General features: G+C 40.0%; 2 protein-coding genes across 7 annotated transcripts in view; both read left to right on the top strand.

The window, feature by feature from the left end:
- PELI2 (pellino E3 ubiquitin protein ligase family member 2) overlaps positions 1–191741 on the top strand; it is a 198961-nt gene extending 7220 nt beyond the window's left edge. The window contains exons 2-7 of one of the 4 annotated variants that reach the window (XM_033187936.1): positions 71211–71340; positions 169281–169382; positions 178681–178878; positions 180484–180672; positions 186783–187383; positions 187702–191741. In XM_033187936.1, the coding sequence (XP_033043827.1) occupies positions 71211–71340; positions 169281–169382; positions 178681–178878; positions 180484–180672; positions 186783–187349 (1186 nt within the window). In that variant the 3' untranslated portion in view covers positions 187350–187383; positions 187702–191741. Of the gene's footprint in view, positions 1–69056; positions 69062–70222; positions 70314–71210; positions 71341–169280; positions 169383–178680; positions 178879–180483; positions 180673–186782 lie in introns of those variants that run through there. The other 3 variants (XM_033187939.1, XM_033187937.1, XM_033187938.1) reach the window with 3 other exon arrangements.
- An 8128-nt stretch (positions 191742–199869) lies between these two features.
- On the top strand, positions 199870–526296 carry TMEM260 (transmembrane protein 260). Of its 3 annotated transcripts, XR_004431595.1 has the most exons (18): positions 199870–200064; positions 206871–207066; positions 467056–467087; positions 467819–467970; positions 485286–485463; positions 487037–487150; positions 490578–490757; positions 493417–493457; positions 497119–497202; positions 498365–498479; positions 499782–499951; positions 502756–502927; positions 507232–507380; positions 515085–515261; positions 517854–517907; positions 518074–518245; positions 519363–519453; positions 524031–524206. XR_004431595.1 is itself a non-coding variant. In XM_033187933.1 (17 exons), exons 1-17 carry the CDS (start codon positions 200029–200031, stop codon positions 524283–524285), a joined length of 2196 nt encoding a protein of 731 aa, XP_033043824.1. In that variant the 5' UTR covers positions 199874–200028; the 3' UTR covers positions 524286–526296. The 3 variants fall into 3 exon arrangements, 2 of the variants coding, with proteins under 2 accessions (XP_033043824.1, XP_033043825.1); XM_033187933.1 differs by lacking the exon at positions 518074–518245 and having other exon boundaries at positions 199874–200064; positions 524031–526296; XM_033187934.1 differs by lacking the exons at positions 199870–200064; positions 206871–207066; positions 518074–518245 and adding an exon at positions 461901–462192 and having other exon boundaries at positions 524031–526296.
- Positions 526297–576716: the final 50420 nt, after the last annotated feature.

The following is a 576716-nucleotide window of genomic DNA, read 5'->3' as shown; positions in this document are numbered from 1 at the left end:
AACAAGACAGACAGCTTCCCTTCCTGCCTGCTTGGAGCTTCCCTTCCTGCCTGCTTGGAGCTTACCTTTTATTGGGAGAGGTGAGCAAGCAAATGAGTAGATAAAAAAGGGAACTTCAGAGACTGCTGGGAGGAAACTAAAGCAGGATAAGGAGGAAGAGGGTGATTGGGTGGGCAGGGGTGGGTGAATTGGCAGGGTAAAATGCTAGGGATAAGGTAGCGGGGGATCCTTTTGGGCAGAATAATCAGGAAAAGCTTTTCTGAGAAAATAATCCTGTGTCCTTTGAGAGTCCCCACTTCTTTCAGTTATTCACTTTTTTTTCTGTTTAAGCCACCTTGAGTGGGTTCTGCTCTTACAATCAGAAGATTCCAAGCATTCCGTTGTTAAGAGGCAAAGTATATAAGCAATTTACTGAAGGGAAAATAGAAGTGTAGACAAATACAAGGGCAGATAGTTAAGCATCCCTGGACAAAAACGTGGTTCTGCCCTCTGTGCTGCTTGCCATGTGCCCAGAGTGGCCATTGCATTCCACTAGAGCGTATTGCTCCTTGAGGGTAGGAACCCCGACTTCCACCCCGCTTGGAGTGCTGGGCTTACCTTTTTGGTGCACGTTAGGTACTCGCTGAGCCTCTTGGAGAAATGGATTTCTGTGACACACCCTAGTTTACCACCCCACATGGAGATGTGGCCAGGGCTCAGTGAATGTTTCTGGACTTGGAAGGAACATTTTGCTTCTGTAGCACAACTGCAGTTTTGTAAACAATCCTACCAACCTTTAGGGCCCAAGTCACAGTTTCCCTGAGAAACTAAACATGTGCTTTACTGACATCAGATATTCTAGTTTCAACTTTTGTTTGTTTTTCTTTTTGTCAGTCACCTAGCAGTCATGTTGTCACCTGCAGAAAGTCCTGCCTTGAAGGGAAGCCGGCCATCTGTTCTGATTCCACCAGCTGCTCAGAGCTGCATTGCAGTGCGCCACAGTGGCGTTGAAAGGCTGTGGTCATTAATGCCTGTTAATGATGGCTGGAAATACTGTGGTATACAAGCCTCTTGGATGACAGACCTAATAAATATGCATCAGGGGGCATTTTCAGCCGCAGGTTTAAGGCTATTGAGAGTCATTCTCGATTGAGGTTTTCTTTCTAGCCATCCACATAATGCTTCTCACTCTCAAAACACTTAACTCTGCTTATCCCTGCTTTTCTGCTCATGTAGAATCTGTTTTTAGGATAAGAAATCATTATTTCAAGCTTTGTACTTCCATTCTTATTAGTACTGGTTTAACAGAATTTAACTAGAGCGAGCAGTTGTGTGTTTGGCTTCTAGGCTATTGATATAAAACGGCTGATCATGATTACCAAGTACTTGGGAGGACCTCGGTGGCCCCCCTCCTTTCCCATCTTGTGCTTCCTGCTCCATGATTATAGAACACTAATTATAATCAGAACTGGTGATGGGTGAGCAATTAGGCTTTTCTGGACTGATGATTGATTGATTGATTGATTGATTGTGTTGGGGAAAGGCCCTTCCTGCGGAAGGATTGTAAACACAAAGGAGTGTGCTTTCAAACTAGATCCCAGAAGATTGTGCGGACTAGATCCTTGATGGAGTACATGAGATTACATTATGGTTCGGGTACTTCCATCACATGCTCTGGATATAACTCAAAATGCAACCTGACAAGACTGATATGAAATAAATTCATTCAGTTTTTGTTGAGTTGTTTTTTGCCTCCTCGGGTTATTGATCATTCTAGTGAGCACAATTTCAGCCTTTTGGATGAGTTATTCCAAACATTAAGTACTGTACGGTTTGAAAATCTTAGCTAACAAAAGCATTTTTAGAGTGACTTTATAATTTGTAAGTCATCTCCCAGTCTTTTTGCATTTGTTAATCTCCAGTATTATCTCCTGAAATTTGTTGAGAGCACGACAGTTGAAGAATAGCCTAGCTTACTGAGAACTATGCTTCTGATAGACTGGAACATAAGCAGCTTTCACCCAGGAGAGCTAATGCATGACACAGATTTTCAAGCTTTTAAAGGTCACCTGACGTGAAATAACAGAACTAAGAGATTGGAGTAGGTGAGGTAATCTATAGAAGCATCCTGCAGGTACAGGTTGGCGGAAGGACCAGAAGAATGTTAACGCTGCATTCCGGTGGTTAGAGGACAGGATGAAGAGCTCATTTATATTGGTTGTACCTGTCTGTGACTGTTGGCAGTAAGAAGGTAGTACAGTTCCTGAAGTACTTTATGTCTCCTCCACACCATGGAGAACAGTTCTGTGTTGGTGAGAAGCAAGCCAAGGCAGAAGATCGCTCTTGTCTGATGCAGTTTAGACAGCAGCCACTGCTGCCAGCCACCTGTATAGCACTCAGGGTGGGGAGAGCTACAGGCCTAGCATCCACTGGTTACTGCCTCCAGATTGAACACTTCGCCATAGAAAGAAAATGAAAACATTGCTTTAGTAGCTAAAGTGAACATAACTTCCAAAATTTCCCCAAAATCTGTTTGGGGAATTTTAGCATTTTTCATTTCTAATGAGAGGGAATGAAAAATGTAAAATAAAAACTTTTGCATTCAAAATTGATCAACTGAGTGTAAAAGAAATTTAAATAATTGAACTTCCAAATGATGTTAAGTTTGTAGCTTTCATAATTTTGTCATTTTTAAAGCTTAAAATTATAATAAGAATTTTGAGATGCATGCACGTATGTATATATTTTATTGCATGTGTATTCTGCATGGGTATATTAAAAATGAGATTCATAGATCCTTCACATGGACTCCTGAACCTTAAGTTGAAGAAAAAAAATGGGATTCCCTGTACATACTAGGAATTAAGCACTATCTCAGCATACACACTAAACACTGATCACTCAGTTTATGTTAGGTGATGCTGCTGTTGTTGCTATTTTACGAGGCTAGTTTCGCTTCAGAGGACTGGGGTGCTCCATAAGGAAATGTCCCTGCAGGGGTATATAGTCTAAGGGCAAGACAGATGACTTAGCAACAAATCATTAATTAGGATGTAGAGGGGTGGTGGGTGAGAGCTGTGGGCATACTATATGCCAGGTTCCATTAGGTGGTTTACATTATCCTTTCCAGGAGTTCAAATTTGTTATCTGGGCAGTGAGGCTCCAGCTTAGTGACTTGTCCAAGGCTCACTCCCTAATAAATGGGAATCTGGTTAGAAGGTAGGTCCTTATGGCTCTCATGCTTGATTATTTCCACCAGTGTGAAGGTGAGAGGCATGTGTATTGCTGGGAGATTGGGAAAGATTTCCTGGGGCAGGTGGCCTTTAGCAGAGCCTTGAGAGGTGACCTGGGTTTTTATAGAGCAGTAGTAATAAATGCATGGCGATTTTGGAACCTTGAGGGGTTTGGCTGGAGGCTGAAGTACTTGGTGAGGGAGGTGAAGTTGGAAAGTCAGGTTGGGGTATTGTCGGGGTATTGAAATACTTGGGCTAGGGTTATAATAGGTAATCTCAGAGTAGTCCCTGCCTTCATGGAGCTTATAGTCCATCAAGAAGGAAGCTCTTTAAGCAAACCTGGCAAGGTGCTGCCAAGGAGTACAGGGTTTGATGTACAGCAGGGGACAAAATTTGTTTTGGTGGGGGGGCAGATTTTTGTGGGGAGGGAAGGAATTCCATGTCAGCAGAAGTAGAAAGAGTGAGTTAGCTAAGGGTTCGAAAGGGGAAAGCAGAGTGCCTGAAGGCACATCGAGAGGTTGAGGGACTGAGAGGCTGAGAGATATCCAGCGCCTTTGGAGTTGAAGGGGTGAGAGGGCCTTCATGATGAGAGAGACTTGAAAGGAAGGACCTGGGCCCAATAAAGTCTGTGGCCTCTGAGAGGGGGAAGCCCTGCAAATAAGGGCTTTATTCCAGACTCTACGTAGCAGGCAGTGTCAGCCTTCTGAGTAGGTTAGTGAACTGATCCTTAAGACCCGGTCTTGCTTGAAATCTCCAAATAGGCTTGTTTTCCCTTTGGTAGTTAGTTTCCCTCCTACCTTTGTCTCACTTCCCCTGCCAAAGAACAGTTGCTCACAATGGGTATAGCCCCCTTCTGTGCGATGGTGACAGTGAGATGGGGTGACATGATCCGTTTAGTCATTTGGGCACTCAGTGATTTGATTTTGAAACTTGTGGTGGAACCAGTGAATGTTTTGGGGTTAAACTCCACTGGCCAAGCAGTTAGTGATCTAAGAACTCTTTCCTGTTAACCATTCAGACAACTGTCCTCCAGAGCCTTGCTTTCCCTGGAGGCCCAAGGGATGAGGTCCTGAGTGCTTTGTCCACCAAGAAGGGAGGAGAAGGACCCATAGCCCCGTGCTCTTTCCTGCATCGGAGGACACAGAGTGTGCCCACCAGCTAAGGGATTGCCCTCAGGAGGCAAAATGGGCTGCTTTTCCTCCAGGCTGTTGTTTCAAGCAGTGGTGGGCTTGTCCCTCTGCCTTGGGGTCTTGGCTGTCTCTTGCTGAGCTGTGGCAGCAATAGTGTGGAGCAGGTGGGACTGGCATTTTGCCCCCAGAGGAGCCCCTCTGAGGCTCTGAGGGTGTAATTGATCCCATTGCTGGAGAAAAGAGCAGAGCAGATTTCTGGCCTTGCAGTATTTGCTGCAGGTGGCGGCCTTGGATTGCTGAGGGGCTGCCCTGCTTGGCCTGGTCGTGTTCCCATCTTGACCTCTGCCATTTCTTCAGGTTGCTCCTTTTGAATTGAAGTGGAGGTCCCTGGCCAGAACCTGCACTTAAAAATTATCTTTAAAGAGGAAGCATCGAGATCTGAGTCTTTTTTTTTCTTTTCCTGCGGAGATGAGGAAATTCTGGCTAGACTCTTGCTGCGTAGTGGGTTGGTTCTTCCTGCTCCTTGGGGGAAGTGCCCAGAGGGGTGGCTCCTGAACCTTGATGGTATCTGTCCTTTATTGAGGGCTGATTCTTAGCTGGGTCCTTTGTAAAGTGCTGTTCCTTGTGTGGCCTCTTTAAGTGTTCACCAAGGGAGGTGGGTACCATCACTCATCATTTTATGCATGAAACTGAGTCATGATGCTTGAGAAACCTGTGCAGGGCCACATGTGACAGAGTGCTAATTCGAACCTAGGCCTTTTTGACTCCAGGTTGTTCAGTCCTGCCTTTAAGTATGTGTTCCAAAGCAGTTTTGTATGTTTTTATTTTGTTTTTTAACCAAACCCTTGCCATACTGGGTATTCTTATTAAACATGGTGTAAAACTTCACTCATTCAAAGAAGTTACCAGTAAGGTGAATTTTTCTTTCTTGGGTTTACAACTTTTATTAACTTTTTTGGGAAGTTGCCCACATACGTGCTTTGCCCATGTAAGTATTGTGCTCCTAGTATGTTTTCAGAAAATGAAATATATGTTTTTGAGGAAATAAAAATGAATCCTCATATCTGCCCTATTTACCTGAATATATTATAATATATATAATTATATTTCATATTGAATTGATGCATCAATATGAATTGAATATTGGATAAAGGCAGGAAAAGCTGCCTTTATCATCCATAATAGTAAGTTCATTTCTCTAGTTTTCAAGATGATCCATTTTCTTTCTCCTTCCAGAAAAGCTGTCTAACCTTATTAGCTATGGCATGTACCCTTGAAATCTTTCTTCTTGCTTTTGTTGCTGTGGTTGGTAATTTAGGCTAGAATTTGTATTTTGTTTATAGTTTGGAAAAGGGGCTTCAAGTACTTTTCCTCTCTAATAAAGGTCTGTCTTTGCCTGGGACTAATGTCACTGTTGTGTTGATTTTTCCTTACTTGTCTTTTGATCTTCCTGTTAGTATTGATTAAGGGAAAAGACCATATAGTTCCTATCTCCTCACTAACAGTACTTGGTATAACTTGTTCCAGCAGTGGCACTTGGTTTAGCTAATCCAAAAAGCAGAGTCCAACAGCAGTCCAGGAAAAGTGCCTTTTATTTGCTTATTGTGTTAGCTTAGACCAGCTGCCAGCTCTAAGGCTTTGATGAAACTCAGTTGATTTAGACCCTTCTGAGAGCTGGCATAGCTTTACACTGTATAGTTTGAACCTTCCTGTGAGAGCAGTTACGCCTTTTTGGTTACATAGGTGGTGAGGTACATATGACCCAGAGTTTCTGAAAAACATTCTGAGCAGGCAGGCATCTTGAGATATCAGTTAGTAAAATACCAAAGGACAAATACAACATCTTCATAAGCAGTATTAGATGTTATATGGGAAAAACTAGAGACTTGGAAGCACTGCAGGGAAGTAATTCAATCAGCAGGTTCTGCTAATGTAATAAGCGACACAAGGGTGAAACCTGAGGAGTTTACACGTACCAGAATGCCCTTCGGTTGAATTATTGTCTTATCATAGTTGCCTGCCTGTGCACTACTGTTTTGAATATTAAAAGATAGCACAGATGGAAAAGGCCCAAATCTTCATCACCTTAGTAATTTGTTTCCTCTTTTTCGCACTCCTTACCCCCTTTAGTCAAAGCTTATGTTTTGGGTTTATTACTTGGAAATCTTGTCTGGGATAACAAAGCGTACAGACTTGGTGTTGTATAAAAACCACTGCACTCCAGCCTGGGTGACACAGTGAAACCCTGTCACAAAAAAATGAAATGAAACTGCTCTTTAATTGTGCCGAGTTCAGGAGAGAGTTGCTTCTCTCTTTGCAGGTAGTGCGGAGGTCTGAGTAGAGGGATTTCCCCCTCACTGAATTTTCCTTTCTCCTGTGCAACTTACTAATTATAAATTAGTAAATTGAACTGCCAGTCTCTTGCCCAGTGTGAGAGGCTTATAAAGGGGCCCAGGCTCCTGCCACATGCCATGTGCTCCTTTACAGCAGCCCTAGAGGAGGCGATGCCATCCCATTGAACAAGTGAGGAAATGCTGATGTCCAGACACTCAGTGACTTGTGTGACTGTGCACAGTCAGTAAAGGATTTTGAAGTTCAGGAATTTGAATCCAGGTCTGAGATTCTAAAGCTCAAGTGTATTCCACTTCTCAAAGCCTATGTATACATCTTATGCTTGTATCAGGACTTTACAAGACTGGAGGCACTGCCCAAAGGCTGTATCATTGTCCGTAATAACTTCTGATAGAGATCAGGAGGATGTAACTTAATGTTTTACATTAAGGTCCGAAGTTGTAATGATGACAGTGGAAATGCTGGAGACTTCCCCGTGGGACTCCTGTTGTGGGGTGGACAGCTGTGTAGGCGGATAGCCCTGCTGGAGCCACCCCCGCCCCGCTGCTGGATTGCTTGGCCTGTTTATGTTCCTGTTCTGTTCTTCCCTCCCAGGCCCACGGAAAGGGTCAGAGGGTGCCTGCCCCTGTTTTTCCTGTTACCTCCATTCAGATCAAATCCAGACAATAGAGCTCAGCTCCCTCAGGAGAAGGGCTTTCTGTAGCCCTTTCAGCTCAGTTTAAGTGACTGTTTCTCTGATCTAATTGGGTCTTTTTATCTACTTGAACACTCACCATGTTGGTTACCATAAATCACGCCCTCTTCGATTTTGCTTGTGAAATTAATTCACCCCAGTTTTCCCTAGGTTAAGCCAGTTTTAAGTTATCTCTCATTGATTCCTACAACTTTTAGATGTGAACACTAATCATTAACACAAATCATTTAGCTTTCTTCACTAAAAAATTTGTAAATGGGATTATTTTCTTAAGGCAGGCCATTTATATTTAGGTAATATTGTATTAATTTAAAAGGCTATATACTAAATGGTATGTTAATGAAAATTTTGGAAGAAAAATTTTTCCAAATTTTGGAAAAATACTCATTTTCCTTTAATCCATAATGCTAATATTATTTTCATTTTTTTCACATTCACTTCTAATTATTGTCCATATACATATGTATTTTCATACACCTCATTTTGAACATAGTGTATGTGCTTCTTTTTAAAGCGTTAGCCAACTGACTTGCGAGAATTTGATTGATGCTAAAAATCATTTAAAATAAGCCAAATATATTTTTTCTTCATCAGAGTGAGGTATATGTTAATAAGTGAATACAAGTCTGCTTTTTTTGGGCGGGTTGAGGGGGCAGCATCAGGAATTGCCATGTGATTTCTAAAGTCTCTGTATATTTTAACAGGATATATGGGAGGAGGAGAAACAGTGTTCTGTCCTCTGAGATCTTTGGAAGATCTCTGAAAGACCGAATGTATGCCCAGGGCATGGCTTCTGAAAATAAGTCTATTAGGTACTTAGAGGAAAGGACACTCCATTTTACACGTCCTGCCCAGGCAAGCTTGGGATCCAATTTTCTGCCCTTGGGGCCTTTCCCCCACCCCCATTACGTGTTCATATGACTTTTTTCTTTTTCTTCATCTTTTGTGCTTTGGCACATGCAACTCCCTCTACCTGCTACAACCTGCTAAACGGATAGGATTTAGCCCAGGTGTCATTTCCAGCATGATGCCCTTCCTGAATCCTCCCCCTTTCCCTCCACTCAGGAGCAAGGATTTCTAGTGACCTTTCCGTGCCTTGTAAATGTCCCCTCCTTCAAGCGCCACGACAGGGCAGGGTCTGGGGCTCATTCAGCTGTCATCTGTCCCAGTACCTGGTGTACTTGGCAGTACGTGGAGGGTCAGAATGGATTGGAAATATAAACATTCTCATAAGGATATCTTCTTCCTCCTTTTTTCTGTACCCTGATGTAGTTTGTAAGAATGTATTGTTTAGTTTAAAATAGGTACTTAGTTTATTTATATTTCTTTAGTTTCCTAAAAGCATTCTCCTGTTTGTGTCTTCCGAGGTAAGGTAGATTGTAAAATTATTCAACATATAACTATTATAAGTACTCATTGACAATTGACTGTGTTTCTCAAGTGAGATGGTGATAAATTTTAAAGTTTCCTTCTAAACTTTAAGAAAGAGAAGGGGTTACAGTTATGAGTACAGAGATGTGGCCTGAAGCTGACAGTAATTTCAGCTTTTTGCCTGAAATGATCTTTCTTAGTGTGTAGTATTAAAGTCTCCCCAGAAAAATCGACAAACCGAAACATGTTTTGACAGTGATAAAGCTTTATTTTTACTCAACATTAGTTGCTCTGGTTTCTTTTCACTCTAAAGTCACAGATAAATATTCTATTATTTTTTTCTGATTGTTATCACATCTGGCTTTTGCATTTGTGTGCTTATATTTGTGTATCTCTGAATCTTTTACTTTTCAACTCCTTTCCTTTGATTCTTAGAGAACTTTGTGCTTGTAAATCTATATGTGATATTTGCTGTTCAGCCAATTTTGATGTATTCTTTTTTCATATCCCTACAAAAATACTTGCTGTTTGTTGACTTTTTTTCCTCCACCCTGCTCCTATGTTGAGTGCAGCTTGTTGTATTTGAAGCAAGACTGCTGGAGTGATACCATGAAAGCCAACTTCAGTTTATTTTTTTCTTCCTTTTTGTCTTTCTTTTTTAAAAAAATCATTATGAGGAACCAGTAATCTTGTCAGTAAACTATTTCTTTTTGCTAGAGAGGATTGAGTATAGCAGGAAAATATAAGCCATCTTTTTTCTGTTTTTCTTTTATTACACCATCCCCCAATCCAATTTCCCAACCCGCCCTCCGTTCATAGAATTCTCAAATGAATATTCATCTCCTTTCTCCATTTCTAATCTAGTTTTTATAGGGACCATAATGGATAATGAAATTTTTAAAATTCAACTTACTGATAGGATTTGTAACACATAAAAAGGGAAATGTAATATTTTTTAAAATTGCATGTACAATGGAGAGCAGTGTGGTGGCATAAATTATTCTGAATTAAAGTTCTGGGTCTTAGTGGTATCTCTGCAACCCCAGAGCTGTAGTGTAAGTGTGAAAGATACACAGACACAAATCTGGTTCTGTGAGCCTGTGTGCTGCTGCGTGAGGGGCCAGCGAGTAGAAGGGTGAGGTCTGCTGCCCAGTGTGTGCACACACCTTGGGAGTAAGCCGCAGTCCAAATGATTTGTGAATTGTGGCTTTGTGAAGTGGCTTAATGAATTTGTTCATTTAGTTTTGATTGGATTATAATAAGGGACTGTCTTATGGTGGGTATCTGGCCGATTATTTTTTGCCTTGTAGGTTTTCTTTCTGGTGTGTGATGGGTACATGATCTCAATAAAAAATGATCCAGAAATTGCAGATATTTTCTCTAATAAATAATTCTCAAGGATGGTAGCTCAGAGATTTTGAGGGCATGTTGGTGGTTGATGAAGCAATTTATTGTTGAAGATCTCTCTAAAGTGAGATTTCTTCAAGAGCTGACATCTTTTGGCTTTCTGTTACAAATGTATCAGCTACACGTGGTGACTATTATTTAATTGAAAACAGCCTTTATTTTTCTGATAGACTATTTTCCAAAATCTGGAACTGTTGTTTCTTCTGAACCAAAAGTAACTGGGTGAAAAAAAGGATCAAGACTAAGAGAATAATATGCTGTATGTTTTGCTTGCTAAGAAAACTTAAGTGAGTGGCTGACAACCTTGGCTTTATGTAGTAAAGACCTCTGTTAACTGGAATGCTTCAGAAGAGGCATCCTTATGGACTATGGAAGTTTTAGGTTAACTGATAATTAAGCAGAAATCTTTGTAGAGGAATTTTTTTTTTTTAATTAGAGTTTGTGATTCTGCTTTTTCTAATATAACATATGGAATCTGCTTGCATCTTTCTTTGGTGGATGAGGCTTACCTTGTTGATCTTTCTGAACATTAGTAATCATTGCATAACACTGTAAATTTAAAAGACGTAGAAAACTGGAACCCAGTGGAATTCTCTGAAAATCCCATTTATACATTTTATTCTTACAGATAAAATTAAAACTTAAAAACCAAGTTTTAAAGGATGTTTAAAACTGAAAAACCAAGTTTCAAAGAATTCTCTGAAAATCCCATTTATACATTTTATTCTTATAGATGAAATTAAAACTTAAAAACCAAGTTTAAAGGATGTTTTAAAGGACAGAAGGTATTTCTGTCATCCAGGGTTCCACCGGTTCACTTAGATTCTGCATATTTGAGTTTTTGAGTATTTTCAAGGGGGTGTGGTGGAATGTTGAGGTCCACAGTGTCTCTGGTCACACCCAGAGGTTCTGGATTTAGATAGCATGGCAACAAAATAAACATGTTTACTTGGTGCATCTGCAGTGTCTATAATTTAGAAGCATCACTGCTGTCAGATTATATTTTTAACCTTTTAAACTGGCATTTTCTTGTAAAACATTGGGCTGTTGAAAATCAGATTAAATCAGGGTTTCAACTGAGGAGAATTGGGACTGGAAAGCAAAGCTGGAGATGTCATATGTGATATATCATTCTCCAGAGCTGTTTAGTTAGAGGGATGCCTTTTGTTTAAATAAGAATAAAAATAATAATTGGCTACTTCAGCCCTCTGATCTTGGAAATTATTACATCCTCTGATGTAATTTATTTGTGTAACTTACTGAGTGCTAGGGGTTTTAATTGGTGCATAAAGCACAGAATTTATATGGGACTCCTGCCAAGGGTCTCACTCTAAAGTTGAATGTGTCTTTCTTTTTCTCCTTCTCTTCCACATTCCTCCTCTTCCTCTCCCTTCTCCACTTCACATTCCTCCTCTTCCTCTCCCTTCTCCACTTCTTCTCTTTGTAATTGTGCACTCTGAGATCATTACTTTCCAGGTAGACCTTCACAGTTTGTCTTTGGCAGTTTCTTCTAGGATACATGTGGAGAAAAACCCACCAATATAGAATTAGTCTGTTTCCTCAGCTTCTTTTAAAACTACTTCACACTTCCTTGCCTTCTAGCTAGAGGTGACAATGTTATGCCTGGCTAGTGTCTAGTCTTATGTTGACTGGACAGGTTTGCTTGGGTGTTACTGAAACAAAATGAGTTTTCACCTACCCAATAGAAACCTGTACTGCATAAGAGGTAACAGTGTCAAGTTTATAGCTAGGAGTTAAAGATGGGATTTGTAACCTCTTTCAGAAAGTTTTATGTCTCATTATTAACACAAGCCCATAGTAACTGTTTTTTTTTTTTTTTTCTTAGACGAGAAAGGCTGTTGAGTATGTGTAGTAAGATGAATTTTGCACGTGAAGTTTGAGAGGTGTCTTTCTCAGTCACTGGAGTGGGTAACAGAGAAAAAATGAGGTTTTTGGACCACATAGCATGTCATTGCTCTGTCTCTGGATTAAAGTGGAGGAAAAGAATGAAACCCTACACTACCTAGAGCTTAGCGGGTCATTGGAACCTGTCCCGTTGCCAGAACAGCAGACTTTTTTTTCCAGGTTCCCTAGAGGGTACTCTGACCCTGGTTCCTTATCACCTCCAGAATGTTGCTGATTTGAATGTCTTAAGTTCGATTCTTCTGCTGAAGATCAGGCTCATGCATATAGAAAGGAGCAGTGTAGAAAAGTGCATGCTTTCCCCTTCTAAGGTATTGAGCAATATAGTTATGAAAAAGACCACTCTTTTGGTGTGTGGAGCTCTAATTTGACCATCGGTTGTTTAAAAAACAAGATTGTGCGATCACATTTGAGGCTGATGGTTTTAAGATGTTAAACTGTTCTGAGTTTATTTAAATTGCTGATGTTCTTTAGGGAGTTGAAAACATTGATCGTTGCAGAGAATTCAGAAACTTTTAAGAGTAGTGCTTGGATCATTCTCATAGAACTATTAGTTGATGTCAGATATTTCAGTTTGAGGTTGGAATGAGCTCGCTTGCTCTGGGCTGCGGTTACTTGCCTGACATCACTTCTTTACCTACGAAGTTATGGGAAGCTCCCAGGAACACATTTCCCTTGGGTAGTCTTGTGGCTGCTGCCTTTGCTGCTTCTGTATCCGTGGAGGAGGCTGCTTTGTGTGCTCAGATACTCCGCGATGTGGGTCAGCCAGGCCACATGCCTTATCTCTCCCCAGCCCGCTCTCCCTGCACCAGCTTGACACTGATGCCTGCGTCTGTTAGGTGCTCACCAGAGCGTTGCAGGGCTCAGAAAATTGCTTTCTCTAAGAACTGGCTGTTTTTGTTTAAATTAGTCATTTTCCATGAGGAGGTACAAGTAACTTCAGGAATATTCTTTGAAAATTGCACATGTATTTGGCAAAAAGTGCCACATTTCAAAACAGACAGTGCATTTCTACATAGATTTTGACACAAAGTTCCATACACTTGGAGTTAGAGTCTGATTGTGGAATTAGAAAAGGCATTTTCCAGGATTTGAGCATTTCCTCTCTTGGGGGTCCCCTGCAACTTTTCAATCAAAGTACGGGCGATTCTGTCGTTCTTTCTTTCAAAGACTGAAAAGTATTCATGAATTATGTTCTACAATATCTACCTTTTATTAGACTATGAAATGACAGCTGCTTAACAGGAATATTATAGTTTTGACTTTAGTAACTTCATAAAATGTCCTGCTTAGTACACTTAAGAAAAAGTCAAATCTGCTATCAGTGATGTGTGACTAATAATGGAATATTAAAATTTTAAAGGTTTGATCCAGCAAGCCTGTCTTAGCATTTATTCTGTTTCAGACTATAACTGACTTATGGCATAACTAAAATGTATAGTGAGCACGTTGTTTTCGCGTATTGTCAGGCTAGTAGTATCTGTCATTCATTCACTCAGCTTGTGTGAAGCCTTAATCATGTGATTATGGAAACGCTGAGTTCAGGTTGAAACAATGATTTCTCCTGTGTTGTTGGTTTGCCTGTTTTCTCAGGTGCCTTTTCACAGCCTGACTTTTACTCCTTTCCTGCTAAGTTGATGAACATGTGGGAAGGCAATGGGAAAAAATGGGGGTTACGTGTGATTCAAGCTAGTCCAGCCCGACGGGACTGGAGGGATTTTCAGAATTGCAGGGACAGCTGGGTGGAGGGGGACTTACTGGATAAACCACAGAATCCTTAATTCTCTGACAATGTGCCTTGCTTCTTGCATACCCCAGATGATAGGGCATTGCCTACCCAATCACTTTCCTTGGTGTGGTGCTGGCTGGGGGTGGAGATAGAAGGGGAGGAAGGAAAGGAAGACAGATGGGCCAAGGAAGGTGGAGGAGGAGGGAGAGGATGGGGGAGGAGAGAGACCTTGTGGGCTGCTGAATACAGTGGGATTGAAAAATGGTGGGTTTTCTTTGTGCTTAGTAGTTTCATGATTTAATTGTCTTAGACTAGTTATGAAACTATGAAAATTGATTGATTTTTATATATTTGCTATGAGATTGCTTATTTTCTAAGGAAAGGACCCTGTAGTTTTTGTTGCACTGTGACAGTTCGTTATCGAACTGACTTCTTACCCCCGATTTGTTGCTCCTTATTACTGTTTACCTTTCCTTTTCGTTCTTCTTCTTGGGGTACATTTTACATTTTGGTTCATTAAAAAAATTTTAGATTTACTTTTGTAAAGTACCTGAAGGTCTTTTAAATAAAATTCTTACTACCTTCTATGTTTTCAGCTTGTCCCCCCACCACACACACCTTTTTCTGTTTTTCTATGTTGCAAACTTTATTTTTTTAAAGATAGTTTTCTAAAAATATGATTCTGCTATCCAGAGAGACTCTACTAGCACAAATGAAAGAAAAACCGACCCAGGAGAAGTCCTCAACAATAATCATGTCACACACCACTCCCAATTCGGCAGTCTTTATAGTTGGTAAAATTCAGCTCCTGTCTTTGGAAGGGTGGTGCAAACCAGCTTCTTTACTGAAAAAAAAAAAAAAAGAGGTGAGATTTTAGTATTTGAGGTTTGTCATTTGTAGGGCAGCTCATTACTGTTCAAACTGGCTTTCATCAGAAATGAATAATTAATTTATTCTGAAAATGGACCTTTCCTCCTTCTCCCTTCTCTTTTTCCTCCCTTGTTAACGTCTTAGCACATGTCTGAATGAAACGGAAATATAGCTCTGTTGATTATAGCTAAATCATGCATCATGCCTCAAACATGTATAATTTAGAGCTGGGTGCTTCAGTTGAGTGCTCTTACATCTGAAAGGTTTGTAATTTTACAGAACTGATGCATGCCTCTCATTAATGTCATCAGGACTTGTAAAGAATAGTTAATAACAGCCTCCTCCTCCCAAAACACAAGCACATTCCTTCTACCGCATTGTACTTATTCATTTAAAAAGAGTTAAAACCATATCAGTGGTCACTTTAAATGAAAGCCATTTGAATATATTCTTGTTAGGTGCAAATTAATTTAATTCTTCAAAAGTAGTCAAAGCAACAGTAGATACAACAGTGTCTCCTTAAGTTCTATTTTGCTTTCACAGTGAGGTCTAAAAAGAAAAGGATGTTAAATTTAATCAAACCTTTGAAAACAACTTCTGTTTTGAAAACAAGTTTTTGAAAGTTTCTAAGTCAAGACTACCTACATTAAAGAGTTACATGCAGATGCAGTGCAGTCCTCAGGATCATATGCCTCTTTAGGAGGATGTTTGTCAATTCTCCTGATGGAATAATTGCAGGGAAGAAGAATATTGAAGACTTAAAAGTGTTTTAGTTTTTAACTTTATCCCAAGGACTTAATAGTGTTTTCAGTTTGAAATTTTGGTTTAACCACAAGATGGAAAAATTGACGATGCAAGAACTAGTGCGCACGGGATCTAATGGGCAAGTTGGGTGGTGACTTGGTATCATGGGAGCATCACTGTTCATCCCGAGGTACAGGAGGGAAGGCCAAGAGAATGACAAAGATGCATGAAGCTGGCGGGTTTGCTGGCCTGGGCATGGGGATGCTGACATAGCAGCTGAACATTGATTTCTGTCCTTTTTCCCCGACTACTGTATTGTTTAGTTGTCCTGTCAGCTGAGGAGAGCATTAGTTCAGGAGTATAAAAATAGTCGTTTTGTCTGGTTTGGTGAGAACCCAAAGGCTTTGGCAAGGCTTGGACCATCAGGGAGGGATGGCTGTTCATAGTACTGAACAGTTTCCTGGGAAGTCTGGGATTCCCTTGCATAGATGAAAGTAAAACTTGTTTCAGTCAACTTAAGACAAAGTTTCTGTTTGATTCATAATGAAAATGCTTAACATTTTCCAGGCATTATTCTGTTTACTGTGTGTATGGGTCCGGGAAAATTAAATGTAGGAAGAGATGTCATCAGACCAGAATCTTGTATGTGCTCTTCTGAACCCTCAGGGCTTTTGTCAGGAAGGACGTTAGGACTGGCAGGGCAAGACTGGCTGGCATAAGAATGGCCAGTTAGGCAACTAAACATCTTTTCCTCTTTGGCCTGTTAGGTTTTTTTCTGAGGTGGAATTTGCCTCACAGTTTTTAGGAGATAATTTATTTCATAGACCATGTAGTCTCTTCTTACGTGGCTATGAAGAAATGCCCGAGACTGGGCAATTTATAAAGAAAAGAGGTTCAATTGACTCACAGTTCGAGATGGTTGGGGAGGCCTCAGGAAACTAACAATTGTGGCACCTGATTGTAAGGTACCTCTTCACAGGGCAGCAGGAGAGAGAATGAGGCAAACAGGGAAAATGCCAGATGCTTATAAAACCATCAGATCTCATGATACTTACTACCATGAGAACAGCATGGGGGGCACCACCCCCATGATTCAGTTACCTCCACCTGGCCCAGCCCTTGACACGTGGGGATTATTACAGTTCAAGGTGAGATTTGGGTGGGGACACTGAGCCAAACCATGTGAGACCGTATTCCTGGATTTGAATTATTAATATTTCATGACAAGGAAAATTCCTTGTAGCGTTGTACAAAGGCCTTCATAAGCTTAAACAAATGCAAAGGGTGTTGCTTGTGGCTATTCGGTACCACATCAATGTAGTTCTGATCTTTTCCAGCTCTAGAGAGCTCTTGTATTGCAGTCATTTCTTAAGTTACTGTGATTTGAGTCTGCCTGTCCCCCTTGGAAATAAGAGGTCACCGTGGGCTCATAACTTTGGATAGTGACACTGATCTCTGCTTCACCTGTAAAATTTTGGCTTACCCTTTAAAGTTAAAACAAACTTAAGGTTTCAAGTAAATAGGCAACAAATATATTACTCATTTAGAAGTCTGTTGGACGGAATCAAGACATGCCACTTCTTGAATGCTATTATCTCTAAGTGGAGGCTTGCTCCTACCCACTGCACCATCTGAGAATATGGTGGGCTTGTGAGAGGAAACTCCCACTGAGCCATTAGGCTCCCATTTACCTAGTAACTCGCCCCTGGATGCCTCACAGTCGCTAAGTTGTCAGAGTTAGGAATTTAATACTTAGAAGTGGTGGTGAGCTCCATGCGTGGGGATGACATCGTAGTAGTATCCCTAACCTAGAACCTGGCAGAGGCCTAGAATATTGTGGGGGCTTAGTAGAAATGTGTTAAACAAGGAATGAATGAATCAGTCTTCCACGCCCTTCTCTTTGCATGCACATTTACACATAATTACATATATATTTGTCCTTTACAAAATTCTCAGTTTGATTTTTTTCCTTCCAGGCCAGTTCAGTTCCTTTTCATTGTAAATGAAGAGGATGAGGTTATGGCATACTTTTTTTTTTTTTTTTTAAGCACTAAAGATTGCTATTTATAATACTTATTTTTAATAAAAATAGGAGCACATAGCCTTTGTGTTTCAAATAAAAAAGATGAAAAAAACTACTGCCCTATTTTTTTAAGTTTAAAAAATTATAGGACCAGATTTAGATCTTTTTAAACTACAGCGTTTTTTGTTTGCTTTTCATTTTGATCTTGTGTAAAAATGGTTCAACTAGTACAGAGTGTTCCGGTATATCCTTCATGCTTCTTCTAGTATCAATTTTCATATTTATGGAAAAATTATGGAGCTTGGAAATCAACAATGGTACAATATTATTACTGCAACTACAGATCTTCTATACATTTCACCAGTTTTTCCCCAATCCCTTTTTTTCAGTTCCACAATCCAGTCCAGTATCTCACATTGCATTAGTTGTCGTGTCTCCTTACTCCCTTCTTTCTAATCTGTGACAGTTCCTCAGTCTTTCATGACCATGACTCTTTTGTTGAGCACTGGTCAATTATTTTGTAGACTGCCTCTCAATTTGGGTTAGTCAGTATATTCTTGTGGTTAGGCTGAGGCTATCCAGTTTTGTCTAGAAGTCCACGGAAGTAATGTGTTCTTAGTGTATCACAGCTGGATACATTGTATACAAATGATGATGAAATGTCTTACCTTGATCACTTAGTGAAGGTGATGTCTGCTTAATTCTCCTCTGTAGTTAGTATTATTCCTTTGTAATTGATAAATATCTTGGGGGAGACACGTTGAGATGAATTTTCATGTTTTCCCTTAGACTTTCATCCACTGATTTTAGCATCCATCAGTACATCTTGCCTGCAAGTCATTTCTGTAATGTTTGCCTAATGGTGGTTTCGTATTTCCTTCATTTCTTTTATGTTTATTGGAATTCTTCCATAAGGAAGATCTGTCCCTTCTCCTTCATTTAAATATTTATTCAGTTTTTTTTTTTTTTTATTATACTTTAAGTTCTAGGGTACATGTGCATAGCGTGCAGGTTTGTTACATATGTATACTTATGCCATGTTGGCACCCATCAACTCGTCAGCACCCATCAATTCATCATTTATATCATGTATAACTCCCCAATGCAATCCCTCCCTCCTCCCCCCTCCCCATGATAGGCCCCAGTGTGTGATGCTCCCCTTCCCGAGTCCAAGTGATCTCATTGTTCAGTTCCCACCTATGAGTGAGAACATGCGGTGTTTGGTTTTCTCTTCTTGTGATAGTTTGCTAAGAATGATGGTTTCCAGCTGCATCCATGTCCCTACAAAGGACGCAAACTCATCCTTTTTGATGGCTGCATAGTATTCCATGGTGTATATGTGCCACATTTTCTTAATCCAGTCTGTCACAGATGGACATTTGGGTTGATTCCAAGTCTTTGCTATTGTGAATAGTGCCGCAATAAACATACGTGTGCATGTGTCTTTGTAGTAGAATAATTTATAATCCTTTGGGTATATACCCAGTAGTGGGATGGCTGGGTCATATGGTACATCTAGTTCTAGATCCTTAAGGAATTGCCATACTGTTTTCCATAATGGTTGAACTAGTTTACAATCCCACCAACAGTGTAAAAGTGTTCCTATTTCTCCACATCCTCTCCAACACCTGTTGTTTCCTGACTTCTTAATGATTGCCATTCTAACTGGTGTGAGATGGTATCTCATTGTGGTTTTGATTTGCATTTCTCTGATGGCGAGTGATGATGAGCATTTTTTCATGTGTCTGTTGGCTGTATGAATGTCTTCTTTTGAGAAATGTCTGTTCATATCCTTTCCCCACTTTTTGATGGGGTTGTTTGATTTTTTCTTGTAAATTTGTTTGAGTTCTTTGTAGATTCTGGATATTAGCCCTTTGTCAGATGAGTAGGTTGCAAAATTTTCTCCCATTCTGTAGGTTGCCTGTTCACTCTGATGGTAGTTTCTTTTGCTGTGCAAAAGCTCTTTAGTTTATTGAGATCCCATTTGTCAATTTTGGCTTTTGCTGCCGTTGCTTTTGGTGTTTTAGACATGAAGTCCTTGCCCATGCCTATGTCCTGAATGGTACTACCTAGATTTTTTTCTAGGGTTTTTATGGTATTAGGTCTAACATTTAAGTCTCTAATCCATCTTGAATTAATCTTCGTATAAGGGATAAGGAAAGGATCCAGTTTCAGCTTTCTACTTATGGCTAGCCAATTTTCCCAGCACCATTTATTGAAAAGGGAATCCTCTCCCCATTTCTTGTTTCTCTCAGGTTTGTCAAAGATCAGATGGCTGTAGATGTGTGGTGTTATTTCTGAGGACTCTGTTCTGTTCCATTGGTCTATATCTCTGTTGTGGTACCAGTACCATGCTGTTTTGGTTACTGTAGCCTTGTAGTATAGTTTGAAGTCAGGTAGCGTGACGCCTCCAGCTTTGTCCTTTTGACTTAGGATTGTCTTGGCAATGCGGGCTCTTTTTTGGTTCCATATGAACTTTAAAGCCGTTTTTTCCAATTCTGTGAAGAAAGTCATTGATAGCTTGATGGGGATGGCATTGAATCTATAGATACCTTGGGCAGTATGGCCATTTTCACGATATTGATTCTTCCTATCCATGAGCATGGTATGTTCTTCCATTTGTTTGTGTCCTCTTTGATTTCACTGAGCAGTGGTTTGTAGTTCTCCTTGAAGAGGTCCTTTACATCCCTTGTAAGCTGGATTCCTAGGTATTTTATTCTCTTTGAAGCAATTGTGAATGGAAGTTCATTCCTGATTTGGCTCTCTGCTTGTCTGTTACTGGCGTATAAGAATGCTTGTGATTTTTGCACATTAATTTTGTATCCTGAGACTTTGCTGAAGTTGCTTATCAGCTTCAGGAGATTTTGGGCTGAGACGATGGGGTTTTCTAAATATACAATCATGTCATCTGCAAACAGGGACAATTTGACTTCTTCTTTTCCTAACTGGATACCCTTGATTTCTTTCTCTTGCCTGATTGCCCTAGCCAGAACTTCCAACACTATGTTGAATAGGAGTGGTGAGAGAGGGCATCCCTGTCTTGTGCCAGTTTTCAAAGGGAATTTTTCCAGTTTTTGCCCATTCACTATGATATTAGCTGTGGGTTTGTCATAAATAGCTCTTATTATTTTGAGGTACATTCCATCAATACCGAATTTATTGAGCGTTTTTAGCATAAAGGGCTGTTGAATTTTGTCAAAAGCCTTTTCTGCATCTATTGAGATAATCATGTGGTTCTTGTCTTTGGTTCTGTTAATATGCTGGATTACGTTTATTGATTTGTGAATGTTGAACCAGCCTTGCATCCCAGGGATGAAGCCCACTTGATCATGGTGGATAAGCTTTTTGATGTGCTGCTGGATCCGGTTTGCCAGTATTTTATTGAGGATTTTTGCATCGATGTTCATCAGGGATATTGGTCTAAAATTCTCTTTTTTTGTTGTGTCTCTGCCAGGCTTTGGTATCAGGATGATGTTAGCCTCATAAAATGAGTTAGGGAGGATTCCCTCTTTTTCTATTGATTGGAATAGTTTCAGAAGGAATGGTACCAGCTCCTCCTTGTACCTCTGGTAGAATTCAGCTGTGAATGCATCTGGTCCTGGACTTTTTTTTGGTTGGTAGGCTATTAATTATTGCCTCAATTTCAGAGCCTGCTATTGGTCTATTCAGGAATTCAACTTCTTCCTGGTTTAGTCTTGGGAGAGTGTAAGTGTCCAGGAAATTATCCATTTCTTCTAGATTTTCTAGTTGATTTGCGTAGAGGCATTTATAGTATTCTCTGATGGTTGTTTGTATTTCTATGGGGTCAGTGGTGATATCCCCTTTATCAATTTTTATTGCATCTATTTGATTCCTCTCTCTTTTCTTCTTTATTAGTCTAGCTAGCGGTCTGTCAATTTTGTTGATCTTTTCAAAAAACCAACTCCTGGATTCATGGATTTTTTGGAGGGTTTTTTGTGTCTCTATCTCCTTCAGTTCTGCTGTGATCTTAGTTATTTCTTGCCTTCTGCTAGCTTTTGAATGTGTTTGCTCTTGCCTCTCTAGTTCTTTTAATTGTGATGTTAGGGTGTCAATTTTAGATCTTTCCTGCTTTCTCTTGTGGGCATTTAGTGCTATAAATTTCCCTCTACACACTGCTTTAAATGTGTCCCAGAGATTCTGGTATGTTGTATCTTTGTTCTCATTGGTTTCAAAGAACATCTTTATTTCTGCTTTCATTTCGTTATGTACCCAGTAGTCATTCAGGAGCAGGTTGTTCAGTTTCCATGTAGTTGAGTGGTTTTAATTGAGTTTCTTAGTCCTGAGTTCTAGTTTGATTGCACTGTGGTCTGAGAGACAGTTTGTTATAATTTCTGTTCTTGTACATTTGCTGAGGAGTGCTTTACTTCCAATTATGTGGTCAATTTTGGAATAAGTGCGATGTGGTGCTGAGAAGAATGTATATTCTGTTGATTTGGGGTGGAGAGTTCTATAGATGTCTATTAGGTCCGCTTGGTGCAGAGATGAGTTCAATTCCTGGATATCCTTGTTAACTTTCTGTCTCGTTGATCTGTCTAATGTTGACAGTGGAGTGTTGAAGTCTCCCATTATTATTGTATGGGAGTCTAAGTCTCTTTGTAGGTCTCTAAGGACTTGCTTTATGAATCTGGGTGTTCCTGTATTGGGTGCATATATATTTAGGAGAGTTAACTCTTCCTGTTGAATTGATCCCTTTACCATTATGTAATGGCCTTCTTTGTCTCTTTTGATCTTTGATGGTTTAAAGTCTGTTTTATCAGAGACTAGGATTGCAACCCCTGCTTTTTTTTGTTCTCCATTTGCTTGGTAGATCTTCCTCCATCCCTTTATTTTGAGCCTATGTATGTCTCTGCATGTGAGATGGGTCTCCTGAATACAGCAGACTGATGGGTCTTGACTCTTGATCCAGTTTGCCAGTCTGTGTCTTTTAATTGGAGCATTTAGTCCATTTACATCTAAGGTTACTATTGTTATGTGTGAACTTGATCCTGTCATTATGATATTAACTGGTTATTTTGCTCATTAGTTGATGCAGTTTCTTCCTAGCATCGATGGTCTTTACATTTTGGTATGTTTTTGCAATGGCTGGTACCGGTTGTTCCTTTCCATGTTTAGGGCTTCCTTCAGGGTCTCTTGTAAGGCAGGCCTGGTGGTGACAAAATCTCTAAGCATTTGCTTATCTGTAAAGGATTTTATTTCTCCTTCACTGATGAAACTTAGTTTGGCTGGATATGAAATTCTGGGTTGAAAATTCTTTTCTTTAAGAAAGTTGAATATTGGCCCCCAGTCTCTTCTGGCTTGTAGAGTTTCTGCCAAGAGATCTGCTGTTATTCTGATGGGCTTCCCTTTGTGGGTAACCCGACCTTTCTCTCTGGCTGCCCTTTAGATTTTTTCCTTCATTTCAACTTTGGTGAATCTGGCAATTATGTGTCTTGGAGTTGCTCTTCTGGAGGAGTATCTTTGTGGCGTTCTCTGTATTTCCTGAATTTGAATGTTGGCCTGCCCTACTAGGTTGGGGAAGTTCTCCTGGATGATATCCTGAAGAGTGTTTTCCAACTTGGTTCCATTTTCCCCCTCACTTTCAGGCACCCCAATCAGACGTAGATTTGGTCTTTTTACATAATCCCATACTTCTTGCAGGCTTTGTTCATTTCTTTTTCTTCTTTTTTCTTTTGGTTTTCTCTTCTCACTTCATTTCATTCATTTGATCCTCAATCGCTGATACTCTTTCTTCCAGTTGATCGAGTCGGTTACTGAAGCTTGTGCATTTGTCACGTATTTCTCGTGTCATGGTTTTCATCTCTGTCATTTCGTTTATGATCTTCTCTGCATTAATTAGTCTAGCTGTCAATTCTTCCACTCTTTTTTCAAGATTTTTAGTTTCTTTGCGCTGGGTACGTAATTCCTCCTTTAGCTCTGAGAAGTTTGATGGACTGAAGCCTTCTTCTCTCATCTCGTCAAAGTCATTCTCTGACCAGCTTTGATCCGTTGCTGGCGATGGGCTGCGCTCCTTTGCAGGGGGAGATGAGCTCTTATTTTTTGAATTTCCAGCTTTTCTGCCCTGCTTCTTCCCCATCTTTGTGGTTTTATCTGTCTCTGGTCTTTGATGATGGTGACGTAGTGATGGGGTTTTGGTATAGGTGTCCTTCCTGTTTGATAGTTTTCTGTCTGACAGTCAGAAGGAGTGTCTGTTGGTCTATTGGAGATTGCTTGAGGTCCACTCCAGACCCTGTTTGCCTGGGTATCAGCAGCAGAGGTTGCCAAAGATAGAATATTGCTGAACAGCGAGTGTACCTGTCTCATTCTTCCTTTGGAAGTTTCCTCTCAGGGGTGACTCCACCCTGTGAGGTGTGGGGTGTCAGACTGCCCCTAGTGGGGGATGTCTCCCAGCTAGGCTACTCAGGGTTCAGGGACCCACCTGAGCAGGCAGTCTGTCCGTTCTCAGATCTCAACCTCCGCGTTGGGAGATCCAGGGCTCTCCCCAAAGCTGTCAGACAGAGTCGTTCGCGTCTGCACCGGCCCCCGCTGCTTCCCCTATTGGACTTCCGCTGTGGGCTGTCCCCAGAGGTGGATTCTACAGAGACAGGCAGGCAGGCTTGAGCTGCTGTGAGCTCCACCCAGTTCGAGCTTCCCAGCGGCTTTGTTTACCTACTTAAGCCTCAGCAATGGCGGGCGCCCCTCCCCCAGCCTCGCTGCTGCCTTGCGGACAGATCCCGGCAGACTGCTGTGTTAGCAGTGAGGGAGGCTCCGTGGGCGTGGGACCCTCCCGGCCAGGTGTGGGATATATTCTCCTGGTGTGCCTGTTTCCTTAAAGCGCAGTATTGGGATAGGAGTTACCCAATTTTCCAGGTGTTGTGTGTCTCAGTTCCCCTGGCTAGGAAAACGGATTTCCTTCCCCCTTGCGCTTCCAGGTGAGGCGATGCCTCCCCCTGCTTCAGCTCTCGCTGGTCAGGCTGCAGCAGCTGACCAGCACAGATTGTCCGGCACTCCCTAGTGAGATGACCCCAGTACCTCAGTTGAAAATGCAGAAATCACCGGTCTTCTGTGTCGCTCGCGCTGGGAGTTGGAGACTGGAGCTGTTCGTATTCGGCCATCTTGCTCCGCCCTCTGTCAGTTTTTTATATCAAAATGGAGTTTCAGATATTTATTTTGTTTTATGATTATAATCCAAAGGAGTAAATTATTATTTACTTTTTTGCTCAAACTCTTTCAGCTTTGGCCATTATGAGTTCCAGCAGGTTGGCTCCTGTGTCCTTTTGACATGCCTCATTGGGCACTTCCTTGATTTTTGGCAGCATATGATGTTTTAGGCTCACCTTGTATGTTCCCTGTCTCAGCCTGCAGTCAACCACTTTTTCACAGAGCCTTATTTTCTTTTATTAGAAGATGATATTTAGAAGCCAGGATCTGGGTGCGAATTGAACTCATTGCTTCTGGATTATCATTGCTTCCAGACCCTCTCAGTGGAGAGCTAGGAAAAACACGCATGTATACTAGCCTATGCTTGTATATGCATCTCTATTTATTTCTGTATACATGTATTTGTGTGTGTGTGTGCATGTGTATACTCATACTGTACTACCGCTGATTCCAGTCTGACACCCTAAGAAATCATTCTAGCCTTCTCTCTTCCCTTACTTGTAACTTCTTTCATAGACAGTGAGAAACTTGGTTCTCATTACTACAGCGTATTTACCTCTTTGTTCAATCCTATTGTATCATTGAGGATTCAACCAGAGAAACAGATCTAGCAAGAGATATATTAAAAAGATTTCTTGCAAAGAATTGGCTTATGTGATTGTGGGGCTGGCTGGGTCAGTCCAAAATCCATAGAGCAGGCTGCTAGGAAAGACAGACTAGAACTCTTGGGCAGGAGCCAAAGCTGCTGTCCACAGGGGGATTCTTCAGGGAAGCCAGAGTTCTGCTCCTAAGCCTTTTCATCTGATTCAGTCCCCACAGGCTATCTAGGAGAATCTCCTTTATGTAAATATAACTGATTATGGACCTTTAAAAACATCTACAAGATACCTTCATAGCAGCATGTAGATTAGTGTTCGAATAACTAGGGACAATAGTCTGGTTGAATTGACACATAAAACTGGCCATCACACCTCATATATGCATAATATAGTTACAAGATTGCTAATATGATAGACACGATTATAACATTTGTGAAATTATAAAGAATTGTAAAATTTACAGACATGATGAATGTAAAATAGCACTGTTCAGAATCTCTAATTATACCTTTTATTTATAATTTTGTTGGGCCTCTTGCCCTGTAACTCCAGCCCTGTCTTGCCCTGTAACCGTAGCACTTAGTATGGGGCCTGGTACAGGAATAAAAGGAATAAGGATTTCTATCCTCATATTTCTTTATTACTGACTTTACTCTTTGCCACTGTTTCCATTACAGGAGAAGAGGGATGTGCAAGACCCAGTTTGGAAGGGGTTAGAAAAAGACCAAAAAATGGGTGTTAGGTTAAGTCCTGGATTCTAGGTGTATTGCTATGAATAACTTCCTGAGACTATGTTCTTTGTAAAGAACAGAGGTTTAATTGGCTAACAGTTCTGCAGGCTGTGCAGGTAGCATGGCCGGGGAGTCCTCACGAAACTTTCAATCATGGAAGAAGGCAAAAGGCAGGCACATCCTCACATGGCAGAGCAGGAGAGAGAGTGAAGGGGAAGGTGCCATATACTTTTAAACAACCAGATCTCATGAGAACTCTTATCAGTCATGAAACAGCGCTAGGGGGATGGTGCTAAACCATTAGAAACCACCTCCATGATCCAGTCACCTCCCACTAGGCCCCACCTCCAACACTGGGGATTACAATTCAGCATGAGATTTGGGTTGGGACACAGCCAGATCATATCTCTAGAAAGATGTTTCATAAATGTTCTTTTTGCCTCTGGTTAATCTTGAAATAGTTCAGTGAATGACAGATCTGTTTCATTCACGGAATGCCTGCTTTCCCTCCCTTCCCCACACCTTTCCACTCCTTCTACAAGTTCTGCTTAGTTAGGTTTTATACCTTTGAGAGCAGGATAACTCCCCATGGTTTAAAGTTCTGGAATAGATTAGCTGAGGGCATTATCAGACGGTAACAGTTCACATTTTTGTTTTTTGGAATAGCAGCAGAATGCAAACTGTCATTTATTCAACCATATTTTATGAGGATTTTTCCTGTGCTATGCATTTGGGCTAGAGAAAGGAAAAGATATGGCCTTTGCTATGAAAGGATATATATTCTAGTGTACTGTTTCTCTAATTTGAGTAATATATGGTTCTGTTTCAAAGGGAAAAGAACTATCTGAACTCCCATTGTTGACTTACGTTACTTTTGTTATAATATTACTTAAGTGTGTAAAAACCTGTAACTAGGAATAAGCACCTTATGCTTATATATTTTTTACAGCTATAAACCGTAGCCAGTTTGTAATGAAATATAAAACTATAAAGTCATTGAAATCCAGATTGACTGTATTAATTTAATGTGACAGATGACACTGTTTTGCTAAAGCAAAAGGACTCTTTGCAATACAAAATATTGTATTGACTCATCCAGGCAGAGGTTTTTGAGTTCAGACTACCTCTCCTGTGTGGGATGACTCAGTGTTCCCTGTTCTGTGTCGGAAATGCTGAAGTCCTGGTTCTTGTGGAGTGCAGTATGATTTCATTTGGTCTTCTCTTGCCCGAAATGCATCATCTGTGTAGTAGGTCTGCCTCTTGGTTTTTTGTTAGTGACAGACAATGGAAAGGGTAACAGTTTGCCCCATCATGACTCTAAATGCAGTACAAACTGGCACTGAGAACGAAGATTTAAAAATAGGCTTCTTTACATATTGTGGACCCCTAAGAATAGGTCCATGAATCTCCCTTCGAGACACATTGGTTCCATGGAGAGAGAGGTGCAAACATACTTTCACCATATGATGCGCTCATTGCTGTACTGGGAGTTCCTATAAGGTACCATCTGATGGTAGGAGGAGTTGTGAGCATTAGGTTGAAACTTGAAGGATGAGAAGGATTTTGCCAGGTTGACATGTAAAGGAGGGCATTTCCAGCCAGACTACCAGCATGTACACAGTCATAGGGTCTTGGAGGAATGAGTGGTTCTGTACTACTGGAATACAGTACAAACTTGTGAAGTTGAAAGTAGCTTTCTAGCAGTCTTTATTAGAGAATTCTTATGTTTGCATTATGAGACATGAATTTTACTCGTGTAATAACATTATAAGATAAAGGTCTTCCTTTTTTTCTTCTTCTTTACTGAGGTGTTCTTTATATGCCACACCTTACCTACTTCAGCATAGTTCAGTGGTTTAGTAAATTTACATATTGCTTTACGTATTCATCACCACAGTCCAGTTCAGAATACTTTCATCACCGTACAGTGTTCCCTCCTGCCAGTCTGTGGTTAATTCCTGTGCTCGTCTCAGCTCTAGGCAACCACTGATCTGCTCTTTGTCTCTATAATTTTGCCTTTTCTAGAAATTTTGTAATGTAGGATCACACAGGATTTAGTCTTTTGTGTCTGGTGTCTTCCACTTAACATCATGTTTTCAATAGTCATCCATGTTGTAGCATGTATAAGCGCTTACTCCTTTTTATGACCAAGTGATACTCCCTTGTATATCAATGGCCATGCCACATTTTGTTTATGTATTGATAAGTTAATGGACAGTTGGATTGTCTTCAAGTTTTTGCTATTATGAATAGCAAAACTGTTATGGACATTTGCTTGCAACTCTGCGTGGATGTATGTTTTTCTTTGGTAGATACTTAGTAGTGGAATTGCTAGGTCTTGTGATGAGATGCTGTACCATCTTACTGAGTTTATTGTATTACTGGCAACAAGCCACAGTGTTGTCATTTGCATTTATGGTGAACAGCAGCACATGTACGTGGGGCAGAGGGAATGAGAAGTATGAAAATCACTGCTGGGATGGCTTCTTTCTTTGTCTCTCACTTAACATTCTGAATTCCTACACCAGCACCAAATTGCATAGAATGGCATTTTGAGGATATAACTTTCTTCTTCCTGAAGTTTAACGTTTATATTAATTCTTTTTCTCTTTATAAGCTCTGGTTTTATGTGAACTATTTGTCGATCCGTGGAATCTAGAAAAATATAGTGATCCCCAACTGGGCTAAAACAACACTGTTATAATTCTCTGTCTTGTGATGGAATTCGCTGGCCCTAGCCTTTTGGGAAGTTAGGTGAAAGCTATAAATATGTAGGAGGAAGAGCAAATATTTTGAGGTGTGTGGTTTGGTTATGTGTTAAAAAGGAAAACTAGAGTACTGTTATGTTATTACCCATGTGGCATTTTGACCACAGCATTATTAGTCTGACAGGTTGTCTTGGAATCAGATTTGGTACAAGACTTCATGGTCTATGTAACTGAACCTGGGAACAGTTCAGTTTAGGTTTGGTGTTTTAATAGCATTAGATGAGAAATATAGATTACTGAATACCTTTGGGTCATAATATAAAGTTCAGCACCAGATCGTTGTCTTTCCCTGGTAAATCCACTTCCTTATGCTGGATTCTGTCTCTGGGCAGCTGGCAGCTGTGCAAACCGGAACCTGGAGGTCAGCCTGGATCCTTCCCTCACCCTTCATGTCATGTAAATCCCTGAGCTTTTTATACTTCCTTACATCCAATCTGACTTCTCTTTTCTATCCCAGGCTTGCCTGTAGCCTCCTTATTCCTTTTCATCTTTTCTCCATTCCCGTCCATCCTTCACAGTGCTAACCAGAGAGATCTATTAAAAATGAAAAGAGCTGTGACCCTGTTAAGATTTATGTAAAAATGTGTGTGCATATGTGTGTTGACTCTAGGATAAGGTGTAAATGTTCTGTGATGTAAAAAGGCCTTCACAGTACAGGCCCTGCCCACATCAGCTCCCTCTGTGTCCTCATGTACAGGCTGCAGCCTATTCTTGGAGCTTCTCAGGTGGTCCATGTGCTCTTGCTTCCAGGCCTTCACAAATCCTACTCTGTCTGGGACACCCTGTCCTCCCCAGCCCTTGTCTGCTCTGAACATATAAATTCAAGGCTCAGTGCAGGGGCCTCAGCTGCCCGAAACCTTCCCACACATCTTTTCCCTCCTCTCTTCCTCTCTTCTGTGTGGTTCTCTGAGCACTTTTGCCAACTTTCCTGTTGTCCTTTGTCCCCAGGGACTGTAGCAGTGTGTTCTGCTCCCCTGCTGAACTGTGCACTCCTGGTAGCAGGGACTTTTCTTACATGTTTGTGACCCTGGCGTCTGGTCCTATGCTTGGCACGAGTGAACACTCCACAAGGCTTTTCAGATGAAGAGGGAAGAGGAGTGAGGGAAAATGGGGGATGGGAGCAGCAGATACTTGTGAGAAGTGAGAGGCAGCCCATGAATATTGGAGGAGGAGGAGGTGTGTGGGTAACCGTGTCTTTCAGGAAGGCTGAGACCCAAACCCATTCACTGATTGGAAAGAGCTTCATGAGAGAGGCCACCCCCTTAGCTTGTTGCGGTCATCAAAGACCTTGTGCTAAGAAAATGTAGACTGACATTTTACCTAAATCCTTTAAACTAGGGTTTAAATATTTTTGGCCTTAGTATGTATAGATCCTTCTGTGAAGGCAGATAAAACATTCTAACCAGGGTTGTAATAAAACTGAAACAAGAGATGTTAAATGCCAAAATGGGTGAACCTACTAGATAAGCGTTAAACCACACATCCATGGTTATTGAAAAGTGAGGGCTTTGCAAACAACGTACTTTTCCCTGTTTAACTTTCTTCTTATGCATAGTTCTGCTTTATGTATTCTGGTAAGATATTCTGCACACTGCAGCTCGTTCTTTGTCCTTTTTTATTTCTACAACTTGCCAAGTGTAATCACATGTGGAATTATGCCTTACAAAATAAGAATGCCTGCCTCAAGGAGCATGGGAGTCTAGGATGAAAATGCTATGAAAGAAGAAATGTAAGAATATGTCTTATCAGCAGGTATTTCTCCATTTGGCTCATGGTTCAGTTTCCTTGGAGATTGGAGCCCACCTTTTACTTTTTTTTTCATTTTTAAAACTACATCACATTGTGAAATCTTTTTTGTTGTTTTGGTAGATTAATTTTTACCTGACCTTCAGGAGTCATGTTGCCTCAGTTCATTTCCAGATTATCTCACTTTGCAGTATCTCTGAAAAACATCTTAAAATCTCTAAAATATTTTATATGTAGTGTTTTGTTTCTTGGTCTAAAAGCTCAAGTATCTTTTAGGGATTAATACAAATATTTTGTGTTTTACTTTCATTAGGGATGTTTAGCGTCTTTCCTCCCATGTATATAAAACATGCATTTTCCTGCCTTCTTCCTTTTTTGGTGCTGGTTGGAGATTTAACGGGTCTTGCTTCCCTGTAACTCTCTATGCTGCTCCAGCTACCTAGTGGATGAGATTAATAGTTTTCCTAGAAATCTGTGTTACAGACATTAGTAATATTGTTATTAAGAGGAAAACGTTAATAACTTTAGTTATGCTTGCTACCTTCTGTCTCAAGTGCTTGAGATGTAAGGATAAATAAGGTAAAGTGCTTTGATCTCTTCAAAAGCAAAGTAGTTTGAGGAGGAAATAGTGTGGGGATTAAGTCCCTGGCAGAAAGCACGGCGTAACTGTCAAGTGTGTCTGGTGGTGAACATTAAGATGCAGTGTTAACTGCCAATATGCCAGCTTGAAGGAAACCATTTCCCCATGTATAAGCCAAAATAAAGAAATTCATTTAGATAGAGTTTAAGAATGAAGATGTATTTTAATGAATGCTATGTATGTTAATTAATCCAATGTAATCTCATAATTGATCCCATTTTCTATTACCCATATGCTTAGTTTTTGAAAAATTATTTTAAGTGTACTCAGTAGTCACGCTAAGATAAGTGATTTTTTTGTCAGGCTAGCCTGTATCTGACACACTGCTCAGTACTAGAGTATTTATTAATGAGTTTTGGGAGTAGGTAATTAACATAACTAAGAATGTTTAAGTATCTGTTTATATATTTTGAGGTATTTATAGTACTTGGAAAATATCTTACAACCTCTTATTTCCAAGATTCTAAATATTTGAAGGGCTGTCAGGTAGAAAAGTGGCAGACTTACTTGCATTGGTTAAGAGGGCTTGATATGGATATTGAGTAAAAACGACAAAGAAGCCAAGTTTAACATAATATACAGAAAACCTTTACTAGGGACGTGAGCTGGCCTTCTGTGCCTGTGCTCCATCCAGTTGGGACAGCTGGTCAGCCAACCCTCTGTCTCAGAGCTCGCAGAGTGGATTCTGGGCAGCACTGGAGTAGCTGGACCAGGTGATGCACAGGATTCCTTCACCCTTGACCCTGAGAAATCTGATGTAACTTTATGGATAAGAAGATTGAAGTTTAAGGAGATGAAATGATTTTGTCTTTTGCATGTTAAGAACTATAAAAATGAACGATTCAGGCACCCTTGCCATCTTTGTGGCTGGAACTTAGAAATAAAAAGTGAAAAATGAGATTGAAGTAGGTGCTTCTGACCCGTGTTCTGACAGTGTTGCCTGCCTGCCCATACCCGCCCACAGCACCCCATGTGGCCTCTTTGCAGCATCTTTAGTGACTTGGAGCAGTTGCAGGGTTTAACGCTACGTGGCCTTTGCCTGTATCATTCTCCTGTTGCTCCCTCTCTCGTCCCCCATTTACCTCGTGGATTTTTACTTCTTTTTTTTCTTTTTGAGACGGAGTCTCGCTCTGTTGCCCAGGTGGGAGTGCAGTGGCGCGATCTCCGCTCACTGCAAGCTCCACCACCTCCCAGGTTCACGCCATTCTCCTGCCTCAGCCTCCCTAGAAGCTGGGACTACAGGCGCCCGCCACCACACCTGGCTACTTTTTTTGTATTTTTAGTAGAGACGGGGTTTTACCGTGTTCGCCAGGATGGTCTCCATCTCCTAACCTCATGATCCGCCCGCCTCAGCCTCCCAAAGTGCTGGGATTACAGGCGTGAGCCACCGCGCCCGGCTGAATTTTTACTTCTATCCAGTGCATTGTTCTGCAGTTATCACCTCTGTGAACTCACTTTTTATCCTCACTTATCTTTACCCCATGGTTACTGCTCATTCTTGCTGGCCCCAGGTACTTCAACTGTGATGCTTCCTTGCTATTTTACTCAGATCTGTTCTAGAACAACATTACATAATGTAAGTGTTGGACATTTCTCAAGGGCTGAACTTCCTCAGTGCATTGTGTGACCTTAATAATACCTCAACTGTTAGAATGTAGTTGTTCAGCTAGGACCTGAAGTCACAGTGTTCATCCCAGTTCTGCTGCTTCTTAGCTACGTGATGATGAACAAGTTACTTAACCAGCACCTCAGTTTCTCTTTCTTAGATAAGGATATTAACAGGGCCTCCCCCATAAGGTTAAGATTAACTGAGTTAATATATGTAAAGTGCTTAGAACAATATCAGGTAAGCATTTAGTAAGTTATAGTTACTATCTGGACTAAAGCTGAGAAACAAGTTTTATTAAGAAACAAATTATTAGTAGTTTATTTAAGAGTTCTGGGCCAAAAGAAAATGAGATTAAGCTGCTCTTAACAAAGATAACCCAAAGACACCTAAGTCATATAGCTGAAATTTAGTAGATGTTTCCTGTCTCATCAAATAGCCCAAAGTTGAGTAGCCCAAGGCTGCTGTAGTCCACAGGATCGTTCAGGGACCCAGCTTCCATTCATGCTGTTACTCCCAGGTAGCTGGTCCCACTCACATAGTAGAAGCTGCCCTGTCTCCAGTCTGTGTTCCAGCATTCAGGAAGGAGAAAGCCAGGGAATGTGGTTTCAACTTTAAGGAGAAGAGCCAAAAATTGTACTTATGGTCACATCCCTTTGTCCCAAACAATTATGTGGTCACACCTAGCTGCAAGGGAAACTGAGGGAGTTTCCTTCAGATGGACAGGTTAGATTCCCAGTTCTGCCACTTAAGGCTGTAAGACTTTGGGAAAGCCTTTTAACCTCTCTGTATCTGCTTTCTTATCCATAAAATGGGGGTAATACGAGTACCTACTTCATGGGGTTATGGTGGGAATTACATTATCTTAATACACATGAAGGATTCTGGACAGGGCTTGACACAAAGGAAGCATTATATAGATGTTAGAAGTTGTAATTGTTATTTTACTAAAAGGAAGATGGGAAGATGAGTACTGAGGGACAATTAACAGTCTGTGTATGAGAGGAAAACCAGAGACTGGAGCTCTGCAGCCTGCCTCATTATTTGAGGTTTCTGGGTGGCCACCAACTTACTATAATTATTCAAGGTCCCAGGAACTTCTCAGCTCTATCTAAGTCTGTCCTGCCCAGGTCTTGTTTAGACCTCCCTTGGGTCAGTCTGAGAAAGGTTTATCTTGTGTTTATGGTTTTGATCTCTTAATTTTCCATATATATTTCTTCCTTCACTATAGCTTGTCATTAATATACTAAGGAAGTAAAGAAAACATTCTGTGTATAACCATATTAGTTTATGATTAGAATGTTAATTCTTTCTTACAGTAGATAAATTTGTAAAAAGATGGCTGTAAGATTAAGTTTTCACATATTGAAATTCATTTCCAGTTGATATCAATTAGAAAATGTGGATTAGTGGGAATGTAGGCAATATGCATTCTAATTATTTCTCACTCCTTTTTCTCCAGGACATCATCCCACGTCTTCATCTAGTGAGGTGGGCTTTGTGGTACTGTATGTCTACACACCTACCTCTGCGGTTCCAAAAGGAGCTGCTTAGAGCACTATTCCAGAAATGATTATGTGTGCCATGATAGTAGGAGAGTGGGTCAAGTACACTTGGGAAATATTGCATGTTGTTTTTTCCACCTGGAGATTCATAACTCTTTGAATCTTATTACATTAGCATTTTTTAAAAAAGCATGAGAAAGATAATAAAGAAAACCCTGTTTAATTTTGTTTAGATCTCTTCACAAACTCATTTGCAGATGAATTTTTTTGGCTTATTGGTTTGTTATTGGCTATAGCCATTTGGGAAAATGGGGTTTTTGTATATAATGATTTTGGCAGTATGAGAGAGCCTAATCTATCCGAGTTGCCTGTGGTTCCTGCTCTTAATTGTCGTTAGGGTCAAGCTTAAAGATAAAGCTTACTACCCTGTTCAGCTAGAGAGAAAGTAGCAAGAAGATGGTCATTGGTGAGAGAAAAGGGTTTGATACTGCCTGATTTATGGTGCTGACAACTCTCTTCTTTTAGGAATTGATCCAATACAAACTTTTCAGACTGAAATGTTTTCAAAAGTGTGTCCTTAGGCCCTAGAAACCAATTTTGTATGCTAATGATAAATTACATGAGTTAAAAATTTGACTAACATTCTATATAAAAGAATTAAATATACGTATGTGAGGAATATCTGTAGTAAAAGCAGAAACTTGAGATTTAATTTAAAAAATAAAGTATAAGAATGATAGGTACATAAAGTTTTTTGTAAACAGCTTCCCCAACTGTTTTGTGTATTTAAAATGGAGGTCATCACCCTGCATCCTGAAAAACCGAGTTCTTTTCTTGTGCTAGAGATAATCCGTGCATTAGTGGTGTTTGTGTATGTAGCTGTTTAACACTTTAGGTACATGGTGGCCTTCTACTGAGTATAAATTTAAACCCTCTTCTTATGGTAAGAGTTGATTTTGTTTTTAGCTTCTGTTTCAAATCTAAATTGAGTAATACTGTACCATTAGAAATTAAAACAATGAAGACACCTTATTTAACAAAGTATACACTTTTAACAATGTTTAATTCTGGTTTAAATATACTCAATACAGACATTTAGAAGATATAGAAAAATATAAATAATTAAATTACCCATATCTAATGGCTATCATCCACTGTTAATATTTTGGTGTGTTTATTTTAGTTTTTCTTATGCATATTAAAAAGTTTCAACATGTTTAAGAGTTGATGCTATATGTACATTTGTATATTTTGGTTTACACAGTTTTTTTCATTGCTCTTAATTTGTAGTAAATATAATTTCATCATGTAGAATTACACAGTCTACTTGATTCATTGTTACTGAACATTGATATGGTTTGGCTCTGTGTCCCCACCCAATTCTCATCTGAAATTGTAATCTCCAGGTGTCTAGGGAGGGACCTGGTGGGAGGTGACTGTATCATGGGGTAGTTTCCCCCATGCTTTTCCCATGATATAGTGAGTGAGCTCTCATGAGATCTGTTGGTTTTATAAGTGGCAGTTCCCCCCATTCTCTCTCCTGCTGCCTTGTGAAGAAGGTCCTTGCTTCCCCTTTGCTTTCAGCCATGATTGTTAATTTCCTGAGGCCTCTCAGCCATGCTGAACTGAGTCAATTAAACCTTTTTCCCTTATAAATTACCCAGTCTCAGGGAAGTTCTTTGTAGCAGTAGGAAAATGGACTAATACAGACATTCATGTTTATATTTTCCCCCCTTATAAACAGTGACATAATTAACAACTTTGTACATAAAACTTGACTTACATTTCAAATTTATGTCCTTAGGGTAGATCCCTCAAATTAGAATTACTAGCTTAAAGTTCATGAGTACTTTTACAAGGGTGTTGATGAATGTTGCTAAATTCCTTTGTGGAAAGATTGTATTAACATTCTTACCAGTAGTATGTTAGAGCACTGTGTCATTTGATCAGAGTTTGGTGATTTGATTGGCAAATAATGAAACCTTGCTTTAATTTGTGTTTTTTGATTACTGATAGGAATTTTATGTTAAAAACTGTTCGTTAGCCATTGTTACGTTTTATCTGTGAATTGTCTACTCATGTTCTTTGCCAATTTTTTTATTGTGTGTCTGTGAAGATGTCTGTGTTTTCCCTTTATTTGTAAAAATGTTTATTAAAGTCGCGAGGCTTTTGTCATGTTATTGCCAGTATTTTTTCTAGTTTTGTTGGTTGTGTAATTTTATAATTTTTGATACGCAGAAGTTTCAGGTTTTTACGTATTCAAGCATATCAATCTGTTGGGTTTTTTTTTTTTTTGGTTAATTTTTCATTGCTTTTATGTTAGGAACATTATTCCTGATTCAGGGATAAGATGAATAGTTAACTTTGTTTATTCTTTTATTTTATGACTGTTCACATCGATCTTTTGAGTATTTTAGAATTTATTCTGTGGTGGAATGTAAGATACAGCCCAAGACAATTCTTTTCTTTCAAAGTAGCCTCAGTTTCCCCAGCACAATCGATTGGATAATCCAGCTTCTTTCTCATTGACTGGTGGTCCTTTCTTCATCATACATTACTTTTAATATATCAAGGGTCTATTTCTGAAGTGTTTCTTCTGTTCTACTGGCTTTTGGTTTTTGTTCTCAAGTAATACATTTAATTTTAATTTTAATTTAATTTTATTTTTGAGATGGAGTCTTGCTCTGTCGCCCAGGCTGGAGTGCAGTGGCGCAATCTCGGCTCACTGCAGCCTCCGCCTCCCAGGTTCACGCCTTTCTCCTGCCTCAGCCTCCCGAGTAGCTGGGACTACAGGCGCCCGCCACCATGCCTGGCTAATTTCTTTGTATTTTTAGTAGAGACAGGGTTTCATCATGTTAGCCAGGATGGTCTTCATCTCCTGACCTCGTGATCTGCGCGCCTTAGCCTCCCAAAGTGCTGGGATTACAGGCGTGAGCACCCAGGTTCAAGTAACACATTGTTTTAATTATTGTAGCAACAGTGCTAGTTTTCTGCCTTGTTTTTCAGCAATTAGTACCCCTTATTTCCATTTCAATTTTATTGATTAGGCTAGAACTTTTATTTATAACAGTATTTAGGAAAATGGTAATAGTGGACATGCGTGTTTTGTTTCTGATTTTTAATATAAGTACTTTTACTGTTTTATCTTTAATTATGTGAAGGAATTATTTTATTCTTGGTTCTTAAAAACACTAATCTGGAATAATAAATAATTTATCAAGTGTCTTCTCAGTATCTGTAGTAAGTCTGAATTTGGAAGCTGTTTATAGATTTTTTATAGGTGAATCATACTTTGTGAGTAACTTATATTGCAAATTCCAAAATGTGTCCCTAGAGAAAATGCTTCAACCCCAAGCAAAATATATTTTTTGATGCCAAAATGTTTCCTTTCCCTTAAAAGGCAGTAGGACATTTTCTTAATTACCATTTAGAGAGAAAAACATCTTCAAGCAGAGAAAGAGAGTGAGTTTGAGAATGTCTTCCAGCCCTCCTGGCATTATTCCAACGAACTATTTTAGCAACATAATGTCCAAAAACTGGTAAATTCTAGAAATCCTGAGGACTGAATTGAACTAGCATTCATGGTTCTTCTGCTGATTGGCTGTGTGACCTTGAGGATGCTTCATCACTTGACATGATTGAAAATCTATACCAGCACTGTCCAGTAGAACTTTCTGCAATGTTGGAAGTATTACATGTCTCAGCTGTCCAGTATGGTAGCCATTGGCCACATGTAGCTGTTGAGCACTTGAAGTATGGCTAGTATGGAGAACTGGATTTTAAATTTTATTTAACTTTAATTAATTCAAATTAAAATTTAAATGACTGCATATGGCTAGTGGCTACTATATTGAACAATACAGATCTATACAATGAATCATTATACCTATAAGGTCATTTGTAGCTCTCAAACTGTGCCTCTCTAGTAAGGCTGCAAATTACCCAAGAATCTTCTTATAATTCAAGAATTTGTAAACTGGGAGATTTTGGGGAAAACTGCTGTTGTGTTCTGATTCTTGAATTTTTGATAATGTATTCCCTGTATTCAGATTATGTACATGGCTGTTGACTGACTCCTAGCATCCATGTAAAATATAACATGCTATTTGTGATAATTGCCAAGTTAGTGTATTCATGTATTTTCATGGCATATATGAAGGGCTTCCCTCTTTGCAGTCAGTGGGTTAATGTGTCAAACTAAAATTAACTTCTAGGTAATATACTTTCATAGCACTGGCGAGTTGGTTGTGGCAAACATCATTTACTACTGAGAGGCTCAAAGGCACTTTTGAGTAATTGACCTGATTCACTTACTCCTTTGCAGTTAGAAAATGCAGCTCTAGAGAGTGCTTCCATTTCTTAAAATAAGCTTGAATTTGTATACATTTTATTTCTAATATTTTCTAATCTCATGGTTCAGCTGTTAGTTATATGTAGATATTCTAGAAATAGAAGACTTTTCTTTAGAAAAGTCATATGAAGAGGATGAATACATGTAGCATCAATATACACCATGTAAAGCTGTGAATGGCTTTATGCTTTGTAGCTCATTAAAAAGTGTTTATATTTCATATAAAATCACTTCCCCCACCAAAAAAAATCTGTCAGGGGTAATTGAACAAAGCCAAAATAATTTGTAAAAATTATCATCTTGAGAATTTGTTTTTCTGTACAATAGCAATTAAGTGTCTCCTTAGTAATTTGGATGTTGTCCATTAATGTTCAAAGTTGGATTTGCTCGATCTGGCATGTCTATATTTCCAGGAATTTCGAAAAATTCTCTAAACATACTCAAAAAGTTTAAAGCAAATATACATTAGTGTGATTCTTAGAAGTAGTAAGAAAGGCATGCCATGAAATGTTAAAAAAAGGAAAAGGGATCAGAAGTAATTATTTTAGTAGTTAGGTATGATACAGAGGAGATTGCAGTGCTAGTTTCAATTTCCAGCTTTAATACCTAGTTTCAAACTTAGGGCAATAATCAGATTTCTGTGTACCATCAAGTTTCTTTATTTGAAATGTTAGATGATAGGGCCAGTGTTATTCTGTTACTGTTTCCTTTATAGGTTGCCTTTGAGATTCTTATTTGAATTTATTTTTTTATTTTTATTTTTTTTGAGATGCAATCTCACTCTTTTGCCCAGACTGGAGTACAGTGGTGCAATCTTGGCTCACTGCAACCTCCACCTCCCAGTTTCAAGCGATTCTCCTGCCTCAGCTGCCTTCCAAGTAGGGATTATAGATGTACATCACCATGCCTGGCTAATTTTTGTATTTTTAGTAGAGACGGGGTTTCATGGTGTTGGCCAGGCTGGTCTCAAAACACCTGACCTCAGGTGATTCGCCTGCCTCAGCCTTCCAAAGTGCTGGGATTACAGGCATGAGCCGCTGTGCCCAGCCAAGATTCTTGTTTTAATTTAATTTCATTTTTCAAGACAGGGTCTCACTGTGTCAGCTAGGCTGGAGTGCAGTGGTGTGATCTTGGCTCACTGCAACCTTGACCTTCCGTGTTTGAGTGATCCTCTCACCTCAGCCTCCTGAGTAGCTAGCTGGTACTACAAGTGCATGCCACCACACCTGGCTAATTTTATATTTTGTTTATTTACTTTTTGTAGAGATGGGGTTTTACCATGTTGCCCAGGCTGGTCTTGAACTCCTGGGCTCAAGCTGTCCACCTGCCTTGACCTCCCAATGTGCTGGGACTACAGGTGTGAGCCACCACATCTGACCAAGATTATTTTTTAAGAGGCTTCTTACTATAGTAGAAGTTGTATATAAACAGATTTAAAAGAGTCAATGGTTTGCCAAATAATTAGTAATCTGTCCTAATTCTTTTGTATCTAAAATTGATTATTAGAGATTGAGATCTTTGTGCACACACATTATTTGGCTTATTTGAGGGATCACAGATTTTAATAGACATAGTGATTTATTGGAAAGAAAAATAAAGGACATACAATTTAATAGTACCAGCTGTCCTTTCTTTAATATGTATTCATTTTTAAAAAGAATCTGATTTTCTTAGGGAGACATTTGAAGTTATCCCTAATTTTAGACTTCTTTCTGAAAGAGTGTTCTTTATATATAAAACATTCAGAGGGTATGTATTTGGTGTTTTATGTGTGTTTAGCTCACAGTCTTTAGATACAGAAGAAGCTGCTTAAGTTAATTTGCATTTGAAACACAGAGTGTCAGCTAATTATTGCCATATGATGCTGTGTAACAAATCATCCCAAAACTCAGTGATTTAAAACAATTGTTTGTTCTCTTGAATCTGTGGGCTGATTGAGGAGGCACTGCTTTAGGCTGTGGTGGAGTGGCTTTGCGCCTGCTGTGTGGATGTGGCCTGGGTCTTCTCCAAGTGTCTCTCATTCTCCTTGGCATGGCACGCTAGGCCATGGCAGAGATGCCAGAGTATAATACCAACTGCCAAGTACATTTCATGCCAAAGCAAGTCACATGGCCTAACCCCAAAATTATTAATTGGTAAAATATATAAAGTATGGAGTATAAAAATGGCCCTCATTCAGGAATAAGATTTAATAACAAACCTTTACCTGGTGGTTCTTGCATTATACAAATATGTACTATACTGATCTATTTGTTGCTACACTTTTTTTTTTTCTTGGTGTGATATTTTCTTTTCTTTTGGGAATCAAAAATTACTGCAGGGCAATACTTTAAAAATAATTTTTACCCATAGGGTAAAAAAATTCTTCGATAATATAACTAATGTTATATTAATATATACTTAAGTGGCGATATTTTGGATGGTTAGAACCAACAGCAGCATACAAGAAACAGTGTTTAAGGATAACATAAATAGCCTTCCTGACTCCTGGTACTTTACCCACTTTCAAGTGGTAGTAAAAAGTACTCTGCTGTTGACCCTCCAGCAATGCTCAGAAGTCAGATTCAGTACAATAAAAAATCTTGTATAATTCAATGACGGTACCTATTTGAGATGAAAAAGGAGAGGAGAAAGACTTCAAAAAGGCAAGCAACTAAATATTAGATAATACAGTTCTTTTCATAAACAGTTTCTTTGTTTTTTTTTAGGTAGACTGGATTTACTTTGCATGTTCTTTTTGTGTGTGGCCTGGTTGGAGGAAGAAGTAGGGAAATTTGACTTTCAAGAATTAATAGGGATTGGAATAAATGCAGGAAGGAACAGTGCTTGCCCAGGGATCAATGTACATGTGGTACTAATGAGGTTGGGGTTGGCAGTCAGTCGAGGCCTCCCATGAGCTAGTTAACTCTGCCCTTACCTCCCCACACCACACTGTCCCAGAACCCAAACCATGTGGTGTTATGCTTTTCTACTTTATGAGGAAACAGACCCTGAGAAGTTAAGGGTGTTGTGCAAAGTCACATTTGGCGTTGGAGGTAGAGCCAGGACGCAGTCTTCCTCTTCCCTTTGTACCAGGTCTTTTATTTGGGGTGAGACTAGGGGGCTGATGAATGATGGTGTGTGGGTATGTAAATACAGAAAGAACAGGTTAAAACTTAATGAACATGGGTGTGGTACTGTGTTTCTGACACTAAAATCTTTTTAGTAGTTAGCCTTGGGAAGCATTTTGGCATGGGGAAGCTAGAAAACTTCAAGATAAGAAAAAGATTACCTGAAAGTTAACTCCCACATTTCAATTGCTATAAAAATTTGGGGTCTTCTGTAAACAGCAACATATCAAAGCCAGTAATTAACCTAGCAATGACAGCCTCCACCTTTCTTAGAGTAGATGCCAGTATTTTAATTGGATGAAATGCCTTCTGTGTCCATACTGAATTGAAATGTTTGAAAGATTCTTGGGAATCTTTTAAAAACGGAATTTGTAACTTTGTGTTACTATCTTTGTAGCTGAGGAAACTGGGGCCCATCTTAGTTATGATTTAGGTAAGTTCCCAGCATCAGCTAGGAAAGAGCTAGAGCTGGAATCCCTCTTTCATGATCCTTAGACCACTGTCATTATTTTCACACAAATGTGGTGACTTTTATTGGGCCCCTCCTCTGTTTTAAGGTGCCCTGTAGAGGTAAAGGGGAGTATGCAAAGAAATACGAAACTTCTCAACATCCAGTACAGATGTGTGAGATAATGGAAGATGAACTTATGTTGTCACATGGGTCTGATAAAGAAGGCTGTTATGAAGGTTCCATGACTGGAATCACATGTGTAAGACATGCCAGGAAATAGCCCTTCAGAGACACCAGAGGAGCATCCCAATTCAGAGCTTACTGTTCTGCTTTCATTTACTTCTTTTTTTCCTGTTGTGCTTTCTGAGTCACTTTCGTTAGTGTTTGTCAGGGGTCTTTCATCTGATTTGTTGTTGTTGTTGTTTTTGAAACAGAGTCTTGCTCTGTTGCCAGGCTGCAGTGCAGTGGCACGATCTCAGCTCACTGCAACCTTCGCCTCCCGAATAGCTGGGACTACAGGTGCGTGCCACCACAACCAGCTAAGTGTTGTATTTTTAGTAGAGACGGGGTTTCACTATGTTGGCCAGGATGGTCTCGATCTCTTGACCTCGTGATCTGCCCGCCTTGGCATCCCCAAGTGCTGGGATTACAGGCGTGAGCCCATGTGCCTGGCTGAGTCTTTCATATCTGTTACCTTGACTGTCTTGTCTACCTGACTGAGTCTGTCAAAAGACAGTGTGTCTTTTTGTTTCCTAAGCCCCTTAACATCCAGCCCTGGGACTAACATGCCCCATCCACATCACTTGATGCATTTTGAATGAATACATATTTTTTTTCCAATTATATCTTAAGCAGCTACTTGAAGCAAAGACCATTTCCAGCTAGGAATGGGGACTTGAGTCTATTTTAAGGCCAAGCCAGAGAACATATTCTGAATGAACTGATGTTTACAAAGCTGCTGCAGGTTATCTCTAAAGAGAAAATATGTTATGGCACTACCATATTAGTTCTCTGGCTAGAAATCAAAGCCTACCTACTTTATAAGACTCTCCCATATGCAGCATTTCTTTTTTCCCCCTTTTTAAAAACATTTTGGTGGGCACACAGTAGGTGTGTATATTCAGGAGTACATGAGATGTTTTGATACAGGCATGCAATGTGAAATAACCACATTATGGAGAACGGGGTATCCATCCCCTCAAGCATTTATTTTGAGTTACACACAATCCAATTACATTCTGTAAGTTATTTAAAAATGTACAACTGAGTTATTATTGACTGTAGCCACCTTACTGCGCTAATAAGTAGGTCTTATTCGTTTTTCTATTTTTTTTAATACCTGTTAACCATCCCTACCTTCCCCTCAGCCTTCCTAGCCACTGGTGACCATCGTTCTGCTCTCTGTGTCCATGAGTTCGGTTGTCTTGGTTTTTAGATCCCACAAATAAGTAAGAACATGTGATACTTGTTTTTCTGTGCCTGGCTCGTTTCACTTATGGCTTCCAGTTCCATCCATGTTGTTGCGAATAACTGGATCTTACTTCCTTTTATGGCTGAATAGTAATCCATTGCGTATATGTACTACATTTTCTTTATCCATTCATCTGTTGATGGATACCTAAGTTGCTTCCAAATCTTAGCTCTTGTAAACAGTGCTGCAACAAACATAGGAGTGCAGATATCTCTTTGATATACTGATTTCCTTTCTTTTTGGTATATACCTACCAGTGAGATTGCTGAGTCATATGGTAGCTCAATTTTTAGTCTTTTGAGGAACCTCCACATTGTTCTAACAGTGGTTGTACTAATTTACATTCCCAACAACAGTGTACAAGGGTTCCTTTTTCTCCGTGTCCTTGCCAGCATTTATTATTGCCTGTCTTTTGGATAAAAGCCTTTTGAACTGGAATGAGATGATATCTCATTGTAGTTTTTATTTGTATTTCTCTGATGATCAGTTATGTTGAGCACCTGTTTGTCATTTGTATGTCTTTCTTTGAGAAATGTCTATTTAAATCTTTAGCCCATGTTTTGATTGGATTATTATATTTTCTATAGAGTTGTTTGAGCTCCTTATACATTCTGGTTATTAATCCCTTGTCAAATGAGTAGTTTTAAAATATTTTCTCACATTCTGTGGGTTTTCTCTTTATAGATTGTATCCTTGCTGTGCAGAAACTTTTTAACTTGATGTGACAAATGGCTGTCTGTTTTTGCTTTGGTTGCCTGTGCTTGTGAGATATTATTCAGGAAATATTTCACTAGGCCAGTGTCCCAGAGATTTTCCCAAGTGTTTGCTTGTAGTAATTTCATAGTTTGAGGTCTTAGATTTAAGTCTTTAACGCATTTTGATTTGATTTTTGTATATGGTGAGAGATAGTGGTCTAGTTTCATTCTTCTGCATATGGATATCCCGTTTTCCCAGCACCATTTATTGAAGAGACTTTTCCCCATGGTATGTTCTTAGCACATTTGTCAAAAATGAGTTCATTGTAGGTGTGTGGATTTGTTTCTGGGTTCTCTATTCTGTTCCATTGGTCTATGTGTCTATTTTTATACCAGTATCATGCTGTTTTGGTTAGTGTAGCTCTGTAGTGTAATTTTAAGTCAGGTAATGTGATTCCTCCAGTTTCATTCTTTTTACTTAGGATAGCTTTGGCTATTCTGGGTCTTTTGTTGCTCTGTATACTTTTTAGGATTTTTTTTTTTTCTATTTCTGTGTAGGATGTTACTGGTATTTTGATAGGGATTTCATTAAATCTGTAGATTGCTTTGGGTAGTATGGACATTTTAATAATATTTATTTTTCCAATCCATAAACATGAGATGTCTTTTCATTTTTTTGGTGTCCTCTTCGGTGTTACGTAGTTTTCATTACAGAGATCTTTCACTTCACTAGTTAATTCCTAGGTATTTAATTTTATGTGTGGCTATTGTAAACGGGATTAATTTTAAAATTTCTTTTTCATGTTCAGTATTGGCACATAGAAATGCTACTGACTTTTGTATGTTGGTTTTGTATTATGCAACTTTACTGAAGTTGTTGATCAATTCTAACAGTTTTCTTGTAGTCTTTATATCTTTCCAAATATAAGATTATATTAATTTGACTTCTTACTTTCTGGATTGGATGCCCTTTATATCTTATCTGATTACTCTAGCTAGGACCTCCTGTACTATGTTGAGTAATGGTGGTGACAGTGGGCATCCTTGTTGTGTTCCAGGTCTTAGAGGAAACGCTTTCAGCTTTCCCCATTCAGTATGATACTAGCTGTGGGTCTGTCATATATGGCTCTTATTATGTTGAGGTATGTTCCTTCTATACGTAGTTTTTTTAGTGCTTTTATCATGAAGGGATGTTGAATTTTCTCACGCTTTTTAAGCATCAGTTGAAGTAAAAGTCAAATTTAAACTTCATTGTGTTGATACAATGTATCACACTGATTGATTTGCATATGTTGAAGCATCCTTGCATCCCAGGAATAAATCCCACTTTGTCATGGTGAATAATCTTTCTAATGTATTGTTGAATTAGGTTTGCTAGTATTTCATTATGGATTTTTGCATCATTATTCACCAGAGATATTGGCCTGTAGTTTTCTTTTCTTGATGTGTCTTCATGTGGTTTTGGTATCAGGGTAATACTTGCCTCATAGAGTAAGTTTGGAAAGTATTCCCTCCTCTATTTTTTGGAATAATTTGAGTAGGATTGGTATTAGTTCTTCTTTAAAAGCTTAGTAGAATTCAGCAGTGAAGTCACCAGGTTCCAGGCTTTTCTTTACTGGGAGACGTCTTACTACAGCTTTGATCATATTTGTTATTGGTCTGTTCAGGTTTTGGATTTCTTACTGGTTCAATCTTTGTATGTTGTATCTAGGAATTTTTCCATTTCTTCTAGATTTTCTAATTTCTTGGCATATAGTTGCTCATAGAAGCCACTAATGATCCTTTGGATTTCTGCAGTAGTATCGGTTGTAATGTCTTCTTTTTCATTTCTGGTTTTTTTTATTTGGGTCTTGTCTCTTTTTTCTTAGTGTGGCTAAAGGTTTGTCAATTTTGTTGGTTTTTTTTCAAAAAACCGACTTTTTGTTTTATTGATCTTTTACATTGTTTCTTTCATTTAAATTTCTGCTCTGATCTTATTATTTCTTCTACTAATTTTGAGTTTGGTTTGCTCTTGCTTTTCTTTTTTTTTTTTTTTTTTTTTTTTTTTTTTTTTTTTTTTTTTTTTTTTTTTTTATTATACTTTAAGTTCTAGGGTACATGTGCATGACGTTATATCATGTATAACTCCCCAAAGCAATCCCTCCCTCCTCCCCCCTCCCCATGATAGCCCCAGTGTGTGATGTTCCCCTTCCCCAGTCCAAGTGATCTCATTGTTCAGTTCCCACCTATGAGTGAGAACATGCGGTGTTTGGTTTTCTCTTCCTGTGATAGTTTGCTAAGAATGATGGTTTCCAGCTGCATCCATGTCCCTACAAAGGACACAAACTCATCCTTTTTGATGGCTGCATAGTATTCCATGGTGTATATGTGCCACATTTTCTTAATCCAGTCTGTCACAGATGGACATTGGGTTGATTCCAAGTCTTTGCTTTTAAGATATATCATTAGATTGTTCATTTGAAGTTTTTTCTCTTTTGTTGTGAGCCCTTAATAGCTATAAGCTTCCCTGTTATACTACTTTAGCTGTATCTGATAGGTTTTGATATGTTGTGTTTCCGTAATTTGTTTCAAGGTATTTTTCAGTTTCTTTCTTTTCAATGACCCTCCGGTCATTCAGTAGCATATTGTTTAATTTACATGTGTTCGTATAGTTTCCAAAATTTCTCCTGTTATTAATTTCTGGTTTTATTCCATTGTGATCAGATAAGATGCTTGATACTTCACATTTTTTGAACGTTTTAAGACTTGTTTAACATTTGTTTTCAAATACCCTGTCTTCAAGCTCCTATGTGACCTAACACATAAGACCTTGGACAGACCATATAATGTGGTCTATCCTTGAGAATGATCCATGTGCTGAGGAAAAGAATGTGTATTCTGCAGCTCTTGGATGAAATATTTTGTAAATACCTATTAGATTCATTTTTTTCCATAGTGCAGAGGAAGTGCAAGGTTTCTTTGCTGATCTTCTGTTTGGAAGATCTGTTCAGTGTTGAAAGTGGGGTGTGAAGTCTCCAGTTATTGTTGTATTGGGGCTTATCTCTCTATCTAAAGGGGCTGAGTTGGCCCCTTCATCATTATATAGTGACTGTCTTTGTCTCTTCTTACAGTTTTTTTCTTGAAATCAATTTTGTCTGATATAAGTATAGCGACTCCTGCTCTTTTTTGGTTTCTGTTGGCTGGAATATCTTTTTCCATCCCTTCATTTTCAGTCCATATGTGTCTTTATAGGTGAAGCATGTTTCTTGTAGGTCACAGATCAGTGGGTCAAATTAATGGGTCTTTACATTAAATGTAAATAGACTGAACTCTCATTATTAATAAGGGTTTCTGCCATTTTGTTGTTTATTCTGTGGTTGTTACATGGTTTTCTCTTCCTTTTCTTCTTGTCTTCCTCTAGCAAAGGTAATTTTCTCTGGTGATATGACTTAGTTTCTTGCTTTTTGTGTATCCACTGTATGTTTTTTTGATTTGAGGATAACATGAGGCTTGCAGATATTACCTTATAACACCTTATTTTAACCCAATAACAACTTAACACTATTTGCATAAGCAAACAGAAAGAATGCTGTCCCTTAACTTTGCCACCCCTCCACCTGCTTTTTAACTTTTTGTTGTTCTGTTTATATCTTATTGTACTATGTCTTGAAACATTGATATAGGTATATTTTTGATTGGTTCGTCTTTCTACTTAGGATAAGAGTAGTTTACACACCATAGTTAGTGTTATAATATTCTGTGTTTTTCTGTGTATTTACTATTAGTTGTGAGTTTTGTACCTTCATCTGATTATCTGTTGGTCATTAATACCCTTTTCTTTCTGATTGAAGTACTCCATTTAGCATTTCTTATAGGAAGGGTCTGGTACTGATGAAATTTCTCAGCTTTGTTTGTCTGGGAAAGTCTTTCTTCTTCATGTTTGAAGGATTTTTTTCCTAAATATACTATTCTAGGGTAAAAGTTTTTTCTTCTGCACTTTAACTATGTCATGCCACTCTCCTGGCCTCTAAGGTTTCCACTGAAAAGTCTGCTGCCAGATATATTGGAGTTCCATTGTATGTGATTTCCTTCTTTCTTTCTTTCTTCTTTCTTTCTTTCTTTCTTTCTTTCTTTCTTTCTTTCTCTCTCTCTCTCTTTTCTTTCTTTTCTTTCTTTCTTTCTTTTCTTTCTTTCTTTTTTCTTTTTTCTTTTTTTTTTTGACGGAATCTCTCTCTGTTGCCCAGGATGGAGTGCAGTGGTGTGATAGCTCATTGCAAGCTCCGCCTCCCAGGTCCACACCATTCTCCTGCTTCAACCTCCTAAGTAGCTGAGACTACAGGTGCCCACCACCACGACCACTATTGTATTGTGTGTGTTTTTAGTAGAGACAGGGTTTCACCATGTTAGCCAGGAGGGTCTTGATCTCCTGACCTCGTGATCTGCCCGCCTCGGCCTCCCAAAGTGCTGGGATTACAGGCGTGAGCCACAGTGCCCGGCCTAGGATCCTTTCTTTATTCTTAACCTTTGGGAGTTTAATTATTAAATACCTTGAGGTATTCTTCTTTGGGTTAAATCTGCTTAGTGTTCTGTAATCTTCTTGTAGTTGGATATTGGTATCTTTCTTTAGATTTGGGAAGTATTTGTTATTATTCCTGTGTATAAACTTTCTATTTCTGTCTCTCTCTGTACCTTCTCTTGACCAGTAATTCTTAGATGTGCCCCTTTGAGGCTATTTCCAAGATCTTATAGGCATGCTTTTTTGTTCTTTTTCTTTGTTCCTTGATTGTATATTTCTTTTTTATTTTATTTGATTTTATTTTATTTTATTTATTTTATTTTTTTTTTTTTATACTTTAAGTTCTAGGTACATGTGCATGACGTTTATATCATGTATAACTCCCCAATGCAATCCCTCCCTCCTCCCCCCTCCCCATGATAGGCCCCAGTGTGTGATGTTCCCTTCCCGAGTCCAAGTGATCTCATTGTTCAGTTCCCACCTATGAGTGAGAACATGCGGTGTTTGGTTTTCTCTTCTTGTGATAGTTTGCTAAGAATGATGGTTTCCAGCTGCATCCATGTCCCAAAGGACGCAAACTCATCCTTTTTGATGGCTGCATAGTATTCCATGGTGTATATGTGCCACATTTCTTAATCCAGTCTGTCACAGATGGACATTTGGGTGATTCCAAGTCTTTGCTATTGTGAATAGTGCCGCAATAAACATACGTGTGCATGTGTCTTTGTAGTAGAGTAATTTATAATCCTTGGGTATACCCAGTAGTGGGATGGCTGGGTCATATGGTACATCTAGTTCTAGATCCTTGAGGAATCGCCATACTGTTTTCCATAATGGTTGAACTAGTTTACAATCCCACCAACAGTGTAAAAGTGTTCCTATTTCTCCACATCCTCTCCAACACCTGTTGTTTCCTGACTTCTTAATGATTGCCATTCTAACTGGTGTGAGATGGTATCTCATTGTGGTTTTGATTTGCATTTCTCTGATGGCGAGTGATGATGAGCATTTTTTCATGTGTCTGTTGGCTGTATGGATGTCTTCTTTTGAGAATGTCTGTTCATATCCTTTCCCCACTTTTTGATGGGGTTGTTTGTTTTTTTCTTGTATATTTGTTTGAGTTCTTGTAGATTCTGGATATTAGCCCTTTGTCAGATGAGTAGGTTGCAAAAATTTTCCCATTCTGTAGGTTGCCTGTTCACTCTGATGGTAGTTTCTTTTGCTGTGCAAAAGCTCTTTAGTTTAATTAGATCCCATGTGTCAATTTTGCTTTTGCTGCGTTGCTTTTGGTGTTTAGACATGAAGTCCTTGCCCATGCCTATGTCCTGAATGGTACTACCTAGATTTTCTTCTAGGTTTTATGGTATTAGGTCTAACATTTAAGTCTCTAATCCATCTTGAATTAATTTTCGTATAAGGGGTAAGGAAAGGATCCAGTTTCAGCTTTCTACTTATGGCTAGCCAATTTTCCCAGCACCATTTATTAAATAGGGAATCCTTTCCCCATTCTTGTTTTGTCAGGTTTGTCAAAGATCAGATGGCTGTAGATGTGTGGTATTATTTCTGAGGACTCTGTTCTGTTCCATTGGTCTATATCTCTGTTGTGGTACCAGTACCATGCTGTTTTGGTTACTGTAGCCTTGTAGTATAGTTTGAAGTCAGGTAGCGTGACGCCTCCAGCTTTGTCCTTTTGACTTAGGATTGTCTTGGCAATGCGGGCTCTTTTTTGGTTCCATATGAACTTTAAAGCCGTTTTTTCCAATTCTGTGAAGAAAGTCATTGGTAGCTTGATGGGGATGGCATTGAATCTATAAATAACCTTGGGCAGTATGGCCATTTTCACGATATTGATTCTTCCTATCCATGAGCATGGTATGTTCTTCCATTTGTTTGTGTCCTCTTTGATTTCACTGAGCAGTGGTTTGTAGTTCTCCTTGAAGAGGTCCTTTACATCCCTTGTAAGCTGGATTCCTAGGTATTTTATTCTCTTTGAAACAATTGTGAATGGAAGTTCATTCCTGATTTGGCTCTCTGCTTGTCTGTTACTGGTGTATAAGAATGCTTGTGATTTTTTGCACATTAATTTTGTATCCTGAGACTTTGCTGAAGTTGCTTATCAGCTTAAGGAGATTTTGGGCTGAGACAATGGGGTTTCTAAATATACAATCATGTCATCTGCAAACAGGGACAATTTGACTTCTTCTTTTCCTAACTGGATACCCTTGATTTCTTTCTCTTGCCTGATTGCCCTAGCCAGAACTTCCAACACTATGTTGAATAGGAGTGGTGAGAGAGGGCATCCCTGTCTTGTGCCAGTTTTCAAAGGGAATTTTTCAGTTTTTGCCCATTCAGTATGATATTAGCTGTGGGTTTGTCATAAATAGCTCTTATTATTTTGAGGTACGTTCCATCAATACCGAATTTATTGAGCGTTTTTAGCATAAAGGGCTGTTGAATTTTGTCAAAAGCCTTTTCTGCATCTATTGAGATAATCATGTGGTTCTTGTCTTTGGTTCTGTTTATATGCTGGATTACGTTTATTGATTTGCGAATGTTGAACCAGCCTTGCATCCCAGGGATGAAGCCCACTTGATCATGGTGGATAAGCTTTTTGATGTGCTGCTGAATCGGTTTGCCAGTATTTTATTGAGATTTTTGCATCGATGTTCATCAGGGATATTGGTCTAAAATTCTCTTTTTTTGTTGTGTCTCTGCCAGGCTTTGGTATCAGGATGATGTTGGCCTCATAAAATGAGTTAGGGAGGATTCCCTCTTTTTCTATTGATTGAAATAGTTTCAGAAGGAATGGTACCAGCTCCTCCTTGTACCTCTGGTAGAATTCAGCTGTGAATCCATCTGGTCCTGGACTTTTTTTGGTGGGTAGGCTATTAATTGTTGCCTCAATTTCAGAGCCTGCTATTGGTCTATTCAGGGATTCAACTTCTTCCTGGTTAGTCTTGGGAGTGTAAGTGTCCAGGAAATTATCCATTTCTTCTAGATTTTCTAGTTGATTTGCGTAGAGGATTTATAGTATTCTCTGATGGTTAGTTTGTATTTCTGTGGGGTCGGTGGTGATATCCCCTTTATCATTTTTTATTGCGTCTATTTGATTCCTCTCTCTTTCTTCTTTATTAGTCTTGCTAGCGGTCTGTCAATTTTGTTGATCTTTTCAAAAAAAACTCCTGGATTCATTGATTTTTTGGAGGGTTTTTTGTGTCTCTATCTCCTTCAGTTCTGCTCTGATCTTAGTTATTTCTTGCCTTCTGCTAGCTTTTGAATGTGTTTGCTCTTGCCTCTCTAGTTCTTTTAATTGTGATGTTAGAGTGTCAATTTTAGATCTTCCTGCTTTCTCTTGTGGGCATTTAGTGCTATAAATTTCCCTCTACACACTGCTTTAAATGTGTCCCAGAGATTCTGGTATGTTGTATCTTTGTTCTCATTGGTTTCAAAGAACATCTTTATTTCTGCTTTCATTTCGTTATGTACCCAGTAGTCATTCAGGAGCAGGTTGTTCAGTTTCCATGTAGTTGAGCGGTTTTGATTGAGTTTCTTAGTCCTGAGTTCTAGTTTGATTGCACTGTGGTCTGAGAGACAGTTTGTTATAATTTCTGTTCTTGTACATTGCTGAGGAGTGCTTTACTTCCAATTATGTGGTCAATTTTGGAATAAGTGCGATGTGGTGCTGAGAAGAATGTATATTCTGTTGATTTGGGGTGGAGAGTTCTATAGATGTCTATTAGGTCGCTTGGTGCAGAGATGAGTTCAATTCCTGGATATCCTTGTTAACTTTCTGTCTCGTTGATCTGTCTAATGTTGACAGTGGAGTGTTGAAGTCTCCCATTATTATTGTATGGGAGTCTAAGTCTCTTTGTAGGTCTCTAAGGACTTGCTTTATGAATCTGGGTGCTCCTGTATTGGGTGCATATATTTAGGAGAGTTAGCTCTTCCTGTTGAATTGATCCCTTTACCATTATGTAATGGCCTTCTTTGTCTCTTTTGATCTTTGATGGTTTAAAGTCTGTTTTATCAGAGACTAGGATTGCAACCCCTGCTTTTTTTTGTTCTCCATTTGCTTGGTAGATCTTCCTCATCCCTTTATTTTGAGCCTATGTATGTCTCTGCATGTGAGATGGTCTCCTGAATACAGCAGACTGATGGGTCTTGACTCTTGATCCAGTTTGCCAGTCTGTGTCTTTTAATTGGAGCATTTAGTCCATTGACATTTAAGGTAATATTGTTATGTGTGAACTTGATCCTGTCATTATGATATTAACTGGTTATTTTGCTCGTTAGTTGATGCAGTTTCTTCCTAGCCTCGATGGTCTTTACATTTTGGCATGTTTTGCAATGGCTGGGTACCGGTTGTCCTTTCCATGTTTAGGGCTTCCTTCAGGGTCTCTTGTAAGGCAGGCTGGTGGTGACAAAATCTCTAAGCATTTGCTTATCTGTAAAGGATTTTATTTCTCCTTCACTGATGAAGCTTAGTTTGGCTGGATATGAAATTCTGGGTTGAAAATTCTTTTCTTTAAGAACGTTGAATATTGGCCCCCACTCTCTTCTGGCTTGTAGAGTTCTGCCGAGAGGTCTGCTGTTATTGATGGGCTTCCCTTTGTGGGTAACCCGACCTTTCTCTCTGGCTGCCCTTAAGATTTTTTCCTTCATTTCAACTTTGGTGAATCTGGCAATTATGTGTCTGGAGTTGCTCTTCTGGAGGAGTATCTTTGTGGCGTTCTCTGTATTTCCTGAATTTGAATGTTGGCTGCCCTACTAGGTTGGGGAAGTTCTCCTGGATGATATCCTGAAGAGTGTTTTCCAACTTGGTTCCATTTCCCCCTCACTTTCAGGCACCCCAATCAGACGTAGATTTGGTCTTTTACATAATCCCATACTTCTTGCAGGCTTTGTTCATTTCTTTTTCTTCTTTTTTCTTTTGGTTTCTCTTCTCGCTTCATTTCATTCATTTGATCCTCAATCGCTGATACTCTTTCTTCCAGTTGATCGAGTCGGTTACTGAAGCTTGTGCATTTGTCACGTATCTCGTGTCATGGTTTTCATCTCTGTCATTCGTTTATGATTCTCTGCATTAATTAGTCTAGCTGTCAATTCTTCCACTTTTTTTCAAGATTTTTAGTTTCTTTGCGCTGGGTACGTAATTCCTCCTTTAGCTCTGAGAGGTTTGATGGACTGAAGCCTTCTTCTCTCATCTCGTCAAAGTCATTCTCTGACCAGCTTTGATCCGTTGCTGGCGATGGGCTGCGCTCCTTTGCAGGGGGAGATGCGCTCTTATTTTTTGAATTTCCAGCTTTTCTGCCCTGCTTCTTCCCCATCTTTGTGGTTTTATCTGTCTCTGGTCTTTGATGATGGTGACGTACTGATGGGGTTTTGGTATAGGTGTCCTTCCTGTTTGATAGTTTTCCTTCTGACAGAGAAGGACTGTCGTTGGTCTGTTGGAGATTGCTTGAGGTCCACTCCAGACCCTGTTTGCCTGGGTATCAGCAGCAGAGGTTGCCGAAGATAGAAATTGCTGAACAGCGAGTGTACCTGTCTGATTCTTTCTTTGGAAGTTTCCTCTCAGGGTGACTCCACCCTGTGAGTTGTGGGGTGTCAGACTGCCCCTAGTGGGGGATGTCTCCCAGCTAGGCTACTCAGGGGTCAGGGACCCCATGAGCAGGCAGTCTGTCCGTTCTCAGATCTCAACCTCCGCGTTAGGAGATCCACGGCTGTATATTTTCAATAGCCTGTCTTCAGGCTAACAAAGTCTTCTGCTTGATGCATATTGCTATTAAAGGACTCTGATGCATTCTTCAGTACACCAATTGCACTTTTTCAGCTCCAGAATTTCTGCTAGATTTTTAATTATTTCAGTCTGTTTGTTGAATTTATCTGGTAGAATTCTGAATTCCTTCTCTGTGTTATCTTGAATTTCTTTGAGTTTCCTCAAAAACAGCTGTTTTGAATTCTCTGTGTGAAAGGTCACATATATTTGTTTCTCTAAGTTTGGTCCCTGGTGCCTTATTTAGTTCATTTGGTGAGGTCATGTTTTCCTGGATGGTGTTGATGCTAGTAGATGTTCTTCAGTGTCTGGGCATTCAAAAGTTAGGTACTTATTGTAGTCTTCACTTTCTGGGCTTATCTGTGGCCTTCGTTTTTGGGATGGCTTGCTGGATATTTGAAAGGACGTAGGTGTTGTGATCTAAACTATATCGGCTTTAGGGGGCACTTCAAGCCTAGTAACACCGTGGTTCTTGGAGACTCATAGAGATACTGCCTTGATGGTGTTGGACAAAATCTGGGAGAATTCTCTGGATTGTCAGGCAGAGACTCTTTTTCTCTTCCCTTACTTTCTCCCAGACATAGAGTCTCTTTCTCTGTTCTGAGCCACCTAATGCTGGGGGTGGAGTGACACAAGCACCCCTGTGGCCACCACCACTGTGACTGCACTGGGTCAGACCTGGAGCCAGCACAGCATTGGCTCTTGCCCAAGGCCTGCCGTAACTATTCCCTGGCTACTGCGTATGTTCACTCAGGGCTCTGGGGATCTGTAATCAGCAGGTGGCAAAACCAGCCAGGCTTGTGTCCTTCCCTTCTGAGCAGTGAGGTCCCCCAGGCCTTGGGTGGGTCCAAAAGTGCCACCCTGAAGTTAGGGACTAGAGTCAAAAACCTTAGGAGTCTACCTGGTGTTATATTTTATTGTGGCTGAGTTGGCCCTCAAACTAGCAGATGCAGGTCTTCCTGTTCTTGCCTTCCCTTTCCAAAGGTAGAGAAGCCTTACCCGGTAGCCACTGCCACATTAGGCTGTGAGGAGTACTGCCAATGTTCCCTTACGGCCTAGAGTCTCTTAAGTCAACTTGTTGTGAATACTAACTGGCCAGCGACTCACCCTCAGGGCAGTGGGGTCCTCTCTGGTCCAGGGAAGGTCCAGAAATGACATCCAAGAGTCAAGTCCTAGAATGTAGTACCTGGGTATCACTGCTGGTTATTCAGGGTTCAAGGGCTCTTCATTTAGCAGGTGATGAATGCTGGCAGTACTGGGTCCTTCCCTTCAAGGCAGTGGATTCCCTTCTTGCTCAGGTTGTATCTAGAAATGTCATCTGGGAGTTAGGGCCTGGAATGGGGACCTCACGACTCTGACTGGTGCCCTATACTACTGTGGCTCAGCTGGTATCCAGGATGCAAGACAAAGTCCTCCCCACTCTACCCTCTCCTCTCTTCAGTCAGACAGAAGGAAAGGGTCTCTTTTGGAGCCGCAAGCTGTGCAGCCTGGGGTTAGGGGAGGGGTGATGCCAACACTCCCTGGGCTGTTCCAGCTGGTGTCTAAGTATGTCATGTGTGCCTCCTCTCCCTGCCATCAGGCCCACGGTCTCTGGGCCTAGCTCATCACTAGGACTCACCTAAAAGTTGCATTCCTTCTGGCCTTAACTGCCCTTCAAGTTTACATGGAGACACAGAGCACTATATCTCTTGGTGGTGAGGTTTGCGGAGACTCAAGTTCAGACCACCGAGATAGGCGAGTGGCCAGGGCTGGTTTAAATGCTCCCTCCGTGGGTGGGCATCAGCTGAGTTTGGTCTGGTTTTCCTTTTGCTCTGACAGAACAACATTGAGTTCAATGCCTCACCATTACTGTGCTCTCCTTCCTCAGCTCCCAGAGAAGCTCTTAGCACTAGGCTTGCTGCTGCATGGGGTGTGGAAGGGATCGTGTCGGTAGTTCAGGACTGTTTCTTCTGTCTCTTCTAGAGCCTCTTTCAGTGATAATGGAGTTAAAACCAGGTATTATGAGTGCTCACATGATTTTTGGCTCTCATGAAGGTGTTTTTTTCTGTGTAGATAGTTGTTAATTTGATGTCCTTGTGAGGTGGGACAATGGGTGGAGCCTTTTATTCTGCCATCTTGCTCTGCCGCCTCCTATATGCAGCATTTCTGAAGCATAGAGAAATAAACATTGTTGCGTTTCTGGGCTTTATTGGGTCAGAGGAAGTCCATGTGTATATGATAGGTTAAATAATAAGGGAGTTGGGACTATAATTTCATAAAACCAATGTTAGGCACTTATTGGCATATGGGCAATTACTTAAACGCGGTTGGAATAGTGCATTTATACAGTGAGTTAGGGTGAGCTGCCTCAAGACTGGTACCTGCCTTTGAGTCTGTCTGTCTCTAGTGTCACATCCTGTTCATCTGCAGTGCACTGTCTACTTTTATTATAGTAGTTGCTTGTGATTTGTTGGTGCAAGTGACAGAGCAGTTGCTTTGGAAGGAAGGCAGAGCCATCAGCCTGTAATGAAGAGCTGACCACCTCTGGAAATTGATCCTGTGATGCTGATGTAACCTCCACTTCTGGAGCACACATCACTTCCCTTCCATGTGGATGTTACTGTAAGAGTTCAGGCTAGTTAAGATAAACTGTGACGTCTCAAAAATGTGACTGGGGGGCGCGGAGCAAGATGGCCGAATAGGAACAGCTCCAGTCTCCAACTCCCAGCGCGAGCCACACAGAAGACCGGTGATTTCTGCATTTTCAACTGAGGTACTGGGGTCATCTCTCTAGGGAGTGCCGGACAATCGGTGCTGGTCAGCTGCTGCAGCCTGACCAGCGTGAGCTGAAGCAGGGCGAGGCATCGCCTCACCTGGAAGCGCAAGGGGGAAGGAATCCTTTTCCTAGCCAGGGGAACTGAGACACACAACACCTGGAAAATCGGGTAACTCCCACCCCAATACTGCGCTTTAAGGAAACAGGCACACCAGGAGAATATATCCCACACCTGGCGGGAGGGTCCCACGCCCACGGAGCCCCCCTCACTGCTAACACAGCCGTCTGCGGCGATCTATCCGCAAGGCAGCAGCGAGGCTGGGGGAGGGGCGCCCGCCATTGCTGAGGCTTAAGTAGGTAAACAAAGCCGCTGGGAAGCTCGAACTGGGTGGAGCTCACAGCAGCTCAAGGAAGCCTGCCTGTCTCTGTAGACTCTACCTCTGCGGACAGCACACAGCTGCAGTCCATTAGGGGAAAGAGCGGGGGCCGGTGCAGACGCGAACTACTCTGTCTGACAGCTTTGGGGAGAGCCCTGGATCTCCTAAGGCGGAGGTTGAGATCTGAGAACGGACAGACTGCCTGCTCAGGTGGGTCTCTGACCCTGAGTAGCCTAGCTGGGAGACATCCCCCACTAGGGGCAGTCTGACACCCCACACCTCACAGGGTGGCGTCACCCCTGAGAGGAACTTCCAAGAAAGAATCAGACAGGTACACTCGCTGTTCAGCAATATTCTATCTTCGGCAACCTCTGCTGCTGATACCCAGGCAAACAGGGTCTGGAGTGGACCTCAAGCAATCTCCAACAGACCAACAGACAGTCCTTCTGACTGTCAGACGGAAAACTATCAAACAGGAAGGACACCTATACCAAAACCCCATCAGTACGTCACCATCATCAAAGTCAGAGACAGATAAAACCACAAAGATGGGAGGAAGCAGGGCAGAAAAGCTGGAAATTCAAAAAATAAGAGCGCATCTCCCCCTGCAAAGGAGCGCAGCCCATCGCCAGCAACGGATCAAAGCTGGTCAGAGAATGACTTTGACGAGATGAGAGAAGAAGGCTTCAGTCCATCAAACTTCTCAGAGCTAAAGGAGGAATTACGTACCCAGCGCAAAGAAACTAAAAATCTTGAAAAAAGTGGAAGAATTGACAGCTAGACTAATTAATGCAGAGAAGATCATAAACGAAATGACAGAGATGAAAACCATGACACGAGAAATACGTGACAAATGCACAAGCTTCAGTAACCGACTCGATCAACTGGAAGAAAGAGTATCAGCGATTGAGGATCAAATGAATGAAATGAAGTGAGAAGAGAAACCAAAAGAAAAAAGAAGAAAAAGAAATGAACAAAGCCTGCAAGAAGTATGGGATTATGTAAAAAGACAAATCTACGTCTGATTGGGGTGCCTGAAGTGAGGGGGAAAATGGAACCAAGTTGGAAAACACTCTTCAGGATATCATCCAGGAGAACTTCCCCAACCTAGTAGGGCAGGCCAACATTCAAATTCAGGAAATACAGAGAACGCCACAAAGATACTCCTCCAGAAGAGCAACTCCAAGACACATAATTGCCAGATTCACCAAAGTTGAAATGAAGGAAAAAATCTTAAGGGCAGCCAGAGAGAAAGGTCGGGTTACCACAAAGGGAAGCCCATCAGAATAACAGCAGACCTCTCGGCAGAAACTCTACAAGCCAGAAGAGAGTGGGGGCCAATATTCAACGTTGTTAAAGAAAAGAATTTTCAACCCAGAATTTCATATCCAGCCAAACTAAGCTTCATCAGTGAAGGAGAAATAAAATCCTTTACAGATAAGCAAATGCTTAGAGATTTTGTCACCACCAGGCTGCCTTACAAGAGACCTGAAGGAAGCCCTAAACATGGAAAGGAACAACCGGTACCAGCCATTGCAAAAACATGCCAAAATGTAAAGACCATCGAGGCTAGAAGAAAACTGCATCAACTAACGAGCAAAATAACCAGTAATATCATAATGACAGGATCAAGTTCACACATAACAATATTAACCTTAAATGTCAATGGACTAAATGCTCCAATTAAAAGACACAGACTGGCAAACTGGATAAAGAGTCAAGACCCATCAGTCTGCTGTATTCAGGAGACCCATCTCACATGCAGAGACATACATAGGCTCAAAATAAAGGATGGAGGAAGATCTACCAAGCAAATGGAGAACAAAAAAAGCAGGGGTTGCAATCCTAGTCTCTGATAAAACAGACTTTAAACCATCAAAGATCAAAAGAGACAAAGAAGGCCATTACATAATGGTAAAGGGATCAATTCAACAGGAAGAGCTAACTCTCCTAAATATATGCACCCCATACAGGAGCACCCAGATTCATAAAGCAAGTCCTTAGAGACCTACAAAGAGACTTAGACTCCCATACAATAATAATGGGAGACTTCAACACTCCACTGTCAACATTAGACAGATCAACGAGACAGAAAGTTAACAAGGATCCAGGAATTGAACTCATCTCTGCACCAAGCGGACCTAATAGACATCTATAGAACTCTCCACCCCAAATCAACAGAATATACATTCTTCTCAGCACCACATCGCACTTATTCCAAAATTGACCACATAATTGGAAGTAAAGCACTCCTCAGCAAATGTACAAGAACAGAAATTATAACAAACTGTCTCTCAGACCACAGTGCAATCAAACTAGAACTCAGGACTAAGAAACTCAATCAAAACCGCTCAACTACATGGAAACTGAACAACCTGCTCCTGAATGACTACTGGGTACATAACGAAATGAAAGCAGAAATAAAGATGTTCTTTGAAACCAATGAGAACAAAGATACAACATACCAGAATCTCTGGGACACATTTAAAGCAGTGTGTAGAGGGAAATTTATAGCACTAAATGCCCACAAGAGAAAGCAGAGAGATCTAAAATTGACACTCTAACATCACAATTAAAAGAACTAGAGAGGCAAGAGCAAACACATTCAAAAGCTAGCAGAAGGCAAGAAATAACTAAGATCAGAGCAGAACTGAAGGAGATAGAGACACAAAAAACCCTCCAAAAATCAATGAATCCAGGAGTTGGTTTTTTGAAAAGATCACAAAATTGACAGACCGCTAGCTAGACTAATAAAGAAGAAAAGAGAGAGGAATCAAATAGACGCAATAAAAAATGATAAAGGGGATATCACCACCGACCCCACAGAAATACAAACAACCATCAGAGAATACTATAAATGCCTCTACGCAAATCAACTAGAAAATCTAGAAGAAATGGATAATTTCCTGGACACTTACACTCTCCCAAGACTAAACCAGGAAGAAGTTGAATCCCTGAATAGACCAATAGCAGGCTCTGGAATTGAGGCAACAATTAATAGCCTACCCACCAAAAAAGTCCAGGACCAGATGGATTCACAGCTGAATTCTACCAGAGGTACAAGGAGGAGCTGGTACCATTCCTTCTGAAACTATTTCCAATCAATAGAAAAAGAGGGAATCCTCCCTAACTCTTTTTATGAGGCCAACATCATCCTGATACCAAAGCCTGGCAGAGACACAACAAAAAAAGAGATTTTAGACCAATATCCCTGATGAACATCGATGCAAAAATCCTCAATAAAATACTGGCAAACCGGATTCAGCAGCACATCAAAAAGCTTATCCACCATGATCAAGTGGGCTTCATCCCTGGGATGCAAGGCTGGTTCAACATTCGCAAATCAATAAACGTAATCCAGCATATAAACAGAACCAAAGACAAGAACCACATGATTATCTCAATAGATGCAGAAAAGGCTTTTGACAAAATTCAACAGCCCTTTATGCTAAAAACGCTCAATAAATTTGGTATTGATGGAACGTACCTCAAAATAATAAGAGCTATTTATGACAAACCCACAGCTAATATCATACTGAATGGGCAAAAACTGGAAAAATTCCCTTTGAAAACTGGCACAAGACAGGGATGCCCTCTCTCACCACTCCTATTCAACATAGTGTTGGAAGTTCTGGCTAGGGCAATCAGGCAAGAGAAAGAAATCAAGGGTATCCAGTTAGGAAAAGAAGAAGTCAAATTGTCCCTGTTTGCAGATGACATGATTGTATATTTAGAAAACCCCATCGTCTCAGCCCAAAATCTCCTTAAGCTGATAAGCAACTTCAGCAAAGTCTCAGGATACAAAATTAATGTGCAAAAATCACAAGCATTCTTATACACCAGTAACAGACAAGCAGAGAGCCAAATCAGGAATGAACTTCCATTCACAATTGCTTCAAAGAGAATAAAATACCTAGGAATCCAGCTTACAAGGGATGTAAAGGACCTCTTCAAGGAGAACTACAAACCACTGCTCAGTGAAATCAAAGAGGACACAAACAAATGGAAGAACATACCATGCTCATGGATAGGAAGAATCAATATCGTGAAAATGGCCATACTGCCCAAGGTGATTTATAGATTCAATGCCATCCCCATCAAGCTACCAATGACTTTCTTCACAGAATTGGAAAAAACGGCTTTAAAGTTCATATGGAACCAAAAAAGAGCCCGCATTGCCAAGACAATCCTAAGTCAAAAGGACAAAGCTGGAGGCGTCACGCTACCTGACTTCAAACTATACTACAAGGCTACAGTAACCAAAACAGCATGGTACTGGTACCACAACAGAGATATAGACCATGGAACAGAACAGAGTCCTCAGAAATAACACCACACATCTACAGCCATCTGATCTTTGACAAACCTGAGAGAAACAAGAAATGGGGAAAGGATTCCCTATTTAATAAATGGTGCTGGGAAAATTGGCTAGCCATAAGTAGAAAGCTGAAACTGGATCCTTTCCTTACCCCTTATACGAAGATTAATTCAAGATGGATTAGAGACTTAAATGTTAGACCTAATACCATAAAAACCCTAGAAGAAAATCTAGGTAGTACCATTCAGGACATAGGCATGGGCAAGGACTTCATGTCTAAAACACCAAAAGCAATGGCAGCAAAAGCAAAAATTGACACATGGATCTAATTAAACTAAAGAGCTTTGCACAGCTAAAGAAACTACCATCAGAGTGAACAGGCAACCTACAGAATGGGAAAAAATTTTTGCAACCTACTCATCTGACAAAGGGCTAATATCCAGAATCTACAAAGAACTCAAACAAATATACAAGAAAAAAACAAACAACCCCATCAAAAAGTGGGGAAAGGATATGAACAGACATTTCTCAAAAGAAGACATCCATACAGCCAACAGACACATGAAAAAATGCTCATCATCACTCGCATCAGAGAAATGCAAATCAAAACCACAATGAGATACCATCTCACACCAGTTAGAATGGCAATCATTAAGAAGTCAGGAAACAACAGGTGTTGGAGAGGATGTGGAGAAATAGGAACACTTTTACACTGTTGGTGGGATTGTAAACTAGTTCAACCATTATGGAAAACAGTATGGCGATTCCTCAAGGATCTAGAACTAGATGTACCATATGACCCAGCCATCCCACTACTGGGTATATACCCAAAGGATTATAAATTACTCTACTACAAAGACACATGCACACGTATGTTTATTGCGGCACTGTTCACAATAGCAAAGACTTGGAATCAACCCAAATGTCCATCTGTGACAGACTGGATTAAGAAAATGTGGCACATATACACCATGGAATACTATGCAGCCATCAAAAAGGATGAGTTTGCGTCCTTTGTAGGGACATGGATGCAGCTGGAAACCATCATTCTTAGCAAACTATCACAAGAAGAGAAACCAAACACGCATGTTCTCACTCATAGGTGGGAACTGAACAATGAGATCACTTGGACTCGGGAGGGGAACATCACACACTGGGGCCTATCATGGGGAGGGGGGAGGAGGAGGGATTGCATTGGGAGTTATACATGATATAAACGTCATGCACATGTACCCTAGAACTTAAAGTATAATAAAAAAAAAAAATGTGACTGGGAGCACCTGGAACCCCCCTTCTTGCTCTGGTTTCCCATAGAAAATTCTTATTGACAAATACATTTGTAGGTGGCAGACATCTTTTTAAGACTCCAGCTTTGCACTGTATGCCAAAAAATGTCTTGAATTTAAAAACTGTCAGTGTTGTCTACTGGAAAGAGTATGCAACTTGGAGTCAGACAGAACTGATGTAGCTTTAGGTTCTGCCTGACCTTTCCTAACTGTGTAAGTTTGTGTGTGATCAGCCATTCTGAGTCTTTTATCTGTCCACTAGGAGTAATAATGTCTCCTTCACAGGGTTTCTTGGCACATAGTAAGTATACAGCAAACGTTATTAATTCCCATTAATATGTGAACTCTAAATTATAAAACAGAAAAACCCTTTATTACTTGGTAAAGTTTCTTACACAGAATTTTAACTTTTCTTTGCAGCTCCCAAATACCCTTACTATAAAGACCAACTGTTTGCATATATGAAGAGTTAAATTTTCATCACACATTTATTAAATAAATGTTTTTAAATCTCCAGAATAAAAAAGAAAGTTAAGCCTGAAAGGCTATTGTGGGTTCGAATTGAAATACCCCTGTTGCAGCAGCTGAAACAGGTGTGGCAGCAGCACTCAGACATTTTATTTCTGCAAACTTACTGGCTGAAAAGCATGCCAGCCCAGGGAACATTCTGACCTTCTTTCATGGGGCAGTAACTTTTTGCCTTTGTAAGCAGAATTTCGTCTTTATGTCTGGACTCTATTCTATTATACAAAAGATGGGTGCTGTGGTTTGAGTGTGCCCCCCAAAGTTCATGTGTTGGAGACTTAATCCCCAATGCAGCAGTGTTGAGAGGCAGGGCCTGTAAGAGGTGATGAGGGCATGAGGGCCCCGCCTTATAAATGGATTAATGCTGTTATCTCAGGAGTGGGTTCCTGATAAAAGGATGAGTTCAGTTGCTTGCATTCTCTCATACACATGCCCTCTTGCCCTTCCACCATGGAATGGAACATCTGGGGAGGCCAAGCAGGCCTCTCCTGATGCAGGCCCTCTGACCCTGGACTTCCCAGTCTTTAGAACTGTAAGAAAAGAAATCTCTGTTCTTTATAAATTACCGAGTCTCAGATACTCTGTTATAGCAGCACCAAACATACTAAGATAATGGTCCTCTCATCAGCCAGCCAACTTGTAGGTTTTCAGTGCCCACCATGTGTCTCTGGTACACTGTGCCAGGTGCCAGATATACAGAAGACCTCACTTTTTTAGAACTCACATTCCGGATGGGCCAGATGGGGGGTGGGAATGGGCAGGGGAAGATTTGGTGATAGTTTTCAGGAGGAGGTGACAGTTCTCCACTTAAAATAGATTGGGGACCAGCTGGGCACAGTGGCTCACGCCTGGAATCCCAGCACTTTGGGAGGCTGAGGCAGGCAGATCACTTGAGGTAAGGAGTTCGAAACCAGCTTAGTCAATATGGGGAAACCCTGTCTCTACTAAAAATACCGAAAATAGCTGGGCATGGTGGTGCACACCTGTAGTCCCTGTTACTCGGGAGGCTGAGGCATGAGAATCACTTGAACTTGGGAGATGGAGGTTGTAGTCAGCCAATATCATGCCACTGCACTCCAGCCTGGGTGACGGAGGAGACTCTGTCTCCAAAAAAAAAAAATTTGGTAGGGAGAGGATGACTGTGACTGTGGGAAGGGTTTGGGGCTTCCTGTTCCAGGAATCTATTACTATGTAATCAACTACTCCAAACTCAGTGGCTTAAAACATGTTACTTAAGGCGCAATTCTGTGGGTCAGCAGTTTGGGCGGTTCTGCCCCATGTGGTATCAGCTGAGGTTACCTGGTGGTCATCAGCTGGTCCAGAGTGTCCATGATGACTTCACTCACGTCTGCTGCCTTAGCGGGGTGGCTGGAAGGGTGGGCTCTGCTGGGACTTCTAAGCAAAGTACCTATGTATGGCCTTCCCAGCACGGTGGTCCCAGGGTAGTCGGCTTTTCACACTGGCCTTCGGAAGTCTCAGAACATCACTTCCTTTGCATGTTGCTGGTACGCAAGCCACTAGAGCCAGCCCGTATTTAGGGAGAGGGGAATTAGACGGCACCTCTTAGTGGGAGAAGAAGCCCTCTTTAGTCTACTACACTGGATTCCTTGATAGGAGAGTGGCTGGGAGACTTTAAGGAGGGGAGGTTGGTTGGTGTGCTGGGTGTATGATGAATGATCAAATGTACTTTTGGATCTGGGGGCAAAGATTGAATGATAGTGGACTGAAAAGCCAGCAAGTATTGGAAGCAGAATAATGGGTGTGGGTACTTTTCAAGATTCTTGGCTTTGTGAGGAGAAAATGGAAATCAGAGTGGAGGCTCACAGTGAAGCTTAGGGTTGGAGGCATTTGCTTGTTTTTGCTTTGTTTTGAAGATGGGTGAGATCACCAATGACTCATTCTTTTCCAAATCATGGTTGTGCATTTTCTGTCTCTTAACTGATCTCTTAACTGATTAAACACTGTTGAAATTCTTTGGTCTTTGGCAATATAACTTTGTCCTGGTCCTGGTCCTTCTGCCTGTGACAAAGAAGGGGCTGTTTCCTTAAATAGTTGTATTTCCCAGGCTCTGTCCCAGCCTTCTTTGCTTCCTTATTCTGCACCTTTTTCTTGAGTAGCCTCATTTATTCTCATGACTTTAACTGCCCCTGCATGGTGAAGGCCCCAGGGTTATTTCTCTGGAGCTCCAGACCTAACTTCAGTTGCCTCTTCCATGCCTCCCCTGATGTCCCTGTAATTCCTGTTCCTATTTCTAACAATGCTGTCACTCTGGCCAGGCCAGAAGGCTATACGATGTTCCCGTTATCCCTCACCCTGTGCATCCAAACAAGTTACCAGTTACTGTGAATTTTGTCTTTAAAACCAAGGTTCTTACCTGTGGCTGCATCACTTGGGAGCTTTGCAAAAATGCAGACCTGGAGCCTCATCTCAGGCTTATTGAACCGGAATCTCTTGGGTTTTATGTGTTCATATTTTTGTAAGGTTTTTTCCAGGTGATTCTGATGTTCACTTTGTATTGAAAACAACTCTAAAATTTTTCTTAATCCTCCAGTTCATCTGCACCATCTCTGCTTTGGTTCAGGCTTTTATAGTTTCCTGTGGCTGCCGTAACAGATGACCACAAACTTGGTAACAACAACAGATGTTTATTCTCTTACAGTTCTAGAGGCCAGAAGTCTGAAATCAAAGTGTCATCAGGGCCCTGCTGCCCCTGAAGGCCCTTAAGGGGAGAATCTTTCCTTGCCTCTTCCAGCTTCTGGGGCTCCAAATGTTCCTTGGCTTGTGGTTGCATTGCCCCAGTCTCTGCCTTCATCACATGGTCATCTCCTCTCCATCCCTTTGTATCTCTTACAAAATCACTTGCCATTGGACTTAGGACCTATCAGTAATCGAGTATGATCTCATCTTGAGATTCTGGACTTAATTACATCTGCAAACACCCTTTTTCCAAAAAGCCATATTCACAGGTGACATGGATGTATCTTTTTTTTTTTTTCTTTTAGAGACGGAGTCTTGCTCTGTCGCCCAGGCTGCAGCACAATGGTACGATCTCAGCCCACTGCAACATCTGCCTCCTGGGTTCAAGCGATTCTCCTGCCTCAGCCTGTTGAATAGCTGGGATTACAGGCACGTGTTATCATGCCCAGCTAATTTTTTGTATTTTTAGTAGAGACAGGGTTTCACCATGTTGACCAGGCTGGTTTCGAACTCCTGACCTCAAGTGATCCACCCGCCTCGACCTTCCAAAGTGCCGGGATTACAGGCATGAGCCACTGTGCCCAGCCTTGGATGTATCTTTTTAAGGCCACCATTCAACCCGCTGCAGATAGCTCCCCATGGCTGTGGTGGTGCTGCTCTCTGATCATCTTGCCTCTAATCTGGTCTGGTCTTGCCTCTAATCTCTTCCAGTTCCTCCTGCACTGTGCCACCCTATGTGATTACTTTATATTTTCAATCATGTTCGCCATTTGCTTAAATCTTACCAGACTTTCCATTCCCCTTAGGGTAAAAAGCCATAACTCTTAGGGAGTACCAGTGATAGGGTTTAGCTCTGTATCTTCCCCCAAATCTCATCTTGAATTGTAATTCCTGTGTGTCAGAGGAGGGGCTGGCTTGATGGGAGGTGATTGGATGGCGGGGTGGGGGGTTGGATTTCCCCCTTGCTGTTCTCGTGATAGTTCATGAGTTCTCACAAGATCTGATGGTTTAAAACTGTGTGGCACTTTCCCCTTCTTGAGCTTTCTTTCTCCAGCTGCCATGAGAAGAAGCTGCTTGTTTCTCCTTTGGCTTCTGCCGTGATTGTAAGTTTCCTGAGGCTTCCCAGTCGAGCGTCCTGTTAAGCCTGTGGAACCGTGAGTCAGTTAAACCTCTTTTCTTCACTGGTGGTTCTTTATAGCAGTGTGATAATGGACTAATAGAAGCAGGACGTTACAATAGGGCTCCTGCCTACCTTTTCCCCTCCTTTCCCACTACTCTCTCCACTTGAACTTCCTACCCTCCACAGTGCTGAACTATGGAGTCCTCCTTGCCTTGCACATTATATCACCCTTTCATTCTCCGTTTAGATTTCTTACTTAGATTTCTTTTTCTCTCTTTTCTTTTTGGACAGTCTTGCTCTGTCACCCAGGCTGGAGTGCAGTGGCATGGTCTTGACTTGTTGCGGTCTCCATTTTCCTGGCTCAAGTGATCTTCCCACCTTAGCCGCCCAAGTAGCCATGACTACAGGTGCATGCCACCATGCCAGGCTAATTTTCATATTATTTGTAGAGGTGGGGTTTCAACGTGTTCCCCAGGCTGGTCTCGAACTCCCGGGCTCAAGCTGTCTGCCTGCCTTGGCCTCCCAAAGCACTGGGATTACAGGCATGAGCCAACGTGCCTGGCAAAGATTTTGACAGTTCAAGCAGTGCTTCCACCATGAAGCCTTCTCTAATGCATCCTCCCATATGCCTTGTGCTATAAGTGTATCTTGTTACATGTATATTTATCATATTTGTTATTGTACCTTTCTCTCCTTCTGAGCAGAGAGCTCTGTGAAGACAGGGAAGCTGATATTCATCATTGTAGCTCTAGTACTTGGCATAAATATCGAATGAATGACCATGTAGCTTAACCTAATTAGAAACTTGTCTCATGGTGACACTGGTTTTTCCACTACTACTTTAATTATTTCCAATAGGATTTTTCATCTCGATGTATTAAGTAAGTAGGCAGTCTGTAAGTAGGCTGGCTTATTATTTGCTTAACCTGCAATATCTGTGCCTCTATGCTTAGGCAATTTAAATTAAAATGTTTCTGCATGTGTTAAGGTTGACACTTCTGGTTTCTTTCCTCCCTTTATATTAGATGTGGCTTTTGGGTTGTAACTAGTGGAAATCAAATTGAGTTAGCTGAAGCTAAAGGAATTTTGTCAAGAAGGGCCGCAGTACATCTGGGCCAATAGAAACCCTTAAGGATCCTCTTTCCACTGCTTTTTGCTACTTGTCTCTGTTCATCTGCTTCCTTCTTCACTTTGTCTGCTTTTTCAGCCATATAACACTTTGTGACATCCCCACAGCTCCTGGGTTTACATTTTTTATAGCTCTAGCCAACAACTGAGAATGGGTGACTCTCTCTCTGTCCCCATTTTGTATTTTCCAAAGTTAGAATGTTGTTGGCCAGGTTGGGCCAGATGTCAGCCTCTGGCCAGTCAGCCCCAGAGTGGTGGGGAAGATGTTGGCGTGGCCAGTTCATTCAAATGTGGTGCTGGGGTTCAACTTTTGGAGTTAAGGAATAGATTCCAGAGAAGGAAGTATAGTTGTGATCAGATAGCCAAACAAGCGTCTGCTGCACTCTTACAAGGTTAAGGCCTATTGACCTGGAGTCTATAGTTGAGGCAAGAGAGATACAGCACAGAGTTGTACCAAACCCCTACCAACTCCAGTGGGGATGGCACCAGTTTCAAGAGGCTGAAAGAAGAGACTCAGAGCCAGCAGATGAGACATGGGGTTTTGTTGGTGGCTTATATACAGGGGAGAGAGTCCAGTGGCGGTGGGTTGAACAGGAGAACCACAACTGCGTATAAAAAGCATGCAGTTAACCTAGCATTTTCACTTAACATGCTCCCCCTAACAACTGCCACCTGCCAACTTTCACTTAACCAAAGCAAAGGGCCTTGATATCCTGGAGAGCCTGCGTTCCATGGGACTGGGTGGGCACTCAGATGTTCCTCACAGGTAAGGAATGACTCTGGGTTGGCCACTCTTGGATACTGTAGCTTGGAACTCTGAACACACATTCAGGTGCATCTACCATACAGGGTCATTCTCAATCACATCATTGCTGTCAAATGCACCTGCCATACACACAGAGCTGGGTAGAAGTGAAGGGCATAGCAAGCCTTGCCAGATCTTGTACTAATTGTGTGTAGGCCACAGTAGTGAAAATGTTCCTTTGAGTTGTTTATAGTCCTGGCTTTAATTGGTTCACATATGCTCCCTTTAATACAGAATGTTCATGTTGATTTGAGTGACATGAAAATATATTAAAACAGGGCGGGTTTGTAATGGTTGTTGACTTATGGATACTTTATAGTAGTCATCACAAATATGTTTAAGAAAATATTGTACACGATTCTGATCTTGCCTGAGAAAAACTAGAGGAATAAGACTTGAAATGAATTATCTTTTTATTCATGAGACATTTTTATATAGCTGACATTCCTTTGTGCTGGAAATGGAAACATTAAAAAGACAGTGGGAATAACTTACAGTGATAATTTAAAACCATTGTCAGACTGTAGTGATGACTTGACTGGTGAAACAAACACACAAAACCCCTTTCTTCCAACTTCTCTTCCCCAGTGGACTTCACAAGTTCCTGCTTCCCCCATCTGGCCACTCCCTTCTGGATGTAGCTGGAAAGTGGAGAAGGCCCAGGGATCTGTGGGACAGGAACAAGCCACCAGACCTGCTGTCTCCTAACCTTGGTATTCTGGGGGAGCCTCAGATCTGTCATACATATGTGTGTAAATTTCAAATGTTCCTTCTTTTAGTTTTTTTCTTGAAAAGAAGCAGAGAGTAGTTGTGTTAATGTAGCAATACGGGCCATCAGTAAGAACATACAGGGGCCAATTAATACAGAGTTAGAAAATACAACTAAAAATTGAAATGCTAACTGTGATCCTGCATTTCTTTTACTCACTAATATTAGCTAAATACAGGAAACCTGCTTACGGACATTATATGTTTTCCAGATGACTTCTAAGTTATTTGACAGTTTGTGGACTAAAACTCGTGTGTATATTTTTGCAAGCTAATTTTTGCTAACAAAAATATGTTTAATTTCTGCAAGCTGTTTTTTGCTAATCTGTCAGCGTAGGGTTCAAACAGAAATGGGAGTGAATGTGGAGGATTCAGAACTTTTAAGAAAGCAAGTAACTAAATTGGTTGTCTTACAAATAAAGATCCTGCAGACAACATTAACGTGGTTTGAAAGTGAGAGTTGAGGTTTAATTAGTATGCTATTTTCTAACTAGTTCATTTAAAAATATTCTCAACTGTATCTCTGGGGTCTATTAGAATGGTGCTAGTTGAATTGAGCCAGCGCTAATATGGCCTCTGCAGAATACTCATTTCCTTATTTATACTCTGCCACTTTCCAAAAAGATTTGAAGAGTCTGACTTTATAAAATAGGAAACCTATAATTACTTGTACATCACTCTTAAATTAAGTTCCTAGAAGTGATTTGAATTTCATTACAGCTGAAGTCTGTGTTGCAACCGTTTCCTTTTGTGGAGTGTTTAGTGGGCAATTATTTTATGACCATTCCTGTCTTTTCCCTTATTCAGTACCTCTAACTTTTATGTTTAAAACTTGAAAAATCTGCAGATAGATGAACTCTTTCCTCCCTGTTTCTAGGTACAATGGTGCTTTACCCAATGGAGATAGAGGACGGAGGAAAAGCAGATTTGCCCTCTACAAGCGGCCCAAGGCAAATGGTGTCAAACCCAGCACAGTCCATGTGATATCCACGCCCCAGGCATCTAAGGTAGGTGGGTCTGCCAAGAATTGGGAGGGTGCTGGCAAACAGTGACTCACAGATACTTCTTGTCTGTCACTCTCTTTCCTTTAGTCCTGTTTTCATGTAGGACAGTCTCTCAGACCATTTGAGGCTGGAGAATGCTTGGTTGTGAGGGGCTGTGCTGTGCATTCTAGGGTGTTTAGCAGCTTCCCTGTCCTTGACCTGCTAAATGCCAGTAGCACCCCACCCATTCTTGCTTCCCACAGTTGTTAACCACCATAAATGTCTCAAGACATTGCAGCCTATCTCCTGGGGAGGACTGAGCAGGTAAAATCTGTCCTGTTAGGAAGCACTGATTTAGGATACCAAAGCAGCTAGCGTTTATTATTTTGGAATAGATGTAGTTGAAACATGATGTTATTTATCCTAAAGAGTTTTTGTTTTAAAGCTGGATATAAACCTCATGATTTAATTTCCTTCTGTTAATTGAGTGTAGTAGGTGGTTTTATATAATCTGTATGTACGTGGAATTGAATTTGTGTGGCTTGTAGAAAGATGAAAAGTGTACACGACCAAGTGATAAAAGAGGCCAACTATACATATTTTTCTCATAATTTTGAAGTGAATAAAATGCTAATTTAAGAAAAACTGGTTGTTTTCTGATCTATAAGTCAAGGAAAAAATCTGAGTTTTTATTCCAGTTGATTTATGTTACATAGTAGATTTATTACAGTGTTTCTTTAATTAAATTCTTTAATATATAATCTTATTTTCTATAAAATATATTTACATGAAGCATTTCATATGGGACTATTGGCTGTACCTGTTCATCATGAGTTTGGGCCACCTGGCATATAAATGAGAGTCTTGATTTCCATTTTTCCTGAAAACTTACTTTTGGAAGAAAAAGGAATGGCTTCATGGAAGCACGTGTGATATTTATATGCAATGTAAACATAGATCACCTTTGTTAATGTTTTTGTTTTTAAAAAGCTCCTATTTCTGAAGCAGTGCCATTGAAAGAATTTGTTAGGAGATGCCAGTTGAAATGATCTTGTATTAATGAGGGGATGAGTAGATAAGAAAATATCAAACACCAAGGAAACAAGAAAGATTAATATTTAGTAGATAAGCCAAAGCTAGAAAAAGAGAAATAAATTAAACATTTGTAGGCAGAAAGGACATTTTATAAGGAAAATAAAAGAAATCCAGCTTTACGAAGATTCTCAGGAAAGGAAGAGGTAAAATAGCAACAGAATCTTAAGAGGTCAAGGAAATAGGAGATACATTTTGTACTCCAAAAATATGTGGTGAAGAAGGATACCAAAACAGACGTTTTTAAGCATGTGATAAGTGCCAGAAATGTTCTGGTATTTAGATGTGGTCCTTATAATTTTGTCTGTTTGTTGACATTTCTTTCTTTTCCTTCCTCTTTTTAAAAATCTTGGATTCAGATTAATACAGTGGCTGACATTTTAAAAAAATGTATAGAAATCTTGCTTTGATAACTCATGCTTCATGTTGTGATAGAATATGAAAATTTGTAGCTATTGAGAGAAAAGTATCTCTTCTTTATTCTTCAGCCACTGCCATCTCCTCCCATTTTAGCCTTTTATGTTTTACTTTTATATCTAGATTTTACTTCAAGTTATTTAGATTATTAATCTTTTGATAATTGTCATCTAAGTCTGTGTTTAAAAATATTACCCGCAGTACTAAAAGTAGGGCAGATTGGGTTTTGGTCTTGACCCTCTATATTTTATAATCTGGGAAAAATATATTCTCAGGGCCTCAGTTTACTCATTAGAAACTGAGTAAATTGGCTTCAAGCAGGAGCTCTGTTGAATTAGAAAATATACTTTGGTTATAACAATAGCAATTATTCTGGCTAAGATAAAACAGACAAAGGTTAGAGAAATTATTATAGCCTAGCCCTCAGAATCAGGGAAAAGTTGAGTAACCAGGTTTTGAGAGAGAGTAGAACTGGAGTGTCTCAACAGGAGTGCACGTGGATATTTTTTCAAGAGTGTTAGATAGTGACTTTACTCCAACCAGCTTCTATCTCTTTTAAAGGTTTTACATTTTCAAGAGAGAGAATCTGATAGGTCTACCTACCCTGGGTCACTGAATTATAACCAAGGCAGATGGGCAAACTAAGACCAGACATATTTATTGTGAGTAGATCAGCCACCCCATGTTGCCTTTCAGACTCTCACACTCTCATCCTGGCCAGCTGTGCCCGGCGTCTCCTGCTGCTAGGTTTGCTCTGTTGGCACCTTCTACCTTGGAGCCTCACATCTACCTCTTCCGCCGCTTACTCCTGCTCCGTCTCAAACTGTCATCCCTGCCAGCTGTGCCCGGCCACTGCTGCTGCTAGGTCTGCTCAGTTGGCACCTTCTACCTTAGAGCTCCAGCCAGTTGGGAACTCAGCCCTTTACTTGTTTAACCTTTTCTTCAGATAACCCCCCTCCCACTTCCTGGCTTTAACTGAATCTGATTTTCAATGAATGCACTCTTTTATTATTTTTTCCGTCTTACGTTTGTGGAACATATTCAGTGACTCAGTACCTGCCCCTGAGTCTCTTTCTCCCTGACCCTGTAGCATCTATGGTTCGTAGTACGTTAACTCTTTCAGTTTCTTTTCCACTTTTCCCACTGATGTGGTGCCCCTTACAGCCTGTTGTCACTTGGAAATGAGAATTATCTCCAGTTCATTCTGTTTCTGGATATACTTCCTTATCTCTTATCAAGACATCCAGCCCATTAGCCTATCTCTGTTTGCCACAGTTACTGGCCCACTTGGCCTCTCCAAGTATGTCTTAATTCCACTCCAGATTCTCTTTCTCCGGGCTCTTTAGGTATCTCTCTTTCTGTGTGTCTGACTCTGGGCTCTTACTGACCCTGCTGGACTGTTTTTTTCTTTTTGTCTTTATTGCTCACCCCATGCCCCTTAAGAATGGCAGTAAATGTCATGGTACCTGGCAGACACTGGCATGAAATGACAGTGGTTTGTGTACCCTGACATTTTTGATGCTGCAGTATTGGTAATGAAAGTTCATGTTTAATTGGAGTTGGGAACATGGGACCTAGAAGGGTAGGTGTGGTTATTCATTACTAGGATTTAAGTTCTTTGGCTTTTGGCTGTGTTGTTTCTTCCCTCTGCCACAATCATTCCCTCTGCCCGCATTCTGGAGGCAGAACAGGGATATCCCTTTGCTGGTGGTCGTGGCAGCTGGGAAACAGGACCTCTTAGTTTTCCGTGCATGTCAGATGAGGATGGCAAGTGTGTGCTACTGTTGTGTAATCTCTGTTTGTGTAATGTTTATTCATGTATATATTTGTACTTAGAATAATACTCAGAGGTATTTCTCTGATTATGTAATGTGTGTGTGTGTGTGTGGTTTGTTTTTTGTTAAATCAAAAGTCCTGTTTTACTTCTGGCCATTCTGTTGCATAGGCATTGGGCTTTTAGCAATTTATTCACCCATCCATTTATTCAACAAATATTTATTCAGCACCTTCCGTGGCCAGGCATCACTCCAGGTATTGGATATTCTGCTGCAAACAAACACATCCACGTGGAGCTAAATTTCTAGTGAGTAGGCAAACGAGAAAGAATCATAGGATACACATTTGACTGCACTTTGGGGAAAGCGCTAAGAGGAAGGGGTCACAGAGTTTAGACAAGGTGTAAGGAAGGACCTCTAAAAAAGTGGTGCGAGCGCTGTGAGCTGGAGAGGAGAGAGGAGTTGACCAAAAGAGCAGAGATCAGGGGTCTTGTGGGTCTGGCTGGAAAAGTTGGGTTTTTATGTAAGGGGAAATATTGAAGGGTGTGAAGCAGAGGGAGCGACATGATATGACTGAGAATTTAAGTCAGTTTATGTGTTCATTTACTTTTTTATGATAGGGGACAACTATTTTGCTCTTACTTAACCAGTAAATAGTATGATGGTGTTGGTGGTGACGGTGTGGATACTGGTGCCTGATCGGAAATATTTTGTTAGCTGCATGTTTTAAATTTAGCAACATTACTATGGAAAACTCTTCATAATGGTTTTCCCTTCTTAGATTATGCTTTATTGAAATGTCCTTTTTTGGATATTTTTACTTTTAAAAAGTAACTGAAAATCACTTTATTCCAGCTGGCCTATTTCCGAATGGAAAATATTAGTGGTCTTTGATAGTTTAGAGAAACATGAGGGCCATTTAATGTCATTGTTACAACCAGGCTGCTCTTCAGCCTGTTTGGGCTGCTGTGGCTCTACTGGTTGATAAAATATTGAAACACTTTCTTATCAGTTGATGAATAATACAACAGTAACCATGAGAAGTGGCAAAACGAATAACGATATAATTTTCGACATAAATTCATTCACCCCAGCTGATTTTGTAGGATGTGCTGGGGTCCACTTTGAAAGCGCTCACTGTCTGCCTGCCAAGCCTCTGTCTCATGGCAGTGAGTGGTGTCGATCTCCTGCACGTTCATGATGGAGCTCTGGCCTCCGTTCTTTGGGAGAGTCATCGGCTTATCATCAGCCTCAGACTTTCTCATTGCTCCTGTTTTTAAATAACTGAGTTTTAAATAGGTCTTTCTTTGGTTTATTTCATTGTTATTGCATTGTAACTCTTGGATTAGTCATGTGTGGTGTTTCGTACTTAGAAGTTCAAGAATTAATTTGTTGAGTATTTTATTTTAAATAAAGAGGCAATGAAGTTTGGGTAAATTTTCTTTTCTTAGATGTCATAAACATGAGTATTCTGAATCTCTGAGAGAAGAAAAAAAGAAATAACAGTAATAAAACACAGCTAAGAATATCTTTAGTACTATGCAGGAATATAAACCTGAAACAAATGATTTGTAGGTCTAGAATAAAAAACAATTTATTATTTCAACAAAAAATAATAGACATAAATCAGTTTCCAAAAATTGAAATAATAACGTCCAAAAACATTTTATCTGAGCGTTTTGACAAGGCAAGGGAAAAACAATTTATGAAGTATCAATATAATGTACTGTATAGTTTAAAATAATTTTCTGACATAAAGTATTTATTAGGACTTCAAGAATTGTTTTTATGTGAATGTAGCATGGACATTTAGGTTTATGGTCCTAATTGTTGCAAAGCATATATCTACTGAGATGCAGAAATGCATTTTGGAGAACTTATAAATCAGGGCAGTAAAATTTCAGTCATTATTGACAGAGCTCCAACAATTTCACATAGAATTGTTTTAATAATTTACTTAAAATGCAATATTCAAGACTTCAAAGATAGTGTGATGGTTTTTATTGATTTCATGGAGCTGGAAGGAAGAACATCTGAAATATATTAAACTTTATTAGTCATACTCAAGAAAAATGGTTTCAATGAGAAATATTTACATGAAAACCTTATGAATGTTTTACAGATGGTGCAAGTATAGTGTTAGAGAGAAAAAGTTGTCTCAGCTGAAATTCTAGGAAAACTTTTAGATGTTTTAATTTGATGCTGTCTCACATATTTGGTTATCTCTGGATGATGCAGTAGGAAGATAAGCCAAGTAAACCACTTAACTTTGTTTTGGCAATTTTATATTTATCTTATATCAAATAATAGAGAATTAAATAACGTATTTGAGACCTTGGAATTGAGGTAGCTGTTTGGACTTTTAATGGGCAACCAAAGATGGGAATATTTGTGTTAATGGACATTGGTAAAACAGCATTTGGACAATTTTTTTTAGCAGTTTGGCTCTATTACATCATATACTAAGCAATGTGAATTTTTTCCACGGTTTTAGAAAACAGAAAAAATTTTAATTATTGAAATGGACAGATTTATTTGACAAATACTAAGTGATAGAACATATAAACCAAATACAGGAAACTGTGATGGAGAAGAAGGTATTAGAGGAACAAACAAGTTTGAAATGAAACAAAATGTTAATTCCAAGGGAAAAACTATTACATTGCCTGGCAAATTAAAAGAAAATACACTTATTTGGTGACAAATCTGAGGAATACAATTACATTTTAATTACATCCTTTTAGTTTATCGATTTTGAGAACTTGGCTAATTGTTGTTTTCAAAGCACCATAGATTGAAGGCAAGCAAAATTTTATATAATTAAGCCAGAAATTAAGCAGAACAATCCAATAAATAAGGGATTTTCATAAGGCTTGGATGGTGATAGAAATAGTGAATATAAAATCTCAATATTATTAGGGCTGAAAAAATAGAATTTAACTAATATTAGTTCAGTAGAAGATAATGGAAGATTTACTATGAGCAGTATTATGTGGTGGAAAAATCTGTGTATATTAAGACATGGTTTGCCCATTTTCCTTAATTAAATGGGGAAAAATTTTTAAAGAATTTGGTCTCTTATATCAGTCACAGCTCATACATTGCTTAAATTGTGACAGATATATCAAATAAAAAAATCATACCAGTAATTTGTAACAATTAACAGATGACTTGGAAATGATTTACATGATTTGATGAACGGTTGCTGTTGTAACTTACTTCACCTGGGATACGGTTTCATAAAATGTGTAATTCATATTATTTAGAGAATAAATGGAATATTTTAAAATTTTTTATTTATATGCCTAATTTTTTATGAACAGGCTGGTCGTTAAATAATATCGCTCCTGACATGAATAACTTTAATAAATATATCTGTGATTAGGTGATTATCCTATTTTATGTTTTACATAGAATGAGTTTTAGATCAAGAATTGGCTGTTATGAATCCTCTATTACATTTCCATAAACTTTGATTAATCAGTACTTTTCTGTAAAATGTGACTAATCAATACTTTTATGTTTTTCTGTAGTTCTTTTGGTAGTTCTGTCGTTGGAAATAATGTAAGTATAGCAATTTGTGAGCTGTTCTTTTCCTTTCTTATTTTTGGTTTAGTTTTTTACTTCTGTTACTCACAAAGCAAACGTTAGGCTGTCTTATTTAAATACATTTTCTTTCAAATCATCTAAGTAAAATTTTGAGCTTTTTGCCACTGTATTTAAGCCAGGCAGTGTTACTTTCACTGATTTAAGATCTGAAGCAGCATACTTATCATCATTTCTTTATACAGATTTGTGTATGAGTGTTTAAAGTAGGTTTTAAAATATAGTATTTTTAAAATTAAAATTTCAGGTATGATTTGCAATGTCCACTGCGAATACTTCAAGAAAGTAGAAGAGCTGATTCATTATATCACATTTTTGTTAGTTTCAGCAATTAATATAGTTTGACACTAACATTTTTGTTTTTCTGTAATCTTTTTTTCTAGCATATGTAGTTTCATCTTTTCAGGCACCAACAACTAATTTTGTGTGTATGTATTGATATTGAACATAAATTGCTGCTTTGCTGTGTGGTCTGGGTAGAATTATTCATTGTTTTCTAGCAAAAAGGGACATTTGTCTCTTTTTTCCTGCATGTATTATATGGTTGGCAGAATAATTTCTGTCCCCATTCTCCCAAGGTGCTCATATATTAATCACTGGAACCTGTGAATATATTACCTTACATGGCAAAAGGACTTTTGCAGGTGGAATTAAGGTCATGAGACTTAAAATATGGAGATTATCCTGGATTATCTGGGTAGGCCCATTGTAATCACAAGGGTCCTTAATAGTGAAAGGGGAATGGAGAAGACTCATGAGGTATGAGGGAAGAAGGAGCAAGAGAGATCTGGAGCATGAGAGGAACTCCACCTGCTGCTTCTTGATCTGAAGATGGAGAGGGTACTATGAGCCAAGGAGTGCAGGTGGCTTGTAGAAGCTGAGAACAGCCCTGGCTGCTGGCCAGCAAGGAAACCAGAGCTTCAGTCCTATAATCACATGGAACTCAATCCTGCCAGGTCCCTGAATGTCCCTGAAAACAGATTCTTCCCTAGAACCTCCATAAAGAGATGCTGCCCTGTCAGCCCCTTGATTTTGGCCTTGTGAGACTCAGGCAGAGAAATCAGCCAAGCCTACTGGACTTCTGGCAAACAGATCTGTGAGATAAGAAATTAGTGTTGTTTTTAAGTGCTAAGTTTTGTGATAATTTGTTATAACTGCAAGGGAAAACTTATACATACTATTTTGTGGAAAATTAAATATAAAATACCTCACATTACTGAGCAGCTCTTAATCTCCTGGTTGGGGAAATGAAAGGCTGGGGAAGAGATGAAAGAATTGAGAGGCAGGGAATGAGGTTTTTTGTTTCTTTTAAAATTCTTTTGGATGGAGAGCATTGGAGCAGGAAAGCTTGACTCTAGCACTCAGTAACTTAATTATCTGTGTAATTATCTGCATTACTGATATACAGTAATTATAATTTTGACTGATGCATGTATTAGTTGGAAAAATAATTTGTGTTGTCCTTAGAGCATAATTTTATTAGAGTTGCTTTTAACATGTCAGTGTGGAAGGATAGTTGTATCTGCATTTATAATTATGCGTGTACTCAAACTTATTTGAATTATGACCCTGATTCAGGCACTTGCAACCCATCTTTTCATGGAGGAAGAGAATCTTACTGCAACTTAAAAAAACAAACATGGAACATTAAAGTTGGAAGGAACTTTATTCAAACTGCTGCTCATTTTACAATGAAGGACTTAAAAAGTTCGGGGAAGCTCAGTATGTTGACCTAAGTCACTAAGCCAGGTGCGCTACCCAGGACCCAAGAATGTTAGTCTGTTGCTGCCGATGGCAGGTAGAAAATATTCTGAAGGATAAGACCAAAGCTGGGTTCTGCTTCTCATTTTTCCACATTTTTGTAGTGTGAATTGGGAAATTTATTCATTTGCAAACTAGAATGCTGCAACCCTAAAATAAGTGAATATGATAGTAGTTGCCAGTAAAAATGGAAGTTGCTTTGTAGACTTGCAAGGTACAAGTTTGTACTTTACGTAAGTATCAGTGTTAGGATAAGCTGTCTAAAATCAGGTCTCTGTAGAAAGAGCCTTTTCTACAAAAGCGAAAATGATGGAGGCTTGACTTTTAAGTAGTTTGGTTGTAGGGGTAGTTATGACCACTTGTAGTAGAGAATATATCAGGATAACTTCTGTATAGCTGAAAAGAAGTCACAGACTGCAAGGGAGGGTCATTGAGGTACCATTGGCTGACTTGGAATGGTTATGGCCTGTTTTGTTACACCTTTTGCTTTTCACATTAAAGTGCATGATTGGCCTTAACTTTTCTGAAAAAGTACTTTAGCCTCTTTGAAGTCCTCCCACTGCTGACTGATTCACAGAGATACCTATTTATAAGCTCTTTATTGATCATACCCATGTTCCAGGGAAGCATGAATGAGTGGCTTCAGGAAGCTTTGGTTTTGTTTTACTGAAGTTAAAGGTGATGGAGGGTAGCCTAGGTTTGGGAGCTCTCAGATAGGCAGCTCCCTTCTGGTTCATGCTGTGCTCATTCTGCTGCCAGGTGAGCCCTTGCAGGACCGCCATGCCCTTCTCCTCTGTGCTTCTCAAGTGGCCACATTTTCTCTTGCCTCTGGACCTTTGCAGGGGGCGTTGTCATTGCCTAGGATGTTCTTCAGCCTGGTGTACTAGCCCTTAATATCAGAATTCTGAAAAGTTGGCCCAGCTGCCATTTCCTCCTTGGACATCTCCCCTCACTCCCAGTCTCAGTGAGAAGTGGTTTTGTGAACTCCTGGAGTACCTCTTGTAAATCCCCACAAGTGCTCTGATGCTGCATTGAAGTTGGCTGACTTCTCATGTCTTCCTGGACGGCAGGCTCCTTGAAGGCAGATACTGTCTTTCATTTCTGTACTCCCATTGCCAAGCACACTTTGTTGAATGAGTAACCAAATAGTGTGACCTGCTTTGGGACAGCCATTGGTTCTAATGGGTCAATAACTAATGGATTGGTATTCTGCAAACCCACAGGCACATGCATAGATTGGTTTATGTATCAGGTATGTTTGGTAAATTTTGTTCAGCTTAGTTCTGGAATCTTGGGATTATACTATGAATATTGCTTTCTATCCTTTTTTCCATCTCTTATGTTATGACATTTCCCTGTATCATTAAATGACCATTGAAAACTTGGTTTTTAGCCACTGAATAGTATTTCATTATGTTAATGTATTCAGTGTATTAACATTAAAATTTAACCCTTCTATTGTTGTTTCTAAATTTTTATATTATAAATAACATCATGATAAGCAGCTTTGCATAAAAACTTGTGTGTATCTCCGGTCTTTTTTCCTTCTGATTTCAGGCATAGCATTTGTTTTTGAGTTTTAAGATGTAATAGTTGATTATATATTGTTTAAATTATGAAAAGCAGAACTGAGTGAAAGTGTGGGCTTTCAAATGTAGATTTTTTGAATGTTTAGTTCCCCTGTTTAATATCTATAGGCTCTTAGGTAAAAAATGCCCCTTCGTGGCTCACCTTTCACTTTATAAAATAGATATTTAGGCCAGGCACGGTGGGTGGCTCATGCCTGTAATCCCAGCACTTTAGAAGGCTGAGGCAGGTGGATCACCTGAGGTCAGGAGTTCGAGACCAGCCCAACCAATATGGTGGAACTCTGTCTCTACTAAAAATATAAAAATTAGCCAGGCGTGGTGGCCTGTGCCTGTAGTCCCAGCTACTGGGGAGGCTCAGACAGGAGACAGCTTGATCCCGGGTGGTGAAGGATGCAGTGAGTCGAGATCGTGCCACTGCACTCCAGCCTGGGCAACAGAGTGAAACTCTGTCTCAAAGAAAATAAGATAAAAATAAAATAAAATGGGGATTTATATCAGTCAATTGAGGCCAGGTTATTGTACAGTAACAACTCTCAAATCTCAGTGGGTTGACAGCAACAAAGCATATTTACTCCTCAGGTTTTGTCCATCGTGGGTTAACTTGGGGGCTGTGTTCCTTGTGAAAATTCAGGAACCTTTGCTAATGGAGGTTCCATCTTGATGTATACTTCAGAGATGATGTAGGACGAGGTAAGAGAGAGAACATAGCTCTTCAAGCTTCTTCCTGGAAGTGACGTGCTTCCGTTGCAGTGGCTAAAGCAAGTTTCATGGCTGTCTGCCTGAGTTCACAGGTTGGGAATATATAATCCTTAAATCCCTGCTGGTAGTAATACGGTCTGCCTCCAGCTAGTGACTCAGGATGGGAAACACCTGGATCACATTGTATGCCTACTACATGGTAGCAGTTGATTAATGTTAGCTAATATTAGTGCTGGTTTCTCTGGGAAGTATTAATGACCTGTTATAAGAAGTTATACATAGGTGTAGGATATGATGAAACCTAACATTTGTACTTAATTATTGGTAGTTTAATTATATAAAAACTTAGCTAAAATGCATTGATAGATTAAAAATTAAAACTGCATCATCATAATTTGAATATAGATTTCCTCTATAAACTTTACAATTTAAATGTATCCTTTTTTGTTGTTGTTTTTAAATCACAGCAATGAAGGTTTAACAATGAACAGTTTCTAAATTAGTTGAATATACTAACTTTGAAAGCCAGTGCCTTTCCTCACAGGAGAATGTACTTACCAATTACAACATTTTGATAAGGCATTCTTACATGAAAATGCATCTGACCTAAATCAGTTTTGCATTCTCGAGTCTGCTAACATTAGTTTCATTTCCTGCATTTTGAACAAAGGAGTTGTGCATTTTTTTCAAATTAGAGTTGGACCTCTAAATTGAAGTTTCATATGAATAGTTAGATTTTTAAAAAATCTCTTCAAGTCATTCTGTGGTACTTGATTGAAATCGTGAACATGACATACCAGTTCATTAGCAATTTTTCCCAACATTAAATTATTTTATTTACTCTAGTGTCACAAATCTAAGAATATCATTTCTAAAAATTTCTAAAATAGTATTGATAAGTATTAAAGGTTAGGTAGAATGAATGTTAAATTCGGTTCCCTTAAAATGCAGGAGAATGAGAATTCTGATAAATAGATCTTACCCAGCATTTTTAAGAAGATTTTCTTTACACAAATCATACGTGTAGAGTTTGATGAATTTTCTTAAAGTGAACACACCTACTTCTACAGTACCCAAATCAAGTAACAGGACATTATCAATACCCTCAAAGACCCCCTTGCTCTCAGTTACTCCCCCACCCCTAAGCAGTAACAGATAATCCCTATCCTGACCAAACACCGCAGATTAGTTTTGGTACTTTATACAATGGGATCTATAGTATAGACTTTTTGTTGCTGACTACTTTCATATATCATTATATTTGTGAGTGAAGTAACCTTTGTTGGATATCATAATTGTTCATTGCTATGTAATACTCCATTGTGTGAATATTCATTCTGTTAGCCAGTATGCTTTAACATTTTGATAACACTAAGACCTGTTAAGTTTTTGTAAATTATTAAAGGTACTTTAAAAAGTCAGCTATCTTACTTTAGGATGTAAAGTCAAAAAATATGGAAGTCAATAAAAGCTACCAGTGGTCACATTTATAACTTGCAGCAATTTGAACTCTAGTTATTTGTTGCATGAGTGAAAATGTATCCTCACTTAGAAAATTGGTTAGTCTGTTAAAACAGTAATGATTTTACAGCCTTGAATATTTGGAGGATGAACTCTAATTTTATGGTAAACTTTGGATTTTATGGTGTATTGCTTTTCTTTTGCAGGGAACATACATCTTTGTTAAAGCTGGGGGCCTGCACACAAATTTCCCTCAGTTTTTCCATTTGTGAGATACAGAGGCAGCCTGATGTGGGAGACAGAAAGAATCTCATTGGAATTTTGGCTCTTCTCTTTGCGACCCATGTGACCAGGACAAGCGCTCTGAGTGAAATAGCTTTTCAGAGTTGTTGGTGAAGATTAGACAGAATGAACAGAACATACACCTCCTGGCCAGAGCAGGGGAATTAGTGAATGACCTTTTAGTTACCTTGCGAGGAAGTTGTAAAGACATGATGGAATCATACGATATTTTGAAAGTCCTTTTCTATGTCTACATTATGTACCGAACCACCAACATAAACATAATTAGTAAATTGAGAAGACTTTGGACTCATTCCTCGTTTTAAGTGCATAGATGCTCATTCTTATTGTCCATGAAGCTGGATTTCAGTATTTAAAATATAAACGAATCTTTAATATTTAATCCCTTAATTGCACACTAAAAACTAACACCCTTTAAACTTTATTCTGAAAGGTGAGTGACAGTCCCCGATGCCACCCCTTCTGTGAAATCTGTGGTGTTCTCTAATGTGCCCTTTCCTGCCTTGCATTGGACTTGGTTCTGGCGAATCTCTGTTCCCAGCAGATTGTGAGGTCCTGGACAGCAGGACCTACTCTTATAGGCAGGTAACCAGAGAAAAAAGGTCACATAACTGCTGGAATGAGTGAGCAACACCTGGCTAGGACTCTTAGAATCTGTTGCTTTTTAGGTAATTTCATGAAGTGCAAAGCAGTTTAGTAACTGTTGACCAGAAACAGATGAAAGCTTTTCTAATTAAATACCTGTTTTTAGTGTGACAGACAGTTAAATTGGTTGAAATATTTTCTTCTCATTTGTGAAAGTTCATCTTTACCTGACACTCAAGTGGAATCCTCAGGTGGGAAAATGCAGTGTGGCTGGCTGGCAGCAAAAATGAACCACACAGTGATGGCGGGAGGAGTCCAGGCCACAAAGGCTCTAACTGTTGTGGAAGGGTTGCCTGCCTGGGCACCTCATAAAGAAGAAGGGCAGCAAGTTCAGATCAGGTTGTCTGCAACCAGCTGCTAGAAGGGTATTTGCCCGAAGGGTGTTGCTGGTACCCATGAGGGACTCCTTCCATTCCTTGCCCACTTTCTGAGTCTGTGAGATTAGACAGAGGCAGTGTAAATTCCTCTAGTGAAGTTGCTGTGCCACTAGCAACCTCAGAATCTGGCAATCTAAACTATGATTTTGAGAACTTTCTACTTGAGCTGTAATACAAAATTGTTTTTAATAAGTTTTGCTCTAGTTAACTACCTTTGTTTTTGTTTTTTTGAAAGAAAATATTTTATTTTTATTTTTGAGACAGAGCCTTGCTTTGTTACCCAGGCTGAAATGCAGTGGTATGATCTCGGCTTACTGCAACTCTGTCTCCCAGGGTCAAGCGATTCTCCTCCTTCAGCCTCTCAAGTAGCTGGAATTACAGGCATGCGCCACCACGCCCAGCTACTTTTTGTATTTTCAGCTGAGACCGGGTTTTGCCATGTTGGCCAGGCTGGTCTCGAACTCCTGACCTCAAGTGATCCACCTGCTTCAGCCTCCCAAAGTGCTGGGATTACAAGCGTGAGCCACCGAACTTGGCTTATTTTTGATTAACGAGAAGGTACTGTTGTTTTTGAAAAATGGAATAAAGTTTTTAGCACCAATTTACTGAAATTTCTTGCATTTTATCTTTTGTTACAGTGTTACCTTTCTAGTGTACATTCCCTGTTCATCATTTTCTAAACCGAGTCATGTTAAACTGGGGTAAAGGAGGGAAACATGAAAAGGTTTAGGAATATTATTTCTAATTAAAGGTTGAGAGTTTCTCAACCTCAGCACCATTGGCAATTTGGGCTGGATAATCTTTATTGTGGGACCTGTGCTGTGCCTTTTAGGATGTTTAGCAGCATCTATGGCCTCTACCACTCTACACCAGTAGCATCTCCTGTACCCTCATATGATTACCAAAAGATGTCTTCAGGCATTACTGGATGTACCCTGGAGGGCTACTGATGTAGACTCTTAAGCTCTAGTTAGTATGGGATCCGGTTTAACAGTACAGGCTCTGAAGTCAACTTCCCTAGATTGAAATTCTAACTCTTCTTTGGCCAAGTGACAACCACTCTGACCCTCAGTTTTCTCATCTCTCACATTAGGGACTATAGTATTACTCAACTCATAGGTTAGAATGAATGAGTTAATACATTAAATCTTTAAGAATGGCACCTGGTGTGTTGTAAATGCTCGACAAATGTTAACCAACGTTACTGTTTTTATTTGTAAGAACATTGGGTATTATAGTACATCTTTTCTTCTTATTTTTCACCATGTCACAGAATGGAGACCTAAGTGGAAATAGTAAGTGAGAAAACTTCTTAGCAAATTATTCTTCATTTTAAAAAGCTGCATTGCTGTATCCTCTGGCAGGCAGTGTGGCACAGTGAATGCATATCTGACTCTTCTGACAAGTTCCTTTACCTTCAGTAATTCTGTGTTGCTTAGCAGAAACCATTGCTTTAAATCAGGCTTTGTGGAGATAGAGGGGGATGACTTACAAATTGACTTTCGATATGGGGTTAATATATCTTTGTCCTGGATTAAGAAAGGCTGGTCTCAGTCCTCTGAGCCTCTGTCTTCCCAGAGTTGGAGGCACATTTCGAGACCTTCTGTTCCTAGCCCAAGACAGAGGGTAGTGAGATGCCCCCAGATGGGAGTATGGGCTGAAAGAAATGCTGATTTTCTCCATTACCTCAATCAGTTGAAGCTACCTCCTCCTTGAATTTAACCCATTATCTGATTTGACAAGAATGAATTTATTTTGCTGAAACCCTGATTGTGGCCATGATTGCTAATTTCATAGAATTAAAAAAAAAAAAAAAAAAGGCAGGGATTGGGGGAGGGAAGGACGTGCAGAAGGAATAGCAGAGATTGGACAGAAGGGAATATTGTTTCCTAAAACCTGACAATGGGAAAGGAAAAAGAGAAGAAACTGCAAGCAGATACGCAGTCATACATACCAAAATAGACTTGAAATAATTTAAATCAGCCAAATATCTCCACTAGTGATAACTTGCAACTGAATTACATTGACCAGTTTATAGGTTTAAAAAATCCATATGAGTTAATCTCAAATATGTTAATGACCAGTATTTTAAAATTTTATCAAGTTTCTGATTTTTAAAACACACTTTTGATAAAGAATTGGAATTTTTAACGTAGAAAAAGTGTTTTAAGTTAATGTGAGATTTTTTTAAAGGGAAGTCGGCCTCCTTTTTTGCCGAGGTAAAGGAGTATATAATTTGCCCTAGTTATGATGCCATTTTCCTAGAATGTTAGGAAGATTCTGATTCCTCCTGTTCATTTTTCCCAATGTGAAAACTGAGGCCTAGAGTTACAGGACCTTTCTAGGATTGCTTAGCTAGCTTGAGCCTTGAGCTCTTGTTAATTTTTTCATTGTTGAGGGAGTCTTAATTTGGCTTAAGAAGTTGATACAAGTCTTTTACAACTTTGTTCTTTTTTTTAAATTGAGTAATTGTTTCAGAACTTTGTGGACTTGTACGTCGTAGGAAGCACTGATAAAAACGCAGCTGAGTGTAAGATGCTTTTATTACCTGGAAGCTGGGGCCCTGACTATGAATACACAGTTTACTTCCCACTCGGGCAACATGTTTCCCCACATGTGTCTGCCTCTCTCACTGCAGGCTCAGGTGCCCCTTTTCCTGCCCTCAACATCCAGCCCTGCACTGCTGTTGCTCTCTCAGTCTCCACTGTCTTTCCTGTCTTTGGCTGTGGTCTCTTCACTACCTACCCTGTCCAATCTAAGTGAGAAACCTGTATCATGCTTAAGGTTTTCTTTCCTTAGTACCAGGCCCCACTGCCCCAGTAAGTGCCCAGATCCTGCAGAATCTGCTTCTTCACCAGTCGTGATCCCTAGCATGGACATTTGCAGTGGACATTTGTGAATGGACTGGTGGATGAGCCCGATAGTGTTCCCTTCACTGCAGGCCTTAGTATATCCATGCCTGTTAGATGTGACACTCGAGTGCTAAATAACTTCGAAGGTAACATGGAACCCTTTCTCCTTCACATGAAGCATGTCTGCTCAGGGGCATCATTTCACCCCATTGAAAAGCTTGAATAATTCTCCATGGTAACTGGATAAGGCAGCCCCACGTCCAGAGAATGGCACATGAAGTCTTTCACAGAATGGCCCCCCCATACCCTTCTAGCCTCCTTTCCACCAGTGCCCATTCCTCTGCCTCAAAATTCAGTCAATAGGGAATTGTAAAAGATTAGTACATTTAGGATCTTGTGTTTTATGTAAGTGAATATAAGGACCGCGTGTTGGTGCCTTGGATTCGAGAGCCAGCTGTGTAAAATTAAAATAACCTATTATTCACTGCGTGCAATGATGACCCTAATGAATGTGGCATAATTCACTTCCCATTGATGAGAGTTCAGTCTAAAACTGTAAACTAGATGCTCATTAATTTAATGCTTTTCCTTGACACATGTTTTGTTTCTACAGCTGTCAGTGAAATGTTTTCAGGCATCTGTGCAGGTGGAAGGATGCATGCAAGCCTGAGATAAATAAGTCTAGAGAATGAAGAGAATCTCTCTTTGGTATTCCTTATATCATCCTTCTAAAAGGGAATCCCCACCCCCCTTCAAAAGCATGCTTCTGGAAGTCTCTTGTGGCTCAGTCTCCACCCTGTTTACTTGTCATGTTGTGTCTTTGTGCCTGCTTCTCGCTGTTTTGCCATTCTCTCATTTTCTAGCAGGGACGTGGGCATGGAGAGACAAACACCGGAACTGCCAGGAGAGAGCAGGGCTTCCCCTTCCCTCAGCTTCCCCTTCCCTCCAGCAGTCCTGGGCGGTCCTACCCCCTCCCCTCACAGCTGGTTTGAGGCTGAAGCAGCTTTCCACAGCATCTGTTGACCGAGGCAGTTCTGAAGCTAGTTAGGCCTTTTAATGGTCTAAAACAGAATTGCTGTGTGGAAGGCCTTTCAGCAATTTAGCTAAAGGCTTTAGAAGCAGTGGAGATCTTTTCACTTACGAATAGTGGCACTAATGAAACAGGTGGCGATACCTTTTCTCTAAATGCTGCCACCCTCTATGTTCAAATACTGCAAACCCCTCATCTGGAGAAACTTTCCCACCTTGGCTGTGTTAGTCCATATTAAACCGTTTCTTAGGTTTTGGAGCGGTTCTACAGATATCTTCTAGTTGTTTAAATGTGAGTCAGATGTCAAAAAGCCTAATCTGCCCAGCTGGGAGTTTGGGCCCCGTTCTCAGAGGCTGCACATGTGCACAAGCCGTGGTTGGCAGGTGTGGTGTCGGACAGCATGCGATGGTGCTCCGGACAGGAGAGCATGGCCCCTGCAAGTGTATTCCCATCCCAGCTGGCAGGATGTGGCTTTTATTTAACTGCAAAAGGTCAGTTTATCATTACTCAGGATGGGGTGAAGGAGGGACTCTGTACAGTTAAGTGTTTACTCAACAGATGAGTACAGTAAGTACAGAAATTGTTAAAATGTTATGACTGTGATTTTAAGTACAATTTTTAGGATTGTGGAGGTTACATTGTATAAATGGAATTAATACCAAATGAATTTAAAGGCTAGAGAGAAGAGTTTCCTTAGGAGTAACTCCCCCACTTAAAATAATGATGTCAGTTTCCTTCCAAAGCATGTTTTCATTTTGTTTTTGTTTTGAGGGGTTTTTCAGTGAAATTGTGAACCCTGAAACTAGTGTGTCTGGCATTTATTTCTGGAGAAGGCCCTTCTGAGTCTATGTTTACTAAGCAATTTGAGCCACAGAAAACTTTTAGTCTCTGATATTTTGATATCTGGTGATGAGACAGTAATTACATCACTATTTCTGGGTTGGTGATCTTCGCTTTGGAAAATGTGTAATCCTCTGCTTCAGACATACTCTGTGTGGATCCATCACAGATGTGGCTGAAAGAAAAAAATCTGCAACCTCTTGCTTTTGTACATTGTTTTCTCTTGCCAAAGCTGTCTTGCCCTCTGCACTGTGATTATATTATACTGCCCATTTGAAAAATGGCCAGGAGGATCATTTTAAAATCATAGTCTTTAAAAAATATTTTTACTTTAGGCACATTCGTCTTAATTTTTGCCAATATGATGTGTTAAGATTGGAATCTGTTAATTTCCTGACATGTATTAACTACCTGATATTTAAATTCCTTGCCTATTTTTGAATTGCATTATTTGGCTTCTTTTTTTTTTAATTTGTAGAATCTGTTATATGTGTTGTATATATTTTCTTTATCTTTCAACTTTGTTCATGGTGTCTCATCTCGTACTTGAGTTTTTTGACTTGGGTGTAATCAAATCTGGAATTTTCTCACTTAAGATTTATAAGTTTCTTGTTTTGCATAAGAAGTACTTATCTATCTCAAGGTTTATATAACATTTTTCAGATATTTTAAGTATTTTATTCTGTGTGTTTAGATTTTTCTTCCATTATAATTTTTTGTTTATTTAATTAATATTGATTGAGCATCTGCTGTGTGCCAGGCCCTGGGCTCTGCACAGGATGAGTTAAAACAAACATGGTTCCTGCACAGGTTATAGGGGCAGAGGCAGGCAATAAATAAGAAATCAAATGAATAAATATATAATATTCATTGGTGCTCAGCACTGTCAAGGAAACAAACGGTGGAGAATACTGTGAGGGCCAGGGACACATATTTAAGTTTTGATGAGTTATGAAGGCATACATAGAGTTGAGCTTTGCAAACAGAGAGAGGCAGAAGTGTAACTGTCAGCATATTCTACGACTCTGAGGCAGGCTTGAGGGCTGGTTAGTGGGGAGTTGGAGCCTGGGATGAGATGAGGGTCCAGTCAAGTCTTGTTCATGGGTGTTGACTTTAATCTGGATGCAATAGGAAGCTGTTGGGTGTTTGGGGAGAGATTTATGCATGAAGAGGGTGTTCTGGCTTTGATATGGAAGGAAAGGATGGAAGCAGAGAGACCAGTTAGGGCCTGTTGCATTGGCTTAGACCAGAGATGAAGTGGCTTAGACTAGTGTAATGGTTAATTGTATGTGTTAACTTGGCTGGGCCATCGTGCCTGGATATATGGTCAGGTGTTATTCTCAATATTTCTGTGAAGGTGTTTTTGGATGAGATTAATATTTAAATCTCTAGACTTTGAGTAAAGCACATCAGGTGAAAGCTTGCATAGAACGAAAAGACTAACCCAATGCAAGCAAGAGGGAATTAGCAGCAGATGGCCTTCAGACTTGAACTGCAGCCTTGGCTCTTTGCGGGGTCTCCAGCCTGCATGTGCACACACACACACAGATACACACACCAGGGATTGTGACTGGTGAAGACAGACACACAGACACATACACACACATACCAGGGATCGTGACTGGTGAAGAGAGACACACACACACACACACACACACACACCCCCATTGGTCCACTTCTCTAGAGAACCCTAATACAACTAGGATGGAGGGAGTAGCAGTACAGAGAAGTGAATGTATCTTTGAGGAAGAAGCAACGGAACTCTCTCAGAGGAATAATTAATTGGTTGTAATGTATGGATGATGATACCATTCAAGGCAAAAGAGAGGAGCCAGTTTAGGGAGAAACTCAAAGAGTTTGGTTTGGGCCTTGTGTAGTCTGAGATGCCAGTGAGATACAAGGGGAAGAGTTGAGTGCACACATTGGATACGTGAATCTGGAATTCAACCACGCAGAGAGGGGCAGAAGACTTAGGACTGAGTATTGGCGAATTCATCCTTTAGACAAAGGCTGAAAAGGAGTGACCAGGAAATAGGAGAACCCAGAGAGCTTGGCATCATGCAACATGAGAGGAGTGTGCCTAAGGCAGACGGGTGTAGCTGACAACATCACATGCTGCTGAGTGGTCCAGTGAGATGTGAGTTAAAGGAAGGGACTAGATTTGACCACTTGCAGGTTGGTAGCTATGGTGGCTAAGGCAAATCTGATGGAGCAGCGGGAACAGTGTCCAGCATGGAGTGGCTGAGCCATGAGCAGGAGATGAGCAGGTGCAGAGCCCATGTGTGGCAGCTCTTTGGAACAGATGTGCAGTGATGGGGAGTAGCAAAACTAAGGAGGCCTTGGGGGTCATAACTTTTTAATGATGGATGATGGGAGAGCATGCTTACATGCTGATGGAGATGACCCAGTATGGTGGGATATTGATGACAAGGAGAGAGGGTATAAATGGTTCTTGTTTTCTGTCTATTCATTGGTCAATTTTGATACTTTGATATTTTGTTGGAAAATCTTCCGTCTACTCTGGATTTATTGACTAAAGTTTACGTAATAGTCACTTTATTTGAATCATTAGTGTCTGTAATTATGTCACCTTGTCTGTTCCTAATTTTGTATATTTTTTGTTTTTTTCCTTCTTTTCTTGCTTAGCTTTTGTTTTACTCATATTCTCAAAGAGCCAGCTTATGACTTCACTTACTTTTTCTACTGTTATTTTCTTAAATTTCATTAATTTTAGCTCATATCTTTCCCCCCTCTTCCTACAAGAATTCTGTAAACAAAAGCAATATTACTAGTGTCATGTGTGAGCCAAAAGTTTCTCGCTTGCTGCCCAAGGTCTTGCCCGTGAGAGTCATCCTGTGATGCTTCTGGGTCATCCTTAGTGATTGTCCTGAGTGTCTCCACATGCGCCCATATTTGGACACTGAATGTTGCAGTTCTGCCTGGGCTCTAATCTCCATTTACTTCTGTTCTGTTTTTGTTTATACAACAGACGGTCTGGCCTGGTCATTTCTCTTGGTATGTTGCTGCTGAGTCACAGTTGAGTTAACCAAGAACCGTGAGAATGAAAGTGCTCAAGTAATCGCAGACGGTAGATTCCCCAACGTGATGAAAAACTCTTCTTTATATCAGGAATATTAAAATGGAAGATTACATTTGAAATAATACATTAATGAAATCTATCCAGTGCTTCATGGTTCTTCTTGTTGATTTCTCGGGGTGTGGTTAGCAATGAACTGAGGTTTATAACTAGCAAGTATGAGTGAAAACCCCCTGATAATTAAGTTTAATGGCTCCTTTGACACATCCTGATTTAAACACAGACCCTACAGGTTATATAAACGGATGAGATAAAAGTTGTTTTGGTGTATTAAAATCTGTAAACATGTATGACAAACCAGGCAACTGTTTCTTAAGTATTTACATACAGTTTTGCTCAGCTTACCAGGGCCCAGGGATTTAATTAAGCTGCACTGCAAGTTCTGTTTATGGTTGTACCATATACACAGGTGGTGCTCAATAAATCTTTGTTGACTTGATGTTGATTGAGTGTATCTGGGGTTTACCTTCACTGTAGAAATTACCTAACATGGATGGCAACGCTAGGTGTATTCACCTGGTAGACAGTGGGTCTATATGAAGCTTAGGTTTTGCTGGCAGTCAGATTAATGAAGAGTTCTTACAATACAGGGAGCAATGATTTAAAGCCAGAATTCAAGGCCTCAATATAACTGTTTACATTCTTTCTAATCTGTCTCATAATTCATTTTCAAATATTTGTAGTTGCTATTGTAACAGAAGGTATTTCTTCTTTCTTTTACTACTACTGCACCACCTTGCCCTAATAATAATAAGAGTTCAAATACAGAGCGCTTATTCTGTGTCATATAGGTAATATCTTTGGCCACCAGATACTGTGCTAAGCACTTTGCATATTTTTTTATTTTCCCTTACAAGAGTTTCATGAAGTAGGGCTTTTATCATGTCCATTTTCAGATGAGGAGTGTGAGGCACAGAGTGTTGAGTAACCACCCCAAGGTCACACAGCTGGTGAGAAGTGGAGTGAAGACATGTCTGGGTCTAATGCCGGAGCTTCCTTTCATAACTACCACACTCTACTGCCTTCTGTTACCGTATAGGGTACTATCTAGAACTGGAAATGACGACCAAGAAGGAAGGAAATCTCACTAAAAGCTGGTAAAATAATCAATATAACCACCATTCAGCCAAAAATACATACACAGGTGTTGAAATACTGGCTTTTTGATTTCTGAAATGCTGATGACTGTAAGTGAACAGCCTGTAGTTCAGGCAGAAGTGATTCTTTTTTAAGTAACTGAATTCCTGACTCAGGTCTCTCCTTATTAAAGTTCCTGTTAGATTGTTTTTAATATCACAGCAGGCCTTAGCAGAAGAACTGTTGGCATTTATATTAGTTGTCTTACATTTGCATTTCAAACAAACATTCTGATTGTTTGCCTCATAGATTTTGCCTGGTCTAATGGCCATTAGTGATCATTATTAAATGCACACGTCTATAGAGATTTCACAAGTTTGTTTGGATTTCATAGGCCTTCTTTTTAAATCAGAAAGGCATATAGTCATCTCTAATATTAAAGTATGTTTAATCTAGGTATAAAACACCAATTAAAAAAAATTAAACTTGGTCTTTAAATGTGAACCCAAGGAAGAGCCCTGGCCTATGCATGTGGAACATGCTCCCTGCAGTGTGGCTCCAGATAAATGATTCACTGTCTCTGAGCTTTAGGGAGAAACCAGCAAAATGCAACTGTAGATAAGTACCGTTTCCATGCAGTTCTTCAAATTCACTGTTCTGTCAAAGGATGATCCTGGATTCACTGGTGGTTTTTCCATGAGAGTGTTACTTAGGAGAAATGCAAAAGATATAGATAAAGATAAGCTAGGACCAGTGACAGATTTTTTCACTTAAGTAGGCCTGCAGGCCGTCTTCCACGTGATGTGAAATAGTCACTCATCCTGGAATCTTGGACAGTAATGTACCCAGTAGTGACAATTATCCAGGAAAGAGCTGGGGATTTAAAAAATTGTAGTAGTGGTACTCTATTTTTAAGTTCGTGTTTCTGTGTACAGAGAATTTCACACGCATTCATCCATCATTTTTAAGGGCCTACCACATAGATGTTATTTTTGAGGAAATATTTTTCCCTGTATACCGTGGATGAATTGTATTGTCAAACTCCACCTGAAACCATTTTATTCTCATAGGCGCTCATCTAGTTAATTGCAAAAATATGGTGAACTGCTAAATGTCTTTTGCTTTTAGGGGGTGGCTCAGTTGCACCATAGTTTACCAAGATACATACAGTTAGTAGTGCTTAACCAAGAATTCAGCAAGCTAACCATATACAGTAATTCCATCCATAGTCAATTAGTTCATAATCTTTATTTACAAAAGCTGAATTCTAGAGTGGCTCAAATCATTTTAAAGTTAAAATAAACTTCTTAACCACAGGCTTGCAATAATATTAATAATAACTCACTATGATTACAAAAATCTACTGAATGTTAACTATGTATTAGATACTATTCTAGCACTTAACATGTGTTAACTTGTCTATTCTCACAACCCAATGAGGTAAATTGATTGCCCTATTTGATAGATGAGGAAACTGAGGCACAGAGATGCATGAGATGACCTGGCAGTGTTCCACAACTGCTAAGTGATGTGTCAGGTCTCCAAAGCCCATGTCCTTAACCAACTTAAAATTATCCATCTGGGGCCATAGAAGGTATTTGTTGTTGTTGTTGTTAAAAAATACTTCATTATTTTCACCAAATAACAGTGGGGTTGATTGTACCATGTTTGTAAAAATGGAAGGAAAAAGCAGATAGCATCACCCCTTTAGTAAAAAAAATTTGAGGGAATATTGTCTTAAATATCAAAATAAGCCTGCCTGTAAGAGTTGCTTTTTAAAAAAATTTGGCTTCATTTTCAGTTTTTCTCTAATGGCTTTGTACCTCCTCTGTCCCACAGAAGTGAAAGCCTTCCTTGGCCCATTCTGACTCATAGTTACCTGTCAATTCTGTTCTCAGTGGAGACAGCTTTCCTGGAACTCTCCCCTCCTTCGCTACACTTGGAGCCTGCTCTCCAGGTCTGCTCACAGCCAGTGTCCTGCTGGCTCTGTGTCTGTCTTTCTCATTAGAGGCTTTCTTAAGTGTCTGATGATACTTGGATGTCTGTTCACTGCGGGGGCCAGCTGGAGTCTGGGAATGGGGAAGGGTGGGACTCATGAAGCCTGGGCCTAGGTGTAGGATTACTGAATTGGGAGAAGGCGGGGTCTTCTGGGGATGTGTCTCCTGATGTTCTGTAGTGGTGGGAAGTACACAGCATATCATCTGTGAAGTCTTCTTGACAACATCTTTAACCAGAATCTGATTATTGAGAAACAGCTAGACAAACCCAGATCATGGAGCATTTTGCAAGATACCTGTCCTGGTCTATTCAAAAATATTTATCACGAAAGACCAAAATTAAATAAAAATAAAAGGCAGGGAAGTTGTCCTTTATTAGAAGAGATTAAAGAGGTAGAACAACCAAATGCAATGTGCCATCATCCCTTGGATCCTGAATTTTTTAAAAAATTAAAGTGCATTTTTTAAACAATTTGGGAAGTTGAAGTATGGAGTAATTATTGCACAAAAATTAATTTATTGCATGTGATAATAGTATTGTGATAACTTAGGAAATTGCTGAAAGATCTAGGGGTGACCAGCCTGGCCAACATGCTGAAACCTTGTCTCTACTAAAAATACAAAAATTAGCCAGGCATCATGGTGGCGCATGCCAGTAATCCCACCTACTTGGGAGGCTGAGGCATGAGAATTGCTTGAACCCAGGTTGCAGTGAGCCAAAATCACACCACCACACTCCAACCTGGGTGACAGAGTGAGACTCTGTCAAAATAAATAAATAAATAAATCTAGGGGTGAGGTATCATAATGTTTGCAACTTAGTGTGAATTAGTTCAGCCAATAAAGTTATGTTTTTTTGCAAATGTACATGTCTTTTTCTTTCTCCACACACATACTAGTGTGTGTGTGTGTGTGTGTGTGTGTGTGTGTGATGTATGTATATAGATGTCCTCTATATCTGTAGACTTTTTTTCTGGGAACTATTTGATTTTTTATGGAAACATTAATTTCTCAGAGTTGGACAGTGAAGGACAAAGCAGTGATTAAAAATGCAGTGAAACAATGAAAACATGTTGTTTATGAGGCCATTTATTAGCCTGATAATTCATTAAGCAAAGATTTATTGAGTACCTGCTAAGTCTGCCCTTACTGTGCCAGGTGCTCCTGAGCAAGATAGATCCCAGTCCTCATCTTGGTCTACTCTGCAGCCTGATACAAGTACAAGTAATTAGGGTGGTTGTTTTGGAAAGGGATTATGGCTATATGTACAGGAGGTCCCACCCTACTCTAAATTAGAGTAGAGAAAATCAGTGACTTCAGCTGAGTCTCTCCCCCATAAAAAGATTAGGATTTAACTGTTAAAGGGTGAGTGGGTAGAAGGGGAATAGGGAAAATGACAAATGAAAGAAAAATAGCCAGTACAAAGGCCCTGCTTTAGCAAGAAAAAATAATGGCAGTTCCCTGCCTCTGGGAGGGGTAAGGAAGGGAGATCTGAGCAGTAAGCAGGGCTGAGCTCCTGGCAGGACCTGCCATCCCAAATGTCAGGCAGGCGTTAGAGGGCTTGTTCAACAGGGGCCGATTGATGGGAACGAATATCCATTTGTGAACAGTCACATTGGTGATTGCTTTGATGTTATAGAGATGATTAAAGATCTCAAAGTTGGTGAATACTTGGAGATCAGTTAGAAGCTATTGTCCAGGCAAGGTGATGTGATTTAGACTGAATTGTTTTCGACTGAATTGGTGGCAGCAAAACTAAAGAGCAGGTGACAACCTAGAGCGATATTCACATAGTAGGTTAATTTGGATGCTTGGATCAGTCCTTAGGTTGTCTTGATGTGGCGGCTAAGAGCGGGAAAAGGCTGGGGCCACTCTGAGCTTCTGACTTGAAGAAATGGAAAGATAATGTGAATTTGGAGGAGGACCATGGCCTTTTTCTTGGAGGCAGTAGAGCGGGGGAGAAGATGACTGGTTTGGGCTATGATGAATTTGAGGCATCTGTAAGACCTAAAGTGCTGGCATTCAGAAGGCTGTAAAATGTATGGGTCTGGAGCTCAGAAGTGGGGTTTGGGTAAGATTAGGGAGTTTTTCATAAAGATGGTGTTTGGAGAAAGAGGGAATGACTCCCCTGGAAAGGACTTTTAAACTGTTAAGAAGAGAAGAGGGCCTGGGAAAGAGGTGGGAGTCTATGAGTTAGGGTATGGAGGGTGGGAAGAGAATCTGAAAGTGCTTTAGTAATCCCAGCACTTTGAGACGCCGAGGTGGGCAAATCGTGAGGTTAGGAGATCGAGACCGTCCTGGCTAACATGGTGAAACCCCGTCTCTACTAAAAATACAAAAAGTTAGCCTCAGTCCAGTCCTAGCTAAGCTTAGGTCACTCCCGCCTTCTGTAGGATCCAGCTCAACCAACTCTTCCCTGCTGAATTTTCAATCTCCCCCTCCCCTATAGGCTCATGACCCCACAGACTCACTTAAGCAAGACTCGTCCACATTAAAAAATGTATACTGACTATATATTTAATATATACATTTATTAATATATACTGACTATATATTTAATATATACAAATATAATGTATATATTTAATATATACATTTAAAAAATAGAGTACTGAAGCGACACACTTCATTTACTAGAGTATTTGCAGTAGGAAGGTGACCTAATTAGAACAAATGGTAACTTCAGGAGCTTTCTCATCTTCTAATTACAGGGTGGTGCTTCAGATTACTTCCCTGTACTTGTACAGGGCGTGGTGGCACACGCCTGTAGTCCCCGCTACTTGGGTGGCTGAGGCAGGAGAATCGCTTGACCTGGGAGGCAGAGGTTGCAGTGAGCCGAGACCATGCCACTGCACCCCAGCCTGGGCAACACAATGAGACTCTCTCTCAAAAAAAAAAAAAAAAAAAAAAAAAGAAAGTGCTTTAAAACCAGGGAGTGGGTAGCAGACTCAGGCTGCGAGAAGTCAGGAAGAGAGGACTGAGAAACCCTGCTAGCTTTGCCAGCGCAAGGGTCGTGGGGACCCTGTGGGTGCTCTTTGACTAGAACATGGAGCACTGGAGAAGTTACAGGTCCATGCTACTGTGAGTGGACTGTGAGGTGGGAGGCAGTGAAGACATGGAGATGGCAAGCCAGGAACACATGCAATTTGTGAACAGAAGATGAAAGAGTGATACTGGTAGTGTAGTGGAGTCAAGGAAGGATTTACTCATATATATTTTTTAATGTGGGCGAGTCTTCCTTAAGTGAGCCTGTGGGGTCATGAGCCTGTAGGGGAAGGGGGAGATTGAAAATTCAGCAGGGAAGAGTTGATTGAGCTGGATCCTCGAGAAGGCGGGAGGGACCTGAGCTTAGCTAGGACTGGACTGAGGAAGCATGAAATCCTCTTTTGTTGAAATGAGGTTGTGGGGGTTGTGGGGTTAAGGGGAAGCTTGGAAGCATAGATAAAGGCAGTGATTCTATAGAAAGTTAAAATGAATGTTTCAAAAGCAAAAGTATTCAGTGGTTTTGAAAGTAAGTAAAATGTTTTGCTGTCAGATAGTGTTTATGTGGAGCTGAAGCGAGAGGTCAGGAAGAGAGGACTGAGAAACCCTGCTGGCTTTGCTAGTGCAAGGGTCGTGGGGACCCTGTGGGGTGCTCTTTGACTTTCAAGAGCACAGCACCATTCTAAGGGGCTGCTGCAAGGACCTCTGATCGCTTTGAGGGCCCTTGTGCTCAGGGTTGCCTCCGTCACACACACCTGACCCTGCACTGGGTGCTGGATCTTGGAGTTAGGAAGTAATTGGGAGAAGGAGGGGAGCAATTAACTAAATACAGCTGAAATAAAAGGCTACTCTAAGTATCATGGGTACCTAAGAGGGTAATTGGAGAGTTGGATTGTTTTTTTTTTCCTGTGGACTAATCAGTAACCATTATTTTGATGCATGAAAAGAACTACAGATAACCTACCAAATAGCAGTTAGCTTTCAAACTGGTGCTCCCAGCAGGAAGTGTTTCAACTATTCAGAAGTTGACTGTCTTTTGCAAAGGTTGAGTACTGAAGTGACACACTTCATTTACTAGAGTATTTGCAGTAGGAAGGTGACCTAATTAGAACAAATGGTAACTTCAGGAGCTTTCTCATCTTCTGATTACAGGGTGGTGCTTCAGATTACTTCCCTGTACTTGATCAGAAGAGATGTGTTGTGACTTGTTACTAGAATTAATCAGAAAAACACAAAAGTTATATTAGAATGTGGGTCTGTATATCACTCTTCCATTTCCCTTTCAAGAAAAACAAATTTTAACTTATTCTTAATTGACAAAAGTATCTGTTCTATCTGTCCCAACCTTACAACATTCTCCTTCACCAAATGGATTATACTTTGTAAACGTTTTAAGAGGTTCTTTCCAGTTTAACTTTAGTGTTTTGGTCATACCAAGCACTCCAGTAAGCTGTCATTTCAGAGTTCAGTAAATGACTCTTTTAATGTGCTATGTCTATTTCCTGTATTCCATTAAAAGCCGCTTTGTTTTTCTGATGGTTCTACATTCCTAGAATACACAATCAGAGTGGTTTCCCTTCAGATGTTTTAAAATAACATAAAAATCCTGGACGTTATCAGCAGCCCGTGCAGTATTCTATGGCTTTTTTCTTTCCTCTTGATCATTTCTTTTTGTTTCCTGCTGCTGAGTGTTTTATCAGTCTAATACCAATTTTCCTCTCAGTTTCTGGCTCTCATACACTGACTGTTAACCTTTGATACGGAACTCTGTCAAGTATTTTCTGAATTCCAAGATCACTGCCACTCCTTTGATTAAACTTGTTGGTATTATCCTCAGAGGGATTTGCTGCATGTTATGTGAGAATGACTTGCCATTCCTGAAAGCATGTTGGCTATGCCTAATCAAAATGTGCTCAACAAGTTATCAAATAAGGGTTCTTAGTTTTCAGTGATTACATGGGTATTCAGTTGTAATTCTGCAGAGAAATATGGGAGAGATGGTATAAATTATTAACAAAAATTACCACCCCAGAGCAGAGTGAACATATGGCTTTAGGATTCACGAATGGTGTCATTTCTCCTCGCCCTTAGACATATGCTAAGATTACTAGATTACTAGTATTTAATAAATACTGTACTTTGCACATTGACCACAAAGCCGAGAGAGGAAAAAAAGTTACTAAATAATCTCTATATAAACCTTAATGATCCTGTCATTGTCTTCATATCAAAATCAGAACAGCTTCTGCTATTGACTGCTGTGTTCTAGTCACTGTGCTAAGAATTTTATACATATTATTTAATTGCTCCAACAGATACATATATTTTTATTATACTTTAAGTTCTAGGGTACATGTGCACAACGTGCAGGTTTGTTACATATGTATAAAGGTGCCATGTTGGTGTGCTGTACCCATTAACTCGTCATTTACATTAGGTATATCTCCTAATGCTATCCCTCCCCCCCACCCCACCCCACCCCACAACAGTCCCCGGTGTGTGATGTTCCCCACCCTGTGTCCAAGAGTTCTCATTGTTCAATTCCCATCTATTAGTGAGAATGTGTGGTGTTTGGTTTTCTGTCCTTGCGACAGTTTGCTGAGAATGATGGTTTCTAGCTTCATCCATGTCCCTACAAAGGACACGAACTCATCCATTTTATGGCTGCACAGTATTCCATGGTGTATATGTGCCACATTTTCTTAATCCAGTCTATCACTGATGGACATTTGGGTTGGTTCCAGGTCTTTGCTATTGTGAATAGTGCCACAATAAACATATGTGTGCATGTGTCTTTATAGGAGCACCAACAGATATTTTTTGATCACCTACTATATACCAGATACTATGGTAGCTACTGGGGATATTATACTCACTACCCACAAGGGATTTGTAATTTAATAGGAGACTCCAGCAAGAAAATTTGAAGTCCCACTAGAATATGATATTATTGGGGTATATTAGGAACAGGGGCCAACTTTCTAGCATGTTCATTTTCCTTTAGCAAATTGTATTTACATAGATATGAGACTTACATAGTGTGGATAAAGCACAATTCAGTTTTAACATCCCCTAGACCTACTCAGGGGAAACAGATATGGAGATTGCTAGGAAAAGAGGGCTGGTAAGGGCTACAGAGCCCCTCTCTCTAGGTAGGATTCCGCATCAGCTAAAGGCCAAAAGGGGTAGAAACTGTAAAGACAACCGAGGCTTTTCTTGTCTGGCCAGAAGGTAAAGAGTACCTGCATCCACAGAGTTCACCAGTAGAGAGCAGGAACTCTGACCAGGACGGTACCTCATTGTCTTTGGCCGTCCTAGGAACATGGCCATTATGCCTACTCTCAGCACAGACTCTGGACCTTTATCCAAATGACAGGCACATTGGAGGTTATCAGGTATTCAGGCCGGGACTCAGAAGACAAACATAAAACTCTAATCTTTTCCAGACATACAGGCTGTAAAAGCCAGACATCTCTTGCATGTCAGACACGGCATTGGTGCCTACATTCAAAGTGCTGTGTTATCAAGGTGTATCAGCCAGCTTTATAGCGAGAACTTTAACAACTTAGGAGTCATCTGGTGAGCAAGGAACGGTCTTTCTTGAGTGCTTGCAGTGATGAGGGCCGGCGCTAGTGGGGAAGAAATTGTCTCAGGAGCTCCTACTAAAGTCATTGACCATAGCATACAGGTGCTATGGAAGTGCCCAGCATGGCAGTCTAACTAGTTTCAGGGCAACAGAGAAGACTTTCCAGAAGAGATGAAATCTAAGACCTGAAAAATAAATTTGGATGGAGGAGTGTGAGGAGGAGATGGGAAATGACTGTTCAGACAGGCACAGCAGAATCTACTCTAAGAACTAAAAGTATTTCTATTTCACTGGAAGGTGTAGGAGAATGGAGGCTGCTACAATACGGTTGCATTTGCCTTTTTCCTTGTGTTGACATTTACACTAATGATGCAAAAGCATTGGTGGGTAAAACTGCTGGCACTTTAGCATGAATCAATGCAGTGGTTCCAAACCGTAGTCATTTTATTCTTCATTGCCACAAAGTATCTGCAGTGAAAAAAATGCAGTTTCATTTGTAGAAGCAATAACATTATTTTTATTAAATCTCCACCCTTGAGTACTCACGAGTTTTTATTATGCATGATGAAATGGGAAGTACATAGATAGAACTTCCGTCACATACCAAAGTATGATGGTTATCTCTAAGAAAAGCACTTGTGCAGTTGTTTCACTTGCAAGCTGAACTCACCACTTTCATAGAAGACCATTTTTACCTAAAAGAGTGACATAAATATGGTTATTCAGACTTGGGTATTTGGCAACAATTTCCTATAGGGAAATTACAGAAAAATTTTGTTACCAGCATTAAAATTTAAGCTTTCAAGCAAAAATTAGGATTTTGGAAAACTTGTATCTGCTACCAAGACTTAACAGTTCCCAATACTTAATATTTTTTTGATGAAGTTGGTGGTGATGTTAATAAATGTGATTTTTTGATGAGTATAATGAAATATGTCAACATTTGGAAGACCTATATAACTCAGTGAATTAAGATTTCCCAGATGATCAATGCGTGATGTTACAGAGTCGTACATAGTTAAAAGATTAATTCAAAGTATAAATGACACCAACGAATTTTAACATCACGGAGTAAGAAAAGCTCATTGATGTAGTTTCAGACTCCATATTCCAACTAACCTTTAAGAAATGACCCCCCACTTGCTGAGTTTGGTGTAGTACCACAGCAGCGTCTGCTGTTTTCTGAAAAGGCTATTAAAAATTACCCCTTTTTCCAATTACATATCTACATAAAGGAAGATTTTCTTCATATACTTTCAACCAAATCGATGTATTGCAACAGACTCAGCGCAGAAGCAGATATGAGAATTGAGCCAGACATGAGAGAGATTTCTAAAAATGGAAAACATCACTCTTCCAGTAAATTGTTTTCATTTTGGAAATTAGGTTTTTTCATAAAATACTTTGTGGTAGTATGTATTGTGTTTACTGTTGTTCTTTGTAAGTGAATTAATGAATTAAAAATTTTTAATTTATAATATGGTAAATGCCTACAGATACATGAACAAAAGCTTTTGGGGATTTTTCAGTAATTTTTAGACAGTGTAAAGAAGCCTTGAGACTAAAGCGTTTGAGAACCAATGATTTGAATACTTGAAACTGAAAGCATTTAATAAGGGAATTAGATGCTTGCCAAGCCATTTGAAGGGCTGGAGGACCAATACCTGGGAAGGCCCTCACTGACTCTCTGGTTTACCACTAGTTTTCAAGGAACTGGAAAATTGCTAGTGCAGCAGGGTCAGGAACTACAGGAAATCCTGGGTGATTTGTACCAGGTGAAAGGAGATAAAGAGTTGAAGTTAAACCCGGGGTTCGTGATTGGATCTTGGATTGGAGGAAATGCAAATGATATAAGACATTACTGGGGAAATCAGGGAAATTTGAATGTGGGTGTGTATTAGACATTGTTATATTAATGTTAAATTTCTTTAGTGTGATAATGATACTGTGGTTATGTAGGGTAAATTTGCCTGGTTCTTAGAAGCATACCAAAGTATTTAGGAGTGAAATGTCACATTTCAAATTGGAAAAGTGAAGAAAAACAAGTATGTTGATGGGGAGAGGGGTGCGGAAGAGGAAGAAGAGGGAAAGAGATCAATCAGTGGATACTGTCTGCAATTGGAACTTGTGCTGTTAAGAATTAATACTAATTAACAAAAGAACTGCCGTAAGAGTTGAAAGTGCTTTTCTTTGGGATGAGGACTGGGAAGTCAGTATTGAAGAAGGGGCAGGTCAGTCAGTGGCTTCTGTGTTTTATTGTAAACCTTTTAGAATGATTTTTTTTTTTTTTTTATCAACGATGTACTTGTATTTCTTAAGTTAAAATTTTAAAAATCAGAGGGAAAATCCTAGAGACCAATAGGGAGGGCTTGATGAATTGCAGAAACAAATATTGTGGAATTACCAAGTGAACAGGAGTTTGTGATCCCGTTAGTTCACATTTAAGATTTCTAGACATAAAGATGTGATGAGACCCAGAAAATGCCCTTGGGAATAGGTGAATAGACTGAAAGTCTCTGTAGTTAAGGAGGTCAGAGGACCAAAAGGCTAAGGTTCCATTTGGCCACCAAATGTGCTGAAGTTTCCCACAATCATGGCATAATTTGAAGTGCTAGGCAGGCAGTGCTTGTGTTCAGCCTTCAGTCTGCAGTCCCTGTGGTCAGTAAGTTGAGGGGGATGGGACTCAGCTATTTCTGTCTGACCTGTGGCCAAACGTCCTCAGAGTTTTACCTTGACATAAATGAAAAGAGAATTCTTTTTTCTCTAAATAACTAAAAATAACTATTGAGTAACTTTTGCTGTTCCTTTTGGTGGTAGGTATTGCTCACATCCTTGGTCTTAAGTAACTACCAAGAGCATTTGGGTGCAGCTCAGACATTCTGAGCATATTGTGTATGCGAGATTTCTAAGCCATCCCAAAGCTGTTTTAGCCTACCGGTGGTACTTTGTCTTGCTACACTGCCAACTGAGAAGCACCCATAAGGACAGATAAAAATCTCATCTGTGGACATTTGCTCCATCACCTCTGTTGAGTGCTTTGATCCCTTGAGGCAGTGCTGCCAGTGCTGAAGCAACTTTAGTCGGTTACTGTGAATGCCCCAGTTGCACAGTTGCTGGTTGGCTGGCTCAGGCCACCCTGAAGGTCATTATGGGGTCACAAGATGATTGTTTTCTTCTGGCTGGTGGACAGACCTCTGAGTTGAGATGTCACAGAATTGTTGTGGCCTCTCACCTCTTGTGAAGCCTGCCCTGGGTTGCCCCCTCTACTCCCCTCCCCCATCATGTACTAGCTGAGTCAGTGCTCACAGGGTACTCAGTGTGCACCTCTTATGCAGTATCTCACATGTTGTATAGTTATGTATTTTCAGGTATGTTTTTTCAACTTTGTTGAGATAGAGAATGTGAATGATGTCTGTATCTTCAGCTCTAGTCATAGTACTTGTCATTAAGTGAAAATATATATTTTTGGGGTGGATAGATGGGTTAACATAAATAAGATGGACGTTAGGCTTACATCAAAGTTTTAGAGAAATTTCATTATAAAAGTATTAAACAAATGTGTGTTATTTTTGTATTTGTTATTTACAGCTGATAAGGTTGCCAGATGGCTAAATTCCAAGTCGCGGGTGGTGTGGAGATGCTATTTAAAAGGCTCTTTAATTTTTTTTTTTGTTTTGGTATATCTAGGTAATTCATCTATTCTTTTTTTAAGAGGAAAAATATGTGTGACCAAAACTCAAGATCCATACAAACGCATACATGCTGACTTTCCCCCAGGAATAGAAGTGTGATTTTGTGGACCATTGAAATAGAAGACCCAAAGTCAAATAGCTGAGTGGGACCTTCATTTAGTCAGCACATTGTATCAGGAGCCTCTTATGTGCTTGGAATAGCCCTGGTGGTTAGTGTTTGGGGCAGAAAAAATTAGAGAACCAGTTGGGGTAGATGTCACCGAAGAAGAGCAAGACAATGAAAATAGCTGGGTGAAAAATGGGACAGAGACCCCATTTTCTTAGAACATTAATATGTCTCCAAAGCCAGCTTGGGGAACTATGTCTGAAGTCTACAACACAATCCATTCTGTTACTTCATTAGGTACGGAGCATAGCTGGTTTTTCACATTCTACCCTACGTTGCTTTGCTTTTCACAGATACTACAGTGCTGTGTTTTATTTTATTATTTTGGAAGGTGTCACTATTTCCCCCTGAACTCTCCTGCCAGGGCTGACTTTCAGTCGATCACTGAGCCTTAGCCTCTACTCCTTAAGAAGCCCTGATGTCATTGTCATGTGTCTTAGGCATCCCTGTTCTCTTCCCTGCCTCCCTGGGATGGAGGGAGAGAGGATCTGTGCCAGGGACCATGGCCTGGCCTGGCCTAGCTCCTGCAGTGGAGTTGAAGACACAGTATGAGGCTTTCTGAGGACAACTGAAGCTCCTCAATGCTGTCGTCTTGTTCTCCTTCTGGGGCATGAGGATGCTGAATTTGAGATCTCTGATCACAGTCCTGCCTGTGGCAGCTGCACTGCCAAGCTCGTGTAGCAATTGTCTGAGTCAATCGTGCAGGGCATTAAGACTCTTCATAACTCTTCAGTCTTCTGTCAGCAGCTCCTTTCCTGCAAGTGTCCTGGAGGCTGGGCCAGGACAGGGGATGTGTACCAGTGTCCAGTCTGGGCATGGACCAGAGGCTGAACACACACCTTACCCACAGGAGAGGGGAAGCTTGGGCCATGGCTGAGACATCAAGCTAAGGCCAACGGCTAGACTCTCCAGAGTTGCAGGGATGAAAAGTCAGGCTGTAGAGTGGGGTCATGAGAAGGGTCTTAGTCCACATGTGCAGTGCATGTGCCCTTTTCAGGAGCCCTGGCTCGGAAGTGGATGGCAGGGGCTCTTTCCTAGACCTGCAGCTTGGCCGTCATTGCCCTTCAGTCTTCTTATTGACTCAAGCGCATCTTTAAAATTATTCCTAAAACTAGAAAGTGACTTCAGGTAAACTGGAGTATCACGTTCTGAAGAATAGGAACTCTGGCACTGGGAGACACCCTTTCCCTATCACTTCTGATGGTTACCTGGATGGAAGTGGAAACTGTCAGGGTAATGATGCCTTTTCTCCTCCAACATGTGTGGATGAAGTTACAGTTTTTATCATCATGAATTACTTTTATTTCTGTTTTGCCTGTTACTTTTTGGGCCCAGGCAGAAGCTTTGCACAGTAGAGGAAAAAGGAGGTCCAGAAGGGAATTAGCTGATTGGATACCCTGAAAGGAGTACACTTTAAAAGCAGAGTGCGAGTTAGCAGGCGAGAGGAGCGACTAGCTCACAGGGCAGCTTAGGACAGTTCCTGGAGACAGAAAGAGAGAGAGGGACAAAGGCCAGATTGCTGAGAATAAGGATTAAAAGAGCAAAGCCTGAAGCAGCATGCGGACTGTTGTCATTCAGCAGTTTGACAGTTTCATTGTAATGAGAAGAATGGTGGTGGTGGTATTTTAGGATGGAGGAAGCAAAAATGTGTTTGGGGGTGAAGTTAATAAGCCAGTGGTAGGGAGGCAGGCATTGAAGTAGGAAGAGAGGGACTCAGAGTGAGCAGTATTGGTGAGGGGTGGGAAGATACCAGTAAAAAACTTGGGATTATTTATTTAGTTGGATTTCTCCTGAAGGATATATCAGTTTTCTGAATGACAGATATGTACCTTGAATAGTGGCTTTATTTTGGTTTTGGGTTTTTTTGAGATGGGGTCTCACTCTGTCACCTGGGCTGGAGTGCAGTGGCATGATCTCAGCTCACTGCAACCTCCACCTCCCAGGTCCACCTCCCACCTCAGGCTCTCAAGTAGCTGGAACTATAGGCATGCGACACTATGCCCATCTGATTTTTTTATTTTTTGGTAGGGACAGGGTTTCACCGTGTTGGCCAGAATGGTCTCGAACTCCGCCCACCTCGGCCTCCCAAAGTGCTGGGATTACAGATGTGAGCCACTGCGCCTGGCCACAGTGGTTGTTTTTAAAGACTCATTTACAAGATTTGCCCTAATGTCACTACAGTATAATTCCCATCTTGGAGGGTTGAGCATCTGCAGTTGCTCAACCCTCCAAGATTGCACAGAGGGAAGGTTGAGGGGGAAGGGGGAGAGGGGCTAGAGGCCCTGGAAGCTATGCAGTGGCCTTACAGGATGGTTTGGAATAGGAAATGATGCTACTTTTTTTCTCTGAATCCATTTTTGGATGTTGGTGGTATTCACAGGTTGGACTGATTGGGTTTAGGAAGTATTGTTTAGACTATCTGCAAATGATAATGTGTATGATCATTGCTTTGGTAGAACATCCTTAATGTTAATCTCTCTTCCTCTCCCAGCCCTTCTCCTGAGTGTGTCCAGAATTTTATCAAGTGGTTTCTTCTTGGTTCTCTTAGTAGGAAGAGGGCAAGGAACCCTGTGTCTTGGAGGGAAGCCAGCTTGGAGTCAGCTGCTGCGGTATGTCAGGGGCAGCCTTGGAGCAGGCTGGAGGGCCTGGCGATCTCTCGAGTTTGGAAGCTGGATGTTTAATCATTTTGGGTGGAATACTGTCTCGGTGTTTTTCATTTGTAAGATATACATACACTGAGGGACACAGGGTAGCATTTTGAAGTTTGGTTAGTGAGGAAAGGCTGATTGGAAGAGTAGATTTGGGGACACATTGACATGTCTTGAATGCCACACAGAGGACGTCCCTTCAGATTTCCTGGGTGACATGCTGGGATAGATAGGCTAAGACAGCTCATAGCCTCCGGGATTCCACAGCCTCAGGAGAAATGACCAAGGAGATAAACAGTACAGTGCAGCATTGCCAGCGTTGACAGAGGAGCATTGAGGACCAGCAGGTGACTGCATGGGCTTCATACTCTCCTGAATAGCCTTTTAAATTTTAATTTAGATATTCTGGACATCTTAGCAACTTTAGCTTAATAGTCACACATATAGTTGGTCAGTAAGAGGATGTATCAGTAATTAATAACTGCTTTTTTTGGTTAGCTCTAAGATGCTGGCGTATGTCATTCATGAATCACACAATTGTGCTTCTCTTATCTATGTGACAGTCTCACTTCTAATATAGATAACATCAGAATAGATTTCTATCAGCCTTGAGACTCAGAAATTGAAACTTCTCTTTCCTATCTTCAGAAGTGTATTTGCTCTCTAGGAAATAATTCTGTAGTGAGGGGTTTTAATGTGTCTTGGAGGCTACACCCTTTTCGTGGGCACCAGGGGGTTTGGACATGTGAGGATAGACAACCCTATACTGTTGCTGTAGTGAAGCATAGCACACAGGAAAGCCCGCAGGGGGGAGCATGCTGCTGACTGCATTGTGAGGGAATAGACTTTGATGTTCTTTTCATATGATTTTGGGTTTCCTCAATAGGTAGGTAGAAGGAAATAATACTTGTCTTCTAAATTTAAGACTTAATTACAGCTTTTTAAAAACATCATTAGTTCATGAACCAAGACTCAAAAGACATGATTAGAAGCAAAATAAATCAGTTGTTGGAAATTCATTTTTGGTGTTAAACTGTAATAATATTTTAATTTAACTCTACATTTTGGTAGCCAAACACATGAGTTAAGGAGCATTTTAATTTCAAAGTTAACTGAGTCTTGAGAATCAGAATCAGAGTCTTGAAGTATAGCCCAGTTTTGCAAATCAGATTTTTAATTGAACTCACTATTGTTTAATTATGCCTGTCAGGTCTTGTCATTATCACCAGCAGTGTGGAATTTAGGTACCTAAGGCTGTGAGCTTTAGTCAGTAGCTTAAAACAGTGTTACTGCAAAGTAACGACACAACAGTGGGTTATAGAAATTATGAAGTTTTATTTTGTAGTCACATTTCACGTTGTTATGATGCAGTGGAATATATATCACATTTATGCTAATATTATAATTTTATTTTTATGTAGGAAATACATGCCAGTACTACTCAGGAATTTGCTTAATCTGGCTTATATTTTGCGGAGAAGTCATCTCTAAGCTTTCAAGGTAGCATTTAATATTGCTTTATTTTTTAGTCAGCATTATAGAAAGGTAAATACAAAAAAACTTCATGCAGTTGTTTATGTATTTGCTTTTTGTGTACCCGTGAAATCATCTTTTAGTTGGTTCAGATTTTACATGTGTGGGGCTTCTTGGCTAGGGAGTCAGGCAGAGGCTGTTCAAGGTCAAAGGGAAAATACATGTGTGATTGTAGTGTTATTTGTTAAGGTTCTTTTCTGTTTTCTGTTTTCTAAGCCAGTCATGAAGTTACACTGTGTTCAATCTTGTTCTCTAGGTTCATTTCCAGGTTTATTATTAAAGTATATTAAACTACTTGTTCAGCGAAGTGTGAGCTCGTGTTGTTGGATACTTGAGCAGCACTGTTATTTTGTAAAATACACGTACTCATACCCAACAAGACATAGGCTGTTCTGTGCTGCAAGCACAGACACTCTTAAAGGCAGATATTTCACAGGATTTGTATCATTTTTGTCAAATTCTGACTCTCTAATTTGCGGTGACTGAGTTTTCATACATTTGATGATAGTTTTTGAATGAACATTGCTACGTGGTTATAAACTGATGGCAATGGCATTCATTTTAACTTAATTCAGAGACAAGAAAAGAGCAAAACTCTGTAGGCAAAGGCTGTGTTCAGAGTTCCATTGCTTTCAGGATTCATGTCATCAGGGCTCAGTGTTCTGGCTTCCCTGAAAAAGCTAATTCAGTTTCTTTACTTACCCAGCAGACAGTTGGCTGTGTGCCATGAGCTGTTGACAGTTACTGCTTCTCTTGAGGCTGATTAGCATGCAGTGTTACAATGTCCCTAAGAATAATTTTGCTTACGTATATAATAATGCAAGAATTTAATCATTTTCAAACATGCCCTAAATTATTTAGTCCTTTGTCAGCATCTCAATTCAGTTCTAGAAGTTATTATTTTTTTTAAAGCATTCACTATGAGTGTAATAGTGTGTTAAATACATTAAGGAAAGTGTTTCCAAACAGACGGTTGTTTCTAATAATAGATTTCCTTGCATTCTTTTGCTACACTATAGTTGCATCTCTCATTTGAGGATAACAACAGTTCTGTGAGGCCAAAATATTAGCTGTGTCTCCGCTTTTCATAGAGGAGGAAACGGAAACTGAGGCCAAGGTAGGGTAAGGACTTTGCCCAGATTCACATAGCTGCCTGTGGTCTGCAGCCCAGTGCCCCTGCCCCCTCCACCTCCTGGCAGGCCGGGCACATCCTGTCTTCTAGGAGGGGAATGGGCATATAACAAGAACACAAAAGAGGATTATAGTATCTAACCAACCATCATCAGGTGGTGCAGAGACTGTTAACCTCACAGATGAGATTCGTATTCTGCTGTTGTAAGAGTAGGACTCCTGGCAGTGAGGGGAGAGCTGCGTCCGACTTGGCCACGGGTCCACCAGGGGTCCCCTGTCTGCCACTTTCTGAGTAACAGCCAAGGCTGGGTCGTTCTTTTTACCCCCCTCACTGCATCAGGAAACTGTAGTTTTTGAGGTTTGCATTAAACAAACATTTGATACCCTTTCATTCTGCTCCACACTAAAAGCTAGACATATATTTCATTATAGGAAAAGCAAAAACGTGTAATAGAAAAAGGCAGTTTATTTCTTATTTTCTCACCTTTGGGATTTTAAAAATTTGACAGTCATCTCTCTGTTCTCTCCTCTTTTGGCTCAGCGTGGTGTCACTTCTCCTTGGTAGGATTGCTTTTCCCTTCTGCCTGCTCCATACAGTGTTACACTCACCAGCTCGAGGATCTGTTTGCAAATACTGTTTAGTCAGGCTCTTGCTCAGCCAGCTACTTAGGAAGGGTCGTTCACCAGGCAAGCACTCTGCTAACTACTTTTCACGTAGGACCTCCTGTGATTCCTCCAGCCACCCTATTAGTTGAATATTCTAACTATTCCTATTTTATATATGAAAAAATTGAGGCATAGTGAGGACCCCTGCTCAACATCATGTAGCTAATACGTGATAAACCTGAGGTTTGAGCCCTGTTTTGCCGGACTCCATAGCCAGTGGTCTAACAAAGAACAGACTGATTTTTGTCCCTTCCTTGGCCAGATTAAGTAGTTGTGATCTATCATTGTTTTCTGGCGCATCTCCCTTCAAATATTGTAAACCTTTTCTAAAAAGTAGCTAGTAGCTTTTGCACCTAGAGAATTTTTTTTGTCTGTTCTGATGTTCAGTTAAGCAAACTAGTCTAGTGTTCAACATATAAGCCAAGAACTGCACTTTCTTCTTATTTATGCCTCATGGCACTAGAGCAAAGAAGTAGTTCCAGGTGGATCTTTTTGATAATAAAAATGATTGGTGTTGAGACCAACATTGTTACTTCTTTACTTGTTGCCAAGTTTTACACATTTGACAGTTCTGTAGTTGACTGTGTAGTCATTTGTATACAAGTTAATATTTTGTGCGAAATTTTAAGGTTAATTTCTTCCCGCCTACTCTTCCACCTCCCAGATGTTTTCCTTTGTTTTCCCTAGGAAATGGAAATGGAAATATTCTTCTTCTTTATTGTTGTGGGTAATGCCTTAAGAAAAATCAGATCCAAGACTATGTGCACGCACGCATGCGTGTGTGTGTGTGTGTGCGTGTGTGTGTGAGAGAGAGAGAGAGAAGGAGGATGATGGGGAATGAAGAGAGATGATTTAATTGCCAAGATGATTACAGATGAAGCTACACAAAGGAAGAGAGCTATTGGTCTGAAACTGTGTTGTGTCTGTGGAGTGCGCTCTGATTCACAGAAAATTTTGTCAGCATTAAATGTGATGGGAGTTGAGTTTTCAGAGGTGGTAAATATGAAGGGGTTGGTCATGTAATGCTGTGCACATATTAAATCAGCACACAGTGCTCTCGCGCTGCTTTTACCTGGATTTATAAAATGCCTAGTCCTTATACTTTCTTGAGCATGACCAGATCCATTTCCTGTTTTCTTTTGCATTTCTTTTTCTAAGAATAAACAGTATCCTAGAAAGGGAAGGTAGCTTCAAATACAAGCCATTTTAAGTATCCTGGTCTCTTAATTCTTTATTTATTTATTTATTTTTTGGATGACTTTAGGACAATAAAGTGTTTGTTTATTTATTTTGGTTTTAAGGAGTAGAGAGTTTAATAGGCAAGAAGGAAGGGAGAAGACAGAAAGAAGAAGCTCCCCTGTACAGAGACAGAGGGAGGCGGGCTCCAAAGCTGAAAGAGGAGGTCCCCCTCTTAATTCTTAAAATATTTTTAAAATGGATGTTGATTTTCCTAAAGTTATAAGCTGTTTTAACTCTTACCAGTCCTCCTTGATTTTCATTGTTCAGGTTCCATCTTTTTATCATCCTTTCCTCTCACAGTAACTACAGATGTGTTTTACCCCTCAGCTATCACAGTCATAGCTCTCTCATCTGAGCAACCTCTCCCTCAGTCTTACAGAGACAAACAGTAGGCATCGACAAGGAAGTCAAAGAAAGGGTCTCTGAGCTGCCACACACTCATAAGAGGCCTCCTTCGTCCTACTCCCAGGACTCATTTGTTCTTGTTTATGGATGATTCTTAACTGGCTGATTATCCCATTTCTATTTCAGTAGCCAATTTAAAAGCAGAAAATTAGATGGGGAAAATTATACTTAGGTTGGTAAACTGAAAAATGACATGACATGCCTTGACTCTATTCAGTTAGAGTCATTTATGTATTTGTTTTTACATGTTTGTAACTTGCCCCATTCCACAGTGGACTTGAGGCAGCTGACATCCTTATAGAAAGAGCCCCTTGTTATGTCTGTAATGGATACAGGCTCCTTAAAACAGCCCAGGATTGAAAAAACTCTTGTGCAGAACAGTTAATTGAAGTGTTCTGCTAACATTTTTTATTGCTTTATGAATGCTTGCCCTGGGAATCATATCATAAACAGTTTAGGTAAACAATAAATTGACAAACACTGAGAATTTTCCTGTTTTACCAAACATGTGTCTTATCTATAGGCTGCAGACATTTAGCATTACTTTGTCCCTAGCTTCTGTTCTCTTTATAAGGCTCTGGACAAGAGGCACACAACAGACGTGTCCCAGCTGCTGACTCAGTGTGACAGAGCACTGTTGCCAGTGCCCAGGTGAACACAGTGGGCCACGCTGCGGGAATGATGGTTTAACTCTCTGTAGCTTCCAAATCAGATTATTTTCATTTGTGCAAAGGCACACCAGCAGGGGTGTATTTTACTGTTTGACACACAGATGACAGTCTGGCTGGAAGCTAGTATTTGGGGAAAAAATAAGAGAAAGGAAAATAATAGTTTTGAAACAACATAGTTATAAGGCACAGCATGTATCTATATTTTTCTTCTGGAAAAAAATCAAAATTTCCACCCTGGAAAAATACCCAGAAACCAAGCAATAGCTTCCCTGTGTTTTGGCATTTATATAACAGTTTGTATAAAAGGACAGCACTGATTCCGATACTGCATGTGATTGTGCCAAAAAAACCATGAGATGAAACAATCGGTATGTTTGCACTTTTGGTTTGAAATTTTTTAGGAGTATAACAATTAAAAGCAAAAAAGGAGGGAGCAAAAGAAGAATCCGCCCTACAGTTGAAAAGCACAGGGTGGTGGCATAGATTGAAAAGCCAGGTGTCTGCATAACTGATGGATAGAGAACCCGCACCAAGATGAGGAGCAGGTAAAGGAGATGAACATGAAGATGGAGAGTGGGAAGGAAAAAATGACACGAAATGGTGCCGACTTGTTGACTAAAATTCAGAATCCCACACAGACTTCCAGAAAATATAAACAGCTGCACAATTTGAATTATATACTTCTTACATTTCTTCAGTTTTCAGAAGTACATGATTCTGTCCTTTCAGCAGTGCTGTGAAGGAGAAGAGGCACATAGCCCTCGTTTATCAGCCAGGTGACAGGCCTCATGACATTCTGTGCCATAGACAGCTGTAACAGACTGAAGACAAAGCCATACCTCCACCTGCAAAACTGGCCATGCTTTCTAGGAAGCCAAAGTTATATTTCATAGACTGCACCAGAGGCTGTAATACCGAATTCTAAAAAGAACAAACATTTTGTGAGGCACTGAATTTAGGCCATTGGGAAGGAAAGGAAGGACCTACCTAAGGAGGATCTGTCCCCAGAAAGTGTTACTTAGTCCCTGAGACATTAATAGGAGGGGATTCAGATGAGGCAGCCAGTGGTCACTTGGAGAACAGAGGATAAGGGGTTTTGAGGCATCAGCTTGCCCTGGACCTGCAGTGTTGGCAGCAGGTTCCAAGGATTTGCCTGCCAACTGTTGAGGCTAAAAATCTAGGAATAGGACACATGGTTTTCCAACTCCCTATACTCCACCTAACACAGTGCTCAGGAATAATTATTTCATTTTATAAAACAAACTGCAGAAGACTTGTATTTGCCAGATCCCAAATTGGAAATGAGTGTCTTCTCTAAACCTCTTTTGTCTGACTGCCAAGATAACTAGACCTGTGACTATGAGAGACTAGGCCAAAACGCAAACCCACAGGGGCCCAGCATACTGTTTTAAGAGTTCTCCTTTTTTGTGTAGATGCTCAAAGGGAAATTGTACTGATGGAAACCTTCAGCTCTGTCTGAAACTATTGGTGAATGGGTGATTCTGTAGAGAAGAGTTTTCTAAATAGTTGATGATTTAAACGTTCAAATTTTATTTTAACCTTCTTTTGCATGGTTATGTCCTCCCTTGAGACTAATTGCCTGGTTCCTTTTGTATGAAAGAGGGATAACAACCCTCAGCTAGTAGAATACTGATGAGCTTAGCATACGTATGATAACATGCGTATCCTGATAACGTGGGACAGCCACAGGAGGAACTCCATGAAGTTTACTTCCTGCCTCTTGCCAGTGTGGAAGAGACTACACAGCAAGAAGTCCTTGACTTGAATAACAATTATTTTGTGTTAAGGTAGATTTCCTCTATGCACAATGGCCCTAGGCTGCTATTCTTTTTTAGTTTTGTACTGTTTTTTTTTAAATAGTTTTTCCACCTCCTTTTCTTGGTTTTGAAAAAAAGTGTACTGATAAAAAACTTTACCAACTTCCTGCTGTATTATGCTAGAAGCTTTATCTGTGTCACCTCATTTAATCTTCATGGCAAGATGTCTTTTTCATTGGTCTGCATATGTGTGGCTTAATTAAATCATTTTGTAGCTGTGATTCTTTTTTTTCAAATTCCAGTAGTCGTTTTGCTGGATGTAGATCAGAAGCGGGAACAACTTAGTTCCCTTAATTTGCCTAAGGCAGATTTTCCTTAAGTCACTATTAGAAGTGCTCGCATTGTTAGGTGAACCAAGGATTGAATGGTACTTTACAAAGGTAGGAACATTAACATCTAACACTTAGTTGAAGCTCACCAGGTTACTGTGCCAGACACTGTCTGAAACCCTTCATTTATTTCCATTAAAACAGCTCTGTTTGACTTAGAGGAACGGATATCATGCCTTAAACTGAAAAAAGTGTTTTATTAAAGGTAATATGAAAATATTTTGTTTTGATGGAAAAATTGTCTTTTTAGTTTACAGTGAAAGCTTAAGAGGATAGGGAGCAGAGCCAGCCCTAGTTCATACGTATTAGAAAAGGATGCCCTCTCTGGGCAAACACTGCACAGGCTTGGTGAATGGATGGTGCTTTTGTGCCTCTGTTTCTCTGACACTAGGCTGTGTGGTACAGGGAGCTCAGTGCAGGGTAGATTCCAGCTTCTTGTGCACTATTGTGCATTGCACAACCTGGCCTAACTACATGGCAGCTGAAGTGTATGTTTGCACGTTGTGGGTGGGGTGGAGTGGGTCAAGGTGTTGATGCAGAAAGGACAAAGGATGAATGAAGGAGAAGGGAACACGTACAGTACAAAATGATACCTTGGCAAATGGTGAATAATCGAGAACATTATTTGATAATTGGGGAGGAGAGGAAGGGGTAAATGACTGCAGCCGACCCCTGTTCAAGGCCTGTAAGGCAGTTTGGTCCTCCCAGTGACCCCTGATGCTCGTGCCTGCGTCCACCTCTACAGCCTGTGGCCAAAACCCAAAGGAATAAAGAGGGCTCTGGAAAACCCAAGCAAATTGCACTACTCTCACCACCACTGCCGCTGCCAAGGGAGTCTTTCTTTCCTTAACCATAACTCCCTCTCTGGTCTTAATTTCTAACTTCAGAGCTTAATAGTGCTTCTTCTTAAGGGGCAGAGGGAATTCTTAGGCTCCCAGTGCTCTCTGGGAGAAGGACTTAGAGGCACTGTGGGATGGTGTGAAATACTTTAGAGCTTTGACATTCTCCCCCTTGACTCATATGGGGGTTCCCAGTCACTGAGTAGTCTTCAGCCCATAGGTGGTGAGACCCACCCCTTGGTCTCTAAAGAACATCCTGGTCTCTACTCCCATGTTATCCTATTCCCCTATGGCTTGCAGATGTGCAGAAAAAGGTCACAATTATGGATTGGGTGTAGTCATAATAAGAGGAAAGCGAAATATGAAAGCAGCTGTAGAGAGAGGAAAATCTAATTGTAAAAGAGTCTGTTTATAAGTTGCGTAAATATCTTATTTTTCTTCTTTTCATGCTATAAAATATTTGATCTTTTATTATTATTAACTTCATTGAGGACCAAATGCAGATTTCAATACCATGTTTAGTAACTCTCTGAAGTTGCAGAAGGGCAAAATAAGTCACAGTAAGTTTTTTGTTCATTTTTCTAATTTAGACATCATTCACTCTGATTTCATAAGATTTGAATGCAGTTTGCTAAAATTCCAGAAGGAGATTAATTTACCAGTTTGTATCTGTAATACTTGTTTTCCCGTACCATCCAGCCCCCATTTTGGCAAATAGAAATATACAAGGATGGTGGAGATGGATGTACTTTAGAGTGTATTTCTGAGAGCAAATGACTTCATAGTCTACAAAATAATGGAGCAATATAAATTGATCTTATGTGAAAATATAGATGAACATGGCTTTTAAAAGGAGAAAAGAGAAGAGACTGATGTATATATACTTTTAAAAGCTCTGGTTTAGAAATCAGCACAGGTTCAGAAATATCCAGAATAATGCGTACATGGCTTTCAGTATTCATTTGAATGGGCTGATTTCGGGTGTCCATCTTCAGTTATAGGATACTCGCTTCCATACAATGATTTAATACTGCTTGCAGACTTCATAGAGACTTGTGATGTAGACTCAGGAAAAAGCAGATTCTGGCACTGTTTACTAAATCTGTCTTGAATCTCATATCCCACCTGGTGGTGACTGTGACCTAGTGTGGTCTGCACAGTTAATAAGTTGGAATCTTCTCACTTGGAAAGTCCATTGTGATTTGCCCTCTGGTGGCTTTTTAAAAACTCATTAATAGCTTACCCAGAAACTTAGCTGGTAAAATTGTTGCACTTGAGAAAAGGGCCATCTGTTCAAAGTTCAGTAGGGATAGAATTCTTACAGTATAATGTAAAGTGTTATGTATCTTTCTCTCCTTTTAGAAACTGAGCTCAAGACCACTGCATTTTGTCAGGACTTTTTAAATTATTAGCTCACAAAAGCAAATCAGAATTTAATACATTTTTTCTATAATAATTTGATTTCTATATGTACACATGGAAGGAAATGTTTTGCTACATTTTTGCAGGACTTGTTGTATTTTAACAAGGTAATCTTTTTTTTACTGGACTTGTGAGACTCATCAAAATGTCAACACGTGAAGTACAGTTGAATTAAAATGCAAAATCCTGGCCCCCACACCCACTTCCTGTCTGCCTTAGCTCCCTTCTCTGGGTCCCCTCCCATTTGGTACATAATCCTGCCATAGCACCAGCCACATTGCCCTGTAATTGCTGGTAGTAATTACTAAGTGGTTTCTCCCCCAGTGCTCTGCCTCATTTGAAGTTCTTGGTGTGTGCACATAACTGTATGTTCAGTGGATGTCCCATAGCCTACCGTAATGCCGGGTGCTTAGTACGCGGAGAGTGAGTAAATACATGTGCGTGTGCATATGTAATCAGTGTTTGGTAAGGATGAACAATGAGAATGGAGGTCTGACCCTGGTCGACAGGGAAAGGATGGGGCCTGTCCAGGAATTCCGAGCAGCAGCTGTATGAACGTGGGACTTCAGAGGCACAGGCTGAGGTGGGGCATCAGGCTGCTGTTAGGAGAGCAGTGTTGGAGTGAGGCAGAGGCTAACTTCTCCAGGAAGATTCCTGAGGAATCAGGAAGGTTTCTGAGAGCTCCGACTGAGTATAGCGTGTGAAGGAGATAAGACTACCAGGAGCGATGTGACCACAAAGCTATCAGATGTGGAGGATGAGGAGCCCGTGATTAAAGGGAGCTGGGATGAGGCTGGTACCACACCAGGTCCCTCCAGGAGCTCCCAGAGTAATGGGAGATGGGGCCCACGTTGGGCTGAATGGAGCACATTTTCAAGTGTGGTCCTGTGCTAGCTGTGGGGGTGATGCAGCCTGGGTCATTCTCCTGGGGACACACCAAGAAGGCTGCAGTGAGGGAAGGGGCAGGGGCAGCACTCACAACACCCAACAGCATCACCTTTTCAGGAGCGGTGGTGCCCACTTTGGTACTTCTCCCTCTTTTTTTCTTGTTCTAGAGGAGGCAGAAGCCACCAAAGGAGAGCCTGAAGAAAACCTATCCGGAGAAGCCTCTGACTTGGGACAGCCCCCAAACCACTTCACAGCTGCCCTTCCATGGTCTAGCACGCCACCAAGGTGGGCAGGGGGCCCCTTGCTCCACTAGTCCACATTCTGGTGTTTGGGGATATGTATGTCATGTGGAAACGAAGGCACAGAGAAGTTGCAAATCTTGTGATAATATACTGTGAAGCCTGGATTTGAACTCAGTCTGGTTTCAGAATCTGTGTTTTTAACACTAGTCTACACTCCCTTTCCCAGTGTGGAAACCGACTGCCAGGGTCAAGGTTGCCAAAGGAAGACCCAGCATACCAAACAGGAAAAAAAAAAAAAAAAAAAAAAGAGAAGTCAGGTCAAACGAGCCTGAGTCACTCTCATAGTTGATTGATACCCCAGTCTCACCTTGCTTATCTGACATAGGTCTGACCCACCTGTCTCGTTAGCCCACCACCACCACCTGACCCAGTGAGGATTTTGCTCCCAGGTTCTAGCACATGCATAGCTAACCCAGGCCCAGGCTGCTTCTCCATTCCTTCCGTTTGCTTTTCACCCCTGCCCACCTCACTGATCATCAGCCTCACTGGCCTGCCCACCAGTGCTGCCGTCTGCCTCTTGGAGGTATTCCTTGCTGCCAGGCAAACCTTGCTTCCCGAATTATTTGGAGGCAGAGAGGTGCTTTGTGCTTTACTGGTAACAATTAATGACACAAAGGCAAGGTGAAAGGTGCTGTGATTTTTTTCTAATCCATTTGCATGGATTTCACACCAAATTTTTAAATAAATGTACAGGTAATTAAGTATCCCTCAAATTGTATTAATGGGCATATGTTTGCACAACAATTACTTTATGAATTCCTAGTTTACCTTCTCTTCCAGACGTAGATGCATTGGCACTTGTGTTAAGATTAGTAATATTCTGTGAGCTGTTAGAAACTTCTCGAATGTGCCCTTTGATTTATTTTACTGAAAAAGAAGTTTATGCCCTGGGATGTCTCCATTACAATGAAATGGTATTTTGTTTGTTCAGGTGTAAGTTTTGAAATTCTGGAGTACCTTGACTGATTATTTAGTGAACTTTATATCTTACTTCAGATATTAGCACTTTAAAAACTCATGTTTGGTGATAATCAAATTTTACAGAACATATACCTTAGTAGGAATTATTCACATTACAAAATGACTTTTTACTTTATGAAATACCACAGCATTTCTTTAAGTAGAAGGCCCCCAGGGCTCTAAAATTTGATTCCTCTATAAAAGTTTAAATGTCTGTGGCAATTTTCAGGAATGTGTCTGTTACATAAAATGGAAACAAATTATCTAATAAAATATTAGTTATATTTTATTTTAAAGATAGTTACCAAGTTCTTCCTCTTCCACTTCCTCAACATTTCAGCCCAGAAGTCATTAGGTAGGCCTGGGCAAGGTAACTGTGTGGGGAGTGGGGCACTTAGCCAGGGCAGGCCAGCAGGGATGACAAGGGCATCTTCTTGGGAAGGCATTTGGGTGCAGAGCTTGAGAGGAATGAGATGGCATGTGGGAAGTGGCAGTAGCTGACCAACTCAGGGTGTTTGAGCCCACTTAGAGTGAAGAGAGTGCCCCCACTGGGGCTAGGCCCAGTGAAGGCAGTGAATGAGTGGTTAGTTACATACAGGAAAATAGATCAAATACATAAGTATATCAAGGATAACTGGAGCCAGATTTCTCACTTCAGAGAAAAGAATTACGAAAATGGAGAGGAGAAAACGAGAATGAATGCTGTGGTTGTAGTTTTGAATTGGAGTTATTGGTATAAGCTCATGGATTTCAATACATGCAGAAATAAAAATAAGCATGTATGCAAATATGAATATATGTGTACATATCTGTAGACTTACATGTAGTCTCTAGCTCTGTTTGCTGGCGGAGCCTGGGAGCAGCAGCCCTCCAGTAGCAACAAGTATAGCGGACATCCAGATCTCAGTTTCTAGATACTGTTCTCCCCTGAAAGGAATCAGGGCTCCTTGGAGAAGTGACCAATTCCAGGGCCTAGGGAGGGAAAGTACAAAATAGGCCTGAACATTGTGTTGTGCCAAAAAGTAAGAGAGTGCTCAAAAATTATAGAGGCCTTTTAGAAGGGCTCACAAGCCAGACTGAAGGAGTTCCACCAGCAAATCTGGAGAGTATCAGCACCGAAGTAAATTTTAAAGTTCCCCACCAAAAAATAATGCAAATTCAAACTGAGGAGTGGATCTGTACCACTACTAGGAGTGGAACTAAAAAGCCAAGGGTTACCCCTTTGTTGCTTGTAGGCATGGAAAATAATGTATCACTCCTAATATACATAGTGCAATGTTTTAATAATAAGTTTATCTGAGTAGAAGACCATGAGTTCAAAGAAGGCTCCTGCCCTGTAAAACTTTCATTTCAGGAGATAATAGAGAGAACAATAACCGTGTATAAAATATAACACTTTTATTTCAAATGGATATTAAGCATTTCTAATTTGTGACAGGGAAATTATTATTTGAAGTCAGTCATACTGACCTGACTCGCTGTGGTTCATCTTTCCCTTTTTCAGCATGATGCAGCCACCCATCTGGGCCACTCTGGGAACCTACATGTAGATCCATAGCTATTGGAAGGAAAAAGAAACAATTTTTTAAAACCCTGGAGAATTAGACTTCTGATCTATCCTATATATCTATAAAGGCCTAATTTTTTTTTCAAGGATACCTAAGTTGAGTATCTTTTATTTATTTTTATTTTGTTCACAGTTAGTCGTGTTTTTTATACTTAGGTGACGAAAATATTGAGTAACTTTATTATGGGAAAATACATGATTATAAACTTACGTTTTTAAAAAACTGGATTAAGAAATTCACCTGCTCAATTTGTGTGAAGATTTAAAAAATGGCTAGGTGGGTTCCAGGATGGCCAAATAGGAACAGCTCCAGGCTACAGCTCCCAGTGTGAGCGACGCAGAAGATGGGTGATTTCTGCATTTCCAACTGAGGTACCGGGTTCATCTCACTGGGGCTTGTTGGACAGTGGGTGCAGCACATGGAGTGTGAGCCGAAGCAGGACAGGGCATCACCTCACCTGGGAGGCACAAGGGGTCAGGGAATTCCCTTTCCTAGCCAAGGAAAGCCGTCACAGACAGTACCTAGAAAATCAGGATACTCTCACCCTAATACTGCGCTTTTCCAATGATCTTAGCAAATGGCACACTAAAGGGGATAACACCACCGAGCCCACAGAAATACAAACCACTGTCAGAGAATACTATAAACATTTCTACGCAAGAATGGTCGTGCGGGGAGGAGGGCAAGGGATAGCATTAGGAGATATACCTAATGTAAATGACGAGTTAATGGGTGCAGCACACTAACATGGCACATGTATACATGTGTAACAAACCTGCGTGTTGTGTACATGTACACTAGAACTTAAAGTATTTTAAAGAAATAAAAAGATTTAAAAAGTGAAACCTGGTGAGGCCTGTGAGTGCTTTTGCGCTGATTTGTAGGAAAACTGGAAATGAAGGTGAAGAAGGCAATGGAGCATGGAGCTGGTTCAGCGTGTGCACAGCATGGGGATGGAGGGCTGGTTGCGGGTGTTGGCAGGGGCTTGAATTGCCCAAACCTGGTAACAGAGACGAGGAAGTTTGATCTTCCCGAAAGAGCTTAGCATGGAAGCCTTTTCCTTCCTACTACTACACTTTCTTTTCTGAGGGTGTTATGTTTGTTTCACATCTAAGAAAACTGAAATAGGGTTAGGAAGTATATCAGGAAAAAAACTATCATCTCTACCTCAAAGTTTAGTATTAGCTTGGTGCAAAAGTAATTGTGTTTTTGGTAATTACTTTTAATGGCAAAAACCACAATTTCTTTTGCACCAACCTAATAGTTAATATTCCTTTACTAGAACCACCTAAAAAAAAATAAAGTTAATGTGGTGGTGAATAAAATGTTCCCTGCTAGAGAAGTAAATAATACAAAGACCTAAAGAAAAAATATTATTATAACTACAGTGTCAAAATATGTCCCCCAAATATTTGGGGACTTCCACAGAAATCTTTGAAAATGTACATTGTTCTTAAAGGGAAACTGCGAAACTCAGTCTCAGAACTCTGGCTCACTCCTGTGACATCTTGAGCTTTCATCTTTTTTTCTACACTAAAGGGTGGCGTCTTTCTTTGTTGCTCAGGTCACCTTTTAGAGCCAGGGCTAGAACTGCTGGCCTAACTGCCCTCGCCTCAAACTGCCAGTGCTCCTGTGGTCACCTGTATGCAGGGACTGGCCCTGCCAGAGTTGTGCAGTCCAAGCCTGGCCATCCAGGGCTGTAGTGGTACAAGCAATACTTGTTTGTAGAACATGGTATTTATGGCAAATCTGTATCTTTCAATTTATAGAAGAATGGAAGATGGATGTTTTCATTTCCTTATACCATTTCTAATACATAAGCGTCTATCCTGCAGAAGGGTTGTCTGCCCAGTTTTCTTGTTGCTCATCCCTGCTTGTAAACCATGGGGAAGACAGGGAAGAGAAGGGCATTTTTGCATACATTTAGGTGCAAAGGCATAACCTGTTTCTAGATGGTGAGGTTAGATTTCTACTGTGCTTTTTTATTCAATTTCATTATCTATGTAATTACAAGGAATCAAATTCAGAAAAGAATTTAACTGTTGGTCCTTGACATTTTCTTTTGTTTCTGTTTCGGTGCTAGTGGGATTTCACCTGCCTCCCCACTATTACTTTAAAAAAATTATCACTTTAAAAATATGTCACTTAAAAAATTTTTGTTTTGATTTTTTAAAGTTAACTCTTGTGAAACTAATAGAATTTTTAATTCTGTTTTTTAATTTCTAAACTGACCACTTTTAATTACTCTAGTATGTTTCAAAGTAAACATACTTGGAGTTGATTTAAAGCACATGTTCAGAGGCATATATATATACTAGTACCCATATAGCATTATTCTAGCTACGTCTCTTTGTATGGAGATAAGCTGTCATGTCATGAATACCTGGAGGAGGCTTTTATTCTCGGGTTTCAACGATGCTTTATGTAATAACTTTTACAGCAACTCTAAAGCTCTGATCTTAAGATGCTTCTGGGGAATGAATGAGATTCCAGCATATCCAGACTTCTAGCTGGCTTTGAGTTTTGTGTGTGTGATGCATACATATGCATGCCTTCAGTCTCAGTCCTGTTTTTGATAAATTCAGTAGCTAAAGCGTTTACAGTTCTGATTCTATTCTCTGTTGTTTTTGCTGACTTTTACTCATGGTGCATTGGTTTTTGTATTTTTAGTTTTTACTATGAGTTCGTATTTCTTGGAATCCTATCTGGGGTAATTCTCTGAGACAGGAGTTAAGGGCAGGTTCCTCCAGAGAGGAGCTGCCTTTGCTTTTCCCAGGTGACTGGAGCCACCACCCTCCCCTTCCCTGGGGGGCACTGGAAAGTCAACTTTCCACTTGGGGTTTTTTTGGACCTCAAGTTATTTCTGGCCACACACTTATAGAAGGGCTGGCTTGTGATTATGAATTCTTGAAGGTGCATGGATCTCTCCCTGTTCTATTTGTACCAAGATTTGAGACAGGCAACTTTCTTTGTACTCTGGAGGTGTCACTTTAATTGTTTCCTTGCCAAATACTGAGGCTGTGGTCCTTTGGGGTGCCCTATTAGATGCTCCATCTTGGGCAGCCCCTGGACTTTTCCCCCTGCTCCTAGCACTTTCGCAAGACTGTGAAAATCAAAGGAAAAGTCTGTCCCCCTTTAGCAAATGTCCCTCCTTGCCTCTGGAGACTCCTGCCCTCACTTAAGCTTTGACTTCTAATATTCCTTACTCACCAGCCAGGTCCTATTTATTATTGACCTGTTTTTAATGTTGTATACATCATTTTTAGTTTTCAGTATGAAAATTGGTCAGAGTGCCTACTTAGACAACACCCCAGAAATGGAAATCCTCAATTAATTCCTAAGAAATCAATTATTTATTTAGCCTGTCTGGTTTCCACTGCAGGGGCTAGGAAAATTCACAGAATCCATGGCAAAGAGGCATCCAGACCCTGCTTAATACTCAGTACTCACTTGTTCAGCATCCCATTGTACTCAGACAACTCTAATTTTTAGATCCTTCTTTCTTAGGCGGAACTAAATTCTCTCTTCTGTTAATTTCTCCCCATTGTTTAATATTCTGTTCTTTGAAGCAACACAGATGAATCTCCCTTTCCCACGTGGCTTCATGTATTTTGGGCCTCTTCCTTCCTCCACCACTGAGCTTCCTTCCCTTTCTAGAGACTTCCCAAGAAGTCTCTAGCTGCTTCTTGGGCAACATGATTTGAAGTAGATTTCCATCCCCAAGCATCATAATTGCTGATTATTTCCCTCTATTTGATACCTAGTTTGTACAAACCGTTCCTCAGACACTGCGTGTTCATAGTTAGACATACTATTCCAGTCATGACTTGACCATGTCAGAGCATATGGACTGACCAGATACTTCTTTTCATGTTATCTGTGTCTTTCTGTGTAGCACTGTGGCACCATTCATTACAGTTGATAGAACTAATAGTCAATCAGTTCTTATTTCCCCACTCCCTACTCCTCCTACCCCCAACCCTGAGCTTTCACATATGTACTGTTTTAACTCAGATCTTATTTATCCTCGAATTATGGACAATATGTCTTTAAAAAAAGGTAAATGATATTGCTGTTATATGATTCTTTTTTGAATGGGCATATTAAGGCCCTGATGTAATTCTATTTATCTTTGCTTAAGAATAATTTTCTTGAATAGAAAATTATCTGGAATCTGAAAATCTCCTAAGTTGTTTAAAAGCCTGTCACTTTGACTTAACCTGTTGTCAGTCAGTTCTGTCTGCAGAAGTTGGTAGGTATTCAGTTATAATTAATAATAACCAACTCTGCTGAGTTAATATGCCTCTTGCAGTTCTATTGACTTTTAAAATACTATATTTTACAGAGGAATTTCATTTACTGTCTTTAAGGGAAGAGATTAAAGTTCTTAAAATCTCATTTTACCCAACACTTGATGTCAATTGCTGTTTTATATTAACTGCATTAATTAGAATTCCTGCTGATTTCAGTCTTCTAGTACATAATACATCCAAAAAATCTATTAGGTGTATTTTAGGTTCTTGTCATAAATATTTTGAGGAGGCAGTTCTAGCAGTGGTAGTTGAAGATGCTTAGGGTCCTTAATCCATCTCTCTAATGATTTTGCCGCTGTCGTAATAAAACCCTTATCCCTCTGTGCTCTTAAGTACTTTTGCTGGGTTTCCTGACTTTTGACGGAAGGGCTCGCTAGGTTGTGTAGACTTACTGTGATTGTATTTGTGATAAGGTTTTTTCTAAATTTCAGACACTGAATTCGGAGTAAAATTAATTCATTACTAAGATAGTTTGTGAAACTAATTGTACAGAGACACAAAGCTTGTATCTAAAAGCCAGGTGAGTGGCAGATTCTGGGCCCGTGAACATATTTGACAGAGATTTTTAACCAGGAGAATTTGTGGGTTAAAGTTATCTTAAGGTTCACATGAAAGGATTTGTTCAGTGAACTAGAAAAACAATGCTTTTCTAGAGATAAAAGAGATTAGAAGAGTAACAGGTAGGAAGGTAGCTGAAAACTTCCTTGATGTGATTAAACCAACTCAAGCAGTAAATTAAACATACTTTATTGTTAATGGTGAAAAATGTTTATTTCATTGGGTTTGATTAGAAGCATGAATTAACTCTAAATGTTATCACATTTTTCAGAGAGGCCTTTTTATGCTAATTATGTGTTAGTGAACTGGAGATCTTAAAGTATAAATTCATCTTTGTAAAAGGGCTAAAATAATGAAAAACATTAATTATTAAGCCACAAATGATATTTATTGCCTGTCTTGCTCTTTACAGTTTCAAAAGTGCAAAACAGTTGCCTTTGTGAGCTTTAAATAGTCTAGAAAGTCTAGAAAGATGAATATGTGTTCATTCTTTGGAATGGAAAATGGGGAAATAGTCCTCAAAAAGAGGATATCTTAGAATACCAGCTTTAAAAATTCCTGGACTTCCCAAGAGAGTATCTCCTAACTTTGACTTGCTTTTCAGTTGAGTTTGATAGTCCTACCAACATATGACAACTGACTTTTTAGAGTAAGTAGGTATGTTGTAATGCACTATTTGGTTACGCATGCTCTTCTAGACCTTTATTTTTAAACCTGCCCTTATTAGTAGTAATTACAACATATTTATAAGGTATTTTCCTGTTTCTATTGTTTGATTTCCATAAGAGCTCTGAGTGGCAAACAGAGTAAGCCTCGTGTTTATCCCGTTTGTGGATATGCATACAGACTAGACTAGAGCCCAGGTCTTCTGAGTTCAGTGCCCTGTGGTCCTTCCCCAACCCCCATGCACTTGTGGAGGGACCCGACCTCTCGAAGCACCAGTGATTTGGGAAGTCCTATAGAGAAGCAATGAGAGCACAGAACTCAGGGGGAGTCATGGTTGTTGTGTGACTTTCAGCAAGTTCCCTGAGTCTACATTTCTTCATCCATGATCAACTCTTAGTTACATGTATTGATAGAAATGACAAGGAGGATGGATAATATAAAGTAGACAATAAAAGAAATAATCTATCAGCAGAAAAGAGTAGGATTTGGAGATGAGGACCCAGGTTCAAACTCAGTCTCCCCTGCTGGTGAGCCAACAATGGCAACAAGTCACTGACCCCTCTGGGAACTTCCAGTCCCTTATTCATTAAGATATTTGGACCAGATCATGAAGGCCTGATAAGCTGTGTTGCGTTTGAAATGTTGTTTCAAGGGCAGTGAGACAACACAGAAGTAGTTTCAGCAGGGATGTGTGACACGATCAGATCTGTGTTTTAGGACCGCCACTCGCGTGCAGTGTGGAGGGCAAGACTGGAGGGCAGGAGACCTGTTAGGATGGGAGGCTGTTAGGGTATCCTGGGGCGAGATGATTGGGGGCATGACAGTGGAGCAGGAGAGAAGGGGATAAACTCCAGAGATGTGTAGGAGGTAGAAATGACCAACTGGGTAAATGATCGGATGCGGGGCTTAAGGAAAGGGGGCAACAAGGATGATGCCAGAAGTGAAAGTGTGAACTGAATTATAGACAAGGTTGTTAGTGATATTAGCAAGAATAGTTTCCCTGGAGTTATGGGGGTGAATTGCCGCATTTTAGACGGTTGATGAGTGAGAGGGGTGACGAAATGGAGACAGTACAGGAAGACTACTTTTTCAAGGAGTTTGGCTGTGTTCATTTGTAGTGGTAAGTGGACGGAGATGAGGAGCAAGAGGGGATCTTTAAGATAGGCCATGTTTGAATGCCAACCTAAGAAGCCAGTAAAGAGGAAATGGAGTAGCTCTACAAGAGGGGACTAGGGGATAACGAGATGCTGATACTCAGGCTCAGGTGGAATGCTAGCTTTGGATGGATGAGGGTCCCCACGGTGGAGTAGCTGTGGGGAGGAGCTTGAGGCTGAAGTCTGGATACATGGATTTGGATCCTGCCCCCATCTGATTAGACCCAGTTGCCTTCTCTGTAAAGTGGGCCACTAAGAACAATAACACATTATGACCATGTCTGTTTTTCCCTCTATTCCACTGCATTATCTTTATACATATTTCCTTAAAATAATGAGAAAGCAAGAACTCATGGGGATTTTTCAAAGTGAAAATCCCTGTACTGAGTAGTGAGATCTTGGCAGTCTCCCCTTGCTTGGCTCCTGGAACACTGGAAAGTGGACCAGTATCATTCCTGGGAAGTTTGAGGATTCTTCTCTGAGGAAATCAACCATATGGAGAGAAAAAGACTTGCAGATAGCAAAGTGTGAGGATTCTGCTCCCTCCAGTAAAATGAATGGGACTCCCAATAACCCACTGTTAGGCCTACAAGAAAGAACTCCTGAAAACTAAAATTTAGTAACAAAAGAGTAAAGCAACTTTTAATAATAAAAAGTCTCTCAGAAAGTAGAAGAGTGAGGGGGGAAAAGAATATTTGGGAAATTCTGGAATCAGTTCAGGAAGTCTGACACCCAACTAATATGAGTTACAAAGGTAGTAGTGGGCAGAAAGTTACAGAGAAGTAATTCATGAAATTGATGCACCTCCAAATAGAAAGGGTGCAGCAAGTACAGGCGTGTTTTGCCTTTTATTCTACCTGTATTGCCAAGGCCTACCAGAGGACAGGCTGTGTCCAGTGCACTAGAGACACAGGAGTTGGGAGGAAGCAGACAAAAACCTGTGCTATTGTGGAGTGTATATTCTGTTGGAATTACATTAACAATTTTTTAAGTGACTCACACCAGGACACTTTATTGTGAAATTTCAGAACACCAGGGATAAAGGGTAAATAGTAAAAATATCCAGAGAGGGGAAAATGAGGTTTGATTTTAAACGATCGAGGATCAAATGGCATTGGAATTCCCAGTGATAAAGCTGCACACTACTTTTGAGGGGAAATGAGTAAATGAGTTCCAGCGTATGGTTCTGTGCTTAGCCAGACAGTCAAGTACAAGAGTAGAGCTAAGATATTTTAGATCCGTAAGGACTAAAATAAACTATTTAGCTGCTGTAAGGATACACTCCACTAAAATGAAGGAGTAAAATAAAGAGGAAGACAAGTGATGCAGGAAATGAGATCCAGCACAAGAAGGCAGCAAAGGGAATTCCCAGGATGGTGAGAGGCACAGAGCTTTACCATGGCCTAGCAATCAGCCGCCAGGCAGGCAGAGGCCTATGGAAGGAATGGCTGTGTGCGAGGCATCCAGGGAACAGGAGGACCTACCGAGGAGCCACCTCATGGGTTCTGCACAGAGGATTTTGTAGTTGTGTCAGAAGGTTTGGGGATGAATTAGTAATAGGAAAGTAGAAAACCAGGAGACCGTGAACAAAGTTATAATTCCAAAAGAAACAGAGTTATTAAGAAAGGAAATACACTCGTAGTGCACTACAGACTCTCCTGTGAACATTATATACCATAGTCATGGCCATGAAAACGGTGACTATCAATTGAATACAAAATTATTTTATATTAGCAGCATGGGGGAGGAGAGTCTGTGTGAGGAAGTTAAAGTCTCATCATGTAAAATAGGAGGTCAAAAGTAACATGTAATCAAAAAGAACTAAAAGTAGAACTGCCATTTGATCCAGCAACCCCATTACTGGGTATCTACCCAAAGAAAAAGGAGTCATTCTATGAAAAAGACACTTGCACATGCATGTTTAGAGCAGCACAACTTGCAATTGCAAAAATGTGGAACCAGCCTCAATGCCCATCAATCAGTGAGTGGATAAAGAAAATGTGATATATATACACACCGTGGAATACTACTCGGCCATAAGAAGGAAGAAAATAAAGACATTTGCAGCAACTTGGATGGAGCTGGAGACCATTATTCTAAATGAAGTAACTCAGGAATGGAAAACCAATTATAGTATGTTCTCAGTTATAAGTGGGAGCTAAGCTATGAGGACCCAAATGCATATGAAGGATGTAAAGCACTTTGGGGATTCAGGGGAGAAGGGAGAGAGGGGATGAGGGATAAAAGACTACGCATTGGGTACAGTATACACTGCCCAGGTGATGGGTGCACCACAATCTCAGAAATCACCACTAAAGAGCTTATCCATGTGACCAAACACCACCCGTTCCCCAAAAACTATTGAAGTTGAATAAATATATTTCTGATTTCCTTTTTATGTCTCCTTTCATCCGTGGCTTAAAGTATCTTGTTTGATTTCCAAATATTTGCGAGTTTTCTAGATGTCTGTCTGTTGATTTCTAATCTATTGATTAGAAACAGAGAACAATAGAAAAAAGAAAATAAAGGGAGTAACTTGGTAGGTCATGTAACACAGAACCAGCCTGCCAGGGGAATGTGTGATTCCCCCTTGATGTAAGACGCAGGATGGCAGCCATCACTTGGGAGTGTGTCCTTTGATAGCCTCCAGCTGTTGACGTCTCTAAGCAGATTCCAGCTGTGAGGGGGTTGGGATGACGTTATTGCAGTGAGGCCCCTGACGGAGCTAACAGGCACTGATCTCTGCAGGCTTTCTTCTCGTTTGAGAGGGTTTAGAGCACGGGAAGAGCCTGGCCTCAGTTTCTGGCACTTTGTGATCTTGGGCAAGTGAAGTCACAACTCAGTTTCTCTATCTATAAAGTGGAATAATACTACCTCCTTCCTAAGGTTGTTGTGGAGAGTAAATCAGTTAAGATAATTAAAATCTTGCAAATAGTGCATGGCACATAGTAAGCATACTGGGGTTTGTTATTTGTTTACTTTTGTTAACCTTTGCATTTCTGGGTCGTTATTGTGTTGTTTTCTTTATCCAGTTCACAAGAATGGATCAGTACTTCAAAGTGGTTCTTTGAAGTATAAAAGGAGTGACAAAAATAAGAAACACTACAGCTCAAAATAACATAAGTGTAAATAGTGAATGGAAACCCAGTGTCATTATAAAATGTGAATCTTAATGTCCAGGGACCGGTTAATCTGCCAGGTTGATAATTTTACTTAAGTCACAGAAAAAGAAAAATTGTAAATAGAAAGTATCATAATGACTGTCTGAAAATTGAATTTTACTTGGCAGGTGATTTATTTGTCCATGGTCTCCAGTGCTTTCTCTGTTATGAAACTTTGTCAAATAGTGGCATAAACCCCCCAATGCTTTTGAGTCATTTTCAGACAGAGTACAGTGGCCTCTCCAGTAAACCAGTTGAGTCTTCCCAGATCAAGTACAAAATAGTGCTTTCCAGGGTGAAATTGATGAATTTTGTTACTGAGGGCCCAGAATATAGAACAAAACCTCAGAGGCATCATTCATAGTTACATTCATCATAACAAAAGTAGGTTTGCTGAGAAGTTTGCAACATCAACCTCAACACTGATGACAAACATATTCTAAAGGAAAGAGGAACAAGCTTTTGGCAAAGTCCTTGATCAAATACTGCTGTTGTGTGTGACATAACATCAGGGGTATGCAATGTGGAAGAGCAGTCGTGCGTGCATAAATATTTTGCTTTATAGCTTGTTGAATTCACTGTGTAGAATATGAATCAGTCCTTAGAATATGTCTAACACATGAGGGAGAAATGTTCAGTGACTTTCTCTAATTTTTGTCGTTGAAACCCTTTGCTTCAGGAGAGATTCTTTGAGTTGTTCATTTGGAAGTCACTGATAATGAACAAAAGGTTCCCAGACATTCTTAATGACAGGGCACCAGCTGAATAGGCAGCAAGGAAGATGCCAGTCTGCTAATGCTCATCCTCCCTCCACTACTTCCACCAAGAGCAGGATGAAAGCTCCATCACTGAATGTGTATTTCCCCTGGGCTGTGTAAAGAGATTCTCAGCAAGTAAATAGCTCAACTTTTCTCCACTGAGTTGTGCTGGCTGTTGAGGAGATCTTTTTGGACTAAGGTATGAAATAAAATATTTCTTCATGGTCTTGATGTGAGTAAAGACCATGTCTATGGTATCAGTTGGCTTAGACAGATGGCATATTGCATAGGCTTTTCTCTTTTCAGACTGAATCTGTCTCTTCCTGGTCAATAACAGAAATAAGAAATAGAATTTTTAAAAACTGGATAATACCGCTGAGACTGGATCACTAAGATCTGTTTACTAGCATGTGTGATTTTCATCAAGAAAGCATAAATGTTGGGCATATGTAAAAACCGGAGGTAAATATAAGCAATAAATGAATGAAGAATCTATTTCCCACTTCTCTTAATTTTAAACGTTGCATCTCCCAGCCTTAAAGGATAACAGGTTTCCAATAAATTCCAAGCCAGGCCTTTAGTAAATTTTTCCATACTATCTGGGTTCATCCTTGGTGGGAATATCTATACTCCTTACTAGAACAAAACACTGCAACAGTTACCAACAGTCTGTACAGTACATGAGTTGTGATTTTCTAATTGGTGTAAATGAAAATCTACACTGCAACAGTTACCAACAGTCTGTACAGTACATGAGTTGTGATTTTCTAATTGGTGTAAATGAAAATCTATTAAGTAATTAGCTTAGATGTGGAACCAGAATATTACTCAAGCTAAATATGTCATTGAACCCAAGTGAAAGATTATGCTGATATAGAATACTTAAAATTAATTTAAAAATATATTTTATCAATATTTTTTAAAACATGTAAAACTATGTATGATAAACATGTAAAAATTATTAATTTTGTAACAAACTATCTTTCTGCATGTCTACCATATGCCCATTAAGTGAATTCCTAGTTGGCAAAAGTTTGGAATGTACTGCCTTAAGCGTTGGAGAGTTGTTATTCTGGCTTGGTGTTTATGTGACTCTATACAGGCAAATTTTCTTTCTTTGGGAACTGTTTCTTCATCTATAAAAATGAGAATAGCCAGATAGTTTTACTAGTCAAAATAGCAATACCACAACTCTCTGTCCACGGATTCTACATCTGCAGATCTAACAAACTGAGGATCACAAATATTTGGGAAAAATAACAATACAACAAAAAATAATATGAATTTTATACCGTATATCAATAAGCATAACAGCTATTTACATAGCATTGGCATTGTTTTAGATGTTATAAGAAATCTAGAGATGATTTAAAGTATATAGGAGGATGTATTAATATATATGTTTTATGCAAATACTATACCAATTTATATAAGCGACTTGAGCATCCTCAGATTTTGGTATCTGCAGGAGTCCTGGCACCAGTCCACCTGGACACTGAAAGATGACTGTAGCTACTAAACTGATAGACTTTTTGAACTGCAGAGTGCCTTTGAATGCCATAGATCGTATAAATCTTAAAGTTACAGGAGACTTCAGGAGTAATCTACTTTATCCTTCCTCTGCAAGCATGAATCTCCTCTGCAGCGCACCTGGTGCATTCTCCATGAACTTTCTCTCATGGGGCAAACAGGTTGTAAAGCTTGCTGTGACTTGGCAAGAACAACAGTTCCATTACTGGGCAACTTGGTACCATTTTCAACAGCTGTATAACTGTTACAAGGTTTATATATTTACACTCAAATCTGATCCCCCTTCCCTTTAACCATAACTTTTATACCTTGGTTTTGATTCTGTCCATCACAGCCAAGCAGAAAAAGTCAACATTTTCACTAATGTTAGTAACCACTTAAGCTGCTAATCTTCCCCTAAGACATCACTTCCAGGGCAAGTTGCACTGATTCTTTCAACCCTTCCTCCTGTGTTTCCCATGTCCTCCTTTCTGGCCTCTCCAAGCCTCTGCATTTGAGTGCTCTTCAGGACACGTGTGGTCTTCCTGTATTGATTGGAGTGATTTTTTGTGGTTTCTCTGTTAAAAGCAGTGTTTGCGGATGTAGGCCAACTGTGTACCATGAAGTATGGGCTTGACGTGGGCATGCATTACTTTATTTAACCCATATTACTTTGCAAATAGTTTTGGTTATCTCTAGTACACTGGGAAACTGAGACTCAAAAGTTAAGGAAATTGTTCAAGGTAATTTACCTAGGAAGTAGCAGAGCTGTGTCTCGTATCCCATTTAATTATTTCATCATACATTGACTTACATTGTGCAGTTTTTCTCATATTTACTATCTTAGCCACGTTTCCTTTTTCGAATTTAAGAAATATTACATTCTTCTGAAAAACCTTTGAACTATACAGAAATTTATAAGAAAAACCTTCTCCACCCTAGTAACCATGTGGCAGTGTGATACGAGAGTACCTTTTTACATTGTTGGTCCACTGCTTACTTTCTGTACCTAAATAAAATACAGACATATGAATCTGTACCTGTGTCTCTGAAAAGACTGAGTTAATAAATATAATATACCTGTAGAATTGTGTCTGGTACACAGCAAGGGCTCAGATGTTGCTATTATACGTACAAACACTTACATAATGTGTGTATGAAAATCAACATACACACACGTGGAATTCTTTCAAAACCAAAACAAAAATGGGAACAGTCTGTGTGTAAAATGCTTAAACTACTTTTTTTTTCTTTTTCTTTTTTTTTGAGACACATCTTGGCTCACTGCAAGCTCTACCTCCCGTGTTCACGCCATTCTCCTGCCTCAGCCTCCCAAGTAGCTGGGACTACAGGCGCCCGCCAACATGCCTGGCTAGTTTTTTGCATTTTTAGTAGAGACGGGGTTTCACCCTGTTAGCCAGGATGGTCTCGATCTCCTGACCTCGTGATCTGCCTGCCTCAGCCTCCCAAAGTGCTGGGATTACAGGCATGAGCCACTGCGCCCAGTGCTTAACTACTTTTATCACCCAAGATTGATCGTGTATATTCTTCCAATCATTATTTCAGTCCACTGTAGCTTTTCTTTTCGTTGCTACAAAGTATACTCTATCCCCTTAATTTATTTAGCTGTCCCCTTACGGATGGATGTTTAGGTTGTCGCCATGCTGTTAGAAACAGTGGTGCTTGGGACGGCTTTAGCATAGATCTTTATTCATGAGAGTTGTCTGAACCTACACATATAAATATACACTTACCACTTAAAAAATGCCTTATCTTGTTATATTTGGCCTGTTTTTATAATGTAGTCATTGGGTAGATTTTGACCCTGTCATCAGTGGATTCACTGTCTTTGCTATTGCTTCGTTTTAAAAATTGTGATCAACCTACTTCGTTGACATCTTGAAAATCATGGATTAACATAAGACAGAATTCTGTAGTTACCACCAGAGGGCTCCTGTTATGTTGAAACTGATTTTATAGGTATAATCATGCACCCAGGTATAAATCTACTTTGGGTATTATCTTCTAACCATATTTCTCCATTGTATGTATAGAAATGTCAAGACAGACCTTGTCAGATGCCTTCATGGAATCTTGTTAAGAAAGTAGTCTTTTGGTGAGTAATCTTTGCTACCCAGTCTGGAAGGATGACACTATATTCTATATTTGGAGAAACTTGAAATATAAACGACAGATGTCTATACTTTGGAAAACGTCTGAAAAATGTCTAAAAATGCCCACTGTTTTATCGCCAAGAGAAGGAAAAGTGTCAGTGCTATTTTGATTTCGTTAGGCTAGCTGCCACATAACTGGCTCCAGTGTTGATGCTCCATTTGGCAATTTTTTAGCAAGATCAGATTTAATATAATCAGTTAAACTATATTTTCAGAATATTTGGGTTGATTTAAACCATTAAAAGTAGTTGCCTAAATGTGAAATACAGCCCAAAAATAATTTTCAGTGTCTACCATGCTGTTATTATGCAACGAACATGTCATATGAGCCAACCAAATATGTGGCTTCTTTGAACATAGTAAATAATGAGAACGTTAAGTTTCGCGCACATTTTAATTTATTTAATTTGTTAAGATCAAGAACTCTGAAGTGAAAGAATACAGATCATTATTCCCATTTTTTTTTTTTTAGCTGAAGGAATTGAAGCACAGAGAATTAAAACGGCCCAGAAAAAGGAGCGATTCATTCTGATCATCAGGAGAGTCAGGGAAAGCTTCACACAAGAGGTGGCTTACTGTTCTGCTGAGGGTGACTGTGAGAAGGAGCATCCAGGCTGGCAGGGAGCCTTGGTGGAGAGGCATGGGAGAACCTGGAGGGTTGGCAAACAGAAGGAAGGCATGCAGGGGCATGGATGGGGAGGCTGACCCAAAGGGTGCCGTGAGGAGACCGAATCCTGGAGTCTTGAATTCCAGGCCCAGGAATTTGGCCTTGAATCTGCAACATGAGAAGCCGGTTGGGAGGTATAGAGAAAGCGGGTGACTCTAATCAGGCTCAGGCACAGAGAAGACACTGAGAGGGCTGTTGCTGCTCCTTAGTATTCTGGGACTTAGCTGTTGGAAACCCCCCGGGGGTTGCTGAATGCCATGAGAAGGGCAGTCCGTATGCTGTGGCTGTGCCTACCATGCCACTTGGAGAGGATATCACGTTTCTTCTTAGCAAGTCTCAGGGAAGCAGGGTTAATGGTCATTTCAAAAAGTAAAATGCACAGTCTTCTCTCCCAGTTTGTGCCTAGTTTTGGTGTTTGTGTTTCTGTTGGGCCTTTCCCACAAAGGTTTGAGTACTTTTAACAGGTAATTCCTGTCATAGTGGTGCCGTGAATTGGCCATGGGAGATAGATTATGTGATGCTCAGAAGTGTGTATTGGCTTCAAAAGATTGATATGGGTATATTTTAGTTTCCAAAAATTCACATATGAGAATTCTAGGCTTAAGTAATTAACATCCACTAAAATTCAAGCAGTTTTGAGCATTTACTGTGTGCCAGGCAGGCATAGGAGTGGGAAAGAAGAAAAAGTAAGGCCCCATGCCCTGGGCATTAATGGTTCCCTGCTTCAACATCCTTTACATATATCATGCATTTGCCCATCCGCCCTCATCACATTGTTGGTTATTCTTACTTACATGTTTGTCGCCATCAGTGCGAAAGCCTCTCCTCCCCCAGATACCTTTTCCCTCCTGTCTAAATCTTGCAGCCTCAGCATCCCGGCCAAAGACCACTTCGTCCTCCATTCAGCTCTTCCAAGGTGCAGTCAGTTTAATTCAATGGGTATTTCTGGAACTATTAGGTGCAGAGTCCCATGTGAGTATCTAAGGGACAAGAACTATCCTTTGTAACCCCAGTACTAAGCATGATGCTGAGGCTCCAGGTGTGTCTCATGAACAAGGAAGGGCTTGTATTCCCCTGAGGAAGCAGTGTGAGAATACACACAAGGAGTTACACAGCATTTGGGACAGCAAGTGGCTGACAACATGTGTGGCTCATGTGTTCAGCTCTGTGGGAACTCAGAGAGGTTAGAGATTTGAGAGCGACTGACAACAGGAATGTGTCTCTCACTGCTCTGTCGCATTGATGTGTGCCCTGACTCAGTCACTGAACAAAGAATCACACGTGCCTAGCATGCGTCATGCGAATCTCGATGTCATTGAAATATTTTTGAGGTGGGGAGAGCATTTGGGAGATCTGTTTGACTTCTGTGCACAGACTAGATCAGAGAAGTGTTTCACACAGGGAACAAGACCAGTGCTCTCTCATCTTCTCCAGGGGACAGAAGTCCCCTTGACCTGTAGGTTTTGGAACGCCCTATCGTCCTTACTGAGGATGCTCCAAGCAGGGCTATATCCTCTCCCTCTGGTAATGCCATGTTTTCTGCCAAAACTTTGGCTTCAAGCTTATTTCCAAAAGCCATCAGCACTGACTGGACCTGTGGAGCACTGCCTGATACACTGACAGTTCCTACTGAGAGCTTGAGCCACACTGGAAACATTTCCATTTGTTGATGGATGTGAGATTTCAGCCAGATAAGTCAATACTAGAAGATATTGGTGGTGGCTTAGATGAGGTTTTCTAGAAGCGAAGTGTATTAGCCAGGGTTCTCTAATGGGACAGAATTAATAGGATAGATGAATAGATGAAAGGGAGTTTATTAGGGGAATTGACTCACATCATCACAAGGTGAAGTCCAGCAATAGGCCATCTGCAAACTGAGGGGCAAGGAAGCCAGTCCAAGTCCCAGAACCTCAAAAGTAGGGAAGTCGACAGTGCAGCCTTCAGTCTGTGGCCAAATGCCCTAGAGCCCCTGGCAAACCACTGATGTTAAGTCCAAGAGTCCAAAAGCTGAAGAACTCCTAGTCTGATGTTCGAGGTCAGGAAGCATGCGGCATGGTAGAAGGACGAAGTCTACAAGACTCAACAAGTCTCCTCATTCCACTTTCTTCTACCTGCTTTATTCTAGCTGCACTGGCAGCTGATTAGATGGTACTCATCCAGATTGAGAGTGGGTCTGCCTCTCTCAGTCCACTGACTCAAATGTTAATCTCCTTTGGCAACATCCTCACAGGCACCCACCAAGCAATACTTTGCATCCTTCAGTCAAGTTCACATTCAGTATTAACCATCACACAAAGCTAGTGCAATTGATTTACTGAAGAAGTACTGTCAGGGGAAACCAGGAAGGAAGTGAGGGAAGCAAGTGAGAGCAAGGGAAGAAGCTGGGAAAAAGTGCTCTCAGCCCAAGTCTAGTCTCAGCTTGACCCCCTCGGGAGCTCTGAGGCCACATAGCCACCCCACCTTGAGCAGGGGCTCAGCCTTCTTTTCTTGGTTCTGAGCTACAGGCCGCCCCTGGGGGCACCATCTCCCAGGCATTTCTGGACTGAGTGGGCCAAGGAAAGTTCTCTGGAGAAGGACTTGACTGTGAGCTATTAGTAGCCAGCACTCAGCTGCTCACAAAGGGCAGCAGGAGCTCAGCCTGGGAGGGCCATTGGCAGAGGCTCCTTCAGAGACAAGTTGACATCGTTACTTCTTCTGCCTCATTCCGTTCACAGATGCAGTTATCCTCCTAGGAAGATAGTAGCATAATATTTGTGTAGCACTTTGAATTTTAAAAACCAAGCTTATTTTCTTATTTTGTTTTATCCCTACAACAATCCTGTAAGGCGAGCAGGGTAGTTACTGAGTCTTTACAGTCAAGTGTTCTAGTACATGAAGCTTAAATGACTTAAGATCAAGCAGCTGTGGTTTCTGCCGAGTTTTCTGTTTGAACCTTGCAGCAGTTCATTATTGTTACCCTGTTGGTTGATTGTTGTGGTGCAGGGAGGTGAAGTGACTCGCCTGTGTCCTCATGGTTGGTATGTAGTGCCCTTGTAATTGTGAGCCCCTGTTTGATTCCACACTCTGTTTCAGTCTCATCATACCCTGCAGCCTCTGCAGTTGTTAAGCAACATCAAGTCCAAAACCCAAGTTTTTGACACGAACTACTCTTGGAAAGAGGCTGCTAAGCATAAATGTTGGGAGAGCATTAGATCTAAAATGTTAGCTGTGCTAATTGTTTAAAGCTAGCATAGCATAGCGTATCAGGACAAGTTGTTAATGCTTCACATCAAGAGTAGTCACTGGGATATTTTAGCTATTCAATTTGTACTCATCTTGGATTCTTATCTAGATTGACATGACAGCTTGAGATGTCAAGTGTATACACCGTAATTCTTAATAGCGAAGCATAAATGGATTATGATGTAGGACTTTGAGAATTGTTATCAGGTGAGTTTGACAATAACACAGGGCAATAATGTCTCAGGCACCTAGGATACTTGGCAGAATAGGGTATTCTGCTTCATTAATTTGTCCAGGAAACACTGAGTGCTCTCTGTACCAGATATTGTGCAGTAAGAAGGTAAAAATTCATAAACAAGTAAATAGTTGTCATAGCGTAGAGTAAGTGTGCTATAAGAGTAGCCAGACTTGAAAAAAAGGAGTTTAGGTCTTTAAAATTATTTTCATAGTTAATGGTGGCACACTCCTGTTTTAGAGTAAGATTTCCCAAAGTGAGGGTGTTCCTATACCTTGTTCATTAATATCACAATGTCTTTACTGGGACACCTGTTGTATGTAAACTACTGTAACCCATTCTGTTACTTGCCAAATCAAGCAGCTTTGAAAGAAGTCTTAGAAAATATAGTTGTAAAGTTACCTATATAAAATCACATTTAAACTGTAACATATTGTAAGATGAGTGTCAGTGAAACACCTTCTTTGTCTGGGGAATAACCTGTGGTTTGTTGCCTTGTGCCAGGAAAGAATTCAGAACATGGACACATGGGTGGGTTAAGCAGCAGAAAGTTTAATAGTGGAAAGGAGAGAGAAAGAAAAGAGCAGCTTCTTGCAAGAGAGAGGAGAGAGAGGGAGAGAGAGACATCTGGAAAAAAGGAAGATCAATAACAAGTTCTGAAATTGAGGCAGTAATTAATAGCCTACCAACGAAAAAAAGCCCAGGACCAGATGGAATCACAGCCAAATTCTACCAGAGGTACAAAGAGGAGCTGGTACCATTCCTTCTGAAAGTATTCCAAGCAATAGAAAAAGAGGACTCCCCCCCAACTCATTTTATGAGGCCGGCATTATCCTGATACCAAAACCTGGTAGAGACACAACAAAAAAGGAAAATTTCAGGCCAATATCGCTGATGAACATTGATGTGAAAATCTTCAATAAAATACTGGCAAACAGAATCCAGCAACACATCAAAAAGCTTATCCACCATGATCAAGTCAGCTTCATCCCTGGGATGCAAGGCTGGTTCAACATATGCAAATCAATAAACGTAATCCATCACATAAACAGAACCAATGACAAAAACCGCATGATTATCTCAATAGATGCAGAAAAGGGCCATCGATAAAATTCAACACCCCTTTGTGCTAAAAACGCTCAATAAACTAGGTACCGATGGAACGTATCTCAAAATAATAAGAGTTGTTTATGACAAACCCACAACCAATATCACACTGAGTGGGCCCAAGCTGGAAGCATTCCCTTTGTAAACCGCCACAAGACAAGGATGGCCCCTTTCACCAGACCTATTCAATATAGTATTGGAAGTTCTGGCCAGGGAAATCAGGCAAGATAAAGAAATAAAGGATATTCAAATAGGAAGAGAGGAAGTCAAATTGTCTCTGTTTGCAGATGACATGATTGTATATTTAGAAAACCCTATCGTCTCAGACCCAAATCTCCTTAAGCTGATAAGCAACTTCAGCAAAGTCTCAGGATACAAAGTCAGTGTGCAAAAATCACAGGCATTCCTATACACCAGTAACAGAGAGTCAAATCATGAGTGAACCCCCATTCACAATTGCTACTAAGAGAATAAAATACCTAGGAATACCACTTATAAGGGATGTGAAGGACCTCTTCAAGGAGAACTAAAAACCACTGCTCAAGGAAACAAGAGAGGACACAAACAATTGGAAAAACTTTCCATGTTCATGGATAGGAAGACTCAATATCGTGAAAATGGCCATACTGCCAAAAGATTCAGTGCTCTCCCCATCAAGCTGCCAGTGACTTTCTTCACAGAATTAGGAAAAAAACACTAAATTTCATATGGAACAAAAAAAGAGCCTGGATAGCCAAGATAATCCTAAGCAAAAAGAACAAAGCTGGAGGCATCCCGCTACCTGACTTCAAACTATACTACAAGGCTACGATAACCAAAACAGAATGGCACTGGTACCAAAACAGATATATAGACCAATGAAACAGAACAGAAACCCCAGAAATAATGCCACACATCTACAACCATCTGATCTTTGACAAACCTGACAAAAACTAGCAATGGGGAAAGGATTTCCTATTTATTAAATGATGTTGGTCAGGCATGGTGGCTCATGCCTGTAATCCCAACACTTTAGGAGGCCAAGGCAGACAGATCATGAGGTCAAGATATCGAGACCATCCTGGCCAACATGGCAAAACCCTGTCTCTACCAAATATACAAAAATTAGCTGGGTGTGGTGGCACGCGCCTGTAGTCCCAGCTATTCACAAGACTGAGATAGGAGAATTGCTTGAACCTGGGAGGCGGAGGTTGTAGTGAGCCGAGATGCACCACTGCACTCCAGCCTGGTGACAGGCCAAGACTCCGTCTCAAAAAAAAAAAAAAAATGGTGTTGGGAAAACTGGCTAGCCATATGCAGAAAACTGAAACTGGACCCCTTCCTTACACCTTACACAAACATTAACTGAAGATGGATTAAAGACTTAAACATAAGACCTAAAACCATAAAAACCCTAGAAGAAAACCTAAGCAATATCATTCAGGACATAGGCATGGGCAAAGACTTCGTGACTAAGACACCAAAAGCAATGGCAACAAAAGCCAGAATTGACAAATGGGATCTAATTAAACTAAAGAGTTTCTGCACAGCAAAGGAACTCCAGAATCTACAAGGAACTTAAACAAATTTACAAGGAAAAAAAAACCCTATCAAAAAGTGGGCACAGGATACGAACAGACACTTCTCAGAAGAAGACATTTATGCAGCCAGCAAATGTGAAAAAATGCTCATCATCACTGGTCATTAGAGAAATGCAAATCAAAACCACAATGAGATACCATCTCACACCAGTTAGAATGGCGATCATTACAAAGTTCAGGAAACAACAGATGCTGGAGAGGATGTGGAGAAATAGGAACACTTTTACACTGTTAGTGGGAGTGTAAATTAGTTCAATCATTGTGAAAGACAGTGTGGCGATTCCTCAAGGATCTAGAATCAGAAATACCATTTGACCCAGCAATCCCATTACTGGGTATATACCCAAAGGATTATAAATCATTCTACTATGAAGACACATGCACACATTTGTTTATTGTGGCACTGTTCACAATAGCAAAGACTTGGAACCAACCCAAATGTCCATCAGTGATAGGCTATATAAAGAAAATGTGGCACGTATACACCATGGAATACTGTGCAGCCGTAGAAAAGTATGAATTCATGTCTTTTGCAGGGACATGGATGAAACTGGAAACCATCATTCTCAGCAAACTAACACAGGAACAGAAAACCAAACACCACATATTCTTACTCATAAGTGGGAGTTGAACAATGAGAACACATGGACACAGGGAGGGGAACATTACACACCAGGACCTGTCAGCGGGTAGGGGTCTTAGGAGAAATTCCTAATGTAGATGAGGGGTTGATGGGTGCAGCAAACCACCATGGTACGTGCATACCTATGTAACAAACCTGCATGTTCTGCACATGTATCCCAGAACTTAAAGTATAATTTTTTAAAAAGTGGGGTTGGGGGAACGTGGCAGACCACAGCAGATTGTATAGGCAGGATGGAGGAGGTAGTGGTTGATTTACGTAGGGCCCACAGATCGGTGTGATCAGGTGTGTCATTTACATAATGTGTGGGGAAGGCTGGCTGCCCCCCCCCAATCTTATTATGCACATGAATTGTCCTTGACTGGCGCCATCTTGTCTGCTCCTTACTGTACATGTGGCTGGAAGAGAAGGGAAGATGGAGCCATCACCTTGAACATGGCTAGTCCCTAGTTCCTGCTGGCATTCACCCGTGCAAGCTCCCAGCTTGCTTGTCTGTGTCTGCAGCTCAACTTTACAGGGTGCTGTTTGTTAGAAAATGATTTGGGGCTGCTTTTCATTAAAAAGAAAAGCCTTACCAAGGACTCCAATACCCTTTCTTACTATCTGTCTAAGTAATTTCATCTTAACTCCTGTATCATCAGTGCTCATGATGGAATCAGTTTTTGTTAGGCAAGACAAAAAATACCATTTACACTCAGGAGCGGTGGCTCATGCCTGTAATCCTAGCACTTTGGGAGGCTGAGACAGGAGGATCATTTGAGCCCAGGAGTTCAAGACCAGCCTGGACAACATAGTAAGACCCATCTCTCCAAAACACAAATTTAAAAAAAGCTGGGCATGGTGGTGCACACTTGTAGTCCCAGCTACTCTGAAGGCTGAGGTGGGAGAAGGCAGAGGTGGGAGAATCTCTTGAACCTAAAAAGATTGAGGCAACAGTAAGCTCTGATGGCACCACTGCATGCTAGCCTGGGCAAAGAGTGAGACCATGTCTCAAAAAAGGAAAAAAAAACCATTAACTTCAAAGTGAAAATTAATTATAAGTGTAAGAAGCCAGGTGTGATTCTGAAGAAAACATATATCCAGAAAATATTTATTGAATTCTGATTAAATAACCTTTTTTTATTTTGGAATTTTTTGCCAAGATTTTATGTGGAGATTAAGTCTGCTTTTCTTATTTAAGACAAAATGTAATAAGAAAATTCAAAACTTCAGTTTTCTTGGAAAGTAACTAATATGTAGAATACGTAAAATTCTGAGTTAACCTAGTGTAGATCCTCTTAAATAACAAAGGATTTTATTTGCAGGTAGATTTCAGACAGGTTTCCTCTCCTCTACCCTGCATGCTCTGATTAATGTAGGTTACACATTTTAAAGTGGCAGCTTTTTAGAATGTATGTAGGCTTCAGCGTGTAGTCTTCTGTATTCAAATTCATATTAGCGTGTGCTACTGGAAGGTGCCAGCTGTCTAAATAGCTAGGTAGGATACCCTGCCTTATTGCATATTATTTGCTTTGATAAACATTAAAGTTTATACTGTTAATTTTTTCTTTCAATATGAATTTTAATGTTCATCTTTATTCTTAATGTTTGCCTGCTCACATATGAGGCTCTGTATTAATAGTATATAGTGGGCATCAAGGGCAAGTAGGATATTATTTAATCAAAATTACCTTTATAATAATTAAGTATATTTTCTACTAAGTACCTACCAAATCAGAGAAGAGTTAAGTTAATCATGTATGCATGTGCTAGGAAATGTTCTAGGTATTGGAAATAAAAGCGGTGAACAACAAAGAAAATGATCCTACCCCCTCAGAGCTTACAGTGTAATATGGGCTGGCAGGAAGAAGTACATAAGTACAGTGAACAACTAGCTTCTTGTAAATGCTCTGAAGAAAATAAAATTAGAGACACCTGGATCGGGGTGTTACTTAGTATTTGATGTTATTAGAAGCATAATTTGATGGTGAATTATTTAACTTTAAAATTTTTTTAATTATTAAAATTATTTAAGTTTAAAAATTGTCATTGCTTCAGGTGTACTGGACTTTCTCTTTATGTGTGTGTGTGTGTGTATATATATGAAGACTTTCTCTCTCTCTATATATATATATGAATGAATATATGAAACACACACAGAGGAACAGAGAAGAAATTCTAAAATGTATGCAAAACGGAATTCCACTTCCATGCATGAAGAATTAACTGTCACAGAATTCACTGCCTCTCCCTACTGTAAGCAACTGGACAAAATATATTAAATGACTGGTTGCAGACAACAGGCAGCTCAGGGCTGTGATCCCTGAGAGAAGGGAAATAAGCGAGGTGAGCCCCAGCTTACTGCCTAAGGTGGTTTTCACAGGCCCAAGAACAAGGAATACGAAACCCAACAGCCCTGTGATCTGCGTTGAAGAGACAAATATTACAGTCTGAGGAGGTGAGACAGCTGGAATTTGTAAGGGAGACTACCAGAGATGAGGGGGCTTCATAGGGGTATAGAACTTTGTATAGCTACAGAGGATACTCTCTGAGCCCTTGGCCAGGTACTGCTTTGCTTGTGTGCATGGTGAAGCTCCACAGAATGGGGAAAGAACTACTGGAAAGCAATAGGCTGAACAACTTCTGTAGCTCACAGAGGGCTGAGTTTAGTTATGTTCCCACCTGCAGAGTGAAAAGACCTCAAAATACAAGGCAAATAGGATCGAGTCTGCAGAAGAGTATCACCTTAGTAATGAGGATAAATTATCCCTGGATCAGAGTCTGCTCTGGACTTGCCCAAACAAAGCTGAAAGCAAGCCGTGGGAGACAAAACTGATCTAAAGTTAACTGCCTGCCAGAACAAGTTTAACACTCTTAACAAAATCAAGAACCACCCCCCAAAAAAATTAATGGCCAGCATCCAATCAAAAATTACCAGAAATGTATGGAAGTAGTAAAATAAGACCTACACCCAGGAGGAAAATCAATCAGTAGAAACAAACCTAGAAATTACAGATGGAATTAAACACAGAAAAGAAGGTTAAAATAGCTGTTACAAATGTATTCTCTATGACCTGGAATGTAAAGGGAAACATGCATGTTGAGAAGAGCAATGTCAGAAAAAAGGTTCAAGTGAAACTTCTGAAGGTGAAAAATGAAATGTCTGAAGTGGAAAAAACAAAAAAAACAAAAACACTGGATTGAGGTAGCAGTACATTAGAAACTGAAGAAGAAAAGATCAGTGAACTTGAAGGTATTGCAATAGGGAGTTCCAATATGGGACAAGAGATGAAAAACTGAAAAAAATAAAGACAGCCATAGTAAATTGTGGGTATATATCAAGTGGTCTCAAATATGTGTAAATGGTGTCCTAGAAAGATAAGTGGAGGTAAAAGTAGCAATTTTAAAAGACCAAACTTCTTCAAATATGATGAAAATGATAAAATCTAAGAACCAAGAAGCTCAGTGAGCTCTAAAAAGAAATAAAGAAAACTGTAGTAAGACACATGACAGTCAAATTGTTGAAAAGCAATAATAAATAGAAAATCTCAAAATCATCCAAAGAAAAAAGGCAATATGCACAGAGGAACAAAGGTAAGAATGAAAAAATTAAACAGAAACACTGCAAGTGGGAAGACCATGGACCAACATCTTTAAAGTACTGAAGGGGAGGGACAGAAGTAGGGGGAAACAAAGGAAGACTATCACCCTAGAATTTAGCATAAATTTCTTCAGAAGTGAAAGAGAAATAAAGACTTTATTTCAGAAAAACAAAAGCTAAAACTAGTTACCACCAGCACACCTGCACAACAAAAAATGTTAAACTTTTCCAGGCTGAAGGAAAAAACAACAGATGGAAATTTAGATTTATACAAAGTGCTGAGTACTAGACGTGGTAAAAATGAGGGGAAATATGAAAGACATTTCCTTTTTATTTTTGATCTCTTTAAAAGAACATTGACTTTTAAGCCAAATTAATAATAATGTGTGGGGTTTATAACATACATAGAAATAAAATGATAGCAGCATCAAGGATAGGAGAGAGGAGACCATAAGATTCTTTGATTGTTTAACCCAGGAATACAAGGTTGGTTAATCATTCAAAAATTAGTCAATGTAATTCTACAGACTAAAAAGAAAATGATATAATCATCTCCATATGCATGCACAGAAAGCACTGGATAAGTTAAACATTCATTATAAAATCTCTTGGGAAACTAGGAATAGATGAAACTTCCTGATTTGATAAAGGATGTTTTTGAAAAACTTAACAGGTAACTACACTTACTTGTTTTGTTTCACAACAGTATGATTATGCACATAGAACATCCTACAGTAGAAACAAAACGAGAAGCTATTCACACCAGTAAGTCTGTTTAGTGGACTTGTAGGATACAAGACCAATATACAAAAAAAGTTTTTCTATACTAGCAATAAGTAACAGAGAATGGAAAATTTGAAGGCAAAGCATTTAAGATATCATGTGAAATGTCCATACAATGGAATAACTACTAATAGAGAAAAAGGAACAAACTACCAAGACACATAATAACATAGATAAATCTCAAAAGGTTTTGGTGAAGACACTGAGTATGTAAAACTACATATTAAGTTTCTATTTGTATGAAATTCCAGAAAAGGTGTAGCTATAGTGACAGAAAGCCCATCAGTGGTGGCTGGGAAAGGCAGGCAGTTTCAGGGATTGGCTGCAGAGAGTCATGAAGGAACTGTTTGGGGTGACGAGATGGTTCTATATCTTGACTAAAGTGGTTACATGACTCTTTTCATTTGTCAAAACTCCTCAAATTGTGCACTTAAAACTGGTGAATGTTAGTAAATGTAAACTATACTTCAATGAAGCTGATTTTTAAAGTATGGAAAAGTTTTTCATAAAGTACATTTGACAATTTGGTAATCCTTGTGTGAGTAAATAGTATGATGGATTCCTCAAGAAGCGAACACACTCTTCTTCTGAAATGACAAAAGTAGAACTGTTTACTTTGCCTGGGATCAGCCCATGTGCAGGTTATGAAGTTCTGTTAACGTGACTTCCTAATGAATGAATATGGACACATCTGTGTTCAGCTTAGAATAACCGGGAGAGTAAAGAGATTTGAAGCCATGTATTTTGAAGACAATGAGAAGGAATGAGAGGTGTTTCACCAAAGGAAGGAATCACTGGAGGTGAGATGAGGTACAGTGAGGCTGTTTCTAGATATTTGAAGTACTCTAAAATGTGGAGGGATTGGTTTTTTTTTTTTTTTTTTTTTTTTTTCTTAAATGTTCTGGTTACAGGGAGATAGCTGTCTACCCACCACGAAGCTTCCCGGTTATTCAAGTTTGGTAACTTTTTAGACTGGATACTGTTGACAAGGGCAGTATGCTGTAAAGGAGATTCTAAACACTTCTGAAGAATAGGCTCGTTTTCAGCTTGTGTTAATACTTGGTAACTGTGTTCTGTGATGCCGCAGATGACTCACATTCAACAGCCACTCATTTCTGTTGTTTGATCTCTCTGCCCCAGCTGACTGTTTTGCTTACTGCTTGTTTCTGTTCATTCGTTCATAAGTTCATTCTTACAAATTTGATTTGCACAGTGCCATTCTTTGCTGGTTCTTCTGTTACTTCTCTTAATGTTGTTTTCTAATGATGGAAACGGGATTTGATGGGTAACTGAACTACATCGCTTTCAACTACATCGCTTTTCAAAGTGATTTCCAATCCTATGGTCTCTTAAATTATAAATGATTACAAAATTCATATAAATCCTCTCCCCTAAAATTGGAAATTCTTTTGTAAAGAAACAAAGAAAAGAGTATGCAATGCAGTATAGACTTGCCCATCCACTTAGGAAATGTCTTACCCTCTCCAAGTCAGTTTCCTTATTTTGCAAAATGGAGATAACAATATTCACCTCACGGTGATTGTGTGGATCAGATGACTGCAGTAAAACAATAAATGCGGTAACACTGTGCCTTGAAAAAGCACTAGCTACCCAGAATATTCACTGATTTGGTTATTAAGGTGTATATGTTTATATTATAAATCTGTGTGGGTTTCTTATTTGTTAGTTGGAGTTGTATCCATGCAGGAGATTTTATACTTGTAGATGGCTAATCTGATTAAACTTCACACATAAGTATATTGACTGAAGAGTGCTGACTTTCCGTCCCCCATAAATAAGACTTGTCTGCTCTGGTTATCACATAGTTTGACTCTCGAAAAGTTGCTTTAGTGGGTGATGTCTTTAGGGTTTATCATTCAGCACAGGCTTTATCCATAAGAGGGCAACATATTATTTGTTGAATTTATTTACATTCTGTCTCTTTCCGAAAGTACTAGAGGCAGGACAAGTTTATTTTAAGCAGCAATTTACAGGCAAAATCCTAAGGCAAATCTATCCTTTCATTTATTTGTCTTGCTTTAGCTAGACAGCAAGTATAATAACCTAATGTTGACCCTGGTATTTTTAGCTGCAGTTCTAGGAGTTTTGTTCCACAGTAACACCCAAGGAATAAACATTTTATCTACTGCATGGATAGACTTTTTAATCAATAATAATAGTCATATTGATTTAATAATGAATTAGATCTGAATCCCCAGTGTATTCAATATCAAGCCATTTAACTTTTCCTGTTGATTTTTTTAATTATATGCAAAAGGATCATCAACCACAGATTTTTTTCATATCAGAGTATTTTCTCTGAGATGTTCCTCACAACCAATTCTTTTCACCATTAATTTCTAAAGAAATGTAAATTTTAATTTTAATATAGCTGAGACTGGGGAGGGGATGATAAAAATAATTCTTCACCATAGATAGAATGTATTCTCACAATGTGAAGTAACATTTAAAATCTGTGCCATGGCTTTCCTCTTTGGCCGATTTGTAAGGTTTCAGTCACATGCTAAAGGACTCATGGTTAGTTGACGTTAGGGCTGTGCCGCAAGCTGAGTGCCTTGTTCCTGATCTAACTCTGTGTCCCCTGGCACAGGATGTCCTAGTGCTGTTGCTGTCACTGCATTGATTCTTGTGTTATATAATATCCCTGACTTTTTTGGATCATATTCTCAACCAAATATAGCCAGAATGTAAAAGTTTTAATATAGAATATGCTCAAGGGAAACCATTTTTGTGTATAATAACTTTTACCCATTTTTTTTAAGTGAGTCCTGTTTTATCTGGGGGGTTGTTTATAGATTTTCTACACTCTGATGTTAAATGCCTTGATTCTTTTGCTCAAGGATGTACAGTGGCATGATCTTGGCTCACTGCAACCTCCGCCTCCCAGGTTCAAGTAATTCTCCTGCCTCAGCCTCTTGAGAAGCTGGGATTTATGGGTGCCCGCCACCATGCCTGGCTAATTTTTTTGTACTTTTAGTAGAGACAGGGTTTCACCATGTTGGTCAGGCTGGTGTTGAATTGCTGACCTCAGGTGATCCTCCCACCTTGGCCTCTCAAAGTGCTGGGATTACAGGCGTGAGCCACCACACCCAGCCTAGTGACCCAAGATTTCTTTACCCCACATTTCTTTTAAATATTAAACCAATTGACAAATACTGATAAACATACAAGAGAATGCAGGATATAGAATTTTTATGAGCCCTTATTGAAAAAATTACCAGAAGACAAATTTCAGCAAAAAAAAAAAGAGGTGAATGGAAAGCTATCATCTAAACATTGAATTACACTCTATCTGAAGGACTAAAACAAATGAGAAAATGATTGCCACAGAATAGAATGTAAATGATATTATTCCAACAATGTAGAAATAATAGAACTTACAAAAGGTGGGCGAGGAAGGAAAGAAAAGGAGAGAGGTTCTGTAAGCATGCTAATATCCTCAGATTTTATAGCTGGGAGACAAAAATTATCACTTAAAACAGGAAGATATATGTAAAGGTTAAAAAAGCAAACAGCAATAAACAATTTAAAAATAATTGAAAATGTGCACAGAAGGATGACAGAAAATGAAAATAGTCTTACTCATCATTGTTCTTATTAGAGAGTTAATGGGCGCAAACATTTTTATAGTTGGATGCATAAAAGTAACTGTAGGAATAGGAATATGCCCCTTCTCAGTGATCATATAAAATACAGGTAAGGCAAAGAAAGCACAGATTACAATGCAGAAGATTTTTTTAAAAGCAACAGAAGCTCAGAAATTGAAAAAGTTTTTAAAAATACTATTTGCAAAATAGCATAAAAAATGTAAAACACAGTTGATGCTCATTATTCACAGATTCCATGTTTACAAAGTTACCTACTGACTAAAATTTACTTGTAACTCCCAAATTAATACTCAGGGTCCTTTTGCAATTATTTGTGGATGTATGCATGGTGACAAGATATATGAGTGGCCTGTCCAGGACACACGTTCCCAAGTGAGGCCCAACTAGGCAAAACACTGCCTTCTTGCTTCAGTTCTCATACTGTCAACAAGTGTTCTTTGCATGGTCTATTTAGGGCTAAATTTTTCTCACTTTTGTGCTTTTCTTGGTGATTTCACTGTTTGAAATGTCACCCAAGCGTGGTGTTGAAGTGTTCTCTAGTGTTCCTAGGTGCAAGAAGACTGATGTACCTTACAGAGAAAATACATGTTAGATTATCATTGTTCAGTTAAAGTGCTCTTGACTGTGAGTTTGGTGGAAATGAATTAACAATATATTACACCAGAAAAAGGAGGAGGAGATTTGTTAATACATACATGAAGGCCACACTGGAAAGTGTTACAGTAACATGTACAGTGTATTACGAAGCTATGGGAAAAATGGGAAAATGGCTAAATGATGGGAAAGTGGCTAAATGTAGGTATTCATGATATGACAGCCAGTTTAAAAAGCCTAGTGGACAATATTGTTCTGAAACTGAAAGCCAAAGAAATTTATGGTCACATTACCCAGGGGCAGGAAAATGGTAAACCCTTCTTGGGTAGTGTTTCGTTATAAAGATTACTATGTGATTATTTGTAAGAAATATATATTAAGTGAGGTATTTTTAAACAGAAAAACAGAAAACAATTATTTGATAATTTGACAAAAGTGTTGCAACAAGAGCCTCCTAGGAACTGAATCCTGTATTTTCCTTAGGAGCAGTGGCTCAGTATTCAGTAAATCAATGTTTGTGACAACTTGATAGAATATAACTGTGAATAATGAGAATTGACTGCACTTAGGGATAAATCTAACAAAAGATGTGGAAGACCTTTATACAGAAACCTATAAAAACATTGCTGAGAGAAGTTGAGGACCTAAATATATGGAGAGATACGCCATGTTCATGGATCAGAAAACTCAACAGTGATGTGCATTCTACCAAAATCTGTAAATTCAGTACGATACCAGTCAAAATTCCAGCAGACTTTTTAATAGAAATTAATAAGCTGATTCTAAATTTCATTTGAAAATGTGAAAAACCTAAAATTACCAAAACTACTTTGAAACATAAGAACAGAGTTGAAGTATTCACAGTGACTTCAAGACTTTATTTTAAAGCTACAGTAATTAAGATAGTGTGGTATTGGTGTAAAGATAGATAAATAATTCATCACAGTGGAGCCCAGAAATAGACCCATATATATGGACATGGTTTTCGACAAAGATGCGAAGGCAATTCTGTTGAAAAAGGATAGTCTTTTAAACAGACGGTGCTGTTTCATTTATACATGCAGAAATATGAATTTGATTTATAATCTTCACTGTGTACAAAACTTAGTTCATCATGGATCATAAAACTAAATATAAAGCTTCTAAAAGAAAACATAGAAGAAAAATCTTCACAACTTTGAGTTAGGCAAAAATTTCTTAGATATAAAACCAAAAATGTGATTTATAAAAGAACAAATTGATAAGTAGACATCAAAGTTAAGAACTTATACCCTTTGGAATAAACTCTTCAGAGAATGCAAAGACAAGGTACACAGACTGGTAGAAAATATTTGCAAATCATTTATCTGATAAAGAATATGTGTTCAGAATGTATAAACTCTCAAAACAACAATAAGAAAATCCAATTTGTGAAACTAGGCAAAAGAATTGAACAGAGACTTCCCCAAAGGAGATAGATAGATGTCATATTTACATATGAAAATATTATCAGCCTCATTAATCATTAGGGAAGTACAAATTAAAACCACAATGAGATATCACTACACACTCATATGGATGGCTAACATTAAAAGACAGTCCCAAAAGTTGGCAGGATTGGATCTAATCCAATGTTCATTAACAGATGAGTGAATGAACAAATTGTGATATTATCATTAAAACTGAATACTCTGCAATAAAAAAGTAAAAAAAAAAAAGGTAGTGAACTGTTGATACATGCATATGGTGAAAACAAACTATAGCTTTTATAAGCACTGTGACTGTTGAAATGTTTAGCTAATATTTCTAAACATAAAACCAAAATCCTAGAAATACTGAAGAAAGATGGAGAATTCTTCACTTAATCTAGGAGTGAGGAAAGCTTTTCTAATTATAAAGTAAAATCCAGAAATCATAAAGAAAATACTGATGAGTTTGACTATAGAAACTTTTTTAAAAATCTGCATGACAAAAAATAAACCCACAACACTTTAAGTAAAGTCAAAACACAAATGAGTGGGAAGATTTGCAACTCATATCACAGACAATAGAAATCTTTTTTAATATATAAAGAGTGCCTGTGTCAATAAGAGACAAGCAACCCAAAAAATAATGAGCAAAGGGTATAAACTGTTTATAGTAAATAAAAAAAGAGATAACTGTTAAACATTCTTAAAAGCCTTATTCATAATAGTAGAAATGCTAATTAAAAGCACTATGAGATTATTCTTTTTTTTTTTTTATACTTTAAGTTCTAGGGTACATGTGCATAATGTGCAGGTTTGTTACATATGTATACTTGTGCCATGTTGGTGTGCTGCACCCATCAACTCGTCAGCACCCATCAATTCATCATTTATATCATGTATAACTCCCAATGCAATCCCTCCCCTCTCCCCTCTCCCCATGATAGGCCCCAGTGTGTGATGTTCCCCTTCCCAAGTCCAAGTGATCTCATTGTTCAGTTCCCACCTATGAGTGAGAACATGTGGTGTTTGGTTTTCTGTTCTTGTGATAGTTTGCTAAGAATGATGGTTTCCAGCTGCATCCATGTCCCTACAAAGGACGCAAACTCATCCTTTTTTATGGCTGCATAGTATTCCATGGTGTATATGTGCCACATTTTCTTAATCCAGTCTGTCACAGATGGACATTTGGGTTGATTCCAAGTCTTTGCTATTGTGAATAGTGCCGCAGTAAGCATACGTGTGCATGTGTCTTTGTAGTAGAATAATTTATAATCCTTTGGGTATATACCCAGTAGTGGGATGGCTGGGTCATATGGTACATCTAGTAAAGATACCTGCCATTTTACACTTTACTCCGTATAGTGGTGAGAGTGGGGAAAACATACTTTCATATAGTTCTGGTGAGAATGCAAATTGGTGTAACTTCTATGAAAAGTAGTTTGACAATAACTATCAATATCAGAAGTGGACATACCATGTACCATTTGATCGAGCAATTTTGTTTCTAGCAATTTGTCCTATAGATATATTTCCCTATATGCAAAACGAATACCTGCATATTTATTGCAGTACTGCTTGAAAATATACTTTAAATAATTTAATGTCTGCTAAAAGAATGCATTAAATAAGCCATGCTGCATGTATACATCAAAAAGAATGAGACAGCACTGTAACTACATTATATAGACAATTCTGTAAGTTATTGTGTTAAAGAAGCAGGGAACAGAACACTGTATGCAGTATGCTATCATTTCTGATGTGTATACTATGCTAGTGTAGGCATAGACTTTTCTCTGGAAGGATATATAAGAAACTAGTAGTAGTGGCTTTCTTAGTGATAGAAGATTGGAATTGGAAGGGAGATACTGTTCACTGGTAACATTTAGTAACTTGTGTACATATTACCTTAAAATATCTTTTGCTCTACAAATCAGTCAAGAACCCGAGGGACCCCATAAAATTAAGTGTTATAGAGATTATGAATGTTATAGTAATCAAAACAATTGACTAATAGTAATTATGTGTTGTGTACTGTCCTTTGGGTACTTTGCAAACATCATCTGAGTTTTTCCAGCAAAACCCTTCAAGGTAGTTGTACTTTTCGGATTAAGAAATAGATTCAGGGTATGGCCTAAGAATACACAGCTAATAAGGAGCCTATTAAGAAGTTCAGTTTAATGATGCTTGAGGAGTAACATCCGGATATATCCAGGCTTTGAAGAAAAACATTTGTGAATGGCATTGCATGGCGGCAGGTACTTCCAAGGAAGGCATTCATTATTTTACTCAAAATTGTGTGTACTAAGATTGTAATTTGCATGTTTCCAGCAGACTCAACATCTTGAAAATACCAACTGTCAAAATATATTTTGCTTTTTGAGAATAAATATTTTCATGATTCTGTATAACTGGAATGTGGCCTTATTGATCTGGTTTTATTCCATAAAGAAAATGAGATTATTCAACAGATGAACAAATTTTAAATTTAGGCCAAGTCTTAAAAAATTCAAGTAAAATGAGGGAAAAATTTGAATCTTCCCCTTTTTGTTTACATCGTTTCAATGGGGACTTTGGTTTCTATCGCTATAAATAATCAATAGGATGTATTTTGTTTTCTTTGGAAAGATAAGCTCTTTGGAGCTTATCCTTGTAAGTTTCAGTCTTTGTATTCCTCAGTACTCAAGGGTTCATTTTGACAGCTGATAAACTGGGTTACATATTAAAACAATTACATGGTAAGTCATTGGGTATCTTAGTATAAAATCGATTTATGTCAGATTCAATTTATAGCATCTGTAAGTTTGCCTGCTCATGCCAACAAACTAGGACTTGCATTTACTACTGACTCACTGTAACACACAGTATATTGTGGATGCCTATATACTTTTTCTCCAGTGCTCTTTAGAAACAAGGTATGTACCTTGTTTTGCCTAGTAAGTGCATTTTTAAAAGAGCAATAGGCATATCGAATTATTGAACCAGGAATTTTGCTTTTTCAACTTAGTCATTTGCAGGATGCTTTATTTTTGCTTATGATTCATTTTTGTTAGGTTTACTTGTTCAAAGTTTTGCTTCCCATGGCGAGTAGCTCATATATATGTCAGTACTTAAATATTTAGAGAAGTAAATGTAGGATGTCACAGCAGATAGATTCATATGCATCCTTTAAAGCATTATCTGTTGACTAAATAGATATCTCCTTACAAAATTTACCAACTCCTGTTCTTACATGAGACTGCAGTTAGATTTTCTTTCTCTCTTATTCTTAATATGTACAATAAGAAATATTATTTTAATTTTTACTATAGCACTTGGCATTTCACAAGAATGTTTCACCTTCATTTCTTCCTGTGCAGCATTTTGCTCACATCTGGAAATGTAAAATGTTCAAAAGCAAACGCAATGCTGTTTTAAAGAATGGGGTTGTTCAGGGTCACTTTCTCCATCTCTTATCAGGTAAGTGTGGCCTTCCCTAACTTTCTTCTCTAGGTGACCTTGGGTGGTCCTTATTGCAGGATCAGTCCTTGAAGTGACCAGCAGTTATGACGCCTGCTGTGTGTATGTTGAGATGGGTGTGATTTCAGAGCATTGCGTCACGCTGTGGTATGTGACGCTTTCAGGTCTGCACCCCTGCTGCATCCTCTCATGCTTTGTAGGGAATTGCTACACCGAGTCGGTGTGAGATATCATTAGAGTCTACATTAAAGTGTGTGCTTTCTCAACTGAGACCAAAAGGCAGAAGAACTTTGAAAGTCCTGATTGGCTTTCATTTATGGTAACTAGTGTACAGTGCATGGTTGATAATGTAAACATGTCTATATAGATATGTGACTGAATCACAGCATTCCTATGTGGGAAAGCTACACTTTGCCCCTATTTTCCAAAAGATATGGGACAAATAAAGCAATAAAAAGAATTGATTGGGTTGGGTGCAATGGCTCACAGCCGTAGTCCCAGCACTTTAGGAGGCCAAGGCAGATAGACTGCTTGAGCCCAATAGTTCAAAACCAGCCTAGTCAACATGGATAAAACCCATCTTTACAAAAAAATACAAAAAATTAGCTGGGTGTGGTGGTGTGTGCCTGTGGTCCCAGCTACTCGAGAGGCTAAGTCAGGAGAATTGCTTGAGCCTGGGAGATTGAGGCTGTAGTGAGCCATGACCATGCCACTGTACTCTAGCCAAGGTGACAAAGTGAGACCCTGTCTCAAAAAAAAAGATTGCACATTAGGTTGACTTAATATGTTCTAAAACTCAATGAAAAAATCCATACAAACTTGAATATGAACCTTTCACTTGTTTAGCAATTTGTCATAAACTGGGTAGATACAGGAGCTGAAATATCTCAGCTGTTAGACAGCAATGACCTTTCTGGGGACAAGGCCAGCACTTGTACAGGTGACAAAAATGAGGCCAGAGGCCTGACTTGCCCAGAGTCCCACAGGCAGCCCATGTTGGATTCGAGATTGAGCCCAATCTGTACTATTAGCCAAATAATACACTGCTGGAATTGAAGGCTGGTTTAAAAAGACTGGAGTTCTTACCCTCAAGGAGCTTTTCATCTGATTGGAAGTGGTAGGATTCCTGGGAACAGATGTCCACAAAGCATGTGAATGTCACCTGCCCAAGTCTCTGGCTGCAGCCCTTGGTGTTCATGTTTTCCCAACTATGTTCAAGTCAGATCATCTTCTGAAACTAGTACCACTAGCCAGATCTAGCTTCTTTGTACTTGGGAGTCACCCCAAATTAGAAACAGGCTCTCCTCACACATTCTTACTCTCTCTGATGTCTGTGCTTGCTGATAGATTGAGCGTGTCTGCCCCAGCCCTGTCCAGCACTGTGTGTGCCATAGATTCTGTGCCAGGGTTTATCGAATAGCTCAGTAAACCAATCCAGGATGGGCTCAGGAGTGGCCCAGGGCCAAGTTCAAAGCTATTGCCTCTAACAAATAGGCCTATCATTTTGATTTGCTAGAAAATGATGTTGATTCTGATGAAATCCAAGTTAGCACTTTTTGACTTTATCGTAGCCATGGTTCAGGCACTTGTTTGAAATGTGGTTCCTTGAAAAGATAGAATGTTTTAAAGAGTGTGTTTCATGCAACATAAATTGTGAATTCCTTTAGCCACCTCCTCTCTTTAGAAATAGTACTCATACATATTTTAAACATAAATTGACAAAGATGGCAGAGACCTCATCTTCCCTGTAGCAAATTGAACCAGACTGATTGAGGATTTATTGCTTAATTATACTTGTCAGCCTGACATAAAAGTCAGTAGTTCTAGAAAAATATATTTGTCATACCAGGATTATCTCTAATTAATACAGTCAATATCTAGCATATACTTAAAGCCAAACGCTATAGTGGTTTCCAAAGTATGTGTTATGGACTGCAGGGAACTGCTGTAAATACAGGTTCATATTTGAAGAGAGAAAATGCCATGTTTTATATACATCATTTCCTCTGCTTTGAATCCAGTGAAATCAGTGCTACTGACATTGACTCCCTTTGTTAATGAATTATAAAGGTAGTAGCTGAAAGATCAGAGAGGTTATGGTTGGTGAGTATCTGAACTCGGATTCAAACCTGGTCCAGTGTGTTGTTTTTCCAGCATTAGAGTCCACTAGCCAAGTTGATCTCTGCAGTATCTACATGTGGTTATTCCATTTTTCTAAAGTACATGTAAAGTTTGAGCTCAGCAGAATAAAACCATTGAGAGAGCCAGTTTGATATAAATGTTTTTTCTGTCCGATGTTTAAGCATTTTCTGGATTATCAGTGGCTACTGCGTGAGGTGATGAAATTTTAGATGCAATTAGTATCATGCCTCACGGGATAATTAGTGCATGCCCATATATGTTTGATAACCTCTAGTCCTCACCTTGCTCTGCCTCTACATCACAGTGTGCACAGTGCTCGAGATGGTAAAATCATTCAGCAGTTACTTCCAGGCTGCTGCACGCTCACTGTAAACTCATTCATTTGCTCATAAATGTGCAGCTTTCTGTCATAAACATAAATATCAGAAGTTATTTCTGAACAACCAAGGTTCGACTCATTGGCCCCACTCAGACCTACCCCCAAACAGTTTTATTACTGTGTTTTCCCATACCAATTAAAATGTTTCTACAGCAATACACCTTGTCATAGAAAGCTTGTATTTCATAACCAGAGCCACTGTGAGAGGTCAGTGTCATTTTTCCAATTTCATTCGGTCCTTTCTGTAGTAGTCATTTTGTGTAGTTACTTATTTAGATTTTATGATGAACTGAAATATTAAATTACAAACTAGATTTAACAGTTAAAGTGGCTGAAAATAAACTTGTCTAAAACACACATCATCATCGGCAGGGGAGCCGATACTTAGTCTATGATGTCGTATTAAGTAGTGCCATGTTGTGGCCATCATTCAGAAGGCTGTTGAGAACACAAGCTTACATTATGCTTCTTAGTAGAACCCCGAAGACTAGCTGTCCCAATAGAGCGTTCAGTACGTTTCCTAGCCCTGCCCCCATCGGGCAAACTGTTAGAGAACCTCTGACTTCTTCACAGAGAGCAGATCGCATGAGCACAGGCAGAGTGAGGAGATGCGTGCTCAGCCCAGAGCACATCCAGCCCCAGGGACTCTTTCTTCCTAGGTGTTTTGCGGGGATGTGAAAGGCAGGAACAGTGAGCAGCCTTAGAGAAGAGCACCACGTTCAGATATGTGGTGCAGAGCTCTTCAGAGCAGCTTGGTATCTAGAAAAGGTTGCTTCAGCATATAAGCTACACCAGGTCTCTGGCCCTCTACTTTTGAGAGGCAAAAACAACCCTAATTATATCTACACACAAAGAAGAATATGCAGGGTGTGCTCATTTCAGAAACATTCATTTGATTTAGCCAGACTATTGTGTGGCCCAGGAACAATAATTGCAGTTCTATAATAGTCAACTTCCAGGACGTCTAGACAAGAGGGATATTAAACTCCTGAGTCATTTGGTACTAAGAAAGACTTCATAATAAAAAAATTAGGTATCCTTTGAAGAAGAAGAATTTCATTTTATTTGAAATGCAGATGCGAGCATGCTCATGTATGTGCACACATGCATACACACACACATGCACACTGTATTCCCTTAAAGGATGCAAACTCTAATAAGGCATACTTTTTTGGTATACATCATACATGTAGTTTGCAAAGTGGCTTTATAGTTTCTAACATACGTGGTGGTTTTCTTCTGCCTTCCTAGTGTCCCTTCTATTCTTGCTCTAAATGTAAGGACTACAAAAATCTCCATGTGACACACTTGGTGGCCTTTGTCTTCTCTGGCAATACTTTGAATGACTCACAGATACTTTTTATAGTCTATGATCATTTTAAATATTAATACAAAATTTTCTTCACATCTCAGTCTTCTAATCGGAGATTATAACAATAAAAATGCATATTTGCTTTAAACACAAACAACCTCTTAACATACATTCAGGAGCACATAACACTTCCATGAGAAACATAGACCCTGCTCTGTGTGGAGATGCTGCTGCCTGCCGTGGTAGACACATCTATCCCATGCTCTTGGGTGCAGGTAAGACGTATGCACAGATAACCATAGTGTCTTGGGTGATGAGTCACATAAGTGCTCTGGTACTAGTAGGCCTTGTAAGCTGATGGTTTCAGTTATCTTTTGTTGTGTAGAAAACTACCACAGAATTTAGTGACTTCACAAAAACCATTCTGTTTTATTCATCATTTTATGGGTTAGGAATCTGGGAAGGGCACCACTGAGTAGTCAGTCTCTGGTCCACATCTGGGGCAACTGGAGCTGGAGGATCCACTCTCACGGAGGCTTCTCCACGCACCTGTCTGCATCTTGGTACTCCCAGGCCTCCCTCTCCCCATGTGGCATTTCATTCTCCAGACCCTCTCCCTGTTGCTTTGGCTTCTTGAAGCTTAGTGGCATGTGCATAGTCAGGCTTCTTGCCCACAGCTGGGAACCCCCAGAGCAGCACACGGAAGCTGCAGGCCTTCCCTGAGCTAGTATCAGAAGTCCCATGTGTCACATCCACGGCATTCTCTTGGTCAGTGGGCAAGCTGCTGAAGCCAGCCCAGATACCAGATGATCCATGAAGATTGCACAAAAGCATCGTCAGAACAGAAAGTTAAGGGCTATAAAAAAGCTGATGATAAAATTCCTTTGAGGAATAAATCAGATTTGTAGCTACTGGTTGCCCAACAACTACTTTGTTTTTGAGGAGAAAAAGTGAAATGTTACACATTGTTTTGTATTTGATTTTTGCCTTAACACAGTGAAATCAGCCCGTCTTTGACTCCCTGTTGGATTAATTATGATGGTAATAATGCTAACTGTATGTGAACAGCAGTGGCAAGAGAGGGCTCAGGGGTGACATGAAGCTTTTAAGTGTGAGTGTTATGCTATTGACTGAAATAGGAAACCCAGAAGGAGAAAATGTTTGAACCAAACCGTATAATGATGCCGTACACTCAAGTGACAAAATGCCTAACCTACAGCAGCCTAAAACCCTGATTTTTATTCCAGAGGTCTGGGGACAGGTAGTTCCATGTTTGATTCAGCATCTCAAAGATGTCAGGGCTCTGAGCCAACTTCTGTGACAGTCTTTTGACCTTCCTCTCATGTTGCAAGGTGGTCTGCTTCTGCTGCAAACATCGTGTCGTATTTTAGTGACAGAGAAGGGAAGGAGTCTCAATGTCTCTCATCCCCAGGAGCTCCACACCAGATCTCTCCTAAGTCCCACTGGCTGATAGTGGATCACATTTCCACACGCTAGCCTCAGAGGAGAGTGGGAGAGCTAGCGTTGATGTTGTCAGGCTTTTTCACAGGCAGCCAGCTCAGCCAGCAGAGAGGAGGACATTAGGCAGGCAACCAACGGTGTCTGCCACAGTGATGAATCCCATTTTCTCTCTCCACACAGTTGATAAAGGCCCACTTAGCAGCCTTATAGAGCTTGAATTAAATGGGCTAAATCATAACTATAATAAATTAATATTTTCTGGATGCGTGTTAGTTTCTCTATTGGCTTTCACTTTGTGGTTGAGAGCTACCACTGCTTCTTAACAAATAAAAGATTTAATTGTTTCCCTCATACTTTAAAATGTGGATGAAAATTCTTCAGTAACATGTCCATTAAAACGTGTTACTCGTTGTGTATTCTGCAAGATTGCTTTCTGTTATCATAACATATTATATAAGTGCTTTTATGTATGTATATGGGTTTATAAGAGGAAGAAAATTCTCCAGACATATGAACCATGTTTGTTTTAGAGTCTGGAGACTCACAGAACTCCCTGACATTAGTTTTTAGTTGTAAGTTGAGGCAGGACAGCCAGTTCTAACTGTTCTCAACCCTGAATGGCAAAGTCTGGCAGAACTGAGCCTGTGACACAAGCAGCATAGCAGTAAGAAAATACATATCCTCAGCTGAGAAGAAAATACCTTGACTCACATCTGGTCTGGGCATCTAGGATTGCAAAGTAAGGCTTAATTTCTTCAGCTGGATAAAGCTGAAATTCTTTAATCTGCTTATCTGTAATTGCCCAATTATATTTCAACCTAATAACATTTAAACTGTAATAAAGTGGTTTTTATAGACTCAAAACATTTGAGCTGAGAGTATCACTACTGGTACCTTTGCTAGTGAGAAGTAGGGAAGGTGAGGGGAAGACCTGAAGAAAGAAACTCTAAATCTCATCTTGTATCTGTAGCAGTTCGTTCATTCATTCATTCATTCATTCATTCATTTGACATTAATTGAATGTCTGCCACACTCTTGGTGCTAGGGGTGGAAAAATAAATAAGACTGAACGTGCCTTCGAGGCACAAAGCAGTGTTATGAGAAAAGAGATGGCAACCTGCCTTCTCATCACAGCTGCACAATAGAGAAGTGGATATAGGAAATCATTATTGTCTACACCAGCAGTCCCCAACCATTTTGGCACCAGGGACCAGTTTTGTGGAAAACAGTTTCTCCACAGACCAGGGAGGCACATGGTTTTGGGATGATTCAAACATGTTACATTTGTTGTGTACTTTATTTCTATTATTATTACATTGTAATACATAATTAAATAATTATACAACTCACCATAATGTAGAATCAGTGGGAACCCTGAGTTTGTTTTCCAGCAACTAGACAGTCCCATGTGGGGGTGATGGGAGACAGTAACAGATCATCAGGCATTAGATTCTCATAAGGAGCACACAATCTAGATCCCTCACATGCACAGTTCACAACAGGGTTCACACTCCTATGAGAACCTAATGCCGCCACTGATCTGACAGGAGGAGCTCGGGTGGTAATGATAGCGATGGGGGGCAGCTATAAATACAGATGAAAGTTCGCTTGCTCTCCTGCCACTCACCTCCTACTGTGTGCCCTGGTTCCTAACAGGCCACAGACTGATAGCACTCTATGGCCCAGGGGTTGGGGACCTCTGGTTCTACACAACAAGCTGCTTGAGCTGGTTTTCTTTACAATGTTAAAGAGCTTTCTAAATTTGTGTTAGTTTAGTAAGATCACGGCATTATGTTACAGTAATTGTGTTTGAACTAAGTTATAGTGAATGCCAAGAAAAGGCCCTACCTGGTGTCCTTTCTGATATTTTGGAAATAGATTCCAAAACAACTTAGGGCCTTGGAGAAACTTTTATTTCCAAAATACTGGAAATGATTGACTCAAGTCAGTGAATCTGTGATTTACTAGAAGCTCTATTTTTGAACGTCGTATTTTAAATGTTAAAAACTATTGTTGAACAATTGATACTTGTAACAAAAAGTTCAATGCCATATGTACTTGGCAGACTTTTCTGTAAGACATGACCCAAGAAGGAAAGTGAAAATTGATCTCAGGCTTAAACTCTTCTTTAACTTACCCCAACCACCTAAATCTGACTCTATTTTAGACTTTAATACATGAAAACAAGGTCATGTGAGCCCTAATTCATGTAACTGAAGGAAGTCCACACTTCCCCATTTATTGGCTATGATTCTGATGGTGGCCTTAGGCACGCTGGTTTTTACTGCCACCAAATCCCAGTGCTGGCTTCAGTCTCATCTTTTCAGGCCAGCTCAGCCCACGTTTCTGCTTTCCATAGGTGGCAGCCTGTTGGACCCCAGGGCACCAGTACTCTGGGCCCTTGTAAGGGCAGGACCCTTCTCCTGGCTTAGCATTACCAGAGGGAAATCCTTGCCAGAAGTGGAAGTGACTTTGAGGTGATGATTACACTGGTTCTGAAGTTCCTCAGCTGCCCATGCTACGGGGTGTGCCTCACCTGCTGCCCCAGAGCCACTCCCCACCTTCATGGGATTTGTTTCTGCTTGCAGTCTCTTTTCCCACTTTCCTACCTTCCCCAAATTCCAAGGCCTCCAAATCACAGCCCGTGGCTAGTACTTTTTTAATCTAAAAGACACAGAAAAGGCGTTTTCCTAACCTAAGAGCATTCCCATTTCCTAACCCTGGCCATTTGCCTTAACCTACAAAAATGGCAGAAGTCTGAAATCATAAATTTTCTTTAAATTGGCTCAACATTCAAGGCATCCTACATCAGTGTTTTCTTTCTGTTTTGGGAGCTTGGGTAAGACTCCCCTTTGCTGTGGGCATTTTCCAGGTAAGGTGATGCTCTCACTAGAAATACCCTTTTTTCATGTGCTACATAGTCTTACAGTTTTGGTCACAAGAATATTTTTATAATGAAACACCTTACAAGAATTTGTGTCCAGTAACAACTTGCAGCCTATAAAATGGCTGTTTCTGGTGTTTTCTAAAGTGGCGAGGAAGTGCCTCTGGGGCAGAAATCTCCAAACCCCAAGGTAGTGGTCTGTGGCCTCTTTGGAACTGGGCCGCACAGCAGGAGGTGAGCGGCGGGTGAGCAAGGGAACAAGGTAGTGGTCTGTGGCCTCTTTGGAACTGGGCCACACTGCAGGAGGTGAGCATCAGGGAAGCAAGGGAAGCTTCATCTGTATTTATAGCTGCTTCCCATTGCTTACATTACGGGTTGAACTCCGCCTCCTGTCAGATCAGCAGTGGCATTAGATTCTCATAGGAGCACGAACCCTATTGTGAACTATGTGTGCGAGAGATCTAGGTTGCGTGTTCCTTCTGAGAATCTAAGGCCTGATGATCCATCAGTATCTCCATCACCCTCAGATGGGACCATCTAGTTGCTGGAAAACAAGCTCAAGGTTCCCACTGATTCTACATTATGGTGAGTTGTATAATTATTTCATTACATATTACAATGTAATAATAATAGAAATAAAGTATACAATAAATGTAATATGCTTGAATCATCCCCCAACCATTCCCCCCATCCAGTCCACAGAATAATTATCTTCCACAAAACCAGTCCCTGGTGCAAAAAAGGTTGGGCACCACTACTCTGGAGCACCCTGTCCATGGCTGTGCTAGGCCTCAGGTGAGCAGAACAATTCTTCGTGAGACAATGTTAAATGTTAAAACTAGCAAATGTGTTAGGGAATTAAAAAAATTTATAGGCCAGGCGCGGTGGCTCAAGCCTGTAATCCCAGCACTTTGGGAGGCCGAGACGGGCGGATCACGAGGTCAGGAGATCGAGACCATCCTGGCTAACACGGTGAAACCCCGTCTCTACTAAAAATACAAAAACTAGCCGGGCGAGGTGGCAGGCGCCTGTAGTCCCAGCTACTCGGGAGGCTGAGGCAGGAGAATGGCGTAAACCCGGGAGGCGGAGCTTGCAGTGAGCTGAGATCTGGCCACTGCACTCCAGTCCGGGCGACAGAGCGAGACTCCACCTCAAAAAAAAAAAAAAAAAATTTATAATTTAAGGTAAGCTGTTGTAAGCCTGAGAAACTCCATTTGAGAGCTGCTCCCCAGACATCTCCAGGTTCAAGTAACCCTTCCTATTCAGGCAAATGGAGTGGAAGTTTGAGAAACACCATACTTAAGCAGGTGCCATTGTACAAAAATGTATAACCTTTAAAAGTATTTCCCATTATTGCACTTATTAACTCCTTGTTTTGCAAATCATTTGTACACTATAGACATTTTATGCAATATGTATATGCCATGAAAGTTGTGTTGGAGTTGATATATTTGTAAATTGAATCCATTTAAAATGCAATAGATACTTTATAGGAAACCCTGAAATAAATTATTTTATAATCACCTCCTGATTGTTAATTTTATAAGTTTGAGTTTAATAAATTATTTTTCTTAAAGTGGGTTTTTCACTGACTCTTAAGATAAACATCTACTTTTTACAAATTGTTTTTCAGTTTTATTGAGGTATAATTGACAGATAAAAATTGTATATATTTAAGGTGTACAACATGATGATATATATACACATTGTGAAATGATCACCACAAAAGTTAATTAACACAAAGATTACATCCACTTAAATTGAAAATAGTTCTTTATAAATTTGGCTTTCACAAACAGTCACTGTCAGTGAATTTATCTGACTCAGATCAACGAAAATTTAAGACGATGTCTGTTAGTAGTGTGAGTACTTTAAGAAGTATTTTTTAGTTTCCTGACCATGTTAAAGAAGTATTATCTTAACGAAGCACATAAAATAAAACATCAGCTCAATCGTGAAATTCCTCAGGGCAGATTATTAAATAACCATGAGATTAACCAGGCTAATTTCAAAGTTGATGTGGCATGTTTTACTGTTTATTGCTGTAAGGAATTACATTAGTCAAATATAAATGTTCAGTACATTTTCATTAACATGCTGTGCATGTCCAGTTTCTTCTAGATGCTTTCTTGGTCTTCATGCAGTGTCATCATTCAATAAATGTGTAATAGAAAAGCTTATTAAAATTTTGTAATACTTAATGTAAAAGATTAAAAATGAAGATAAGTTAAAGTAGAATGAATAGAATATAATTGAAATAATTTGGAGTCCACTTTGTAACGATTTATTTGTTAATTTAGAAACATTAAAAGTATGTGACCACAACTTTTTGTTCAAACATATCACTATGGACAAAATAAGAATGATGTCGTATTATTCCTAGGCTATTTGAAAAAGAATATTAGCCTTTTCTAGCCTAAAATTTGAAAAAAATAAAATTGCTAGTTACTTTATTTATTAGTAAGGTAAATATCTGAGATAACTAGTTGCTTATACAAGATTTAAGTGAGATGTAGAAGAACACAGTACAAATATGGTTATCATTGACTAGGATAACCATATGTTATTGTATTGAAATAATGCAATAATTATTATTATATTGAAATCTCAGTTAGAACATTGACAAATTTTCCAGTGATCCTTTTGTTATGCTGATAATCTCTATCACCTAGGAAAAATAATGTGACTTACCTGTTGTGTGAAATCTTAAAATTTGAAATAAATGACTCTATTAGTCTAAAAATTCTATTACTGAATTTAGGTAATATGGAGAAAGTATGTGTTTTTCTAAGAATCTGATTGAATCAAGTCTTGCAAACTAGTAAATAAACTTTGATTTAAGTAAAATATTGTTCACTTTAAGACAGAATATTTGCTAAAACCAGAATTGTGGCTCTCGGCGTGTCTGTGATTGAGGGAATAGAGCATAGGGAAAAACCCTGACTGTGTGGAAAATGCTGGCTTGTGCTGGGCTTTGCTGGTAGAGTGATGGCTCATAACTACAAACAGAATTGATAAGTTGTTGAAATGTGATTTTAATGGATTTTTTAAAAATTTTATTATTAGGCTATCAGCTGCAAAGGTCAACACAGTATATCCTACACTTTGTCAAGGAATCAGACTGTGGTGGTGGAGTACACACATGATAAAGATACGGATATGTTTCAGGTAATATTTTTCTTTTTTAATAGAAATTTTAGCACATTTTCCTTTAATTCTGTATTTTTTATATGTAGTCAGATCTTCCAGCCCAGTGTCCAGGGGGAAAAAGTTGAAAATAATATAAAAATTATTCCTGTTTGGTTGTTGAAAGATTAAGAAAAAACTTAATTCTTTAATTGTAAAAGGAAATTATAAAGGCTACATTCTCAGACCTCAGTGCAATAAAAATAGACATTAATAACAAGAATAAAAATTTTAAAAGCTAACCACTTTTAAAACCAACATTTTCAGAATACTTTCTAAATAACACTTGAATGAAAGGGATATCCAAACTACATTTATAGACCTTTTCAGAAATATCTGTGAGAATATCATGTAGCAAAACTGACAAGATGAGGCCAACATCTTACTCGGAAGAAAATGCCTTAAGTGCTTCCATTACTAAGAGGAGGGAAAGAGAGAGAAAGAAAGAAAATCAAAGGACTAAACATTTATCTCAAAAGTTCTTTTTTGACAAAGGACAGCAATTAAGAAAGTATAGGATGGGTTTGGGCATAGTTTTAGTGGTATATAATATAAAGTCCAGAAGTACATCAAAAGAAAGCAGTAGGAAGGAAAAAAAAAATTCGTCAGTTAATGAATTTAAAAAGTAGAGAATAAATGATATATTCCAGATTTAGTACTTTAAAACAGCGAACAATTAAAATTTAGACTAATAACAGAAAAAAGCATAAGTTGGAATTGGTGAGGCTTTGCATTTCCATATGGAGAGTTAAATTATTACATAAATGATATCAAAACAAACATCAAAAAAGTATGATAAATACTAACATTATACTCTGCTAAAGTAAATTCTAGAGAATAAACATTTAAATGTAAAACTGAAGGAACAAAAAGTTCTAGAAAAAAACTTAGGAGAATTCATATTCTTGGAATAGGGAAGGATCAATAGTAAATGAAGAAATAGATTTTACCCTACACATTTTCGCTTATTTTTAAATGTCACAAAAATTAGAAGTCAAACTAGAGACAATTAGGGCAACAAATCAAGTAGACAAAGGACTGATACCTACTATACAGTAATCACTTTTCCCATGCTTTCAAAAATGGACAAAGAACAAAACATACAATTCTCAGAAGAAGAAATATAAATGGCCAATAAATATATAAAAATAATTTTAAAATACCAAATGAATTAATAAAATACTCTTTATTACCTATTAATTGGAAAATATTAAATAATACAGCAGTGTAAAGCATTGTATGGAATTGGTCCCCCTGATGGGACTGTGAATTGGTGCAGCATTTCTATAGGGCAACATTGCAATACTACCATGAATTTCAACACTCAGACCAATTGACCCAGTAATTCTAACTTTAGTCATTTTTATACATAAATAATTAAGGAATATGAACAAAGATTTGACCAAAAGGTTGTTCATTGTAGTGTTGTATATACTAGTAAAAAAGTAGAAATAAACCTACACTTCCAGGAGTAGGTAAGAATGATTACAGTATGGTGCATTTAAATGCAAAATACCGTGCAGCCATTACATGACTATTAAATGGGAAATACAATAAAATAAATGAAAAAAGGCCTATATCCATCCACTTCATGCTTTATTTTTATATGCACACACATAAACATAGGTATGGAAGACAGATGGGACTGAAAAGAAATGCCCCAGCTCTTTTTCCATTTTCTATAACATTGTGAAGTGCAGGCCTAATCTGGATCACCTAAGTCAGTACTTTTGATTGAGAAAGAAAGAAAATTTTATGTGGTTTTTAAATGTATTTGTAGTAGTCCTGAACTTCAACACCTCAGACTGATAAGAAGAGCCAAAGACAAATTACAGATGGGGGAAATATTTACAATTTGTATCACAGAAGGTTAATGTCACAAATATATAAGGTACTCCTGGAAATCTCTTGTTAAAAGACCTACAATCAGATAGACAAATGAGCAAAGGATTTGACAGATAGTTCACCAAAAAAGGAAACTAAGTAGCTCTTAAAAATAAGAAAATATGCTCAACCTCATTTACAAAAAGAAAAATGTGAATTAAAACCACATAGAGATACCACTTTTCACTTGTCAGATTGGCAGAAATCCAAAAGGTTTTGTCAAAGATGTGGGGAAAACAGACAGTATCCTACATTCTATAAATTGGTATGGCATTTATGGGGTAGCAATTTGAAAATACCTATGAAAAATACAAAATGTTTACATAGTTTGACTCAGCTCTTCTCTTTGTAAAGCTCTTCTTTCTAGAGACTTACCCCAGAGATATCCTTACCTACATGCAAAATGCCATTTGTACAGTTATTACTCAAAGCATTGCTTAATAGGAAAAGATTGGAAACAACCTAAATATTCTTCAGTAGTGGACCAGTTCAGTAAATTTGGGTACAGCCATACAGTGGAGCCCTCCAAGGGTATAAAACCGAACAAAGAAAAGCTGTATGTATAGCCACAGAAAGAGCTCCAAACATATTAAATGAGTTAAATATTAATATTATTGAATATATTGAGTCATATTGGTAATATATATTCAATTAATTTAAAATGTTACTAAATTAAATGTTAAATAATATTAAATATTACATTATTATTTTAATATTGTAAAATATTACATTATTGATTTAATATTGTAAAATGGTTTAAATAATGCTTATATGCATTAAAAAATCTCCAAAATGATTAACAAGACATTAATGTAGCAGTTGCCTTTGTGGGGAAGGGGACTGAGCAGGTGGTATACAGGGAGATATTTTACACTTTTCGAGTTTGGAACTATGTGTATGTATTAGATATTTTAAAACTAAATAATCTTAGATAAAATATACAGTCATAGTTATAAACATAGTTATTAAAGTGCCAGTTTGAACTCAAAAATAAGATTTATCATGTTTGGGCAAAGTCTCCATGCCATTCTGTTATATAATCTTATAAATGTCTTTTCTTCTTCTTCTGTTAAGGAAAATATCTTCCTACATAAGTATATGCATATTCTTCCCTGTTGATATTTTTATGAAACTTCATTATTATGTCTTTTTCATACTCATTACAATTATTTATTTTCAATTTATAATTTTTTTCCCTACTTATAGTAGCAGTAAAGATTTTAAAGATTTTTTTTACAGAGAGTTCTTAATCCTAAAAAAAGTGGATCAAGCCTATGTCACAATTGTCCATGATACTTTTTTACCACTTAAATTCAAGAACTTACTGTGATGGTACCTGTTATAGGTAAGTCAGTTACTCTCAAAGTGTGAGACGTTAAATTCCTTTAAGAAGAATCTTGTTTCTTTGGAATTTTTCAGAGTTTCATAGATATTCTTTAGCGACATATGTGTCACATAGTGTATTCCGCACTATTCAACAGTCACATTCGACTCACGTGCTCACTTTCTTCCCCCTCATCTCTGCAGAATGAATTAAAGATTTAGTTGGACTTTTTCAGCTTCCTATTACGAACTTCTAAGTACATTATGCATACTTCCTATTTTGTCATACAGAACATTAAAAGACTCAAGATTTAATAAAATTCATAATTTTTTTAACTGCACATTCACAGCAATGAAAAATACAATGACTGTCAATACAGTTTAGTGCCACTGCTTTGAATCATGCCAAAGCACCAGCAGCTTTACCCACCAGTGTTCTAGCACCATCAGTGTAGAGACCAGCACCGTGGAAAAGGCAGTTAATGTCTTTGTATTATTATGAAGGTAGTTTTGGCCTCATGTACCTAGACCCCATGGCAGGGTCTCAAGGACCCTCTGGGGCTCATGAACCACATTCTGAGAATACCGATTTGTACCAACCTCTTAATTTCATAGCTGAGAAATCTGGGTCTTTGAAAGGAAAAGTAATGTAAACTAAGGTCAGAGGAGGCTTTAGGGGCAGAGCTAAGATTTAGGTCATTGGGCTCTTCATTCTCTGAATAGTACCAGCTCAGCCTCTTTAAGTAAAATATGGTAAGCCAAGCAAGAATTCACATGTTTCTTAAGGTAACATAACACATTACACACAGAGACTAACTGGACCTATTAGAAGGATCCGTGGCAGATCATTTTAAGCAGAGAACTAAGCAACTCTCAGAAGACCTTGAAAAGATAGATTTGTTTCCGCGTTTTCCTCCTTTTAACAAGTTTGCATTTCCAAAACCTACTACTGACAAAAATCACCAAGCAAAAAGCACTACAGCACTCACAGTTCTCAAGTATGGACCTTAGTGTGGAGAGTTTGTTCGTTTTAGTCATTCCCATTAAAATGATTTCTAGGGTTAATTGAGTATCTAAAGGCAGAATATCAGAATGAACCAAGAAAGGGCTTTATGCTGCATTTCCCACTGTGGAGTCAAGTTAGTACACTCAGAACTCAGAAATATTATGGCCTGAGGGGAAAACTCAAAGCTAGATCTGAATTTAAGGTATGAGAAAGAGTAAGATCTTGGTCATTATTGTCTGGAGTAGGGGTAAAGAAAGAAAGAAAGTCTAACAAGAAAGTGAAACATAAAGGAGAAAATAGTTCATGGAAGGAATTAGAGGAAGTGGTGCATTGTCTTGACTGTGCCTAAAGTGAAGTGCCAAGTGCCTTCTGACCATAGGGGCTAGGAGACTGACTGGGTCCTGCAGCCAGTGCTCAGGGGTCCTTTCTCTCAGATTTCACACTTTCACAGGCTTCGAACCTGGTACTACAAGGCCTAACATTTTTGGGTTTTGGTTTTTTGTTTTTTTTTTTTTTTTTTGGTTTTCAATTTAGTTGATTTACTGTAGTTTTAGATGATAACATTTAGTTAGTATCTATTAAGAGGAAAATATTAAAGAATGTCTACATTTTCTAGTGGGTATTTCTACAACCATTGCACATGAGCAGGCTTGTGCAGGTATGTGTATATCTCATAGGATTCGGCCTCCCTGTCATTATCTTCCAATTATTATTTTCATCTCTTGACCATCTGCTGTGTCAGAAACTCCTTTGGTGGCTGGGGAGAGAGAACTAAGGCTCTCCTCTCAAGCAGCCTACATCTGGAGGAGGCAGCAGACCAGAAATAAGCAAGCCCTTCAGGCAGAGGAAACAGTGAGTGCAAAGGCTGCAAGTCAAGATCATAGTGGAGAAGGATGGCAGTGAACTCCATTGGACTTGGAAGGGCAGGTAGAGGCTGAGAGAGGTAGGACCTTCAGGCTAGGTAGAGTTTGGGATTTGTTCTAGGAGTTTTGAGAAGCTGTTGGAGGGTTTTAAGCAGGAGAGAGGTATAATCTGATTTACGTTTTTGTACAATTTCTCAAACTACTGTGTGGAAAAGAATCTAGGTGGCAAGTATGAAAACAGGGAAACCAGTTTGGAGGCTAAGATGATAGAACCCAAGTAAGAGATAATGGTAACCAAAACCAAAATGGGCAAAGTGGAAGGATTGAGGATGTGTTTGGAGGTTCAGCTGACAGTGTTTACACAGGGCTGATGTGGGCATGGAGGAAAGTGAAGAACTGGGTTATTCTTGGGTTTTGACTTTTGGCTTGAGCAAATTGTATGTCAGTCAGTCATTGATACAGGGAAGCCCCAGGGTGAAGGGAGATCCAAGTTCTGTTTGGCACATATTACATTCGAGATATTTATCACACATACAGGTGGAGATTGGGTATGCTGGTCTGAAGCTCAGGGGAGAGATCAAGACTTTCAGCTGATTGGTGGGATTTGGTGATACTATCTAGGGAGAGAACAGAAAGAAAAGGGAAGGGGGAACTATTTACCAACTAACCTGAAAGTTTCATTATCTTAGTACCAAGTAGAGATGGACCAGGATATGCTGGCTCAGCATAAGCCCTGGATTTAGCAATATATTGATTGTTGGAATCAGCATGAATGGTTTCAGTAGAGTTGTGGGGAAGGAAGCTCAGTTGGAGTGGGTTGAGGAAGAAGGAAGTTAAAGATATGGGTGAGGAAATGGAGGAAATAACTAATGACAGGTTTTCTAAGAAGTCTTGCTGTTAAGTGAATCAGAGAAACAGGGCTGGAGCCTGAGGGCTGCTTGCAGGTGAAGGAAAGCATTTTTAAAAGTGGGAGACTAGTCCCGAGCAGTGCTACTCAAACTGCACTCCCTCTGCCCAGCAGTGAAATGTTTGTTAAAATACAGAATGAGATGAGCATACAAGTTGAGAGGAAACCTTTATGACAGTTTGGCATTGCCGAAACATCCAAGCAGATGATCATCTCTCAAGTACTCATTTTTATTGTATGTTTAAAAGGCATCAGTGACGGGTTAAAATTTAAAACAACAACAACAACAATACTGGTCCTTTAACCACAGAGTTTGAGAAGCTCTAGAATGTGTGTGAGAGCTGATGGCACCATCCAGTATAAAAGGAGAAATTGGTGACTCAGGAAAGAGAGGAGATAGTATTAGGAGCAAAATCCTTGGGAAAGGGAGAATATTGGAATACCAAGTGTCAATGGAAAGATTGCTTTTAGATGGGAGCAACAACTTTTCATCCTTATTCCAGGAGGGAAGTCAGAAAATAAAATGATTGGTGCGGGGAGATGGGTAGGAATTGGTTGAGGGAGGTGAGAAAAACGGGAGGCCCTTCTAGATGATTTGATACCATCTTACCTGTCCTGGCTTCAGCTGACATCCAGGCAAACCCAAACTTTTCTTATATATGTAAAATTTAACATACTGAATGGAGCAGGTTCTCACTGTAGCTGGTTATATGACTATCAGCACTCTGTGAATATTACATGAAATTCAGAAGCATCCTGGCTTGCGTGCTATATGAATATCAGATGAAATTCAAAAGCATCTTGGCTTGTGTGCATGACTGCCTTTAAAATAATGTAGAGTTGATCCAGTAGTCGAGAAAGGGCAGGCTGCAAGTTTTCCACATTTGAGTGATTTTTCAGCAGGAAAGTTACTTAGTTTTATTTTTTGTTTTGTTTCGTTTTCCTGGAAAAAGCAACAAGAGGCTTGCATCATAAAGTATAAAATTTTACCAGCACTCTAGAGGTTAGATTTAAGTGGAAGCAAACTGATAAGTCATACATATGACCAATCAAGGTAAGTGTCATGACTTAAAATCATTGATCCTAGCAGTCTATTCCAGTTAGAATAAAATTTCCTGTTTTACAGTCAATGACTTCATCAAGACATTAATTTAATACATTTGGATGAACTCAGAATGTGGCCCTTCTAGAAAAGAGTAATTACTGTACACAAGAAGGAGTAGTTACAAAACATTCAAACCAGCAGAGTTGGTTTGAACTTATAACAGAGCTTGAAAAGGCATTGCCCTCTTCCATGGAGATTAACAAATCTTGGGACAGTGACTGTTGCTGTGAGGCTCCAGGTTTGGTGAGATGACTGGAAAATTCTAGAATTTATCACGTTTTACTCCTAAACTTCATTGAGGCTCAGGACGGGTTTGCGCCTAAGTTTGAAGTTGGCTTTGTTTTCACCTTTATACTTTTCTCTATTTGTTAAATATTTTGCAGTAAGTCTTCATTACTTTTCTAATTTTCTTTTTAAAAATTGTTTAACAAAATTAAAGCAGTCTGAATCAGTAGAGCTTCCAAGTTACCCGGTTTTTAAATGAATCTAGCAGAGAGAGATTTTGCAACTTTAGAAGGATGAATTATATGATTTTATAATACATCTAATTTAGATTTTACATTGCATTTTTTAACAAGTTATGTGTTTTCTAAACCTGAAATGCATATATCTAGGCAATATGCATCTGTTCAAATTGTTAAGTTTCAATGAAACCAGCAGTTTAGTTCATTCCGGGAATATTTCATTAGGACAAGAAATTAAGGTTTATAAAAACAAGAGAAAATAGATATCTGTGGTCATTGGTTTTAGAAAGATAGTCTGTGCATGAGAATGTATATATGAGATTTACAAAAGAAATTTGATATTGTTCTAGGAAGCAAGCTGAGCTAAGTGATACAAGATTTTTTTCTACTTTATTCATTTGGATGAAAAATGTATTACATTGCCTAGTTTGTAGACAGAACTTTGAGACCTGAGTAAAAATACCTTGGAAATTGACTTGGGAGCTTTATGTGCATACATCTCAGGTCTCTGCATTCCTCCCATTGGCAGCTTCAGAATCAGAGTTACAGTTGTTGGGAGAGAACATTAATATCATATTTAGTGAGAAAGTATTAATTTACGTATAAGTGATTTTAACCTAAGAAGTCCCTTTGGCACATAAAACACTTAGCACTGTTTTCCAGTTAGAGATTCATGAAGCAGCATTACATAACTTTTTAAATATTCCATATTGAGGATTTACATATTTGTAAACAAATACTTTTCCTAGTTCACAGGAGAGAGTAATACCTGTCTTACTTGAATTGATCGAATAGGACAAGCTTCATTAAACCTTTATTGGATGCTTTGTTAGAAGCTTTGTTAGAACTTTGTCACATCTTCCTAATGAAATGTATTCTTTCTGGCAGCGTTTAAATCTTTACAAAGAAAGGTTAGTCAATATAGTATTATTGACAATCTTTTAGACTTCCACAAGAGAGTTTTTTAAAAATTCAAACTTGAAATGCCAAGACCAGCTTTTGAAATCTTTCATTTGACTACATCCCAAACTTTGGGCTGGCTTCATATCCTTCTCTTTCATGCTGAGTAGTGTTAATGGACATTTATCTCTTTGTCTGGATTAGGGCTGTTCTTGCTCAGTGCTGGGAGTCACTGTTGAATTTACCTAACAAGGAAAACCATTCTGTGAAGCTGGGCAAGAAAGTAGGGAGCAAGAGTTCCTTTATTTAAAATCTTGCTTTTTTTAACCCCCGAGATAGGAAAAAAAAAATTGTTGTGAAAGTAATATTGCTTCCTGGATCCAAGAGATAAAGTCTGATGAGTGGCCGAAGATCTACTGTTGTCCTCTTAATTAAGCTTTTTCTCAATACTTAAAATCTAATGAACTAATGAGTGGCATAAAGTGAGTGAAACAAGATGAATAAGTTCTAGTGATCTGCTGTGCACCACTGTGCCTGTAGTCAACAATGACTGCATTATGTGCTCACATATTTCAGAGGATACATCTCGTATTGTGTTCTTACCACAATACAATACAATTAAAAATGGATATCTCTAATATTTGGTTACCTTAATATCTTCCCTAGTCAAATAGGAAAAGGAGCATGAATGAAAATCTTGCATTAAATTCTAACCCTCAGAACAAAGATAGTGAGTGTTAAAGGGATCTTGAATGCTTTTTCCATGTGAATAAAATACGGCACCCTGCTATTTTCCGAGTGAATCACGAGTACATTTGATTTATTTAGGTGGGCAGATCAACAGAAAGCCCTATCGACTTCGTTGTCACAGACACGATTTCTGGCAGCCAGAACACGGACGAAGCCCAGATCACACAGAGCACCATATCCAGGTTTGCCTGCAGGATCGTGTGCGACAGGAATGAGCCTTACACAGCACGGATATTTGCCGCCGGATTTGACTCTTCTAAAAATATATTTCTTGGAGTAAGTACTGTCAAGAAGTACATGATTTCTAGAAAAACGCTTGTGATTATGACATGGAACATTTAATTGGAGCAAAACAAATATTGGCTTTGTATGTTGCCTCTAGTGAGATTTTGAGATTTTAGTTTTCAGGTGGCCAGTTAAAATCTGAACATTAGTAAGCATTACTTGCTATTCATGATTTTTTTATATTGTAATATTTACAGTAAGTACTTTTTAAAAAATATGCCTGTAACATTGTCCATAATGTATTTATGGCAATTAAGAGGCTTAGAGAGAAAAATAAATGGCCAAATTTAGATCATTAGGGCTTAAAGGAAAATGTTAGTGATTCATTCATTCAAAAATGTTCTATTGAGTGTTTGCTATGTTCCATACTGGGCATTTTAGATGTGGGATTACAGAGATCAAAACAGACTTGAATCCCTACCCTTATAGGGTTTCCTTGTAAGTGAAGCCCAGAAGTTTTAGTGAATATCCAGGTTTAACATAGTTTCCTTTTGAATTAGGATATTTTTGCAGAAAAAAAGAACCCACTTAAAATGGTCTAAAATCAATGCAAATGTACTGTTCCCACATAAGAAGTGCTGAAGAAGGCCAGCTGCAGGGTTGGTGGTTCGGTGGTTCTGTGACATCCAGGGCACCGGGTTGTCTCTGTCTTGCCTTCTGCCTCCCATGGTGCACCAGCCTCTTCATGGGAGGTCTTCTTGTGAATGAGAGCTGGCTCCTGCACCTTCACATGTCGCCTGCCACATGACAACTTCCAGCCAGAGAAGAGGGTGACAGAAGCACTGTTTCTTCTTTGTCCCTTCTTAGAGCACAGACACCTTTCTCAGAAGCCTCCCAGAAGATATCCTGTGTCATCAGTCAGAGCCCAGTCATGTGCTGTACCCACCTGTAAACCAGCCATTGGGAAGAAGGCTGGGAGTGTCATGTTGGGTTAATCAGGATTCCCCCCACCGGCCCCAGCCACGTGAACAGTAGCTGAGCTCTGTCACCAAGAAAGCTGAAGGGAAGAGCTGTGGCACAAGCACCCAAGAGTGTCTGTCCTATCATCATGTCAAGCTACATGTGCCATCTACCTTTGAGAATTTAAACACTGATGGTTGTGTAAACATAATGACCCTGACTTGTTGGCTTAACATTTTTTGAATTTTCTAGCTTTAATAAAAAGTCTGTCTTTATGACTATCCTTTGTTCTCTATCCTGACAGTGAGTACATAGAAAGCACTTTTAGATATCATGATAAGGGCATGGCACAAGTATAACTGAAAAGAGAAAACACACCAGATTCCTGGAATCTCATGGGGCTGTGGGGAGGGTAAAAAGAATCTTAGAGGGAGAAGCCCAGGCATCCATTTTTTGCAAGTTCTTGAGAACTATAGTATGTGTCCAGTGATAAGTCATTCATCCATTCAACACTTCTTTTATAGTGTCGAAATAATTGTGTATTTTATCCTTGTGATTATTAGCTTTAAATAAAAAATGAAAATTCATCACCTTCCTCCCCTCTGCCTCTACACAATGTATTAAAGAAATTCCAGAATCCTTTCCATTTCAACATCATCTTAACCTACTTTTTCTGTTCTGCCGTGTGCCCTCCAGGAAAAGGCAGCAAAGTGGAAAAACCCCGATGGCCACATGGATGGGCTTACTACTAATGGTGTCCTGGTGATGCATCCTCGAGGGGGTTTCACCGAGGAGTCCCAGCCTGGGGTCTGGCGCGAGATCTCTGTCTGTGGAGATGTGTACACCTTGCGAGAAACCAGGTCGGCCCAGCAACGAGGAAAGCTGGTGAGTGCGCTTCACTCTGCAAGACGTACCAGACTACACAAGCCTAACTCGAAGACTGTCGTTTTCCCTCCCCTGACGTTCGGAACCTTTGTGCAGGTCCAAGCGCCATGTACCATAACTCAGCAGAAGCAGAATTCCACAAGCCCCTGAAAGCAAGAGGGAAATGGCCTTATCTCCTTCAGTGGTTCAACTTTTTGGGAGTAAATTGTGTTTTGCTCCTTACCACCTGAAGAATATTATCTTTTATTGTATACCTCACCACAAAAATCTGTTTAAATTCACTTTAAGAAGAATAAACTTACTTTTAGTGTAAAACTTTATTGATATGGAAAACATTTGAGCAGTCCAAAAACAATTAGTAAAAATTATGAATTAAGGAATTATTTACTAGACTTTCTGGAACTAAAAAATAAGTCAGCTGGTTTTCCCCTTGAATTCCTATATATTAAGGCAGAATTCTCTATATTGTCCACCAAAATCACAGCTACAACTTTTTTCTTGAGATGATTTATATACTGCATTGACCTGGCATGTTAATATTTTCCTATAAATATAACCACTTATACCCCTGCCCTAAAGCAGTTTTTTTAAACCCATTCTTTCTTGGAGAATAATTATAATACCTTAAATGTGTAACTCTGGGTTTCTGATCTTGCTATAGCCATGTAGCACAGCCACTGATTTTTAGTAAACTGTCCATTCCTGTACTTTTGCTTAATTTGCTAGGTAGAAGCTAGAACAAGAGAGAACAAATGTCTTTTTCTAGAAGCTAGAAGAGGAGTTCTTCAAAACTCCCACAGAATAAAATGTATGTGGAATAGAGGATTTGACCTAGCACTTGTTAGAAAGATCATCAAAAATGTCTAAGATGGAAAAAGAAGCTGGGGGCTGTTTCGCTAACCTCATTTGCTGTTCTCTACTGGATGTTTGTGTTTAGGGAATGGTTGTTTTTATATCTATTTTACACCATTTTTCAGCTACAGGCACAGCTTATGCGTCTTACAGTGCATTATGGCTGAATAAAAGAAGCATTTTCTTAAAAAAAAAAGCAAATTCAATAAATTTTGCATAAATGTTTTCAAGAAATTGTAAACAAAGAAGGAAATGTGAAAGCAGTTTTTCTAAATAATCTTTTGTTTCTGATCACTGGATAGTTTTATACAAAACCGACCTAGATTGGCCAAACTGATTATTCATCATTATAACAGCAAGAGTAAGAAGTCAGTAAATGGTTGCTGGGTGCAGGCTCTGCGTTAACATTTCCGACATCAGCTCACTTCATCTGCACAGCAGCCCTCTTAGGGAAGTAGAGTCATCCCCATTTTATGGATGAGGAAGATGTGGCATAAAATTAAAGATTGTCCAGTGTCACAGAGTTAGAAGGTGGCAGCTGGTGAGATTCAAACTCAGGTCTCCCTGATGGCGAGCCTGGACACCTAATACTACTCAGTACCATGTTGTGGGGAGCCAGGGATAGTTTACACCTGAGCATTTGCCTCCCTGGGTGAGTATAAAGCATACACTAGAGTCCGTGGGGAGTACCTTTGTCCAGGAGGTCATATCACAGGATGAGTTTCTCATCCACTCTGGTTATTGTGTAGCAACCCTTCTTAGGCTGCTACATGTGCCGGAGAATTTTACAGTGTGACTGAAAAGAAAGAATTCCAAAAATGGCTTGTATTAATGGGTTGTATTAAATATGCAGGCTGTTTTTGAAGTTAGTCCCTATAAGCAACACTTAAAACTATGTAAAATTGTGCCGTCCCATTTGATAGCATCCGATTAACCTGACCAGTTACAAAGGCTTCCATCAGCCTTACCTTGGGCTTGTGGTACACTGAACGGATAATCCTTCCTGCAGTCTCCTCTTGTTAACCTCTGGAGAACATTTTTTTTGTCTGTCTTCGAGGAAAGTTTACTGACTCTTTGAGCTTCTGTTTTAATTCATGACTCATTGGTCCTGTACATGTTGCTGGTAGCATTCGATATAAATTATGTTCATCTGGAGATTAGATTTTGGGGACAGTCTCTGGCAGTACTTGTCATTTGCAGTCTAATACAGAAATTTGGGAAATCAAGTGATCTGCTAAATGTCTAAAATATTTGTTAAAACAGTAGTAGTCACATTGTGGAGCTAGTGCTGGTGGAAGATTATGTATTCATGTCATACACAGCATTTCATATGAATCAATATACTAATGTATGTGTAACAAGAAGTCACCATTGTTTTTCATTATTACAGCAAATGATGGAACCTCAGAATGATGTGCTAATTAACAAAATTAATTAAATGTGGGGGAAATGTCTTTTCAGGCCTTTAAACCTTGAATAAATAGGTGAATAGAGTTTGAATTGTGCCCTACTTTTTTAGCTAATGATAACATATGGTAACGCTTATAATATTAGTCTAGGAGGCCCTTGAGTATTTAATTAAATTATATATGAAATATTTTATTAAAGTAAACTGGCTTTGTATAAAATTAAGTAAATTCAGTTAAGTTGATTGCATACCTAATTTTAGGTGAAATTATAAAAATAACCATAGAGTAACTATGTTCAGGCTCTAGCAGGTGCTTTACATTAATTGTCTTTCCAGTGTTGCTTAAAATAACCCATGAAGTCAGTGTTGTTGTGTCCATCTATAGATGAGGAAACCTGGGCTTTAAAAGGTTAAGTCACTTGCTAATAAGAAGTGGTCAATGGGGGGTTGACTTCACTACCCTGTGCTTAGATAGTTGCTATGTAGGGGCCATTAGTTGCCATGGTAGAGGCCAAATGTCTCTTGCTTCCATAGTACTGTCAATTCCTGTGCCTGCTCCTAGCTTTTCTTTTGTGGTAGAATTTAAAAAATAAAATCTGAATTCATGCCTACTAATGATTGCTAAATCAGACCACCAGGTTCCAGTCCTGGTTTCGCCACTTAGTTCTGTGGTCTTGAATCGATGATTTAACCTCTCTGTGCCTGGCTTCCACATCTCCTAAATTGGAATAATATTAATACATGTCTAATAGGATTGTTGTGAGAACTAAATAAATACAGTAGCTGGAAAGGATTGGAACAGTGCTGGACACAGTAATGCCCCATAACTGGCTGGTTGTTATTACCAAGTAGGGGTTGCAAACTGGGGATATGGCAGAAAACACCAAGTCCACGCTCTGCCCTCGAATTGCATGGTCTGGAGGAGGTCACAGACTAGGCAGCAGATCAGCAGATACTGTGTGATGAGCACAGTCATGAGAAGATACCAAAGGTACTTTCCCTCCACAGGACACCTACCCCAGATGTGGGAGTCAAAGGTATGTGGAAAGTAAAAGGCCATACACCCCAGATTTATGATAAGACTTTATTGTTTACCAAGAAGTGCCCTGCAGGAGGAAAAGGGGGTTGTTCAACAGCCAGAGGCCAGGCCACCACCACACCTCAGCTTCTTACCACATCAGTGTAATCCTTTAGACAGTCTACAGTTTTATCCTGCAATGAGGCCTCCCCTGAGAATTGCCTGTGGTCAGCAAGGGCAGGAGCCTCATGACACCAGTTAGGGGAGAGGAGAACATGGGATGCTCGGTTTCGTGGTGGGGCGGGGAAGGAGCATCAGCAAACTTCAGGCTGTTTGAAAGGAGTCACAGTGTGTATCCTATACAGTATTAAGATTTATCATTTTCCTGGGACCTTAACTTTTTCTAACAACTAATACTTGGGAAGGGCTGATTTCTTCATGACAAGGAAAATGTCCAGGGCAAAGTGACGTCCAGGTGAGACCTGGATAACACGTAGGAGTTTGCCAGCCCAGGGCTCAGCTGGAGTAGGGTGTGCTGGGGTGGAGTATTCTAGGCAGAGGTTGTTCTTGCACCTGCCTGTGGGCAGTCTGAGGTAGTGCATTCATGGACTCTAGATCCTTGCAGCTTATCGCAGGGCAGTCCTGGTTTCCAGTTAGGAAGAGAAGAGCTACAGCAGGAGAAGTCGAGTGACTGCATTGGGAGTGACCTTTTAAGTGTGTTAAGAAGCTTGGGCTGTACCCCAATGGCAGCAGAGAGCCACAGAGTTCTTTGGACCAAAGATTAACAGCATTTCTAGTGCTTCCCATACCTCTCTCTTTCCCTTATATGGTTCTTTTCCTCCACCCCAGCCCCTGGCTCTGTCCTCAGTCCTCTCTGGAACCCTACCTGGGCAGTGGCATCCATTCCCACAGCTTCACCTAGGTGCCGGTAATATCCCAAATATGTTTCTGCGAGCCTGAGCTGTCTCCCACGCTGCATCACAAGTGCCTTGTATGCATTACCACCACCGATACTCTGCACACTCCTTACATTCAGCACACCCAAAACTGAACTGGACTGGCTTTTGCTGTTGAACTTATTTGGTTCTCACAACAATCCTATAAGACATGTATTAGCATTATTCCAGTTAAATGGATGTGGAAGCCAGGCCCAGAGAGGTTGGTCATTGACTCAAGACCACAGAGCTCCTCAGTGGTGAAATCAGGATTTGCTTTCTCATCTGCTATTTCTCCTGTGTTTCTCTGTCTGTGGAAAGCCCTGCTCTACCCAGACAACCAGGCACGTAACAGGCTCTTGCTCAGATCAAGAGCTGAGTGCCATCGAGTCTAATTTCTTTCTCTCTACTCCCTGTGCCTCTGTCTCTTGCCACTGAGACTGTCTTTGTTGAGGTGTACTCATCCTCTCTACCCAGAGAGAGCACCAGGTGCCTCCTTCACCACTCGTCTTCTACCCCTCCAACCCACCCTCCAAAGTTCTAGAAGTGATCTTTTTGAAAGGCAAACCAGTTCTTGTGTAGTTACCTAAACCCCCCACCAACTCCCTCTGGGCATGGACACCAGCCTCCCTCTCCCTCCTGCCTGGGTCTCGCACCTACCCACTCAGTGTCCTGAACTGCGTCCATCCTTGTTCAGCCTGGCTGCACAGCCTCGTCGAACTCCCTGTTGCTCCCTCGGTGCATATGCCATTTGGCCTCTCTTCCCTCTCCCTGCTGTGCCTTCCTGCTGTCCTCCCTACTGAGGCCTGACATCTTTCTCAAATCTCTGTTAAAGAAAAACCTTGTAGAAACCATTTCTGACCATCTGTCGTCATCAGAGTAATAGTAGCAGGTCTTTACATAGTGTTTACTGCGTACCAGACAGTGTTCTCTAAGAACTCTCTGCATTTACTTATCTAACACAACCACCTTTTCTAAAGTTTACACAAGGGGAAACTGAGGCACGGGGAGCTTAAGTAATCTACCCAGTGTCATACAGCTAGTAAGTGGGAGAGCCAGCTTTCAAACCCAGAGTCCACACTCCTGGCTGCTATAGATTTGTGGCCTTGCACAACGCTTTCCTGGCCTTCATGCAGTCTGAGCTCTGGGCATGTCTGCCTTCCACTACTGAAGAGCAGGATGGGGAAGAGGTTTTATTGGCCTTTGGTAGCCCCAAGGCTTAGCATGCGTCTGGCCTGTGGAGGCAGTGGTCAGCTTCTTGCTGACCATGCCTAGCTGCTGCTTATCAGCTGTTAATCAGTCTTGTAAGCACTTAGTGCATAGTACAGGCCTCCTTCTAAAAGTGAAGGCTCATGTTGAACTGTTCAGCTTCAAACCTTACAAATGAACAATGAAAGATAGATTCAAGGTGGAGGAAACTAAGGGTCACCAGGAGTGCTTTGGACCCTGCTCTAGTGACTGCAGGCCCCCAGCAAGGTCTTCTAGATTGGCTGTGGTCGAAATGAGGATGAGTCTCCACTGGATGAACTGATAGGACATCTCTCGTCCTATGGGATCAGTGAGTCATTGTGTTACTGACTTAAGGAGTTAAAAAGAAAATCTTAGGAGATTTGTGAAGTTCATTAAAATAACCACTATAGTAATTGAACATGTAAAACTAGGTATACATACTATGCTCAGGGCTTTGTATATAAGACATATATGTATTATATCCAGTGATCAGATGAGGAAACTGAGGTTTGGGGAGGATAGGTTACTCCCCCAGTTCTGTTTCTGTGGGATAAATTGCCTCCCTATGTTACCTTCAGAGATTTTTTTCTTGTTTTGAACAGAAAGAATCTTGGAGTGATTTGCTTGATTTTGCTTTTAAAAGGCATGTGTCTCAAACTTGTTGTAGGTGGAAAGTGAGACCAACGTCCTACAGGACGGCTCCCTCATTGACCTGTGTGGGGCCACTCTCCTCTGGAGAACAGCAGATGGGCTTTTTCATACTCCGACCCAGAAGCACATAGAAGCCCTCCGGCAGGAGATTAACGCCGCCCGGCCGCAGTGTCCCGTGGGGCTCAACACCCTGGCCTTCCCCAGCATCAACAGGAAAGAGGTGGTGGAGGAGAAGCAGCCCTGGGCATATCTCAGTTGTGGCCATGTGCATGGGTACCACAACTGGGGCCATCGGAGTGACACGGAGGCCAACGAGAGGGAGTGTCCCATGTGCAGGACTGTGGGCCCCTATGTGCCTCTCTGGCTTGGCTGTGAGGCAGGATTTTATGTAGACGCAGGACCGCCAACTCATGCTTTCACTCCCTGTGGACACGTGTGCTCGGAGAAGTCTGCAAAATATTGGTCTCAGATCCCATTGCCTCATGGAACTCATGCATTTCACGCTGCTTGCCCTTTCTGTGCTACGCAGCTGGTTGGGGAGCAAAACTGCATCAAATTAATTTTCCAAGGTCCAATTGACTGACACCCTTGACAGCCATCTACGACTTTATTAACAGGTTACTGTGAAGATTTTGCCACTAACTCTAGATTTTACCTTTTTGTAATGCTGTTTATTAGGGGAGGGTGACGGGGCTGGAAATAAAGAGAGGGGACACAGTGATGAAACATGGCAGCAGTGTAGCAGAGACCAGTGGTGTGTTGCATGCCCAGAACAGCAGCATCGTCATTGAAGTCTGCTTGATTAAACCATAATATCTTTGTAATAATTGGATTTAAAATGCCATGCTTCTATTTTTAACCTTGGGTTTTTAACCAAGTTTTGTTTTTGTTTTTGTTTTGTAATCTTCAACAAGACTTTAAATCATATTTTACAGATGTAGAAGAAATGTATTCAAAAGTGTGGGCTTATGAAGTTCCCTTCAGTGCAGTGTGGTGTAGGTGTGATGCGAAGGGCACACAGTGTCTAGAAATACTTGATCGTGGCTCCAACCTGACCAGACAGCAGAGGGGCGGCTCTCTACAGTGTGACTGGTGGACAGATGGCCTTAGACACAGGTGGTTTTGAAATCTGGGGCTTCTTTCTGATTTATTTTTCTGATTGGGGGAGAGAATATTCATATCTTGTGGCCTTTATTTTTTTTTTTTAACTTCAGTGGAATTTACTTCAGATACTCATTCATCAAATACATGGCACTTCACAGACAATTTCCCATAACTTTTTAGCCTGTCTTTTGTTATTTCTGCCTAATATGATTTGCCCCTGATACTCATCTTGCACAGCTAGAACTGTTTGGTTGATTAAAATACATCAGCTCTTAAAAACTCCCTAACTGAGGATAATTACAGTAGTAGACATGGTCTGGGTACTATACTACCATGTTTGTTTGCTGACTGAATTAAGATTTAAGAATGATTAAAAATAAGCTTTTACTTTTTTAAAACCACTTGGGGTTTCATAAAGTTTGTAGGGGGGTTTTTTGTGTTTTTTTTTCCCCTTTGTTAAGAAAGCCAAATTCTGTGAGTCTGAAAGCAAACCAATCACAATGATACAGGCATTTTTATGCACTCCCTTTTCACTATCTGTCACCTTCCCTTGCAGCTTAAGGAGCCCAGTAAGTTTTGAAAATGTTTGCAAATCAAACTAAATTTAAGTGGGATCATTAGATATACACAACACCAAGTGGTATGTCTGCAGAGATAATTCAAAATTCCTGATTTTGAGAGAACAAATGGGTGTTTGCTGAGGATTAATTAAATCAGAATTTCATATGAGCTCCACCATTCCTGTTACTTTCATTTCATTTTGGTTAATAATTCTTGGATGCTTGGCACCAGTCGTATCACTGCTCCCAGAAGGCAAAGATCCTTTAGGACATGAGACTAGTAGAAGCTGGCTGAGATAAAACAAAACCCTGCCACATGGAGTAAGTATTTATTTAAACTGATGTTCTCTTAATTTGACCGTTGCAGATTTGGGTGACTTTTTTTTAACCTTTGTACATATACGTAATTTATGTGATTCTAATGTACTATATCCATACTTGAATTGGTTTTTTCATATTTTGCCTACTGGCAAATATTTTGCCTATTTTCAGCCATTCTAACCTATTTGAGTACCCTTTTCCTTAAAGTGATATGATATATTACTCTTGATTGCTGCTGCTTAATTTGACATAATATGTTTAAAGTTCAGCCTCTCAGTTTTAATATAGCTTTATTTTTCAATGGAGATCATTGTTCAGGATGAGACATTTTTGGTTTTGGTTTTTTTGGATAAATTTTAAATGATGTGAAAATCTGACAACAGTCCTCTTATGGATAGCTTGCTCTATTCTGTATAGCTTGCTCTACCTGCAGACAGAAAATGAAAGAAAAAGATGGACTTGCCTAGAATGATATATTTAATGCCTTTTGATTTAGCGAGAGCCTCTGATGATTAGCTTTCGCTGATAGAGTTTGTCTTTTCAGCCTATAATTCTTTGGGCCCCAAAGAATGATAAAGGAGGCACTCTTTCTCTTTTCTTGCTATACGCCTAGAAAGTGGTTGAAGGATTCTTGATGCCCTAAAACCATCTTGTTAGCTAAATGGTCTTGCATCCAGAAAGGCCAGATATTACCTACCAAGAAAAAAGATACTTTTCCAGAGAGTTAGGTATATCATAATTTTCCATTTCAAGTCCTGTTTATGAGTCTAGTCATCCTGCAACTTGATATATCCCCCAAGTTGGACACATCCCATATTTGGGCATATGTCTAACTAAAAGTTTCTGACTTTTAGTAAATTCAGCTTAAATGTAAGTTGAAATTTGGGTAATAATTTCCAAGCTCTTGGAAGGGGTAACTGAACCACCCTCCATGGGCTCCACATCTTTTCCTTTGGCTTCCAAAGTGAGGTCCTGCCCACCCTGCCTAAGGAACTGCAGAGAGGTGGCAAGTTAGCAAAAAGGACACCAGGCTATTCTTGGCCACTTGTAGGAAGATCCCTTTATAATTTTGACTAAGGAGATTCTTTTTTCACAGTTGAGTGAGTTTGTGAGAATAAAGAACTCTGTAGCTCACCAAGGTAGAGAAATACAGTTCAGAAAAGTAATTTCTCCAAGGTCACTTCTTTTTTTATGTCTTGCTTGCCATCACTTTAAAGGACTAGCCCCACTCCCTCATACGCATACACAAGGAAATTGCAGACCAATTAGTTGTTTTGGCCTGACTCTAATGCCTTTTGCAAGTAACTTTCCAGAAGTAAAAGCCCCAGTGATGTATTCCCATAGAAATATTTTTCAGTTGTTTATGTCGTTTACTACAAAAAAAAAAAAAACGATTCAGAGTGGATGGAGTACAACTCTGAGTATTTTTCTAGTCCGGAATTTTTTATTAATAATCGGTGCTGCCGGGTCATGCATGCTGCAACTCTCAACATTTCCCTTATTTGGTTCAGCTTTTAGCAAAAAGGGCTACAGTTCACCCTGCAGAGTAAGTATTACGGTTTCTGGATTTTTTTCCCCCAACTGTGGCCCGAAAGAATTAAAATCTGTTAATATAAATAGAGAGCATATTTATCATTCCTCGATAGTTAATTATAGACTTTGGTACCTTTGTGCCTCAGGGAAGCCACGTGATATAACTGGTTATAGAATTTCAGGGTTAGGGTTTAAAGAAAGGAGAAAGCCATTGGAAAAATGATGGGCTCCATTAAGGAGACTAATGAATCTGGATGCAGAAATATGCCAGAAACTGGCATAAACATGATTGTAGTAGAATTTATTTTCCAGTACCAATAGGGCAATTATTTTAAGTTATTACATATACTGTATTGGGAAAGTTGAGGAGAACTGTTTTCTTCATAAAGCTTCAATGTCTTTTTTTTTTTTCATGGAAAAACTCAAACCTCTGTTATTTGGGAGCTCCGTATTGTGTGGGCACTTATGAGAGTTTTCTGCTTAATTGAAGTGTAATATAGGTTATGGAATCGTTACCCGCAGTTCTATGGTTTTGTTCCACTTCTTTTCTTTTTTAAAGTCATTCTATTCTTTGGATGTGCTTGAAAGGGTGTGTGATTACACCATTGTTAATGCTGGGTAAAAACTATCTTCTTGCAGCCTTGCCTCATAACAGAATTTCTGATAGACAGACCACAGGACTTTGATTTTAAGTCAAATCCAGCTCCATCCCTTTACTGTCCATCTTTGCGGCTTAGGGTATGATGCTCCTCCTGTGCGGCCAATGAGACAACTTCAGCACCTTTTTAAAAGAATCTAAGCATCACTGAAGCAGTAATGCAAAAAAAGGTTCAGTATTTTCTTTTTAGTAAAACTTACATCCTTTCAAATAAGTTTTTGCCCTCATGAAGAATCCCTAGAGGAAGATAAGGAAAATAAGTATTTTCCAGTTTTACTTGACAGTTTCTAAACATGTTTCTAAACAAATAAAAATAAACTCAATGAAAGATGTTCCTTTTTAGCTGAGATGACAGATTGCTTCTCTGTATTAAATAGTCTAGAAGTTAAGGGGATGGTCACATTTACCATGTATTGTGTTATGAGCAGTTAAATTTTATGAATATATTTGTAAAATTGTTGTTTTATATTTCATGTCAAATTGAAAAGCTTATTTCTTCACTATTGTACCTGTGGAAATACAAGCCATTTTACAGGAAAAAAATCTTCAAAAACTATTAAATGGATATCAGTCTGTTTGTGAGCCATTGTCTTCAGATTCTGTGGTTGTCACTGAGTTCATCAAGACATTTAGTAGAAAGCTGATATAAGTAGAATTGATTTTTTTCACTTCTCTAACTTCCAAGGTAATCTCAAACTGTTGAGTTTATTAATTGTTTTATATTCTGCACAATACATACTTAAACCTGGATTCTGAAAATCCCCTGCATTTTTTAATTAAAGAAATTTCCTTGGTGCCTGTATTACTATTTCTTGTGACATTACATCACTGTCAAATAAATTTAACTTCCAGGGGAATGTAACCTGACTTGTAGAATTAAAAGTTCCAGCTTCTCCGGAGGCTGAGGCAAGAGAATCACTTGAACCCGGGAGGCAGATGTTGCAGTGAGCCAGGATTGCGCCACTGTATTCCAGCCTGGTGACAGAGCGAGATTCATCTCAAGAAAAAAATAGCCAAGTGTGGTGACGGGCACCTGTAGTCCCAGCTACTCAGGGGGCTGAGGCAGGAGAATTGCTTGAACCTGCGAGGTGGAGGTTGCAGTGAGTTGAGATAGTGCATTGCACTCCAGCCTGGGCAACAAGAGGCTCCGTCTCAAAAAAAAAAAAAAAAAAAAAAAAAACACGCACACAGTATAAAAGATTTAAAATGGCACACCTGTATAGGACATTTACCAAGAATGGAGCTTGCAGGATTAGAATTTTGCTCTGGCGGAGTGAGTGAGTGAGTGAAGACCGAATATGAAGACCTAGGACATTACACTACACACTAGAAACACTGTGCACTTAGGCTACACTAAATTTATAGAAAAAAACATAAGCCAAGTAACCTTAGCATACTGTAACTATTTTACCTTCTAAACCTTCATTTTTAACTTTTGACTCCTGTAATAACACTTTCCTTAAAACACAAACACATCGTACAGCTTACAAAAATACATTTTCTTTCTCTATATTCTTATTCTCTCAACTTTTTTATATTTAAAATTTTGTTTTTAAACTTTTTTATTAAAATCTGAGATGCAAATACATACATTAGCCTAGGCCTACACAGGGTCAGGATCATCAGTATCACTGTCTTCCACCTCCACATCTTGTCCCACTGAAAGGTCTTCAGGGGCAGTAACATGCGTGGAGCTGTCATCTCCTACGATAACAATGCTTTCTTCTGGAATCCCTCCTGAAGGACCTGCCTCAGGGTGTTTTACAGCTAACGTGTTATACAGTAGGAGTATATTCTAAAATAACTATGAAAAGTACAATAACATAGTTGCTTATTATCAAATATGTACTGTACTAATTGCATGTGCTATACTTTTATATCACAGTGCAGTGGGCTTGTGTACACTAGCATTACCACAAATACATGAGTAATGCACCGTGCTAAGACGTTACAATGGCTACCACATTTCTAGGCAATAGGAGTTCTTCAGCTCCATCAGGATCTTATGGGCCCACCGTCATAGATGCAGTCCATTATTGACTGAGGCATTGTTATGTAGTGCATGACTGTCTATCTTTCTAAACTTAAAAGTAAGAATTTTAAATTGGATGTCGGTAGCAGGAATGTGTCTGAGGCTTGCAAAATGAGGCCATGCTTCTTATGGCTGCGGAGCTGCAAACCTGAACAAACTGTTTTCAAGCTGTTGTGCCACCTAGAACACCCACTGCTAATTATGGGACATGCATTGGAGTGCCCAAATGGACCGTTCTTAAGCATCACTTCCTTCTTTTGTCTTCTAAACAGGTTCTAGTTGAAGAATACCAAGGTTATTCTTGTGAGTTAAAAGAAGTATAATGAATTCTTTCTTGCCTAATTTCAGGTTTGAACTTGAGCTTACGTCAGAATTTCCTGAGGTTTCCTTAAAATGCAGATTCGTTAACTGTGTCTACAGAGGCTGATGTAGTTTTCTAGTTTTCTCTCCATGAATTTTCACTTTGGACAGACAACCTAGATGATATTACAGGCGATCCACGTTCTATACTTTGATAAATTCTTCTTCAGCTACATAATTGTATTGACTGCCTCTGCTGTGCAAGTTACTAAATTCCCATTGTGCTCATTGGTTTTGGCACATCCAATGGGCATGTGCCATTGGGAACTTGAGGCATGTGGCCCCACATGGAGATGGGAATGGATGGCCTAGCCAAACAAGGGCCCTTCCTGCCCCGTGAGTCTAGCTGCTGTTTTCTCTTCGGTGAATGGATCTGACTCTTTTAACTCCTTTGCCTCTTTTCTAAACTTGCATTCCCCATCCTTTGCCGTTGGTTTTTAGTTCATGCCTTTCACCGCTTCCACTCTGCAGGAAAACAACCTCCAGAAGTTTTCAAACTGGTTTGAAAGAGTTTAATGTTAAGGATGAGATTTTTTTGTACATAGTGTGGGAAGCTTGCTGAATTCTCACAATTGTCATTAACCTGACAGAAACTTGCTGTGGGTAAGCAAACTGGGTGTCATCAGAGCATATTTCATAGGCTTTGGGTTCCTATCGCCTAGTGATGTATTTATAATAAAACTGGCAAAGGGACTTTTTTTTAATTTCAGAGTTTGATTTCTGTATACATTCTGGAAATGTTCTGCTGTTTGGATTCATTGAGTTCAAGTATTTCCTTATCTGTAAAATAGAGGTGATTATAGTGTTTCTACCCCTTAGAGATGTGGTCAAATCAACATAATACAGGCATTATAGTATATAGTGAGTGCTCACTAAATGATAGTTGCTTATATTATTCCCTTGCAGTAACATTACCCTAAGTGTTTTCTTTAAAATTTTGAGTCCCAGAAAGTATCTGCAAAAAAGGTCATGTAGTGTTGTAACTGAGAAATAATCTACTATATCTCAAATTCATTTAACCACAGACTTTCTTTTTTCTCCCCATAGAAGGTATTTTGAATTCTTGGTGAATGCTAAAATTGATAGAATTTAACTATTGCCATACATTCTCAAAATTTATTTTAAATGAAAACAGATAAGCATGAACCCAATGTTAGTTGTTGCTATTCATGAGGTTCTAAACCCTTATCTTTAAAGAAAAATACTGTTACTGCTTATGTAAAACTGTATCACAGCCTCTATGACTTAAAACAGTTTAATATGATATTACTGATGACCATGGAATAACTTTATTTTAGGAAAAGAAAGACATAGCAAATATACTTGTGACTACATATTTGAAAATGCAGTATAAGACTGTTGACAATTAATGCACCACCCTTTCAGTTGGTAGATGTTTCTCAATTTTAAATATATTTATTTTCATAATATCGAAACCCTGTTCTGTTATTAGAATTAGTTTATTCATTTGGAATGATTCACCTGTTGTATTGGATGGATGCCAAACTGGATTATTATCCCAGTCTGCTGATGGAAAGCATCCAAAAGTTTTACCAGTTTTTTTGTTAGTTTCTTGTATAGGGTAAGAATAAAAACTCATTTAAATTGCCATAATTTATGCTATGAAGCCCAATAAACTAGCCAAATTTCAAGTTCCTGCCTTCCATCAACATTTCCATTAGATGAAAACTCCTCATTTATCTGAACCAATTGAAGGTAGTTAGATCTTTTAATGGATTTGATTCTCTACTTAACATTCATGAGTCTTTAGGATGAAAACTTTCAGAAAATGGAGATTTCAATGACTAGGTTAGTCTGAATCAACATGGCTGAAATTAGAAAACACAAAGCCAGTGTGATCAATGGGAAGATCATTGACATAAGTGTCAGTTTCTGTTAATTGTGTGGCCTCTAATTAATTGTGTGATCTTTTGCAAGTTACTTAATCCCTGTCTGTTATTTACTCTGGGGGATGATAAAATCGGACCAAATCAATGGTTTGCAAATCGTTATATAAGTGCACAACACTTTTGAAAAAAATCAAATAAAATCTCATGGATTCTTAACACACAAGTAGAGAAAAGCAATATTGCAGCAATATTTAAGCTTTGTAAGCTTAAATTGGCGAAATTGTGTAATGAGAAAAAAATGTCTAGTGTTAGAGGAAATAATTATAATCTTATATCAGTCTCATCTGTTTTTGAACAAGTTTGTGTGTTTGTTGGAGAAAATGATTTGTAGCTCACTTGCAATCTTAATACTCTTTAGTCCAAGCAAGAAGTTTGAAAGAGAAGTAATAGAAAATGTTTTCAAAGTTGAATTATTTGCAATACCTAACAAGTATATCCATTCTCATTAATATCCATGTCGGGCAAAAAATACCTAATAGAGGAAGTGCAAAAATATCTATAGTATGATATCTTGGCACAGCATATAAGTGTAGTTGGATAGACCTGAGCTGCCTTCTTATTACAGGTCTGAATTTTTAGAAAGAAAAGAAAAAACAAGATTTAGGGAGAACTAATGTTGGTCGAGTCTTGTGTACAGCATATTCATTGAGTGCTACGTCTATTCTTCAGGAGCCTGCTGTCTAAAAGTGGCCTGCTGTACCATCTATTACACATGCAATTTATAATCCATTAATTTGGAGCTTCTGATAATTCAAACAGGATTAGCTATCAAACACGCTTTTTCATCCTAAACTGATAGCAGATAGCAAAGGAAAACTTAAAATATTTCAAAAAGACTGTTTTGAATATGATATAAATATAATTTATGTTAAATATATTAATTTAAAAGGAATTAAATATTTGACTAAATATATTAGTATATTTGTGCATGTAATGGTGATGTATGTATGATGTTATTATCCATTCTTTACTATAAAATGTTAATACATTAAGGCAGTTTAACTTAATTAGTAGTTAAACTATCATATATTTAAATACTCTGGAATACTTACTCTTTGCTGATGGAAGCTGCTCCTTGTCCTGAATAACACTTTCTCTATAAGCTCTCTTATATGACTTCGACTTTGCCTTATTACAGGATTGACCACTCCTCTGTGAAACATACTAATGAATGCCCATGGCATGCCCATGCTCCCACCTAGTAATTCGCTACCCTCTCCTAACCCACATACTTCTGCACCTGCAAGTTGAGTTGTATGCTTACCGGGATTCAGTTATAGTTGTTCCCAAACTTATTATATCAGTCATACTGTTAATATTAGGTACTTAAATGTCAATAATCTCATAAATATGAGTATCAAAGAATTGTTTTGCGTTTGAAAATTAAGCTGAATACTTTGAGAGGACTTTAAGCAAGTTGCTTTAAAAAAAAAAGGTTTCAAGTATGAGAAAGAAAACTGGAAAATACTGGGAAGTGTAGGCTTTGTGAAGTTTTTGCTCAGATTGTCCCTAGTGCCTTTTGGTTCTCACTCCACTTTTTAAAAGCTTAAATCGGAAATGATTCATTGTGAATGTGGTTCATTCAAGAAAGATCATTAAGAAGGATCAGTTGGCTCTTTTGTAAACAGACCTATACTCAAAAGGCTTTGGCACACTGTCAAGATATTAGTATACAAATGTGCATTTGTGTTTAGGTTAAAATGAGGTGTGAAGGGTAAAATGCAAAATAAGTATGTATTTTTTTTGTAAGTTCCCAGCTATAAATTAACTTCAATGAACTGAATAACTACCTTTCTTTCCTTTTTTTAGGTTTTGTTTTCTGAGACATGGTCTCCCTCTGTTACCCAGGCTACAGTACAGTGGCATGATCATAGCTCACTGCAGCCTCAAACTCCTGAGCTTACATGATCCTCCCAGCTCAGTCTCCTGAGTACTTAGGTCTATGAGTGTACACCACCATACCCAGCTGACTTTTTTTTTTTTTTTAGAGATGGGGTCTCACTATGTTGCCCAGGCTGGTCTTGAACTGCTGGTCCCAAGGGACCCTCACCTCAGCCTCCCAAACTGCTGGGATGATAGGTGTGAGCCACTGTTCCTGGCCTGAATAACTAACTACCTTTCTAACTACATCAGATAAGAGACTTTCTGCTATAGTTCACATTGGGCTTTTGTGCACCCAACTGCCGATCACAACTGTATTGTGACTGTTTTCCCAAAGTAAGTTTGAGATTCGGTTTGCTTTTATTTATTTCCTTCATTAATTCTATTAAAAAAAAACTTCATTAAGCCCCCATTGTGCTCCAGGCACTGCACCAGCCACTGGAGGAGACTTGTGTGACTAAGGTAGATATAGTTCGTGGCCCTAGATTAAATTTGCAGTTTGGGAAGAATGCAGATAAGTAAAATGAAACGCCATGCTGTGAGAGTACACAGAAGGAATACTGACTTGTATTTGGAGGATGAGAGAAGGCTTCTTTGCTCTTTTTTGTTGTTCTTTTTGTTTTTGTGGGGTTTTCACAGTAAAAAAAAAAAAATCTTCCTCACTCCTTGGTATGAAACTGAATGAGAATTATCTTTGACAAATGGTAGGCTTGCTGCTTATCCCCGTGAATTGTGGCCATGTTGATTTAATGAGCAGCTCCTGCATGAAAGCCAGTGTCATACACACAGACACAGACTCACACACCTTGGCACTGTTTCCCAGCCTGCCTGTGGTAACCGTGCTTCCAGGAAGTCCAAGTTCTGTGAATTAGATGTGCACTTAATGTCAAATTAAATACTAGAAAACTGTCATCACAGCCATTACCAGGCATGCTGCTGAGGGACCCCCAAAAGTTTTGATTGAATGCTGTGCGTTATCCATTAAAAGGAAAAGTGTGGAGGCTCCAGGTGTTATTCTTCACCAAAAGGGAGTCACACCTTTGTTTGCTAGGCAAGCTGAGAAGGGGATAATCAATTTTCACGGAGCTGAGTGAAGTCTAGGCTCCTAAGGCCTCAGCCAAGACCCTGGTTTATTCCCCAGGGCCCTTCCCCTTGTGGGTCCTGAACCATAATTCTTGTTCCCTAAACATGGCGACCCTGCCAAAAACTTCACTCTCTTCTCAGTCTTTCCACTTAGCCTTTTGCTCTGTTAATCTTTTAGCCTTCTGCTCTCTTAACCTCTTGAAGAGAAAACCAGGGTCAGTTTTCTGCCCCTCACAAGGATCTTGGCCTCTTAAATTTTTAGCTTTGTCTTTTGAACCCTCCAAGGCTGTCTAGAGCTCTGATGATTTCTCTGCTCCAGTAGCGGATTCTTACTCTACATCTAGACTCCGCAGATGTCCTGGAATAAAAGAAGTTGCAGATCAACAGCTCACCCTTCTGTGATTCTGTCCTCTTCAAACTGTGGCCTTGATAGTCACCTATGCATCAGCAGTTCTCTTATGTCTTTTAACAGAGTTTTAAATTTAATTTTATTTTATGTGGCCTTTCTAGTTATTTTTGGTGAGAGCATCAGTCTGCTGCCTGACATCCTATTCAGAGGCAGAAGTCCTAAGCCTGTATTTGAAACCACAGGGCAGAAGCTGTGTTCAAGCATGTAGCTTTTCATAAGTCTAAAGGACTTTATCCAGTTTCCATTTGGGGGCTCTAAAAAGGTCTTCTCTTCTCAGAAAGTTAATGTTCCTCAAGATTTGATAAATGCGTGTCAAAATTCATTTTGTTCCTCCTTTTAATATCAAATGGTGAGATTTTCTTACAAACACATTAAAGCATAGCATTTAGTGATTCCAAGTGTTAAGCCATTTGTTAAATCAGCTTTATTTTAGTAAGGCTTATAGACTCACTTGGAGTTGACCGGGATTGATTTTGGCAGGGAGGTACATCCTCTCCCTGCTTTCTGAAGACGCCATTGTGTGTGGAAACAAAGAGATGGTCTGGGCTTTGGCAGTGCGGATACCCAGAAAGATGCTCAGTTTCACTCTGAGGAGCTTCGGTCAGTGCTGGTCACATGTGCATAAAGGGCCAGTGGACTCGACTCTGGGGAATATCAAGGTCCCAAATATCTGACACTCCAGAAGCATCTTACTGTCCTTAGTGAACATGCAGGAATCAGCCTTTCTCTGAGGCCATGGCAGGGCACAGATCAATCATGGAGAATAGTTGATCCCAGACCAAAGCCCACATAGAACTGAAGATGTGTAAAGGGTATATGACTGGCTCACTCCTTGGTTTAAGGCCACTTTAATCTAGGACGTTGCGGAAACCAGAGTGCATGTCGATTCCATTAAGGAAAGAAGAGAAATGCTTATGGAAACAGTACCACCTCCATATCCACTGGCCTCCCCTTCCCGACCTCCACCCTGCTGTTACCCATCAGTCATCTGAAAGGAAGATCCCACAGAGTTGACAGAGTCCTTTACAGAGAAGATCGTCATACGCTCTCCGCAGGTTACCTGTCTATTTAAGAAGCAAACCTCTCGTCACCTGCTGCGGAGCATCTCGATGTTAGAAACCACACCACTATTTTTAGTGTGTGTCCTTGTGCTTCTGCACGATGAGTCAGGGTTCTCTTTTTAAAAATACTTGGCATTCCTCAGAAGAAAGATAAACACATTTAATGTTCTCAGTTGCTACTATTCTAATCGTAAAGTCAAGAGTTGCTGCTTTTCTTAGCTGCCTTCAGTGCCACAGAACTATCTGGGCCTCTTCCTCTACCCCTCCTCGTGTGATCACTCCTTTCAAAAGCAACAGCCAAAGCGGATGCGAGGGAGATGCACTGGTGCTCATAAATTCAAGGAGCTAAAATGGCAACAGCTGTGGCAATTTCAGGATTTCAGCAGGTAATCAAGTAGCTAAGTGCAAAAGCGGGATTTGACAATTCTACAGGGGACTGGGACAGAGGGCAGCGAGAACTTGAGCTTCAAGGAGAATCTTCAGTAGCTATCAACGAGAAATGTAAATGCTGTGACTTTATCCAGTTAAGCACAGCAGATTTTCCTGCTTTCAACTCTAATCCCTGAGCAGCAGGAATGCCCTTTCTCATCTCACAACATTTGACTTTCTCAGATATATTTATTGTTATATACTGCAGTTCACCTATATATTTTGGGGTTAGTTTATCACTGGTTGAAAAACATAGTTCAATAGACTTATGAAAAGAGGAGCATTTTCAGGGAGGAGTATTGTGCCAATGTAGATGAGGCTTATGGACAGTGTTTCTTCCAAAATGCTCCCAAGTCTAAAGGACCATGATTCTCAAATTCTCTATAAAGTATAACTAGGCCTCTTTCTCACCTTGGAAGAACAGCAGCTAGAGGCCAGCATTCAAGGCATGGAAAGGAGAAGGGATACGGTGCCTTGTTCTCTTTTGTTAATAGATGTCATTATGAAATATAAAACTAGGACAAAAGCAAGTTGTAAGTATCAGCATAGTGGCTAAGAGCACAGACTCAAGCCAGTCTGCCTAGGTTCAAATCCCAGCTCTGCTACTTGCTGGCTTTGTGACCTTGGACAAGATTCTTTACTGTTTTACTGTCCCAGCTTCTGCATCTGTTATACAAACAGTGCTAGTAATACCCACTGCAAATGGTTTTATGAGAATTAATTTATTCATTGTTTGGAAAGTACTTAGAATAATGCCTAGCAGTAGTAAGCACTCAGTAACTGTTATCTTTTATATAGAGCATGTATCTCTTCAATAACAAGCACCTGTGCAACAGTCAGAACACCACAAAATAGCACTATAAAGACAGTAAAAAAAATCCCTTTGTATCTTTAGTATGTCTTTGTATTAATTAGAACTCTGCCAGCTGCAAATTCAGAAATCCAATTTCTGAAGTAACTAATGGGACAGACACAAAAGGAACTTATTGCCTCTTGGGTCTGGGAAGTTTAGTGTGCCTTTGATTTCAGGAACAGCTTAATCCAAGGGCTCAGGCTCTGTCCCTATCACTGTCGCTGTCTATCTCCCTGTGTCTCTTGACCATGCTCACATAATTATACCCGCAATCTTTCACATGACAGGAAAGGTGGCCACCACCAGCCCCTTGCTTATACCCAACTAATACCTAAGTATTAGTTGGTCTTACACTGCTATAAAGACATACCTGAGATTGGGTAATTTTTAAAGAGAAGAGGTTTAATTAGCTCACAGTTCTGCAGGCTGTACAGGCTTCTGCTTATGGGGAGGCCTCAGGAAACTTACAATCACGGCAGAAGGGGAAGGGAAAGCAGGCATGGTCTTCACATGGCCAGAGCAGGAGGAAGGCGGAGGGGGAGTTGCTACCCACTTGCAAACAACCAGATCTCAGGAGAACTCTGTCACGGGACAGCACTAGGGGGATGGTGCTAAACCATCAGAAACCACCCTCATGATCCAATCACCTCCCACCAGGCCCCACCTCCAACATTAGAGATTACAATTCAACATGAGATTTGAGTGGGGACACAGAGCCAAACCATGTCACCCTCCTAGCCTAGCATCTCCCGCAGAAATGGTCTCCCCTGATGCTCCAGCAGAGGAGTTCCAGGACGAGCTGTGACTGGCTCAGCCTACAAGCAGTCACTATGGATGAAGGGATATTGTTATGTAGCTGAACCAGGTGCCTACCCCTGTACAGCTTGGGGTTGGGGGGAGGGTGGGGAGGTTGGAGGGAGGCAAGGTTGGCAATAGCAGTTCCATTCAAACCACACCACAGCTATGGAATTTTGTCCCCATGAGAATGAGTGGTCCTGGTATCAGAGGAAAGTGGCACTAGGGGATGATATTGCACAGTCCAAAGCAATAGATGCCCATCTGAAGCTAACTGGGAAAAGGCCTGAGTTCGTCAGCAGGAGTGTACATTTCATGAGACATTTCATTTTTGGATGTCTCATTTCATATTTGTCCCATTTCATGAGATAAATACCCATTATAAACATACATCAAATTATGTCTGATTTTCTTTAGTCAATGAACAATAACTGATTATCTTTTGATCAGCAACACTCTAAAAAGTAGTTGTAATTATGTATAGAGATAGAATCTTCATTCTTCTGTATGGAGATGGTGTATTAGTTCATTCTCAGGCTGCTAAGACATACCTGAGACTAATTTATAAAGAAAAAAGAGGTTTAATAGACTCACAGTTCCACATGGCAGGGGAAGCCTCACAATCATGGTGGAAGGCAAAGGAGGAGCAAGGGCACATCTTACATTGCAGCAGACAGGAGAGCAGGTGCAGGGGAACTCCCCTTTACAAAACCATCAGATCTCGTGAGACTTATTCTCTATCACGAGAACAGCATGGGAAAGATCTGTCAATGTGATTCAATTACCTCCCACCAGGTCCCTCCCATGACTTGAGAATTATGGGAGCTACAATTCAAGATGAGATTTGGGTGGGGAGACAGCAAAACCACATCAGATGGCAAATAAATGTTTCATCTATTATGCCAACCTATGAAAATTGGGTGTGAATTTCCTAGAACACTCTGTTGAGAGTTTCTGAGGTTGCTCAGACAAAATGGTACCTGTCATGGATATGGTCTGAGATGTGGTGGTACATATGCCAGGTAGTAACTGCCTATAGTGCCAGTTTAAGAACCCTTACCCACAAACTGAGGATATATATGGAGAGAATTTCAGTTAGAGTCACTCTCAGAGCTGAGCTGCCAAACAATGCCAGAACTCATTCAAATTGGCCAATTAACTGCCCAATGTGGCAGGTTATGCTCCTAACTGAGCAGCCTCACAACACCACGTGAGTGCTGGGAGCCTGACTCAGCTCTGTCTAGAAAGAAGAAAATGCTGATTTAACCTCTTTCCAAGCCGCCTGGATCTGCCTCTTGCAAACAACAAATAAATAAGGGCAGGAGGTAATTTAAGCTTTTCTTTTTCATTTAGCTTTCCTTTGTAGTTTAATACTTCAATTGAGGTCATATATATAGTGTTTCATTAATTGCTAGGTGTAGTAAGTATTCATCAATGGTAGCAATTTTCGTGATTCTTTTCACAATTTTTTTCCTTATAAAGCGTATGTTTTATCACTAAATAGAGAATTATATAGCCAAACTTATTTTAAAGAATTGCTTGGAAGTTTCAGAGAAGGTCCCCCTGTATTAATCATGTTCCTTTTTTTTAATATTTTATGATGCTTTGACACTGGGGGGCTGTGTGGACCTGGGGAGGGACTGCCCCTCCAGGGGTTAGCTAATTCATAGAGATAGCAGACAACTTGCCTGTGAGCACACCTTTTGTATACAACCCACCAATCCAAAGCCCATATCCCCAACCACCACTTTTATCTTGCTCTAATACACCAAGCCAGTATTTCCACTGCCTAAATCACCCCAAGGCTGGGCATCAGACAACTAGAGACCACCCCTATGGCCAGAGCCTGCCCACATTATTCAAACTATCCAATTCTAAGCTTGCTCAAACTTGCCTTCCCTGCCTCACCCTTTCTCTCGCATGGAAACCACAGTAAGGCTCTGGACCAGGCTTTTCCCTAATTGCTTCTGCCTACTAACTTACCTGGGTACTTCCCCTGAGGCCTGACATAATATGGCATGCCCCTCCTCTTGGAACCTGTAAGTAATAAACTCTTCTTTCAAAGAGAGTTGTCTCTGTGTCTGTCATGAAACTGTCTGCAAAATTATGGCAGTGAGAGAAATCTAACATAACTGACTTCATCTTGCTTTTAACTTCACAAGCTAACTGCCTTTACTTATTCTAAGCTAACTATGGGAGGGATTTTGTTTATAGTTTAACTGTAAGACAAAGATGATAGCAGTTCCTTCCTGAAACTAAGCCCCACCTTACTTGGGGACCAAAATCACCTTTTTAAAACTAATGAAAGTCCACAAGGTTACAATCGTGATAGGAGCCTGAATTCTGCAAAGATGTAGGTGTAAACCCTAACCAGTCATTGTTTTATAACTTGCTTTTTAAAAACTACTTACTACTCAAGAGTCATGTAGCCACAGAATTTATAACTTCACCAATTGCCCCTATGGAGAACATTGCTATTGTCAAACCAAAGACTGGTGTTTGAGATATGTTTGAGATCTTGAATTCTGTATGAACCAACTGGCACCACCTGGACCAGTAACCCACACCCAGGAACTAACTCAGCACAAGACAGTGTCGACCCCCTATGATTTCATCTCCCACCCAGCCAACCAATGTTCCTCATTCCCCAGCCCCTGCTTGCTAAACTAGCCTTGAAAAACCCTAGTCCCCAAATTCTCAGGGAGACAGATTTGAGAATTATCTCCCATCATGCCATTTGGCTGGCCTGCAATAATTAAATCTTTCCTTGCTGTGAACACTCTTGCTGTGCTCAGTGCATTGGCTTTTCTGAGCAGTGGGCAAGAAGAACCTGCCTGGGCAGTTACAACCATACCTGATTAAGACAAATCCCAGGGCTGGGTGCAGTGGCTTACACCTATAATACCAAAACTTTGGGAGGCCAAGCAGGAAGGATTGCTTGAGCCCAGGAGGTTGAGGCTGCAAGCGAACCATGTTGATGCCACTGCACTCCAGCCTGGGCAACAGAGTGAGACCCTGTCTTTCAATCAATCAGTCAAATCCCAAGTACATTTTAAGATAACCGCATAACCACAAACAGTAGGGTTGAAGAATAATATGCAAATAAAAATAAATCTCAAAACTGAAGTGAAAGTAAAAATGTGGAAAGAAGAAAGCCTTTGAATACAATATGTTGGTATAATTTATTATTTTCTCTCTCTAATCGTGTTTGGAAAAGAAGTTATCCAAATCCCAGGCAAATAAATATTGGAACTCTGGAATTTCTATATAAATAAATACCCATTTGCTATAGAGTTCTTTAATAAAGAACCTACTTTTAACAAAATTATGGACAAGATTAACATTACCAGAAATAATCTCCAATACAATCTTTAGCAATTTAGCAGTTAATTTCATCTCATCAAAACATGTTCAGACTTGGACCTTCTATTTTGAATTGTCTTATTTTATTTTCCAGAAAATTCTTAAGTGATTTATTTTGTTTTTAGTGCCTAATTTTAAAACATCATGCTCTTGGGTGAGACATAACATGTCCATGTATGAAACTAAGCATGTAAAGAAGAGTTAAATTATAATAGCTTTTTGGAGTAAAGAATGAAGAGGGCGAACGTGATGAGGAAAAGGAGACTGTCAGTAATTGCGATGCACACACAAGGGAGAGCATCCACGGTGAACATTTCAGGGACAAGATGGAAAGTGTGCTCTGCACAGAGACTCTATGCTGTGAAAGGAGGGAGAATCAATTTATGGGCCAAGAAAGACCTGGACAAAATTATCCATTTTGAAGGAAATCATTTGTGCTGAGGCAATGAAAACTTTCTGGAGAGCTATTTGAGGAGGCACATGTTTAGGTAATATATTGCTGCTTTGCATTTCTATAACACCTTCCATGTAAGAGCTGCAGAGTGTAACACAAACATTAACTAATAAATTAAGCCTCGTGGCACCTCTGCATGATCGATAGACATAACAGTCATTTTTATAGTGTAGGAAAGGCAGCACCCTGCTCAAAAGTGCTGAAGTCATTTACCCAAGGTCATGAAGTGGGGGAAATTGGCAAAGTGTTCCAAAATGAAGCGTTGAGTCTCACCACACTCACACAACCTGCCTCCTTTGATGGCGTCATAGAGGGAATGAAGGGGGTGCCATGTATGCCCTGGTTTCCAATGATTCACTTCAGGAGATATCTCTGTAATTTAACTAGAAGATGGTTTGGAAATAGTAAGTCTTAGATCAAAGCCTTAACTCCTTTCTCTCTGGTTTACTCAGGAATTAATTTGTTTGCTAATGCTGGTCTCTCGTGGGATCACCCTGGCCTTTAGCTATGGAGTTTTGTGTTCATGTTACTTAATCTGATTATGCAAAGGACTTAAAATATTTCAAGAATATCAAAAAACACAAACATGTCTATGTAGGCACTAATGTAATTATTTTAATAGTTATTTTAGTTTCTAAAAAACTCATAAAATCGCAATTGAAAAAGTGTGCCATCTCTCCAAAAGATAGTGCCAAGTCCATAACAGAATCTGTTTATTTTTTTCACTTTGGTATGACATCACTATATATCTTCCTAAATGTTATTTCTCTCCATTATCATACCCTTGGCTTAGTAATAGCCTGTTCCATAGTAACATTGTCTTTTATTCCTCTTTCTCTCTGATAACCACGTATTTTCTCCATTAGAAGAATCGGCAGAGAGAAAACAAAGCAAGGAAATCAAATATAAATCCCCAGTGCTCCTAATACCTCTTGGAAAGAAAACGGACACCTCTGTTAACAAAGTTATGATGATTTCTACTTTGGTACACACTTTCGAACTTCTCAGAGAGGAACCGGCTCACCTCTAAGTCACTCATGTTCTCAATTTGCATTTGTTTTTTTTCTATAGAAAGAAAAAGACTCTTTTTTTAAAATTGAAGCAAGGCATAATGCACTTGTCACTGTTTAACATTCAGCCCCATTTCTTTTACAGAGCGGTCCTTTGAGAGCATTAACACTCACACCCCATACAACTAGAACTCATGACACTGGCAAATGATGTTTCTAGACTGTTTGCATTGGCCGACATGTCCTCACCCTGTTTTCTCCCCAATCCTTACAATTCTCAAACTGCAGGTGCAAACTGGGGTGCTGTCAAGCAACCTGGTGCTGAGGGGGCAGAGCCAGGATGGACCCGGATTCTGGATTCCACCATGTGCCTGGTGGATACCATGCGGATGGGGAGCAGGCAATGCTGGGTGCAAATCCCCGCCAGGAACTGTTCATCCTGAAAAAAACCTGCTGCACATTGCCCTGGTCACCTCAACGAAAAGTGAGTGCTTATCCTAATGGGGGTGTGTGCACATCTAGAGGACAAGGGTGGTGAATGTTCATCATTAAGGAGAAAATAAACCCACCCCAAGTGATTCCAATACAGGCTTCTGGGATTCCGATTTCAATCTTTTGGTTGAAATCCTCAGAGATAATGTAGCTTTTTAAAAAGCATAGTTTGTCTTAGAGTTAGGATGTAAATAAGCTTTGGTGCACAGCTCATTTCTGACACCTGTGGGCAAATCATCAGGGAGAAAGGAGAGGAGGTGAAGAAGAAGTCAACAGAAACACCCCATTGGTCAACCCAGTCAGAGATGCTGCTGCTACACAGACATTTTGGGTTTGGGCGCTTCTGGGCTTGTGTTAGTCCATTTTCATGTTGCTGATAAAGACATATCCGAGACTGGGAAGAAAAATAGGTTTAAGGGACTTATAGTTCCACATGGCTGGGGAAACCTCACAATCATGGCAGAAGGCAAGGAAGAACAAGTCACGTCTTACGTGGATGGCAGCAGGCAAAGAGACAGAGAGCTTGTGCAGAGAAACTCCATCTTATAAAGCCATCAGATCTCTTGACACTTACTCACTGTCACAAGAACAGCACAGGAAAGACCTACCCCCATGATTCAGTTACCTCCCACCAGGTCCCTCCCACATGTGGGATTTGGGTGGGGACACAGTCAAACCATACCAGGGCTCCACAATTTCTTCAGAACTGTCTTGACTATCAAGGTTGATAAACTCAAAGAAAGAGATGAAGACTTTATGCTAGGAGAGAAACCATCCCCTCACCTGCCCTCCCAAGTGGGAATGAGGTTGCTTCTCAGCATGGGGCTCTGTGGTTTGGAGCCTGGGTCCTAGTCAGCCCTTTTTTGTCTCACTCTGGAGGAATAGCCCAGGGTCCACTAGATAATGTCCCTGCTGCTGGCATCTCATTAGTAAGGCTGTTAGGGAAAAGACATCCTCTTCTTTGGGAATTCCTACTGCAACGTTGAAGAAGCCATAACAAAAAGAGAGAAAGCATGAAATCAGTCCTTCTGATCTTCCAGGGAATCTGGATTTTGTGATAGAATAGAAAACTATTTCCTAATTACTCAAGCCCTTGTTTGACTGAAAATGGGCAAGATCAAATGGTTTTGCCACAACAGAGGAAGATTTGTGGCTACCAATTCAGTTAAGATTCTCATTCTGTTAAAAAAAAAAAAAAAAAAAAAAAACAGTTGAAATTTTATTTTCAACTTGATTTCATGTATAATTTGACAATATGGGAGTAATTATTTGTTTTCTGTTTGTATTAACATTGCAAACCACAAAAACTAACATAGAGTAACTTAGGCTGAAAAAAAGTTACCAGAAGGATTTTATTGCAGAATTAACACGAGGGCTGAAATAAAAACAGGAAAATGGGCAAGAACCAGAGGAAATGACACAACAGAGCCATCCACAGCTGGCTTACCTGCATCTTAGTCCCTCCCTCAAGATGTAGCATCCTAGGCATATGCATTCTCTTAGATCTGCCTGAGTCAGTTTATTCCCCAAATGCCACCCTCAGCTTCATCTTGAGATTCCTCCAGAGTAGAAAGGGTGTTCAGATGCTAGGCAGCCAAGCACCACAAATGTCTACTGCAACTCCTCACATTTTCGTCTACCTAAAAAAACTTCTTCCATACTCTTAAACTCATTCTTATCAGTTAATCTCTTTTTTCCTCTCTCCCTCACTCACTCCCCCGTCTCTCTCCCTTCCTCTCTCTTTCCCTCCTTTGCTCCCTTCCAGTGCTCTCTTACCCTTCTTTCCCACTTCCCCTCCCTAGCACCCTGATATAGTTTGGGTGTGTGTCCTTGCCCAAATCTCATGTTGAATTGTAATCCCCATTATTGGAGGTGAGGCCTGGTGGGAGGTGATTAGATCATGGGGGTGGGTTTCTTATGAATGGTTTAGAACCATCACCTTGCTGCTGTCCTTGCAGTACTGAGTGAGTCCTCATGAGATGTGATGGTTGAAAAGTGTGTGGCACCTCCCCCCTCCCTCTCTTGCTCCTGCCCTGACCATGTGACATGCCTGCTCCCCCTTCACCTTCTGCCATGATTGTAAGTATCCTGAGGCTTCCCCAGAAGCTGGGCAGATGCCAGCATCATGCTTCCTGTGTAGCCTGCAGAACTGGGAGCCAATTAAACCTGTTTTCTTTATAAATTACCCAGTCTCAGGTATTTCTTTATAGCAATGCGAGAACAGCCTAACACCCAGTACCATATCACTCTTATAAAAAACCTTGATGATAGCATTTTTATTATGATAAGATACACATAACATGCAGTTTATGATTACTGCCTTTTTTAAGTGTAGAATTCAGTGCCAATAAGTACATTCACAATGTTGTGTAGACATTAACACTTTCTATAGCAAGCTAATTTCAGTGAAGTCTTTCCTCTGATTAATGTGGTCTGAGGGGACTAGAGGTAATTTTGTAGAAACTAAGATAGAAAGTGATCCATTATCAGGGAAGGTGCCTGGCATGAAAAGGCACATTTTCATGCCTTGTCATAGAAGGCGACATATGCCATTTATAGAATAGAACCACTTTTCTTACCACTGTGGTTTATCAGCATGTAGCTGCTGATTTGTGTTGAAAAGTAGACTGCTCCCAGGTAGAACCCTTTGGTTCAAGCATGGCCAGTTAATTTAGTATTGATGCCTCTATCCAGGTCTCATTAGTTGCTTCATAAATAATTCTCCAGTGCAAAGTTAGGAAGTTAAGTAAATTCCCAATAAGTGAAATAGAATCCAGTGTAACTCCAATAAACACTGGAATTGTCTAGATAACTAAAACATTAATTATTTACTTTGTTTGCTAATATGTTATCTGTATTTACATTCTAAACATATTTATCACACTTACACATCATCTAAAAAGAGAACACTTCTCTGGCCCTCACTTTATCACAACTCTGCCATCACTGACTTTACATAAGACCCCCAACCACCAATGTTCCTGGGCAGGGGAAAAGTCGCCTCCACTGAAACATAACTCAGCACCGTTGACAACACCCATGCAATTGATTCTATTATTCCTCATCTTTTGGAATTTTAAAAGCTAAGTGACATAAATCCCTGCCATTAATAATGTCCTCACGATTATTATAGTTGTTCGCATTTCCTGACCACATTAGGCAACTTACCTGCTTAGGAAGTAGATTTTATAATCTATCAGTTTTCATACAAATATTTTATAATCTATCAGTTTTCATACAAATATTTTAAACAGAGAAACCGGGACAGGTGTGAGAGTGGGGAAAACAGTCTTAGAGAACCTAGATTCAATGCCTTCTAAATAAGGTGAGAGAGAAAGCAAAGAGTTACAAAAAGGCCTAAAAAGTTGTCATCAATTGTGTTGTTGTTGACAAATAGGTCAAAATCAAAGTTGATGGTCAGTCATATGATCTCTAGCAGCCCTGGAAGGGTGTGAGTTATCGGCATCCCATACAGGACCTCTGAATGTACAGAAGTGCTGAGGAGGGAGCATACGCTGGTACGTTAAGTATGGTTCATGCCGCCCCTCGGTTGGAGGGTGGTAATTGACCTGTGACACTTAGTTGAAGCTGGGCTCTAACCTAAGGATTAAACAGCATCCTTCCACTGGGGGAAGCACCTGCCTCCTACCATTGAGAAGTAACAATTATGCTTCTCCTTGGAGCTCACTGTTTGATGACAGTGTCATCTCCCAGCATTCTAGTCCCGTTTCCTCCTGTGCTGAGAATCAGCTATAGAGTGGAGTTGGCAATTTTAGGGAGCCCTGAAATGTGAATCTTTTTTGTCTTTTTACTATTTTTTATCCACATGATGAATAGCTGGTAAACAAAATCACAGAGCGCTTAAGTCACAGATGAACTCAATTTCTGGTGCTGGTATCTCCCCAAATTGCTTGTCTTCTCCTTTCTAGGTTTTCACTCGGAAAGGTACAGAATTACAAGTTGATGAGTCACCATGGCAACCCCTGTACATTGTCTTTTAAATGTCCCAGACATTCAGAGTCTAATTTGATTGTAGGGATTTTAATTCATGACTTCTATGTTTTGTATAATACCATGCTTTTAAAGTTAATGAATTGTAAACAGAAAAACGTAGTTACATTGGTTTTGATTGAAAGATAGCTTATTTAGCAATGCTGCTTCCATTTATGTTGCTCAAACAACAGAACATTATTTCAACCTATTTCAAATCCATACCACTGAGAGACTGCTAGTCACTTCTGCAATAGGCTGTGATCCTGGGAACCTGGGATGTGAGCCTCATTATTAGTAGAATCTAGTAGATTTGGTCTTGCTACATTGGTGTCTGAGGCTGGCTCTTTCTGGTTGTCTCATGATGCCATCAGAGATTAGTAAATAACAAATTATATCAAGGAAGAAGCTCATTTGATTATTTAGTATGACTTGCGAGGGAAATTAGGGACAATGAATAGACTTCTTCTATTCTCTTTGCACTTGATTTGCAAAAATATTTGTTTATTAAATGAGTTATTACATAGACAGCAGTTAGAACAGTGCCTGGCACTTTGTAACCACTCAGTGAGTTTCATCATCATTGCTTGCATTTTTACAATAGTTCCCAATACAAAAGCCTTTAGCATCTTGGGCTTCTCAACACGCTGGGCTTGCATGATCCGCATCACACTGTTTATCTTACTCTTGACTACTTCTGCTGTGAGCCCTGGATTCAAGTGTTCCACATGCCCTCTCACCGTTATGTTTGGATGATTTTAAAGAGATTTCTGTTTCAAAGAAATGTAGGAAGAAGAACTTCACAGCCTCTTCGGTTGCAATCTTACTTGGTGGTTAAGGTGAATATAACTTAGATTGTGCATATCATTATTAGGGGAATCTTCACTAACCTACAGAAGCAATAAAGAAGTTGTATCACACTGTCTTGAGCTTCTCAAGTTTATTTCTGGTGCTCTCCAGAGCCACTGGCATCTGTTTCAATGCCCTTCACCCGAAAATGATTGGGAATGGACACGCACATTATGGGCAGTGTAGATGGCATGGTGGGAAGGAAGGGCTTTTCACTGAAACATCAGGCGATTCTGAGAGGGACAGACTCTCTGAGTCTGGGAGAAATAAAAGTTGAAACAACCAACAATAGCAATTCCCTTAGCTGTCCTCCTGCAGCATAAATAGGAAGAACCACCTAAACACAGTTACCTATGACACCTGTTTTCCTGGGGTATGTCCCACCATCCCTCTCTGCTCACTGGCTCCTAGCACCTCCTCCACCCCTGATGCCTCACAAACAGCCTAGCCCCTTCCCTCAGAAAGCTCTACACCTCCCCAAAAGAAGAGAAGAGTAACCTCAACATTTTCCTCCACCTTGCAATTTGAGTAATGTCTCAGCGCTTCAACCAGTCTTTGCAGATATTTTCCTCGTCTTGAGTATCATAATCTCTGGAGGAAGATAATGACGGGTCCAGAGAATTAGATAAATTGGGGCGTCCCAATCTCAGACCATTCTCTACTCCTAAGAGAGCTTGCAGCTGAGGTAAACCTTAATTTTTTTTTTAGAGTTACTAACCCAGTTTCATCTCAAAGAAAGAATATCTATTCCATTGTCATGACTTTGGTCTTTTTCTTCTGATAAAACAGGCCCCGCCACCTGACCGTTTTCTGCCCCTGAGCCCTGCTGCCTCTTTAGAGAAACACTTAGTTGTCAATGGTTGTTCTCCTTGTTTTCTATGTGGGATGAGGCTTGCAGTTATGTGCCACTTTTTTCAAGGATTGTGTCACGTAGTGGGACATGGTGTTGGGGAGGGGTGGTGGAAGGATTCAAGAAGGGGATTGCCAATTCCATCACAGGGCTAGAAAGAACAGTAATTCTCCTGGTCTCTAGTTGAGAGCAAGGGGAGGTTTGTGGACTCTATGAGGGAGACAATGGGGCACTCTGCGCATAAAGGACTATGTGCACCGCATGACAGGTGCTCAACGAATCTTTCCTCTTGAAATTTAACTACCTTCTTGATATTTCATTGCTCCTTATTTCCTCCAGAAAAGAGAGTAAGAAAAGACAAGGCCGGGCGCGGTGGCTCAAGCCTGTAATCCCAGCACTTTGGGAGGCCGAGACGGGCGGATCACGAGGTCAGGAGATCGAGACCATCCTGGCTAACCCGGTGAAACCCCGTCTCTACTAAAAATACAAAAAAACTAGCCGGGCGAGGTGGCAGGCGCCTGTAGTCCCAGCTACTGGGGAGGCTGAGGCAGGAGAATGGCGTAAACCTGGGAGGCGGAGCTTGCAGTGAGCTGAGATCCGGCCACTGCACTCCAGTCCGGGCGACAGAGCGAGACTCCGCCTCAAAAAAAAAAAAAGAAAGAAAGAAAAGAAAAGACAAAAGAGAGGATAATATGATTTTTCACTGACTTTTTAAAGCAATGGGATGTTTATTTTATTAAAGACTTTTGATACATACTAATGGCTTTAAGTATGGTAATGAATATAATGCATTTTACATCTTCCCTACTCTTATGCCCGCCTTCATCTTGGACAGAATGATTTTTACCATAATTAGGGAACATGAGCTGATAGAGAAAGCTACAGAGTGTCACTTGCTCATATGTAAAGGCTGGATGCATGAGAAGCCCCCCATTTTTTATAAAACATATTCAGTCTGTGGTCTAATCTATGTCTCAGCAGTTAGCAGAAAGTGACTCTGATTTGGACCCTAAGAAAGACACCAGATAAAAACCCGAAACTCCACTCTTCTAGGATCTTGCAACCAAAGCTGACTATTGGTGGCTACACTGTGTACTACATGGGATTAGTGCTACATGCAAATTATGTGGAAAAATAAAGCAAGATGACTCCACAGATTTTTACCCACAACCACAGCTACATCTGCGTGGGGGAAGGCAATCCTGCCATGCCACCCACCGCCATCTCAGGCCTAAGAGTGATGGAGATGTGTTCAAATGAGAGTCTGTGACTCAGCCTGCCAGACCTTCCTCTCCAAGTTCTACTCAACGTGGAAACCAACTGAGGCCAGAGACTTAGGTGTCGGCTCCCTAGCTCAGTGTCAACTTAGAACCAAGCAGCAAAAAGGGTTGGTAGCTCAGTGGAGAGATGGAGTAGCAGATGGAGCCATTTTATCCTTAATTAACATAACAGCTGTAAACAATCTCTCCCCACCCCCATAATCTTACCAGCAACACTGAGGGGTTTTACCTGTGTTTATTGGCTGTTTGTGCTGTGTGTTTCAAATAATTGATAACATATGTGATTTTGTTAGTCCATACTGAGCCTGCTTAATCTGCATATTCATTAAAAAAGTATTTTTTAAATCTTTGTCAGATGTTCTACATCTGAATCATCTTCTAGTATGAAACCACAGCCAAGAACTTTTATGTCTTTTATCACATTAATATAAAGATTTGTGGAAATTTGGGGACTTGGTGGTTGAGAATTTTTCTAGTTTCTCCAATGTGTTTACTTTTTAAAGGCAAGCTGTAAATATTGGTGGTAATGATGTGCTGAATGGAATTATATCTCTACATCCACTTCAGAAAGATGAGACTAATCCAGGGGTCAGAAATCAGTGCAATTACAAACTATCCAATTCTTGGTTGGAGTTTTGAAGGAAAGTTTTTTAAGAGTAGTTTGCGGTTTAAATTGCACATTCCCTCTGTAGTTTACTTCGAGCTATTTGAAATGCAGAAGTACATATGTGTAAGATCATCTGTTATATCATGCATAATATATAAAATGCAGATAACTGTGTAAGGCAGCTCACCAAATGGTACCTGGCATGTTATAGGCATTAAATGAATATGAATGAATAAACTAAAGAAAACGTGCTGTCCCTAATAGGGTCCGTATCTGATTCCTGTGGCCAAGGAAGTGCAGGAGTCTGCAGGAGGTAATTCCAAACGTCCCCAAATATGGCCTGGGGAAACACATCACCACGATGGACAGTGCTCTATGATATGGTGAAAATGGTGCAAATATGCTTTATTTACTTGAAAAATTCTTATAAATCAGCCACAGAAGTATTTCTTGTGTGGATTTTAGCTTTTCCTCTACAAACTCTAAGTTGTAGAATTGAGCCACTCCCGTCTCTGTTGGGGATAGTCAGAGAGGCTGACTAGCTGGTGTTGAATTTGGTCTCAAGAGCCTCTTCATCATCCTCCTTCAGCTTGAATATCAGTAAGGCAAAAATAAGCTACATGTAATGTGGACATCAGGAAGGTGAAAGAGTGGTTTACAATTGCAGACAGCAGTCTCCAGACATTAAAAGATGAGGGAAGGGTGTAGGGATGGTGGACTCCCAAATAAAATTTTAAAAATCTCCCCCTGCAAGGAACCATGTAAGGCAATCAAAAGATATAATAATAAGCAACATTCATGCAACTCCTGCCAGGTGCCAAATGCTGGATGACCTCACTATGCTCATGGAAAAGGAGGTGGTAAGTACTGCTCATATCTTTTTCATTTTCCTTTTGAGGGAACCAAGAAACAGAACGATAAAGTAACTTGCTTAGGTTATACCATTAGTGAGAGGCAGAGCTCGGTTTCAAACCCAAACTGAGCTATTAATATTTCAGTAAAGCACGTTTGTATAAATAAGGAGGTAGTTCCTAAGATCTTATCATGGTTGTGCGGCTGCAGACCTCTTCACCACTCCAAGCACTTTCTTTTTTTTTTTTTTTTTTTTTTGTGAGACAGGGTCTTGCTCTGTTGCCCACGCTGGAGTGCAGTGGTGTGATCTCGGCTCACTGCAAACTCCGCCTCCCGGGTTCACACCATTCTCCTGCCTCAGCCTCCTGAGTAGCTGGGACTACAGGCGCCAGCCACCACACCTGGCTAATTTTTTTGTATTTTTAGTAGAGACGGAGTTTCACCGAGTTAGCCAGGATGGTCTCGATCTCCTGACCTCATGATCTGACCGCCTTGGCCTCCCAAAGTGCTGGGATTACAGGCGTGAGCCACCGCGCCCAGCCCACTCCAAGCACTTCTAAACATAGCATGGTGTTCCCCTACAACTAATCATGCTGGTGACCTTGAGAAAATCCCAGACCCTTGAAAATCCAGGGCAGCCACTCCATGGTCCCTGCTCTCCCTGCATGAACCATTTGCATCTCTAGACCATATTCCTCTCTGACCCCTAATGTTTGTCAGCCTCTCACCCCTGCACGCACCAGGGTGCCCCTTCCTTCCTGCACTGCCTTCTTCCTTATTCTTCAGCTGTCAGATTGACTCTTCCTTTAAGACACATAAAGTTTTTCATGGCCAGTCCAATGCCAGGGATTATAATGCTGTACTCATTCATCCACTCAGTCAACAAACATTTATCAATATGCTTTCAGCATCAAGTTACAGAAAATCCATCTTAAACTGGATTTAGCAGCAATGAAATAGTTGGTTCGCATTCCTGGAAGTCACAGCAGGAGACCAGTGTTTAGGTTGCCTGGTCTGGAAGCTTTAGTTCTATTTTTCCACAAATTCTTTTAATAAGTTTGTGTGTGTGTGTGTGTGTGTGTCAATGAATTTGTGACTCTACCCTCCTCTGCATGTTGGCTTCATCCTCACTTTGTAGAAAGATGGAATAAAGAGAGTCGGTTCTGGAAGCAGAAGACAGACCTTTCTCAGGAGTCCCTAGCAAGCTTCTCATTGGTCTAATTGAGTGGCATGCCTGTCCTGGACTAATCACCAGCAAGTGGGATGAAATGACCCCAGTGCTCTCATTCCCACACTTGGAGCCAGGGTTGTGGTTGGCATATATAAGGGAACTTAATTCCTATGTGAATCTGTGAAATAAAATAATTCATAGTTTGTAGCTCATACATACACAAGTATTTCATTCTTACCAAGCAGGGAAATATTGCACAAAACTAATTCAACTATTTTTGTTTCATTTCTTGATATGTGCACATTCTGCTAACACTCTCTACATTGCTACTCATTGTGAGTAAGGAAGGACCTAAAGAAATAAAAGAACCATGGATTGCCTTATCTTTCCCTTCCATCATTTTCAGCATAAGTATTTGACTAACACAAAGATGTAACATGAGTAAGAAAGGCTATGAAAAGCTTCCTTGATCATTTGTGTTTCTTAGAATGCCACTGCCTTCTTTCTGTGTCTAAGCAAGTTATGATTGGAATGGAAAGTATAGCCACCCAGGGCTGTCAGTACTCCTGCCTATTCAACCGCAGGCATGTTGATACAGAACATGATCATCGAATTCTAGTGAAGCCACAGTGACGGCCGTCCAGCAAGCGTGAAAGCAAGCAGAAGGTAAGTATGTTATGGAGGTAGCAAATGGGATGGCTAAGATAGCAGATGTGCATATTATGTTTATCTTCTCGGCTCCCTGTGTGCTGTGTTGTCCCATCAGACTTACTTGCAAACCAGAATTTCTAAGATAAAATTATTAAGCATTTCAAGATGGTGACAGCAGAGCATTTCCCCAAGCACAGGGCCCTTCTGAGCATGAGGCCCTGTCATATGTTCATGAAGCCAGCCCTGGATGAGTAGTTACCTCAACAAAATTAGGGTTCTGTTAGAAAGGAGGGGATGGAGGTTGAATTCCCAGTCAACCTTGTCCTGCATTGGCATTGACTTCATTTTTTAGGTGAGGGATCAGGGACTCAAAACTGTCTGTCTAGTTGTTGTAAAGCTGATATTCAAACCTAGATGAGTCTATGAAACAAGTACATGTCTGCTACACTCTTCCTATTCTCATATTGATAACCTATAAAATGGTATATTAGTCTGTTCTTCTGTTCTGCATTGCTATAAAGAAATACCTGAGACTGGGTAATTTATTTTAAAAAGAGGTTGAATTGGCTCATGGTTCAGCAGGCTTTACAGGAAGCATGATGCCTGTATCTGCTCAGCTTCTGGGGAGGCCTTAGGAAACTTAAAATCATGGTGAAGGTGAAGGGGGAGGCGGCATGTCACATAGCTGGAGCAGCAAGAGAGAGAAGTGGGGAGGTGCCACACACTTTTAAACTACCAGATCTCACAAGAATTCACTCACTGTCACAAGGACAAGACAAGGGGCATGGTGCGAAACCATTCATGAGAAACCCACCTCCAAGATCCAGTTACCTTCCGCCAGGTCCCACCTCCGACACAGGATTACAATTCAACATGAGATTTGGGCAGGGACACAGATCCAAACTATATCACATGGGAATCAGTTTTACGTCTGGATTTGTGTGTTCCAGTGGATTGTCACTAAGTAGAAATCTATGCTGCTGGATCCCTCACAGAAATCAATTGGAATTCTGTAAACAAGAACACTTCCTAATGAATTCTAGGGAGAATCATTTGTGTGGGTTTATATATTCAATTTGTTATCGCTACTCCTATTGCTAGGAGGTGTGCATAAAAGGAAGAAGGATTCCAGTATTACATTAAGGGAATCCAGTAAAAGTCCCTTAAAAGGAAGCCAGATACCAACTGTTTGAATTGTTTAGTCTCATTTTTGGAACAGCCTCCCTTTTTAAATGTCTAGGCCTCGAAGCTGGAGATTCTGCTTCCCCTTCTCTGGGCTGGTGTTTCACAGGGCACGGCTGTAGGGATGTATTTCAGAGAATGACACTCAGATATTGGGAAGAAAATGATGAATGAGCAGACATTATTTGGGCAACGCAGTTTTCAAACAGGGACTGCAATAGAATATATTTTCGGTGCTTCTGTTGGTATTTAACTCGCAGACTGTATATACAGTAAATCAGAAAGGCCAATAATACAGTACATAGGGGGATGTTTTATGTAGGGTTGTGACAATGTACAACAGCTGCCCTAGCAGAAGGGGTGTGGATTTATGGTCACACGCTTGCAGGTGGTGACAGCCAATATGTAGCATGGTTCTCTATACCTGGAAGTATTTATGTTTTTGGTTCATCCTGAGGTAAAGGAAAAATTTAAGGCAACTATGGACCTTTTGACACAGATTGCAACCTGTGTAGCAATTGCAGAGCTTTTAAAGGATGGAGAAAGAGCTTAATATAACATACTCACTCAAAGTTCTTTTTAAGACTCAGTTTCCTGGTGGCAGTACCACCCAGCAAAGGTCTTCTTCTTTTTTTTTTTTTTTTTCTTGCTTGCATCCCTGATGGTTCTCTCATTTTATCTGTGGGGCAGGGCCAACTTATCTCGTAGGCACAATAGGTGCAACAAAAAATGTTTCAATTTTAGTTTCTTTTAAAATCAGAAGAAAAATGAATATAATAATAACAAATATATAGTTATTGATCCAGCAGAGATTATAATTGTCTTTACACCAACGAAGTCATAAAATAATTTAACTATTTTTTTAAATGCAGGAAGAAGCCCAGAAAAACCAAAGTGCCTGAGGTCCATGAAAGCTGTAATGACTCCCTACCATGAAGGTGATGCTAGGCTTAAAATCTCACTTTTTCCCGTGCCCCCAGGCAGGCACAAGAGACTGCCTGTGGCATTGGGCATTTGATGAGGGTGAGCTGTTTCTGGTCTCGAACTCCCTCTGAAGAACCCCAGCTAGGGTTTGGGGCCGGTCCATGAACCAGGCTCCCTCAGCCCATCCAGAAGGCACTTCCACAACCTTGACTCGATTTTCTCCCTACCTCACCCCAGAGCTGAGACACTTTCATGACTCCTTTGAGCATCTCTCCAGCTTAGCAGTTTCCTAGGGCTGCTGGGACAAATACCACAAACCGGGTGGCTCACACAACTGAAAGCTATTCTCTCCCAGTTCTGGAGGCTAGAAGTTCAACTTGAGGCGTCAACAGAGTTGGCTCCTTCTGAGGGCCGTGAGGAGGCATCTGTCCTGTGCCCTCCCCTAGCTTCTGGTGGCTTGCTGGCAGTCAGATAGCCCTCGGCCTGTAGACGTATCATCCAGATCTTTCATCTTCACATGAAGGCATTCGGTGAGCATGTCTGTGTCCATTTGCCGCTTTTTGTTTTGTTTTTATTTTTTGAGACGGAGTCTCACTCTGTCGCCCAGGCTGGAGTTCAGTGTCGCGATCTCTGCTCACTGCAAGCTCTGCCTCCTGGGTTCACGCCATTCTCCTGCCTCAGCCTCCCGAGTAGCTGGGATTACAGGTGGCCGCCACGCCCGGCTAACTTTTTGTATTTTTAGTACAGACAGGGTTTCACCGTGTTAGCCAGGATGGTCTCTATCTCTTGACGTCGTGTTCCGCCCGCCTCGGCCTCCCGAAGTGCTGGGATTACAGGCGTGAGCCACCACGCCCGGCCCATTTGCCCTTTTGTATAAAGACACAAGTCATATTGAATTAAAGGCCACTCCACTACGACCTCGTCTTAACCAATTACCTCTTTCCTGTTCCCAAATAAGGTCACGTTCTGATGTACGAGGAGATAGGGTTGCAAAAGCTGAATCTTTGGGGGCCAGGGAGGTGTGAGGCAATAGAACTCCTAACATCAGTTCATGATGATGCTTGGATCTCAGTGTGGGCTTGGAGCGTGAGCCCCTTCTGCCTGATGTTCCAAACAGCAGCTCAGCGTGAGTGAGGCCTCTGCACCTCAGTTCACTCTTCTCCATCCCAAGGGAGGTGTGCGCCCCCTCATTTCCAGGAGTGTAATCAGCGATTCTCATGCCCAGTGCCAGGTAGGGGGGAAGGGAAAAGAGACGGGGTTCTCCATCATCTCCTGTATAACCTCAATGCCTACTCAGCAGGAAGCGGGTAAAGAGTGGATAGAGCAGTTGAGGTGAAACAGAAGGTCGCCAGACATGGGAATAGAGGAGGAGGTAGCCGACAGGTAGCACCAGAACCAGCCAGCTTTATCTGATTGTCTCGATGTCAAATTCACACTACTCTTTTCATGAGCAGGGTGGAGGATCCAATCCAGGCCAGGGTCAGGAGCATAGATGCTGAGTCTGAAGAGCGAATGTGGGTGTCAGGAGGCAGGGGGGTTTGTAGGGCTGGCATGGAGCCCAGGACACGTGTGGGAAGCACTGAACTGTTCAGCACAGCAGCTGTAGGCATTAGCCAGTTTACTTAATCAGCAGTGCAAGCCCCCAAGGCTCAAGTCCTCTTTGTACAAAGATCACAGTAAACAGGAGTGGGCGCAGTGGGAAAAGAATAGACTTGAGAGTTAACCAGATCCGAATTTAAATTCTAATTCTGGGTCCACTAGGCCTTAGGCAAATCACTTTATCTTTCTGGCTGCAAGTTCCCACATCTATTAAATATAAAATGGGAATAATAATAACAACAATACCTACCTTATAAGGTTGTTGTGAGGGCTAGGTGTACTTATATGAAAGAGAGTCCTGGCAGGTGGTAGGTGATGAATGAATTGTAGCCAGTAATGGTGGTGAGAGAATTTTGTACTAACTAAATAGTATCACTCACACTATGTGCTTGAAGTCGGAACCAAGGCTTAAACTTCCAGGAGTGGTTCTTTAGTTGTGGGCTTAAAATATACACACAGGGTCTCAAGTATTGTCCTTGGGTTAAAATTCCTGTAAAATAAGTGTCATTTTTCTCTCTATGGGATACAGATAGAAGTGGTCAGGATGGCACAGGGAAGTTTATTCTTTCCTATTATCAAAGGGGTGGTAATGCCCAGTTATTGTCCTGGCAGTTGGATCTCTGCTCTGTTGTCCTTAAAAGTGAGTGGAGGCCAAGTGCAGTGGCTCACGCCTGTAATCCCAGCACTCTGGGAGGCTGAGGCGAGTGGATCACTTGAGGTCAGGAGTTCAAGACCAGCCTGGTCAACATGGTGAAACCCCATCTCTACTAAAAATACAAAAATTAGCTGGGCGTGGTGGCGCATGCCTGTAGTCCAAGCTACTTGAGAGACTGAGGCAGGAGAATTGCTTGAACCCCGGAGGTGGAGGTTGCAGTGAGCTAACATCACGCCATTGCACTCAAGCCTGGGTGACAGGGCGAGACTCCATCTCAAAAAAAAAAAAAAAAAAGAAGTGAGTGGCAAGATAATATAATAAGCACTGACATGGCGCTTACCATATGCTAAATCCTGTTCTTTACGTTTATGGATATTACCTTATTCAATCCCCACCATAACCCTATGGAGTAAGCATTATCCTCACTCCATAGGGTGAGGATATTATTATCCTCTTTTTTAAACCACTGTTTATGTGCAATATCTACCTTTAAAAAGATCTATTAGTAAACAGAGCTGAATTATAAAAAATCAATTTCACTCCAGCAAACCTCGAGTGCCCAAAGCTGACAACAAATGACTCAGCGAGTAAAATAAAGGTAGAACAAAGCAACAAGGACAAGTAAGACTTTAAGTGATTATTATCACCTCATTTTTACAGATGCTAAAGGCTAAGGTGCAAGAACATGAGTATCAAGGTCTGGTTCCAGACTACATGCTCGTGGCCACTACACTCTGCTGCTGCCTCATATTCTATATGCCTTGTACACTGTAACTCCACTGAAGTGCTGGTGGTGGTGTGTGTGTGAGAGAGAGAGAGAGCACTGGGGCATCAGGAGGCCCCCAGCCCTCACACCTACCAGCCCAGCCACTGTGCAGAACGCAGGGGTGAGCTGTTTCATTTCAGGTGTTCACTCTGCTTTTTGCAGAACGTGTTGTCCTTTGAAGGATATTAATACAGGAAATGAATAAAGAGTGGCTTCAAAACAAATTTGAGACCAGGACAGCTTCCATCTTATGCATTTCAGATAAATAAGCCCTCACAGTAATCAACTCTTCGGGGCCAGACCTCTCTCCCTGGAATATGAAGTGCTGCAGCACACTGTAAACAACAGCGATGTGACTCATTTCCTGAACTGTGTCGTGGCCATCTGCTCAAATATCTCCCTTCCTTTTCCTGTATTCTAATGATACAGCAACTCTATGGACAATTATGTAGCCATTAAAAATGGCAATTTACATTTTCAAAGTTAAAATGCATAACAATGTGGGCAAAATGCCTCCAATACAATGTTGAGTGAAGCGATTGCACACGAGAAGTGCATGTATGGAAAATGTGTATGCACGAGGCCAAGGCCTAGAAGGACATGGAAAAGGAAACTTGTTTTCAAAAACGGGAGACTTCTTTTTTAAAGTTTCCCATTTACTTTTAAAAATAGAAATAAAGCAAGATGCTTCGTTGTGCAATTTCACTGCCATCAACTACGAACATAATGTTTATATACAGACCCAGTTTATTTGGAGCTGGGAGGATCTCTAAGATTGATAAAAAATAGTTATTAAAATGGCAGATTTTTCTGGATATGGGAAAACTTATCATAAGAGAAGTAATGTCCTTTCCTTATCCTGTTTGAAATTTTTTAACGGTTGGAGAACTTGTGAGGAAGGAGATGAAGAATGAAATGGTGATCTTTTCTTTAAAATGTTATCTCACACCAGATACAGAAAATAAATAAGCAGCTTCCAATCCTTTTTAGGAAGGAGGCAGGACATAAATAAACAAAATATGGACTAAATGAAATATAACTTAAGCAATCTCCCTAGATACATTTTTCAATAAACCTGAAGTCTATTCGGTATTTTTGTAGTTCTTCATTTCCTTCACTCACTTAAAGTCTTACTTGCCCTTGTTGCCTTGTTCTACCTTTATTTTACTCACTGAGTCATCTGTTGTCAGCTTTGGGCATTTGAGGTTTGCTGGAGTGAAAAGAATTTTTATAATTCAGCTCTTTTACTAATACATCTTTTTCAAGGTAGATATTGCACGTAAAAAGTGATTTAAAAAAAAAAAAATAAGCCAATGCCCTTGTGAAGCTATACTTCATATGCTCTGTTGGTCCGGGTCAGCTAAGTTTCCAACACATCTTCAGTATTGATGCATCAAAGGACTTAGTGAAATTAATCAACTGCATTTTAGGATGAAGCCTTCATTCCACAGGATGTGTGGGCCGTTAACAGAAGTGAATTTTTCCTCAACTCAAAATGGTATAGAAGGGAAAATGTAAATGAAATGACTTGGAGTAAGTTCAGTATAAGGCTAATTTTCCTGAAGGGTAAGCTCGTGGTTTAGGTTGGAACTCATCAAGTTAATTGTCTTCTGATCCTTGAAAGTCAAATCTAGACGTCTTGGCCGGGCGCAGTGGCTCAAGCCTGTAATCCCAGCACTTTGGGAGGCCGAGACGGGCGGATCACGAGGTCAGGAGATCGAGACCATCCTGGCTAACATGGTGAAACCCCATCTCTACTAAAAAAATACAAAAAACTAGCCGGGCGAGGTGGCGGGCGCCTGTAGTCCCAGCTACTCAGGAGGCTGAGGCAGGAGAATGGCATAAACTCGGGAGGCGGAGTTTGCAGTGAGCTAAGATCCGGCCACTGCACTCCAGCCCGGGCGACAGAGCGAGACTCCGTCTCAAAAAAAAAAAAAAAAAAAAAAAAAGATCTAGACATCTTCTTGATGATTCCGTTACCAAAGTCTCTGGAACAAGTGATGTTCCCTGACCCTCCTTAAAGACTCTGATACTAAGGAGGTCCTGTGGGAACCCAGTGCTAATAATGTGTGATACTGGAATGAAAAAGCAAGGGAGTAAATGAACTTGCTGAGAAGGACCCCAATGAACCATTGTTCCTGAATGTAAAAACTAATTCCTGAAGATTATGGCCAAGAAGTAGGTCCCAGTGGAAAAGAAGGAGAATCAGAGTTTGGAAATGTGATGAAGTTTCCACTGGCATAGCAGAGGGTAGATCTTGTCAGTAGTTGACATGTGCTACTTCCAAGGTGTGGCCCTTGGGAGAGTACAGCTAATGGCCTCAGCATCACGTGGAGGTCTGTTACAAATGTAGATAGACCATTAAAGGATTTTTGTCTCTTTGTTCACTTCCATCACCCTAGTGCCTTTAACAATGTCTGCACATAATTGCTGGATTTCTTGAGCCCAATTCAAAATCATTGAACTAAGATCTCTGCGGGCAGGTCCCAAGAATCTGTATTTTAACAGGATCCCCAGTTGGTCCTCAGGTATAGTTTAGTGTGAGAACCATTGCCCTACTGTACATGGATACTGGCCAGTGTACTACAGTGTTGATTCCCCTGAATGCACCACAAACTCTAGAAACCTAAAAATGAAGGAACAGCCATACCTTGGTTTCTACTGTGATGATGATGATGATTCTCCGGTATTGCATAAAACATTTACACCCAATATATCCAAGGGTTAGGTAAGGCAGTTACACTTATTCCCGTTCACAGTAGAAAAACTTGGACGTATGCAAGGTCAGATAATTAACAAAAAGAATCAAAACCTCCCCCGCTAAACAAAGTTTAGGAGATGATGTGCTAAGCCTGAATTGGACAACGTGACATAATGAGCAAAGAGTGAAGGACAGCACTCCACTTGGGTCTATTATTGTTATGACCAAGGTCATTTTAAAGTGTCAGGGCCACTCTCCAGGTGAGTTATAGGAAGAGGCCACAAAGAACCCAGAGAGATGGCGTCTTTCAACCACCTCTGCTACTCTACCAGTGACCTGAGAACAAAAGGCCCTCTCCGGCTAAAAGGAACAAGTTATGAAGTCAGAAGGGGGTACTAGGGAAGGGAAAGTGAGCCAATCCCTGGGGCTCACCAGGAGCAATTAACTTGTTTAGTACTAACTAACCCATGAGTTTACCTTGAACGAAAGCTTTATATTGAATTTACTCCGAGTCGTTTCATTTACATTTTCCTTTCTATATCATTTTGAATTGGAAAAAATTGGTTGTTAATTTTAGCTCCTTCGGCAAAAGGCACCGCATGCATTCCCAGCATTATCATTCCCAACGCTTCGCATAGTATTAGATCACTTTCCTATAATCACTTCATTCTCTTTTATGAGACTTGAGGTTTAATTGGAGGTTCCAATAAGAGACCTTATGTGTTTAATGGATTTTGGTATAATAATCAGAGTCTGAAATGCTAGTCAGAAGGCCGGTTGACTTCTAATGAGGCTGCACTTGGGAGAAAAGTGTTTTAAAGATACTACAAATCTATGCTATAGAAGTAGACATGCAAATATTTAGGGAAAGATGTAAAGTGTCTGGTTACTTCTAAATCACAAGCATGTATACTCCAAAACCTGTTGTTAGACTGGGTTAACTGGTGAAAAACATTCAAGTTGATGAGTGGGCAGTTCAGTTTTTGAGAGGGACTCAGTGAGAATAGTAACAGGACGCTTGGACACGTTCTCCTGTTGGACACTTCTGGAGGCCTCAGGGATTGGGCTCACCCTCCTTTCCCTGGTAACCCCTCCTGACCCCTCAGCCTGGGCTTCTCTTCCTCCTGCACGCTCCCCTGCAGAATGGAACACAGACTTTCCAACCTTCCTAACTGCACCCCTTCCTTACTGTCTCCAAAACATGCACCTGCTGACTTCTTTTTAATTATTACTTAAGGAATTTTTCAACTGGACACTCTAAGGAAAATGGGATTCACAAAAAAGAACAAGAAATGAGGAAATTAAATATTATGGGAAATCTTATATTATAGCTATATCAAAGCAATTTCCCCAGGAAATTTTATGGTGTCTTGCTGGCAAGGCATTTTCTTTCTTTCCCATCACTCTTGGGAATATTTTAAATACAAGACAAGCACTCTTACCATGGTGCTATATTATACTTAATATATTTAAATACTACATAGTGCATATCTCAAGTATTATGTGCTTTGCCTACACATGGAAACTAATTTTTAAATGGCCTCACTCACAACCAAGGACCCTCTGCCCTTCCCAAGGTAGAAATGTGAGAGATGGATCTTCCTTGCTTCTCCCTCCAGGTGACAAGCTTTTTTTTTTTTTTTTTTTTTTTTTCTCCTGTTGCCCAGGCTGGAGTGCAGTGGCACAGTCTTGGCTCACTGCAACCTCCGCCTCCTGGGTTCAAGTGATTCTCATGCCTCGGTCTCCTGAGTAGCTGGGATTACAAGCACACACCACCACACCCAGCTAATTTTTGTATTTTTAGTAGAGACAGGGTTTCACCATGTTGGTCAGGCTGGTCTTGAGCTCCTGACCTCATGATCCACCTGCCTCGGCCTCCCAAAGTGCTGGGATTACAGCCGTGAGCCACTGCGCCTGGCCCACAAGCTTTTGACCCTGGAACTGCATGGACAGTCCTTGCCTTTCACCAAAGTGTAAGTGATGCTAACCACACTCAGTGATCAATGATTCTGAAATTGGAACGTGTATGACAGACAGCTAAGGCACATAGTAGGAATTTAGATTCTTGCTCACCAATCCTACAAATGGATTCAGCAGGCCTGAGAGGGACTCAGGAAACTGAATCTGCATTTGTGCCAACCTCCTAACTCGTGGGTGATTCTAAGGACTTCTCTTGAACTCTAGATCCTGCCTGGAGAAGCAGGGTGCCCTGCCCTATCTGCACTGGACACTTGGGACCACAGCCGCTGCCCTGTGAGGTATGAATTAGGCTCTGGGTCACTCCCTGGGGCCTCATTTATTCCATAACTACTTGAATTCTCTGGGGTCAAGCTTTGAGCTTAAAGATGAAGAATTCTTCCCTGGGTACAATCTCCAAAGCTTCCTCTCCATGAGCTGCAGGACACCCTGTATTAATTGGGAACATTAATTAAGCTCCTTTACTTATCCTGGAAGGTCTCTATTGTTTCAGTAAGTGGTTTAATTTGTCAGCCACACTGGCTCATAATTTCAGGCTATGGACTCAGTTTCTTCTTAATCTGTTGCTCTAGTGGTTCCCAAACTTAGACGGGAACAAGAATTACTGCAGAGCTTATTAAACAAAGGGTGCCAAGCTCACCCCAGGCTTACACAGTCAAAATCTCTGGTGTCTGTGCCAGAGATTTTGGGACTCTGTTTGACAAGCCCTACTGAGGGTTCAGATACCAAACATTGAGAATTGTTGCATAATCCAGTTATTCTCAAATGTCAGGATGTATCAGGATCACCAAGGGGACTTGTTTTACAACGTCACTGGGCCCTACCTCTCAAGTGTCTGGTTTGGCACATTTGGTTGGCATCTGAGAGTTGACATTTCTATCAAGTTCCCAAGTGACATCGTTGTTTATGGACCAGGGCCCACATGTACAGAACCACTGACTAAGCTAGTATCTGGGTCCAAATTGCACTTACAGCCATGTGTCACCATCCAACCAAACATATGGTGACTTTAAAATAGCTTCTTATCAAAACAAACACTTTCACTGAGCCCCACTCAATTCCTGCTTTTAGGCTGGGAGGGCCTTTTGTTCTCAGATCACTAGCAGAGTAGCAGAGGTGGATGAAAAATGCTCTCTCCAGGTTCTTTGTGGTCTCTCCCCATAACTCGCCTGGAGAGTGGCCCTGACACTCTAAAATGACCTTGGCCATAACAATAGTAGACCCAAGCGGGGTGCTGTCCCTCACTCTTCACCAATCATATCGCGTTGGCCAGATCAGGCTTAGCACGCCGGGCAGTTCTTGCTCCTGCCTTTAGATCATGCACAAACACTTCCCCAAGACTGAACCCCTCCTCAAATTTCATTTCCCCCCACCTCAATGGAACTCCTAAAGCACTATTTGGTAATGTTGGTTTTCCAGGCTGTTTCTGGAAAGATGGAGAAGAAAATATATCAAACACTGCACTACACAACACTTCATCAAAATCTCCACCTTGGTTGTCTCCTTCTCTCCTGTCCTCCCTGCCTCCCACCAGTTTTTCTCTTGATCTCTTTCCTCCTCTGATTGTGTAGAATAATTTCGGTGTCCTCCCCCTTCTCATTTGCATCCACCCACCTGAATCAATTGAACACCCCCATCTTCCTTCAGCAACTAGGGGATCTTCTTTGGGATTCTTCCTCCTTAGAAATTAGGAGAGGATTGTAAAAATATATCGTTTCCCATCCCCACTCCACCTTGACACCAACTCCAACAGTGGGAGCAAAGAAGTTCTCTTTAGGGAAGAACATTTGCCTTTAGGGAGCATGTGATCCACCTCTCTATGATCCCCTTCTTTCTGCATGCAAAGTGAGAGAGGCACAGCTGGGAGATAGAAAGCTCCCCTCTATGTGGGGCTTATGAGGTTGACATGCATCTAGAGCCTTTCCTGTGGGAGAATCTATCTGACCATGCAGTATGGATACTTGGAGCCTTTGGGTCAGGGCAGGGGAGTGAGAGAGAGAGAGGTGGGGACGGGGAGGGTTCACTTAGAGTGGAGTCTTCAAATGCTTTGAGAGGCTTACAGCCACCCAAAGCTATGTCTCCCTCATCACCCTCGGGTTTGCACTACCCCTGTAAATAGACCGTCTCCTCAGCCACACTCACTGGGGTTCGTGGCATGGCAGTCTGCCCCCCCGTGTTGAATTATCCCGACAGCCACAAAGGGTTTAGAGCTTCTTTTGAGTCTGCTGCGGCAGCATGGAGTTTCATGACACAGCATGGAATGACTCAGCAAAGTCAAATGAGGGCAGAGAAGACAATCAGAGGGAATTACAACACTTTTGAGTAGAATGATGAGAAAAGGCCCTTATTAAAGAGCACCCACGAAGTTCAGATTGCCAAACACTGCAGTGCCATCTGCCGGCTGAGGGCCCGCTTGCATAGGCCCCCATTCTGGAAGCTATTCTCCAGGCCCCAAGCCATGGCCAGGATCTCTCAGATCACTGGAGATACTTTTGCTGTCTGTGTGACCTAGACTTCAAAAGCGGTCATTCTGTGAGTGTCTCATGCTCTAGTGGAACCTCTCTCTGTCCTTGAGGAACTTGGATGATCTAAAACATAGAGGGATCTAAAACTGTTGAAAGGCATTGAAGGCGTTGAAAGGAAAGAAAGAAAATATACTGAACCTAGCAGCTAAAATACGTCCTTTGGGTGTTTTGTATGTGCCTAAAATTCTTCAAGATACCATAAAATGGTCACCAACTACATTATTAATGTCACTGTGTAAATGATCATTGTACTTCTCATGCCCCTAATTGTTAAAGACCACCAGCTGCAATCCAGCTCCTTGGTGGACAGGCATAACTGTGGACTTTGGATTACATCCCCTCTATTTCTTCTGCCTTATATTTAAGGACATAAGTGATCCTTAAATTTGCTAATGAAGGTAGATCCTAGTTTCAGTGAGATCAACATTGCTGGCTGATTATTTGTCAATGTATTTTAACCAGGAATTGCTTCCAGAATCATAAAGGCAGCAGAAATCCAGGCATGTATTTGGAATTTGTCTTTAAATTCTAGTACCTTTGTCTAAAGACTTTACTGCTACATCCATTTCTCTACTGGATGAGCAAAATACTTTTCCCTGGACACTAAGGTTAACTTCTTCTTTTTCATCTCCTAGAAGTGTTAGTCATTTGGACCTTTGTTTAACAGCTTCTGTGAAGCGTTATACTCTGACAACTGGCCTGATGGATGGAGCTGTCAGCGTATCCCCAATCCAGAGATGAGGAGGACATTGCCTTACCTACCCATTCTATAAATCAGATGAATAAAAATTAGTACCAAGCTAAGCCCAGGGATCCTTTCTCATTTCAGTACTCTTTGTAGATTATAATCTTCAGAATGTGCTTTAGGAAAAAAAAAAAAAGACTTCAATGTTGCTTTGCTCTAAAGAATTAGCAGTGATTTACTCTATCAAATAACTCCTCGTGGCTAAGACATTTGAAAAAATTAGTACTATATGCACAAACCTGTCCTCTGTGACCTGGAATAATAACTTCAGGGGTTGGAGGTCTGATCTGAAGTGCAGAGAGGGAGATACTAGTTGAAATGTCAATACCCAAGGGCGATTGGGCAGAGTGGGCAGGGCAGAGATGAGATGCCAAAGTGAGGCAACCGGAAGCACTCGGGAGAGGTATCAAGGAGAAAAGAAAGCCTTTCCTCACCCATCAGAGACAACTACTTCTGTGGTTCCCAGGACATTTCTTCACAGATCTACCTACATTTTTTACATGTCGGTTTTCCCTGGTAGCCTCTGAACTCCTTGACGTTAGGTACTGAGACTCATTCATCTTTGTGTCCCCAGGTTCCCAGCCCTAGGTCCCATGGCAGGCATTCTATGAGTTCCCAGCCCTAGGTCCCATGGCAGTGTAAGATCTATGAGTCAATGAATGGGATCAGGTACTTTAGCAAAAGAACTAGGGTAACTCTGGATGAGAAGAGAACTGCACAGTCTGGCAGAGGTTTGTAGAAAAAAAAATATCCAGAGTATAAATATGTAAAAAGAAATTGTGGAAAGTAAACGGCACCAATAAGCATGCGATCTCATACTTCATTCTTAGCTGAGAAAACAGAATCCTTACACTGCAAGCACATGATGCTGTGTTATATTCTCAAGTTCTTTATTGGGGAAGAAACCAGCATTTAGACTCTGTGATTTCCTGGGTCACCACTTTGCCCTGCTCCAAGTTCACACAGAACTGGTATTTGTTCCCATTTCCCTGATGACCATTGTGTCTCCCTTGGGACTTGGGGTAGTTTTAAATTAACCATGGAGTGGTTTCCAGTTCTGGCCCCACTGTGTTCATGTTACTGAAGTTTCAGGGTTTCAGCTTTCACCATCTGTAAAATGTAAATGACAACACTATGCCTTGGCTGCTAAGCAGGACTAGAATAAAAAGTAAGATGTTGTCAGGAAAGCCTGTAAGGCGTTTGCATGGCACAGGGGTAAAAATAGCCAAAAGGCAGATAAATGCAGTCAAATATTTTGTCATTTGCTTTGCCTTAAAATTTTCACTACTCTTCATGAAAATGAAAAGATGTCCTTTTGCAGGGTGACAGCTGCTGTTGGTTGCAGGAAGCTGCTGTCTGCTACTGATAAACAAATGACAACTTCCCCTGAATGGGTCCATATATTGCCGGAAGCAAATTTATGATTAAATTTTTGCTGGCTTTTTTTTTTTTTTTTGGCCACAGAAAAAGATTTGGCTGGAGTCAGTATATTTCCCTCTTGACCAAATCCTTTGGTGTTTTGAAAACTTTCCAAGTGAGAAATTGAACCCTTTTACCCAGCTTGAGTCAGATGCTCAAAACACAAGATAAAAATAGCTGCTTGGGAAGCTGTGACACTGCTTTGCTCTGCCCCCAGGATGGTTAACCCATCACAGGGCCTTCAGCGCACTGAGAGAGCTCCCCCTGCTTTTGTTCGAGATGGTCCTTCTCACTTTTCATTTAGGATGTCCTTGTTATAACCCATGTGAAGTCGCCTGTGATTAGGAACAGGAAACTTGAGGGTGAGCCAAATGTCAAAGAGCTCTTTCCGAACCATCTGCACTGAGGTACTTTCCTCATGGAAGGGATCAGTTTTGGAGCTTAACTCTTCCTATTTCTAATAGTAGTTTACGGTTTTACTTCTCTTTCCTAGACAATTTAATAAATCTGATTAATCGATATGTCAATTTTAATAAGAAAAATGGCATGGTTGATATTAAAAGCTAACAGCCAATGAATATATTTCAGGCACCTTATATGCATATATAAACATCATTCCATTTAGTCCTCATACATGATTCATGAAATAGATGCTATCGGCAGTCTCTCCATTTTACAGATGGGGGAAGTGAGGTTCAGGGAGACTGTGTGACTTGCCCAAAAACTCATAGCTCAAAAACGGTAGGCAAGAAATGAAACTCAGAGCTGTCTGTCCAGAGTCGGAGCACTCAGCCAGTGTGTCCTGCCAAGCAAGCGATGCTGGGCATGGCATCCTCTGGCCCATCAGTACTGCAATTCCAGATCTCAGCCTCCCCGAGCAGAACCCTTCAGGGTTTTTTGTTTGTTTGCTTTTTTGAGACAAGTTCTCACTCTGTCACCCAGGCTGGAGTGCAGTGGCACAATCTCAGCTCACTGCAACCTCTGCCTCCTGGGTTCAAGTAATTCTCCCACCTCAGCCCCCCAAATAACTGGAACTATAGGCACATGCCACCACGCCCAGCTCATTTTTGTATTTTTAGTCGAGATGGGGTTTTGTTATGTTGGCCAGGCTGGTCTCAAACCCCTGACCTCAAGTGATCCACCCGCCTCAGCCTCCCAAAGTGCTGGGATTACAGGTGTAAGCCTCCGTGCCTGGCCCAGGTCTGGATTTCAGACAGATGATTCAGGCCTGGGGCTTGAATGAATGCCAAGGTCTTAACTGCAGGTTGCAACAGGTATGAGGTTCAGGCGGCCAACAGTCTAGGACCCAGTGGCAAGACTCATTACTGCCTTGAGGAATAACAGTCACTAAGACAAATGTAGGCCTGGGAGTCAGCATTGCTGGGTTGGCATTAATCTTGTTTGTTTGGAAATTTGTAATGCACTTTGGATACCCATACATCTCTGGGCCTTAATTTGTTCTTTTTGAAGTTGAGGATTGGGGTAAATGAGGATTAATCATGTAACTTAGTGGTCAGGAAGTTTACAATGCAGTAAAGGAATTAAAGTGCCTGAATCTTGTTATGGGCCACAGTGTCATAATGAACTGGGATGCAGGGTAATTTTTCTCAGATACCTCCCAGTCTTATCTCTGAAGCACTTGTTTAAAGTTTTTGAAAAGTAGGGTACAGTGAAACTAAAAGGACAAGTCTACTTCTGGGGGTGTTCAGAAAGGCGAGGAGCCTTTTACACATCAGGCCATCCGAGATTGAAGGCATGAGCTGCTTCACTTGGATGCAGGTGAATGGGTATATGTGTGAAGGGGGCCTTTCCTCCAATTTGAGAAGCAAGAGGTCAAATGAACAGGAACTGGTGGTTGGGGCTTCCACTGGGAAAGCAGCAAAAGTGTTGTTATCAGCCCTTGGCGAGTCATTGTTTCAGCCCTTCAGGGTCCTAGGAATAAAAGCGCACATCATTGGGTTCATCTCAACTGACTTATTTAAATTTTAAAGTAAAAATTTAAAAACATGTGTTTATCTGGTTATTATAGAAGTCATAGCATTACAAAATAAATTCACAAGGGACTTAAGTTTACAATATGAAAAACAAGGCTTCCTCCACCTTGTTCTATCCCTAGGCCCACTAGTGCTGCTGCCCAGGGCAAGTAAGACTCGATCTTTACCCCACCTCTGCCCAGCCCTGATCTCCCTCTTTAATATTCCAGATTCTGGTTCTTCAAGTGGTTTCCTCCATGTCTGCAAATATTAAGTGTATTCTGCTGGTATGTTTTCGCTGTGTGTCCCCACTCAAATCTCATCTGGAATTGTAATACCCACATGTTGATGAAGGGACCTGCAATCCCCATGTGTCAAGGGAGATAGGTGATTGGATCATGGCGGCAGCTTCCCCCATGCTGTTCTTTTGATAGTGAGTTCTCACGAGATCTGATGGTTTTATAAGCGTCCGGCATTTCACCTGCTGGCAGTTCTCTCTCCTGATACTATGTGAAGAAGATCCTTACTTCCTCTTTGCCTTCCACCGTGATTGTGAGTTTCTTGAGGCCTTCCCAGCCATGCAGAACTGTGAGTCAATTAAACCTCTTTCCTTTATAAATTGCGCAGTCTTGGATATTTCTTTACAGCCGTATGAAAACGGACTAATACAGCTGCTGACTCTTCCTCTTATGACAGATGAGTTCTTAGTTCACTTACATTACTCCCTTTCTTTCTCACAACATAGTTACATTGCTCTTGTAAAGTCCTCTCTATGTTACTTTTTTCACTACAAATTTGACTAAACTTCTTATTTTTATTCCTATTAGTGATAGGTAAATTATCTTGACTCCTCGCTTTATAATATGAAGATAGAGTGCAGTTGCAATATGTGTGCACTTAGCTTATATGTATTAACTAACTTCATCTGGCCAGAAAAGAAGAGGAAAGTGGGTATGAAAAAGAAGTGAGAGAGAAAATGGGGGCAGGAGGAAGACAGGCCGAGGGTGTGGGGGAGGCAGAACTCTTAAACAGTGTGAATGATGATTTCAGCTGCACCTGCATTTCGCCCAGTAAGTGAGCTGGGATGGGAGGTATGATCAATGCTCATTTGGTCTCATTCACTACCACTGCCCTGCCTCATATTTGTGAGTATCTCCCTGAAATTAGTACAGGTTGAGCATCCCTAATCTGAAAATCCAAAGTCCAAATGCTTCAAAAATCCAAAACTTTTTGAAAATGCTTATTAGTAGCATATAAATTCAGAGTCAGAGATGATGGTGATGCTAAATACCAGATTTTCCACATAGGTGGCTGAGATAGTGACACCTTTGCTTTCTGATGGTTCAATGTACACAAACATTGTTTCATGCAAAAAATTATTTAAAATACTATATAAAATTAAATGTAAGCTATGTGTATAAGCTGTGTGCGTGTGTGTGTTGTGTATGTGTGTTTAGACTTGGGTCCCATCCCCAAGATATCTTCATTATGTATAGTATAGGCAAATATTCGAGATCCCCCCCAAAAATCAAAAATCTGAAACGCAAGTGTTCCCAAGCTTTTTGGATAAGGGACACTCAACCTGTATCACCTGAAAACTTAAGCAAATTCTTGGGCCCCACCCCAGACCCACTGAACCAGAAACTCTGGGGTGAGACCAGCAATCTGTGATTTAACAAGCCCTCCCGGTGATTCTGATGCAAGCTTAAGTCTGAGAACAACTGTTCTGAATTGAGTGTAATTCTAATCTTTAAAGAAATGTTATTTTTCATACAATATAACCCTGAAACCCAAGCTGATTATGTCCACTGATTACTGATTTCATTTGGTAGGGAGGAAACAGTAATCTTGGTAACACTGATATTTTGTTCTGAAGCCACAGTTGTCTTTCACACTTTCTCCATAGGTTCATTTTTAAAAAATGAAAACGAGTTAAAAGTATTTACAGTTTATGTTATATAAATTTTTCTGTTAGAGCCAAGAAGAAATGATTACATTTTTTTCTCTCTGACTCCAATGTCATGACTTAAAAGGAAAGTGATAAAATTGATTTTTCTTTCTTACAGTTCATCAGTTGGTCACCATCCATCATGTCATAGTAACCTTTGCTTCGTAATTGAACCACACCTTTCTTACAGGTGGCTATTGTCTTGTTCAGGAGTTTCCAATTGCTTTCTTTTTTAGTTGCTGGAAAAAGAATCATATTCACTCATCTTTGTATTTCTATTATCTTCCAGCTTCTTCTTCTTTGGGCTCTCTCTTGCTTGTAATCAATTTTATTTTTTCTGAAGCCCACTGACTTCCAGGTTACTTTGATTTGGGCCATAATTTGTATCACCTTTAATGTATCCTAAAATCTTTAAATGCTTTTTTTTTTTTTTTTGGTCCTTATCATCCCTATTCTTCCGTTCTGTGCCCTTTTCACAGTCTAATGGACTTCTAATTTCTTTGTAATCATATATAGTTCATAGAATCCCTTCCTCCCCCCAACCCTAGTTCTCTCCCTCTAGAACCTCCCTGTTCTGGCTGCTCTCCAAAACCACCTGCCCAGTTCTTATCCTGAAACTTCTCTGAGCTACTTTCCTGAATTGAAGCCTCTGTTTTCTGGATCCTATATCTACCTCTTTCTTGCTTTATATCCTTGTGTACTGGAGCATATCCTTAAGTAACTCCCTAAAAAAAGATACAAGAGAGGTATAGGAGGGTAAGTTTTCTGTATCTTTTCATGTCCAAAACTATCTTTGTTCTGTCCTCATGGCGAATTAAGAGTTTGACTATGTATAGCATTATAGATTAAAAGCAAAATAAATTTATCTCAGACTTCTGAAGGAATTGCTCCATTGTTTATTAGTATTTAATGTTGCTGAAACTTACTTTTTCCATATTCTTTCCCGCTACCCTTTAAGTTTAGGGTCTAGGCCAGGCATGGTGGTTCACCCCTGTAATCCCAGAACTTTGAGAGGCCAAGGTAGGTGGATCACTTGAGGTCAGGAGTTTAAGACCAGCCTGGCCAACGTGGTGAACCCCATCTCTACTAAAAATACAAAAAAAATAGCTAGGCATGGTGGCACATGCTTGTAGTCCCAGCTACTCAGGAGGCTGAGGTGGGAGCTTGAATCTGGAGGTAGAGGTTGCCATGAGCCAAGATAGTGCCATTGTACTCCAGCCTGAGTGACAGAGTGAGACTCTGTCTAAAAGAATTTTTTTTTTTCAAAAAGTTTAGGGTCTAGTCACTCTCCTTAATGTTTTAAAATGTTGCAATGATGTATTTAGGTGATCTCCCTCCTTCTCCCAGCCTTGACTGACCTCGACTTATCTGGCCTGATATTGAATAGGTTATTTTTGAAGATTTTGGTCTCTTTATTAGTTTCCTATTGCTGCCATAACAACCCCAAATTTAATGGCTTAAGATAACACACATTTATTATCCTGCAGCTGTGGAAGTCAAAAGTCCAAAATGAGTCAACAGGGCTCCATGTCTTCTTAAGGCTTTTTGGAAGAATCCATTTCCTTGCTGTTTCTGGCTTCTAGAGGCTGCTTGCATTTCTTAGCTTGTGGCCCTTTCCTCCACCTTCAAAGCCAGCAGCATAGCCTCTTCAAGTCTCTCTCTTACTGACTCTGTTATCACATTGCCTTTTCTCTCTCACCTTCCTACTTTCTTCTTATAGAGACCCTTGTGATTAGATTACCTGGATAATCCAGGGTAATATCCCCATCTCAAGATCCTTGCTTAATCTTCTAAATCCCTTTACCATGTAAGGTAAATTCCAGGGGTAAGGATGTGAACTTTTTTGGGCAGCCATTGTTCTGTCTAGCACAGTCTGTCTTTGCCTCCTAAATTCATATCCAACCCACATGAAAAATACATACACCCCATCCTAGTATCTTCAAAAGTCTCAACCCATTACAGCATCAACTCAAAGTCTGAAATCAAGTCTCATCAGCCTAAAAGCCCCTCAATTTCATCTAAGTCATCTAAATCAGGTATGAATGAGACTGAGCATGACCCTTCTTGTGGCAAAGTTCATCTCCATCTGTGAACCTGTAAAACTCAAGAAACAAGTTATCTCTTCCCAAAATTCAGTAGTGGGACAAGTATAGAATAACAGTTATAGATATTCTCATTTTAAAAGGGAGAAAGGGGAAGGAAGAAATTACTGGTCCAAGCAATTTCAAAATCCATCAGGGCAAACTCCATTAGGTTTCAAGGCCTGCACATAATCCTATGGGGTTCCAGGTTCCACTTTCTGGACCCTCAGCTCCACCATCTGAGTCATTCTTCCTTTTTCATAAAAGGGTAGTAGGGTTTGCAACTGAGTAGTAATCAGCCTATTCCCTGCCTGTAGAATGCTGAGAATCTGACAGCCTTCTTGTGTTTCATCCTCCCTCTTCTCCCTTTCAGTGTAATCTGGCAGTGTTTCAGCTAGTATAAAATCCTCAAAAACCTTCAACTCGGGGAAACTTTTTTGCCTTAGTTTTTAAAATAATTATTACTCCTAATTTTTTCTGTAACCTCATTCTTAAACTCTCATTGATAGTGTTGAAGTTCCTAGATTAACATCGTATTTTCATGTTTTCCCTCATATTTTATATTTCTTTGTATATTTACTATGTTCTGGGTGATATCCTTCTAAACTTTCTAATACACTATTTTATTTTGGTAAGATATTCTTAATTTCTAAGAATATTTCTTATTCTGTCATCGCTCCTTTTTCATAGCAGCATGTTCCTGTTTTATGGAGGCAGAATTCTCTCAACAGTAAGAAGCATATTAACTTGAATTTGCAGACTTTTTTTCTGTATCTGATAGTATCTCTGTTTTCTTCAGAATAAATGTTCTGCCTTTTACAAATCTTAATATTTCCTGTTAATCCATGCTCTTGGTTTTCCTCAAATGTCTAATAATCTTTGTCAACTGTTCACATTTATGTGTGAAGGGCCATGTTAGGATATAGGGAGCCTCTCTTTATCTGTTCTGTCTTCTCACGCAAGTCACTGCTGACTCTGGCTTCCATGAAGGTGAAGTGATTGTATCAGTGTATGGCCTCCTTTTAGGGGGCATAAGTAGAGAACACCTCCACAATTGCCAAGATAAAGCATATTTACTCTTGTGTTAGCGGTGTGGGAAGTTCTTTGCTGTACTTCCCTCTAGGTAGAGCTTCCTTTCCTTTTCTTCCTCTGGAGTTGCCTCAAGATCTGCTCTGCTCCTTGCCATGATCCCTTTCCAAGCAGAACTCCCATTCTATTTACTATTCCTTCCTGCAGGTCTTTATTTTGGCCAGGTAAGGAGGAGGAGAAGGAGGAGGAGGAAGAGGACCGATGCCAAGAAGTAGAAAGAACATTCCCTGACTTGGCTCTCCTAGCTCAGAGACTGCAAGGAGAACAACTTCCTTCCCTGCCAAGGCTTCTTTCTGTAAATATTCCAAATTTCTTTTCAGCAGCTCCAGTTTATCCACCCGAATCCTATTTTCTTTCTCCTCAGGAAATTCATCAAAAATGTCTGAGCTGCTAATGGCATGTGTCTTAGTTTGTTCAGGCTACTATAACAGAATACCACGGACTAGGTAATTTATAAACAGAAATTTATTTCTCACAGTTTTGGATCCTGAGAAGGCCAAGATCAAGGCACAAGCAGATTCAATGTGTGGTGAATAGATGTTCATCAAAGATGCTGCCTTCTGTGTCTTCCCATGGTGGAAGGAGGCAGAAAGCATGAACAGCTCCCTCATGCCTGTTTTATAATGTCACCAATCCCATTCATGAGGGGTCTGCCCTCATGACTTAATCACCTCCCAAAGGCCCCAACTCTTAATACTATCACATTGGGGATTAAGTTTCAACATATGAATTTTGGGGAGACACATTCAGACCATGGCAGCACTCTGACTGTTTTCAGTACCACCACAGCTTTTCTTTTCTGTTAAATTTTGCTACCTATTCGATAGAATTTTGTGAAAGAAAGCAGTAAATCTATATGCTTAATTTTCCATCTTGAATTGGGAGATGTTACCTAAACTCTTAATGATCTTGGGGCTTTTAACATCTTAAGTTGGGGGAACATAGTTACACTTCTGACTTCAGAATCTTAGAAATACTTCCGAGACCTGACTATCGGTAACTACTTACCAGGATGGGACCTTTCAGCCTGCTTCAATTGGAATAAGTATTTTTTTCCCCCTTTTATTTCTTTCTTCTTTATTTTTTGAGATAGGGTCTCACTCCATCGCCTAGGCTGGAGTGCAGTGGTGTGATCATCATGACTCACTGCTGCAGCCTCAACTCCTGGGCTCAGGTGATTCTCCCATCTCAGCCTCCCAAGTAGCTGGGACTACAAGCATGCGTTATCACACCGAGCGAATTTTTTATTTTATGTAAAGATGGTGTTTCACCATATTGCCCAGGTCTTGAACTCTTGCACAAGCAATCCACCTACCTTGGCCACCCAAAGTGCTAGGATTACAGGTATGAGCTGCCATGCCCAACCTTCTCCCTTTTCTTTTCTGCTTTAGGTAGATGGAAGGTAAATACTTCCTCTTGCTCTGGGAATGTTTGCAGATTAAGCCCTCTTTGCCCTCGAAGAAAAAAAAATCGTTTTTTGTTTGTTTGTTTGCTTAACTGCTAAGAATTTATAGGAGACACATTTTGCCAGGTGTATGTGGAGAGGTAAAGATGGGATAAACCTTGGAATTGAGAACAGCCTGGGGCAGACTGGGAGCAAAAGGAAAATGAGATGGCCTCGATACAGGGCCTTACACATTTGGGAATTATGTTGAAAAAGTTGTTCAAAGAGGGAGAGATCTGGCTGCCCCGGGAGAACGGTGTAAGTTGCATTTAATGCACAAGGGATGCCATAGTTTCAGTAACATAATGACTATGTAAATAACCATATAAATATTGAGAGCTTACTATATTCTAGACATTATGCTAAGTGTTTTACCCAAATCTCCTATAATCTTTATAGCAGGTCAGTGAGGTAGGTATAATGTGTGATATTGTCTATTGCCATGTAGTATCTGTCACATCTCTTTCCATACACATTCCTACATTGCTGATGTTGGAAATCTATTATAAAAACTAGATTCCCTTAAAGTTGGTGTTCTGGATGCTACCTGGGAGAGGGAATGGTCCAAGATTTGGAAGATAAAAGTGAGATCATGACTACTTCTTACTAGCAAGTAAGGTCAGAGTAGACTGTTTGCTACAGAGAATTCCACAATACAGTGTTATCAGCTTTGTGGGAAGAAGAGGCGACTGTGGGTGCAGCAACAGCAGCTTCAGAGCCTATAGAATTCGATAATGATGATATGCCATCGAAGTATATGACCTATTGGTGGCTCCCCTGACTTGCACTACTCCAGTCTTTCCAACAAGTTTTTAAACACCATTTCCCTGTATTAAATCTCTTTCTGCTTAAAATACCTAGAATGCTTATTTAGCCTTAAACTTATGTGCACTATTACCACCTCCCATTTTATAGATGAAGTAAATAAGGCTCAAAGAGACTAAGTACCATGCCAAAAATGAACCAACTATTTAGTGGTGGGACTGGATTTGAATCTAGGTTTATTAGATTTTAAGTCCAGTGCACTTAACCACTATGCTTTATTGTCTCTTGTTCTCCATCTAAAATTGGCTCATGCTAATGTAGACTGATTAGCCTTTAATATACAAGGGTACTTGTAAGACTGGTCCACCAGCCTTACCTATGTTTTTAGGATGAGTGGGTCAGGACTATGGCCTATGGATTTCACTGATGTTGAACTTTTACCTTGAGCTTATTAACCAAGGTACTCTGAATGAGATAACACTAATCCCTCAAACAATTTGACCAGCTCTAATTTTCTGGAAATTTTTACAGCAAATTCAGTTAACTTTTTGTGATATATGTGGAATAGGTAACTGGGAGCCTGCAAATTGTTTTCAAAATGAAAATAATAGGAATATTCCTGATCCTGAAAGCAGAAAACTTTACTATTTCATATTCCTATAACCCACCACCACTGATACTTTATTAAAATGTGAATAAAAGCAGAGTATCCCAGAGGCAAACCAATGATGCAGAAGATATATTTTGAGAATTTTTGTTTTTCCATCTCAGGAACAGTTTGTTGTCCTAAAGATATTTGTTATTTTAAAAGAAAGAACTTCTGAATAGTGACAATTATACATTTGTTTGACTCAAATAATAATAGCAGCTAGGTTATTCATCATAATTAAAAGGGATTTGGGTCTCATCAAATCAGGTCAGCTTCCTCCTGCAATTTTCCAGTCTTGTGGAGAGGAGAGAGTGCTGTGAGGATGTGCTAATGGACATTTCATTTTAGATGGAAATGCTTTGTTCCTGCAGTAATGCTCTCATGCTTCTCTATGCATCTGGGCTGCTGAATCCTCAGAAAAGCCTAGGATTACCTAGCTTGTGCTCCTAAGCCACACATCCATTGCTCTATGCACACACTGAAATCACAGACATTTCACTTCCAATTGCAAGGAGCAAGGTAAGCCCATTGTAATTGGGGAAAGCACTAAACTCTGATATTACAGAAATCACTAGTGAGTATTACGGAGAGGACCTGAAGAGTTCTGGTTGTTATCTCCAAGCACTTACTTTTTATCTAATCTGAATAAGCTGAGGATACCCAAGATCTAAATGAAAGAGGTTGGGGCAGGGGACATTATGTGGTGTCATATTAGGGACCTGTGTTGATTCATGCAAAAAGGAAGGGAGAGATTGAGGGGGTGAGGTTCATACAGGTGAGAGGGTTAGAACAATATTCTTCAACCAGGCATTTCATAAAAATCACAGGCCTACCCTAACTGTATCTAAGTATTGCTCCAATTGGGCTGAAAAACAAATTCTCTTTAATCAGAAAATCATTTGTGAGGATTAATTGCTCATAGTACTGCCAGGCATTTGTATGTGAAGGAACTGCACATATAGTCTTTGTAACCTTCCACTTTCCAGGGGTTCGGTATATACAGCAAATTTATTCAAATAGGACCTGAGGAGGATATTAAATTTGTTATTTTTTCTTTAAAAGGGTAATTTGTAATCAGAGTTTGGGGTCTCAGCATAATGATGGTACAGAGGTTCATTCTGAATTTAAGAAAAGCAAGATTCAGTTTTTCATGGCACTAAATTCTATTTTCCCTAAAAGGAGTTAATGGAAACCTCAACTCAAGTACACTGCAAGGATACATTTTTTATCTTGTATTTCTGAACCATCATTTTTTCAGCAGCCTCATTCACTTATGTGAAACATAACTAAGAACCTGAAAGGCAACAGAAAACACCTCTTAGCAGCAAGATACTGTTCACAAAGCCCAGGTACTAAAGGTCATGCACTTTACCCAGAAAAGAATCTTTTGGTGTTCAGCAGAGCCTCTTGACTCTTATTTTGCCCACAAATCAATGAGCTTGATTATCTGGTAATAAAACAGATTGGGAGCAGCAATTAGAAGGGATGGCCATGTAGCTACTGCAGAGGCAAGTTGAAACAGAGGAGTAGAAAGAAAAACTGTAAAATGTAGAAATAAAAATTCATAATTTTTTGTACCCCAATGTATTATACTCTTTAAATGAATTGACTTAGAGAGTATAAGTGAAATTTTGTTACATGGATACATTATATTAGGGGTGTTTATTCTGCTTTTGATTTTTCAACTGTTTATAAATATAAAAGCCATTCTGAAGCTCATGAGCCATGCAAAATCAGGCAGTAGTTGGTTGTGACTTGTAGAGGGACAGGCCATCTTTTGCTAACCCCTAGTCTAAAGCAAAAAATATTAGCAATGAATTGTGTATTTGTAGCATATACAAATTTTTTAAATATTGATAAACGAATTGTGGTATATCCATAGGATGAAATACTGCTGAACAATAGAAAAAATAAGCTATTGATTTCATTCAACAACAGCAAAAAAGGATTCAAAGAACACAGTCAGCTGAGGTCATTTCATGGATTGGAAAATAGTCGACACCTTAAATACCCTGAATGAACTCCAAAGGCCTGTATTACACCCTTGTATTATCATGTTCATAATGACAAGCCTCAGGTCAAGGAAGTGTCTGGTCTTCTTTTAAGATGCAGAGAAGAGAGAAGCACACTTCAGAAAGCTTACCATCCAGAAAACAAAACCTAAAACTGACCATTGAAAAGGCCAAATTTTTATTTATTTGGGATTCCTTAAGTATTCAGATGAATTTATTTCACATGAGTGTCCAACAGTCAATGTTTTACTTTATAAGATTTTACCTGGGGGAGAGAGAAATTTAAAGGATTGTTATTTATTCGTGGCTGCAAGGTACATATGTATACAAATAAATATTAACAAATTTTGTCAATGTATATATGTGCATATAGAAACATTATCATACGGTTTAAAGTAAGTACATGAGTATGTTTAAGTGACCATGCCAAAGCTTTCTGCAATCAGGTTTCTAAAAAGTGTTTGAAGGTTTAAGGATAAGATACTGATGTCTGATTAGACTTTTAGTTTTGCCATTGCTTGATGATTTAGGCTGTTTGTCACAGCTTCCTCCTATTCGTTAGAAAATTGTGTTTTCCTCACACTCTATGTCTACGTTTCTTTAAATGTCCGCCACACAAGGTTTAGAAAATAAAGTGGATGGTTTCTGAAGCTTATCTTAACAATGAATATCCTAGACTTAAGGATCTGGGACTAAGCTGTAGAGCAATCGTTATAATAATAATAGCTAATGTTTAACAACGTCGCCATTTACAAAGCACTTTCACCCACGCGTTTCTTTTGGTTGGTGTGATCTTGATTTTTAAAAATATTTATAACAGGTCACTCTTCCTTTTTAAATGCCATTTTTTATTGAATACTGACTTATTTATCCTGTGGCGGAATCTCATGATCTCTATTTGTCTGAGTCTGCACAATGTCATTTAACATATTCCTCTATCCCCCATAAGTTTGTAAACTGTATTTGCATCTGAAGACTTGATTAGATTCAGATTTAATTTTTTAAAAGGTTATCTCATGACAGGGCTATGAAATTCCCATTGAATCCCTTTAGAAGGCTCATAATATCTGGCTGTCTTTCCATTAATGCCTTTAAGACGGATTAGTCAAATCAGGTTGTCAAGTTGATCCACCCTTTATAAAATTCCCCATCAACATTTTACCTAATGCTTTGAGCAGTCACTGATCATTGCCTAGAATAGACCCCTTGTTTCATTGGGTGTTCCAAAGTGCTAATTTGCTAATTCCACTATTCTTGATGCATTTCTTAGCTAGAATCCCATAAGAAGAACTTGCCCTTGTCAACTAGACACCCTAAAATACATTCAATATGGGAAAGACAGGATAAATGTCTAGCCCATGCTTTTAACCACCGTGCTATCCTGGAAAGATAATGCTTTCCCACGAGTATGATCTGATAGGGTGGGCCTGGCATCAGAAGTGTCTAGCTAGTGAAGTTTCTCATCCTTAGGTTTCAGGAGACTATGCAGATTGAAGCAGGATTTCTGTTGGGAGATGGAAAGAGTCTGGCAAAGTTTCTGCCCCAGCCCATGAGGCTGCCACAGGTACAGAACTGGAGTGTGATGGGGAAATAGAACAGAGGCCCTGGAATATGGAACAGGCACACTGCATAAGGTTAAAAGCAGGAGGGGTAAGAACACCACTGGAAATGAGAGGGTCTAGGGTCTCCACCTAAGCAAGAGGAAGCTGAGCCAAAGTGTAGCTCAGCTCCTTAAAGGGGACAGGGAATGAATACTAGACAATGTGGGACTGAGCCCTGGAGGGAGTGTTCTGAAAAGTGTTCATGAAGGGCTGGGTTTGTATGACTGAAGAATTTTGCTATACCACCTGGTGTGGAGGTGCTATGCCTTAGCTGGTTTGGCACCAGCCACCTCCACATGAACCCTAACTGGAAACTCCACTTCCATGACAGAACAAAAAGGACCAGATTTCCAAAGGGACACAGCTAGAGGAAATGGAGCCAGTACTAACTTTATATGGCCAATGCATTCATCACTGGTTCAAACCGGTACCCAGTCAGTGAATCTGCCACCCTGATTTTGCCCATATATGATCTGACTCCTAGCACAATCACATAAATGCCCCAAAACATCGAGTTGGAGTATTTCTGGTTCTAGAGCTGTGTTATCTAGGCCAGAACAGCTAAGAGATGTAAATGCAGACTCTCCAGGGCCTCTGCTCATCCTCTCAGCACCTGACTCCTCTCACTTGGAGCTCCAGAGACCCCTCCCTGCTATTATATTCAGGAAGTGGCTGTAAAAACCAAACCACTCTGACTGATTAAATTAAAATTTCTTGTCTTCCTGCTGCATTACTTACCAAGAGAACCGCGAACTATTTTTAGATTTAAAAAATAGCAGTTTGCTGGTTCTTGCCATCCAATTTGTAACAGATTTCCAGAGATTAACACTTGCTAGGTTTTTGGCCACGTTTAATCACAAAAGTAATTCTCCATTCCATCAATACGCTCAGCTCGAGGGATAAAAATAGCACTGCAATCTGGTTGGGTGCCTCTCGGCCATGGGACTCTGCTTCCCCAGTTGCTGTTTTGATGTTGTTATGGAATTGCTGACCCGCTTTAGGGACATGTGTGTGCAAGGCAGCACATGAGGGTGGTCTGGTATCTGATGTGCTGTTAGGCTCAGTGACACCCTCCATGTGCTAGAAAAGTGGTCTCTCCACCGAGCAAATGAAGAAAGTAATGGTGTCTAATTATCTGGCTAGATTTTATAACTGAGAAACTATATAGTACAATCCTAGCTACTTGGGAGGCTGAGGCAACAGAATCGCTTGAACTGGGCAGAGGTCACAGTGAGTCAAGATTGTGCCACTGCACTCCAGCGTGGGTGACAGAGCAAGACTCCATCTCAAAAAAAAAAAAAAGAAAAACTTTAGATAAGAAGTATTAATATTTCAGTAGGTGAAAATTACTCCATGACAGCCATCCTGGGTGTGGCTCCTCTTTTCCTGTTGGGTGTCCACTAACCAACCTCTAAAGAAGGGAAGAAATTCCAGTAGGAATTGCATGTCAGCTTCTGCCCTGATTTGCTTTTGTTTCTCTGTATAACTCCAGTTGTGTAGATCTGCCAATATAGAGCAGTTGTGGCTCACCGGAAATAAATGTCACTAAATGCCACTACAATCAGTTTACATTGGTCATCCTGTAAAGTTTTGGTTCTGGTCTCTAGAAATTACTAATATTCTTGGATCTCCACATACCTGTGGTGGATTTTTAAGGTGTGAAGAAAGTACCCCCAGCTGTCTCCAGAGAGAAGGTATGGGGCTTCACCTCTCTGTTTTGAGAGCTTTCAATCCTCTGTGCTGCTTTTGCAGTATGTTAAACGATGCCTCATTCATTGCTCATCATGTATTATTCTGTGGGTGAAAGTCTTGGTGGCAAAACTTCTGAATCTATCAGATACAGTCTTCCTTTTTCTGATAACCGCCACCACAAGAAGACATACAGGTCCCCCATGCTCACAACTAAGGTAAAAAATACACACACGCGAGCATTCTGGCCACTCCAAATGTAAGTAAATTTGAAGACCCTGGAAGAGTCATTGACTTTCCTCCTGACAGAGTCCTCCATAGCCCTTCCTGCCTCCTTGTCCTTCCAGGCCCTCTTTTCTGCCATATTCTTCATGAAGCTTAATAACTTGGGAAATACCAATCCCTTACTTTTCTCCTTGGCAAATGGATTTTCTTAACTGATCAATTATATGATGTCTTACATCGATGGACATGATTTTTCATAGCATCATGTATTTTAGAATTAGGGAGGAAAAAACAAAGAATATCTAGTTCAGCATTTATCCAAAGTATAATCTAAAACACACTGAGCAGAGAGATGTTATAGAAAAAGGGTTCCACAATCAAGCAAGTCTGGAGAACATTAACCGAAATTCCCAAGTCACATTGGCTAAATTTCAAAGGCTTCTCTCAGACCTCCTTGTGATAACAGGCAGTCTAAATATGTTAAACCCATTGTTTCCAAATTTTGATTTAGGATAACTTTTCCAGATAATTTTTATTTTTCTTTAGAACGTAATTCAGAAATGTCAATCCTATCTATTTTCTCCATTTTACAAATGAGAAAACAGGCTCAGAGATTCAAATGACTAAGATTAGTTTGTCAGTATTTGGAACCTGATAAAGTCTTACAAATGTAGATTTATGACCCCATTAAGCTATGACCCATGTGGTCCAGTCTCAGAGCCAAGGCACCCTAGAGTCCTGATAAGTAAGCAGCATCAAGGAAGGGGCCCCAGGTGGAGATTGTCAGCAACTGTTCTGAGAGATGGCTAACCGCAAACAACCCACCGACACATCGCTCCCGCACATAGCCCCAGCAGACCGACCCTGTAAAATTTCCCTCCAGCCCCTGCCTCTTGGCAGACAGTCCCTTCTCTGCCATGCTGCCTGTTGCTTCCTTGCAACATAGTTTCTCTCTAAATAAACCTACTTTCTTTTTTATTATTATTATACTTTAAGTTCTGGGATACATATGCAGAATGCGCAGCTTTGTTACATAGGCATATTTAGATTTAAAAAATAGCAGTTTGCTGGTTCTTGCCATCCAATTTGTAACAGATTTCCAGAGATTAACACTTGCTAGGTTTTTGGCCACGTTTAATCACAAAAGTGCCATGTGCCATGGTTGTGTGCTGCACCCATAAACCCGTCACCTACATTAGGTATTTCTCCTAATGCTATGCCTCCCCTAGTCCCCCAGCCCCCAACAGGCCCTGATATGTGATGTTACACTCCCTATGTCCTTGTGTTCTCATTGTTCAATTCCCACTTATGAGTGAGAATATGCGGTGTTTGGTTTTCTGTTCCTGTGTTAGTTTGACGAGAATGATGGTTTCCAGCTTCATCCGTGTCCCTGCAAAGGACATGAACTAATCCTTTTTTATGCCTGCATAGTATTCCGTGGTGTATATGTGCCACATTTTCTTTATCCAGTCTATCACTGATGGGCATTTGGGTTGGCTCCAAGTCTTTGCTATTGTGAATAGTGCTGCAATAAACATACATGTGCATGTGTCTTGGAATAGTTTCAGAAGGAATGGTACCAGCTCCTCTTTGTACCTCTGGTAGAATTTGTCTGTGAATCCGTCTGGTCCTGGGCTTTTCTTTGGTTGGCAGGCTATTAATTTCTGCCTCAATTTCAGAACTTGTTATTGGTCTATTCAGGGATTCAACTTCATCCTGGTTTAGTCTTGGGAGGGTGTGTGTGTCCAGGAATTTATCCATTTCTTCTGGATTTTCTAGTATATTTTTGTAGAGGTGTTTATAGTATTCTCTGATGGTAGTTTGTATTTTTGTGGGATCAATGGTGATATCCCCTGTATCATTTTTTATTGTGTCTATTTGATTCTTCTCTCTTTTCCTCTTTATTAGTCTTGCTAGAGGTCTATCTATTTTGTTAATCTTTTCAAAAAACCAGCTCCTGGATTCATTGAATTTTTATAGGATTTTTCATGTCTCTATCTCCTTAAGTTCTGCTCTGATCTTAGTTATTTCTTGTTTCCTGCTAGCTTTTGAATTTGTTTGCTCTTGCTTCTCTAGTTCTTTTAATTGTGGTGTTAGGGTGTTGATTTTAGATCTTTCCCATTTTCTCCTGTGGGCATTTAGTGCTATAAATTTCCCTCTAAAAAAATGCTTTAGCTATGTCCCAGAGATTCTGGTATGTTGTGTCTTTGTTCTCATTGGTTTCAAAGAACTTATTTATTTCTGCCTTAATTTCGTTATGTACCCAGTAGTCATTCAAGAGCAGGTTGTTCAGCTTGCATGTAATTGTTTAGTTTTGGGTGAGTTTCTTAATCCTGAGTTCTAATTTGATTGCACCATGGTCTGAGAGACTGTTTGTTATGATTTTTGTTTCTTTGGTTTTTTTTTTTTTTTTTTGCATTTGCTGACGAGTGTTTTACTTCCAATTATGTGATCAATTTTAGAATAAGTGTGATGTGGTGCTAAGAAGAATGTATATTCTGTTGATTTGGGGTGGAGAGTTCTGCAGATGTCTATTAGGTCCACTTGGTCCAGAGCTAAATTCAAGTTCTGAATATCCTTGTTAAAATTCTATCTTGTTGATCTGTCTAATATTGACAGTGGGGTGTTAGTCTCCCACTATTATTGTGTTGGAGTCTAAGTCTCTTTGTAGGTCTCTAAGAACTTGCTTTATGAATCTGGGTGCTCCTGTATTGGGTGCATATATATTTAGGATAGTTAGCTCTTCTTGTTGTGTTGATCTCTTTACCATTATGCAATGTCCTTCGTTGTCTTTTTCGATCTTTGTTGGTTTAAAGTCTGTTTTATCAGAGACTAGGGTTGCAAGCCCTGCTTTTTTTTGCTTTCCATTTGCTTGGTAAATATCTCTCCATCCCTTTATTTTGAGCTAATATGTGTCTTTGCATGTGAGATGGGTCTCCTGAATACAGCACACTGATGGGTTTTGACTCTTTATCCAATTTTCCAGTGTGTGTCTTTTAACTGGGGCATTTAGTCCATTTACATTTAAGATTAATATTGTTATGTGTGAATTTGATCCTGTCATTATGATGCTAGCTGGTTATTTTGCCCATTAGTTGATGCAGTTTCTTCATAGTGTCAATGGTCTTTACAATTTGGTATGTTTTTGCAGTGGCTGGTACCGGTTTTCCTTTTCCATATTTATTGCTTCCTTCAGGAGCTCTTGTAAGGCAGGCTTGATTGTGACAAAAATCTCTCAGCATTTGCTTTTCTGTAAAGGATTTTATTTCTGCTTCTCTTATGAAGCTTAGTGTGGCTGGATATGAAATTCTGGGTTGAAAATTATTTAAGAATGTTGAATATTGGCCCCCATTCTCTTCCAGATTGTAGCGTTTCTGAAGAGAAATCCACTGTTAGTCTGATGGGATCCCTTTTTGGGTAATCCGACCTTTCTATCTGGCTGCCCTTAACATTTTTCCTTCATTTCTACCTTGTTGAATCTGATGATTATGTGTCTTGGGGTTGCTCTTCTCGAGGAGTATCTTTGTGGTATTCTCTCTATTTCCTGAATTCAAATGTTGGCCTGTCCTGTTAGGTTGGGGAAGTTCTCCTGGATAATATCCTAAAGAGTGTTTTCCAACTTCGTTTCATTCTCCCCGTGACTTTCAGGTACACCAATCAGACATAGATTTGGTCTTTTCACAGAGTCCCATATTTCGTCAAGGTTTAACTTGTTCCTTTTCATTTTTTTTTCTCTAATCTTGTCTTCATGCTTTATTTCATTAAGTTGATCTTCAATCTCTGATGTCCTTTCTTTTACTTGATTGATTCAGCTATTGATACTTGTGTATGCTTCACGACGTTCTTGTGCTGTGTTTTTCAGCTCCATCGGGTCATTTATGTTCTTCTCTAAACTGGTTATACTAGTTAGCAATTCCTCTAACCTTTTTTCAAAGTTCTTAGCTTCCTTGCATTGTGTCAGAACATGCTCCTTTAGCTCAGAGGAGTTATTACCCACCTTCTGAAGCCCACTTCCGTCAATTCATCAAACTCATTCTCCACCTGGTTTTGTTCCTTTGCTGGCAACGAATTGTGATCCTTTGGAGGAGAAGAGGCATATGGTTTTTGGAATTCAGCCTTTTTTGCTCTGGTTTTTCCTCATCTTTGTGGGTTTATCTACCTTTGGCCTTTGGTGTTGGTGACCTTCAGATGGGTTTTTTGTGTGGATGTCCTTTTTGTTGATGTTGATGCTATTCCTTTCTGTTTGTTAGTTTTCCTTCTAACAGTCAAGCCCCTCTGCTGAAAAATCTGCTTTCTTTAACTCACTGCTGTCTTGGTAAATTCTTTTACTACCCACAATGCTGGCCCCAGTCAGTTGCAGCCTATGACAGGCACATTTAAGGAAGCCCTGCCCAAGAAGAATTTGTATTGTTTCCTTGAATCTCTGAAAGGAAATGAAAGAGGATTGAAGCAACAACCTTTTGTCTGCTTATTTGGCCAGGTTACAGTTCATCCACAAGGACTCAAATATAGAAGTACAGAGTCCTTTCCTCACTTTCCACCTGTCAGTTACCCAAGGCCTCACTGGAAAAACTGAAACTAAAACATTACCTTTATCCCAGCCCATGAAGCTTTCACTGTCTCCCCTCTTGTTCAGCTCTTCACTTGTGTGTAGTCCCTACACATCTTTCCAGAGGCCTTTACAATGCTCCTTCTGTCTCTCTAATCTACTATTTCTGATACAACATCTATTTTTTGATCCAACATCAAAAGTGCCAGAAGAACTTGTCTGGCAGAGATCAGCTCTCCTCAGGGGAGGGAATGGAGAGAGGAAAATTGAAATGGCAATGGCAGGCATCTTTTGGACAGATCAGAGAAGATGGGAAGTCAAGGACCACTCTCATGATAATAAATTGCATCTTATCACACATTTGTTTCTTGGTGAAGCATCCACTATGAGAAGGGAATGAAGTAATTCCCCTGATTCCTCATTCCTTGGTTTATTTTTTTGCATTGCATCAATAATTATTTTTCTTTTGAAGATGTATTCATATTCATTTGTATCCACTATTAAATTTATTTCATAATTTAAAATATGTATCTATTTCATTTCTCTTCACTGGCAATGTATAGTTGAAGCATAGGTTCAAGGTATTTCTAATGCTTATGTTTTCTAAACCTCTGCCATCTGATAAAGAAAAACTTCAGCAGAATTAAATTTAAAGGAGTTTAATTGAGCAGTGAATGATTTGTGAATCAGGCAGCCCCTAGAATCACAGTAGATTCACAGAGACTCCTGCACAGTCACATGGTGGAAGAGAGTTGTAGACAAAAAAGGGAAGTGACATACAGAAGTTGGAAGTGAGGTACAGAACAGCTGGATTGGTTACAGCTTGGTGCATGCCTTATTTGAACATGGTTTGAACGCTCAACAGTGTATGAATGGTTGAAGTACAGCTGCTGGGATTGGCCAAGACTTAGCTATTGTTACAGGTGCATACCACTAAATTAGGTTCTCAATTTTGTCTGCTTATTTGGCCAGGTTACAGTTCATCCACAAGGACTCAAATATAGAAGTACAGAGTCCTTCTCAGGCCATATTTAGTTTGCTTTAACACATCTAATATGAAAGAAACGTGTTCTGATGTAAGCAATCTTCAATTTCCCCAGATAAACACTCCCTGAGACCAGGCACAGTGCTCTGTAGACATTTTGAATTAGTGATCTTTGTTAACTCCTTCTGTTCAGACTTCGTTGTTTGCTTATTTGGCCATTCATTATGTATTTGGGAAAATCATGCTTGTTGTGGAATTTCATGTTTCTTCAGATGAGGGATAACTTCTAACCTTTGAACCTCTTGAAATTTGAAACCTGGAAAGCAGCATCTCAAATTATGAACTTGAAACAAACCCAAGACATTCTTATGGAGCACCTGGGTGGGAAGGGAAGGAAACAAGAGGGACTGAAAGGTAACAATGAGGTATTTATAAAACAGAGAGATACAGAAAAGTCTGCTGCTTCTCACTGGAGGCCTTCCTTACTCTCCTTCTGAGACCTGACTTGCCTAAGTGTAGTGAGAGGAAAATTTGAAATTGCTTCAAATTATTTTAGGAGTATAGAATGTTGCCTAAAGATATCTTAGAAATAATTTCTCCTTTATGGGTGAGTAAGATGTTTATTCCAGGTAGGAGTGTAGAACAAAAAACGCTTAAGTGATTTCACACTTTGTTTTTTATTTAAGATTCTACTTGCAGACATGGTTACTAAATGTAATGTGGTATCCTGGAAGGAATCTTAGACTAGAAAACAGACATTAGATGAAAACTACAGACATTTGAAGCAAGTGTGGACTTTAGTTAATAATAATGTATCAATATTGGCTCATCAGTTTATTTTATGGTAATATTGTAAGATATTAACAACGGGGGTGAAACTGGGTGTGAGGTATAGGGGAACTCCCTGTACTGTCTTAACAACTTTTCTGTAAACCCAATATTAAAAGTTGATTTTAAACAATCCTCCTGTAGCAAATTGGGGTTTGCAGGCAGCTTTTTGGAACTAGTAAGAGGTCAACACATGACTGTTAAGAGTCATGTCCCAAAAGCTCCCCATTCCTGATGTAAAGAGAGGTCCAGATCTGAACTCCATGAAGCAAACCCTTGCCTGTATAGGGTTACTAGATGACAAGAAGTGACATGGTGCTCAGTGCTCTCCTGAAACAAGGCCTGAAACATCAGAAAGAGTTGTGTGTAGATTCCTCAGGTTTCAAGTCATTTTGATAAGGAGCTGAGGCTGGCTCACCTGGTCCCTGCTTCCCTGCCTCCCTGCCTCCCAACCTTCCTTCCTTCTTTGTTATGTATCTTTTAACCCTGTATGTTGCCAAGGCAGCTGTCCCTGTTCCTTTACAACAGATCCCACAGGGATAGAAATAATGAGGGGACCTGTCTGGTCTGTACATTTTGAGGAATGGCCCTGGCTCTCAGATTCCATACCTGGTACTGCTATTTACCTCCCAGCCAACGACTCATCAGGAGTGACAGTCATTTTATGGTAATGTACCATTCTGAGGTGGAAATGCCAAAGATGTCACTGCTTCTGACAACTTACATAGGCAAAAGTTGACAGAAGACTTATTGAACTCAGGCCCTAAATGCGCTGTGCACTGCAATCTTCTGTTACCAAAGCTCATTTACCCACACATTTCTATTTCAGGGCTACCTTAGGCAGACGAAAACTTGAGGACAAAGATGACAACTTCTGGATGAGAGCAGCCAATTTCATTCTTCTCTGGAACATTATCTGTGCTGAGTTCTAGCACTAGGCTATTTACATGTGGTTTTAAAGGTCTTCTTTCAGCACACTGGCCTTTTATATTAGCTGGATTTTCCCAACCTCTGCACAGCTGGCATATAATAGGAGCATTAGAGAACCCAGTTCTGAATCCTTTGGATTCATTCCTACCTTTTCCCACCGCTCCTGCTCTATCCCTGTGACGTGACTACCTAGTGACTTCTTTGTTTGTATATTTCAGCTCTTCTTTTTTCCTCAAATTTGAAGTTCAAGGGTATATGTGCAGGATATGCAGGCTGGGTTACATAGGTAAACAAGTGCCATGGTGGTTTGCTGCATAGATAATCCCATCACCTAGGTATTAAGCCCAGCATCCATTAGCTATTTCCCTGATGCGCTCCCTCTTCTCAGCAACAGGGCTCAGTGTGTGTTGTTCCCTCCTATGTATCCATGTCTTCTCATCATTCAGCTCCCACTTATAAGTGAGAACATGCCATGTTTGGTTTTCTGTTCCTGCATTAGTTTGTGAGGATAATGACTTCCAACTCCATCCATGTCCCTGCAAAAGATGATCTCATTCCTTTTTATGGCTGCATAATATTCCGTGGTATATATGTACCACATTTCCTTTATCCAGTCTATCATTGATAGACATTTGAGTTGATTCCATGTCCTTGCTATCATGAATAGCACTTTAATGAATATACACATACATGTATCTTTATAATAGAATGACTTGTATTCCTTTGGATATATACTCAATGATGGGATTGCTGGGTCAAATGGTGTTTCTACCTCTAGGTCTTTGAGGAATTGCCACACTGTTTTCCACAATGGTTGAACTAATTTTCATTCCTACCATCAGTGTAAAAGTGTTTTTCTCCACAGCCTCCCCAGCATCTGTTGTTTCTTGACTTTTAATAAACCCCATTCTGACTGGCATGAGATGGTATCTTGTTATGGTTTTGACTTGCATTTCTCTAATGATCAGTGATGTTGAGCTTTTTTTCATATTTGTTGGCCGCATGTATGTCTTCTTTTGAGAAGTGTCTGTTCATGTCCTTTGCCCACTTTTTAATGAGGTTGTTTGTTTTTTTCTTGTAAATTTAAGTTCCCTGTAGACTCTGGATATTAGCCTTTTGTCAGATGGATAGATTGCAAAAATTTTCTCCCATTCTGTAGGTTGTCTGTTCACTCTGATGATAGTTTCTTTTGCTGTGCAGTAGCTCTTTAGTTTAATTAGACTTCAGTTGTCAATTTTTGTTTTCGTTGCAATTGCTTCTGGCATTTTTATCATGAAATATTTGCTCATGCCTATGTCCTGAATGGTATTGCCTGGATTTTCTTCTACAGTTTTTATAGTTTTGGGTTTTACATTTAAGTCTTTAACCCATCTTGAGTTAATTATTATATGTGATGTACGGAAGGGGTCCAGTTTCAATTTTCTTCATTTGGCTAGACAGTTCTCCCAGCATCACTTACTACATAGGGAATATTTTCCCCATTGCTTGTTTTTATCAGGTTTGTTGGAGATCAGATGGTTGTAGTAGGTGTGTGGTCTTATTTCTGAGTTCTTTATTCTCTTTCATTGATCTGTGTGTCTGTTCTTGTACCAGTACCATGCTGTTTTGGTTACTCTAGCCTTGTAGTAGTTTGAAGTCAGGTAGCATGATGCTTCCAGCTTTGTTCTTTTTGCTTGGGATTGTCTTGGCTATTCCGGCTTTTCTTGATTCCATATGAATTTCTAAATAGCTTTTTTCTAATTCCGTGAAGACTGTTGGGGTTAATTTAATGGGAAAGCATTGAATCTATAAATTACTTTGGCCAAATTTTCATAATACTGATTCTTCCTATCTGTGAGCGTGGAATGTTTTTCCATTTGTGTCCTCTCTGGTTTCTTTGAGCAGTGGCTTGTAGTTCTGCTTGAATAAGTCTTTCACTTTCCTTGTTACCTGTATTCCTAAGTATTTTATTATTATTGTAACAATTGTGAATGGGAATTCATTTATGATTTGGCCCTCTGCTCACCTGCTGTTGGTGTACAGGAATGCTAGTGATTTTTGCATAGTGATTTTGTATCCTGAGACGTTGCTGAAGTTGATTATCAGCTTAAGAAGATTTTGGGTTGAGACAATGGGGTTTTCTAGATATAGGATCATGTTATCTGCAAACAGTCTAACTTCCTTTCTTCCTATTTGAATACCCTTTATTTCTTTCTCTTGCCTGATTGGCCTGGCCAGAACTTCCAATACTATGTTGAATAGGTGTGATGAGAGAGGGTATCCTTGTCTTATACTGATTTTCTTTTTTTTTTTTTTTTTTTTTTTTGAGACGGAGTCTCACTCTGTCGCCCAGGCTGGAGTGCAGTGGCCAGATCACAGCTCACTGCAAGCTCTGCCTCCTGGGTTCACGCCATTCTCCTGCCTCAGCCTCCCGAGTAGCTGGGACTACAGGCGCCTGCCACCTCGCCCGGCTAGTTTTTTGTATTTTTTAGTAGAGACGGTGTTTCACAGTGTTAGCCAGGATGGTCTCGATCTCCTGACCTCGTGATCCGCCCGTCTCGGCCTCCCAAAGTGCTGGGATTACAGGCTTGAGCCACCGCGCCCGGCCTTATACTGATTTTCAAGGGGAAATGCTTCCAGTGGGTTTGTCATAAATGGTTTTTATTATTTTGAGGTATGTTCCTTCAATACCTAATTTATTGAGAGTTTTTAACATGAAGGGATGTTGAATTTTATTGAAGGTCTTTTCTGTATCTATTGAAATAATTATGCCTTTTTTGTCTTTAGTTCTGTTTATGTGATAAATCAAATTTATTGATTTGCACATGTTGAATCAACCTCACATCCTGGAGGTGAGGCCAACTTGATTGTGGTGGATAAGCTTTTTGATGTGCTGCTGGATTCAGTTTGCCAGTATTTTATTGAGAATTTTTGTATCAGTGTTCATCCAAGGATATTGACCTGAAGTTTTCTTTTTTTGTTGTATCTCTTCCAGGTTTTGATATCAGGATGATCCTGGCCTCATAGAATGAGTTAGGGAGGAGTCTCTCCTTTTTAATTTTTTGGAATAGTTTTAGTAGAAATGGTACTAGCTCTTCTTTGTATCTCTGGTAGAATTCTGCTATGAATCTGTCTGGTCCTGGGCCTTTTGTTTTGTTTTGTTTTTTGGTTGGTAAACTATTTATTACTGCCTCAATTTCAGAATTCATTATTGGTCTATTCAGGGATTCAGTTTCTTCCTTGTTCCATCTCAGTAGGGTGTATGTGTCCAGGAATTTATCCATTTCTTCTAGTTTATGTGCATACAGGTATTTATACTATTATCTGATGGTTGTTTGTATTTCTGTGGGGTCAGTGGTGATATCCCTGTTACCATTTCTGATTGTGTTTATTTGACTCTTCTCTCTTTTCTTCTTTATTAGTCTAGCTAGCAATCTATTTTATTAATTTTTTTAAAAACAAAACAGCTCCTGGATTCATTTTTTAAGGGTTTTTCATATCTTTATCTCCTTCAGTTCAGCTCTGATCTTGGTTACTTCTTGTCTTTTGCTAGCTTTGGAGTCTGTTTGCTCTTGTTTCTCTATTTCTTTTAGGTGAGATGTTAGGCTGTTAACTTGAGATCTTTCTAGCTTTTTGATGTGGGCATTTAGTGCTGTAAATGTTCCTCTTAACACTGCTTTAGCTATGTCCCAGAGATTCTGGCACATTGTCTCTTTGTTCTCATTAGTTTCAAAGAACTTCTTGATTTCTGCCTTAGTTTTATTATTTACCCAAGGGTCATTCAGATGTCAGTTGTTCAATTTCCATATAGTTGTTGGTTTTGAGTGAATTTCTTAATCTTGAGTTCTAATTTGATTGCACTGTATTCTGGGAGACTGTTATTAATTAAGTTATTTTGCATTTGCTGAGAAGTGTTTTACTTCCAATTATGTGATCAATTTTTGAGTAAGTGTCATGTGGTGATGAGAAGAATGTATATTCTATTGTTTTTGCATGGAGGAGAGTTCTATAGATATCTATCAGGTCCACTTGAACAGAGCTGAGTTCAGGTTCTGAATATCTTTGTTAATTTTCTGTCTCAATGATCTGTCTAATATTTTCTGTGGGGTGTTAAAGTCTCCCACCATTATTGTGTGGGAGTCTAAGTCTCTTTGTAGGTCTTTAAGAACTTGCTTTATGAATCTGGGTGCTCCTGTCTTGGGTGCATATATATTTAGGATAGTTAAGTCTTCTTATTGAACTGAACTCTTTACTGTTATGTGAAGTCCTTCTTTGTCTTTTTTGCTGTTTGCTGGTTTAAACTCTGTTTTTTCAGAAACTACGATTGCAACCCCTGTTTTTTCTGTTTTCCATTTGCTTGGTAAATTTTTCTCCATCTCTTTATTTTGAGCCTATGTGTATCTTTGCACATGAGATGGGTCTCTTGAAAACAGCACACTAATAGGGCCCAGCTCTTTATCCAGCTTGCCATTCTGTGTCTTTTAATTGGGTCATTTAGCCTGTTTACATTTAAGGTTAGTATTTTTATGTGTGAATTTGATCCTGTTGTCATGATGCTATCTGGTTATTTTGCAGACTAGTTTATTTGGTTGCTTTATAGTGTCACTGGTCTGTGTACTTCAGTGTGTCTTTGTAGTGGCTGGTAATGGTTTTTCCTTTGCATATTTAGTGCTTCCTTCAGGAGCTCTTGCAAGGCAGGCCTGGTGGTGATGAGTTCCTGCAGCATTTGTTTGTCTGAAAATGATCTTATTTCTCTTTTACTTATGAAGCTTGCTTGGCCAGATATGAAATTCTGGGTTGGAAATTATTTTCTTTAAGAATGTTGAGGCCGGGTGTGGTGGCTCATGCCTGTAATCTCAGCACTTTGGGAGGTGGGGGTGGTAGGGGGGAGGATCACCTGAGGTCAGAAGTTCGAGACCAGCCTAGCCAACATTGTGAAACCCTATCTCTACTAAAAATAAACAAATTATCTGGGAGTGGAGGTGTGCACCTGTAGTCCCAGCTACTCGAGAGGCTGAGGCATGAGAATTGTTTGAACCCAGGAGGCAAAGGTTGCAGTGAGCTGAGATCATGCCACTGCACTCTAGCTCAGGTAACAGAGTGAGGCTCTGTCTAAAAAAATTAAAATGTTGAATATTGGCCCCCAATCTCTTCTGGCTTTGTAGGGTTTCTGCTGAGATGTGCACTGTTAGTTTGATGGCTTCCCTTTGTAGATGACCTGGTCTTTCTCTCTGGCTGCCCTTAATGTTTATTCTTTTATTTTGACCTTGGAAAATCTGATGATTATGTGTCTTGGGGTGGATCTTCACATGGAGTATCTTACTGGTATTCTCTGCATTTCCTGAATTTGAAGGTTGGTCTGTCTTGCTAGGTTGGAGAAGTTCCCCTGAATGATATCCTAAAGTATGTTTTTCAGCTTGGTTCCATTCTCCCTGTCTCTTTCAGGTATTCTAATCAGTCATAGGTTCAATCTTTTTACACAATTCCCTATTTCTCAGAGGCTTTGGTCATCCCTCTTTATTCTTTCTCTATTTTTGTCTTTCTCTCTTATTTCAAAAAGATAGTCTTCAAGATCTGAGATTCTTTCCTCCATTTGGTCTATTCTGCTATTGACAATTGTGATTGCATTGTGAAGTTCTCATATTGTGTTTTTCAGCTCGAACAGGTCAGTTATGTTACTCTCTAAACTGGCTATTCTGGTTATCAGCTCCTGTATTGTTTTATCGTGGTTCTTAGCTTCTTTGCACTAGGTTATAACATGCTCCTTTAGCTCAGAGAAGTTCATTATTACTCACCTTCTGAAGCCTACTCCTGTCAATTGAGCCTCAGCCCAATTTTGTGCCCTTTCTGGAGAGGTATTACAGTCATTTGGAGGAGAAAAGGCACTTTGGCTTTTTGAGTTTTCAGAATTTTTGAGTTGATTCTTTCTCATCTTTGTGGGCTTATCTACCTTTGATCTTTGAGGTTGCTGACCTTTGAATGGGGTTTTTATGGGGTCTTTTTTGTTTATGTTGCTGTTCTTTTCTGTTTGCTTTTCTATTAACAGCCAGACCACACTTCCATAGGGCTGCTGTGATTTGCTATGGTCTGTTCCAAATCCTAGTTGCCTTGGTTTTTCCCATACCTAAAGGTATCACTAGTGAAGGCTGCAAAACAGCAAAGATGATAGCCTGCTCCTTCCTCTGAAAGCTCCATCCCTGGGGAATACTGACCTGTTGCCAGTTCAAACACTCTTATAAGAGGTGTCTGAAGACCACTGTTAGGAGGTCTTACCCAGTCAGGAGAAATGGGATCAGGGACCTGCTTAAAGAGGCAGTTCAGCTGCTTTTTGGTAGAGCAGCTGTGCTGCACTGGTGAGGACCCTTCTTCATCCAGACTGTTTGTCTTCTCCAGAGCCAGTGGGCTGGTATGACTGAGTTGACTGAACTGTAGAGATGGCAGCCTCCCCTCCCCCAGAGAGCTCCATCTTAGGGAGAGATCAGAGCTCTGTCTGTAGAACCCTTGCTGGAGTGGCTGAAGCCCACACAGGGAGGTCCTGCTCTGTGAGGAGGAATGGATCGGGGTCCCACTTAAAGAAACAGTCTGGCCACACTCTGGCAAGGCATCTGTGCTGCATTATGGGGTGCTCTTCTTCTTCCAGACCATTTTTATTCTCTAGAGCCAGCAGGCTGGAATGACAGAGGCTACTGAACCACAGAGATGATGGCCACCCCTTCCCCCGGGATCTCATTCCCATCTCAGGCAGACTCCAGCCTGTTGCCATTGGCTGGCTGGAATTCAAAGTCAGTAGGTCTTAACTGGTGAAGTTCCATGGAAGTAGGGCCTGCAGAATGATGCTTCTTGACCCTCTGGATTCAGTCCCCTTTCTAGGTATATCTACATACAGATCTCCCACCTTGCTGAGGAACCTGGGGCCAGAGTATATAAAACTCCTGGGTCTCTGTGTGTTCCTGAATAGCTGCTCTGCTGAGACTCCACAACTCTGTGTATTGGACCCAAGGCCCTGGTGGAGTGGGCTCATAAGGGGATCTCCTGATCCACAGGTTGTGAATATCCATGGGAGAAGCATGGTTTCCCAGGCAGGGTTGCACAATCACTCACCGCTTCCCTTGGCTGGGGGTGAAGGTTCCTTTGGCTCTATACCACTCCTAGGTGGGCCATCACCCCACCCTGCTTTTCTTCATTCTCTGTGGGTAAAGTTGTTTGCCTTGTCAGTCCCGATGTGAGAACCTGGATATTTCAGTTGAAGGTGCTGAATTCACTCACTCCTTCTCATTGGTCATCTTAGCCCTTCCCACTATGCAGTGACTTTTGACCTTTTAGCCTTGTTTCCTGCTCCTGGCCCTAAATGTGCCCCCTTGGATCTGAAGGTGGATCTAGTCTCACACCTTCTCCTTTGGCAAATTCCTCAAACCTGGTTTGCCTTTCTTCTTGGTTCTTTCTGTTCCAGCTCTTCTGGTTACCATCTTGCCTCAGCAAGCCCCTAGCCCTAGGTCTCCTCCTAGCAATGACCTTCACCAGCCCAGAGAAAGCTCCTTTCAAGGGCAAGAATAAGGGAGACTCCCTAGAGTTTGGAGCCCAGAAGTAATCTTGCTTGCCTAAGCACCAAATAATTTTTCCTTGGGCTTTCAGTAGGGAGCCCTAGAGTTGTTGGGCTGCTTCTCATGATGTCTGGGATGATGACTGGGGAAGGCTATGAAGATAAAGGATTTCAAGCAAAGGAGTTAGGTTACCAGGGTGGCGTGCTCCTTGTTCAGGGCTGACTGGGAGGCTTGCACAGACAAAGCATGTAAAAATGTCCAAGTGGATGATTTGCCACACAAGAATTTCTTCTCTTCCCGTATTTAATGTATTGCTAGATATGAAATATCAGGCATAGTAAATAAACCTGAAAATATTAAATGAAAGATTAAATCAGTTTTTAAAAACCTCAGCGTTAAAAATGTATACTTTGCAAAGTATATATTGTTTCTTGCAAAAGAAACAGTCCTCCGTATGATTCTCCAGTGATTTTTGTTGAAGACATTGCCGATTTGTTATTTTAATGGGCTTTCCAAAATTAGCTGTGATACTCATTATTCTTGCATGGTTGTTTTATTCTTCCATTTCTCATACAAACAAGGGAGCCAGGGGACCTGTGGATGTTAATTATTCCATAACCCTAGCACTGTGACAGCAGGGCTTTCACCTTCCATGTGGAAATGGTAGCAAAAATACAAGGCTGAGGCCTGAATGAGGATTCTCTTGGTCACAGTATAAATATGAAAACAAAGTATGTCTGTAAATTCTGCACAACAAATTATGTCTTTAGCCAGTGTGCATAACTGGGTTCTTAATAGCAGAGGTAACACTAAAGTGAAAAGCCACAGAAGCAGATGTCCAGAGGATCGTCATTCCTTTTACTTTCTCCTTAATTCAACATTTTTTTCACTTATTAGTTGCAAGTATACCTTTATCTTGGGCCTGTGAATTTTATTCTATGAAATAATGTGTGATTTCCAATGTATTGACCCCCCCCACCCCCTTCTTTCACAGATATATCCATCACTACCTTTATTCCTGCCATCAAATATGCACCCACCACTCTTGATCAGGCAGACCGTGGTAGAAGAAATTTCTGATTAGCATGTGAATTAGGCTAGGCTTCAACATCTAAATAAGCATCTGAGTCCTGAGAGAGGGTCTTGGTGAATTGGTGTGGATAGTCCTTGACCACGAGGCCTGTGTACTGAACGAGGCACTTGGAGAACCGTTTCAGCTGAAAAGGACATCAGAGAGTCACTTCTAAGTTCTTAGTAGTCACTCCAGTCACCTATCTTTCCTCCTTCTCACTTTCCTATCTGTTTGCCCTGCCCCTGGCCCCTCTAATTTCCCATTTGTCCTTATTCAACTGTGCTTCACTAAATATTTGTGAATGTTTATATTTCCTAAACATGACATATTCATGTAGCTGAACTTGAGGATATTTTATTCATCATACCCATCAGCTGCAGAGAAGGGAGAACAGAACAAAGGGGCAAGAAAGAAGCTTGCTCCTAAACTGTGAGACTGTGTTCCAAATAGCCAGAGAGGCCCAGACTCAAATCCTTGTTCTACCATTTGATATCTGAGTGCCTCTGAAACCTACCGAACATCTTTTAGCCTTAGTTTCCTCATCTGCAAACCAGACATAAGAATAACTACATTTCAGAGTTGTTGTCAAGGTTAGAGACAGTGTGTAAGTTCCCAGCTCACAGTAGATGTTGAGAAGATAGTTGCTATTACTATTTTACAGAGTTTTTTATATATAATTTTATATCCTGCTTTTCTTGCTTAACACTGTAATATGGGCACTTTGCTACATTCCTAAAAACTCTTTGTAAACATCATTTTGAAATGCTAGAGAAGCCACGTGCAGTGACACACAGATGTAGTTCCAGCTGCATGGGAGGATCACATAAGCCTAGGAGTTCAAGTCTAGCCTGGGCAACACAGTAAAACCCTGTCTCTAAAAAAAAATTAAAAATAAAATACCGAAGAGTAGTTAATCAAACAGATGTACTGTAATTATGTAACTCCTTATTATTAGATCCTTAACTCCTTCCTTCCTTCTTCTTTCCCTCCCTCCATCTCTTCCTTCTCTTTCTTTATCTTGACCTCCCTTCTTCCCTCTTCCTTCCTGCCTTCTTTCTTTCCCCTCTTTCTCCTTCCTTCCTTCTTCTTTCCCTCCATCTCTTCCTTCTCTTTCTTTCTCTTTACCTCCCTCTTCCTTCCTGCCTTCTTTCCTTCCCCCTCTCTTTCTCCTTCCTTCCTTCCCCCTTTTCTCCTTCCTTCCTTCCCCCTCTCTTTCTCTCTCCTTCCTTCCTTCCTTCCTTCCTTCTCCCTCTTTCTCCTCCCTCCCTCCCTTATTTCCTTCCTTCCTTCCTTCCTTCCTTCCTTCCCTCCTTCCTTCCTTCCTTCCTTCTTTCCTTCCTTCTTTCCATTATAAAGGTGCTACAATGAACTCCTCTGAGCACAAAGCTTTATCTACATTTAGGTTCACCTTCCATGGACTTTATTTCTGGAAGTCAAATTACTTTGTCAATGTGTATGGACGGATGCTTTTAAGTATCCTAGTATATAGTGCCAAATTACTTTCCAGAATGTCTAGCAGCTGCATGTGGCCCATTTCACTACATCCTTGGTAGCCAGAGCAGACACCACAGGTTGCCTACCCAAGAGTCATTATTTCCCCCTTTTCCCTGTTACTAGAGGCTTGATTTCTTCAGATGTCCATCCTACCTCTGAAAATAAATCCTTATCAGTCTAAACCAAATTTGCTAATCTCATTTCTCTCGCCAGAGGTTGGTTTAGAGATGGGCATGTGACCCAGTTGGGGCTAATGAGATGAACTGTGACATTTACTAGGTAGATGTTTTTAATTCTTAAAAATAGACCTGAACAGTCTCCTTTTGTGTGTAGAACATTGTCAACATATGCACATACACCTTGAAACATGACAGCCTGAGAGTAAAACCAGTGGAGGATGAGAGACTGATAATGCTGTTGAACCGTAAATTAACCAACTCAGGAGCTGTCCTTCCTTGGGACTTCTTTGTATGTGAAATAATATATTATACATAGTGTTTTAGAAGTTTGCTTTGGGTGTTGATATTGCAGCCTAAGCATTCTAACTGGAACACTAGCATTGTAATTATTAAAGATCTTTCTCAAAGTAATTCAAACACACACACACACACACACACACACACACACGTCTTAATTTTGATTCAACCTGCTGTTTTTTAATTACTAATGAGAGCACATGCTTATTATTCATGTTTATTAATAATTTGCATTGTCTTTTCATAAACTATCTGAAAAGATTTTTTCAAAGATCAGTGGTCCACAGAAGAGGATGATTTGCAGACTAAACTGAGCAGATGAATGTGGCATTGAGGGTAGTTAAGGTCACATTGGAACTAAGCCTCCAGATGTCCACAATCTCCTGTTGCTTGTCAGGCAAATACTCCTCCAACTTGCAAAATGTCTTCAACCCAGTGAAATCAGCTTCTGTCCAAAATATGGTAATGATGGAAGTTAGTCTTTCAGGACTGTTTGCTACTAAAAAGCTAGACCCTGGATGGCATTCTCTCAACAAGGAGACAAAAAGTCTGGTGGGCAAAAGAAAAGTAAGACCGCAAATGAAGGAAGGGTTGAGCGAGAACAAATACCTGCTAAGAACCTGCTGCCCAGGACACATAATGCATTTCTCTCTGCTTTTTCCTGGTGTATCCAGTTGGTCCTCCCATCCCTTGCCCCATTAAGCTTACCTGTGTTTCCGCTCTAGCATAGGAACGTTTTCATGACATTTTCCAAATAGAGAAATGTTTTCAATTACTCTGGTTTTGAAATAAACTTTGAACACAGGCATTGCAGCCAGAGTCTCTGATTCATTTCCTAGAAAAGGGAACATATGAAAATGATTCACCCTCCCTTTTTATGAGCACATCAGAGAGGCACAGAGCATTGAGTCATCAGTATTAAGGTAATGTATAATGGTCAGATAATTAGAAATTTAAATGACCTGGGTTTAATAGGAGTTTTCAATATTATGAATAGTCAGTGAATTCAAGCCTGACTGAGAAATGCCCCAGATGAAGTCTTGCCAATAAGCATATGTATAATACATGGGTAAGGTTGTTTTATAAAAGACTTACTGACTTTCTGGTCAAAGCTCTAGTATCTTCCATCAAAGTCTTGTTCTAAACCATTGTAAATTAACAGATCAATAGTTAATGGTGCTGCTAGCCAAGTTTAAAGCCAAATAACTCAGATTCCAAGACAACTCGATTTTACTCATTTGTGATTCAGAGGCACTTTGGTAGACAAATTGATGTTTGTTTAGTCAATTTGTGTATCCAAGGTCTTCAGCCTGAACCTACTTTCATTAAGCCAACAAAGACCATCTGCAGAGTGGGGCTGACTAATCTGAAGCTTGCTTCATTTTTGTTTGTGTCGAGACCTTTTATTGTAGAGATCCTTCACTAGGGGCATCTCGTATGATTAAATCTGATCATCTGTGGTAAGATCCTTAAGATCCTGACTAAATAAAAAGTGGGCTTCATTACAAAGTTGGGAGTGAGAGAACATGAGAATGTGTGTGAGAGAAAAAAAAAAGGTACATTTTTAAAAGAAATATGGGCCGGGCACGGTGGTTCACTCCTGTAATCCCAGCACTTTGGGAGGCCGAGGCAGGCGGATCATGAGGTCAGGAGATCGAGACCATCCTGGCTAACATGGTGAAACCCCGTCTCTGCTAAAAATACAAAAAATTAGCCAGGCATGGTGGCGGGCGCCTGTAGTCCCAGCTACTCGGGAGGCTGAGGCAGGAGAATGGCGTGAACCCAGGAGGCAGAGCTTGCAGTGAGTGGAGATCGCACCACTGCACTCCAGCCTGGGCGACAGAGCGAGACTCTGTCTCAAAAACAAACAACCAACAACAACAACAAAAAAAAAAAACAAAAAGAAAGAAAGAAATATGAAACAGTTTGAGGGTGGGAGAGTGTGTGTTGTGAGGTGTACATGCCATGTGGCCTGTGGATGTATTGGTGGGTGAGGAGTGTTTATGCCATTTTCCATTGCCTATTAGATGTGCCCACCACTTGGGGATTTAAAAAATAGTATTTCTCTAGCTTTAATGTGAACTCTGTTGGGAGGAAAGAACATAGAGAAAAAAAAATAGATCATGTGTGTTTCTGGCTGCCTGCTCTTTACATGCAAAATTATAAAATAAATAGGATCGCAAAATAGTACTGTCTCTGCTCCCAAAGAGATCTTCCACTCCACTCTGAATTATAACATCCTCTGTTAAAAAAGAACTAGACAATGAATTAGGCTTATGTGGGAAAAATATAGGAGCAGGAGGCAAGACTAATTTAATGGAGGGCTCAGGCTCAGCAGAGTTTGTTGATGTTTGTTGGAGGAGAGTAATATCTCAATTCTCAATCCTGGTGGGAATGGTGCTGTTCTGGGGATGCAGACCCCAAACTGTGGTCATGAGCTTTTCTTTTCCTTCCCATAAAAGCTCTGGGTGAATAGTACCAAAGAGCCTTCCCATTTAGTCACAAAACCACTTAATTGTTTAAGACAGATAATGTTTCCTCAACCCTGACATGCCCAGTTGTCTGGTAGTACAGAGCCATCAAAGCTTTGGCTAAGAAGGTCTGAGGTTTCATCATCTCCTCCTCTCCCTTCCAGCACTAAGCCACAGGATTTTTCATTTGGCTTCCAATCACCAAAATCAGTACAGCACTTGTATCAGACCCAGATTCCTGGGTCCAGATTCTAATCCTGAACCAGAATCTCTGCAAGTAGTGCTCAGGAATGAGCCTTTTTGACTTGGGCCCCGGTAATTCTTAAGCTTGTCCATATTTTTATGCTAAAAGTTTAAGAGCCACTATCGTAGTTTCTTTCTTTTGAGCTTCTTTTTTTTTCCTTTCCATTTCTAGCTAAGATCACCTTTGCCACCGCTGCCACTGCTGCCGCTGCTGCTGCTTCCTTCCTCCTTCCTTCTTCTTCTTTCATCTCTATAAAAACAAGAGCATTTTGATGAGATTCTAGAAGGCTTTATTGTTCTGGTGGCAGGTTGATGCTGGTTGGTCATTTGACTGTAACTCAGTTTGGGTCTTGCCTAATCCAGGTTGGATATCCCTGAGAAAGCCACAGTAATCACTTCAACATTGGTAGTAGGCTACATGTACTCTTTACTCTGTTCTTCAAAAGACATTTCATTGGACCAGGGGAAGAAATGGTGTCAGAAAACAAAATAACTCCCCTGTACTAATCCAACCTCTGCTTTTAACATAACTGTGAAAATGTCCTCAGTGGCTTTAATATTATTAATAATTTCTTTTATTATATAGTCTGTATAGTCCTTAAACTGAAGAATAATGAACTTAATATATAGCAAATTCTTAATTATTGACTTTGTGGATTTTTCTAATGTAATTTTTTTATTCCAAACTCAAAGTCTCCAGTGCTCAGAACCCTGCCAAACTACTATTTCTCAAATAGTTTTATCTCAACATAACTGGAAAGGTGTATCTGCTACATAAGTATGGATTCTAGATTTTGCTGTAATTTTGTTTCAAATCTATGGTTTTCAATTAAGGGCTATTATTATTATTCACGTGTGTTAGATGAAAGATCCAGTTTTTTAACGCGTATTTATTGTTGTTCCCCTCTTTTGTAAAGATAACTTATGGTGATTAAAGAATAGTTATTAATTCATAAATTATTAAAGCTACATAAAGAGTTTTCATTTTTCATGAAGATGTCTTCTCAAAGCTTACCCAGTGGTGTAGAGGAAACTCTTTAAGAGAAGGGAAAATGTGGATTTAAAGCTCCCCATCCTATCAACTGGGAGGACACAGCTCCTTGGCCAGGATCTCTCTTGATCTCCTTGTTTCTGTTCCAGCTTCATTTCTGCATAGCCTGACATTTGTCAAGGCTGTAGACTGGAAGACACTCCAACATTTTGTTCTGCTCCTCTGCCAATCCCGTCTCCATCCTCCAGTACTCCCAGAGAGATCCACACACTCAGAGCAGGACTTGAAGGTCAAGCCAACTGATACTGACACTCCCACCAAGGTGGGATTACCAAGCCTTCCCAACTCTGACTTAACCCTGTAGGCTCCAATGGGACTTAACCCAGGCTTCTGTTTGACCATCTCACACTGTGTATTATTAGTGCTATTTGAAGCCCGACTTTTCCTTTTTAATTGTGGGTACATAGTAAGTGTATATATTTATGGAGTACATGAGATATTTTGATACAGGCATACAATGCATAATCACATCAGGGTAAATGGGGTATCCATCACCTCAAGCATTTATCCTTTATTTGTGTTACAAACAATCCAATTATACTCTTTTAGTTATTTTTTTTTTTTTTTTTTTTTTTTTTTTTTTTTTTTTTTTTGAGACGGAGTCTCGCTCTGTGGCCCGGGCTGGAGTGCAGTGGCTGGATCTCAGCTCACGGCAAGCTCCGCCTCCCGGGTTCACGCCATTCTCCTGCCTCAGCCTCCCGAGTAGCTGGGACTACAGGCGCCCGCCACCACGCCCGGCTAGTTTTTTGTATTTTTTAGTAGAGACGGGGTTTCACCGTGTTAGCCAGGATGGTCTTGATCTCCTGACCTCGTGATCCGCCCGCCTCGGCCTCCCAAAGTGTCTTTTAGTTATTTTTAAATGTATAATAAATTGTTGACTGTAGTCATCTTGTTGTGCTATCAAATACTAGGTCTTATTAATCTGTCTAACTATATTTTTGTACCCATCAACCATCTCCTCTTCTCCTTCCTTCTCATATCCTTCCCAGCCTCTGGTGACCATTATTCTACTCTCTCTCTTTCCAAGAGAGTAGAATGAGTTCAATTGTTTGAATTTTTAGCCCTCACAAATAAGTGAGAATATACGGTTTGTCTTTTCAGTGACTGGCATATTCTACCTAGCGTAATGGCCTCCATCCATCCATTTCCATTGTTGCAAATGACAGGGTGTCATTTTTTATGGCTGAATAGCACTCCATTGCGCATATGTTCCACATTTTCTTTATCCATTCATCTGTTTATGGACACAGGTTGCCTCCAAATCTTCGCTACTGTGAAAAATACTGCAATAAACACAGAAGTGCAGATATCTCTTCAATATACTGATTTCCTTTCTTTTGGGTGTTTACCTAGCGATGGAATTGCTAGATCATATAGTATCTCTAGTTTTAGTTTTTTGAGCAACCTCCAAACTGTTCTCCAGTGGTTGTACTTATTTACATTACCAATAGTGTACAAGTGTTCTCTTTTTTTCACCTCCTCACCAGCATTCATTATTGCCTGTCTTTTGCATAAAAGGCATTTTAACTGGGGTGACATGATTTCTCATAGTTTTTGATTTGCATTTCTCTGAAGATAAATGATGTTGAGCACCTTTTCATATACCTATCTGCCATTTGTATGCCTTCTTCTGAGAAATTTCTGTTCAGATCTTTTGTCCATTTCCTAATCATATTATTAGATGGTTTCTTATTGAGTATTTTGAGCTCCTTATATATTCTGGTTATTAATCCCTTGTTGGATGAGTAGTTTTCAAATATTTTCTCTCATTCTGTAGATTATCTCTTCACTTTGTTAATTGTTTTCTTCACTGTGTGGAAGCATTTTAATATAATGTTATCTCTTTCATCCATTTTTGCTTTGGCTGCCTTTGCTTGTGGGATATTACCCAATAAATCTTTGCCTAGTTCAATGTACTGGAGAGTTTCACCAGTGTTTTCTTGTAGTAGTTTTATAGTTTGAGGTCTTAGGTTTAAGTCTTTAATCCATTTTGGTTTGATTTTTTTATATGGCAAGAAATAGGGAACTAGTTTCTTTCTTCTGCATATGAATATCCAGTTTTCCCAGCATCTTTTATTGAAGAGACTGTCCCTTCTCCAGTGTATGTTCTTGGCACTTAAATGTATAAATTTGTTTCTGAGTTATCCATTTTGTTCCGTGGGTCTATATTTCTGTTTTTTTTGCCAGTACCATGCTGTTTTGGTAACTGTAGCTCTGTAGTATAATTTGAAGTTAGATAATGTGATTCCTCCAGTTTTGTTCTGTTTGCTCAGGATAGCTTTGGTGATTCTGGGTCTTTTGTGGTTCCATATAAATTTTAGGTTTACTTTTTCTATTTCTGTGAAGAATGTCATTGGTAATTTGATAGGGATTGCATTGAATCTATAGATCACTTTGGATAGTATGGACATTTTTACAATATTAATTTTTCCAAACCATGATCATGAAATATCTTTTATTTTTTGTGTCCTCTTCAATTTATCGTATCAATGATTTATATTTTCATTATAGAGATCTTTCGGTTCTTTACTTAAATTTATTCCTAGGTATTTTACTTTATTTGTAGCTATTGTAATTAGGATTACATTCTTGATTTATTTTTTAGCTTGTTAGCTGTTGGCATATAGAAATGCTACTGACTTTGTATCCTGCAACTTCACTGAATTTGTTAATCAGTTCTAATAGTTTTTTGGTGGGATCTTTTAAGTTTTCCTAAATACAAGATCATATTATTGGCAAACAAGGTTAATTTGACTTCTTCCTTTCCAATTTGGAGGACCTCTGTTTCTTTTTCTTGTCTGATTGCTCTAGCTAGGACTTCAGTACTATGTTGAATTGCGGTGGTGAAAGTGGGCATCCTTGTCATGTTCCAGATCTTAGAAGAAAGGTTTTTAGTTTTGCCCCCTTTAGTATGATACTAGTTGTGGGTGTGTCATGTATGGCTTTTATTCTGTTGGGGTATTTTCCTTCTATACCCAGTTTTTTGAGTGTTTTTATCGTGAAGAAATATTGCATTTCATCAAATGTTTTTTCAGCATCAGTTGAAATGATCATATGGTTTTTGTCTTTCATTTTGTTGATACAATGTATCACATTGATTGATTTGCATATGTTGAAGCATTCTTGCATTCACGGGATAAATCCCGCTTGGTCATGGTGAATACTTTTTTTAAGGTGTTGTTAAATTCAGTTTCCTGTTGAATTCAGTTTCCTAGTACTTTTATATCAATGTTATGGGGAATATTGGCTAGCAGTTTTTTGTTTTATTTTGTTTTGTTTTGGTGTACTTTCTTTGGTTTTGACATAGGGTAATATTGGCCTCATAGAATGAGGCCAATTTGAAAGTATTCCCTACCCTTCTGTTTTTTGAAATAGTTTGAGTACAATTGGTTTTAGTTCTTCTTTAAATGTTTGTTAAAACTGAGCAGTAAAGCCATCAGGTCCTGGGATTTGCTTTGCTAAGAGATTGTTTATTATGGCTTCAGTCTCATTACTTGTTTTGGGTCTGTTCAGATTTTAGGTTTCTTTGTGGTTCAATCTAGATAGGTTGCATGTTTCTAGGAATTTATTTACTTTATTTAGGATTTCCCATTTATTGACATATAGTTGCTCATAGTAGTCTCTAATGATCCTTTGAATTTCTGTGTTTTGGTTTTAATATCTCCTTTTTCATGTGATTTTATTAGGTCTTTTTTCTTTTTTTCTTACTGTGGCCAAAGGTTGTTGATTATCTTTTCAAAAAACCAATGTATCATTTCATTGATTAATATGATTTGGTTGTGTTCCCACCCAAATCTCATCTTGAATTGTAACTCTCATAATCCGCACGTGTCATGGGAGGGACCCAGTGGGAGGTAATTGAATCATGGAGGCTGTTCCCACCATCCTGTTCTTGTGATAGTGAGTTTTCATGAGATCTGATGGTTTTATAAGCATCTGGCGATTCCCTGCTGGTACCCCTCTGTCTCCTGCTACCTTGTGAAGAAGGATGTGTTTTCAGTGTATCCCATAGGTTTTGATATGTTGTGTCTTTATTTTCACTTGTTTCAAGAAGATTTTCAATTTCTTAATTTCTTCATTGACCCAACAGTCATTCAGGAACATATTATTTAATTCCCATGTGTTCGTATAGTTTCCAAAATTCCTCATGTTATTGATTTCTAGTTTTATTCCACTGTGGTCAGAGAAAATCCTTAATGTTGTTTTGATTGTATTGGCTGTTTTAAGACTTGTTTTGTGACCTAATATATGGTCTATCTTTGAGAAGGGTCTATGTGCTGAGGAAAAGAATGTGTATTCTACAGCCATTGGATGAAATGTTCTGAAAATATCTATTGGGTCTATTTGTTCTATAGAGCAGATTAAGTCCAATGTTTGTTGATTTTGTGTCTGGATAATCTGTCCAATGTTGAAAGTGGAGTGTTGAAGTTTCCAGCTATTATTGTATTGGGGTCTGTCTCTTTCTTTAGCTCTAACAGTATTTGCTTTATATATCTGAGTGTTCCAGTGTTTGATGCATATATATTTACAATTGTGATATCCTCTTGCTGAATTGACCCCTTTATCATTATATAATTATCTTCTTTGTCTCTTTTTATATTTTTTTGAAATCTATTTGTCTGATATAAATATAGGTTCTCCTGCTGTTTTTTGTTTCCATCATTGGCATAAAATTTTTTTCCCATCCCTTTGTTTTCTGTCTACATATGTCTTTATAGGTTAAGTGTATTTCTTGTAGGCAGCAGATCACTGGGTCTTGTTTTTTTTTTTTTTTATCTATTCAGCCACGCTCTGTCTTTTGATTGTAGAGTTTAGTCCATTTACATTCATTACTATTATTACCTAAGAACTTACTTCTCCCACTTTGCTTTTGTTTTCTAGTGGTTTTATGGTCTTCTCTTCCTTTCTTTTCCTTCCTTTGTCTTTCTTTAGTGAGGGTGATTTCCTCTGGTGGTGTGTTTTAAATTCTTGCTTTCTATATTTTGTGTATCTGTTGTATTTATTTTATTTGATGCTTGGGAATATTATCTTATAATTCATTGTTTTAGACTGACAACACTGATTACATAAACAAACAAACTTACAAACAAGCAAACTTGACACTTTAACTTCATCCTGCCACTTTTTAACTTTTTGTTGTTTCTATCTTTATTATACTGTCTACGTTTTGAAAAGTTGTTGTAGTCATTATTTTTGATAGGTTCTTTTTTTGTCTTTCTACGTAAGATATGAGTAGTTTACACATCAAAATTACAGTGTTATAATCTGTGTTTTTCTATGTACTTACTATTATTAGTGAGTTTTGTAGCTTCTGATGACTTCTTATTACTCATTAATGGCCATTTCTTTCAGGTTGAAGAACTCCCTTCAGCATTTATTGTAGGACAGGTCTGGAACTGATGAAATCCCTCAGCTTTTGTTTATCTGGGAAAGTCTTCATTTCTCCTTCATGTTTGAAGGATATTTTCACTGGATAAAAGTTTTTTTCCTTCAGCACCTTAAATATGCCATTTCACTCTCTCCTTGTGTGTAAGGTTTCCACTGATAAGTCTACTGCCAGATGTATTGGAGTTCCTTTATATGTGATTTGTTTCTTTTCTCTTTCTAAAAGTAGCAAGATTCTTTCTTCATCCTTGACCTTTGGGAGTTTGATTATTAAAAGTATTGATATAGTCTTTTGGGGGTTAAATCTGCTTGGTGTTCTATAACCTTCTTGTACTTGAATATTGGTATCTTTCTCTAGTATTGGAAAGTTCTCTGTTATTATCTCTTTGAATACAATGTCCACACTATCTCTCTCTCTACCTCCTCTTTAAGGCCAGTAACTCTTAGATTTGTCCTTTTGAGGCTATTTTCTGGATCTTCTGGCATGCTTTATTCTTTTTTATTCTTTTTTCTTTTGTCTCCTCTGACTATGTATTTTCAAATAACCTACCTTCAAGCTTACTAATTCTTCCACCTGATCAAGTCTGCTATTAAGGGACTCTGATGCTTTTTTCAGTACATCAGTTGAATTTTTGACTTCAGAATTTCTTGATTCTTTTTATTACATCAATCTCCTTGTTATATTTATCTAATAGAATCTGAATTCCTTCTCTGTATTATTTTGAATTTCATTGAACATCCTCAAAACAGCTACTTTGGATTCCATATCTTAAAAGTCATATATCTCTGTCTATGAGAGATTGATCCCCTGATGCCTTATTTAGTTTATTTGATTGGGTTATGTTTTCCTGGATGGTCTTGATGCTTGTGGATATTTATCCACATCTAGGCATTGAAGAGTTAGGTATTTATTGTAGTCTTTGCAGACATGTTCATGCCTGTCCTTCTGGGGAAGGCTTTCCAAGTATTCAAAGAGACTTTGGTGTTATGATCTATGTTTTTGGTCACTAGAGCCATATCTGGATTAGGGCTTATCCCAAGCCCAGTATTGCTGTGGCTCTTGCAGACTCATGGAGGTCCTACTGTCTTGGTGGTCTTGGGTAAGATCTGAGACAAATCCCTGGGTTACCAGGCAGAGATACTTGTCTTCTCTTACTTTCCCCCAGATGAAAGGAATCTCTCTTTCTCTATGCTGAGCTGCCTGGAGCTTGGGGAGGGGTGATGCAAACACCACCACTGGGACTGCACTGGGTCAGACCTGTAACCAGCACAGCACTGTGTCTCACCTAAGGCCCTTGGTGACCACTGCCTGGCTACAGCCTATGTTCATTCAAGGTCCAAGGGCTCTACAACCCAGCAGGTGGTGAATCCAGCTAGGCTTGTGTTCTTCCCTTAGGGTGGCAAGATCCCCCCAGCCCCAGGAGGGTCCAGAGATGCCATCCCAGAACCAAGGCCTGGAGTTGGGAACCTTCAGAATCTACCTTGTGCTCTATTTTACTGCAGCTGAGCTGGCACCAAAGCTACAAAAAAATGTGTCTCCCAGTCTTCCCTCCCCTTTCCTCAAGCAGAGGAGTTTTTCCTTGTGGCCACTACTGCCTAGACATGTGGTAAGTACTGCCTGGCTACCACTGATATTCACTCAAGTCCTAAGGGCTCTTCAGTCAGCTTGTGGTAAATGCTACCAGGCCTAGGTCTCTCCTTCAGGGCAGTGGGCTCCTCTCTTGCCCGGAGTGTGTTCAGAAATCTCATCCAGGAGCTAGGGCCTGGAATGGGGGCCTCATGACTTTGCCTGGTGCCCTATTCTACTGTGGCTGGGCTGGTATCCAAGTTGCAAGACAAAGTTCTCTTTACTTTCCCCTCTTCTATCCTCAAGTATAAGGAAGGAGTCTCTCACAGAGTTGTGAGCTGCACCTCCTGGGGTTGGTGAAGGGGTTATGCAAGCACTCTGTTAGCTTTCCCAGCTGGTGTCTCACTAGGTTGTGTGCACCCAAGTCCAGTGGCTCTGAGCCCAGCATAGCACCAGGACTTGCCCAGGAATTGCAGTCCCTGTGGCCTAGAGTGCCTTTCAAGTTTATTTAGGATCCTAGAATACTTTAGCCTATGGTGGAGCTTGCCAGAGTTCAGTTTCTGTCTGCTGGGATGGACAATTCCCCTCTGGCTAGAGCTTATCTAAATGCTCCTTCTGTGGGTGCTGGCTGAATTTTTCCTTGTTTTGTTTTCTACTGTGATAGGGCAGGAGTGAGATCCAATGCAAAGTCCCACAGTCACTGCATAGTCCCTCCCCAAGGACGCAGATTTTCTCTCCATGCCACATGGTCACTGCTGGAGGATGGGGGAGGGGTGACATAAGTGATTCAAGACTATCTTTCTTACCCTCTTCTGTATTTCTTTTCTTAATATGATGTTAAAACCAGGTACTGTGATCACTCCCCTAATTTTTGGTTCTTATGAAGGTGCTTTTTTATGTGGATAGTTGAATTTGGTGTTCCTGTTGCAGAGATGATTGCTGGAGGGTTCTATTCAGCCATCTTGCTCCATCTCCTGAAGCCTGACTTTTTTGAGCATGCCCTAACAGTATGTCCATGTTTGTTTAAACTGTTATGACATCTAAATAGTTTTCAGCTGAGGTCAAATATTTTTGAGGATGAGCTGGTCTGTAATGACTAGAGTGGCCATATAGTTCATCACTCAAATCTGAACACTATCAAAGGTGAAAGGAGGCACTAACGGGATATGATGCTGGGGCCACACATGTCAGACAGAACAATAATTTCACCAAGAATGCAAATGGGAATCTCCTGCGAAGGTCCTGGAATCACGTCCTTTGATTTGCCTTTGGAGACGAAAGACAGAGCAGAGTAGAGAAAGAACAAATGGAGAGGCAGGAAGGAAAAGAAAGGAGAAGAGGCAATGTGAGAGGAGACAAGAAAAGGACTGGACTCATTTTAGTATGATCTCTGATTGATGAAGTCCTAGTCTCTAAAATACAATAACTGGGGCCCTCCAAGAAGACTAAGAACAGAGAATGAACCAAAGAATCAAAGGTAAGATCTCCTGAGCTGACCCCACCATTAATCCAGCTGCTAAGTCCACGTTGTTTGATTTTTTCCTAGTGTACATTTTGGCCTGTAGCTAACCTTGGCAGGGATCATGATGCTGGTGAAACAGTAGTGTATATGTGGCTAGAATAGATGTATAGTTTTTCACCCCTCTTTCTGTCGGCATCACTACCTCAGGAAAGGAATAACTGGGAAGAAAGCAAATAACACAAAATGAGTCAATTATTAGCTTTATAGTTTTTAAAGTCTTGGCCTCGGGAGAACAGAACTGGAGTGATTACAATAGATGTGGGAGAAAAGGTGATGAATAATAAAAAAGAAGCTTCTTGAATCCACACTGCTCTCCCTCCTTTAGGCCGAAGTGTACCCCAAGCTCCCTTCATCAACCAACCAGGAAAACAGAGAAAGCTTGTTCTTTCTCTGAAAACAGAGAAAAAAGGAGAGCTTAGATCAAGCTTGTTCAACCCACAGCCTGCAGGTCACATGCAGCCCAAGGTGGGTTTGAACATCACCCCACACAAATTCATAAACTTTCTTAAATTTTTATGAGATTTTTTTGCAAAGCTTTTTAGCTCATCAGCTATTGTTAGTGTTAGTGTATTATATGTATGGCCCAAGACAATTCACTTTCTTCCAATGTAGCTGAAGGAAGCCAAAAGATTGAACACCCCTGTCTTAGATGGTAATGAGTCCTGGATGAAAAAGCCTGTACCCAGCTCTCTTCCTGGTAGGTACCAGGGAGAATGTTCCACAACAGGAACTCCAGATATGTTTTGGGATTGTAGTACAGAAGAAACCCATGTTTACCTTCTCTGGTAGACTCTAGAAAGGAGGCAAGACCCCCAAGTAAGGATGGCTGCCTACTCTGCCCTGGTAGGTAAGTTTGAAAATGTCTCAGAGTAGACCTGTGAATGGTGAGGTTGGGGTACTGGGACAGTAGAATTATACTTGTGTACCCAAGGGTACCAAGGAAGTGACACATGGCTGTGGATGGTCCCACCAAGTTTTCTGTGGTCCCAGAATGACATGGAGGCATCAAGAGATCTCCACTCAAAACCAGATGCAGAGTTACTATGGTATGATCTGATACAAGGGATAACTTGGCAATGACCAGCAGGTGTCCCTGTCCCATCTAAGCAGCTATGCTAGTGAAGAGTGCCGCCAGCTTAGATGAGATGCCCTACATTCCTAACCTTCGTTCACTAGCAGTGTGTAATCCTCAAACTGAGATGCAATCACAGGGGAAAGGCAGGTACCAGGAAATGACTGAAATTAAATTTCTATTGCCTGGAAGGAAAGGGGGTCACTGTAAGTACTAACTCTTTCCACACCTGGGTTTGTGAACTGAGATTTGTATGTGCTACATATAGTAACGTGTATACCTGTATCCCATCCTATGCCCTTATGCCTCCAAGTCCAGGCAGTGCCCCATCAGGGTAGCAAGTACCTCTAATTTTCCCTAATGCTTTTAAACATTGCATCAGTTCTGTGAATTAGTCCCCTTTGTGTTGATTGTGTAGTCATGACTGCCATGAAGTATTTCTCTCTCAAGTCTTTCATCATTTGTGTGTTTTATGCACCATTTCCCTCTAGAAAACAGCCATCTGCTCAGAAATCAGTATAACTGCATCACCTCCATGTTCCTTTCATTGAAGGCTTGACCTTAGATGATGTGAATTTCTAATATCTAAATGTTCTTATCTAATGAGCCATGACCCAGTACAATTGGAGCAAATGTTTTAATAAGATTACCTGGAGTAGGGTGGGGGTACATCTTTCTTGGTTAGCACAACTAGAATGTGCAAAACAAAAAAAACAAAAGAGGCTCTACTGCCCTTCAAGAGAACTCTGCTGCCTTTTATACTCAGAATTCTGAACTCAGACATACAAGTAACCACATTCAGTATAAGTTTGATATATGAGCATTAAGTTAGCTTCATAATTTTGCAGCAGGTAAGACTTCTTTTTTTTTTTTTTTTTTTTAAGACTGAGTCACACTCTATTGCCTAGGCTGGAGTGCAATGGCATAATCTTGGCTCCCTGCAACATCTGCCTCCTGGGTTCAAGCCATTCTCCTGCCTCAGCCTCCCAAGTAGCTGGGATTACAGGCATGTGCCACCATGCCGGGCTAATTTTTGTAGTTTTAGTAGAGATGGGGTTTCACCATGTTGGCCAGGCTGGTCTCGAACTCCTGACCTCATGTGATCCACTCACCTCAGCCTCCTAATGTGCTAGGATTATAGGCATAAGCCACTGCACCCGGCCTAGGTGAGACTTTTAAAACCCAAGCTACTTTGGGAGGCCGAGGTGAGTAGATCATGAGGCAGAGCTTGCAGTGAGCTGAGACTGCGCCACTGCACTCCAGCCTGGGTGACAGAGCGAGACTCTGTCCCCCTTCCCCCCCCCACACACACAAAAGCTAACAAGTGTGTTAAAACATGTCAGTTTTTTCTATAATTTTTTGTAATTTTACAAACTTGGTATACTTAGGTCCCCTTCCCCACTTTCTCCGTGGATATTCTAAGTTGCAGGGAAGGCAGACGCTTCTAGCAATGGGAAGGGGGAGTTGACCTTCAGTATGGACTGGCATTCACTGAGATATTGCTTGCACCATCTGGTCTTTGGACATCACACCTTAGGGCCTTTGGTCATAGCCCAGTGTCTTTGTTTCCTCTTTGGTATCAGATGAGCATGTCCATATACTCTGTGTATCCCTCATCCCAACCGAAAGCTTCTTCAGATCCACTGGGCCCCTTTATATCACTCCCTTGATACATCCAGAAGTAAGGCAAACTTCCCTCCTGTGTGTGTGCAAGAGAGTTAGACAAATGTGAAAGCCCTCTTTGGCCCCATCGTCTCTCCTGTATTGTTGCTGCACCATGCTGCCTGGACTGTCTTTAAGAGAACCAGCCAGGTGAGTACTGTGTTCTTAAAAATCTATTGTCTTACTGTAAAGCTATAGTAATCAAAGCAGTATGGCATCTGGTGAAAAAATAGACAAAAAGACAAATGAAACAGAACAGAGAGCCCAGAAATGGACCCATATAATTGGTCACCTGATTTTTGACAAAGTAGCAAAGGCAATTCAAAGGAGAAAACTTTTTTTTTTTTTTTTTCCAACAAATGGTGCTCGAACAACTGGAACATCTACATGCAAAAAAAAAAAAAAAAAAAAAAGACCCATCTAGATACAGACCTTACACTCTTCACAAAAATTAACTAAAAATGAATCATAGACTTACATATAAAACACAAAACAGTAAAATTCCTACAAGATACTATAAAGGAAAACCTAATTGACCTTGGGTATGGAGATGACTTTTAACATACAAAACCACAGGCATGATACATGAAAGAAATAATTGATAAGCTGGGCTTCATTAAAATTAAAAACTCCTCTGTGAAGGACAATGTCAAAGGAATGAGAAGAAAAGCCACAGACTGGGAGAAAATATTTGCAAAAGAGATGTCTGATAAAGGACTATTATCCAATATACACTAAAAACCCTTAAAGCTCAACAAACAACCCAATTAAAAATAAGAAAACAAACAACCCAACTAAAAATGGGCAAGGCTGGGCACCGTGGCTCATGCCTGTCATTCCAGCAATTTGGAAGGCCAAGGCAGGTGGATCACTTGAGGTCAGGAGTTCGAGACCAGCCTGGCCAACCTACTGAAATCCTGTCTCTATTAAAAATACATAAATTAGCCAGACATGGTGGGATGCAACTGTAGTCCCAGCTACTTGGGAGGCTGAGGCAGGAAAACTGCTTAAACCTAGGAGGTGGAGGTTGCAGTGAGCTGAGACAGTGCCACTGCACTTCAGCCTGGGTGACAGAGTGAGATTCCATCTCAAAAAACAAAGAAAAAGAAAAGAAAAATATGGGCAAAAGACCTAAATAGAGATCTCACCGAAAAAGGTATACATATAGCAAATAAGCATATGAAAAGATGCTCTACATCATATCTCATCAGAAATATACAAATTAAAACAACATTGAGATATGACTGCAAACCTATTAAAATGGCCAAGATGCAAAACACTGACAACACCAAATGCTGGTGAGACAAGGCAACAGAAACTCCCATTTATTGCTGGTGGAAATGCAAACTGGTACAGCCAATTTGGAAGACAGTTTGGTAGTTTCTTACAAAACTAAACATAGCTGTACCATATGATCCGACAATTATACTCCTTCGTATTTACCCAAACGAATTGAAAAATTATGTCCACACAAAAATCTGCACACACAGATATTTATAGTAGCTTTACTTATAATTGTTAAAACTTAAAAGCAACCAAAATGTCCTTAAGTGAATGGATAAACTGTAGTATATCTAGACAATGGAATATTATTTACCTCCAGAAGGAAATGAGCTATCAAGCCATGAAATGACATGGAGGAATTTAAATGCATATTGCTAAATGAGAGAAGTCAATCTAAGCAGGCTACATACTGTATGAATCTAATTACAATATATGACATTCTGGAAAAGACAAAACTATGGAGACAGTAAAAAGATGAGTGGCAGGCAGAGGTTGTGGGGAGGGAGGAATGAATAGAGCACAGAGGGTTTTTAGGGCCGTGAAACTACTCTGCATGATACCAAAACGGTGGATACATGTCTTTACACATCTATCAAAACCTTAGAACATACAACACCAGGAGTGAGCCCTAACGTAAACTGTGAACTTTGGGTGACAATCGTATGTCAATGTAAGTTCATCCATTGTGCCACTCTGGTGGGGGATGCCGGTAGTGGAGGAGGTTCTGTGTAAGTTGGGATAGAAGCTATGTGGGAACTCTATACTTTCTGCTTGATTTTGCTGTGAACCTAAAACTACTCTAAAAAACAAAGCTTATTAATTAAAAACAAAAAAAAAGTTATATTATCTGGGCCAGAAACTTGGCTCTGGCCTGAGTAATGAAAAAATCTCTTCCTTCAAGGCTATTGTTTCTGCTACATGTTTACAACATGTATTTAGAAATTCAAAGCAGAGAGTCGACCTTCTGATCTTTCCTGCTATCTCTGTGACCTCCTGAATCAGAGGTTCCAGCGTGAAAAACTGTATGACCCAAATATGCATCCATAATATATTTTTAGTGTGAGTTCATTTTTTATATTTTAAATCCAAGATGTCTCTTTTCCAATGAGAGGAGCCAGAGCTTCTTGGAGAAGTTGCTGATTCCAGGGCTTAGAGTAAGGAAAGCAGAAGATGAGCCTGAAACATGTTGCCATTCCAGAAAATAAGGAAGTGCTCAGACTAGGATAGGGCATGACAAAAGCACATCACAGCCAATCTGAAGGCACTTCCAGTGGGCAAATCAAGAACAAGTTGAGCAACAAAATAACAACAATAATACTGGATTGTAACCCATAAAATAAATATCCACACTAATATAAATAATTGAATAGATAAATAAATGGGGGGAAAGGATAGGACAGCTTTTCCTTACAGAGGAATTCCAATTAATAAATGTAGCATGAATGCAGGAAATACAACATCACCACTAGGCAGACATTGGGTTAAACAGTAATCACTGTAGGCAAGATCCACTGACGGATGTTAAAATCAGTGGACTAAAGTTTAAGAGGAAACAAGATACTTCTAGCTTCAAATTATTGTCCCCAAACTATTGGTCTATCAGAAAAAAAAAATGAAAACTTTACAGTGGAAAAACATGGCAGACACCACCTTAACTGAATGATCAAAGTAAGCATCACCACTGATAGGACATATTGACGTCATGTACCCTCCTGATACGATGCACCAAGATAGGCACAGCATCACTTTTGTGGTATTTTTGCAAAAAAACAAATGCAAAAATCTCCAATCATGAGAAAATAAGAAATACAAATTGAGAGACATTCTACAAAATAATTGACAAGTAATCATCTAAAATGTTAAAGTCATGAAAGACAAGGAAAGACCGAAACTAAAGAAATACAACAATTAGGCCAGGAGTGGTGGCTCACACCTGTAATCCCAGCATGCTGGGAGGCTGAGGTGGATCCTGAGGTCAGGAGTTCGAGACCAGCCTGGCCAACACAGTGAAACCCTGTCTCTGCTAAAAAATACAAAAATTAGCTGGGCATGGTGGTGGGCGCCTGTAGTCTCAGCTACTCAGGAGGCAGAAGAAGGGGAATCGCTTGAACCTGGAAGGCAGAGGTTGCAGTGAGCCGAGACCATGCCACTTCACTCCAGCCTGGGTGACAGAGCAAGACTTCATCAGAAAAGCAAAACAAAACAAAGAAATACAACACTAAAAGCAATATGGGATCCCGGGCTGGATCCTGGAACAGAAAAAGAACCTTAGGGGAGAACTGATGACATTTGAATAAGCACTGCAGTTTAATTCTTTATAGCAATGTTAACTCATAGCTTTGAGAATTATAGTATGGGTATGAAAGTTGACAATAATAGGGAAAGCTGGGTGGAGAATATACATGAACTCTCTGCAGTATTTTCCCAGTTTTTCTACAAGTCTAAAATTATTTTAAAATAAAAAGTAAAAATAACCAAGATATTTCACACATGTAGAATCTAGATTTTCATGTTATCTGGAAAAATCAAAAGATCCTTATATGATTATTGGTAATGGAGAAGCAGTAACTACTTCCTTCACAGTAGGGCATGTGTTTTTCAGTTTGCCACAATCCCTTCCCCTTCTATTGTACCACATGGGCCATGTTTTATTTATTTATTATGCTATAAAGCCTGGTTCAGAGAAGCATTTGATTTGGGGATCCCTTGCCCAATAAGAATGCAGTGTTCCAGGCCAAATGATCTACCTGTTGTTTTCTAAACAAGCTTTGTCTTAACCCTTCCATATTCCCACTTTTGCGAAAGCTGTTCCTTCTATCTGAGTGGATTTTCTGCCTCTATCCTCAATCCTATTATTTCAGTCTTCCCTATCCTTTAAAACCTAACATGCAGACCACTTCCTCCATGAAGACTGTGTCTATCCACTGAGTTCATCTCTCTCTCCTTTGAATTAGAGAATCTGATATTCCTTGGAAAATACTACCACCTTTTTCATTCATTATGTACTGAATAGTAGCTATGTGTCAGGCACACTTTCCTAAGTGCTGGTGACACTCGGATGAGCCATATGTCATCTTTGCTCATCAATGATCTTTCAGGCCTGAAGGAAGGCAGACAAGAAAACCAGCATTAGAATTTATGTGAGAAGCATTATGATAAAACTATGCATAAAATTCTAAGAGCGCTCAGAGGAGAGGACTTCTTAAGGGGTGAGCCACTTAAGTTGATTCTCAAAAGAAAGTGAGAAATTAGGAAGTGCTAAGGACTGGGAATTAGGGAAGAACCTTTACATGAGGAAACAATTTAATCAAAGGCCTGGAAGCCTGAGAGGGCAACTGCAAGCAGCTTGGAGAGCATGTGTTTGGCAGGTGAGGCTGAACAGGTAGGATCACACAGCTTTGTGCAGTAGCCAGATTTATATGTAACATCACTCTCGCTCAATTATTAACTCCTTGGGGGTAAAAAATTGGAGACAGAAGGAAAGAACACTAAACTTCAGGTTAAAAGATCTCACCTCTCTCTGCTGTTTACTAGAGGTTATGCCATTAATAGTTAAGGAGTATCTACTTATAAGCTGTGTGATCTTGGGCAAGATACTTAACATGTCTGTGTCTCAATTCTCTCATTTATAAAATACCAGCTGCACAGAGCATTGAGAGAAGTAGTGATGATAACCGTAATCACCATGGACACCAACCAGAATGGAGGCTGGACCAGTGAGAAATGGACACTGGCCATAAAACTCCTATAAGTGCGAATGGTATATTTGCTGATCATCAGCCACAAGTGCAAGGAATTAATGAGCTGATTTGTGTAAACAGCATACACAGTGCCTGTGCAATTAACAAGAGTTAGTTACTAGAACCATGTGCTAGATACCAGTGTATTTGCTATCTTATTTGAATGCAAATTCTTACTACCATTCTGAGACAGATGTGGTTCTTTCAAATTTAACGTTTGAGGAAAGTGAAGTTGAGAGAGGTTCAGAAACCTGTCCAAAGTCACACAGCTAATAATGATCAGAGGTGAGATCTGAAAATCCAAGTATTGTGGTTAGTACCAGCTACAAAAGTTTCAGGACCAAGTGCAAAATGAGTATGTGGCCCCTTGTTCAAAATTATTGGGAATCTCAAGACGATGTGAAGGTTATCAGTACCAAAATGGAGTCACTTATGTCAACCTAAAACCACAGAGAATATGGCTTTCCAAAGAAATGAATTGCTTTGGAAATAAACTAACAAAAATGACAACAGAACGTTAAAACAAGTATGTGATCCTTCCAAGTCTGGGGACTTTCTAAACATGGGACCCTGTGTGGTTGCCTAGGTTGTACTCCTGTGAAGCTAGTCCTGATTGTTTTATTTGCAAAATACCAGAGTGTGCTGAAAAGAAAACCAGCATGAAGGAAAACCTGAGCATTACTCTCAGGAATAAAATTAAATATGGGACAAATGTACACCTATCGATCCTTCATAATGTCTTTGTAATGTGCTAATACCTTCTAATGAGTACAGAGGTCATTAGTAAAGGAAATAAGTCAAGAAATTTAAAAAACCCACTCAAGCATGATCTGCTGGTATGTGCAACACAAATGGACTTTACAACACATTGTGAGTTTAATTATTTTGTTTTTTTTTTCCATATTCCAGGAAGTTTAATAATGGTCTGGATTAAAGAACACTAAAGATATTTATATATCACACTTAGGTTAGTTTAAATTCAGTTGCTTCTTGAAATCCTGAATTTAACAGGAACAAATGTATCCCAATTTCCTACCACATTAGCTAATACTTCAGAAAAACAAGCTCAGCAAGGAAACAATTTCAACTTTGCTTAAGTAAGAAGATAAAGCAAAAGTACAGAAAAGGATGTCTGTTGAGTCATGAACTTATCCTTCTCAGCTTAGTTCCTTGTGTTCTTTCCCAGAGTTTGCTGAAAAACAGCCTCTCCCGTGTTACAGAGAAGCCTGACTATAGAGAAGGAATGCTTTTCTGTCAACCCCTTCCACTTTCAGATAGTCAGATGCTGAATCCATTTTCTCAGTTGTTAGCATTTATCTGGAAATGCTCACACACTTTAAAAATAGCATCTTCTTTTAACAAATGGGAAAACGGAGGCACCCTGGTGAACCCTCCTACACTACCCTGTAGTGCAGGCTTTAAGCACGATTTCACTTCTTTTTAAACTGAATTTTCTCAGTTCTGTGGTGAGGTTGAATCAATAGATCAACAAGCACTTATTTGACACCTACTAAATTTCCTGTTATAAAAGTAGTGAAGAATACAGTGGGACTCACCATTGGAAGGAAGGCATTTTAGGCCTTCCTGCACAGAGACTTCTCGGGCCCTATGGGTGATAAAATGGTAAAGGCCCCTGACCTATTAAGCTGGAGGCCTTCTCAACCCCTTTAGGATGCCAGGCCATTGAAAGTGTGTGGCGGCCAGGCATGGTGGCTCATGGCTGTAATCCCAACACTTCGGGAGGCTGAGGCGGGCTGATCCTTTGAGCTCAGGAGTTCAAGACCAGTCTGGACAACATGGCAAAACCCTGTCTCTACAAAAAATATAAAAGTTAGCTGGGTGTGGTGGCATGTGCCTGTAGTCTTGGCTACTTGGGAGGCTGAGGCAGGAAGATCAGGAGGCTTGAGCCCAGGAGGCAGAGGTTGCAGTGAGCTGAGATCATGCCACTGCACTCCAGCCTTTGGCAACACAGTGAGACCCTGTCTCAATTTAAAAAAAAAAAAAAAAAGTGTGTGGTAAAGGATGACATGAAACGGAGAGTTTGATACCAGGGATATTCATCCATAGAGTGTCTAACTTAAGCTCTCAAAAACTTGGAGTAAATTTCTGTTTCAAAGAAGTATTCACCTCAGAAGGGAATAGGCTCTACTTTGTATAGGCCAGGACGTTAAGTATAGGCTAAAGGAGATTTCACACTAAGTCAGGATATGTCCTTTCCATTTTGAGTAAACAAACTATATCACAGAAGAGTAGGTAAACTCCATGGTAGGTGATTTGCAGTAGATGGGAGCAGGGCCTGCTGGGAAATAGTCACACTGGCTGCCAGAGTACCATAGGATGGATGTTTGGGGAATTTCTGCCCTGATCAGCACACATGAAGGCTATGTCAGAGAGCAGGACGTGGTGGAGATGGGATGTGTGGCAGAGTCTAAGTGTTCACAAATATCCATCCTGCTTGCTTTCTTTTAGTAATAGAACTAGAAATATGCCAGTCATCGGAGACTACATTTCCCATCCTCTTTTTTCTTTCTCTCATTGTATGAAGGAGTTAGGTAGTGGTGTTTTCTCTCCCCAGATTACAGCTTTATATTGAAATATAATTCACAGGAACAAATGTAAAGTTTAACAAATTGTTAAATTGTTTAAATTTGTTAAACAAATTTAAAGTTAAAAGTCACTCATTTAAAGTATACAATTCAAAGACATTTAGTATATTCACAGAGGTGTAGAGCTAATAATACCATCACTTTTGGAACATCTTCATCACCTGAAAAAGAAACCCTACATCCAGTATCAGTCCCTCTCCACCTCTCTCCAAACCTACCTCAGCCCTAGGCAACCACTAATTTACTTTCTGTCTCCATAGATTTGCCTATCCTGGTCATTTTACATAAATGGGATCACACAATATGTGTCTTTTTAATTGGTTTCATTCACTTAGTGCATGTTTTCATGGTTCATTTATGTTATAGTATAAATCAGTACTTCATTCTTTTTTATGACTAAGTAATATTCCATTATGTGGATATGACATATTTTAAAATTTATCCATTCATCAGTTGATGGACATTTAAGTTGTTTCAAATTTGGGCTATTATAAATAATGGTGCTATGAATATTTATCTACAAATTTTTGTGTGAACATATGTTTTTATTTTTCCTGGGTATATACATATACCTAGGACTAAAGTTGTGGAGTTATATAGTAACTCTAAGTTTAACCATTTGAGGAACTGCCAAAACTGTTTTCCAAAGTGCCTTCACTATTTTGTATTCCCAATTTCTCCACTTTTTTTTTTTTTTTTTTTTTTTAGAACGAGTCTCGCTGTGTTACCAGGCTGGAGTGCAGTGGCGTGATCTCAGTTCACTGCAACCTCCGCCTCCTGGGTTCAAGTGATTCTCCTGCCTCAGCCTCCCAAGTAGCTGGGACTACAGGTGCATGCCACCACACCCAGCTCATTTTTGTACTTTTAATAGAGGCAAGGTTTCACCATGTTGACCAGGATGGTCTCGATGTCCTGACCTCATGATCTGCCCACTTCGGCCACTTACAGTGCTGGTATTACAAGCATGGGCCACCACACCCGGCCAATTTCTCCACATTCTTACCAATACTTGTTATTATCTTTTTTAGGATAGCCCTTTTAGTGAGTATGAGGTGGTATCTCATTGTATATTTTATTTGCATTTCACTGATGGCTAATGATGTTGACTATCTTCACTTGTGCTTATTAGCCATTTATATATTTCTTTGGAGAAATGTCTATTCAAGTACTTTGCCCAAATTTGAGTTATGTCTCTTTCTTATTGCATTGTAAGGGTTCTTGATAGATCATGGATATATGATCTTCAAATATTCCCTTCCATTCTGTGCATTATCTTTTCACTTTCTGTTTTAAATTTTAGATTCAGGGGTACATGTGCAGGTTTGATACATGAGTTAGCTGCATGATGCTGAGGCTGGGCTTCTAATGATCCTGTCACCCAAGTAGTGAATATAGTACCCAATAGGTAGTTTTTCAGCCCTTCCCTTCCTCTTTCCTTCCCTCCCTCCCTCCCTCCCCACTTTTGGAGTCTCCAGTGTCTATTCTCATCTCTGTGTCCATGTGTATCCAATGCTTAGCTCCTACTTTCAAGTGTGAACATAAGGTATTTGGTTTTCTGTTACTTAGGATTTGCTTAGGATAATGGCCTCTAGCTACATCCATGTCTTGGCAAAGGACACGATTTTGTTCTTTTATGGCTGTATAGTATTCCATAGTGTATAAGTACCACATTTTCTTTATCTAATCCACTGTTGATGGGCACCTGGGTTGATTCTATGTCTTTGCTATTGTCTTTTCACTTTCTTTTTAAATTATTATTTCAATAGGTTTTGGGAGAACAAGTGGTACTTGATTACATGAAATAGTTCTTCGCTGGTGATTTCTGAGATTTTGGTGCACTCATCACCTGAGCAGTGTACACTGTACCCAATGTGTGGTCTTTTATCCTTTGCCCCCCTCCCACCCTTCCCCTCAAGTCTCCAGAGTCCATTGTATCATTCTTATGCCTTTGTATCCTCATAACTTAGCTCCCACTTATAATTGAGAACATGTGATGTTTGCTTTTTCATTCCTGAGTTACTTCACTTAGGAATAATGGTCTCCGATTCCATCCAGGTTGCTGTGAATGCCACTATTTCATTCCTTTTTATGGCTGAGTAACAGTCCATAGTGTATATGCACCACATTTTCTTTATCTACTCGTTGATTGATGGGCATTTGGGCTGGTTCCATATTTTTGCAGCTGCAAATTGTCCTGCTATAAACATGCATGTGCAAGTGTCTTTTTTCATATAGTGACATCTTTTCCTCCAGGTAGATAGCCAGTAGTGGGATTTCTGGATCAAATAGTAGATCTACTTTTAGTTATTTAAGTAATATCAACAGTGTTATCTATAGTGGTTGGACTAGCTTACATTCCCACCAGCAGTGTAAAAGTGTTCCCTTTTCAGCACATCCATGCCAAAATCTATTATTTTTTAATGTTTAAATTATGGCCATTTTTGTAGGAGTAAGGTGGTATTGCATTGTAGTTTTGATTTGCATTTCCCTGATAGTGATGTTGAGCATTTTAAAATATGTTTTGGTCATTTGTATATCTTCCTTTTTTTTTTTTTTTTTTTGAGACAGCATCTTACCGTGTCACCCAGGCTGGAGTGTAGTGGTGCAGTCTTGGCTTACTGCAACCTCCGCCTCCAAGGTTCAAGTGATTCTCATGCCTCAGCCTCCTGAGTAGCTGGGATTACAAGCACGCACCACCACCTCTGGCTAAGTTTTGTATTGTTTAGTAAAAACAGGGTTTCACCATGTTGGCCAGGCTCGTCTCGAACTCCTGGCCTCAAGTGTTCCACCCACATTGGCCTCCCAAAGTGCTGGGATTATAGGTGTGAGCTGCCATGGCCCAGCCTTGTATTTTTTTTTTTTAAGAATTGCCTATTCATGTCCTTAGCCCACTCATTGATGGGATTATTTGGTTTCTTTCTTGCTGATTTGTTTGAGTTAGGTGTAGATTCTATATTGGTCCTTTGTCACATGCATAGTTTGTGAAGATTGTCTCCCACTAGGTCCCTCCCACACATGTGAATGGTGGGAACTATAGTTAAAGATGAGATTTGGGTAGGGACATAGCCAAACTATATTATTAACCTTGAATGTAAATGGGCTAAATATCCCAATTAAAAGACACAGAGTTAAACGTTTGATAAAAAGGCAAGACATAACTGTATGATGCCTTAAGAGACCTATCTCACATTCATGATAACCATAGGCTCAGAATAAAGGAACAGAGAAAAATCTACCAAGCAAATGGAAAACAAAAAATAACAGGGATTGATGTTGTAATTTCAGACAAAACAGACTTTAAACCAACAATGATCAAAAAAGACAAAGATATTACATAATGGTAAAGGGTTCAATTCAATAAGAATACCTAACTATCCTAAATATATATCCATCCAACAAGGGGAAACTAGATTCGTAAAGTGAATTCTTAGAGACCAGCAAAGAGGCTTAGATAACTACACAATAATAGTGGGAGACTTTAACACTCTTCTGACAATATTAGACAGATCACCGAGGCAGAAAACTCACAAAGATAGTTGGGACCTGTATTAGTCCATTCTCACACTACTATGAAGAAATACCTGAGACTGGGTAATTTATATAGAAAAGAGATCTAATTGGCTCACAGTTCTGCAAGCTGTACAGGAAGCATGACTGGAGAGGCCTCAGGAAACTTATAATTGTGGCAGAAGGCGAAAGGGATGCAGGCATGTCTCACACAGCCAGAGCAGGAGGAATAGTCGAGTGCAGTGCGCTGCACTTCTTTTTTTTTTTTTTTTTTTTTTTTTTTTTAGAGACGGAGTCTGTCGCCCGGGCTGGAGTGCAGTGGCCGGATCTCAGCTCACTGCAAGCTCCGCCTCCCGGGTTCACGCCATTCTCCTGGCTCAGCCTCCCGAGTAGCTGGAACTACAGGCACCCGCCACCTCGCCCAGCTAGTTTTCTGTATTTTTTTAGTAGAGACAGAGTTTCACCGGGTTAACCAGGATGGTCTCAATTGCCTGACCTCGTGATCCGCCCGCCTCGGCCTCCCGAAGTGCTGGGATTACAGGCTTGAGCCACCGCGCCCGGCCGTAGTGTGCTACACTTCTAAACAACTGGATCTCATGGTAACTCACACACTATCATGAGAACAGTACCAAAGGGGAAACCCCACCCCCATTATCACCCAATCATCTCCCACCAGGCTCCACCTCCAACACTGGGCATTATAATTTGAAGTGAGATTTGGATGGGGACACAGACCCAAACCATATAAGAACCTAACAGACATCTACAGAACTCTCCACCCAAGAAATATATATATATATATTTCTCTATATATTTCTCATCTTCATATGGCACATACTCTAAAATCAACCAAACAGTACGCAGCCATAAAACAATTCTCACCAAATAAAAAATAAAAAACATACCAACCATACCCTCAGACTACAGTGCAATAGAAATAGAAATTATACTAAGAAAATCACTCTAAGTCATACAATTACGTGGAAATTAAACAACCTGCTCCTGAATGACTTTTGGGAAAACAATGAAACTAAGGTAGAAATCAAGAAATTGAAACTAGTGAGAACAAAGATAAAACATACCATAAACTCAGGACATAGCTAAAGCAGTGTTAAAAGGGGGAATTTATGGTGAAAAGTTAGAGGGCCAGATGTGGTGGCTCACACTTGTAATCCCAACTCTTTGAGAGACCAAGGCAGGTGAATTGCTTTGAGCTCAGGAGTTAAAGACCAGCGTGGGCAGCACAGTGAAACCCCATCTCTACAAAACATTAGCTGGGCACAGTGGCTCATGCCTGTATTCCCAGCTACTTGGGAGGCTGAGGTGGGAGGATTATTTGATTCTGGGAAGCAGAGGCTGCAGTGAACTGAGATCATGCCACTGCACTCCAGCCGGGATGACAGAGTAAGACCCTGTCTCAGAAAAAAAAAAAAAAAAAAAACCCTCAAATTAGCAACCTAACATCACACCAAGAGAAACTAGCAAAACAAGAGCAAACCAACCCCAAAGCTAGCAGAAGACAAGAAATAATCAAAATTAGAGCTGAATAGAAGGAAATAGACAAACAAAAGACTGACAAATCCAAGAGTTAGTTTTCTGAAAGAATAAATAAGATTTATAGACTTTTGACTAGACTAATAAAAAAGAGAAGACCGAAATAAACACAATCAGAAATTACAAAGGAGACATTGCCACTGACCCTACAGAAATACAAAAAATCCTCAGACAACTATTAATACCTCTGTGCACACAAGCTAGAAAACCTGGAAGAAATGAATACATTCTTGGAAACATAGAAACTCCCAAGATTAAACTGGGAAGAAACTGAATCTCTGAACAAACCAATAAGGAGTTCTGAAGTCAAATTAGTAATAAAAAGCCCACCAACCAGAAAAAGCCCAGGACCAGATGAATTCATGGCCAAATTTTACCAAATGAAGAATAACTGGTATCATTCCTACTGAAACTTTTCCAAAAAATTGAGAGGTAACTCCTCCTGTGAAGCTAGCATCATCCTGATACCAAAATCTGGCAGAGTCACAACAAATAAAGAAATTTCAGCCCAATATTCTTGATGAACACAGATGCCAAAACCCTCAACAAAAGATTAGCAAACTATTAGCAGCACATCAAAAATCGAATCCACTGTGATCAAGTAGGCTTTATCCCTGGGGTGCAAGTTTGGTTCAACATATGCAAATCAATAAATGTGATTCATCACATAAACAGAACTAAAACGAAAACCACATAATCATCTTAATAGATTCAGAAGAGACTTTTGATAAAATTGAACATCCTTTATGTTAAAAATCCTTAATAAACTAGGCACTGAAGGAGCATACCTCAAAATAATTAAAGCCATTTACAAAAAATCCACAGCCACCATTATATTGAATGGACAAAAGCTGGAAGCATTCCCCTTGAGAACAAGACAAGAACATGCCCACTCTCACCACTCCTATTCAACATGGTACTGGAAGTCCTAGCCAGAGCAATCAGGCAAGAAAAAGAAATAGAAAGCGAAGATGGCCGAATAGGAACAGCTCCAGTCTCCAACTCCCAGCGCGAGCGACACAGAAGACCGGTGATTTCTGCATTTTCAACTGAGGTACTGGGGTCATCTCTCTAGGGAGTGCCGGACAATCGGTGCGGGTCAGCTGCTGCAGCCTGACCAGCGTGAGCTGAAGCAGGGCGAGGCATCGCCTCACCTGGAAGCGCAAGGGGGAAGGAAATCCCTTTTCCTAGCCAGGGGAACTGAGACACATAACACCTGGAAAATCGGGTAACTCCCACCCCAATACTGCGCTTTAAGGAAACAGGCACACCAGGAGAATATATCCCACACCTGGCCGGGAGGGTCCCACGCCCACGGAGCCTCCCTCACTGCTAACACAGCCGTCTGCGGCGATCTATCCGCAAGGCAGCAGCGAGGCTGGGGGAGGGGCGCCCGCCATTGCTGAGGCTTAAGTAGGTAAACAAAGCCGCTGGGAAGCTCGAACTGGGTGGAGCTCACAGCAGCTCAAGGAAGCCTGCCTGTCTCTGTAGACTCTACCGCTGCGGACAGCGCACAGCTGCAGTCCATTAGGGGAAAGAGCGGGGCCGCTGCAGACCCGAACGACTCTGTCTGACAGCTTTGGGGAGAGCCGTGGATCTCCTAACGCGGAGGTTGAGATCTGAGAACGGACAGACTGCCTGCTCAGGTGGGTCCCTGACCCCTGAGTAGCCTAGCTGGGAGACATCCCCCACTAGGGGCAGTCTGATACCCCACACCTCACAGGGTGACGTCACCCCTGAGAGGAAACTTCCAAAGAAAGAATCAGACAGGTACACTTGCTGTTCAGCAATATTCTATCTTCGGCAACCTCTGCTGCTGATACCCAGGCAAACAGGGTCTAGAGTGGACCTCAAGCAATCTCTAACAGACCAACAGACAGTCCTTCTGACTGTCAGACGGAAAACTATCAAACAGGAAGGACACCTATACCAAAACCCCATCAGTACGTCACCATCATCAAAGTCCAGAGACAGATAAAACCATAAAGATGGGGAAGAAGCAGGGCAGAAAAGCTGGAAATTCAAAAAATAAGAGCGCATCTCCCCCTGCAAAGGAGCGCAGCCCATCGCCAGCAACAGATCAAAGCTGGTCAGAGAATGACTTTGACGAGATGAGAGAAGAAGGCTTCAGTCCATCAAACCTCTCAGAGCTAAAGGAGGAATTACGTACCCAGCGCAAAGAAACTAAAAATCTTGAAAAAAAAGTGGAAGAATTGACAGCTAGACTAATTAATGCAGAGAAGATCATAAACGAAATGACAGAGATGAAAACCATGACACGAGAAATACGTGACAAATGCACAAGCTTCGGTAACCGACTCGATCAACTGGAAGAAAGAGTATCAGCGATTGAGGATCAAATGAATGAAATGAAGTGAGAAGAGAAACCAAAAGAAAAAAGAAGAAAAAGAAATGAACAAAGCCTGCAAGAAGTATGGGATTATGTAAAAAGACCAAATCTACGTCTGATTGGGGTGCCTGAAAGTGAGGGGGAAAATGGAACCAAGTTGGAAAACACTCTTCAGGATATCATCCAGGAGAACTTCCCCAACCTAGTAGGGCAGGCCAACATTCAAATTCAGGAAATACAGAGAACGCCACAAAGATACTCCTCCAGAAGAGCAACTCCAAGACACATAATTGCCAGATTCACCAAAGTTGAAATGAAGGAAAAAATCTTAAGGGCAGCCAGAGAGAAAGGTCGGGTTACCCACAAAGGGAAGCCCATCAGAATAACAGCAGACCTCTCGGCAGAAACTCTACAAGCCAGAAGAGAGTGGGGGCCAATATTCAACGTTCTTAAAGAAAAGAATTTTCAACCGAGAATTTCATATCCAGCCAAACTAAGCTTCATCAGTGAAGGAGAAATAAAATCCTTTACAGATAAGCAAATGCTTAGAGATTTTGTCACCACCAGGCCTGCCTTACAAGAGACCCTGAAGGAAGCCCTAAACATGGAAAGGAACAACCGGTACCAGCCATTGCAAAAACATGCCAAAATGTAAAGACCATCGAGGCTAGGAAGAAACTGCATCAACTAACGAGCAAAATAACCAGTTAATATCATAATGACAGGATCAAGTTCACACATAACAATATTAACCTTAAATGTCAATGGACTAAATGCTCCAATTAAAAGACACAGACTGGCAAACTGGATAAAGAGTCAAGACCCATCAGTCTGCTGTATTCAGGAGACCCATCTCACATGCAGAGACATACATAGGCTCAAAATAAAGGGATGGAGGAAGATCTACCAAGCAAATGGAGAACAAAAAAAAGCAGGGGTTGCAATCCTAGTCTCTGATAAAACAGACTTTAAACCATCAAAGATCAAAAGAGACAAAGAAGGCCATTACATAATGGTAAAGGGATCAATTCAACAGGAAGAGCTAACTCTCCTAAATATATATGCACCCAATTCAGGAGCACCCAGATTCATAAAGCAAGTCCTTAGAGACCTACAAAGAGACTTAGACTCCCATACAATAATAATGGGAGACTTCAACACTCCACTGTCAACATTAGACAGATCAACGAGACAGAAAGTTAACAAGGATATCCAGGAATTGAACTCATCTCTGCACCAAGCGGACCTAATAGACATCTATAGAACTCTCCACCCCAAATCAACAGAATATACATTCTTCTCAGCACCACATCGCACTTATTCCAAAATTGACCACATAATTGGAAGTAAAGCACTCCTCAGCAAATGTACAAGAACAGAAATTATAACAAACTGTCTCTCAGACCACAGTGCAATCAAACTAGAACTCAGGACTAAGAAACTCAATCCAAACCGCTCAACTACATGGAAACTGAACAACCTGCTCCTGAATGACTACTGGGTACATAACGAAATGAAAGCAGAAATAAAGATGTTCTTTGAAACCAATGAGAACAAAGATACAACATACCAGAATCTCTGGGACACATTTAAAGCAGTGTGTAGAGGGAAATTTATAGCACTAAATGCCCACAAGAGAAAGCAGGAGAGATCTAAAATTGACACTCTAACATCACAATTAAAAGAACTAGAGAGGCAAGAGCAAACACATTCAAAAGCTAGCAGAAGGCAAGAAATAACTAAGATCAGAGCAGAACTGAAGGAGATAGAGACACAAAAAAACCTCCAAAAAATCAATGAATCCAGGAGTTGGTTTTTTGAAAAGATCAACAAAATTGACAGACCGCTAGCTAGACTAATAAAAAAGAAAAGAGAGAAGAATCAAATAGACGCAATAAAAAATGATAAAGGGGATATCACCACAGACCCCACAGAAATACAAACAACCATCAGAGAATACTATAAATGCCTCTACGCAAATCAACTAGAAAATCTAGAAGAAATGGATAATTTCCTGGACACTTACACTCTCCCAAGACTAAACCAGGAAGAAGTTGAATCCCTGAATAGACCAATAGCAGGCTCTGAAATTGAGGCAACAATTAATAGCCTACCCACCAAAAAAAGTCCAGGACCAGATGGATTCACAGCTGAATTCTACCAGAGGTACAAGGAGGAGCTGGTACCATTCCTTCTGAAACTATTTCAATCAATAGAAAAAGAGGGAATCCTCCCTAACTCTTTTTATGAGGCCAACATCATCCTGATACCAAAGAAGAGACACAACAAAAAAAGAGAATTTTCGACCAATATCCCTGATGAACATCGATGCAAAAATCCTCAATAAAATACTGGCAAACCGGATTCAGCAGCACATCAAAAAGCTTATCCACCATGATCAAGTGGGCTTCATCCCTGGGATGCAAGGCTGGTTCAACATTCGCAAATCAATAAACGTAATCCAGCATATAAACAGAACCAAAGACAAGAACCACATAATTATCTCAATAGATGCAGAAAAGGCTTTTGACAAAATTCAACAGCCCTTTATGCTAAAAACGCTCAATAAATTGGTATTGATGGAACGTACCTCAAAATAATAAGAGCTATTTATGACAAACCCACAGCTAATATCATACTGAATGGGCAAAAACTGGAAAAATTCCCTTTGAAAACTGGCACAAGACAGGGATGCCCTCTCTCACCACTCCTATTCAACATAGTGTTGGAAGTTCTGGCTAGGGCAATCAGGCAAGAGAAAGAAATCAAGGGTATCCAGTTAGGAAAAGAAGAAGTCAAATTGTCCCTGTTTGCAGATGACATGATTGTATATTTAGAAAACCCCATCGTCTCAGCCCAAAATCTCCTTAAGCTGATAAGCAACTTCAGCAAAGTCTCAGGATACAAAATTAATGTGCAAAAATCACAAGCATTCTTATACACCAGTAACAGACAAGCAGAGAGCCAAATCAGGAATGAACTTCCATTCACAATTGCTTCAAAGAGAATAAAATACCTAGGAATCCAGCTTACAAGGGATGTAAAGGACCTCTTCAAGGAGAACTACAAACCACTGCTCAGTGAAATCAAAGAGGACACAAACAAATGGAAGAACATACCATGCTCATGGATAGGAAGAATCAATATCGTGAAAATGGCCATACTGCCCAAGGTGATTTATAGATTCAATGCCATCCCCATCAAGCTACCAATGACTTTCTTCACAGAATTGGAAAAAACTGCTTTAAAGTTCATATGGAACCAAAAAAGAGCCCGCATTGCCAAGACAATCCTAAGTCAAAAGGACAAAGCTGGAGGCGTCACGCTACCTGACTTCAAACTATACTACAAGGCTACAGTAACCAAAACAGCATGGTACTGGTACCACAACAGAGATATAGACCAATGGAACAGAACAGAGTCCTCAGAAATAATACCACACATCTACAGCCATCTGATCTTTGACAAACCTGAGAGAAACAAGAAATGGGGAAAGGATTCCCTATTTAATAAATGGTGCTGGGAAAATTGGCTAGCCATAAGTAGAAAGCTGAAACTGGATCCTTTCCTTACCCCTTATACGAAAATTAATTCAAGATGGATTAGAGACTTAAATGTTAGACCTAATACCATAAAAACCCTAGAAGAAAATCTAGGTAGTACCATTCAGGACATAGGCATGGGCAAGGACTTCATGTCTAAAACACCAAAAGCAACGGCAGCAAAAGCAAAATTGATACATGGGATCTAATTAAACTAAAGAGCTTTTGCACAGCTAAAGAAACTACCATCAGAGTGAACAGGCAACCTACAGAATGGGAAAAAATTTTTGCAACCTACTCATCTGACAAAGGGCTAATATCCAGAATCTACAAAGAACTCAAACAAATATACAAGAAAAAAACAAACAACCCCATCAAAAAGTGGGGAAAGGATATGAACAGACATTTCTCAAAAGAAGACATCCATACAGCCAACAGACACATGAAAAAATGCTCATCATCACTCGCCATCAGAGAAATGCAAATCAAAACTACAATGAGATACCATCTCACACCAGTTAGAATGGCAATCATTAAGAAGTCAGGAAACAACAGGTGTTGGAGAGGATGTGGAGAAATAGGAACACTTTTACACTGTTGGTGGGATTGTAAACTAGTTCAACCATTATGGAAAACAGTATGGCGATTCCTCAAGGATCTGGAACTAGATGTACCATATGACCCAGCCATCCCACTACTGGGTATATACCCAAAGGATTATAAATTACTCTACTACAAAGACACATGCACACGTATGTTTATTGCGGCACTATTCACAATAGCAAAGACTTGGAATCAACCCAAATGTCCATCTGTGACAGACTGGATTAAGAAAATGTGGCACATATACACCATGGAATACTATGCAGCCATAAAAAAGGATGAATTTGCATCCTTTGTAGGGACATGGATGCAGCTGGAAACCATCATTCTTAGCAAACTATCACAAGAAGAGAAACCAAACACCGCATGTTCTCACTCATAGGTGGGAACTGAACAATGAGATCACTTGGACTCGGGAAGGGGAACATCACACACTGGGGCCTATCATGGGGAGGGGGGAGGAGGGAGGGATTGCATTGGGGAGTTATACATGATATAAACGTCATGCACATGTACCCTAGAACTTAAAGTATATAAAAAAAAAAAAAAAAAAAAGAAATAGAAAGCATCCAAATAGGAAGAGAGGAAGTTAAACTGTCTCTGTTTGCAGATGATATAATTCTATACCTAGAAAATCCCATAGTCTCTGCCCAAAAGCTCCTACATCTGATTAAACAACTTCAGCAAAGTTTCAAGTTATAAATTAATGTACAAAAATCAGTAGCATTTTCTTATGCCAACAGTGTCCAAGGTGAGAGCCAATAACGTGATCCAATTCACAATAGCCACAAAAAGAATAAAATACCTAGGAATACAGCCAAACAGGGAGGTGAAAGATCTCTACCACAAAAAATCACAAACTGTGCTCAAACCATCAGATTTGACACAAACAAATGGAAAAACACTTCATGATCATGGATAGGAAGAATCAATAATGTTAAAATGACCATACTGCCCAAACCAATTTACATTCAGTGCTATTTCTATCAATCTACCAATGGTATTTTTCATAGAATTAGAAAACTATTTTAAAACTTACATGAAAGCAAAACAGAGCATGAATAGCCACAGCAATCCTAAGCAAAAAGAACAAAGACAGAGGTATCACACTACCTGATTTTAGGCTATACTACAAGGCTACAGTAACCAAAACAGCATGGTGCTGGTACAAAAATAGACACAAACCAATGGAATGTAATAGCCAAGAAAGAATGCCACACACCTACAACCATCTGATCATCAACAAAGTCAATAACAGTAGGGAAGGAACTCCCTATTCAATAAATGGTGCTGAGATAACTGGCAGAAGATTGAAAATGGACCCCTTCCTTACATCATATACAAAAATCAGCTCCAGATAAAACCTAAAACTAGAAAAACCTTGAAAGGCAACCTAGGAAATACCATCCTGTAAATGGTCCTGGCAAAGATTGCATGACAAAGATGCCAAAAGCAATTGCAACAAAAACAAAAATTGACAAATGGGACTAAACTAAAGCGTTTCTGCAAAGCAAGAGAAACTACTAACAGCAAAAAAGATAGCCTACAGAATGGAAGAAAATATTTGCAAATACACATGTTCATCACAGCACAATTCACAATAGTGAAGACATAGAATTAACCTAATGGCCTGTCAGCAGTAGACTTGATAGAGAAAACGTGGTATATAGACAGCATGGAAGCCTATGCAGCCATTAAAAAGAATAAGATCATATCCTTTGCAGCAACATGGATGGAGCTGGTGGCCATATCCTAAGCTAACTAATGCAGGAACAGAAAACCAAATACTGTACGTTCTCACTTATAAATAGGAGCTAAACATTGAGTACACAGGGACACAAACAAGGGAATGATAGATACTGGAGCCTACTTGAGGATGAAGGGTGGGAGGAGGGTAAGGATCAGTAGTATACCTATCAGATACTGTGCATATTACCTGGGTGATGAGATAATCTGTACACCAAGTGCCTGTAATATGCAGTTTACCTATGTAACAAATCTGTACATGTACCCCTGAAACTAAAAGTCAAAAAAAAAACTTTTGTAGTTTTAGTATTTCCAATTTTGTCTCTGATCTATTTTGAGTTAGTTTTTGTATATGGCATGAGGAAAGGGACTAACTTCATTCTTTTGCATGTGGCTATCCAGTTGTTCTAGTGCCATTTGTTGAAAAGATAGTTCTTCCCCTCATTGAATTGCTTTGACGCTTTGGTCACAATTCAATTGGCCATTAATTAACAGCTTCTTTGTGGACTTTCAATTCTATTTCAATGATCTATAAGTGTATCTTCATGCCAGTACCATGCTGTCTTAATTATTGGAGCTTTGTCATAAGCTTCAAAATTGGGAAGTATGAATCCTCCTATTTTTTCTTTTTCAAGATTGTTTTGGCTCCAGAACTATGAGAAATAAATTTCTGTTGCTTAAAATCTACCCAATTTGTGGTATTGTGTTCTAGCAACCAAAATGGACTAAGGCAAGCAGCCTTCCATAAGTTTTGATATGTTGTGGTTTTCTTTTATTCATCTCAAAGTATTTCATTTCCCTTGTGATTCCTTCTTGAACTCATTGGTAAAATTAGAAGTGTGCCTTTTAATTTTCACATATTTGTGAATTCCTGAAATTTCTTTCCATTACTGATTTCTAATTTCATTCCATTGTGTCATAGAAGATTGTATGATTTTGATGCTGCTATAAAGATACATGCACACGTATGTTCATTGTGGCACTATTCACAATAGCAAAGACTTGGAATCAACCCAAATGTCCATCAGTAACAGATTGGATTAAGAAAATGTGGCACATATACACCATGGAATACTATGCAGCCATAAAAAAGGATGAGTTTGTGTCCTTTGTAGGGACATGGATGCAGCTGGAAACCATCATTCTCAGCAAACTATTGCAAGAACAGAAAAGCAAACACTGCATGTTCTCACTCATAGGTGGGAACTGAACAATGAGATCACTTGGACTTGGGAAGGGGGAACATCACACACCAGGGTCTATTATGGGGAGGGGGGAGGGATTGCATTGGGAGTTATACCTGATGTAAATGATGAGTTGATGGGTGCTGACGAGTTGATGGGTGCAGCACACCAACATGGCACAAGTATACATATGTAACAAATCTGCATGTTGTGCACATGTACCCTAGAACTTAAAGTATAATAATAATAATAATAAAAGAAGATTGTATGATTTTGATCTTTTTAACGTTATCAAGACTTCTTTCTATAGCTTAACATGTGTTCTACTCTTGGGAATGCTGAGTGTTCGCTTGATACAATGTGTGTTCTGTTGTTGTTTGGTGGACTGTGCTATACATTTCTGTTATGTTTAGCTGTTTTATAGCATTGTTCAAGTCTTCCATTACCTTGTTGATCTTCTGCCTTGTCAGCCTGTCCCTTAGTAAAAGTGGGATATTGAAATTTACAACTATTACTGCTGAATCATCTAATTCTTCCTCAATTCTATTAATCTTTCATGTATTTTGGGCCTCTGTTATTAGGGACATACATGTTTGTAATTGTTGTGTTTTCCTGATGGAATGGTCATTTTATGATTATAAAATGTTCTTTTTATCTCTAGTAACAATAGTCTTAAAGTCGATTTTTCTATTAATATTATAGCCACTCCAGCTCTTTTTAGGTTACTGTTTGCATAGCAGATCTTCTTCCTTCCTTTCACTTATTTGTTTTCGAATCTTGAGTGTCTTTAGACTTAAGCTCCAAACCCATTCTTCTTCCTTCAGTAACTGCTAGGCTGCTGTTTTTACAGCTACTATGGCTGTAAGGCTGTTCACTTTCAAGACTATTATGGAACTGTGGAGAAGGGAATGGGGATAGGGCAAACTAGAATGTCACACAGCTTGCTGTTTTTACCAATATTCAGCTGCTTTTCTTGAAGAAATGCACCTCAGAATGTTGTATACCTTTGGCTAATTTGCACAATTCTGAAAAAAAATGATTTTGACTACTTTTGCCAGAATGTTTATTGCTTCTTATGGAAGAGTCTATTTCTGGAGGTAATTACTCTACCATTCCAGAAATGTTTCCCCAGAATCTGAATTTCCACAAGATCCTCAGATAGCTGTAGGCACATAAAAGTTTGAGAAACCTTGGTTTATAGGATATTATTTGTCCTTAAATTTTCCAGATATCTTCATTTCAAGTTATCAGGTGACCATGGAATTTTCCAACTGGTTTGGATTCTAATTGTACATAGGTAATATCTAATATGAAAAGTTTACATAGTCAGATCCTACAGTGATTTAAAAAAATAGCCTCTAACTTTGTGCTTATTTCTGGAAATGTTTGTACGAGCCTTGATGGTTTTATTTGATTGTCACTCATTAATTAACATAAAAGTTTACACTTGCTATAATTTTTTGGCATCTTCTCACCAAACGTGGGTGTTGCTGGCTGTTCTAAATGAACTCAGAATACCCTCTCTGCTGACCCGAGGTTAGCCTGTTTTCTGTGACAAAGTAAACAAAATAGTTTCTTCCTAGCTTTTGTTTGTTTATTTGCTTGTTTCCTGAAAGAGTCATTGTGTTTCAAGGGGAAGAAGAAGAAGAAGGGAAGAGTTTGCTTCCTTGGAGTGCTACCGTCCCCTGGAGTTAGGCCTAACGTGGAGCAAAGTCCATGCGCTGAGAGGAAATATGGCCTGGTTTCCCTCTGCCTCATCCTGGGTTCTCCTCTCACCATTTCTACTCATCTTCTTACACATCTTTCTGTTTCCTTCTTTCTTCCTATTTCTTCCCCCATTTGTCTTATTCAATAAGAACTCATTTATTGGTCAGTTCAAAGGATTTTCTGCTTTTCAGAGACATTTTGGAACAAAACTTGATTTCCTTTTCTAATCTGTGATGCTATGTCCTTTCTGGCCTTGTCTGCCTCTTTTAGCCTGAACTTTTCCCTTTTCTCTTTCCTTATCATCCCAACATCTTTAAGTAAAAAATTATGTTGAGAACACATCTCTTCCTCTTGGTCATGGATGTGGAATTTGCCAAATTAACCACTCATGTCCATCCTTAATGTCCTAAAACCAGACCACTCTGCCATTAGAGAGAAGCAACTTTTTTTCTGTATAGAAGAAAAGAAAGAGTTATGCTTCAAAGCAGAAAAATGCTTCACCACCTCAATTGCTAATTTTGCTGAAGTCTTCAAAAATAACACAATAAAATATAAATCAATAGCTGCATGAACAGGAACAGGCACTAGAACTGAGCTGTCCTGTACAAGACGACGGGTGGGTACCGCTCAGGCTGAAATGCATTGGTTTGGATTTAACATATCGATGAAGCATAGCTCAGTGCCTTTAGCTGGTAAGAATCAAATCATGAGGCTAAACACTAAATTAACTGTGTGCCTGTACCTCAGAGTAGAGCCAGAATGAGGCAGCATTTTTTTATCCCTGTACCTTCCGATGCCTGCCAAAAAGAATTCAAAAAGCAAGGAAAAATATGCCTCCTGTTGTTTGAGGGAGTTACAAGATACATTTAAAAATTGATTTATGGTTTAATCGCTCTTGAAGCTTCATTATTCCAAGTATTAGCGTGAAAGACCATCTGATCCAGCAGACGTATTTGTTAATGCACCGACAGCAGCAACAGATGTGCTATTTTTCTTCTACAACCCGATCCGCTGGCTGATTCATCTGCTTCCATTTTCATTTTCCTGTCACTGATTTATTAATGATGTCTTACTTATCCATGGTTCTTTTATGCGGTGGGCTTCCCCTGGCATGGTTTCAAGAGAGATGTTTTTGCACCTTTCCCCAGCATCAAAAACCCAGCCCCCTTCTCCAGTGTTTTTTATCATCACTCCAGAGATTAGAGACTTTAATCATTTAGTAACTGAAATAACCTCCATGGCTTGCAGAGTTTATGGCCAATTTGTCTTCATTGCACCGCATTCAACTGCTTTTCCTTGCTAAGGAATGGGCCCTGCTTATTATGCTGCTTCTTTGCACCGGAGGCAATCTGTGTGTGGTCTACAGACCCAATGCAGATAGTGGGTGGCTATGGGTGGCTCAGGACCGTGAAAGTATGGCTCAGAGAACACATGTATGTACATCATGGGGCTATTAGCATGTTGAGCTGCTTAGAGAGTTGGCTGTGGTTTGCAGCTCCAAGTAGCAAAGGAAGGGGTAGACAGGAGGGTTGAAATTCTGGGACAATTTGCAGGACCATCACTGGGATTGTCTACTCCAAATGCCACATGGACCCCTTTTGTTGTCTATGTTAAAAAGGAAAAAAAAGAAGATCTTGGTTTGTTTTGAAACCTAAGACCTCTAGAAAACTTAAGATGCTGTGTAATTGAGGCTTATAAAGATGTATTTCACATAAATTTTACCTGAGAATCTGAAAACAATGACTTGTTATGCAGTTAAGGTTTGCAAAACTCCATATATGTTAGGTAGGTTGTTGTAGACGATGTCATGATTCTCTGTCTAGATCCTCCCAGCAGCCTCAAGCACTCATTCCATCTCCCCAAGGCTGACAACTCTTGGCTAAGTCCTTGTTTGGGACTTGTTCTGTGTTAAAGAGAGCCAGTCACCTTGACCAAGGTTACACTTCCTTCCAAGGGGCAACCCTTACTGGGTACCTGCCCCACTCATCCCAACTTGAGACCACCCTACAGGGCCATCCCGGCTCCAGAGCTCGCCATGGGATCAGTGAGGCCTCTGTTGTGGTAGCATCGTGGTTCATCTTCTCCCTTGGCCCAACTCTGCTACCTTCACTGGCCCACAAGAGATGGTCCCCAGAGCAGTTCCACTTCCTGATAAGCTTTTTGTATGCAAATCTGTCTCATACTTTGTTTCTCAGGGATCCAGACCTGCAACGGTTGGTATAAAGAGTGATAAATCACAAACTAAAGGCTAAAAGTGAAAGCCGGAAAGCTTCCTTTGCAGCATATACAGAGACTCATCTGCAGTTGGAGAGCTGAAAAACTGAGGAACAGCCAAGGGCTTAATCAAGAAAGTAGCAGAGCTCCAGAGAAGGTTGTGTTCTTAGCCCTGACAGGTCTGCTATGCTGAGACCAGGAGTGGGACGTTGAGTCCTGGAATAGTTATATCTGGGTTGGCGTACTAGAAACATGGGAGTTTCCAGATTCTTCTGAACCCTCCGGGACCACAGTTGGGGCCCACTGCTCTTTGTTAAAGGCAAATGCTCCTCTCTTTCCTGAAGATGTCACAGAGGTCTCTGCTTTACAAGGCAACATCCTCCTCCTCCCCCAAATCCACTCACAGCTTCCCTCCTGATCAACAGGCACATGAATAGGGTTGAGTCATACCTTGACTTGGTTGGGGAAGCAGTGGGTCTGCTCAAAAAGAAAAAGGCTACACTAGGAAGGGGCTGCAGGACCTAGCTAACATGTACTGGCAAAAGCCAGGATACTAACCCTAGGACTGGATCCTGTGAGCTCTGGATCCTAGACAGAAAATAAAGTTGGACAAGGGAGACTTTAGGGATATGAGAATCCTCTCCCATGATACAGAATATAACACCCTGACAAAGATCCCAAGAAAACAATCTAAATGCTGCTATAATGTATTTTGGAACTTGGAGAAATAGATGGCTCATACTGTATGAAGTAGAAGTGTCAGAACTACCATGGAAAATGCCAGATACAGGACCAAAGGACTCAGAGAAGCAGGCATGTTGAAGTGGATATGCTATTTAAGGCCAGAAAGTCCTTGGAATATGCTCCCTCCAGAACTTGTGTACTGGGAAAAAGGGAATACCCAAATATTTCAGAGATAGTTGGACACAGAGTCTGATCTGATATTGATACCTGTGGAGCTGAAGTGTCATCCAGACCCCCTGTTAAAGTTCAGACACATGGAGGCCAGATAGTAAGTGAGGTGCTGGTCAGGTCCGTCTCTTAGTGTGTCTACTGGTGCATAGATCCACCAGGAAGTCTCTTTCCCAGCCCTGGAATGGATAATTGGAACAGATATAAGCAGTGATTGTCAAAACACCCTTGTTAGCTCCTTAGCTGTGGGGTAAGAGCTATTAATGCAAGGAAGACTCAATGAAAACCATCTCTTCACCTCACTGGCCAAGATAGTAAACAGAAAACAACTTCACAACTGTATTCGAGTTCTTCAGAGAGAGAACCAATAATAGTATGTACATATAGATAAGTGAGAGGTGATTAATCAGGGGAATTGGCTCACATGATTATGGAGGTTGAGTCCATGATGTGCCTTCTGCAAGCTGGAAAACCGGGGAAGCCAGCATCATGGCTCCATTCAAGTCTGGAGGCCTCAGAACCGGGGAAGCCAATGGTGTAACTCTGTTGGAGACCAAAGGCCTGTGAACCTGAGGGCTGCTGGTGGAAGTTCTGGAGTACAAAGGCCAGAGAACCAGGGATTATGATATCCAAGGGCAGGAGAAGGAGGATGTCCCAGCTCCAGAAGAGAGAAAAATAATTCCCCTTTCCTCTGCCTTTTTGTCCTATCTGGGCCCTCAGTCAATTGGATGGTGTCACCCCCATCAGATGAGGGTGGATCTTCCTTAGTTCACTGATTCAAATGCCAGCCTCTTCCAGAAACATCCTCACAAGCATACCCAGAAATAATGCTTTACTAGCTATCTGGATATCCTTTAATCCAATTGACACCCAAAATTAACCATCACAACAAACAAGGGGAAATGAATATCAAAGACTAGTGCAATTTTTAAAGACCTAAAAGGATGCGGGGGGAGGAGGAGAGTGGTCCCCATCATGCCCCCACTAATGAGCCAGTCTGCCCCTTTACAAAAGGCAGACAGATCTTGAAGAGTGAAACCATGGATTACTGTAAACTCAACCAAATAGTAGCCACAATTTTACAGATTTTGTCAACAGGTGACATCTTTGCTACAACAGATCAACTTGGTCTTGACACACAGTATGTGGCTTTTAATATGAATAATGCGGGGTTTTTTGTTCTAGTGAGAAAGGAAGATCAGAAATAGTTCATGATCACTTTGGACAGACAAGAGAATACGTGTGTGATCTTTTCCCAGGACTATGTTAACTCTTGCACCCTCTGTCATAAAGTAAGGTGGAAGTGGCGTATCTGAGAATTGGTATAAAAAGGGCCACAGGGCGTGAGTAAGCTGCACGAGCCAGTGGCCCAGATCCCTGTGGCATCCGCTGAGAAACTGGTGCTTCTCCCTCAGCCACATGGGAGATTTTCTTATGACCACCTGACAATGGAGAGTAAAGGTCAAATTTTGTGCATGGGTGGCTCGGCTCAGCTCAGCATGTAGGTGTAAGCTGGAAAGCCTCACAATGGGCAGAGCTTTGGGTGATTCACCTGTCTACCTATTTTGAGTGGAAAGGTAGTTATCTTTTTTTTTTTTTTTTTTGAGTTGGAGTCTCGTTCTGTCACCCAGGCTGGAGTGCAGTGGCACATTCTTGGCTCACTGCAACCTCCGCCTCCCAAGGTTCACGCAATTCTCCTGCCTCAACCTCCTGAGTAGCTGGGATTACAGGCGCACACCACCACACCCGGCTAATTTTTTGTGTATTTTTAGTGGAGACAGGGTTTCACTATGTTGGCTAGACTGGTCTTGAACTCCTGACCTCATGATCTGCCTGCCTTGGCCTCCCAAAGTGCTGGAATTACAGGCGTGAGCCACACGCCTGGCCTGAGGTTGGAATCTTTATAGACAATGATAAATACTTGGCTGGTTGGTCAGGGGCCTGGAAGGAGAAAGATAAGAAGATTGAGGATAAGGAAGTCAGAGGGAGAGGGGCCACAGAGGGAGAGGATACCCAACGCGAATGGGGTGTCACCCTCCAGGATGCAGGGTAAACCCTAAATCAATAGCCATTAAATGACAATGCAGAAGTGTAAAGGTCTGGCCTGCTCATGCCAATTCAGGATAGCTCTGCAGGGTCATCCAGCCCCAAAGTTCCCTGTGGGACTCACTGAAGCTTTTTGTGACTGTATCATGGTCCTTCTCCGACTGTGCAGTTCTGAGTCCTTCATACCCCCACAAGTATGATACTGAGAGCACTCCCCAGTAAACTACCTGCGTGCAAACCATTAGATAGACTGAAGGGCTCTGGGGACCGAGAAGTGGAAGTAGGAGTGGCCCTGCTTTCTGTCACTCCCAGTGACTTACTTGGAGAATTTGTGGGTTTTGGCTTCACAACTCTGGGTTTTGTGGTTCAGAGGTCCTGGTTCCCAGAATGGAAATGCATCCACCACAGGACATAGCAAGTAGCCCACTAAACCTCAGACTATGGCTTCCACCTGGTTGCTGCAAGCTTCTTATGCCAGGCAAAGAAAGGAGTCACCATTCTAGCTGGAGTAACTGACCCTGGTCATCAGGAGGAAGGAGAGCTGGAAAACATGAGTGGCACCAGGTGATCTGCTTGGATGCCTCCTGACTCTCTTGCCTCACTTTGATGGGAAATGAACAAGAGCAGCATCCATGGCTCAAGAGGTACATGGTGACCAGGCACCTAAGCTACTCAGGGATGAGAGTATGGACCACTCCCCAGGTAAGCCATCTAAACCATCAAGGCACTAGCTAGAGTAGATGGGTGGGGGAGTATCTAGAATGGATAGTAAAGGAGAATGATGAGAACCAGTTGTACCCCAAGATCAGCTTGCTGTGGCAAGAGTTGTAGTTCATACCACTACCTTTTGTCTTACAAGTGTCTTCCAGGAAAAAAGATCCCTCAGTATCTTGGGAGAACTGCGCCCAGAATGTAGTGCATGAAGCCAGAAAATGGGAGCAGTGCAGGGGAGGGCTGCAGAGGACACAGTGACACACCACCCGGATTGTAGCCTGCAAACCTGAGGCTTCACTCTCCCTGTGTTGGAGGCTGACTGTCCTCATCCAAGTGCCTTTCCAGGACAGGCCTGAAGAAAGCCACCTGGACCAGGGTCACATCCTTCTCTCCTGGGCAGCCCACATTCAATGAGTGACCACGCAGGAGTGTTAAGACCTGCCCCCCTCACTCCAATTCAGGACAAATCTGCAAAGCCAGCCCAGCCTCAGAGCCCCCTGTGGAATAAGCTGAGACCTTTGCTTGTGACTACATCTCTGCTGAGTTTCTCCTACTGCCCAATCTGGCCTCCTTCACTCTCCCATGGATGGCACTCCCAGATAAACCACCTGCATGCAGTCTCCATCTCACATTCTGTTTCCTGGAGATGCTACCTGAGATCGTCGCTGCAGGTGTTTTCATAATTGGTATTTTTATTTACAAAACTCCATACCACTTTTATTCTGACAGGTGGAGTAATGTAAGCTCAGCCAAAAGGGAAACTAAAAAAGGGAGGAAGAAGCTATTTTCTGGCCTGTCCCTTAATAATTCAATGGCCAGGTCTTACATGGGCCATAGGCCCTGTCTGTCCTCAAAGTCCAAGGTCAGTCCTTTGTCCTGGTAGGTCACCAGGGCCACTCATACTCTGACAATGAGATTGTCCAGTTCTACCCCTACTGCTCTCTTTCTTCTGATGCCACCTTCCACCACTGGCACATCAGGACTGTGTTAAGGGGTGGTGGGAAGGGACAGAAAAGATAATCTATGAAACATATCAATCGGAAGTTAACAAGAAGATTGCTAATCAGCTGCATCGCTGTGAAGTCCAAGTTCTTTGCAAATGTTCTTCCACCATCCTCCCGCAAGCCCCCATGGAGTGGGATCCATGAGGAAATCCTCCTGCAGACCTACTCCAGTGCATTTTGCCTTTGTAAATTAAAGTGTGCAATTTGCCCTCCTTGTGTTTAGGAATGTATCAGGTCTGAAACCTAAAACTTTTCAAGTGAACCAAAACTTCTCTCCACCCTAATGACACCAGAAGTTGACTGCTTCACTCAACCTGCTCCCCTGCCTCCCTGCCTGCAAAAGTGTGTGCTGTTAGTGGGGAAGGTGGCTACCTGATGTCTCAGAAGAGCTGGGACTTTTATGGCCTCATGTCTGAGTTTCCACTGGCCACCTCTGCAGTGCTGGGTTTTCTTTAGGAGTCTTCAGAGATCCCTGAACAGTGATGGTTCATCGGCTCTGCTGGACCTTTCTTAACCTTGTGCTTTACGTGTGCTCTGATTCAGTTCATTTGCTTCCTACCTTCCTTGCTCCTGGGCCCTCAGGTTCATCTCTCATGCTCCGCCTTACTCTTTTAGGCTAAGCAAATGCAGGGCCAGACCTGGGGATTAAATGTTGTGGAGACTTCTTTTAACTTTTCCATTTTAAATTTCAGCCTCACTTAATTGAATTGCAAAGTTAAATGTCCATGACAGGGAAACAGAGCAGCTTTAAGATTGGAGAAGGAATGCAAAATTCAAATTCTCACAGCTTCTTACTGAAAAATATCACGATCCACGTGGATGAAGCCAACACTGTTGGAAATGCCACTCCCACACTGCCCTCGGCTCTGCCTGTCTGCAAGGACTGATGATTTTCAACTGGAAGGACTAGCCACAGCCAGTCCCCAAACCGATCAGAACCAAGCTGAGAAGTTTATCCAGGGTTCCTTACCCATCATGCATGAGATATAGAATTAAGCTGTCTGAAGCTTGGTTGCAGCTCAAGGAACTGCTGGCCTCTTGAGTAACTCTCTTAGTGTGTAATCCATATAGCAGAGAGATTTTGCCCTGCTTCATCAACTCCTCTTTCCTCCTTGGCCTGGAGCTGCCCCCTAGTTCAACACCATGACAGTCTGCTTAACTATTTCTCCCTGTGGAGCTACATATGTTTTTACCCCATTTCCTCCTACCCTAGCTTTAAGCTGTTCTGCTTCAATCCATATGATGGATGTGGATTACATTCCTTCTCGGAAGGTGCAGTTACTACCCATGTGCTAAGGGGTACTTCCTTCATTCAGCAATGCCAACCATCACTTAGACTTGAATATCTAATACTTGCATCTACTTGAATAATAATACCATCCTGGAGTGAACCCACACTTCCCATGTTCCCAACCCATTACTTTTGGGGGACTGGTCATCTTCCTCGGAAGCAATGCTATAGCTGGATCTTCCCTCTGCTCCTGATCCCTACCAATTGCAGCTTGTTTTCATTTCCTTAACAGTGCGCCACTGGGGGCCTTGCATTACTTGCAGCTGATCCCCAATTGACATACACAGAAATTCCAATAGGGATAGAGCTTGAAAATATGCTCCCAGCAATCTTACCTAGGATTGTATTGTGCAGTTGGCCACCAGGCTGGTTTATTATGCTATGCTGTGAGGCCAATCATTCTTATATATATTTCCCACTCCAGAACCTTTTAAAGTCAGAGATCATTTTACATGAAATGCACACCTGGTCCAAAAAAAGGCCACTGAAATGCACCTTGGAAAATAATAGCTTAACCTGAACAATTCAAGTAAAAGCTGTCTTTCTTTCTTTTCATCTTGTGAAAGCCATAAGAATGAAGTTTCATGTCTCAATTTTCTGCCAGTATAATACTGAATTTAAGTTCTTGGGGATATTAGTTTAAGTAATGTACTAACTGCTTGTGAAGGCTGAATTTCTAATGTATCTCAGGAACTGGATATGGGAAAAAGAGTTTTATCTAGACATGCATTTATTTCCAAAACTGTTGAGGCACAGCAGTTGAGTTCTCACTGGAGTGACCCATGCGAAACCTAAAAGTCCATTTCTGTCTGTTATATATTTTTATGTGCCTTAGGTTTTATAGAAACCCCTTGCTCCATATTTACCCAACTATAGAATATAATTAGAGTTTGATGCTCACCTCCCCCTTGAGAAAAGGAACTGAGAAAATTCAGTTCTATGAAAGTTGAAATATTTTGTAGGTATTTGTTTAATAAATATTGTTAGATAACTTTTTCCAAATGGAATAGATGGTTTTTAATCCTAACTGGAATTCAGTGCTTTTCAGTTACAAATCTGACATGATGTGATTGTGAGTGGATTAATTTCCTGTTGCTGCTGTAACATTCCAACCAGTTTCATGGCCTAAGACAACACATGTGTATTATCTTATAGTTCCCGTGGTCAAAAGCCCAAAATGGGTCTCACTGGGCTGTTGTCAAGGTATCAGTAGGGCTGTGTTCCTTCTGGAGGCTCTAGGAGATAATCTATTTTCTTGCCTTTTACATCTTGTAGAAGCTTCCTGCATTCCTTGGCTTGTGGTGCCTTGCTCTGTCTTCCCAGCCAGCAATGGCCAATCGAGTCTCATATCATATCACTGACAATGATTGACCTATCAACCTTTCACTTATAAACACCATTGTGATTACATCATGTCCACCTGAGACAATCTGGGATAATCTCCCCATATCAAGATCCTTAATCACAGCCAAGCACAGTGGCTCACACCTCTAATCCCAGCACTTTGGGAGGCCGAGGGAGGTGGATCACCTGAGGTCAGGAGTTAGAGACCTGCCTGGAGCCTGGGCAACATGGTGAAACCCCGTCTCTACTAAAAATACAAAAAGTTAGCCCGGTGTGGTGGCAGGCACCTGTAATCCCAGCTACTCAGGAGGCTGAGGCAGGAGAATTGCTTGAACCCAGGAGGTGGAGGTTGCAGCTAGCCGAGATCACCTCATTGTACTCCAGCCTGGGTGACAAAGAGTAAAACTCTGCCTAAAAAAAAAAAAAAAAAATCCTTCATCACGTCTACAAAGTCTTTTGCCATGTATGGTAACCTGTACATGAGTGCCAGGGAGCAGGACATAGACGTTTTGGGGAGAAGGGCACTATTCTGCCTACTGCAACAGTACTGAAGCAAAAGCAATTTTAAAGATTCTTAATATTTTCATCAGTTCAATAAATCAGAAGTGAACTCTTGAGGAGTCTTAAACATTTGGAGGAGGCTCTGTTGGAGAGCCGGCCCTTGCATACCTCCACCACTATGTTGCTTAGTCATGACTTATCCCGTTTCTTGAGGAAAGTAATATGTTTTGGATCTGAGACACAGTTGACTACATTCCCCTTGTCACCTTCACTTTGCCAATTCTCCATTTATTTCATTCTATAGAGACCTGACATATTGCCCTTGGAAACTGGCTACTCCCTAGAATACTGCCAATTTGGGGTTAGATTAGAAAGATTATAAGATGGCTACTCAAAATAGTGCAGCTTGATTCAGCATCCTCAGCAAATAATAAAAAATAGTGGATGAAAAACATGTGTTGGGGTTTTAAGAGGAGGTTACCCCTCCCTACATTGCTGTAGCACGGTGATTCTCTTTATTTTGGTCACTGTTATATTTCGTTCTGTTTGCAACACTATACTTCTGTCAGCTGGTGTGATGCAGCCAGCAGCTGCCCCCATGTGTTAGAAATGTCCTATAGCTTAACCGTGGAGAATCAGGACTTAATTCATTTACCCTGGCTCCTCCATTGCTTTCCCTGCCAACACAGCTGCAGCACAGCTCCTCCATCTAGAAACCTGGCAGCTATCCCAGCTGGAAGCTACCTGCCAACACTTTTCTGAAGACCAGCCAGAGGAGGAAGAACAGGAGGGCAGAGGGCTGAGGAGGGAAGGAAAAGAAGATGCAAATCTAATTCCATTGGCGTCCAGCCCTCTTCAGACCTATGTGCTTCCAGAGGGGGTGACAAACTCGTATTCAGCAGCCATCACTGCTCTTGCTTGTAAAAGTCCTATTTAGATGTAAGCACACTTCCCTGAGGTTTCAGATTCCAGAATTACCCTAATATTCCTCTTTACTTTGCAGTTATGCAGAACCAGGAACACCCCATTGACTGGAATAATGACCTCCCAGGCAGAAGAGTGGTGGGTTGATATTCTGATGTCTCTTCACCCTTATACTAGTCATTAAATTATGTACCTTCTTCTCACCTCCGTAATGAGCCACAACACTGTCCAACTTTTCTAGGAGGAGGATCTCTTGTTAATGTCAAATTTTATACCATTCCCACATGATAGTAGTTGTACTTTTAGTATCTGTCGATTTTTAAGATATGTGATAAAAAGCACCTGAGTTCAGTAAAATTTGGATTAATTTTTATTTTATTAATCACGTGGTATTGAATTACATTTGAAAACCATCAAGGACGGGGACGCTGCAGTACTCTGTAAAACCAGTGAGATTAATAAAGCGCTTGTGGTGAATATGGATTCATGGACCTATTTACAATAACTCAACACCCTAGAGAACGGGTGATTCACAGGCTAGGGCACCGCTGGAGAGAAACAGGGGCCAGACTTGCCCAGTTTTGTGTGTGCATGGGCTGGGTCCAGGAGCAGCTCTGTGAGCTCCTTCCAAGTCTGTGCCCTTGGGAAAAGATCAGTGTTTAGAGCAGGCCCACCCACAGGAAACCACACTGTTAAAAATCCCTTTTTTCATGGTTCTGAAACCTTCAAAACAAACAAAACTACCCTGTAGGCTGGGACTTCAGTTATATCCTTTTGGTTCATATTACAAACCTTCCAAGGAAAAGTGACCTCATGGCAGCTGGAGCAAAGGAGGAGAAAGTTAAGTAGATAAGACACTTTACTAGGACAGGCAGCTCTAGTCCAGGGGCCTCCCAAGGGGAGCGTGATTTCAAGTTTGCTGCTCTCCCACAAACGAGAAGAGAACTAAAGAAGAGGTATATGAAGAGAGCTGGCTAGAAACAGAGGTGATAATTCAAGTACTTAGAAACCAGTAGGGCCTGGGAGTCAGTGCATTGGAATGAACTGATGAGCCAGAGCTCCTAAAAAGGCCCTGAAGCACAGTCTTCTCCCCCATATCACCAAAGAGCAAGTATTAACTCTTTGGTTGCTGGATCAAGGCAAGGTGAGGGGTTCCAAGGTGGCTGGGGTGGTTGTACCGGGACTGGATGCAGAGGCAACTTAGCAGCCAGTAAGGAAGCATTTCAATATTTAACAACTGGATATGCTACACCCCTGCATATTGGCAGCTGAAATCTGTAATCAACAACTCGAAGTGTCTCATAGAGGGTTTTGGAGCCATGGGGAGAAAATATTGACAAAATCCAGTTCCTTTGTTTCTCTCACTATTGCTCTAACTGGTTAAAACCTAGGCTGTCTTCTCCTGAGGAAATGACACCTTTAGATAAAAGCATCTCTTCCCAAGGTGGAAAAAGAGACTACTACAACTGAATGCCTACTATGTGCCCACCCTGGGCTTGGAGTTTTATAAACATGGCTTCATTTTCCCTTGCAACCACCACCTGGGTGGGTATTTATTACTCCTGAATCTTACAGACGAGCAGCGTGGTGCCCAGGGTCACACATCTGGTAAAAGGTGGATCCAAGCTCCCCCTAAATCTCCCTGACTCCTAAGCTGGAACGTTCTTTCCCACCTCATTACACTACAGTTTTGAAGGTTTTCTTGTTAACATGTCAGTGATACAATTCTCCAGGTGGGCATTAGTGCTGTGCATTTTATCAAACAGGTCCACTGTATTCTTTGTAACCCTTCAAATGAGTCTTCTTATATAACACTATTTTCATTTTGTTTCCATTTATTAACTAGTAACTCTTTTTTTTTTTTGAGACAGAGTCTCGCTCTGTCACCCAGGCTGGAGTGCAGTGGCACGATCTCAGCTCACTGCAAGCTCCGACTCCTGGGTTCACGCCATTCTCCTGCCTCAGCCTCCAGAGTAGCTGGGACTACAGGTGCCCGCCACCACGCCTAGCTAATTTTTTTTGTATTTTTAGTAGAGATGGGGTTTCACTGTGTTAGCCAGGATTGTCTCAATCTCCTGACCTCATAATCCACCCACCTCAGCCTCCCAAAGTGTTGGGATTATAGGCGTGAGCCACTGCACCTGGCCGGCTAGTAACTCTTTAATCAACCTAATCACATTGAATTTATCACTTACAGTGGAGCAATGAATGAAGCCACATGTAACTTATTATTTGAAGTACATGCTTACCATATGTAGCAAGGCCTTTCAGCTTTACCTGTTTTACATAGGCCTCCTGATACGGTTTGGCTATGTCCCCACCCAAATCTCATCTTGAATTCCCATGTGTTGTGGGAGGGACTTGGTGGGAGGTCATTGAATCATGCAGGCAGGTCTTTCCTGTGCTGTTCTCGTGATAGTGGGTCTCACTAGATCTGATGGTTATCGCGAGGGTGAGTTTTCCGGCACAAGCTCTCTCTTTGCCTGCTGCCTGACTTGCTCCTCCTCGCCTTCTGCCATGATTGTGAGGCTTCCCTAGCCATGTGGAACTGCAAGTCCAATTATCCCTTTTGACTGTATAAATGACCCAGTCTCGGGTATGTCTTTATCAGCAGCATGAAAACAGACTAATACAACTCCTTATTATCAAACGTAAGCTATAGTTCAATTAAAAAGACAAACATATGTACATATGCATAAACATTCCCCAAAAGATAACAGTTGTGGTAGTTGTAAAAGTTTTCCTTGGATTTTCATCTAAAACATTTTCCATGGAAATCAATTTCATGGGCTTGTTCACGTGAGCAATGCCTCATGATAGAGGTGATGTCTTTTCATGAAACATTTCCAACCCTCCTTACACCTCAGCCTTTTTACCTCTACCATTTGTTGATAATGTAATGTTATAAACACCAACAAATCCAAATCAATAACAATGTCCATTCCCAATTAATTGTATCTAACATCTGATACATGCTGGCAGGGCAGTGAGTAAAGCCTTTCTTTGGGAGGAGTGATGGTTTGTGGAGTAAAATGCCTTCATTTCTAAACTTAACCCTCCTGTTCCTTCCCAAGGTGTGCTCAGCCTCCTCCTGTGATGTGTCTGGATTTCATCCTCCATGGTGAAAGGCAAAAGGCTGTTTATCTCTCCTCTGGTCTGTGTATGAAAGATACATGGAAAGGGTTAAGTGCACTCTTCACACAGAAAGACAAAACTCATGGATTTTCTATTCCATTGGGTCCAAACAAGAAGAATGATCTGTCACTATTATTTTAGGATTCAACTCAATAGCTGATAAATTTGATTGCTTTCACACTCGGCAAAGACTTGAAACATTGTAGCCCCAGAATGGGAAGTCTGTCCTCTGAACTTAGGAACACATGACTCTTCAGTTCTCCCTCAACTTCATTAAGCATATTGAGTTTCAAAAGATATTCCTACTGTCCTTCTTCAATACCTTCTCTTTTTAAATGTTACTTTATTTTTTAAATGTATTATGCAGTTTTTAAGACATTCAAAAAGGGATAAGGAAAACACAAACCAATACCTACGTATCTATCACCCAGCTCAAGAAATACAACATTAGGAGGAGTTCAATCCACTTTATGCTCACTGCCTTCTAGATACAGTCTGTTACTTCCCAGAGGTTAATTCCCGAGAGCCTGGGGACCTGGGCATTCTCTTTGACCATCTTTGTGAGGCCCTGGACATGCCCTTTGTATCTCTGGCTTCTGTGTTGTTGAAGTCTAGGTTGACCTCATGATTTTTGAGGCTGCGGGTTTGCCTTGCAATGTCTGGAACTTGGCTCTGAGTTTTGAATGCTTTTCCTTGGGCCTTGTCATCAGATAGAAGTGTACATAGCTTCCCATGGCCACCTCTTCCAGGATGTTCAATGAGAAGGCCAAAGCCCCTGCGTGAGGATCAGCCTCAGAGGCCAAGGGGAGCTGACCAAGCTCTCTGAACTTGAAATGGACTAGACTCATAAAGGAGGAAGCAGTGCCACTGTTTCCTGGAGCCTCAGCCCCCTATGGAGACACCTTGTACTGACAGGGCGAACCCTGCTGGGGCTGGTGCTGGGCTTGAGGGCAGGTCCAGCTGTCCTTTCACTTGGCCTCTTCTGATCAGGGTTTCTCTTCCAACCGTGGCACTGTCCTGGCTGGAGAGCTTCAGGGCAGTGTCTGCCCCATACCCTCATCTGAGCTCTGAGATGGCTTCATGGGTCATTTTTGGTGAAGAGGGAGCTCAGAATATTTGCATTATTTTGTGGACATTCGTCTTGACTAAGAATAACTAAGAATTGAAGGCCTAGGGGTTTTAAAGATGAGAAAAAAATGCAAAAACTAAAGGAGTCATTTGCCCTGTTGCTCCTGGATATTGCAGCCAAATAAACACATTCCCAAATGTATTTATGTTGCAGACCAGTCATTTTTCCTTATACAAGAATCTTATTAAAACAATACATCAATGTTAACCTGGGTTTTAAATTGGCCTAATATGTTTGGAGAAATTGCTGGTATAATTTTCCTATTTTTCATTTTTCAATTAACTAATTTAGCTTTCCCAGTTGGGATACCACAAACCTTAACATATGAATTTATCTTGAAACCAGGAAGCCCCAACATACATTGCCAGCAAAACAAAAGAGGAAAACCCAACGTTTGTCCTGTCATGAGACAGCAAAGAAGCACAGGTTCAGAAAATATCTATCTTTGTCATTGCAAACTACCTAAGCCTAAGCTCTATGAAGCAGCCTCAGCTGCCCGTAGACTCCCCTGAATATTCTTTCTGAATTTTCTCCACATCTCCTGTCACTAAAAGTCTCCAGCGCATCTCTGTAGTAGACTGAATGTTTGTGTCCCTCCCACTTCCCCAAAACTCATATGTTGAAGCCCTGACCCCCGATGTGACTGTATTTGGAGATAGGGCCTTTACAGAAGTAATTAAGGTTAAATGAAGCTGTAGGATGGGACTCTGATCTAAAGGGACACCAGAGAGTGTGTTTACTCTTCGAGTGTACTAGAAGAGGTCATAGGAGCACACAGTGAGATAGTGGCCACCTGCAAAGAGAAGAGGCCTCAGAAGGAAACCCACCCTTCTGGCACCTTGATCTTGGACTTCCAATCTCCAGAACTGTGAGATAATAAATTTTTGTTCTTCAAGCCATGCAATCTCTACTATGTTGTTATGGCAGCCCAAGCTGACTAAACAATTGCCTAGCAATGTTTTCCCAGGAACACTGTGAAAACTGCAGGTGCCCTGCCATCTGCCTGGGAATGCTTAATATCCCAGCATATATGTACAACTGGACAGATCTTAGCCAAGGGACCTCATCACCCACCACAGCTTGGATAGGTTGCAACACAGTCCAAGACTCCAGAGTATGAATGGGCTCAAATAGCAAAGGAAGCTTCTTTCCTTCCAACCTCAGAGCAATATGTGTATGAGAGTGTGTGTCTGTTGGGGAGGGAAGACTTTTGCAGTGGACCAATCCTACAAGTGTCCTGAACTTCATGGGTACATTGTGATTTGTACTCCACCCTGAAGCCTGCAATTTGGATTTGTGAGGTCCGGCCTTAGGAAAATACAGGCTCAGTGAATGCTAAGTCTGTGGGGAAGCTGTTCTGTAGAGTCAAAAGAACACTGGCTTTGGAGTCAGACAAAGCTAGGTTCAAATTCCAGCTTTTTGGTGTATTAACCAAAATAGTAAGAGTAAGGATTCATTGTCTAAACTAAGAGAGTTGACAAATCCAGGCATGTGTTTTGCCTTCAGGAACAGCTACATCCAGGTACTCAAAAGACATTATTGGAAATCTATTTCCTTCTCTCTTTCTGCTCCAGTGATTTCTCTATTGGCCTCATTCTGAGGACAGTGCTTCCTTAGCAGCTCCAGACTCACATGATGAATGGAGGAGGAAGAGAGTCTCTGCCAAGAGTTATGACACAGGTCTTGGTGAGGCTGCTGATTGCTCAATCCTAAGTCACATATATACTCTTGCGGGGAGGTTGGGGTGGGAGAGGGAAGGAATCGATCTCATTCAACTTCAGGAAAGATGGTGCTGTTACTTAAGGATAAAGGGAGGCTGTTACTTAAGGATAAAGGGAAGCTGGGCAGGAAAAAAATAACACATGTCTGTGTAGACACTACGGAGCTCTGTGACTCTGGGCAAGTTATTTAACCTCTCTGATCCTCAAGTTCCCCCTTTGCAAAACAGATAAACCAGTGTGTACCGTGTTTAAAGTTATGAATATTAGATGTACTCCTATCATAGCTCAAGACACAGAAAGGACTCTCTCCCTCTTCCTTTTTCCTGCCCCTCTCCTGGAGACCTGGGGAAGCTTAACGGGTTTGGATTGTATTGAAAGTGTCACGCTGTTTCAGGCTGAGCAGGCCTTGGATGGTACAAAAACTTCAGAACCCACTCAGTGGGGCTCTTATGTCAGGGGCTGGTTCCACTAGGGAAAGGTTGCCTCAGGGCAGAGTGGGGCTCTGAGGATTCCCTGGCTGGCGCAGCTCTGGGACATCCAGGCGGGTTGACAGAGTGCTTTCAAAGACAGTTTTCTGACAGGAGAGCTCAGAACAGCCAACAGGAAGCTTTCTGTTATTCTCTGGAATTAAAACCAAGCCTCTCACTGCATATATTACTGTACTGTAAAGAGTAGACAGTCCCTGCCAGACCTGTGGGATTTCTCACCCAAACAACCACTGCACTACCTGAATTGAGCCTGGGAACTCTGAAGAATCCTAATGAAAATTTACCACCACAGATGCTCCAAAGAGCCTGCTTTAACACACTGGAATCATGTTCCTACCCAGCTGGTGACAAGGTTAAAACTGCCAAATTTGTCTTCCCCACTGCTACCTGCTCTCCTTCCCTAACCATCCTCACCCAACTTTGTGATTCCTTTATTCATAGGTTAAAAGACTATAGGCACCTGTGCCCTCAGCTCTGTCTAGATTTACGAGCCAAATGGGAGCCCGGAACCATCTGCCAGCCTCACTAACACCTACTGGAAGGAGGTCTAGCATCTCAGTAGCCCACTTTTGCCCTGATGCTGTATTTTTAAAGGTCACCTACAGATTCTGAGGAAATCCAAAAGAGACTAAAAAAAGAAATATCATTTAATAAATTTTTTAAGAGTTTCATCACTTAGTTTCTTTGGCTCCATCTTGATTTATTCTGGGACATTGCCACAGGACCTTGCTTTATGGCTGCTACAGAGGATATCAAGACCTCTCCTTATATCTCTACAGTCTCAATAACACCTTTCCCACCTCAGCAAGCTGCTGTGCAACTAAACGAGATAAGATATATTAAAATGCTGTGAGCGCTTTGCTGGAGAAGTTCTATAATCTGAAGATAGCATTATAATTAGTGGCAGTGAATGTGATATTTTCTCTTTGGGCAATCAGTGGCTTAGTTAGAACAGTGGATAATTCAGGGCAACACGAGATGATTCTGTTAATAACTTGGGGTTAAGCTCAAGCTTTAGAATGGAAATGTGCTACAAAGTGGTTTTGGTAGGGTCACTTAAGGGTTGTTGGGACCATCACCTCCATCAGAGACGGTGATTTTGGGTAAAATTGCCAAAGCTGGGGTGGTTCACAAAGGTCTTTGTGTAAATGCAGACAAATGGTGTATCACCATAAAGGGAAACGCATATCAATGGGCCTGACTTCACTCCCTTTTGAGGGGTCCGAACAGCTTCCAACTTATGTAATTTGCATTGTTTATTTAAAATCCATTTCCTTAGTACAGTTGTATCATGCATGGCAATTGTAGGATTGCTAATTTTTAAAGAGCTTCCTTCGATAGGGTGAGGAAAAGCCCTGTATACACCAGTGAGAGTGTGAATTGGTACAGCTTCTTTCAAAAATGATTTTGCAATATCCAGCCAAATTTACAATGCAAAACTCCCATAACACAGTGTGAAAGGAAAATAAAAACTCAGGACCCAGATTCACTAGGCCAAAAGGAAAAAATTAAGATGAAACCTGAGTCATACAAGTAGCTGCCCTTCCTTTTGTTCCTAAGCAGATAAAAGTTCTATCTCCACAGGTATGTTCACCTTATCTTATATAAAGTGCTGACTTACTGAGCATGAGACAAATGCATAATTGATTATTCCCCGACCTGCTCCTTTTCTCTCGCAATGTGTGGATGCCTGTACCCTCCCTCTTGCTCTTCCACCCCACTTTTCCCCTTTAAATATTGAAACCCTCAAATTCACTTTTGGAGAAAGGCACAGACCACAGACTGTTTCTGTGATTCTGTATTGTTTTCTTTCTCCTGGCTATGTCCTTAACCTTGGCAAAATAAACTTCTAAATTGATTGAGACCTATCTCATATACTTTTTGGTTTACAAACTGTCAACTATGAAGGGACTCTGAGTGGAGGTGACCCTGACCTTTGACAAATCTCCCAGTGGTGTTTGATACCAGCTTGGAGTATCTTTATTGCTCAAACCAACAGGACAATTTGCTGATGTCTGGGAGGTGCCCCCTCCAGAGAATCCCTGATCCTCCAAAGTTTGGTTGAGATCTAAGGTTTACTTTGCGCTACAACTCCTTTTCTGGAGGTTTACTCACTTCCAACAAGGAAGGTAAGTTTTCCTGCTTCTATGATGATAAAGGGCAGGCAATTCCTTTCTGGTGTTTCAGCTCACTTCCAATAGGGAAGGTGAGTTTGAGATTTTTCCTGTTTCTAAGATGGTAGAGAGCAGTCTTGAGCCTGGGCACCAATCTTAGGTAAGTAGCCAAATTGGGGTTTTGTCTTGAAAATTCTCCACAATGACTAAAAGTTAAGGTTGACAACCAGCTGATCTTAATTTCTCCTTACCATTAAATCACTCAATAATTGTATTTTTGGTGGTTTTTTTTTTTTTTTTTTTTGGTTGTTTGTTCCATCTTTCTCCCATCAGATTCGATCAACTCTACATGACTTGGTCAAGTCTTAATGAGAATTCCAGATTATGAGGAACAAGGCCTCTGGGTAAAATTCCTTGCAGCTGCAAACAAACAAACAACAACAACAACAAGAAGCAAAACAAAAAAAAAAAGAACCCATACAGTTGGTTTCTCTGTTCCCTTTCTTCCTTCCTTTCCTTCCCTCTCTCCCTCCCTTCCCTCCCTTCCCTCTTTCCCCTCCTTCCCTCCCTCCCTCCCTCCCTCCCTTCCCTCTTTCCCCTCCTTCCCTCCCTCCCTCCCTTCTCCCTCCCTCCCTCCCTTCCTTCCTTCCTTCCTTTCTTCCTTCCTTCTTCTCTTTCTTTTTTTTTTTTTGGATGGAATCTCACTGTATCACCCGGGCTGGAGTATGGTGGTACAATCTTGGATCACTGCAGCCTCTGCCTCCTGTGTTCAAACAATTCTCCTGCCTCAGTCTCCCAAGTAGCTTGGACTACAGGTGAACGCCACCACACCTGGCTAATTTTTGTATTTTTAGTAGAGATGGATTTTCACCATGTTGGTCAGACTGATCTCAATCTCCTGACCTCAAGTGACCCACCCACTTCGGTCTCCCAAAGTGCTGGGATTACGGACATCAGCCACTGTGCCTGGCCTTCCTTTCTTAAAAAAATTGTTCTTTCATTTTTTTAAAATTATTTTTATTTTTTTCATTATTTTTTTCCACCCTATTCCTCCTTCCCTTTTGCCATCTTCAGTACCAAGTGAAAAAACTCTAGAGAGGGCTTCTAAAGATGGAAGCCCCTTAAAGAATTGAGAATAAAGGAACCATTCATCCCTTTTTTGGATGTTCTGCTTTCTTTGGGGAGTTTCTAGAGTCATGGGCAGATTCTTCTCAGATCTAAAGCTCTGCTTTTTTTGCATGGTGTTACCTGACCTCTTTGGCTTTTGGGGGCACCAGAGATTACCTAGTACTGTGAGAAGATTTGACCTTGTCATGTGTAATAGATAAGAGCTACAATGTTAGGGGAAGCTGAGGACAGTTTACAGAAAATGGTCATTACTACAGGTCATTACTAGTTTTTTGCATGCTGAGATTAGAAAATTGTACATGCTTTCTTGATCCTGTTTCCTAAAGGGCTCCACCCTAAAGCCAGTAATCAAATCGAGCTAAATTGAAACCACCACCTATCAAACTAAGTCACTTTAATAAAACTCTTTGTAAGGGAAATGTGTATGTTTAAAGGAAATCTCCATTTTGTAAGGGCATCTCTGTCTCTGCACCTAAACCACTAGGAAATTTAACTAGACAATGGCTTAAAGTTTACATAACAGACCTTGCATTTGTTTAGATTTATGTCTGTGACTTTGAATTTTCTACCTTGCTTCACTTAAGTCATGTCTTTGGAGATGAAAATTTAGAGTTGCCTAGTTAACTATTGTTTAGGACATGGAACAGATAATCAAGAGATTAATAGTGTAAAGTAGGGAAGAGACAATTTTTGAAAACAGGTAAATGAAAAATTTTAAATCTGTAAAATTCACCTCTGAGCTTGTTATGTCTATATGTTTATAAAGTCATGTAGAAATAATATTTCACTACCAATTAGAAGAAAGAGTTCTCATTAATTGACTTTTAAAAAGTAAGCATTTATCAGATTAATAGAAGCTAACTCAGAGGCTTTTCAGTTCACATGACTTCAGTACTTTTTGGTAAGATTAATTTGGTATATTTAGTTTCAAAATTCTCCTCAGTAATTTAAAATCTTAAAGTCATGTTACTTTTTTATTTTAATTTTTTTTTGGTACATAGTAGGTATACACATATGTGGTATTTTGGTACAGGCATGCATTGTGTAATAATCAAATCATGGAAAATGGGGTATCCATCTCCTCAAGCATTTATTCTTTGTGTTATAAACCAGTTATACTCTTTCAGTTATTTTCAAATGAGCAGTTAATTTATTTTGACTATAGTCACCCTTTTGTACTATCAAATACTAGGTCTTATTCATTCTTTCTATATTTTTGTACCCATTAACCATCCCCACCTCTGCTACACCCCCTCGTGTTGTGATCAATTAAGTGATCCTATGTTTTTCACTAGGAATTAAGGTTACTAAGAGTTAGAATAGTGGGACAGTAAGATGTGTTTTGGTAAAGTTTGTAAAAAAACAAAACAAAACAAAACAGAGCATGTGGTTTTTGTTTAAGAAAATGCAACTTTTCTAGTTTAGAAGACCTTTCTACTGGTGTTGAGATAAAAACCACTGTCTGCATCCAAGCATTTATTTTTTGTAATTTGTATTGATATCTCATGGCTACAGTTTCAAAGTAAATTCAAAGCTATAGAATCTTTATTTGTATGAGTAAGTGCGCATGTGTGCTTAGGTGTGTTAAAATGTACATATATGTGTTTTATGTGTTATGGCCACAAGGTACCAAATTAGCTTAAAAATAAAGGAATATTTATAAATTAAGTAAATAAGCCCAAATACTTTTCAAGTTCAAGTTACTTAAGTAAATTTTTAATCAATAAGCTGGCTCTTAATTAATTGGTAAAATAAAATTAGAATGGATTCAGAATTGTCAATGCACATTATTTTTTCGATCTATTGGCCAAGCAGTTTTATATTTATCTGTGCTAAACATTATCAGATGTCAAGATTTGACATGAAGGTTATAAAGCTCTAAATGAAGCCTAAAAGAAGATTATCATGTAATTTTTTGATAAATAGGCATGCAATATTATTGATTTAATAAAAAATAGCTAAATCTGTCTTACTGAAAAAAAAATCCACATTTACTTAACCTTAAGTTTCTTATTTAGGTTAACAACTGAAATTCACAGACTATAAAAAATGGTTAACAAGAAAATAACTTTAAATGATGACAATCACAGTTTTTATAAGTAATCTAGGTAAATTAGTTTTTTAAAAATGTAATTAGGTTAATATAGCAATAAACGCTTGTAAAATAAATGTATATATAATAATTTAGAATCTACAGTTATATTAAATCATAGATATTCATTAAATGTTTGGGTCACCTAGCTTTTAAAAAAAATTACAGGAAAATATTTTTCTAAGAAACAATATGTTCTTATTAAAAAGAAATAATTTTTTCCTAATTCAAAGTTATTTAAAAGTTATTTATAAAACAAGGTAAAATGGACCAGTAAATAAGAAAGATGTAAAGAAAGATAAATACAAAGTGATACTTTTGGTAACAAAGGTTAAAAGGAAAATAAATTTACATGAGAAGGAATCATGTGTGGTAAAATTTTTGTCCTAAAATAAAATAATTGGTTATTTAAGAGAGAGTGATGTTTAGGATAAAACAGGAAGTCCAAGGGTATCATAAATGGTTTGTATAAGTCATAATAAGGTTTGTAAAAAGAGAATTTATGGAAAAAACACTTTATGTAATCAAGCTGGTTATAATTAAAACCACTTACAATAGTCTTTCTAGAGATTGGGCTTTCATGTTAAAAATACACTAAAGAATGGGTTAGAACAACAAAATTTTCTTAAGGTATTGATTTACTCTTCATAAAATTACAAGAGATTTTAATTTTTAACCAAAAGTTTAATTTTTATTGTGTCTCACTGTTTTCAGCTTTCTCTCCCCATCAAGAAGGCCTGATTTAATAACTCTCTTCTTCAACATTTTTGTCAGCTCCTGTAACTTTTTTCCTTCAGATTCTAACTGATGTTGTGGACTGATGCTAAAAATGTTTTATCTTAAAAGTCTAAAGGAAATGGTTTCTTCCAATATAATGTTCTGTGCTCTTGGCTTTAAATTCTTATATAAAATAGAAAACTTTCTCTTAGGACATAGGACACACTCCTCCTATGACCAAGTAATTCAAGCCATTTTCATAAATTTTAACTTGCAGGCTATCTAAATGGACTCCCCATAGGGAAAAGCAATCACATTGCAGAAGGTCCTCTGTTTGTTTGTTTGCCTTTTGGTAACTGGTTTAACAAACAGATTTTATATTTTATCGAAATAGTTTCTATATCTTTGTTATTAAGTTTTTTTGTTTGCCTAGGAAAACTGAAATTAAAAAGTTAAGTTTATTACATCCATGTAATTTTCTGTATTGCTTTTAAAGTCTTTGTGTTGTTAAATTATAGGGCTTTTACTCCTGGGTCTAAAAGGGACACCAAGTCCTGCTAAATCTTAAACACTGACAGCAGTTAAAGTCTCATTCTCTGATCCAAGAGAAGATGACAATCAAAATAAACCAAATTCATGAGACACAGGGCCGGAAATTAAAAACTAACCCCTGTAGGTCCAAGGACTATTGCAGAAGAGGTGGGAGCATGAGATTGTAAGGGTCGATTTGAGAAATAAAATTAGTTCAGCGTTTCTCTATAAATTAAACTTAATATCAAAGGCACACTGATGCAAGACCAGCGTCTGAGCGCCTATGTCAGATCGACAGGGTCTTCTTGGAGCATTAACTCACTCTTTAATAAAAACAATTACAAAAGGTTTTAAAAAGTTTCATAGAAATTACATCTTGTGGTCAAGGTAATTAAAATTTAAAAGATTTATTTATAAGGTTTGAGAGACAGATTTAATTAGCCTCATTCTGTCTTTATTAGGGCTTATTGTTTGGAAAGTAAGTCTCTTTCAAAGAATAAAGACTTTTGCCTTTTATGAAATCTTTGAGTGATAACTTTGGTTAAATGAATGACTTATTTTACAATGATCTGTGACACTATTGTGATAATTAGGTGTTTTAAACTTTGGATATTTGATAAACTTTCCAAAATCAAATTCTAAATTTTGCCTTTTTGACCTCATTAATTTTTTGATATAAGGTCCCTGAAGTCCAAAACAGACGTATTTGACTCATTTGGTATACTAAAATCATACAGGAAGCATTGTCAAGTATAAAATGGTGTTAACCTTCTTTGGATTAGGTTTATATAACTGTATTATTAGTAAGTGTTCCAAAATTGCATGAAATTCTTGTGATTCTAATATGTCTTAGTATATCTTATCAGTAGTAATTATGATCATTATGTAAATTGTTTTATGCCACAGAAGTAACCAAATTTCCTTGTTAATTGTGTATTGTTTTTATTATTATTTTTATTTTTCCATAAGTTATTGGGGTATTGGGGTACAGGTGGTATTTGGTTACAAGTGTAGTTCTTCAGTGCTGATTTATGAGATTTTGGTGCACCCATCACCCTAGCAGTATACACTGCACCATATTTGTAGTATTTTATCCCTCACCTACCTCCCACTCTTCCCCCCAAGTCCCCAGATTCCATTGTATCATTCTTATGCCTTTGCATCCTCATAGCTTAGCTCTCACATATCAGTGAGAACATACAATATTTGGTTTTCCATTCCTGAATTACATCACTTAGAATAATAGTCTCCGATCTCAACCAAGTCACTGCAAATGTGGTTAATTCATTCCTTTTATGGCTGTGTAGTGTTCCATCATTCACATATATATATATATATCACAGTTTCTTTATCCACTTGTTGGTTAATGGGCATCAGGTTAGTTCCATGATTTTGCAATTGTGAATTGTGCTGCTATAAATGTGCGTGTGCAAATATCTTTTTCAAATAATGACTTCTTTTCCTCTGGGTAGATACCCAGTGGTGGTATTGCTGGATCAAATGGTAGTTCTACTTTTAGTTCTTTCAGGAATCTCCACACTGTTTTCCATAGTGGCTGTACTAGTTTACATTCCTACCAGCAGTGTTCACTGCATCCATGCCAACATCTACTGTTTTTTGATTATGTCCATTCTTGCAGGAGTAAGGTGGTATTGCATTGTGGTTTTGATTTGCATTTCCCTGATCATTAGCTATGTTGAGCATTTTTTATATGATTGTTGGCCATTTGTATATCTTCTTTTGAGAATTGTCTATTCAGGTCCTTAGCCCACTTTTTGGTGGGATAATTTGTTTATTTTCTTACTGATTTGTTTGAGTTCATTATAGATTCTAGATATTTGTCCTTTGTCAGACGTATAGATTGTGGAGATTTTCTCCCACTCTGTGGGTTGTCTGTTTACTCCGCTGACTGTCCTTTTACTGTGCAAAAGCTCTTTAGTTTAATTAGGTTCCAGCTATTTATTTTGTTTTTATTGCATTTGTTTTTGGGTTCTTGGTCATGAAATCCTTGCCTAAGCCAATGTCTAGAAGGCTTTTTCCAATATCATCTTCTAGAATTTTTATAGTTTCAGGTCTTAGGTTTAAGTCCTTAATCTATCTTGAGTTGATTTTTGTATAAGGTGAGAAATGAGGAACCAGTTTAATTCTCCTACATATGGCTAGCCAATTATCCCAGAATCATTTGTTGAAAAGAGTGTCCTTTGCCCACTTTATGTTTTTGTTTGCCTTGTCGAAGATCAGTGGGCTATAAGCATTTGGCTTTATTTCTGGGTTCTCTATTCTGTTCCATTGGTCTATATGCATATTTTTATACTAGTACCATGCTGTTTTGGTGACTACAGCCTTATAGTATAGTTTGAAATCAGGTAGTGGGATGCCTCCAGATTTGTTCTTTTTGCATACTCTTGCTTTGGCTATGTGGGCTCTTTTTTGGTTCCATGTGAATTTTAGAATTGTTTTTTCTAATTCTGTGAAGAATGATGTTGATATTTTGACAGGGATTGCATTGAATTTGTAGATTGCTTTTGGCAGTACAGTCCTTTTCACAATGTTGATTCTACCCATCCATGATGTGTTTCCATTTGTTTGTGACATCTATGATTCCTTTCAGCAATGTTTTGTAGTTGTCTTTGTAGAGGTCTTTCAACTCCTTTGTTAGGTATATTCCTAAGTATTTTATTTTATTTTTTTCCCAGCTACTGTAAAAGGGGTGGAGTTCCTGATCTGATTCTCTACCTGGTCACTCTTGGTGTATAGAAGAGGTACTGATTTGTGTACATTAATCTTGTATCCGGAAACTTTACTGAATTGTTTTATCAGTTCTAGGAGCTTTCTAGAGTAGTCTTTAGGGTTTTCAAGGTAAAAAATCATATTGTCAGCAAACAGTGACAATTTCACTTCCTCTTTATCAATTTGGATGCCCTTATTTCTTTCTCTGGTCTGATCACTCTGGCTAGGACTTCCAGTACCATGTTGAAGAAGAGTGGTGAGAGTGGGCATCCTTGTCTTGTTCCAGTTCTCAGAGGGAATGCTTTCAACTTTTCCCCACTCAGTATTTTTTTATTATTATTATACTTAAGTTCTAGGGTACATGTGTACAACGTGCAGCTTTGTTACATATGTCTACATGTGCCATGTTGGTGTGCTGCACCCATTAACTCTTCATTTACATTAGGTATATCTCCTAATACTATCCCTCCCCACTCCCCCCACCCCACGACAGGCCCCGGTGTGTGATATTCCCCAACCTGCGTCCAAGTGTTCTCATTGTTCAATTCCCACCTGTGACTGAGAACATGCAGTGTTTGGTTTTCTGTTCTTGCAATAGTTTGCTCAGAATGATAGTTTCCAGCTTCACCCATGTCCCTACAAAGGGCATGAACTCATCCTTTTTTATGGCTGCATAGTATTTCATGGTGTATATGTGCCACATTTTCTTAATCCAGTCTATCATTGATGGACATTTGGGTTGGTTCCAAGTCTTTGCTATTGTGAATAGTGCTGCAATAAACATATGTGTGCATGTGTCTTTATAGCAGCATGATCTATAATCCTTTGGGTATATACTCAGTAATGGGATGGCTGGGTCAAATGGTATTTCTAGTTCTAGATCCTTGCTCAAGTATAGGAAGAATCAATATCATGAAAATGACCATATTCCCCATTCAGTATTATGTCAGCTGTGGGTTTGTCATAGATGGCTTTTATTACATTAAGGTATGTCCCTTTTATGCCGATTTTGCTGAGAGCTTTAATCATAAAGGGATGCTGGATTTTAATGCTTTTTCTGCATCTATGAAGATGATCATGTGATTTTTGTTTTTAATCTTGTTTATGTCATGTATCACATTTATTGACTTGTGTATGTTAAATCATCCCTGCATCCCTGGTATGAAACCCACTTGATCATGGTGGATTATCCTTTTGATATGTTGTTGAATTCAGTTAACTAGTATTTTGTTAAGGATTTTAGCATCTATTTTCATCAAGGATATCAGTCTGTAGTTTTCTTTTTTGGTTACGTCCTTTCCTGGTTCTGGTATTAGGGTGATGCTGACTTCATAGAATGAATTATGGAGGGTTTCTTCTTTCTCTATCTTGTGGAATAGTGTCAAGAGGATTAGTACCAATTCTTCTCTGAGTGTCTGGTTGAATTCTGCTGTGAATCCGTCTGGTCCTGGACTTTTTTTTTTGGTAATTTTTTAATTACCATTTCAATCTCACTTATTGTTATTGGTCTGTTCAGGGTATCTAATTCTTCCTGATTTAAGCTAGGAGGGTTGTGTTTTTCCAGGAATTTATCCATCTCGTCTAGGTTTTCCAGTTTGTGTGTAAAGGTGTTAATAGTAGCCTTGAATGATCTTTTGTATTTCAGTGGTGTCAGTTCTAATATCCCGTTTCATTTCTTAATGAGGGAATTTAGATTTGCTCTCTTCTTTTCCTGGTTAATCTTGCCAATGGTCTATCAATTTTATTTATTTTTTCAAGGAACTAGTTTTTTGTTTCATTTATCTTTTGTATTTTTTTGTTTCAATTTCATTTCTTTATGTTCTGATCTTGGTTATTTCCTCTCTTCTGCTGGCTTTGGGTTTGGTTTATTCTTGTTTCTCTAGTTCCTTGACATTTGACCTTGTATTGGCTGTTTGTGCTCTTGCAGACTTTTTGATGTAGGCATTTAGGGCTATGAACTTTCCTCTTAGCACTGCCTTTGCTGTATCCCAGAGGTTTGATAGGTTGTGTTGTTATTGTCATTTAGTTCAAAAATTTTTTAAATTTCCATCTTGATTTCATTTTTGACCTCTCAGGAGCAAGTTATTTGATTTCCATGTATTTGCATGGTTTTGAAGGTTCCTTTTGGAGTTGATTTCCAGTTTTATTCCACTGTGGTTTGAGAGAGCGCTTGGTATAATTTCAATTTTCTTAAATTTATTGAGGCTCATTTTATGGCCTATCATATGGTCTATCTTGGAGCATTCCATGAGTTGTTGAATAGAATGTGTATTCTGCAGTTGTTGGATGAAATGTTCTGTATATATCTGCTAAGTCCATTTGTTCCAAGGTATAGTTGAAATCCATTGTTTCTTTGTTGACTTTCTGTCTTTATGACCTGTCTAGGGCTGTCAGTGGAGTATTGAAGTTCCCCACTATTATTGTGTTGCTATCTATCTCATTTATTAGGACTATTAGTAATTGTTTATAAATTTGGGAGCTCCAACCTATATTTAGGATTATGATATTTTTCTGTTGAACAAGGCCTTTTACCATTATATACGGTCCCTCTTTGTCTCTTTTAACCACTGTTACTTTAAAGTTTGATTTGTCTGATATAAGCATAGCTACCCCTGCTCGCTTTTGAAGTCCATTTGCATGAAATGCCTTTTTCCACCCCTTTACTTTAAGTTTATGTGAGTCCTTATGTGTTACGTGAGTCTCCTGAGGGCAGCAGACAGTTAGTTGGTGACTTCTTACTCATTCTACAGTTCTGTATCTTTTAAGTGGAGCATTTACGCCATTTACATTCAATGTTAATATTGAAATGTGAGGTACCATTGCTTTCATCATGCTCTTTCTTGCCTGTGTACTTTGTGTTTTTGTTGTTGTTGTTGTTTTGTGTTTGCTTTTTAACTTGTATTTTTTTTTTTTTTTTTTTTTTGAGATGGAGTCTCGCTCTGTCACCCAGGCTGGAGTGCAGTGGCCGGATCTCGGCTCACTGCAAGCTCCGCCTCCCGGGTTCACGCCATTCTCCTGCCTCAGCCTCCCGAGTAGCTGGGACTACAGGCACCTGCCACCTCGCCCAGCTAGTTTTTCGCATTTTTTAGTGGAGACGGGGTTTCACTGTGTTAGCCAGGATGGTCTCGATCTCCTGACCTCATGATCCACCCATCTCGGCCTCCCAAAGTGCTGGGATTACAGGCTTGAGCCACCGCGCCTGGCCTGTATTTTTGTTTTATAGGTCCTGTGTGATTTATTCTTTAAAGAGGTCCTGTTTTGATGTGTTTCCAGGATTTGTTTCAAGATTTAGAGCTCCTTTTAGCAGTTCTTGTAGTGATACCTTGGTAATGACAAATTCTCTCAGCATTTCTTTGTCTGAAAACGACTCTATCTTTCCTTTATCTGTGATGCTTAGTTTCACTGGATACAGAGTTCTTGGCTGATAATTGTTTTGTTTGAGGAGGCTGAAGATAGGTCCCCAACCCCTTCTAACTTGTAGGGTTTCTGCTGAGAAATCTTCTGTTAATCTGATAGATTTTCCTTTGTAGGTTACCTGGTGCTTCTGTCTCATAGCTCTTAAGATTATTTCCTTTGTCTTGACTTTGGATGACCTGATGACAATCTGCCTAGGTGAAGATCTTATTGTGATGAATTTCCCAGGTGTTCTTTGTGCTTCTTATATTTGGATGTCTAGGTCTCTTTCATGGCCAGAGAAATTTTCCTTGATTATTCCTCCAAATATGTTTTCCAGGCTTTTAGAATTCTCTTCTTCCTCAGGTACACCAATTATTCTTAGATTTGGTCATTTAACATAATCCCAGATTTCTTGGAGGCTTTGTTCATATTTTCTTATTCTTTTTTCTTTGTCTTTGTTGGATTGGGTTAATTTGAAGACCTTGTCTTCAAGCTCTAAATTTCTTTCTTCTACTTGTTCAATTCTATTGCTGAGACTTTCCAGAGCATTTCACATGTCTAAAAGTGTGTCCAAAGTTTCCTGACTTTTTTTATTGTTTTTCCTTTAAGCTACCTATTTCCATGAATATTTTTCCCTTCACTTCTTATATCACTTTTTGGATTTCCTTGCATTGGGCTTTGCCTTTCTCTGGTCCCTCCCTGATTAATAACTAACCTCCTGAATTCTTTTTCAGATAAATCAGGGATTTCTTCTTGTTTGGATCCATTGCTGGTGAACTAGTGTGATTTTTTGGGGGGTATTGAAGAGCCTTATTTTGTCGTATTATCAGGGTTGCTTTTCTGGTTCCTTCTCATTTACGTAGGTTCTGTCAGAGGGAAGTTCTAGGGCTGAGGGCTGTTGTTCAGATTCTTTTGTCCCACGGGGTGTTCCCTTGATGTAGTACTCTCCCCCTTTCCCTATGGATGTGGCTTCCTGTAAGCCAAACTGCAATGATTGTTTTCTTTCCCTGGGCCTAACCACCCAGCAAGTCTGCCTGGCTCCAGGCTGGTACTGGGGGGTTGACTGTACAGAGTCCTGTGATGTGAACCATCTGTGGGTCTCAGTCATGGATACCAGCACCTGTTCTGGTAGAAGTGGTGGAGGGTGCAATGGACTCCATGAGGGTCCTCAGCTTTGGCGGTTTAATGCTCTATTTTTGTGCTGGTTGGCCTCCTGCCAGGAGGTGGCACTTTCCAGAAAGCATCAGCTGTAGTAGTGTGGTGAGGGACTGGCAGTGGATGGGGCCTTAGAACTCCCAAGATTATATGCCCTTTGTCTTCCACTACAAGGGTGGATACAGAAGGACCATCATGTGGGGGTGGGGCGAGGCATGTCTGAGCTCAGACTCTCCTTGGGCAGGTCTTGCTGTGGCTGCTATGGGAGATGGAGGTAAGATTCCCAGGTCACTGGAGTTGTGTACCTAGGAGGATTATGGCTGCCTCTGCTAAGTCGTGCAGGTTGTCAGGAAAGTGGAGGAAAGCCAGCAGTCACAGGCCTCACCCAGCTCCCATGCAAACTGAAGGGCCGGTCTCACTCCCACCATGCCTCCCCCAACAGCCTCAAGTCTGTTTCCAGGCAGCAGGCAATAGGCTTGAAAACTTACCTGAGGCTATCCACCTCCCAGCTGTGAGAGAAAAGGGCTTTAGTTCTTCCCCTGCTTCTAAAGTGTGCATGCCTGATTCGACCCCCAAGTTCTGGCCAGGAGGCTTATTGCCCCATTCAAATTGTTACAAAGTTCAGCTAGAGAATTCCTTCTCCCTGTGGAGTTTTACCCCCTGCTACTCTGGCCACCCTCCTGATGGATCCCTGTGGTGCCAGGAAGGAATGGGCTGCTTAGGGACCCAGTGAGCTCCTAGGGCCTTTCTGCTGCTTCCTCTATCCCTGTATTTCACTCAGCTCTTTAACTTGATTCAGCTCCAGGTAAAGTCAGAAACTTCTCCCACAAACAGACCTTCACCTTGTCCAGTGGGGGTGTATATTCGGGAGAGGAGGGTCTCCCTTTCCCACTTCGCAGTTGGGGCACTCACAGTATTTGGGGTGTCTCCCAGGTCCTGCACGAACAATGCACTTCCTTCAGAGGGTCTGTGGGTCCTCTCAGGATTGCTGATTTGTTCTTGCAGTTGGTCTAGACCTAAAAATTCATAATGCAAGCCTCTGCATGCTGCTGTGTCCAGAGCTGCAATCTAGTCCTGCCTCCTGTCCGCCGTGATCCCTTCTACCCTCATTAGTTGTGTCTTTAATCATGGCTGGTCTAAGCCTTTTGTCACCCGCAATTGTTATTTTACTTTGATCCTTTTATAGAGTGGCTTATAGTCAACTATACGATTATATAAGTTTCTGATAAATTTAGAGATTGTGCTATTAAAGTGGAGAGAAAAACTTCCAGGATTCTCATGGAGTGCTGATACGTTCATGAGGTTTACTGAACAAGCAGAACAGGAGTTAATTGCATGGACTGAACTAATAGAAGACTGAAGTAACCTTTTACGACTTTTTGTTTAAAAGATTTGCTGATTCTTTTTGTTTTGTTTTTCACAGTCAAGGAAACTTTTCTTTAAGCTATTTATAACTTTTAACAATTGAGTAGAGTATACTCTAGTGAGCAAAATTTAAAATATAATTCTTTTCTGTCTACCTAATTTCTCCAAAATTTGGAAGCTATTTGTAAGTATTCTTAATTTATGGCCACACAGTTCTTTACATAAGCTCAGTAATAATTTGTTTTCTTTTATAACATGACATAATTGGAGACAGTGATTATTTTACCAAGGCTTTGACTGGAATGATGTATTTTCAGATTGCCTTGTAAAAATACGCATCTGATAAGAGCCCATTGGAAAAACTGGCCTTATACCTTGGCCTTCACAGGGTCCTGACCTGTGGTAAATAAAGAATGTCACCTTCTGACATGTCGAGGAACCCCTAGATTTCTTGAAATCTCAAAAGGAGAATTCACCCAATTTATACAGATATCTGCAGGCACAGATATATTCTTGGCTGGGCTTAAGGCTTTAAAAGAAAGTCTAATATTACATTCCTTATAGAAAACATTCCAGCAAAGCTAACTTTTCTTTAAAAAGAAAAGACTGTATGGCAAATGATTATTCTTGCTGCCTTTTATGCAAATAATGAAGCCAAGTATAATAAGACTAAAACTTATTTTACAAATAAATTGGCCCTGCTATGATGTTGTCTTTAATAAAATAGGGGAATTGGAGAGACAAAAATTATGTTTCAGAATAAACTATAGTACACCTGTTATTAGATTAGAGTGTTGTCCATTGATTTTAATTTTTATTATTTTCTATAATTTGGACTGAATTCTAAATTTTTTTCTGGCTACTAATCTCCAAAATAATGTTTTCAAATTTTTCCTTCTTTCTTTCCTCCCTGCCCCACCCCCACAGTTTTCCTAATTTGAAATCATTAAAAATGAAGCCATGCTTTTCTGAAAGCCCTGTGAATTGAAGCTAGACAACTTAATCTTTAGAAGACAGTAACAGTAACCTATTTATATACATAAATCATTTTTATACCTGCCTATTCATGTATGAACTTCATTTGGGGAGCTGGGGAGACTGAGGGAGAGGGTAAAAAGTCAGGAAGCTTGCAGGAACCAGAACACACACATCTAACTTCCTAAGCCCAGAAAACTGAAGAAGGAGCATGCTACTTCCATTATGAAACCACTCTCTTGGTAATTGGTACTGTTATTTGATGGTCTATTATTTCAATGTCTAAACTTAAAGCTTAAGAAACTTAGAGAAAACTTTAAAAACTACTGAACTAAATTTTTTATTACTACTTTATTTACTTATTTGTAAGTTAATTATTAGTGATCCCTTCCATAATATCTTTATATCTTATGTAACAATAAATCCAGATGTAAGAAATTTAAATAAGTTATCTTTCTTTGTTAATCAGATTGGTAAAGCTTTAAAAGTTAGTGGGTATAAGTGTTTGCAAAAATGTAAGAGGAAAAAGCAGGCTAATATATGTAATAGTGATGGGAGTATAAATTGGCTTGATTCTTTTAGAAGACAGGTAGTATGTGTCAAAATTAAGAGATGTATAGTCCCTGTCCCAGCAAGTCCCCTTTTAGGAATGCATCTTGCAGAAACACTTGCAGATGTGCACAAAGATTATGAAACAAGTATTTTACTTATTAGTGCTGCCATTTAGAAACATTGGAAATAACCCAAATGCATATCAAAAGCAGATTAAACAATCATGATAGTGCCATACAATAGGATACTAAGGTGGTATAAAACAGGGAAGCAACTGCACATGCATTGACATAGATAGATGTCCATCACTAAGATTCTAGTTAAAGAAAACAAAAAAGCAATGAGAAATAGCATTATGTATGTTCTTATTTCAATTTATGTATACTGTGAAGATCTATAATAGCATGCTTTGAAAAAATATCTGGATGAATATAAACCAAGCAGCATTTATCTCTGGGATTATCAGAACTTTCATGGTTTTATGGCATACACGTTGTAATCTTTATTATGGCCATCTGTTTCTTTATTATCACAGATAACAATAATGATTTTTAAAACAAGAAAAAAGATTATTGATCAGAAAAAAAGAAGTGCTACACACTCACTTTTAAAACCAATTGACACTAGAGCACTTATGATGCTGTTCTTGAAAGTCAAAGTGTTCCCTGAACAGATTTGTACACCAGTGACTAAATTTTAGAAATTTCTTTACTGCATCGGGGCGTATATTCTAACTTTTTATGCCATACCACTATGCATCATTAAAACATTTTTTTCTGCTGATTGGAGAAGCAGTAGCCTAAGAGCTTATTTACTGATATTCTAGCTAGAAAAGCCTACAGGTTATTTTAAGATGCTTAAATAAACACAACTTAGGAAGTGACAAGCATTTTTATATGATACACTAATATTTTGAAAAAAGAAAAAGAGAAGAAGAACATTTGGAAACATTTAAAAGCTCTATTTAGGAAACATTTTATTTCCACCTTCATCACTGAAAATACACTCCACAAGCCTCAAACTAGAAGAGGGTGCTCAGGATACAAAATCAATGTGCAAAAATCACATGCATTTCTATACACCAAAAGCAGACAAACAGCCAAATCATGAGTGAACTACCATTCACAATTGCTTCAAAGAGAATAAAATACCTAGGAATCCAACTTAAAAGGGATGTGAAGGACCTCTTCAAGGAGAACTACAAACCACTGCTCAACAAAATAAGAGGGCACAAACAAATGGAAGAACCTTCCATGCTCATGGATAGGAAGAATCAATATTGTGAAAATGGCCATACTGCCCAAGGTAATTTATAGATTCAATGCCATCCCCATCAAGCTACCAATGACTTTCTTCACAGAATTGGAAAAAACTACTTTAAAGTTCATTTGGAACCAAAAAAGACCCCACATTGCCAAGACAATCCTAAGCCAAAAGAACAAAGCTGGAGGCATCACACTACCTGACTTCAAACTATACTACAAGGCTACAGTAACCAAAAGAGCATGGTACTGGTACCAAAACAGAGATATAGACCAATGGGACAGAACAGAGCCCTCAGAAATAATACCACACATCTACAACCATCTGATCTTTGATAAACCTGACAAAAACAAGAAATGGGGAAAGGATTCCCTATTTAATAAATGGTGCTGGGAAAACTGGCTAGCCATAAGTAGAAAGCTGACACTGGATCCCTTCCTTACACCTTATACAAAAATTAATTCAAGATGGATTGAAAACGTAAATATTAGACCTAAAACCATAAAAACCCTAGAAGAAAACCTAGGCAATTCCATTCAGGCCATAGGCATGGACAAGGACTTCATGACTGAAACACCAAAAGCAATGGCAACAAAAGCCAAAATAGACAAATGGGATCTAATTAAACTAAAGAGCTTCTGCACAGCAAAAGAAACTACCATCAGAGTGAATAGGCAACCTACAGAATGGGAGAAAATTTTTACAGTCTACCCATCTGACAAAGGGCTAATATCCAGAATCTACAAAGAGCTTAAACAAATTTATAAGAAAAAATCAACCCCATCAAAAAGTGGGCAAAGGATATGAACAGATACTTCTCAAAAGAAGACATTCATGCAGCCAACAGACACGTGAAGAAATGCTCATCATCATCAAAGAAATGCAAATCAAAACCACAACGAGATACCATCTCACACCAGTTAGAATGACAATCATTAAAATGTCAGGAAACAACAAGTGCTGGAGAGAATGTGGAGAAATAGGAACACTTTTACACTGTTGGTGGGACTGTAAACTATTTCAACCATTGTGGAAGAAAGTGTGGCGATTCCTCAAGGATCTAGAACTAGAAATACCATTTGACCCAGCCATCCCCTTACTGGGTATATACCCAAGGGAGTATAAATCATGCTACTGTAAAGACACATGTACACATATGTTTATTGTGGCACTATTCACAATAGCAAAGACTTGGAACCAACCCAAATGTCCATCAATGATAGACTACAATAAGAAAATGTGGTACATATACACCATGGAATACTATGCAGCCATAAAAAAGGATGAGTTCGTGTCCTTTGTAGGGACATAGATGAAGCTGGAAACCATCATTCTGAGCAAACTATCGCAAAAACAGAAAACCAAGCACTGCATGTTCTCACTCATAGGTGGGAATTGAACAATGAGAACACTTGGACACAGGGTAGGGAACATCACACACCGGGGCCTGTCGTGGGGTGGGAGGAGGGATAGCATTAGGAGATATACCTAATGTAAATGATGAGTTAATGGGTGCAGCTCACCAACATGGCATATGTATACATATGTAGCAAAGCTGCACGTTGTGTACATGTACCCTAGAACTTAAAGTATAATTTAAAAAGAATGCACACACAAAAAATAAATTAATTAAATAAAATAGGTACCAGGATTATCCCGTTCAACTAAATACATATATACATGAGGAATAAAATAATACTTTATATTATATATTTATAATAAAATACTCTTTTAATTATATAAAATATAAATTATATTTATATATTATTTTATATTACACATAATAATATATGTTTATATTGTATATATGCATGCACTTCACATTATGTGGTAGAGCAAGACCACATACCGTCTTCATCCTCACCCACCCCCTCCCATAGCTGTAATTATATTTGGAATTGTGGAGGAAAGGGAGATTGGTAGTAGTAAATCTTTATCATAGGAAGTCAACAGATACGGTAAAAATGCATCAATCATGAAATCACAGTAGAAACATATTATCTAGAAACATAGAGATGCCAGAAGAAATAGCTAAAAGATTTGAAATTTGTGGCCTCTGAGAAGGTGAAGAGGAATGCAGCTAGAAATTACTCAGGTTTTTTAAATTTATTTTTTAATTTACAAATAAATTATATGTATTTATTGCGTACAACAATGTTGTTTTGAGATATTGTATACATTGTGAAATGACTAAATTGAGCTTGAAATTACTGTGTTTTATCATGAGCTTTGACACATTTAACTGTGCATGTGTATCTTTGATTTTTAAAAATTGTCAATTTTTTTAAATGTTACAAACACAAATATGCAAATAAAGATATCTTTTCAAACAATTCTTTAGATTGGAAGAATTTTTTTTCCTGATGTGATAACGATGCTCTTGGTTACTCTTTGTAGTCATTTTAATAAGAAAAAATAATAAGCAGCAAATCTCAACAAAAAGAAAGGCTTTGTTTAGGTAAATTACAAGTAAGCTTTCCCTCGTGGAAATCTTTGCTTAATTGGGCTGCAGCTGCTGCTAATTTATGCTTTTCACTGTATCTCATTTTGGTCTTGCATGTGTATTTGTGTTTTAAATATCGCACAATTTGAGGCTTTCATTTGATGGCGTGAGTTTGGATACAACTGGAGAGGCTTATGAGAGTCTTATCCTAAAGAAGAATTTACTATTTTGTTACAGTTTTTGCTGTACACCTGGGAGCTACTGAATGTAATTGGAGTATAGCTAAGAGAAACTAGGTTGCGGGTCACTGTAATCATATTCGACTTTATTTTCTCATTATATTGTTCTGGTTCATTCATTCCCCTCTCCCCCATTAGTACCTAAGGCATTGTGTCATGAAGGCAGAGCTGGGATGAAAGAAGCTCTGATTGGCTGGTTAGTATGTACCCTGGTTCATTGAACACAGAACTCAGTGCTTGAACCTCTATCTAAAACAGGCAGCATTCCGGGCACAAAGTGTAGAGGCAGTTAGCTGTTTTAGTTTGAAAAATGGAGAATACCATCTGGGCATATTTTTCTTGTGCCTAGGAGTATTTCTGCTAGGTCTGCTGGACACCAATTGCATTTCATTATCCTCTAACAAGTGGCATCAGTCATGGTCCCGTCGTCTCTCCATGGCTCGCAGGAAGGAGCAATGAACAGAACATATTGTTGGTCTTTTTCAGTCTAGGTACAAGGGGCAGATTTCATTTCATTATTGAATTGCAAGTCATACTCAGCTGAGATGAATCACTTGGTGAAGATTATTACTGCTTTTTTTCCCATTCATATTTTACAGAGCCAATAGCTAACTTAAAAAAAAAAAAAGTAATCGGAGTCCAACTGCCAGTTGTTTTGTAAGACAAAACTGGGGATTTTGAATTTGAGGTGTATTAAATCATATCACAAGATACTATTAAGTTGTTCTTTCTACAAGACTCAAAAATAAAGTATTGAAGGTAATTTTGTTTAAAAAAAAAAAAAAAGGCAGCGTTGAACTTTGAAAACATTAAGCTAAGTGAAATAAGCCAGACACCACAAGACAAATATTGTATGATTCTAGGAGGTACCTGTAATACACAAATTCACAGTGGCAGAAAGAAAAATAGTGGTCAGGGACTGAGAGAAGGGGAAATAAAGAGTTACTGTTTAATGGGTACAGAGTTTTTGTTTAGGACGATGAAAGAGTTCTAGAGATGGTTGGTGCTAATGGTTGCACATCATTATAAATGATGTTGGCCGGGCGCGGTGGCTCAAGCCTGTAATCCCAGCACTTTGGGAGGCCGAGACGGGCGGATCACGAGGTCAGGAGATCGAGACCATCCTGGCTAACATGGTGAAACCCCGTCTCTACTAAAAATACAAAAAACTAGCCGGGCGACGTGGCGGGCGCCTGTAGTCCCAGCTACTCGGGAGGCTGAGGCAGGAGAATGGCGTGAACCCGGGAGGCGGAGCTTGCAGTGAGCTGAGATCCGGCCACTGCACTCCAGCCTGGGCGGCAGAGGGAGACTCCGTCTCAAAAAAAAAAAAAAAAAAAAAAAAAAAAAAAAAAAGATGTTGTACATCGAACTGTACACCTAATGGCTAAAATGGTACATTTTATGTTATGTGTATTTTACCACAATTTAAAAAACACACACAAAAAGCAGTGTTTCAGCTGGGTGCGGTGGCTCACACCTGTAATCCCAGCACTTTGGGAGGCTGAGGTGCGCAGATCACAAGGTCAAGAGATCAAGATCATCCTGGCTAACATGGTGAAACCCCATCTCTACTAAAAGCACAAAAATTTAGTTGGGTGTGGCGGTGCGTGCCTGTAATCCCAGCTACTTGGGAGGCTGAGGCAGGAGAATAACTTGAACCTGGGAGATGGGGGTTGCAGTGAGCTGAGATCGCGCCACTGCACTGCAGCCTGGCAACAGAGTGAGACTCCATCTCAAAAAATAAATAAATAAAAAATAAAAGCAATGTTTCCTGCATGATGCCAGTGTATTTCACATCATATAAATAGATACATCATGCAGTTTTATAAAACTCAGTGGTATTTACTGCTCCTCCCATCCCCCAATTACTCTTTGGCCTTTTTCCCATATTGTTCCTCAACAAGAATAGGCAAGGGAAATAAATGGAGAATAAATTTAAATTTATAAATATTGCTGATTACTGGTCCAATCCATGGTCCTAGTGGATTGTGAGGTTTATTAAAACCTAATCAATACTCAAGGTTAGAGATTATCAGTAGATTTCAGATTTTTCCTATTCTACTTATTCTCAGTGATTGTTGATATTATGTATTGGATATGCAGTAGCTCAGTGCCATCTTTTCTCTGACTCTGATTGGCCTCCTCAACAGCTGCAGAAAGAATTTCCACAATAGCTCATCAAAGGAGATCAGTGGGAATTCTGTAGGATTAGAGCTGGAATTTGGAACACTGGTTCAGAGGCTAGGAGGCTGCGGATGAACACTCAGGTTATTTGTTATATAAATGTTTCCAAAGCACAGCTAACTCTTGCCTATGTTTCCTTATCTCAAAAAAAAAAATTCTTTCCTGTAGTGCTAATAAGTAGGAACTGGTAGAAACATCCCATTAATATCACAGAGCAGTATCCATGGGGCGTCTACTGGGAAGCATTTGGGCAGTCACGCAAGTGGGCACAACTCACATGTGCAAGTGTAGAAGTCATTTGCTAATTCAGGACTGTGGATTTGCTGTATAGTGCCCAACAGACCAACAGAAGATAGGCAGTCAGGAGACTGATATGTTTATACCTTCCTCCCTTTAACACATTTAAAGTAATGCCTATCACCTAAAAGAACTAAGTGTCGACTGTTCTTATGATTTTATAACTTTGTTGAATATATCAAAGTTAATGGAGAGAAAATAAGTGACTGAGTCTATGTATCTCTGATTAAAGCATAATTATGATGCTTTTAGCCCAGTGTCCAATCATGTTACATGTCATGCTACAGAAATCATGGTCAGCATTATTCAGTTTTCTGTATGTATATAAATATTAGTATGTATATACATATCTTATTATAAGAAATGAAGTAAATGCACCTAACCCATAGGTTATTCTAAATAAGAGAGTATTTTGAGGGGTTAGGGAAGGGTTAAAATTCAGAAGTGTGTTAAGTATGTTGTTCTCTAAGGTAATAGACTTTATTATAGAAATCATGATTGAGCAAAACATTTGATTGATATACCTGGAGAAGTTGTGAGAAAAACACTTTTTACTTTTAGTTCTTCTAAAAGTAAGGAAAAAAAAAAATTCAAAACTCGGAAATAGAGAAAAGGATGACTACATACCTTTTCTATGTCACACTGGAGCAATGTCTAATAGACATACCTAAGGACTGCCTGATTCTCTAGGGATATTGTAGCTGCACCAGACCAATCTGATTCAACTTTTATATAACAAAGTTGTGAGTTGTTTTTCAGTTGTCATGGACCCTCAGATCATGTGACCTGAGCTTGCCCACATGAACAAATCCTGCCATCACAGGGGGACTCTAAGTGCCCAGACGGAAGGGCAAGAACTGAATTTAGAAGTGGACACCACATGGCAGGATCCAGGATCCAATCAGATAGAGTTATGGTGTCACCCCATGACAGGAGCCAATCACATCATGCTGACATCACCTCATTGCAAGATCCAATCAGATTATGCCTCATTACCCTATGCTTATAAAACTTGACCCAGCTCCCAGCTCAGAGAGGCACTGCTTTGGGAATTATTTCCTGTGTTCTCCTTATTTGTTACAAGTAATAAAACCCCCTTGCTAAATCTTTCTTGCTTGTGGTCATTGGATTGATGCCCAACAAGTGATCAAATCCACCCATAATGTGGGTAACAATATGATATCTACCTTTGACCTTTTACGATTGATTTGTCAATATTAATTTGTAATAAACTTAGAGCGTTGCAAATGATTCTTACAGCAACACAAAGGAATTTTGCCCATAGAGATATAAATGATTTCTGCCGGTAAAAAGGATTACAACCCAAAGGTCTAAGTTTTATTGTCCTGTATGACATTAACTAATTTGATGTGTAATTTAATAATTGATTCTAGTGTTACTTCTTTCAGTGACTACAAACACATATGTTTCTCTCACATTCCTTTGAGCCAGTTTTACTATCCTACTGGGTCTCTCATTAATGAAATAAGTAGCTCTTTAGTGTATACTGACTTTGTTTTTGCATGAGTCATGTCTTTAACCTTGTGAAAATTATACTTCAATACTAATCAGCTTCTCAAAGCCCCCAAATGTAAGTCACAAATGGTCAACTCATAATGCTGATTAGAAGTCACAGTTTTCTCAGTCAATGTAAGAAACCAAAAAATCAGTTTCTGTGAAATAAAAATGTTGCTTGTTTTTCAACATGCTCAAAGCCCAAATGGGTTTTAAATTGCCTACAACTTGCCTAAGCTTTGAACTGAGACATTCTAAGTTCACTCTCAGAGGAAAAGATGGATGGTGTGGAAGTGGGAGGAGATGCATGGGAAGAGGAAACAAAGTAACAAGACATTGTCCTGTTTGTCTAAGATGACTTTTCTAAGTTAGCCAGAATGCAAAATGTCAGTTTGCTGACTAAGAGTTATGAACACAAACCCAAAAAGATGTGAGTGATGCTGTGTGGTCTTGAATACTAGAGTCCTATTAATAATTCAAGTTTGAATAGAATGGAAAGAAACTTTTTATATTTAAAAATCGGGAGAGGAGCAATCAATACTTCTTCCACCTTCAAGGGTCATGATGAAATTCATTATTTAGTGGCTTATTCTGGTCATGCAAGGCAAAGTTCCCTGGTCATGACCTGGGAAAAGAATATTAAAATTGAAAGAGAGAAATTGGTCTGTGTAATAAAGTAAAAAGGATTGGAGAATTTTCCCTTAGCTTCTCTAAAGGGAGGATGTTTGGGGCCCCTGAGGGACTTAGAAAATGTGAGAGAAGAGTAATGTTTCCATTGGAAGAACACCCTAAAACTACAGAGGCAGATCCTTCCATGGAGTGAATAATCTTGAGGAAAAATCATATCGAATATTTAATTTTGAATTTTTTCCTGCTGCTCCATAATTGCCTCAGTCCCTTCAGCCTCTCAGTAGAAATTTGTTACCTTAAGCAACAGTCTTGTGTAAATGGTAATTTGGGGAATGTAGTTCACACATGAGAAGTGGTGAGAAGAGGGAACAGCAGCCACAAAAGCTGAGATGCTGAGATGGCCAGACCAAGATCTGCGTGGAAGCCAGGAGGAAGAGTTCAGCCTGAGAGGGGACTGGAGAAGTCACGCTTCTACCACTCTACCCTAGTCCCAAGAAACCTGAGAAATGGGGGAGGCATGCTGGATTCCTTACATTTATATGAAAGGGGAACTCGGTTCATTTTTCTTAATTAAAAGAAAGATCACAGGATTGTAGAGAACTTGGGGATCCAGGTTACATAAATAAACCTTTACAATCTGAAGTGAGATAGTTATGAAAGTAGATGGAAATCATCAAACCCAAGCCTACAACTGTCTCAGTAATTTGCAAGTCTAGCATGTTCTTGCTAATTCAGAGCATGAGTGGTGCAGATTTTGAGGAGCTGATCTTTAAGAAAAAGAATACCAAATTACTAAGATAAAATGAGATGCAGTGGAGAATTATTCAAGATGGCTGACTAGAGGCACCAAACTACAATGAAAAATAAGAGAGAAGGAAGGGAACAAAGGATATAGAAAATAACAAGAAAAAATCAATAAAATGACAACAGGGATAAGCTCTCACATATCAATAATAACCTTGAAAGTAAACAGATTAAACTTTCCATTTAAAAGATATAGACTGACCAAACAGATTAAAAATAATAATAATAATGTGACCCAACTACATGCTGCCTACAAGAAACTCACCTCACCTGTAAAGATACATATAGACTAAAAGTAAATGGATGAAAAAAACATGCCATGCAAATGGAAACCAAAAGCAAACAGGAGTAGCTATACTTATATCAGATAAAACAGACATTAAGTCAAAAATAGTAGAAATAGATGAAGAATGTCATTATTCAGTGCTAAAGGGATCAATTCAACAAGAGCATATAAGAATTCTAAATATATGTGCAATCAACACCAGAACACCCAGATATATAAAGCAAATATTGGTAGATCTAAAGGGAGAGATAGACTCCAATATAATAATAGTGGGGGACTTCAACACCCCACTTTCAGCATGAGGCAGATAATCTAGACAGAAAATTAAAGAAACATTGGATTTAACCTGCATTTAGACCAAATAGACCTAACATGTTTATAGAACATTTCATCCAATAGCTGCAGAATACACATTCTTCTCACCAACACAGGAAACATTTTCCTGATAAGCCATATGTTAGGACACAAAACAAGTCTCAACAGTTTTTAAAAATTGAAATAATATTAAGTATCTCCTCATATCCCAATGGAATAAAACTAGAAAAAAATCAATAAAATGACAACAGGGATAAGCTCTCACATATCAATAATAACCTTGAAAGTAAACAGATTAAACTTTCCATTTAAAAGATATAGACTGACCAAACAGATTAAAATAATAATAATAATGTGACCCAACTACATGCTGCCTACAAGAAACTCACCTCACCTGTAAAGATACATATAGACTAAAAGTAAATGGATGAAAAAAACATGCCATGCAAATGGAAACCAAAAGCAAACAGGAGTAGCTATACTTATATCAGATAAAACAGACATTAAGTCAAAAATAGTAGAAATAGATGAAGAATGTCATTATTCAGTGCTAAAGGGATCAATTCAACAAGAGCATATAAGAATTCTAAATATATGTGCAATCAACACCAGAACACCCAGATATATAAAGCAAATATTGGTAGATCTAAAGGGAGAGATAGACTCCAATATAATAATAGTGGGGGACTTCAACACCCCACTTTCAGCATGAGGCAGATAATCTAGACAGAAAATTAAAGAAACATTGGATTTAACCTGCATTTAGACCAAATAGACCTAACATGTTTATAGAACATTTCATCCAATAGCTGCAGAATACACATTCTTCTCACCAACACAGGAAACATTTTCCTGATAAGCCATATGTTAGGACACAAAACAAGTCTCAACAGTTTTTTAAAAATTGAAATAATATTAAGTATCTCCTCATATCCCAATGGAATAAAACTAGAAAAAAATCAATAACAAGGAACTGTGGAAACCATACAAATACATGGATATTAAACAACATGCTCCAGAATCACCATTGGATCAAGAAAGAAATTAAAGAGGAAATTAAAAAATTTCTTGAAACAAATGAAGATCAAAACACAGCATAACTGAACCTAAGGAATACAACGAAAGCAAAGCAATGCTAGGAGTGAAGTTTATAGCAATAAACACCTATGTTAAAAATAGATTTCAAATAAACCATCAAACAATGTACCTCAACAAACTAGAAAAGTAAGAACAAGCCAAATTCAAAATTAGTAGAAAGAAATAATAAAGACCAGAGCAAAACTAAACAAAATAGAGACTAAAATAATAATACAAAGGATCAATGAAATATTGTGTTTTTTTTTGAAAAAATAAAATTTACAAACAAGTAGCTAGACAAACTAGGAGAAAAAAGAGAAAAATCCACATAAATGAAATTAGAAATGAAAAAGGAAATATTATAACTGGTACCAAAGAAATACAAAAGATCATCAGAGATTATTATTAACAACTACACACTAATAAATGGGCAAGCCTACAGAAAAATGGATACATTCCTGAACATATACAACCTACAAAAATTCAGGAAGAAATAGAACACTTGAACAGGCCAATAATGAGTATGAGATTGAATCAGTGATAAAATGTCTGCAAACAAAGAAAAGTCCAGGATTGGATGGCTTTACTGCCTAATTCTACCAAACTTACAAAAAAAGACCTAACACCAATTCTCCTGGAAGTATTTCAAAAAAATGAAAAGGTATTCTCCCTAACTCATTCTACAAGATGATCATTACCCTGATACCAAATCAGTCAAGGATGCAACAACAACAACAAAAAAACTATAGGTCAATATCCCTGGTAAGCATAGATGCAAAAAACTCCCTCAACAAAATACTAGCAAACCGTCCAACAGCATATCAAAAATATAATACACTATAATCAAGTGAGATTTTTTCCAGAGATGCAAGAATAACTCAACATATGCAAATCAATAAACATGATACATCATATCAACAGAATGCAGGATAAAAACCATATGATCATCTCAATAGACACGGGAAAAGCATTTGATAAATTTCAACATCCTTCCATGATAAAAACTCTTAACCAAGCACAGAAAGAATATATCTCAATGTAATAAAAGACATTTGAGACCAACCCACAGCTAAATCATACTGCATGAGGAAAAGCTGAAAGCCTTTCATCTAAGAACTGAAATAAGACAAGCATGCCCAGTTTCATCCCTCCAGTTCAACATAGTACTGAACGTCCTAGCAGGAGCAATCAAGCAAGAGAAAGAAATAAAAGGCATTCAAATTGGAAAAGAGGAGGTCAAAGTGTTCTTCTTTGCTGTTGATATATTCTTACATCTAGAAAACCTAATGACGCTACCAAAAAACTCTTAGATCTGATAAATAAATTCTGTAAGGTTGCGGGATAGTAAACAACATACAAAAATCAATAGCATTTCTACACAGCAGTAAAAAACTAGCTGAAAAATCAAGAAGTCAATCCCATTTACAATAACTACGATAAAGAAAATACCTAGAAATAAATTTAATCAACAAGGTGAAAGACCTCAGCATTAGGAAAACTACAAACCACTGATGAAAGAAATTGAAGAGGACACAAACAAAATGGAAAGACATTCCATGCTCATAGATCAGAAGAAGTGATGTTAAAATGACCACACTACCCAAAGCAGTCTACAGATTCAATGCTATCAAATAAAAATACCAATGTCATTTTTCACAGAAATGGAAAACAAGTCCTAAAATTCATATGGAACCAATAAAGAGTCTGAATAACCAAAACGATATTGAGCAAGTAGAACAAAGCTGAAGGCATCCAACAACCTGACTTTAAAATATATTAGAAAGCTATAGTAACCCATACAGCAGGGTATTGGTATAAAAACAGACACATAGTTCAATGGAACAGAATAGAGACCCCAGAAATCCACATATTTATAGCCAACTGATTTTTGACAAAAGCACCGAGAGCATGGACTGGGGAAAGGACAGTCTCTTCAGTAAATGTTGCTGGGGAAATTGGATAGCCATATACAGAAAAATGAAACTGGACCCCTATCTTCATCATATACAAAAATCAAGATGGATTAAAGACTTAAATGTAAGATCTCAAATGATAAACTTCTAGTAGAAAACAGCAGACCCACTTTAGGACATTGGTCTAGGCAAAGATTTTATAGCTAAGATCTCAAAAATACAAAGCAACAAAAGCAAATTTAACCAAGGTGGAATGGGGTCACTGCCAGTGGGACTTGCTTAGGCACTTGGCAGCAATGGCTGCCCATGGGGAACTCTGTCCTCAGGGCACTTGCGAATATGTGACAGCTCCACTGCCAGGGGTGCTGAGGTTGCTATCAGTGGCTTTCACTTTTGCCCCCATTGCAGCAGCCAGCAACAGCAGCTGCTGCAGGCATGGGGTGTCAATGGAACTCCAGGGATGGGGAGGTGCAAGCCTCTTGGACCCTAAGGCAGGATGCAGTCTGGTGAGGGCTGGGCTCGCAAAATGGCATCAGGCTTGTTTTTGCCTAGGTCTTGGAAGGAGTGTAGGAGCCAGCGTGAGCTCCCTTTCTGGACCAATGCCATAGCCCCGTCTGCAGGCAACTAGCTCCCTGTGTTAGTGTCAGAACCTGTGAAGGTGCAGTGGAGCTCTTCCTTGACTAGGATTGCAGGAGTTGGCAGTAGTGAGGTAGACCATTGAGGATCTCTTCTACCCTTTCCTCACCATAGGTTCCTCACTCTTGGGCTCCTAGTTGATCCTAGCAGAGCAGACTGCCTCCCTTCCCTCTCCTTCCTTGCTTTAGGTGTGTCCTGTCACTTCTCTGTTGACTTCCAAAGTTCTCTCTCAGATGCTCTATTGAGAGAGTCATTACTTACTTGCTGTTTTATTTCTTCTTTGTGGAGGAAGCCAGTGCTTGGTGCCTCTAGTCAGCCACTGAAGCCCCTTCTCTCATATCTAGTGTTTATCATAGTTCATTGAGTTTCTTTGACATCAATATTTGGAATTCTTTTTCAAGGATTTCATAGATTTCCTTCTCTGTAAGATCTGCTGCTAGATAATTATTGTGTTCCTTTGGAGGAGTCAGGTTTTCTTGCTTTTTCGTGCTTCTTCTTTCCTCAGGGTGATATCTGCACATCTGGTGTAACAGCACTGCTCCCAATTTTATGGATAGGCTTTCAAAGGAAAAGAGCTTTCTACAATGTTGGTCAGGCAGGGTGCTTTGGCTTTGATTCTGGGTGGGTGCATACTGTAGTCTCTGTATGATTTCTTTGGCTGTAATCAGCCTCACTGGCTTCTGTGATTTTCTTAGTGGTTTAGGCTGCAGTAGAGCCTGAGGCAAAGCTTTGCTGGGGATGGGAATGACATGTGGGCCAGTCTTCAGGAACCAGTGGTGGCAGTGGCAGGCCTGGTGTGCCAGTCCTTGGAGGCCTGGGAGGTGTATGCTGGCACTGGCTGTGGCAGGTCCAGGCAGGCACGTCCTTGTGCCTCCAGAGGGCTTGCTTAGGGGCAGATGATGGCAGTGGCAGGCTGGGAAGGCGTGTTCTCAGGCGCCTGGGAGATGTGCATACAGTGCCAGCAGCGGCAGTTACAGTGGGGGGCCAACCTTCAGGCCCCTGGGTCGCTCACATGGGTGCCAGCAATGGTGGCAACAGGCTGAGCAGACCGGTCACCAGGTCCCCGGATGGGAGCTGGCAGCAGCAGGGTGGGTGAGCATGATCCAGGGGTGCAGCAGCGTGTGGGATGGGCCTGTCCCTGGACAGTGTGTGCAAGCTCCAGTAGCAGCAGCAGGTGAGCCTATCCCCAGGACCCCAGATGGCATGTGCATGGGTGCTGGTGGTAGGAGCTGGGGCAGATCAATCCTCAGGCACCCTGATGGCTTGTGGAGAAGTGTGGTGGCCCTGCTCCTGGAGGGGCTAGGGTTGGTGTCAGTACCGCAGCCTAGGGCAGGAGGCTCTCAGGCTCTGGTGAGCACACACTTTGCCTCCCTTGTTCCCAGGGGCAGCCTCCCTGGTGCACTGCACCCATTTCTCTGGGGTATAGGACACTGTGTGGACCAGGCTGCTGGGTACGGAGCTGCACTACTGGGACTCACCACAGTTGCAGTACTGTAGCTCTCAGGTGGACATGACAGATGACGGTACGGCTCTGGGAATACGGAGATGCAGGGGCTGTGGGCCGCCAGGACAGGATGGAGTTTGGTGAGGGCTGGGCTCTCAAAATATTACTGTGCGGCAATTGCTTGGGTAGGGGAGGGGGATTGGGACCCAGCACAAAATCCCTCCCCAGAGCAATGCCGTTGTGTGGCCTCCAAGCAGCTCCCATATTAGTCTCAGGGCCCACAGGGGCCTAAGGGCTTTCCCATGCCCAGGATTGCAGAGTTCACTGTGGGAATGTGGACCACTTTGGACCTCTCACTTATGTTTTGCCTGCCACTGGGAATTTCTCTTGGCTTCAGGATGCTTAGCTCTCTTCTCCTTAGAAGCCTCAGAAGTGCTCTGTCACTTTCTTGCTCAATTCCGGGGGTCTCTCTTGAAGCTCTGTTCGAGGTATGGTTATCTTCTTCCTGTTTTGGTCCTTCTTGGTGGACAGGCTGGTGTCTGGTGCCTCTAGCCAGCCACCTTCCCATCACTTATCCTCTCCAGCTTTTAAAACAGATTGGAGGATTAAGTGGTAATCCTTTTGTTTTTGCTGTTTGGCCTAGAATCCATTAGCTTGGGTGGTCCTGAATCTATATTGTTAAAAATCTATATGTATCCTTTTCCTTGCATCAATAACAGATTTTAGAAGTTTTTTCTTTGTTTTTTTTTTTATTTTTTATTTTTAATTAGAAAAGGATATGGTGCTAGCAGCAGGATAGAAAGAGATAAAAGGCATTCACACAGCTTTTTAGGAATAAATGCCTGGAAATTCTCCAGATTTATCAATTGCATGGTTCTATTTTTATGAGAGTATTTTTTAAATTCTTTTATCATATAGAAAAGTATTTGATGTTATGTTTTCCAAGGCACTTTTAGACACTTGATCTCATAAGATCTTTATACGAATCTTATTATGTATGCAGAGTGTGTATTATTTTCCTTTCCTTTCTTCCTTCTTTTTTTCCACCCATCCACCACAGTCTCCTGCCCTGAAATTTAATGATAATAACACTGAAATGAAGCATAGTCAGAAAAGTCCCTGAACTGGCACAGCAGGCCATTGGGCGAGCTCAGATTGGATCTCTGGCTTCCTAACTCTTAGTCCAGTGGTCTTCTTCTTTGGAACTGTAAATAAATTCTTCCATCAATTTTTCACTAACTAATTGTAATTGATGTTCATACCATTATTCTTTGCTCCTATTTGCCATGATCTATGATTTTGGTGGCTCAAAAGATGTTATCTTCCTGGGACTGGCTCTACCAAGAGCCAAGGACATTTGTGTTGGAGCTAGCAAGGGCCACAGTTAAATGGATGAACGAACTGGTTGGATGGAAGGACTGTGGTGGAGGATGGAGATGCTGACCTTTCTCAGAACATGAGAAAGGTCTTCCTGTGTCCAGAGTTCTGTTCGTTGCACTCACATGCTCTTTCCTGGCTCTCCTCCTTTCTTCTCTGGCTACTTCTGTTTTGTTTGCAGCTGTCCTTCTCCACCAGGCACCAATGTGAGTTCCCCAAGGTTAGTCTTAGTCCCCATTTCTTTCCCTATACTCCCTTCATATGTGGATTCAACCAGGGCTTTTCTTTTCAAATGTCATCTACATGCCAATGACTCCCAAATCAATTTCTACCCCAGACCTCTCTGTGCTCTGTCCCTTCAATCTAATTATGGACTTAATATTTCTACTAAGATGTCTCAAATTCTCAGAATCTTCCAGATAGAACTTAGGATCTTCCTTCCTCTCTCAAGTTGGTTTTCCTCCAGAATTTCCTTTCTACCACACCCTATTGCACAAGTCAGTAATCCTTGGAGCTCCTCTCTCCCTCACACTGTATAGTCTATATATCACCATGTGCTCCCATCGGTGACTCTGACAACTTCCCACTCCATTAGCCCACCCCCTAGTCTAAGCTACCACCATCTCTCACCTGGACTGCAACAGCTTCCCACTTGTTCTACCCAAATCCACTCTTGTCCCTCTCCTACTCATTCTTGACACCAAAGTCTATGTTGTCCATCACTGTTCAACCCCCTGACTCCCTGTGATGAGGCCGCACTGGTCTTTCAGTTCCCTGTAGCAAGTCATGGTCCCATGTCTCCTCTCTACCCCCTCCCTACCCCACAGCCACCATTGTCACAGGGCCTTTACTCATGGTCTACTCTATGCCCAGAGACTCCCCACCTCCAATCCACACACATACACAGCCATCTAGTTACCTCCTATCATCCTTCAGACCTACATCACTTTCCCAGACCCAGGTCATATTCCTTCATTAGAAACTTGTCTCCGGTCATGTTCTGGACATATGTATCTCAGATTTGTTATTACACTCCTTCACTCACTTAACAGCTCTTTACTAAGTGCCTGCTTTGTGCCAGGCACTGCTCTAGGCACCCGAATAATTAGTCAAGCAATTGAAAAATAAATGCTTGAGTATCTTCTGTTACTCTCAAGTAGTAGGAAACTGAAAAATACAATTACCACAGGTAATTACATTCTATGAATAATTACAAGTTCATTTCTATATTTATCTTTTTAATATCACTCCCACTCTAGGCCCTGTGTTCAGTGAGAGCTGGAACTGTGTCTATTCTGGTCGACAAGTATCATCAGCTCTCAGTGTAGTGCTAGTGACTAGCAGGTACTAAAACATTTGGGAAATTAATGAATATTTACATTTGCAAATTAACAAGTGAATGAATAAATATAATTTGAATATTATAACCTGGCTTATATGGAACTTGTGATATTTTAATGTTTAATAAATATTGTGGGCCAGGCGCGGTGGCTCAAGCCTGTAATCCCAGCACTTTGGGAGGCCGAGACGGGCGGATCACGAGGTCAGGAGATCGAGACCATCCTGGCTAACACTGTGAAACCCTGTCTTTACTAAAAAATACAAAAAACTAGCCGGGCGAGGTGGCGGGCGCCTGTAGTCCCAGCTACTTGGGAGGCTGAGGCAGGAGAATGGCGTGAACCCGGGAGGCGGAGCTTGCAGTGAGCTGAGATCCGGCCACTGCACTCCAGCCTGGGTGACAGAGCGAGACTCCGTCTCAAAAAAAAAAAAAAAATTGTGATATACAATTTGAAAACAATTTCACGTGCAAGCGGCAAGACGACGTTTCCCCCACTTGCCCATTAACCTGTAAAAAGATGTGAATATTTTCCCCTCACTTTTGAGAAGTGGTTTCCGAAGAGCTAGCTGAACTTTGCTGCCATCTTTTGACCAAAGTTAATACTGCAGCAATGAAAGCTACATTTCATAGAAATCCTCCTTACAGCCTCTGAGTATCAATGAGTTCTAGCTTTGCCTAAAAATGCAAGAATGTGTTGCCAGTTAAGAGGAAATGCATGGCCACACTCATTGCCTATTTCTATTATATCTTTCTTTCTTTCTTTGTTTATTTGCATAGCTATCTTCTATCTACTCTTTCTTCTGTATCCCAGCACCATGGTAAAGCTTAATAAATATTTTTATGTGAACATTCTAAGTGAACAGTAAGTGAACAACAATTTAATATCAGGAGTTGCAGGGTACAGACACCAAATAGACATTAGCTATTATCGTTGTTATTAACATGATCATTATTAAGACCCTTCCCCTGCAAAGTAGATGACTTCAAAAAGACTCTAAGTTCCTCCATGCTTGTGGACACCTACCCCAAACTTTGTCTCTCTCTCCTCTCTTCTTTCCTGTCACTCTTCCCTTCCCTGGAAAGCCCATTAAAATTACCTTTCATTGCTATCTTAATCCCTTAAAATATATAAATGCAGGCCGGGCATGGTGGCTAATGCCTGTAATCCCAGCACTTTGGGAGGTCAAAGCAGGCAAATCACTTGAGGCCAGGAGTTCAAGACCAGCCTGGCTAACATGGCAAAAGCATGCTAATAGTTGTCTACAAAAAAATACAAAAATGTGTTTTGTACAAATGTGGTGGCACATGTCTGTAATCCCAGCTACTTGAGAAGCTGAGGTGGGAACCCAGGAGGTGGAGATGGAGGTTGCAGTGAGCCAAGATCACACCACTGCACTCCAGCCTGGGCAACAAAGTAAGACTCTGTCTCAAAAAAAAAAAAAATATATATATATATATAGAGAGAGAGAGAGAGAGAGAGAGAGAGACACACATATACACACATACATACATATCTTTATATTTTGGTTCTCCATTAAAATTATAAGGCCCTAGTTGCAAAGAAATTGTATTTCAATCTTAGGATCTCCCACAGTACTCAATAAATGCTTATTGACTGCATTGAAGGCCGTTTTCTGAAATAAAAGATTTAAAGAGATATTTTATTTTGCTCTAACATATTTTGTGTTAAGGCAATATTAGGAAAATTATGACAGGTTCTCAGAGAGCTAGCACCTTTTTTTTTTTTTTTTTGAGATGGAGTCTTGCTCCGTTGCCCAGGTTGGAGTGCAGTGGTGCGATCTCGGCTCACTGCCAGCTCCGCCACCCGGATTCAAGCCATTCTCCTTTCTCAGTCTCTCAAGTAGCTGGGACTACAGGCGCCCGCCACAATGCCCGGCTAATTTTTGTATTTTTAGTAGAGACGGGGTTTTACTGTGTTAGCCAGGATGGTCTCGATCTCCTGACCTCGTGATCCGCCCATCTTGGCCTCCCAAAGTGCTGGGATTATAGGCCTGAGCCGCCGTGCCCAGCCAAGAGCTAGCATCTTTTTAAACTAAATATTTTAAATTATATTCATTTGGAAAATTTACAAAATTGAAAATATTACCTCTTTGAAATAGCTGTAACGCCAGGGAGTCTTTGTATATTGTAAGCTAGATAATAGAATATAACAACCAAGAATCATGGCAATGTTAACTTCTTTAAACAAAGAAAGCCAGAGAGATGAAAAATTTGGATTGTCCCATGACGAGAAGTCTGATAGGTATTTGAACAACACATAGACCTGTTTAAAAGAACAGATATACCTGGGAGTCTTTGAGGGGCGTCTATTGCAGAGGCTTGTTTCAGGAAAGTGAAATTGTTGGATAACTCATGAAGACAAAAACCATGAAACAAAGAGGTTCATCATTGAAATTAGCCCTTTGAGCGTAATAGGGAAATGCTGCAGCTGAAAGAGAAACCCTTTCATTCCACACACATCCCTGATATATATTAGGTTGTCAGCAAACACCTATTGAATTGAAGAGGACTTTGATTAGCCACGTTCTTACCTTTCTTTATAATTTGCTACAGTTCAGCTCATGGTGATTTAATAATTCTAAATGCCCAAATTTAGACATCCAGTTTTAGACAATTGGTTCTGGATGGACATGTCAAGGAAAATGATGTTTTGTAGTTTGCTCTGCCATATATGACTGAGAAAACTAAACGAAGCAGCCAAACAGCAATGTGGATGATTTTATATTTAGAAGCTCTATCGCATGTACTTTGTACTAATTTTACTAAAAGTATTGCTCATTTTCATTTTCACACAGAAGCATTCTGAGGATTGGATGCTCTCTTTGGTCCTCAGTGTGGGGTGGCCTTGATCACCAGAGATAGAACAACTTTGTTTTAGGGAAAATTTTCCAGTCCCACTGAACACGTATTCAAAGCAGTGAGCCGTACCACCTCTGTGTTTTTCCTGGCTGTTGCATGAAATAAAATACCTGCTCGCAATTTCCTGTGCTGACAGATTAGGGATAAAGTGTCTGAGCTCAAGGAGAAATGGGAAAACCGGCTGGATTGGACTGGTCATTTGGGAAGACTAACATAGGATACAAGGCACCCACTGAAGACATCACCTGGCTATTTAAAAACCTTTCTGCAGGTCAATGAGCTAAATGGGAGTTCTGTGTAGAGGATAAGAAACTATTCATTTCTCTTAGGTTTAGCTTTTCAGAAAAGCCCTCAAGAAAAAAAAAAGGCCCCTCTACTTTGAGTGCACTAAATCCTCTTGGTGACTTTTGTGAAAGAGACATGAAATAGCTGATGAAGGCAAATGTGTTTCAGATGGAAAATAAGAGCTCTTGGAAAGGAATGCCTGGTGAACATCTGGTGTCCCTTTATTCTGAATGAACATCTGTCGCCCTTGGTTAATAGTTTACACCTGTTGACCCAATCAACATCCCTACCTAAAACTAAAGGTGAAAATACTGATGCTGAGGTCCCACCCCCCAGAGATCCTGATGGAATATCTTGAGTTTGGCCTAAACTTTGGGATTTTTAACACTCCCTGGGTGATTTTAATATGCAGCCAAGATTGAGAACCACTGTGTAAACAGGAGACTTTAATTGGATTTGGGAATATGACTTATTAATGCAAAAAAAATTAAACTAGAGATACGAATTGTTTACAGACTTTTATCATGTGTTTAAAGTATTTTAAGTGATTTTGTTAACATTAAATTTGTATCTTTTTGGCAGTTTTAGACAACTTTGTATTGGATTCATTGAGTCCCTGTCAATACTATAATTCAGTGTTTCAGTTACAGGCACTATTAGCAAACAGAAAAATAAAACTTACAAGTCTACATATTGCTTAAACATCTATGCATGCAATCCTTCTGTGGGCAACCTATGATGAAATACTATGGTTAAAGACAACCTGGAACTATTGTTTAGTGTTGCATTACTTTTTTATTTTAAAATGATCTCATATAGTAGCATTTTGTTTTTTAATCATTGGATAAATATAACTGGGTTACTAGGTGTGGATCTTTGTATAGCAGGTGACAATTTAACTTGTAATGACAGAAATAGTATTCTAGAAAATCTGTTAAGAAGTCTGCTAGTCAAACACTATCTGAATTCAAAAGTGACTGAACCATGGAGCCAATAAACTATCCTCGTGTTGGCAATACCGTGTCCTGTATCTTCAACTGCCTTTATGACTTTGGTTTGATGACTATTAAGGCATGACCACAAACCAGAGATGAAAAAAATAACGCTGAACGTAGTCCTAACCCAGTGCAAACACGTAGATCTATAAGTATCTCCCCACGTATCTACTAGAAAGGAAAATGCTAAAAACTATGAAAACTGTGCCTATTTGAACCCGTTCTTGGTTGTCACTTTGTTTCATGGTGGCAGATGGGTCAAGTGGTCAACTTAAGATGCACTTTAAGATTACATTCTTCAAAATAAGCGGGAGCCAAAAAAAATTTTTTTATCCTGCTGATTTAGTAAAAACAGAGAGTTCACGCTATCCTTTTATTTATTCATTCATCCAAGTAACTGCTGTGTGATAAACAAGTATGGATATTCCTCAGGGTAGCTAAGAGACCACCTCCAAGCCAAGAAGCTTAGTCAGGAAAGCCAAAGTGTTCTATCACATCTGGCCTCAAAACATTTAAAGTGTTTTCATTATAAAATTGAGTATACATTTTTGAAAATCTTTAATTTTATTGATTGATTGACTGATTGATGATTGATTGATTTGAGGCAAATTCTCGCTCTGTTACCCAGGCTAGAGTGTAGTGGCATGATCCACTGCAGCCTTGACCTCATGGACTCAAGCAATCCTCATGCCTTGGCCCCCTAAGTAGCTGGGAGTACAAGGCATGTAGCGCCATGCCCGGCTAATTTGTTATTTTTTGTAACAATGGGAGCGGGGGTCTTGCTATGTTGCCTAGTCTAGTCTTGAACTTCTAGCCCCAAGTGATCCTTCTTCCTTGGCCTCCCAAAGTGCTGGGATTACAGGTGTGAGTCACAGTGCCTGGCCTAAAAGTCTTTAAATATTTTTCACTGGCTTATTTTTACATTTATAAGTGATATTTTCACCATCAGTCATACAGTTTCTGGGCCTCAGTTTCTCACTTGTGAAGTTATTAATCAGGGCACAAAGGCTAAGCTGCCATCAAGAGACTTAAAATCACAGTGACTTCAATGGGTAAGATGAGAGAGAGCTGAATTTCTCTTCCATGTCCCAGGTTAATCTGACATTCCGGGATGGTTGGGCTGCTCTGTTATAGAAGGTCAACTATTGACCTGGGATGTCTAGTAGCTCTGTCATTTTCAGCATGTGACTTCTATCTCTGGGCCCAAGATACCTACGGTAGCTGTTGCTGCTGCCCAGCCATCAGAAAAAGGAAAGCTTGTGAAAAGCTGCTACTTTGCCGTGGAACTGACTGGAAGTTGAATGTGTCTCTTGTGCTCCTATCTCATTGATTCAAATTTAATAGCATGGCCATTCTTAGCTGTAAAGGAGCCAGGGAAATGCACTGTCTTATTGTGTGGTGTGCTCAGCTAAACCTTGGAGAGTTCTATTACTACGGGCAGAAGGGGAGAATGAATAGTGGGAGACGTTTACTAATCTCTGCCATTTGAAGGGTTGTGACTACATGATTTTTAGTATTGCATTCAGCAGTTAAATCCTGCAAATCCATGATTTTTCATGATTTTGCCCAGTCTGTTCTTTAATTTTAAACCCGAAGAGTGTGCGTGTGTATGTGTGTGTGTGTGTGTGTTGGGCAACAGATGGAGAGTAGGGCAAACAGATGCACTATATTTCTTAATCATCAATTAACCCAGTGCTTCTCAAACATTAATGTTCATATAAATCACACGGAGAACGTGTTAAAATGTAGATTCTGATTCAATAAGTCTGGAGTGTGCCATGAGGTTCTGCATTTCTTACAAGCTCCTCTGATGAAGCTGATGTCGATTCTGCTGGTCCACAGTTAATATTTAACAAGAAGCTAACCCATCCTGATAAGAAGGCAAAGGCCAGGTGAGGCCCTTTTGGAGAAATAGACAATATAGTAAAATCTCCACTCTCTCGCCCTGTGCCTTTGATGGAAGTAGACAAGAGATTATCTGGGTCAGCAAAAAGCCGTCATATTTTTAATTAAAATAATGGCAACCCAAATGTTAATTTCCCATGTATTGTGAAACTTGGGAAAGATAGTATACCATGGGCTTGTGATGCCTTCTGATGCTAACTCATGTAAATTCTCAATACATGATCTACAATCTAAAAGTAAAAGTAGATCACGGAATGTTTACATGGCATTTGTTTGGACTTTGGAAGTTTTGCCTCCATTCCCGTATGGTTTTTTGTTTTGTTTTTTCTTTCTTTTATTTTTTTTTTTTTTGCTTATTGTTTCATTTAAAAGTGAAATCTACCATCACGTCCAAATAGATAGTTATTCTCTGTTGGACATCCAAAGTAAATATGACAACCAAAAGGCCATTTAGAGTCATGAAAATATTTCCTTCCCTCAAAAACTTTCCTACATATTTCAACTCAACTGGGCATTATTAATATCAGTAGACACATTGAACCATACTTACCTACCACTTGTTCATTATATGGGATAACACAGTATTTTTCTTGATATAAATTGTTACTTGTCTAACTTAGGAATTGTTTTTGCACTTTGATGAGACATAACACATCAAAAGAGAAAATTGTGGAGACCTTTCGGACATCTTTCCACATGACATATTCTGTCCATTTCTGGACTACAGCATCCTGTCTATTCCCTGGACCTCACACTTGAAAAGGAGCACAGTGAAGTTAGAAGCAATTAGCTGTTACATTGGAGGAGTCCTGACAGAGTCATTGGCTTTTGGCAAATGATTGGAGCTCAGTTTTCCCATTTTAAAATCAGGGAGGTATATTCTGACATGTCAATTTCCCAAGATCTTCGGGGTAACTCTTCCTGACCCCTTCTCCCAGACAGTGGGTAACCCTGTGTCTAATCAACAGTTTAGGAGCATTGTCTCATGGTGAAGTGGTCAGATTTGGGGAAAGAACAAAAAAAGAGAGTTATATCAATTATTATAATGAATATAAAAGCATAGGTTCCCCTCCAATTACCATGGAGTTACATCCTGATAAACCCATCATAAGTTGAAAATATGGCATGTCAAAAATGCATCTGATACAGCTTAACCCACTGAACATCACAGCTTAGGCTCGCCTACCTTACATATGCTCAGAACACTTATATTAGCCTGACGTTGGACGAAATCATGTAACACAAAGCCTATTTTATAAGAAAGTGCTGTGTATCCCATGTAATTTATTGATTTATGTACTGAAGTATGGTTTCTACTGAATGTGGATCACTTTCACACAATCATATCGTGGAAAATCTTAAACCCTCCTAAGTTGGGGACCATCTGTAGTTGACAGTGTTTATTTTTGGATGGGAGATTGTGAGGCATTTAGTTTAAATTTTCTGTTTCCAATTTTTAAATATTCATATATACTACTTTTATAATCAAAGTGCAATTTAAAATAAAATATATTAGTGAATTCATTAGAAGAAAGAAAGGAAGGGAGGGATGGAGGAAGGAAGGAAAGAAAAAACAAAAGGAAGGGAGGGATGGAGGAAGGAAGAAAAAAAAAAAAGGCTTGGAGTGGATGACCTCTACTGTTTCTCCTTGGTTTGAAAATTAATCTTGGGTTAGCTATGAATTCTATGACTAACCTGAGCATAGACAAAATGGTCACTGTGGAGAATTATAAACCTAGTTTCCAAAATTTTATGCCAAAAAAAAAAAATCTGAATTTAGAGAAAGAGTGCTATTTCCTCTGGGCCAAGAACATTAATCACCAAAATGCTTGGCTGACACAGGGCTGGAGTCTGCCTATTGGCACTCACTGTGGTCTTGGTATGTCATCTGGTTGCAGCCCTAAAACAAAATGCAAATGAAAGAATATACTAATAATATTTTATTTTTATTATTATAATAACACTTGCTGCACGGGGAAGTTTATGATTTGCTCTACTGCTTTTTCATTTGTTTTCTTAGGAATGGCTATGTCATGGTTATATTGTGAGTAATACCAACCTTGCACAGTGCACTTTTTGGCTGTCTGTTCTCCTCTGTCAATAGCATCAATCCCAAGATTGGTCGCCTTCACTTATGTTAGGATTTCTATTCCCAAGGACTCAGAAGAGGAATATAACCTTCAGTTCCCCTGGCCCAACCTGAGGGGTGGGGACCAAACAGGACCATGGCTACTGATTATAATAGACATTGATTCCATCTACCTTCTCACTTCCATTAGATCGCTAGCTCTCCAGATGGCAACCCCTTCTCACATTTTGTTCTGTTTCCTTTCAGAGAGCCAGGACATCATAGGCTTGCTTAGGGACCAGTTAATGTTTTCTGGTTATTGCTGTGTCCATAGTCACTCTCCACTGGCTTCTGCCATGGCTGTTGCAGAGCCACTCCTTTGAACACCCATTAGTATCATTCACAAAGAGTATAAAGAAATGGTGCCCTCTGCAGTTGTGTAACAAAACAACGCCGGCTCCCCTCATGCTTGCAGGTCGTCTCTCTACCTGGAGCCTGCTCTGAACTTTCTGGGCACCCTGCAGATTTCCCTACTCTCGTGGAAATAAAAGAGGTGTCCTTACCCCTCTATGTGCATGGCTCCTGAGGAGTACCTGAGTTCATGCTTTGCAGTCTCATCTGCAGGGGAATTGGGGTGGAGCTCCTAGGGATAGACCCGTGGACATTTGAATGAATAAAAGCAGGTGGAGGCATTCAGAGGCATTCCTCCCTGCTGTCAGTGTCACAGGACCCTAAGCAGGATCTGGGAACCTGTCCTCCAGGGAAATGACTTGCCCTTTCCCTTTCTAGTTACATGAGTCAGCACATTTTGTATCTTACCTAAGCTGCCTTTAGTTGAAACTTTTATAATGTGTAATCCAAACATCTTGACTAATACCTTACTAATACTCCACTTTTTCCTCCCTCTCTTATTCCCTCCCTCTCTCCCCTTTTCAAAAATGTTTAGAAATATTTGCTTTATTATCTCTGAGAAAGTAGTCAACTTTCTCTGAAAATCAGTGACTTGCCAGAGTTAATTAATCCCATGTTTAACATATATAGAGATGTAAAATGCTTAGAATAGTGCCAGGTATATGATAAACACTATCTAAGTGCTTGTTATTATTCTTATCAGTAGTCGTAGTTATAGTAGTAGCAAGAATAAGTCCAACAGTACATGGTGGCATACTGCGAGGGTACCACAAAACCCTTCCAGATTATTAGGGCTTGTTTATGGATTGCCCAAGAGAAACGTATAGAATGGTAGATATGACCAATCCATCACTTCTCATTGCCTCATCCTTGGTCTTATATCTTAGAAATAAGTTCAACCCATGACCCACTTTTGCAGCCCAGTATGTTTGGTATTAGATGCTCTTCTCGCCTACAAAGCCAGTTAGTCCATCATGTCCCTGTCATGACTTTGTATCACAATTGCTTCAATTACCCATTCTAATTTTCAGTCACATTATTACTTTGGGAGGGATATGAACATGAAAAGACTACTTTGTGTTATATTTCTTGGCTCACTCCTGCCCTCTTTATTTTATAGGATGTATTTTCTTATTGCTGATATATTAAGTGAGGGTCAGAATTACTGAAAGTTTGTATTTCCAGTGCGTTAATTCTAAGCTCAAACTTCAAAGCCTCAGATTCTCATAAACTAATAAATTCAAGGCCTCAGATTCAGGATGGGCAAAGTTTAAACCAGAAAATGAAGTGTCAATACCAGTCAATAGAACCTAAAACTACCTGGTGCTGTAGGTAAAAGTTCAACACAGTCAGTCTGCCAGTATATAATGGCCCATACCCCTTCGGGCTCTGTCCCTTTAACAAAAGGTAGAATTTTTCTCTTGATATTGTTCTAGCTGAGAAATCCTGACAGACATAGGCAGTTTTCGATGGAGTCAAAGACTGTATCACGTATTGTGATTGAAACCAATGTTTCATAAGCTTGTGGTCTCCAGGATCCACTCATCTTGTAGATCTCAGTTACCACCTTTAAAATCCTCACCAACAGATAGATAGAGCTACCTTGATGTTTCCATTACCACCACCTTTCTCATCTATATATAACAAACAGGTGTCAACATGGGCAATTCATATTTCAAGTCAGAAAGCCTGTAGCTGTTTCATAAATCTTGCCTCGACATTGAGGTATTTTTAGCACTTGCTGAACAAATGAGAGGTGTTTTCGTGTTGGAAAGTAGAGAGTCAACCAGAAGACTTTCTACTTAGCCCATGGGCTGAGAGGATGGTCACAGACTTCCATAACGCTTCTCAGCTAATTGAGTACTGTGCTTAGTAAACTAAACTTTGTCTTGGCTGTGCTCTCTTGGATTCATACTCTCGTATACTCACAAATCCCTATTGCCAGAAGCAAACCTGATGGTGAGGACAGTTTTGGCTCCAGGGCTTCAGCTGCCAGCTATGGATCCCATGGTCCACTACGAGCTTGCTTCCTTTTGTATATTCTTTAATATACCTTTTCTATTTTATCACTAACTTTTTTTGAGCTGCTTCTCCAGTATCTAAAAAAATCTGTCAAATGTTACCAAGGACAGTTTTGGAATTTCTGGTCTTAGAATTCTTTAATTTTCTTTTATAGGAACATGGCATCTTAACCAGTAATCACAAGCAGAAAATGCTTTCAAAGTGGAGTGACAGGCAGCTGCATTAGGTAAGCTTCAAGTTCTAAAGTCCCATGACTAACCCCCCTCCTGGTTTCTGCAGACTGTTGAATGTAAAAGGTTTCTATTATGCAAACTACCAAAATTATAGGATCAACAAGCTTATAAGGACCCAGTGGCATCTTCTGTTTTTCTCCTTACTTAAAAGCAGGGTTTTTAATATGACATTTGGCAAAACAAGTACCCAAAGTACACCCAGGTATGGGATGACTTCTCCAATATCCAATTCTGTGGTTTGAGGGTGTCCCCTCCAAAATTCATATTGAAATTTAATCTCCATCATGGTGGTAGTAAGAGGTGCAGCCTTTTGGGAAATATCTTAGTCAAATTTTGTGCTGCTATAACAGAATACCTAAGGCTGGGTAATTGACAAAAAAAAAAAAAACAGAAAAACCCAGGAATTTATTTCTCACTGTTCTGGAGGCTGAGCAGCTTAAGATCAAGGCACTAGCATCTGGTGGAGCCTTCTTGTGGCATCCTTACATGGCAGAAGACAGAAGGGCAAAAAATGAGCACACCTCTCCTGCAAGACCTTTTCATGGTGGTATTAATCCATTCATGAGACTAGAGCCCTCATAAGCTAAACACCTTCCAAAAGGCCCCACCACAGAACACTGTTGCATTGGGGATTAAGTTTCCACCACATGAATTTTGGGTGACACATTGATACCACAGCATTGATTAAGACATGAGGGCTCCTCCCTCATGAATGGATTAGTGCTTTACAAAAAAGCTGGAGGAAACTGACTTAGGCCCTTTTTGCCCTTCCACCATGTGAGGACTCAGCAGCAAGCCTCTCACCATACATCAAATACGGGCACTGAATCTTGGACTTCCCAGTCTCCAAAACTGTGAGACATAAATTTCCATCCATTATAAATTACCCAGTCTGCAATATTTTGTTGTAGCAGTACAAATGGACTAAAACATCCAAATAATTCTGTCAGCCCATTTGATTCCATTTCATGGTGAAATTAAAAATATTCTCAGCCAATTGTTTTTGTATCAATGAATGATCCTGTGAATCTTTAGCCCAGCATATGCTAAGACACGCTTAAGACTTGTACTGGCCCTTATGTTTAGGTATATTTACCAGCCAACAAGATGATGTCGTGTTTTCTGTCCCCTTCTACAGGTAACAATGTTCTTCTCACTTATCACCAATTTCAAAAATATGGTTATTCTTAAACTATTTCAAAATAAAAAGTTGTTACAAAAAAAAAAAAGATGATGGTTGCTGTCTTCATCCATTAGGGCTGTTATAACAAAATACCTTATGCTGAATAATTTATAAACAATAGAAATTTATTGCTCACAATCTGTGGTCTGGAAGGTACAAAATCAAGGGGCTAGCAGATTTAGTGTCTAGTAAGGACCCAAACTCTGTTTCCAATATGGCGCCTTGTTGCCGCATCTTCACGTGGTGGAAGGACTGAAGGGGATGAACTCACTCTCTCAAGCCCTTTTATAAGGGTGCTAATCCTGTCTATGATGGTGGAGCCCCCAGGACCTAATCACCTCCCAAAGGCCACACCTATTACTACTATCACCTTGGGGGTTAAGTTCTAACAAATGGATTTTGGAGGGACACCAACATTCAATCCATAGCAGTTATCGTGGTCAGATTATTTCTTAATTATTATCATAAATAGAATAATTAATATAGTCCTAAGATAACATAATAAAAGTATATTATGTTGCATGTAAAAGTAAATGGTCCCTGCTGGTTCTCTCTCTTAGGGGTGGAAAAGAAGGCATTATCATGGCAATATCAAGTTCAATCACTAAATCCCATTCGTTCTCAGCTTGCTGAACTTTTTTTTACACAATTGTGGAACTCAGTCCAAGGGTCCCATCTAACATTTTCTTGGCCAAATTGAGCTAATGTGAAAAATATTAGTGTTTATTGATACCCACACATTCACTGTTTCTTTAATTGAAAGTTCTACTTCCTGTTGTTTCCGGAGAGCTTACACTATTTTGAATTTATCACAGCTCTCTGCCTTGATAAATACAAAGATTTGATAAATCTAGAGATTCTCTTTTAACATGGCCAATTAAGAGAGAGAAAAGAGCATATTTTTGTATCCTAGTCACCCAGATAATAGTCATGCCAAGAAGTTTTCCTTTCATTCATGATATCCACTCTAATTACACGTTTAGATATTGGAGTGATCACCAGTTACCAACCGCTGTCTTGTTAGCAATGTTTTTATTGGTTATTTGCCTCTTTTCCACTGCATCCCCAAATTCCCTGAAGTACAGCTTTCAAGTATTTGGGAATTTCTTTGCAATAACACTGTGTATCCAGAAATTCCATTTATACAACTTTAGCTCCCTCTATTGGCTCAATTATTTTCACCAGAGCAATAAACAATAGCCACGGCATGGTCAGTTTCACACTCATTTGGGGGGAAAAAAATTCTCTATTTTAAATTAGCAGACCAGATCCAAGGTCATGGTTCACAAATGGTTCCTCTTGTTATATATCTGAAGCCCTTAGCTATCTCACACCACAGGTACTCAGCTGATCAACCCAACACTGCAACACCATCTTTGTCCCTTCCTCTATGATAGGTCTGGAATAAAGTCATTAAATCTCCACCTTCTCCCCACCATCACTAATCTGCAAGGTGACTATATGGACAAATGTCAACAGCAAATTTGGGTTGATGGAGAGACCAATGACTCAGACTTCATGTGATTAAGCCAAACAATATTGCAGTCAAGATAAGTAATAGAGTTATCTAGGGCAGGCAGAGATACAAGTTTTCAAATTCTCCAATCCTCGCAAAGGAGAGTGGGCTAAAAATACCCTTGTCACTGAACATCACAGAAAGACTGTCCTCCTTCAATTTTATGAGATTAGAGGGTTCTACATATTAACTAGTCTGGATATATGCCAGTGCTATATATTCATCTGGGACTGATGCATCTGACAATCTTGGGGTTATGCAATAAACAACATGATTACAGAGCACAGCATGGTATGACATACTCAGGCGTTCACTCAGTTCTTGGTCTCTCTAGGCGAACACTGTCTCGTTTCACTCCTAAACTATGGAACTGCAGAAAACTCAGTTACTCAGGCATCTCTGAATCATATTAATAGGCCCTTAGGGTAGCCATGGGATCACATGGCTGGCTCACATTTGCTTTTCTTTCCTCTTCTCACTTGTCCTGTGGTTCAGAGTACAGTGTTAGATAGAATTTAATACTGTGTGTGACACTTAATGGTGGCACAAAGGTCACTCCAGCTATAGTCCCATTCCTTGTATCTCCAGGGCTGCAAATGAGGACATGCCTGTGTGGGCCATGGCACTATGACTCCAGAGAAGAGAAGATGTTAAAAGGGCTACATGGGCAGAGAAAGAAGATAGGCCTGTGTCCACATCAAGGTTTTACACTGAGCAGAGTAATGACGTGACCTTGGGTAAATCATTTAACCTATGTCTTAGTTTCATCTAGAAAAGAGAGATGATAGATTGCAGATTTGTTGTCTTTAAGCAAATGAATGTATTTGAAACAGTAGAACATAGAAAACACTTACTAAATGGCAGCTACATCATCATCATCATCATCATCCCCAAATTTAGCTGGAAGAATTTGCTTGGTTGCTTCATAGAAGCATTGCAATCTGGCTTGCTCCAACATGTATAGGTGAAACTCTAAAAAGATTTACCCAAATTAGTTTCATTTCCCTCCTCACATTTTCAAAAATCTTCTTTAGCCCAGCATTGCATGGATTGTAGAACACTGGAACATGAGAGTTCTCATCCCATCTCTTCCAGTAGCCATTTGTAGGGTCTTGGCCTTCCCAGAGCCTGTGCTGTGTTATCTTGGCTGGAAATGGAAATTTATGCACACTTTGCAAAATTGTTCAAAGACATGATGGGGTAAATCATGTGATGTTCTTCATATCGTGTCTGACATATTGCATTAGGGCCATGAATGCTGGTATCCCTTCTACTCCCTGGGCTCTGAGCTCCACTGCTTTATTTGGAAAAGATGGGTTTAAGGGGAGTTGGGCTCATTTTTCCTTGAAGTTTTTTCACTTCTAATGCCCTGTGACTCTTGCAACCTTCTCTCGTGGTGCATAATGTCAGTTCCCAAAATACAGAGAAGAAACTGGGAGATAAGCAACTCTAGAAGGTTTCGAAGCCACTGGCTCTTATCTCCATAGTGCTAAATGCTTTTTCCTGGCTGTTTGGGGTGCCTTACACTGCAATCTGAGAACTCTTCTGCCTGATTTCCTTTGATAAACTCTCTAGCTCTCTTGGACCCCTTGAAATGTGAATATTCATATTTATTGGCTCATCATCTTTGTTTAACATATTCTTTAAAAAGTTGTTTTGGCTGGGCTCGGTGGCTCATGCCTGTAATCCCAGCACTTTGGGAGGCCGAGGTAGGCAGATCATGAGTCAGGAGATCGAAACCATCCTGGCCAACATGGTGAAACCCCATCTCTACCAAAATACAAAAAAAAAAAAATTAGCTAGGCGTGGTGGTGAGTGCCTGTAGTCCCAGCTACTCGGGAGGCTGAGACAAGGGAATTGCTTGAGCTGGGGAGGTGGAGGTTGCAGTGAGCTGAGATGGCACCACTGCACTCCAGCTTGGTGACAGAGCAAGACTCCACCTCAAAAAAAAAAAAAAAGTTGTTCTGTATTTTATATTCTAATTATGAAGACCATGACCTGATTTGCTTCCCAAACACAACACTCAAGCAATATTTCTCATCTTGGTATAGATCATTTTCTTCCGTTCTGTTAGTAAATTAAAAATCAAGGTGTCATTCTCAAGTCTTCTCTTTCCCTCACGACCTATATCCAAGCCATGAACACATCCCATTGATACTACCTTTAAAACATATCTAAATGCGTCAGCCATCTTCATTCCCACCAATGTCATGCTGGGCCTAGCCCCCATCATTTCTCCTGGAGGAATACTATAGTAGCCTCCTCTGTTCTCCACACAGGATTTGTTCTCCACATAGTAACCAGAGATTTTAAAGAAGGTGAATCAAATTGTGTAATTCCCCTGCTTGATATCTTCAGCTTACTTCTCTTTGGTTTTCCAAGGCCCTGTATGATCTGGCCATCATCTGCCCTTTCCAAACTCATCTTGTGCCATTCTCCCATCTACCAAGCTCCAGCCGCTCTGACCATCTTTCTGTTCCTTGAACACCTCTCATTTCTTTCTTAAACTTCTTGCTCTAGCTGTTTCTTCTGCCTAAAATGTTCCTTCTCCTGATCTTCATCTTGGCTAGCTATCTTGGCATTCACATCCGAGGGTATATATCACCTTCATAGGGAGGACATTCTAGATGGTTCAATCTAAAGTATCTACTCAATCACTTTCTTCCACATAACTCTATTTTAATTCTCTACAGAGCATATATCACTAAGACTTTTCTCATTTAAGTTTTAATTTTCTATATCCCCCCATTAGAATATATGCTCCTTGAACTGAAGACACTGGCTTATCTTCTTTGCTGCTGTACCCGGGCAGAACCCAGAGCTGTACATGGCACGGAGTAGCTGTTCAATAACCCACTGAATGAATGGAGGCAAATTCATCCCGCATTGAATTTCTATCACTATTTAGCATATCACTCCACTAGAGGGCAATATGTCACCTAATTAGAATGAGGAAATCAGTGTCCCTTTCTTCTTAAAGGAACTTGATTTTTTAAATGTATATATATTAGGTGTACATATTTCGAGGGTACATGTAATAATTTGATGCATTCTTATAATGTGTTAAGATCAAATCCAGGTAATTGAGATATCCATCACTTTAAATATGTATTCTTTCTTTAAGCTAGGAACATTTGAATTATTCTCTTCTAGCTAGTTTCAGGTGTATGATTGAACTTAATTGATTTTAACCATTAATGTGACAGATATTTATTTAAGAAAAACACTCTGAAAAGGAGCCAGTAGATTTTCAAACCAACCACCAGGCACAACCCAGGAAAAAGAAGTTTATTCCAGGGTTGTAAATGGTAAAATAGTTTTAAATTGACTTTGTGTTATTCAGGTTAAAAAAAAAAAACCATATAAAATGAGAAAGTATTCGTGTCCATGATATAAAATTGTTCGGGAAGTCAGAAGGAAATTAAACAACGTCTTATTTTATCCATCTTTTACACACATAAATACGTATTTCTTGGTCACTATTCTTATTTTTGCTTTTAAAAGTTCAAACCCTGGACATCTCATGGGAGCAGAGATTCTGAAAGAGATTCTTTTTTAAATTTTTATAATTTCTTTCCTAAGCTTTTCTTTTAGAGAAAACAGCATGATGTGTCTAGCATATGTCATTGAGCACTAAGACATCCATGTTTCTGCTGACAGGTCTGCCTTGTAGTAAGAACAGCGAGAGTGACTAAGCTCTAGGGATACGGGCAATGCTGTGTCTTGAGCCTGCTGCAGCACCTGTCATAGGAGGCAGAGAGAGCACGCAAATCCCTCAGGCCGATGTCTGCTCAGTGACAAGAGGAAGGAGGATGCACTATGGCCAGTGACCTCAAGGTGGCAGTGGAGAAATACTCCAAATGAATTTCCTGCGGTCACCCCATCCAGTGAAGGACCACTGTCATGGTTGGTTAGCTATGAGGACAGTTTCAGCAGCACATCGAGTCAGTTACCATGACAACTGGAAAGTGCTCCTGGAATCTATGAGTTTCTAGCTGTCCTGTCGCCAGAGATGACAAGTGACTTATAAAGAAAAAGTTTGAGCCTCCGTAGAAAAATCTTAATTTTTTTAATGTCGCTGATATGACTTACTGTGGCAGAAAGGCTTCTCAATGTGAGTGCCTATGGCCATGGGATCTGGATTGGTCAGATGAGGCTGGGACATTTGCATTTCCGGGGCTTTGCTGGAGTAGGGGAGCAGCCTCAACGTTTCTCAGCACTTAGGAACAATGTGAATGGTTTAGGGCATCAACCATGGGTTTTGGGGGATGTATTAGTCCATTCTTGCACTGCTATGGAGACATACCTGAGACTGGGTTATTTATAAAGAAAAGATGCTTAATTGGCTCATGGTTCCACAAGCTGGCTGGGGAGGCCTCAGAAGACTCACAATCATGGCAGAAGGGGGAGAGGAAGCAGGCTCTTCTTATGTGGCCAGAATAGGAGGACAGGAGAGGTTGGGGGGAGGTGCTACACACTTGAAAGCAACCAGATCTCGTGAGAACTCACTCACTATTACAAGAACAGTAAGGGGGAAATCCGCCCCCATGATCCAACTACCTCCCACCTGCCTCTCTTCTAACATTGGGGATTACAATTCAGTGTGAGATTTGGGTTGGGATACAAATCCAAACCATGTCACAGGAGGAAATAAGATCAGCTTTTACTTATTTCCTTAAATTTTGCTCAGTACGGCAGGGTCTATTGAATCCTCAGATCTAGTACAATAGATTACCAGCAACTCAGGAAGAAGGATGCAAAAAGCATGAGAATGACCCTGCTGTGGCCTCCTTCACAGGGGAGAAAGAACGTTACCTCCTACACCTGTGTTCCAATTTTCAACCACAAAAACACATATACATATATGCATTAGCAAACACTCATTTGCTGAACACCTACAACATAGTTACTATACTCATGGAGTCAAATGGAAATGCAGAATTAAAGTTGAGAGGTATCAACAAAATGTTTCTGAGAATTCAAAGGACAAATGCTTAAAGCTTTGAGTAAGAGGAATTTAGGCAATACTTCATGGAGTAAAGACTTTGGCCATAAAAGAATGAGTAGGATTTTAGGTGGATGGATTTGAGTGGTGAAAGGGAGGGCATCGCAAACCAGGGAAAGAGAGTAAGCCAAAGTATGAAGGGGAGATCACCCCAAGTGTGTGGGATATAGACAGAGTACAGACCTAGTATGGAAAGTAGCAGGTGAGAAGGCTTTAAAGCAGTGGTTCTCAATCAGGGGAGATTTTGCCACCCAGGGGACATCTGCCACTGTCTGGAGACATTTTGGGTTGTCATAACTGGGTAAGGGTATGTTATTGACATTGAGTGGGTAGAAGCCAGGGATGCTGCTAAATGTCCTACAATGCACAGCATGGCTTGCCACAGCAAAACTTATCCAGCCCCAAATGTCAATAGTACCAATATTGGGAAACTTTGTTTTTCAGGAAGATTGGTCTTGGTCACAGAGGACCTTGAAAATCAGGGGAAGGGGAGGGAGCTTACTCGGTAAGCAAAGAGAGTACAGAAGGTTTTTAAGTGGGAGAGTAAATGTGTTGATATTATGATTTATGGGCATTATATAGATATAGGTACAAATATAACCTTTTCCCTCCCTCATCTTCTAAGGAGAAACCTTATTTGCACTACTTGGTTAGCCAGCCTTTGCTGTGCTTAGAGGGTAATAGGTAGAGATTCAGAATTGCAGAAACCTAGGTAAGCTAAATTAATCTCCACGTAAAAGGACATGGAGCCTCCCAGAGAAGAAAAAATGCAAGAGGTGGAGATGAGAGAGGCAAGAGAGATGGGTGAGAGAGTGAGGAAAACAGCACAAGATGCAGTTACTAAGAGGGGGCATCAAATTAGGTCCTGCGGGGAGGTGCTAAAATAAAAAACCTTGCTTCTGCCCTTACTGAGCCCACGATTTCCTAAAGATGATGATCTTACATTAAGTAAGTCCCTATTATTCACAGGGGAAAGTATACAGTCATTTCTCTATTTGCAGGTTCCACACCTGCAAATTCAACCCAACTATGGGTTGAAAATGTTTTTTTAAAATAACAAAACAACAATAAAAAATAATACAAATAAAAATACAGTACAACTATTTACATAGCATTTACATTTTATTAGGTGTTATAAGTAATCTAGAGATGATATAAAAGTTATGTGCAAACACTATGCCATTTTATATAAGGGACTTAGATCATCCCTGAATTTTGGTATCTGCAGGGATCCTGAAACTAATCCCCAGTGGATACTGAGGGACAACTGCGTGTATTTTCACAAGGCTCTGTCGTTTCTCAGAGCTTTCACTGATAAATAAAATGTAGGTGGCCTCAACTCAGGGGTAAAAGTCATTTTTGGCTGCTTTCTTTGTGGGTTTTTCTTACATAGAGCATGAAAGAAAAAACTAACCAAATTATCCAAGTCTAGGGTTAAATTATTTCTATCTTTCGGGCTGAAGATGGATTTGATGCAGATGACTAAAGATAGCCAGTTGCCCCTTGTTACAGGGGGGTCCCCACAAATTTGGCCAGTAGAAAGCTGCAGTGGAGACACTGTTAAGACTGCAAGAATATCAGTTCCTCATGTCACAGTCAGCTGCTCTGGTCCGTGCACCTCTGCCAACTTCCAGTGGCTAATAAGCTTTTGGCCCAGTAATGGAAGTAATGGTGCCAATGATAAATATAAACAAGGTCCTCTGCCAGGAGCAAAAGCTGAAATCTTTCTGGTAATTGCAGCCTGACACGTGCATGGCCCCAGGATCATGGGCCATCTCTACCACAGCCATTTACTATCTGTCGTGGCTCCAGGGACCTCGTACAATATAATGGCTGCCATGGACACCACATTATCCTGAATATGCCAGGGCAAAATGGCATTGTTCTTTTTGTTACTCCCCAGAGTTGGGAGTGAATGGAAATTAGGAAGGACACCCACAGAGCTGGTCAGTCAAGAATGAAACCTATGCACCAAACCGAGAAAAGCTGTTGATAGAGGAATTTTAAAGAAGGAATAGGGAGAGGACTACTCTGTTTTTCGCTGGAAGTTCTATCACGTAGAAAGGCTTTTGATCACTACTTACAGCATGTCCAGCAATGATGGCTTGAAAATGGGAGATTATTGTATGACAGGAAGTCCTATGCAGGAGGATTTTCTGGTTATAACAACTGCTCTATCATGCATCAAGGACACAGGTTATTTATGTCTTTTCTGTCCTTCATTCTTAGCAAGTTGGATTTTAGTTTTTGTTTGTTGTTTCACAGTATTATTTCAGGTATCACGTTTAAGGTTGAGGCAAGAAGAATGGGAAAGAGGTGGTGCCAGCCGTTCTGCCCCTTCTTTCAGGAAAGGAGAAACTTTTCCCATTACATTTCATGGACCAGAACTGGGTCATCTGATCACTCCCAGTTCTAAGGGAGGCTAAGAAAATGAGTGTCGTCTAAGAGCAAAAGGATTGACATGACCAGCCACGGTTCATCTCCAAGGGCGGGCTGTTTGTTATCACAAACAAAACTGGGATTCCATTAACAAGAAGGGAAGGGAGTTATTGGGTAGACAACTCACAGTATCTGTCACAACCCCTTGCCATCCCAGACTTGCTGGCTTGTGAAGTGGTGTGGGATGGAAACACAATGGGCTCCATCACTGTTTGCAGGTGTTCCCCTCGCCGTGCATGCCTTTCTCCCCCTTTCTTTCTCCCTTTCTCTTCTGAACTAACTTCTCCTTATACCCAGCACTATGTTCCTAGTGAATTTCTGCTCATCCTCAGGCTTCTACTGAACTCATCTTCATGAGCCTTTTCTGACTCTACCTCTCAGTGGTAGGCATGCCCATCTCTGCCCTCATGACAAACTCTGTCTTGGCACGTATCACACTGAATTGCAGCTCTCTGTTTTCTTACCTTTGCTCACCACTAGATTGGGCTCCTTGAGGAGTCTTATTCATATGTGTCATATTCATGTTTATGTCCCTAAGACTGGGCACAGAGCCAGGCACATAGTAGTCATTCAGTAAACACCAACTGAATCAATGAGAACCTCAACGAGTTTTGCTGCATGCTATAATGCCTTAAGAAATAGTGTTTCTGGATAAAACACACACAGAGAAAACTTCATTATTTGGGGATTGTGAAAGAACACACTTCTCAAGGAAGAGGTGCGCTGTCTCAAAGAGAAGATGCTCCTGCTTGGTGTTTCTAGCTGTGTGTGCTGGCTTCCTGTACAGCCAGGCCCTTATTTACCCCAGCTCCATCTTTTTGCTTACCCCACCTCCCCATATGTACAAGTGAGATCACCCTCACTCGTGGGCCGTCTCGGGGAAGGCAGTGTTTCATGGGAGAGCCTAAGCTTTGGAGATTTGACTCTTGGCTTTGCCATTATCACATTCTACTAAAGAGCAACACAAGTTAGCCTGTTAACTAACCTCATTAAACTTCAGTTTGCTCATTGGTGAAATATGGTAATAATAGTAACTTCATAAGAGTAGGTTGAATATGAAATGACATAACATATGTAAAGTGTTTGGCACATGGCAGCTGCTCAAAAAAGCATTATTATTAGTGACTGCATCTTGGATCGTCAATTATATGATTTTATCAGGTAAAAGTTTCCTTATTTGCAGGTGATTTCACTACCCTGGAACCAAAATGAAGCATGTTACACAAATGAAGTTGGGAAATTTCTTAGCTCCGTATCACGTACATACGTAGACAGCTCCATATCCCAAAACTTGGTGATAATGATATCCCTCGCCTCTGGGAAAGGTCACAGAATAACAGCTTGGGAATGCTGTGTGTTTTGCATGTCAATCGTGTTGTAAGCACAAAGACCTACTTATAGTAAGGTCGTATGTGTTCTGTAATGTATTTCAAAGAATTTCTAATTTATCTCTATTTATCCTTTTATTGGGATATAATTTACACACTATAAAATTTACACTATAAAGTATACATTTCAGTGGATTTTAATATATTCTGACTTGTGTGACCACTATTGCTATCTAATTCTGTAAGTTTTTCATCACTCCAAGAAGAAGTCCCATACCCATTAGCTAATGATTCCCAGTCTCCTCTCCCCGTCAGGTTCTAAAACCACTAATTTACTTTTTGTGTCTATGGATTTGCTTATCCTGGATATTTCGTATAAATGGAATTATACAATTTGTGGCCTTTTGTGTCTGTCTTCTATCACTTAGCGTGATTTCAAGGTTATCCATATTGTATCATGTATCACTACCTCATCCTTTTTATGGCTGAATATCACTGCATCATATGGCTATGCCACATTTTGTTTATCCATTCATCAGTTGATAAATATTTATATTGTTTCCAGTATTTGGCTATGATGAATAATGTTACTATGCACATTTTTGTGAGGACATATGTTTTCATTCCTCTTGGGTATATATCTTGTAGCAGAATTACTCAACCTTTTGAGGAACTGCCAGACTGTTTTCAAAGTGACTGCTACATTTTATGTTTTCACCAGCAATGTATGAGGGTTCCGATTTCTCTATATCCTTACCAAAACTTACTATTGTCTGTCTTTTGATTTTAGCCATCCTAGTAGATATTAACTGGTATTTTACTGAGGTTTTGATTTGTATTTCTCTAATGACTAAAAATTTTGAGTATCTGCAAATTGTATATTAATAAAGGTAGTAGACCTAATAATACTACCTAATAAAGCTAGGATAAGGTCTACTACCAGAATATATATAGAATGATTAAAAATTGACGAACTTTAGAATAGACATTTCTCTGAAATTTGAATATCTGTTTCGGTGAAACGTCTATTCAAATATTTTGCCCATTTTTAAATTGGGTTATTTGTCCTTTTATTGTTGAGTTGTAATCATTCTTTATATATTCTGGTAGTAGACCCAATAAAAGTCTACTACTTTTATTAATATAATTTGGAAATATTTTCTCCCATTTTGTGGGTTGTACCTTTCACTTCCTTGATGATTTCTTGAAGATTAAAATTTTTTAAATTTAATTTTTATGAAATCCAATTATCTATTTTTTTTCTTCTGTTGCTTGTACTTTCCAGGTCATATCTGAGAAACCGTTTCCTAATTTAAAGTCACAAACATTTACACCTGTTTTTCCTAAGACTTTAATGGTTTTAGCTTTTACATTTAGGTCTTTGATCCATTTTGACATATTAATAATTTTTGTATTGGCAGGAAGTAGAGGTACAACTTCATTCTTTGCATGTGGATGTCCAGTTGTCCTAGCATCATTTGTTGGAAAGACTATTCTTTCTTTCTTTCTTCATTGAATAAGTTTCGCACCCTTGTCAAAAATCAACTGGCCATAAATGTAACAATGTAAGAATTCGTTCCTGAACTCTACTCTCAATTCTATTCCGTTGACTACATATTAGTCAGGGAAAGAGAATCAATTACTTATACACACACACACACACACACACAGATACAGGAAGGAAGAAAGAGAACAAGTTTTATTGCAAGGAATTGGCTTATACAATTATGACAAGCCTAAAATTGTCAGGAAGGGCAGGCTGAAACTCTCAGGCACAACTCAGTCCACAAGTGGAATTTCTTCTTCTCCAGGGAAACCTCAGTTCTGTTCTTAAGTCATTTCAACTGATTGACTCAGGCCCACCCAGATTATCTAGGATAATCTTCCTTACTTAAAGTAAACTGATTATAGATTTTGTCACATTTACAAAATACCTTCACAGCAATACCTAGATTAGTGTTTGATTGAGTAACAGGAGACTATTGCCTAGCCAAGCTGACACATACAATTGACCATCACAATCTGCTTAGCCTTATGCCAGCACCACACAGTCTTAATTACTGCAACTTTGTAGCAAGTTTTGAACTCAGGAAGGTGTGAGTCCTCTTTGTTCTTTTTCTAGAAAGTTTTGGCTATTCTGAGTCCTTTGCTTTTCCTATGAATTTTAGGATCAGCTTATCAATTTCTGTACCTGCATTTATTTTTATATTAAGATAAATTGGCAACTTTGAAATCTAATTCATATGATTAAGAGAATGAGCTAAGATGTTCTGCTTTGTCTCTGTAGGGGATAAAAAGTAATTATCTTGGAGGCCGGGCACTGGCTCATGCCTGTAATCCCAGCACTTTGGGAGGCCGAGGCGGGCAGATCATCTGAGGTCAGGAGTTCGAGACCAGCCTGGCCAACATGCTGAAACCCAGTTTCTACTAAAAATACAAAAATTAGCCAGACGTGGTGGCATGTGCCTGTAATCCCAGCTACTCGGGAGACTGAGGTGGGAGAATCTCTTGAACCTGGAAGGTGAAGGTTGCAGTGAACCGAGATTGTACCACTGCACTCCAGCTTAGGTGACAGAACGCGACTCCATCTCAAAAAAAAAAAAAAAAAAGGTAATATCTTTTCCTTACCCATCACAAAGTTCATGGCTGAGACCCTTATAATAAAAGACAGATGAACAAAAGAAAAGCATAACACATTTATTTGATATCAGTTTTACATGACTTAGGAGACTTCAGAAATGAAGACCCAAAGAAACAGGGGAAATTGTATTTTTAAGAACATGTAGAAGTTTGATTGGAGGACAAAAGATGTGATCTAATGGTCACATTAACTGGGGGAACATGGCAATGCCTGTTTGTTCCGATTCATCTCTGTGTCTCTGTATTTCCAATCCTTTCTTCCAGGTGTAGGGAGGACCTCTGGAATGAGAGTCTTATTCCTACTTTACAGGAAAATCAGAGAGTTCTTTTATGGCCTGTTTCTGCCTCAAGGGAGAAGGACAGGAGAAGGTCAGGGAAGCCTCCCTGCTTGTGCTGTTTTCTCAAATGTCAAAGTGCCATATTTTGGGGTAGTGTGTCCTGAACTCCATCATCTCTCAGGGTCACTTCATATATTTTCTATCTCCTGCCAGCAATATTATGTTCCAACTGCCAGTGTGAAAGATGGAGATGAAAAAGCGCCATGGGAATAAATGAGTTAATTTAACATTGCTACCAAAAAGGGGTCCCAATCCAGACTCCAAGAGAGGGTTCTTGGCACAATAATGAATTCCGGGTGAGTCCATATCATAAAGTGAAAGCAAGTTTACTAAGAAAATAAAGGAATAAAAGAATGGCTGCTCCGCTCAGGGCTGCTGGTCGGCTGTTTTTGTTTTTGTTTTTGTTTTTGAGACAGAGTCTTGCTCTGTCACCCAGGCTGGAGTGCAGTGGTGCAATCTTGGCTTGCAGCAACCTCCGCCTGCAGGATTCAAGTGATTCTCTTGCCTCAGCCTCCTGAATGGCTGAGATTACAGGTGTGCACCACCACGCCTGACTAATTTTTTGTATTTTTAGTAGAAACGGGGTTTCGCCATTTTAGCCAGGCTGGTCTCAAACTCCTGACCTCAAGTAATCCGCCCACCTCAGCCTCCCAAAGTGCTGGCATTACAGGCGTGAGCCACAACGCCAGGCCTGGTTGGCTATTTTTATGGTAATATCTTGATTATATGCTAAACAAGGGGTGGATTATTCATGAGTTTTTCAGGAAAGGGGTGGACGATTCCTGGAACTGAGGGTTCCTCCTCCTTTAAAACCATATAGGGTAACTTCCAGATGTCATGGCATTTGTAAACTGTCATAAAGCTGGTGCTACTATATTATAATTAGTGTATAATGAGCAGTGAGGATGACCAGCGGTCACTTTCATCCCCATCTTGGTTTTGGTGGTTTTGGCCAGCTTCTTAACCACATCCTTTTATCAGCAAGGTCTTTGTGACCTGTACTTTGTGCTGACCTCCTATCTCATCCTATGACTAAGAACACCTTAACCTCCTGGGAATGCAGCCCAGTGGGTCTCAGCCTTATTTTCCCCAGCCCCTTCTCAAGATGGAGTCACTCTGGTTCAAACGCTTCTGACAACATCAATGAGTAATTTCAATTCTCAAATACCATAACTTAAATAATACTTCTCTCTCCTGATTGTTAAAGAGGAAAAGTGGCATATTCTACATTCTTTACTTGGTGTGATTATTGATGACAAAGCTAAGATAGTTTCACCTTTATAGGGAGGAGCACCCAATGTGCTCTCAATGTCAATTCATCATCGTAAACCTATTTTGAGACTTTACAAAGCCCCAAGCTCTGTGATGTAATTTGTGACTAGAGAGATTAATAATCATGGCTTCTGCCCTTGCAAAGCTTGGGGAGCCTCGCAGAGCAAACACAAGCCAAAACGAAGAAGCCAGTAGCCAACCTGTCTTGCAGTTCGGCTGATGGCACATTATTTTCTTTTTCACACAAGTATCAAATATACATTTCCTGCCCTATTCACTGGGATGTTTTATGGTCATTCCTATGCGTTTAGCTTTTTCAAAGACACAACTGGCTGGTGAGAAGTCATGAAGTTTGCGTTCCTTTGGGACAAAAGGTAAGTGAAAAGTCCTGCTGATAATTACAACCTGCTCCATCTCTCCTCCTCCCTGCTTAGCCATCCATTCGGTTTTCTGGGAAGTTTTCTTAGCACTCAGGCAAGCTGAAGGGATTTGAGAAACAATGCGTATTGTTAAAAATCAATTAATAGCCACTTGCCTAGAAAGATACCGAATTAACAAATGGTCCTTTTGAGGTTTATGCAGAGGGATCCTCACCTTTGCTGTCACCCACTTTGAGAATTCTTGTAAGAAATGGAATGAAAACTCTTTCAGAGTTTGAGGAATGGAGTTGAGTTTTATAAACAAGTTTTTGGGTTTTTTGCTGTTTGTATTTTTGTTTTTGTTTTTTCTTGTTTTCTCTTATCCAGTGATCAGATCCCTGTGAAAAAGAGATGATGCTCAGCCTTGGGGCTGATGCTCAGTTAAGTGTCTCCTACTGCTGGAAAAATTTGTATTTACACTCACATTTGATGTGGGGCCTCAGAGAAAAAGTGGTTCTTGATTTTTAATTGAAGACATGATCCGCCACGTGATGAAAATCAGTCTCTTACCCTACTGTGAATAAATGAAAAAGAATTAGTTTTTAAGAGACCATTCAAAATACACCACTCATAGAACACATCAAAATCTGTTTAACAATGCTCATTATAATTATGCTTTTAAATATGAAAGGACAGTTTGTTATTTAAAGTAAAAATGAACTAGGTATATATGTTGATTATTCTTGAGATTCTCACACCAATGAAACAGAACCTGTCCCACCACCCACCCCTAGGCCAGTTTAAAATCAGCATGAATGCTGTGTAATCTAACCAACAGGATTGATCCAGGTCAAGTATTAAGGGCTAAAATGGATTAAACAAAAGACATTCCCCTTGTAACAAGAAGGAAAAACTTCAAAGGTGGGATTTGTTCTTGTTATGACAAAGGAAGTGGATTTACAAACTGCCTTGAGGCACACCCCTCGGTGACTTTCAATTTGCTTTCCTCTTACACGGAGAGGCCTTGTTCTCCTCCTCTCCCCCACCCCCTCACCCTCCACACCCCAGCTCCCAGAGTCCTCTCCAGGGTAAGAACTTCAGGTTAAGAGGATCAGAGCAAGAAGATTTTTTCTTGTTTGTTTTTCAAGACTTGGCACCAGGCATCTCCCCATCAAATGACACTCATTTGAGCACCTCCCAAGTTCCCATCACTCAGATGTAGAGCAGTGACAATACGCAGGGGAAAGAGGGAATGCTGTTTAGTTCCCTCCATCAGAGCAGACGGACTGCATGCTTCATCCCGGTACTTGCATTTGGCTTGAAAATCTGAAAGAGAGAAATGCAAACAAAAAGCAAGATATTCTAATGAGTGAAAAATAACTCCACTCCATTAGTATAGCTTACTGCATAGACTTACGGTCCTGGGTCAGGATTAGCCACATTGGGTTTTATTGTTAATACCCTGATACAATGTATATATACTTTGATACAATGTAATTACTTTTATTTATAATGATGCATATGTAAACATAATGTATCTCTGAGGAGTTCAAAGCATTTTTCAGCTCTCCTGCATATGCATATATACTTACATATATATTTTACATGAATATAAATACATATATCTATGTATTTTTTAATGATTACACTCAAATTACCTTTAAAATAAGTATTTAAAATAAGTTATCTGGGCAGGAAATGGAAATAGGACTGGTATATAAATGTGCCATCACAGTTTCTCAGACTCTAGTGCTATACAAACCTCTTTAAAAAGAAGAAAAAAAAAAACTCCCGCTGCTCCCTGGATGTTGACTTCAATTTCATTTATAATAATATTACTTCAACATGTATGAACATAAAACTAGTTATGTACTCCTTATGTTGCAGTTCTTATTCAATTACAAAACCAAAGTAAATGTACTAATTACAAACAAATTGCAAAACCAATAAAATTCAAATTAACAACATTAAATTAATGTTGACATAATGTTTTATTGCAATTGAATTACCGTTTACAACGTGAATATGGTGCTGGCTGCCCCTCCCACATTCTAGTCTAGTGATTTTCCTGAGTGGAGATGAGGGTATTCAGACTCTGTGCTTACAGAAGATTTCGGTCATAATATAACTTGAACCCAGGTAATGGACTATCTGAGACCACGTGTTTAGGGGGATGTTTGAATACAATTACTATAAAGTAGGAACAGCGTGTTCTATCAGGATTATTGACAAAGATCGAGTCACCATCCTGCCCATTACTTCTGTTTATTAAGCAATCCCAGTCCTCAACGTGGCTTGAGATGAGTCAAGTCTTTCAACTTAGGGAAGACTGAATTAAATATACAAGGGTGTGAGGAGACCCAAACTCGTAGTTTCAACATGTTTTAGTGAAAAGAAATCTCTGCATAAATTTGATATTTTAACTACTTGTAATATTTAATGGAATAACAGGCTAGAGTAATTGATCAGCCTTGTAATTCCAGTACTAAAATGATTCTCTATGAAAGAAGCTATAAAGACGCTCTACAGAAAATGAGAGTGACTATTAACCATCTGTGCAAATACACACCCACCAGAGAGAATAAAGGTGCTTAGAGAAACATAAATATAAAGTGGGCTCCCACATCTATGGAGGCATTCAGAGCCTGAGAAAAAGGCTCCAACAAATTTCACCTCTAGCAGCCTGAGTAGACTATGACAGCTATTCCTGAGGAATGATGCTACTGATTAGTAAAGATAGAAAAGTAAGATGTAATTAAGTTATATCCAGGATTGATCTTTCTCTATTTTTCTTTTTTTATTTTTTTATTATTATTATTATTATTATTATTGAGACGGAGTCTCATTCTGTGGCCCAGGCTGGAATGGCACAATCTTGGCTCATTGCAGCCTCCACCTCCTGGGTTCAAGTGATTCTCCTGCCTCAGGCTCCCAAGTAGCTGGGATTACAGGTATGCACCACCACGCCCAGATACTTTTTTTGTAGTTTTTAGTAGAGAAGAGTTTTCACCATGTTGGTCGGGCTGCTCTCGAAATCCTGACCTCAGGTGATCCTCACGCCTCGGCCTCCCAAAGTGCTGTGATTACAGGTGTGAGCCACTGCACCTGGCCCAAGATTGGTCTTTCTAACTACTGAGTTCAATAATTGACTAGAGAACTCAGAGATAATAAAGATACTACATAATTTTTCTACATGTCTCATTTAATGGCTCATATTTAAGCCTACTCTATGATCTAAGGTCATCCTCCAGATGCTGTAACAATAAATAAAGGATGTTTTCCAGATAAAAAAAAGGGAAATCTCAAGTTGCTAGTTAGGCTGTGCAATAAATGGCAATTATGTCTCCAATTTTTTTATCTCTCCAACTTTTTGTCCCTCCCTGTATCCATGTCCTTTGTCATGTACCTTTGCCCTGCTACCATGGGAAGGTTAGTCTGAATGTTAACACCCTATGCCATAACTTGCTTTGGCTAATGCAATGTTAGTAGAGAGAATGCAAGCAGAGGTTTGAGTGGGCTTGTGCATTGCCTTTGCTCTCCCTTGCACTTCTGCTATCGACATGGGGATGTGCTGAGGCTAGCCTTCCACAGGACAAGAGCTGAGTCACCCCAGTCTCACCAGCTTGGATCAGCCTGCAGCTAGCCTAACCCCCAGACATGTGAGCAAGCCTAACCAAGGTCAGCAAAGCTACCTAGCTGACCTCCAGATGGCCACAGACACATGAGCTATCACCATAACCTGACACATACTACAAATGTGAAAAGCATATGCTCTCCATGGTCATTCCCACTAGTAGAGGTGACGGATGATGTCTCTTTGCATGCCCTCATCAAAACACTTTCACAAAGAGAGTTAGAGCTAGCGTAAGTGTCAACAACTATGAAAAGATTTGGGCTCTGACCTGCAAGAGCTTCCAGGTTTGTTTATCAAACCAAATGATGATGGTCTTCAAATCCTACAGAGTCATTTGAAGGTGCCCCTTATATGCTGATATTCCTGTTTTAGTTCTGCCTTAAATTATTTTTGATATTAATTAATTATTGTTCTGTCGGGAACATTGCCATATTAACATCCTGGATCTTGACAAACAAGGTGTCCTCAGATCTTATTACATAGGATCTGTGAGGCAAGAGTAATGACATGTCTTTCAGGGCCTGGTGGAAGGACTCATCCCAGCAATATATTACATCAAGAAATGGTTCTTTGCTATCTAAATTGGACCTAACCAAGCCCAGAAGAACAATATCTGATGAATGCTCTTCCCCTGCCCCCTAGATAAGAGAGAAGAAAGCCTAATCGATCTCTCACATCTCTAATTCCTATTATTTGGATCCCAGTAATGAAATGAGAAAGAAGTTCTGTGCATCATTTTTAATCTAAGCCTTTATTCCAAAGAAAGGTCCCTGAGGGGTTAATGTCATGTCACTAAGTAATTAGATCTCCATTGCTTAGCAAGAATTCTATACCAAAGGCGGGATAATTCTATTAGAAAATGAAACCACAATATCATACAGTTCCGAGGCCACTAAATTTGTATTTAATTATCCAGGTAATGTAATTATGCAATCAGTTTTAATCTGATATCAAGAGGAAAAGTTCTTGGTATTTTTTTTTTTTTTTTGCAAGGTTTTGTGAAAGGGCCATGCAATTAATATGACACACTTAATTACTGAAATGTAAAGATATCTTTGCAAGAATATATCCCCATCCAAGCATGTACGTTATATTAGTTTCTTAGACCCTTGCTATTCAGCATGTATTTGTGGCTTCTTGTAATGACCTATGGTAATAACTAGGCCCGTGATGGAACAAAGACCTTAGCACTGTATTGAAAAGCTCAATTTCCACAGTATTCCACAGAACAAGAGAGGAACAGTGAAGATTCAGAAAGGAATTTAGATTCCCTTAAATGTTCATAAGAAAAAGTTTTTAAAAATCTATCCAAATCATGAAAACCCATCCAAAACACATGTTTTCAAACCCCTTATAAATGCCACCAAAATAAGATTCTTTCCTTATAATTTATAATCCCTGATAGATACAGATTTTTAAATTTTCTTAAAGAGTAAACTGGATTCTTAGGGCTAATGCTTGCTGTTGTACCAAAATAGCTATTCAAATTCCATTTTATTTAAGGCACATCTCTATCACATAAACAATGTTTCCCTACATACTTTATCTTCTTCAATTGTTTCTTTAAGATTTTAGGTTTTTGCACGGTGGCCTTGTGCTACCTGTGTCTTTAAGCTGAGAGTGTAGTGGCTTTCAAGGCACCAGCAGCACAGGCAAGAACTTATGTGCCTTCTGGTAAGCCTTTCTTTTTCTAATCTTGAACTGTGAAACTTTCCAAAGTCCGCTCTTGAAATTAAGCGAGCCTACTAAAAATTTCACTTGCAATCAGAAACTATCCTTCCGTGTTGTTTCTCTTCACTTGTTTATGCCTTTGGCCAATAGCTGTGCAGACTATTTTGTTTCCCAGCACGGGCAGAAGCCTGATGTGTGGTTGTTATTATTTAACGTTGTTTGAAACGTTGTTCCTGGAGGGTGAACATTCAAGATAAGTGAGCTGGAAACGTAGGCGGGAGTGGGGATGTGTCAATTGCTGATGGGAAAACTGAGGAATGGAGCAATTCTGTGACTGAGCTGGGGCCAGAATGCATCTTCTTTGTGGTCAGAATAGAAACTTGCTGGCATGGTGGTTGGGAAATGAATTAGTTTTCTGTTACTGTAAAATGAAGTACCACAAACTTAGTGGTTTACAACATAACAAATTTTTCATCTCATAGTTTCTGCAGGTCAGGGTCCACTGGGCAGAAATCTTAGTGTCAGCTAAGGCTGAGGCTCTTATTCAGGGCTTGGAGTCCTCTCCAAGCTCACTGATTGTTGGAAAAATTCATCTCCTTGCAGTTACAAAACTGAAGTCTCCATTTTCCTGCTAGCTGATGGCTGGGGACCACTCTGAACAACTAGAGGCTGCCCACAGTTCCTTGCCATGTGAGCCTCCACAGGTGGTTCACACCCTGGATATTTTCTGTCTTTCAGGACAGCTAGAACACAACTCTGTATTTCTCTTCTGTGATCTACCAGAGAAAATGCTCTGCTTTTAAAGGGCTCAGGTGATTCGGTAAGGCCCACCTGGATAATCCCCCTCTCTTTAGGTAATGTGATATGGAACCTTAATTATATCTGCAAAATCCCTTTAAAATAATATCTATAGGCCAGGCACAGTGGCTGAAGCCTGTAATGCCAGCACTTTGGGAGGCCGAGACGGGCGGATCACGAGGTCAGGAGATCGAGACCATCCTGGCTAACCCGGTGAAACCCCGTCTCTACTAAAAAATACAAAAAACTAGCCAGGCGAGGTGGCGGGCACCTGTAGTCCCAGCTACTCCGGAGGCTGAGGCAGGAGAATGGTGTAAACCCGGGAGGCAGAGTTTGCAGTGAGCTGAGATCTGGCCACTGCACTCCAGCCTGGGTGACAGAGAGAGACTATGTCTCAAAAAAAAAATATATATATATATATATATATATATATAAAATATCTATATTAGGCCAGGCACGGTGGCTCGCGCCTGTAATTCTAGCACTTTGGGAGGCCGAGGTGGGCAGATCACCTGAGGTCAGAGATTCGAGACCAGCCTGGCCAACATGGCAAAACCCCATCCTACTAAAAATACAAAAATTAGCAGGGTGTGGTGGTGAATGCCTGTAATCCCAGCTACTTGAGAGGGTGAGGCAGGAGAATCTCTTGAACCCAAGAGGCAGAGGTTGCAGTGAGCCGAGATTGCGCCATTGCACTCCAGCCTAGGCAACAGAGTGAGAACCATGAGGTTCCATCTCAAAAAATAAATAGATAAATAAATAATACTTCCTATATTAGTGTCCGATAGAATAACTGAGAGAAAGTGTGTGTGTGTGCGTGCACGTGCTCGCACATGTGTGTGTGTGTGCATACCAGGGGCTGGGAAACTTGGGGGCCATGTTAGAATTCTGCCCACCACAGTGGACCTGCCAGGGCCTCAATTTCCTCTTTGAAATTACTGTGGCACTTGAAACCTTCTCAAGAGAAAGTCATTCCTTTGGGCTTAAGCTTCATATTTCTGAATGTCTTATAAAATTACGGTCATGTATCCCTTAACAACGGGGATGCACTTGGAGAAAAGTGCTGTTAGGTCATTGCATTATTGTGCGAACATCATAGAGAGTACTTCCACCAACTTAGATGGTATAGCCTCCTACACACCGAGGCTGTGTGGCATGGCCTATTGCCCCTAGGCTGCAAACCTGTACAGCATGTTACTGTGCTGAATACTGTAGGCAATTGCAATGCAATGGTAAGTATTTGTGTATCTGAACATAGAAAAGATACAGTAAAACTATAGTTTAAATGACATAAAATGTCACACCCATTAGGACGGCTCCATTATAATTGTCTGGGACCAACCCTATACATGTAGTGTGTCCCTGACCAAAATATTGTGACGCAGCACGTGACTTTGCTACGACGACTTCCGTACTATCATTTTTGAGCACCTGATATTTGCTGGGCACTATGTATTCTCTTATTTAAATTTTCACAGCAGCCCTGTGAGAAAAGTGGTATTATTCCATTACATAAATGGGGAAACTGAGGATCAGAGAAATAAAAGGACCTGCCATTCACAGATGAGGTTGGTGTTTACATTCAGGGCTATCTGACCCCAAAGTGCTAGTTTTTCTCATCATACTCCTCTATCTGTCTATCAGTCAGTGTTCTAACAAAAGAAGCACAGCACCCTCAAAGAGATATAATCAAAAGGAGCTTAATTAAGAGATTATTTATAGAGGTGTGGACAGGATTAAGAAAATCAACAAGAGGAGAGAGTACCTGAGGGCCAGGAGTAGCAGGAAGCCATGACCACCTACAGGCCTGGAGGGACAAGGAGGGGGAATAGAAATAACAGAACCTAGAGAAATCTGTAGCCAGGGAGGAACCCAACCCTTGACAAAAGCTGACCCTTCTTGGAGAGGAGCTGAAATAAATAACCTAATTCTCTCATCTGCCTCCAATTTCTCGCTAGTGCTTTTCATTGGCCAAACCAAACTCAAAGTTAGAGGACAAGAGAACCCAGGTGATTTGGTCCACTGGAGTCAGCCTCTGGGGGCACTGAGCAGGACAGAGTAGGATGGAGGGAGGTTCCAGAAAGACAAGTGGAGAATAACCAGAATCATCCATAAAAATGCAAGTACCCCCACAGAGGCAATGCACGGCAAGCTTCTTGAGGCCAAAGTCTCTGTCTGATATTTTTTCCTCTTAATAGAATTTATAGAGACAAATACAGATGCTCAACTTACAATGGGGTTAAATACCAATACACTCATCCTAAGTTGAAAATATCAGAAGTGGAAAATGCATTTAATACCCTTAACTTACTGAACATCCTAGCTTAGCCCAGCCTACCTTAAAAGTGCTTAGAATATTTACTTTAACTCACAGATGGACAGAATCATCTGACAGAAAGCCTATTTTATACTAAAGTGTTGAACATCTTATGCAATTTATTAAATACTATATTAAAGTGAAAAGCAGGATTGTATGGGAACTTACAGCTCCCACTGCATGAGTTTGGCTTTCAAACCATTATAAAGTCTAAAAATCGCAAGTTGAACAGTCTGTACTTAAGACCTGAGTTATCAGTAGTTAACATCTTGACAGGTGTACTAGGTTGCTAGGGATACCATAACAGAATGCTACAGGCTGAGTGGCTTAAACGACAGAAATTTATTTTCTGACAGTTCTGGAGGCTAGAAGTCCAAGATCAAGGTGTCAGCCCGTTTGGTTTCTTCTGTGGTCTCTCTCCTTGGCTTGCAGGTAGCTGCCTTCTTGCTGTGATCTCACAAGGTCTTTTTCTGTGCACGTGCATTCCTGGTGTCTCTTTGTGTGTCCAAATTTCCTTTCATAAGGACACCAGACATATCATAACAGGGCCCACCCTAATGGCCTCATTTTAACTCAATCACCTCTTCAAAGGCGCTACCTCCAGATCCAGTCTCATTCTAAGGTACTGCGAGTTAGGGCTTCAATCTATGAGCTTGCAGAGGGCACAATTTAGCCCATAATGGGGTTGGCTTATGAGACTAATTTCTAATTAGCTAAATGAGAATGGAAAAAGGTAAGTTGAAATTGGAGGAGAGGAGGGGGAAGGAAATATCCATAGTGTTTGACCCAAGAGAACACTTCTGAAGTATGCTTTGGTTTAGCGGACTTTCCCTGCCCATGGGCAGTGTTCAAGCACTGATGGGGTAGGAGCGAGGCGACATCATGGACAGGGACCCTAACAGGTAGGAGATGCTTATTTTCTAATTTTGCCTAGAAATACACTACCTGGGCCCCATAGTAATATAGAGCAATAATTTGAACTGTGTTTTCTAAAACAAGAATGCCCTCTGACATAAGACAGACCAAGAAATCATTAAAATCAAATGATGTCAAGTCCACTTGTGATATGAAAACACAATCAAATACCCTAGCAGTGACTCTCGATTCTCCCTATGCATCAAACTCTGTTATCAAACTTTAAGGAATAAACAGATAGAGACTTGGCCTTTATCCCTGGGGATTCTGATAGAGTAAGTCTGGAGTGGGGTCTTGTATATTTTTTATGGTTCCATAGATGATTCCAGTGTCCAGCCACAGTTAAGAGACACTGGCAAATCTTTACACAGTGGAATTGTCTATATGTATCATTGAACACAGGTGAATTCAACTCCGAGAGCTCAGAGAGAACTTCGAGTTTGAGAATGCCAGGTATTTTCTCTTACCATGTGACTCATGGCACACAAGCCCTGCAGTACGTGTGACCAGGAGACTGAAGCAGGGAACCTACTTTCCTGTGATGGCCAGAGTGTGTGAGTGCTGCCATACCAAGTGTGAGAAGCAGGTGTTTTAAGTAGATAGTTTTGTACATCATGGCTCTTAATTCAAGCCAACAACATCATCTGGTACTCAACTGAAGAAACAGCAATTCCTATTCCAATTCTGGAGGCGAGATTGTCTAGGTTGGGCTTATTCAGAAATTGGTAAACTGGAATTCAGCAAGGCCCCTTTCAAGAGATTTTTAAGTCTGATTTTTGACTGTATGAGAGTTACTCCTTAAAAGCTAACTTTAGAGTCTAATCTCTATGCAAGATACAATTCCACTGTATTAATTTCACATACCTTGTAAAAAGCATTCCTACATTGCTTTAAACTGAGTATTCTAAACCATTTTATTCCTCCAACATTGCATGAATATTTAATAACTGCTTATCATGTATGAGGTTTGCACGAACAAGACACAGAACTCTCTACCTTTATAGGGTTACATTATCATTGTGGAGAAAGGGATGAAAAGCAAATACTATATTGTACATGAGGTGGTTAAAAGTAGACTAAGGAAAGGACAGAAGCAGTGGCTCACATCTGTAATCCCAGCACTTTGGGAGGTCAAGGTGGGCGGATCACGAGGTCAGGAGATCGCGATCATCCTGGCTAACATGGTGAAACCCCGTCTCTACGAAAAAAACAAAAAATTAGCCGGGCGTGGTGGTGGGCGCCTGTAGTCCCAGCTACTACTCGGGAGGCTGAGAAAGGAGAATGGCATGAACCCGGGAAGCGGAGCTTGCAGTAAGCCCAGATCGCACCACTGCACTCCAGCCTGGGTGACACAGCGAGACTCTGTCTTAAAACAAAACAAAACAAAACAAAAAAAAACTAGACTAAAGAGTGATCAGGAGGTAGGAAACAGAAGAGTGTGGCCTCCTGGTCGCCGGTACAGAAAGCGTTTCAAGAAGGAAAGAAAGATCAAATGTTTGGGATCACATGTTCGCCTCAGACACATAACAGGAGCACCTGGAGTTGACCACTGGATTTGGCAACAAGGTCATGATGACCTTGACAAAGGCAGTTCTGAAGGAGCAACAGGAATAAGAGGGTCTGACTGAAGGGGGTTCAGAGAGAGACACTGTGTAGTAGACACTCTTTGGAGGAAAGATGCATTTTTTAAAATGTCCACTTTCAATTCAAGGCTAGGACAAACTCCACATGTGAAATGATGTGTGAAGGGGAGAGGACAGGTCGGTTCACCAGTGTGGGCTGCTCTAGACCAAGGCACTCTGACCTTGGGATCTATCTCCCCATTCTCCCTTCAAGTGCCCTTTTCCACTGTCCCTTTCCCTTCAGGGTCTACTGATCATTGGTTCAAATCCTGCTTTATACCATCTCTAGCAAAGCCCAAATCACTTCATTTCCTCTTATGTATTTGCACTGTGAGCCTTATTGCAAAATGAGACATAAGACACACAGTCTCTCACTTTGCAAGGATGTCTTGCATTTGCAGCAGGAAGGAGAGGCTTTCCAGGTCAAGGAATCTTCCCAATGACTCCTCAAATCCAACAGTATCTGCAGCTGCCCATGTGACCCGTGGATAAGGCTCGGCTCGCTAAAGCAAGCCTTAAGTGTTTCTAAAAAAGGAAAACCAAAATGAATCCAAACAGAGAGGAAGAAGCTAGCAGGTTTCTTCCCTGAGTGACGGGGAGGAGGTAGCAGGCTTCATCTTTCCTCCTCTGAGAGGCACTAATGCTTTAGGGCCTCAAAGAATGCCCCAATTTATACAATTCACTTCTACAGCATTAAGCCTGAATGGCATTTGGTGGCAGATAAAGTCGCTCTGTGTCATACAGTGGAAGGCTGTGTGGCCAGATCTTGTTTAGAATTACATTTAAAACCTGGAAATCAAATGATATGTCCAGATAACTTCTGTGGTAAGCCTCAAACCAGTTATGCTTCAGGTTAAGCCTCTGCATTTTTAAACAACATGCCTTTTATTCTCTCCAGGCCAATACTTAGACCTTCCTGCCAGCAATATCAAATAGCAAGAGGCTGAATGTACCCTCTGTGTGTGCATTAAGGGATAAACAGCCGAAGGAGGCAGTGCCTCTCTGCTGAGAAAATCTCCATCTTTTATATCTCTCCTCTACAAACACATCAATCAAAATAGCTCATTTCCTCTTGATTTCTGGAGTTATTTTCTAATTCTTAAAATTTTACAAACAAACAAAAACTAAACAAACCTAAAACATCCCACCACCCTGAGCAAACAGAGCTCTTAGTTTTCTGAATTTCTTTTTCTTGTGTCTCACTCTTGAAAAGACCTTTCCTTCTTGAAGGATGTCCTCTTATAACCTCTTGCTTCTCAGGGTCTCAGAGAGTTTGAGTGCACTAGGAAAATGGACAGACCTTCCTGGTGGCTTTCTGGGACAAGAGAATAATCCCATCTTGGCAGCAAAGACAGAAAAGTAACACGATTTGTTTATGTTATTGAATCTTCATATTATTGCCAAGGAAACCAGGGCCTACAAGACAATGCAATGTCTTGAGCAAACTTAGAGACATAAGGCTGAGGGGGCTTGTGATGATGTGTGTCCCCTGTGTATGAATCCTATTTCCTTGGGAAAGAGGAATGGCCCTCCCTTCTGCCTCCCATTAAGGTATCTCCTGTTAGGCACATGTGCTCATGGTCATACCATGCACCAGGAGAAGCCTTTAAGCATCTGCCTTGGTTTCCTGTGGGCAGTGGGATCAGCTTCCATTTAAGGTCAAGGCTCATGAAGGAGTAGCTAATATTTCCTTCTGCACATGCTTTCCTGAAGCAATACTTGATTCAGAGAAGAAAAAGTGTAAGCTGGGACACTGAGCACATTTCAGTCCACTGGGGACAGGGGCACACCATCTGGAGAACTCCACTACGCATCATTTTATTACTTTAGAAGTAAAAGAAGGTTTTTCTTCTTCATGCAAAAAAATGTTGCAGTAGATTCTCTTGCTAAAAGAGTCATTTAAATATTACTGGTCACGTCACATTGTAGTTGTTTGGAAATAATTATATCCATATCACAGACAGTAAATAATAGATGTGCGTTCACTAACATTTTATTCATGTTCTGTTTTAATATGGCAAACTTAGAAGTAATTTAATCTCCCAGTAAATTGAAGTGGTGGGGGGTTCTTCACACAGAAGACTGCAAGTTATTAATTCCGGGCAGTCTTCATCTTGTACAATTAGTCACTGTTTGCAGCTGGAAATGTTTTATTAATTTTCCATAGCAGTTGATTTTCCACAGTTTTCTCAGTTTAAATTAAGCAGTAAGAGCTGCTGTTTCTTCTTAAATAAATTTTCTTTCCACAAAAATACATGCCTCTGGCTATGTCAATTTTCCCATTTGATTAAAGTGCCAGCAGGCAATTAATAACTTAATGCATTTTAAAGTACTTTTGGAAAAAGTAATTTGAATAGCCAAACTTGTGTATTTGAATGGATTGTTACAGAAGATTTAATAGGCATTGGAAAATCCTAGAACCTTGGGAAGGACGAAATGAGGCCCAGAAACCATGTCTGGGGACCTGTGGGGTGGTCTTCATGAAACGCCCACCATGAAAGCCTTTCAGCTCCATGAAAGGCACTGGCACTCACACTTGGGGGGGATGATTGCCACTTTCCAAGAGGCTAAAGGAAGAAAGGCAACCTCAAAATGGCCTCCACGTGAGTGTATGGCAGACTCAGGGCTATGAGAGTATGGTCTGAGGAGGAAAGTGTCTAGGGAAAGCCTTCTAAAAGCCAGTGAGACAGCATGAAGAACCTTGAAGCCACGATGCTCAGTGAAATAAGTCAGACACAAAAGGACAAATATATGTTGCACTTGTATGAGGTTCCTAGGATCACCAAATTCGTAGAGATAAAAAGTAGCATGGTGGTTGCCAGGCGCTGGTGGGAGGAGGGGATGGGGAGTTAGCATTTACGGGAGATAGAATATCCGTTTGGGATGATGAGAAAGTTCTAGAGATGGATAGTGGTGATGGTTATACAGCAATGTGACTTTACTTAATGCCACTGGGTCACACACTCAGAAAGTGTTAAAATTGTAACTTTTATGTTAAACATATTTTACCACAATTTTACAAAAAGCAAAAAAAGCAATGAAGTTTATTCTTACATTCATGATGTCATCACATTCGTGACTCATAGTATTATCTGTAGTGAGAATTAGCAGCTTCTGTCTGGCAGTGGCATCTCCAGCTGACCTCCATTTAACTGACTCAGAGGATCCGCCCACACTCCCTTCCAGCTGTAGAACATTTTTGACTAAGTGTCAGGCAAGCTGAAAGCTCAGCATCAGTGCCTACACTCATGCGTTCTGCTCCCCCTGGTTTGCTGTATGCCTCCTGAGATTCAGTTAGAATTGTTTCTGATATGGTTTGGCTGTGTCCCCACCTAAATCTCATCTTGAACTGTAGTTCCCATCATGTCCATGTGTTGTGGGAGGGACCCAGTGGGAGGTAATTGAATCACGGGGGCAGTCACCCTCAGGCTGTTCTCGTGATAGTCAGTGAGTTCTCACGAGATATGATGGTTTTATAAGGGGCTTTTCCCCCCTCCCCCACCCCCTGCTTTACCCTGCACTTCTCCTTGCTGCCGCTGTGTGAAGGACGTGTTTGCTTCCCCTTACACCATGATTGTGTGTTTCCTGAGATCTCCTGAGCCATGCTGAGCGGTGAGTCAATTAAACCTCTTTCCTTTATGAATTACCCAGTCTTGGGTGTATCTTTATTAGCAGTGTGAGAATGGACTAATACAGTCCCCAAACCTGTTCACACCTAGTTATTTTAATTATGCAATTTTATTAAATATTACATAAGCTGATGAAATATGAGCTCACAAAGATAAAGAATTGTTTTTATGAAAACCAAGTTGAATACCTTCGTAAAACCTGATAAAGGTGAGCCCTAAAAAAATATTGCAGATGTACTAGGTATGGACAAAGTGAAGTTAAAGGTCGTGGGAAAATCATAAAAAACTTCGAAAGGATTCTGAACTTAGCTTGCTTTACAGGTGTCTTCAGGTTTTTACTCCACTTGAAAGAGACTGAAAGTGGAAATCATGCATGAGGTAATGTGACCCTGTTTTAAGCCAGTGTGATGACTGGAGCTTCAGCAGAGTCATTTGCAACAGTAAGGCCTTGACTCACTGCCCAATTGCATTGGATAAAATAACTTTCACCAAACTTGCAAGCATTGGAGCAGAGCTAACTAATAATAATTTACATGTCAAAGCCAACCGGTTAGTAGTAACTAATTAGCATGCTCTATTGAGAAGTATCCTGATTACATCTGGACTCAGTAAGCAGGAGTCCAGATGAACAATGTTTTCCAGGGGTGTTCAAGGGAAGCATAAAGTGCCATATATTCACCATGACTGATCTAGAAAAAGATAGATAAGCACAAATTTAAAACCAAACATTTTAACTGCTATTTTTTTTTTAACTTCCTGCCGGATCTAAGCCCAAGTCTACTTTTATTCTCACAAAATGGCATAAGTCATCCAAAGCACCCTTGTTATTTCTAGCCGTAGAACTACTTACTCATGATCAGAATGAAAGGTCCTTTGGTTTATAGAGGAGTAAACCAGAGTTCACAGATCCTGTTGACCGACCCCAAGACTCTTTGCTGGAAAATTATATCCTATACACAAATCATCTTTCTAAAGAAATGTCAACAGTGTTGACAATTGCGTTGGATTTTTTTTGAAGAGTCCACTGTTAGGGAGTAGCCAGTTAATTAGTTAACTGTCTTTAGTTAGCCGCTGGAAGAAAGGTGTACAGTGCTTTTAACAAATGTTTTGAAGAGTAACATTTTGTACCTGGGAGGTGGTGGTAGATTATTTTTCTAGCACTGAACGGTATGTTTCTGACAGCCCTTATATATACATTGGATCATGTTCCTGGTCTCAGGAGAGAAAGGAATGGTGATTTATGTTGTGAGTATCAGTTTTTCACACATCTTACAGTGTGATATGCACCAGCTGAGGGCTTCAGTTCACTTAGTGAAATAGGAAATGGCTGCTGCCTTGCATTGGTTTTTTAAGTCATGGAATAATAGAATTAGTGTCAGCACGAGTGATTGCTGAGAACCTGAAGGTGAGTTCATGTGCCATGTTTATTATCAAGCGTCAGAAAGTCCGTCTGGGTTTGTGTTTTAGAGAACTTCTGAGATGAGAAAGAATTTAAAACTGTCAAATCATTTTCCCTCCTCAGGAAACTTCTTTTATTTAGGCTTTTTCTCATTTTTTTATGCCTTATTTCTTTGGCCATTCAATTTAAGTGTGTTTTGTTGTTGTTGTTTCATAGGTTTTTGTACAAAAGGGGGGCTATTAGCTATATCTCGGTATATCAACAAATTTCTAAGTTTTAGGTCTCTGAGAAAATCTGTCGCAGCTTTTCTCACCTTAAAAAATTTTAGTAACTTAAGAGAACTGTAATGAGCTATAAAAAGGAGCTATATCTGTGAAGATTAGCTTTGGCTGCATGTAGTAGCATGGCCTAAACAAACAAACAAAGGCTTAAATGAGATGGAAGTAGTTTTCCTTTCACACATAATAGTAGTCAAGGCCATAACATCATGTTGTAAATCTCAAATATGCACTATAACATTTATTTAAAAAAAATAAAAGAAGTCAAGGGAAGGCAATCCAGGACTGATACAGTGCTCCATGGTCATCAGGGACTAGATATGCTAGCTCGCTGCCCTGTCATCATTTGCGTTGTATTCCACAGTGGCTGCTCAAGTCCCAGGCATCATGTCCACCTTCCAGGCAGAAGGAAGAAGAAGAGAAGTGTGCATCTCTCTCTTTGAGGGCACTTCCCAAAAGTTGCACACAACATGTCTTTTTATATATCATTCACCAGACTGCAATCATTTGGCTATGCCTAACTGCAGGGGAGACTGAAGAGCATATTCTTTTGACCAGATGACCTGTGTAGCTAAAAATTAGGACTTTTTTTTTTTTTTACTAAAAATAAAAATAAAAGAATGAATATTGGAGGTAAATAGCATTCTTGTCCCCGGGAAGCATTCCTAATCTATGAGAACAATTTTAGAGATGGCAACTTTTATACTTACCTTCCAAGTTCCCTTGAAGATATTATGAGACTACATACATGTTGGGGTGGATGGACCCTTGGAGGGATTCAGCCTGTAATTTCTGCACTAGAATTTTGTTTGTAAAGTACTTATGCTCCTGTCGCCACCACCATCTTCCCACCAGCCAAGAGATGTTTTGTCTGTTTCAGGCAAGTTTTATCTTACTGTGCTTTGTAGGGGAGTCCCAAATGATCTGTGTCCTACCACTCTATTCCCAGAAATTGTCTAGACGAGAAATCAATGATCTCTTATTTTTCAACCCTAAAAATGAAAACAAAGTAATACAAATCGCCATCTCTTTGTTGAAAAAGTATAGAAGTCAAGTGATTAAATGTAGAATCTAGGCAGATTGCCACTTCTTTCTGCCACCTTTGAGTGCTGGTGTTTGTTTTTTCTATGTTGGGTATTCTCCCTTCCTTTCTTCCTCCCTCTTTCTCCTTTCTTCCTTCCTTCCCTAACTCATCACAGAAGAAATTCATCAGAGTTAGTGCACGATTCCTGACAAATGCAAAGACTCCCATCTCTGATTTTTGGTTGTTGATGCAAGAGAATGCCCACGGTTTGGGCAGTGTGTGGGAGCAGCTGTCTGCTGCAGGCTCTGGCACTAGGCCACCCATCCAGGTATTTTCCATTGCCCCTGTCCCTATTCCACTGCCATCCATGGCTAATTTAGGAAGAGCATCTCTTTTCTGACTTTCCTAAGGCTTTTTCCTGCTGTGTTGTGCCTCTGCCAGTTTCCCCTGAGCTCCCTTGCATTGATTCCCAAAGAAATCATCAATATCTAAGCTTCTCCCTTTATTCTGCAGCTTGCAGATGTTAAGCATGGGGTAACTTTTCTGAAAAGTTAAGTGGAAAAGGTGAGTTAGTCTGTTGGATATATAATGCCCTTTACTCTTGGTTAAGGGAAAGAGTGTTCTAAGCAATAATTTTAAATCCTTTTCAGTGAATACCTTGAAGCAATGAAAGGAGTAGGAAAAAGCAAGCTTGGTGGACAGCATTAAGCAATTACCATTGAAAATTATTTAAGCTTAAATAACTAAAATAATTTATTTTATAAAATCACACGAAGTACTGTAAAGGATTCTGCATGGTCAATTTGCTTTCCCATGCAGCAATTGAAGAGGTAAGCAAAAATGTTGAATTCTAAAAGTCCAAACTTAGTGAATTAATATAGATTTGAGGGGAGCATTAAGTACCTGAAGACGACGATGAGTCATGGTTGTAATGGACTGGCAAATGGGATGAAATGATTTTGAGTGATACAAAAACCTAATACAATGAAATCAGTGAGTCTTGCATGATGATGACCTTCTCCCCCACTTCTTCTGCCATAAAATGAATACTTTCCAGTATTTGTAGAGAACCACTAGAGCACAATGGTTAAGAACATGGACTCTGGAGCCAGACTGCCTGAGTTTGAATCGCAGTCCTGCTACTTACACTCTTGGGTAAGTTAACTGAGCACTCTGTACCTCAGTTCCCTCATCATTAAATGGGGACAGTGTGTCAGTTGCTAGTGTAAGTGCTTAGCATAGGGCCTTGTGTGCAGGAAGCACTATCTGAGCTATTTCCATTTGTTATACATGCATTCTTTGCTCTGCCTTTGCTCCAGATGTCTTTGGGACTATGAGCTCTGGAGAAAGGGCATTCATTGGCTGGCTGGATGCAGAGGTCCTCACAGCAGGATGCTCATATCCCATTGTTCCCCACCATTCTTGGAGTGTGGGGGAAATCATGCATGGTATGCTAGAGAACGGGAAGTGTCTTTTCATCTCACTCTTACTGTTCAGGATGTTCCTATCATGTGAAGAAGTTCACTGGCTGCCTCTTCTTGCCTTTAGGAATCCATTCAATAAAGACTGATTGAGCATCTGCCATATGTCTGCCCCTGGTGAAGCACTGGTGATACTGAGATTGACAGGCACTGCCTGATCTAGGGGCCACAGTGAGACACACAGCATGAGACAAGCAAATAGAGGCAAGCACACACTATCATGAGAGCCCAAAGGATACACCAACTGGGATTTAGAGGGATCAAGAAAGACTTTGGCCAGAAGGTGACATGTTTAATTAAATGTTATACAGTTGATGGAATTCTCCAGATAGACAAGAAGGGATATGGCAGAAGAAACCAAGCACTAAAGTTCCCAGATGTGACTAGTTGGGGAACAAGTCATGTGCTATGGATCTTACTCTGGTATTAGGGTACCCCTCTGTTAAGGCTGTGACTGGTCTATTTGGCACCTTTCTAGTGAAGATGAGAGAGTACAGGAGTGGTGAATGAAGCACGGGCTAGACAAGTTCCTGCTGGCTCCCAGGCTGGAGCACCACATGCTTTGATCATGCACTATGGCTCCTGCCACTCTTTGTCACAACGTGTTGTGTTTCTCCTTGAGGTCAAGGACTCCATCTGACTCTTCTCTATATATACCCCCAGAACAGCATTTCATATTGGAGTTCTCAGACCACCTGCATCAGAATCATATGGAGGCCATGTTTAAAAACACACATTCCCACCCACATCCAGCTCTACTGAATCAAATGTACAAGAGTGAGTGCTGGAAGTCTTCATTTTTAATAAGGAACTGGGGTAGAAATACACTTTTATAAACATATTTTGCAGCTAATTCTAATGCACATTATGGTAAGAAAATCACCACTATAGGACCTAGTAGACAGCCTAGCGTATTATAGATGTTCAATGAAAGTTTAATAAGTGAAAGACCAAGTTAATATTTTGGAGGAGAATGTGATGCAGACAGGTGAGGGCAGGGCAGAGGAATGGAAAGGCCTCCAAATAGGACAATGGGAAGCTTCTTCCATCAAAGGAAGGGTTGGGCTCCTTATGGGGAAGTTGGGATGATATGGACCATGCTGAGGGCTCTGCTCTCCAATGAGGGTTCTAGATGGAAATGATGACTCAGAGCCCTCTTCTGCCCCTTGCCTCAATCTCCTGTTTCGGTCCTTGTCCTCCACGAGGCAGCTTTTCCATAGTTACTTCTATAGGGCAGAGTCAGCCACACATTCATCTTCATAGCCCCAGTGAGCAGAGAGCAGGCATCACTACAACTTCAAGGTTTGAAGTGGCTGCCTCCACCCTGGTTTCTAACACTCCTTTGTATGCATCTTTAAAAAAAGAATATGTGTGTGTGTGTGTGTGATATATATATATATATATGCAACTTAGGTGGAACTGGAGGCCATTATTCTAAGTGAAGTAACTCAGGAATGGAAAACCAAATACATTATGTTTCATATATATGTATGTGTTATGTATTTATATACGTTATACACATTATTTCAACAGCTTTTGGGGTACAAGTGGTTTTTAGTTACATGGTTCAATTACATAGTGGTGAATTCTAAAATTCTAATGCATGCAAGTAGTATATGTTATACCCAATATGTAGTTTTTTTGTCCCACATCTCCTCTTACCCTCTCCCTTCTAACTCTCCAAAGTCCATTTTATCACTCTGTATGCCTTTGCATACCCACAGCTTAGCTCCTACTTATAAATGAGAACATATGGTATTTGGTTTTCCATTCATGAGTTACTTCACATAGAATAATGACCTCCAACTCCATCTAAGTTGCTGCAAAAGACATTGTTTTGTTCCTTTTTATGACTGAGTAGTATTCCACGGTGAATAGATACCATATTTTCTTTATCCACTCATTGGTCGATGGGCACTTAGGTTGGTTCCATATCTTTGCAATTATGAATTATGCTCAATAAACAGACATGTGCATGTGTCTTCATGTAATGATTTCTCTTCTTTTGGGTCGATATCTAATAGTGGTATTGCTTGACTGAATGGTAGATCTACTTTTACTTCTTTAAGGAATCTCTATGCTGTTTTCCATAGAGGTTGTACTAATTTATATTCCCACCAGCAATGTATACACCATCCCTTTTCACCACATCCACACCAACATCTATTGCTTTTTGACTTTTAACTAATGGTCATTCTTGTAGAAGTAAGGTGGTATCTCATTGTGTTTTGAGTTTGCATTTCCCTGATCATTAGTGATATTGTGCATTTTTACATGTTTTTTGGCCATTTGCATATCTTCTTTTGAGAAATGTCTATTCATGTCATTTGCCCACTTTTTGATGAAATTATTTGGTTTCTTTTTCTTTCCTTTCCTTTCTTTCCTCTTTCCTTTCTCTCTTTCTCTCTTTTCTTTCTTTTCTTTGGTTTCTTTCTTTCTTTCCTTTATTTTTGGTTTTGCTCTTGTTGCCCAGGCTGGAGTGCAATGGTGCCATCTCGGCTCACTGCAACCTCCACCTCCCAGATACAAGTGATTCTCCTGCCTCAGCCTGCTGAGTAGCTGGGATTACAGGAGCGTACCACCATGTCTGGCTAATTCTTGTATTTTTAGAAGAGGCAGGGTTTCACCATGTTGCCCATGGCTGGTCTTGAACTCCTAACCTGAGGTGATTTACCTGTCTCAGCCTCCCAAAGTACTGGGATTACAGGTGTGAGTCACACCCAGCCTATTTGTCTTTTTTTCTTGCTGATTTGAGTTCCGTGTAGATTCTGGATACTAGTCCTTTGTCAAATGCATAGTTTGCAAATTTCTTTTCCCATTCTGTGGGTTGTTTGTTTACTCTGATGATTATTTCTTTTGCTGTGCAGAAGCTTTTAGTTTAATCAGGTACCATTTATTTATTTTTGTTTTTATTGCATTTACTTTTGGGGCTTTAGTCATGAATTATTTGCCTAGGCCAATGTCTAGAAGGGTTTTTCCAAGGTTATTTTCTAGAATTTTCATGGTTTCAGGTCTTAGATTTAAGTCTTTGACTTATCTTGAATTAATTTTTTTATAAGGGAAGAGATAGGGATCGTTTCATTCTCCTACATGTGGCTGGCCAGTTTTCCCAGCACCATCTATTAAATAGTCTACCCTTCTTTTTACAAAGGAAAAAATATATTTCTTCAGACCTCTGCAGAAAAACAGATGGATTAGCCATAATTTTCAACAAGTGGTAACAGATAAATATATTGCAAATTCCAGGTAACAGCCTTGTAATTTAACAGAGTCCTTCCAAAGCCATGGTTCTCAAACTTAGCTGCACATTGGAATCACCTGGGGAATCTTTCAAAATGATGCCTACCTGGTCCTACCTCCCCAGAGATTCTGATATTTTATTAGCCTGGGGCACACAGCCTGGGCATTGAGGACTTTTTTAACTCCTCAAGGGATTCTGATGTGTCCTCAGGATTGAGAATGACTTCTAGGACACCATCATCTGAGAAATTCTGATGGTAGAGTCTTCAAGCAACCAGACAAGTCAGTCTAGGGAAGGGTAGGTGGGGGCAGAAGAGCGCCAAACCACATCATCCTGCCCTGAGCTGCATTAAAGGGTGGCTCAGCAAAGCAGCTGCTCAAGACCTTGCTAAAGTGTCTCTAGAACTGTAAGGAGATGGAGAAAACTAGACCCCCTTTTCAGGTAAAGATATGCTACAGGTTGGAAGGAATTCTTAATTAAACGCTTTAAGTATGAAGCTTTTTGTTTTGTTTTGTTTTTTGAGACAAAGGCTCGCTTTGTCGCCAGGTTGGAGTGCAGTGGCACAATCTCGGCTCACTGCAACCTCTGCCTCCCAGGTTCAAGCGATTCTCCTGCCTCAGCCTCCCGAATAGCTGGGACTAAAGGTGTGTGCCACCATGCCCAGCTAATTTTTATAGTTTTAGTAGAGACAGGGTTTCACCACGTTGGCCAGGATGGTCTCAATCTCTTAACCTTGTGATCTGCCCGCCTCAGCCTTCCAAAGTGCTGGGATTACAGGCGTGAGATGCCATGCCCTGCCAAGTATGAAGCTTTAAGTAAACATGACCCCAAGGGCAATGAACTGACTGCTAAATTGTCTTCTAAGAAGCACGGGCACACTTAATCACAGGAACTTTGTTTTGCTGGGCCAAAACAAGAAGTTGGGGGCCAAAACTGAATTGTCACCAGGAGTTGGTGTTCGCCAGCCTTCCCTTCTTAAGCCTTCAGCCATTCCTACATAGTGAGCAAAAACGTAAAGAGTATCAGTTGGAAAGGGATCAAAGTTATTAAGTTGTCTTTCTTAGCCTGGACCTGACCATCAGTTCCTCTACCTGAGTAGAAAGGTTCAGGTTCTCTGCAAAGACAGGGCTGTCCAGCCCAGGCTGCCGCTTGATAATAAAGGGGGATGCTCAAAAGCATGCTTCCTTCTGAAATAGCAGTCTTCTAACTATTATAAAACTTCTAGCCAATTTAGATTAGTTCTTTAATTATGCAATTATAAAATATTTTCTCCATGTTTCAGCTTTTTAAATCTCTTGACTGCTAATACTTAAGCATTTTAAAAAATTTACTTCTTTTTTTAGTCTGTTTTTAACCTTTCTTAACAGATACATAAGTGAAAAGGTGCATTATCTGAAGAGGGATACTGAGTGAAAAGAAGCATCTTTGTGGCAGTTAGTTGGATGACAAGACAATAGACACATAGAAGCCTGTCAGAGTTCTTGTAATTGCCATCTGAAGTCGGCCTGGTACCTGGATGCAACCACACACGACTAGTGTATTTACAGGGTCATCATCTATTTGCACAGGGCATTGCCAAAAGGGCTTCTTATCCTCACATACAATAAATTACTAAGTGACCTAATTCAATAAGCACTTATTTAAGACCAAGCCTGGGGTAGGCGTCTGGCAGATGTGGCCTTTCCTTTCTAGGTGCTCATAAAATTAATGAGGAGAGAAGAAACATTTTCCCATATGAAGCAGTTATATAGTAAACTATATCTCAGTATTGATGGATATAGCGAGAACACAGACTTATGTTTTAACTCAGTTCTTTCACCTGCACAATGGGATGATAGTACTTACCCACAGGGTTGTCACTAAGTCAAATAACTATACATCATTGAAATAAAATAGTTAAATACCTGAGTGTATAGTAGCAGCTAAGGAAATGTTGCGTTCTTCTCCTGGATTAATCAATGAGATTGAAGATCATCTGGTCTAGTATCTTCATTATAGAGATAAGGAAACTGAGACTCAGAGGGGCAAAATGACTTGCCCAAAGTCACACAGCTAGAAAGAGGCACAGTTAATAACCAAAAGAAGGAATTGTATTTTTCTTTGGATTTCTCAGAAAGTGATTGTCAGGGCTCTTCAAAATTCCACATTGCCCTGTAAAAATGAATGTCCCAGAACAATGCCCTGAGGTCATTTACATGACAAAATACAAAACCCCACCTAGGTTTAAAACCACATTCATCTGTTTTCAGTTGAGAAAGCTGCTAATGGCTCTTACCATGCCTTTCCCAGTTGAAGCATAGAACCAAAACATTTGCAGCCTGAGGATTCCCTCCCACTGTTTGTAGATCAAACACAAACAGAAACAGTGGGAGGCTGGGCCATCTCTAACTGAGAAAATCAATATCAATGAAACAGACAAAATCCCAAAATCTCAAAATAATGAAAACAAAGATATCCAAGTAATAAAATCTGCTAGAATCACAAAGACAACACAACTCCGATCTCAGCTGGCTCAAAGAAAGTGTCCATTAACAAGGGATTAACACAAGGGAAGTACACAACCAGTCAATAGGAAATGAAAACATTTCACACAGCCTAGTCGCATTTGAGCCCACCCCAGGATTATGGATGAGGGTGTGTTGAGATAGTGTGGTTCTGACTAAACAGAGTTTCCAGAAACCATCAGCCATGTGCTGACTTAAAAAAACACACCAAACTGGTGTTTGTTGGACTGAATATTTGGAACTGACAAGCCAGAAGATGAGGCAAAGCACTGATTACCTGCCCTTTTCAGTCTCGTCTGTTGCAATTTTCAGCGGACCCTTGGGGAAAAAAAAAAAAAAAGCCACACTCACTGTAGTATCTTTTAAAATATGGATTTTAGTTAAAGTTCCCACATGCCAGAGCTTTTGGAGAGGGGGGAAGAGAAAGAAACAAAATAAAAACAAAACCAAAATTGTATTAGCTTATTGCAAAATAAGTCAAATGGTACTTCCTGTGCCCTATATGAAGACAAGACAGGTGCTATGGCTTGAATGGTATTGTCCCTCCAAAATTCATATTGAAACTTAATTCCCAAGGAAATAGTATTAAGAGGTGGGAACCTTTGGGAAAGTGATTCATTCATAAGATGTAAGCATGGGTTTTGGGATGAGACCATCCCAAAGTGCCCTTGTGAATGGGAAAATGCCCTTATAAAAAAGCCATCAAAAAGCTGCCTGGCTGTTCCATGTCTTTCAACCTGAGAATGTCTGAGAACATAGTAAGAAGATGCCATTTTGGAAGCAGGGAGTGAGCTCTTAGCTGACATGGACTCTGCTGGCACCTTCATTTTGGACTTTCTAGCATCCAGAACTGTGAGAAACTGATTTCTATTATTAATAAATTCCTCTAAGGTATTTTGTTATAGTAGCAGGAATGAACGAAAACAGTGGGCATCTTTCAATTTAAAATAGCATCGTTTGGATGAGGTCAGAAGCAAACACAAAAATGAATATAGTTGGCCAGTGGGCATACATTAGTACAACTATTATATTACTGTAATGGCTGTGATATTCCTAGTGACTAGCCAAGCAGCCTATAGTGTTGAATTAAATGTTTGCTGTTTATATGATAAAAGTCAAAAGTATCTACAAGGTTTAACACTTAAAAAGTAAGACAATTCTTTTTCAAATTTTTACTTATTATTTTAGTGTAAAGCTATCACTACATCCATTTGATGAGTATATCTATAATCAAGTGCAATTATTTCAGATAAAATGGACTTCGTGTGTGTTTGTTAATCATTAGCAATTCCAAGCAGCTTCCCAATTTTAAAAACTGGCCCTATGAGCACATCAAGCCCTGTAGGCTGAACTACACAAGTGCCTTGGCCTAGAAATGTGAGTTTAACCCTGGAAACTTATTATAATAACAGAAAAGCAACAGGAAAAGATAGAGAAGAGGGAATGGTCAAACTAAGAATCTCTCACAGAAGTTTAATCCAAGGAAGTTTAAACCATTGTGATAGAAAATGATTGCCAGAAGCTTATAGCTAAAGGCAAGTGTTTCACACATGACAGTTCATGACACATCACCAAACATTTGGGCTGCAACGGGACAGAATATTTAAAATTGGGACTTCCCTAGAAAATCTCACTCCACAAGGGTTTCCTTATGAGGGATTCTGATGCTATCCTAGAAGAAAGTCATGTTAATGATGACTTCTCTGGCTCCTTCCTTAGCTCTGCAATTTGCAGTTACCTCATCAGCTGCTGTCCTCAAAAAACTTTTCCTCCACATATGTATACAGACTCATGTGCAATCACTCATTTGTTTTCCAATTACGAAAATATCCCGTGTCTAGTAGCATCCATGTCTCCTAAGGAGAAAATGTGAGTTTAGCAAAAATATGAAGCTTAGTGCCAATAACTTGCTGCTTAAAGGCAAAGGATTTGAGGCAGGTCTTAGGGTCTAAGAACATATTAGTAAAAGCTTAGATAGAGGGAGAGACAAGAGTAGTCTCAGAATTGTTTTCTGTATCTAGCTGTTGGAGAAATCTTTTCATGTAAATGGTCTCCAAACCTTTTAAAAACCACTTAGCAAAGCAGTAAGGCTTAGCATCCCTGCCTTTTTTTTTTTTCAATATCCCTAAGCAGAGACTTTAATGGTGTTCAACTGAACTGCAGCCAATTGTGTGGCATTTGCTGTCATCCAGGGGAAATTATAAGGAAGGTACTTACATAGGAGGATACTCAAACTTCTCTATTTGGTGGGATTTCAACATGGTGCCTTGGGTGGCTACTATGTGCTAGTCACTGGGAATATGATTAATAAGATAAGGTCCTTTGGAGGCTGCAAAGCATTTAAGATGAAACCATCCCAAAGTGATAGATCCTATAGTTACTTGCCTGATCATTCTCCCTTTGCTCCTTGCTAAAATAATCCTGCTTTGGGTTCTTTGTCCAGATAAAAATACTGTTTCCTGGCCTTTCCTGCAAACAAGTAGCCATAGACAGGTTCTGGACAATGAGATGCTGGATGGGATTGCAGAGAAGTTTAATTAAGAGAAGCAGCCTAAGCTGTCAGGTTTCTTTGCCTCTCTGTCTTTGCTTCTTCCTGCTAGAGATGTAGCAGCCATATGGCAATGATGAATACAAGGACAAAACCCAACATATTCTGAAGGACAGAGTGGAAAGACACAAGGAGCCTGGGACCCTGGGATCTTTGATCCAATAGAGCAACCCTAGATGGCATCCTCATGAGCTCTTGTTGCATGATTCAAATAAATGCCAACTTCCTTAAGCCACCACTTAAGTCAGGTATTCCGTTATTTGCAACCAGAGTCATTTCTGATGATAAGCTAGTGATGTCTCAGAACTTCATTTTCCTCATGTGCGAAATGTGTATCTAGTCTTTGCCAACTTTGAAGCTTTGCCATAAAGCCTAGTTGGTATATGTATAATTCCTAGCCCAGTGCTTGGCTCACAGTAATAACTGGAGATTATTATTAATAATATATAATGATTATTATTCAGAATAAAACGAGTCTTTTTTGGGGGAAACTTAAAGAGCAGACCCAAACTTATCTTGAGGTGGGACTGTCTTCTGGGCAAGGTGTTGAGGCCATACTGGAGTGGAAACCAACTGGCTGAGTTCGGCTTTATAGACCCTTACCTAGTTAGGATGGTCTGTAAATAGTTTCTAAAAACTGTGTCCCTCTGCTCTGACTTTAGGAGATTTCTCTGCTTATGGCTAATGCATGCTGGGTGTTTCTAACACTTGGAGAGCAAGTTGTTGCTTTGTTTAAAGTGAAACCAAATCCCGTGGCTGTATTTGATTCCTGAGTGGTTATCACACCAGCACACGGCAAAATTAGCATCTAATAGAGCATTTCAATGAGGAAACAGAAACATTCTTTGGATGCCCAGTTTTTGCCTCCAAACACTGAACTTCCCACCGCCCGGCCACTCCTTTTTTAGTCAGTTTTTTCTGAGTATGTAAAATTGTGCTAATTCCAATTTGTTTAGTGTTACATGCATTTGGCCTTCAGTTTAGTAGACAAAATAGTCATTTGTTGTTCATTTCTTTAACCTGTGAATTCATGTTATTTGAAGCCTGCTGATATTTTTGGACAGCATAGTCAAGGTATAGGGGCTTAGACATGTATCCTGTGTAAGATTTAGAGCATCTTCTGCCATGCACATCACAGAAGAAAGCGGCGAGATTCCTGCCAGGATTCCTGTCCTACCTGAGGCCCCTTCTGGTGCTTTGCCATAATGCAGTTCAAAAACTTAGTGGTGAAATCTCTTTTTCTGAACTTCAGTTGAGCCAATTTGGAATGTAGTAAATGAAGGCTGAGATTCAGTCAGGATCAGGAAAATACCCCACCTGTTTGTGAGGGGCCTGTTTGAGGAGTGGTAAGTAGAATAAGTCACTAAAATGAGCTCTCTTGGTCAGGTAAGTAGAGGTTTTCATGCTACAAAGATTTTAACCGGCTGGGTGCGGTGGCTGACACCTGTAATCCCAGCACTTTGGGAGGCTGAGGCGGGTGGATCATGAAGTCAAGAGATAGAGACCACCCTGGCCAACATGGTGAAACCCCATCTCTACTAAAAGTACAAAAATTAGCCGGGCATGGTGGCGCGAGCCTGTAGTCCCAGCTACTCAGGAGGCTGAGGCAGGAGAATCACCTGAACCTGGGAGGCAGAGGTTGCAATGAGCTGAGATCACGCCACTGCACTCCAGCCTGGCAACAAAGCGAGACTCTGTCTCAAAAAAATAATAATGATAAAAATAAAAAGATTTTAACCAACTGTTGCTGAATATTTTGAATTTCTTAGTTTTCTAGAGGAAGATTAATGCCATTGTTGTCCAATAAAAACATAATGCAAACCATAAATATGAGCCACATGTGTAATTTTAAATCTTCCTATAGTCATGTTTTTTAAACAAAAATATATAGGTAAAAATAATTTCAATAATATATTTTCCTTAACTGAAAACTATACCTAAAATATCATTCCAACAAGTAACTGATTAAAAAGTAGTGAAATTTTTTATTCTTTTTTTCATACTAGGTCTTTAAAATCTGGTGTCTGTTTCATACTTGCAGCATATCTCAGTTTAGACTAGCCACATTTCATGAGTTTAACAGCCACATGTAGCCAGTGGCTAACATATTAAAATGTCCTGTGCTATCTCAACATTATTGAGATTCATGGGGACTCCCAAAACTTAAATGCAATTTCTTCTGCTCTCTCCCCATAATAGTAGGAATGGCTCCCTACCCAGCTAGTTCCCCTGACAGCCAGAGCAGCCACTCCTCACCTGCTTCTCAACCTAATGAGCCATTACCCTGCCAGCCTGCGGAATTATCCAAACAAGCCAATTACATCCTCCTGTGAGAACCAGGAGTCATCTCCCCATCTTGTTACTACAACACCAGCCTCTGCTGGTTCACCTTGCCCCTGAGTGCAACCCCTGCATGACCCTGGCTGGCATACAGCATCCTTTTTTCTAAGTATTTGAGTGTGAGAATATGGGACTAATAACTGCTGTCAATCTCATCTACCCAGTGTCCAGCGTCATGTATTCAGCTCTCTCCAGAACCACAGGGCGGTATTCCCTTCCTCACTCATAAGGTGAGGAAACAAAACGTCAGCATGGGTCTATAATTTTTAAGAGAGTTTTATAGTCAATTTTTCAAACATATTTGGAAGAATTTGGGCTTGTCTCCTAGCCCTCCTATATGTACATTGTCCAAAAATGTTTAGTTGTGGCTTTCCATAATTTTTCTTTTTTTGTTAGTATTTCTAGTATCTTGTGGTGCTTTTTAGTATCTCATGGTGCTTACTTTTTAGGCCAGCTCTACAGCTGATGTGTGTTGGTTTAGATCAGCTTTGCAGCTGATGTGTATTATCTTATTACACATCTTCTGGTCTTCAGCAATCATGCTGATGGTAACCAATCAAATTATTATTAGACACGAACATAAATTTGATTCAAAAACAAAGGGCTGTTCCATGGATGGGCTGATAAATACCTGGCCAGCATGCTGCCACTGCTCTTGCCGTGCCTGCAGCAAGATCACCCAGCCAGCTCTCCACCCCAGAATCCTCTTGGCATTTGAGATGAAATCTGATGGTTACATCTGGCCTAGAAACTGTGGGCTATCCTTGAGCCTTCTTCTTAATCCTGAATCTATATGCAGTGATCAGTGGACTGTCTCTCTATCCCCACCTGAATCATTCCACCGCCAAAACCTCTTTTGAATATGTGTCCTTTCCTCTTCATGAACGAAGGAAATAATGTATGTAGTGGTCCATTTCCAAGAAAAAGTGCCTTAAATTGGCTTAGGTCAGCAAACTACAGAAAAAACAGAATATACTAGGCCCCTGCTTTGATAACCAATGCCTGCTTGCCGGGTCCCCCTACCCTTAGTTACCCTCAAACGAACCAAAGAAGTTTAGTCTTAAGATAAAAGTTTACTAGCCTGCAAAACAGCTCACTTTGTCTGTTCTTATCAGCCTGCCCAACTACTTAGGTCATAAGTCAAATACTTTAAAATGCCCCAACCTGACAAGGTTGCAGCAAGGCAACCCCTAAAGAAAACACCTAAAGCCCCAACCCAACAACCAATAGGCGATGTCCAGAAGTTTGTGACCCCACAGTATTCAGCCTAGGAGAAACCGGAACCTGTGAGGGACCTGCGCACTAGGGGATAAATTACTTGTTGAAACTGTGCTGGGTGTGCCTGCCCATCTGATCTTGCAAGAGCATCATTAAAAGTCTGACTTTCGCTGTTCTCCAGGTCTCTAAGTCCAATCTTTAGGTTTGGATGGGTGAGTTTGTTTCTCACAATGAACATTGTGTGATCTCTAACCCAGGTGTTTGTTGTGTCTAAGGTGATCTATCAGACTCGAGTTCCAGTGGATCTTTCTGCCCCCATAACCCCTGGATTCCCCCCATCCTCCACTCTGCTGCCTATGTGATCCAAGACTCAGAGCTCATTGATGACCTTTTGTCTTAAACACCTCCAACGGCTCCCTGCTGCTACCTGATATCCAGATATCCTAGCGTGATAATCAAGACATGTAATTAAGCCCCAATCTATCATTTCATTTTAACCTTCAGCTATACCTTCTCATTGATTCTCCTTCCAACTATTTCCCGTACTCCAAACAAACCTGCCACCTTCCTACTCCGGTGCCTTTATGGAAGCTGCTCTTTACTTCACTTGCCCCTAGGTGCTACCTCAAGGAAAGAGCGAGAGATTGAATGAATGTATTAAAGGAAAACCACACATTGCAATGAGGTATGTTATCCATGAGGGAAAGATTATTGGAGGCTAGTAACCCCCTGAAAGGTAGACCCTTGTGTTCATCACTAAGTCCTACCAAGCATCCCGAAGGCTGTTGTAGAATGGGACCTTCAGCTCAGGAGACATTGCCAGCCACAATCCCTTGAGCTATGAGCAACCCAAATAAGGTAGAGTCTTTTATTTCTCTCATTCAAGACACCAAAATAGGTAACATAATTAAAAAGAATCTAGTCTTCTAAAAGACAAATTACATGTAACTTCCTACAGTCTAGGCCCTAATCAATAATAAATAGTATGTCAAAAAAGGTACAAGATCCTAGAGAATTTAATTAGTTAATTAACTAGTTAATTAAGTGCTTAGTAACTTATTTACTTAATTAAAAATATGAAAGCAAAAACCTGCTTCAATGGTGCTGTTTTCTGCGTGCATTTCAGATTTGAGGCCTTGAGCAGACACCTGTGGGCAGAACAAACAGTGGGACAGACGAGTAAGCTGCCCAGGCTCTTGTGTGCTGGTTGTGCACACGTCCGTTCACCCAGCTATGCTAGTGGTGAAGTCTGTGTACACCAGAGGTAGCCCAGAGTCATCAGCTGTGCTCAACAGATTTATTTGTGTGACTTGCTTTATTGATAAAAGTAAGAGTAAAGAAAAAGTCCATCTATAAACCCATAATAAAATAAAAATTGCATTTAACTTCAATAAACTTAGTTTATTGAAGCCCAACTTTGTGAGAAAGAATTCCATAACACTGTAGGGTAAAGAATACCATCTTTGTGTTCATTTCAGAGGAGCTATCAATAGCGAACAAGCAATTCGTTATTTAGCCTCTCAGGCCTCAGTTTTCTCATCTGAATATTGTAAAATGCAAACAAGTTAACTATGTAGAATTTTTAAAGGATGTAATGAGAAAATCCATGTTATGTACATATACAACATATGTGAATATTACCATTATTGTAAATGTAATATACTTATATATTTTAAAATATATTTATTTTTATTTTTCCAACTATCACAGAAATGTATCTTAGAAAACTGTCTGTTTGCAAAAATGCTTTAGTGAATGCCTGCTACAGAATATTGAACCCCAAAAGTCTGTTTTGGTTTTGCTTATTTTTCTATATCACAATCCCGCCAGTAATTAGAGTCAGAGGACAGAGGTTTTTTGATATCTCTAGTGCCTGGCACCTAATAAAAGCAGAAGGCTTCTCTATCCACAGACTGCTGGCTACACATCTACTTTTAGAATTTCACTTCACGTGTCAGTTATTTACTCACGTTTTTTCAGCCTGGAGAAAGTTTAGATTTATGTCCCTGATAATAGGTGCTTTATACAGAAGACATGGAAGCATAGGGGGAAGAAGCCTCACCGGGGAGGAAAAGGGGCACAAAAGAGAGAATGTGCCAAAACAAATTTCTGCCACTTCCACCACTTCCTAAGAAGGGAGTAAATATTTATTGGGTGTCTAATTCACAACATGTACTTTGCTCAGTATTTTATATAATAATAAAAACAGCATTTGCTATTATTTATTAACTAATAACCATTTGCCAGGCATTGCACTAATTGTTGTATGAGTATTTTCAGTTCATTCTTGCCACAATGTTATAAGCATTTAGGTAGATACCTTCATTTTATGGAGGAGAAAAGTGAGGGTCAGAGAAGCTGAATCATGTGTCAAGGTCATGCAGCTAGTTCTAATTCCAGCTGGAGCTAGACACTGGAGCTACCTGACTCTGGTTTGTCTGCCTGCTGTTTTCCATGTACCATGACCTCTCCACTGGAAAACACCTCCATGGGAAACACTGCCATTTTCTAGTAGTCTTCCTGGGCCCAATTCCAGTAGATCCCTCACTTACAGTAGGCACCCAGTAAATGTTTATAGAGTGTATAAAAGTAGAGAAAAGGGCTGGGCGCAGTGGCTTACACCTGTAATCCCAGCACTTTGGGAGGCCGAGGCAAGTGGATAACTTAAGGTCAGGAGTTTGAGACCCACCTGGTCAGCATGGTGAAACCCATCTCTACTAAATATACAAAAAATAGCCAGATGTGGTGGCATGCACCTGTAATCCCAGATACTTGGGAGGCTGAGGCAGGATAATCGCTTGAAGCTAGAAGGTAGAGGTTGCAGTGAGCTGAGATCGCGCCATTGCACTCCAGCCTGGGGGACAGAGCAAGACTCCATCTCAAAAAAACAAAACAAAAGTAGAGAAAAGACAAGAAGAAGGTAGGTAGGAGTGTTAATACATTGCAAACTGAGCAAGAGAGGGAAACAAGGGACAAGTGAGTGTCCCTCAGAGTGACACCATGGAACATATAACACTATTCTTGGTCGGCTACATTTAACAATGCCCATACCTGATTTATATGGTCAGAAATAAACTCATCTGCAGCGACCATCATTTTGTGAGCCTAGTTGGGTTCTTTATACCTGCTGATTTACATTAAATGCTGTTTAGAAAAATGATTGTGTAACTCTGCCCTGTTGGCATTAAATATAAATCATTGGTTTGGCTGCTAAAATATAACATTCAAGGTGAGCAGAGAGACAAGCAATCTTTTTTTCTTCCCCCACGATGCTTTAACTCAAGACAGGAGCTCCCGGGTGGCTTCCCATCGCAATTTGCCACACATGCACTGATGGCTCTGCTGGGCTCTGCTGGCGGTGCTGGGCTGCCGACGTCACGGAGCCATCAGTCACGGATTATGGCTGCAAGGGGTGCCTAGGTTTAATCTCATTTTTGAATGAATTAATATTATTTTGAAGAATTAATGGTATTAAATGTGCAAGGTTCATATAAATTATGTCCACATCCACCTATTACTAAATATGTCTCATTCTTGTGCAAGAAAGCTTCAAGAAGCATTTAAGTGGAATCCTCTCTTTTCTATTTTTCTAAAATGCCCTCCTAAAAGAGTTAGAAAGATAGACTAATATATACCTAGGACAAGTGCTTAATGATATAAATCTGTACTTTGGTCCATGCTCAAGGGGATGACATAATTGAATTAGTTACCAGAGGAAGACATAACTTTGTGGTGGTTTATTATGGGCCCTTACAAATGTGGACGTAAGTATACACCATCCAAGAAAATCCTGTATTTTAGAAGAGCCTTGAACTTCCTCACTCTCATTTCCCCCTGCAATAAAAGTGCTAAGGCATACCCAATTTGTAGCAGAGAGAGAGAGAGAGAGAGAGAGAGAGAGGATCATGTTTATGTTTATCTTTTTCAATCTGAAACCAATTTTTGTCCTTACCCAAGTCTAAATGAAATGTACATTGGACTGGGAGCAGTGGCTCATGCCTGTAATCCCAGCCCTTTGGGAGGCCAAGGCGGTGAATCGCTTGAGTCCAGGTGTTTGAGATCAGCCTGGGCACCATAGCAAAACCCCATCTCTACAAACAATAAATTGGCTGGGCGTGGTGGTACATGCCTATAGTCCCAGCTCCTCAGGGGGACTGAGGTAGGAAGATTGCATGAACCTGGGAGGTGAGGCAACAGTGAGTCATGATTGTGCCACTGCACTGCAGGCTGGGTGACAGAGTGAGACCCTGTTTCAAAAAAAAAAAAAAAGACTAAAAGAAATAATTTAAAATAAAAGCAAGAAATGCCTAGTGTTGGAATCCTACGCTAGCAAGACTAAAATTCATGTCTGTGGTTGAAGCTTTTGGGAAGATGATGATCAAATGTGGATGAGTCCAGTGCCTCTTTTTTCTGAATGATATTTCTGTTAACTTAAGGGATCTATAAGGTTGAATCCTGTGAAGTATACTTACCTTTTAGCCTGGACACCGTGACACACTGATTGTTATATACAGCAATTGTCACCTTTATTGCCTGCTTAAAAACTCAAATTGCATTCATCTATATGGGTGAGATGACTTGATTTCAAGAAAGGTGAACTCTTTACCCTGAGTCCTTGGGATAATCCTATTATCCTTTGCTGTGATTAATGACCTAATTCCAGCCAGTGAGATGTAAAGAGATGGATAAAGTTTTTGAACCTCAGTGTGCCAAGCACAATGCCTCATAGTCCATTAACAAGATATATTCATTCTATATGTTCTTCATAGGCTCTTTTTTGGCATCCTTGAGTGGACATGAACTCTTAATGAGTATTTGACAGAAAGACATTCTGCACACCTGTACTTTTAGTAACTCTTAAAAACTTTTTCCTAAAATGTATATATATGTACTCAAGTAACCACATCGTTCCCTTTCAGGATTTCTCTATCTTTTCATTAACAAGTTTTACCATCTTCCATTTCATTAGAGACTTCTGTCAAAGTTCTATAATAGCACTTTTCAATAGAAATCCAATTTGAGCCACATATATAGTTTTAAATTTACTAGTAGCCACATTTAAAAAGTAAGAAGAAACAGATAAAATTAATTTTAAGGTTATATTTAACCCAGTATGTCCAATATAATTTTGTTTTGATACATAATCAGTGTTTTTACATTATTGAGGTATTTTGCATTGTTTTTAAATATTAAGTCTCTGTTTCTGTGTACTTTATACTTACAGAATACAGGCAGATTTCATTTCATTTTGCTTTGCTTTACTGCACTTCATAGATACTAGATTTTTTTCCAAAAGGAAGGTTTGTGGCAACCCTGTGTCAAGCAAATCTATTAGCACCATTTTTTCAACAGCATGTGCTCGCTTCATGTCTGTGTCACATTTTGGCAATTCTTGTGATATTTTAAACTCTTTCATTGTTATTAAATCTGTAAAAATTATCTGTGATCAGTGATCTTTGATGTTACTATTATAATTGTCTGGGGGCACCAGGAACTGCGCCCATGTAAGTTGGAAGCTTAACCAATACATGTTGTTTATGTTCTGACTCCTCCACTCACTGGCCATTCCCCTGTCTCTCTCCCTCTCCTCAGGCCTCCCTATCCTGGGGACACAGGAATATTGAAATTAGGCCAATTAATCCTATAAAGGCCTCTAAGTGTTTAAGTGAAAGAAAGAGTTACACATCTCTTAAATGAAAAGTTAGAAATGATTAAGCTTAGTGAGGAAGGCATGTTAAAAGCCAAGGTAAGCTGAAAGCTAGGCTTCTTGCACCAAATAGTTAGCCAAGTGGTAAATGCAAAGGAGAAGTTCTTGAAGGCAATTAAAAGTGCTACTCCAGGCTAGGCACAGTGGCTCACACCTGTAATCCCAGAACTTTGGGAGGCTGAGGTGGGCAGATCACTTGAGGTCAGGAGTTTGAGACCAGCCTGACCAACATGGTGAAACCTCCATCTCTACTAAAAATACAAAAAATTAGCTGGGCATGGTGGCACATGCCTGTAATCCCAGCTACTCAGGAGGTTGAGGCATGAGAATCACTTGAACCCAGGAAGCAGAGGCTGCAGTGAGCCCCAGTGAACTGAGCCATTGCACTCCAGCCTGGGTGACAGAGTATATGAGATTCTGTCTCAAAAAAGGTATAAAGTAAAATAAAGTGCCACTCCAGTGACTTGAATGATAGGAAAGTGAAACAGCCTTATTGTTGTTATGGAGAAAGTTTTAGTGGTCTAGAGAGACGATCAAACCAGCCACAACATTCTCTTAAGCCAAAGCCTAATTCGGAGCAAGGTCCTAACTCTCTTCAGTTCTATGAAGGCTGCAAGAGGTGAGGAAGTCCAGTCGTGGTGGTTCACACCTGTAATCCCAGCACTTTGGTAGGCTGAGGTGGGCAGATCACCTGAGGTCAGGAATTCGAGACCAGCCTGGCCAACATGGTGAGACCCTGTCTCTACTAAAAATACAAAAATTAGCTGGGCGTGGTGGCACATGCCGGTAATCCCAGCTACTGGGGGCGCTGAGGCAGGAGAATAGCTTGAACTTCAGAGGCAGAGGTTGCAGTGAGCCGAGATGGTGCCGTGGCACTCCATGCTGGGCAACCGGGCAAGACGATGTCTCAAAAAAAAAAAAAAAATGAGGAAGCTGCAGAACAAAAGTTGGAAGCTAGAAGAGGTTGGTTCATGAGGTTTAAAGAAACATAATATCAAAGTGCAAGGTGAAACAAGTGCTGACATAGAAGCTGCAGCATTATCCAGGAAGATCTAGCTAAGATCATCAATGAAAGTGGATACACTAAAGAACTGATTTGTAATGTAAATGAAACATCCTTCTATTGGAGAAAGACATCTTTGAGAACTTTCTTGGCTGGAGAGAAGTCAATGCCTGGCTTCAAAGTTAACTCTCTTGTTAGGGGCTAATGTACCTGGTGACTTTAAGCCGAAACCAATGCTTACTTACCATTCTGAAAATCCTAGGGTCCTTAAGAATTATGCTAACTCTATTCTTTTTGTACTCTATAAATGGGGCAACAGCCTGGATGGCAGCACATCTGTTTACAGCATGGTTTATTGGATATTTTAGGCCCATTGTTAAGACCTGCTGCAAAGAAAAAAAAATTCCTTTCAGAATATTACTGCTTATTGATGACATTGCACTTGGTCACCCAAGAGCTCTAATGGAGATGTACAAGGGGATGAATGTGTTCATGCCTGCTAACACAACATCCATTCTGTAGCCCATAAATCAAGGACTAATTTTAACTTTCAGGTCTTATTATTTAAGAAATACATGGCCGGGCATGGTGGCTCACGCCTGTAATCCCAGCACTTTGGGAGGCCGAGGCAGGCAGATCACGAGGTCAGGAGATTGAGACCATCCTGGCTAACACGGTGAAACCCCATCTCTACTAAAAATACAAAAAAATTAGCCAGGTGTGGTGGCAGGTGCCTGTAGTCCCAGCTACTTGGGAGGCTGAGGCAGTGGAATGGCATGAACCCTGGAGGTGGAGCTTGCCGTGAGCCAAGATCACACCGCTGCACTCCAGCCCAGGCGACAGAGCAACATTCCATCTCAAAAAAAAAAGAAAGAAAGAAAGAAAGAAAGAAATTTTTGTAAGGCTATAGTTGCCATTATACTGATTCCACTGATGCATCTGGGTAAAGTAAATTGAAAGCCTTCTGGGAAGGATTCACCATTCTAGATGCCATTTAAGAACATTCATGATTCATGGCAGAAGGTCAAAATATCAACATTAACAGGCATTTGGAAGAATTTTATTCCAACCCTCATGGAGACTTTGAGGGATTCCAGACCTCAGTGAGGGAAGTAACTGCAGATATGGTAGAAATAGCCAGAGAATTAGAAGTAGAGCCTGAAGATGTGACTGAATTGCTGCAATCTCATGATCAAATTTGAATGAATGAGAAGTTTCTTGTTATGGATGAACAAAGAAAGTGGTTTCTTTATATGAAATATACTCCTGGTGAAGGTGCTGTGAGCATTGTTGGAATGACAACAAAGGATTTAGAGTATTACATCAACATAATTGTATCAACATAAAGCCGCAGCAGGGTTTGAGAGGATTGACTCCAATTTTGAAAGAAGTTCTGCTGTGGGTAAAATGCTATCAAACAGTATTACATGCCACAGAGAAATTTTTCATGAAAGGAAGAGTCAATCGATGTACGTAACTTCATTGTTGTCTTATTTTGAGAAATTGCCATAGCCACCCTACCTTCAGCAACCACCACCCCAATCAGGCATCAGCCATCAACATCAAAGCAAGACCCACAAACAGCAAAAAGACTATGACTTGCTGAAGGTTCAGATGATTGTTAGTTTCTTGTAGCAATATTTTAAAATCACGTACATTTTTAGACATAATGCTATTGCATACTTAACATACTGCAGTATAGTATAAAAATAACTCTTATATGCCTTAGGAAATGAAAAATTTGTACAATTTGCTTTATTGCAATATTTGCTTTACTGTAGTAGTTTGGATCCAAACTCACAGTTATTTCTGAGGTGTGCCTGTATCTCAATTTGGACTGGTTATTACTAGCCAGACTTTCTTTTTCCCCAGTATAACTTCTCAACCTGCTGACCTGATTAATTTCATATCATGCTCAATATTTTGAAATGTTTGTTTTTCCCAGCCTATCAAATTCTCCCTCCTTTTATATATTTCAGTTTAACAAGCAGTTAATATTTAGTGCCTACTATAAGACAAAGAAAATATTTCCTACCTCTAAGCTGAGTACACATTTGGTGAAGAGAGCCACAGTCCGAACAATGGGCTTCTTCTTTTCTATTCTACTACACTTTACATGCACCTCTCTTACAGCAGTTGTTAGGCTTCCTGCACATAGGGAATAGCTATGGAGACAGGACTGCTTCCACTTACAGAAGAGATTTTTGTCTGTACACTAGTGTTAAGTAGGATTTTATATCATAAGGGTTTAAATTGGAAAGGATCCTAGAAGGTGTGATGGTTAATTTTATGTGCCAACTTGACTAGACCATAGGATCACAGGATACCCAGATATATACCCAGATATAATGATATCAGACATTATTCGGGGTGTTTCTATGAGGGTGATTTTGGATGAGATTAACATTTAAATCAGTAGACTGAGTAAAGCAGGTTGCCTTCTCCAATGTGGGTGGGCCTCACCCAAATAGGCCAGAATAGACAAAAAGGTCGACCTTCCCCTGAGTAAGAGATAATTTTTCCTGTCTGAACACCTTTGAACTGAGAAATTGGCTTTTCTCTGCCTTTGGACTAAAAATATTGGCTCTTCCTGAGTTTTGAGCCTCCTGGCCTTTGAACTGGAACTACAATGTCAGCTCTCCTGGGTCTCCAACTTGCTGACTCACCCTGCCTCCATAATGGCATGAACTAACTCCATATGTAAGCTATGTATACACACACATTCACACACACAGGGTTTGAATAGGCTGTGAATAAGGTTCAGAATAGGGTCTGAATATAGAACAAAGTTCTGTTTCTCTGGAGAACCCTAATATAGAAGGCTTTTCACCCAAACTCCTCATTTTAGAATTGACTCAACTAAGAACCAGAGAGGCCAGTGACTTCCTCAAGGTTACACAGCCACTTGGGAATAAATCAGAATCAGAAATAAGTTCTCAAATTCTTCAGTGTTCTTGCACACGGTGCCACCTGTGCACCGTATTACATTGGTGTGCACATATACATTCACACAGACATGCATGTACTTTCAAAATGTGAAAACAACTTATTTAAATGAGAATTTTGCCTTTGTACCAAACAGAAAAGGATATTCGAAACTCGAGTAAATTGTGGTGGAAAGTCCACCAGGATTCCACGGAGAGAATTCATTAGCTAGAGGATGCAAATAAGATTGGTGGTGAGAAGTCTGGAGAGACAGTAACCATAGTTTTCCAGTAAGAATGGAAAAAACTGACTGAGGTTTTGACTATGTCTGCAGATCTGGGTTAGTGATTTTATGAGTAAGCCAATTCAAGATGGCAGGATTCTGTCTGGCCCGTCTTCCTACTATAGTGCATTCCAACCCAGAAGTATCAGAGCCTTCAGAAGCTCAGGTGTCTGGGCTAGAAAACAGCCACATTGGATTGAGCTGGAGGTCCAACAACAGGCTGAACACAACAGAAGATGGACGCAACTGCTGAGAGAGCCTCTCGTGGCTAAGGTGTGGTAAGAATAGTAATAGCCATTGAATTATATGGGCGAGGCACTCTTCTAAGTCCTCTCCTTGAATTGACTCATTTAAGCCAACAATAACTCTACAAGGAGGTACTGTCATTATCCCGTTTTTACATGTGGCAAAATTGAAGTACAGAGAGATCAGTAAATGATGGGCCTGGGATCTAGAGCAGGTGATCTGGCTCCAGAGCCTCTGCCCTTAACACCGTAACACCTCTTACCTGCAGAAGCCTAGGTGGATTTCCTTGGAAAACTCAGAAAGTCTTATGTTCTATTGAAATATCCATGCTAAGAAAGGTTGCAACTTTCTACACTGCTTCCTGGATGAGAATGAGGAGACTTGGGTCTAGCTCTGCCACTCATTAGCCACCTGGCCTTTGGCAAGTCACATAACCTCCCTAGGCATCCACGTCCTTCCTTATATATGAATTATGTTGTTAGGCTGATTCCTACAATCACATCTAGCTATGAAATTCTATCATCCTGATCATTATGAGATTATACTATTCACAAATGTTTTTTATCATTATATATATTATTATTACAATCTTTTTCATTATATTTGGGAAATACTTTTAATGATATATAGATGACTTACTAATTTGTGAGTAATAAATCTTCCGAGGGAAAATGTCTTATCCCTTGAACAATATGTTATCATCATGCCCCTTCTAATATTTTCAAATAAGATCTGGAGAGAAAAAAGAGTAAGGGCTGAGCAATGCATTGTTAATTTCTAAGTATACATGGAAATATCATGAATGGGGAAATACATAATGCTTTGATTAATAGAGAGCCATTCATGCCATAGTTCATATAAGTAATTGCCCAGTAAAATCTCTATGGTTTATCTGGGCCGACTTGAGATGGGAATTTCAGATCCAGTTCTGGCATAAGCTAGACCTGTGATCTTGAGCAAATCCACGTGCCTCCTTGTTGTCAGTATTTGAAGGAAGATGTTTGGGCCAACTGGTTTTCTTATGAATATGATGATGCAGATGTGGGCAGGGCTTCCCTGGAAGAGCTCTGTTCCCAAGGCAATTCTGCCAGTGTGGACCCAAGTCAATTGCACCTGAAAGGAGGCCTCAATCTTGGCATCTTTGACAGGCTCCATAAGATACATTGCTAAAGGTGGAAATTTCCAAGTTACATCTAAATAATATTCAGAAAATGGCAGAGGATATGATGTCTCTTACCATCTCCCCAACTCCCTGCATAGGGTTCACCAGGAGAAGCTGCCCCAGGTATCATGCATGCTCAGCAGGTAGATGCTACAGGACCACCCTTCAAAAGCTATTGTTTTCCCTCTGAGTGTAATGGAAGGTTGTTGCCTCTGTGAGTAGCTCCCTTAGAAACAGGACTGTCAGGAACTATTCCCAAGTCCCAGCAGAGCTGCCATAAGCTGTGCTTGGCCCTTTAGTATGAAGGCCACTTTAGGTTCTATCTGGTCCTGTCCCCCAAAACCTCGTGTAATTCAGTCTCTTCAGTTCAATACAATTTGCCTCTGAGTGCACCATGTGGGGAGATGAGAGGTTCAGCCTTGGCTCTCTCACTCTCTAGACCTATGATCCTAGGCAAATCTACTCTACCCACTCCTATCCATAGCCTATTATCTGCTCTAGCATTTCCTCATTAGTGCTCTATCAGAATTCCAGAACTCTGCCAGGCACGGTGGCTCACTCCTATAATTCCAGCACTTCAGGAGGCCAGGGAAGGAGGATGGCTTGAACCCAGGAGTTTGAGACCAGCCTGGGCACTGTAAGGAGACCTCTTCTCTACAAAAAGATTTTTTAAAATTAGCCTGGTGTGGTGATGTGGGATTATAGTTCCAGCCACTCTGGAGGCTGAGGTGGGAGACTCACTTGAGCCCAGGAGTTCGAGGCTGCAATGAACCATGATTGTGCCACTGTACTCCAGCCTGGGTAACAGCCTCATCTCAAAAAAAAAAAAAAAAAGGAAAATTTAAAAAAAGAATTCCATAATTCCTAAGCTAATCTTTCTATATTTTGCTGGTTGGGCAACTAGTCAATTAACTACTGTACAGGTAAATTCTATAATTCTACAGGTAAACACAGGCAACTGCTCATTTCCATGGCCATCATGAGTGTGGCCCATGTACATGTGTGTGTTTGTGTGTGTGCGTGCACGCAGTTTCCCCAGCGCTTTTTCCAAACTTGGGTTTTGCAATTCTTAAACACCTATTCGGTTCTTCTCCAAAGATTCTGAGTGTTCCTTTTGTACCAGTATATTTGTACCACACCTACCAACCCCCAAGTAGGCGCTAATCTCCCGCAGTAATTAGCCCTAACCAATATTTAAGTGCTTAATTTTTTTCAAGTTCTGTTTGTTTTGCCCATGACACTGATTTGTGGTTCGGTTATAATGATGGCAACCATGACCATTTAAACTGCTAAGAAATTCATAAGCTTTTAGGGACCTTGTTTTGGGGAGGCAAACCCCCCCTAAAGTGTTGTTTATTATTATTTTTGTTTTAAAATTCTCCCAGTATTTTCTCTCCATGCTTTACCTCATTCTAGGTATTTTAGGAATAACTAACAGTGAACTTGTCTGGGTAAAACTGCCCTGAGCTATTCTTTAAGTTAATTATCACTTCTTTTGCTTCTGTGAATGGCTGTTCAATGACACTGTCAGCAAGTGGAATGAACCAAATTACTTTAATTATGGAGTAATTGCACAGAGTGATGGTAATTAAATCTTGATCAGTTTAAGTGAGTGAATTAATTGCTCTAACTTGGAATGCACACCACAGCAAGAGGAGTTGTTTTGTAGTTTAATTAACACCATCCACTAAAGTCACATCATATCTAAAATGTAGACAATTAATGAGTTTGATATTATTCTCACCTTTGCAAGAACTAGGACAGAATACATGCTGAGAAAGGTAGTGTACTAAGGGAATGACAGAAAACTTAATATTCTTGTCACTTGTATAGATATATTGGTTGCAATCTCTACTTTGCCTTCTGGAGAAATGTGCAAATAGAAATATTTCCATATAATTAGCTTCTGGCCCCATTTCATTTCAATATTCCCTGATCTGTGCAACAGTATACATTTTCAAATTTGTTAATGTTTTAAATTTCTACAGCCTGAATTTCACAGTGAATCTATCCATCATTTACTTCTTTTTTGTTTGGGAAAGTCCAGCCCTTTTGAAGGTGTGCTTAGGGTCTTCATAAAATTTGATTATTTGTCAATCACCATTTATTGGAAACAGATTTCCATGCTTCTTCTATTACCCATTCCCTAGCACTGGGAAATGCTTTATGTTTTTATGACAACTTTTCTGCCTTTATCTAGATCAGCAGTGTTCACTCTTGATGTTGCTTTAGAATCATCTATGGAATGTTTAAAAATTGCCAGTGCCTAGGCCTCACTCCAGAATTTAGAAGGGTGAGATCCAGGCATGGGTATGTTTTTAAAACTCTTCAGGTGATTCTAGTATACATCACCAGCTGATAACCACTGATTGAGAAATTTCATCTGTCTCATCCCATTAACCCTTAGAGGAAGATGGTATCATTACAGATTTCCAGATGGAGAGCTCTCTGTGGTCAGGACAGAGTCTGAGGCTTGAGAGCTGGACCTAATCCTCAGACAATCCTCCACTGCCTCTCTCTCTTAAGGGCCAATTTATCTAAATATTTCACCACCATGCTCCAGAATAAATCAAGTTGGTAAGTCCTACTTCATAAACTAGAGAAGCAAAGAAGCAAAAAAAATAAACATGGTTTATTTAGCAGTCTTAGGCATTGTCCTATTAAGCTTCCAATAAGAAAAAGATGTGTTTCTCTCTGTCCCAGGATCGTGATATGTGTGCAGTTGCTTTATTAAGTGTCAATGGGTAGCAATGATTGAGTAGAATCGATGGGGGGAAGTAGCATTTGCCAGTTCTGCCAGATATGTGTAATAAGTGCGCTTCTCAAGGTTGTACATTGTCAAAGGCAGGAGGAATTAGGTCTTCTCTAATTTCCATGTCCATACGCATTGAGCCTCTGCGCGATAGGCTCCAGCTCAGAGTTAACGCCAGACAATGGAAACTTGATCCAATTCTATGAGTAGATTCTTGGATGTATTGACATGTGAGTTAAAATGTGATTTGGGTTTTGAAAAATAAAATTTTTCTATGCAGAAAAAGGAAGAAAATGTCCTACAAACCAAAGGTACTTCTGCAGGTCCAAAACATGTACGTCTGGAAAACTTACATGGTCTTGGTATGACTAGAGCATGCACTGTGGAGGGAAGATATTTTATTAAAGCCAATAGACCAAAACTGCCAATCATCCACTTCTAGGCTGAAAAGGTAAAAGTATTTAGCTTGTTGTAGCAAGAGAGAATGAACGGCAGAAAGTTTGTGGAGCAGCCCAGTAATACGGAGTTGGGAAGGGCTTATTACAGGGCTTGTGCTTTTGCTGAGTGGTTCTGAGGTTTAAAAAAGTGCAGGCCCATTCTGGATTGAGTGCCATCAAGAACAGAGGCAATTCAGTAATTGGTATTGAATAATTTGATTGAGGAGATAGAATAATTAAAGTGGGGCTAGCATCATCAACAGTAAAGTCTTTTGTGTTAGCTGGGAGACGGGGAGGGTTGTAGTCATTTCCGTGGTTGCAGAGTATCCTTGTCTCTGCTTCAGACACAGTCATGGAGGGAACTTGTCTGATCCTTGCGCTGTGAGCCTAGTTTATGTCCAGCTGGGGCATCAATGCAGTTGCTTTTCACTTTGTCAAGGGACCAAGCCCTTGATTGCCATTTTAAGGAGCTGGGACTTAAATGTTGAAAAGTTTTGAGAAGTGAAAAAACAAAATTTCTGTTTTGGAAAGACCCCTCAGGTGGCTATATGCAGGGTGGCTTTTAATATAAGACGAGATACAGATGGCCCCATAGAACAGAAGAAAGAAAATGCTCCGGGCAGTGAGGCTGGAGAGCAAAGGACTGAGAAAAGATGCTTTCGAGGCAGAAAAGAGAAAACTTGTGCTGCTTAACAATTCAAAGAGAAGCAACAATACCAAGTTCCTTGGACAAATCATAGGAAGCCTCTTTATCTTCACAATTTAATGGGGGAAAATAGCGTTTTAAAAAGTTTCCTTTTTCCGTGGGCGCGGTGGCTCACGCCTGTAATCCCAGCACTTTGGGAGGCCGAGGCGGGCGGATCACGAGGTCAGCAGATGGAGACCATCTTGGCTAACACGGTGAAACGCCTCTCTACTAAAAATACAAAAAATTAGCCGGTCATGGTGGCGGGCGCCTGTAGTCCCAGCTCCTCCGGAGGCTGAGGGAGGAGAATGGCGTGAACCCGGGAGGCGGAGCTTGCAGTAAGCCGAGATCACACCACTGCACTCCAGCCTGGGCCACAGAGACTGTGTCTTGAGTGGGGAGAGGGAGAGTTTCCTTTTTCTTGAAAAGTAAAACCCAGTGTTTACTAAGTTCCTGCATGGACAAATAGTTTCTGGGGTCACCTAAAACTTGTAGCCTTTTGGCTTCAGCTCTGGTAATGCCCCTACAGTAACCTTTTCCCACTTAGGATGGAAAGAGTTTGCAATATGTTCATCCTGGCACAGTTCAGAGGAAATACACCAAAGCAAAGAGACAGCTGGTTCCGGATTTTCTTTGGGAGATAAACTCTGTCTGTTTGTCCAGGACTGTGAGTCCTGAATCACCTGCCAAGAGTCTGAGCAGCAGAGAGACGGACAGGTGAGGAAATGGGTGAGGTCACTCTGCTCAGGCCTGGTTCTCCAGCTCTCGCTTCATCTGATTTAACCCCAAAGGAAGAGTAAATGGGCCATTCTAAAGAAACAAGAAATTAGTAGAATACAGCAAAATACTGGAAATGAGGAGAAAAAAAGAGAGAAAACTTTGGTGTCAGGCAGGAGGTTGGCAGGATCTGGGCAGAGAGGAGAGGGAACGGTCTTACTTTTAAAAATGGGGTCCTAATTATATTGTTTTCCTGATTTTTTTTTGATCCACAAGATTGTCATTTACTGATGTAAAAACAGACAGACTCACATGATAGAAGGAAAAATTAACTGAACGATGAAATCAGTAACAGCAAATCACATAGTATTATAACTACTAATGACCATAAGGAATTGTAGTTATTTGGCGGGGAGGGGAAAGGATATGAAGAGATCCAAAAGTCTTTTCTTTTAGTCTTTTTGGGGTGGGGGGGAAATTGCCTCAAGTCACTTAACTATAATCTGTGACAGCACATTTATGTAAATAGCTTTGAGCAGAGTGCTTCTCAACATTTACTTCTATCCCATTTAACATGAATGTTTTGAGGAGCAGATATTGGTTTGAGAGCAACATTTTATAAAATTCAGATGACTTATTTACCCAGTACTTTTACAAGCCTATTCTGCAGATTAATTTTTCTAAAACTGTTCTTTTTTTTTTTTTTAAAGCCAAATGAAACCCTCAGAAAGTGAGGATTCCATTAGTTAATGACCTTATGTTTTAGTGGCAAAAAAGTGGCTTTGCAACCCATAAAATGTGTTAATGTAGGGATAGAAATCTTTATCCTTCCACTTATACTAGGTCCAATCAACAGAATGGATTGGGCCTAAATAATCTGACATTAGTATTAAAACAAATATTTAAAAACACATGTATCCATTACTGGTACATTATGTATGGAGTTTACTTCTTGGTATTAAGATACATCTTGACCCCAAAAACGTTCAGTAGAAACCATCACTATATGTGAAGTTAGGTAGGGAATACAGATTATGATTTATATCAGTTTTTCAATTAGTAGCAGAGAAAAGATTTGATGGCCATTTACAAATTGATTAGCAAGACAGCAGATTAAAAAGACGGTACCTTGTGGCATTCTTTGCTTTATTGTCTTTGCCTGTGACCGGCTGCAGTGTTGAAGGACATTTGCCATGAGCAAACCGTGCACCGATTTTCAGATTTCACAAGTAAGCAATGCTGGCACTAGCACAAAAGGCATGCCAAAGCCTCCAAAAACCATAGCCAGTTCAGTGATCAACAAGGTGGAAGTGGCATTACCTATGGGTATATGGTTAATTTTAATTATTTTCCAAAAATATAGTTTTACTTATTTCAAAATATATCTCACTTTCCATTCAATTGCCCAGGTTTTCCAGCACCTAATATATTAATTGCCCAATAACTCAGCAGTCTCCAGCCTTTTCAGCACCAGGGATCAATTTAATGGAAGACAATATTTTCATAGGCTGAGGGGTCGGGGCGATGGTTTTGAAATGAAACTGGTCAGCATCAGATCATAGGCATTAGTTAGATTCTCCTAAGGATCACATAGCCTAGATCCCTCGCATGAGCAATTCACAACAGGATTCATGCTCTTACGAGAATCTAATGCCACTGTTGATCTGACCCCAAGGTGGAGCTCAGGCAGTAATGCTCCCTCACCCGCTGCTCACGTCCCTCTGTGCGGCCCAGTTCCTAACAGGCTGAGGACCAGTAGAGGTCCATGGCCAGGGAGTTGAGGACCCCTGCTATAACTCATTTCTTTAGCACATATCATTTTGAGCACCTGCCATTTGTTTTCATTCTATCAAACCCCATGGGAGTCTATACATAGATGCATAATACATGGCCCCTGCCCTCATGGAGTTTACACTTTACATGAAGAATCATTAAACATTAAATGGTGGTCTGTTAAGAAGAGAACACTAAGTCAATAACCAAAGCCACAGTAAATTGTTTAAGTGTCAAATAAGTGGAATAGCTGGCATAAGTGCTCTCAGCTCATGTCAAGTAGGAAATCACTGTTGGGTTGGAGTTGTCAGTTGAAGCTTTATGAGAAAATGGGTAGCAAGCTGATTCATGAAAGATGAATTGGGGAAGAGGTATGCTGGTAAACACCAGCTCCTGGGATGGGGAGCCTGATTTGTAGCATTTGTCAATGTCCACAAATACTCCCACCATGGCTGACTTAGAACTGCCAATCAAATATTAATGAATTAGAAGTGGGATGCCCACACTTGGCACACATGAGCCACACTGGTGCAAGCCAACTGCCGCACCACTGAATGGAAGATTGACAAGCGATCAAGATTCATTCAGCTCAACAAGTATTTTGAAAAAGGAAAGAATGGTGTAAAGTTCTCTCAGTAAGCACAATAGCATTTTGCCTTACTTCCTTCTCCTCCCCAATTCCCTCTGCACAGTCCTAATTATAAACTGAATACCTTCGAAAACTGCATGAAGCACCTTTCCTATTAAAGGTGACAATGCTGACATAGCACCATCACTGCCTTTAAGGTGCTTTTCTCTGGAGTACTGGCCTCACCCTAAACCATTTACTTCATCTTTCTCAGCATCTCTTATGAACAGGACACACATTTCCAAGACAATGGGTCCAGAGCGGAAGTGCAGGCTGGGCCCCCAGAACACGTCAAAGTTGCATAAAAGCACAGCATTAGACCACATTTAAAACTTGGTAGAACTTGGCTGATTTGTTCCCTCTTAGCTATCCATTTGAAGTGTGCAGTGAGGACCCCAAGTCCTGATCTCATCATTCAAGAGATGTTAAAATGCCTGTGGTGAATCTGACTTTAATTTGCCACGACTGCTAACACAGAGGCTTTGGAAACTAAAGCAGTAGCAAGTCTCCTGTGTGAGGCCAGAGCTCTTGAGGGGGCATTTAGCAGCAGCAGATTTTACATGTATGAATCCAAAAAAATTAGTGTGTCTTAGATATTTCTAGTAACCTTCCAGGTTCCCAGTTCATGGCTCAACAGGGGAAAGGCAAGGGGCTCGTTCGTTCATTCATTCACTGTAAAAGGATTAAAATAGATCTCGTTTTTTCTGGCTTCAACCCTTGCCTCCTTTTTCCTTTTTCTTTTCTCACCCCTGCCCCACCCCCCACTTTTTTTTTTGCTACCTCCCCTTCTGTGAACCCTGACTAACAGACAACCCACATGCTTATAAAAACAGCTCTTGAAAGAACAGTTCTGACAGTTACTGGGATGAGACTGCTCCAGTGCTCCCAAGCAGGAGGCATAAAAAACCCAGAACAATCTCTAGCTGCTCCAAAGGCAGATTGGACAGCAGTTAGAGATACAGAAAATTGCAACCTCCACCAGACCACAAGGACAGGCCCCCACTCTTCTCAATCTTTGAGACCCCCAATACTGCTTCATCTTGGGGAGTTTCTAGGTCTTCAGATCTAGATTCCCATCAGTTGAATAAAGCCTTTAACCTGTATTTGAATCACTTGAACTATTGATTTTTCCCTGACACAACAAATGTGTATTGACCATCTCCTCTTGCCAAGTACTCATTCAGGTGCTTTGGGTATGTTGAGGCTCAGAAAACAATATGCCAAAGTAAAAAACTTAGAAGCAGCCTCAGAAGCAAACATTTTTCTCTAACCTTCTCCTGCTCTCTTATCCCGTAGTTCCATTCTCCCTCAAGGCAGGTCATAGAAACCAGAACCACCTTTCCCCGATGCCAGGCATAAAATCTAAAAAAGGCTTACTCTAACTTTCCCTTTGCCTTTCTATGTAAAAACGGGCCATAAAGAAATGATCTGACTTACCTTGTTTAGGTCATTAGACTGCCATTCCAGAGAAGGAGGAAATGCATGCTCAGAGAGGCCAAGAAGAATCTAAACAGGCCTTGCTGGGCTTCCCAGCTCAGTCTATAGCTAGCATTAGATGTTACCCTTTCTACTCAATCATATTTCTACACAATTGTCCAGACTTTGTTGAACCTAACCATAAAAATGGACAGTTCCTCTGTTATCCTTGATTCTTCATTCTGAAGGCTCCTGTGTATACACATTAAAGAAATTTGCATGGCTTTTCTCTAATTAATCTGCCTTTTGTGAGTTGACTTTTCCACAACCTTTCAGAGGGCCAAAGGGAAAGCTCTCTCTTGGCCCCCACAGCTCTATCAGCGAACAGAGTAAAGAAAAGACTTCCTGCTCTCATGGGAGTCTACAGCTTGGCCATCCACAAAACCATGGGCTGCCTGCTTTTGGTTGGGACAGCGGTTTTATATAGGGGAGCCCTAAAAGTAATGATTGAAGTAGAATTCTAAGATTCCAGACCCACTGCCCATTCCCCAAATATTTTTTATGACCATAATCCTCTCTCTGACTTCCTATTTTCATTCTAAATTGGAATAAATGACCTGGTCTTTACCAAACACTGCATGTTTCAGAAAGGACTTCCAAAAGGACTTTCCAGAAAGTACCAGATTCTTAGCAATAGCATGAGGTAGGAAATTAAAAATACATTCTTAATTTATTTGATAGGAGCAATGGGGAGGTCAAATAGTTTACTGATTTCTCTAATTGTATATCTAAATCACCCAGCTCATTGTGTTTGCTAAGAATTACTAAAACAATAAACGATTACTACCAGAATGGTCTTTTATTGTCTAGAATTTCTGGTGAATGGTGATAATAAAAAGTGAACTGACTTTTAGTTGGTTTTGTTTTTAAATTCTCTCCAGACAATGTACTCTATTTTGCCTGCACCCTGATCTGACATTCCCACCCTTTCCCCTCCCTTGGGACACCACAGCTCTTATTTCAAATGTTTTCTTAGATCTATCTCATCTAGAAAGTCTCTTCTGACCGATCCATGCCAAGCTGACTCCCACTATCTGTTTCTTCTGCGATTTCTGTAGCTGTTATACTCTCTTTATAGCCCTTATTTAAATGCAATGCTAAATGTGTTTAATTATTTCTTCCTGTAAATCATGTTTCTCCTCAAACAGAATTTAATGAGGGCGTAACTGGATCTGGCATCCATCACCTTCCAAATGACAGAAATTGTTCATCAATTGGTAGTGGATGAAGGTGTGGGTGGCAAGTGCAAACCAGTACCTCTCAAAGGCCCTGCTCCCTCACTGTAGGAAAGCGTATCAATGCCCCAACCTGGGCCCAAGCTGTGGTCCTTGCAGAGACTCAGCTACATCTAGCAATGTCTAATGACCTAGTGCAGCAGCCCACCAAGTATCTCCTAGGAGGGAGTGGGGAGTCAGGCCAGTGAGCATAATCTGGCAGCAAAATTTCAGGAATAATGGGCAGAATGATTCTGAGTACAGGGTGGGCACTTAGCCTAGGATGAAAGGGTAAAAAGGAAGAATGTAAAAGCTCCTCGAAACTTCAGGGCCCCAGTCGTACTGCTGGGGGCCTCTGTAACAAGTCTTACAAAAGGTTGGGACTCTGCCCGCCTTTGCCACAAATTCTTGTGCAGATTCCACAGCATGGTCTCCAGACAATGACAGGAGCCCTGTGCAGAAGCAATATGATGAGAAGAAATAGCATCAGGAAGGGGTCATAGTGTCTGACAAAGGCAGTGCCTGTCAGCGATGGTCAAGCCCAGCAGGTGCCACCTATTAATTGTAAAACCCTAATATTTATTAAAAACATAACCTTGCTCCCAGCACTAAGCTAGTGTACATTATGCATGTTATTTTATTAATTGTTCACCATCTTATGAGGTAGTTTGATCTCATGGATACAGTGTTATAGAATCAGCATGGCAGCTGACTGGATTTGTTCAAGAGCACACAACGCACACCCCAGGAAACAGACACACTTGTGGGGTGAGCTCTCCAGGAGCTGAACATCGGATGAATGTTTCCAGTGACTGTTTTATTCATGTGACCCCATTCTATTTCACAGGTTGGTGAACCCCTGGAAAATGTAGGTGGTAATAATAAATCAATCTGGGTTAATGAGAAAGTAGATAAACACAAATCATGAATAACGCAAAATAATCTATGCTCAAATATCCGGAGGGATGGCACTGTCCTGACAACCCCAGGATAGCTCTGTAACTAGGAGCAAACTGATTAGCACTGATTGCTAGCAGATTGCTGTCCCCTGCAGGGCGAGAAGAGCGAAGACACGCCTTGGGAGTGTGCATGAGGGTGGGAAGCTTCTCACCATCCTCCCTCTCCCCGTGCCACCCCTAGGGGAGGCTAATTAGCTGGTGCCTGTTCCCAGGCCCCAAAGAAGTGACTGCTCCTTAACTACACTTAGGTCAGTGGTCTCAACTTCAGCTACTGTGTGTTAGAACCACCTGGGGGCTTTAAGAGTGTCCCCATTCACCCTCTGAGAGATTTATAATGTAATTGGTCTAGGGTATGGCCTGGGGGCATCAGGAATTTTTAAGGGTCCCCCAGCTGTTTCTGATGTGCAGTTGCCAATGTTGAAAACACCTGGGTTACAGCAAGCCCTGACAAAGGAGAATTGATTGCGCCTACATTTATTGAGCAACTATTATCCCCAGCCATTGTGTTGGGTGCTTTATACATATCCTTTATAATCCTTAAAATCAACTTGCAAGTGGCTATGATCATCTTAAGACTGAGTCAAGGTTACAGACAGTCCATTCCATTTGCCAGTCCCCAAACCCAATCTTTTTCTGCTAATCTGTTTCCTCTTCTGGAAGGACAACACCATCATTCCAAACACTGAAAGAGAGATAAAAAGAGACCACAGACTATCTTCTCAAACACTCTTTGTTAAAGATATCTGTGAAGAATTGTAAAGAGAGGCTCTATGACACCTTTTCCACCAAGATTGCATAATTGCCGTTGAACCTGCCTCCTTCCTCACAGTTTTGCTGCCCATACCTCCAGAAAGGGTCTGTCTCTGTTACTTGGTACTTCCTTTTTCTCATCCTTATAATGGTGCTATGCTAGGTGCTAAGGGATATAGCAGGGATAGAGTACACAATTCTGGTCTTCAGGAAAATCCTGACTTCAGTGATTGACTGAAGTGACAAGTATTAAATGAAACTACTTTGGAATGGTAATATAGGGCAGGGGGCTAATTACACGAAAGGCAGTGAATTGCTCTAACCCCTTATTTAAAATGTGGCCCTTAGACCAGCTGCACCAACATCACGTTAGAACTTATTAGAAATGCGGACTCTCAGGCCCCGCCCAGACCTACTGATTCAGAATCTGCATCTTCAGCAATCCTCGCGTGATGCATTTGTACATTAGCGTTTGAGAAGTCATGGTCATGAGCCGTAGCAGCATTACTTTGGTCCCATTTTGTTACCGTAGGAACATCTGTTTTATCCCCCCCACATTTTTTTTTTTTTCGAGAACTAGAACTCACCTCCCTCCCCCAACACACACACTTTTTTTAAGGGCATAGTTACAATTCTCCCTGCCCTTCTTAAAGTACAGAAAACCAAGATGAGCAGAGAACTGGGATCTTGTTCATAACTAAGTCTTTTGTAAGGCTTCCTTATATGGCCCCAGGTGCCCTGGCACAGCTGCTGATATTTAGTTACGTTCTGCACCAGCAATTCTAGCATTTGGGAATGAAATTCATTTTTCTCTCTCTGGATTATGAAGGCCTGGGGCAAAGGAGGTGAAGAAAGCGGCACTTGGAGGAAATCTGTATTGAAAGTATCAGGTGTGGCAGCGAGGTCAGAAGCATTTTCATTTTAGGTTCTGGCGTTTTATTTAGGCCTTGGCAATCTATCCCTTTAAATGGAGATGGGAGAATTTCTTTAATAAGGCCACAAAGAAAGATCTGTAGTTCTAAAGGGCTCAACATTTGACTCACAAGCCCTCATATTGAGTTACACCCTAAGTAGGGTTTGTGTTCTCTCTGTTTGCAATAATTACTCTCGGAAACGTTCAGTGAAGTCTTCTCGATCATGATCTTCAAACACTTGTAATATTAATCGTTCCGTTTAATAAGGAAATCGCAGCCCCATTTAACCTTATGTCAGTGTATGATTTTCATTTAGTCAAGTAATGAAGGGAATAGGTTCTTCAGATCCTGGATCTCTTTAACGAAATTGTTCTGCAACTTGTTTTATCATTAAGAATAAAGACCCACCTTTGCTATTGAACATAACCAGAAACAAAACCTGCTCAAAGGGAGGAATGAATGTGCACAGACTGGGAAACTCTGGAGTTCAAAGGATGTGGGTGACTTTAAAACAAACTGTTGATTCTTGCAAAGTTGCAGAATTATGCAATATAATGTTTGCATTTAGGAAAATTAATTATGATCCCGAGTCATGGGTTAGAAATATAATTAAACTGATTAGTGTCATAGGATAAAAATAAAACACGAGGCTGTGACAGCTTCCCGCGTCCCCTTTACCCTCCCCTAGAAAGACTCTTAAAGGAACTTTTAAAACATAAGCCTTTGTTCCCTCAATCTATGGTGCCCAGGTCAGGTGGACCCTGCAGCGTGGCTGAAATATTTCAAACAGTCACTCACAAATGCGTCATTTGACCTGCTGTTCTTCCAAAGAGGTATGAAAAATATGATTCTTGCTGAGATAACTTGAAATCAAATGAACATAATCTTTTTAATTCTTTCTAAATAGTTCCATATTTTAAACCTAAACACAATAGAACACAAAGCTTCTGGCTTTAAAAAAAGTTTTTTTAAATTTTTTATGTGTGTGGTGGTGGTGGATTTTTCTTCCTTTTAGTTCATGTTAGTTTGAATGTAAGAGTATAATTTACATTTAAAATCGTGGGAATATATTTCCCTCAGTTTGGAGACACACACAGCATATGGCAATGAGGTTACTTGGTTAAATGTGTAAGTTTGCTTTTATGAGTGCTATCTTTAACAAGGACAGATGTTCTTATTTATATTAACCATCACTTGATAGACCAGGGGAGTCTTCACCATAGCTTGCAACAAATTGAACAATGTTTTCTTATGTAAAATTGGTTCTGGTCCATTGTTTTTATTTATCTGAAATAATGGCATTCACTCAAGTTTGTAATAACACTGTCATGGCTGAAGGGAGTTTGCTTTAGGTATTATATCTATTATCTGCTCCCTCTCCTTTCTTTAAACAGAATCTCTAAGGGGAAAGTCTAAATGTGGCTTGGATTTAAGAAGGAGAAGGGGGGAAAAAAACAACCCCAAAAGCTTCCCTAAAACCTCACGGTATAGGATGTTATTTTAGATTGTTTTAAGATTTTTAATAATTCTTGTTTGTTTGCCCTTGGCTTTGAGCATTGGATAAAACAGAACTTGCCTTATTCTTAAGGGAGAATTATATGGCGTGGAGCTGTCACACAATGCTCCATCCATTTTCTTTGCTGTTTTATGAGGCAAGCCTACCTAACCTTTTGCCCAAACAAGAAGTATTTACCTAAGACTCCCCAGCAGTGGATACAGTTAGCAGTTTGGAAGTGTTTGCTTTTCTTCACCACCACTAGAGTATGCTCTAGTGCCATGAGATTTGTATGTTTTTTTCTTTAGATTATTGGCAAGGTGGATGATAAAATGCCTAGAAAAAAAACAAAGCAAAACCAAAAAAAAAAAAAAAAAAAACCCACCTCTCCATCTAATTACAGAAGTGTGCCTTTAATTGTCTTAGTAAGACTGGATTATGTTCGCCAGTTTGATTAAGGTGGAACTGAAGACAACTTCAACATTCACGCATGGCAATATTTTGAGTGAGTTTATATTTTGTATTTGAAGTTGTTCTACTCAGTTCCAGTGCAGTGGTGAGAAATACTATGTCCCTTCCATCCACAAGCTACATTTTCAGGCAATAACTCTCTCACTTTACTTTACTTATAAGCATCACTGTGGGCCCAGCACATGAATGTGTGGTGAGGTTACTTGGGCAGAATTAACTCCTTCGAAGACAGAAAGGCGTCTGCAAGCCAGGATGGATGTGTCTCCCATTTTTGTTCATCCTCACCATCTTTAAAAAACAAAAACAAAAACAAAAAAACCTAATCACTATCTGAGTGGCAGACCTTCATCAATATCAATACATTCTCTAGAATAGCTTGAGGGTCTGCTGCCCTCGTCTCAAATCCCTGGCAGAAGCGCCCGCACTTGATCTTGGGTGCCCAGGGTGGTGGTAAGAGCACAGTGCAGGATCACCATGGTGGCTGGCTATGCTGGAGAACTGCTCTGTGTTCATCACGGTGATTCTAGCCATTTGAGCAGCACCTCCTCCTTCATCCCTCTATTAGAACATCTTCATTCCTATCTTCCATCTTCCTTCTTCCCTAGGAGCGGGCAGGTCATTGAGATTCTCTCTTGGCACTGTGGGCCTTCAGTTCCTTTTATGCCTCTGGTGACCTAACGTCCTTTTGCTCCTCGACCTTTAAACAGCTTCAAATCCCAAATAACTTCCTCCTCCAGTACATTAATCAGAATTTCTCCGAAAAGGCTAAAACAAGGTCCTTAGAGCTGGGACTGTTTGTCTCCCTGGATGTCTAAGACTCCTGCTCAGAGTTCAGTGACTACCACCTCTGGGTCTCACATTCTCCTTCTGACCAGAGAAGGTTGCCCAAGACTGCTTTCCCAAAAGTATGTGACTGGGTCTGCCTGGACAGACAGAGGCCCAGCTCAGGGGGAAGCTTTGTGGGCCAACTTGAACAGATTGGCTCTGGAGGGACCACAGCCCAGAGAGCCAACTGCGATGGCCTAGGATGCCAAGCTTCCTTTGCCTCTAGATGGGTTATAGGGACCCCCATAGATGTCAAGTACCACCTGTGTGGTATTTGATGATCCTCTATTCCTGTGAACATCAAGTTAGATTCAGAGTTGGCAGTGTTCCAGCTTCCTTTTCAGGTGGTGGGCAATGCACTTCAGTTGAAGCTGTCTCTTGCACAACGGGGACAAAAAGAGGTCTCTTGGGAGATTTAGAAACACCCTCCCAGTAATCTCCACGCAGCCCCTTTCAAAGCCATCCCAAATAAAAGTAGAATCTGAACAAAAGCAGTGCACCTGCTATGCAGGTACAACTTGAAGCCAAGCCGTGTAACAAGAGGCCCTTCAAAGTTCTAACGAGAGCCCCATCCCTATGAACATCAAGTCATCATTCTTCTGGTGTGAAGACCCCACCCTGACTCCTGAACAAACCTTTAAGATTCCTGTTCCAGAGACTTAGGAGAGCTAGCCCCTACTGAGCTCTAAGCCTCTGGGGACAAATGAGCACAATCTGCCCTATTCCGTATCCTGGGGTGCTGTCAGGACCAGAAGCCCCCGGAATACCAGGTTCTGCGTACCACAGAAATCTGTGAGAATACCCACGAAGATGGCTTATGTGGTTAACAAAGCTCCCACACTGACTCTCACTGACCCTAAGTCTCCTCTTACTCTCTTGCAGTCTCTTCTGCCTCTGTGCTTGTGTAACTTGCAGACATCTTTGGGCATCAAAAGCAAAAGCAAACCCAGCAATCTTCTTCTTCTTACCTGGGCAGTAGCATAAAACTATGCATAGAAAAAGCACAGGCTCCAAATTCCTCCACTTGTTAGTCGTGTAATCTAGGAGGACTATGCAAACTTTCTGTGCCTAAGTTTTCTTTTTTGTAAAAGAAAGGTAACATGTGACACCAGGCTTAGTGTGGCATACTGCCATTCCCAAAGTGAAAATTAGTGCTACTAACTGAGGCAGAGAATTTGTCAAGCTAAGTGCATTAACTGATCCATTCATCTGAAGGCGGTTTACTCAATCATATTTGTCAAAACCTCCTTTAAGAAGGAAGTATTGTATTATTCCTTCATGGATTTATATCACTTATCAAACAAGCTGTAATTCAAATGGCAAATGTTTGACAGACTTGAAAAAAAATTCTGAGGTTTGCAAAAGCATAAATATGTTTTCACACCATGCTATTGAATTTTCCCCACCAAACATATCACAATATATTGACTTTTTGGTCATTACAATTATTTAACTGACATTTATTAAATGTACTATGGGAAAAGTTGGAGGTATAAAAATGAAAAAAAAATTCCAATTTATAAGCTGCTCATATCCCACCTGGGGATACAGCCACACACCTAGGAGCTGTAAAGACAGTTTGTCAAATAGAATTCGTGCATAATTATGGTTGCTCAAAGTTTATGACGATGAATGCTATTTGATACTCTTATATCAAAATGCAAATGCATTTATATTTGGGAGTATTTTCCCCCAAGGCACTTTACCCATTGAATATAGTGACAGGAATGTATATTATAGAAAGAACTTTGGACTAAAACCCAGTTTCAGTTCTGCCATCAACCAGCTGTGTGGCTCAGATGAGATGCTTAACCTCCCTGCTGTCAGCTTCCTTACCTGTTAAATGAAGAGCTGTTGCATGTTCTCACAAGTGGGAGCTGAACATTGAACACACATAAATGTGGGAACAACAAACACTGTGGATTACTAGAGGGTGGAGGGTGGGGTGGGTTAAAAAACTACATACTGGGTACTCCGCTCACTGCCTGGGTGACAGAATCAGTACTGCAAAACCTCAGCATCACACAATATTTGCATGTAACAAATCTGCATATGTACCCCCTGTATCTAAAATAAAAGTTGAAATTTTAAAAAATCTGAAGGGCTATACCTTTAGATCACTGGGCCCCAGACCAAGCTAATCAACACCTGGGAAGCTCTGAAAATGTTCAGCTATTCAGGCTCCATCTGGAACTACTAATTAGCGTTGACAGGGGTAAGCCCAGAAATGGGCATTTTTGAAAAGCTCCATCAGATATTTCTGATAATAAGCCATGTTTCAGAAATATTAATACTCATTAGAAGGCCAGGTGTGATGACTCATGCATGTAATCCCAGCATTTCGGGAGACCGAGGCGGGCAGATCACTTAAGGTCAGGAGTTCAAGACCAGTCTGGCCAACATAGTGAAACCTTATATCTACTAAAAATACAAAAATTAGCTGGGCCTGGTGGCGCACACCTGTTATCTGAATTACTCGGGAGGCTGAGGCAGGAGAATCACTTGAGCCCAGGAGGTGGAGGTTGCAGTGAGCTGAGATCGCACCACTGCACTCCAGCCTGAAAGACAGAGCGAGACTCTATCTCAAAAAAAAAGAAAAGAAAGAAAGAAAAGAAATACTACATTAGAAAACTGGCTACAGGTGGTCTTTCATTGGCATGGCTCTCTTCTCACTCTATTTAAAGAAATATCTCAAGAAGAATCTCTCAAATTCAACTCATCTCTACCATCACCCTCCTTGCTCCATCCTGACTGATTTCAGGACATGCTGCTTTGCACCTACAGCCTTGACCACACACCTCTGCTCCTCCTGTGTCCTTGGGCCCTCCTCCACTGGGAGTCCTATGCTGTCTGACTGCTTGGGTTCTGCCCCTGTAGCTCACTAATTCCTATATCTGAAGCCAGTTATGGGGATAAATCCAGTTCCTCCTACCCCAACCCCACCCCCACCACCCCTCTTATGCACACACTCAGGCTCTGGAGCCAATCCTAGCCCAAGACAAGAACACTTAAAAAACTAACTCCAGGACTCATATCAAATCAAGTGATGTAGATGAGATAGCATCCTATCATAATTAGTATGTGGGCCCTGAGATGAAATTCCTGGGTTTGGATTCCTGCTATGCTGCTCATTGGCTATGTGACTTGGCTATGCCAGCTAACCTGTCTATGGTTCCCTTTTCTCATCTGTAAATGGGAATACAATATTTTTCTTTCTTTCTTTCTTTCTTTTTTTTTTTTTTGAGACGGAGTTTTGCTCTTGTTGCCCAGGCTGGAGTGCAGTGGCATGATCTCGGCTCACCGCAACCTCTGCCTCCCAGGTTCAAGCGATTCTCCTGCCTCAGCCTCTCAAGTAGCTAGGATTACAGGTACTCGCCATCACACCTGGATACTTTTTGTATTTTTAGTAGAGATGGAGTTTCATCATGTTGGCCAGGCTGGTCTCAAACTCCTGACCTCAGGTGATCCACCTGCCTCGGCCTCCCAAAGTGCTGGGATTACAGGCGTGAGCCACTGTGCCCAGTCAATATTTTTCTATCTTACAGGGTTACTGGGAATGTAAAATGAGATCATGTGTAACAGCTAAGATTTTTGAGTGCTAACTTTGCGGCAGGCATTTTTCTAAGTATTGTGGGCCTATTAACTCATTTCACTGGTGGAGATAGGTCTCAGACCCACGCAGGCCCAGAATTCATGGTCTCATCCACTATAATATAATTTATGTAATGTGTTTGATGAAGTACTTAGCATTAGTAGGAATGCAATAAATATTAATCTACAGAAAATTTGCCATGCGTTCGTCCTGATTCTGATCCACTTTTTATTTAGGACAGAATCTGGATTATTGCTTTATATGCTGTGACTATTCTTTTATCCTGTGGTCCAATTATTGGTGGACTCTGCAGTGTTCTCTGAGACTCCAGCTTACTACATTCTCCAGTCACCCATTTCCCTCAGGACTTGGATTCTTTCTGTTTCAGCCGTCTTCTAAGAGATCCTAGGGGATGGGCTCACTAGCTCATGCCTGTAATCCCAGCACTTTGGGAGACTGAGGCGGGCAGATCACAAGTTCAGGAGTTTCAGACCAGCCTGGCCAATATGGTGAAACCCCGTATCTACTAAAAATGCAAAAATTAGGCGGGCGTGGTGGCACACGCCTGTAGTCCCAGCTACTTGGGAGGTGGAGGCAGGAATAACGCTTGAAAATCGCTTGAACTGGGAGGCGGAGGTTGCAGTGAGCCAAGATGGCACCACTGGACTCCAGCCTGCGTGACAGAGCAAGACTCTGTCTCAAAAAACAAAAAACAAACAAAACAAAAAAACCAAAAAAACAGAGATCCCTCATGTGAGGCCTTGCTGACTCCTGTGTCTTTAACCCTAGCAATCTTTGTGTTCTGGCTTCTGTCATCACCATGAGAAGGACATGGTTGTGCTAATTTAATGGAAGATGAGAGATACATAGAAGAGAATTCAGTCACCCCAGTCCTCCTAGCCAAGATCATCCTATCCCAGCTGGGAGCTAGCCAACTGACCCTCAGACAGGCAAGCAAGTTTAGCCAAGATCAGCAAAGTCACCTTGCCAATTTCCCCAGATGCATGAGCAGTAATAAATCCTTATTGTTGTATGCCGTTCAGGTTTTGTGGTGTTTTCTTACAGAGCATTATTGAAGCAATAGATCCATAAATGTTAAGTGATAGCACATGGATGCAATCAACGAAAAACAGAATGTGGGAAATTATCCAGGATAAACAATGTAGTTTCTTCTCTTGTCCTGTATATTCTCTCATCCCTGTATTCTGGAGGAAGAAATGTTATAGATTAAAGAAGACTTACAAGACATATGAGCCAAAGGCAATGTCTGCATCTTTTTTTTTCTTCTTTTTCAACAGGATCTCGCTCTGTCATGAAGGCTGGAGTACAGTGGTGTGATCATGACTCACTGCAGCCTCAACCTACCGGACTCAAGCAATCCTCCCATCTCAGCTTCCCAAGTAGCTGGGACCACAGGCTTGTGCCACCATGCCTGGCTAATTTAAAAAAATTTTTTTGTACAGACAGGGTCTCCTTATGGTGCCCAGGTTGGTCTTGAACTCGTGGACTCAAGTGATCCTCCTACCTTGGCCTCTCGAAGTTCTGGGATAACAGGTGTGAGGCACCATACCCTGCCAATGGCAGCTTATGTGAACTTTAATGGAAGCAAAACTGCTACAAAAATATTTTTGAAATAATCAGGGACATTTAACACTAACAGCTTAGTAATATTAAAAAATTACTAATTTGGCTAGGCGTGGTGGCTCATGCCTGTAATCCCAGCACTTTGGGAGGCTGAGGTGGGCAGATCACAAGATCAGGAGTTCAAGATCAGCCTGCCCAACATGGTAAAACCCCGTCTCCACTAAAAATACAAGAAATTAGCCGGGCATTGTGGTGGGCGCCTGTAATCCCAGCTACTCAGGAGATTGAGGCAGGGGAATTGCTTGAACCTAGGAGGCAGAGGTTGCAGTGAGCCAAGATCACACCACTGCACTCCAGCCTGGGTGACAAGAGTGAAACTCTGTCTCCAAAAATATATATATATATATTACTAATTTTTGCATGTCATAATCGCATTATGGGTATGTGTTTTTAAAGAATACCTCTGAGACATAGATACTGAAACATTCATGGATAAAATGATACGATGTCTGGGATTTTCTTTAAAATAATCCAGCGAGGTAGAAAGGAGAGCGGTATAAATGAAACAAGATTAGGCATATACTGATAAGTGTTAAAGCTGGGTAATAGGTACCAGAGGCTCATTATACTACTTACACTAGTTCTATGTATGTTTGAACATTTTTATAATAAAAAGTAAGAAAGGACAAAAAGGAAGGAGAGAAGGAAGGGAAGGATGGGGGGAGGAAATGAAACTTCCAGGGACAGATGATGAGTCACAAAATGAGGTCAGGACTTGGGACCTGCCATGCAATATTACTTATGATGAGAACCCCAGGCTGAGCTGTTAAGACCTACTTGTGCATCCTTTAGTGTTGAAGTAGGAGCAACCATTATATAGCCTCAGAGTAAATGTGGGAAAAAATACAGTAGAAAATATGCATTCAAGCAATAATCTTAAGGCCAAAGAAGATCTAATGGCATAAAATAGAATTAACAGATCTAACAAATGGGAAAATTCACACCTGAGGAAATAAATACAATAGAGCAATCCTTAAGACATTAAGAAGAAAATAGCAATAATACAACAAAAATTGGAAGTTATAAGAAAGAATGTGCAATTTCATATGCACAACATATAATTCAATTATGAAGTAAGAATTAGAAAAGTGAAGAATAAGAAGAAACTGGAACTCATGAAAGTGAAAAATACAGTTGATTATTATACCACTAAAAAATTCATTAGATAGGCTAGCTGGTTAATAACTGAAGAGAATATAAGCACACTGAAAGAAATAACTAAATCTCTTAAAATGTAGTTCAGAGAGATAAGAAATAGGGAATACACAACAGATGTAGAAACAAGGAAATGCCCAGAGTTCCAGAAGAGAAGGAAAGATGGTATGATAGAGAAACAATCTTTGAAAAGATAATGGCTGACAATTTTCTAAAACTAAAAGAAGATTCGAATCTTCAAGTTGAAAAGAACAAATGAGTACCAAACAGAATAAATTAAAAAAGATCTATACTCAGATACATTACAGAAAAATTTTAAAACAATAAAGACAAAGTGAAAAAAAATCCTAAAAGCTGCCACAGTGAAAAGGCAAAATAGCTAAGGGAATGACAATTTGATTGATAACAGATTTCTCATCAATAGATTCCATGGGGAAAAGAAAATAGAGTAAAGAAAAAGCACTAAGGGGCTGGGCACAGTGGCTTATGCCTGTAATCCCAGCACTTTGGGAGGCTGAGGCGGGTGGATCACCTGAGGTCAGGAGTTCGAGACCACCCTGGCCAACATGGTGAAACCCTGCCCCTACTAAAAACATAAAAATTAGCTGGGTGTGGTAGTGGGCACCTGTAATCTCAGCTACTCGGGAGGCTAAGGCAGGAGAATCACTTGAACCCAGAAGGCAGAAGTTGCAGTGAGCCAAGATGGTACCACTATACTCCAGTTTGGGTGACAGAACAAGACTGCGTCTAAAAAAAAAAAGAGAAGAAGAAAAGAGAAAAGTACTGAGGGGGAAAATAATGAATCTAAAATTCTACACCCAGCTAAATCATTCAAAATCAAAATCAATATAAAGAAGAAACAAGTTCAGATATACAGAGATTCAGAAACTACTAAAAGATATATTTCAGAAAAAAAGAAAAATGAGCCTAGAAGGAAGTGGCAGATTAAAAAAAGTTAGTAAATCAGAAAATTGCCTGGAAAAGCAAGGAACTGTATTTAAATATGAATATTATACTGTGTTTCATTTTGTTTTTCTTCATTTCCATTAACATTACCCTGTATAGGACCAAAGTCAACTCTTACCTAGATTGCTGGGATGGTTATTTCTAATCACTTTCCCTGCCTCTACTGTAACCCACCTCTTCCTCTCCACTCTGTAGCCACAGTGAACTTTCTGAAATGCAAATCATAGAACCCTTTAAATGTTCCCTAATGTGTTTCCGGATAAAGGTTTTAGAATAACATGTGACAAGATGGGTTTTGTTTTGAGTGTCATTTTTGCTGCTCTAGATATTTTTCCTTCCCCCATCCCAAGAAAGTAGTCAGATTTGTGTGTTTTCTTGGAGTCCGTGTTAGAGAACTGAAAGGAGAGTTTACCAGGAAGAAGATAACTCCTGTCCCAGATTTTATTTGTGACCTTTGGGCTCATGGATGTTAGCTTGTCCCAGAGAAGGAGAGGAAGGGGTCAAGAGCTGAGTGTTTAAGAGTGACAGAAGTAGACAAACTAGAGGGCTGAGAGAGATTTCCAGAGTTAAGAGATGAGTTTCTGAAAGGTTTTCAATCAGATAGAGGCCCTGAGTCACTTGTTAGTAACACTTCAGACTAAGGACTGATGGAAGATGGTGAAGTGGATTAATGGGAACTAGGACAGTGCTGTTCACAGAGAGCCATGTCTTTGGTATCCAGAGTGGGGAAACCTCTGCAGGCTCAAACGTGGCACTGGTGTTGCTTGCACCTGCTTTCAAGAGACCATGTGGATGTGGACAATGAGCACATCAGCATAGGCCACTGTGCAGATTAAGCTCAGAATGCTGTGGCTGTGTAAGCTCCCAAGACTCACATATGAACCTCGTGGGGTGGGGCTGGAGAAGAAAGGAGCCCCAGTAATGACTGAGTGAATATTCTGACAACCAAGTGGGACATGGATTCAAAACAGATTAAATCTGGCTTATTAAAGTAAAGCCAATGTGTCCTTGTGGTGTGAATTAAAATTCCTGTCTCCTCCACCTGAGTTACCATCTCTGCATAATGTGTCCTCTTACAACCCATGCCCTCAGCATCATCCTTGACTGCCTACCCTGTCCTCGGCACATAAGGCCCACAGACCTACTGGCTTCAGTGCACCATTCCTCTTTAACTCTAGGTCTTCATGTGCGCTACCCTTTCTTTCTTCCCCCAGCAGCCCTCACCTGGTGAACTCCTGTTCTACTTCAAGTCTCAGCTTCTTTGAAGCCACCGTGATCCCATAACACCCTGCATTTTCCCAATCATACCCCTTTTTAATACAATGTTGTCATTGCCAGATTGCGTATTGTATCTCCCGCTGGTCTGTGAGCTCTGGGAGGAGAGAAATAACGCATGCCATACTTGTAATTGTTTACCAGTGCACAGAGCCTGGAACCCAGTACACTCAATAGATACTTCTAAAGTGAATAATAACAATAACCCACATTTGTTGAGTGCTTACTCTGTGCTAGGCTGGGTGCTAAACTCTGACTCTAGATTATTTTTATTTAATTCTCATGATATCTCCATTTAATAGATGGGGGAAAATAAGGTAAGTGAAGTAACTTGCCCAACCAGTGAGTGATGTAGATGGGAGTTGAACTCGAAGTCTAACTCCAAAGACCATAAACATAACTATTACCCTACAGTCGTGAAAGGAGCATAGCTCCTGGTAGTCCAGGCACTCCATGCTGGTGGGCTCTAGCAAGAGGGAATTCTGATGGGAGAACCATCTTCTTGCTCATGACAGTTTCCTGCAGCCCATGCGTGCTGCCTGCTCCTTCCCTGTTCCCACTCCTGCTGCTCTTGAGACCTTCCCCTTCTATAAATACGTGTGCTCTATGTACTTCTCTTGTGTCTAAGACATTGCTTTTCAAGATAAAGTCTCTAAAACCTATTAAACCTGTCTTTATTCATGTACACAGGGAAGAAAATTCTCATGTGTCCCTTGGGAAGTATATTTGAATCTTAGTAACATTTGCAAAATGGTCCCCTGGACTACCTCCACTGATTTATAATCTGCTTATTCCAGATGTGCTGAGCCCAACCACATGGTTCAACAGAATAACATACTCAACATGAGGCATTACCACAGAGAAACAAAGCCCTTTTATTAGGTTTGTGGAAAAATAAAACACTAGGGATGGCATTACCTGACCAGTTTGCCATTCTCTTTCGAATGCCTGATAGAAGTCTTGCATGTTCAGACAGTCTTCATTTCAGCATATGGTTTACTGTGGACTTGCTCGTGATATCCTTCCAAGATGAGGACTCAACTGTTGGCATCTCACTTTTCCCACGTGGGGAGATGCAAACAGTAGGGATGGATCTATGGCATCATCTAATATACATGGTACCAGTCCCAGAAGTCTTGGCATATGTGGGTCCCCCACATACTGAAGTATTTTCCTCTCCCTACTCCATTTGCATTCCCATTCTTATTGGCACTCCCATTTTTCAGAGAAAAGGCAGTTTCCCACTGGGGTCTGTTATGTGAGAAGTAAAGGGCTTCTCCTTCACTTATTCACTCCTAAGACCTAGGCAAATGAAAAAGGATCTGTCTTACCTTAGGAAGATAAATTTAACTTTGACACTCTTCCAATTGGTTGTGAAAACACTAACTTGTCTTTTGACTCTTGAAACATTTTTGAGCCAATATTTGCCTTCTTCCAAATCCCAACAATTAGTGTGGCTCTTTTCTAAAGGGGTAGGAAAGTATTAGTCTTAGAAAATCCTTAAAATACAGTCTGACACCTATTATGTTTTTTTTTTTCTTTCCAACTTCCAAGATTAGATAATCACAAGCAAACTGACACTTCTGGAGACATTTCTAACTTTAGTGTTTAGTGTGGCTGAATGACTCGAATCATAAGAATTTCAGGTCAGGGAGAAGGAGAGAGCATTAGCATACAGCAACACTGGCCACTGGGGTCTTGGATTATTGATGTTCAAAGTGCACCATCCAGGAACTCCATTGCTATACGCACAGAGACCACTCACTGCATAGCCCATAGCAGGCAAACTTTAATTATATGCGGAACTGCCATTTGTATGCATATGCATGAAACTATTCATTTTATCAACTACTTTAAACTCATCAAGATGTTATACACCTGTCTATCCCTTGGTTATTTTTCTTCAAATCTTGACAACATCAATGCAGGAAACATGAGATAGAAGAACATGTACTAGAGCAGGAGTCAAGTACTGGATCATTAACTACGTCTGTGATCCGGAGCACATAAATCCTGTTACATGGAAGGTCCTTTAGTATACTAACTAAATACCTTGATGATGTTGGGTCATCCAAGGTAGTTTAGAGATAGCTTACCCTAAGGTAAGCTAACACGATGTGCAGAAGAGAGGAGAAGAAAGAGTTTGCAAGGGCAAGTTTGGGAGAAGGAGAAATCAGGGGGAGAGTGAGCAGGAACCTGGGGAGATGGTTGTTGGTTGAACACTCTTCTTTCTATTCTCTTAGAAGTCAGGAAATCAGCTTGTTTGGAACCAGTGGGTTTCTTTTTTTTCTTTTTTCTTTTTTTTTTTTTTTTGAGATAGCGTCTCGCTGTTTCACCCAGGCTGGAGTACAGTGGCGCGGTCTCGGCTCACTGCAAGCTCCGCCTCCCGGGTTCACGCCATTCTCCTGCCTCAGCCTCCCTGTAGCTGGGACTACAGGCGCCTGCCACCACGCCTGGCTAATTTTTTGTATTTTTAGTAGAGATGGGGTTTCACCGTGTTAGTCAGGATGGTCTCGATCTCCTGACCTCATGATCCGCCCGCCTCGGCCTCCCAAAGTGCTGGGGTTACAGGCGTGAGCCACTGCGCCCGGCCGGAACCAGTGAGTTTTTCTGGAAACTGAAGAAAGGACTAAGTTTGTGCTGATGCAGAATAGTTGAAGAGCTAGAGATGAGTAGAACAAGGCAGCAAGATTTCCTGGAAATATTGGGAAGGGGTTTGGACTTGCACAAACCACGGAATTGAAGTTTTTATCCAAGGCTAAGTCTCTAGGGAGCACAAAGCTTCCCAGATCACGTCCTGGTTGCAAATGGATAGTTTATCTGTCTCATATATTTTCAGTTCTAACTAATTACCTTTGAAATGGAAGTAGAAGAGTATCAATTTTACTTGCCCTATTTTCAGATAATAGCCTATAGAATTTCTTCTAAATGTTAGATAACAGTTAATATTTATTGTGTTTGGGCCAAGTTCTGTTTTTGTTGTTGTGGTGGTGGTTATTTTATTTAATCTTCACATAAAACTTAAGAGGATGGCACTGTCATCATTCTCATTTTTCAGATGAGTCATATGGAGGCCAGGTAGTTTAAGAACTTTCAAGATCACAGTGATAATTAGTAGAGCCAGGATTTGAATACAGGCTGCTCCCTGAATGATTATGAAAATGCTTAATATTTTATAAGTTCCATAATCACCTTCTAAATTACCATTTATAATTATATACCTCTTACATTTCCTTTGTCATTTGGTTTGTATCTTGGGTCTGGGTTAGGAGAGACTTTCCTTAGGGTTGGGGTAGTTTAGATGTAATCTTTTCTGAAAGCAGTTAGCAAGGTGAGATATCCTCTCTGTCCCTTCTACAATCTTCAAATCATTCCCGGTACTTACTATGTTCTAGGTACTGTGCTAGGTACTTGAATGCATTCACAGTCCTAGTATTCAATATTCATTTTCCATCTGATAGATAGATTTTACTATCATTTTCTTACTAAATGTAAAAACTTAATTCTTTGAACTTGAAATAGAACAAAAAGATTTTGAAAATAACACAAACCTTTTAAAACTCTAATTAAATAATTCAAATATTAGCTGCATCAGATTTTGAAAAAGTATTACCTTAATATTTGTTAGAAGACTCTTTAGTGTTGAGGCCAAACAATATTTATTTTCCAAACTGCATATTGAGTTAACTATTTGAATTTTCCCACAATCCTGATTCACATATGGTTGTTTCCCCCTTCAGGCAGAAAAAAAAATATTTGCCCCATATATATTTTTTATTTTTGTATCATACGTCTTGTTGGGGGATGTATAGATTAAAGATAGCTGCAAATTCTTTACGTTTGAGAGGTAAAGTCAAATTCCCCTCCCCTTGAATCTGGGCTGGCTTTACTGACTTACCTGATCTAGAGAATACAGCAGAAGCAATATTCTGTGTCTTCTAAGCCTAAGACATAAAAACCTTGCAGCTTCTGCCTAGGCTTCTTATAACTCTGGAAACTTAGTTCAACTACTCTGAGACTGCAATGTTGCAGAAGCCACATGGGACCATCCAGATCAAAAGTCTCAGCTGAGCCCAGCATTCCAGCCATCCCAACCAAGGCATCAGGCATGTAATAAAGGCATTTTGGATTTCCCAGACTGGCCTATCTGCCAGCTGAATACCATCCAGTGACCCCAGTCAATGCTACACGAAACAGAAGAATCTCCTAGCTGAGCCCTGTATACATTTTGCACCCATAAAATTATAAGACATATTAAATGGTTGTTATATGCCACCAGGGGGATAGTTTTAACATAATAACAGGTAACTGGAACAAAGATTTTTGAAATACTTTATCAACATTTAATTTCTCTAATGTAGAAAAAATTATATTTAGAACGTAAAATACAATGATTAAATAAGAGGATTTTTAAATGTAATTTAAACAGGAGAAAACTCATTTAGGGCAAACATTTTTGTAGCTCCTACTGTTTCAGGTTTTTCACATGCATTATAATGTCTAATTCAAGAGAGCTGTAGTTTGGCTTTTTTCCTTCTTATTTGCTTATTTACAAATATTTTACTCTTCTTTTTTTTTTCATTCTTTCTTTTTTTTTTTTGGAAATGGAGTCTCACTCTGTCACCCAAGCTGGAGTGCAGTGGTATAATCTCGGCTCACCGCAACCTCCACCTCTCGGTTTCAAGTGATTCTCATGCCTCAGCCTCCCGAGTAGCTGGGATTACAAGCATATGCTATCACGCCCCGCTAATTTTTGTATTTTTAGTAGAGATGGGGTTTCACTGTATTGGCCAGGCTGGTTTTGAACTCCTGGCCTCAAATGATCTGCCTGCCTCAGCTTCTCAGAAGTGTTGGGATTACAGGTATGAGCCACTGGTGCCTGGCCATACTATTCTTTATCAAAGTAATACAATGCACATGGCAAAACATATAAGAATACAGAGCAATTTATAATGTAAGCAATATCTCCCATCCTTCTCTGCTTCTCCACTAGTCCTCTTTTCTCAGGGGCAACCACTTTTAACTTTTCATGACTTTAGTTCTACTCAGAATTAACTCCCTAAACAATAGACCTCTAGCGCCCCAGTGCTATTTATCTCTTGATTTATCAATATAAGACGTTATTTATTAGGTTGGGTGCAGTGGCCCACATCTGTAATCCCAGCACTTTGGAAGGCCGAGGCAGGTGGATAACCTGAGGTCAGGAGTTCCAGACCAACCTGGCCAACATGGTGAAACCCTGTCTCTTCTAGAAACACAAAAATTAGCCAGGCGTGGTGGGGGCACCTGTAACCCCAGATACTTGGGAGGCTGAGACAGGAGAATCGCTTGAATCCAGGAGGTAGAGGTTGCAGTGACCCAAGATGGCACCACTGCACTACAGCCTGGATGATAAAGTGAAACTTTCTCTCTTAAAAAAAAAAAAAAAAAGACATTATTTATTGACTCCCTAGTGCCAGAGCCAGAGTTCATTGCCACTATCCTCACCTTCACTTCTAATTTTCATAGTTGTTATTTTAACTTACTGATTGTTCACTTTTGTGCCTTTAAATAATATTTCTCTTCATGTGATGCCTTAGAGTTTTGTTTAGAAAAAAATGGGTTTACTAAAACTGTGAAGATTACTGACAATCATCAGACTATAAAACTGAGTGTTTTTTTGGCTTTTGTTTTTGTTTTTTTGCCAAAGATCTGGAAAGAATTTATAAAGTTTGTGTCTGAAAAGTAAATTGGTTTTAGGAGAGAGTTTAGTACTCCATTACGTTAGATTACCACAAGGAATTTTTGAAAGAAAATTTACTTTCGGCCGGGCACGGTGGCTCAAGCCTGTAATCCCAGCACTTGGGGAGGCCGAGACGGGCGGATCACGAGGTCAGGAGATCGAGACCATCCTGGCTAACATGGTGAAACCCCGTCTCTACTAAAAAATACAAAAAACTAGCTGGGCGAGGTGGCGGGCGCCTGTAGTCCCAGCTACTCGGGAGGCTGAGGCAGGAGAATGGTGTAAACCCGGGAGGCGGAGCTTGCAGTGAGCTGAGATCCGGCCACTGCACTCCAGCCTGGGCAACAGAGCAAGACTCCATCTCAAAAAAAAAAAAAAAGAAAGAAAGAAAGAAAATTTACTTTCATGCTGAAATCTACTTTCCTTGAGTAGAAGGCACTTCCACAGAATCACTTATATTAAATGGCACTAAAAAAATGCAAGAAAATTTATGAGTTTTTTCATGTCAACTCAGGGAAATATTCTGGTTAGTATTCATTACAGGCGAGGCTTAGTGGCTCATATCTGTAATCCCAGCCCTTTGGGAGGCCAAGGCGAGTGGAATACTTGAGCTTAGGAGTTCGAGACCAGCCTGGGCAACATGGAGAAATCCTGTCTCTACAAAAAAATACAAAATTTAGCAGGGTGTGGTGGCATGTGTCTGTAGTCCCAGCTACTGGGGAGGCTGAGGTGGAAGGATCACTTGAGCCTGGGGAGGCCGAGGTTGCAGTGAGCCATGATCACGCCACCACATTCCAACCTGGGTGACAGAGCAAGATCCTGTCTCAAAAAAGAAAGAAAGAAAGAAAAGTATTCATCACAATACTGTCCATTAGATAACTCCAGAATCTTCCTCCCTAGCTATTTTTAAAAATACGTGATATATAGATAGAAGCGTGCACAAAGCATTTTTAAATGGTTTAAAGAATGATTATGAAGAATACACCCATGTGACCACCACCCAAATCAAGAACAGAAATATTGACAGTACACCGAAGCCCATATGTACCCCTCTCCCATCATAGCTCCCACTTACCTGCAGAGGTACCCTTAACCCAACACCTGCAACCTTGATTTTAGTTTCTTTATAGTTTTAAAACCTATGGAGATATATATAGAGAGAGATATGATATCGTATACACTTTTTCAATGTATACCTATTGTTCAGATATACATTGTGCATATATAGCATATATAATATTATATATACACAATGTATATCTAAATAATATAGTTTAGTTTCACTATGGCTCACGCCTCTAATCCCAGCACTTTGGGAGGCTGAGGCAGGTGGATCACCTGAGGTCAGGAGTTCAAGACCAGCCTGGCCAACATGGTGAAACCCTATCTCTACTAAAAATACGAAATTAGCCACGTGTTGTGGCACACACCTGTAATCCCAGCTACTTGGGAGTCTGAAGCAGAAGAATCACTTAAACCCAGGAGATGGAGGTTGCAGTGAGCCGAGACCATGCCATTGCACTCCAGCTTGGGGAACAAGAGTGAAACTCCATCTCATAAATAAATAAATAAATAAATAATCATTCCACACGTGTACTATCATAACTTGTTCCTTTTGCCCAATATTTTATTTGTGAGAATCACCCAGATAGTTTCATGGTAGCTACCTATAGTTTGTTCATTCTCTTTTTTGTATACTATTTTATTGTATGAATATGAGAGGATTTATTGCTCTAGTCTGCCGTCGATAGATGTTTGAGGCTGTTCCTGTATGGGGGCTATTATGAACAACACTGCTATGGACATGTTGTATGTGTCTCCTGGCTTCTCTAGGTATAAACCTGGAGTGGAATTACTGAGTGGTAGACTCCAGACACCTTTGACTCCACTAGACATGTCTGTTTTCCAAGTGGTTGGAAGTGGTTTCCAACTCCTGGTAACATTTCTGTTGTTCCACACACTTGCCAACATCATATATAGTTAGACTTTAACTTTTGCAAACCTAGTAGGTGTGTAGTATCTCATTGTGGTTTTCATTTGTATTTCTCTGATTACTAGTAAAGTTAAAGACATATTCAGATATTTACTTACAATTAATTCTAGGTCAAATTATATTAATATCTTCACAAATTTTTGATATACATAGATAAATTGATCTCTAAAATATTATACCAAATTCCTTTATCACCAATCCCCCATATTTATTAAATACCTTTGACAGTTGGAAAGGTAGAAATGGCATTCCTTTATTTTTATTTCAAATTCCTTTGGTTACTAACACATTTATATGTTTAAAATTACTTTTCTGAGGCATTTGACAGGGGTATTTGTATCTCTTGTATTTTCCTATAGTAGATGGATTACTGGATAGCATTCTAGGTATCTAATTTCTAGTCTAAAGTTTCTAACCTTAAATTTCACTGATATTAGAAATATGAAGACATTGACTGTATCAAGTGGGGTGTAGGGGAATTAGACATCTAAATTGTAATTTTTAGGTGAATTTCAGTGCATTAATGTCTGTGAAGCTACTCTGAATGCTCAGAAAGAATAAAACAAAGAGGAGTGACTTTTGCTTTCAGAAAGATGAAACAGGTATTTTTTTTGCAAGACAGATACATTTAGAAAACAATCACTCTACTGTAGCCAAACCCAAAGAATAAACCATGAGGAAGGCTGAGTGGGCAGCCTAGACTTCTACCCTCTCCGGGTGCCTCCACATACCACCAGGGTCATGTCAAAGAAGGCAAAGGGAGAAGCCAGAACTTTCATTCTGGTTGGGTGGTAATGAGATCCCACTTCTCCATGACGGCAGTGGAGACCACATGGGAATCTTAGACTTCCACCCCTACCCAGAAATAATGAGGTCCCCCTCTCCCTCCCTTCTGGGGTAGTATCAGACGGAGCCTAGTGAGAGTCAGGACTTTCACCACTGTCCAAGGAAAAGGAGGCCATCTCCCTAGCCCCGTAACCATGTGGGTAGGGAGATGTGGTGCTAGTGGAAACCATAAGTGAAACAGTGAGGCACTCCTTCACCTCGCAGCAGGGAGGCAGCAGTAGAGACCCAGTGGGTAGGTGGAATGTCCCCCTCTGCTCAGCAATAAGGAGGAGCCACCTCCTTGGTTTCAATAGAAGCTAGATGCTGGCCATAAATCCCAGGAAGACTCCCAGAGCCAAATTTAGGGTACCATAGGGCCACGGATCTATGTATTTACTTTCCATCAATCTGATGTTCTATGTCTAATTCAGTGCTCTCTGGCCTCTGTGATGTTTTTTGAATGTGTCAGCTTGGCTTGGCTACATTCCTGTTTTTCAGTCAAACACAAATCTTGGTGTTGCTGTGATGGTATTTTGTAGATATGACTAAAGTTCATAATCAGTTGACTTTTTTTTTTTTCTCCAAGCAGAGTCTTGCTTTGTCACCCAGGCTGGAGTGTAGTGGCATGATCTTGGCTTACTGCAGCCTCTGCCTCCCAGGTTCAAGCGATTCTCGTGCCTCAGCCCCCTGAGTAGCTGGAATTACAGGTATACACCACCACACCTGGCTTTTTTTTTGGATTTTTAGTATTGATGGGATTTCACCATGTTGGCCAGGCCAGTCTTGAACTCCTGACCTCAAGTGATTCTCTCACTTCAGCCTCCCAAAGTGCTGGGTTTACAGGCATAAGCCACCATGCCTGGCCTCAGTTGACTTAAAAACCATGAGATTATCATAATCTGGTAGGCCTGATTCAATCAGTTGAAAGGCCTTAAGAGCAGGGATGTGGGTCCCCTGATGAAGAAAAACTTCCACCTGTGGACGACAGCTTTCTGCCATGCCCAAGAGTTCCAGTTTTCCCTTCCTGATAGCCTGTGCTATGGGTTTCAGAGTTACTTAGCCAGCCCTCACAATTACATAAGACAATTCCTTGCAATAAATTGTATCATATATATCTCCTACTAGTTCTCTTTCTCTGGATGAATCCCAAATTATTTACATATTTTTCTGCTTAATGGTGTGTATGATAGTGGCTAACTCTAAGCCATCATAGAATGATATAGAGCATAGACAATAAATCAATACTTGTTGTATGTCTTATTAGTCTACCTCAGGATCAAGTCCAACCATCGCGTGTTTACACATCATGTGTAGAGAGACATCACGAAGTCTCTCTCCTTATCTCTAACATTTTCTATCTTCAACCCTTCTCTTCTGTCCTCCTCAGTCCCACTCTTTCCAATAACCTGTACATCTTTACTTTATTACTATCTCTCTCCAAATACTCCCTTGAGTTACAAACAAAACAAGATGCTCAAAAATCTTCATTTGACACTTTGATCCCTGTGAATTTTCATGCTATTTCTCTCTTTCCCTTCACTGTCAAACGTTTTGCAAATGTATTCTATTTTCATGTCTTCCATTTGTTCACTTCTTAGCCCACTAGTACCTCGTTTCCATATCTACTACTCTACTAAAGCTGACCTCTTGAACTTTCAAGGTTCAAATACCTCCAGGTCACCAAATCCAACCATGCAGAGCCCACTAGTTGCCCCTCAGTATCCATTCTCCCCTTCTTCCTTTGTAATAGAATTCTGGGCAAACTGTCCAGCTGAAAAGTCCATTTCACAGCATCCTTTGCCCCTAGGAGTGACCTGTCATTCAATTTTGGCCAATTAGATGTAGCAAAATTGTGGAATAGCATGGAAGGGCCTGTTTGAGCATTCTTTTTTTAAAAAGCTGGAGCAGGCCTTTCTCTTTCCATCGTTTCTTTTTCTTCCTCAAGAACAGAAGTAATGTCTGGGGCATTAGCAGCCAACTTGGATCAGTAGATGACCTTGAGAATGTAAGCTGAGTGGGATGGTGCAGAAAGATATGAGGACTTCAGCTTTGTCCCTAGTGGAAGCAGGGAGTTGCCAAGCCAGTGTTAGACTGACTTCCTCCAGACTTCTGACTTCTTTTACATAAGAGAATGATTGTTTTAATGTTTAAGACACTGTAGCAGGATCTGTCACTAGTAGCTGAATGCAATTTTCCTAAGGGATACACCAATGATCTCTGATTGTTCATGTATTCATTTATTACATAAATATTTGTTTAGCACCAATTTTGTGCCAGGTATCATTTTAAATATGATGGAAATCAGACAAAGTCTATCAGGTTTGACAGGCTATTTAGACATAGAAATTGAGAGGTTGGGGGGCAGTTGGGTGTTTTAAAATAATCAGTCACTTAAAGAGAAGCAGAGGAGATATACTTTTGAGATATATTGCCCCATAGTTGCCCTTTAAAGCTTAAATATGATCATCTCAGGAAAGAAGACAGAAAGAGAGAAAAGTCTAGAACAGCCCAGGAATACTCCAGCATTTAGAGGACTGATAGAAGCAGAGCCAGGGCAGGGAGGCCATTGATAAAAGGAAAACCAAAGAGTGTGCTATCAATGAAGGCCGGAAAAGAAAATACTTCTGGAGAGGAAGGAATAGTCAGATGCTTACTGCGAGGTAGAGTCAGACACAGAGAACTGGAAGTTCTTAATCTTCAAAGGAAAATAACTGTGAAGTGAATGAAGCTTGGGCTTCACAGTTCCTCTCTAGTCCAGGCATCTTCCAATATCTGGTGCCTAATTCTGTATCTGAAGTTTTATTTATATCAGTTTGCTTACAGATAATTCTCCAGGTTTTATACACTTGCGCTTCACAAAATCTAGATGTGCCTTTCTTCATTGTCCTTTACCTCTCTGTAACATCCTGACCCCATGTACTTCATTGACTTTCCTTCTTTAACCTCTGATGATGCCTCATTCCCTTCCACTGTTCTCTCCTCTTCTCCAACCATTCCCTAAATGAGAATATGGGCTGACATTAGACCTCAGCCTTGTTCTCTCTACACTATCCCCTTATCGAGTTAGTCATTTATATCATCCTTACACGAGAAACTCCTAAATTTTTACTTCCAGCTCTGATCTCTACCTCCCAAACATGGACAAAGAATTATTCCCCTTCAAAATAAAAAATTGTAAAATAAAACTCATGAGTAAAAGTGAAATCCATAAAAAGGGAAAGAAGTATATGCTTGACCCAGTCAATGTTACTCATTGGCATGTTCTTTCAGCAAAGAAATATAAGACAGCCTATCTTAGTTATCTATTGCTGATAACTGACATTACCCTGTATTTATCAACTTAAAACAACATTTATTATCTCGCAGTTTCTGTAGGACAGCAGTCTGGATGAGGCTTAGTTAGGTCCTCTGCTTCAGGGTCATCCACAGGCTGCAATCCAGGTCTTGACAGGAGTTATAGTTACCTCAAGGCTTATGTGGGGGAAGGACCCACCTTCTAGCTCCCTCACACGGTGTTTCCTAGATTCAGTTCCTCTAAGGTTGTTGGACTGAGGGTCTCAGTTTCTTGCCAGCTGTTGACTAGAGGCAACTCAGTTTCTTCCCATGCGGAACTTTCCACAGGGCAGCTTACACCATGGTAGGTGGTTTCATCAGAGAGAACAAGTGAGAGGACAAGAGTGAGGGCCAGCAAGACGCAAGTTAGTCTCTTATAACCTAATCTTGAAACTGACATCCATCACTTTTGCCTTATTGTATTGATGGAAACCAATCCTTAGGTTAAGCTCACACATAAACGGAGCAGATTATACAGGAAGTGAGTGAGGAGGCAGGGCTATCTGGGCAGCCATTTTAGAAGCACTCTACCATACAGCCCCTCTCCTCCAGGAACTCACAATACAGCTGAGAAAGTACCTGGAAAAGGTTGGAAATTGTATAAGTGCCTGGAAAAGACTAAGGTGTGCTGGTCCCATGACCGTCAAGGTAGGTATATATTACTCTATAGTTTAGTCACTGTGTCCCTATCAAACTGCATGTAACACATTTGAGATTGTCACTGGTTTTCAGTGTGTCTTTGAGATACATTCTATGGGGATTGCCCTCCTCCCCTCCCACTCCAGGATAATTGCTTTAAAAACATAAAATATAAGCTTATAAAGCTTAATTGCACTGTTATGTGGTTGTCCTATTAACAGCCCCGATTCTTTTTTTGCGTTACAGCTCATTGTAAAATACTGTGATTCAATTTCATTTCCCACTTTGTTGTGTCGAAAGCTCCAGCAAAACACTCCTCTTCATTAAACTAGGAGACACCTTTATCATGGTATGAGTTATTTGCATGAATACAGGAACTCAAATTTCCCGACTCATCTACAGAGTTTTCATCATGCTATGGAATGAAAAAAAAAAAGACTAGCATATTCGAATCTCTCTCAAAATTACTCAGTGATTTAATAAGTAGCACAAAGACTTATTGTAATTAATCATAGTAACGTAATAAATCGTAATAAATACATAATTGCGATTAATGTATTTATTGACTTACTTTGCACATACAGTAAACACACCACCCTTTGTTTTAGCACAGGTAGGGGATCCTGGCTGATTATGGCCCTTTTGTGCAGTTCCACCCCGCACCGTAGGGGGCAGGAGCAGCTCTTCCGTGCTCGCGGTTTTCGACGCTGCTTTGGTCTCTGTCAGACCCAACCAAGTCAGTATAAAAGGGGGGAATAGCTATGGAGACGGTAGGCCTGTGGCCAGGCTTGCTTTTAAAAGGGAAAGCTCTCCAGGTGATTAGGAACTTTAAATCACATTATAAGTAGGTGAACGCCAATGCGTGGTGCACTGCTGGAAAACTCCCAGGGCCTGGCTCAAGCGAGGCCTGGCATTTTCTCCTCCCCGCGCTCAGACGGAGAAAGGTGCGGTCCAATCCGCGGAGGCTCGACCCGGAAGTCGCTGTGGCTGCCGCACAGGCTGCGCTCGCCTGTCGGCTGGGGAACCCTGTGTCGCAGCGAGTCCTTGGGCCAGCCGTGTCCTTCTCCCTCGGTCGCCACTGGCCCATGAGTCCCCATGGCGACGGCAGGGGCCAGGCCCGGGGGCGGGCAGTCCGAGTGGGGACGCGGCGCTCCGGGGGCATCCGCGGCGGCATCGCGGTGTTCGCCGCCGTGGCCGCAGTGTTCACCCTTACGCTGCCCCCCTCGGTGCCGGGGGGAGACTCGGGTAAAGTACTCGCAGGGTTGCCCCTCCTGTCCCTCTCCCCTGATCCCAGAACGGGCGGGGGCTGGGTCTGGCCCCCGCTCTTGGCATTGGGTTTGGTCAGCTCTGGACCTCCATCCACCCACCTGTGCACAGGACACTATTGTGTGTTCCAGAGCCCACTTCTGTTTCCATCCCTGTGGTTCTCGTTTCTTTAGTTCTCAGGCTTTCGAGATAGGGCTTATTGTTGGTTTCGCCTGGTGGGGCTTAATGACCTCTCCACTTCCCCAGATCTTTTTTCCTGGTCCTGAGTATTTGCATTCTTTTTTAATCCACAGATATTACTCACTGAGTCCTTATTATGTTTCAGACAAAAGAACAGTAGTGGCGAACAGATAATTGCGAGTGTTCCAGTGCGGTTAGACAATACCCAAGTTAATGAATAAACAGCATATTAAACTGGTGATAAGTTATGGAGACAGTAGGAGGGAAATGTGATTGAGAGTGGGGCTAAGTAGTGGGTCCTTCCGAATGGCTATTCAGGAAAGACCTCTGAAGAGGTGATATTTTAGTTGAAACCTGGATATTGAGAAGGAACTAGCCATGCAAAATATTTGCAGGAGAACTCTTAAAAAGGTGGAAGCCAGGTGCGGCTGTTTCTATGAAAAAGAAAAGCATGACTCATTGGCCAGTTAAATCACATTGTTTTATATTTGAGGCAAGAAACAAGATCTATGTTTTGATTTTGGATTCAGTAATGCCATATCGTGGCCAGGAATTTTGTCAGAATGGTGCTGTAATTTCAGGTGGTGAACCTGTGGACTGAAGAAGCAGTTTTTGCTGCATGACCAGTTATCCTTAAATTGAGCAGCTTAAACAGCAAACGTTTATCGTCTCCCATTTCTGTAAATCAGGAATCTGGCGGTTTAAGCTAGTTGCTGGTACTCAGAACAAGTTTACTGTCATCTTGTGGGTTGGGGGCTGCGGTCTTTTCAAGGCTGAATTTGGGGAGAAACGCCATCTAGTTCTTTGCTGTGTGGGTCTCCATAAGTTAACTGACTTCTGTCAAGAAAAAGATGGAGGATACCTCTCTGTCTGACACCTCTGTGTCATTTTGTAGCCGAATACTGTGAGTGATATACCACTTTTCCATTTTATTCCTGGAAGTTCATCAGTAAACCAACCCATACTCAAGGGGGAGAGGATTACACAGGTGAGAATACCAGGAGTTGGGGATTAGTGGGGATCATATTTAGGGCTGCCTACCACATTGAAGATCCTTGATGTTCCATCTTCAGATTGTTACCTTCTTTCGGGTCCTATTGCACAAATACGGATAGTGTTTCATTCGTGTAGTAGGGAGTTTCTGTACCATGTTTCCAAGATTTGTATTTCATAATGGAAGTAACTTTATAGTTGTGAGAGTTTTGATGCTGGAGGGCATTATTCAGAGGTTAGGTCGTTCTGTTACCTGTAAAAAAATACAAAGATTGACAGCTACTTATGATTGGTTGAGTGTGAAAGGTGGGAGTGAGATTTATAATAACTGACATTTCTTGAGCGCTTACTATGCACCAGACACTGTTCCAAGTGCTTTATATGGGTTGTTGTTTTAACCCCCTCAGCTACCCTTAAAAGTAGGTGCGATCATTATTTTCCTTTTATAAATGAGAAAACGAAGGCTAAGCTATGCCCAAAGTCACACAGAGTAGTCAGGAAAAGAACCCAAGTATATTGACTTTAGAATATGCCCCGTTAACCTCTACTTTTCGTCAAAACATTTCGTGAAATTCTTTTCTAAATCCATCATCACATATGTAGTGATATTTAAAATCTATTTAAAATCATGTTTATTGCCTTGCCTTTATTAATACCGTATTTTATTTTTTCCCAAAAGAATAAAGTTGTGTATTCACCTTGAGTTACCAAATTTTAGGTGCTTCTAATTTGTTTGGTTTCATGTTAAATAGTGGTTGCTTCTAATATTTTTATGTTCATTTTTGGGCATGATAAACTGTTTTCCAAGTATATGCCAATATGGAAAATTTGCTTAATCTTATATTTGATAATTGTGTTTACATGTTGAATGTACTATTCTTGAATATTTGTTTATGAATTATATTTTCATCAATAAACAGAACACATCTCAAAACCAATACAAAGCATGTATTCTTCCTGATAAGTCTTATATTTTACTCCATAGATTCATCACATTGTGTGGTCTTGCCAAAATTATTCTTTGTACCACTTGGCACACATAGTTCATTTATGGGCAGGGGTGCTCGTGGTGCTTTTCGGGGAGGGGGTAGGAAGCTGGCCTTCACTAAATTAGTTTGTACATGAGACTGTCTTTAACAGATGTGATGTGTGACAATCTAGTCTAATTAATATTGAGAAGTATGATATAAAGGGAGCTGGTTTTTGTAAAGGTTAAGCATCCGCTGACAACTCTGGGCTTGCCATTAGTTTGTATTACAGACAACAAAGCTGTAGTTCTCAAACTGGAACGTACTTCAGAATTACCTGGGACACTTGAGCCCCCAGTGCCAGTGGGTCTTAGTAGATTAGGGAGTTTAGAGGTATGGGCAAGGAGTCTTCATTTTTAGAAAGCAGATTCTGATGCACGTAGACATAACTGAGGAACCCTTCGTGTAAAGGATTGGGAGAGAGCCAAGGCTCGGGAAGCTCTGAGGGTTTTTTTTGCTGTTCACTTCCTCTTTATCACAATGAATTTAAGAGTAGTATTTCCCTTGAGATCTTTATCAAAGATACATTTAGAATGGGGGCATCTTTTCTATTTCTATTTTAGTTTAACATTTGATAAGAATTGATGGAAGTTTGTCACTTTCCAGATTTATCTTTATAGCAACAGAACTCCAGGAAATAATAACAGCACACTGACTTTTCCATGGTAAAAAGAAGTTAGAGAAAAATAGGCTGTTTTTCTTAATGTTAAATATAATTCTGAATACATTTTAAATGGAGGAGAATGAATAGTGACCTTGAAATTTTGAACTTATGGTGGCTTCGTAACAAAAAGATACAAGAACAAAAAAAAATCCATGAAAATAGTTTGGAGCTAAGGACTTCAGAGCTAATCCGTTATGGAGTAAACTGTAAAATCATATCCTTTGCAGTAGTTAACAAAGGGAACAGTTCTTTGAGACATTGTGAGACCATAAACTAATTAAAAAGAAGCATTTAGGATATAAAATGTGCTGGTTTCTAAGGTGCTCTTGAATATCTAACAAATGTCTTTAAGTAATTGACTTAATCTGTCTTCAGGTGCCCTTATAACACTTTCATGGTGCAGTCACTCACCTAAGACAGGGGTGTCTTAGTAGCAAGGATGACAATGTGATGTGTCTTTTTGTTAACCTCTGTGTGCATGGCTTGAATTGATTGTGTGTGGCCGGAGGGGAGAAGTGGTGGTATCTTGGCAGGATCGTGAAATGGATAGGATAATGTTTTTAAACTTAGTGGGAGAGAGAAATGAAAACCAACCAGAATATAAGGCAATCTGAAGTGCTAAATAGACTCAAGCAGGTTCTATGGAGGAGGAAGAAGTGATTAATTCTGATGGGGAGGCTGGGGAAGCAGGTGTCTAAGGAAAGGTGTTACTGAGAAGGTGGCAATTGAACTAGGCTTTGAAGGATTTAGGGAGAGAATGCTAGGGAAAATACTCCAGGGTGAGAAAATGAGTGAGAAGAGGTGCAAAAGAGGACCACTCCAGAGAAACAGTGGGTAATCAGATTTGACTGGAGGGAACGTAGGTTTCATGGATATAAGCCTAGAAAAGGGACCTTGAAACCATGGAAAGCTTGAACATCATGCTGAGGAATGTGAACTTCATTCAGTAAGCAGAGAGCAGCCATTGAGAAATTTTAGACTAGGGAAGCAATCCAGCCGTGTGTGTGTGTGTGGGTGTGTGGGTGTGTGTGTGTGTAGGTGGGGGAAAGGCAGGTGTTGATTATAAGTGATTTCAGTATGAACATGAATTGAAGTAGAAGATTGGTCAAGTCTGTTGCCATAGTCCAGGCCAGAGAAAGTAAAGGTCTAAATTGTAGCTGGGACAGAAATTAGAAGCAAAGTATTGCTAGCTATGAAAGGATAGGAAATGGACATTAGTATATTTCCTAATAGGTATTAGTAACTTTCATGAGTCATTCATCAATATTGATTCATTCAGGGTTGAGTCAGAAATAGTCCTTGTGCTCTGAATACGTAAAAGATTTACAAATAAGCATTACATTACTGCATCATAATTTTAGAAATAGTCACTAATGGTGAGGAACTATAAAAGACTATGTAAAGAATATTATTTAATGGTTTGAAAAAATGTCTTACAGTAGACCTTACCAAAATAACCTGCAGTTAATAAACACTTGGAAATCGTTTAAAGATACCCAATGCAATTAATGTGGAGAAGATATCCAAATGCCAGTTTTAGGGTAGTATGGGACATTTTAGGGAGTGTCCAAACCTCAGATGTCTGCACATTTTACGTTATCGTAAGATTACATCTTTATAGACTTTCGTGCTAATTTATTGAGGGATAACAAAGCATGTTACACTAAGGCTCCAACAGTATTTATATATTTGCAAGTGGATACAACTTTCAAGAGGGAAAAAAAGCATTTTTAAAAAACCGGAATTTACCTATATTTCCACTGACCACTTCTTAAAGACTACCAAAGATAGTTTGTTCAATAAGACCTAAGGGAGAAAATATTCTTAGACTATTTCATGCTGTTAAATCTCTACAGATTTACAGTTTTATCCGGTCAAATTAATGCAAAACCCCAATGCAAGCATTTGGATTTTGAAAACTTTGGAGGAGTGTCATTCTCTGATAGTAATTATTGGTTTTACATTATTTTTTCACAGGGGAACTGATCACAGCCGCACATGAGCTTGGAGTAAGTATTAGTTTTATTGTTTAATCAATGCTCTCATTAACAGTTTTAGGAATTAAGAAAGTTTAATTAAGCATGGAGTAAAGTAGATTAATTTATTTTCAAACCCCAGTTTTTAGTAACTTATAAGTACAGTACGTGACAATTTACTTTAAGTTTTAAATCCAATTAAACTAAATTATAAAGCAAAGCCTTTACTATATATACAGTAGCTGCCTTATTATCACCCCAAATTTTGTATAAGCTGTGGAGAATAAAATAAATCGGGTTAACAGTTTTAATAAGTTTATTATTTAATAAACTTTATTATGGTGCATGATCCCTTTAGGCAAGACCTTACGACTGTCAGCATGGTGGTAATCCGATAGCAGTGTGGTCTTTCAACTTTCTAACCAATACGATATTTCAGAACCTGCTTTTTTTCAATAGCCTTTTAAATGACCCTAATGTACTGTGAACCCAGAGAACAAACTGCTTAAGAACTGACAATGAAATATGTCACCCTTTCTCTGGGTGACGCTCCATGTGATAGACGCTGCCAAATCCACTAAAGAAAATATTTATTTGTATTGCCACTAGAGGATTACAATAGAAAACCACTATTCAAACATTTAGTCATTGGTGCCTAATCTTTATAGTTGCCTGAGAAAAGGGCTGCTTTTCAATTAAGGCCTGTGTGACTCTTCCTTTCCTAGATGAAACCCTTCTTCTAACTGTTGCCAATTTTTCTGTAGGTTGCCCATCCTCCTGGCTATCCTTTGTTCACGCTGGTGGCTAAACTGGCAATTACACTGTTTCCTTTTGGTTCAATTGCCTACCGCGTCAATCTTCTCTGTGGCTTATTTGGAGCAGTAGCTGCATCGTTACTTTTTTTCACCGTTTTCAGGTAAAGTAGTTGATTAGTTAAAATTAATTTTGAACAGTTGGAGATACAGATTTCTTATGGCTCAAGTACATGCATTAAAAACATCTTTTGTTGCTTGGTTTCCCTAACACATGTGATTTCACTTTCTTAATTTATTATAATTTCATATGCATTTGACCCCTTAAATGCAGTTGGTTTTGTTTCATACAATGGAGTGAAGGTGTCGACAGTTCATTATCACAATTCTCTGATTAGGCAGAACTAATGAGGTTTGTCATTTTATGAAGATGCAGATGGGCCGGTTTAATTCAACAATATGAGGTTCATCTTTTGGTAAGTGGTAAATATCATTTAATTGCTCATAGTATTGCTGATGGGCAGCTGTCTGTCAGGTCCAGGGCTAATATCTAGTTGTATTATATTCTAAATATGAACATGTATACTTTTTGAAATAAGGTTATTAACTAAGGAAATAAATTTGGGATGTGGTTTTAGTAAGGTTTCACTCTGCTCCATTATGGCTGTAGGAAAGGTAGGCAAATTAGATCCCAGGTACTTCACTGATAGAAAACTTTCTTAGTTGGGAAGGCTACCCTGCTTTGAAAACATTGGTCCTTAGTTTAGAATGCTGGTGACTCATTTGTCTTTGATGTTTCTGTCTCCTTCATTCTTAACTCCGTGTATCCTATACCTAAGAGGATTATAGTGAAAAATACAAATTACACTTTCTGCAAAAGGAAAAACCAAATTAAGACACTTCTTGTAAAAACTTTTGCTTGTCTTATTATAAAACAAATGATTTCTGTATGTAAATATAATTTGAATAGGTACAATTTCAAATGTCATTTTTGGAGACCAATATTTTTATTTGTGTTAAAGTCATAATACTACCCTTTAGCTGAATTCTAAATCTCTTTTAATTATTTATAGAAGGATAAGAGTTAGTATAACTATTACTCAGAAGTTTACTTTTAATCTGTATGTGAAAAAACTTTCAGATTCAAGTATTATAACTTGATCTTTTCCAAAATTTTTATATTATTACATTTGTTGTTATTTTAGTCTTTATGAAATATTTAAAATAATGCCTCTGCTTAGATTCATTCGTACTATTAATATTTTTCTTCTTCTCAATGGTTAGGATAATTTTTATTAGAATTGTTCCTTCTGAGTCTTTTGTGATTAAGAATCTGTCAGTATTTCCACTGAGAGAAAAAGTGTTTTTTGTTTTTAAATATCTAGGTTGAATAGGAACTTCCTTGTTCTGTATTGAATGAGTACATTGTTAATTTTCACAAGATACTTTAGAACAAAAACATTTAAAGAAAACTAATATGTTCATTTTGATAGTCTGTATTTTAGATCATTTATGTAACATATACATCTATTTAAATGTTATGTAGCTATAAATAGCTCTGTGCAAGTAAAGGGATTCATTTTCTAAAACTTCCATGTTTTTCAACATTATTAATTGGTGATGACATTCCACATGAGAACCACTGTAAAAATCATAAATAAAAATCTTAAAAACAAATTTACAGAATCCGATAGCTCTGGACAGTACTTTTCTTTAAAAATAGCTTTTATTAATTATTATGATTGATTATAATGGGTTTAGATTAGCACACTAGCCTATAATGCTTTTCTTTTAATATACATGGCTAATGATATATTTTATACTTGCTGACATGTGCTTTAAATTCAATCTCTTATATGACTAAATTAGGTATTTGAGTGGTTTTAATTATATGGTATGTGCTCTGGAAAAGTTGCTTTCCTTCAGAAAAGGGATCTAACAATATTATCTCTTACATAATTTTAATATGAAAATACTTCATTATTTTGAATACAAATAATTGACAAGGTACACATCCTTTGGGAATAACCTAGTTCAAGTGGCAAATCTGTTTTGTCAAACAATAGACACCCTTCAAAAAGGAGAAGCCATCTCTATGGTAATAGGACTAACAGTAGCCTATTGATTGAGTGGAAGAAGACATTATACAATGTCAGCTGGCTTGTTACAATTTCATTTGTTGTATGACCTGAACTTAACCTTTAAAACCTTTCTTCTGTGAATATAAACCCAACAGCAGGACACAGTTTTTGTGCAGCCATTACAGTGATGGCTTTTTTCCTGTCCCAGCGTACAGTAAATGTGTTTCTTTGCAGGTTGACTCCCTTATCAGAATTTGTTTAGGAGACATTTCACTACTTTATTCATTTACAAACCAAATCATCATTCCATTTTGTTGTTGAATATTGAAGGGTTTTGATCCAGGAAACAGTTTTATTCTTTCTTTCCCCCATCACTTAAGAGACCATTACTGTACATGTAGGATTAGTGCTGACTGGTGTGCAGTAAATTAATTCTTTTAACAGGTTTAGGTTTTTTTCAGGTAATTGTTCACATGGTATTCACTATATTTAGCTCTTGGGGTGGACATAAAGACTTTCTGTACCTTTTAAACAAAGATTTTATTTCAAAAGCAAATTTCTGTTTAAATGTGTTGATGTAAAAAGCTCCATTTTTTTCAGTAAACATGACTTAGATTGAAAGACCAATTTATTCGTTGTTTCCAATTACTATGTAATTTTTGCTTTTCTTGCATCTTTCTCTTGCTTTTAAAAGCTGTAAGATGTCATTAACACTGCATTTTTGGTCAATCTTTCCTAATGGTTGGCAAGAACTCATTTATATTTGCTTTGCTTTAATGTAGAAAGCATGTGAGTAAAACAGCACATTGAAAGCCCTATGTGTCACTGTAGTTTATTGAATTAAAAATAGTGAGCTTGTGGCAGTTGTTTCCGTATGTATTTATTTATGTATTGTCCCCTTAAAGAGTATTTTTAAGCATGTATTATGTTAGGGGAGTTTAATCTAGTACATTTCATTTATATGAAATAGTATTCATTTTATTAATGTGTACATCTGTGTTTCTGAGACTGTAATCTAGTTAGTGATTTCTGGGAACTGGGATTTTCTTTTTTAAGGCTATTAAAGTAAATGATTTTTAAATTTAATAGCATAATATTTAAAATGCCCTATTCTATTTGAAATTCACAAATCCTATTAATATAAAATGTTAAAGTTATACGTAATATGAATCATTAACAGGAACACCATTTAACATTATTTAATGCTTGAATTTCAAAATTATCTTCTAGGAAATACCAAACTAGGTCTTATTTACTGAATAAAGAAGGAGTACTGAAGTCACTATCATTAAACATCTATATTCTAACCCTTCATATGTTCCGGTATCACTAAAAGAGAAGGGAGCATGTTGATAGCATTGTATAAAAATTCTTTACCTCAGGGAAGATTTAAATTGCTTATGATATCAGAGGAGGGTGTATGTTGTGTCATTTATTTTGGTAGTTACAGTGCAGGGGATATATTCTCAACAGGCCTGAGAGTCAGCCTATCCTTTTCAAACTATTACCAGTCAAATGGAACTATAGAAGAATTCATTCCACGATATTTGTTGAACACTCATGTGAATTGAAAGTAAAGCTCTTAGTTTTTATAATCAAAATTCAGTGCTTATTTTAAAGAAAGTGATACAAAGTCACCATTAAACAGGCAGTTTTTCAAATATTTTTTCTAAAAGGTATAGTTTCAGGAAACTCACATAAAAATATTTTCTAACATCATTAATATTGCACAGTAAGACATCAGATCTCTTAATGTCAAGTAGATTACCTAGAATATAGGAATATTAATAATATTAAAGGTATATTGAAACTTTGCTTACTACAAAGAACGTACAATCATTTTCAGTAATCCTTAAATATCTTCTGGCAGATTGTTTTGTGCCAGTATTTAACTCATGGATTTTGTAATTGTATACCTTATATATTTTTAAACATGTTGCTTCTAAAAATTCGATTAAATTTTAGAAGGTGAAGACTTGATTCTGGGCACTGGGTCTGCTATTCTTTTAGCTTCAGCTAAGATTCCATTCAATAAAGAATAGAAAATTAAAATGCCATACCTTAGAGAATGCAGAATCTCCTGCTTAAGGGACATTTGGATTTTCCAGCTCAAAGAGTGTTTTAGATTATTGCCATAGAGAATAATGTGAAGCTCTTCCTAATTTCACAAGTAACTATGCATAAGTAATAAATAGTCACCAAGTTTTTGTAGTTGAAGAAGAATGGAAAGTACTGGAGAGTTAATTTCCGTTCCGGAGAATATCTGTCTTGATCCCTGGTTAATTGATCATATATTTCTCTCGTACTTGTATTAAACTTGCATTGACTTAAACTGCTTAAGAATATTAAGAGCTTGGTTCATTTGCATTTTCTTATAAGTAGAGGGACATATTAGGCTCAAATAGCAGCGCTTCATTTTGAAGGGAAAAAAAGCAGGGCAAAAACTCTTTTTTAAGACTGTAGAGTCTTTTCTGACAGCTAGTCAGAGTTAGAATTAGTTCAAGGAAATGTTAATAATGCACTGCCTGGCCTAATCCCTTTGATATCACCAGGTATCCTCCTGTTCACGGGTTAATTGCTTTAAAAGCCAAGGCAATATTCTGAGCGGTGGGCCGCTTCACCTTTTCACAGCTGTTACCATTGAGTGACAACTAAATCCCATGTGTAAGATGAGGAAGAGCTCAATCTCCAATTGGGAGAAAATTTATGTAAACCACAATCCCTTCAGAATGTGCGGAAGTCATAGACTTTCTTGATTTACTCTGCTTTTCCCAGAAAGCTCTATTGTTCACTTTCCTAAGTCCCATCAACCCTTTGTAGCAGAATATCACAGCGGCAGCAGATAGCTTGAAATATATAAATGCTATCATAGCTCTGATTAATAGCAGTGCTTATGAGTCAAGTCTGATAACAGTGCAGCTCTCCACTCAATTTCAGATACTGCTAATGGAATCTGTCTTCTCCAATTGTAATATGAGAAGGCCTAATTTGCCATGGAGCTTGGAGCTGTCACCAGTAGGGGATTGTGGGGTCAGATGGGAGCTGCCAGGTTTTTGCCCTGCAGCTTGTATCTCTCACTTTGAATAGAGCAGCCCCCTGCCTGCCAGTTAGCTGATAGGCCGCCGTGGGGTTTATGCCACTGTATACAATAGGAAAGGGCTACACAGGCTGACTTTATAATTGTGAAGCTAGCTCATATTTCCACAGCTACTGTGCTGCATAATTTCTAATAAGTGGTTTTAACAAATGTCAGATTATGAAAAGTTTCCTCAATTACAAAAACTTATAAAACATTTAAATTGCTAAATCTGTTTCCTGCCGAGATTTTGCCACTGGAACTAGTCATCAGTTATTATGGTTGTAATAATAAACGCACATATTTCTTTAAATTACAAATAACGTTATAGCTCATAACTCATATAGATTTGGTGCTTTTCAAAGCCATAAAAATAGAAAATAGTCTTAATGAATTGAGATATTAAGATATACTTCATAACTTTGCATAAGACTACTTAATATTAAATCTCTATTGTTTATTAAGTTGGTTAGTATTGCTGATGAAAGTAGTTTAATACCCTTATTCTGTTGACTTTAGTTATTTGGATGTTTTACATTGACTTCCTATACTTGTTGTATCTTAATATGGTGAGAATTATACAACATCTTCTAAGTTTTCAGTTAAAAAGAACTTAGCGTGATGATATGCCTTGGCCGGTGCCTTTAAGAATACTCTGATGCAATATCCTTTTAACCAATTTCAGTCTTGCTACTGAATGCAAAATACATTTTGAAGATTGAGTAACAAACTAATCTTGAGGTTTTATATGTTTTTATACATTTTCAACAAAATGGACTAAAGTCTGTAACTGGGGAGTTATTTTAAACCAGGCCGTACTGTTGTGCAAGTTACCTGGCATACTGTGAAAACTTAGTAAAATGTGAAGTAAATTGGGATTGTTCCTATAAAGCCTAGTTCAGTGTTTTCTTCCACATATTCAGGAATACGTTGATGGAGTATAATAAAATGAGTTGTTTTAAACTTTGAATAGCTTTATCATTTAATAGCTAATGCACAACTCTTAATTCTAATGGAAATTGTGTGATTACATGTGATTTATGGGAGCTATTCCTAACCTTACTCCCTGCATTTTAGTTGTGCTTTTTTCCTTTTTGAAGACTTTAAATTTTTCACTCTAATTTTATGTAGTGGTTTTGAATCAGGAATAATACTTTATACTTTTCCTTTTAGAGTACTGGTAGTGAATATTTATATAGCTGAAAATTCTGAGTAAAACAGTTCTCCTTTTGATCAAACCTCATGAAGTAGAACTAACCTTAGTAAGATTTTATCTGGAATGACAGTAAATTTTTCTAAAATGTGGAAGAAAGGACTTATTTGCAAATTCATTAAAGATGGAAATATTTTAAATTTTTTTAGGTTCAGTGGTGATGACTTCACAGATGTACCTTTTATATCATGTCCTAAATTATTGATTTATGTTCTTAGGTGTAAACTTGACAATGAGAAGATTTATATTCTGCTCTCTCAGTGGCCTCATTATAATTTTCCCACAGAGCACCTGGCACATATTAGATACCCAGAACATATTTATTGAAAGACTGTTGAGTGAGCTGCCACCAAAAGAAGGAGGCTTAGCAGGACTTACATTTTCAGCAACTTAGCTCTCTAGTTTGACCATTCTCCAGGTAGACTGGAGAGAGAAATACATGGTGTTGATTATGTGAATGAGCCTGAAGGGAACTTCTGTATCATTTTCATGAACCGGACCCAGAAAGATAGGAACGTGGCAGGATAAGGGTGGTGGATTTGCCGTTCATTTTATCCTCCTTTACCATACTTCTTCCCTGTAGTCAGCTGCACTATTTTAGTTGTCACTGTGAATTGATACTAATAGTAATTTATTAAACAATAACGTTCAGATGCTTCACTGTGGCCTGCCCAGTCAAATTCCATTTCAAGTAGGAATTCTTAGTACATTCAGTATAGACATAGTGCAGTGTACCTTCTGTGTTGGGTTCTTTGCATACAAGTAACACTGAAGACAAATACATTCATGAATTTTATGAGGCATGTCAAATGTGTGTTCGGAAAGAATTTCAGGTTTCTGTTATTTGCCTTTTGATTAAGGGTTATACAAACATGTGACTACACATGAAAATCAAATACTGTGTAGCGGAAAGAAAAATATACCTTATCAATAGCAAACCTGTGTCAATGGTGTAAATTGTAACCTCGTGATTTATCCATTGTGTCAACAGATGAATAGTATTCCATCAGTGAGAAAACTGCTACACAATCAGTACATTTCTTAGGAATCTTATCTAGGTCTCGTGAATTTTGTGGACCAAAAAAAGAGACAGTTGTGTTTTAAGCGGAGAATTCTGATGCTCACATTTGATGCTTAATAGCATCACATCATCCTTACTCCAGTGGAGAATTTCTGTCATTTGCATGATCTGGGTGAGATTTTAAACACTTGACTGCCCTACCCATACTATCTATCATACTCTTGGTGTGTCTTTTTTTGTTGACTAAACACTGTGCTCTCCTGGAATGTAAACTACGTGGTTTTATTGTTAACCTAAGTAAAAAGCAATCAGGAAGATTTATCTACTTCAAATATACTGTAAAGCATATTTTTTATATGAAGTATAAAATTATTTATATAAAACAAAATGTACTTCAGTGACTTTTGGATTTGATATTTTGAATAATCTATATCAGTGCTTTCCCCCATTATTATGAGATCTTAGAATTAAGTTTACCTCTCTAACAGTGTAAAAACTTGATTTTGATTATTGATATTGACAGGCGAGTATCTTTTATAATACAAGGGTTGTGTTATTAAAATTATCATAGTGGTAGTGTTTAAAGATTGTGATCTTTTCCTCATATGACCTAATATGATTTTTATCTTTCTATAAGTCAGGTTAGATGATAAAAATATGTATTTCATTTGAAGGCATACCTCATTTGACCTTGCTCTTTTGGGGCTCTGTGAGAATTAGATTGAGAATGGAAAACATGTTTTTCTCATATCTAATTCATCATAAAGTGTTTTTAAGTTAAAATAGAAAATAGTTTAAACTATTAGCCATGTATCTGTGAGTTCTGGTGAAAAGAGTTCTCATTTATTCACAACCTCATTTTAATTTCTCTTTTGCTTTTAGTTTGGTTGAATTAATAATCAATTTCAGTGGAAAAAAATGTCTTTTCACTTTAATGGGCTAATTTTAAGATTCTACTTTAGCATGTTATTAACTCCTTAGTTGCTCTTTAAAAATAATAAGCATATTTGTTCAAAAGAATAAAATGGAAAATGAAAATAGGTATCCTGGATTGCCAAGTGAAAACACAATCATGTTTTTGATTATGTCATTTTTACTTGAAAAAAATCATCAGACTTACTCTACGGGTAGATGACAATTGTTTGTCTGTCTTATTTTGGGTGTAGTTTTATTTATAGTTCATCTACACTTTAGACTTTATGGATTACACAAGATAGCTTGTTTTGTGAGCTCAGATTAACAATTTCATTTAAATCTCCTATTTAAATAATGTCAGACTGGACATTCCTTCCATTTATTTTTAATAGATGACTTAAGTCAGAAATTGGGACTACCAATTCATTTAATAGTATTGTATGCAAAAGATTTATGAATAATGTTTTGCTCTACTTATATAATTTACCTCTGCCAAAAAAATTTTAAATATATGTTGTAGCCTTTCCAGGGGAAAATTTTTTTATAGAGTATGTCTCCTGATTAGAGTTATTCCCAAAAAGAGATTGCAACTAACTTGTCTGATCACTCACTCACAGGTTCGCTTCATTGACAGGGATGATAATTGGCCATGATCATAAGATAATAAAGGCCCCAGCGATCCAAAAGGATAGTGGATTAATTGGAAGCTCTAGGAATTCTGTAAATTCATAGGAAAATGGCTTTCTTTTAAACTCATAATAAACAGATGATAAAAGTGCTTCTCAGTAATCTGTCTTAGCAAGTGTGAGACTAGATATGCCTTCAGATATATTTGTTATGATTTTTGTAGCATCACAACCTCATTTGAATTTCTGCGCAGGTAAGAAAGCCTTCTGCACATTCAACTTTTTTTTTTCTAGCTCCAATATGTAGTGCCTTATTGATTTGGATGGTTCGTTGTTGTTTGGCTCAATAAAATATAAAATGAATAGAAATATGATGTGTTTTGTTTGAAATTTCACAAAAGTTTGAGGAAATTAAGGAACTGTCTCTACAAATCAGTGTGTGAAAGGCAATATGAGTAACTGTGAACCTATATTTTATCTTATTTTATTTTTTGGAGTCAGGCCTGTCACCCAGGCCAGAGTACAGTGGTGCTATGATAGCTCACTGCAGCCTCAACCTCCTGGGCTCAAGCCATCCTCCTGCTTCAGCCTCCCACATAGCTGGGACTACAAGCATGTGCCACCATGCCCAGCTAATTTTTATTTTTTTTTATTTTTTAGTAGAGATGAAATCTCAGTATGTTGCCCAGGCTGGTTATGAACCCCCAAGCACAAGCGATTCTCTGCCTCGGCCTTGCAAAGTGCTGGGATTACAGGGATGAGCCACCACGCCCAGTCTATATTTTATTATTCTCTTTGAAATATTTATTTTATAGACAAGGAATAAAGTATGAAAATAGAAAGTGTTTAAAAATAAATTATTGCTTCTATACCCTTGCTAAACGAATATTTAAACACTTGAATTAAAGTACAGAATGATAAAATAGTATTCCTTAGTTTCTGGAAAATCTGTCCATACAAACATCATTTTATTTAACAAAACAAAAATCAATGTAACAAGTTTAAAATGAATTCTTTAACTTTTCCCTTAATAGCATTTGTTACCAAGACATCATTTATATAATAATAAAGGACATGACTCTTAAAATTTACCCCAAGACCAAAACATCTTTTGTCTTAATTTTTTGCAGTTTAAAAAATTATTTCTTTCCAAATAATGGCGTAAGTAATTTTATCCAACATTATTTGAAAATGTTTGGAGTTACATTGAGGTCATTAGAAACCATTGCTACTTGGAGAGCATTAAAAACTACAAATAAAGTACGTCTAAAATAATATATATATGGAAAACAGTTTTTCAAAAAATCAAATAGTTTTTCTAGGGACACACACATATATGTGAGTGTGTATGTGTATATATATATACACAGACATATATATTGAGATATATTTTTAATTAAAAAGTATATCAATATGCTGACAGATTATCCAATATTATCAATAGTCCAAAAATAATTTTTTGACTTTATAATACATTATATAGAGGATTTTAAGTTATTCAAATCTGATTTCTTCATAGTGTTTTGATTAGGTTACAGTTAAAAATTTGTATTCCTCAGAGTCATTTTTTTAATACAGAAAAATCTGTTTCATACCTATTTATTGCATTTAATTGGATGAGAACCTAGAGAAGGGGCAAGTAGCCTAGTCTTAGAGAAAATGTTTCCGGGAATACTTGCCAAAGACGATGCTTATACTGAGTTGTAAATAGTTACATGGGAGTTAGCGAAGTGAAGGCAAAACAGTGTTCTACATACAAGTTAAGCATCCCTAATCAAAAAATCCGAAATCCAGAATGTTCCAAAATCTGAAACTTTTTGAATACTGACATAATATCCAAAGGAAGTGCTCATTGGAGCATATTGCATTTCAGATTTTCTGATTAGAAATGTTTAACTGATACGTGTTCTTCAGATACTCCAAAATCTGAAAAAATCCAAAATTTGAAAGACTTCTGGTCCCAGGCATTTCAGATAGGGGTCCTCAACCTGTATAGAGAACCTCATTTGCAAAGAAACCTCGAAGTGGAGAAACAGCTTTTAAGTATAGGGACTTGCAAGTCATTTAGTGTTGCTGAAACACAAAGTTTGATGTGTTACGTTAAAAGACCAGATCATGAAAGGTTTTTTTATGTCATGATGAGGGGCTTATATTATGTTTTCTCATTAAAGGAGAGGTCATTAAAGTGTTGGAGTCAGAAAGGTGTGAAGTCAGATATGTTTTGAATCTCTTACTCTGTTGGCAATGGCGGGCATAGGCCTGGAGGTGGCTTACCACGTTGTTGGATTGGTTTGAGTCTGAGGTGATGATAATAGCTAACATGGAATGGTGGTGGTATGGATGGAAGGAAGATGAGCTTTAAAAATTACTATGAAATGAAATTGGCAGGATGTGTTATTTTTGACAGAGAGAGAGAGAGAGAGAGAGAGGAAAAAGAAGCTTTGATGATCACTACCAGGTATCTTAACTTAAATAACTATGTAGATAATGAAGGTCACTAAGATAGAGAATGCAGGAGTAGGAAATCATTTTTAGAAAAGAGAATGAGAAATTAATTTTGTACATGTTGACACTGAGGTTCTATGGGGCATCCAGAGTTGGACTGGCATTGGGGTGTACCATAGTTGGTTGGAGATATTTAAGTCCGACAGTACAGGAGAGTGCAGTGCTGGGAACAGATCTGTTTTTTTCAGTTTGTGGTTAGCAGTTGAAATCAAGATAGTGGATAAAGTTACTCTAGCCACCTAGAGTGTGTAGAGTGAGAAAAGCAGTTGTCTGAGAATGAAATCTGGGGAAATAACCAGCTTTAAAGAAATTAATGGAAAAAGAGGAGACACTCAGAAAACACACACACACACACACACACACACACACACACACAAAAGGAAGATCCAGAGCCATAAAAGGAAAACCAGGGGGATATGCAGTCCTAGACATCAACTCAGTAAAGTGTGTCGAGGGGAGTGGTCATCAACAGGGATCACAACAACACAGCAGAGAGGTCCAGAAAGCCTGTTGTCACTGGGGACCTCAGCAAGAGCAATTTCAATAGAAGGCTACAGTGAGAAGAGAGGTAGAGGCCGCAGATGTGGACATGTGAGGCTGATACTGAGCCTAGCTCTTACCCTGAAGTGTGTCTTCATGAAATCATCCCTGATGCCAACCTGCTTTGTAGTCATTTATCTTTGTCTCACTAAGGTGAAATGAAGCATGCTCAGATAATGCATAGGAAATATGACTTGAGCAATATAATGAGACTGTCTTCTTACAGAATCAGTGAATTAACTGAAGACTTGCAAAGTCTTATCATCCTTATCACTACTGGCATCATCCTTTGATGTGTCAGCACAAATCACAGACATGACTTGCTGTGTCCTGACATGGGGGTCACAGGTCCTTAGTATCATGCCTGTGAAGCCATGACAGTGGGCCACAGACCTTATTTCTATGTTGCTCTCAGCCTGCAGACTTACTAGTGCACATGTACCAACTACTGGCAGACTTTCAGGACAGATACTTAGTTTATTGAAAATCTTAGTATTTTGAGAATAGCTTTCTAAAACTCTGTTCCATCATTGGCTGCTTTCAACAGTAGAGTCTAATCTTGTTTAACTGGCCTGTTCCATCCACTAACAATTTGATGTTCCCTTCTCCAACCTACTTTTTACTCCCTGGTATGACTTTAGCTTTCATTTCACTCATTTCATTGATGGCTCACACTGTCTCTTTACTTCCTTTTCTATTCAGTCTAGGCCCCATGATTCATTACTTTAACTCTCCTTCTTGTCCTTCTGTCCTTTTGCCCTTCTGTCCCTCTGACCTAGTAAAGCCCCAAAGGATGGCTCCATCCAGCTTCTCCAGGATAAAACGTATTTTATTTTATTATCATAATAAAGCCTGGCTCAGGCTCCTGCAGACCTATCCATAGCCATGTGTACTGACGCTGCTGCTTCATCTCCACAGTTGCTGTAGTCTTCAAACTCAGCTGAGCATTAATTGCTACCTACAAAGCCTTGTGTGTATCCCTCTTGAGCTGTGGAATTTTTCCATAACAGATGTTTCAAGTTATTTCAACCTCTTAATCTACTAGTTTGTATATGTTACATGGCAAGTAACAGTTGATTGATTCTGAGTCTCAGCATAAAGTAAACTTAAAATTTTTTTTGGTATTAACAGAGGAGTCTTATTATATATATAGCTCTGATAAACTGGCTCATGATCCTCAGTCTGTTTTCGTTGCTGCATAACTGGATAAGGTGTGAAGGAAAAACAAAAACAAACAAAAAACCTCCTGATTTGGAAGACTTAGCTGAACCTATCTGTGGAAACAGAATCAATTAAACATGTATGTGTTACTTGGACTAAATACAACATAAACCCATACAAAATGGTAGTTCAAGCATCTCAAGTTTTTTAGAGAATGTTAGAATCTATTGTCTAAATTGTCTGTCATCCTCTTTGGAAAAATCCAAAGTCATTGGGTCTTAGAAATTATTTGGATAATTTTTCTTCCAAAATGAAAAGAGATGATGATTAGTCAGATGCACTAGATAATTTGGTCAACATTTAAATAAGCAGTAAATAGCCTACATATTAACTGTCATAAAGTAAACTTTTAAAGGCAGTGTGTTGAAATATGTGCATTTTAAGGAGCATTCAGAGTTTGACTTATAAAATCCTATTGAAATCAAAGAAATTCATACAGGCTTACCCTGTCTAGATTATTGTACGAAAACATGAATACTGGGTCCTCTAAAACATTTCACTTTCTATATATCCTATATATGGATGTACACATGACTTTCTGCTCCTAGAGGCGTGCTTCCTCTCTTCTGTTTTGTACAAGACTAGGAGAACAGGAGCGTTTTATTTTCAGAATTTCTTCACACTTTTCCTTGAAAAAATAATGGGAAGTATACTAAAGAGGGAAGATAGTATGTTTCAGTCAGGGTTCTTGGTTGCAAGCAGGTGACTCTGGCTGTGGTTAGCTGAAAAGAAACATAGTAAAAGGAAGTTGGGAAGAACTCTACAATTCAATAATAAAAAGACAATCCAATTTAAGAAATGAGCAAAGGATCTGAATAGATATTTCTTTAAGGGAGATACACAAATGGCCAATAAACACAGAAAAAGATGCTTAGCAGCATTAGCCATTAGGAAAATGGAAATCCAAACTTCAGTGAGATGCCACTTCACACCGACTAGGGTGGCTAGAATTAAACTAGATAGTAAGTGCCCACTAGGATGTGGAAACATCAGACCCTCATATGCTGCTGTTGGGAAACAAGCAAATTGAAAGATCCACTACGCTTTTGTGTGCCGTACATTAGGACTACAAGGCAAATTCCTGTAGACTTAGTTTGATTTCTGAGCAAGTTCATCCGATGCTAAAAAGGTTGAGATTTTAGATTTGATTCCCATTGCTGATTTCATAATCAGTTACCTTGTCTTCTACTATTTGACTTAGCGGTCTCACAAATTATTTCTCTAATGCCAAGGAAAATCAGGTGAAAGAGTACATGGATTATTTATTGCAAAACCATCTTGACCTTAGTGGAGAAACAGAGAGAGAGAATTCAGATTATAGACCTTGCTGATACGGAATTAGTCTTCAGTAAAATACTCATTTACCTAACTTTGTGTAACAATCTAAGGTAACTAGATAAATGTCATTATTGAAGTCAAAATTTTTACCTTACATTCTTCAATTTTTAAAACCTTATGAAATACTTGAAAAGACAGTTAATGTAGTTCATAATTCTAATCCCGCCTCAGCCTACCAAGTAGGTGGGACTACAGGTGCCCGCCACCATGCCCGGCTAATTTTTTTGTATTTTTAGTAGAGACGGGGTTTCACCATGTTAGCCAGGATGGTCTCGATGTCTCGATCTCCTGACCTCGTGATCCGCCCGCCTTGGCCTCCCAAAGTGCCGGGATTACAGGCGTGAGCCACCGCACCCAGCCTAGGATGCCTTTCTGAGTGTAAGAATATGTGTTAAAAGTCATTGTAGATTAGTGAATGTTGAGTTTTCTTCCTGAGGATTCATTTATATCAGGATTTTATTCCGCTTTGCTTCAGGTAACACATTTCTGCAGGAATGCTGTAGAAATGATGCTGTATTCTTTTCACTGGAATAGATTGGGAAGCATATGATGTTTGTCCTGTTACTAATGCTGTTAATTTTGGTCACGTGATTAAGATTGTGTCTGACAGTTTTCACCACTGTAAAGTTACCATTTTTCCCTTGGTAATTCATCTATTCATAGGGTGGTACCTTGAGACTGTACATATTCTGCTACTCCAAAATTTTTACCCACTAGTTTTGGTATTTATTGATTATTATTAAGATGGCTGCCAAATGGTGGTTTCTAATTCCATCATTTGTTCTATAATTATTAGTTGGCTTTCTACGAAAGGCCAATGATGTCCTTCTCACCTACTTATTTACATCACTAAATTCATAGATTCTTAGGTATTAAGTGATTTATAAGCTATTACTATAATTATTTTTGATGCTTAAATTATCCCAGATTTGGCCAGTGGGAGCCTCTTTAAGCTGGCTCCTATGTCCTTCTGTCATGCCCCCATCATTCTTTGAGCACTTCTTGACTTTCCGGCACAAGATGTTTCAGACTAATTTTGTGCTAGAGCTACTCCAGCTCTAGTATCAGCCATTTCTCCAAGGATGCTAATTTCGGTTTTAAGTAGAGGAAGGAATCTTGTATCTTATGCTGACTTTCCCAATTAATATTGACATATGAAACATGGAAGTTCCTTTAAAAATGTTAGAAATACTTTAATTTGTTCTCTCGTTCACTAAGTTTCCTTTGTGTGTTTGGGGCTAGATACTTCCAATATACATGAAATTTAACTCCAATTCACGTTTCAAAAACAGTGTTAAAGTAATTGTTACAGACAAATACTATAGATGTACAGAATGGGCTGAAACCTAGGAATTGAAGAAACATTTGAGAAAGAAGTAGGATTTAAATAAATAGAAAGGAGCAAGGAGGACATTAGATTCAGGGATACAGAATGAGCAAAAGTATAGTACTAGGCATAGGCATGTCTTATTAGGAAGTTTTGATGAGCCTGACTAATGGGTGGAGAGAATAATGTTGATCATTAGTGAGTGAGTGGGAGCTAGTTTATTGGAAGCCTGGATTCCAGGCAGTCTGATTGAGAACTTATCCCTCGAGCAGTGGAGAGTCCTTAAGTTTTTGGGCTGGGTAGTCATAAAGAATATGTTTTAGGAAACTTGATATGATGTTATTATTGCAGAATAGATTGAAAACCAGAAGACAAATTAGGGAATTCTTAAAAATAATTAAGTGTAAGGCAGTAAAAATACAAATAGAAAGGAATGAGTAGACAGGAAAGTAATTTGGAAGGAAGAAATAGTAATGTGTTGAATCAGGATCACTGGAAGACTGGGAAGCTGAAAGAAATGGGAAACTGCTGATTTTTATAAGAGAAAGAAAACAAATAAATTGCAAACAGGAACTCAAAGAAAAAAGAGGTTTACTGATACTGAGATTTTTATGTAATCATTTAAAAATAATGATTGACTAAAAGCCATAGAACTACTCTGTAACTTTTTATACAAAAGAATATAGTTGAAAATTAATGATTTGGAGCTATAGAATATGGTAATTGTTAGACGCAGTAATGCTTGCTGAGTTTTCTAACACTATTAGAAATAGGCATTTCATAATCACTTTCATTTTCATAGTTTCAGATTTATAAGGAAATAGAAACTTGTTTTGGTTTGATATGCATTAGTAAATTCAACCACACTACCAGTCTCAAATCAAATCTCTGAACTGAGATCCAGATTCCCGATTATTTTGAATGGTGTGGGTTTTGTTGGCATTTGTGGGTGAGAAATTTGTTTTTAAGTGTAGCGTCTGATTCTTCTGGTGTTATTGAAGTTCACGTTCCTATCTTTAGAGAAAAAAATTAGTTTTAACTACAACTTTGTCTAAAGAAAAAACCCTCGCAAACTAAAAACTGCACTGTATAAGATATTGAAATCATCAAATATTGTGATCAAGACATTCTTTGGCATATGCTGAGAGATGAAAATAAAAGGTATACCTGGGTCCAAACATTGTACCTGAAGTGAGAATGCATTTTCCTGAATAAATATTTTTTCATTTCATTAATTTTTACAATCAAACATTTAGGTCTTAACTAGACCATCCTTCTTCATGGATAGAGCAAGAAAATGACACAGGTTTGTTCTCTCTCTAGCTACTATGTCTTCAGGTTTTCTGAACTGGCGTGAATTCTAGCAGTTACATCTGAGGACTGAACCTCATTCTAGCCATAGATTTGTTTATTTGTTCATTAATAAGTTAACATATGAACTTCCTAATTAAAATTTGTTGAAAGAAATTATTATATGAGGTAACGTATTAACCATATAATGTGGTGGAGTAGTGCTCGGTGACTGTCATAATTTCAGCTGGTACAGTTTACAAAAAGGAAAATAAAGTTAGTTCTTTTTGTTGGGAAAGAAGATTTCATGTTATCTGTGTTTGCAGGCTTTCTGGCTCATCTGCTGGAGGAATCCTTGCTGCGGGGGTGTTTTCATTTTCTCGTCTAACATGGCAGTGGTCCATTGCAGCAGAGGTTTTTAGCTTAAACAATCTGTTTGTGGGGCTGCTTATGGCTCTTACTGTACATTTTGAGGAAGCAGCAACTGCTAAGGAGAGATCAAAGGTAACCTATTTTGATCAAAGTGAAATCAGTTTTTGTTTTAATTTTTAGACAGATGTATTTCTTTTTAATGTTGGCTTAAATACCATTTATCTATTCCGATCACTGTCAGGATAATCTGGCATGTTGAGAGAGAAAATGATCTCAGTATTTTTTATTATGGATGGAACCACAATAGCCCTTATAAAACATGGCGCTTTTCTTCCTTCAGAGTTTAAAAGTTTTTTGGAGAGTGAGAGGATTATGAAATCCCCTGTGTCCTGTGGGAAAGATAGGCTTGTTGGTTAATTCACCATCATTTATTTGTGTATGTTATCAGAAAGTGCCAAGTTCTAGACTGGCCCCCTTAAATTAGGATACATTGACTCACTCTCTAATTGCCAAAAAATGTCGAATTTGTAATTTACTTAACTAAAAGAAAAGTATCAAATGTAAACCATGAAGTAGTTCAGAAGAAATTACAATGAATTTTAAGGTAAACACTATCATCAGAATCACTTGACATGTGAAAGAACCCTATCTTCTAAGAACCTACAGTGTATACACTGAGGAATGCTAAATCATCTTAGTATAGGCAGCTTTGTGTTGTTAAAGAGTGTAGAAACAAAAGAACATCATGGTTTATATGTGGTTTTCTGTGATGCTATTAGAGGGGGCTTTTTTGGCTTAAAAAATGTCTGATTATATGAAAATATTCAACAGACTTTTTTTAAAGAGTGAGAAGGCACACTGTTCAGGTTCAGGTATAGGGACAACTGCAGTGGGGTTTTGTAGTAGGGGAAAGAAATCAGGCTCAACTCCAAACAGGAAAAGTGGGAATTTATAGCCAAGGAGCAGGGTGGGAGTCAGTGAATGGAAAATTACTGAGAGGAAACATCAGGGTAAAGTGACTGAATTCTTGCTGAAAGCAAGCCAGGGTGATCAGACATCACCTAGGGAATGGTAGTGGATGAAGAACTTGATCAGATATTGAGGATGAGGGTTCTGGCTAAACTGACTAGACAGGATTGATGCTAAAACTGGACAATGCAGAGATGAACATGGAAACTCAGAAGTCAGGGCCTAATTGGGAAGAGTTTAGAGGAGTCTGACTTGAGTTTGGTCAAAGGAGAGAATCTTTGCCAATTATGAAACTAACACATGTTGAAAAAACTGAAAAACACTACCCAGAGATAACCAGGTTCCTAAACAAAACAGGCTGTATTTCATTTGCTTAATAGGAGAAAAAACAATTGCTGAATTTCAATTATAGATTTTACTTGAATAGGCATTACACAATATGTTACTACTATTACAGCTTACCTGTTTATCATACAGGATTTTCTGAAAGTTGGTTTGAAAACAGTTATTTAAGATCAAACTGCAATTATTTGATGAACATGGAAAATATTAACAAAAATAATAGTAACAAATATTAGTGATTATTAAAAAAAAGTATAACTGCTTGCATCTTAGAGGTTGATTTTAACCTAACTTAGGATACAAATCCTTGGTTTTAATATAAAAATGGGTTTTTATTATTGTTTTTAGAGTGTTAGGTGAATTTTTTACTTAATTTTTTAAAATTTATTTTCAGATAGCTAAAATTGGTGCTTTCTGCTGTGGCCTTAGCTTATGTAACCAGCACACAATAATACTCTATGTTTTGTGCATAATACCTTGGATTCTCTTTCAACTTTTAAAAAAGAAGGTAGGTTTTTGAGTTTTGTAAAAATAAAAATGTACAATATTTTACTTAGGTTTTATATAACATTTTTATCATGAGAAAATTTCAGACTTTAATTTTTCTTGGGTTTCGTGTAAAGCATAAATAACCCTAGGGCCTAACAATATTGACTGAAAAAAATAGGATTTACAAAAATTATGCGGTATTGATTGCAGTGGCATCTGGCCTGTTCCATAATTTTGTGACTGATTCTGAATAGCATCTCGATGAAAGTAGGCTGAAAGGACTTAAAGCAACAGTATAAAATTTTCTTAATTATCGTTTTATACATTCTAAGACACAGAGTGGTGTGCCATCATACTTCATTTATTTAACTGTGTGCCGAGTCCTTGCCCTGTGCCATATGCTTGCTCCACGTGCTGAAGAGTCAGCTCTCAACAAAACAGACATCACTGCTATTGTGAACTAAATAATAAAATCTCTGGTAACAGTGTTGTCTTCTCAAAATTGAGTCCCTGGATTTAAAAAGGATTTATTGTTATTTCTTCTCTGAAAGAAAAAAAAAAGATTGTTAATTAAAATGGCAATATAAAGCAACATAGGAAAATTACTTCATTAGGCAATGAGAGATTTAGGTACCCAGAGGTTAAAATAGTCTATATACAAAGTCAGCACTAGAGTCTTTTTACCTTAGTTTGTTTGTGTACAAACTCAGCTTTACTTATCCTTTTATTATTTGTTCATTATACCCAGCTATAATCAAAATTACAGTAGAAAACATATAAAACAAATAAAATTATTATCTAGAGATAGGGAAATAATTATACCAAAGCTTTAGATAGCTTTATTTACTGTACTTGAACACATTAGCTTCTTAACAGTAAAGCAAAAAGGGTAACATGGGGGTTATAAAATTTTTATGATGTGATTAAAAAGTAAGTAAAAGGGGCTGGGTGCGGTGGCTCACGCCTGTAATCTTAGCACTTTGGGAGGTCAAGGCAGGCGGATTGCCTGAGCTCAGGAGTTCGAGACCAGTCTGGGCAACATGGTGAAACTCTGTCTCTACTAAAAATACAAAAAAAAAAAGTAGCCAGGCGTAGCAGTGTGCGCCCGTAGTCCCAGTTACTTGGGAGGCTGAGGCAGGAGAATCACTTGAACCCAAGAGGCGGAGGTTGCAGTGAGCCGATTTCGCGCCACTGCACTCCAGCCTGGGTGCCAGAGCAAGACTCTGTCTCCAAAAAATAAAAATAAATAAATAAATAAAATGAGTAAAAGGGAAACATAGCAGTTGACAGGAAAGAACTTTTCGTTGGCACTGAATTTTGTGAAGTCAATCATGCAGGTCCTTATGTAAAGCTTATTAAATGGCATAACAAGCAGTATCTTTAACAGTGGTTTTGTAGTGTATATAGTAAGTTCTTTATATGGCCTTTTATTATATATGCTTGATTAAAAATGGAGATATGAAATATAACTCAGTGAATCTTTTCTGTGGAATACAAGAAAGAGGTCCAAATATTTCTCTTGTGAATCAGTGGGAGTGGATGGATACATCTCCCTCTAGTATCAGTCATCTTAGCCAGGCTTCTAACCTAAACAGACATCAAGGGGTGCATTCTCAGCACATATTTCATGTTAGTTGATTGAAAGGAGAGACATGTACTTTCTGTAAAACATGGAGGATTCAGGGTTGATAATTTTGGAGCCTGGACTAAGGGCCTGTTTTCCCTGTACTGAGGTAAGCTACCAGAGAGTGATGAAATTGTGAGAACTGTGACTCTTTATTTCCCATTAGTTAAAAAGCAGAGGCTAGAAAATAAGGCCTACCAATGAAGTAACAGGGTAGTTGGATCTCACTGTGAGGTGATTTGAGACAGAGCAGAAAGTCCTGAGTCAGTTGGTTTCAACCCTGGCTGCTTACTTATCTGAGAAACTTTTTAAAAGTTCGTGTTTGTTTGTGTGTATATATACACAGATGTACCTATGTATATAGTAATGTAGGTACATATGTGTATGTGTATCTATATGTACATATATACATGGGGTGTGTGTGTGTGTATATATTTATTTATTTATTTATGCTAAAACTTGATTCTACCCCAAAATAATTCTGATATAAATGATCTGGGGTGAGGCCCAGACATCAGTATTTTTAAGAAGTTCCCCAGGTGATTTTAATGTGCAGTTAGGATTAGGAACCACTTATTCCCCAACTCTGCAATAGCTCTCATGCAGTTGTCTCCCTGTTTATTTTTCACACAAAAGGAAAATTCTGTAGCAACTCATCTTACCATTCTAAATTCAACTTTATAATATGCAGAAACTGTGCAAAAATAAGCATTTACTTTCTTTAAAACTAATTTTAAGAATAGCAAAGGCATGTTGTTAGATTCGTTATTTCTTACACTACTTTCATGCCATCATTTTTTTGCATCTCATTACTGCTATAGAAATCTCAAATGAAATCAGTACTGTAATAAAACACTTCATTTTCAATTACGAATGTTTATTTGAAAATGCTAATGTAAATCAACTGCTGGTTCTACCTCTGGTGAATGTGAACCTTGATTCTTATATTCATTCTCACATATGAATTTCTCTTTTTTGTAAAGGAAAAATTGGCAATTTCCAAATACGATATTTGTGAGAGACCACCTCTCCCAGTTACAAAAGTAAGCAGTATTTGAATCTTGGTTCAGATACACAGGAATTGATTGAATATACCAGAATTCATGTTCTTTTGGATTTAATATTTGTAAAACTTTGCCAGTATTGTCCTTTAAGAAAAGTATTTTACAAATGAGAAATATGTTTTCCCAAATAAGGTATATGAAGCAGCATTTTTATAACAACTAATTTTCTTTAATTAGGGGAAATTTATTATAAATTGAGGGGGAAAAAAGGCATTTGAGTGAGCTTGGAGTTTATATAAAAGCTAGTTTCATTTATGCCAGACATTTCTGTGAAATGTTCAAAACCCTTGTTGAAAGAATTGTCAACGTATAATCATAATAATATATATAGTTGAAGTCTACTCCTAATGATGATAACGAAGTGAATTGGTCTGTGAATTGTGTTTTGGGCATATTCAGAATCAGCCAGACAACACATAATCACTTCCAAGCAGGTTATCTTAGCTGTGCAATGCTGCTTGTCATGACATGGTTTTAAATGTAAGTGATGCAGTAAACATTATACTCATGAGCCTTTGCTAATATTATTTGCTTCACTCAGCTTTCACCTGCCATGCAAAGGAGTTGAGGCTGATGCAATTTTCTAGTAATCCATAGTAATCAGAAGGTTTAACATAGTATTCTGTGGTGACTTAATATAAATTGGGAGATCAGCTCTGAGTAAACATATTTGATGTTTTCCTTGATATGTTCTTGAAGTTCCAGGATGAATCTACTAAGATAAACATTGTTTTACCACCCGATGTGCTCTGATGCAGGAACTCTCCCTGGGCTCTTTGTTGAAGTTGAGCCTGTACTTCTCTGCTGGTTTGCTGCCCTATATCCACCTTCCCATCTCATCTTACCTTAATCACGCCCGGTGGACCTGGGGAGACCAGACAACACTGCAAGGATTTTTGACACATTTTCTCAGGGAAGAATATGGAACCTTCAGCCTGGTAAATTCAGATTTAAAGCCCTTCTAAGGAAACAGGTGGCAAAACTTCAGTGTTTTGCCTGGGCCTTGATTAAAAAAACAGTATTTATCAATGACAGTGGATCAAATTTTTATTTTGGTTATTTATGTAACAAACTTGCCCCTTGGAATAGGGCCTTTGATATATGTTAGAGAAAAGTTGGAATCACTTAATTTAACATCATGTAGTTGTATATCCTGAATATACTTTTTAGGATAGCAATCATTAAAAAGTCTTCCACCTACAGTTGAAGAATTTCAGTCTTGTTAGCAGTGAGTCACTATGGGCACTTGATCTGTAAATAAAACTATTTGGAAAAGATCGAAGGAAAAAAAATCCTCAATTTAAAAAATTTTCTTTGACCAAACCACTTCTTATTGTTTATTTTTTAACATATTTCATGAACAGTGTTTATGTTAGTATCTAGTTTTTAAAACTCAAGACATATCTGTAAATACTTCATAAGATATGAGTTCACTAAATGGAAACAGTGTGCTGCAAAGAAGTTCAAAAGGCCTTGCTTTTCCTAAGACATATTAAGGGAACACACTAAACATAGTCACAGTAAAGATAATCTGAAAAATGAAAGGATAAGCAGAAGATTTTTTGTTTTCATATAGACAATTATATCAGGTTTTTCTTTCTTGGTTTGTCCTTTTGTGTCCTACTTAAGAAGGCAAGTCTCAGAAGAGTATGTAGTATATAATACCACTTATACAAAACTCTAAACCATGCGAAAACTAAACAATCTATTGTTCAAGGGTACATACAAAAGTAGTAGAACTACTTTTTTATATTTATAAAAAATAGGGAAATAACACCAAATTGAAGGTAGTAGTTATTGCTGTGGGATAAGGAAGAAAAAGTCTTTGAGGGCTTTGTGAGATATCTTATGATCTTGATGAGGTTTTGTTTCTTAAATGAATGATGGATCTGTAGATTTTTAAAAAGCTCTTTGACCCTTAAAGATGTATTATATATGTTTTTTGTGTGTAGGAGATGTTTCATAATAAAATAGATTAATAAAAAGGAAAAATATTAATTATTTTGACTGAGAGAATTTGATACTTTACATTTATATTCTGCTTTACTTATTTTGGTTATTCCATAAAAATATTGTCTGAAGACCATTCTAGATTTGAAATTTATATAATTCATACATAATTGTGAAATTATAGATGAACAGGTTATAATGAATTTTAATCAAAGTGCTCATAAAGAGCTTGAGGAAAGTCTATCATGGAAGTATAAAAAGGTTATTAATTTATTAACATGTAAATCATTTTTGCTGGAATAGTTCAACTGATTTCTAACCAATTATTGTTTCTTTTCTTTCTTTTCTTTTTTTTTTTTTTTTGTCTTTGTTTTTTGAGACAGAGTCTCAGTCTGTCGCCCAGGCTGGAGTGCAGTGGTGCGATCTCAGCTCACTGCAACCTCCACCTCCTGGGTTCAAGTGATTATCCTGCCTCAGCTTCCTGAGTAGCTGGGATTATAGATGCGTACCACCCTGCCCGGCTAATTTTTTGTATTTTTAGTAGAGACGGGGTTTCACCATGTTGGCCAGGCTGGTCTCGAACTCCTGACCTCGTGATCCACCCACCTCGACCTCCCAAAGTGCTGGGATTACAGGTGTGAGCCACCGTGCCCAGCCTGCCAATTATTACTTCTAAAATTCTTCCTAAAAGATGTCCAAATTAGTTTTCACTGACTTCTCTTTAAAAATTCAGTAAGACTCTGAACTAAAGACTTTGAGTGAAGAGAAACGATACATTGTATATTTAAAACCTGTATCTTTTAGACAAACACACAGCCAAAAAGCATATGAAAAAGTGCTCAATATCACTGATCGTTAGAGAAATGAAAGTTGGAACCACAGTGAAATACCATCTCACACAAGTCAGAATGGTTATTATATGAAAAAGTCAAAAAACATACTGGTGAGGTTTTGGAGAAAAGAGAATGCTTATACACTGCTGGTGGGAGTGTAAATTAGTTCAACTATTGTGGAAAGCAATGTGGCGATTTCTGAAAGAACTTGAAACAGAATTACCATTCAACCCAGCAATCCCATTATTGGCCATATATCCAAAGGAATATAAATTGTTCTACTATAAAGATACATACACACATATGTTCATCACAACACTATTCACAATAGAAAAGACATAGAATCAACCTAAATGCCCATCAACAGTAGACTGGATTTTTTAAAATGTGGTACATATACACCATGGAATACTACACAGCCATAAAAAAGGAATGAGTTAATGTCCTAAGTGAACTAATGCAGGAACAGAGCACCAAATACCACATGTTCTCATTTATAAGTGGGAGCTAAACATTGAGTACACATGGACATGTGTACTTGAGGGCAGACGGTAGGAGGAGGGAATGGATCAAAAAAACTACCTATTGGGTACTAATGCTTATTACCTGGGTGATGAAATCATCTGTACACCAAACCCCCTTGACATGCAACTTACCTATGTTATAAACCTGCACAAGTACCCCGGAACCTAAAATAAAAAAAATTTTTTTTAAGAAAACCCATATCTTTTAAGTCAAGATTGTTAAAATACAATAGCCTAATAAAGCTTCAGTTTAATGCTTATGCAAATAAATGTTGGTCTTTTGTGTTTAGGCCAAATCTGAAATAGGATCCAGTATGTCTGAAATATTGCTGTGAGTATGAAATATTTGAAACTATTTTAAAATGAATTCTCTATTAGTTCCTTTAAGTGATTTTAGGGATTTCTGAGTTCATCTCTTTGTAACAAAGTATGTCTGAGAAGTAGTTTTTACCTCTACAGTTGACAGTTGTTTGTATTTACAGTTGTGCCTCGGTATCCATGGGGTATTGGTTACAGGAACTCCTGAGGATGTAAAAATCCATGGGTGCTCAAGTCCTGATATAAAATGGCATAATATTTGTATATAACCTGTGTACATCCTCTTGTATACTGTAAATCATCTCTAGATTACTTATCATACCTAGTACAATGTCAATGTTGTGTAAATAGTTGTTATGCTGTATTGTCTAGGGAATTATGACAAGAAAAACATCTGTATATGTTTGTACAGACAGTTTTTTCCCCCAATTTTTTTGATTTAAGGTTAGTTGAACCCACGGAGGCAGAACCCATGGAGGCAGAGGGCCGACTGTGCTCTCAAATATTTTTAGCACCTCCTTCAATAAGATAGAGCTTAAAATGAGCAATAAACACAACGGTGAATATTAGAATACTATATAGAGTATTTATAGAATGAAAATGTTTCAACCTTCAATTGAACAACTGTTTTCTTGTTATTTTGGTTTTTAGTATTTCAGAGCTTAATTTATGTAATGTCTCCTATGACTTCCTTAGGCTATCCTTGCCATAAGCTCTATCTTTGGCTTCCATATTTTTAACATCCAACCTTATTAGAGCTGGCTTAAGCAAATATATTTTCATCTATATTATTTAACAGTGTTCTTTGAAAACTGGGTTAATATTTGCTTTAAAACCTACAGATTAAGACAAGTGGAAAGATATCCATACCAACCTGATACAAAATTTTGGAAGAAAATAGGTTTCTACAACACTGAAGTGATGTCCTAACTAATTACTAATTTGGAACTCTTGGGGCTGTTTGAAAAAAAACTGCGAGGAGAATATTTCAACTTTATACGTGAGGCAGTTTATGAGTTCTCACAATTTCGGTGTAATTTACTTACTAGCTTGCTTTCTTCCAGCCATCCTTCCTTCCTTTCTGTTTAAACGACTTCTTTTTTCTACTTCAAAAAAGGTACATAATCTTTATAGAAAACTTAGAAAATACAGGTAAGCAAATATAAGAAAATTAAAACTACCTATAAATCCAACATGCAGAGATAACCACTATTATTAATCTGTTAATATTTTGGACTATATTTTTCTAATATTTTTAAGATTTTTGTTTCTTTTTAAATGTAGGATCATAGTAAACATACTGTTTCATTAGCCTGCTGTTTTCTACTTTACATTATATCTTGGAAATATCTCCCTGCCATCAGTTACTTTTACATAACCTTTTGATGGTTCTCACCATTGATTTTAAATATTTCTTTTTATGTGTGAGACTTTTGTGCCTTTCTCATTTTCACTGGGGGAATGTAACAAGAAGCTCAGTTTTCTTTTCAAAAATAAAGATGGCACTAGGTGCAGTGGCTCATGCCTGTAATCCCAGCACTTTGGGAAGCCAAAGTGGGAGGATCGCTTGAGCACAGGAGTTTGAGACCAGCCTGGGCAACATAGTGAGACCTTGTCTCTGCAAAAAAAAAAAAATGTTTTTTGAGATGGAGTCTTGCCCTGTCACCCAGGCTGGAGTGCAGTGGTGAGATCTCTGCTCACTGCAACTTCCGCCTCCCAGGTTCAAGCGATCCTCCCACCTCAGCCTCCTGAGTAGCTGGGATTACAGGTACATGCTACCACACCCAGCTAATTTTTGTATTTTTAGTAGAGACAGGGTCTCGCTATGTTGGCCAGACTGGTCTCAAACTCCTGGCCTCAAGTGATCCACCTGCCTTGGCCTCCCAAAGTGCTGGGATTACAGGAGTGAGCTAACACAACCAGCCTACAAAACATTAAAAAAAAAAAAAAAAATTAGACAGGCGTGGTGGCATGCACCTGTAGTCGCAGCTACTCAGGAGGCTGAGGTGAGAGGATCACTTGAGCCCAGGAGGTCGAGGCTGCAGTGAGTCCTCATCATATCATGCCACTGTACTCCAGCCTGGGCAACAGAGTGAGACCCTGTCTCAATAAATAAATAAATAAAATAAAGATAAAGACAGTCATATGTCATATCAGTGTCTCTGAGCTTTCATTTTATTCTGCTTTGCTCCATGCAGGACTCACTGCCTGCTCTTTTCTATCTACCTTCCAGAGATTGTTATAGCATTAAGGATAGCTGTTATATTTTGCCTTAGCAAACCCTACATGAACTCCAAAGAACGCTAGAGAGTAATCCTAGACCATATGTCTAACTTTTATTAGTTGCACATAAAAGTCATCTGTTGAGACCCTTAACGGCCTCCTTCACATTAAAATAATAGCAGGCTGTATACCCAGAAAAAAGGCTTGACAAAAGTGATGACCACTCACACCCACACTTTTGTGTGGACCAAGTCGTCATGCAGAATGAAGGCATAATCTTAGCACTCCCTGAATGAGAATTTCTAGTCTTTAATTGTTTCAGGTGGGCAGGAATGTTGAAAAAGGCAACTGATAATTAACTCGTGAGAAAATCCTTCAAAATGATAGAAGCTAATCATCAATCATCTACCCTTTTCCAGTCAAGCAAATTAAATTTTTTCACCATGCATATCTCTAAATTGCAATCCTGTACAAGGAAATTATTGAATCTAACCTTAGGCAGTGACCATCTTTTAGCGCTTACACTTAAGCAATAGATCTCCAAGAATTAATTTTGAGACTGACTTCATTCCTTTTGAAGAATGGTTTGAAATGGGCCTCATGCTGGAATCAATTTTTCAAGTGTATTTGAAAATGAGTAAGGACGTCTTCTCATAGTAGATGAGTCTTCATTAGTAAAATACACATTGTATGGTTTCCATAATTATGGTATCACATTTTCTCCAGTAAAATTGCTGGTAGGGAGAAGAAAGTTATTTGAAATGATGTGTAGAGTCATTTCTTTTTTAAAAATTGGAGACAGCTAGAGCAGAAGCTATTTTAGAACTCACATAATAACTGAAAATGCATATGAGTTAATGGAAAAATTTAGTTTATTTATAGGAAAAAGAATAATATATTTCTCTGAGATTGCTTAAATGTTTTTTGAACCAAAACAAATGATATGGAAAACAAGGAAACCATTTAAGGAAAAAGATAACCCACAAAAGAATGGCTGGGAATTCTCTCTCATGGCCTTTATTTTCTTCATATTAGATCTCCAGAAAGCTATTTGAATTAATTTTGTTATTAGTTGCAAAATCACTAGAGGCCATGTCTACACTGCCAACAGAAAAAAGTTCAGAAATTCATTTCAAACAGCTTCCTATCAAACCAGTCGCGGATATTCTATGCAGTATACCAATATCAAAAATACAGAAAAATTATTTGTTCTGATTCTATTCCAAATTATGGAAATTGGTAACCAAATGTTACCATTGGAAAACATCTTGGAACTAGTTAACTCTTTCTATTGCACTTTTTCTTCCAACTTTAGAAGATACAATTTGAAAATCTGACCCAAGCCCTTATGATGGTTCAGTGTGTAATCAAATGTATCCTACAAGGAATATTTTACTTGGAATTAATGAAATTTGTTTCCTGCCAACAATAAGTTAGGTTGTTTTTTGCAGTTCTCAAGTAACAAATATGAGGACCGAACTCTCATTCAACATCCAAGCCCTTGCAGTTTGTGCAAATATATGTTTAGCAAGAAAGTAAGTAATACAATTCCTTTTCCTGTTATTTTTCTATGTTCGTGAATTGAATTAATGTTTTCAGTATGTCACTGTAGAACATTGCCAGTATTATTTTATACTCCAAATAAATGACTCTCCTAGCTATTAAGATAAATATGTATTGCTTTCTTACTTTTATTCTGATTCTAAATCAATGATTTCAAGAAATTGAGCATTATATTACTGTCTAAGTAGGCAGTCATTTGATGTCTTAAACTTCAGGTTTGATTCCTTACTCTGCCATAACTGATTATTATTGCTGATTTTAAAAAGAAGCTATTATTTAAATTCCTCTGATGATAAAAGTAATCCCTGATGACAAAAGAAACTCTGGAAAATGCAGCACTGTAAATCTCCATTAATTTATTCATTTATGATCTAGTCTGTTGAATGTATGTATTTGTATATAAATATATATTTGTACATGTATCTATAGTTTTGTTTACTTGACACAAACATTTTATTGTGAACATTTTTTCATACTATAAAGATACTTAAAATCATTTAAATGTCTATGTAATAGAACATCCTATGACCACAGGAGAATTAATTTAACTGTTCTTCTATTGAGAACTCTGTAGATTGCTTCCACTTTTTCCACTATTATAAGTAATACCAAAACATTTTTATGGATTAATCTTTATTTACATTTCTGGTTATTGCTTAAAGATTTATGCCTGCATGACAAATAACTGAGTCAATGATTATTAATATTTTTAAGGCTCCTAGTAAAAATATTATCAAATTAACTTTTCTGAAGGATTATACTAACATATATTGTCATACCACTGCATTCACACCAACATTGAGATTTGTCGTTCTTAAATCTTTATTATTTCAAGCATAAAAATATTTGTATTTTGCCTATATTTGATCACTTCTGAAATTTGACAAAATTAGTAGTTTGCATTTCTTCTGTGAATGTTAGCTTTATATTCTTTACTGTGTAGTCCCAAGTTGTAGTTCGAGTTTGTTACTATATTGTGGTTGTTTCAACTCAGATTTTAAAAACCGAGATCTCTCTTTGCTTCTAGTTAAAAATGGAAAGTTTTTATAGATCTAATAGTTTAAAGTCCTGTGATATTATATTTGACATTCATGTATATAAATATTTTAGACATATTTTTATTATTTTTTGTAGGGACCGACAGAATCCATCATTAGTATGGCTTTTTACTGGGATGTTTTGCATTTATTCATTGTTCTTTGCTTGGAGAGCAAATTTAGATATTTCAAAACCACTTTTCATGGGTGTGGTAAGTTTTACTTAGATACATCCTTTGACCAGAAAGTTTGTGAAGAATGTACAAGTTTGCATTTCATAAATCTTGTAGAAGAGCAAATTACTTAAGGAATAGTTAAAATTTTATATACATTTTTATAAATCAAAGTTAAATTATTGAGCCAATACAGCTAAGGCCTCTTTTTAGGATAAAAAGAATGCATTGTTTCATTAACACAGTTGTTAAATAGAAAAATGAATGTAAAGTAGATTTAAGTCAGTCATTGTATGTGTGTGTGCTTGCAAATATAGGTACAACTGCATTTCTCCTGGAATTTTTTTAATAGCAAAAGAAATATGAATTATAATTGAGGGCACTTAACAACATATATCCTTATTTCTTACCTACCCAGTCCGAGGCCTAGGCTAAAGAGCAACTGTGTTTCTGTTTTCTTTGGCAGCAGTCTCTGAGATTAGAGTATTTCTTCTACTTATAATAGAATCTCTGCAAATGTCAATAGCTCTTTTTTGACAGCTGAAACTGAGTGGTCTGTGTGTGTGTGTGTTTAGGAAGCCTAATAAATAATACCCTACTTGATCACCTGAGTTCTGAATCAATTGAGAAACAAGGTAACACAGTACAATGGGTGGGAGAATCACTTTTAATCTGATAATACTGAAATTGGAAAAGGTGGCTTATATCTGTAGCCAAGGGGGCTTCCTCTTCCAGCATCCCAGAATAGACAGATTTACCCACTAGTCATAGGCAGTACTGTGGAGGTCAAGCCTCTTCTCATGTCTCCCCCACCCAACTCGTGCCACAGAGATAGACTCTGGACCTGGACAGGTGCTTGCTGTGGGTAGCTCACTTCCAGGAGAAAGTGAGAGGAAAAGAAAGGATGCTGCAGGTCCAGTCCCAGCTCCCAAACTCCCCAGTTGGATAAGTCCTTACATCCTACAGAAAGAAATACGTGAGGGGTCAGAGAGAGGCCAGGACAGTGGAGCTTCTCCCTGTGGAAGGAAGCATCAGGAGGAAAGCAAAAGCATTCTCTGACTCCTTCAGCCTGTGTATTACTGGAGTTCAAGACGAAGGCCACAGTATTGAAATGAATGTGTGGATCGAAAAAGGGAGATGCACCTGTCAAACTGGGAAGGAAGAATATTTGAAAATAGGAAAATGAAATGACCTGGGCTTAGATTGGGGAACGCAGTTAACAAAACCTGAATGACAACAGGCACACACAACTAAATGCAGGCAGTATATTTTAAAAATATATAAGTAGCTGACAGCATAAACTAGTCAACTGGACCTATTGATTGCTTGTCTCTTTCACAGGTGGAACGATTCTGGATGCAGAGCAATGCAGTAGTGGCCGTCCTCGCTGGCATTGGTTTGACTGCAGTTGTGTCTGAGACTAACAGAGTACTGAATAGCAATGGGCTTCAGTGTCTGGAATGGCTTTCTGCAACTCTTTTTGTAGTCTACCAAATATATTCTAATTACAGGTAACACATGGTTGTTTTATGAAAAGTAGCTGTCAAGCCAGAGATACCTGAATATTTAGATTCTAACACTTGATTTCATTTTTAACTTCTACTGGTTGTCAGGACTTAAAGTGAGACAGCTTGGTTGAATGCAGTAGTTCTTTAGCTTTTAGGGTTGTTAAGCCTCCTGAACCAGCATCTTAGTATGGGTGATGTATGGTTTCAGGCCATTGCAAACAAGAGTTTAAGTGGTGCATGTAGACTACTTGTATCTTTTTCTCTAAAGAACCCAAGAGATACTTTTAGAATCCCTAGTATAGGTAAAATTCCATGACCTAAAATACCACTTAGATGGAGAGTAAAATGATTTAGGGTTTTTTGTATACCCTAAAATAATTCACTTTATGCTTCCCTTTATGTCCAGTTTACTCTGTAGTAGTAAATATTAATGTTTTTTGGCGGGGAGACAAGGTCTTATTCTGTCCCCTAGGCTGGAATACAGTGGCATGATCGTAGCTTACTACATACAGCCTTGAACTCCTGGGCTCAAGCAGTCCTCTGCCTCAGCCTCCTCAGTAGCTGGGACTATGGACACATGCCACCATTATCATGCCTTTTTTCTTTCTTTCTTTTTTTTTTTTTTTTTTTTTTGTAGAGACAAGGTCTCACTATGTTGCCTAGGCTGGTCCTGAACTCCTGGTCTCAAGCAAGCCTCCCTCTTCAGCCTCCCAAAGTGCTGGAATTACAGGTGTGAGCTACTACACCAGCCTTAATTATTTTTAAATTAAGTTCTAAAGTTTCTTAACTCATATATTATTACTATTATATGTATTTTTCCAAATCTGTTTAATAACCATTATAATAAGAATCTCAGTCTAACATAAAGATGTCTAAGTCTTAGACTATAGTTCATTTATTTCCAGCAATATCAAGTACACATTATGGAACTGGAAGAGAGAGTCCCTTGGAATTTTGCTATAGTGAGATTTAACTGGTATTATTTTAAAGGATTAAATTTTCTCTTTTAACTTTAAAAACCAATGTTCTTACCATTATCTTATTACTGGGTATATACCCAAAGGAATATAAATCATTCTACCATAAAGACACATGCATGCAAATGTTTATTGCAGTGCTATTCACAGTAACAAAGACATGGAATCAACCTAAATGCTCATCAGTGGCAGATTGGAAAAAGAAAAAGTGGTCCATATATACCATGGAATACTATGCAGCCATAAAAAGAATGAGATCATGTCCTTTTTAGGAACATGAATGGAGCTGGAGGCCATTATCCTTGGCAAATTAACACAGGAACAGAAAACCTAATACTGCGTCTTCTCACTTATAAGTGGGAGCTGAACGATGAGAACTCATGGATACAAAGATGGGGAACAACAGACACTGGGGCCTACTTGAGAATGGAGGCTGGGAGGAGGAAGAGGATCAGAAAAAATAACTATTGTGTACCAGGCTTAGTACCTGGATGACGAAATAATCTGTACAACAAACCCTGTGACATGAATTTACCTGTATAACAAATAGCAAACCCACACATGTACCCCTGAACCTAAAATAAAAGTTAAAGAAAAACACACAACATTGTTCTTTATAATACTGGGGTAGAGCTGGTGTTAGGAAGGCCACCAGGAGGCCTTGAGAGAAGGGGCTGCATGTCCTGGACACAACATCGCTAGTTCAAGCAGGTGCACCAAGCTCACAGTGTGTTTCCCAGCCTTTTCTTATCCCAGTCATCTCCTGGCTCAGGCCATTAGGGCAGTCCAGGTTCGACACCAGACATGTTTGCATAGGCTAGGTGTTTTTATCTTGTTTTGATTTTTTTCATTTGCCCCAGGGGGAATGGAATACGTAGCACCTTTGCTAGATGGCAAAATGTGCCTCATCACTCTGCAACATAGGGAATCAGGTAGGAAACAGTAATTTTTACATCAATTACAAAGGCAGGGATAATATTCTGTTCCTACAGGTGTTCCTTTGCTTTGTGATACTAACCCAGGTATTCAACTTGAGGCTGTGTTTCTCAGCTCCGTCAAATGTAATGGGCCTGATAACAACAGAAAGGGCATTGCTTGTCTCATTTTTTGATACTAATTACTGTTTTGTTGTCTTTTTCTTTTTTCATAGAATGCTCTTAGAACTCATGCCAGTTTTTCTTTGAAGTTAGAAAGTTCACTTCATTCTTGAAAAGGATGAAGTTATTGGCAATAGCAAATAATGCCAGGAGAGAAGTAAACAACTCAGGAAACTCTTCCTCCCCTTGCTTCTCATTGGTCTTATCCCCTAGCGATTTCTTGATCTCCAAAGGCGGAGAGGAACACAGGAGGGGAGAAGTGGAAAGGATCAACCTCTGCATGCAAGAAAATCATACAAATGTCATACAAGTTCAAGTCAGAAATGGGCAGATTTCCTTTTGCATTTCTGAAAGTTCCTTTGAGTAAATGGAGTTAACATAAACTTGCCTTAAATTCCAAGTGGAATCAGAAATCTTAATTTCTAAAAATAAAATTGGATTGCACTTAGGGGAAAAAAGGACCTGTTCTCGTGTACTGATTCCCTCTTTGTGGAAGTGATTATAAACTCCGGAAGTAAGCAGTAGACTGATTTTTTTTTTTTCAATTGCACAATTAGCTGCTGCTTATCAGACGATAATATTCTTTCTTCAGATATATTTATTATTTTAGAATATATTGAAACACTAAATGTTTATTGTATGGTGGAAAAGAATGGCATAGAAAATAAGCCTAGTCTTGTTAAAACTGTAGCAAAGTGTTGCTATTTTAATTTTTTTGGACCCTTTTATTTAGCATTTGTGACCAAAGGACCAACTATGTGATTGATAAATTCGCAAAGAACCTTCTCACCTCTATGCCTCATGATGCAATTATCTTACTGAGAGGAGATTTGCCAGGAAATTCTCTCCGTTACATGCATTACTGTGAGGGGTTGAGGCCTGACATTTCATTAGTGGATCAGGAAGTAAGTATATGAAACATATACTTAGAATATAGCAATGACTTAAAAACGTGTTTTGGAAAAAACATCTTTTTTAAAATGGTGGGTACTGTTTTCATGATCACTGTTAGGTAGAATATATATGACATTTTACATGTTAGGTAGAATATATATGAGCATACTTGTTTTTTTATTTTAACTAATAGCATAAGTCACACTAGTTGCTTCTCGTTTATTTAAACTGAATGTTTTAAGAATTAATGTGTTTCGGCCGGGCGCGGTGGCTCAAGCCTGTAATCCCAGCACTTTGGGAGGCCGAGACGGGCGGATCACGAGGTCAGGAGATCGAGACCATCCTGGCTAACACGGTGAAACCCCGTCTCTGCTAAAAACTACAAAAAACTAGCCGGGTGAAGTGGCGGCGCCTGTAGTCCCAGCTACTCAGGAGGCTGAGGCAGGAGAACGGCGTGAACCCGGGAGGCGGAGCTTGCAGTGAGCTGAGATCCGGCCACAGCACTCCAGCCTGGGTGACAGAGCGAGACTCCGTCTCTAAAAAAAAAAAAAAAAAAAGAATTAATGTGTTTCATGTTAGATTCATAATATTTTAGGTCTCTCGTTCATGTGACAAACCATAAAAGTGTTCGTTGTATTGTAAATCTTTTTTTTTTTTTTTTTTTTTTTTTTTGAGGCGGAGTCTCGCTCTGTCGCCTGGACTGGAGTGCAGTGGCCGGATCTCAGCTCACTGCAAGCTCCGTCTCCCAGGTTTACGCCATTCTCCTGCCTCAGCCTCCTGAGTAGCTGGGACTACAGGCGCCCGCCACCTCGCCCGGCTAGTTTTTGTATTTTTAGTAGAGACGGGGTTTCACCGTGTTAGCCAGGATGGTCTCGATCTCCTGACCTCGTGATCCGCCCGTCTCGGCCTCCCAAAGTGCTGGGATTACAGGCTTGAGCCACCGCGCCCGGCCCTGTAAATCTATTTTTAAATTGTTATTTTACATTCAGGCCGGGCGCAGTGACTCACGCCTGTAATCCCAGCACTTTGGGAGGCCGAGGCGGACAGATCATGAGGTCAGGAGATCAAGACCATGCTGGCTAACACGGTGAAACCCCGTCTCTACTAAAAATACAAAAAATTAGCTGGGCATGGTGGCACACGCCTGTAGTCCCAGCTACTCAGGAGGCTGAAGCAGGAGAATGGTGTGAACCTGGGAGGCGGACCTTGCAGTGAGCCAAGATTGCTCCACTCCACTCCAGCCTAGGCGACAGAGTGAGACTCAGTCTCAAAAAAAAAAAAAAAAATTGTTATTTTACATTCAGGTAACTCAGCCATTCGAATTTACCTTGCCCATTGGTCCAGGGATTAAAATAAATTATATTGAATATGAAATAAATCATACTGTAGGTAAGTAAACATTTCACTCAAAATAGAAATTTTTAACCATAATTACGCTGTAGAATTTTTATATAAACTTTGTTAATGCTATGACAAAAATACATTAAAAGAGGACTTGCAAAAATTTTGAGGGCTATGAAAACATTTTTTTTTTCATTGAAGAACTATTTAAACTGTAAAAGATTTTTTATTTAAGCCATAGATTCGTAAAAGGGAAGAAGTCTGTCTCTGGTGTTTTTAGAGCAGTCATTAGGAAAAGAGAAATTCTTAATCTTAAAAGAATAATATGATGAATTCAATTGAACAAATTATTAGGCATAGTATTTAATGCATTTTGTTGAATGAATGAATAATTATAATTTTTGGAGAAAACTTTGAACAGGTTCGTAAATATACAGTTTTACATTTTAATAAGCAATTGCATTTATATCATAGATGCCGATTGATTAATTTGATCTGCAGTCAAGTTTCTGACAAAAGCTAGGTTATTTGTTAATAACATGGTTCCACACTATGATTTTAAACACTGTTTAGGATGTCAGCTACTGTAGTTGAGAAGCATGGATTAGAAAGTGAATTAGACCTAAACTCAAGTCCTCATTCTGTCACTTCCTGGATGTGTGACTTGGGGCTAATGATTTTTCCTCTCAGAGCTTCTGTTTCCTTATTTATGAAATGTAAGTCATCATTATATAAGTTAGGATGCATTTGAATGCAAGAAACAGAATATCTGACTTAAATTACTGAGTTTTTAGCCTCACATGATGAGCAGTCTGGAGATAGGTGATGTTAGGATTGATAATATGAGCAGTTCAGGGACGTCAGTTTCTGAGGCAGCTTTTCTGCCATTCTCTTGACTTTTCCCTCCCAGTCACAGGATGGATGCCCAGTTCCAAACATCACAACCTAAAACAAAGCACAGTGCTTCTTCTGGGTATCTCCCTCTCTCTTTCCATTTATTGGGAATAACATGTGCCCCAGAAGTCCCTCAGCAGACCTCCACTCAGGCCCCACTGACCAATACTGAGGCATATACTCACACCTCAACTGCTTATTAGCGAAGGAGAACGACTAGACTGAGAACATAGCTGCCTGAGCTACCTGATCAAAATCAAGATTGCGTTAGTGAAAAAGAAGAAGGTATTCACTGTTGAGTGGGCAATCAACAGTGTCTGATACAGTTATTCTCACATAGCAAGGTTATTATGAGAATTAAATGAGGAACAATAAAGTCCGTAGCACACAGTGGGTATGTAATTAATATTAATATCCTCCAGAACTGGAACTATTGGGCAATAAAGCCTAATTCAGTAAGTATTTTTCTGAGTATTTACAGTTTAGACTTAGATTAAAATTACTTTGTCATTTGCTAGTTAAATATATAAGACAAGTAAAACGTAAGCACAATTTCTCAAATGATGATATCCAAACATAACAAAGCTTTGGTGGTATAAATGGGAGTCTCTTCTTTAAAAAGAGGGAATGGATACATATCAAAGTATAGAGTTAAGTATGTATTAAGTATAGAATTAAGTAAAATGATTTTTTCTAATATAAGTAAATTATTTAAATCAAAAGAATGTGTAAACTTGTAAGGATATGTAATTAATATAGGGCTGCTAATAAATTCAGATAATTTGAAATGCCCAAAGAGTTTTTAACTTTGAGGCCTAGATTATTACATGATTGAGCTTCTCCAGGGCAGGGGTTATATCTTATTCATTATAGATGAGCATACTTGTTTTTCTGAATGAATAAAATAATGGCTATTTTGTCTAGGTTGTCTAGTCTGGCCATCAAAGGCATTTCAACTTCAGCAAACATAATTTGAGAACTGGCCAGGCGTGGTGGCTCATGCCTGTAATCCCAGAACTTTGGGAGGCCAACGCGGGTGGATCACTTGAGGCCAGGAGTTCGACACCAGCCTGGCCAACATGGTGAAACCCCGTGTCTACCAAAAATACAAAAATTAGTTGGGCATAGTGGCACGTGCCTGTAATCTCAGCTACACGGGAGACTGAGGTAGGAGAATCGCTTGAACCCGGGAGGCAGAGCTTACAGTGAGCCGAGATCATATCACTGTACTCCAGCCTTGGTGACAGAGTAAGACTGTCTCAAAATAATAATAAATTTGAGAACTATTCTCTGCCAGCCGATGTGCTAGGTGCAGAGACACAGAGATGAAAAAATACAGTATCTTTTCTCTAGGAGCTCACAGTCTGGTGAGGAACAGGCTCTAATAGAGGTGAGTACAAAGTACTGGAGGAGCATGCCATTCTGGCTGTGGAGACAGAGGAGGGCATCAAAGGAAGTGATATTTACACTGGTTCTTAAAGTTGAATGCACGTTCTCTAGGTCAGTGGTCCCCAACCATTTTTACACCAGGGACCGGTTTCATGAAGGACAGTATTTCCACAGACTGGGGGTTGGGGGTGGGGGTGGGGGTGGGGAATGGTCTTGGGATGAAACTGTTCCACGTCAGATCGTCAGGCATTAGATTCTCATAAGGAGCGTGTAGCTTAGATCCCTCACATGTGCACTTCACAATAGGTTGACGCTCCTGTGAAAAATCTAATGCTGCCACTGATCTGACAGGAGGCAGAGCACAGCAGTAATGCTGGCCCCTGCTGTGCAGCCCAGTTTGGGGGCTCCTGCTCTAGGTATTAGAATGGGGGAAGATCCTTCTGGGGAGTCAAATGCAGCAGGTAAATTGGAAGAAGGTACTGATGTGACTGATGATAGTCATAATAAAATCCAAGGTTTACGTCACTAAAAAAGTAATCATTACCACATTCTCAGTTGTGCTTATATTTTTCAATTATATATGTATTAGGTTGGTGCAAAAGTAATTTAGGTTTTTGCCATTACTTGATAAACTTGATTCTTTTTAAGAAATATCTTAAAAGTCTGACATCATGTGTGACTTTTCTGGCAGATGATGACTTATGAGTGGTATTTACCCAAGATGGCAAAGCACTTGCCAGGTGTCAACTTTCCTGGGAACCGGTGGAATCCTGTGGAAGGAATATTACCTAGTGGAATGGTCACGTTTAATCTTTATCATTTTCTTGAAGTAAATAAACAGTAAGCATTCTTTTTATATAATAGCTTTTCTAAAATCTTAAGCTTTTCTAAAATTGTTTCTGTAGCAGCTGTGCCTCATCCAAAGACCAATTTTCTATACCTATTTCCCTGTCACTGGTGAGATTATCTTTGTAATTAAATTGAATATCTGTGCATAAATAAGGCCAGGCAGAAATAAATGTTATTGTTTTGGGTAAAGGAAAAATAAAGACAGATTAGCAAGAACAGCAAATAAGATCTTAGTACAATTCACAGAAATTGGAGATGTGCTTGCCTACTTGAAATCATTGTAGGTGGATGGCAAGCAATTATAGTTCCCCCTGATCGACACTATGGCCCCCTTTTTAAGTGTAAAGCAAATGTTTTCAGGACTAATCACTATATAAAAATAGCTTAAAGATTTTTATAAAGGATAAGACATTTTTATAAATAAGAAAAACACGTACAGTTTATGCTAGCTGAGATAAGATATGAGAATTGTGAATTCTATACTTGAGAACATAAAATTATTTGTAGTTAGGTCAAGAATAAATAATTCCCCCAGTGGCATAGTGTTGAACATTTCTTCCATGAAGCGCTTAAGATTGTTCAGAGCTTGAAGAAGAAACACTTATTTCATGATTTCTTTTTTCTTATAAAGAAGACTTCAGAATGTCTTTGTAAATCCCAAAATTAAATTATCCCTTGCTAAGAACATAATAATGTGGTATTTTGGGTGTTTAGAGCCTGAAGTTTATGTGGCTCATGGAGTAAACGAAAGTAATGGGTATAAATGTGCTGTGAGAGTAAACATTTAATTATTCTATTCTAGATAAAATATTAGGAACCATTAACATCCCCAAATTGGCATTTTTGTGAATTTTCAAGAATTCAATCCCACAAGCATTTACTGAATGTCTACTGCGTTACAACTTGTATTAGGCTCCGGCAGTAGAAAGATGAATGAGATTCAGTTACAAATCCAAGTAGAACACAATCTAGTTGTGTACATACATAGATGTGAATACGACTAGCCATAATTTGGTGGGATAAGTTCTGTACTATCAACACCTTGTCAGACATAGTAAATGTCAGACATAGTAAATGCTCAATAGGTGTTTACTGAACAGATAGATGATTTAACTGACAACATATGCCAAGTATTCTGGCAGCATGGATAAGGAAGCCATTAATTCTGTTTGGGGTCATTCATTCAGCATTTTTTAAATAGAAACTGCATGTCCAAAATGTTCCAAGAACAATATGATGGAAATGTCGTATGTTCTTTGAGGAAACTCTAAACAACACAGAAAAGTGTAAAGATGATCAGTATCATCTGTCTCCCAAGGACAGATGCTGTTAGTATTTTGATAAATATTGTTGGATTCCACTCATCTTTAACATGAATTACTTATTTTTAAAATACACATACTCATACATACTGTATTATGTATGGCTGAGATATCATTATCTGTCCAATTTTTTTTAACCTACCATTATATCATAAGCATTTCCCCATGTATATTATTGTCATTTTTGGCTAATATTCTCATAAGATGCATAATAATGTAACAAATATTCTATTTTTTGGGATATTCTGTTTCTAGACTTTTGCTATTATAATATACAATGATGATGAACATTCTGCCCCATAAAGTTTATTGTTAATATTTTTGACTAACAAAGATTGCTGCATAAATATTACTTATTAATATCAGTTCTTTAAATAGTTTTTAATTGTAAAAGTTGCATGTGTTTGTTACAGAATGAGAATTTTTTTTAAACTAGAAGAAAACATTGTCCTATTCACTCAGAAACAACACACATATAAAAAATGCGTATTTTTACAAAGGTGAAAGCATAAGTGTCCTTTTTTTTATACTTTCTATCATAAAACAATTTCCTTATGTTTTTACAAACTATTTGTAAATACATGTACTGTAATTTAAAAATAATAAGTGAATAAAATTATTAGGAGATATTTAACATGGTATCTAATTTTAACTATAATAAATTTCTACCTACAACAACTGCTTTGTATATGTAGGTTTTTTTGTGGAGGGGCAGAATTTTAAATTATTAGCATCGATTATCAGAAGTAAAATTACTAAGTCAAAGGACATACATTATGTAAAGGCACGTGATAGAAATTTTTTTTCCCCTCAAAGGGATGGACCATCATCATATGAAAGTTATCTAAATGCGTACCTCTGAAAGGAATCTAGCTAATGTTTAGTGAGCACCTACTGTTTTATTTTTAACATGCAGTAATATTTACTTTTCTTTTTAGGGGGTGTGGTATACAGTTCTATGAATTTTAACACATGAATACATTTGTGTAACCACCACAGCAGTCAGGACACAGAGCAGTCCATGATTCCATGAACTTTCTTGTGCTGCTCCCGTATAGTCATACTGTCCCCTCAGACCTAACCCTGGCAACCACTGATCTGTTCTTCATTATTATAGCTTTGCCTTTTCCTGAATGTCATATAAATAGAATCAAAGTATGTATGTAACCTGTTGATATTGGTATATTTCACTTAGTGTAATGCCTTTGAGAACCATCCTAGTTGCTGTGTGTATCGATAGTTCATTCTTTTTGTTTTGAAGTAATATTTCATTGTATGGATGTACTGTGGTTTGTTTATCCATTTACTCATTGAAGGACAGTTGGGTTGTTTCCAGTTTGGGGCATTTATACATAGAGCTGCTATAAATGTTCATCTATAGGTTTGTGTGAGTATGTTTTTCTGCATGGGGTTGGGATTGAGTTGTTTGTTTTCTTACTGTTGAGTTTTGAAAGTTCTGTATATATTCTAGGTACACAACCTCTGTCAAATATGCAGTTTGTAAATATTGTCTCGCAGTTAGTTGCTTGTATTTTACAAGTGTCTTTTGCAGAACAAAACTTTTTTATTTCTTTGAAATTCAAATCCAGTTTTTTTCTTCTATGAATTATATTTTTGGTATCATATCTAAGAACTCTTTGCCTAATGCCAGGTCACAAAGATTTTCTCATGTTTTCTTCTATGAGTTCTGTAGTTTTGTTTTTGTGTTTGGGTATCAAATTTTCCTCATACTCTTTGCTACAAAGATTATCCTGTCTTCAGTGCATTATATTTGCACTTTTCTCTGTCTATACCAAAGAAAAAAAATCTTCTGGGGTTTTTTATTGGTTTTAACTTAATTCATGTTTTTGTGGTTTATCTTTTTCATCCTTTTGTTTCTAACCAACCTATATCATATTTAAAATGGGTGTTTTATAGACAGTATATATTTGAGTCTTGTTTTACTATCTCAGATATCTCTATCTTTAATTGCTGTGTTTAGACCATTTGCATTTAATATAAATATTGATATGCTTACATGTATGTCTACTATTTTATTGTATTTTTTTAGATTAATTGACTTTTTGTATTTCTTTTTTTCTTTTGAGATGGAGTCTCACTCTGTCACCCAGGCAGGAGTACAGTGGCACAATCTTGGCTCACTGCAACCTCCGCCTCCCAGGTTCTAGCGATTCTCCTGCCTCAGCCTCTTAACTAGCTGGGATTACAGGCGTGTGCCACCATGCCCAGCTAATTTTTGTATTTTTAGTAGAGATGGGGGTTTCACCATTTTGGCCAGGCTGGTCTCAAACTCCTGACCTCGAGCGATCCACCTGCCTTGGCCTCCCAAGGCCTCCCAAGGCAGGATTGCGCTAGGATTACAGGCGCAAGCCACTGCGCCTGGCTGACTTTTTGTATTTCTTTTAAAAATGTTTATTGAGATTTTTTACTATATCGCTTGGTAAAGTTTTTGTTGTTTAGTTTTTTTTGAAGTTGGTTGCTGTTGAGATTACAGCATCCACACTTAACTTTTCATGGTCTACATAGGAGTAATAATTTACCACTTCAAGCAGAATGTGGAAACCTTACTGCCATATAAGTCTTTTACTTTTTGTGTTATATGTTATGTCAGATAGGGTCATTTTTATTTCAGTAGTCATACAGATATTAAAGAACTTAAGAGAAAAAAATAGTCTACAATATTTATTCAGATACTTACCAGATCTGTTGTTGTTTCTTCAATCCTGATATTCCACATTTTCCTCTTGTGTGATTTCCCTTCATTCTGAGGATATTCCTTAAGCATTTCTTTTAAACCAAGACTATTAACAGTGAATTCTCTTAGTTTTCCTTTATCTGAAAATGTCTTTATTTCACCTTCTTTTTTGAAGGATATTTGTGGAAATAGAATTCTGGGTTGATAATACTATTTTCTTCAGCATTTTAAAAATAATACTTTAGGCTGGGCACAATGGCTCATGCCTGTAATTCCAGCACTTTGGGAGGCTGAGGCAGGAGGATTGCTTGAGCCCAGGAGTTCAAGACCAACCTTTACCACGTAGGGAAACCCTGTTGCTACAAAAAAAAAAAAATTAGCTGGACGTGGTGGTGCACACCTGTGATCCCAACTACTTGGGCAGCTGAGGTGGGAAGATTGTTTGAATCCAGGAGTTTGAGGCTGCAGTGAGCTATGATTGTGCCACTGCACTCCAGCCTAGACAACAGAGCAAAACCCTATCTCAAAAAAAAAAAAAAAAAAAGTAAGTTACATTTTTTTGGCCTGTGTAGTAGCTTCTAAGTAGAAATCCATGGTAATTCAAATAATTGTTCCCCTAGGTGAAATGTATTGTTTTTCTCTGGCCATTTTCAAGACTTTTTATTTGTCTTTAGTTTTCAGTAGTTTGATTATAATATATTTTAGCATGGATTTCTTTGAGTTAACTTGTTTGGAGTTCACCAAGTTTCTTCAGCCTGTTAAGATTGTATCTTTCAAAACATCTGGGAACTTTCCATACATTATGTCTTTAAGTAATTTTTCCTATTTCACAGTCTTTCTTTTCTCCTCCTGAGACTCCGATGAAATGAATTTAGACCTTTTGGTATTGTCCCGCAGATGCCTGAACTCGGTACTTTTTTTCAATGTTTTTCTCTTTTTGTTTAAATTGTATCTTTCTCTCTCTCTCTCTTCAAATTCCCTGACATACTGTCTCACCAAGCTTATATTAAGCCATTTGGTTCCTTTTTATATATTTTACTTTTTTATTGAGCTTCTCCATCTTTCCTTTTGTTTCTAGAGCATTTGCCCTTCTTTGCATGGTTATAATCATTGTTTTAAAGTCTTTGACAATTCTAGCATTTGTGTCATCTTAGAATTTACATCTATTGATTGTCTTTTCCTTTATCCGTTGAGATTTTTCTGGTTCTTCATATGCTGAGTAATTTTGGATTGTATCCTGGACATTTTGAATATTTGGGTCTTATATAAATCCCAAGGAGAATGATGACTTTTTGGTTTGTTTGTTTAGCAAGCCCGTGGCCAGGTTAATCTCAGCTTTCAAATTCTGGCCTGCCTTCTGTGAACTGTGGTTCCAATACCAGTTCTGTTTCCAAAGCATTTGCAGTGCTATTTGGATCAATCCCATGTGTCTGCTACTGTTACTGGTGGCGAGTGTCTGAGTTACTGGCAGCAAACCCATACAGGTCTGCAGCAACTTCACTTCTTGCCTCCTCAGAAGAAATAATTCAACTGAGGGGCATAAGACAGAAGGAGAGATCAGGGCAAGTTTTAGAGCAGGAGTAAAAGTTTATTAAAAGCTCTAAAGCAGAAGTGAAAGGAAGGAAACTACACTTGGAAGAAGGCCAAGCAGGCGACTTGGAAGACAAGTTGCCCCATCTGACCTTTGACTCAGGGTTTTATATGTTGGCATATTTCTAAGGTCTTGCGTCCCTTCTCCCCTGATTCTTCCCTGGGGTTGGACTGCCTGGATGTGCAGTAGCCTGTTAGCACTTGGGAGGTGAGAATGTGCACTGTGGGCCAGGCACAGTGACTCATGCCCATAATCCCAGCACTTTGGGAAGCTGAGGCCAGTGGATCACCTGAGGTCAGGAGTTCAAGACCAGCTTGGCCAAAATGGAAAAACCCTGGCTTTACTAAAAATACAAAAATTAGCCAGGCATGGTGGTGCATGCCTGTAATCCCAGCTGCTCCGGAGGCTGAGGCAGGATGATTGCTTGAGCCTGGTAGGTGGAAGTTGCAGTGAGCCAAGATCGTGCCACTGCACTCCATCCTGGGCTACAAAACAAGACTCTGTCTCAAGAAAAAAAAAAAAAAAAAAGAGAGAGACTGTCAGTGTGTTTACTGGAGTTGTATGCATGCTCACTTGCGTTCTTCCCTCACTGGTAGAATGGCCTTAGAAGATCATATACCCGTTAAACTCTGCTGTTTTGCCTTTTAGTGCACATGCTTGAGCCCACTTGTTCAACTCCTGAGATCTTTTCAGGAAGCTGCTGATCACCAGTTTCAGGTGTTTCTATCTATTGGGAAACTTCCTTTTCCTGGTGCTGGCTGTGACCAGGTACTATTTTAGAGAAGCAGTGTGACAAGTGTCTGACCATCACCTGATGGTTTTCTGAAGTTCCTGGTGGGGTTGGGGTGGGACGGAGGGGAGTCCTCTCCTGCCCTGCTCATCCTGACTAGCTACCTATGGTAACACTACCGGGTACCCAGTCTGGAACCTGGGTGGTGGTCTGCCCTGTGGTTAATTTTACAAACTCTTTAGGGTCAGACCTCCATGCTCAGCTCAGAGATAAGCAAGGAGCTTATATACAACTTTATGGGATTACTCTCTTCATCTCTCTCCTTTCTGTGGTCACCCCATTACTTTCCAACTTGCTGGGGCCTTCCTTATTGGTTCTCTGGCCAGAAAGCTGGGGCTTTAATTTCTTTCTTCTGCTATGCCCTTCCTGTGACTGTGTCTGCATCTGGAGCCAGGCTGAAGGACAGAGAGAGACAAAAAGCAATGGAGATTTGCCCCACACTCTTGGAACCACAATGCCTCTGCTTAGAGAGAAGTTTTGGGTGCCTGCCAACCCACTGCTACTATCACTATGCTGCTGCCTCCACTCATGCCACAGTGTTGCCTGGCACCTGGGAAAGGAGAGAAGGAAAAAGCCCTGGGGGATTTCCTCCACTGTCTCCAAACCTTAGTCCCCTTTTCTACTTCTTGGGCTACAAAAAAATGTGGGGACTTTTCTTAGAGCTTTTTTTGTCCTTATTTGAAACATACTTCTGAGTTTTGAGCTTCCTTTTTCCCCCCATGGTGGGAAAAACATGGTAAACTTATCACTAATGTGATGGAACGTCTAATTCTGGTCATTTTTCTCAATCTTTCTACCATTTACTTTTCAGAGTCCTCAGATAGCTGCTCCACGTATTCTGTGTCCAGGAATTAAGTTGTGTACAGTGGGAGAGACAAGGTAGACTGTAGTTATTCCTTCTCCAGAACTAGAACTTTATTATTTTTTTAAATAAATAGAGATGGGGATCTCACTGTGTTGCCCAGGCTGGTCTCAAACCCCTGGCCTCAAGCGATCCTCCCACCTCCGCCCCAAAGTGTTGGGATTACAAGTGTGAACCACCACATCCAGCCTCTATTATGTTTTGACACTTAATTATATCAGATACCTCATTATCTTAAACAGCTCTGAAAGATAGTTGTTGTACCTGTTTCACAAATGAGAAGACTAGACCCAGATAGTTCAGTAATTTTTCCAAAATCATATAGGTAATAAATATTGGGAAAAAAATCTAAAAATGATCTTTCATGAATTATATTTACTTAACATTTAGAACTTTAAATTTTAAGTACATCATGTATTTTTCTATTTCCAACAGAAAAGAAACATTTGTTTGCATAGGAATTCATGAAGGCGACCCAACCTGGAAAAAGAACTATTCACTTTGGCCATGGGGGTCTTGTGACAAATTAGTTCCTTTGGAGATTGTATTCAACCCTGAGGAATGGATTAAACTTACAAAAAATATCTATAACTGGACTGAAGAATATGGAAGGTATGAACAGCAGTTGCATTTTGATGCATATAAACATAACAGTTTTGAGTACCCAAAAAAGCCACTGCATTTTGAGATGCCTTTTAATTTTTTTGTTTTACTTTTTATTAATTGTTAATATTGTTACTTGCTACCCACAAAATACCATAAAACAACAGAAAGAGAACATGTCTTTCTCGTTCTCCTATTTACAAAACAATGGGGAGAGCGGAGGGAAGAGAGTGCTGGTTGTGTGGATACCGTGATGGGGGATAGATGATGGCACCTTCTACTTCCAAGTCTTTGAATACTGCATCATCCACCATCCTATAGCTCATTACCCTAAAAGCGGAAGAGGTTCATTAACTGCCGTTGAACTTTAAAAGGCATTCTGTTGCTTATGATAGTTTCCATTTGCACAAACTTGTCACTTTTTTTTTCTTTAAGAATGGCAGATAACTTCTCTGTGAGGGAAGACTCAGCTTTGAGTAACTTTGTTTTCAGAGTTTCTTGGCATCAATCTGGTTATGTTTTAGAGGCATTACTAGCCTTCCTTTAAGCATTTCTTTTTTTTTTTTTTTTTTTTTTTGAGACGGAGTCTCGCTCTGCCGCCCAGGCTGGAGTGCAGTGGCCGGATCTCAGCTCACTGCAAGCTCCGCCTCCCGGGTTTACACCATTCTCTTGCCTCAGCCTCCCGAGTAGCTGGGACTACAGGCGTCTACCACCTCGCCCAGCTAGTTTTTTGTATTTTTTAGTAGAGACGGGGTTTCACCGTGTTAGCCAGGATGGTCTCGGCCTCCCAAAGTGCTGGGATTACAGGCTTGAGCCACCGCGCCCGGCCCCTTTAAGCATTTCTACATAGAGTTTACTGTTTCCTATACAGAAAATGAGTCACTCTCTAGGCTCTTCTACCTATGGAGTAGTGATTCTTTTACTTGCTTTCACACATACACACAGAGTCACTATCTAAAGAAATGTGCCTCCAATACCTACTTTTGAAATTATGAATTATTTAAAGATTATATAACCTATTGCTTATAATTTAAGAGCAACAGACAAGATTATATTTTAAAATACTGTAAAGGTTTTTTGAAAAGTCAGTATGCACAAATACAGACCACATTGTTGTATAACAGCCAGAGGTGGATGATCAAAGCACTCTACGGCCATCATAAGAAAAAGAACAGCTGAACAACTAATACCTGTACGTAACATTGTTCACTATCCCCATTCTATCAAATATATACATAGTAAGAAAATTTTAATTAAGAGAAAGAAAAATCAAATGGCTTGGCCATTGTTCTTTGAGCAGCATCAAAGCTCCAGCAGTGATTTTCCAAGGCAGGAGTCCCTTCTCTTCAGGCTGATCCCCTTGTCTCACAACTCTTTGGCTCTTAACCTCTGTCCATAGAGTGACCTACACTTCACCTCTGCCCTGTTGCCATCTAACATATAGTTCTTATGAACGGCTGGCTCTCCGGATACTTCCAATGTCTTCCCATTGATCTTCTGTTTGCTCTCTTGAGGCATGGGAGCTCATTGTGCAGATTAAGAAGATAGAACTAGAAATACCATTTGACCCAGCCATCCCATTACTGGGTATATACCCAAAGGATTCTAAATCATGCTGCTATAAAGACATGCACACGTATATTTATTGCAGCACTATTCACAATAGCAGAGACTTGGAACCAACCCAAATGTCCATCAGTGATAGACTGGATTAAGAAAATGTGGGACATATACACCATGGAATACTATGCAGCCATAAAAAAGGATAAGTTCATGTCCTTTGTAGGGACATGGATGAAGCTGGAAACCATCATTCTTAGCAAGCTATCACAAGGACAGAAAACCAAACACCACGTTTTCACCCATAGATGGGAATTGAACAATGAGAACACTTGGACACAGGAAGGGGAACATCACACACTGGGGCCTGTGGTGGGGTGAGGGGAGAGGGGAGGGATACCATTAGGAGATACACCTAATGTAAATGACGAGTTAATGGGTACAGCACACAACATGGCACATGTATACATATGTAGCAAACCTGTACGTTGTGCACATGTACCCTAGAACTTAAAGTATAATTTTTAAAAATTTTTAAAAAGATATTTACCAAAATGCAGACTTCCTTATAATTCAACTTTTTTAGGAGAACACGTTTATTAATTTGATCACTATCAGTATTTCAAGATTCATCTTATTTTATTGGCCTTGTCAGATGATAAAACAGTCATGATGTATCCTTTGCAAAGATGTGGATGATGGCTGGGCATAGTGGCTCACACCTGTAATCCCAGTACTTTGGGAGGCCAAAGCAGGTGATCACCTGAGGTCAGGAGTTCGAAACCAGTCTAGCCAACATGGTGAAACTCCATTTCTACTAAAAATACAAAAATTAGCTGGATGTGGTGGTGGGTGCCTGTAATCTCAGCTACTTGGGAGGCCAGGGCAGGAGAATCACTCGAACCCAGGAGGCGGAGGTTGCAGTGAGCCGAGATCGTGCCATTGCATTCCAGCCTGGGCAACAAGAGCAAAATTCTTTCTCAAAAAAAAAAAAAAAAGGGGGGGGAATGACAGAAAAATATTGTTTTCTTGTAACTACAGGTTTGATCCATCTTCTTGGGAATCTGTGGCCAATGAAGAAATGTGGCAAGCAAGGTGACTTATCTACATTTTTGTGTGTGCAGTTTATTTTTAATATGACAGGGAAGTAGCCTATGGCAGTTTTAATTTCAAGAGTAGGGGTGAGTAGTGATAATGAAAATAACATTTATGAACAATTATGTTTTTGAGGCACCGTACTAATCATACGTGAATATTTCAGTTCATCCACACAATAACTTCTGAGGTTATGATCCCCATTTTATAAAAGAACAAACTGGATGTGGAAAGGCTGCTTGTCCAAGGGCACACTGCTGCTATTGATGGAGTCCAAAGTTCACATCTGTCTGCCTCTGGAACACTCATCTCTCCTATGCTTTCTTGCCTTAATTAAAGTGAGTGTAATTGATTGAGTAGAAATTAATCATTACAACCTTGCCTCCATTTGTAATGTGCCTGTTAATTAGTTAAGCACTTATTTAATACTTACTGGAGGCCAGATACCGTGCTAGGCATTGAAGCTACACATATGAATACGACACAGTTCCTACCCTCATGAAGTGCATAGTCTAATGAGCAGACAGACATGTTAAAGGAGATTGGAATATTATTCTGATGCAGCCTATACTTTCCTGTAGTTCAGAGAAGAGAGATGTCATCCTGTCCTGTATGGAACATTTCATAGGGATGCAACTTCTTTTGGTTCCTGTCATTTTTTTTTTTAAATCATAATAACACTAACAAACTTTGGCCTAAGTATTAATGTAAAAGTCCTAAGTAATGCAGACGGAGTATCTTGTACATAGGGAGTGCTTCCTTCAGCAAAAATGTATTGATGTCCAGTCTGAGCCAGGGACTGTACGCTGAGAACAGTTATGATACAAAGAGCTTACATAAGTTTGAAGGGGTTTTTAAATAGTGGTCAAGAAATACAGCTGCAAAATAATGATTGTAAATATAGATCAAGGATATACCGTATATTTGCACAATTCACTGTGATTGAATGTGGGAAAGCTGGGAAGAAATCACATAAAAGAAGAAAGCAGGTAATTATTTACACAGGTATTGATTTAATTGGTGTTCTGAATACAACCTGGATGAGTTCATGAGGTCTAAGGGTCTAGTCACCTTGGAAGAACTGGGCACACATGGTATGAGCTTCGTGAATGGGTACCTTAAGGGATGTGTTGGCAAACTCAGCAGGTTTCCCTTTTCCTGGCTTCTCTTGCATAACAATAATGTACATTTGGAAGATGAACAGTGTATAATAGTGATGATGAGTGTAGGCTTTTTTTCTAAAAGATTTGGTCATTAGTGTTAATGCAGCATCTTGGTGGGTGGGTGGAGGGATTGTTGTTGGTTCAGAGCAAATGTCCATGAATATGAGAGAATTGAAAATAAGACAATAAAGAATTTTGTACATCCCTTATCAGTGGAGAAGCCTGGAAGATTTAGCCCTGAATGTGCAATTGACTGTATGATTTTAATGAAGGTTCCTATCCTCACCCCCAGGATGAAAACACCATTCTTCATCTTTAACCTGGCAGAAACTGCTCACATGCCTTCAAAAGTGAAAGCTCAACTCTACGCTCATGCATATGACGTATGTTATACTTTTATATATAGATATAGATATATTTGGTGGGAAGGTGATGGTGATTATTTGGGATGGATAGAGGGTATATCACATTAGAATTTTTATTCTTTTATTTCCCTCTTAATTTGGGCATTATAAAGCAGCAATATGAACAAATCCTCAATTGTATCACAATATCCAAAGTAAATGGCTGTGGTAGGCAGAATAATACCTCCCACCCAAAAAAAGTCTATGTCCTAATCTCCACAACCTATGAATATGTTACCTATGTAACAAAGCAGGGGTGGGGGGGCTTAAGTTAGGGGTCTTGAGACAGGGGTTATTCCAGATTATCCAGGTGGGCCCAACATAATCATAAAAGTCCTCATGAAAGGGAAGCAGGCAGGTCAGAGTCAGAGAAGTAGACCTGATGCAGATGCAGAGGGCAGAGAAAGAGACTTGAGGATTCTACATGCTGACTTTGCAGATGGAGGAACGGGCCAGGAGTAAAAGAGTGCAGGCCACCTCTGGAGGAAGTAGGAAAGGGTAAGGAAACAGATTCTCCTCTAGAGCCTCCTGAAGGAGTGCAGTCATGCTGGTTTTATGACTTCTCACCTCCAGAAGTGCGAGGTGATAATTATATGTTGTTTTAAGCCACTATGTTTGTGGTAATTTCTTACAGTGGCAATAGGAAACTAATATAACAGCTTAATATAAAACAAGTTCTAGCTGGTTACTCTCTCTGCAAAAGTCATGACCCTGGCTACACTTGAAATGATAGGGCCGTGGCTTGTTGAGATTTCATGAGAAGAGAAAGAGTCGTGAAGGGTGGCTCTGTCTTCTAACTGTGGCCCCAGGAAGCCAAATGAACCTTCGGGAGTCACAGCCACACTGAAGATCTTGCACACGTCGGTCCTCTCTGATGGGAAGTGGGAGCAGATACAGGAGGCTTGCTGTGGCACTATTGTAACCAAGTCTCTGCTTTGCTGTGACTTATGGCACTGGGCACTTCGGACACTTGCAGAGTCTGCTCTATAGGAAACTAATATCCTGACAAGGGCCAATAAAAACAGAGGGTAGGACCTGTATATATGAGCAGCTGAGATATTTCTGCCATCTCTAGACTGCTGTGGTTCTACTCAGCCAGGACAAGTGTTTGGTGCTAAGACAAAATAGCATGGTGTCCAATCAGTATGACCACTTTTACTCCTCAATTGTGATCTCTGGTTCCTTGTTTATTCACTTATATTCACTCACAAGGCATTTCTTGAGCACCCACTCCATAGCAAATAGTGTGCTGCAGACAGTTAAGTCTTATCCCTGCTATCAAAAAGGTGGCAGGCTAGAGAGAGACAGAAGATCAAGTCCTCAAGTCACAGTTCAGACTTGAGAGTGCTGTGAGAGGCACGCAGAGGTGCTACAGAAACCCAGAGCACTGGACCGGAGCAAGCTGGGGAGTAGGCTGGTGAGGGAGGGAGGAAGGAAGGGAAAGCTTCCAGAGGGGATGTCATTGGAGTGTCATCTTGAAAGATCAGAAGGAGCTAACCACACAGATGGTAGGGCAAGAAGGCGAGAGAGGGAGGGGAGAGCAGTCCATAAGGAGCGAGCCATGGGGGCAAAGGCAGAACCCTCTGAGGCACCCCACTTGAGGACAGCAAGATACCTGATTATAGAAGGCAGCATGCTGGAGTTCTGTCTGGCAGTAGGGAGGCCTAGCTTCTAGGCCCACTCTGCCATTAGTTGTCAACTTTGAGTCAATGAACCTTTCTAGGCCTTTATTTTTTCTAAAAAAGAAAAAAGAAAATGGGCTTTAAACTTGAAAAGATCATCTTTCATATCCTGTTCATATACTAATCCTGTTTATCTCTAATACCTTGTAATTCTTTGAAAAACAAGTAATATTTAGTTGGGAGAAAGCCGAGACTTACTGATATTTTATTTTATATTCTCATCAGTGACCGCTTCCATGGTGTGTTGTTAGGCTGCTACTAAAGCTTGCTTGTGGATTTGTTGTCCCTTTGGGTCAGCAAGCTCTCTTTTTTTCAGTGAATACAGATTATTGGTATCTCCTTTGCATAGTCTCCAGATGTGTGACAATGTTTACAAGACAAATGAGGCCAATTACTTCATGGTAATTACTTAATTACCACCCCTAGTGCTAGTTTTTCAAGAATGTTCTTGTTAGGTGTGAAGAATATAATTTTGTTGCTGTTTACATTATCCTACTCAATAGCTCATACAGAATATTAAGTTCAGGTGACTTAATAATTTAGGCATGGTGGGGGAGCAGGGCAGGGAGTAGCCAATTTATTCCTATAGGAATAAATTGCATAATTTGAAGGTGTCCCCAACTAACAGAATACAGTCCACTAAGACTAATGTCACAGCAACACATGTATATAGAGGAGGAAATATAATTCCACATGATGAAGAATGATGGGCTTCTTAAGATAAGGCACACATGGCTTAATAGGACATCTAAAATAAGTTGATAATGCATCAGTAACAAAATGTTCCAGAAAAAGGTAGCACCGTTGTCCTGCTGCCTGAAGACTAGTAGGTGGGTCATGAATGAGCCTCCATTCTCTGGAGCAGTTGGGGAAATGCTCCTGGAAGTATTGGCATCTATTTTGGACTTCAGCACCTTAGTGTGGGTTGGTGGGGTGGGGATGGTTAATGGGTACAAAAATATAGTTAGAATGAATACGATCTAGTATTTGATAGCACAACAGGGTAACTACAGCCAACAACATTATGATACATTTAAAAATAACTAGAAGAGTATAATTAGATTGTAACACAAAGAAGGGATATATGCTTGAGGTGATGGATACCCCATTTACTCTGATGTGATTATTATGCATGGCAGGCGTGTATCAAACTATCTCATGTACCTTATAAATATATACACCAACTGTGTACCCACAAAAATTAAAATAAAAAAATAGCAAACATGAATCTAACAGGTATATATTTCTATAGAAATATGTATTGTACTTAATTTACAAAATAAAATTGATATGTGTAAAGCAACAACAACAACAAAAAAAACTTAGTAGGATTTTGAAAACTGAACAGCTCCTGAATGCCTGCTTTGTGTAGGGCAGCATGCTACAGCCTTTATACCCGTGTCATATCAGAGGAGGCCTCAGGAAGAGAAACCACTGGAGAAAAAAGGATGAGGAAAAGGGTAAAGCAACTTTGAATATTTTACCAAGAGGATAAAAGGGTAGGAGGCTCACAGTAACCTTGATGTATATAACCTTGATGTATATGAAAGTTCTTTCCCATTTTTTCTTTCTTTTCTATTTATTTATTTTTTAGAACTAGAGATGGGGTCTTGCTTTGTGGGCCAGGCTGGTCTCCCGCTCCTGGTTCTCCAGCAATCCTCTGGCCTCGGCCTCCCAAAGTTCAGGGATTGCAGGCATGGACCACCATGCCCAGCCTCTTCCCTATTGTATAAAATCAAGGGAACTAAGGGGAAATTTGCTTTAAAAGGCAGCTGGACGACTGAGGGTTATTGACTATTGAAACAATATTTCAAACATGGATTATGGAATTTTTCGTGAGGGTGCTATTTTAAAATAGGTATGCATTTGTCTGCCCTGGAGTAGGAATTGGAAAAATAGATAATATGATTGGGTTTCTTTTAACTAAATGATGTCATGTCTAATTCAAAAAGCACTTGTCCCTTGGAGAAAGCACTATTGCTTTCCTGTACTCTCAGAAAGTCTACAGGTTAAACGCCTGTGAATACAGCTGTAACTTGACAGTCTCCAAGAAAGCTGTGAGATTCTCAAATAAGCAACTGTAATATTCCATTTTGCAGATTTGTATGTTTTATTTGTTAAATTTTTGATGTGTTTCCTCTAGAAAACTCAATATCAAAAAATCTAACTCTATCCAATTAATACGCTCTCTGATGTTGAAAAGCAAAATTCTAAATTCCTATGGGCAAAGTTTTAACTGTCAAAATTGTAAATTACAGGATACTGTGAAGCTTTTCAGTATCTCACTTTATGGATATCTCTTAAATTCTATCACACCCAGCCTCTGTGATGATGAATTTGTCTGGGTTGTTTTATGGTTGCTATTGTTATTAGTGTTATTTTTAATGTAGAGAGAAATTTGTCAAAAATGTGAGACAAAAATTTAAATTCCTTCAAGGAAGGAATTTAATTTTTTCTTTTTCCAGGCCGTCTTCTAAATAAAGCTGTTTCTTTTTTCTCCAACAGCTAAATTTAGAGTTTCAACTCTTCTGCCTGTTGAGTAAATAGCTTTCCATGAATTAAAACTAAATCCCTTCCCCAGAACATCTTTCTGGAGGAAGAGCATTTTGTCCTAACACAGTGTGTCTTGGGTTTCCCCTGCAACATCTGAAAACCTCAGAAGCAGTTTTAGATGCAGCATATTTGCCTCCTGCTACTGTAGTAATTACAGTAACATTCTTGCATTTTCTGCATGGCCTAGCAATGATTAGATTTTTACTGGAGACTGCTTGAAATTTTTGTTTCTTGTTATTAATCCCTCTGTGGTTTGTTTGTTTTTGGAAAAAAAAAGTCAAAGAATAACAATGGAATACCAACATTTCTGCTGTTTTCTAGCTTTATAAGGAGATTGTCTATTTACAAAAGGAGCACCCAGTGAATTGGCACAAGAACTATGCCATTGCCTGTGAGCGGATGCTGCGTCTTCAGGCAAGAGATGCAGACCCTGAAGTGCTGTTATCTGAAACCATCAGACATTTCCGTCTGTACTCTCAGAAAGCACGGAATGATCCACAGCAAGCTGATATTTTAGGTGCTCTAAAGCACCTAAGAAAAGAACTGCAAAGTCTGAGAAACAGGAAAAATGTCTGACACAGCAAAATATGAAAAACCTGCTCATCATTCAGCTTCCAAAATTCTGAAGTCCGGAAGTTTTTCCTTCAAGAAAAGAAACTGCATAAAAAATTTAAAACTAAGTCATCTCCCAGATATAAGCAACATGGTCCAGCAGTACTGTTTAATGGGGTGTTCAGTGACTAAGATCTACTATTTATGCAAAATTCTGTTTATCCCGTGTTACCAAATTACCATTTCAGTGAGAAGCTTTTGAAAAGTCTTCTGACTTCCAGTCTTTTACCAGATGACTGCGCTGGATTAGATTCTAGAAGAGAATGAACCATTTTCATATAATTAAATATTGACCATGAACTGTTTAAGGGCCATGCTTATTGGGATCAATTTTAAAGTTAAATTCTTTTGATATTAATACCAGACCAAAGACATTTTCTGTTTCCTGAACAAAAAGAATGAATCATGTTAGGCTTTAGGTGGGAGTACATTTTTTACAAAGTAGCTATAGTTGTTACATAGCCTTACACTTCATGCTAAGCACCAAGTGGGTGATATTTTGAAAAAAGTTTGTGTTTTACTGTCTTAGATCGTTCTCAGAAATCACTGAAAAAAAAAAGCTAATTTGATGTTTGCTTATTTCATTTGCAGAAACTGATAAAAGGATTTTGCATTTTCTTAATCAATTTTATATTTATGTTTTATTTTTATTTGGACTCAGAGATCTAGGCCCAATAATTAGTAGGCTCTTGCTGCCAAAATGCAAAGGGGAAAAAAAGGCAGGGATTGGGGGGGATGGGGGAAGTGGCTCAATAAATTCATTTCTGTTACAAGCATCTTTTATACATATTACTAAAGAGAACATAGTAAGAAATGCAAATAATAGTTCTTTATTTTATTATGACAGTTAATTAATAGCAACCTGTTTTAATGAATAAAGTCACTCAGAGTCCTTCAGCACTTCCTAAGTAGAGGCCAGAATCTGTAGGGCTTCTTTTCCCCCCAATTGTATAGCTCCTAGACTCCAAGCACTATATAGGCCCCTGTATAGAAATGCTCACTAATGAAGAGGGAGGGCTAGAAGCTTGTCTGCATTCAAAGATCACTGGTGAGTCATTCAGCAAGAAAAGGCCCCTTACCAGGAATAGGCACAGTTCCGTGGCATTGTACTAGCAAAAGGGTCTGATCAAAGGTCTCCTGTGGAGCTTGCATGGTTCCCTTTCATACTACGACCATAATTAAAACCACTAATTCTCTTTTAAAATGCTGCAGGATGCCATGTAGGCATCTGTCTGGAGTGTCCTTTGTGATGTCATAAGCTGTTAAGGACCAGTGCCGAGGGCTTTTGAGTGAAATGCCAGTCATGAAGGTGCTTCAAGACAAGGGTGCCTCTAAAAGCTTGACAGGGCCTTGACTGCACAATTCGAGCTGAATTTGCCCCTTGTCAGCTGCCAGTAAATAAATCTCAAAGGGGGAAAAGCTGAAGTTTCATTACCTGATCCATGGGGCTTTGTTGGTTTTGGCATCACACAGGGGAAGCTCTTGCCCCTCCATTCTCTGGATTTGAAGATGTCCATTGGAGCCTGCAGTGCCTGGACAGGGTTCAGAGCGGAACCTTTTGAAGAGTGTCAATAGTTGTAACAGTTCAGCTGTTAGGAAGACAAATAAATGGAGGAGCTCATTAATCCGCTTTTGGCTCTCAGTGCCTTTTGCCCTTTTATCACAGCCTTATTAGGCTCCTACTCATCTTGAACCAGAAAAAAATGAATTGAAGTTGTTGAGTACTAATTGGCAAAGACTTTTAATCATGGGCCAAGAACTTTCACTGACTTGAAAGTAACTTCTCCACAGGGAAGGACCAAAAACCTGGTTTACCTTAAAACAAAAACCTGTTGGAGTTCAGTGTGGTGTAAAAATGTAAGGAAGCGTTGATAAATTGTCTAAGTTTATCCATTTGAAAGAAATTGTGTAAGATTATGATATTCTTTTCTTTTAAAAAAGAAAGTACAATAAAATTCAAACATTTCTTAGGAAAGCATTGTCTTTATTGGTTCGGAGAAGAGATTGCACACATGTGTGATGGTCTTGTTTGTTTCTGAACATCTATACACAGGTATGTGAATATCCATCTCTGCATCTGCATACGCATGTGGTGTTTGAGGAACCTTATTGAAAGTGATATTTCCTATTAGTCGCCTTAAGAATGGCAAATGAAGACCTCTTTTTGAGAATCTCTGCTTTTAAATATTTTTAAAATATGTGTCTGTACTATGGAGCTATGTGTATGGCTGAATGTGCTTTATGTGTAGATTATTGTCAAACGGTACATAGATTATTTTGTATGTGTGCAACAACGGCTTTGGGCCACTCTGTCTTTGAGAAACCAATGATATAATAGCCCAGAGTAGATAGGATCATAATAAGTTTCTAAAAACCACTGGTAAATGAAAAACTAGTAAACTGAGCTGAGATTTAGGGATGTTGGGCTTCATTCCCAGATCAACTACTTTGGAGAATCCTTTCCTTTCTGTTAGATGAGGTTAAACAAGTTGCTTTCTTTTTCTTTCTCTTACTTTCCTTGGCTAGTGTACAGACACCATAAAATCTGATAAAAGAGGTTTCCTGTAGTCTGACCCCCAACATTGAGGGGACTGTGATGGAGGTGACTTCTCATGCAGGATTTGGCCAGTGTTCTCCTAGCAGTGTCCTGGGAGTGCCATGGGTTGGCAAGATGACAGGAACTCCACAAGGCCAAATTCTGCCTGGACTTTGGCCTGAGGTGCCAGTGAAACTGTCTGCCTCTCCACATGCATCAGGGCCCTGCCGCCCTGGCACCAAGGCTGGCACGCACCAGAGGGCAAGTGGAGAAGCGGATGGTGGCTCCCAAGTTATCTGACTAACCACTGGGTGGGCTGCACTCCCTGTGCCCCCCCGTTCCCTCTGACGGGAGTATGCTTGGTTCTTGGTATTGACTTGCCTTTTTTTGTTGTTTTTTTAAAAGGACCCATTTTGTTAAATGCTTCTGTTCTATTACTCAAAAATGTAGCCAAAATAGAAGGGAATCAATTACTAGTGTATTATTTTGAAAGCTTAAAACAGAAATTATGAAATGTTATTTCTGCTCATATTCTTAGTGTTTTCTCTTGGTAGAACCATAATGTTTAGCCTTTATGATATTTAAAACCCATTTTGAGTGTTAGGGTTGTTTTTATGATACCCTGCTGGTAACTTTAAGTCATCAGGCTAGAATATGAAGAGTAGATTTTTAAGTTTATGTTTTAAAAGTGAAATATTGTGAATCTTTAATCATAGTTCTCATCAGTATCCCTCAGAATTTTTAAATGTTAATGCTTTAATATTTAGGAAAAAATTTTATACCAAAAGTTGAAAAAAGAAAAAGAATTCTGTTACTCTGACTTCTGGTATGTTTTATAAATGCATCAACACAGGATATTACTTAAAATTCTGTTCTGACTGGCTTCAAGTCTTATGGTTAGGTAAAGAAAACAACTTCAACCCAGTAAGAGATTCACATTTTGTTGTGAATGCAAAACCATTCTAATACTGATACTCACAAACAAATAACTAATGTTTCCAGGGATTCTGGGAACATCTAAAGGCCAGGATCTTGGCACAGCATTACAGAGCAAACAAGGAGCTAAAGCTTTAGCAGTGATCATATTCAATGAAGACATCATTGTCAGTACCCTCTAAAGGTCTGTTTGATTTGGATCAGCACAGACAGTATTTTTAAAATAGCCCCAGGAATAGTACAGTGTGCTTACCCAGCTATAGAAAATTAAACAGGAATATATCCTGAAAAGGGGGTTTTTCAGGAAAAAAAATTCTGATTGCTCTTCAACAATGTAACGTACATTTGATGGAAATTATATGTACTAGGAAGATTAGCTCATGCCATATTGGAAAAAAAAAAAAAGGGTGATGATGCCACATGGGAAGGACAAGTAGCAGTTCCAACACTGTACATGTGAAGCCAACAATTATTAGTCTGAAAGTAGAGTTCTCTGGCTCTTTGCTGCAGATCCAAAGTTAGGGGTGAGAGTTAATTTTCAATACAGACATTACTATGATATTAAAAAGTTGAGCTGACAAGGTTGAGAAAGTTACAAGATAAAGGTCAAGACACAAAGACACAATTATTAGACCCTGCTCCTATCCCAGTGATCCAGCCTCACAGAGCAGCTGCAGAGTTGCAAGTCTTCTGGTACATAGTTGCCATTAGATGAGGATAAGTATAATAAAAGATAAGTAGAAATAAGCCAAATCTAAGGTTTAGCCATTTCAAAACTTTAACTTTAGGATTTGTTGTAATTCTCATATAAGAAGTATGGGGTGAAGTACAATATATGGAAATGGCATAAGATCTTTTTATCATTAAGTTCATTGTATAATTAACACTGCAAGCTAATAAATGGAGATTTGTCCTTTTTAAACATTTTTTTGAGATAGAGTCTCGCTGTGTCGCCCAGGCTGGAGAGCAGTGGCGCAATCTTGGCTCACTGTAAGCTCCGCCTCCCAGGGTCATGCCATTCTCCTGCCTCGGCCTCCTGAGTAGCTGGGACTACAGGCGCCTGCCACCACACCTGGCTAATTTTTTGTATTTTTAGTAGAGAGGGGGTTTCACCGTGTTAACCAGGATGGTCTCGATCTCCTGACCTCGTGATCCACCCGCCTCGGCCTCCCAGAGTGCTGGGATTACAGGCGTGAGCCCCCGCGCCCGACCATGTCCTGTTTTCAAAATCTATTTAGAAGTGTTATCTGAAAGGGCATTTTTTGAAATGTAACCTTTTGAAGAAGGTACTTGATATTTCTCTCAGCTAAATGAAATATTCCCTTAGATAGTTGAACTGTTGAAGGTATCTTTAATACCAGTGGTGGTTGTTCACATATAAAAGCGTATGTGATTAAAACTGAAAGGGGAACGCTGCTTGGAAAATCATACCCAGTTTTCTCATCCTTGGATTATGGACCTAAATGAATCACCCATTACCCTGGATCCTTGAGTATTAGCTAAGACACAAGAATTCAGGGCCAGGAATGGTGTCTTATGCCTGTAATCCCAGAACTCTCGGAGGCTGAGGCAGGTGGATCGCTTGAGTCCAAGAGTTTGAGCCCATCCTGGGCAACATGGTGAAACCTTGTCTCTACAAAAGAAATACAAAAATTAGCAGGGCAAGGTGGCATGCACCTGTAGTTCCAGCTACTCGAGAGGCTGAGGGCAGGAGGGTCCCTTGAGCCTGGGAGGTGGAGGTTGAAGTGGGCTGTGATTGCACCACTGCCCTCCAGCCTTGGTGACAGACTATCTCAAAAAAAAAAAAATGATTATAAATATTCAAGAGCTTTTAAAAATTACTCTTGCAAAAGCTACAAAAACTTTAAAGAGGATTGTTTATAAATGGAAAATGATCTATTTATGAAAAAACTAGGGTTCCTTAGTGTAACAGGTGAAAGGAAGTTTTCAAAAAATTTCATTCTTAGAAGCATGAAAAACTAGAGTTCAATCATGCAGAGCTTAAAACAAGCAACTTCACCGATAGAGAATACTCGTACTTAGTGTTTGTTTTTACTTAGAGTGTCATAATTTTCCACTAAAATTATAGCATATTCACTCAGTGTGTGGATTGTGTCTACACAGTTAAGTTTCTTTCAGTGATTAGAATTTTAGCCCTTAACCTATGCAGTCACCAGTATCCACCTGGAGGCAGTTCCTCCAGTTGCAGGATTGTGCTTAAACTGATTGTCAAACTGTGGGTCATGAAGTCAATTGAATGGGAATTGACCAGCTTTTTCTTAGTGAGATAGAATTAAAAATACCACAATGGGCTGGGTGCGGTGGCTCACGCCTGTAATGCCAGCACTTTGGGAGGCCGAGGCAGGTGGATCACCTGAGATCAGGAGTTCAAGACCAGCCTGGCCAACATGGCAAAACCCCATCTCTACGAGAAAATACAAAATTTAGCCAGGCATGGTGGCAGAAGCCTGTAATCCCAGCTACTCAGGAGGATGAGGCAGGGAGAATTGCTTGAACCCAGAGGCGGAGGTTCCATGAGCCAAGATTGTGCCACTGCACTCCAGCCTGGGCAACAGAGCAAGACTCTATCTCAAATAAATAAATAAAAATGCCACAGTGCATCTGAGGTAACAAAGGTAAGTATTGTTTCATGGAACCTTCAGTTTCATTTCATATGTGTATGCACATATGCATGTGTATATAACATATATGTCATACTTATGTATGTGTGTATGTAAAGAAATTGATAAATGTGGGTACTGAGTCAATATAAAATATACTCATTGTAGGTCATAGTAAAAAATAAATTTGAAAGTCACTGGCTTAGAAGAACTTAACACCAGACCAGGCGCGGTGGCTCACACCTATAATCCCAGCACTTTGAGAGGCTGAGGCAGGTGGATCACTTGAGGTCAGGAGTTTGAGACCAGCCTGGGCAACATGGCAAAACTCCATCTCTACTAAAACCAAAAATTAGCTGGGTGTAGTGGTGCACACCTTTAATCTGAGCCACTCAGGAGGCTGAGGCTGAAGTTTTGCTTGAACCTGGGAAGCAGAGGTTGCAAGTGAGCCAAAATCGCACCCACTGCACTCCAGCCTGGGCAGAGAACATCAAAAGGGTTAGTAAAGGATCATCCAGTGTTAACTATCACAACTAATCTAGTTTAATAAATGAAGAAACTGACATCTATACTAAACAAATGACTTGATTAATGTCACACGGCTAGGTAGTAACAGCACTGAGACTAGGACACAAGCTTCTTGGCTCAACCTGGTATAGTTTCCCTATTCCAGTCCCAATTACATGAAACCAGCTATATTCCACCATCAACTCTCTGGCACATTAAAGTCCTCAATGCAGCCATTTTAAAATTAGCATAAACTTGTCTAGGGGTAAATGGTGTGTGAAATCAACCATGTTGCAGGAAATGAAAAGCTATACATTGAACTTTCCCTCTCTCCTTCAACTCTCCAGAATGTAAATTTTTTCCCCTTTCCTTTTAGACGGGGATAGTTATATCCCTGGCTTTTGACTGAAAATTTCCCTGCCTTTTCTGGACTTAGGAATATATACCCAAATTAAAAGATTTTAGTGTGACAAGAAAAAAGTCACTTTGAAATCCAGGAACTTATTAGCATAAATTATATTCCAGCTGAATCAGCAGCTAGAAGCTCAATTTGAAAAATGTTGCACTAGTTTATATATTTGTTACCCCTCTTAAGTAGACATCAAAACACAATCATATTTCTGTATTTTGGAGAAAGAAATATGTCCCAGCTCCACTGAAATTAGACTTTACCTCCCAGAAGCGGACCCCACCTACCACTGGTATTCATGATTCTTCTATTTGGTTCAGCCACTTTTTTAAAAATGTTAAATGTCAGGCTGGGTGTGGTGGCTCACACCTGTAATCCCAGCACTTTGGGAGGCCGAGGCAGGCAGATCACCTGAGGTCAGGAGTTTGAGACCAGCCTGGCTAATGTGGTGAAACCCCATCTCTACTAAAAATACAAAATTAGCCAGGTGTGGTGACACACACCTGTAATCTCAGCTACTTGGGAGACTGAGGCAGTAGAATCGCTTGAACCCGGGAGGCAGAGGTTGCAGTGAGCCGAGATCGCACCATTGCACTCCAGCCTGGGCAACAAGAGCAAAACTCTATCTCAAAAAAAAAAAAGTTAAATGTCCACAAGGCAGAAACCTCTTTGAAGACCTGTGTCTGATATCCTATATATGAACCTTACGTATTCAGTGTGTAAGTGACAATGGTTTCTCCCAAATTTGACTCTTAATTTATACGTATGATTTGTGAAAATATATACCGTAGTAAAAATAGTAATAATAGCTGTTATTATAACGATCTTGGTGACATTTGTTATCCACTGAATTGCTTCACCTAAATTTCCTTCATTTACTCTCAGAATTAGAAGTAATTTGACCCTGCTGGGCATGGTAGCTCACTTCTGTAATCCCAGCACTTTGGGAGGCTGAGGCAGGTGGATCACGAGATCAGGAGTTAGAGACCAGCCTGGCCAAGATGAAACCTCGTCTCAACTAAAAATACAAAAATTAGCCAGGCAAGATGGTGGATGCCTGTAATCCCAGCTACTAGGAAGGCTGAGGCAGAAGAATTGCTTAAACCCGGGAGGCGGAGGCTGCAGTGAGCTGAGATCGCGCCACTGCACTCTAGCCTGGGCGACAGAGCAAGACTCTTGTCTCACAACAATATAAAAAAAAAAAAAGTAATTTGGCCCTTCATGTTCGGAGGCAAATAAGTTTGGCACCCCTCAAGAAACCAAAATCCCCTTCTGATGTGACTACATAAACCATGCTGCATGCACTTTGTGCATTTGATAAAGATATATAGATTAGCTATTTCACAGGGTTCGCTTTTACTAGGACAAAACTTTTCCTCTTTCACTTGTCCCTTGCTGAACAAATAGTTGATTTAAAGAGCCTCAAACTGGTAAGTACATGAGCTCATTTGTACCAAGAAAATGTGTGAACCTGTACAAGACTAGAACTTTATTTTATGGTATCACATGAAATCCCTTAATAATTGTGCTTATATTGTCATGTGAAACATGTCACCTGCTTATAATTTGGATACAATAGAGATTCTATTTTCCTTTTTTATTATAATGCACCTGGATAAAGTCAACACCTTCATCTCATCTCTTAAAGCTCCCGTAGCCATGTGTATCTCCTGTGGGAGGTCACTGTGACTTCCCTCCCAGAAAGGGGACAACTCTAGTTCACATTGCTTGCACGAAGAAGCACTTGGAAGGATGTGGGTCTGGAGTGTTCATTTTGCCCCTAAAAGAGCAAAGAGCAGAAACCAAGTTCTCTCCGGAATATAGGCTTTTTCTGGATTGCACCAGAAGCACTATAGTATAGAGCGATTACACTCCCAGCTCTGCCACTTCCTAGCTGTGTGACTTGGAGTAACTTTTTAAAGTTCTATGTGAGACAAGCACAGTGATTGATGCCTGTAATCCCACCACTTTGGGAGGCCGAGATGGGAGGATCGCTTGAGACCAGGAGTTTGAGACCAGCCTGGGCAACATAGTTGAGACTTCATCTCTACAAACAATTTTTAAAAATTGCCAAGCATGGTTGTGTGTGCCTGTGGTCCCAGCTACTCAGAAGGCTGAGGTGAGAGGATCGCTTGAGCCCGGGAGGTTGAGGCTGCAGTGAGCTGTGTTTGTGCCACTGCACTCCAGCCTGGGCAATGTAGTGAGACCTTATCTCAAAAAAATAAAAAATAGTAATAAAGCTCTGGGTGCCTTAATTTCCTTTTCTGTAGAATAGAAATATAATAGACTACCTCATGATGCAGCTATAAGAATGAAAAAGGTTAATATTTATAAAGTGCATTGAACAGTGCCTGGTATAGACCAACTGCAAGTAATGTTGGCTGTTTTCATTAGTATGTCAGTAAAAACAGTTCTTCTCTACTTTCTACTCAGTAAACTCAGTAAAATAAATGTTCGAAGCCTCCTGGTACTTTGCTTGTCTCTCTAGTATGTTTAAAAACGTCTTTACTAAATATGCATCTGGAAAATTTAAATAATTCAATTTAAATTACAATGATAATTATAAATATAAATACATTATTTACATTATATGAGTATGTGGGAATCAGAAGAGAGTAACCAAAAAGCACTAAGCAGTTGAAGAAATGAAATCAGTCCCATTAATAAGGAAAACACATCTCAATCTGTGCACACGCATACACACACACAAGTAAAAATCATGTGTTCACAATTCATTTTCATAAGGCCCCATTACCATGACCGTTCTTCCCTCTTTCTACTGGTTTCGCCAAACCATGGCCCATCTGGAAGCAGGCATCTACGTTGTCTCCTCTTCTTCCCAAACCTAGATTTTACCATCTACATATTTGATCTTAGTCTATCTTCCCCTGCATTCTACCCCCCAGGGACTTCTCAAAGAACAGTCTCCTACCAGCACAGCTTCTGCCGGCGCTTCGAGGACTGGCACGGGGCAGAAAGCTTGCAGTCCAGAGCACAGGGGTCCTGCTGGACCTTCAAAACCATCCTGGGGGATAGGGTCATAGATCACTGAGCTGGGATGAGTGGAGTGTCCAAGAGTATGTTTTGTAAATGAGCACCCCATGTATTCACTTCTTTTTTTATTACTTTTTTAAAAATAGAGGTGAGGTATTGCTATGTTGCCCAGGCTGGTCATGAACTCCTGGACTCAAGCAGTCCTGTCACCTCAGCCTCCTAAAAGTGCTGGGATTAAAAACATGAGCCACCATGCCCAGCCCATTCACTTAGGTTTAATACATTTAATCAGGCCGGGCGCGGTGGCTCAAGCCTGTAATCCCAGCACTTTGGGAGGCCGAGACGGGCGGATCACGAGGTCAGGAGATCGAGACCATCCTGGCTAACACGGTGAAACCCTATCTCTACTAAAAAATACAAAAAACTAGCCGGGCAAGGTGGCGGGCGCCTGTAGTCCCAGCTACTCGGGAGGCTGAGGCAGGAGAATGGTGTAAACCCGGGAGGCGGAGCTTGCAGTGAGCTGAGATCTGGCCACTGCACTCCAGCCTGGGCGGCAGAGCGAGACTCCGTCTCAAAAAAAAAAAAAAATACATTTAATCAATAAACATTTTTTGAGCTTCTACAATGTACCAGGTCTGAATATGAGGTTTCCAGAGGGGAACCAGCCAAAGGCCCTGTCCCCAACAGAGCTTCCATTCCAGAAGGAGAGAAAGTCAAAATGCAAGTCCAAAAATCTGCCCAAGGATCTTTGTTCACCACCACTACATTCTACCCAACCAAGGAATCAAACTTGCTTTCTCACTGTTGAAAGTGTTGCTGACGAATTGTTTACCGCCACCCCCTCAACCCAGGCTAACAAGTTTCCCACCTGTTGAGAAGTCTGCATCTCATTCTTGGGCTATCTGGAGCCCTGCTGAATCCACAAAGGGCTTCACCGGACCCCAAAATGGTCGTTAGACCACACTTTTATTTTGGCACATCTCTCCCCACCTTCTTTCTCACACCAACATGAGTAATTCTCGGCTTTCCTTGGCTACCTTTATCCTTCTGCTGGTCACAGCAACATTGGACTAAAAAAACATTCATGCTGTCTATCTGTGGCAAAGAAATATTCCCACCTCTCTCATTGCCACTCATAGCAACAGAGAAAGGAGGCGAGAGGTAATAAAAGTGTGTCACCTGCTCTTAAGCTTGGTGCCTAACTCTCCTTAAAGCCACCACTCAAATTTCTAGAGGGATGTTGATCTCATTCAGGCTCTTATCCCATGCCCCTGCTTAGCTTCATTGCTAAGAAAGCAGGCCCTGCTTCCACAAAACAATGAAGGGAATCATTGCTTCTGTAGTGTTCTTGCCAAAAATATATAATCTCAATTTAGTTTTTTTGTTTGTTTGTTTTTGAGACAGAGTCTTACTCTGTCCCCCATACCGGAGTGCAATGGGGCAATCTCGTCTCACTGCAAACTCCGCCTCCCAGGTTCAAGTGATTCTTTTACCTCAGCCTCCGGAGTAACTGGGAGTACAGGTGCCCACCACCATGCTCAGATATTTTTGTATTTTTTTTTTAGAGATGGGGTTCACCGGCCGGGCGCGGTGGCTCAAGCCTGTAATCCCAGCACTTTGGGAGGCCGAGACGGGCGGATCACGAGGTCAGGAGATCGAGACCATCCTGGCTAACATGATGAAACCCCGTCTCTACTAAAAAATACAAAAAACTAGCCGGCGACGTGGCGGGCGCCTGTAGTCCCAGCTGCTTGGGAGGCTGAGGCAGGAGAATGGCGTAAACCCAGGAGGCGGAGCTTGCAGTGAGCTGAGATCCGGCCACTGCACTCCAGCCTGGGCGGCAGAGCGAGACTCCGTCTCAAAAAAAAAAAAAAAAAAGAGATGGGGTTCACCATCTTAGCCAGCTGGTCTCGAACTCCTGACCGCTCGCCTCAGCCTCCCAAAGTGCTAGGATTACAGGCATGAGCCACCACACTCGGCCTTAATTTAATCATGAGAAAACATCTCACAAATTCAAATTGAGAGACCATCTACAAAATACCTGACCAGCACTCTTCAAATATGTTAAGGTTAAGGTTATGAAAAACAAGGAAAGACAAGAGAGTGTCCTGAATTTAAGGAAACTAAAGAAACATGACAGCTATGTGCAATGTGGGATCCTGGATTCAATCCTAGGACAGAAAAATACTATTATTATTATCATTATTATTTTTAAACAAAGTCTCACTGTGTTGCCCAGGCTGGAGTGTAATGGTGTGATCTCAGCTCACCACAACCTCCGCCTCCCAGATTCAAGCGATTCTCCTGCCTCAGCCTCCTGAGTAGCTGGGATTACAGGCATGTGCCAACACGCCCAGCTGATTTTGTATTTTTAGTAGAGACAGGGTTTCTCCATGTTGGCCAGGCTGGTCTTGAACTCCCGACCTCAGTTGATCCGCCTGCCTCAGCCTCCCAAAGTGCTGGGATTACAGGCGTGAGCCACCACACCCAACGAAAAATACTATTAGAAATAGTGGTGAAATCTGAATTTAAATCTATAGTGTGGTTAATAGTATTGCACTAATGTGCCAGTTTCTTGGTTTTGATCATTATGTAAGATGTTAAGGTGAGTGAATTTGGATGAAGGGTAGATAAGAACTTTCTGAACTATTTGCAACTTTTCTGTAATTCTAAAACTAGGAATAAAAGAGGGCTTTTTTTTTTTTTTTTTTTAGTTTTTGAAGCAAGGCACTCCTTTTCCCCCTTACTACTTGTCATTCTTTGTTAACTACTGCTTTAGGCCTCAAGACAAACAATAGATGGGACAGTGGTCTTTCTGACTTGGGTGCACCAATGATCAAAGAGGCACAATCCCTAAGGCCAAAGGCCACAGGCCTGCCACCAGCCCAGTCGTTAGGGTAGGTAGCTCTCGGCCCTGGGCCTAAGCCTTCTCCTAGTGGCTGTCTAGGTGGACCTGGGTGAGAACTGGGCAGCCCCAGGGAGCCTGAAGCTCTGTTTTCAGCACCTTGGGAGGCTCCTGAGAGGCCGATGAGATTAAATTCCCCTCAAAGTCACTGGGCTCACACCCAGCTTGAAGACAGCAGGATCTAGTTGGGGATTATTTCTCCAGTCCAGGTTTCTCTCTTCAGGCAGCCACTACGGAGAAGAGGGAGTAGAGGCGAAGCACCCTTAATACCCTTATTCTTTCAAAAGATGAGTCAGGTTTTTGTAGCTTCATTAGCATTTGCAGATAAAAATACATTTTAAGTGGCATTATGCTAAGTAATTATTCTTACAAGATGTGAAATTAAACACATTTTACTCAGCATGAAATTATTCCTGCCACGTATTGAGTTTTGTGACAGCTTGAGAGTTTGGACAGTGGGCTGCAAGAAGAGGAGAAGCAATCTATGTATTTAAAAAATATATATATATATATTTTACCAAAGGTAAGTCCTTGTAGCAAAATGATTTTGGCTGGATGGAATATTAAACCTGCTACTATAAATTTCACGCCTTGCATTCCTAAAGCAGATGCAGAGTGATGATGCCAAAAATTAATTGGAAATAATGCGACTTGCCTTGTGTACTCTATCCAGTAGAGGGCATAGCAGATAAGCATTGTGTGCGTTGGTGACTTAGCAGCAACTGATAAGGCTTGTTTGTAATTGCTTCTGTAAAGATATGTAGCAGCATGCTTGGATGCTTATTTACATTTAGAAATGTGGTTTGGAATAGGAGGTTTAGATTTATAACTTCGGTTTTTTCTGTCAATACGTGGGAGACTTTTGGTTGTTGCGAGCATTATATTTACCAATGCGCAATGTTAAATTGCTGGATTTAATTGTTACAGTACAGTGAATTATTCTATTATTTCTTACTTTTTTATCCCAAGGAAAATTCAAACTTTCCAGGCTTAAGGGCAGGATGAAATGGCTCTGAGCATGTCAACGTCTCAAGAGCACATTATTTTCTTATTGGATTGTATTAACTTTACAGATGGAAATTTGAAGGGGAATTAGAAGGCTTAGAGATGGGAAATTTGGAGAAGAAAAGAATAATGTCCTAAGATTTCTGGAGGGGCTAACTGGTAAGTCATTTGGAAAGCTGCTGATGCTAATTCTCATAGCAAAAGACATAGCAGACCCTAAAATTATCAGGAATGAGGCATGAGGCACAGAATTGCTATGAAGGAAGTGAATCTTGTGTCACACTAAGAATTGCCAAAGGATTATTCAGGTTTTCTCTCTCTCTCTCTCTCTCTCTCTACCTGTTACAATTGGCACAGATTTTTCTTATGTAAACTCCTAATAGTGCACCTGTCCACAAGCTGCGTGGAGGGTGTTTGGCAGTTCTACTTAGTTTAAAAACCAAACAGTCTCCTGCCTCAAATACACACATTTGTTCTGAAGGGACAGCGGCATGACGTATGTAAACAAACATTCATCCATAGGCACTCTGATTTGCAGCTGAAGGAAAAGTTGGAGGCGGGAGTGGGGACACAACATAATAAAACCAAACAGACAACCGTGCTAAAGAAAAAGGCACCAGCCTCCCTCCCACTACTGCCCAGTTGTCAGGTGGCTGCAGGGAGCAACCACAGACTATCCTGTCCACGCTGGAGGATCCAACCGTGGGCCGGGCACCAGCCTAGTGGATCTGGAATCTTGGTGGTCACCACTCCTCCTCCTCCTAGACTCCACCTCTCCTCTGGAATTCTTCCCCACAATTTTGGATGCTTCCACAGGATCTGAGGTGAGAGGAGCCCCAGTGGGAAAATGAACAAGGGGAGAAACCACAGAGCCTGCTTCTGGGTAGGGAAACAGGAATGCCCTTGGGGTGGAGCAGACTTACTTTCACTCTGTGCCCTTTTTAGCTTTGAATTTTGTACCATGAGCAAATGTTACCCAATCTTAAAATGGATAGACAGACAGGTAGTTGGTGAAAGATAGAAAAAGAAAGCAGGAAGGAAGGAAGGAAGGAAGGAAGGGAGGGAGGGAGGGAGGGGGAAGGGAGAGAGGGAAGGAAGGAATTAAAAAAGGGAACATCGTAAAGAAACAGGACCTGGCCTAAAGGAGTGACTAGCTAATTCCTAGACTTGTTCTCATGGTCAGCCTTTCCCTGCCATGTGAGTGACTTTCCCTCTTGCGCTTGTCATAGAGGAGTAATTGTCCTTTCCCCCAGCATATGTTCTATTGCAGATTTTGTTATCTTTTCTCCTTTGAAACTTGAGTTTGTTGTTTACATGACACTGTTTCTTTACAAATGGTCTTCTCCTGCCCACACGTGTGTATGTGGGGGTGGAGTGGGAGTCCTTACTCCTATTTGGGGGAAAAAAGAGGTGGAGAATGGAGAGAGGCTATTCATCATTAGAAAGGTTTGGCAGAAGAATTAGACCCTCAGGATTATAAATTTAGGTCTCAGTGTGAGTTCAAGTTTAACGTGAAAGTTAGGGCCCCCAGCGTTCTGCCTTTCATTCACCCCTCAAAATCCGATTGCTGTTACTGTCACAGAAAGTTGTACATGCACCCCAAGTGGCAAGAGCTATGATTTGGCTTCTACATAGCTGCAGCTATCAAGAAAAAGTCTAAATCTTGTCTTCTCAGACAGCTACTTTTCTTGTCTAAACATCTTTCCAACCAGAAGCTATATTTAATATTGCAAACAACTACTCCCATGGTATATAGGTCATGGATTTATTGCCAAGAACAGAATCCATTCCACCTAGTTTAAGCAAGAAATGGCTGACAGAATTACAAGGAGAGTGAAGAGACAAACTCTAGGTTTAACCTTCCCAAAGATGACTCTCAACACTTCTCTGCAGAGCCTGGCCACCAATAGAACTACGGCCTTCCGCAACCAGGAAGCTCCCTAACAAGATGCGAAGCTACTGCTTTTGTCCCCAACTCCAGAACCATGACACCCCTGCCACTCTCAGAAGCCACCGTGGTCAGAAGTTACTGCAACTGCTATAACCAGAACCATGCCTGTGCCTACTAGAATCCACACAAATTAAATGGCCTCCCCAACACTGCCTTTCAACACACACAACGCTAGTGATTAGACACAGGGAAACTAAGTATCTCCGACCAGGCTTGCCCGCAAAAACAATAGAAAATGTAGGCTGTGTCTCACTGCCACCTTCTGAATCCCACATGAGTATATATGAATGGCCGAACTATGCTCACGTCCAGAACCCTCACTGCAAGGGCATTTGGGAAGCACAGTTTTAATTGTCCCGCCTCTGCAGTACACAAGACATTCTAGAAGGCAGTTGCATTGGCCAGGCACGGTGGCTATGCCTGTAATCCCAGCACTTTGGGAGGCCAAGGCGGGTGGATCAGCTGAGGTCAGGAGTTCGAGACCAGCCTGACCAACATGGAGAAACCCCATCTCTACTAAAAATGCAAAATTAGCCAGGTGTGGTGGCGCATACCTGTAATCCCAGCTACTGAGGCAGGAGAATCACTTGAACCCTGGAGGCAGAGGTTGGGGTGAGCTGAGATCGCGCTATTGCACTCCAGCCTGGGCAACAAGAGCAAAACTCCGTCTCAAAAAGAAGGAGGAAAAAAAAAAAAAGGCAGTTGCATTAAATGTTGAGCATCGATACACTGTATCCTCTACTCTTCAACAATTACAGAAATCAAAACATGGGGTTTTTTTATTTTGAAAAAGCATATTTATAAACTACACAAGAGCAATTTTTTTTTAAAACCAAAAACAAATGCACATTCAGAAGTGGGTAAATTAGTAATGCGGGATTTTTCAACAAGGGTTTATGGGTACTGAGATCAATCCAAAATAATGGGGGTTAAGAATTCTATATTTCTGGCCAGGTGCGGTGGCTCAAGCCTGTAATCCCAGCACTTTGGGAGGCTGAGGCAGCAAGAAGATCATCCGAGATCAGGAGTTCGAGACCAGCCTGGCCAACATGTATCTATTTATGTGACATCCAAAGCACACTAATCAGTACATTGATTAGAACATGAGGAAGAGCAAAAGATAGCCAGTTTTACCCACTAATGACATGAAAGCTAGGTGAGGACTTCTCTGAAGACAAAAAACTTTGTTTTTAGTTTAAAAAAAAAAAAAGCTTTGAGTTACTTATGACTTTCAGCATAGACATTACCTGTTTTAATATTTTCATTTATTTACTTATTTCACATTTTTAAACTGAGAAGGGAAACTATTATTTCATCAATGGAATGGGTTAAAGATGCAGAGTGATCTTGCCAGTCTGCAGGAATTGGATCTGCATGCATGAGCAGTTGGAATCAGCATGCTTCCAAAAAGATCAGAAGGCCTCCATGTAGGAAAGTAATGCAAAACAGAAACCAGAGCATCTTCTGCTGCTTGTCATTTGAGAAGCCATTCTAGGACTACTTGGGTGTGAGTGGAAGCACATCCTTGGGACACTGCCTGAAGGCAGAGTAGGAAGTATGAGAACTGGGACAGTTATTTATGCTACAAGAAAAGAGCAGCTTACAATAACAATTTCTGGGAATTCAAAATCAAATGACCCGGGAACTCCAAGACACACTCTTCCAAGGCTCTCAGAAGCTGGGTGAGCACTTACAAAGAAAAGCATTCCCTATGACCAAATAACAGAGACCACTAATTACAAAAGAGACAGGAGGTGCAAAGAAGCAGAAAGACACAGCAGAAATTATCCTGTGGAGAACCCTCCCAAAGCCTCATGCAGTTCACGATGGAAGTCAGAAGTCCAACTGAGAAGCAGAGCATGAAACAGGGGTCTGAGTCCTGATGGCAGTGCAGAGTGCGGTTCCCTGATGTCCCCCGCATCAAGGTCAATCCCATTGTGCCTTGAGGGGAAGCAGAATCAATTGTTTGAAAGCTTTGAGTTACTTATGACTTTCAGCATAGACATTAACTGTTTTAATATTTTCATTTATTTACTTATTTCACATTTTAAAAAGTATCTGGCATGTGTCAAGTAATATGAAAAACAGGACACTTTAAGGGGTTTATACTTTTATGAGGACCTAAGATAGGCAAAGGAGCAATTGCATTATAAGGTGTACTTGCTCTAATAAGGGAAACATAGAGGGTTGTACGGAAAACCTATCTAGGCTCAAAGTGGAGGATATCAAAGAAAGTTGGTTGGCAGAGGGGACTAACTGAGCTGGAAGGAGAGGAGAGTTAGCAGGAGAGGGCAGATGAGCTAAGGAGTGCTAGAGAAGAGGGGAAAGAGGGTTCAGAAACAAGGAGGAGCAAGTGCAAAGCCTTGAAGGGGAGAGAGAGGACAGCATGTTCAAGGAATTTATAAAGTAATTCTGAGTGATTGAAATGCAGAATTTAGGCCAGGTGTGGTGGCTCACACCTGTAATCCTAGCTCTTGGGGAAGATGAGGTGAGAGGAATGCTTGAGGACAGGAGTTTGAGACCAGCCTGAGCAACACTCTGAGACCCCCCCCCCCAACTACTACCCCACCTCAGCTGCCACTCCCTGTCTCTGAAAAAAGAAAAAGAAGAAAACTAACTGGGTGTGGTGGTGCAAGCCTGTAGTCCCAGCTACTCCAGAGGCTGAGGTGGGCTTAAGCCCAGGAGTTTCAGGCCACAGTGAGCTATGATCGCACTACTGCACTCCAGCCTGGGTGACGGAGCAAAACCCGTCTCAAAAAAAAGTGCAGAATTTGAGTGGAAGTGGCAAGAAATGAGGCTAGTGAAGCATAAACCAGCTGATAACAATCTTGAGAGCCACAGTAAAGAGTTGGGTTTTATCTGGAGGGCAGTGGGAAACTAGGGGAAGGACTTTAAGGTGGAGAGTGATGCCACACAAACTTCGAATGACCGTGGTGACAGCAATGTGGGGAATAGACTGGGTTGGGGTTGGGGTGTAGCATGATGGGAAGAAGAGAACCCTATCAGAGGTGGTTGCAGTTACACAGGGTAATTGTGTGGTCAGAACTAGGTCGATAACAGTGGGGAGAAAGAAAAATGAACATATTCTAGAAACCAAACCCTGAACAGACTCTTAACACTGCCCAGCCATCCTGGCAAGCATGACTTCTCACTCTCCAAGACAAACATCCCAAGCTTTCTTCTCCACACTTCAGCTCCCATTCCTCCACCTCTTAGCTATCCAATGTAATCGAGAAAATAGAAGCCTTTAGACATGATTTCCCTTTTCCCTTACCATCTGCTTCTGTCTCTATCTTCCTCTCCTCCACTCCTGAACCGCCGCCTTCTCAAGGACTCTGTTCCTTTATTTCTCTCCTCTTCTGTATCCCTTCATTGTGCTCTCGTGCTCTCTCTTTCTTCGTATCACACACTCTGATGATCTTCATCTGGAGAGACGCTTTTCCTTATACTTCAGCCCTTTCCTGTTACAATCCTTCATACCCTGGGTCTGCCTCTTTCCCAGCTCACCTGGGTTCGTTCTACTCCTTGCGCCTACACTTCAGCCACCCTGGCTCCAAACACTCTAAGCCCTTTCACCTGAGGGCCTCTGTAAACGAGTGTTCCTTTGTACTAGGTTGAATAGTGTCTCCACAAAATTCTGGCCTTATTTGAAAATAGGATCTCTGTAGATGCCAATTTATTAAGGTGAAGTCACACTTCACTTTAGGGTGAACCCTAAATCTAATCTTTAGTATCCTTATAAGAGGAGAGGACACACAGAGATAGAGACATGGAGGGAATGTGACCATGTGGAGGTGGAAACTGGAGTGATGTGTCCATAAGCCAAGGAATGACAAGAAGTGTCAGTTTTGATTGAGGAGAAAGGAAAAAAAATGATTAGGCAGACAGGGTGGCTCTTTGGTTGAATCCTTTCAAACATAAAAACAACCTGCAGGGACAGATAAGGGAACTTGCACAGGAGGGCTTGCCTGAGACATGCTACAGCCATACAGATAAGAAAAGCTACACAGGTGACTTGCCCAGACATGCCCGCAATGGAAAATTCCATCCCCTGACACATGTGCAGTAAGGGGAACCAAGCAATATGGAGTAACTCAAGCTACGGGCCCACGCGCCCACTAGGAAGACGGGGTGGAGCTACCAGAAATTTGTGCCTTAGGCAAATGAGACACCCAGCCCTCATCAATTTCCTATAAAAGCCTTTGCATGCAACTGTAAAACGACAGCCCTCTTCCAGGTCCCCTCTCTGCAGCAGAGAACTTCTTCTTTGGCTTATTAAACTTTCGCTCCAACCTCACCCATTATGTCCACGGTCCTGAGACAAAGAACTCTGGGTGATACCTTATAATGAGAAACTGCTACATTGTGGTACATGGGTGAGACTGTAACAGTTTGAGGGAATTTGTTACTGCAGCCCTAGGAAATTAATACATCATTCTTCACCCCTGACTCATCCCTTCTCAGGCATCTCTTCCTAAGGAGGTCCTTCCTTGGCCACCTTACCTAAGAGTATTGCTATTTTTCTCCTTTGTTGAAACTAGTTTATTTTCTTTATAGCCCTTAGCATGAGAGGAAGTCATATATGTAATGTTTCATTTTGGATTTTGTTATCTGTTTCACACACTAAACTGTAAGCTCCCAGAGGGCAGAGACCATTATCTACCTTTCTAGTACTAGCCTGAAACATGGTCAGTATCCAGTAAATGTTTGACAAACTAGTGAAATAGTGAGTGAATGAATGAATGAATGAATGGGATATTCAGAAGCTAGAGTGGACAGCACTTGTGACTGATTTGATGTGAGGAAAAGGGGCTGCAGTGGGCAGAAATTCCAGGTTCTGGCTTGAGTCCTTGGTGGATTTGGGTGTCCTGAGCACAAGAGGAAGAGCAAGTTTAGAAGAAGGATAGTGAGCTCAGTGTTAGAGTTTTGAGTCTCAGGTGCCCATGGGGCATTTAAAAATAGATGTCCAGTAGCTGGTATCCCTGTTCCTGTCTTTCTCTGCTCTCACTCCTACCCCTCTTCCCACTCTATTTGCAACACAATAGCCAGAAAGAGCCTTTAGAAATACAAGCAGGTGATGTTGCCCTCTGCTCACCATCCTCTGATAGTGCTAACGTCTTATTTATTTATTGTCCGACCTCCCCAATTCTAGTGACCTGTATGCTTCATGAGGATGGGATTTTTGTCTGTTTTGTTCACTACTTGTACATCCAGCACCTACAACAAGTGTCTGGAAGACAGGAGTAGTCAACAAAATATTTGCAAAATAGAGAGATGATACTCCAGTAGGAATCCAGATTATGGGTCTGGCACTCAGTAGTGAGTTCTGGTCTAGAGATGAGGACTGGAGGCCACCAACATATAGCTGGTACATGAAACCCTTGCAGTGGATGCTACCTCCCATAGGAAGGACACGGAGTAGGAATAAATGAGGGGCAAGGAAAGGGCCCTGAGAAACATCCATCTTTAAGAGAAGGGCAGAGATGAGGCCAGGCGCAGTGCCTGTAATCCCAGTACTTTTGGAGGCCAAGGGGGGGCAGATCGCTTGAGGTCAGGAGTTCGAGACTAGCTTGGCCAACATGGTGAAACCCCATCTCTACTAAAATACAAAAATTAGCTGGGCATAGTGGCACACGCCGATAATCCCAGACACTCAGGAGGCTGATGCAGGAGAATCGCTTAAACCTGGGAGGCAGAGTTTGCAGTGAGCCGAGATCATGCCACTGCACTCCAGCCTAGGTGACAGAGCGACACTCCATCTCAAAAAAAGAAAGAAGGTCAGAGAAAGTGATGTCCCCAAAAGAAAAAAGGAAGAAGCCTGTGTAATACCAAAAGACCAAGAGGAAAGGGCATTTCGGAGAGGGGGTGATCCAAGGTCAAAGCCACTGAGAAGAAGCAGTCTGAGAACAGAGATGTGAGGGTGGTTTCCTAGGATGACAGTGGAGAGTCCGATTTCAGTCTGGAGGAATGAGTGGGAAATTAGGATATGAAGACAGGAGCTGAGCAACTGACGTGGACAACTCACCAAGAATTCAGACTGAGAAGGAGAGTGAGGATGAATACTGAAGGAGAACTTGGGGATCAATATGGATGTTTTAGTTTAATGATTGGAGCCAGCAGAGCCAGCTTAAATGTGGATGAGGAACAAGTGAAGAAAAAGCTTTCAGACACAAGTGAGGGACGGAGATGCCTGGCAGAGTGCAGAGAACAGGCTATAAAACAGGTAAAGACTGGGGGAGCCCTTCTGTGAAGGACAGATACAGAAAGATGGGGCAGTAGCGTATGACAACGAGCACTTATTTCTTGCTTACACACCTGTGATAAGACTAGAGTTTGGCTGATCCAGGTTAGGCACAGCTGAACTTGGCTTCAGGCTATTTAGAATGTCTCATTTCCTGGGACTGGCAGAGCAGGATGTCTTTCTCATTGCCATGACAGGAGCCAAGAGGGAAAACCCAACTATGCAAGCACATCTCTATGCAGCGTGTTTGGGAAGTAGCAAGTAGGTCTGAGTGCCTCATAAATAGGAGTGAAGGCTACAGTGATGGGGAAAGAGTGTGGAATGGCTGGTGGGGCCATCTACAGAAGGGCGTTGTACGCCATGCTCAGGGCTTTGAACTTTAGAAGAGAGTTGAAGCAACATGAGGCCAGAGGAATAGATGGGTTTGGGGTATTCAGGGTTACCCAAGGTATATTTAGCCCTTCAAATAGCAGCCAGATGCCAAACAAATAATGAGAACCTGTTCCATCGACAGGCTGCTTCCTGTTTCAGGGTACCTCACCCAAACCTGAAAGAGCGAACTTTGAGATGACTTTGCAGTTGCCCTTTCCCAGATGATGGCTGGCTTTTCTCTCCTAACCAGCTCCCAGGGTATTGAACGGTGACCTCTCTATGCTGAAATAGGGCTACATTAACACCTGCAAGGCCCTCTTCAATCCTGCCTGTGGCAGCCAAGGAGTGGAATGTCCCTGTAGGTCCCCCTGCTAACTTAGCCTTCGCCTTGAACATGATCTTCAGTTTATCCCTGAATTGGAGTAGAGAGGATTTTTGCATTTCTCCATATTTCCAAAGTGTTGGAATGCAGATACCATCCTGCATCCTATGGATGCAGATACCATCCATAGAAGCCTGAGTTAGTCTGGCAGAGAAATACACATGATCTCTTTGGAATGTTTGATGCCCTTGGAGGCTGGTGATAATGGCAGTCCCCAGCCCAGGGTCATCTCTCAACATCACTGTGTGTTCTGGATGGTATTTGATAAGCACCAAGAAAGAGAAGGAGACCTCAGCATCATGAAGCTGTTTCTTCCTGGATTGTTTATATGCTCTTGCTTTTCCTTCCATAACTCAGAGCTAGTGCAGGGGTGGGTGCCTGTGGTTCAGACATTGCCTCTGTTCCCAGATCCTTCATGCCCTGGCACTGTGCTTGCAAGATGCAACATTGCTTTCCCCCATCTCATATGCTGGCCAGAAGCGGGACACCCCAGCATCCCAAAGTTCCATAGGTCCACATGAGGAACACTCCATTTACTACTATTTTCGGCTACAGTCTTATTTCTTTGCCTTTGGAGAGTGGCATAAAGCTTCCCACATAGTTCTCTACCTACACATTCAGAATGAAGTGTGTAATTTTTTGGTAAATTGCGATGTTTCTAGGGCAAGTCAGTGATCCACACTGAGCTTTCAGACATTACTCACTAAGTCTGTTGTCCAAAACGCCTTTGCATTGCACTGACATAACCTATTTGCTTTCTTGAGATGACTGCGTGTTTCCCAGGTTATTAAGGTGGAGCTTGGCCAGCCCACTCCAGCCTTCTGAATGTGCAGAGCACCTGCTTTCTGTGTCTTAAGGCATCCTCTTCCAGGAGCAGTAGCCTTGGGTGAGGAGCTAGGGTGTGGCATGTGTTTAGGAGTTCATGATCCCATCTTTCCTTCTCATTTGGGAGACCCCTGCAGGGTCTTGGACCTGACCTCTCTGAGCATCAGCTTCATCTAGAAAATGTAGGCCATAATATTTCCTCTATAGGATGCTGAGGGGATTCGATGATATAATAAATGCAAACTGGCCAATGCTAAGTGCTCATTCAGAATCTATTGCTGTTATTATACCACAAGCCAGGACTAGGCAGTGGATTTCCCCCGACTGTTACTCCCTTCTGTCTTATTCCATTTGGGATGCTAGAACACAATAACATTGAATGACATATAAACAATAGACTTGAATTTCTCAGCAGTCTGGGAAGTCCAAGATCAAGGTGCTGGCAGACTCAGTGTCTAGTGAGGGCCTGTTTCCTGGTTCCTTGAGGGGCGTCATCTTGCTGTGTCTTCACATGGCATAAGAGAGATCTTGGGGGTTCTTTTTTTTTTTTTTTTTTTTGAGATGGAGTCTGGCTCTGTTGCCCAGGCTGGAGTGCAGAGGCGCAATCTCGGCTCACTGCAAGCTCCGCCTCCCAGGTTTACGCCATTCTCCTGCCTCAGCTTCCCGAGTAGCTGGACTACAGGCACCAGTCAACATGCCTGGCTAATTTGTTTGTATTTTTAATAGAGATGGGGTTTCATTGTGTTAGCCAGAATGGTCGCGATCTCCTAACCTTGTGATCCACCCACCCCGGCCTCCCAAAGTGCTGGGATTACAGGCGTGAGCCACCGCACCCGTCCTTTTTATAAGGGCACTAATCCCATTCATAAGGGCTTCCCCATCATAACCTAATTACCTCCCAGAGGCCCAATCTCCAAATACCATCACCTTGGGGATTAGGATTTCAACACAGGAATGTGGGGGAAACACAAGCATTCAGTCATAGCACCTTCCTTCCCTCATTCCTGGACAATTTATTTCCATTCTGGCTCAAACTCTGTTAGACTCAGCCTGTGGGCCACTGTGTGCTGCCCTCCATTTCCAGCCAGAGTGGCTCCAGTGACAGCTTGACCACTCCCCGGGTCATGGATCAAGGTCACTGCTGCTGCTGCTGCTGTCACCCCAGCAGACAGAGGAGTCCACTGGCTGGATTGTTCTCTCAGGCAGGGGCGCTGGTCTCCCCAGTGGCTGCATAGAGACAGGTAATGCAATCCACAGTGCAAAAAGGTAAACTACCTATGGGCCAGACTCTAGCCAATGGGAGACAGGGATGGAAGGCAACTCTTGGGATCACTTATCTCCCTTTCTCCTCCTGGACAGACTGTGATGCAGTTCACATGGTCTTTCTAATGAACCCCACAGGATTGAGCAATCAGTGGCACCTGTTTCGAAGCTGAGACCAGCTCAGTAACATGCTCCCATATTTATCTCACTGCTTCTCTGCCTCAATCGACTTTCCCCTCACTTCTGCTTCCCTAGGATTGTAACCTGCACCCCAATAAAGGGTAACCATGTAAACTATTGCCTTGGACACTGCCTTTTAGAGGACTTGGGCCAAGATGCACAGATATTTTTTTCCTAGCATACCTGGCAGGTGGTCATAAATGTGAGACAAAGACATGGGAGGACAATGATGAGCAGAGCATAAGGAGCTCACCATGTCATGGCCAGTCTTTCCACCATGGCTTCGAGCACTCTTTTCTCTGTGAGTTGGTTTGCATTCGTGTATGTTGGTTTTAGTCTTTCTTCCTGGAACACATGGTGTGAGTCCACTACTCCTCTACTAATAGCACTTTTCATTTTTTATCCACAACAATGGCCTTCCTCAGTCTTCTCCAAGTTAGACACAGCTAATCTCTTCATTCATTAAAAAAATGGTTTCTAGGCTCACACCTCCCATTGTTGTCACCTTCCAGGGCCATGGTGTCCAAAATCAATGTTCCTCTTGAAAGGCAGCTTCCAAAAAGAGATCCAATGTTGCAGGTGTAAACTGAGCAGGACAGAGGCTGCATGTGCCATGCTTTGGCCCCTCCCTTTGCTGACAACTGCATTAGATTAACCATCAACTCTCACCTGATCCACTGCATCTGAAGCATGGTCATTATCTCATTCTTATTAAATAGCAGAGGGAAGCCAGTTTTCAAAAAAAATAATAACAACATTTATTACGTAACTCCTTTTCAAAGTTTCCTAATCCAGAATGTACTGGGCAGTACATTGATATCATAGAAAGAAAATTCATGAGTTTTGGAGTCCAGTGAAATTGGATTTGAATCTAGGCTCTCACTGGGAAAATTGGATAGCCAAATGCAGAAGAATGCAACTGAGCCCCATTTCTCCCCATATAGAAAATCAACTCAAAGTGGATTAAAGACTTAAACATAAGACCCAAAACTATAGAAATACTAGAAGAAAACCTAAAAGAAAACTCTCCCAGACATTGGTCTAGGCAAATAATTTGTGACTAAGTCCTCAATAACACAGGCAACAGAAACAAAAATAGATACATTGGACTAAACTAAAAAGCTTCTATACAGCAAAGGAAGCAATCAACAGAGTGAAAAGAAAACTTGTTGAATGGGAGGAAATATTTGCAAACTATTCATCTGAAAGAAACTAATTCCAGAATATATGAGGAACTCAACAGGACAAAAAGGTCCTATTAAAAAGTGAGCAAAGGAAATGAATAGATAGTTCTCAATAGAAGACATACAAATGGCCAACAGGCATGTGAAGTATATTTTTTGATTGCTCAATATGACTAATCCTCAAAGAAATGCAAATCAAAACCACAATGAGGTATCATCTTAGCCCCACCAGAATACCTATTACTAAAAAGACAAAAATTAACAGATATTGATGAGGATGCAGAGAAAAGGAAACACTTATACGTGGTTGGTGGGAATGTAAACTACTAAAGCCACTATGGAAGATTGTATGGAGATTTCTCACAAAATGAAAAATAGAATGACCATTTGATTCAGCAATCCCACTACTGGGCATCTACCCAAAGAAAATGAAATTAGTATATCAAAGGGATACCTGCACTCACATATTTATTGCAGCACTATTCACAATAGCAAAGCAATAGCAATAGCAAAGATATGGAATCAGCAGATGAATGAGTAAAGAAATTGTGGTATATATACACAATGGAATACTATTCTGCCATAAAAAGAATGAAATCCTGTCATTTGAAGCAACATGGATGGAGTTGGAGGTCGTTAAGTGAAATAAGCCAAGCACAAAAAGACAAATATCACATGTTCTCACTTATATGAGGGAACTCGAAAATTTGATCATATGAAGGAAGGAAGTGGAAAAATCGCTAACAGAGAGTAGGAAAGATGAGTGGGGTGATGGAGGAGGAATAAGAGAACTCGGTCAAAGGGTACAAACATACAGTAAAAACGGAATAAATTCAATGTTTGATAGCAGAGTAGGGTGACTATACTTAACAAAAATGCATTGTACTTAGATGCCCTGAAAACCCTGACTTGATCATTATGCATTATATGCATGGAACAAAATTTCTCATGTGCCTCATACATGTGCATGAATAACTAAAAAATAAAACTTTGTGACCTTAGGCAAGTGACAATTTCAATGAGCCTGTTTTCTCTTCTTTAAAATAGAAATATTGAAATCTACCCCACAAGACTACTGTTAGCATTAAATTAGATAATGTAACAGTGAGTGCTCAAAAAGTGTTGGCCTTGACCATCCTACTCACTGAGCCTCTGCTTCCTTAAGGGTGGCTTTGAGACACAGAGAAAGTGCTCTGGACTGGTCATGAAGAAACTTGGATGCTGGTCCCAATTTTCTTTCTTCACATAGCATGAGGACTATGATTTTTGTTCTACATGGTCTTTAGGGCTAATATGATATCAAAGAGATAGTGCAGGTAGAAGTGCTTTACAAAGGGGTGAGATAAACATAGGGACCTTTATTTTATGTTTACTTAGCTGATATTCCAAGTGCATTTACTATGGGTCAGGCACTGTGCTAGGCAGAGTGGATACAGTAGTGTAAAAACTAACCACAACCTATCCTGTGCCACATTGTGACTTTAAGGAGGCTAGGGCTAGTGTCTCCATTTATTCATGGGGTTGGAGGACGTTTTCAAGTCTTCTTTTCATGGATAGGCCCAGCTAAATTTCAGCTTGGCTTTTCAGGCCAACCAACCTCTAATATGAAATAAGTTACCTGTTGGGGCTACTTTCTGGGCTGTGTGGGGTGAAGCCACCAGCAGATGGTAATTCTGTTCTTGCAAAGCACTGAGTTTGAATCCAACTGCGCAACCTTCTAGTTCAGCAACCTTACCCAGATCCCTGATCTTCCCTGAGCCTCACTGCTACCCTGTAGAATGGGCACATTCCCTATATGGGAATATACTTTGGTAATAAACATGACAGTTGATACTCCATCTGTTTCATTCCTTCACCATTGTATAGTGGCAGAATTACCATCTGAAGAAACAAAGATGCTTCCAGAAGCTATTTTAAAATAGGTGGGTAATTCTGATACTGTGGACTATAAACAACAAAACTGGATGAAACTAATTACTGCAGTAAAAAATTCATAATGGGCCAGGCGCGGTGGCTCATGCCTGTAATCCCAGCACTTTGGGAGGCCAAGGTGGGCAAATCATGAGGTTAGGAGTTTGAGACCAGCTTGGCCAACATGGTGAAACCCCGTCTCTACTAAAAATACAAAAATTAGCTGGGCATGGTGGCAGGTGCCTGTAATTACAGCTACTCGGGAGGCAGAGGTTACAGTAAGCCGAGATCACTCCACTGCACTCCAGCCCGGGCGACGGTGCGAGACTGTCTCAAAAAAAAAAAAAAAAAAAAAAATGATGGTTGTTTGGCTGGTTTTCTTTCCAATAGATGGTGGGCTTCTCTAGGGTAGAGACTTTGACAGGCTTGGCACATAGTAGGCATGCAAGCAGTGCTTACCTTGATGCATAGAAGTTTGTCATGTCAGTCAGTCAGTCAGTCAGTGAATAAAGAAAGCAATGTTCTAAGCAAAGTGCAATGTTCTGGACCCCAAAAAATAGCACTGCGTGGTTAGGAAAAATGAGAAGTTCAGAAATGCAAAGTATATAGGCAAGAATTTGTGGGGCTAAGTTTAGGGCAAATGATACCATCTTGACAGTGAAGAGTCTTTTATGTCATAGTAAAGACTTTTTTAAATTAATAGACTTTTTTTTGAACAATTTTAGATTTATAGAAAAATTGGTTGGAAAATACAGTTTCCACCCTCTCTTATCCCCTCTTCTCTTCCCCACCAGTTTCCCTCATTAATATCTTGCATTAGTGTGATACATTAGTTACAATTGATGAGCCAATATTGATACACTATTATTAACTAATATCTATAGTTTACATTAGGGTTCACTCTTTGTGTTGTTCAGTTTTACGGGTTTTGACAAATGCACACCGTCATATACCCACAAGTGTGAGTCACACAAAAACAACCTCATTGCCCTAAAAGTCTCCTATTTTCTACCCATTAATCCTCCTCCATCTTCCCTGAAGCCCTTGGCAACCATGAATCTTTCTACTGTCTATATTTTTGCTTTTTACAGAATGTCATATAGTTGGAATCATATAGTATGTAGCCGTTTCAGAATTACTTTTTCTTTAAAAAAAAAAAGAATTTTTAGAGGCAGAATCTCACTTTGTCACCCAGGTTGGGGTACAGTGGGATGATCATAGCTCACTGCAGCCTTGAACTCCTGGGATCAAAGGATCCCCCCACCTCTGCCTCCTGAGTAGTTTGGACTATAGACGCTAGTTACCTGGCTAATATAGGCCTGGCTAATATTTTTATTTTGTAGAAACAGGACCTCGCTACATTGCCCAGGATGGTCTCAAACTCCTGGCCTCAAGTCATCTTCCCATCTCATCCTCCCAAAGTACTGGGATCACAGGTGTGAGTCACACTGTGCTTGGTCCAGACTGGCTTATTTTACTTAGCAATGAGCATGTAAGGCCCCTCTGAGTCTTTTTGTGGCTTGATAGCTCACTTCTTATTACAGACTAATATTCCATTATATGGATATACTTGAGTTTGTTTATCCATTTGCTTATTGAAGGATATCTTGCTTGTTTTCAAATTTTTGACAATTGTAAATGTCAGGTTTTTGTGTGGGCATACATTTTCAACTCATTTTTGTAAAACACCAAAGAGTGTAATTCCTGGGTCATAGGGTAAGACTATGTTTAGCTTTGTAGGAAACTGCCAAACTGTCTTCAATAGTGGCTATACCATTTTGTATTCCCACCAGCAATAAACGAGAGTTCCTGTTGCTCTATGTCCTCACCAGGATTGGATGTTGTCAGTGTTTTGGTTTTTATCCATTCTAATAGCTATGTAATGGTACCTCACTGTTGTTTTAATTTGCAATTCCCTAATGTTGAGCATCTTTTCATGTGCTTAATTGCCATCTCTGTATCTTTTTTGTTGAGATATCAATTCAGATCTTTCACCCAGTTTTAAATGGGGTTGTCTGTTTCCTTATTGTTAAATTTGAAGAGTTCTTTGTGTATTTTGGATACAAGTGCTTTATCAGGAAGGTGTTTTGCAAATATTATCTCCCAGTCTGTAGCTTATCTCTTCATTCTCTTAACAGTGTCTTTTGCAGAGCAGAAGTTTTTAATTCTAATAAAGTTCAACTTTTTGATTTTTTTGTTTCTTTCATGAATCATTTTTGTGTGTGTGTTGTATCTAAAAAGTCATCCCCCAATCCAATGTTATCTAGATTTTCTCATATATTATCTCAAAAAGTTTAATAGTTTTGCATTTTACTTTAGGCTGATGATCCATTTTGAATTAATTTTGCAAAAGGTGTAAGATTTACATCTAGATTCTTTTTCTTTTTCCTTTCTTTGCATGGTCCAGTTGTTTCAGCACCATTCGTTGCAAAGAATGTCCTTTCTCCATTGAATTGCCATTACTCCTTTGTCAAAAATCAGTTGGCTATACTTGTCTGTTTCTGTGAGTCTATTCTGTTTCATTGATCTATTTGTCTGTTCTTTCACCAATACCATACTGCCTCAATTACTGTAGTTTTATCATAAGTCTTGAAGTTGGCTAGCTTCAGACCTCTGACTTTTTCTTCAATATTGTGTTTACTCTTCTTGGTTTTATTTGCCTTTCAATATAAACTTTCTTTTTTTTAACTCAAGATTTTATTGTCTTCATAATCAAACAAAAGATGACACTTAGAACTGGATGACTTGGCCCTCTCTCTTCTTAACTCCTCCCCATTCAAAACACTTGCATCTCTTCATAACCAGCATTCTTTCAGATCTGCAGTTGGGCTCAATGCACTCAAACCTTAGCACAATCTTCTTTGTAATTTTAACCTTTTTCCAGAAAATCGGCTTAGTCTTCCCACCACAGCCGCTCTTCTTCCTGTTGTAACACCACTTTCCCTGGGCATACAGAGAATCCTTGCCCCTCTTGTGCTGTATCACTTTGCGGGGTAGATGCTTGCCTCACTTCTTACAGAAAGTGCAGTGGATCTTAGGAACATTCACCATGTTTGCGGGAGTGCTATCGGTAAGGAAAAAAAAATAAACATATAAACTTTCCAATCAATTTGTTGATACTCACAAAATAACTTGCTGGGATTCTGATTAGCATTACATTAAATCTATGGATCATGTTGGGAAGAACTGACATATTAATAATATTTAGCCTTCCTATCCATGAGCATGGAATATCTTTTGATTTATTTAGCTCTACTTTGATTTCGTTCATAAGTTTTTTAGTTCTCCTAATATAAATGTCGTACAAATTTTGTTAGATGGACACCTAAATATTTTATTTTTTTGGTATGTTAATGCAAAGATGTTTAATTTTATATTACAGGTGATAGCAAGTCAAAGAGGTTGCTACACAAGAGAATAATATTATACATTTATCTTTGAGATGTTTCTACTAACAATGTGAAAGCTGGACTAGATTTGGATAAGATTGGAGGTAGGAAGACCAGGTAAAAGAATTTCTTTTTTAACGTGTACAAACAGAAGTAAAGTCTTTAACCGAGGAATTGGCAGATATGGAGAATAGTAAGTCTCAGTCAAGAAATAAGGCAAATAGTAAGGATTTGCTATTTAGTAAGGTTCTTTTCCTGAGATGCCTAGGTAGACAGACATTCCAACAGCCTTGATGACTCTACACTAATCTTCACATTCCCAAAGGGGTTGGCATTTAAAGGCCAAAATGATAGTGTTAGCTGTCTGCCCAGCATCCATTTCTCCCCTGCCTCTTCTTCCTTCCCAACACAACCCCAATTTTGCTCGAGTGTCTTCCTTTCACACCTGGCCAAGAATTAGAGGGGAAGCCAACTCCAGGAGTGGCTTGGTTGGTCTAAGAGTGACCCCAGCCTCCATGACAGGATGGGATCAGAAATGGACATGTGGGCCATCTGGCCAGTGAGACAAAGTAGTCTGACATGGGCTAGACCATTTTTCCTCCATCCTAAGAGAAAGCAACAGGAAGAAATAGTCTTCTGTCTTGCTCTGCAGCTTGTTCTTTTTGTGACACCCAGAACTGTTACAGCCGTATTGCTATGAGTCCAAGGATGGGGCCAAAAATGAAGATGGTATAACCCAGAGAAGGCATTGCTGAGCCACTGAATTAAAAAAAAAAAATCATATTTCTTTATTATTTAAGGCAGTTTGAGGTGAGATTTCTGAGATCTGTATCTGAAAGTCCTCTATTTGTTACACCGGCTCTTACTTAGCAACTGAACTCCAGGAGTCTTGCCTGCTGTCCACCCACTCCTCTGGGGATGGTAAGTTCTTTCTTAGCATCAAATTAGATCATACCCTGAGAGCAGGACTTTGCCCACTGCTTCACTGCTCTATTTCCCTTACTAGAGCCTGACACTTAGTAGGCACTTGATAAATATCAAATGCACCAGTGACTGAATGAAGCACCCCAAAACTAAATTTTATTTTTATTTTTTAGAGATGAGTTTTGCTATGTTCTGAAATACAGTGGCTATTCACCGGCATGATCATAGCACTGTCGCCTCAAACTCCTAGGCTCAGGTGATTCTCGTGATTTTCCCAACTCAGCCTCCCTGGTGGGCCTACGGGCACATACCACCATGGTGGACAAGAACTAAAATTTGATTCACATTTGTGTAGCCACCCTTCACCCCACACTTTGTTTTATCCCATTAAGATTTACCATTATGGAGTTGTGACTGATATATGCCCTTTGCAAATGCCAAAGATTATAGCAAGAAAGAGCAATATCAGAATAGCCTCTGCATTTACTATATAACAAGATTGATAGACACACTGTATAATGTTCTCAAAGTTTCCTACACAAAGTTTCCTAAAAGAAAGTTAATGCACTGGGTGCGGGGGCTCACCCCTGTAATCCTAGCACTTTGGGAGGCCAAGGTGGGCAGATTACCTGAGGACAGGAGTTTGAGACCAGCCTGGCCAACATGGTGAAACCCTGTCTTTACTAAAATTACAAAAATCAGCTGGGCGTGATGGTGGGTGCCTGTAATCCCAGCTACTTGGGAGGCTGAGGCTGGAGAATCACTTTAACCTGGAAGGCAGAGGTTGCAGTGAGCTGAGATCACAGCACTGCACTCCAGCCTGGGCAACAAGAGTGGAACTCTGTCTCAGAAAACACACACACACACACACACACACACACACACACACACAGAGAGAGAGAGAGAGAGAGAGAAAGAGAGAGAGAGAGAGAGAGAAAAGAAAAGAAAGAAAGTTAATGCCGGAAGAAAAAACAAAATACCTCTCTTAGAGAATTGTCCCGCTTCCTTCTAAAAGGTTGTATGGACTGTCTCCTTGGGTATCCTTTCTTGCCCTGGCTGCCAGGAAGCTCAAGGCCTAATCTGATGCGAAATCACAGTAATTCTATTATATGTCCTAGTCAATGCTTGGTTCTTCCTCCTTTCCATGGCTTTGCTTCTCTAATTTTAGTTGAATGACTTTATTGTGTTTGCCTTTTTGTAAGTTGCTTCAAATCCTTTTCAGAAAGAGGTGCATATAAAAAAAAATGTAACAGCTCAATTCCAAAAAGCCATGGTTGGCACCACTTGCTCTTTGTAATAGCATGGGAGGGCCCCCAAAGTAGCCTGGTGCTTTATCTTTATAAACACATGTCAGCCAGAGCAGCGGTGCTCACCGGAGATCTCAGGAGACAAGGGCAAAAATCACCCGTCATTTTCTACTGAATGGGTGTCTGGAGGACCATTCAGGCTCCTAGTGGCTGGATTTGGTGGGGAGAATTAATGTGGAGAGCCCTTGGAAAATCAGCATTGCTCCTGCCTGCACCAGCTATTGTTCCAGAGGTGAGTGTGCTGTCTATTTTGAAGATAGAATCTCTCTCCTGCCTGGCTCCCAGCCGGGCAAGCTTTGCATGCAGGGTGCTGCGCCCTTTCCCCTGACTCTGGGCCACAGGCCTCTCCAGCCAGCCCCCTGTGCCAACTGGCAGAGGGTGCTCTTGTATAGCAGATCTGACTCCCTCCCCATGCCTGAGCTCCTGATGCCTTTCTGCTCCAGCCTGCTGCCTCGACCTGCTGGGGGCCCAGGAACCCGGCAAGCATAGAGAGAAGGAAAATGCCTGTTTTTCCCCAAAACTTGGCCCCACCTCTCCCTAAAATCACCGCTGAGCTGGCTTCATTTACCTTGAGGCTCGTGTGCCCCTCTCTGTACCCCAATTTCCCCCAGATGTCACAGAGGCTATATACATGTTGGGGGACTTGGGAGTTTGGCTTGCTTATAGCATATCATACATATGTGTTCACAAGTGGATAGGAGGAGGCAGAGAGAGACAGAGAAAAGAATGGGAAAGATACTGCCTTCTTAGAGCTCTGCAATAATAGATTTCATGATTTAATTGGAAATTTAGTAAATCTGCTAAAACATTTAGTGGTTTAAATTTTTCCTGTTCTGCAAAGAAACAAAGGCTTCTGGTTTACTCTGTGTCTTTCAACAACTTTAATTTCATTTGTAGATTACGGATGGAAGTAGCATTTCCACTCGATTGCATACTGGGCATTAAGAAGACAAAAACCTTCATTGTTTGCAGCCCTCAGAATTTTTTTTCCAGACATTAAGCTGTAGGTGGCATTCTTTATACCTGACATCAGAGCACTTTTGTCAGGTGTTTAGTTGACAGGATTTACTGCAAGCCCGTCCTAGGTGTGTGAAGCAGGGAAAACAAAATATTTCATTCAGGTGGACAGAGAGAGGAGCGCAGAGCCCAATCAGGCCGATCGGGTAACCGCTGCTTTTCAAACTGTGTAATTAAAGATCTTTAGAGTTCTTCGAAGGGAATTAATTAGTAGAGAATGGCTGTTTTGTTTACAGTCTTTATCATCAACATAATCAAAAGCAAGCCTTGATATTGGTGGCAAATTGGACTGAATTCTCCCGAAGCCAAGAAGGTCTCCTGCAGCGCTTTTGTTGTGGTTCGAGGTTAGTTCCATCTGCAGTTAACTTGTCGTTGGGTGTCGGGGACAGAGTGGGATGCAGTGCCTCGCGGATGGAATAGGGGAGGGGCACACTCAGTATTGTCAAAACACCCTCAGCCTTGTTCCCATCACTGATCACCCACCTGTGCGTGGTGCAGCAGTGGGTTGGGATTAATGTTTACGTTCATCTGTCTGGATGGCTTGTTCATGAGTGACTGTTTTCAGGTCTGAACCATGCACCTGGGAATCCCTAAACATCCGGTAACATGTCACAGTGGATGTCACTGTCCCAGCCTAGTGGTATCAGAAATTCAGAAATGCCTGCACTGCTTCATAATAAATGCAATTTTTGGGTCCCACCTAGTCTAGGACCTCCTGGGATAGGGCTCAGGAATCTGTTATTAACTCACTACCCAGGTGCTTCTGATATGCAGCCAGGTTGGGGAACTACTGATCTAAATTATTTGGTAACCTAGGACATGAACATGAAGAGGGGAGAAAGGCAAGGGTGCCCAGTAGATGACCTCAGGCCAGAAAAGGCCGGTCACAACGCACTAGACCCATGGCCTCCGAATAGAGACTAAAGCTGCTGGGCGGCAGGGCCAGCTGGCCAAGTCCAACAAAAGACTTGAAGGACTATCCTGTGCATCTTGACTGAGCAACAAGGGCCAGTCCCCAAGCTGAGAGAGCCTGCAGGACAGCTCCAGCTCCATTGCCCATGTTCCCCTCAGGATCCCATTTCATGGTACCAGGAAATGTTCCAAAGGAACCACAGATTTAGAGGAAGGAGCTCTAGTTGATCATATGATTATCCAATGTGTGAGAAGTCAGTCTCAGTGGAATCTGGGTTTAACAGGCCCGATGTGATCTGATGATCTATGTGAGAATATTCTGGATCCTATCTTGTCTTAGTCATGATAAGTGCTCAGAGACTTTTTCCTCAGTTGTTCCCAGTTGATCCTTACTTGGCCACCTATGCAATCCTTAACCACCATTTTCTCTGGATTTTATAGGAGATCTGGCTCTAGCCCCTGAGCTTCCATTTCAATGAAAAGTTTATATTGTACAAGTAATACAATGTGGTGTTTTAAAAAATGTTTTTAAACAAGTAGAGGTGTTTAAAGTGAGGAGTGAAAGTTCTTCCTATAATCTCATCCTTCAGAGATAATCCCTGGTAAAGGAGTCAACTACCTCATTTAAAGATGTGGATACTAGGCTTCAGAGAGGTGAAGTCAAGCAGTCATTCTGTGGCAGAGCAAGGGCAGGGGTCCCCAACCCCATCGCCAGTGCTCTTTCCACCCCCTCCTCTGTGTAAGAGGCCTCTCCCAAGCACCTCAGGCCATTAGGAGCTTTTTGATGCCATCAGCAGGGAAGCGACTAACCCATTCCTCATGTTCCCAAAACCTGAAGCCACACCTCAACCCCTGATTCTTCCAGATTACAGGGGTTGGATTCCTCCTCCGCCTCCCTGGTCTTTATAGCCATCCATTCATCACCACAAGGTTTCACTTTTCTGCATCGGTTCTCAATGAGGAAAGCAGAATTGTGCAGCCTTCATAACTGTTGACCGGTTGCGGTCGGTGGGCGGAGCAACTGCAGCCATCTTGGAAAATGCCTCGGGAAGAGTCAAGAGGGTGAAGCAGGCTGGGTTATGGCCCTAGGAGAGCCTACTGGGCTATTCTGAGAGTTCTCCTAGGGGCCTTTTCACTTTTCCCTAATATTCCTGGAGACTCAAGCCTACCCGTGGTTGTCCTATCTTTCTAATGATGGGATGGGGAGTGGGTAGAGTTGTAGAGTTAAATATCCTCAATTTCCAAGTAATGGGGGAGAATCCTGCAGCAGTTTGGTTATAGAGGCAACACTAACAATAGCACCCACAGCAAACTTAGAGGTTTAACAAGAAAGATGGAGGCTGTGAAGAGTCTCGCTTAGCCCGTTCACAGTACGTGCAGAGATACAACAATAAGCATCAGTATGTTATCTGCATTAAGCATCCAACATGTGCCAGGCACCAGGACTGGTGCTCCACATAAATTACTGTATCCAGTTTACGCTAGCAGAAGGTGTTATTATCATCTGTTTTAGATGAAGAGATGGAGGCCAGGCATGGTGGCTCACACCTGTAATCCCAACATTTTGAGACTTTGTAAGCCCAGACACTTTTGGGGTGGGAGGATTGCTTGAGCCCAGGAGGTCGAGGCTGCAGTGAGCCGTGTTTGCACCACTACTGCACTCCAGCCTGGGTGACAGAGCAAGACCTGTCTCAAAAGAAGAAAAAAAAAAACAGAAAAGAAATTTAGACTCAGAGAAGTTATCCCAGGCCACACAGCCAGTTGCCAATAGAGGCAGATTTCCCATCCAGGTTGATGTGATTGCAAAGTTTGAGAGTTTATAAATATAAATGCAGGCCTGGTGTCAAATCTTGGCCTATATTCACTGCATTCTGAGACGCAGCTTGTCGAGGAAGGTAAAGACAGCTAAGGTGAGGACTGGTTTTCCACTCTGCACCCCAGCAAGTGGAAGCTGAACAGGGCTGTCCACGGCTGCTATGTTGGGTAGACCTTGTGGGGATATCATAGTCCCTGAAAACATGACAAGTGCAGATTCAGCCGGGTTTAGGAGTTCGTTATTCAGCCTGGCTGATTTATTTATTTTATGTTTAATCCCCTTTTCCCCTAGAAAAATGATCTCCACCTCTTTTGAAACCCTTTGCCAAGAGTTCCGTTGACTGTAGTAATGTATACTGACCACAGCAATTGATAAAGAAATAAAGATTTCCGTCAGATCTCAGGGTGGAAGGAAGCTGAGGGGCTACTAATCACTGAGAGGGACCCAGTCAGCTGGGAAGTAATTCCAGCGTAGCCAAGAGGCCAGAGGAGTGTTGTTGTTTTTTTCTTTTTTCTTTTGCCATTTTAAAATTCACGTCAGTAAAGCTAGGTTCTCCATGTGCCTCTCTGAGAAACCTCTTGCTTTTTTAAGCTTGGTCTGAATCTCTGTATTTGCCATGCTATTGTTGGAAGAGACCTTAATTTTAATTCTTTTCTTTTCTGTGGGCCCCTCCCTCTTCCCCAAATGTTTCAGCATCTGTTAATCCCAGCTGGAAACCTCAGCAGATAAAAGTCGTGTTCTGTGTAGATTGCTTCCAGAACGAATACAGGGTGGTAGATAATTCAGCATTCAGTTTCAGGAGGGTTTAGGGTGGGGGCTGCAGAGGACAGCACCTCTTCCTCAGAAAACATCCAGTGAAAGCCAAAGGAAAGTAATTCCCAAGCTCAGATGGAATGCATGTAGATCAGGTTCATTTCCAGAACTGCTGCTGCCTGCATTGAGGTGATATTAGAAGCCACCATGACAGCAAAGTAGTTTTATGCATAGCGGCTTAGTGAACACTTTGAGAACTAGTTTAGTGAAGCTATCAGGTTGAAAAATACCAAGTCACAAAGTTTTAATGAAACTAAGTGTGGATCAACGTATCATAAAGAGCATCCAGGACGACTTAAAAGATCCTTGGGTGGAAATTAGAATGGATCTTCAGGATTTATTTGGCAAAGCTGTCTATTTTGACCTTTTCCCATTTCATATTAAGGCTACCGAAAGTGTGTTTTGTTTGGCTGAGGCTGGAGGAGGACAGCAGCCATTGGTGCCGTTACACTGATGCTGCCACTGAAGTTTAGCTGCATTAATTGACTGATAAGGGCCTGGGCATCAAATAGCAGAGAAAAAGGCCATCAGAGATTTTCTTGCTTTATTTCTCTCTGTACTTCATTTACATCTTAAGCCATATTGGTGATCCAGATTTGAATAAAGCCACAGCTTAAGCAGTGATTAGATCTCAATAGCTTGGATTTCTATGAAATTGCTGCATTTTTACTACATGTATTTAGAAATACTGGTGAAAACTGACACCTTGGGTAACTTTATCATTTAAAACGGAGCTCCAAGTGGATAAAAACCCCCAGCTAAAACGGGGTATTAGTTGCCAGGCCTTTGACTCAAGCAGTGTCAGGGGTTAGAATTAGACAAAAGACAAGCTCAGCATGACTTGAACAAGAAAGAACGCAGCTAAGTCAACCTACCACCTTCTTATAAGCCTCCTCTCCCCAAAAATGTTAATCGAAGCAGTGATCCCATCACCTGAAGAAAAATAAGGAAGCCACAATGAATATATAATGCAACAAGGAGCTTTTTTTATTTTGAGATTTTTTTTTAATCATAAAGCAATATTTTTAACTCTAAGGTTAACCTGCTAATCCTTAAGCTGGTGATATGACAGTGTCAAATGTGATGGGATTTTGTGATTCTCATTATTGTTATGTATTGTTCTTTCCCTGGTATTCCATATTAATATTTATAAATGCCCTTTTTATAGAAACAAGAGGACCAAAACCCATTATTAAATTTTTAAAATGGACAAACCTCGCATCCAATATAGTTGATTACAGTTTAGAACAAAAAGGATTTCGTTCGGTAGTAATCCACTTCTTGTTTCTCATTGTTGTTGATTTGTGTAGACAGCAGAGCTCCTGATGTTTTGTTTTGTTTTTTTAAACTACTGTTTGCACAGAGTAACATCCAAATGACAGAGAATAACAGAATATTGATCGCACTCCACAAGGAGGAGGCGGAAAACCACCCTGTGCAGGTAAGAGGGCATAATGGAGAAAAGGTGAGTGTTTCAAGTGCGAAAGTCACCCACCAAGAGCAACGGCAAGATGAAACAATCGATTAAAATTTTTAAAAGAGGAGGTTGTTCATTCAGTTGTTTTCAAGTGCCTCATTTTACTTGACAAGTGGCCTCAGAAGGGTTCAGTGGGCATCCATGTGTGTGGAGGAGGAAGTCTCCATAATAAAGAGAGGTGAATCAATCATTCCATGCCCAACCTATAGAGGAGAGTCAAAATTAATGCCTAATCTACCCAGTCCATTTTCTTTTAGCACGATGGGATGCAATCCAGAGTCAAAAAGGAGGAAAAAAAGTCTTTTTGCTTAGAGATATTACTATGTTGCAAGATTGGGTAGCCAAAGCCTTTAGCCCCAGTGAAGAATATTTGTGGAAGGAAGATGTTTTATGGCTAACTGGCCTCATCACTCCCTCTGTCTCCGAAAGGACCTGCATAACTCATAGTAATTAGCAGGAGTGTGTAAGAATAATTGGTTGTGGTTTTGGGGATGGGGTGATTGGGTGGCCTGGCTTTGCAAAAGAGAAGTCAATGAGGAGAAAAGGTAATATTTCTGCTCCTAAAGCCAAGAACCAAAGCAGTGATAACAGATTGTTAGAAATATCTCAACTCATCCTTTTGGGGAGAAGATGTTTTCATAGGGGATATTTTTATTCTTGTTTGTAATTTTTCCCCCTACTCAATACCTAAAGCCAGGCCTTCAGAATCAGAACTGCTTTGAGTTCTGGCTCTTGCCCTTCAAACTGTGTGATCATGGGCATGTTTTTTTTTGTTGTTTCTTTTTGTTTGTTTTTTTGAGACGAAGTTTCGCTCTTGTTGCCCAGGCTGGAGTGCAGTGGTGCAATCTTGGCTCACTGCAACCTCTGCCTCCTGGGTTCAAGCAATTCTCCTGCCTCACCCTCCCAAGTTGCTGGGATTATAGGCATGCACCACCATGCTTGGCTAATTTTGTATTTTTAGTAGAGATAGGGTTTCACCATGTTGGTCAGGCTGGTCTGGAACTCCTGACATCATGATTCTTCCACTTCAGCCTCCCAAAGTGCTGGGATTATAGGCGTGAGCCACTGCGCCCAGCCATGTGCATGTTATTTGATCAAGTTTCCTTGATTATAAAATGGGGAAACTAGCACCTACTTCACACTGTTGTGAGGATCAAATGAGATAACTCTATCTTGGGCAGGACCTGGCACAGTAAGCACTCAAGAAATGGTAGCTCTAATTAATAAATTTCTGACTTAGAGATTTGTAACCCTGTTTCTTTCTGGATAATTTTCTCTGTTTTTTCCTCTCCTTATTTGGGAATTGCAGCCCATGCATGTGGGTCTTTGGAACTCTAGGTTTGCACATGCAAAAAATAAACCAAGTGGGATATGTGGTGGCCTGGATCACTTGAGGAATTCCAGGCTGTGTTTGGCCTTCTGGAATAAAGCACTTGGGCATTTAGTTTTAAACATATCGAAGGTGTTTTCCAATACCAATAAGGAAAGAGGAGCCAGAATTGATGGCTAGTGGTTCTGACAGTTATTCTATTAGAGTGCAGAGTTACCGCCACAGAGGTAGTGTCTCAGCTCCCAGCTGAGTAGGATTGTATGTTCAAAGCAGCAACAGCGTAATCCAATTCCAGTGAAACCCAAGTTTGGTGGAGCAATGAGAAGGCTATTCATTGTGACCATTCTTTATAGAAACTGGCCTCGCCTTCTGGGGAAATGTGTCTTATGTTTCAAGCATGTGTAATGGCCTGGGTTTGCAATGTGGCCTTAGTTCAGAAAATATGCTAAGGATGAAGGCTTTTCAGACTTCTCAAAAACTTGTCAGTCTCCCTCTCCATGAAGCCCTGAGTGCCCTGCTGTCTTTAAACATCTTCATTTGAGTTTCTCCTAGAGAGACTCCTCCTGAGTATGGCTGGAGAACTTTGCCACAGGCGCTTCTCTCCTCCTTTCCACAGAGGACCTCTCAAGCTTCCTTCACACTCTCCTCGGGCAGTTGGTGATCTGAGTCAGTCTCATGGGCTTTCCCTGTTTTCCCCCTTCCACCAACTCTCACTGCCCACAAAGAGTTCTCCCACCGACTTATCGGAATTTGCCTGTCCTCTGGTCCCTTTCCTCGGGAGGACCCCGAGGGAGCAAACCTGGCCCTGGAGTGGAAAGCCCAATAAATGATTGATCAGAATTGAATACACATACTCAGTAGCTGGCACTAGCCTAGTGGAATGGTAACTTCTCCTCAAATAACATTTCCTTTAAGCCAGGTACCTTTGATGCCCTTTCTTCCCTTGACTCAGGCCACCGTGAGCTCCTGCTGCTGCTGCAGCAGCCTCCTGTGCAGTTGGAGCTTGACAACCCTTCCTCAGCTGTCCTTCCTTTCTCCTGTTCCCACCCCCAGGCTTCTGTCTCTCCACAGCTCTGGTGCATGCACACAAAACCCCGGAAACTGAGCGCCAACACTCCAGAGCAAACTTTGACCAAACGATGGAAGAGCCAATGGAGAAAACCTCCCCTCTCCCATGCTTTTCAGTGGTTCCTCAGAAAGGACACTTGTCCCACTTGTCCATGGGAGTAACCAGCTCTGTAGCTCTGTAATGCACCCCTTAGTTGGCTTTCCCTTCCTTTTTTTTTTTTTTTTTTTTTTGAGATGGACTCTTGCTCTGTTGCCCAGGCTGGAGTGCAGTGGAGCAGTCTCAGCTCACTGCAACCCCTGCCTCCCGAGTTCAAGTGATTCTCATGCCTCAGCCCCCCCAAGTAGCTGGGATTACAGGTGGGCACCACCATGCCCTGATAGTTTTTATATTTTTATTAATAGTAGAGATGGTGTTTCACCATGTTGGCCAGGCTGGTCTTGAACTCCTGACCTCAGGTAATCCACCCACCTCAGCCTCCCAAAGTGCTGGGATTACAGGCGTGAGTCACCAAGCCCAGCCCTTGTTTGGTTCTTCTTGATTCCCTTACACCAGACCCCTAGGATGGCTTATTAAAATAAACCACTGACACACAGGCCCTGGTCTCAGACTGCTGTTTTTGGGAGAAGCCAAGGTAAGACCTTCTTTTAAACAAAGGACTTCTTAAGAAGGCTTCCCTTCTCCATGGGTGGAATTTCCAGGCTGCAGGATACATGCTGGGGTAATGCACTTTCCCCAAGCCCCTGAAGCTACCAAGGCACAATCTCATATGGCTTTCATTCTGCTAGATTGTCAGGGCCTGCTTATTTGTTTATCTCCCACTTTATACTGAATTCAAGAACAGTGTCTTTGTTTTATATTTTTCTGAGATGGAGTCTTGCTTTGTCTGCCCAGGCTGGAGTGCAGGGCTGCAATCTCAGCTCACTGCAACCTCCGCCTCCTGGGTTCAAGCAATTCTCCTGCTTCAGCCTCCCAAGTAGCTGGGACTACAGGCTCCCACCACCAAGTCCAGCTAATTTTTGTATTTTTAGTAAAGACGGGTTTCACCATGTTAGCCAGGCTGGTCTCAAACTCCTGATCTCGTGACAGTGTCTCTTCTTTCTATATCTCTGTGCCTAGTACAGTATCTGGCAAACAGTAGATCCTTAAAAGTATTTTTGATGGATGAATGGATGAATGAATGAGGTGAATATAAGTGAATCACGACTGTCCTCATATTGGATATCATAGTTTAACTATTTACTCTACTTAAACCCCACCTACATCCCCAAATAATTTAAACATAATACAACAGAAAAATAGTATAACAGAATTACACTTGATCTTAGCCAAAAGGCTGAGAAGTGATTATAACAGAATTAAGTTAATTTTTAAGGGAAGAAGGAAGAGACACATAGTCTCCTGGATATTTCCCCCAACACACACGAAGAACACTTACTTTTGTCACTGCATACCCGCTTCATTGGGGCCCCTCCATTATCATCATGGTTGAGCCCCTTACGGTGGCTACTGAGTAGTTGCACTCGCCTTGGTCCCTTTCTCTTGCTTTCCCAGTGACCCATTAGAGATCTGCATGGATTTTCCCTCAGAGATTCCTCTAGAGGAAGTGTAAGGGTGTCTTTTTTTTTTTTTTTTTTGAGACAGAGTTTTGCTCTTGTCACCCAGGCTGGAGTGCAGTAGCATTATCTTGGCTCACTGCAAACTCTACCTTCCGGGTTCAAACGATTTTCCCGCCTCAGCCTCCTGTAGTTGGGAGTACAGGCGTGCGCCACCACACCCAGCTTGTTTTCTATTTTTTGGTAGAGACAGAAGTTTCACCATGTTGGCCAGGCTGGTCTGGAACTCCTGACCTCAAGCAATCCACCTGCCTCAGCCCCCCAGAGTGCTGGGATTACAGACGTGAGCCACTATGCCCAGCTGGAAGTCTTATATCAAGGATATGAAGATAGAAAGGATATAACCTTTCTATGAGGTTTTAGGACCATTCAGATGCAGAGTGAGTAGGCACACAGTGCCCATATTTCACCTGAGCTTCCCATCATAGGAGACCAAATCATCTTGGGAAGCTGGTACCAGGAGAGACTTATCTTAAAAGGTGTCCTGGGATGCCAAGAAGCTCTGTCAGGTTCCCTTACCCTCTGAAGCATCACGTGCAACTGCAGTATCACATGGTAATTTTTTTCCCACAACCGTATGCTGAGACAAGCGGGCAGGAGGCAGGGCCTGTGGGAGAATGCAGGTCCAGGGACAGAACTCTCTCCAGAGCCAAGAAGGTGCCACACCTCAGTGTTGTCCCCAGAGTTGGGAGCCAGATTCTCTCACTGACTTCTGTGGGGTCTTAAGGAGATAAATACTATAAAGCATTTAGAACAATTGGAAGTTTGTTTTTTATTTTTTATTTTTATTTTTGAGACGGAGCCTTGCTCTGTTGCCCTGGCTGGAGTGCAATGGTGTGATCTCTGCTTGCTGCAACCTCCACATCCCACTGGGTTCAAGCAATTCTCCTGCCTCAGCCTCCAGAGTAGCTGGGATTACAGATGCCCACCACCACACCTGGCTAATTTTTGTATTTTTAATAGAGATGGGGTTTTGCCATATTGGCTAGGCTGGTCTCAAATTCCTGACCTCAAGTGATCCTCCTGCTTCAGCCTCCCAAAGTGCTGGGATTACAGGCGTGAGCCACCGTGCCCGTCCTGGAAGTTTATTTTAAATTTAGTTTCCTATTTAATTTAATTCAATTAGATTTTATTTTATTTTTTCAAGACAGAGTCTTGCTCTGTCACCCAGGCTCTTGCAGTGGCGCAATCATCACTCACTGCAGCTTCGACCTTTGGGGCTCAAGCAATCCTCCCACCTTAGCCTCCCAAGTTCCTGGAACTACAGGCACGCGACACCATGCCTGGCTAATTTTTAAGAAATCTTTTGTAGAGATGAAGTCTCACTATATTGCCCAGGCTGGTCTCAAACTCCTGGACTCAAGCAGTCCTCCCACCTTTGCCTCCCAAAGTGTTGGGATTGCAGTAAGACATTGTGCCTGGCCCTAGATGAGAAATTGAGAGTTTAGCAACATTCCTGCTACAAGAGTAGTAGTTGCAGAGGACTGAAGTTAAGTTTAATCTTGTATTGCTAAAAGCCATGATTTATCAGTTAAGATGCTTTTGATTGGAAGTAACTGTATTAGTCAGGGTTCTCTAAAGGGACAGAACTAATAGGATATTATGTATATATGAAGGGGAGTTTATTAAAGAGAATTGACTTACATAATCAGAAGTCCCACAATAAGTAGTCTGCAAGTTGAGGAGCAAGGAAGCTAGTGGTGGATCAGTCCAAGTCCCAAAACCTCATGAGTAGGGAAGCTGACAGTAAAGCCTTCAGTCTGTGGCCAAAGGCCTGAGAGCTCCTGGCAAACCACTAGTGTAAGTCGAAGAGTCCAAAAGCTGAAGAACTTGGCGTCTGATGTTCGAGGGCAGGAAGCCTCCAGCATGGGAGAAAGATGAAGGCCGGAAGACTCAGCAAGTCAAGTCCTTCTAAGTTCTTCTGCCTATTTCATTCTAGCCATGCTGGCTGCTGATTAGATGGTGCCCACCCAGGTTGAGGGTGGGTCTGTCTCTCCCAGTCCACTAACTTAATTGTTAATCTCTGTTGGCAACACCCTCACAGACACACCCAGGATCAGTACTTTGCATCCTTCCATCCAATCAAGTTGACACTCAATATTAACCATCAGAGTAACAAACCAATTTAAACAATAAGGAAATTTATTGTATCACACAGCAGAAAGAAAAGAGGTGCAGTAAGTTCCAGAGTTGTTGTTTCAGCAGCTCAAGGATGTCACCAATGATCCAAGACCTCTCTGCTCTCCCATCTTAAGTAGCCTTACCCTGGGGCTGGGAGTGAGATGGCTGTAGTGGTCCCAGCCTCACACCCAGACCTAAAATCTGGAGGGAAATGAAAAACTACCTCTTCCTGTGGTTTCTTTTAGGAGAGGAAACTTTCCCCAAAAGCTCCCTCATCAGATTTTTTTTTTTTTTTTTTTTTTTTTGAGACACAGTCTCTCTCTGTCTCGCAGGCCAGAGTGCAGTGGTACAATCTTAGCTCACTGCAACCTCCACCTCCCAGATTCGGATGATTCTCCTGCCTCAGCCTCCTGAGTAGCTGGGATTACAGGCGTGTGCCGCGACGCCTGACTAATTTTTGTGTTTTTAGTAGAGATGGGGTTTCACCATGTTGGCCAGGCTGGTCTCGAACTCCTGACCTCAGGTGATCTGCCCACCTGCCTCGGCCTCCCAACGTGCTAGGATTACAGGCATGAGCCACTGTGCCCGGCCCCTCATCAGATTTTATCTGACATTTCATTATCTAGAATAGAGTCATAGCTTAAGCTAAATTATGCTCTAGTAGGAAATCATCCTCAACTCTCAGTAGTTTCAGAATGCAAAGGTGTGTTTCTTGCTTCATGCAAAGTATGTTGTGGTTCCAGAGACTCTCTGGGGCAGCTCGCTCTGTAAGTTGGCTCAGAAATCTTGTGGACACCTGCATCTCCATTCTTCCACATTCCTTATGGCAGAGGGAGAGTAGCAGAGGGTCTTGCACAACTGTTTAATGCTGAACCCCTAAGTGATACTTGTCACTTTTGTTCATGGCTCATTAGTCATATGGCCCCATTCAATTGCAAGTATATGGAGAAGTATTGTCTTCCTATGTCCTGAGGAAGGACAGTAGAATCAGATGTGGAGGACACTGGAAAGTCTCCACCACCATGCCTAATCCTGACCAGTCACCCGAGAAGGTGGTGTTAGCAGGGCAGTGGAATAAGATTAGGCTGATTTTCTAAGGTGGGATGAATATTGAGGAGTAAATCATAAATCCACTCCAGGTGGTCTAACAATTAAGAAAACAAACATAAACCTTTTAGATCTAAGAAGATGACACAAATTAAAGAGTAATTTACTCTGTATTGCTCAGGTAATGATTACCCAATCTTTGATTTGATCGTCAGAAAAAAGAAGAATAACAAATCCAATTACGTGTGTTAGACTCTTACCTAAACACACTACCACTCTCCAGCTGAAAAATCCCTTCTGCCTAAACAATTTGAATTTGGAGACAGGTGTTTCATACAATTTCAGGATTCATTTTATTTGCACATCACAGTTGAACGTTTAAGGGTTCGTAAAATGGCTTTTGATCCTGCAGAACGATCTTTATTAAATTAAAACTCTATTCAATCTCTAGCAACCAAATTGAGTCTCAAATATGAGGAAGAAGTTTATGGGCAACTTTTGGAAACTCTTTTCCTACAAAACCAAACACAGCACACTGTTTTTTTAAAAAAAAGATTTCTCATGGCCTCTCAATTTCTCAAAATGAAACCCAGCTTCTTCTTCTCTGCCACATTTGAAAAAGCTTTTTTTGGTCTTGGCCATCCAGTGACCAGCTGCATCAAAATTCCCCGGAGAATTATAAACTGTCCTTCCTCACCACCACCACCACCCACCCACACCCACACCCACACCCACACCCACACACACACACGGTAATAAATAAATATAAACAGAAAAAGCTGAAGCCTAGAGATTCTGCTTGAGTGGCTCTAGTATGTGGCTTAGGAAGCTGCACTTTTAAAAAGCCTCTCAAATAATCTGGATGTGCTGCTGGTTTTACATCACAGTTATCTGTCAACAGGTAAAGGGCCGCCTATTGACAGTTATTTTCTTCACCTGATGGTTAGTTTATCTAACAAGTTATGGCTCTCATTAGGTTGTTAGGGCAACAGAGTGATCTTTATTGAGCCTAATAGAATAATAAATCCAGCTGGCGACACTTTATTGTATGTAAGTTTAGGTGTTTGTTTCTTGAGACTATTCTGATGGGTCAGATGAGGATGTTTCTGATGGAAAAAGAGATCCTTCCTTCTGGTTTGACTTTGTATAGAATGAATTTTAATGTAACTGAGCCCACCTTTAGTGTAGCTTTTTCTCATTATAAATAGAAGTGGTTGCCAATATTCTTGCTTGCCTTTTAAAGTAGCAAATATTTAGTGATAAAAATCTTGTTTTGTTGTCTGTATGTCAGTTTATTCATCTGTAAAGTAGAGGCAATAATAGCATCTATTTATTACAAGTGATTGTTAAAAATTAAACAAGGCAGGCCAGGCACTGTGGCTCATGCCTGCAATCCCAGCACTCTGGGAGGCCGCGGTGGGCGAATCACCTGCGGTCAGGAGTTTGAGACCAGCCTGGCCAACTTGGTGAAACTCCATCTCTACTACAAATACAAAAATTAGCTGGGCGTGGTGGCAGGTGCCTGTAATCCCAGCTACTCGGGAGGCTAAGCAGGAGAATCTTGAACCGGGGAGGCAGAGGTTGCAGAGCAGAGAATGCACCACTGCACACCAGCCTGGGCAACAGGAGCGAGACTCCATCTCCAAAAAAAAAAGAAAAAAGAAAAAAAAGACAGAACATAGTACCTGGAAATAGACCAACATACAAATATATCCAATTGAATTTTGACAAAGATGCAAAAGAAATTCAATAGAAGAAAGAGAGCCTTTTCAACAAATGGTGCTAGAGCAATTAGACATCCATAGTCTGCTCCTTATACAAAAATTAATTCAAAATAGATCACAAACCTAATAAATGTAAATGGGAAAACTTCTAGAAAAATATAGGAGAAAATCTTTAGGATCTAGGACTAGGCAAAGAATTCTTATACTTGAAACCAAAAGCATGATCTCTTAAAAAAAAAAAAAGATAAATTGTACTTAATCAAAATTTAAATTTTTGTTCTACATAAGACCCTATTAAGAAGATGAAAAAACAAGCTACAGAGTTGGAGAAACTATTGCAAATCACTTATCCTGTAGAGGATATGTAATTTTCTAGTATCTAGAATAGAAAGAGAACTTTCAAAACTTCACAGTAAAAGCAAGCAAACAAACAAAAAAACCTTCACCAAAAAGGAGAACATTACAATAGAAAATGGGCAAAAGACATGAAGAAACATTTCATCATAGAGGATACACAATCATCATAGAGGATACACAATCATCATACAGGACACACAAATGATAAACAAGCACATGAAAAGATATTTAACATTAACCATTAGGGAAGTATACAATAAAACCAGAGTGAAATATCAGTATATACCTATCAGGATGACTGAAATAAAAAGTAGTGACAACACCAAATGCTGGTGAGGATGTGGAGAAACTGGACAGATCAGACATTGCTACTGGGCATGTAAAACAGTTTGGCAATTGCTCAAGAACTTAAACATGCAACTACGAGACAACCCAATAATTGTATTCTTGGGCATTTATCCCAGGGAAGCAAATACTTACATTCACACACAAACCTGCACACAAATGTTCACAGAAGCTTTATTCATATAGTCAAAAACTGTAACAGGTGGATGGTTAAATTGTGGTACTTCTGGACCATGGAATGCTATCAGCAATAAAAAGGAATGAACTATTGATATATACAGCAATCTTGATGGATCTCCAGACAATTATGCTGAGTGGGGAAGGCGGGGAATCACGCATTACATGCTGCTTACTTCTACTCATACAGCGTCACTGAAATAACAAAGTCATAGACATGGAGAACAGACTAGTGGTTGCCAGGGGTTAAGGAGGGATGGGAGTGACAGGGAAGTAGGTGTGGCTATAATAGGACAATATAAGGCAGTGGTCCCCAACCTTTTTGGCACCAGGGACCCATTTAATGGAAGACAGTTTTTCCACGGAGTGCAGTGGAATGGTTTCAGGCTGATTCAAGCGCATTGCATTTATCAGATTCTCATAAGAAGCATGCAGCCCAGATCCCTCACATGTGCGGTTCACAATAGGGTTTGCACTCCTGTGAGAATCTAATGCCGCCCATGAACTGACAGGAGGCGGTAATTCGAGTGATGGGGAGCAGCTGTAAATACAGACGAAGCTGTGCTCGCTCACCCTCTGCTCACCTACTGCAGTGTGGCCCCGTTGCTAACAGGCCACAGACCAGTACTGGGTTGGGGACTTCTTTTATAAGGGATCCCCATGGTGATGAAAATATTGCAGATTTTGACTGTATCAATGTCAACATCCTAGTTCTGACTTTGTTCTATGGTCCTGCAAGATATCACTATTGGAGTAAACCAGGCAAAGGATACACAGGATCTTTTTATTTCCTATAATTGCACGTGAGTCTACAATTATCTCAAACTAAAAAGTTGAATTAAAAAATTAAATGAGGCTGGGCGCGGTGGCTCACACCTGTAATCCCAGCACTCTGGGAGGCCGAGACAGGTGGATCACCTGAGGTCAGGAGTTCGAGACCAGCCTGACCAATATAGTGAAACTCTGTCTCTACTAAAAATACAAGAATTAGCCAGGCGTGCTGGCGTGTGCCTGTAGTCTACGTTACTGGGGAGGCTGAGGCAGGAGAATCACTTCAACCTGGGAGGTGGAGGTTGCAGTGAGCCGAGATCACATTACTGCACTCACACCACTCCCCAGAGTGAAAGCGCTGACTCTATAGATATTTTAAGAGTGACAGCGCAAGACTCCATCCCCCCACCCCCCCAAAAATTAAATGAGATAATATCCATGGCAGACACATAGTAAGCCTTTAATAGGTTTTAGCTATTATTGATTACACTCTCCTGCACTCAGTTAATATAACTCCTGTTCTGTTCCTGTGTCCCTTCTGAAATACCATGAAGCAACATGATACAGATGAAAGGCAGTACTGGCTGGGAGACCAACTCGAGTTCTAATCATGACTCTGACACCTATGAATCAGTTATATGACATTGTGCAAGAAAAAATCTTTCTCTAGCCTTATTCTCATCAATAAATTGAGGATAATTCCTCTTTGTCCTCATTGCAGGCCTTTTGGGTTTGTTTGCTTGGTTAAGAATCAAATAAATGATATTCGGGGGGAAAAAAGGCTTTGAAAACTCTTAAGTGCTATAGAAACACAAACATATTCAACATACATTTATTAAATCCCTCTTACTCATCTACCACCGCTATTACTAATAAATATGACCATTTACTCTCTTGAAACCCATGCTGGAATTTGGCATGCAAATATCCTGAGTGTTGCTCATTTGCATTGGAAAAAGGGAAAGAGGTGGGAGGCCTTTTGAAGCCTTTTAAAAATTGAGCTCCGGGGATGAATTCTTATCACTGGGCCCAAGGTATAATTGATTTTCTACACAATGGCTCACAGGTGCTACGTTTAACACCCTGAGTAGTAGGAGGGTGGAAATGTATCCCAAGGTGCAGCTATTACTTAAAATATCTACAAATCAGCCCCTTCGCTCTGGGGAAGGCAGAGAAGTCTTGGGGGTGGGAGGACCTGGTGGGGGGATTCCACCCAATTGGTGGATGTGCCGACAGAGGCACCTGCTCCTTACTTATCCCACTTGGAGAACTGGGCCTTGGCTTCCATGGCCAGAAGCCAAAAGCACCTCTTTTTCAGACCTGGATCACAAGGGCGGGGAAGAACACAGGGCAAACCCACCATGAAATACATATTAATATTATAACAACCCTTTCAGAATTCACTGTTGCTATGTCAACAAAGCAGCTGGGGAAATTGGGTCTTTGGGAAATTGGGAAATGAGGTCGGCTTTGGCAACCTGGCAAATGTTTCCTGCTCTCAGAACAATTGGTCTGTGACACCAGTCAGCCTTTTCCTACTTACCCTTTCTTCTGCTTATTTCTATGAAAATTGAGAAGCAAAACAACAGCCATTAAGGTTTGGGGTTAGGGAATTTCTGTGTCATGGAAGTAGAAAGAAACAAAATGATTCTTCTCTCCCCACCAACCTTAACCCTTTTCACCTGTTTATGCCCTTTTCTCAGTTCCAACCTGGACTCCACCAGACTGAAATGGATTCTGTAGCCATCTCTGTGATTTTAATTGAATTACTGACTTCATCTCAGTTTCAATTACCTCCTCTTCTAAAATGAAAGTATATTCGCAGGACTGACTACATAATTTGTGGGGCGAATACAAGATGGAAGTGTGGGGTCCCTTATTAAAAAAATGGTTAAGGCCGGGCACGGTGACTCATGCCTGTAATCCCAACACTTTGGGAAGCCAAGGCAGATGGATCACTTGAG

This window comes from Trachypithecus francoisi, unplaced genomic scaffold, assembly GCF_009764315.1.
Source record: "Trachypithecus francoisi isolate TF-2019V2 unplaced genomic scaffold, Tfra_2.0 Lachesis_group3, whole genome shotgun sequence".
In the NCBI taxonomy this organism is placed as follows: domain Eukaryota; kingdom Metazoa; phylum Chordata; class Mammalia; order Primates; family Cercopithecidae; genus Trachypithecus; species Trachypithecus francoisi.
Note: the sequence above shows the minus strand (reverse complement) of the source record. Positions and strands in the feature narration are given on the sequence as shown.

Bases quoted from the DNA above. Each gene is read 5' to 3' on its own strand.
- TMEM260 (XM_033187933.1), top strand. From the start codon at position 200,029: ATGGCAACAGCTGTGGCAATTTCAGGATTTCAGCAG. The intron at 467,088-467,818 runs GTAAGTATTAGT...ATTTTTCTGTAG, and splicing joins CAGCCGCACATGAGCTTGGA to GTTGCCCATCCTCCTGGCTA. The intron at 485,464-487,036 runs GTAACCTATTTT...ATTTATTTTCAG, and splicing joins CTGCTAAGGAGAGATCAAAG to ATAGCTAAAATTGGTGCTTT.